Source organism: Pleurodeles waltl, chromosome 12, assembly GCF_031143425.1.
Source record: "Pleurodeles waltl isolate 20211129_DDA chromosome 12, aPleWal1.hap1.20221129, whole genome shotgun sequence".
NCBI classification, from domain to species: Eukaryota; Metazoa; Chordata; class Amphibia; order Caudata; family Salamandridae; genus Pleurodeles; species Pleurodeles waltl.
The window spans coordinates 193375336-193952051 of NC_090451.1; the positions used below are offsets into that span (position 1 = coordinate 193375336).

At 44.5% G+C, this 576716-nt stretch overlaps 1 protein-coding gene and 1 long non-coding RNA gene across 3 annotated transcripts; one reads left to right on the forward strand and one right to left on the reverse strand.

The window, feature by feature from the left end:
- Positions 1-57720: 57720 nt before the first annotated feature.
- On the forward strand, positions 57721-251272 carry LOC138267632 (uncharacterized). The gene is made up of 5 exons (XR_011199835.1): positions 57721-57914; positions 69454-69523; positions 145284-145353; positions 150475-150544; positions 251144-251272. It is a non-coding gene; the product is annotated as an uncharacterized lncRNA (long non-coding RNA).
- CA5A (carbonic anhydrase 5A) lies at positions 155370-468110 on the reverse strand. 2 transcript variants are annotated; one of them, XM_069216726.1, is made up of 7 exons: positions 467915-468110; positions 360160-360357; positions 307073-307191; positions 275375-275470; positions 221702-221764; positions 193138-193293; positions 155370-157111 (listed from the first exon to the last, which is right to left on the reverse strand). In XM_069216726.1, the coding sequence occupies exons 1-7, from the start codon at positions 468039-468041 to the stop codon at positions 156923-156925; spliced, it is 948 nt and encodes a 315-aa protein (XP_069072827.1). In that variant the 5' UTR covers positions 468042-468110; the 3' UTR covers positions 155370-156922. The 2 variants fall into 2 exon arrangements, with proteins under 2 accessions (XP_069072827.1, XP_069072826.1); XM_069216725.1 differs by lacking the exon at positions 467915-468110 and adding an exon at positions 373682-374123.
- Between the last annotated feature and the right edge of the window lie 108606 nt (positions 468111-576716).

Below are 576716 nucleotides of genomic sequence, written 5' to 3' on the forward strand. Positions count from 1 at the left end.
TTTTTTCATCTCACTGTCAATATTTTTTTATTTCAGCTGTTATATTCTGTAGGAAACCTTGGAGGATCTACACAAAGACCCCTTGCTTAATTCAGAATTCTGTCTACTTTTCAGAAATGTTTAGCTGTTAAGGATCCAGCTTTGGTTTGACACCCATTTCTGTCACTAACTGGAAGGAAGCTAAAAGCACAAAAAATAGTAAAAATACCAACATTTTGTTGAAAAATGTGGTTTTCTGATTCAAGTCTGCCAGCTCCGTAAAGCTGGGAAGACGGTAATTTTAGCACTGCAAACCCTTTGTTGATGCCATTTTCAGGGAAAACACCACAAGCCTTCTTCTGCAGCCCTTTCTCCCCATTTTTTTAAAAACAAAACAAACTTTTTGCTGTATTTTGGCTAATTTCTTGGTCTCCCCCAGGGGAACCCACACACTCTGGGTACCTCTAGAATTCCTATGAATTTGGAAAAAATTTGCAAATTTGGCTTGGGTAGCTTAAGTGAACAAAAAAGTTATGAGGGCCAAAGCACGAACTGCCCCAAATAGCTAAATAAAGGCTTGGCATCTGAGGGGGAAAGGCCTGGCACCAAAGGGGTTCAAAGGAATAGTTGTGTTAAATAGAAAGAACCAATGGAATGAGATAGATATAGAAAGAAAGCGCATTAAAGTCAAACCTAAATGGAAGGATGATTATGAAATTGAATAGTCAACTGTTATCGCATTGACAAGTATATATATAGTAGTTATTAGTAGTTTTCTGCTGTTTCATGAAGAGGGAAGATGTGTTATGTTTAGTAATGTAAAGTGTCCTAGCAATAATGTAATTGCGCATGCACACTGCGTTTTGCTTTCGCTGTTTTCTAGAATTGTGATTCTTGTAAAGTTGGTAGTTGAGAGACCACTGAATGGTTGAGAGGATGCTGCCACCTGCTCTTCCACGTTAAAGATAAAAACAAACCTTTTGACTCCTTTCATCTGTGAAGATACACTACGCCAACACTTGTCTAATCAGGTTCCACTATAGTTTTTTGGGCTCACAATCCAGTGGTTCGAGTTCTTGATCCATTAAATAAAATGTTCATGGAGAATTCCAATACCAACTATTTCCGAATGTCATATGTGTCCATGGTTTTATTATGTCAATGTGCAAGACACTAAGGCCCATATTTATACTTTTTTAAGCGCCGCATTTGCGTCATTTTGTGACGCAGAAGCGGTGCAAACTTACAAAATACAATTGTAATTTGTACGTTTGTGCCGCTTTTGCATCAAAAAGCGGCGCTACAAAAGTATAAATATGGGGTTAATTGCTCTAGGTTTAGTGCAATAACCTTTTTTTCCTTGCAGCCTTCAGGGATCTGTGGTTCTTTATCTCTACCCTTGTTCTTCTTTTGTTTCAGGGCGCTAGAGAGAAGAGCTTACAAAGATTCAGAGGATTCTTTGACTTTAGGTGTGTGGAGTTAGTTGTGGGCTCTTTCGTCTCTACTGGGAAAGAACACAAAAGGAACAAGGGGTGACACTGTGGACTGAACAACACTTTATAGACACATTCTTAGACCTATCTCATCAATTTGAGATACCCACACCACTATCCTTGATGACTAGAATCTTCCTGACAATTCATTAGTGAAAAAAAGAGACAGCCTTCTCAAGCTCAATACCCTCAATGTGGTACAGCACGTGACCCAACCAAGATACTGAAAATGCCACACCCTCCACCTCATCTTCTGAACCTCACCAACCATACACTGAAAGACTCCCAAACCCTTGGACTAGACTGACCACCATGGCATCTCCATCACACTGCTCAAACTCCAACCATCTCACCGAGGTCCACCGAAGTGTAAAAGAAACCTTCAGATCCTTTCAAGATATCTTCATGGACAATCTAAAGCTGAAACTCTCACCCTGCCTCCTGCAAATCTAATGTCAATATCCCTCTGAACGACTCCAATAAATTTCTGGGAAATCATGTGAACACAAGAGCTTCAACTAAAGCATCTAAGTACCAGCTGAACCCTTTGGCATCCTGGTGTTCCAAAGATCTTGCCCAGAACAAATGATCTATCACAGACAGAAAAGAAAAGGAAGAAAAACAGGATCCAGGATCCTTGATAATCTTGTGCAACTGAACTCACTTCACAAAACACACAGACAACTCATAACATCAGTCAAAGTTAAGTACTATAACAACCCAGTCAATGGAGAACTGCATCAACCTCCTGCATGAACATTCATTGCCACACCTTGTAGACATTTGATACAATGTCACATGCTTTTTTACTACAGCATCTTGCCAACATTGGAATTTGTGGCCAAGCTTGGCTATGGTTTCATTCGTTCCTCACAGACAGAAAAAAAGACAGTCAGGGTCACTCATTTCAGCTTAGAAGAAAACAACTGCTAAATTATGGGATCCTCTAGGGCTCATCTCAAAGCACAATGTTGTTCAATCTTGATATGTGTTTATTGGTCTTGCTTATTGAATCCTTTATAATCACTACTACTTCATATGTAGATGATACCCAATTAATCCTTTCTTTAGATAAGAATTCCTTTGGTTCTCAATTAAATTTCAAGAACTGTCTCACCCAAGTCACTGTTTGATGGAATGTAATCAATTAAAGTGTAATACACATTTTCCACTCTTGATTGGTGGCCAGATGGATCTGCCAGCACTCCCCCTCTTTTGACGGTGGCAAGGAAGTTAAGAGTGAAATTTGACAGAAATCTATTTTTCCATCCACAAACTGACGATGTCTGGAACCTGTTTCTCTCTCATCAAATCTCTTTAAATGTTTTTTTAGTTCCTCCCTTTAGCTTCTCAGAAGACAGTGGTTCATGCGTTAATCACTTCCAGAAGCAACTATTGCAATAGTCTCTACTTAGGCATTTCTAAATACTTAATCAACAGATTTTCACAAACTGGATAACAAAAGCTGCCAAGCCAGCTGGTACACACCAGAACTCGAAGAGGAGAAGCGCAAATGCAAACAGCTACAAAGAAGATGGTGCACCAGCAAAATCCTCACTGACCGAGCCGCTTTCAAATCAGCCCTCAACACCTACCACGGCCAGATCAAAACTGCCAAACAAGTCGCCCTAACTCACCAGATCAAATCCAGCATCAACAGAACAAAATAACTTTTCTCGATCATCAGAGAGTTGGCCTGACCATCAGCAGTCGAAAACTCCAGCACCCCCACATAACAACTCTGCAAGGCTCTATCCGAACACTTCCACAAAAAAGATTGAAACCATTGTTAAAAACTTAGAACCTCAGCACCATAACCCCCCCTGTTTCCTTCCACAACCACCACCAACCACCCACTCCACACATGGGATCAACTCAGCACCCAAATCACGGCTGACATCATGAGCTCCATCCACTCCATCCGATCCCTGCCCCCACAGAATCTTCAACCTCAGAAGAGACAAGATCAGCCACCAGCTCACCATCATCATCAACACATCACTCACCACAGTCACTTACCCTGAAGCCTGGAAACACGCCCAAATCAGACCCCTCTTCAAGAAACGCTTGGAAAACCCAATCAAGCTGCAAAACTACCACTCCATCTCCCTGCTCCTGTTTCCCCCCAAAGTCCTGGAGAAGGCCATAAACCTCCAGCTCACCAAACACCTCGAGAGAAACAACCTGCTTGACCCCTCCCAATCAGGTTTCAGAGCCAATCACAGCACAGAGACAGCCCTGATTGGCGCAACGAGTGTCATCCGCACTCTGCTTGACAGAGTAGAAACAGCTGCCCTGATCTTTCTAGACCTATCCGCCCTCTTCAACACCACCGCCTGCAACACACTCATCAACTGACTATGCCAGATCAGAATTATTCACAAGGCACTCAGATCTGACTCACGGGATGCACCCAAAGAGTCTAACTTCCCTCCTTCACCTCACAAGCCAAGCACACCTTCTGCAGAGTCCCTCAAGGATCCTCACTCAGCCCCACCCTATTAAAAATTCGCATGACTCCACTAGCAGACATCATGAGAGCCTACATCAACATTGTCTCCTACTCTGACGACACACAGCTCATCTTCTCACTCTCAACAGACCCACCCTAACAAAGAAAAACTTCCACAACTGTATAAAAAGTGTCTCAACCTGGATGAGAGACAACGGCCTGAAAATTAACAAACACAAAACAGAGGTGCTGATCTTCAAGGAAGAGTCGACTCTCTAGAATGACACCTGGTGGCCAGGAGAACTAGGACCTGCCCAAACCCCGGAAGGACCATGCCCTGTACCTCTGCATAATCTTCGATAAGACAAGTCAACGCTGTCTCCACCTGTTTCCACATGCTCCACATAATCTTCAAGATCTTCAAATGACTACCCCTTGAAACAAGGAAGAGAGTCATGCATGCCCTCATCACAAGCTGCCTAGACTACGGCAATGCACTCTACGCAGGCACCAACACTGAACTCCTAAAGAGACACCAAACAATCTAGAACTCAGCAGCCAGACTAATCCTCAACCTACCGAAGACAACACACATCACCCAACAGCTGAAGGACCTCCACTGGCTCCTGATCCACAAGGGATGCCTGTTCAAGCTCTTGACCGATGCCTACAAAGCCCTCTACAATCTAGGACCCTCCTACTTCAACCTGAATCTCAACCACCTTCCAAGGAACCTCTGTTCCTCACACGTCATCCTTGCAAAAAACCCTCAAATACACTGCTGCTGCACAGGAGGATGCTCCTTCTCCCACCTCACTGCCAATGCCTGGAATGCTCTCTCCCTGCACCTTCACACCACATCATCACTAACCTACTTCATAAAGGGGCTGAAAACCTGGATCTTCAAATAACACCAGCAGCAAGCGCCTGGATACCCGTCCGGGTAACAAGCCGCACTATACAAATACCGAATGATTGATTGATTGATTGAACAGATTACAGGTTGTGCAAAATACGGCTGCTAGACTGGTGCTCAAACTCCCTTGTTGGAGTTCTGTTTCTCAGTTGCTGAGGGTACCCCACTGGCTACTGGTGCAGAAACCAAACCTGTTTAAATCTCTTATTATTGTCTCTAGAGCTTTTCATCAAACTGGCCTGAAATATCTTCCTGACTGTTTTACACACTGTGGTACTCAAAGAATTTTAAGATCCAATAATACTAAACTCTTACCGATTCCTAATTTCAGACTGAGAGGTAGATAATCCTTTTCTATTTTAGGAGCGAAAGCTTAAAATCAGTTCATCATTTCTCTTAGAAAGGTCTGAAATTAGGACACTTTCAGAAAGCGGTTGAAGTTCTGGTTGCGTTTCTATCGTTTCATTTTCTACTCTTGAATTAACAGTCCATGTGGGACAGCACTTCTACCTTGGGCCAGCACCAGGATCCCCATTCGGGTTAGCATTGTGCTTAATAAGTAGCCATTTCATTTATTAATTCAAAAGTTAGTGATATCTGGAAGGATGACCTTGCGAGAGTCCTGCACGACAGCAAATGAAAAAATAAAGAATTTTGATTCACCAAGAGGGCTTTTTTTTCCTTTCGGCCATATTGCTCCGTAAGACCGGGCTGATCCCATAGGAGCGAATGATATGATTGGCTCTCAACAATATCAACAGCAACATTGTGACCACCATCACAGGACAAGGGGACGTGGTTGCAAGTGCACGTGGGGGTCAGCATTAGCTCCTACAAGAGTACCTGAGGAGTGCATATAAAGAAAAAAAACAACCCAACCAAGTATCATTAGTTGCTCAACCACAACTATGAACAGCCTTTGTCCTGTGCACAGCTCTTAAAGGGGAAGCCAGTCTGTTCCAGCACTGAAACCTCATTATGTGCCCAAGCTCCTACTATGCACAACCTTCCCCCTGTGCACAACTCTTCACTGAGAGGCAAGCCCTTCCACACCATTAGGTGGCCAAGTGCCTACTATGGAAATTCTATACTCTGAGCACAGCTCTTCACAAAGAGGCCTGTCCCTCGAAATACCCTAGCCACATTAGGTCTGAAAGCCTGTACTACAACCAGCCTTCACCTTGTGCACAGCTCTTTAAGGAGAGGCCACTTCCTCTACACAACCCATAAGGTGGCCATGCCCTTACTACGCAAAGCTGTCACCCTGTGCATCACTCTTTACAGACAGCCCACTCCCTGCAAACCCCACAAGCCCTGTTAGGTAGCCAAGCACCTACTATACTCAGCCCCGTGAACAGCTCGTCACAGAAAGTCCACTCCCTCCAGGCATGCACACCCCATTGGGTGGGCAAGCCACAACTACGCAAATCTTCGCTCTGTGCACACCTCTTCACAGGCAGGCCACTCCTTCCAGACACCCACGGCCCAGTAGGTGGCTAAGCCTTACTATCCAAGTCTTTGCTCTGTGCACAGCTTTTCATGGGGAGCCCACTCCTTACAGACACCCAAGCCCCAGTAGATAGCCAAGCTTCTACTACATTTTCCCCATGCACAGCTCTTCACGGAGAGTCCACTCCCTCCAGCTGTGATGGGATCTCCTTTAATTGTGTGGACGCCACAGTTCCCAGTGCCCAACCTACACAGATGTAAGTGGGCGCCTCATAAATGGAGACTTACTGCTCCAATCACTATAAATGCCCCAACTTCAAACCAGTGTTTTAACGCCTGCCTTGTTGATTGTTTCCTCTTTCCAGGCTACACGGCTGCACCAGGTAGCTATATTCACTGTTTGTTTGCACTTACTCATCCAGTGCCAATTATTTTGGGCCCCATTCTTATTTCCTCTTTCTTTTTTTTCTGACAACATACAAATGTACTTTGTGCAATCTCGGTCCTGATAATGACCTGACAAAATAACAGGTCAAAACGCTGTCAACACGAATCAGCAGATTTATGGCTTCTGCCACTTGAACACACTTCGTGTTTGCTTCCGTTTGGCAGGAGATTTGAAACTGCTCCCACCATGCAGGACCAAACATAAGTTTGCCTGACCGGCAACGGCTCACAAAAGGGGGCCATGCGTCCCTTCCCAAAATAATGAAATTGGGCCCGAGAGGATGGGGTCTCCTGGGCCAAAACCAGTTCCCCTCCCCATAAATAATAAATTGGGTCCCTGGGATGGGATCCCGAGGGCCGAAAATGGCTCAATTTGGCAGTATGCATGACCCCTCTCTTTAATTAGCAATGCATCCCCGGGCTGCCATTTTGTTTTTTTCCCGAAATCCCATAGAAAATACCACCAATTTTATTTCTTAATTTTGGCATAGCTGAGGGGTAGCGCATCCCAACCCTGCCCCCCTATATTTTTTTTAATACAAGTTCAGGACAAGGGGTTAAGTCCCTGAGTACTTTATTGGCTGCCCACACATTTTTCTCATGTTGCTGACAGCCAATCAAAGTGGTCGCTCCTGCAGAAGTCTGACTCCCACGGGAGCGAGATGTCCCAAGAACCTCCCTGGGCCAATCAGAACACTCTGTTTTTATACTTGCACTCCTGCGAGAGTCTTGCAAGAATCTTAGTGACCCAACCATCCAGATATATAAATATTTTTAACCTTACATTCTCTAAAACTACTCAACGGATTTACACAAAACAAACAGCACAATCTACAGACCAAGATTTAGCTTTGTGCCAAATTTGGTGAAGTTTGTTCAGCAGTTTTTGCAGTAGCACTGTCTAAAGAAGTGTACGGAAAATGCATTGGGGTTTTTAATTTTGGGACTCCTTTTTTCTCGACCCCTGCTTGACAGATCACCCTGAAACTTTCCACGAACAAACTAGGCAAAAAAGACCACTTTTTTAAAGAACTTTTTGGGAGATTCATTGAACGATGCCAAAGTTATTAGCAACAATGCCAAAGTTATTAGCAATACAAAAAAAAACATTTTGTAGGGAAACGCTGACCGAATTATAACTACCTAGTGGCATCCACCACTGGGTAATACATATACATATATATTTACTGAAAACAGAAAAAAAGGCTAAAGGGACCTTATAGTTAGATTCGGTAATGCGATCTTAGCTTTGTAGCTTACAATAATGTCATTTAAAAAAAAAATTGAGGGGAAACATATTTACAACACATCTATGTCTCTCGACAATATCAAGGGACATAACTGTGGAGATAAGAACAGTAAATGTATACTTTCCTATATTTATTTACCTTTCAATGTTTTTTACACTGATATTTTTGCTATGATGTAAAGGTATAACGATTTTCATTACTCAGTATTCCAGCTTACAACCTTCCAGGTGTATTTAACGTTGAGTTGCCATAAGAAGCTACATTTCACTTCTCATTGCTCAGCAGCAACTAACAACTACCACAGATGGAAATAAATAATCAAAATCATAACAACTCTCACTGCGATGGAGAGCAATGCTGTGGAGATCCAGATTCCCATTCAGACTCAGGATTAGGGCATATTAGACAAGGAATAGCTGCAGCATATTCCTTTTTAGGATTATGTTTTGGACGAGCTCGATAAATCTTTTCACCCAACATAATGGTGTTGCGACAGAGGCATCAAACTACACGACAAATCAATTTGTAATGACAGTATGACCAATGTGGCCACACAAGGAAAACTCCAGTCAAAAATAAAATCCAAGAGTGTGTATTACAATTTAAGGCTCATAATAACATAGATAAGTCTCAAGACAGTTAGCAATTTAAATTCAACAGCTTACCTAAGAAAGGGATAACCCTATGAATTAGCAAATCCATATCATCATGTGCTGGGTTAAACACATATGGGCAAAAAGGCAAAAAGGCAAAAAGCACAAAAAAAGCACAAAAACAATTTGGAAAAAGGAATACTGGGGAAACAGGTGACTAAGTTTGGTAAAGAAATATGTAAAAAGGGAAGGTGTCAGAATTTCAGAAGCTCAATCAAGAGTCTTCTTCTCTGGTTCAGGGTAAGACTCTCTGAATCTTTGCAAGGCATTTAAAAGGAGCATGGGTAGAGAGGACTGTACCTCTCAGAATCCAAGGGAGTCAGCTCCTAAAGGGAAGGCAAGAAGATCAAACTTAAGAATGCTGGGGAACGGTGTATTAAAGTTCATGGTGCAGGCTGATTTGTCCATCCATCACTCCATATGATGCAGAAGTTGTAATTATGCAATAGAAATCGATCACACGACATGGACTGCAACATCACCAAAAGTTCCCACTACCAACATTTAGAAAACATTCCATCTTAGCTCATTCTTGTGAGTTGAAACAATTGTATACATAGTCAGTTTCACTGTTCCTAAATGTACTTGGCTGCAGGTTCGTTTCTAAGGCTTCCTATGTGTAAGACAATAGAACATCTGTTATCAAGCTAACATTCTCATGAGAATGAAGTCTGAAAGAAAAGCACACGTTAGGAAGAATGACTAAACATTTTCTGCACAGTCAGGATCTTGCGCTCCTCATTTAGGCTAAGCAAGGTGAATTACAACAATACATTAATTTATGCAAATAAGGCACATTTAACATTCAAAATGATACATTCAACACTAATAAGCTTTAGCAGTGTTTATGCTACAATAGATTGAAAATGAAATAACTCTCTTAATATATTCATATAACTATGACACAGAACAACAAACTTCAACTTTTACATGTAACATTTTAAACATTTCTCTCTTAAATTGTTCTTGTATTTTAGTACATAGTACTAATTAGCATGATAAAGAATAGCATGGAAACGAATTAATTTGTTAAACATAAAGTTTTAAGGCTATACTACATACTTTTCAATAACCTATTCAACATTGAATGCACATTAATATAGCTTTCAGTGTATCACTTTACAACTAAACTATTAATACGTTGATTAGCAAAATGCATAAAATTTCACATATAGATGATCACCGTGACTTAATCTTTCAAATCTCTGACTTATCGTTCAATACTATAATATACACATTAAAATCTCTGATGTCACAGGCAGCACTAAAAATTTTGCTACATCAGTATCCTGATATGACGCCTAAAATGGGGAGCTGCAGAAGTGTTAGATGAGACCGTCTCTTTATGTTGCTTCCTATGTTGCTCACAAAAGTATTAATAGTGTAGTCCGATGAGTCAAACAGCTGAAGACAAGACAGGGCAATCAATTGATAGGACTGATTGTGACTGAGCTATCACTACTACCTCTGCTTACTTTGGAGTCAAGCTCACCATCTCTGAAGTCAGTTCTTGGCACACCTGCAACTAAGTCACCATCAGACAGCAGATTGAGAAACTTAAAAAATGAAAAAAACAATACAGCAGGCCTTTTCCATCTATGCACCTAGGATCTGAAACAACTTCCCTGTATCTATCACAACTGGTCCAACGTTAGTCCAATTTTAGAAATATTTGAATACTCACCTGTTTGAAAAAACAACACATCACAGTGCATTAACTGACTGCTACCCAGCTTGCTCTCCTACTATATAATGATTGTATGCTTGTTTTTGGCAATGTACAGTGCTCTGCTGCCTTTTGGTTGGGTTCATGCTACAAATACCATATGCATACATCTTAAACATCGTTAAATCAAGACAAGCATTCTATTTAGGGTCCGATTCACAAAGCTATTTGTGTTAGGAGTTCATCTTATGACAAATGACTTCACATACTAGTGCAATATATTCACAAAAGGTGAACTTACACTTATAATTCCACCCACCTATACGTAATACTATGTACAATTGCAAAGCAAAACCCGCTTCAAATAGTCCAAATTTCAAAACCCATCAAAGATTTCTAGGAGGTCTTCTGGAACATGTGGCTGGTCCAGCTTTCTAGGGTTACTTTTAGAAATCATTGTGAATTCCTGCTATTACTAAATCTGCATCTATTATGGGGTATAAACCTGCAAAGACAGGTATAAAAAATATATTTTTTAATCAGGTCCTCAGTATTGATAGAATTGCCCTTTGTCCTACAATCGATAAGTGCTCTCAGATTGGCATTTTTTTTACCCCTCTGAAATGGTATTTGTACATAAAAATGCAAGAGGGTTTGGTTTTTACACTGCTACAAGAAGATGAAGAGAACGATGAACGTCTCACTAGGTGCTTGCACAGCGCTGGTGAGCCTGCTTGTGTGTACTGGTCCTTTGATGCTCCTGTGTTTCAGCCACCCCTATGACTCCCATCACCACAGTAGCCACACAAACATAGGGCCTGATTAAGGTTTGGGTGGAAGGGTTACTCTGTCACAACGGTGCTGGATATCCCGTCCGGCGAAATAAGAATCTTAAAGGAAATAATGGGAATTATATTTTGGCAGATAGAATATCTGTCACAGTTGTGATGGAGCAAACCATCCTCCGAAATGTAAGTGAGGTCCATCATCGTAAAATTATTGTATTACTTTCCTGAAGAAGAGGCTCCTAACTCCCTGCAAAAGCATAGTTTTTAAGTTAGGGGACCATAAGGGCTGTTTGTGATGTATGTGCTGCAGTATTCTGCCTCACCAACTCTACATATTTCTGTTTACAAGGAGGTACTATTGTATGGTGAAAGACGTGTTCATCAAGTTATATGTTGCAAAAGAATGTTGTCGCTTTCCTCTAAACTCAGTACCCTGCTTACCCTGCGTATCTGGGTGACATGGTTGTCTGTACTCACTGTGCAATGGTTTCCCTACCTCTCTCTGTGCAAGTTTGAAAAAACAGGATCGTGCATTTACCTAAGTCAAGGGAGAGGGCGACTTTCAGCTGTCAGTCTGCTCGTCTTTGTGAAGAGATCGCAGCGGAAGTCTAATTTTGGTAGGAGTTTGTTTTTCGTGAGGACTAACTTTTACTCTGGAGAAAGTACTGAGAGGATATTGTAAATGGTGTACTAAATTCATTGTGGCCAGGGTGTATTCCAGGGGCGGCTCCTCTGCTAAGGCAGAGAAGCATCGCCCTGCTGGATTTTTGTAACAGGAAAAATAAAATGATAATAACGCTATGTTATTATCATTGTATTTTTCCTGGGAGTAAGGGGGCGGGCTGGGTTTGAGGGGCCAGAGGAGGGCTGGAGGAGGGGTATGTGCACTTTGCATGTGTTCTGTACCAGGCTGTATTGCACAGCCGAGTGAAGAACATAAACAGGCTCTCACTCCCAATCTGAGCACGAAGCAGGCTGCCCAGACCAATCATGATGCTGCTGTGATGCTGGTGACGAATGTGTCTTCCCAATGAGGTAAGTGGGTTTTTCATTTTTATTATTTATTTGTTTTTACCCCCCTCCTGTCCCACCTCATCCTGCCCTGTCACCCCCGTTCAGTGGCATTCGTCACTGCTCTATCCTGTATATTGTAAAAGAAGAGGGTGACCCAGATTATCCACCCCTCGCTGCTTCTTTTATTTTCACACACAAAAGTCTAATAAGACCGATGTTGATCAGCAGGTCACCAGTAAGACGCTCTTTGAGTGAGCATGTGCGTGGCTCATTATATACTAAACAGTTAACACCTTGCAGCAAGTTCACTGTTTGCACATCACACAAAGGGGCTGCAGAACATCTTTCTTACCCGAAGGGAAGAGGAGCGCTGTACAAAACCAAACCACTCAGTCAATGTGTGCACAGAGCGGTAGCATGTTTCTCAGGGCAAGAATGGCCTGTTATAGTGTTCCAGTCTTGTCTTCTTTAAATAGGTGAGTTTTCAACTCTTTCCTAATTTGGGGCAGGATTGGAGCAGGCCTGGTGGATATGGTGATGTTGTTCTGGATCTTGTGCGCATAGATGAAGAGGGCTTGTTGCCTTTTTTCCCTTTTTTGCACTTCTTTGTCTACAGTCTGATGTTGTCCTGGCTCTGGTTGTGCCGAAAACCACCAGAGGTGGTGAAGTTGTCAGCTGTATTTGCACGAGTGCTACAGGCCTGCCAACTTCGCCACAAACCTCACAGTATGAGGAGGGGGTGGGGCCTTGGAGGGAGCATGACCTCATGCCGAGAAGCACCTAAGAGGTGCTTTTGCCTCCACCTCAGCCCCAAACTCCCTCCTAAAAAAACAAAAAAAGCTTATTGAGGCTGCTGCCAATGTCTTGTGGAGTCTTCACACCCATTAATGGACAAATGCAGTTAAAAGCCACCGAAAACGAGCTACAATTCATTGTTTACAGTTGTTTTCAGCTTGTTTTCTCTGCCACTGTGTGATATTAACTCTCCACCGGGAGACTGTGTGAGGGGAGCCAATATCGTGTGTGATACTGTGGCACTGTGTGAGTTGGCATGTTTGGTGCTAGATATGATTGCTTTGTAGATGATGCAGTTGGTTTTGAAGATGCAGCGGGTCAGGAAGGGGTGCTAGTGGAGTTCCATATGGGTAGACATGATGTGCTGATAGGTGTGCTGCAGCATATAGGATTCCCTTAAACAGTGCCACTGCTGCGTATGAAATGCAGCTGATCAAACCATTGCCAGCACCCAGACGCAAGAGTACAAGGAATTAAACAGAAGTTCCGAAATCACTTTCTGGAAGGAATGGTTTAACTTTCTTTAATAGAGCTGGTAGCAGGCAGTCATGGTTTTCTTGGTGATGGGTTTCTTGAGATGAAGTTGATGTCCAGAATGAATCAGAGAGACTTGGCTCAGAGTGAAAGTTTTGGTTTGAATCCATCCAGGTTCATGTGCAATAGTAGTTGTTTGTCATCACGGTCTAGTGTTGATTTTTTCAGGAGTGGTAAGATTTGACCTGTCTTGAGAGCTTCAGGGGGAATGCCTTGAGTGAGGGAGCCTTTGAAAGAGAGAGCTTTGATGAAAGACATGACTGAGTTATCATCTTCATAGCTGGCACCTTCAAAGATGTGGGTGAGGTCTGCAAGAGACTTGGGTTTGAAGAATGACCATTGTGAGATTTAGCACAGAGGTGTATCACAGGACAAACAAGCTTTGGGTAATCAGTGTGAGGTGGATCTTCTGTATTTTTCCATTTAGGAGGGTGATGGCATTACACTTGCCCAATGATACCATAGACACCATAGACACAGACACACACACACACACCACAAGCACACACAAATATAGGTGCAAGTGAGATTTTGGACAGCCATTTCCAGTGACTGACAAGCCATAAGCTGGTGTGGTTATCTATCAGCCGTTGTATCAGCCCATGGATTATCACCTAATGTAACTACTTAAAAGTAGTGGACAGCAAAATGCCTATATTTTTAACCTTCTCTCTCCTCCCCCTGCTGTCTGTCTCACTCTGCTACTCCCTGCCAGTCCAGCGTGTTTTTATTTTACATTTTATTTTGTAAAACAAGACCCAGTAGCGGACCACTTTCTATTTTTAAGCATTCCTGCGTTCTTTTTGTTTTCATTTTACCGTTCTGTCATTGCGTTGCACATATTGTGGTCATCTTGCAATGGTCTACAAAATGACCACTGTGGGTGAAAATCTGTGCATGTGCATTCCACCAATGGGCGCGCTTGTGATGTGATACACCACACATAATTAAACAACCATATGCAAAACCAAACGGCTGCTACCTGCAAATGAATGATATACTTAATGGCTTTGCCCCTGCTTTGGATTTTGAAGCACAGCACATAGGGGGTCATTATGACCCCGGCGGTGAGTGTAAATGTGGCGGTAGTACCGCCAACAGGCTGGCGGTACATACTGCCACATTATGAGAATGGCGGGTTGGCTGCAGCCAACCCGCCACTTCTCCACTCATACCGCCATGGCGGTATCAGCCGCTGGGCCGGAGATGTCGATCTCCAGCCCGGCGACCGGCATGGAACCGCCGGTGGCGTTTTGAGCCTGTCTACCACCATGGTTTTCAAAACCATGGCGGTAGGCCCTACCGGTGACAGGGAATTCCTTCCCTGTCACCAGTAAGCAGCTCCCACACCCCCAACACACACCTGACACCCCCCACTGCCCTCTGATCCTCCCTCTTCCCCCACCCCCCATATATGCACACACCCACAGACACGAACCAAGCATACATCCTATCACTTACACTGGCATACACGCATACTGCCAGACATGCTTGCACACATTCTTACACACAATCACACTGACATGCAGACACGCACTCACTTCACCATTCTTACACGCATACACCCACGCAAACAGCACAACACACACAGACGCATCCACACACACACTCAGACATTCATGGACAAACTCAGACACACACACACAACACCCACCACCCTGTCAAGCCCCTCCCCTGTCGGAAGCCCCACTTACCTTTGTTGAGGAGGTCTCCCGGCAGGAAACGGGAAGGGGCACTGCTACCGCCAGCAGCACCCCACCAGCAGAACACCGCCAGGCCGTATCACAGGTCATGATACCGCTGGTGGCGTTCTACTGGTGTGGCGGTGCTGGTGGTAGCAGCGCCAGCTTACCACCATCTGCCGGTTTGATCACTGCCGGATTTCCGCCCTTATTGTGGTGGAAGTCTGGCAGGGCTCATAAGATGGCGGACGGATGGTAGCCATGGTGGCGGTATGTTGGTGGCCATCACCGCAGCAGTAGGCGTTTTTTACCGCCATTGTTATAATGACCACCATAGTATCTTAAAGAGCAGAAACTGTAAGCAGCAACTAAAGTTTCCAACTAACTATTTTTTTTATTAAATTCTTTCTGATGCCAGCATACAGAGACAATGTACACTTTTTTTTTCTTTCGTCTTCTAAATATAATTTTGCTTTATTTATTTTATTGGAAAATTAAGGCATGTCCATCATTTTAGTGAGAGATTACCTCACCCTCTTCTTTGATGTCACTTCCCCTCTGGTCCTTATTAAATGGGGCTCATAATTCCTGATTGTGCCTCTTACACCATCATCGAGAATTATGAGCTCCCCAGAGTTATCGTGTTTCTCCCAGAGATTTGTCTGAAGATGAAAATTATGAATTACTAGAGTATTTACATCGGGAATTTACCAATTCCTCCAGTAATTCCTCATTCCTCAGAGTATACAGTGGGTTCAGAATCTGGCTAATTTCGCTCCCCCTGAGTCACTCTTTGGTAGTGGTATAAACACATATACATTTCAGCAGGGGTAATAAATGACCAGGCCATTTAAGCCCATTGCGGTGTAACGGGCATCGTACCCGACATTCTTCGATGGCGCAGTTTTACGCAAACGCTTTCTTAAAGTCCTTGGGCTGGGGGTCGCGGTACCAGGTAGCCAGTGTCCTATGAAGCATGGCTCCTGTTCTCTATTCACAAAACATATCCTAATGTCTTCCTTTCAGTGCTCGTGTTATTTTCTTCGAAATGAACACGTTTGCACTCAGGAGGCAGGCTGTGTGGAACATGGCCAGGTCCCAGTGCCTTGGAGCCCTTTACTAAAGTGGCGCAGGTGTTGCTGCGCGTCGGTGTGAACCAGGTCCGCGCTGGGAAGCGTCGGGGGTGCCAGAAAGGAAGAGGCGAGTCAATGGAAGGTGGAACCTTCACAGGACGTTACTCCGCGTCATTAATATGCAATATCCTGAGTGCAGCGTGGGGCCCATTATGCATGCCGCTAGTGGCGACCCAGTTGCCATGGACGGGCTGAGTTTCTTGCCGCTTGCTTGCTTGTTCCCTTTGAGCTGCCTCTGAACACTTTATCCTACAATGTACTTTAATGTTGATCACACTTCTTGATAAAGTACCTCCTTTTACACCCATTATGCACGGAAGACCTATTTCCTCGCTTTATGAAGGCCAGATGTACCGTGCACTGTGAGGTAACCGGGTTGTACAAAATGCCTTGTCATTGACACCGTTTTACAAAGATGGGGATTTTCACCCTCGATGGAGACTACAACGTTTCAGGACTTATCTGTGCCTGTGAGCGCAGCGAGTGATCCTTTTACCGCACAGTGGATGCTAAGCTTGAATCTGTATGTAGATGGTTTTCTCCGGACATTTACCTTTTGCTGAGCTTTTCTATGCACAGTGGCATTGCAAAGCAGATGAACACTGTTTTTTTTGCAAATTATATCTAATGACGGACTGTTTTGTTAGCATTAAATAAAGGTATATGTGACAGGAGGCACTGCAAAAATTATGATTTTCACATAGATGGGGCAAAGGATAAAATTCATGAAATTGCAAACATTTCTATAGAGCTTTGGAGAGAGAAAGAACATGGGAGTGAAAAGGCAGTGAAAAGCCGGAAGATGGGTTTGAGCAGAACTCCTGGAAACAGCAAAAACGTCCAACTTCACCCAGTTACAGCACTTAGGAAGGACAGGGGTTGAAGACATGAAGGAGTCCTGCAAACCTCTTAGAAAAATCAAGACAGAACCCATTTTTAAACATAAGTGCCATTTGCGTCTTAAAATTAAAATGTGAAATTCAATTAAAAAAAACATTCAATGAATTATTTCAGTCAAACTCTAAGAGCCATTTCGCTTGAAAATTTGAATTAAACAGTTGAGGTGAAATAGTTTCTCTGTAAAAACACATTTAACTTTGGCAGAAGAATATTATTTTTATTCAGTAGAATATTGGGTCCGGGGATTTGGAATCCTGTTCAGTGATATGTGAATTTGTGTGGCACTGGTTGAGTGAGGGAAAACCATTCACTTACCGTTAGCTCAGTGCTTAATTTGTGAAAACATAGGTGCCAGGCCCCTCCTCAGAAGGCTACTGCAGCTTGAACCACCAATTGCCCGTGCCAGCTCTGCCAATAACAGAACCAAAACAACTACTAACCATCACACAAATAGGGGCCATGCCTTACACCCATTCTTTTCTTAAAATGACCCCTAATAAAGTGATGTTCTAGAGTGAAATCCTTTGTCACATGAGGGTCTCTTGGAACTGAGTCTTTGCTGGGCAGTAGGCCATTATTACTCTCTTTGTGCCAGTAGACTTTTCCAGGGCCTAAATATTTCAGATTGCTCTTAAGAATACGTTTCCACTCAACTCAATCTACCCGGTCTCTGTCACCACCTTAAGGCCCATATTTATACTTTTTGACGCAAAACTGCACCAGCGCAGTTTTGCGTCAAAAATATTACCGCCGGCTAACGCCATTTTGGTGCGCCATGCGGGTGTCAGATTTATACTTTGACGCACGGCGGCGCAAACAACACGTGGGAGTCATTATTTTTGACGCACACCGCGGCGTCAAGTCGTAAAGGAAAACGACGCTAACGCAGCGGAAATGACTGTGGGTCGATTTACGACACAGCAAACCGGATATGCGCCGTTTTTTTTTACGCAATAGCGTCAAAAAACACAGCAAACACAGCCACTTGGAGGAGAGCCAAAATGGATCCCAGATGCCACTACAGACCCCAGGAAGATGACAGCAGACCAGGAACCAGCCAGGAGGACCCAAACAAGAACCAGGACACTTTTAAGAAGAAAAGAAAATGTTGCTTCAGTGCAGAGGAGCAGGAAATCCTGGTTAAAGAGGTGACAGAACACCAGCACCAACTGTTTGTCACATCAAAGTTGCCAAACAGTAAGAGAGAGGCTATATGGCAACAAATTGTCGACAAGATTAACAGTGTGGCTGAAGTACGTGGAACAGTCATCGAGTGCAAGAAACGCTGGCATGACTGCAAACGCAGGACCAAGGAAAAGATGGCCATGAACAGGAAGGCAGCACTGCAGACTGAAGGGGGGAGTCCAGCACACCAGGAGGCCCTGGACCACATGGAGGAGATGGTTGCAGCCGTCATCCCTGAGGAGATCGTCACAGGGATTCAAGGACAGGACAGCGCAGACTACCAGAGACAATGCACATGCAGGGTAAGTTGCATGGGGAATTATAATGCAATAATGTCAACTGTGAGCATGGGGGGGGATACCGACCACTAAATGCATGGACATCATCTAATACATGGAGTGGCATGGGTAAAGGGGCACGGCATGGGAGTATGGCCCGTTCTGAGAAGACCTGGGGCACACCATTACACAACACCAACAACAGTCCCATGGAGGCATGCTGTCATGCCAAAGATGGAGCAAAGGGAAAGCCACGACAGGAGGGAAGGCCACTACGTCAAACTTACATCCTGGCACTCGTCATCCAACATACCTCCTACATTAACTAGGGCCCTATTAGCAATCCTCTAGCCAAACCGACAACTGCAATGTAACTGAGACAACAGTTGCCACGACCACCTCTGATCTGTGTGCAGCTCAAGTAGCCAATGACAGTAACCTCCCCGTGGAACATACACACCTAAATTAGGGGGTGAGGATGACATCTGCAACAATCCCCTGAAACAAGACAAAGGCCCCAGTACACTCAAATGTCAATGCCCATAGTTGTCACAAACATCAGCCAAAGTAAACAACAATAGGAGCAACACAGCAATAAGGACACACCCATGCTGCATATGTCAGGGTCCATCCTGTGCCTGGGTAACAAGGCAACATCCCAAATGTCATACTGCTCAGACAACAGCATTGATGAGGGGACACATGTAACTGGTCACTGAAATACACCTGCACAGTCAGAGGACGAAATAGGACACTGATACGACTATCAGGTCAATCCAATGTAACACACATTACCCAACATCAGCAGGACCCATTAACAATGTCAACATCCATATCAGATCATAACATTGTCATGCATAGGGTATGCAACATGTCAATTACATTTAAGTCGATGTGAACGATCAGGGATTGGGGCAGGTCCAGATTGTTAAGTGTGCTGCCAGGGCCATCAGAACACCCACAGCCAGTGAAAGGTCTCACCATGAGAATGGATATACACGGAGGGTCGAGTAGGACAAGAAGGTGGCAATTCTCTATTTGGCATAAACCAACACCTAGAGGCGATGAGGCTGACAAGTCTGATAACTCAATAGCATACATGTGACACACAGGTAGGCAATAGGCCTGAAACAATGCCCATCTGAAGGACTGCAGATATTAATACAAAACAAGATCACAAAGTGAATTCATCAAAAGGCAGGCACGTCACGTCAAAATTGTCACAACACAGACACACTAATTGTACCCTGTTTCATTGCAGAGGAAGATGGATCTCCTGCCGATATGTCTGTCCCAGATTTCCCTGATGACATGAATGACGAGCCGATAAACATTCCCCAGGAGACTATCCAAAAGGCCCTTGAAACCCTCCAGACCCCACCTTCAGTCACAAGGAGGAGCACAGAACAAGCAGCCATCGCAGAGGAACCACCCACCATCCCAATTGTAAGACCTGCCAGCTCCAATACAGCTGAGGACTCAGACGACACTGGCACCAGCTTTGAGAGAACTGTAGTTGGAGTACAGAGGGAGCTGGCCAAGGGGGTGCGAGTGGGGATGAAAAATATGGCAGCCAGCCTTTAGGGGATGCGTTTGTGCATGATGTCATCTGCAGATCAGGCAGCAGCTATGAAAGCCCTAACATCTATCTTTCAGGAACTGCAGAAAACCCAGAAGGAAATCAGCACAGCTGTAATACAGTTGACCCAACACCTACAACAGCAATCCTGTCAACGTGGGCACAAATGCAACATTGAACCCCTCATGGCCGACCTGGCTCCCTACCATTGTGATGTGGCTGTTATTCTCAAGAACCAGCAGGCCCTCCTTGCAGCAGTACTGCCCTTAAGACCTTCACAGGGAGCAGCGACCGGGATGTCTGACTCCACGTCTTCTAACACTGAGGTGTGTGTTGCCCCTTCACAACCAACAACAACAAGGACAAAGCAGGCAACACACACATCAGAAGAAGAAGACATGGAACAGATCACATTCACAAGGAAAAGTACCCGGAAGCACTAGTCCCTGCCACATGGCCAACTATTACCAAAGTCCTGCGTTTTGAAACATGACAGTCTTACAACAACTGTACTCAAGCACTGTTCTGCTAACCACTGTATATCTTGTCACCCAGCCCAGTGATTGTCTCTCTCCTACTCATTGGTTAAGTCTATAATGGACTCACAATCATGGACAATGTACATATAGCACTACAGCACTTTTCAATAAATAGCACTTGCACAACAAATCTGTCTCTGGGTAATGTGACATATTAACTGTGCAGTAGATAACTGAAATGTGCCTACAGTCTGCTATTGGCCTTCAAAGGAGATATGTACATGATATAGGTCATTAAGAGTGTGTGTGTATGTGACCATTGTATGTTAGGCATCACATTAGCTCTGGGATGTTCCGTGTCCTACTCAGTATCTCAGCAATGCTCCATGAGGCAACACTCTTATTCTGACAAGTAGAGATGAAGGTGTGCAAAAAGGAATAGCCAGACCATGATATGGTGATTAGAATAGGTGTTTATTTAAATTAGTTAACTTAAGTGGTGAAGGTGAACAGAATCAGAAGAAATTATTTACAATCTGTTGCCGCCTGCGTATACCAGCAGCTGTGTTCTATAGTTCCCCCTCCTGTTGCAGGCCAGCATCCTCCTCTTCCTCCTCTTCAGGCATGTGTGGCTGTGGTTCCAGGAGGGGAATGTTTCTTCTGATACAAATGTTGTGCAATATTGCACATGTGAGGATGATCCTACAGACCATCTTGGGGGAATATAGGAGGCTACCACCAGTGATGTCGAGGCAGCGGAACCTTGACTTGAGGATGCCGAAGGTCCGCTCGACAATGCTGCGTGTCCTCCTATGGGCCTCGTTGTATGCACGCTCTGCAGCTGTACTTGGATTGCCAAATGGTGTCATAATCCATGGCTGGATGCCATACCCTTGATCAGCTGCAAGAGAAAATGAATGGGATCATGTTGATGTAGATGGCACTATTGAAAAGACCTTTAATGGCAGTAGTTGTCTTGTGTTGTCTGTGACTCTTTTGTGTACTAATGTGACATCCTATGCTTGTAGGCTATACCATCTGCATTGTGTTGTTTCTTTGGCTGAACAAGTGTTTGTCTGCTAACCGTTTGTCAGCAATATGTTTTGGGATTTGCAGTACAGTGTGCCATCCCTAGCATTGTGACTTGTGATACAGGTGTCCGTGTATCTTCACTGGGGGTGAGATGATAGTTCCATGCAGAGTTAAAATTGAAAGTGTTGTTAACACGTTCATATCAAAGTACCCTGGACATCCCATACCTTTAGACTTAGGCAATGTATTAATGTAAAGGTCATTGGGACACTTACAATTTGCAAGGTGACATTTCGGCAACCACACTCATTGACGTCTTCACATTAGGCTGTACAGTAAATTCCGATGTGTGACAGGTTCAATGGTGACTTAAGAGACATGGCTAGCAATGTCACGACCTCAGTGTGTTCCTGTCGACATGTTGCTGTTGTGGTGTATGTGTTGTGTGTCCTAGAGGGTTGCTGTGCAGTGTATATATAAGTAGGTTTTTGTACTTACCAACAAGTAGTCCATTGCCATACCGTCCATCCTGGAAGTGTTCATTGATGGTGCAGTGACGGAAGATGTATGAGTCATGTACACTCCCAGGATATTTAGCCACAATGTTGGTGATCAATCCCTGGTGATCGACAATGGCCTACACGTTGATGGAATGTGTGTGCTTCCTGTTGTGGTAGAGGTGTTCAGTTGCAGCAGGTGGCACAAGGCGTACATGTGTGCAGTCGATTGCACCAAGGACATGTGAGAAGCCACTGATTGCGTAGAACCCCTGTTTTGTTTCCTGCTGCTTCTGCAGTGTGTTAGGGAAGCAGATGTGGCGGGTGTCAGTCGAATGATGGCATACAGTACTTTGGGCAAAAAGGCGGAGAATGATGGTTGTGATATTCCGCCAACCAGGGCACCAGTTGTGTGAAAAGAGCCACTTGCCAGCATATGAAGTACGGCAAGCAGCTTTGTTTCTGTTGGGATGGTGCAGGGTGTCACCAAAGTGGGGGCCAACTGCTGTTCAATGTTGCGCAGCAGCTGCTGAATGGCCTGCCAGTTCAACCGGTACCTCTGTATGATGTCGTGTTCCCTGAGGCCCTGAAGGGTTGTTCTTGGGTGGAATATCCTCTCCTGCCTTCTGCGCTGCCTTTGGGGTCCCTGCTGGTGTTGTTGTAGCTGATGTTGTTGCTGCTGGGCTCTGCGTCTGCGTGCACGCTGGATTAGTATCACCTCCATGTCTCCCTGTTGCTGCTCTGCTGTTTGTTCTGTGTGTTCTTATTAAATACAGGTGTGTTTGCCCCATTTTAACGCCTGCCCTGACCCAGGTGTTCATTTTTGACGCAAATCGGGCTGTGGGTCATTTTCTGGCTCCGCCTCCCGGCCGTGCGTCATTTTTGCCGGAAAGCATAAATACGACGCACGGCCGTTTAAGCCATTTTATAGACGGGAACGCCTACCTTGCATATAATCAACGCAAGGCGGGTTGCTGCATCCAAAAAATGACGCACACGCGGAATTTTGACGTCCGCGGGCTCGGGCGTCAAAGTTTAAATACGGGGCAACGTTTGCGCTGATTGTGCGTCAAACTTTTTGATGCACAATCGCCGCAGACGGAGTATAAATATGCCCCTAAGATTCTAAACACATGTTCTTCTTTGTTTAGACACACATCCCGCCATTCAACTCTGCTGTGAGGCAAGGATCATCTGTTGTTGATGAATGAGAGAGGATCAGAATTCACATATGGGAAGCAGGTTAAATATCTAGCAGCGTTTATCTTACAAACTGAGACATTTAAAAAGGTCTGCATTTTGGATCATAAAATAAAACGTGCCCTTAAGTGAGATGCTGAATTAATGGCAGTATTCAAACTCTGTACTGCTACCTGTGTCTATTACTCAGTGCAAAAATTCTCATTTTTTAATCTTGAAAGGATGAAGGGTTGAGATGGCTCAGATCGGATTCACTTTCCTGATCCCCAGTTTATGTACAGATCCTATGAGTGATACTACTTGTATCATAAACCATGACTTGCACACTGCTAGATGAGACAACTGTTTTATCACGAGTGTTCTAACTTAAACACAGCAGCACACTGGGATTGGAATCAGTGGTCTGAAGGTTTTGAACCTATCTCCGCAACTTACCTCAGCATGCAGAGCACTCTTATCCATATTTCAGCCTGTTATTACAGGATGCACCCAGAGCTCCCTAGCAAGTACTCAACGTTATGAAGCAAACTTCTCTTAAGCTTTTTTCATGACACACACAGGCCCAGATTTACTAACTCTTGGAACCGTCTTTGTGTTACTTTTGCAATGCAAAACTGCCGAAAAGTGTTATGCTGGGATTTACTATTCAACGCAAATCAGGATTTGCATTGACTAGTTTCCCGAAGTAAAGCATAGTACTCACTGCTTTGTGTTAATTTGCCATAAAGGAGGTTTTTCATGGGTGTTCCATGGGCATTCCTAAGTGACCACAAAATGGCTTTAAAACAAATCCCTTGTCGTAGTTGGACTCTTGCTCTTTAGTGAGAGTGCTTGTTTAGGGCTGACAGCTCTTCTGGGTGTAGGCAACTCAGTCACTCCTACACCAAGTTGCAATGGTCGGCTCAACCCTCCCACCTACAAGCAGTACCTCACCAAGATTAGATAATAAAGGCGATTTCTGGCAGCCTTACACATGGACTCGAGGTGAGACCTCTCAGGGGCGTTCTGGTGGAATGGAAGTTACCCTTTTCTCTCGTTAGCAATAAGTCTCATACACCCACAGACAATGAAGGAGATGGAGAAATACATTTCTTGAAAAGACTGCATCTACGATAAAATGTATGAATAACAGTGATTATGATAATGAGCAATAACAAAAGCAAAATTGCGAAGATCAGAGTTGTCAATATGAACCCCCACCATATTGCAATACAAATATAATATGCAATTCCCAGCAAAGAGAGCCCAATCTCTACCCTAATGAGACCTAGGTGTGATAAACCCTAACCTGCCTGTACAATGTCCATGAGAAGCGCCCCCATCCCTTGTTACCTTGGAATGAGGTCTCTAGATCAGACCCTGTGAAGGCACAAAGGCTGAGTTCTGCATCAAGGTGATGTGCAGCGTAGTTGGCATCTGGAAGGAACGCCTCTCATGACCCTGTCCGTGTCAGTTGTATTTATACTAATCATGTAGGATCCCTAACACAGGTATGTTCCTAAACAACTGATAATGTGGCAGACTCGTGGCAGCAATTACATAAACAATCCCTAACAAGGGTGCATCATGTTCCTGTCCAACGTAAGTCAGAAGGGGACATGATGACAATACCCACGTACATCACAGATAATGACGTCCTGTCAGAATGACACGGATAAGCAAAAGCAAAACATTTCTTAGAAAAAATGTAGGCAGCTCCAAAGTGCTAAAAGAAATACTTAAATGAATTGAATGAAACAGAGCATGCTAAGTGGGTAAAAGGTCACTAGATGATGGGGGCCACAGGCTTGCAAGCGGAAGGCTAAGCTGACTCCTGTGCCCAATGGGAAACTAAAATGGATTCTCCACACCCTCCCCATTGCCGAAACAAGGATGCTAACTCACTAGCGAGGGTGCATGAGTCCAAGTAGAAAATGCTCTGAACTAAAAAGCCTAAAATCTAGTTAAAATATAAGCTAAAAACATACAAAAGAGATATAATGTCAACTATGATAAGCAGGGCAGGCCAAAAAGGCCGAAACCACATCATAGTACAGGTTCTGCATCTAGGCACAGCACAGTGCCCAAGGGTTTGTGATTTATTACCCTACCTAGTTGACTGCCAACATAGCAGTTACAGCCAGGCATGTGCCAGGTTGTGATTACTCAGTTGCTGATGCCCTCTCTCTCTTTCAGTGGCCAAGGTTCCGGCAGTTGGATTACAAAGGCATATGGCTGTGCAACACCAACATGGTGTGGATGGGAATACTAGGCATAAAATGGGTTCAGCTGCTGCCATGTTACACATAGCCTACAGTTTTAGGCAGGCCGGATGCTGTCCTCATACATCTAGCTGGTAACGACCTCGCGGGTTGGGGCACTTGAGCCTTCCAGAATTCAAGAAGGTAGACCTCACCGCAGTCGCAAGGCTAGTCCAACACACCGACGTGGTATGGTCAGAGGTGATAGCACGTTCAAAGTGAGGGTGGATTAGGAACCACATGGCTATGGAGAGGTCCAGGTGTAGACTGAACATCTGCAAAGGACCCGGCTACAAATACGTCCGGCACATACATCCTTATTAACCTCAGGCTTCCTGTCCAGAGAAGGATAGGGTTCACTTATCTGGAGTAGGGATGGACATGTTCCTCTTGAACACCGGGGGCTCTCAAGAGATCAGGCTTTTCCTAGGGCAAAGGATGGCAGAAAAAGGGGGAGCTGACAGCGGTTGAGAAACCAACTCAGCGTGGCAGAGACAGCATCAGCGAATGGCAATAATAACAGCGACATGAGCTGAGGGCCAGCAAAGGGTCAGCGCTAGTCCAATATGGCACTTGCCGTCCCGTCACGGCCAGAGGACCACGAATGCCGGACATCAGTAGCCAGGGGAAGCCTAGAAGCTGCGCCACTTGTCAACAATGAACCACTGAATAAAGGGCTGTCAGCCGGATAATGGACTAACTTGATGATGATACAGCAAAGAGAGAATAAGAAATACAGATGATTTATGGCCGCCTAATGATCTGATGTACATTGGATTGCTTATTCTATGTTCTATGCAATGTATGATTCATACCACTGGCCGATGTTCTGTGATGATTTAGGACCTAGCATGTTTTTATGATATAATAAACTGCGGCCTTTACACACCAGAAGGTCTGTGGTCAGCCTGGTAGATGGGGAAAGGTCAGAAGTAAAGGGACGGAGAAACGGAAGAGATGCCCGCCGGTCGGGGGCGGGTCACACCCACCTGCAGACACCGAGGCAGCAAAGTGAGATACGAGCCCTCGAGCAAAAGCCCGTTGATTATTGGTGACGCCCCGACAGAGTACAGAGAGACAGGACAGACTATGAGTTACAGAAACAGGGCCAGAGAGGGGGGAGGAGTCAGAAGCAGATGAATGTGAGAGAGGTAAGCACGGGTAATGCAGGCAGGCTAGCCTATAGGATGCACAGAGGAAGTGACGACAGTCACAGAGCGAAAGAGACGCAGAGAACAGATGAGTGAGAGCTAAAGTGAAGAGGAGACGCAATGCAGATTGTAAACTACTGACAATAAAGCGGGACAACGGCAGACAGTCACACAAAGACTCCAGGGTAGAGAGACAGGCCTAGGGCGGGGAATGGCCAGGGGCAATCTGATAGAAAGAATGACATCTACAAAGATAAAACGGCTTCGGGATTGGTGAGTGGTGGTGGGGTGGGGTGGGGGTCTGGCATTACACCCCACCCCCCTATAAATGTATTTGGTGATAAATAGTTTGGTGCAGGTGCTTTCAGTCTGGTATAGTGAGGTATCTTTGGGATATCACCAGGAATGTTCACATGCACAGACAAAAACACACACACACTCCCCCTCTCTGATTTGGAAATACTTCATAATTGTTGGTTAATTCACAAAATCATGCTCTCACTTAGCACACCTGCCAATGTACATTCGTCTCCCTTTCCACTGCCCCTTAAGTTCCTCTCATGCACCCTGCTTGTTGTATAATATATTTTAACACCATGAGCCAGCGTTATTGTCGGGAAATCTGAACCTAACGCCCCCCCCCCATTGATACTGACTTTGAGGCCTTGATATATGTAAGAAAAACAAAGTTTATTGGCAATCATGCATGCTATGATTAAATAAAAGCGGCCTATTTTATTCCACAAAAGAATTGTGGGTCTGATTTAATTATTATAGGTTGCTGGGAAGCAAATGTATGGGTATACTGGTAGGGGACTGGAGTGTGAAAAGTGCGGAAGTTATAAGGACAGATAAAAAAAGCAAGGACTAAATACTTCTAAGCCTGTTTTCTAAGGCAGTCACGCAATTTTATAGAACCACAAAATTTGGGAGCGTGATCGTCAGGGGCGGTGCTTGGGCAGCAAGTTTAGTGGGGTTAACAGATATAATATAAGAAGCAGGGCACGAGAAGGAGGAGTAGAAATATAGAGGCGTGCAGTTAGGAGTACATAAAACATATTTAAAAAAAGAAAATAACAAATGTTAAGACGATAGTGTTTGTGTGTTCTGCCTGTATGAGTATGTAAAAATCCCAAGTGAAATCCGACACAGACCTCACCATACCCGACTTAAAACATCTCCAACCCAACTATTTACTATAGGATACATTTATTAGGCGGGTGTAAAACCCCAACCCAACACCCCCTCATCTCACCCACCCCCCAACCCAAGATACGCCCCTGGTGATCGTAGGTTGTTTTCAGCACGAAGATGCACGCCCTTTTTGTCGTGTTTTGCTGGGTGTTCGGTGAGACTGAAAGACATACATCCGGACAGAGAATCATGTCCATGTGCATACAGGTATAGGGAGTTGGGACACCAGAACCCTACATTGCATGGGTTCCACAGTAACAGTATTATAGAATCGGGTAGGCCGAGGACAGCAAACAATCCGGCACCTCTTACACCACAGAAACGTGGCCGGAGTTTTAATTTCTGGTATACGTGCCTCTCGTTATCCTCAGGCGCCACCTAGTGTTCAGTAGGTCTAGCAACCACCATATGTAAAAGAAACGTTAAATTACAATTCATGCCAGGTGGAAGTCAGAGGAGATCGTTTACAAATGGTTGTTTTATTTGGATCCGGTTGCGGCGGGCGAACTTTTGCACACTACAATTAACAATTCGAGCACAACAAACAAGCCCAATTTTTCTGCGTAACTTAAATAACCGCAAGCCATCACATTTCATCAACAACCGTTTGCAAGATGCATCTGGCGTCAAAGTTAATATTATGGACATGTACTGCAACAAATCAACTGAGCTCTGTAGGGGGGCTGGATAAAGGGTGGGAGTCCTAAGAGGGTGGTGATACGGAGAGTATGCCTGCACGACAAAGGGGATTGCCAGCCGCACCATGAGTTATACTCTTGGATGAAATGTGGCTATGGGATTTTCTATTTAGCTTCTTTGATAGAGGATAACCAAAAACACACATTCCAGCAACTAGATCCATTAGGAAGAATTCGTGTTTGGTGTACTAAACAAACTGTCAGAGTAACACAAACTTAATGTCAGCAAATATTTATCAACGCTACATCACCAAATAAAGGCCCTCATTACGATCCTGGCGGACAGCGATATTATGGAGGAAAGTACTGCTAACAGCCTGGCGGTACTTTTCCCCAGAATATTACATTGGCGGTTTGACTACAGTCTCTAGCCAGGCAGCCATCACTAGCCCGCCCAGGGGATTATGACCCCGCCTACCGCCATGGTTTCCTTGGCCTCCGTACCGCCACGAAAACCATGGCGGTAGGTACTATCCATGACAGGGAATTCCTTTGCCGTCACTGATAGGGATCTTCCACGACCCCTCCCCAGATTTCCCCCCAATCCCGCCCACTCCAGACCCACCCCCCAACATACATGCACCTTCACTCACCATCACACACACTCATACACACACTCATGCCCACATGCACCCACTCATGCACACACGCATTCACACAACACACAATACATGCACTCACACGTCCACACATGCACACACATACCACACGCAACGCACATCCGCATTCACGCACACACAAACATACACACTGCCCCCCACACACAGACAACACCCGCCACACCCCTCTGTTTGGGCACCCAAATTACCTAATTTCAGGGGGACCTCCGGCATGTGTCATGATACGGTCGTCAGCGGTCTACTGGCATGGCGCTGCTGCTGACAACCGCGCCACCTCACCACCATCCGCCGCCATGGCCGCAGCCGGAATTCTGTCATCCTTCTGGCAGAATTCCGGCTACGGTCATAATATGGCAAACGGCTGGTAGCAGTGGCGACGGTCTTTTGGCGGCTGTCGTCAAGGCGGTAGGAGGTTTTTACTGCCACTGTCATAATGAGAGCCAAAGTGTTTTGATTTCTTTTGATCATAACAAAACCTTTGTTTTTATCACATTTCAGAAATGTCAGAAAAGTGTGTCATCTGTGACTTCCGAACTGCTGATAAAGTTAGAAAAATGTTGTATAGATCATCTATTGGTATTCAAATTTTGTGGTGTGTTAGGAAAAAAAATAGACATCCTTTCCTTTCTCACTCTCTGTCCATCAGCAAGATTGTCACATAGGTCATATAGTTTATTTTACAAAATCCTCTCACTTTGTAGTCAGAAAAAGAAAAGTAAACACCATTCTCTGTGTTAAAAGAATAAGCAGCAATTTGTCACAAGACACAGCCTGACATTTAACCTCTGTCTTTGAACTACAGAAATGTGACAAGATAAAATCAAAATTTAAAGGCATCTTTATTGCTCATTTACCTTCTGAACTCCAGTATAGTCATTCTAGGGGTTCTGCAACACCCCAACACTCCTACTTCTAGCGCATATGGGAGGCATTTTAATTTATTTACATTGGATCCCTTACATTTGTAGTTAAAAAGTTGCAGGTGGTACAGAATGCTTCGGCTCGTCTGCTTCTTAATATACCAAGGTATGAATCTGTAAAAGCAGCAATCTCTTCTCTTCATTGGCTTCCTGTGGCACGCTGGATAGAATTTAAGTACCTGTGCTATATGCACAGAGCTTTGCACTGGAGAGGCCCCCTTCTGCTCAGAACATTGGCTTCTTTTTACACACCTACTAGACAACTGAGGTCATCTTCGGCTTGTCTAGCCGTGATCCCTAGGGTGAAGAAGTCTAGATGGAGTGGAAGCTCTCTGGCATACCAAGGGGCCAAATTATGGAATCTATTGCCACCTTGCCTTCGCATGATCAACCTTGAACTATCCTTCCGGAGGGCTCTTAAAACCTGGCTGTTTAAAGCTTAACTTTCTGCCAACTCTAAGTGTCCTGCTATCAGCGCTGGGAGGCCTTTGGGTAGCCATGCGCTTTATAAATCTGCATAACATAACATAACATCAGTCCTTTAAATGGGAAAAAATAAGTTCAGGTACTTGCCAAATTGAGTCATGAACTAAAGGGCGGAGTTTGGGGGGTAGTAAACACTTAATGGAATCAAAATGTTTTTGGTGTCCAGATATGCATGATGATACAGAATCATTACTGGTATCCCTGGAGTATTTTTTTGTCCCTATATAGACAAAAAGAGTGCACTTAATATTATCCTTCACATTTTACATGAACACAGGTTACCTCTGCGCATGGCACATAAAAAATATGTTGCATTTCTGCACTATGCACAGTCAACAACACTGTGAAAACTTTAAGAAAGATACCTTAAAAATGAAACACCACAATTGCATTTTGTTTAACAACAGGATTTTAGGACTGCGGTACCCAGTGGCCAAAAACGTGAAGCCATGTTACACCAACCACGTCGACTTTAGGAGTGGGCATAATTTAGGTAATTCCATGTAGAGTAATTTGATGGAATTACCTAAGAATTTGGTAAGATTACGCAGAATTACTAGAAGGAGTAATTCTGCATTTAGCATTAGTTCTTAGTGCAAAAATGCCCATAGGATGTATTTCACACCAATAAATAGCACTAACTGCAACAGAACACAAATTGTGGGCAAGAGCAGCCACTCATGCTCACTAAATATGCTCTTGGGGTAGGATTTCCGCCTATTTATTACAGGCATTTAGTGCTATTTTCTTAGAGCAAAATGCACCCTTGTATCCAAAATGGGCGCTAGGAGGCATTTTGCACTAAGAAACAGCGTTAAATGCAGCAGGACCCGATTCAAGAGCACAAGAGGCCTTTTGAGCTCGCTAATTGTGCTATCACCGTAGGATTTGTTCCCCCCAGATTACTCCTAATTAGTATTTGCTCAATCAGCGGTAATACCACTTTAAAGAGTAACATGGAAATCAGAATTCTGCCCTAGTTGTCTTTGGGCAGATTAACCCACCCCACAGTCCTTGTATTGCCCAGTGGCGTTGTCCCTAGAATTAAACAAGGCCCTTTCCAATCAATTGCCTGCCACACCAAGAAAAAACAGATTCTCTTTTAGCATTAAGATCCAACTGAATACATTCTTACAAAACCACCAGCATCACACCCAAGAAAAAGCATGCCTATGACATCTTTTTATGGAAGTTTTAGATTCTAGTAAACAGACTCTGGTTTTAGCCTAAGTACTAGGGGACGTTAAACAATAAAAGGACACTTTTTAAACTGATGCCTACCCGAAACTCCTACTAAAAATGGTAAAAGGTTGAAAAACACCCCTGTGATGGAAAAAATGCCTGATCCCCCCAGCCAATTTGTATCCTTCAACGGCCTGACTTCTCAGGACATTGTATGTATGGAATCATAACCCAGCTTTTAAAGCTAAGCATCAAGGGATGTTGGCCATGATTCTTCACTGTATTTCAGCATTTGGCCATTGAGGAAAAACAACACAGAAAGATGATTATTGGGTGTGAAAACTGGCTTCAAAAATGAAAAGAAGCACTATTACGTTGAGAAAAAAAGCCAACAGAGCCTTGTTGGCAAAGCTGTCTGCAATTCCTTAGGCAGCAGATGCTTTTAACATGAGTCTTACTTTAGATTGTCTGGATATTTTTCTTTCCTTCATTTGTCCAGCACAATAAAAGAGGGCATTCCACGACACAGCACTTAAATCAATATGATTTGCACTAGTTATTTTCCTGAAAATGTTTTGGAAACGTTTAAATATGCTAAACCCTCTTGTCTCCTTGCTGCCAATCACACATCACTGAGCAGCTCTTAGCGGGCACAGCTTTCCCTCTAAGCTATTTACCTGCAGTAAGGTCAGAGCAGATACTACAGGTGGCCAAGCTACTGAAAAATCCAGTCAGGCTCGAGTCAGATGCTTGGCTCTAGCTCAGCTCAAGGTCCTCTTGGATCCTAAAGTCCATTAAAAGCCGAGCTTTCATGTGGCATCTACATGCCACCCCCTCTCTAACCCCATGTGTAAAGAGTTAAAGACAAAACAGTGACCTTTGATGTAAAACAAGGGCGAGAGAAAGATCTACTCATCTCTTTCTAGAGGCTGATTTGCACACTGTGTAAACAGAAAATCTGGGATAAATCCCAGCTTCCCCATTTCACCAAGTTTTGTGATCCTATGCAAAAATTTATCTCACAAGCATCATATTTCTTCATCATCACATACAAGAGTGCATTCAAATACATTAGTTCAATATGCGTGCTGTAAAAAACACCTTTTATGTTTGATTGATTAGACTATAATGTTGTTTAATTCATGAAAAAAAATAAGCCATATATAAGGTAATCATGACAACTGACTTGCCTATTAGTTCACTAATGGGTTTGTCATTTGGGGAGACACAAATGTTTCTAACTTTGTGTTTAACAAGAATTGGCAATGCCAGTAGGTCTGGCTTTAAAGAAAGGTATGGTATTATGAAGCATTACAAGTAAATACCATGGTAATGGATATGTATTTGTGTGGAAGCAAAGAACTGTAGAATAATATTGGTATAGGTTAAGAGGCCAGGTGACAGTTGAACTCTCAAGCCAAACATTCATGTAGATTAGTGACTGTTCCCATCTGTGCTTCTGCCAGAAAAAAAAACACCATAGATCTTCTAGTTATCTAAGACACTTTAATAGCTTTATAATGACATTTAAGCTGAATGTTCAAGCTCAATCAGCTGTATAAATAAACAATATGATCACATTGCTGGAGGGCAAGCACTTTTTTGTGGAAGCACACAACGTCTGCCCAATCAAAACATGTACCCCTGGCTCCCAACACACGGGTAGAGCCAACGCTGCTCTCGAGTGTTCCTTACACAGTTGTCTGGCAACAGCCTCGACGTCAAATCAGACCATAGAAACTATCACTATCACTTTTAATAAATGACTCCCAATGGCGTGATATAATCTGATGTACCAAGATGAAACACTTCCCCATGTTAAAGAAACACACTTTTTTCAATTTTGAAGCGACCGTATCATATTTTTACTTGAAGCTTATTGCTTGAATTGCATGCATGGTGTTTTCAAGGCTTGACTCGTGCGCAGACTCTTAAAGCCATGCCCGACCCTTGACTTGGCTCTGGCTTGGCTCTTCCTGTTAATTTGATTGCTCGCCCACCTCTGCCTCTTCTAGAATCACTCCATTAGCCCAAGAGAGAATGGCCTTTTCAAAATAAAATCCCATCGTGTTGAGACAGTGAGGAAAAAGCAGATCTACACTGGGAAGATACAGGGCCTTGCACTTGCTATAAGCGAACCCTGGAATGTGGCTTCATGCACAGGCCAGGCTGTAGGGATGTCAAGCTGCAGCTATTTATCACCTACAGTGAGCACTGCACACAGCACTCAAACATGCAAGCCCACGCCAGTGACATGCGAGCACTCCTGAAGGCACACACATCATTCAATAGCTTTGTTCTCAGAAATGTTTACATTCACTGATGTCCACTTTGCTGTCCCTGGATTCCCATTCACTGCGCCTCCCTGTCAATATCAGCATCATCCACCTCAGCCTGGCTACAAAGAAGTGCTGATGTAGTCTGCTATACTATCATGTAGGCTTCACTTCGATTTCCCGCGAGTCGTGAGATGTGTCAGTCAGTGGTGTCACACACCTACAGTGTGAGTGACTCAGAGGGCTTATTCATGGTGTGACACAGGCCACTCCTGAAATCTGGGGCAGCTCTGATCTAATGTAAACGGTAAATTATAATGTATTTTTCCGCGGCAGCACAGCACGAGGGTAAATTGGCACGCGATGCTGCATGATAATGGACAGACTGACTAGTTGCCAGCTATTGAGTACCACACACACTGATGTATATACCCATTCCCCTGAGCTTCCTTGCTGCCCCATGAGTACAGGGCCGGCATTAGCGCTGGTGGCGCCCAGTGCGACAATCACTTTTAACCCCCCCATTGACCTCATGTGTTCGATATTATGTCGCTCGACATTTTGACCACAATATTCTGAGCCATCAGTATTTTAGTTTCAATATTCCCTACTACAATCACATAAAATATATTTGCATACAATATCTGTAAACAGGAACAGTTTAAATTGTCAGCGAATGTCCTGGCATTTTGGCATGGATCCGAACTTCCTGGCCTATGCTGGACATCCCCTTTTGATGCTCATACTGCTGCTCTGAACAGAGAGGGTGGATTATTGTTAAAATATCATAATAATGGTTAAAGGGAGACGCGAAGAAGAAAGGGTTAGTTCTACCAACCACATTTACTGGGGCACTAAACACATGGCAACATAAAATCCTAGAACCATCCAATTAGTGTGTGATTTACCAAAGTACGTTCTATCCGTTTATTCTGATTTTAAGAGCTTCCTCTTGGTAATGTTTTGTCGTTAGTACTCCACATAGGTAAAGCTTCTGGCAAACTGTTCGAAAGGACACTAGTTTACACTTTTCCAGGCACTTACCAGTCCAGATGTAGCACCAGCTCTTCATGGTCTCCTTGATACTCCCGCATTCTGGACAATATCGGAGAGCACCTTCGATACTTTGGACAATGGGTCTCATTTTCCACTAGGATGGGCTTGAACGGCATAATCTGGACCACTTTGAGTCAGTGGTGCTGGAGCAGTTTTGAGAGTGGAGGTGCTGCCATCCATGTCACCTGGCGGAAGTCACATGGTTTGTGAGAAATCCAAGAAACTTTACATGAAGTGAAGTAAAGGAGTCAAATTCAATCCGCAGGAGAATGCTGGTGCTGTAGTATGCATCCAGGGGTGCACTTTGAGCACACTGTTCCTAATAAAGAAGTAAAACATAAACGGGGTGGGGGTACTGAGGTGTACAAAGAGCATATGTTCCATTGTAGCATCATCTTGAAATGGCCATTATGCATCCACCATTCAGTGTTACACTTCAGCCTCCATGGTGCACAGTCCAAGCGTGGACATTTGGTTTCTGCCCATACCTATCACACAAGTAGAGTGTCTGGGTTTGTTTTGAGTCAATGAAAATATTTGCTTCCTTAATGATTCAGAATTAGAAAAAATATTTCTCACATGCAACTCTGTTTTATCTGACTTGATTTATCTTCAGTATTCATTTGTTCTTTACTTGCTGGTGATATTTACAAATGTCACAGTATTGTTCAACATGCTCCAGCCTTCTCCTTTTACACTCTTTAAACCCGAGGAGGACTGAGGATTGCAGTTGATTACAAACTTCATTCAATTTACAGTAAGAGAAAAGTAAAGAACAGTCTCGATGTTAAAAAACACACAGCGGTTTGCCAGAAGACTTTGCCTGACGTTTGATTTGTGTTTGAATGCACAGCAAATGCCACATACTACAAGATTAAAACACATTGAAGGGCCTCTTCATTGATCATTCCCCTTTTGAAGACCTGCAAGGTTCTGGGGTTCCTGCAGCACACCCCGCACCCCTAGTACCAGCGCCCCTGCCTGAGTCCTTCATCAGTAACAGGTCTCAGTTTGCAAAGATTAAAAACAGCAAATCTCCTGCTTTGCACACATCTGTAGTGTGCCCCTAGGGTGTACCCTGTCAGCTGTGCTGTTTAACCTCTACATAGAACCACTAGTTCCCGAGCTAGCTACAAACTACACTGCTACCCAAAAGATGCCGGCCAAATGCTTTTGTTTAATTGAATTATTTTTATTTCAAAATTAACATGGTCGCGCACAAAAAACAAAGGATAGTTACATAAGCTGTATGTTCAGAACAAACAAGGTAAAATCAACAATAAAAATTTAGGGAGAGGGTCATCATTCATTTTTTACATTTCTCACAGCACATCTCTAATTTCTTATTTCGCAACTAAATCAGAACATAGGTGCCCAAATAAGACTTATAAATCTACCCCCCCCCCCAAGTCAGAGACTTGCAAACTCAATCTCATCCACCTGACCAAGTAGTGCCCCACCATTGACATTGGGGAATTCAATGATATCCAGTCCCTGGTCATACACAGGCGAGGTACAACAATAGCGAGTGCTACGGCCCTTGACTTCTTCTTGCTAACATCCTGCTTAAATGTCTCTAACAGTTAATTGCAGATCGCATTGTAAGCGCTGGGAAATATAGCATGCTATATCCCTCCAGAATTGCTGTAGGTGTATACAAACATATGCACTATATCTGCCACATCTAACCCGCTCCTAGGACAGCTACTCTTATGGCTACCTACACTGATGTTTCACTTGGCTATCCTTTCTGGTGTGTAACAGAGCATACAATACAAATAGTTCTAAATTGTTGCACCTTTAAATTAACCGAGGTAACCGAGGAGTATATTATTTCAAACACATCCTTTAAATTAGATACCTGCACTGGCAATCCAATATTAGAACTCCATTTACAGGCTTGGCTACTGAGATTATCCACTCCATGATCTGTCATTATTCAGTAAATATTGCGTATTGTTCGCTTACGGTCCTCCAAGTATATATATATGACAGAAGCACAATATCATCACTGATCATAATATTAAAAACTACCTATGTCAATGATGAGATTTAACCTCACCCTTTTTAAATAATTAGGATCAGGCAACTTACATAATAGAAACTTCTATTCAATCTCGGCCACTATTTGATGTTGCAATCTACAGGGCAGTCTGTAAGAGAGCCCCAGATACGATTGTCAAAAGCAGCCCAAAAATATAGCTTGTAAATCTGGAAGCTCTTACCCCCCCCTAGACAGAGAGAGAGAGAGAGAGAGAAAGCGTCTGATAACAAATGGCCTGATTAACAGAAGAAGAAATCTTAACCCCCAGATACGTGGCAACTGAGACTATCCTTGGTTCTTTAAAAGTAGATATATAGCTCAACATTATTTCGGTTTTAGACAGAGTAAGATGATAATCAGAGAACGCCTTGAATCTGGCTGCCTTATTAGTGATTAATTTAGTTGCTTCGATTGGCTCTGGAGAGTACACTGCCACATCGTCAGCATATGCACTTATTTTAATTTCCAATTCATTAACCATAACCATTGCAATGCCAGAGTTCTGAACAATATACAACAAATAGGGTTCAAGGTGATGGAGCATTTCAGTATGCTCTTAAATGAGGTCAACACATCTTTTCATCCTAGCATGGGGGGTTAAAATCAATTTAACCATTGACATCCAGCAACAATTAATTTACAGTATGACCAATTTGGCCACACATTCCATGTCAGAAATAAAGATAAAGGGTTGTATTACAAATTAATACTCAGTTTAATGTAAACAATTCTCAAAAACAGGCTGTAGAGGTACAGTAACACCATTGGATGTCCACACCTCTGAAAGAAATGCAATCTAATTAACATTAAACAAACTAAACATTCTATAACCGCTATGCAAAATAACAACAGCAATATTTGGTATTCTGAAAATAAGTGTTGACCAACCTGTCTAAATATTAGTGCAAATTAGAATCATCTAAATAGCTAGCTTAAGGCAAAAGGAATCTTCCAAAATCAACAGGTCACTAATTGGCATTAGTTTAGCTACAAAACGTGGGAACAAAAAATACAAAAGAATTAAAGGATAGAGAGAATCTGCAGAAAAGACATCTGGGGCTAAAAGTGACTATTAAGATAGGCAAAAAGTAAGTAAAAGGGGAGGGTGTCAGCATGTCAGAAGCTCGGTCAAGAGTCTTCTCATGGTCAAAGAAAAGTCTGAGTTCTCTCAGCAAAGCATTTGGGGAAGTGTGGGGGCAAAGGCAAAGAGACCTGTACCTCTCAAAGTCCAAAATAATCTTCCCTTTGCAATAGACTGAAATTGAATAATTAAAGTCCAAAGTATACAGTGATTTGTCCATTGGTGACGCCTATGGATCAGAAGATTTCATTATCAAGTCCTCTCGCATAATACGACAGACATGTTCAACATGCTTGTGGGTTCTGAAGACCATCCTGGGAAGGTATCCATCCTTGGTTCTCCTGTACGACTATAACAATATGAGTAGAGCTAGTCTTCACATTCTCAGTCTCAGGGTGTACTGTCATCAAGGTTAATTTCTCAGGCTCTCTATGAGTAAAACCATACCATATCTATTTCCAAATTAACATTTAATGGGAAAGATACCTGAAAAGAAATGCCACGTTAGCAATAAAGAAAAACAGTTTTCCACATTTATAGAACTAGGGTTAGCATGCCTAAACTAAGACAGAATTAAAATGGCACACTTTCTTCAGATTAATCAAAACATATAAACTCTTTCAAATATGAAACTGTCAATAATAAGTCTTGTTTAAACTTGATGTTACAGTAAAACGCAAAACAAAATAGCTTGTTAATACATGCAAGTAATTATGATGAGAACTACAATTTTCAGCTTATAACATTTATTGCACATCTATTGTGAAATTCATTATTGTTTCAAGAATAATACTCTCTATTAATATCAGCATTAATATAAAATCATAATAAATGGTTAAATTTCAATTAATATGGTTATACCATACTAATTTCATTACTACACTCCAGTTAATGCACCTCAATGTGAATGTTTCAGTGCACCACTTTACAATTAGCTTGTTATAAATTTCCATGTTATAGCTAAGTTATGGTCACATATAGATCAACACTGTGACTTCAAAGTTAACAGCCAAATCTCAGGTGCGCCAAAGGTAAAGTGCAAATAAAAGTGGAGACACTGGGCACCCCTGACAAGTACAGCGAGACATTTTGAACATGGATGAGCCATGTCCTGCTAGAACCACATGGGCCAATAGGTTCTGATATAAAAGATTGACCCGGTGCAGATACCTATTACCAATACCAATAGCCTGCAAGGTAGACCACATGTAGGCCCGTGACACCCTATCAAATGATTTATGAGCATCTAATAGGATCAAGGAGGCCCATACCCCCATAAGTTTAGCTGCATCAACCAATGCTATAGCAGCATTATTATGGCTAGTGGTACCTGTACTTGTAATAAAGCCATGCTGCTGCGGAGAAACTAAATCATGGGTGCCAGTGGCCAGCCTTGAAGCCAGGACTTTTGCATAGATTTTAGCATCCAAATTAATGAAAAATATTGGCTGATATGATCCAATTTCGTTGACTGGCTGATCTGATCCTTCTTTGGAAAGAGTGCAATATTGGAGTAATTCCAAGGATCAGGGGTATCACAGATGTGGTCGATACCTAAAATAGCAGTAAGCAACACCATTGCCAGTATATCAAGAAATGTTTTGTAGAACTCCAACGGCGAAGCGTAATTTCCCACAGCCTTGCCAGGTGGCAGTGACCTAGCAGCCTCTTTTAATTCTTCTACATTCCAATAGAGCATGCATTGATGAGTTCAGCGTAGACATCTTAGCCAATGCAATATACCCCTCCAATTTACTCATAACCAGTTCCTGGATTTCCATGTAAGGTTCCTGATACAAAACCAACAATTGATGAAGAATATCGCTAAATTCATGATGCCTTTTGCCTTCCTTATCCTTAATATATTTAACCATGTTCTGATATCTGGTTTCAGAAATTTTGAAGGCCAAGACCTTCCCAACATTCGCCCCGTATTCAGATAGACCCACCCTCTCTCCAAGTACACAGCTGCAGCCTTCTCACTATGCTTACGATCTGACCTGCACTTTCATTTAATCATCTCAAGATGTATTTTAGATTAATTAGGATCTCCCACTGATACTGCATGCGCATGTCTCTGCACCCATGCTAACAATTCATCATACAGTAGTTGTTGTTGGGTCTTACAAGATTTGGTCTGCTCAAAGATGAACTGTTTAGATACTCATCACACAGATGCCCTCAAAGCATCCCAGACAATACTACTGGTAGTAGAACCCAAATTGTTATCTATAAATTTCCTCAGGTGGACATTCATCTTTTTAGGAAACGTCCAGATTCGTGATTCCCTTCGGGTGCCAGGGACAAATAATGTTAAGAATAGAGGATTATGATCAGAAGTAATGTTAGGACACAGCTCAGTTCCTGCTTCCCTAATTAAGTCATGTGAAAGAAAAATAATGTTGGTTCTAGAATAATAACCAGGGGGAGAAGAATAATTGAATATCCTGATGTAGACGGGTGCAGTACTTTCATAAGCCTACTAACCATGGACCCTAGTTAAAGCCCTGATGACTTGTCTAATTTTAATCATGCGCTGGAAGCAATTTTATTAGTTTTATCGTGCTGATAGCTCATAATGCAATTAAAATCATCAAGGATCAGTAAGACTACTGATGCCCAACTTCACATGAGGTCCTCAGCTCAAGGACACATCTCAGGATTGAAATCATTCTGAACTATACTCTAAGACGTTATGGCTTATTCTTTACTCAAACTGAATCCCTCTACTACACCATTAGGATTCACCCAAGATGGTGTTGTGGCATAATATTTTTGTCAAAATATACCGTTTGACATAAATATTTCTTACAAAAATATCCCCTGATTAAAGCTAATAATAAAAAAATCAAAACTAGAAGAGGCAATATTTTTGTTAATGTTAATTAGTACCAGAGCCGGCTTTAGCAATGCCAGCGCCTGGTGCGATAACGTTTGTTGGCGCCCCTCCATGACCTCCTTCTGTACGGATTCCAAAATGACCACCTTCCAAGGGAGCCCTCATCTCTTCATAGCCCCTTCTCACATTTATTATGTAATTTCTTTTATATTGCTGCTCGTCCCAAGTAGGGTGTCAGAGCTCTTTACATGACACGCACAGGTATAATGCAGAGACAATGATTCATACAAGTGTGTAGATCAATGCAAGGGAAATGTTGCATAAGACAATGTGGGGTACAAGGAGTTGGAGCCATATGCAGTCCGCACTAGTAGGCATTGTATGCTGCGAATGCTTAGTGTGGAAAAAAACAAACTCAGGATTTAGAACGTAACACAGTGGTTGGGGTTGTGTATACTAATAAGAATGTATCACTACCCAAAGGTATTGTATTTTGTACCTTAGAATGAAGAAAGATTGAGAAAAAAGTAACTTTCTAACCTCACGCCTTGCAGTTTGCATGCACTTCTTTCATGACAGTTCATAATTCACTGTGTCACATTCAAACAATTGCAACTTATGAACTGTAAGTAACATAAGGGTCTCTTTGACAAACCCACTGACCTATGTACAAGTGAATACGAATCTGTGATAGGCATGTTACAAGTTGTGTTTGCTGCCGGCACCTTAATGCTACTTTATGATAAGTGAAAACTGTGCCTCGGCAAAGCACAGGCCTCTTCATCAAATACATTAACCACCAGAGTTACCATGCCTTTGTTATCATGCTCCGAAAATTGCTGGTCACACAAAGATCTGTGCAGCAGGTGCCTGAACACTGCAATATATTTTAAAATGCACCATCGTTGTGATCCAATTGAGTAAATCCAGAAAACACACTGCATAATACAAGTGTTCTTCCTCAACTTACAGAAGCTCACTCATGGCTGGGAGGCACCACAGCAGGATTGTGCAGCTAGCTGCATGATGGCCCGGACCGGCTCTCAGGTGGTGGCCACTGCAGTCACTAGTGGCTTTGGGTGAGAGGCTGCTGTGTGGGGAAGTAACCCAGTAGTTCAACCTTTCATCCTTCTAATGTTAATACAACGAAGACGTCTGGCTAATAAGTGACCCTATTTTATATAATGATAACAATAAATAATAAAATTAACAGCTGACAGCTTAAGTATCTCACAATGCTCTCCAAGTTCTGAGACCATGAGGGTGTAAAATCTCTCACATTCCACACTCAAATGCTAGAATTTTAAAAACCATAAAGCAGAAAATTGAGGACCAGACCTAATGATACAGCAAAGCCACAAGAGTGGCCTGGAGGGCCTCATGTGGGTGCCAGGGCCGCCATTCGTCTAGCTTGGTCAAAATAATGAACTAGCTCTTTTTATTTAAGTGAAATGCTCATAGTTCAAGTTTATGTAAACTTTTCATGTGTGCAAAATACACAAATGTTTTTTGCGACATTTTTACTATGCGTGATAGGGCGTAGTCACACAAGTTTTCTTCAGTGAATTTGATTTTAAGATCAAGGAAAATGAGAAAACAGAATTTATTCCACATTTTTTTCATTTTTTAATTGCAAAGCAATATGAATAGTGCAAAACTCAATGAAACATATTTAAGCAATAGTTACATAGAGGGCTACGACCTTATCACTCTAAAAATATTTCAGTCGATAATTAGTTCACGTAGTTTTTAATGGCTCTAAAATCTCTTCACTCTTGGACATTCTGGAACAAAATTCTTTAATATCAATTTGACCAAAATCCTTTTTCTCTAGTCTTTAATACGCAAGCAGCAAGAATAATACAAACGGGAAAATCCCTCCATATTTTAACAAAGGCAAAATGTTGGAGATAAACAATTTAATAGAAAAATGTGTATATTGCAGTTTCCAAGAGCCTGAGGTGGAAATGAAGTACAGCGAGCAGAATGCTTGCTAGAGAGTTGTGTGCGTGACCTGCAGGCAACCGATCTGAGTATAACAGCTCAGAGGGTTAACACCCGTGCTGCAGTGCTTAGATGTATAACTTTCAGTTTACAACCCAGTCCAATTAACACAGCTCAGAGGCTTTTTGCTTTTTGCTGATAGATTCCAGGTCCACTAAGTGTACTATACATGAGAAAAACACTATTCACAGAAGGACCTGATAAAAGGTTGCAATCCAGGCAGAGCTGACACATCAATAGGTTGGGCAATCATAACTGCTATTATTAAAAGCGCCAAGAAACCATACTGTACGCGTTATATATTATTGGCGGAAGAGAACTCATTTCAGCCAGGGGAGAAGCAAAAATGCACGTGATGGGAGTGGGGCCGGGTCAATCCTGTGGGGGTGATAGGTTGGTGGATGCTCCAGGTGTAAGCAGAGGGTTTTCTGAGTTAGTCTGTATCGGGACACTGGTGGGAACGATGCAAGTTGTTCCTGATGCAAGATGTAGAGGTGCTACAGTGCTCCTCCTTATCAAGTCTAGAGGAGTGGGTTATAGATGAGGGAGGGGGTGCAGAATGATGAGAAATGGTGTGGTTTTTGGCAGTGGCGGTCGCTAATGCGACGGTGGGGGCAAGGGGGACGACAGGGATGGGGGAAACAATAAAAAAATAAAACTTACCGTTCCCACCGACTCCTCCTGCCTCGCTCCTCTGCTCCTTATGGTTGGTGTCCCAGCATTTGCTGGGACAAAAGCACAGGCTCCCCAGTAATCCTGGCACTGCTTTCATGCTGAACATAGCATGAAAGCAGTGCCAAGATTGGTCTGAGCAGCTCAGACTGCCACTCAGACACAGCCCTGGGGTCTGTGCAGTTTCTCCAGCTGGCTGTTCAACACAGAGGCTGGAGAAACCTAAGTGCGCATGTGTGTTTGGCTGGCCTGAGACGGCCAACCAAACTCACATGCGCACTTCGGTGCACTCTCTCCTCCTTCTCCCTCCCACCTCCTGTGACCCAGCCCAACTCTACACTGCTGGCTGAGCTAGCAGATGAAAAATAAAACAATAGTCAACTATCGTTTTATTTTTCATCTCCTGGCCCTTGGCAGGGGGGGGAGGGGGGACATCGCTCCTCTACCATTGTGGAGGAGCCTCCCCTGCTTTTTGGAACATGAAAGAATCCCTGGCTTGAAAACTAAAAAGCAACTGGAAGGATTAAAATCGCATCAAGGGATCTGTTTGTAAACAGAAACTGATGAGATTGCAAGTCTGAATGCAGTTATTCCACCCCACTCTGTGGGTAGGGCCTTTGTGCTGCAACTTCGTGAAACACCAGATCCATAGCCCTGGGCTAGAGTCCTTTTGGAACTTTAGCAGTCATTGTTTACCAATAGAACTGGGCTCTTTTTGTCGAGATATGAAGACTTACTAGCTGAGCAGGCGCTGTGCAATGCTCATCACTCGCGCGTGAGCAGCGTTGTTTGTCTTTTATTTTCACGGTGTTGTCAATGTTGTCGAAATGAACAAATTAACAGCACTCAGTTCTGGTAGATTGCAAATGGCGCCCCTCCCCCCCGACCTTGGCACCCGGGGAAGCGGCTCCGGTCGCACCGCCCTAAAGCCGGCCCTGTTTAGTACATTCATTATGAGGTGACATTTCTGTAGACAATATTCTAACATACAACCCTTGAAACTATCAGCTCATCCGACAATACAAATTACTCTCAATCAAACTGCTCCTGATCAATGTTATCTACTTGGCAACAATACACTCAGCGCATCCCTCCTTGTGAATTTACTACTAGCCTACTCTCTTCCCTTGTCCCCCACTGGGGGAATCAAAGCCATACTAGCTGGTCTCCCAAAATCCGTATTAGCAAGTCTCCATATTAGCTTTTCTCTCGAAATTTTCTGTCACCACACCAGTGCTTAATTTGTGCTTGTTGTTTCCGGTGCTGAGCACCGGCACTTATTTGTGAGGGCCGGGGCTTATTCTTAGGCCTCAAGCATTTGCTGCGAGCAAAAGACACATATGAGAAAGACGGAAGAAGGAAAAACTAAAAAGCGTTATAAAGGGATAAAGTAGAAAGTTGCAGGATGAGCTCAAGGGGCAGGGGTGGCCGTAAATGGATTGAAGAGGCCCGAGATGGCTTCATGATTACGCTGCCTCAGTATTCAGACCTGGCAGATTTAATTACAGCAGTCTCGTGTTTAAGAGAAGGGCTTTGAGCACCGGCACCTCTTTATTTATAAATTAAGCACTGCACCACACCCAATCGTCCTCCATGTTTCAGCCCATTACATTTCGGAAGCAAAGTAAATACCAAATTATTCCTCTTCTTTAATCCTGTGCTTTCTCCGTCTTGAAGTTTTCGATTACCTACGAAGAAGGCAGCACCACTTTTAAAGCTCTTCAACGTGGACAACCACGCTATTTCTACATCAATTATTAAATATGTTTTTTTTTCAGTAAACAAGGCTCATGCGTTTTCAGTTTCTCCTGAAAATGAAATGCTTTGTTTTAAAATGTTTAACCATGTTATAAAGGCTTCTCAAATTTGCACTGGTATATGTATGTTTAATTTGTAAAATATTATATATGGCATGTAGCTAACGGATGATGTTTTTGAGAAGTGTTGATTGGTTTTGTGTGCGTACTCAGGGGGCGTAGCTTCAGGGGGGTTGTTGGGGGTGCTACTTTCCTCTAATACATGTATTTTGTGATAAGTAGTTGGATACAGGTGTTTTCAGTTGGGTGTGGTGAGGTGTCTGTCAGATCTCACCAGGAACTTTTACACACAGAGACAAAAACGCACACACACTCTCTTCCTCTCTTTGTTTGGAAAGACTTCAAAAATATTGATTATTGCAAAAATATAGTGAGCTTTTTCTCACTTCGGCCCATATTGATACTTTTTTAGCGCCGCATTTGCGCCGCTTTTTGACACAAAAGTGGCACAAACTTACAAAATACAATTGTATTTCGTAAGTTTGTGGCGCATTTACATAAAAAAATGACGCAAATGTGGCGCTAAAAAAGTATAAATCTGGGCCTTAGTACAATGGATGCCATTTAGGCATCGGCAGGTGTCGCAGCTGCGACCCACGGCTTCCCCCTTGCGACCACTGGCATTTTGGTGAATTGACGCCCCTGCGTAGTACCCCACCGATCCCTGTTCCTCTCGCTTTCCGCTGCCTCTTAAGCCGCTTTTGCGCGCCCTGCTTGTCATGTAATGTATTTCAACACATTACCCCATTCTGATTGCTGGGAAATCTGAAGCTCACAACCCCCCAGTCTTGCTGAAAAAGCTACGCCCCTGATTGTTATCTGCAATAGGCAACTAAATCAATACAGATTTTTGTTCCTTTTGTACCTTTAATTTTCACATCAATCATTCCCTTACTGCAGTTTGTGCAAAAAACACTGACCGTTGTTGTATCACTGACCAGAAAAGAAAAAAACACGAAAACAAGCATTTTCCTAACTAGTGTCAAGCTCTGAAATTCTTGCCCAAACACATGAGAAGAGCCCATTCCTCCTTGTCTTCAATGTCTTGAAGATCTACCTCTTCAAGACCCATCCACTAGGCTTCCCTTCCATGACCTTCTGTCATCACCACTGCTTGCAGATCTGTGATTTAGTTCTTCCTCCCACTTCATCTTATGCATGTTTCCGCTCTTGTTAATTGCAAAGCACTCCAATCCCCACAAGGCAAGGTACAAACTAAATAATAAAATACATTCCATAAACGATATTTATTGGTGTCAAAGGGAAAAGGGTAAAATGAGAGAAAACATCTGCACTCCCTGTAAATACTCCCGTGGTTCATGATTCTCTGGGCCAGGACCCTTTGCACTTGCCAGTTAAAGCTGACCGAGCATATACATATTTCTGTCATATTTTTAAACTGTTTATGTACACTTTCAAACATAGTTACAAAAACAATCTAAAAATTCAGTTTTACATGTACAGTTTAAAGCAAACAAACCTTCCGCATTTCATAAACTCTAATGTTATAAAGTGATCTAGGTTTTTTACAAAAATGGACACAATTAGGCTCCGCTGGGGGTAAACAGTTCAAGATTAAATGTTAATCACATACAGTTATATTTAGGGCCGGATGTATCAAAGGATTTTGCATTTGCAAACGGTGTGAAACGGTTAATTCCACCATTTGCGAATGCAAAATCACCTTTTACGATGTATGAAAGGCAGTGCAGTGCAATTTTAGGGAATCGCAATTTTTAGCGATACGCTAAAATTGCGACTTTGATTAGGGAATTGCAAATTAGGATTCTCTAAATAGGAAATCACAAATAAGGAATTCCTATCTGCGATTTCCTATGTGCATATCCTAAATGCGAACTGGACATTTAGGAAATGCAATTACCACAAATTCAAATTTGGTGGTAACCATGTGCAATTTTAAAAATGCATTGAGAATGCACTTTTAAAAGTGGCATGTAGTACACACATACCCCTAGGGCATATGTGTGCCTTACATGTGCACAATTTCTTTGGGGGGGCTGCATCAAAGGGGGCATTAGGCCCCAAGCACCCTTGGATTTGCATTACTTAAGTAGCAAATTCCTAACAGGAATTCGCAAATTGGAAAATGCAAAACCATTCACACCTATGGGCCTTCAGGTCCATAGAGATGAACGGAGTCCCATTCCCTAAGATTGATTCCCTAATAGCGATTGCAAATTTTAAGTAATCGCTATTAGGGATTCACTGTTTTCTTACATCCCATTTTGCATTTCTCAAATAGCGATTTCTTAAAATTAGCTATTTAAGAAATGCAAACCGGGTCTTTGATACATCTGTCCCAAAGTTCTTTGTTTGAGCCTATAATATAAGACATTTAGGGTAGATTTACTAATAGCTGTAGGGGCGCTTGCCTGCCATTGTTCAATTTTGTGGTTTTATAATAGTAAGTTAATAAATGCTTTGCATTGTTTTGTGCTACTTGGGTACCTGTGCAAATTCTTAACCCCCCCACTTAGGGCATGATTATGAGTGTTCTGGTTCGAAATGAGATAATTTTCATATCAGCTAAAATCAGACAATCAAAATGTATTTGGGCAATAATTATAGCATATTTGAGTTTCTCTGTGAAGCTGTGGTGCGTATTGCACCAAACCCCATATGTCCCGGTAACTTCTGAGAACTTTCGGTTTTTCAAATACCAGTAGATTTACCTTCCAAAATTTAACAAGGGGTGCAGACCTTATCCCAACTATTAATTACGAGGTATGAGAAACATCATACCTCTTACAATTGTGATCTCTGTTCAAATATATTTTGAGCATAATTCCGGGCCACTCATAATCAGGCCCTTAGTGCGCACAATCAGATCTAAAATTAAGAAGCAGTAGACTCGACAGCAATACTTTGTGTAAGACACTTGTTCCTGTGGAGTAGAAAGGGGAGCCCTTTTTCTTTGCAACGTGAGGGAAGAACTGCTAGCTGGAATTTCTCAAACTTCTTTCCAAGCATCAATTCAAAAACCTCACTCCAAAATGTCATACCCTGAAGGATTACAATAAACAAAGGACGCAACCTACATAGCACCCGGAAATAGCCAGATTAAAATAGCAGCAATTTAGCCATCCTGAGAAGTGTCCAATAAAGTTTGTACATTTCTGACATATTTTTGGTGGAACTGCATTGTAAAGAGTCCATTAACTTCTATGATGTGTCTAGAATGTAGACTCTGTGAATAAGGTTTGAATTTACGGGTTCAGGACTAGATGCCGACTCCCAGCTCTAATTTTGTCTTTACTAAGTTAATTATAAGCTATTCAGATCTCCTTGCCATTTCTTATCCCCATGTGAAGAGGACCAACTTCGTTCAGAGAGGAATTCACACATCTAGAGGGAAAAAATAAATTTGATATGTGGCAAAGTTTATTTTATAGACATGACCTGCATACGGCTAGGTAATAAAATCTTTGTTAGGTCTAGCTTGACAACTTAACTGTCTGCAATATCTCTTGTTAGCAATTCTTTAAAATATATACACTTTGGGTGTTGACTCTGCACAGAGGGTAATTTTTCTCTCAACTCTTGCTGTTGGTTGGTTAGTGTATCATTACATAACAACAAAAAGTATCCCTACACCTGTCAGCTGGTCACAGTCTTGACGCTATTCAGAAATAACTCTTGTTATCCCTTCACCACAAGAAAAATATTTTTTCTTCTTTAGTGACCCTCACCTAGTCTAGTACTGGCATGCTTCATCATCGGGTCCATCTTAGCTTTTAAAGGCCAAGGTGGGCTCAACGCACTTTTGAAGACCCTACCTGGATCTAAAGATAAAAATACCTTACTAGTCACCAAGGTATCCCTTTATTCTCAGTGCCAGTAGATAGTATTAAAATCAAAACAAAGGGCGGTAGATAGTTCATTCCAATGAAAAACAAAACCGGTCAGTATGAGACTCTGCACCTTCTGGTAAGGTTAAGGCCACATATAGGCAGCCAGAACAGTGATGTGGTTCATGGTGACCTTCCTCTTGACATTAGTGTCCCCATCCTCTTGACTCCATCCTGGGTCACTTCTTACCATTCTACAATTCCACCACTATGAAGCTAAAAACTTCGATTATATGGTAACGCCAAGCATTCCAGTGTGTTCAAAACTCATTCATTAATCATAATGATATGGTTAAGATTGATGATCTGTGAGTATCATACAAATAGATCTGAGGTGCCACTGTTTTGCAAAAAAGAGGGATGTGGACTCCAAACAGAATAGACAAGTTGTTATTTTCCCCCCAAAGTTAAAAGAAGCTAGTCTTTTTAGGCATCCATATTGGGGGAACTGCAGCCACAAATCTGATTGGCTCTTCGGGGCAACACCATACGCTGGCACACACAGGAGGCGTGACCCTTCGTAGACGCGCTCAATACAGAATAGTTCTTTCCAGGCATCCATGTTGGAGGCTACCTCAAAATGGATCTGATTGGCCCTGCTGTGCGATGCCGTATGGGGGTACACAAGATAGTGTGCCTCCTCGTAGGCATGTATGAGCCAGCTACTGCTTGAAATACAAGCCCACAAGTCCTGCCAATTTCTGGTAGTGGCGGAGTGAGCCTGGGGTGAGAGGAATTTCAGGTATTATATGTGGGCACAGTCCCCTTGATGAAGTAAGTGATGAGTGCATGTAAGAATGGGATACGGAGATAATTGAAACCCGTGAATTCTTAACTCCGATGTGTGAGCTGATATTGACGGTCTTTTTCTTTGCTTTCCTTTGTAGTGTGTGACTAGAGGGGCGCGCTTCCTACTCTCCCAAAGAAGCAAGGTGGTTACCCAAAATGGGGGAACACGTTTTTTATGAGGCCTGTGGCAAAACAACAATGGACAAACTGTGTGTTATTAATGGGATAGATACTTATACGTGTGGGATTATAGAAAAAGTGAGACATTGGTTTAATTCACACAATTGGCATCATGAGGTACACATGTGTGGCATTTATGTGTGGAATGTAGAATGGGGTGAGGTAAACAGGGAATATGGAATGTTACCGGGCAGCAGTTGGAGGAATGGAGCAGGCGAGGAGCGTAGGAGGCGAGAGGAGTGGTCGCACCGCTCATTCGTACCAAGTTCGTAAGCGTGAATAAAGAGTGTTTTGGAGAAGCTTACCGCGTACGGAGTTTATCTCAACAACATGTGACTCTTTGCGCATGCAAACCATTGAAACACAAAAAGAAGGGCGGTGTCTGTGCCTTGTTTCTATGTTTTATTTCACTCAATAGTGGAAACGGTTTTAAGTCCCTTGGACACACCATGTGATTCATGGCACTGTTGCTTGTAAGCATGTTGGTAATCATGATACTGACTGTTTTCATATTTGTTTGTCTCTCTTACATGGAGTTGTTTTCATTTATTTTTTAATGACAGGCGAGTTAAGCTATCATACCTTGCATGCAATATTACAGTATACTATGCATGTTATTTGGCTGACTACCAACCGGGGACATGTTGTTACATATCTGCCCTGAAGAAAAGCAAGGGACCTGTATGGCCTTTGCAAGTGCTGAAACATGTTGACACATGAACAATAGACACAATCAGAATAGGGTCATAGGACCAGAAAATATCTAGAGTTTCCCTTTGTTTTTATTTTAATCATACCTACAGGCCCTGTGAACAAAGGGCTACATTTGTGAACAGTAAGGCATTTTTATCTTTAGACCCCAGTCGGAACTTCAAAAGTGCACCCCCCAAGTCGGTTGAGCCCACCTTGGCCTTTAGGAGCCAAGGTGGACCCTATGATGATGCATGGCACTTCTAGAGTGGGTGAGGGTCATTACACACAAAAACAAATTCTTGTGGTGAAGGGATAACAATGGTTGATTCTGAATAGAAGTCAATACTTTGACCAGCTGGTAGCTGCAGTGATACTTTCTTGTTGTCATGTATGTAGTTGGGATGGTGTATCCCTAGAGTACCTTTGGCGGAGGGTAGTGATTTTCTAGCCTGCCCAGAATAGCCTTTCAATCCCATGGAGTGAACGAACTGACTGATTGTTCAGTGTTCTGTCTGCTCCTTGTTTAGAGGTTCTTAGTGTATCATTACACCTCACATCGAGTGCTTGCATTGCAATGTATGAGGGACTATTAGACATCTCATAAAAGTTAGGAACTAGTTTCTATAAAATTGCAGATGCCATTAATCTTGCACATTTCCATTTCTTTTTAGTGCCTGTTGATGATTGTCTTCAAGTACAAAGAGATGGGAATATCATCTATACGGTGTTTATAGGTCTAAAGGATGTACGAAGAAAGTGCTTTTTGTCTGCTCAAAAATAAGACTCCTACATTTTTTAAACTTTGTTTTAAACCAGTCAGAAAGAATGATTCCTTCTTGTCCTGAAAAGATTTTTCCTATCAACTCAATTAAGTGATCTTGCACAGAAGTATTTGATAATATGCAATTCATACACCTCAGTAAACTTACAGATACTCAGAATTTAGAAGAATTCAAGACATTATGCATGACTTTTTAAGCTCCACTTGCTTGAATCGTGAACCACCTCTCAATGAGATACCCATTATGTGTAAAGTATTACTATAGTTCACAAGTGCTTTTAATTTATGGAACGTGGTGTTCCCCAAAGCTCCATGGCGTTAACAGAAAATAATGTGGGTCCGGTCTAAAAGGAATATATGGGGATGATGGCCAAAAAAAAGAATGATGACATTCTAAGGGACAACCGTTAAATGATATTGTATGTTTACTCTTCTAACCACATCTTACTACAGTACTCCTCTGCAAGGCTCAGTATCTTAAATACGGTTCAACACATTGATTCAACCTTTCCACCTGTACTCCATTTAAGGATGGAAACTGGTAGGCAGAAAAATGCCCATATCTAGCTCTTTGCACAAGGCGGACTAGAATTTCAAAATGAGTTAAAACCCTCTGCCTATAATCAGAACCTTTGGATCACTATGTAATCAAAAAATGTGATTTGCACAAATCTGTACTACCTCTTTAGAAGTAGGCAACTCATGCAGGGATATGAACGTAATACAATGGTTCACAGTCACTTGAATTACCATGCAACCTTGACACTTGGGCAATTCTACTCCAGAACTTACTGACATGGTATGCCAAGGTCTAGGAGGAATATGCAAGGGTGTCAGCAAACCCATTCGTTTACTATGCACTGAGCACAGATTGGGCATCTTTTTACATAATTCTTAACATCAGTTAAGCCACCAAATTGATCTTCTTACTGCTGCTAATCCCTTAGCTATTTCAAGATGTCTAGCTGCCTCTGAATAAAGAGGCCAAGTCTTAGCCTGTTTTTCTAACTGAACTGAAGGTTTGTGTACAGGTTTCCTTGATACAGCAATCCACCTCTTTCAGGTTTATCTTATTGCTCTGTTCACCAAGTCCCTTCATCTATGGATTTCTGTACATGCATTTGTCAAAACATACTCCACAGTCGTTAAAACAATAGAATGATCTTCCAAAGGTATAGAGGGCAGAATAAATGGTGGAATCTCTGTCAACTGATTTTCACCTTTAAGTTGATCTTGTCTTGCTAGTGCATAACCCTTTCCATTCTTCAGCCATGGTCTATAATTTATCACAAGACTATGATGGTCATTTTGACCCTGACGGTCTTCTGCCCGCCAGGGTAAATGTGGTGGTCCCACCACCAGAAGCCTGGTGGTGAAGACCACCACATTATGAGTGTGGCGGGTTGGCCTCTGCCAACCTACCACACCTCCACTCATACTGCCGGGCCAGAGATGATCATCTCCGACCTGGCGGGCCAACAGAAGACCGCTAGAGGTATTAGGAGCCGCGTTTCCACCAAGATTTCTGTGGCGGAAGCACTGCCATTAAAACCATGGTTCAAAGGCTACTTGTGACAGGGACTTCCTTCACTGTCACCGGTAGACGGCTCCCCCTCCAGCAAGCACTAGAACCCCACCCCCCCTTCAGCCACATCGACCCCCCATCAGCCACATCGACCCCCTCCCCCCACCCCAACCCCCCATACATGCATGCATTCCCAACAACATCTATACACGCACTCACAACTCCATTCATACATGCATTCATGCACGCGTACTCACACCCATCCAAACATGCATGCTCACATGCATACACACTAGCATGCAGACACGCACTCACTTCAACATACAGACATGCATACAACCACGCATACACACATTCATACGCAGACACCACAGACTCACACAGGCACACACAACACCCCCTGCACCTTCCCATCCCCCTCCCCTGTCAGATGATCACCTTACCTGTTCCAGAGAGAAGGTCATCTGGCAGGGAACGGGACTGGGCGCTTCCAGTGCCAGCAGCGCCCCGCCAGTAGGACACTGCCAGGCCATATTATGGCCCATAATTTGGCAGGCGATGTCCTACTGGCGGGGTGGGGCCGGTGGTGGAACCGCCAGAGCGCCTCTGCACGCCAGCACAACTATTGCTGGATTTCTGCCCAAAGTGTGCTGGAAGTACCAGTGATATGGCAGACAAGAGACTGCCAGCACCGGCGGTCTCCTGGCACTGTGGCTTTGGCGGTCTTCATGGAAGGCTGCCAAAGTCATAATGAGGGCCATAGTAAAAAACTGACAGGGCCCCTCTGGGTTGCCTAGGACTTAGGGGGTCATTATGACCCTGGTGGTCAGGGTAAATATGGCAGTAGTACCGCCAACAGGCTGGCGGTACATACCGCCATATTATGAGATTGGCAGGTTGGCTCTAGCCAACCTGCCACTTCTTCACTCATACCGCCATGGCGGTATGAGCTGCCGGGCCAGAGATGTCTTTCTCCAGCCTGGCGGCTCACATAGTACCGCCGATGGCATAGTGAGCCGGACAACCGCCATGGTTTCTGTGGCATTAGCAACACCACGAAAACCATGGCAGTAGGCCCTACCAGTGACAGGGAATTCCTTCCCTGTCACTGGTAGACAGCTCCCCCATACCACCAACACTCACCTAACACCGCCCACTCCCCTTCCATCCAAAATCACCCCCACCCACCTCCCCATACACACACAAACCCCCCACCCGATACACAAACTAACACCCCGCCCCCTCTGATCAACTCACTCACTGCCCACTCCCTCCAATACACAGACACCCCCCCTCTGATACACAAACACCCCCCCCAGCCCCTCCGATACACTAACACACCCCCACCCCCTCCGATACACAAACACACCACGCATACACCCGCATACAGACACCCACACACACCACGCATACACCCATTCAACAACACTGCCAAACACGCATTCATACATACACTGTATACATTCATTCATAGATACACTGCTGACATGCATTCATATGCACACTGCAGACATACATTCATACATGCATACTTCCAGACATACTCACAAACATTCTCACACAATCACACTGACAAGCAGACACGCACTGACTTCACCATTCTTACAGGCACTCACTGACACACATACAACCACGCAAACAACACAACACACACAGACGCATTAACAGATGCACTCACACACTCGTACACACACAACACCCCCACCCTCCCACCCCTTCCCTTGTTGGATGCCCGACTTACTTTGTCTGGCGAGGAGGTCGTCCGGCAGGGAACGGGAAGGGGCCCTGCCAGCAGAACACCACCAGGCCGTATTTCTGATCAAAATACGGCTGGCAGTGTTCTACTGGCGGGGCTGTGCTGGTTTCAGATTACCACCTTCTGCCACTTTGAACAATGCCGGTTTTCAGCCCTTCTTATGGCAGAAGTCAGGCAGTGCTCATAATATGGCAGACGGATTGTAGCTGTGGTGGTGGTATGTTGGCGGCCTTTACCACGGCGGCAGGCGGTAGTTACCACCAATGTCACAATGACCACCTAAATGTTCAAGCTACATTCAGGACCTGCAAAGCTCTGTGCTCAATATATGTTCATACCATGTGTTTAGACACCAAACAAATAATGTCTACATTCCTTAAAAGAGTTTTTAATAGTTAAGAATTCCTTATCAATGATTGTGTAATTTACCTGTGCCTGTGAAATTGTTCCCAAAACAAGTAAGATACTAGGTGAACTCATCCAGTATTTGAATCTCTCTGAGATAAAACAAATCTAATAGCGTGATAAAATGCATGTACTTTCACAATAAACTGATAATAGAGCATTAGAAAAATGCTCTTTCAAAAAAAGGCTGATCTGCCTCTTGTGACTTCACAAAAATTACTCCATTTGGTAATTTATCTTATCTAAAGATGATGTCAATCATTTTAGAACAGCCTCGGTAAGTGAATTTCCATACAGTCTGACTATATCAAATATGATCTACATAGACAATACAAAATACATAAAAAAATCCTCTCATAAGCTCATCAATAAAATAATGGAATGCTGAAAGAACGGACAAGAAATTTCCTTTGAGATTCAACTATTTGAAGATCCTTGCATGTCTATTCGGATTAACAAGACAAACATTAGGTGCACATGTTAACAATGCTATACTGTGCTTCTGCTGAGGGCTCTACAATTGGTACACATTCTCAATTCACCCCCTTATTTTAAAGAACAAATGGTAGCTGAGATAAAGTTAGAGACTTTGAGAGGCTAATGAACCTAGTAGCCATACTAACCTCTAAGCATTGTTTAAGATGAGATGCATGGGCTTTGGCCTGCAATTTCACAGCTGGATCTGGCTCCTATACAGTAACGCAAGAGCATGTGTCAGGAATGGAAGACTGGTGTTGACGGACTGGGTGATAGAACGTGGCATCCGGAAGGGATGCCCTCTCTCTCTGCTATTTGCACTGGCACTAGAGCCCGTGGCTATCATGCTCTGGGCTGAGCTTAGGGAACAGGGTATTAAGGATGGCAGCTCCATTCATTTACTCTCACTATATGCTGATGAGGCACTTTTCTATTTGAAAAGGCCGGAGTAATCTGTGCCAAGTCTGCTAGGTAGCCTGGATGGGTTTGGAGAGCTAGCTGGGCTCAAGATTAATAGAGATAAAATATTGTTGTTTCCGCTAGGAACACTGAGAGGTAGTCTTGTGCCCAGATTGCCTAGCTTGGGACTCAGATGAGAAGCGAACAAATTCCGCTACCTGGGAACTATGTTGGCCTCCACAATGGAAGATCCCTACCACTACAATATACATAGGATGCTGGAGGATCTCAAGTCCTCTGTACAATGTTGGAATATACTGCCTTTCTCCATGGCAGGGCAGGTGGCCATAGCTAAGATGGTCTTCCCTCCCAGAGGCTTCTACCTAATGCAGAACTTGCTGAGCCCAGCTGCTCGCAAGCACTTCACGGCACTGGATAGTCTATTGTTCTCACTGGTGAGGGCAGGAAAGCGCAACAGAATAGCACCCAAAACATTAAAAATGGATCTGGAGGAGGGAGGCATTGGACTAACCAATACTGAGTTATACTGGTATGTGGCACACCTACAACATTCCACACAGTGGACAGCGGAGGGAGATATCTGGGAGAACAGACTGCTCACTGGTACCTGCGGAGACACCCCCCTGATGCAGTAAGTCATGAGGGGCTCGAGACCCCTACTTGGTGCGCTTGACAGCACAAATATAGGAGAAATTGACTCGCAGAGTTCTTAAACAACCCCCCTTCGCAAGGGATTTGAACCTTTGAACGCTACAACAGTTTAAACAAATTGATGTGGACATGTCGATGGCTAGATGGTGGGAGGGGGGTGCAGGACCTGTACCCTGGGGAGCACTTTATAACATTTCAGGAGGCCTGCAAGATGTTTTTGTTGGACGGGGGGAACATGGCGCCGGCAGAGATGCGGGCGTCGGAGCGTCGGAATAGAGGAGCCTGACTCGAGGAGAGGGAAGAGGGCTAATGCTCTCATGTGCCGGCTTACCGGGAGTGTGGTGGAAGGCACAGTTGGCGCCGCTGGTGTGGTGCTTTGGTCACATGCAGCTCTGGAGCTGCGGAAGACTCGTTCGGCTGTGGCGTGTTTCCCTCTCCGAGGGCGAAGCAGTGGCAGAAACAGCAGCAGTGGCAGAGTCAGCACAAGCACCTTGCTGACTCTGGAACAGAGAGTGGATGATGGTGCATACGGTGCATATGCGGCCGGAGTAAAGAGAGGAAGCTCTACAGCCCAAACCGCGGAGGAGACAGTTGATTTGGTCAGAGGCAGAGGCAGGAGGAGACGTGGGAAGAAAAGCCTCGGCAGTAGTAAAGAAACTGGTCCCACTGGGAAGGTGAACACTAGAGGTAAGAGCGGGTGCTGTGGGGGAGTAACTGGAGAGTACCCAAAGGAGGTTCTGTCAGTGAGCTCGCAGCGGAAAAAGTTTTTTGGTGCTAAGTTGGTAAAAAAGGGGAAGGTAGACTCCCCCGTGATTGCCAAAAATAACTCCCTCATTGCGGTCTTATTTCAAAATCCTCCCCTTAGTGGCGTCAGACGATTTCAGCAGGCTTATGGAAGTAGAGGAAGGGGCACAGCCCTCTGTAATTATGGCGATGGAGAAGGTGGGGGCTGAAGTGAGAGTGGAAGTGACGGTAGTACTGGACAAGGGCGAGAAAATAAAGGACCGGTGCCCTGTTTCAGTGGTAAACTCGGAATCACAAGAAAAACAGTCTGGCGAGACTCCCCCAGTAACGATGGTAAATAATAATCATGCGCAAGGTATATCACAGTTATTAAGGATGGAGGACGGGGAGGGGGCTGCCAGGTTCTCTCCTATGGAAGAAATGATAACAAAGTTAGCGGAGGAGATTAAAAAGGGTTTCTCGGTGTCCAAGGCAAATCAGGCTAGTATAAAAGAGGTGTGTGAAATACTGGAAACTAAATTTGATTTATTGGCTAAAAGAACGCAGTGGCAGGGTAGGACGGGAGCACAGGGTGGGGAGCATTAGGGAGGAAAAGAAAAAAAAAATAATAAAAGAAAAACCTCTTTCACCCCAGATACACCAGGATACACTGCAGTTGGAAATAAGGAGAAGAAACGATGGGTGAAGGTGATGAGATTCCGGGTAGGGATAGTAGCCTCCTGCAAGTTATGACATGGAATGTAATGGGTTAAGAATAAGTGGTAGGAGAAATAGAATTTTGCAATATTTGAGGGATAATCCAGCGCACATCTTTATTCTTCAGGAGACCAATATGACGGGGAGCGAATGCTCTAAGTTATTTAAAGACCAGCAGTGGGTTAGGCATGTGCTGGCCACGAAGAATACTTCTAATATTAGGGGGGTGGCCATAATTATTAAGCAGAAACTCAATGTAGTAGTGTTAAAAGCCGTAGCAGATAATATGGGTCGCTGGGCTATTGTTAAACTTCAGATTTATGACATAGTGATAACAGTGGTTGGTTTTTATGGCCCAAACTCTGATGATGTAGAACCAATGAGGAAGATGTTTTTCCACCTCTTGGACTGTCCTAGTCCAGTAATTATAGCGGGAGATTTTAATGTGCTGTTGGATAATGACTGGGATAGACCACAAAGTGCTAGGTCCACAGTTATATCAAAATCCCAGAGTTTCTTGAGGTCTAGGATGAGAGAACTGGGTTTGCGTGATATTTGGAGAGTAAGAGCTGGTACTCAACAGGTTTTCTCTTTTGAGAATAAGAAATACGGCCACGCATCCAGGATATATAACTTTTTGATAGATCAGGGATTAGTGGAAATGGTTGACAATTTAGAATACAAGGCTACCCATCTGTCAGATCATTCGGCTGTGGTTTTAACAATAAATCTCATCACCAAAAGAGAGGTGAGAAGGTGGACATTAGATCGAACTTAATTGTTGGAGAACGACGTTAAGTCTCAATTGTTTATAGAGACAGAAGAGTTCTTTAAGCTTAATATCGGATCAGCCTCGATAAGTATGGTGTGGGACACGTTTAATGCGTTTTTAAGAGGAAAAATAACAAGTCTCACCATTGCCAGGAACAAGAAGTATAGGATGGAAATGAGTATATTGGAGAATAAACTGAACGAGTTTTATCGTTTAGAGATGGGTGGCCCAGAATCTTTAGAAAAGCTGGAAGTCGTGAGGTCCCATCTGAAATTGCAATTGGAGACGTTATTACAGACTAGGTTAAAAAAAAGATGGGAGGCCAGTAAGTTGGCTCATTTTGAATATGGAGAGAACCCAAGTAAATTGTTGGCTTGGAAAGCCAAGACAGACATGACAAAAAATGAAATTAGAGATATTTTTTATCAAATGGGGCAGAGACGAAACAGCTCTCATGATATAAGGGAGGCTTTTCAATTGTTTATTTCAGACTTATATAAGGAGGATACTGTGGTAACGAATGAAGAGGTACGAAGATGGTTGGATGCGGATACACTCCCAAAAATTACAGCTATAGAGAAGGAGACGATGAATCAGAAAATTACGATGGAAGAGATTAAGGAGGTCATTACGACCCTGGCGGAAGGCGGAGAAGCGGCGGTAAGACCGCCAACAGGCTGGCGGTAGTTTTTTTGGAATTATGACCATGGCGGTTACCGCCATGGTCATCCGCCGCTTCTCTGTTCCGCCCGCTGGGCTGGAGACCAGGGTCTCCAGCCCGGCGGTCGTCACTATACCGCTGACGGTATTTTGACCCGGCTGACCGCCATGGATTTCATGCGGTTTGGAACTGCCATGAAATTCATGGCGGTAAGCACTATCAGTGCCAGGGAATTCCTTCCCTACCCCCCCCACCACGCCTGCCACCCCCCAAAGGTGGCAGGACCCCCCTCCCCACCCCGACCCCCAACATAACATCACTCATACACACACGACACGCACGCAGGCACCACCAACACACATACACGCACACACCGACATAAATGCTAACATCCACACACACAGTCAGACACGCACACCCACATTCAAACATACACGCACACAACCATATAGACATACCTACAGTCATACACGCACTCATTCCCAACCTCACAACACCACCGCAAGCACACACGCACTCACACCCCCCCACTACATACACACACGCACACCCCCATGCACCCACACAACACCCTCCCACCCCCCTCCCCTAACGGACGATCGACTTACCTGGTCCGTCGATCGTCCTGGAGGGGACGGGATCCATGGGGCTGCTCCGCTGACACCACACCGTCAACAGAACACCGCCACGCCGAATCACAGGACGTGATTCGCTGGGCGGTGTTTTGTTGACGGGGCGGTGGAGGTGGAGCAACCTCCACTTCCCCGCCGCCCGCCAGTATGGCTGTTGGCGGCTCTCCGTCCGAAAAAGGACGGAGAGCTGCCAGCGGTCATAATACGCCGAGTGGCAAACCGCCACCACTGGTGGTCTTCCGCACGGCGGTCCCTCGGCGGTCTTGGAAAAAGACCGCCGAGGTCAAAATTACCCCCTAAGTCTGCTATTATGTCAAGCAAGGGAGGGAAAGCGGCAGGGCCGGATGGTATTCCAATTGAACTCTATAAAATATTGGGGGATGCAATTGTCCCAATAATGTTGGTTCTGTTCGAAGAGATTTATGATAAGAGGGAAGAACCCCCAGAATCTTGGAATAACGCTACAATCACGGTGGTTCTGCAGCCAGGCAAAAGCCCATTTAGATGTGAGTCTTACAGACCAATTTCACTACTAAATGCTGATTATAAGGTTTTTGTTAAGGTACTGGCGGAAAGATTGAATAAAGTGGTGGGTGGTCTTCTTCACAAAGATCAGAAAGGGTTTATGAAGGGTAGGCACTTTCATGAATTGACAGTTAGTTTACTAGGGGCCATTGATATTGCTACACCATTTATTCTCCCCTTAGCAGCAGTAATGTTGGATGCCTCAAAGGCTTTTGACAGGGTGAATTGGGTCTTCCTATCTACTATCTTAAAAGAATGTGGTTTTGGGGATAAATTCTGTCAGATGATGCGCCAAATTTATTCGAAACCGACAGCCAGGGTCTTAGTAAATGGGAGTTTGACTTCTTCTATCCAAATTTTTAAGGGTACGAGACACGGATGCCCACTTTCACCGTTACTGTTTAATTTATATATTGAACCTCTGGCCAGAAGAATTAGGCAAGAGCAGAAAATTCCATCTTTTGCATATGGTGAATGGGAGAAAAAAGTCTCCCTTTATGCTGATGATCTGTTAGTGTGTACATCTGATTTACATGTAGCACTACCAGCTGTCTTGGATATAGTTGAGAATTTCGGTAAAGTTTCGGGTTATCAGATAAATGCTGATAAGACAGTTATTTTGGTATGGAATCAGAGCCCGGAAAATTTATCAATAAAAAGTGAAATGAGGTACCTTGGTATCAAGATAGTACAAGATATTGAGCAAATTGCAGACACCAGTCTTAGAACAGTGCGCAGGGATTGTTGCAATTTGATGAAAAGCTGGATGTATTTACCTTTGTCAATCTTGGGTAGAATAAATTTAGTGAAGATGATAATTTTGCCCACGGTTAGTTTTCTATTTAACTCAATCCCTTTGTAATTTGATAAAACTTTGATAGCTAAATTTCAGCAAGATATAAATTAATTTATATGGGCACAGAAGGGAGTAAGAATCTCTTGGAAAAAGCTGTGGAGAAAAAGAGAAAAAGGTGGATTAGCGTTACCTGATCTGCAGTTATATGGTTTGGTGTTTCAACTTAAAAATGTTAGGATCCTTGGCTCCTCCCTAGATACCATAGAGGTGGGGTGCATGTTAAAGGCTATGCTAGCGGAAGTAAAGGAGGGCTTAAACCATTATTTGTTTAAATTTGGAGATCCCAAATTTTTCAAAAAAAATTAAGCTAAAAGTTTTGAAGGATGCTGCAAAACAATGGTATAATGTCAGGTCTTTGTTCAAGATGGATTATTACAGTAGTCGGTCACCCATTTGGGATTCACCAGGCACGCTAGAGTGCCTTAAGGATGTCTTGGCTATTCCAATCAAGAAGGCAGGGTTTAAATACTGGGGTGAGTTAGTTAGGGAAGGGGGCCTATTATCTTGGGAGGAAATTTGGCTGAAAACAGGTGGGGTTCTGTCAAGGCTAAAGTACCTCCAACTGAAAGGGTGGATTCGGAAGGGTAATAAGAGATGAGGTTGGCAGTATCAGATAGAAGAAAAGATTATGGAAGATCCCCTCCCCAAAAAAGTAGTGGCTACTTGGTATTGGGAGATAGTGGAAGTAGGAGATGGGGAATTTAATTTAGCCGAAGATCTATGGGGTAATTTTGTCCCGGAAACGCAGCTCAGTGAGGTTTGGCAGGCGTCTATGCGTACCTTATACCAAGTGGTTAAACCTGTCCCGTTCAGAAGAAATCATATATTTGTATTACATAGGGCATACTTGTCACCTTATAGACTTTCAAAAATGGGGAAGGGAGAGGTGGCCAAATGTGGAAAGTGTGGTATGGAAAAGGCTACGGATGTGCACATGTTTATGGAATGTTCGGTGATTCAATCTTTTTGGGAGGTAGTGAGGCATACGAAATCCAAGGTATTGGGGGTTGAGGTTAAGATTACCTTACTATTAGTCATTTTTGGTAGATTAGATCAGATAGGAAATCTAAGGGTGATTCGCAGAAGTGGCTATTTTATGCTATATTATTAGCCAGACGAGAAATTTGTAGAAGATGGGTAGGTAAGGTCACTCCCTCTTATAAAGAGTGGTTGGATCAAGTGAGATATGTATTTAAAATGGACATGGTAATGGGGATTACCAAGTCAAGGAAATTTTGGTCACCATTTAAAGTTTGGTTCGAGGAACATATGGTGAACATATGAAATCTTGTCCGATGATTACTCTTCTTTCGTGTCTCTCATAACCATGAAATTAGGGTAACATATGTGCCCTTCTTCCCCCCCACCGCGTGATGGGTATGTTGATAGAGAAAGAAGTAGGCCCCCTCCCCGGTTAAGGAGGTAGGTCGATCACAAGAGTGAAGAAAGACCTGGTGCCTGGGATGAATGAGGACAACAACAAAAAAGAAAAAAAAAATGTTTTTGTTGGAGACTGGGCAGATCCTGCAGTATGCTATGCTTGCAGGGACTGCTAGAGAAATATAGACTGGATTCCCAGAAGCACCCCAACAGATGGAGACCTTGCAGTTGGTACTAACTGTTAGCGGTGCCCGAAACCTTGTGTCTCTCATTTATAAGGGACTGAAAATAGACAGGGTGTATGGGATCCCCCTACCTGGGCAAGCCTAGAATGAGGAACTGGAGTTACAGCTTTATGAACAGTGAGAGGAAGGAGAAGTGAGTATTGATTAAAGGGGTGTGGTGTAATGTGAGATTCAAACTGATACATTTCAATTATTTAAAGTGCATGTACCTAATCTCAATAAGGTTAAAAAGAAAGCAAATGGGAAGAGCGGCAGCATTCTCACAATATGGGGCTGACAACATCTCCTTCTTGCACCTGGCATGGATGTGCCCCACTGTGCGCACATATTGAACGTTGGTAGTGACACTACTGGGAGAAGCAAGGGGGCTTGCACTCGAGAGCCCTCCAAAACTCTGTATTTTAGGCATATAAAGAGAACCCAAGGGAAAAAAAATGCAGTGGAAATTTATGAAACTTGTACTGGTGCTCGCTAAGAACGCGTAGCCAAGGGGCTGTTGTGTCTCTGGCACAGGGACACGAAGGAGTAGGCATTAGCGGGGAGACTCATGTTCGCCTCTCCAGAAGAGACAACAAAGTAATAGAAGACCCAGACACCTGGATTGACACACTTGGGGTATTTCAGGAGCAGAAGTAGGTAATGACCATGAGCAAGGCTACATTAACGTGGCAGTGAGACCAGATAATCCTGGTAATAGGGAGACAGAGAAGAAGTGGGAAGGGACAGAGACTCGACTTTGGGATGAGGAGATGCTGGGCAAAAGGTTCTCACTAGTGACTCCACACTGAAGGTTGGGGAACCATGATTGGCTATAACTATGACACCAATACAATCTGAGTTGGAAAATCTGAGTGAACACTGTGATGGATGTATGTAACATGCTACACATTGGTAGTTGTATACTGCAAACTGAAAACACTGAAAAATAATTTAAAATATTTTTTTAAAAAGGATACAGTTTAAGATATTCTGTTTCAGATTTAGTGACTAAACACATTTGATTATAGAATATTTAAACACTGGGTTCCAAATCAATGTTATAATTAAAGCTCCACTGTAGAGGTAACACATTTATCAGTTTTTTTAAATCAAATACATTATTACATTCTTCATAGCATGAGGGTAGAAAAGTTGTACAGCCTATAGTTGGTGAAACACCTAATCAAGCTCTTTAGGAGGACTATTCTCTCTGGGTTTCCATGGCGTCACACAAGTAGCGTGATACATATCTGAATTAAATTATATTATCCTAGCTGCCCATTTAATACAAGGATTGTATATGGTCAAAAACACATTTACAGGATCACTTTAATTTGAGAGGCATCTATAGATGCAAGACAAATTGTCCATGATGGTTTCCAAACTAAATCAAAGAAATCATGTGTGCACGAAACCTCACTTGACCTCTCGACTGAATGGTGAGGATAGAATAGTATCATCCACTGCCTTAATCTCTCAGCAATCTTTTAACTACATGAGTTCGCAAGAATTGAGTAAACATAGTGTCGATAAAATTACCTGAGGCTCCAGAATCTGAAAGCACTGAAACTACTTTCTCCTGACCGTATGACAAAACCATCTTCATAGCAACTATCAATAGAGACACAATTGACTGCATAGTATTCACTACCCATCTGGGAAGTGACTAAATTGTTTCACTTAATGAGGCAGCTCCTATGATTGCAGATAAATCTAGTTTGACACTGGATATGGCCTTTTCAGTGGCCCATCACTGATGCTTGAATTTTAATAGTTCTAGGTTTTCTGCAATCTTGTATAAATTACTTAGGTCAAACTACTAATACCTTGGTCTTATCTGAAGATTTGGCAAGTGCAGAGAAGTGATACTACAGATCCACTCGGGCTGAGTCCATCTGAGTCCATCTTAGGGAAGAAAAGGCTGATGTCTTTACAGAGTATTTGTGCTGTCTGGAGAAAGCCTTTGTTTGTGTGAAGCACACACTATGCAGCAGTGATCCAATGGTGAGCTATTGAGACTCATTGTTGTTACTATGCTTGTTTAGTCAGGATCTTGGTACGCAGGCCTGGGATTTCCTTTGCAAGAACTACTTTTTTATTTTCTTTTGAAGTTGTGTTGAAGGACTTTGGGAATATAGAGAAGCTGAACTTTGAACTATTTTTGAAAATGTAACTTGAATTTTGGTAAAGATTGAAGGATTGGTATTTACACCAAAGGTTGTTATGTGATGCAAAAGGAAGGGTTCTCCAACTAGAGATAAGTAATCTGTTTATGATAATGTGCTAGGTATTCAATAATGCTTATAAGAGTTGGCAGACTATTTGCCGGACTACAAATCACAGGATAACAATGTATATTAATTAGTCAAACAGAAACTATAACTAATCTTCCACAAAGAGTACATAAGAACAAATCCTGAGTTGGAAAGCCTACTCATAGAGAGAAGTGATTAGGGACTCTTATGTGTTTCGTTTTCAGAAATAATAGGTTCTACATCAAGGAACAGAGAATTAGTTACAAAGAGATATCTCTTATCGCCTTTAGAGAGCCCATTATATGTGGGAGGGCTTGGTGTCAGCAGAAGAGATAAGTCAGAGTGATGGAGTCCAGTGTTTCCTATCCAATTCTCCTCTTCCTATTTCTACATTTCACCCTCCTATTCTTGTGTGTGTGGTCAGTGGTAGAGGCAGTGAGAGACTGAATAGATCAGCTATCCCACTGGATCTTGAGTAGAGGGTTAGAGCTCTCTGACAAAAGAATGTTAATTTAAAGTGTTGACATGATTTTAGACCTCTTTATAATGAGTGTGCAGCCATAGTGTGAGATAGTATTTAAATAGCACATGCACATCCAATGTCATAAACTAATTTTGACATGAGGTAGGATTGGGAGCATGTTCTTGAAACAGAGGAATATATGGGGAGTTAGGGCACTCCAAAATGCTTTTAAGTATAATTGGGATGTGTTTAATTAACAATGTGTCCTTGTTCTTTCAAGAATTCAGAAAATGTACCACCAACAATGTAGAACCGCAATGGGGATATCTTTTGCTCCAAGCTATCCCAATCTCACCATCAGGTGGTGAGAAAATGAGCATGCTTGGGGATTTGAAAATGAGATCTATCTAGAGAAAATTGTTTTATGGTCAAGATATGTAGATGACCTTTTTATAACTTGGAATAGCACACAAAGTTAGTTCATGATAGACTTTGGGAACCCCCGGTGTAAACTATTTGGGCCTATAATTTACATGCACAACAAGAAGAGAAAAAGTTGACTTTCTAGATATTATGGTATGTGTCAAAATGGCTTAATTTAAACCACACTGTTCAGGAAGAAAACAGGTACTAAAAGTATCTTACTTGGAAGAAACAAGCATCCTAATTCCCTAATAAAGAGCATTCCTTATGGGGAGCTATTACGCATGAGAAGCAATTGCTCTAGTGACAGGGATGCACATCTGCTGTATGATGAAGTCACTAAAGGATTTAGGGAAAGAGGATATCAATAGAGAGATCTGAAAAGGGCTCTTAAAAGGTTAAACAGAAAACCAGATTGGAGACCCTAATTACGAAAAAAGAGCACATGACAACCAACTCGGACAATGCAATAAGAATGGTATTAACATACAGTAAAGAAAGCCAAGACATCTGTAAATTTCACAACATGCATTGGAACCTGATCGAGATATCGAAGGAAAACTGGGTGAGAGGTCCCAAATAACAGTTAGGAAAGCTCTGTCATTAAAAGACAAATTGGTGATAAGTCATTTCACAGAACCAGGAACTATGAGTTGGCTCAATAAGCTACAAACTGGATTTATAAAATGCAATAATTGGAAAGCATGCAAGGTTGGCAAGAATACAAAATATATTACCAACAGGAATAACCGCCAGATTCTGATTAAAAGAAAAATAACTGTAAGTCACAATTTGTGTTGTACATGATAAATTGTCAATGTGGGTTAAGATACAGAGGGAGTATTGTCTGCATGCAGAAGGAAAGAATTCTGGAACATGTATATTACTCAGAGACATGAGCTATGCTGTAGCAGAACATTACATAATATGCCACAAAAGCAGCTGGAAAACAATGAGATCCGTGGAATAGTCATGGTACCAACACATGAAAGAGATAAGAACAAAAAGATTACATGAATTAGAACCCAAATACATAATCAGCTTAAGAACTAGGACACCATTTGGTTCTAACAAGATCAAGAATTACATGTATATTTAGAAAATAAGATAGTGTCATTGAGGAATGGATTCAATTGCAAATCTATAATTTGTAGTGAGTCATAATAGGTATATTGCTGCAAATCTTCAAGAGAACTAACACATCTGATGGAAGTTAATAATGAGAACTGATGGATAGATCACCAAGGTTGACATTTTGAGATATTAGAAGAAAGCACAAATAACTATGTGATGAATGACCACTGAGGTTACCATAAAATTTGATTGGCATCTGAAAGCCATAGTTATGGAATTTATCAGGTTTTAGAAATCTCTGCATGAACTATTTATCACATACTGATAGTGATGATATATATAAATTTGTTGAATTTACAAAGTGATCTTTGGTTGAGCAGCAATGCACTTAAATAGACACAGTAACTGTGATGGTGTGTATATTTAGAAAGAATGTACAGTTAGGAAGAACTTTTCCTAACTAAAAATAAAGCTAAATGAATATTGAATACATTTGTTTTTGATGTGAACATGACTAATTTGGTCGAAACGCCTTGGTGCCAGTGTATGTGCCCTAAATAAATGCCTTTAATCATACAACCCTATCAAGTGCAGCTGACTTTCTTGGATACAAAATTTATGGGAAACTCGGTCTATGTGCCACTCGTGCACCACTCACTAGCATGTGCCACTAAATAAATATATATATATATATATATATATATATATATATATATATATATATATATATATATATATATATATATATATATATATGAACTACTACTGGATTGGTGGCGGGTTAAGCCTTAAAAATGCACCTGTCCCTAACTACCATGGAAATTTAGAAATCCGTAAGCTGTATTATAGCCTAATATCTATGGCTATACGTGTGCACAAATTACGGCACCTGCCACCAAAAGGGCAATCCCAACGGGATTAGATACAGAAGATATATAGACAGTGCACCACTACGCAAAGTCAGTAAAGTCCAGTAACACAACGTTGTCTTTTGACCATCTTCATTTTTTTATTATTTGTTTGTATATGCAAGAAAAAGCAATAATAAAAAAATGAAGATGGTCAAAAGACAACGTTGTGTTACTGGACTTTATTGACTTCGCGTAGTGGTGCACTATCTATATATCTTATCCCCACTATCCGGTAGCTAGACATTTTCAGGATTTTCATAATTCTGATGTTACTTTATTATCTTATTTTGGCATTGAACATGTGCCATTACACCATAGAGGTGGTAATAGAGAGTTGACTTTACGTACAAAAGAATCCAAATATATTGTGGATTTGGAAACTAAGACACCGGGAGGATTGAATATTGGTGAGGAGCTTAATACTCACTTATTTGATGATTGAATTGAGTATGATGGAACGGTTTACAGTATTGTAGATCTGGTAGTATTGTTAGATTGTAATTAGTAGTGCTTTCTTTACCATTTTTCATTTGTTAATAATTTTTTTATAATTTTTTTATAATTTTAATGTATTAATTTTTAATGTATTCATTTAATTATGTCTTTTCAGAATGGAGGGGTCCGGATGGATTCCTGATTCCGGATTGCATTTTTGCTTGTTCCTTCACGGGGTGTCAAAGGTATCGGATACATAGAAACAGTGTTGATTGTGCTTTGGTACAATGATTTGGAAAGGAAAATGTTTCTATTCCATGGAAAAATAGTGATAATGTATGGTAATGTGGGTATGGATTTAGAGAATATATATACTATGTGAATTTTAAGGCTTTAAGTAAGAGGAATGAAATTTAGATATTGGTTTCTGTTTATATATTTTATATATGCAAAAAAAGAAGAATAGATAATAATTTTTTATAGGAAATATATATGAGCCGTATTTATATTTTTACATATGTATATTTAGATTTATAGTGATTACCACCTAGCATAATTAGATTTTTACGATTTTATAATCTAATAATTTGTCATCTATGAGATAAATGCTCTTTTCTATATAGAGGAATATTTATTTACTTATTTATACTTAATGAGCTTTATTTATTTCTTATCTATTTCCATACTCGAAAGAAAATACGAAAATACAAAAATACGATATGTAGTCCTGTTTCTATGTTTGTACCTGGTGGGTATTTAAACTTGGTGTACATTGTTTGAATTAAACACGTGAACAAGGCTGCTTGTCAGGCGAAACGCGTTGTGTTAATAAACACTGTTAGCTTTTGTGAATTCCTGAGTGTGCGTCTTCACTGTGGAAGTTTTTGCATTTTTTATAAATAATTAACCGGAGTGCTCTTCCGGTTGTGACGCACCACCCCTCTCGGGCCTTCAGGAGCCCAGTTGTGAGCATTTTTGTTGTTGAAAATTGGTCTTGGGCTCTGCCTGGCCAGCCGATTACTCGGCGAAGATTATGAAATCCTACCACGGTGACTCGTACATTTTCTAAATATTCGAAGGAGTATCCGTCATACTTTGGCTCCCTAGACTGATTGTTTGAAGCCGCCCTTTAGATAACAGTGTCTGCTGGCTCCGTGTGGTTTTGAAGTTGTGGAGCTCTGATAACTGAGCCTGCACCTGGATCTGGATATTTCAGCCACGCGAGATACAACTGTGTTATCGAAACGGTACGGCTCTGGGAACAGCGCTCTGTGAACGGCAGCTTGTGACGGCCGCAGGAAGTGGAGAACGACAAAACTTTGTATCTATTTCTCTTTCAATACTTTTTCACCTCTTTGAACCTGATCTTTGCCCAGGACCGGGCGGGACTTTGAGAGGTGCTGGCTGCTGGTGGGCGGCTCCGGAAGAGTTTCTGTGGACGCAGTGCTGATCTGGTTGACAGCGTATGTTTGAAAGTATGATTTGGATATGAAATGTGGCAACATTTTGAGTGTAATATGCCACTAAGAAGTTGTAAATAGTGAAACTTCTTCGCGGGGCCGTTATTCAGATATCTATTCAGATAGTATTGACTATCGGCTTCGCACACATTTTTTTTTTTTTTTTTTTGTAGTCTCGGAGGCTCGTTAATTGAACTGTACCTGGATTTGGATATTTTATCCACACGAGATACAACTGTGTTATTGAAACGGTACGGCTCTGGGAGCAGCGCTTTGTGAACTGCAGCTTTCTATGGCCGTAGGAAGTGGTGAATGGTGAGACATTGTATCTATTTCTCTTTCAACACTTCTTACCTTTTTGAACTTGATCTTTGCCCGGGATCGGGCGGGAACTTTTGAGAGGCACTGGCTGTTGGTGGGCGGCTTCGGAGGAGTCTCTGTTCATGCGGTTTAGATTAAGTTGACTGTGTAATTCTGAACGTGTGACTGGATATTAAACAACTCAAGAGCGCAATACGACAGTAAGAAGCTGTGAAACTTTCACGCAATATTAATTGGGTTCAACATTTATTTTTTGCATAATCATTTTTTGCAGAGTTATTTTTGGATAATTGTTTGGATCTCACGGATATTGAATTATAAAAACACGTTACTGTTTATAAAGATATAGTAGGATTTCAAGGAGGGCAAAAGAGATTTAATTCTTTGCCTGACGGATTTCGGCAAGGGGAACTGGGTATTTTACCCAGGGGTTTTTCGCATTTGAATAATTTGTATGGATTTTTCATCTTTTAGAGGTATAGTTCTTCTTTATTTATATTTGGATTTGTATACAAGCCAACAATATGGATGATGACGTCGATAATGAGAGGAAAATGGCTGCCCAGGCATTATTTGCTAAGACTGCTATGAGAGGGAAATTGCTTGGGAAGGATATGGGATGTAACAATGATTTGAATACACTACTGTATAAGCTAGAAAAATTGTGCAAACAAGAAATGTCTAAATGGTGGGAAGCCACGTTGTTACAAAATTATATTGATCAAGATATGGTCCCGAGAGAACTGAGAATTTTTATTACACCAGTATATGAGTCACCTAATCCTGAAATGTTGAAAGAATGGCCGGATAATTCGGCAACTACTTCTAAACACATGCTTGAAATTTTGGTAAAATATGCATGGCGTGACAGAGAGATTCTGTTAACAGATATTAAGAAAATAAAAGAGGATCTTGCTATTAGGCCTGAAAATGAAAAATTAATTATTTCTCGTTTCCTTGCAACTATGAAAGTAAAGTTGAAGAAATATGAAGATGAGATAAAGATAAAAAAACAACAAAAACTTCATAGAGATATAGGAGACTATGAAAGTGGAAGGATCCTAACATTCAGCAGAAAATATGATGATCTGTATAAATCTGGTTCAAATTTTTCTATGCCTGTGGTTCAGCCCTCAACCTCTGAAAGTGAACTTGAAAGTGTATGAGAGATTGACTCTCTGAGTTCAACAGATAGTGAAGTGTCTAGTGTTGAAATTACCAACAAGCCGGCCACTTTTTTAGACGAATATCACCTGTTACGACGTGGCAGGTAAATACCAAACAAACAGAAAGGAGAGGGACAGAATTACAGGGGCAGACCATCAGGCCGAAGAGGAAGACGAGCCGGAATCAGAAGAGGAGAGAGAGAATTAGACACTGTATTAAGAAGAGATCAAAATTTGGAGCAAGTGGTAAAAACAACAAGCGGCTCCAATGTATCGATATAATGGATATTGAAACGGTGAATAAGACGATTATAAATTTATCAGATCACCAGTTAACTGAGGATGATAAAAAAACATTATGTTTAGGTCTCTCCTTTTGCCCTACTGCACGATTTAATTATGCTGAAACTCGCATTGACCTGTTTAAGTTTATTAGAAAATTGAAATTAAAAAAATGGTTTAAATTGAAAGGGAATGCTGGTAACTGTTTGGAACCATCTATGAGTAATGACAGTGATTAACATGTTTTATCTATCAGTGATGTTGACACCTTGTTAACCCTTCATGAGTTAGAACAGGATCATAGTATACAGATTAATGAAAAGAATCTATATCAGACTTTAGACGAGTTGGGTGTTGTATATGATCGTACAGTTCCATCCGGTTTTAAACCTAAGTCGAAATTTTTTCCAAATATGAATCATGACAGTATTGACACCTTTTATGATATGGCAGTCCAGGGTTTGACACATTTTCGACATCGGACATGGTTTAAACCTAGATGTAAAAACAATATGACATATAATCAGAGTGAAACTATTAGATCATTAGTGGAAGATGGTGATACTATTATCTGTCCAGGAGATAAGGGAGGAAATATAGTACTTTGGAAGAGACAAAGATACATCGATGAGGTTATGTGACAATTGAGCAATACACAATTTTATAAAGTTGTGACCAAAGATGTATATGCTAACAGTATTACAGGAATATGGCATCTTTTAGCAGAATGGAAAGATAAGGGTCTTCTATTATGGGAAGAATATTGCTTCCTGAAAAAGGATTTTCCTAAGTTACCTATACTATATATTCTCCCTAAAATCCATAAGGATAGAGTTAATCCTCCGGGAAGACCAATAGTATCCTCATGCGGCAACGCATTGGAAAATGTGTCTAAATATCTGGACTTTTTCTTGAGGGATTTTGTCATGAGCTTACCTTCCTATGTACAGGATACTAAGGATTTCTTAGGCAAATTGGAAGGCATTATTTGGGAAGAGGATTTTTTACTCATATCCTTAGACGTGAACTCTTTATATACCATCATTGATCACGAGAAGGGCATACAAGCATGTAGACATTTCTTACATACAAGATCTTTAAGATATTTAGCACATACTGATATGATCATCGAAATGATAACATACTGCTTAACAAATAATATTTTTTTATTTGATGGTAAGTTGTACAAACAGGTCCTTGGGACCGCAATGGGAACTTGTTTTGCTCCCAGTTTTGCTTGCCTGTTTTTGGGCCTGTGGGAAGAAGACATTTTCAAAGATGAAGATAAATATCCGGAAATTAATCAGGCCACATTGTGGCTCAGATATATTGATGACCTGTTTATAATTTGGAAAGGATCTGAGAATGAGGCTATACAGTTTATTAAGAAACTCAATGACAATGATTATAATATTAGATTAACATATAACATTAGCCATTCTTCTATTGAATTTTTGGATACTAAAATTAAAATCAAAGACAAGATGATTCATACTGAACTTTTTCGAAAAGATACAGCAGGAAATAGCTTATTGCATGCTACTAGTGGACATCCTGATAAACTCAAATGGAGTATCCCGTATGGGGAACTATTGAGGACCAAACAAATAAGTAACACGGATGAGGCATTTAAACAAGAACAGAAAGATATGGTCATAAGGTTCAAACAAAGGGGTTACCCGGATTGGGTAATCAAAAAAGCTACAGAAAAAATTAAGAAGGTTGACAGGATCCACACTCTTTTTGATAATACGGTTAAAGTGGAAAATGAGAATAATGATGATATCAGATTGATTTTAACCTATAATGAGGATACTACACAGATTAAAAAATTATCTCTAAACATTGGAATATTTTGAAGAGTGATCCAATTATAGGCAATGAAATTCAGAGATGGCCTTTGATCACTTATAAAAGAGGACGTAATCTTCATGATATGTTAAAATCAAATGATGTTTCTCCTATTTCTCATGTTAAGGAGCACAATTTACAAGGATTTTTTCCCTGTGGCCACTGCAAAGCCTGTCGTGATAGTGTGGTAAGAAATGAGTATCCCATAAAAAAAACAGGGACGAATAGACAAATCAAGCAGTTTCTAACATGTAGTACTCCATTTACCATCTATGTACTGGAATGTCCCTGTCATTTGTGGTACGTGGGAAGTACAAAACATGCAGTGAAAAAACGTATTCTTGAACATATGCGGGCTATTACATCAAAAGATCCCCACTATCCGTTAGCTAGACATTTTCAGGATTTTCATTATTCTGATGTTACTTTATTATCTTATTTTGGCATTGAACATGTGCCATTACACCATAGAGGTGGTAATAGAGAGTTGACTTTACATACAAAAGAATCCAAATATATTGTGGATTTGGAAACTAAGACACCGGGAGGATTGAATATTGGTGAGGAGCTTAATACTCACTTATTTGATGATTGAATTGAGTATGATGGAAGGGTTTACAGTATTGTAGATCTGGTAGTATTGTTAGATTGTAATTAGTAGTGCTTTCTTTACCATTGTTAATTATTTTATATTTTTTTAATAATTGTTTTATAATTTTAATGTATTCATTTTTAATGTATTCATTTAATTATGTCTTTTTAAAATGGTGGGGTCCGGATGGATTCCTGATTCCGGATTGCATTTCTGCTTGTTCCTTCACGGGGTGTCAAGGGTATGGGATGCATAGAAACAGTGTTGATTGTGCTTTGGTACAATGATTTGGAAAGGAAAATGTTTCTATTCCATGGAAAAATAGTGATAATGTATTGTAATGTGGGTATGGATTTAGAGAATATATATACTATGTGAATCTTAAGGCTTTAAGTAAGAGGAATGAAATTTAGATATTGGTCTCTGTTTATATATTTTATATATGTAAAAAAAGAAGAATAGATAATAATTTTTTATAGGAAATATATATGAGCCGTATTTATATTTTTACATATGTATATTTATATTTATAGTGATTACCACCTAGCATAATTAGATTTTTAAGATTTTTGTAATCTAATAATTTGTCATCTATGAGATAAATGCTCTTTTCTATACAGAGGAATATTTATTTATTTACTTATTTATACTTAATGAGCTTTATTTATTTCTTATCTATTTCCATACTCGAAAGAAAATACGAAAATACAAAAATACGATGGTGTACATTGGTTGAATTATACACGTGAACAAGGCTGCTTGTCAGCCGAAACGCGTTGTGTTAATAAACCCTGTTAGCTTTTGTGAATTCCTGAGTGTGCGTCCTCACTGTGGAAGTTTTTGCATTTTTTATATATATATTTATATATATATATATATATATATATATATATATAAACATCCGAACGTTGTAAATCTTCACGGAAACAAAAGTCCCAAAATGAAGAACAACTCGCCGTGATTCCAAGTAGAAAAACGTGCTTTATTATACAATCCTAACACGTTTCGGAGCTGTAGCTCCTTGCTCACAGGTCATGTCCCCTGTTGGATTATGCATACATTTAAAGGCTAAATGAACAACATCAAAAAAGGACCCAAGGACACTTGTTGAAAAATATGTCAGCCATTTTGAAGTGTGTTCTGTACACTACATTATCAAATTGTTCTAAGTATCTCCTATTCTCAAACTAATTTAACTACACTATTTCCACTAATTATTTAAAGAGCAAATTACCTCTTACTACTTTCATGTTCAAATTCAACTTGACAAACACAAATCTGCTTCTATTAATATTCTATAATATAATATAAACACCAGGCCAGTGGCTACTGTTGCTAACATAACGGCCATATATAAGGGATATTACACCTCAAAGTAAGTCATAAACCATATACACATATTGCAATTTGAACGGAGCATAAATAAATAAATGAAAATAAATATTCATGTAAACAAAAAACTATCAAATAAGTCCATAAATGATACTTATCTAACTCAAGAAATATGCTCCAATGGTACCGATGGCTCCTCACACTTCCGACACATATCCATATTTTCTATTCAATGCTATAACAATCCTGGTTGATAATAATAGCTCTTTTGCATTATATACCTGTAACAAAACATAACATTACTTACACACATATAAATAAACATATATATAAACAATATACCAACTTTGTTCGTAATCAATTTCCTATGTGTTTTACAGCAAAACATACCCTCCTAAACAGTCTAAATCAAACTGAGATGAACAAAAAGTTCCTCATCCTGATTAAATCCATCTGGGACACAAGTAGAATATTTAATAATTAATTTGGATTCTAATTGTCTCAATTGAAGTTCTCTATTGCCCCCTCTTATACTAACTGGGACATTGTCCAGTACACAGAATCTCAATACGTCTGTATCTCTTTGATGAAATGGGGCAAAATGTCTAGCCATAGGGCAAGTTATGTCTTCATTAGTTATAGCTCGCATGTGTTCCAAAATTATTTTTCTCGCTTTGTGGGTAGTGCTGCTAATATAATACTTATTGCATGGACAACTCTAAGCATAGACACAAAATTCAGTATTACAATTGAGATGCTTTTTAATAATAAAAGGGCTTGCATATTTTGATAACTGAACTTTTCTGCAATTGGCACTACCCTTACAGGCTTTACACTTACCACATACAAAAAATCCCTGAATATTGGATTTTCTTTATCCCTCTGAAGAGTAAATAAGACTTTTACACAAACGGTCCTTTAAGGACGTACATCTTCTAAAAGTCACTTGTGGTTGTTGGCCAATTGCATCTGCTAGATGTTCATCACTTTTGAGAATATCCCAAAGTTTCAATAAAATACGTTTTATTTCCCATGCTTGAATTTTGAATGTAGTAATAAATCTAATTATCTGCGTGTCATCATCTTTAGGACTTTTTTGAGATGTTAATAGTTTTTCTCGAACTAATGAGAGTACTTTCTTACATGTATTCTCAATTAATTCACGTGGATACCCTCTTTCCAGAAATCTTTTTTTCGTTACTTGCATCTCAACCTTAAAGTCACTATCTTCGCTACAATTTCTTCTTGCTCTTAATAGTTCCCCATAAGGGATACCATAAATCAAATTTCTAGGATGGCAACTATTCGCATGCAGGAGGCTGTTCCCTGCTGTTTTTTTGCGAAACAAAACAGTAGTAAGTTTCGATTTTTTAACTTGCACTTTTGAGTCCAAGAATTCAATCTCTGATCTATGTATGTGTGAGGTCAGCTTCAAATTTATCTGATTATGATTTAATAGCTTCACAAATTGAACTGCCAGCTTCTCACTTCCATTCCATATGCAAAAAATGTCATCGATGTATCTTACCCATAATATTACATACTCATCAAACATTTGCATATTATACACAACTTGCTCCTCCCACCAGCCAAGAAAAAGGCCAGCGTAGCTTGGAGCAAAGCAAGTTCCTATCGCAGTCCCTCGCAACTCATGTTGGATGCAGGTATACAGGCTGGTGACATCCAGTGTCAAAAATAGAAAATCCTCCTCCCAACCCAGGCCATCCAGCATTCTTACAAATTGTGTAGTATCCTTCACATAAGAAGGCAAACATTCCACAAAAGGCCTGAGAAAAAAATCTATTTATCTTGAGGTGTTCTCAAGTAGTGAATCCATTGCTGACACAATCGGTCTACTAGGAGGATTTTGTTTATCTTTATGCAATTTAGGTAAAAGGTACAGCACCGGGATTTTTGGATGATCACATTTTAAAAAATGGTATTCCTCCCATTCCAGTAAGCCCCTGTCTCTCCAATCAATCAGTATCCCATGGTATTGTACGATGGACATTTTCAACTCCACCTGATTAGCGCATATATAACAATTAGAGTCACTCAACTGATGTGCTCCTTCACCTAAATACTGGCTCTTATTCAGGACAACTACAGTGCCCCCCTTATCAGACTCACGGATGACAATACTGGGGTCCTTCTTTAAGCTGTCCAGGGCCATTTTCTGTTTCATGGTGAGAGTCTCATATTTAACATTCCTAGAGCCATATCTTATTTTCTTAAGTTGGTTTGTCATATCTTTTTCAAATACTTGAATAGCCTCGCTCTGAACAGCTGGCAAAAAGGTAGATTTAGGTCTAAATGGGCTAGGACATGACAAATCTGTCTCTATACCCAAATTAGCTAAATTTACAAATGGATCATCATGCGCATTAGTATCATCATCTAACACAGATAATGTGTGTAACAGATCGATGTCCGAAATACATAGTTTGCTAATGTTATCTGACTTTTTCACAACAGTTTCTGTCGCTACTTTATTTTTGTACCATTTTTTAGTTTTAATTTTCTTATAAATTGAAAAAGACCAATCCGAGTCTGTACATAGTCAAAATTATTGGTAGGACAGAAAGATAGTCCTAGGGTTAGGAGACTTTCTTCCTCTTTGGTCAATATTCTGTTAGACAGATTCACCACCGTCATTGCGGAGCTTTGTGTGCTCTCGTGGTCATTGCTGTTGTCAGAGGACCTTCTTTTCTTTCTTCGTACCTTCGCTGCACGATTCCTCTTCCTCTGCCTCTCTGTCCTTGTCCCCTGCCCCTGGGTTGAGGATCTTTCCTCTGTTCTGTCCTTCCTTGGTTTAAGAGGGGGAACTGTTTCAAAATATTAGATCTGCTAACACTACTATCCACATCCAAGTTTTTACCCACTGTGATATCCGGTGCATCCGATAGGTTTCCATCAGATACATCATTTTCCTCTGTTAATCTCAAATTACTACCCGACATCTCATTTTCACTCAAAGGTGTCGGGTCCTTATAATCCTCTGCATACATATAGTCATATTTGTGATGAAAAGTAAGAATCCTTCCTGACTGATAGTCTTTGAAATCACGTATAAATGTTCTCTGTTTTTTCACAGTGATCTCTTCTTCAAATTTGGAGAGTTTTTTATCCAGGTTGCCCTTCACTTCCTCAAAGGAACTCTGTGATACCAATGTGAGAATCAACTTGGTAGTTTTGTCAATCTCTTCCATAATATTTTCCGGTCCTTAGAAGCATACTTTATGAGAATCTTCATCATATTAAGAGACTTGGTTTTAGAATTCTCAGCCCATTCCTCCAGTAATTCTGGATCCGGGTCTTCATATGAAGGAATTGTATAAATGCGTAGGCCTCTCGGGATGCGTTCAACCTCAATATACTGCTGAAGGGATTCAATCTACCACCACTTTGAAAGTTATTTTCTCATTAGTTTCTCCAATTTGTCATACATGACATGGACTTACAATACTTAATTTCGATGGGACGAATAAAATAATAGGATATGTTGAGCAGGTGAAATATATGTTACTTAGTGATTACTATGTAGTTAAAATAATGTAATTGGATCAGTTGTTGGATATCAGAAATATGAATGCCCGAGACATATGACATTTTGAATGATACATGAGGTACAAACAAAAATATATGTGTAATCATTAGTATCCTTTTGAATGTATGACGCTTTACATAGCCTTTACAAGATGGCGCCCACCGCTTTCACTTTGTTATATGTATGTATTGTGGAGTAAGTCCCTTTTTTATGTTTATTTATTTGTATTTATACTTGGTGTATGTAGTATTCCCCCATCCGTGAACAAGGCTGCGGCTGAAACGCGTTGGGAGGAAGACCTTTCTGTTTTTGCTAATATATTTTGCAACTATCCGTTTTGAGTCTTGATTTTTCTGTTTTATTGGATGAGAAAACATGTGGTGCATATATATATATATATATATATTCTTAACCCAATTTTTTTGTTATAAAAACAGCAGCACTCTCAGGAGGTCAAAAGAAAAATAAGTTTATTCAGCACAACGTGTTTCGGCTGACTAGCAGCCTTGATCACGTGCATAATCCAACCAATACAAACATCAATATATAACTAGTGATCTTGGTCATAGAAATAGGACTTCATTATATATTCTCAAGAATCACTATTGTTCTTTCCTTGTGGATTTCAAATATACAACCATAATTAACCTATTAGACTCAAAATGGTAAATATTATACTGTACAATCAAAAATATATTATAGTTTTGTCCATATACATAAATTTATCAACTCATATAAGTAAATATAATATAAATATATAAATATATTTATGAAATAGATAACCATAAAAATATCAAAGATTATACATTCATATGCCAATAAGCAATACCAATAAAAATATATAAATAGATAAATAATTGTATAAATATAGATATTTAAATATTCATATATCATCCATATATCTAAAACATAGACCTGGTTCCAGATCATATATATCATTTAGATTGTTAATCAATAAGTCATTTGTCATGGATGTGTATGGAACCAATGTCTTAATTCAAGTAACGGGTTCATATATATACCAATAATCTATCTATTACATATCATATATATCATACAATGATTGAATATCTCCCTTCGGAAAACAATAAGATTCATCCTATTCCAGTCTCTTTGTTATACTAATCAATAAAAGAAATACTTCCTATTTATTTCTATGAATACTATAATTATCACCATATAAAACTACCCAAAACCAATCACCAGTGAATGCACAAATCTGGGATCCGGCCGGACCCCTTCATTCTAAAAAGAACAAAAAATATAAAAGACACTTTATACTCCAACAATTATTAGAAAAAGTCAGGAAAAAATCATCAATAGGGAATTTTTTTTTAGAAAGATTACTCTAAGAATAAATTTGGAGGAAATAACAATTATTATAGCCAATATCAAAATAAATAAACCTGTTAGTCAAGATGATACTACCCTCAGGTTATATCTTCAGGATCATAAATTTAATATATCTAATATTTTCTCATATCAATTGTCTCAAGTGTCCAATAGGTCAGTGCTCAACTCCTCACCAATGTTTAATCCTTTCGGTATTTTGGTTTCAAGATCAACAATATATCTGGATTCTTTTTTCCTTAACAACAACTCTTTATTTCCACCTCTATGATGTGATAATATATGTTCAACACCATAGTAAGATAACAACGTGGAGTCGGAGTTGTGTTTATCCTGAAAATGTCTTGCTACCGGATAGTGGGAATCCCTTGTTGTAATAGCACGCATATGCTCCAAAATGCGTTTTTTTACAGCATGTTTAGTGCTACCCACATACCTAAGATGGCAAGGACATTCCAATACGTATATGGTAAAAGTCCTATTGGACACTTGAGACAATTGATATGAGAAAATATTAGATATATTAAATTTATAGTATAATGTGTCTTTTATATTTTTTGTTCTTTTTAGAATAAAGGGGTCCGGCCGGATCCCAGATTTGTGCATTCACTGGTGATTGGTTTTGGGTAGTTTTATATGGTGATAATTATAGTATTCATAGAAATAAATAGGAAGTATTTCTTTTATTGATTAGTATAACAAAGAGACTGGAATAGGATGAATCTTATTGTTTTCCGAAGGGAGATATTCAATCATTGTATGATATATATGATATGTAATAGATAGATTCTTGGTATATATGAACCCGTTACTTGAATTAAGACATTGGTTCCATACACATCCATGACAAATGACTTATTGATTAACAATCTAAATGATATATATGATCTGGAACCAGGTCTATGTTTTAGATATATGGATGATATATGAATATTTAAATATGTATATTTATACAATTATTTATCTATTTATATATTTTTATTGGTATTGCTTATTGGCATATGAATGTATAATCTTTGATATTTTTATGGTTATCTATTTCATAAATATATTTATATATTTATATTATATTTACTTATATGAGTTGATAAATTTATGTATATGGACAAAACTATAATATATTTTTGATTGTACAGTATAATACTTACCATTTTGAGTCTAATAGGTTAATTATGGTTGTATATTTGAAATCCACAAGGAAAGAACAATAGTGATTCTTGAGAATATATAATGAAGTCCTATTTCTATGACCATGATCACTAGTTATATATTGATGTTTGTATTGGTTGGATTATGCACGTGATCAAGGCTGCTAGTCAGCCGAAACGCGTTGTGCTGAATAAACTTATTTTTCTTTTGACCTCCTGAGAGTGCTGCTGTTTTTATAACAAAAAATTTGGGTTAAGAAGAAATTTAACCGGAGTGCTCTGCCGGTCTTTTTGCAGCACCACCCCTCTTGGGCCACTTGGAGCTCTTGTGTGAGCAAGTGTATGGAAGAAATATACATATATATATATATATATATATATATATATATATATCTTTCAACAAAGCTGAGAATTCACTCAACGTATGGCTGCATCAAGAAGAAATTTCACAACTGCTGATGCATAAAGAGAAGTCCAATCCTCCCATTCATCGATGCTCATCTGTTTATTCGAAATCAAGTGCCATTAGCAAGCCACATCCAAACAAAAGCTGAAATGTCTACGCGTTTCGGCTGACACCCTCTACTGGACATTTCCACCCCACACAAAATCCTCCTCAAATACACATAATAGTCCCTCATCTATTTTGACTACAAACCGATGCCGAATAATGGAGCTGCCATCTTTTAACATGTAAATCCTCTTATTAATAATCATCTTCTCTCGGTATTCGATTATCATTTGCCACTGGTCACATTATGGTGAAAATATCTTCAATATCATCAATATCTTACATATTATTGTTGTTAATATATTGCAGGTTAAAACATATAAGTGGCCACATAAATAGATGACAATTAGATTATACTACTAAAACTTCCATACTGACAATATCATCCATATCATTCACAATGTTATTATCAAAGTATTACTAAATGAAACATATAAATATCCGCAAAAATAATTAACAATTTAATTATCCTAATGGAACCTGCTTATGCAGTGTCATAAATATGTATCAGTTATAAAAAATACTTTTATAAAATCGGATCTCAATTACATATATCAAATATCCAATAAGTCAAAATAAAGTGGCATGTGCATCATATAGTCCTGCAACTTAAGGATATAGACATGTCATCAGTTGTATATCTTATGGCATGCTATGTTAAAGTAAAATATTGATGTTGATGTTTAAATCCATATACTACAATATCATTATAAATATAAAATATCTACAACAATCAATGTATATAGTGTACTTATGAAGTGACCTCATATCTGTAATGTGACAAAAATGATATCTGATTTTGATTACAAAATCCATAATGCTAAATAACGGATATCTTTCTATCACGGATAAGTTATAATGGATAACATACTATAATCCACATCAATAAGCTAAATAGAGAACACATTAACTTTGGAAGTCAGATTTGTAATAGGTCTCATTCTCTATCCTAATGTGCAATAGCATAATCTATATATTCCAGGAAATGTGATCCCTAATTAAGCCCACGATGTTGCTTATATTTACATATTGTGCTGTCTTCTCCATATCTTTAATAGGCCGCATCAAAAATATTCCACATCAAAGCATCTATATAGCCAACTAACAAAATACCATCTGAGAGACACAACCTAATCACCAAAGCTAAAGTGCCATGTGCTAACGTGATTTTTTTTTTCAGACATAAAAACATCCTTGCAAATTTCAGTACTCATGATTTCTTCTCTTTTTGTTCTGACACATTGTAATGTCATATCTATATTAATAATGATTTAAATGTCCATTGCTAAATGTAGTCAAATGGTCAAATCTCAACTTAAAATGAATATATTGGAGCTCTACTTGCAGACCAGCCATTCTTGATATTCATTTTGGGATGTATTCTATATTTCTTATTCATAAATGCACATATAGTTCAGCATCAAGATTGTGTCCCCAAGGATTCTCTGAACTAAGTGATAAAATCATTTTGGATTCCATTTGTCTTAATTCCAATCTCCTATCGCCCAGTCTGGGACCTAATATGATCGATCTGATGCCATAGAAGATTAGAGTGCTACAATCTCCTCCATGTATGTCCCAAAAATGTTTGGCCAAAGGATACGTTCTATCTTGATTCTCAATGGCTCTAAGATGTTGCAAGAACCTAATTTTTAGTTTATGAATGGTGCTTCCTACATATTTCTTCTGGCAGCCACATTCAATGACATAGACAGCATATTCAGTTTCACATTTAATTCAGTCTCTAATCACACATTTTCTGCCTTCAAATGTTTGACAACTCTGCACATTTGTAGCATATTTGCAGGCCTTGCAATGGCCACATTTCCAAAATCCCAGGCTTTTGCTAGTCAGCCACAGTGTATTATTCTTGTTCTCATTTTTGGCAAACAAACTTTTGGTCAAATGGTCATCTAATGACTGAGTCTTTCGATATGTGATTTGGGGATCTTGGCCAATTACCCCTTTTATATGTTCATCTTGTTGTAAAACATGCCAATTATGTTGCAAGATGTTTTTAAGTGCTAGATGCTGATGATTATATTCTAAAAAGAGTCTAGGCACAGATCTATTTTCAATTACATCATCATTGACAGATTGATTTTTAAAAAGCAATTCCTCTCTTGATTTGCATTGCACTCTGTTCTGTGCATCAATCAGGATTTTTTATGGGTATCCCCTCTCCAAAAATCTTTGTATCATGGTCTTGATTTCCTTCTCAAAACTGGCATCATCCGAGCATATTCTGTGAGCCCGCAGGAATTGACTATATGGTATACTCCATTTTAATGCTTTTGGGTGCCCACTGTTACCATGTAGTATAGAGTCACATGCAGTGGGTTTGCGATACACTGATGTTTTTAATTTATCGTTCTTGACTTCAAGCAGGACATCCAAAAACTCCATTTTGTTCTTAATCGACAATGTCTCCAATCGAATATTTAATTCATTATTATTGAGTAAGTTAATGTATTCCTGCAAAGCCTCTTCCTGGCCATCCCATATAATAAAGAGATCATCAATGTATCGCACCCACAATATTACATTTTCCATGTAAGTACTGTATGCATCAGTCCATGCTATTTCTTTTTCCCCACCATCCCATATAGAGATTGGCGTAGGTAGGAGCTAAAGAAGCCCCTATCGCTGTACCTTGCTTTTGCAGAAAATGTTCATTATTGAATAGAAAAGCATTATGCATAAGACAGAATGACAACATGAACATAAGCATTTCGGTGTGTATATATATATATGTGTGTGTGTGTGTGTATATATATATATATATATGTTCAATGAAAAAACAAAGGTTGAAGTGATATTATAGTTAGGTGACATTTTCAGTTTTAAACTCTAGAAACCACTGAAATTCATCAGTTAGAGTTAGAGTGATGCTAAGTAACTAGTACTTGTTCCCTGAGGTAAGGATACATCATGACACTGCATACATAGTGATATTAGCAATGATGTCAAAGAGGATGTCATTAGAGATGTAATATGTAGGGTAATTAGCAGTGCATGGCGAGGGTGTGAGTTATAGTTACCTTAGGGCACAAGTTGTAGTTAGTTAAAATAACTCTAAGCATAACTGGTGAATTTCAGTGGCTCTTAGACTTTAAAACTGAACCTTCCACCTAACTATAATGTTACTTTAACCTTTATTTTTTCAGCAAATTTCTAGTTTTTTTCCGTTGTACGTAAATAGCGCAGCAGGGTTTGGCAACAGGGCCTGGCCTGTAGCTAGGCGCTGTGGCCAACCCCCTCTTCACCACCACCAACGCCCTATATTTGAAGCCGATCTATATTTGAATCCTATTCTATGGAATTTTTCTCCAAAAATTAAGTTATGTTAATCAAATACACATTGAACAAATACACACAATTCAATATTTATCATTACTGATAACATAAAAACCTATTTAGTAAACCTTTATTAATCTGCATGTTTGTGACGCTTTCTTTTTACATACTTTTTTAATTATATTTTTGGGATGGAAAATGTGTGTGAAAATAAACAGTCTAAAATACATTATTGTTTCCCAAAAAATCTTTGTTTTACTTTTCAACATTTTTAAATCTAAAATGATAATAATAATTAAAACAACAACTTACAGGCCCTGTACTTTATGTGATATACCGTATCACATAAACTACAACCAGCCACTAGGCATCATGCAATCCCAGCTGTAGAGAAAAATATGGTAAGTCCTCCTGGGGCCAAGCTTTCAGGAGATTTATGTTTTTTTTCTAGTGTGGCTGGGGGATGGGGGTGCAGAAATCCCTACAGGACTTCTGCAACATTAAGAACAATGTTGGTGGTGTACCTGTCCCTTCTCGGGACATTGCTACAGCAAATCATAGCTAGGGCCACTGAAATTAAGCGATTGTGGGGCCATGGCAATTTTTGTATAATTATAGATTTGCCTCATTTACCATATAATTCATCATCTGCTGCATACTGTGCAGATTTTAAGGAAAAAAATTATTTCTATCTCAAACAGTTCAAAAGTTACTAAAAAACGCAGCGACGTGTTGCCGCACAAGGGAATGCCCTTAGAAATGCTGGACTAGCCACCTTTGTTGCTGCTTAGTGGTATATGTGAGTGTTAAACTAGTACTAAGCAGGGGTAACCAATGTTCAGACTGTATTACAAAGTTTAAAAATGATAAAATAATGAAGTAATACTATTACAAAATGTGTTGCATTATGCCGCATTATTTGCCTCTTCTTGCTGCATAATTTACTCAACCCTGCTGAATAATTTGGCTCTCTCCTGCGCATAATTCCAGTGGCCCTGGTTATAGCTTAATAGTCCTCCCAGGGCATTATGGGGTGCTCCTTGAAGGAGCAGTGAATAATGAATGGGTGGTGCAGCCGTTCATTCATTATTCACTTTAAAAAAAAAAAAAGTTTATGAGTGTCCCGGCCCCACCCAGCACACGGACTCTCTAGATTGTTTTAGAAGGGACTGCAGGGGGGACCCTTGCAGTCCCCAGTAGCATCTTCTGTTTTTTGCTTTAAATATTGGCATGTCCCGGTGTCCACCAGGGCCACACCACAACTTCTGCACTTTCTTTTTTTCAAAAGGGGTGCCCCAGTTCCAGCCCAGGGCTCCAAACCCAGACCATAAATAATTTTTGGGGTATGTGGGGGCACTGTGCAGTATTTTCTTTTTTTCTAAATAGCAGCGTGCCCACCAGGGGAATGTCACATCTTCTCCTCCTTTGTCTCTTTTACTGGGTTGTCCCGGTGCCCTTACGGGGCAACTCACGGCACTTCCATCAGTGGGGGCTAGGAGGGGAGGCCAAGGGCCCTCATAACCGTGCTGGCTCCCCTGCTTGCACCCATCACATGGGTAGAGGGAGCCAGTATTGCTCCAACCCAGCTGGAGCAGTTTTCTTTGGCTCATGTGGGCTTGGGGCAATAAAAAGCATTTCCCTGCCCAAAAGTGCAGGGAGGGAGATGCTTTGTTCTCTCACAAGGTGGGAGCAGCTTCATGCTTCTGCCCGGTCAGAGAACCTTTCATTTTCCCTGCCCGTGCTTGTGGACAGGGAAATAGACAGTGTACCGGGGATCAGGAACTCTAGGACACCGTCACTGAGCTAGCCCTTTCCTGACCAGTGAAGAAGGGGCCACATGGCTCCCCCCTCCTTCAATTAACCTGCTGGCCCCGGAGGATGGGCCCCACGTGGCATCTCCTGGCCTAGAGAAGGGACCACGTGTCCCCCCTTCCCATAAATTAACTTACCTGCCTCAGGGGATGGGGTCCCGGAGCCTTATGGAGGTTCATGGAAGGAGGGCTATGCGTCCCATCTCCCCCCTAAATTAATGTTGCCCCCCACCCGGCTCTAGCATACCAGGGGTGGTTATTTTTCACTGCTGATTTGTGGATCCTCTGCAAATCTGCTACAATATTTAAAAAAAACATTTTTGGCCCCAGGTGGGGTTCTTCTGGAACCCCACTACCAGGCCTAGGGGGTCAGTGTATTCCTACCCTGCCTCTTTGTGTCTTGTTTCCCTTTATTTTAGGACACAGGACCGAGCCTAAGATGGCTACTAAAACTTTCTGGTTGAGGTAGAGGCAGCCAATCAGATCTCAGTTTGAGACCTGTCGGGATCTGCAGGGCCTCTGCATCCCTAGATGTACACTTTATGTGAGCATTAATTGCTCAAAACTACTGAATGGATTTACACCGAAACACAAAAAGCACTCTTTCTGGACCAAGAGCTAGCTTTCTGCCAAGTGCAAATCCTTTCAGAGGTTTAAGCTGTAGCGGTGTCTAGAGTTCCTAAGTTAAAGTGAATGGGTAAAACGCACTTTGGACCCCCCTTTTTCACAGCCCCCGCTTGACGGATCACTTTGAAACTCTGCATAAGCAAGCCAGGCAAAAAAAAGAGCACTTTTTGGAAAGTTTCATGGAGATTCATCAAAAGGCGCCAAAGCTGATAGCAACACAAAAAATGCATTTCCTATGGAGACACGATCCTAACCACTACTGGGCAAAAGAATAAATAAATAAATATATATATATATATATATATATATACATATATATATAATACAGGAGATTCTGCAATCCCTGTATAAATGCAGACTTCTAATTTCTTTATAATCAGCGCCTATTGACACCCTCAGTCATCAATTATAAAGAAAGTACATCAGAACTCGTCTGTAATAAGTTCTTGTAGTTGAGTTCTGATGTAACAATTCTAGCTGCCAGGGCCAACAGCTGAGGTGAACAGCAGGTCACGGCACAGCAGTCTAAACAACGAAAATGAAACCTTGCTTTTCTTTCTTCTTCTCATTTTTGCCAGCATACAGTGACTACCAGAAAGAACATCGTTAGTTTTTGCATTCCTTAGATATTTATAGAAATATTAGAATCTTTCTACATGTTTCTACACATTCTGAGTTACTGCAGCTTTTTTTTAAAACAAAAAACTAACATATTGAACTGTTTCAAAATATCTTTTTGCAACAAATATCGAACAGGTTTTTGATGTGTTAAATTTTGCACCAGAGGTTATATTTGTATTCTTCATGCTTGCAAACATGCTCGCTCTTTCTGAACTCACTGACCACCAAGGTTGTCAGTGGTTGTGGGAAAGTTGATGTTGTGACCATGTTTTATGTGGCCTAATTAATATATCCTGATTAATATGATAAGGATATTGCAAGTCACCAAGGAGTTCCATAACCTTTAGAACAACTCAGCCTTCGTCCTCGTTCCTCTATATGGTTGTCGAACTCCTCTGTGACTTGCAGTATCCTTATAATGTGCAGCAGGGAAGTACTTTATTAGATAGATAGATAGATAGATAGATAGATAGATAGATAGATAGATAGATAGATAGATAGATAGATAGACAGATATCTTCACTGAAACAAACAAAGGTTAAAGTAACGAATATGTCTGTGACAACATTAACATTTGTAACTAAAAACAACACAGAAACTCACCACTTATAGTTAGCAGAGCTAACTATAACCTGTGCATCCGCAATGCACTACTCATGACCTTGCATATTATATCACTCATGACATGTCCTTTGACATCATTTACTATGTATACATACATATACATAAACTTTTTGGGGTTTTGGAAAGTTTTGAGAAGATTCGTCAAACAGTGCTAAAGTTGCATCACAAAAAATGCACTTCCTACGGAAACCGCCACTGGATAATATATATGTATATATATATATATATATATATATATATATACACACACACACATATATATTATGTTTCAAGCTGGAATAAATTAATTCAAGGAATACTGTATTTTGGAGGTGTCCTGGTTCTCCTGTTATTTCAAGGGAGTGTTTGAAGATATATTAGGGCTTCTCGGAGCCCATCCAGGACCGCTGTATGAGCTCCTGTATTCCGGGACTTGTGTTTGGACTATATATATATATATATATATATATATATATATCTCAATCATGGCATCTTTTTTGACATAATTTACTATATGTACACTTTTTTGTTTTTTGGAAAGTTTCATGGAGATTCAGCACACAATGCTAAAGGTTATTAGCATCAAAAAAATGCACTTCCTATGGAAACCGCCACTGGGTAATATATATATATAAAACTTTCCTTGCTTCTGCTCGTCCATGTATATAAGGACGAGCCGGCACTCCAATAGCTGCTTTTCAAATGGTTAACAAAGGCCAAGGAATCGAGGTCAACACATTTCACCTAAAGAACAACCTTGTTCACAATAACAATATGCGGCTACAACTCAGTTTATATAGTCCTTTTGGTGGCTAATCCATAACCCCTCCTTTCACACCAGTGCTCTGAACACAGACAAAGGGCCAATAGAGTCTCAGAACCAGAGCTACCATCCTGGAGTGTAAGTGCAACAATATAATCAAAATATTTAATCAAAGTATATGACCTTGGTTGCATCCTATATGAACACAAACACACATTTAAAGTCAAATGATAACCTTCTCTGTTACAATCCCAAATTGATAAATGGTGAAAATGGCTGCTAATATATACACATACTGCATAAATAAGTTTTATGTAACTATTGCCACTGAGCATTCATAACATACATTTACATCATGTATGGAACAATGAAATCAGAAAAAACACATTTCATAGTTATCAAACACTATATAGAATTAATTGCACAGGAAAACACCAACAGAATTTTCCTTCTTCTTTTACATCTCCTGGCATTCTATTACACAAGTGAGCTTAGTCCCAAAAATCCTCACAATGAATATCTGAAAAAAGGGAAGGGGTAGAGTGGAGCAGGATATAATTACATAATGAAAAACAATACAGCAAAATAGGGCAAAATACTATCAAAAATTAGGAATTGAAAATTAAACTTATCCCATGTGGGGGAATCAGATATTCCTTCAGTTAGAGGATAGTATACAGTTCTTCATCCACATTCAAGCCAAAGAGTTACATGCTTTCAATATCCAAGATGAATTGAGACTCTAGTCTTCTAGGATCATGTTCCCTGTCTCCGTATCTGATGTTCTTGTGCTATCCAACTGTATTTCAATCTAGATTCAACATCATGTGTTGATTTAAAATGTCTGGCTACTGGGTAAATAATGTCACCTTTCTATATTGACCTTAGATGTTACAGAATATGTTTATGTAATGGCGGTGTATTACTTCCTTTATGTAGTGCTGGGCTAAGCATACATACTGCCTAGTCAGTTCTACATGTTAGGTCCCGCACCCCACGTTGCAGGAACATTTTTGAGCAGGTGCCAATGTTTAGTTAGTGCCGCCTTTACTTTCTTAGCTTTTTATTGTATGTTGTGATGGAATTAACACCTTTGAATACTGATGAGGAAGATGCCTAGAGATTCACTTAGGTCTAAGACCCCACAAGAGCTTCACTCTGCCTGTTCTCACTGCTCTACTCAACTTTCACTGAAGATGTTCTGATATAGAAAACAAGACAGTAAATCTTTTAATATTTTGTTAATTACATAATAGTTCATTGTTTCCACTTTGACATTTGATATACCATTTGATATAGCTTGTGACAGTGTCTGTGGAATATACTCTCTATGGTTGGTGAAACTGTATGACTCCCTACAGCTGAAAAATAGAATAAACTTTTGTAACAGATGAAGGGAGTAACTTGAACTATAATACATGTTACATTATAAATAACTGCCTACAGTAAAATGCAAATCAAGCCTGTTATCTGAATGATTCCTAATATACATTGTATGTCCACTGTAGCATAATGAATGCACATTAGTATTGTACTAGTATTCGCACACTCCTGTCAATATACATTCAGTTCCCCACCACTAGTAGTACCTTAATACCATATGTGATTTAAGTAATATAAACAAAAACTGTACTAGTTGAGAATTTGCTAGTTCCTAGTTTGAGCAATGTGCAAAAGAGTTAATAATCCTTGAAAGGTTGACTCTAGTCCAGGCTAATGAAGTTAGAAAGGATATTCTCACCACTAGAGTGCAAATCAAAGTTTAAGTCCTTGACCTCAAGTGTTGTTTGGAATACTTCTATGAAATCAACAAGCTCTTGATAACCACCAGTGAAATATTTGAGTTCCACTCTCCAAGCAACACGGTTCCAGTTGCAGCAACTAAGTATCACAATTACATAGCAAGGAACACTATGAAAAAGGAGGAACTTATACTCTACAGATCTAAGATGCCTGGCACCATTTAAAGTCTACGATGCAACAACCTTTTTTGGTGACCCTCCCCCTCCATCACCTCCTCCTTGGATTCCCTCACTACCATCCGGCAAAAGTGCCCCTCATTTCTCCAAAGCCCCTCTCACGCATGCATTTAATTTGTTTTAAAGCGTTGGTAAAAGCTGGCTTTACTAATCCACTCAGCTATCCACATAAAATGCAGATCAGTTCTTTGCAGCAGCGTATAAACCCTCTGCGCTACTTTATGGCAAGTCAAAACTGCAAATAGACAAAACTCCATCTCTGTCTCTAGCAGAAACATTAATCACAAGATTTATCTTGACATTTTTATTACTGCCCAAAAGCTGGACGCACAAGGAACACTGCAGTAGGTGCTTTTATATGTTAAGCTATTGCGAAACACAGTGCCCCCTCCCAATATCAGTGTCTCCCCACCTCTTCCAGGTCAGTGCCCAGTGCGGCAGCACCGGTTGCCCTGCCCTAAAGCCGGCTCTGTATATGGAGATTGCTTTTCTGTTTGCCCTTGATAAACTAAGACTGATTCTGGATCAGGGTGATTCCGATGCTCTGATCCTTTTGATTCTCACAGTAGACCATTCCATCCTGCTGAATCATCTAGCCAAACTGGGGATATTGGGAGACATGGTTCTCATCCTTGAAGATAGCACCCAATCAGTAGCAATACTCTGACGAGTGTTTTGTACAGTCATTGAACGCGGCATTCCACTGGGCTCTTTTTTAACTGGTGTTCATTTTAGCAAGTCCAGTAAAATATGCAAGGGGAATACAGTATGCGAAATTCCCATAGTGATCTGCCCTATTAATTTGTACGCCACGTTTTTTTGCCCTTGGTGTCCATTTCTACTACTGATATTAAAATCATAATTTAATTGTTTAATTTATAACAATACTTTGTTTGCAAGTTATGGTAAAGTTGCAGTGATCTGTACTTTGTACTAGTGGGAATAAAAAGCATTTTAAAAGCATTTTCTAGTCTTTTCACCCGATTTTATCTGTTTTTGAAAGCGCTCGTTGCATTTGACAGTTATTAGATGTTAACTAATATTCAGTGGATGTTTTTATTCTACTAACTCACTTCTCACTTACTCGCCCACTCCCTTCCTCACTCACTCTTATTGGTCAACCCTCTTCTACAGATTAGTATTGGCCTTGTGAGAAGACAGAGAGATGGACGGGGACAGTCAGTGTCTTTCTGTCATTCTGCCTTTCTGCTAGGTCAGTGTGCACGAAGTAATGTTGGCTTCCTACACAGGCTCAGCTATAATTGACTATGACAATCACATACATCACAAGGCGGCCAAGGGTGGAAGAACAGTTCAACCCTGAGGCAATGGAACTGGAGATATTTCTGTAAAACCTATTAGTGAGGTTTAAACTTAACGGAGACTCAGTGTCACCTCAGACACAATGTTACAGTGCAGCCTTTTTCACACTAAATGCTTACCTGTTCCCATCACAAGCCATCCAAATATAATAAACAAATTAAAACCATCCACCATAAAAGGAATCCATTATCTATTTGATCATTAAAATGGGAATTGAGAAGCCACACATATTCAGACATTTCTGTTGATGAGCAGATGTCAAACTATATTAGTCCAACAGCTGGCATTATAACTTTAGGTTATCGTAGCACATTTCATCATTCCAATATCTAGCAGCACACAACCTCCTAAAAATCATACCCATAAAAACAAAGCAATGTATTTTCTGTGACTTAAGCCTATCAATATCCAGTACAATAAATTCGAGAGGTGTCAATATAATGAGGGTCTTTAGTCATTAACAAATGCTTATTATTGTTTAGCCATTAAAACTCTAAACCCAAAATATTTCAAGGAAACTAGTGTGTATAATCAGAGGAATCCTGTTTGCATTGGAGACAAACTAAATTAACTTAGGATCTCGATTTTCTTTATGTACTTAGCAAACTCCGTGCTGCATAAAGACTGCACAACACAGAATTACATAATATTGACCGTGAACCTTAAACCTGGCAGTATTAAGGAGTAAGCACTCTTAACCCACTGACTTCACCAGCACCTCCTGTAATTATGTCCCTGTCATCATTGCTCCTATTTAAATGGGTCATATGTCAGGGTTCAGTTCCATACCACTATGCACACAGTCATAAACACACTTTTAGGCTGTTTCCTTGTTAAGAGTCATAAAGGAATTACAAAGATCTTCATTAAATGGAAACCCTAGAAATGTAAATCTTCTGCCAAATAAATGGTATAATTTCAAATTTGCAAATGTTTGTAGGAAAATGTATTTGTCAACTCAAACTCCCATTGTGACTCAGAAAAAACAAGTTTATCTTGAACCTGTATCAGAGCAGGGTGACACCACAGGACACATCTCAGAACCCTAAAGATTTCTGGCAACCCATTAGTGTACTAAAGTGCAGTACATGATACAATTTGAGGAAACAACACCCGAGTACTGCAGGCTTCTGTTTTATGTTCTTAACAACATCTGCATCCATTTAAAATATTAATATTCACCTCGTATCCGAGATATTATTGAGTCCTACCAGGAGTCAGCATTAGAACAAAAGAGGAGGAATTAAGCAGCCTGCTCGATTGGAGACTAGGGGGGTTATTCTAACTTTGGAGGAGTGTTAATCCGTCCCAAAAGTGACGGTAAAGTGACGGATATACCACCAGCCGTATTACGAGTTCCATAGGATATAATGGACTCGTAATACGGCTGGTGGTAAATCCGTCACTTTTCCGTCACTTTTGGAACGGATTAACACCTCCTCCAAAGTTAGAATAACCCCCTAGGACTCTTATATCGCTGTTATTCTGCCTTATCAATTGATTACTTTGGCCACAAACATTGCTATTTCAACAAATAGCATCAAGGTGTTTCACCTAATTCTATATGCCGCAAGTGAGCTCGGCCTATTTCCTTTTTGCCTTGCATTGATTTATGTAAAATGTGGAGTCCTTCCTTATGGCCAAGACCCTAACCTGGCACATGGTTACGATTGGTGGTAACCTACCTGTCCTTCTCAGGCATAATTCTCTTAGTCCTGATGATGATGCCAAGTACCTAGCTTTAGGGATAGAAACATTGTTGACGATTGTACCTTAGCTCACTTCGATACTCGCAGTTCGGTTCTTTGTATGAGTATAGGTACTACTTGCATGTGACAGAAATATCTGGATTGTATTATGTCACTTGGTTTTGCCTGAGTCACACCATCGGTTATTGTGCTATGCAGTGATCACTATTATATAATGTTTATGAGGGCAAATTCTCATATACATAATTGAAACATATGAATCAATGTTATTTTGTTCTCTTCTCTTTTATACCAGTTTGTCTGGAAGTTGCATTCTTCATGTTATTTCTTTATGTGTATGCCCCCGTCCCTTAATTTGTTTATGATTCCTTTATTAATAAATAACTCTATGTTGATATTACACATAGAACAAATATTTCTATGCATGAATTGTGAAACTATATTTTGTTTGTGATGGACCCTTGAACCTTGTAATATACTTAGACCCCCAGGTCCCTTTAGATCCTTGGATTCCCCTATTGTACGAGCCAGAGATATAATAGCACAGCCAGTAGAGATGAGCACACCGAATGCTTAGAATAATATTGTCCCAAAAGTAGTAGCTCAGGAAACTGCTAAAGGAGCAACTGTGACAGGGTTTATCCCCAACTTGGCAGAATTCACCGATTGCTGTATGTACTCCACCACAAACTATTCAATCATAAAGATAAAGGAGAATTGTCTTTATGACATAGACACAACAAGGTAAAACTAATTTTCTTGAAGAGGAGATCTTACCCCCATGGTTTGAGTAAACTGCCAGGAAAAGTGCAAAGGCAGGGAATCCAGGAAGCCCAGATTTGAGTCAGAATGCAGAAATGGAAAGACAATTGAATGTCTTGAGATAAAAAATGGAATTGGAGGAAATAATTAGGGGATTTTTAGATTTAGAACATGTGAATCAATATCAAGAAAAATAAATGATTTATCTGTGCAATGAAATCACGAGGAGTGCAGCAAATACACATGACAAATTGACTGAATTAGATAATAAATAATAAGTCAATCTCTCACAAAGCATCCCAATGCAGTAAGGTTTTAGAGTATATTTGGTTGATGAATCAATTGAGACAATGGTCTTCACTAAGAGTTTGGCGGTCATGAGACCGCCAAACTTGCAGTGGCGGTCTAACCGCTGTGGACCTGGCGGTAAAGACTGCTGCATTACAGTTGTGAGGTTTGGGTGAAGCCAAACTGCCACAATGCCGCCCATCCCGCTGGCCCAGTCGGACCACCGTGGGCCGGCGGTGAGCTCCTCTGGGCCGGCGGCAGGCCTAAGGCCACCGGCTGTATTAGGAGGAAGCGAACTGCCAGGCTTTGCGCTGCAGTGGGCCCACCACGAAAACCCTGGCGGTAATGCACCTGGCGACAGGAATCACCATTCCTGTCACTGGCACACACACACCCCACACGTCCACACACATGCAGACACCCCGCCACCTATACACACACTTGCACACACACTCCTCTCGTCCGTACATATGCACTCAGACACCCCACTCACTCACAAACCTGCACACATGCACCCCCAGTAGCATGCATCCCAATACACACACCTACTCACTCGCACCCCAACACCCCCCTCCCTTCGGCTTCCATTTGGACACACAGACCCTCCACGCATACATACATACACACCCATACCGGTACACATACACGCACACACCACACACATGCACACAACACCCCGTCCCCCCACCCCTTTCAGATGGTCCACCTACCTGTCTCAGCGAGGCAGTCATCTAGGCGGGGATGGGTCCTGGCGTTTTTTTACCGCCAGCACTGCCGTTCAGGAAACCGCTGTGCCATATTACGTATAGTAATACGGCAGGCAGAGTGCTGTTGGCGTGGCGGGCTAGTGGTGGAAACGCCTCTCTTCTGCCATCGGCCAGGTCGTCAGTGTTGGATTTCCGCCTGTCAACGGGTGGAAATCCAAATTGACTCTTAATATAGTGGTCTTCGGACTGCCAACACTGGCGGTCTTCTGGTGCCGGCGAATTCGGCGGTCTTGTGGAAAGACCGTCTAAGTCATAATGAGGGCCAAAGTGTTCTTCAGGAATTCAATTGCACATTATTAAATTAGTAAAATCTGTCCGCAGATGTTGTAAGCTCAAAAAATGAGGAAGCAAATGGGCAAAGAAACATTGAAAAAAGAAACAATCAGAGGTGGCAGAAGTAAAAGGAAAGCCACATCCAGGTCCCCCTACATGATGGCAAAGCTTTGGTTTATCCATTAAGAGAAATACCAGGTAGAGAGTATGTGCATGTGCCTTGGTGTAGGGGCGATCTTGTTGCATAAACAAACAATTTTCCAAAATTTAGAGCAAACCCTATCCGGTGGTACACACAAGTCAAAAGGTTTGTGAAAATTTCAAAGGTGCTGTGGACTGGTTTGAATACATTCTTTGATATCGTTGTTCCAAAAGACTTGTGTGCCGAATGTAAAATTGCTGCACATTGTCCAAATTCAGAGCCACTGAGAGATTCATGCATTAGTGCACCATCATCTATTGTAATGGATAAATACAATGAAGTGATTACTTTTCTGAGATGGAGAGTCCCTCCAAAGGATTTGGATTATGTGAGGTTGAACAGAATTCAGCAAGATGTGAAAGAGACTGTGCATGAATAGTATGAGAGACTGTTGAAGGCGTTTCAGCAACACACAGGTCAAACACACCTTGAGCCAAATGATATGCAATTCTTTATTTCACATTTTATCGGACTGAGACCTGAGATTAGTCAGCATATAAAGCAGAATGTGATCTGTTGTCAGATAAAGTTGTTGGATGAGTATTGAAGTACGCAAAGCATTGTAGTGATGAACAGTAGATGAAGCAGAAGAAGTTTAAGGAGATGTTATGTTGGCCCAAACGAAAATGGCCCAGAGAAGTTTTCAGAATAAGTTGGTTGCATGGAATGTTGGTGCAATGCAAGGTATTAGTTTTCATAATGGCATGTGAGATGTTGGGTTTCAAGCTGGTTTGCAAGGTGATCAAGGAGGAGTAGTTGCCCCTCAGAATAGAAGTCGAGGAGTTCCGATTGATCTGAAATTAGGTGTTGATGTTGCAACATTGATTAAAATGTCTCCTTGTCACTTTTGTACCAAGATTGGGCATTGGAAGAGGGAGTGTAGGCTGAATCCAGATAGAATAAATCCCAATAATCAGATGCAAGGAACAAATCAGATGCAAATGCAGAATGTGCCTATTCAACAATTGCAAGTGCCACTGCAGACACCGGTTCCAGTGATACAGGTCCCACAAGTATCAAGGGCTCAACAAAATGTGGCTAATCCTAAAATTAACATGACTCAGATGCACCGAGTAAACAAAAATTAATTTCAAGTTCAGAACCAAAACACACTTTAACATTTTCCCAAGCTAAACAGTGACAGCTTTGGCTCTGATAATTTCCAATGATTGTGCCTGAGGGGGAATAAAGATTGCGTACTTGACACAGACTCAGAGGTACACTAGAATGGGCCATTTGTAGAAGGTGAGGTAAATGGCCACCAACTGTCATTTCTTATTGACACCAGTACTACCCATTCCACTGTTAGAACAGGGGAAGTCCCAAACCTACCCCTCTCGGAAAAGAGGATCTAAGTTGTAGGAGTAACAGACTACAAATCCAATTGCAGAAGAGGTTCCTGCACAAATAGGTTAATTTGAAGAAAAATTCAAGTTTGTTGTGTGTGACTCAAGTTCTGTAAACCTGCTAGGACATAATTTAATAAAGTTAAATTGCTCAATTTATTGTACACATGATGGAGTAGAGTTCCAAACCCATTATTAGGACGTGGAGTTCAAACTAGTTCAGCAAGATGCTGTAGGTCTTTATCCAATGAGAACAGTAGAGGTACTGCCCCTTGATCTGGGAGAACTATGAACCTAGAAGTTTGGTATTTCACAGAGAAGGACATCGGACTAGTTAAAGGTGTATAATTAGTCTGTATTACAGTAAAGCCAAATGCTGTTTTCCAGAGGACATCACCTTATCACTTAACCCCAGAGACAGTGGCAGGAATAACACCAATAATTGAGGATATGTTGAAAAAATGAATTCAGAGGGAAATAGTAGTCCCTGTAATTCACTGATTATGGGTTTAAAGAAGCCCATTGAAAGTTTAGAATAGTGCAGGATTTGCAAAAAAAAAACAATGTTGCTAATCCATGTTGTGCAGTGGTACTGCATCCAGCCACTATACTTTATCAGATTTTGTGCCCTGCAGAATGAATGGTAGAATGCTGTGGACCTTTGGCAGGTTTTCTTTTTGATTCTATTGCATGAGGGCAGTCAGTTCCTGTTCTCATTTGTGTTTGAGAAAGAGTATTGGCATGATGCCAAGTTCTACAAGGGTATCCAGAAAGTCCTTCACTTTTTAATCAAATTCTGAAGGCAAATCTTGAGACTCTGTAAATCAGCCCTTGTGCAGTACACTGATGATAAGTTTATGGCCTTGAGCACAAAAAAGGCATGAAAATAGGGCACTATTGCTCTTCTAAGCCACAAAGCAGAGTACAGATATAAAGTGCCCTGGGGTAAACTGCAATACTGTCAAAAAGAAGTCTCATATTTGGGACATATTGAAAAGAGAACGAGAAAGGTGTCACAACAAAGAGTGGAGGCCATTCTGAGGATGGGCCCTCTGAAAATACAAAGAGAGGTCAGAATGTTTGTCGGAATGGTTGGCTACTGTAGACAGCGGATACTGAGCTTTTCCCTAATGGCTAAGCCTTTACTGAGGCTGACACACAAAGATGTGCCTGATCCGCTTCTATGGGACAACAAATGCATGAAAGCTTTCCTAGAGCTGAGAGAAATGTTCATATTGTTCTGCAGTGAGAGGGAGAGCTGCACTGTCTCAGTGCTTACCCAAAGGAATGGTGAAGCCAGATGGCCAGTGTCATACTTTTCTATTATCATTGAACCCATTGCTGCAGGGCTGCCTGGTTGTCTGAAATCTGTGGGGGTCATGAGCGCAAGCATCAAGAGGTGTGAAAGCCTATTAATTGGACATCCTTTAACTATTATGGTCCCTCACTCAGTAGAGATTTTGCTTACCAGAACCAAAATTCAATACTTGACCAATTCACGACTTACCAAACATGAGCAGCAAATCCTTGCCTTGGATCCCAGTGCCCTTACCTGAAAGTGGTGTGATTTCAACAATGACTGTCTTGATGTTACTGACTTATGCACCAAGCCAAGGACTGACATAAAAGATGAGCCTTTAATTAGACTTGATTATGTGCTTTTTTGTAGATGTTCATGTTTGAGAATGAATGATGGTTTCCTGAGAGCAGTTTATGCTGTCTGTACACTCCAAGGCATTGTGAAAGTCTCTTCACCTCAAAGCAATACCTCAGCACAAGTTGTAGAACTAATTGTCATTTTGGAGCTTGCAGCTTAACAGCTCAAATGAGAGTTACTATATTTACAGACAGTCAGTATGGCTTTGGTGTGACCCATGACTTCAGGAATTTATGGTTGCAAAGAGGTTTCATGACATCATCTTGTTTGCCAATCAGAAACGGTGAACATGTGAAGAGACTGCTAGGAGCTTTGCAGCTTCCAAATAAAATTGCTGTTGTTAAGTGCACAGCTCACAGGAGAGACAATGGTTATGTCGCAGTGGGAAAGAGGTATGCAAATTATTGTGCAATTGTAGCCTGCATATTTAATGGAACATTCACAGATGAATCTCAAGAGAACACTGTCTTTTCAAGGTTGATGTCTATTGCTGACACCTGGGAATAATTCAAAAGTTTACCGGAAAATGTCACAGAAGCAGAACAGCAGATTGGATCAGAGCAGGATGTGGAAAGAATGCAAATGACATTTGCATTTAGGTAGATGGGAGGCCAGTGTTGCCAGTTTGTTATCTCCCATTACACAAAATTTCCCTGGCCCCACACATTTAGAAAGGTGGCAATGATAAGGTTGTTTAGACAAAAAAAATGTACACCCAGATTTACGATGCTTGCAGATTCTTGTCATCATTGTGTAACATGCCAACACATGAATGTAGGGAAATGAACACCAGTTACACTGAGTCATGTAGAGACTTCAGGTGGTCCCTTCACCAGGATGCAAATGGACTTCTTCAAGATGCCTGTTTCTGACCATCTCAGATACGACCTGGTTAAAGTGTGCATTTTCTCCATATGGGTGGACGCATACTCAAGAAGGAGTAATCACAGTCTCACTGTAGCAAAATTGCTTCTAGGGAATTAGTACAGAGGTATGGAATGGCAGTTTATCTGGAATCACATTGCAGGCCTCATTTTAATAATGAGATCCTTCAAATGTTGTTTGCAACTTTAGAAGTGGAGCAGAAACTGCATTGTAGCTTTCGACCAGAGGCTTCTGAAATAATCGAGCACATAAATGGAACGATAAAATCCTGATTGGCTAAAGTCTGTGCGTTGGCTTCACTGAAATGGCCTGATGCTTTGCCTTTGGTGTTGATGAGCATCCGAAGTACACCTGCCAGGAAGACAGGTTTATATCTGCACAAGATTTTGATGGGACATGCCATGAAGTTGCTTGCTATGCGTGCAAATGTCCTTGTGAACATAACATATGATATGGTACTCGATTACTGCAAAGGATTGACTGATGTGGTGCATTCTGTTTCACAGCAGGTTGAAGCTGTCATGGCAAATCTGCATGAAGTGCAGTGCCATGGCCTCAGCTCTGGTGACTGTGTGCGGATAAAGAAACATGTAAGAAAGTCCTGTCTGGAGCAAAGGTGGAAAGGCCACAACAATTGATTTTGATAATGAACAATGCTGCTAAATGTGCCAGAGTACCAAACTAGGTGCACGTCTCACTTACCCAGAGAACAAGAGATCCATATGAAGGAATAGTGTTCTATGAGCCAAAAACAAGAACACTGGTGACAGTACCACCACAAACTGTGTAAGTTGCACAGGTACAAACAAGGAGCAATACTGCAAGAGGCACAACAGCAAGAAAAAAGGATTGAAGGACTGCAGACAAGTAAAAATATCCAGTGCTCGAATATCTCACAGAGTGGCACTGAAGCTTTAGATGTAGAAGGAGAAGAAGCAAGAACTCAGACTGAAGTGAAAGTTGAGGCACCTTCAAAGCAACAAGAAGACCCAGGCGGACCCACCGCTGACAGGGTTCGTACTTCTGATTTACTTATATTACAAAGTTTGATGCTGAGCCTCTTACTCCTGTGAATGTGAATGCATTTCAGCGTGGCATGAATGCCCATAGACTACATTTTTAATCCCCTTGATTATCTGCTTGAAGGCCCTTCTATTCCCTTATCGACTGGTTGCGTCCCACGTCTCCATTGCATCTAATAGTGAGTTTAGCCAAACGGAGTGTTGAGTAACCCTGTGGCCCTGGTGTTAACGGGCATTACCTTCTGCACATCAAGGTATGCACAGGCATAAGAAAAATATGCGTATATGCGTAACTCTGACCACTTACCTGTTCTCCACCAGCTTCTGCATCACTCTCTATTCCTTCAATACCTGTTTTATTTATGACTCTTCTGATTTGCTTTTCCCGGGGGCTCCATTTCTGGTGGTGGTCCTCCTCCTATAGCCAAACATTATTGCCGGGGTTGAGGTATTACATATCTGACTCGGCGCTTCAAGTCTTGAAACCTACAGACTCCACTCTCCCAAGGTGTTAGGAAACTGCGTTGGGTGTGCTGATAACCTAGTGCCAGATCATCTCGGCGCTGTTATTTGTGTTCTTACTGCCTTCCTTCACTACTTTCTTCTGATAGTACTTGAGATTCGTCAATTCATTTCACTTTCCCAGTCTCAACAGAGGCCATGATCGACGACTGATATTTTGTTCATTATGAGGGGAAACACTGTAAAGCACAATTGGTATTATAGGGATCCAAACAGGTATCCCTTTTATCACATAAACAAGGTCACGGGAATCTGTCTTCTCTCTGATATACTTAAACAAAAAAAATAGAATCGTAAGCAAAGTTGGGCACAACCCACAGGAGGTGTACAAAAGTGAACACAAAGTAGCTTCTATGCGAATAAGATCCTGCAGCGGTCAGACTCACCTGGGAATCAGTTCTGGAGTCACACTCACTACAGTAGTGCTTGGCAAAAGTCTGACCTGATGTCCAGGATCTGTCTGGAATCAGGACATTTCCTTAGGGCAGCAGGAGCCACTTTTTCTCCTGGTAGAGGGTGCTTTTGGTGTACCTGGAAGGGTCCTGTCAGCTGTCCAATTATGATTCATTAAGATGATGATAAACCAGGACTGACTGCTCAACAATTTACAAATGACTTTTAGTACCTTCTAATTTCTTAAGCCCTATCTAGACAGTATTTCAGTGCCTTTTTAACATCTAGGGTATATCTGAGAAAAATGATCCAAATATAAAGTTGGAGGGGTAATGGATTTATATGAAAATCCGAAATTACTTTGGCCAGGAGAGAAGGATGACCTGACAAGGAAAAACAAGTTACTTGCCTGTACTCAGTGGTTCTCCAGTACTGATGTCTTTCATAGATTCACATGCTTGAATTTTCCCCATCGTCATGGTGGGAGTCCCATGGTAACAATAATATAAGCAATGTTAAAGCATTAACAATAAGCCCCTTCGAAAACAATAGACATTGGTAGTCAATTCACATTGTTTTAAAGTATCTAAACCTCAACCAATCAGAGCAGCGACCCTGAAGCACTCATACCCTGCAGAGCCACCATACCTCAGATTTCTAGCACAAGTGTATAAAAGAGAGACTGAGAGGTATAATAATAGCGAGCCTTAATGGGGAGGAAGGAGTGTTGCATGTTAACCTATGAAATATATCAACAGACAACAAACAGATAACCATTACTTTACAGGCTCAAAATAAAAGGTAAACAGCAAAAATCAAAGATAACGAGAAAAAGGGAGAAAAAAGCAAAAATTTATTTGACATCACAATATATATTGTAGGAAGCTGTCTCTGAATATACTATACCAAAATGAGGTATAGTGTGGGCAGAGTCCATGGGTTCCCCGAAGGCTTAACAGAGTGAAGTAATCAAAGAGGCCGGTAAGCGCAAGTCTTCTTTATTTTACAACGGTAAAATAACTCCAATCAACAGTCTCCAAGCGCCCCCAAATACCGCCGCTCCGTCCAACCGTCCTCACCGTCGTCCCTCTCCTCGGCGTTTCCCTCGCGCCGCCGTCCAAACGCCTAGCAACCCCTTCACCTTCGGGGTTCTAGTCGCGAGGCCGTGCGCGAGGGTACGCACGTAAATACAACATTGAGTTTTTTTTTTTTTTTTTTTTTCAATATTAACAAACCTCCTCCTAAAACAAAAACAAAAGAACTAAGACATTAAAAACACATTAACATTGATTGAGTTTGCAGAAAAATCATGCAGTATGCAGAGTTATAACACGTTCCGTCAATGACACAGTTTCCAAGGTAACTTACGTACTCTAACACTCCTGCGTAACACAGGACCCTCATCTCCACTCTTATTCACGTCCGATCTTAACATTGACTCACGCTTGGTGACAGCCTGAGGATCCCAGTTCCTTTTCAGTTTTACCACCTTGGATTTGTTCCACCACTTGTTGCCTTGGACCCTCACTGCATTGCCCAAAACACGTTCAACACACACCGGTTCGGAAAATTTTGCTTTACCTTTCTTGACAAACGTTGGCAGTTTTATCACTACCCAATCACCTTCCACCAACAATGACTCTTTAGCCCCTTTCTTATTGTCAAAATATCTCTTTTGTGTAAACTGCTTGTCTTCCACATTGGCCTTGATAACATCAGCACGCTCTCCAACTAGCATTTGTTCAAAAAACTTAGACATCCACCCAGGTTTGATTTGGGTATTGGGCTTTCTCCCTTTCAAAGCTTCAAAAGGAGATACCCCAGTGGTAGAATGAGGAGTTGTTCTATAAAACCAAAGCATAGCTTGTACAGATGCCAACACATCACACCCATTCTTCAGAGCCCACCTGATACAGTCCCCCACCACACGATTGAATCTCTCCACCAAACCGTTTGTTTGAGGTTGATAGAGGGAACATCTCAGGTGTTTGACTGAACCTTGGTTCAGAAATGCTTTAAACTCATCAGACACGAACTGAACACCATTGTCCGAAATAATTTCTTCTGGAAAGCCCTCATTCATAAACACTTCTCTTAAAAAGGCGACTAAAGATCTAGCATTAGGCTCCTGTACAAATTTGACATAAGGCCACTTCGAGAAATAATCCACTATTACATATGCATACCGTAGTCTGGTATTAAGTAAGTGAAAGGGTCCCACCATATCCACCCCCAACTTCCGCCACGGACCTCCAGGACACGGAATAGGCATAAGGGGTGGCGTGGCAGTTTTCAGACTCTTGTCAGAATTTGAACATATCGCACAATTTTTTACCAAATGCTCAATTTCACTGTCCATACGTGGCCACCAAAAGTTGTCACGTATTCGTCTTTTGGTCATAGTGGTGCCCAAATGACCATCATGCGCCTTGTTCACTATTAAACTCCTCAATTCCTCCGGAGGAATGAGTTTATCATTTCTCAAGAGAATGCCCTCCTCAATTGTAAGTTCATCTGAAATTTTCCAGAATGGCTGGCTCGCCAACGTCAAGTCTTTCTCATAAGGCCATCCTTCAGCAATGAACCTCATTACAGCACACAACTCATTATCTCCAGCCAACTTTTCCTTCCACTCTGTCTCAGAGCAAACACAGACTTGGTCGACCTCAACCGTTGCAATCATACAACATTCATCGTCCACCATCTCATCCGTCGTTGAGCTCAACTGCCTGGGAAATCTCGACAAATAGTCTGCTCTTATATTCCTTCCGCCAGGAATATGCATGACCTCAAAATCATATTGCATGAGCCTAGCTACTAATCTAGCAATTCTAGGTGTGCCTGTCTTATCATTAGTTCCTTTTAAAATTGAAACCAAAGGCTTGTGATCCGTCTTTAATTCAAAATGCCTCCCCCACACATAGCTTCTGAATTTTTCGATGGCCCAGACACAGGCCAGCAACTCCTTTTCAATTACGGAGTAATGCACCTCTGGCGCCCTTAAAACTCTGGACGCGAAACCAATGGTGTTTTCATCACCCCCAACAGTTTGAGTCAACACAGCCCCCAATCCAATATTGCTGGCATCAACTGTTAGGCAACATTGAAACCTTTGGTCATACGGTTTTAACACTTTGGCTTGAGTTAAGTGGACTTTGATATCTTCAAACGCTCGTTCACACTCAGCACTCCACTCAAAACTGGTCTTATCCTTCAATAGATTTGACAAGACTCTAACCCGACTAGCATACTCCGGTATGAACCGGGAGTAAAACTCACACATGCCTAAAAACGCTTTCACCCCAGCTTTGTCAGTAGGCGGAGGTGCTGCCTTAATAGCATCAATTAGACCAGGTTTCGGGCTAACACCCTCCTGACTAATCACATGACCCAAATATTCCACAGAGGATTTCATGAATTGGCACTTTTCCCTTCTAAGAACAATGCCATGATCCTTGAATTTCTGCAACACCTGTCTGAGGGTATTGTTATGTGTCTGTAGATCAGGGGCGTGAATTAAGACATCGTCCTGAAACACCATTACATTGGAAATACCTTTCAACAATGTGCACATAATCCTTTGAAACACTGAGGCTGCAGAAGCCAACCTGAAAGGCATGCGGCAAAACTGGAAAACACCACAAGGCGATACAAATGCTGTCAAATACCTGGAATCGGGATCCAGCTCCACCTGATGATATGCACTGGCCAAATCTAACTTCGTAAACACCTTTGCGCCTTTAATGGTAGACAACATTTCCGTTATATTAGGTAAGGGATGAGAGTCCACCCATATCTCCCTGTTTAACGCTCTCAGGTCCACACAAATCCTCAACTCTCCATTCTTTTTCTTAGCTACGACCAGTGGAGAAAGCCACAAAGAGGATTCAATGGGTTCTATGATCCCCTTGTTCTGTAAACTTTCTAATTCTCTTTCCAGATCTTCTCTCACACTGAAAGGCACTAATCTTATGCTTGACAGGGGTAGCATGCAATTTTACTTTTATCTTATGTTTAAAACCTTTCAGCTTTCCCAATTCTCCTGAAAAAACTTTGGGAAACTCGTTGAGTAGACCTTCAATCACATCCGTTTCTCTAATCACTGCAACCTGTTCCAATGTACCTGGTCGCAACACCATACCATACAAACCCTGATGGAACCAACCTAAGATGTTCAAACCTTTAGCCGCTACATAAATTTTCCCATGTATACGTCTCCCCCTAAACTCAAGTATATCCTCAAAAAAACCTTGAAGCTCAATCTTCCTCCCTTCATAAGACACTGGAGCCCTGTCTGGTGGCTCCAGAGCGCGATCTTTCCAATTCTGGTTGAACAAGTCGAGAGTAATCATGGTGATCCTAGCCCCTGAGTCCACCAGCAAACGCAAGGACTTGTTTCCAACTCTAACACACACATACGGATCCACACAGTTATCGGGATCCCCAGACTTAACCACACCACTATCAACAACTAAAACCATATCCTGAACCTCTCCCATGAGGTGTTCAACTGCTTCTTCATTCTCATCCATCACTGTCACAACAGATTCACGTTTGCCACCTTGACACACTTTAGCAAAATGCCCAACCTTGCCACAATTCCTGCATTGGATATTCCAAGCAGGACAAGCCTTAAACCCTTTTTGATGAGGCATATTTCCACATCTAAAGCAAACATTTTTTTGTTTGAAAAAAACATTAGAATTAGCAAACTTAATGTTCTTCTGTCCACTTGTTTTAACTACTGGTTTTTTATCTTCTCTGTTGGTGACGGCGTTGACCCTGGTAGCTGCTGTCTGTTCAATTTCTCTGGACGACTTGATCGCCGATTCGATGCTCTTTGCAATTTTTATGGTTTCAGTCAATGTTGGATTGTCCAATGATAACAATTTCTGTCTGATAGACTTGTCTGTCCCTTGGCAAATAAATTGGTCTCTGATGAGTTGATCACCCAGCGCTTCAAACTGACATTCCGCAGCCAGAAGACGCAACGCCGAAATGTAAGTGTCAACATCTTCGCCAGAACGTTGTTCTCTCTTAAAAAACTTGTGCCTGGCCACCACCAAGCTAGGAGGAGCATCAAACCTGACGCTCATTTTCTTCACAGCTATTTGGTACTCATCCATTTCACCATCGGCCAATTGCAAGTCCGGTAGGTACTTAAAAATAGCCCTCCCTTCAAAACCAATGGAATGCAGGAAAAGACATTTTTTGCGTTCAGGCCTGTACCGTGATGCCCCTATCGCCCCTAAGTACGTCTCGAAGGCATCGTACCACTGCTTCCATACTATATGTGGTTCGCCAGGGCTCTCTAGAAATGGTGGTGGAGGGAGAACAGATTGCATGTTGGACCCAAAAATAAATTGCTAAAGAAATATTCCTTGAAACAGGAACAAAAATTGTGACCCCCTTTTCTTGTAAACGTTTTTGTATGTTGAATATAAATAAATAATCCAACCAGCCCTTATTGCTTCCTAGCTAGTTGAATCATGAATAAATAACTCCTCAAATACCTTCTAAATGACCATTATGTGTATACCGAGAGTATAGGTGCTCCTTTCCTTCTTAACTTTTTAGCAAACTTGTTTCTGAATGTACAATGGAGGCGTTGCAGACCCAAATCCTTCTTCATCAAAGGTTCGTCTTCAATTGTGTAACCTCTCCACATCAAGACACAAAAAGGCCATTTTTATATCTGGTTGGCGTAACACAGGAAGAAGAAACTCCTCCCACGGGGTGGAGTAAGCCAGATCCAAAATAAGCCTGCTGTCTTCGTGTATATCCTCCACGATCGTGCTGGCACACGAATAAGGCGTTGGGGGCAAAGTTGAAAATAGCTGTTAAACAGCTGATGCGTGGGCTCGCTGTGCCTGGAGACCGAACCACCTCGTCGCCAAAATGAAGTAAATCAAAGAGGCCGGTAAGCGCAAGTCTTCTTTATTTTACAACAGTAAAATAACTCCAATCAACAGTCTCCAAGCGCCCCCAAATACCACCGCTCCGTCCAACCGTCCTCACCGTCGTCCCTCTCCTCGGCGTTTCCCTCGCGCCGCCGTCCAAACGCCTAGCAACCCCTTCACCTTCGGGGTTCTAGTCGCGAGGCCGTGCGCGAGGGTACGCACGTAAATACAACACAGAGGCTCAAGTACATATTACTAATACTCTCTTTTGTGGTAGTGTGGTTGATTATTTATGCTTATCAGAGGGTAGTGCAAAGCATTTGTTGTACATACACAGTCAAGAAATGAGGCACACATTCAATGACTAACTCTAGGTCAATTGTTTTTATATACCAAAAATATATTTGTTTACTTTATTACTAGAACCATAAGGTCTTTGCTGCAGGTAAGTACAGTTGTAAATAGGTATCAAGCATAGGTATCACATGTACTTTGTTTTGTTTTTGCAGGTAAAGCAGTTTACAAGTAAGTAGCACTTTTTAATTTCAAATGTTGACAGTGCAATTTTTCATATGAGTCAATAGAGTCCTGGTGGGGAAAGTGTTAGCACAGTTAACATGTAAGTACATGACTTACGATTCCAGTCTTCGGGGGTTAGGATGTCCACAGGTCAAAGTTTAGGCTGACCCTAAAAGTGCAGCACCAGCAAGACTGGGCTGAATAGGAGCAGAGGTCAAATTTGGTGTTGTGTTTGAAACAAAATCCTATGATGAATGGGGGTGCTCAGTAGAAAGCAGATTGCAGGTAAGTACCCGCGGGTTCAGAACACAGGCCTAGGGGGATTAGGTCAGCACCTTCGGGAGCCACAGGTCTACACCAAATACACACCCTCAGTGGCTCAGGAGCGACCGGGTCCAGGGTGCAAACACAGAGCTGGGCACCCAATGCTTTTCATCAGAGGGTACACAGGGGTCACAAAAGATGTTGCAGGTTAGGTCCAGGGGGTCGGTTCCGGGAAACTAAAGTCTGGAGAAGTAGAGGAGGTGCCTGCTGGACGTTGCTGAACCGTCGGTCAGATTCCCCAAGGCCCCAGGGTTGCAGGTGCAGGGGTCTCCTTGGGCGTCGGGTATCTTCATCGGATCCAGTCGCGGTCAGGGCGGTCCTCTGGATTCAGGCTGCAGATGTTGTTGTGTTGGCCAGGAAGGGTCAACCCAGGGTGGACTCGAGGTCCGAATCGCCTGGGGACCTTTTCTGGACCACTGGGCCACCTGGACTCGGGCCGTGGGCATCAGGTGCAGAGTGGGCAGGGCTCGCGGATAAGGGGCAGTATAGGAGTCCGTTTTGGATGTTTCTTCTGGACAGGGACGCTGTCCTCGAGAATTCTTGGTCCTCTGCTGGGCAGGCAGTCCTCTGGGGGATTGTAGAGGTCGCTGGTCCTGTTGGATGTGTCGTCTTTTTGGAGCAGGAGTCTTGAAGTTGCAGACAGTCCGGTAGGGCTGGGCCCAAGTCAGTTGTCTTTTGGAGTCTTCACTGCCTGGGTCAGCTTGGCAGTCTTCCTTCTTTCTTCCTGAGGTTGCCAAGAATCTGGTGAGTAAGGTTCATGGATGCCCCCTAAATATTGGATTTAGGGGTTTTGCAGGGGTCAGAGGGCAGTAGCCAATGGCTACTGTCCCTGAGGGTGGCTACACCCTTCCTGTGCCCACTCCCTTTGGGGAGAGGGCACATTCCTATCCCTACTGGTCCCTCTGCTCCAAACCAAGATGGATGATTTTGCAAGGAAGGGATCACTTCAGCTCTGGACACGTTAGGGATGGTATTAGCTGCAATGGTCACTCCTCTTTGGCACTACCTAATTTTCCAGTCAGACCTGCTGCCAAAAGTGGGGCTTGGTCTGGGGAGCAGTCATCTCCAATAGCTGGAGTGCCCTGGGGCACTGTAACAGGAGGCATGAGCCTTTAAGGCTCACCGCCAAGTTTTGCAGTTCCTGCAGGGGGAGGTGTAAAGCACCTCCACTCAGAGAAGGCTTTGTTCCTGAACCCAGAGAACACAAAGGCTCTCACCCCATGAAGTCAGAAACTTGTCTGGTAGTGGCAGGCTGGCACAGACTAGTGATCCCTGCACTAAGGAGTTGGGTAAAATACAGGGGGCATCTCTAAATGCCCTCTGTGCGCATGTTACAATAAATCCAACACTGGCATCAGTGTGGGTTTATTGTGCTCAGAAGTTTGATACCAAACTTCCCAGTCTTCAGTGAAGCCATCATGGAGGTGTGGAATTCGTAATGACAAACTCCTAGCCCATGTACTTAATATGGCCACACTGCACTTACAATGTCTAAGAATGGACTTAGACCCTGTAGGGGCATATTGCTCATGCAGCTATGATATCACCTGTGGTATAGTACACCCTGCCTTAGGGCTGTAAGGCCTGCTAAAGGGGTGACTTACCTATGCCACAGGCAGTAGTTTGTGGGCATGGCACCCCGAGAGGGATGCCATGTTGACTTAAACTTTCTCTCCGCACCAACACACACAACCTGCAATGGCAGTGTGCAAGTGTTTGGTGAAGGGTCCTTTAGGGTGGCACAATATATGCTGCAGCCCTTAGTGACCCTCTCTGGCCACAGGGCACTTGGTACCACTGGTACCTTTTACAAGGGATGTATTTATGTGCCAATTTATGAAGCAATTGTCCAGTTTTAGTGTGAGAATGCAGATGCTGGGGCCTGGTTAGCAGGATCCTGGCACACACTTAGTCAATTTAGCATCACATATCACGCAAAATGTGTGTGTGTGGGGAGGGGTACTGCAAACAAGGGCCCAGTTTCCTTCATATGTGATTTGATAAAATCTAAATGCTGCATACCTTATGCAAACAGACATCTGAGCACATCTTGTCCGACCACCACATCTGCCTCTTTCCATGCATCCAGGCAGTGGCGCTTCGTGAATGTGTGGGTGTTAACCCACATTGCTGCTCTGCAGATGTCTAGCAGTGACACACTTGAGAACATGGATGAAGACGTTGCAACTTTTAGGTTTGAATGTGCCTTCACTTTCGCAGGCAGTGGTCTTCTGGCATTCTAATGGCAGGAAGTTATGGTTGTAGACACACACTGAGCAATGCTTGCCTGCGACAAGGCTTGACCTTTCCTCAGTGGTGCAAAATAAATTAAGAGTTGATTGGACATTCTAAAAGTTTTTGTTCTTTCCAGGTATAATTTCAAACAGCATCTAATATCCAGAGGGTGCAAGGCTCTCTCGCCAGTAGAAGATGAGTTAGAAAACAAAGTTGGCAAAATTACTGGTTCATTTAGGTGGAAAGAGGTTGGCACTTTTGGTATAAATTCAAGCTTAGTCCGAAGGATGACTCTATTGTCACGAAATTGTAAATAAGGGTCTTGAATTGTGAAAGCTTAGATTTCACTTATTCTTCTTGTTGACATGATATTCAAAAGAAAGGCCACTTTCAAAGATAGAAATCTCAACTCCACTTTGTAAATCAGTTCGAAAGAAGATCTGATAAGCTGAGATAAGACTGTGTTAAACTGCCACTGCAAGGTTTAATTGGAGGATAGACTTAAAAAAGTCCCTTCTTAGACTTCACCAGCCAATCCAACCACAGTGACAATTGCCCAGAATGTCTTTAAAATCTAGAAATCGCTGCTAGATGAACTTTAGTAGATAAATGAGTCCTGGTTTTGAGAGTTGCAACGGATATGGGAGGATCTACTCCGGTGCAGATGAGATGACATGACAAGATTGGGAAGCACACCATGAATAAAACCTCTTCCACTTTGAGGAATAACATTTGTTTGTAGATGCTGCATGAGCATTTTGGAGAATAGAAGTGCACTCCTCAGAGAGACGTAGATTACTGACCTCAATTTTGTGAGAAACCAATGCCGAAAAATTGAGAGCACAAACTTGTGGATGGACCACCAGCCCCTCGTTCATTGACAGTAGATTCTCTGTAGATTCAAATTGTTGTGTGGGCACTCTGAAAGGTGACGAATCTTGGTGAACCAATACTGTCTTGGCCACACTAGGGCTATGAGGATGAGACAGCAAGGTTCTCCATTTATCTTGTGAATGCCTTTAGGACTGAGTGGAAATGGAGAGAACACATAAGCGAACATCCCTGTCCAAGTGAAGTGGAATGCATTTCCCCAAAACCCTGGCTAAGGGTATCTGCTGGCATTCAAGTTGCACTTCTTTTTGCGACAAGTGGAGAAAAGATTTAGGTTTGCAAAACCCAAACGTTGAAAAATCTTTCATAATTGATGTTGGTTGAGCTCCCACTCATGACATTTGCTGTCTGCTGAGAGTATCCGCCCAGTCATTCTGTATTCCCGCTACATGTTCTATTTTTAGAGAGATGTAGTTGACTACAACCACTCTCACATTAGCTGCGCTTGTGCTGAAAGCAGCTGTGACCGTGTCCCTCCTTGTTTTTTTGTGAGAGGGAACATGGTCATAGTAGTGTTGGTTCTCACCAACACTGACAAGTTGCGGAGTCTGGGAAGGAATGCCTGAAGGCCCAGGAACACCACTTTGAGCTCTAGGAGGTTTATGTGTAACAGAACTTCTTGACTGGACCATTTTGCCTAGACCTCCAAGTTTGTTAAATGAGCACCCCATCCCTCTATGGAGACATTTGTCATCATTATCACCAGTGGCATCACAGAAAGAAACGAAAGACCCTGCAAGATATTTCCGTGATTGTCCACAAGGATATTGCCAATTTCATCTCCGGGGTGATTAAAATGTTGTCCTCGAAGCAACCTTGACACTGGATCCATTGAGCATCTAGTTGCTCTTGTAAAGTTTTCATGCAGACAACAGTTTGGGATTAATGGGATGCAAGATGATTTCATCCCCAACATAGACTTGTACTTTCTTACAGAAGTGAACTTTCTCACCGATAGAGACTCTGTGGTTGCTTTTAGATGTAGAATCCTTTCTTGGGTGGAAAAGCCTTTGACACCTTTGTGTCCAGAATTGCCCCCAAAAACACTGCCGATCTGGATGGAGTGAAAGACGATTTTGCTTGTTGAGCTTGAGACCCAGAGATTAGAAAAGCCATAGGCAGGCTTGAGTCCATTGTTTTTCTGTATGAAAAGTGGAGCCTTTTATTAAACAATAGGTACAGTAACACCTGGTGTCCTGAACGTCTGAGAAAAGCCATCTCTGGCACCATGCTCTTGGTAAAGACCCTGCAGGCTGACTTTGAAATGGTAATGGCGTCCTGCCACCTCGAATCTCAGAAATTGTCTGTGCCTCAGATGGATAGGGATGTAGAAATATGTGTCCAGCAGATCCAGGGAGGTCATGTAGTATCCTGTTTTCACCAGTTGTAGGATCACCCACAGCAATAACATCCTGAAGGACTCCTCTTGGATGAATTTGTTTAAGAGCTGGAGATCCATCACCTGCCTCCACTTTCCGGACCTCTTTCTGATGAGAAACAAATTTGAATAAAATACCAGGTTGTGTTGGCTTAGCAGTACTTCCTCTATCACATTCTTGGACAGAAGAGATTGAATTTCCTCCCTGAGAATGGAAAGATGGCGGTGGGAGGATTTGCACAAAGGGATAGTGGGAGGCTTTTGAACAAATTTCAGGGTGTGACCATGCTGGGTTTCGTCTAACACACATATGTCGGAAGAGATGAGCTTCCAGTGTTTGTTGAATTTGGAAAAGGGATTGCCGAATCAAAGTGGGACTAAGAAGGCTGGTGCCTGTATCATTGCCTCCTGGAATTATCCTGCATCTTTCCTCCAGCCGAAGGATGTCAGCGCACTGGCTCTCTGAAGTAGGCGCCCGATGCTGTTGGCCTGTATGATTGCTGTGACGAATAAGGGGCACAAAACCCCTGCTGTGGGTACGACTGATACCTGGTCTGCTGCGATGGTGCTTGGGACACAAATTGACCTCTTCCTCTGCCATGAAAAGACTCAAGCCTTCTCTGCTGCAATGTGCCCAGGGAACGTGCAGTCTACGTATCCGTTTTTATGGACTGCAATGCTTCATCCATGTGTTTACCAAATAGGTTCTCTACGTCAAATGGCATAATGAGGATCTTGGATTGAACCTCTGGACGAAAAGACATTGCTTTCAGCCATTACTGGTGATGCAGTATTGCAGCACCTGCCATTGCCTGAATGCTGTGGATGCAATGTCCATGGCCACGTCGATAATCTCTGACAAGGCCTTCTGACTTTCCATTAGGATGTCATGAGTCTCTTTTTTCTCCAGAAGATACTACAAGAATGATGGCATGTCAAACCACATCTGATGGTCCCATCTTTCTAGGATTGCCAGAGTGTTGGAGGCCCTAATAGACATTGTCCCCATGGCAGAAAATTGCTTGTGTATATGTTGTCCAGCCTGCAGCCCTCCTTATCAGGGGAAGCTGTGCAAGGCGATGATCAGTTCTTTGCCCACCATTGAGCAGCCTCCATTATGAACGAGTCTGGTCTTGACTGACCAATCAGGCACATAGGGAATGAATCTGGAGCCCTGTACTTGATGTCCATCTTTGAGATGACTGCCGGAATAGAAGCCTAGGTCTTAATTAGTTTCAACCCCTCATGCCATATAAAATCCACTAGCGGAATGGATTGAGTGGTGTGTTAGGCCTCTGCTTTAAAGTCATATAGGAAGCATTCTGTCTCCTTCGCTGGAAGCAGAAGGTCAAAGCTTTTGCACATTCTTTCCAATATGTTGTGGAAACCACCAATATCTGCTGGCGGAGAATCCACTGGAGAAGGGGAGGGTGAGACTGACAACGTGGCCATGTAATCGTCCCATTCAAGATGATCCCCTGAATCAAACTGTATTTTACCCTTTTCCAGTTACTGGTCACAGTCACTGTCTCCAAAGGTGTCTCTGATAGCAATAGATGGTAATAGAGGTCTGTCTCGTTGCTGTCTGGAAGGAGGACTCCTAGGAGTCGATGCAGCTGCTTGTGTATCTTGTCTTAGAGGTGACTGTTAGGACAGGGCATTGGCATCTGGGAATCTTCAATAATAATCATTAATCATCATGCGCAGATCAGTGCTCAAGGATACAGTGATCACAACAGAAAGATCCTATACCTGATGATGGGCATGCACTGGTTCCTCATAAGGATAATGCTCCTGGAATGTGTTGTACTCCAGGAGCTGTAAGCAGGGCCAAATATACCTTAATTTCCTGATTCCTGCATTTCCAACAGGCATATTGGTGGCAAAGGAGATACTTTGGATAAGTCCTGTGGCGTAGATGAGGGTATGCTGTTGGCAGAAATAAACAATGTACCTTTTGTGACCATTGACGAGGTCATTGATGGAGTTGTCATCGACGTAGCCCCAGATGGAATCTTCGTCGAAAGAAGAACCTCAGATAATGTGGCTGTTGCCGATATCGTTGACTGTGATACATGCATTGTCGGAGGCAGTCTCTTCACTGACAATGATGATGTTGCCATAGTCTTCGTCGACAACGTGAAAGTGGTTGTCGTTGTCCTGGTTGTCGTCTTTGATGATGTCGCCGATGTCACAGGTTTGGGAAGTGATACCTGAGATATTGTAGTGGTCATCCACAGGGTAACCTTCGTCGACGGGTCCATCGATGGGTGAGTTTTTTCATTGACGGATCCTTGAATGGAGTAGAAGGCATAGATGAAGTTGAGGCTACATTTTTTCCATGAGAAGAAGGACCTTACCTTTTTTGCACCTCTGTCAGATGAGGGAGAAGTCTCATCTTTTCTTTTCCTTGTGGCGGAATGGCCCTTCTCCTTAAACTCAGAGTCCGAAACAGAGTGTGATTTTTTTCATTTGCAACCACAGGAACAGTCTGGCCTAATGAGCGTTAAGTGTCTTCGCAGAGAAAGTGTGACAGTATATGCACTCTTTGGGCTTGTGTTGAGGATACAGACAGTATAGGCATTCCTTGTGGGGATCTTCTGAGAAAAGTCTAGATTTCCTATAGGACCTACAAGCTGAAAGATAGCCAAGCACACTCCCAAACGGTACCTCAGGTGTTTCCAGTTGATTTAGTCAAAACTGGGGAACTGTCAGGCCAAAAGTTCAGCTGAGAAACACTGTGACTAAGCAGAGCTCAGGGAGTCTCCTTAACACAGGACGTGCTGTAAGAAATCTGAGGTATGGTGGCTCTGCAGGGACGAGTGCTTCAGGGTCCCCGCTCTGACTGGTTGAGGTTTTGATGCTTTGAAACAATGTGAATTGGCTACCAACATCTATTGTTTTCTATGGGGCTTAATGTGCATACTTTAAGACTACTTATATTACTGTTACAGTGGAACTGTCACTATGATGATGGGGAAGATTCAAGAATGTGAATCTATAAAGGATACAATCCTTTAGAAACCATGTTATGGTGGAAAAACAAATATTTGTCCACTGAAAAGAAAGACTAAAGATCACTCATCTGCCTGGCTGATTTTACAACCAAAGAAAAGACATTTCCATGACAGGTATTAGAGATCTTCTTATGAATGGGATTGAAAGTAGCGCCCAGTTATTTGGAAAGAACTCTATTAAGCTGCCGAGGCAAATAAAGGCTCCAGACTGGGGGAAAGATTATCTCAGGCCGTCAAGAAAAACCCTAATCGCTTGGATGATGAAATAGAATTTATGGGAGGGACTCTGCCTGTAAGAAGTGATGGCAGCCAAGTGAAATTTAATAGAAAAGAACGGAATTCCAGAAAAAAGAAAGCTATGGTAATGCTGTCTCTTCTTGGCAAGTTCTTGTGTTGGTTTGTGTCTGGAGGCACTATGCGCAGAATCTATTTAACAGGAAACTGGAAGGAACATGGTGTGAAACATACAGAATTGAAAATGATACCAGACAGATGCATAGATATACCTATTTTACCAGGAAAGCAAAAAAGACTTCTACTGCAACAAGACCCTTTCAGCAAGACGTAACTCAAGAGAACTGTTTAAAATTATTGACTCTCTTTCAAATCATACCGCAGTCAGCACAGATCTCCCTCCTACTCTAGAACCAGTCAATCAAGTATCCCACTTAATTCCAGGAACAATTCAGTACAAGCAAAGAGAACTCAATCATGATTCCTCTCTAAAGAGCCCTTTGACTACAACATCACCAGTCTTACCAAAGGGATATTTCACTCTCATTCATCGCCCCTACTTCAGAAGAAGAGTGTCTTGCTCTCATTGCCACCATGAATCCTCAGGCTCACTGCTAGACAGCTGCCCAGCTCCCCACTTTAAATACTTTGGATTTTCACTGGCAGCCAAGATCTGTCTGATCATTAACATATCCTTCTCTGACAACATAATTCAAGATGACCGGAAGAAAGCAGTAGTTTAACTCATCTTTAAAAAGGCAACCCTGAACCTGCTTACTTTAGACCAGTCTTTCTTTTATCATACATTGCCAAGTTCCAAGTAAAAGAAAATGCCAAACAGTTTCAGGCCTACACTGAAAATCACAACGGACTAAAAAATACTCAAGTAGGGTTCTAGGCAACAAAATTGAATTTGTCATAGCTTCAGTGATGAATGATCTTAGAACTATCATGAATTGTGGAGCATCTAGTCAACTATGTTTGGATTTATCAAAATCAAAATATCGATGTTACTAAATATTGTGGTTAAAATATTTACAGGTAAGGAAGTCTAGATCTTTTATAGCCAACTCCACAAATATGTGCCTAAGCAGTAAATATATCTTCAAGGTACCTATATGTGGATTTAGGAATAGTAAATCAATATTTCCTTAGAAGAACCTATCTTTTGATTTTCTGTCCTCGATATTGTTGTACTACAATATTCTCCATTTCGATATTCAGTTGTACAGTTTGTAATCCGAATATCCTTCTTGATTCTAACCTGAAACTCTATCTCCAGTCTTGTTTTTTCCTCATTGGTGCCCTTAGAACATCTTCCATTTTGTGTCTCACTCATAATCTGATTACAAATGCCTGTCCACTAGACTATGCCAACTCAGCATGTCAAGGTATTTCCACTAAATGTATGTGGGATTTAGTGAGATCCATTTCAGTCCTAAAGAAATTTGAAGGTGTATCCAGCTACACCAACCAGCTTCATTGGTACCTTGTAAAAACACTTTCAAAATAAGGTGTACAATGTACAATAAGACTGTCCCTAACCTCCTGACTGACAAGTTAAAAAAATTCCCTTTGCACAATCTGGGATCTCCTAATAAAACCAATAAAGAACTAGAGAGGCCTCACCTTCAATATTTTTGAATTTCAGACAACTGTCAAAGTTTAGAAAAGCCTTAAAGATCTGGATCTTCACTTGCAACACTTAATGGGTTGCCCTTGGTCACTTTAGAAGTCTGTCTGCCTAAGCTGTACAGCGCCAAGAAAACTCCTTCAGGAGTGTTAGTCTATGCTCTACAAACCCCAATAAATAAACACATAAATGACAAACAATTGGAAGGCCTCAACTGCTTTCAGAGTCTTCATGCAGTCAGAGGGCAGATGGCTGTCTTCAGGAGTCAGGCTGCAATGTTTAGCAAGTGCAGTCTGGTTAGACTAATTCCGCCCAACATCATGAAGTTGTGTGTAGCTTCTTGTGTGATTAAATAGGCAGGTAAATTATATCTGGACAACACGACCCAGTGCAATGAGGATTATTGTCCTCTTGCACTGCACTATTTTGAGGATGAATTTGGGGACCAACTGAATAGGAGAAAAAGTACAACTAAATGTCTTCAACCAAAAGACACACGTGCAGACTAAATTGTTAAAAGAAAAAAAGAAGGAGCAGGCTTTTTCCATTTATGCACCCTAGTTCTGGAACAACATCCCAGTATCCATCAGGACCCCCCCCCCCCCATGCTACTCCAAATTGTTAGAGTTGACTGTATGCTGGTCTTTAGCTGTATACAGCACCCCCACCTGTTGGATAGGTTAGCACTACAGACATACCATATACATACATACCCTCAACAGATGACTCTTTTGATCAGGGTTTTGAAAGCCTGAACATGAAAGGGTGACATTTTGCATTCTCTCTTCTTTGAGAGATGTCCCTCACAAGAAAGATGTCTTTGAGAAAACTGTCCAGCACCACCTCGCATTGCTTTAGAAGATGCCAGCCGAGCAGGTCTGATTTTCAATTTCGTTAAACACTATCTAAGAACTACTTCCTGGCTGAGCACAGTACCACATAGATTGTTTTTCTATTGAATGTACTGATTTTGTCCTCTTTTGTTGATATAGTGCATGACTATTGAGTTGTCCATTTGAAGTTGTGTTGTCATTGCATAAACGGAAGAATTTCAGAGCAAGGTGAACGGTCCTCATTTCTAGGATATTGATAAGGTACAGTTTCTCCAATAGTGACCATCTACACTGAGCAAACAGGTCTTTCATGCATACCCCCTGCCCTATTATAGATACATGAATGATAACTGATAGCATTGGGTAGTTTCTGGAATGGGAATTAATGTAACGTCTTCACCCTCTTGCAATACCTTAGAAGTGACTGTGAAGTCATGTTGGTCAGTCTTATTTTCTTTTCCCGTTTCTCATCTTCTGACACCACAGATCTTCCACACATTACATGCATTGAACGCATATGAAGTCTGGCATTTGGTACTAGAAATAGGTATCACACTACCCAGAAGGCATCAGACTTATCTGACAGATGGAGCATCAGTCGTGTTTGAGAGAGAATCTCAAACGTACAGATAACAGAATGTTCTGCAAAGGAGACACTCTTGTTTGAAGTGTATTAATTGTGGTCCCCAAATATTGAAATTCTTTGCACTGGACTCAGATTTTACTTTGCTGAGTTGATCTGTAGATCTATATCAGAGAGAGGATGTGGAATAGTCTTATTTTGCTGAAGTCTTGAAGCTGAACTGGCTTTCATCAATCAGTAATCACAAAATGGGTAAACAGATAAGCCTCTCTTCTCATAGTACTGCAGTAGCTACCACCGTACATTTGGAAATCAGTGTGACTTCGGCCCAAATTGGGGAACGAGATAGTGCTAATAAGTTTGAAGCTTGAAAGTATTAAAAAACCTCTGGCATAAACTAAGGTGGGAATTTTGATATAGGCATCCTGTAAGTCGACCAAAATCATCCTATCTCCCAGGTGTGGCGGAGGGAAAATTTGATTAAGTGCTAGCACAATGGATTTCCGCTCTTGACCAAAATGTTTATACATTTCAATTCGGAATTTGTAGAGCTGACACTTATTTTTTGGAGCAAAAAGTAACAGAACTAGATTTCCTTTTTCCTCTGCAACTTGAGAAACACCTCAATAGCTTTCTTTTGAAAATGATCTCCAGAGACAGCTGCTTCAGCTGTATAGTTCTCCACTCCTTCACAGGAATGGAAGCCATAGGAATGAAATCTAACTTCATAGCCAAACTTGATAATTTCCAACAACCAAATGTATCTTGTGATGCACTGCTAGGTGGGAAAACTGTTGGGAATAATTCCCACCACTGGGCTGTTGGCAGAGATGAGGAGACGTTGTCTTGCCAATGGAGCCTAGGATGTAGCTGATGAAGATTGTTATGAACTTTTGCCTTGTTTAAGGCCTGTTTTTGGAAATACTGCTTTTGTTGCTGCTGCTGTTGTTGGTGGTGCAGGTGTTACTATCTTTTCCAAAAAGAAATACATGTCTTCTGTTGACCTCATAATTACCGCTAGAAAACTCTTTAGGGGATTACTTCCCTTTTCCCAAGTCATTGGGACTTCTTTTGTGCTGCCTTCATCCCTTAGATTAATTCATATGCACACAGGCCAAAAACAAAAGTCTGCAAAAAAAAGTGTATTCAAGGTGAAAAACCTACTTCCCTTCGATAACACTCTGATTGGTGTATACTTTAAAATCAAAGGTACCACTCCTTTAGAATAATGTAGGTACGAGACTAGATCTAACAAAATCTCCAAGCATTGATTCCTGTGCACCTGGTGGGCCCAAAACATCTTGTACTGCCCTGAAGGTGACAGAGCAGGAACGCATATATTTACCACCCCTGGAAGCTGATGTCAGTTTCTTAATTTTCCTACTTCTGTGTCCTCAGATGCACACCATTGTAAGCAATGTGTAGGTGACAGTCTACTGAATTACAACTTGAGCCCTTATTGTGCAGATGTCTACACCACAAAATAGGGAGGAGGGATGGCAATGAGGTATCTGCAGTGACTGGCACTATTGACCAGAAAGACTGTTTCTAACCACAAATGCCTCACCTTTAGAATACAAGCCTCAGCATACCTCCTCAAGGTAGAAGGTCTGAGAAGGGGACTCATACTAGGTTCTGCAGACCTAAGCAGGTATAATGCTCCTCTCTCAGGACTTGTCTGTCAAGGCAGTAGTGCCTAATTAAAGTATTCACCATTACAAGTGCAGTCATTTCAGCCTTAGGGCGGTGGAACTGGGTTCAGGGGGCTCTTTTGCAACCAAGGCATAACACATGTTTATAACAAGGACTATCTACTTCGACAGTCTTCCTCTGAGCTGCCGTGCCTTTGTTGGTCCCAGCACAACCAACAAAGAGCTGGTCTTCCATGTGGAGGTCCCACTTGCATTAAATATAAAGCTCAAGGCTCTTTTAGAATCAAATCAATGAAGCCTCGTCTGCCCTTTTAAGGGGTGTGATGTAAGGAAGAAGACCAGCAGGCTAATTGACTACCCAACATGAGAGACAGACACCACTTTTATCAGGAAAGCAGCCATAGTCCTCAGCACCAATCTGGCTAGAAAAAAGAGCCTGCAGTCCACTTACATAACACTTGGAAGTGATTGTGATGAGAAAGACGTCTGATTTTCAGTATTCTTAGGGAATAACTATGAATCTGCTCAAATGATGTGCACAAGAACAATGTGAGGACCACACTGAGGTCCCGCTGAGGCATGATACACGTTTCAAAGTCAGATTTTTCAGAAATTGTACCACATTATGTGACTTGAAAAAGGAAAGCTGATCTGGAAAACATAAACAGGCTGAAATGGCCGACATGTATCCTTTTAAGGTGCCCACTGCAAGGCATTATTGTGCCAGTGACAAAGCAAACATTACATCAGAAAGTTTAGCTCGCAGAGGCTCAAGATCATGGGTCCCACACCAGATCACAAACGTCTCCCATTATCCCCCAAAAATTATTTTGTTGAATGACATCTAGCTGCAAATCATTAGCTCAGGCAGCAAATCAAAACTCAGCTGTCCCTGCTCAATATCCATGCGTGGAGGTGGAGGTTGTGAAGAGTTGGATGTAGGACACTCCCATGTTGCTATGACAGGGGCTCCTCCCAAAGAGGAAGCTGGATTGGAGGGCAAATGTTCACGCTTAACAGATATGGGTATAACACACTCCTTGCCCAATCTGGGGCTATTAACAAGACTTGGATCAGGTCTGTCTGGATTTTCGTCAGAACTCAAGGCAATAGAGGTAATGATCAATCAATCAATCAAGGCATTTATAGAGTGCACTACTCACCCTTGGGGGTCTCATGGCGCTGGGGGGTGGGTGCTGCTGCTCGAAGAGCCAAGTCTTGAGGCTCCTCCTGAAGGCGAGGTGGTCCTGGGTGGTTCTTAGGTGGACGGGCAGGGAGTTCCAGGTCTTGGCTGCCAGGTAGGAGAAGGATTTACCTCCAGCGGTGGATCTGTGGATGCGAGGGATGGTGGCGAGAGCGAGGCTGGCTGAGCGAAGTTGACGGGTGGGTGTGTAGAACGAGAGGCGACTGTTGAGATATTCGGGGCCCTTTTTGTGGAGGGCTTTGTGTGTGTGGGTGAGGAGCCTCAAGGTGATCCTTTTGTTGACGGGGAGCCAGTGCAGGTGTTTCAGGTGGGTGGATATGTGGCTGTGGCGCGGTATATCGAGGATGAGGCGAGCGGAGGCGTTCTGTATGCGCTGAAGACGATTCTGTAGCTTGGCGGTGGTTCCTGCGTATAGGGTGTTTCCGTAGTCCAGGCGGCTTGTGACGAGGGCGTGGGTAACAGTTTTTCTAGTTTCGGCGGGGATCCAGCAGAAGATTTTTCGGAGCATGCGAAGGGTGTGGAAGCAAGAAGACGAGACAGCGATGACTTGCTTGGTCATGGTGAGGAGGGGATCCAGGATGAATCTGATGTTGCGTGCGTGGTCTGAAGGGGTTGGGGCGGTGCCCAGGGCCGTGGGCCACCAAGAGTCGTTCCAGGCGGACGGGGAGTGTCCGAGGATGAGGACCTCCATCTTGTCAAAGTTTAGCTTTAGGCGGCTGAGCTTCATCCATTCTGCGACGTCTTTCATTCCATCCTGCAGGTTGGCTTTGGCGGTGGCTGGGTCTTTGGTGAGGGAGAGTATCAGCTTGGTGTCGTCGGCGTAGGAGATGATGTTGATGTTGTGTTTGTGAGCGATGTTGGCGAGGGGGCTCATGTAGATATTAAAGAGGGTGGGGCTGAGTGATGAGCCTTGTGGAACGCCGCAGATGATGGAAATGCATAAAGGATGTCTGTGTCCAATTGTAGATAGAATGAGTCTTCCAGGGTCTCTTCTGGAGGAAATCCCACCACACAAAAGTTTTGACACTGCAGATTTTCCGCAGTGGCGAGCAGATCTAGCCTGGCAAAAAACCCACTCTTCGAGGTTTGCCTAGTGCCATTTCAAGCTGGAAACACAATTCATTGTCCACTAGCTGACATCTGCTCAGCTCTTCTGCTCTGGCATTTAGGAACCCTGGAACATGATTAGCCACCAGAAAGATCTGATGCTGCACTTGCTCGTGTTCCTACTGAGAGGGGATATAGCTAGGCAGTTTGGGATGGACTATTCTTATAGGAGCAGGATAAAGGCCGATTTGTATGTGGCTACTTGCTGTTTGAGGTGGCATTGCGGGCAAAAACAATTATGGACTAGAATTAGCCCTAACATAATTACCAGTGGCTGAAATTAAGTCAAGCATTCTACCCATCACTTTTTTGTTTTCCACAATGTGACCCCCATCAGTGCCACAAGTATGCCAAGATGTGGGCCCTGTCCTCACTGTGCCATAAGATTCAAGATGCACTCTACTACAATGCCCAATAGGTCGAAACTTATCTGGAGCTACTTGTGTTCCTGTTCAGAGGGAATCTGGACAGGCAGTTCACACTGGACTATTCCTATTTAAGAGGGACATAGGCTGATTTGCACATGGCTGGTTCCTGCCTGATGTAGAATAGTTGCCACAAACACAATAGACTGGAATGCAGCCCCAACCAATTATTATTAACTGAGATTGATTCAAACACCACTCATCACTGTTTTTGATTTCTTCATTGAGAGGCCATAACGTGTCATAAAGAATAAATAGTCCGAAGAAAAACTTTCACAGTGTTTAGAAGAAACATGAGTAAGAACTTCTCATGTTTTCTTGTGAAGCCACTTCCTTTGCAGTTTCATCTACCTTTACCCAGTAGTCCACACCTGTCATCCAGATTAGAAGTAATCTCATTTCTCCAATGCTGCGTACTCTCTCTTTTAGCTACAAGGAATCCTAATGCAATTACAGTTTTGGGCCCCCTCTTGGTCCTTTCCAGCCCTCCAATATGCCAAGGTCTATTATTGTTTTGGGATCCAATACTACTACTTGGTCGACCACTTGTTCTAGTATCTGGTGTATATGCCTCCAATAATCTGATTGTGGGGCACTCCCATACTTTATGGAAGAATGTGCAAACGGTGTAGTCACAGCTTTCACATTATCTTTCAGCGTTATAGTAAATCCTGTGAAAGTACTTAAATTGAATGAGTCAGAAGCATTATAGGATTGCTAGAGATCAGAAATCCATTTTTGCCTATCATCCACCTACACAGGAAGTGACATCACTGAATTTCCCATCATATCTCTGGGGAGGAGGAAGAAGCCAAGTAAGAGGATTTAATTTCCCAACACTCATCAGTACAGGAAACAAAACCACAGCACCCTGCACTCATCCCCCCTGCCAGGATCTACTTAATGGCAGCTGCAAAACAGATGTGCATCGGGTGCCCTGCTGATGTGCCACTGGCATTACAAAGGCAAGCCTATCTGTGCCCATATGCACCTAGTGCCAGGAACCAAGGTTCAATTACTGCCCAGCGATACTCCGCAGCACTCCTTAGAATGCTAGATCCCAGACCCTGTTCCCCCAACTATTGCTGTGCCGTGCCTCATGCCATGGTGGGAGATTTCACCTACACCCACTACTGGTTCTCCAACAGTCACACACTCACACCCCCCACACAAGTATTTACAATGCCCTCAACAACCCCTTCCAACACACGCCACACAAACAACGCCTTCACCATATGCCACTGCAAACCCGCACATCCACACCCACACGCTTGCAAGCTTCTCAACACATGATCACTCAGCAAACACACAAGAGAAATGTGGGACTTGCTGAATAGCAAAGAACCTGAGATCCTCTTTATCGCAGGGACCTGGCTCAGCACCTGATCGACTCCTGACATCGCCACAGCAATTCCAGCGGGGTACAAGATCACTCAACAGGACAACCCTCACAAGCCATGTGGAGGACTACCTACCATCTACAAGGAATGCTTCACATGCACAACATCCAGAGAGAAACCCCACCCCATTCAAAGAACACCTGCACTTCAAGCTGTAAATCTCAGAAAACTTCACCCTGAACGGATTCCTTGCCACCTTCACCTACCTCATCTCTAACTTCAATGCTCTGCTCACCATTTACTCCAAAGCCTACATTCTCCTTGGTAACCTAAACTTTCATCTGGAAGACCGAAACAACCCCTGCTCCACCGCACTCTTTGAAAGCTTGAGCATCATCGGACTCACCCTGCTCGTCCCAGAACCAACACACATTGAACCACATCTTTGCCACAGTATCAAATACAACTCCACCACATTACTCATATGGACCGACTACTTCATCATCCACTTCCAAATCAGCACACCTCAAGTCAGCACCCTTACGGGTTCAGCATTCCAGACACTGCTGGGGCAAAGATCACAGAAGTAGACTGGCTCAGTGCCCTCAACATGGATCAAGCTAACCTCACAGACAACCTTGATAAGGACATCAACAATTTTAACAACTGGATGAAGAACTGTGCAGACTCCCTTGCATCCATCAAACCCAACAAGCATAGTAGATCTCACAAGTAAGCAAGCAGGTACGCAGAAGACCTTTGAGACACCAAAATACACTGTATACGGCAAGAAACAATGTGGAGAGCCAACCACAACTCCGCAGACAGCACTACCTACAAGGCTGCACTCAGAACCTATTACTAGCAAATAAAAGACACCAATAAAAAAGCATTAGTGGACTACATCAAAAGAAGCTCCAACAGCTGCAAGGAGATCTTCTCAGTCATTAAGGATTTCACCTTACCCTCAGCCACTGTCACCAACACTGCTGCTTCCCATCAACTCTGCGACAACCTATCCAAACTTCTTCCACAGCAAAATTGCAAACATCTACAGCAACTTCGCACAACAACCAACTCACCCAGAGACAACCTACTCACCACCAAACAAGACGGCCACCTGACTGAGTGGACAACCCTCACTAGAAATGACACAGTGGCAATCACGCAGGCCATCTACTCAAGGCCCAACTGACCCATGCCCCACTCCATCTATAACCTGGGAACATTACCAATCAGCACCACCCTGACCCAAATCATCAACATTTCCATCACATCCGCCACTTTTCCAGATGAATGGAAACTTGCAGAAATCAGAGCCCTCCTCAAGAAGCCCACAGCTGACCCGGATCAACTGAGCAACTTCCAACCCATCTCCCTGCTTCCTTATCCATCCAAAGTGATTGAGAAGGCCATCAGCAAGCAACTCACAACCCACCTTGAACTTTACCATCTTCTAGACAACACTCCATCAAGATTCAGAAAGAACAGCACCGAAACAGCAATCACCATGGCCACCGATAACATTTGAATCATCCTGGACCAAGGAAAAACCACAGTCCTCATCCTGCTCACCCTCTCTGGGGCCTTTGACACTGTCTCCCATAACACTCTCATCAGAAGGCTCTACGAGATTGGCATACAACAATCTGCTCTCAAATAGATCTGTTCCTTCCTCAGAGGAAGAACTCCAAAGATCAGGCAGCCACCCTTCACACCAGAGACCAAGAACTTGATATGTGGAATCCCACAAGGATCTTCACTCAGCCCCACCCTTTTCAACATATACATGACACTGCTCACTAACATCATCCAATCACAAAACATCAATGTCATCTTCTATGCCAATGAAACTCAACTCATCCTTTCCTTGACGGACAAAACAACCACCGCCAGAACCAACTTCACCAACTGCATAATCATGGTAGCAGACTAGATGTGAACCAACTGCCTGCAGCTTAACTCTGACAAGATTGAAGTACTGATCTTCGGAAACAAGACCTCCCCATTGGACTCCATTGGAATCATCCTGGATAACAAGCCCAACATGATGGCTCAAGCCAACACAGTGTACACCTCCTGCTTCTACATCTATGTATGTGCGAAAACCTTCAAATGGTTGCCACAGAACACCAAACGGACCATCACACATGCCCTCATCACCAGTAGGCTGGACTACTGCAACACTCTCCACACTGGAATCTCCAAAGAACTCCTACACAGACCTCAGACAATTCAGAACACCAGTACAAGATTTATGCTTGACCTCTCATGCCAAACTTACATCACACCGCACCTCAGGAAGCTTCACTGGCTGCGCATTCACAAGTGCAGCCAATTCAAACTTCTCACGCACACATACGAAGCCCTACACAATATGGAGCCGGAATATCTGAACAGTCTCATACACTTTCACCAACGCACCTGACACCTATGCTCTACATCACTCCCACACATTCCCCCCATCTACAAGATCAAACTGGAGTTTAAGCATTCTCCTACTTCGCACAAAGACATGGAATGACTTCTCTCTACACATCAGAGCCTCCTCCTCGCTTCTTGAGTTCTACATGAAGCTGAAGACTTGGTTCTTCGTATAAGCACCTTGGAGACCACAAAACTACACACTTGCCCAAGCACCTAAATACACTTTTGGGTGAATAGTGCGCTATACAATCAATATAACATCCACTCCTTTTACTGCCATCTTTTCAGATCCAATAGTTTTTAAGGATTGGGGTGTTGGGCACTAGTGATCTATAAATTTTAGAATTTTCCCTTCCACCAAGTTGGTGCATTGTTAGCTTGGCTTCTAAGGGATTTAACTTGGGACAGCTAATTTGCTCCAGTAGGATTCAAAGGCATGGTGCAACTACATTTGTACAGCACCAATTCAGTTAAACCAAGTGATTTCATGTTCAGATGATTTCAGGTGACTGGTGCCCATATATCCCTCAGTTCTGATAGTCCTATCTGGTCCTACGTCTGGAACCCACTCAGCCTCGCTTTCGGGGTGCAGCCCAATAATACAGGTGAATGTCTGCTGTGCCTGTTCTCCATCATGTGGCACCTGTACACATTTTGGAGAGAGCATCTCGGGAGGCCTCTGGCCTGTTTACATTTACTGATAAGTATTGTAGAACAGTAAAAAACTAGGTGGAATTGGAGTCTGTAGTTTTACAAAACAAATATGAAAAGAGGTAATGTGATTATTTTAAAAGTGCTCCTCTACCTATTACAGAAATTGTAAGGGTAATTCACTCCTACAAATGTGACTTAGAACTTCAAATCACTACATTGTAACAACGATGCTATGGTCAGATCCAAACAATGGTGTGGGACTCTGCGACGTATGTTCCCAAATATCGAAACCGATCTGCTTTGGCACAACTGGACTCAAACCCAGTTTACCTCCAAGCCAGAAACATCACCATAGAATGAATGTTTTTTAGCATGTTAATTAATCTTGGAATGGTACTGTCAAGTTTTTGTATGTACATTAGAATATTAACCACATAGTGATATTCTGTCCTCCTGATCTTCTCTCCACTGAACTCCCTTTCCTCGATTGTCTCATCTCATCTACTCTGCCAGTGGTTATACAATTAGGGTAAACAGAAGGGAGGAAGCATTGGTGGGTACCCCTTTCATTATGGAAAAGGGGTGACAGGACCTGTGCCCAAGGGGCAGTGTTAAAGACTCTGATATATTTAAAAAAGAGTTTATTCTTCAGAGGACCTGATGGAGAAAGGGCCAGTAGCCACAAAGCCATTTTGTTTGCTATGGACTACAATGTATAACTCCCTAATCAGTCTTTTGGGTATGGCTTTAGCCAGTGTTTTACTTTCAATTTTAATAAAAAAGGTTGGTGAGATTGCTTAACATTTGCTTGGTGGCTTGCCAGTTTTAAGATGACATAAGTTATGACACCAAGGAGTTTGAGTGGCAGATAGTCTGTCACAGGGCTTCTCCAAAGGTTGCCTTTAGGTGTAGTATTATAAGTGGAGCATATTCTGACAGGATTCTCTTGGGGACATGTGTCTTACCAGTTGGCATCTCAGAAATGGCTAATTATATATTTTCCGGGATTATGGGAAGATTTAACTCTTTGCCTCTTATGTAACTGTCTATACTAACCAGCAGGCTTCAGTAATTGGGATTGCTTCCAAGACCAACTCCCCCTCAGGGTTGAGAAAGGCATGGACTAACCTAGCTACTGCTTCCCTACTTGCCAGCCAGGACAGTCATTCCAAAGTCTTATCACAATTAACCAGCCAGTACAGTAATTTCAAAGCATTATCACCAGATTACTAAATCCAGTATTGGGAAATCAACAAGGCATGATTGCTGGTTCAAGCAGCTTTTGCTTCAGTGAATGTCTGTCAGTCTTTCGCTAAGTACGTTATCATCCTGCACAGCCACTGATTGTTTTTCCATTTTATTAATCTGCTCAGAAGTGCCTCCATTTCACATTCACTGTCCCTTGCTTTCCCCGGTCATGAAAAACAAACTAGTTACTTACCTTCAGTAATGCTTTCTCTGGTGGACACTGAATCTACCTGTGGAATCCTCACCTTTTGAATATCCCAAATGTGCTAGTATTTTACAAAAACGTTTCTTTACAGCTCTCCCATGATAATAAGGACGTCACAATGTCCATGGCTCTGCAGTTGACTCAGCGTGACATCATCGGAGCCAAAAAGGCCCTCGTCGACATACTGACGTCAGTTTTCATCCATTGTTTTCGTACCTTCGAGGCAAATGGGTGAAACCAACATCACAAATCCAATAGCTTGTTGTAAACTTTAAATCAAATATATATCTATATATATACGTATATATATATATATATATATATATATATATATACACAAACATAAATTGCTTCTTTTTGGTGTATGTAGACAGGCAATGGGGAGGCAGGGGGTCAGTGCGGAATTCACAGGTAGATACTGTATCCACCAGAAAAAGCATTAACAAAGGTAAGTAACATATTCTTCTGATGGAAACATTTACCTGTGGATTCCTTACCTTATGAATAGAGTACCCAAGCAATTTCACACTCAGAGGTGGGTGCCGGTCTGCCTATCCCCAAAAATCCTGAAAACCAGCATGAGCATTGTGACTGTGCCTCATCACTTCGGAGTCTAAGAAATAGCGTTTTGCAAAAGGGTGGAGGGAGGCCCAAGTTTACAGAGGTCAACCACAGGAACATCTCTAGCTAAAGTATAAGTATAAGACTTAGCTGTAGTGGAATGAGCTCTAATACCGTCTGGTGGTTCTTGGTTAACCATGGCATAGCAGATCTTTGTGCACAGGATGTTCCATCTGGACAAAGTCCTTTTATGCACAGCTTTTGCTTTCATGTTGCCCACGCAGCCAACAAACAGCTAATCGTCCACCAGGAGATCATGTGTTTTGTCTATATAAAAAATAAGAGCCCTTTAGGATCCAACCAATTAAGTCTTTCCTCCTCCTTAGATGGATGTGGAGGACAAGGATAGAAAGTAGAAGGTGGAAAGGAGTAACCACCTTTGGCAGGAAAGCAGCCCTGGTTCTCAATACCAACTTATCTGCATAGAAAGTTCTGATGTGAGGTTTCACACTTAGTGCATGTAACTCACTAACACGTCTAGCAGACGTTATGAGGACCAGAAAAATCATTTTGGAAGTAAGCAGTATTAAAAGGACATCTAACTTACCCTATGGGTTCAAACGGAGAACCCATAAGGTAAGTTAGAGCCAAAATGAAGTCCCACTGAGGCATAACAAATGGTGGGAGGATATTGAAGGTTGATCAGGTAAACAAAGAAAAGCCGAAAGGGCAGGCAAAAATCCATTAACAGTTGCAACTGCACAACCTTGCTGTGCTAGGGAAAGCTCAAAACGTAAAACGTCAGACAAACAGGGTTTTAAGGGGTCAATGGAATTTTCTTCACACCACTTTACAAACCTAGCCCATCTGCCAGAATATACAGAGTTGGTGGAGTGTCTCTTAGATGATAAAATAACATCCACCACATCGGTGGAAGAGAGAAAGAACTCAGATTGCCCTGTTCAATCTCAGGCATGTGGGTGCAAGCTTTGGAGGTGGGGGTGTCGAACCTGCCGCTGCGACTGCGAGAGGGGGTCTGCTCTGTGAGGAAGACAGAGCAGAGGGAGCAGTGAGAGATGAAGAAGGTCTGTGTCCCACACCCTTTGTGGCCATATGACTTGGGCCCAGTCTTGGCGAATCTTCTTCAGAATTTGAGGAATCAAGGTTATGGGGTAAAACAGCTGGAGCCCCATCCAAACGCATCCCCCAATTCCCCCTGCATTGTATACTGGAGGCTGCAGAAAGATGGGGAGTGTGTGTTCTCGTGAGTGGTGAAATGGTCTGTCAGAGGGGTCTCCCATAACCAGAAAATGTCAAGCACTGCTTCCAGATGGAGACCCGCCTTCGTGATCGGCTGAAAAATGCAGACTGACTCCGCACACACATTCAGAACTCCAGCCAAGTGATTTGCCATGACACAAATCTGTGAAGCTTCTCTGCAGAGAAGAAACAACCGTACTCCTCCCTGTTTGTTTATGTACCACATTGCAGTAATATTGTCCGTTAGAACCTGTACCGACTGACTGCAAATGGAAGGGTGGAAGCCCTTGAGAGCCAGACGTATAACCCGCAACTCAAATAGATTGATATGAAACCATATTTAGTCTGGATATCAAAGTCCTTTGACCTCCAGATCCCCCAGATGAACTACCCACATTAACACTGTGGCCACCGGAGGTGGAGGGCTAAATGACTTCTCTTGAGACAGATTGCTAGGCACACCCCACAATCAAAGATCTGCTGCAGTGTCTATGGAGACCCTGATTGACTCCTTAAGATCCCTATTGTGTTGAGATCATTGTCTGCGAGGCAGCACTGGATGTGCCAGCGTGCTTGAGTTACCAACAGAATGCAGGAGGCTATGAGCCCCAGTAGATGCAAGACATCCAGGCCTGAAACCATAACTCCATTCTGAAGCATCAGAATCATTGTCTGAATTTCCAGAATCCTCTGAGAAGGAGGGTAGATTTGATTCACTGTAGTGTCCAGTACTGCACCTATTAACAGGATGCGTTGAGAAGGGCTCTAGGTGTGACTTTAGCTTGTTGACAGAAAAGCCCAGGTTGAAAAACAATTGAGTTGTCCACTGAAAGTGATGCAGCACCAACTCTGGAGACTTGGCTTTCATCGGCAAATCATTCAGGTAAGGGTAGTACTCCCCACCTTCTGAGATGGACTTTGACCACCATCATCACCTTTGGGAAGACTGGAGGTGCAGAAGTAAGACCAAATGGAAGGACCGCAAACTAGTAATGCTGAGACCCCATCATTAAACGGAGATACTTCCTGTATATTTGCTGAATAGGAATGTGTAAGTAGGAATCTTACAAATCGATCAAGACCATCCAGGCTTCCTTTTCCAGCGCAAGAAGCACCTGTGCTTGGAAGAGTATTTTTACCTTTTTCTGCTTGAGGAACCAGTTCAAAATCCTGAGGCCTAGGATTGGACATAAACGACCGTCCTTTTTGGGAATCAGGAAGTACCAAGAGGAGCATCCCTGACTCAGTTCTTGCTATGGAACCAACTCTACTGTGCCCTTTTGAAATAGGGATTGGACCTCCTGTTGAAGGGGTAAAAGATTTTCTTCAGAACAAAAACCTTGTTGGGGAGGAAAGGGTGGGGGAAATTCCTGGAAGGGTAGGGCATACCCATTTTCCACAATATACAAAACCTACTGATCTGATATTATGGATCTCCACTGAGTTATAAAATGGGACAACCATGCTCTCACCGGTCAAGCATGCTACAAGATGGCGAAATTAGGACTGGTTTCCTGTGATGTTGGCCGGGGAGAAGGAGGAAGAGGAGGGTGACTGATGGGCCGCACCTCATTGTCTAGTTTTGCCACGCCCTATGTAACTCTAGATGGGATTTGACATTTGCTGTTGCTGCTGCTGTTGGTACTGCTGCCTTCCCCAAATGGAGAAGTTCGGGTCAAACCCCCTGCTCCTCTGAAACTGCCTCTAATCTCTAGGCTGCCTTTGAAGGCCTAACGATCTTGCTGTTGCACTGATGTCCTTGTATCTCTCGAAGGCGGAATCAACTTTGTCGCCAAACAGTCTCGATCCATCAAATGGCAAATCCATTAGGGTAACCTTCACGTCTGATGAGAAACCAGACCCTTTCAGCAATACATGCATGCCTCATTGTAACAATTGAAGTCCTCATCTCTCTAGCCACTGAATCAGCCTTATCCAGGCCCGACTGAATGACCTGTCTTGCAGCGGCCTGACAGTCATTCCGCCGTTCTGTAGTGTTCCTGAACATCATCAGGCAGCTTCGGGACCACTGATTTAGCTTATTCCATCAGACCATGAATGTACCATCCCAACAGACAGGTTGCGTTGGGTGACTTCAAAGCCATACTAACAGATGAAAACACTTTTTTTTTGCAGACTGTTCCATTTTATTTGATTCTCTATCAGCAGGAACTGCTGGAAAAGACCCAGGAATTAACTTTGAAGAACAGGAAGCCTGTTGTACCACCAAACTCTCAGGTGAAGGATGAGTGGATAGACCCAAAAGGATCACCCAGAGCAAACTTATATCTTCTTGCAATGGGCCTAGATATTGCAGTGGACGACATAGGCTTCTGCCATAGCTCTAGACTAGGCTTAGTCAAAACCTCATTAAAAGGTAATAAAGGCACTGATGAAGAGGCAGAAGAATGCAGTACTTCAGTCAGCAAATTAGATTGGGGTTGGTTGAAGGAAGCAGCAATACAAACTTATCAGATGTCTCCCTAATCAATGAATGGTACAAAGTCATCTCAGGAAGAGGAATGCCCTTTGGCGACAACAGATCCCACTCTGGGGAAGTGTCTAATACAGACCTTCAAACGCTGGATCCAAAGAAACAATCTCACCCTCCTCCAGATCAGAGTCCCTTTGTCTGAGAAAATACTGCTCCTTTTCCAGAAGCCTCTGTGCCTCCCTTCGAGACTTATTTTTTGACTTCAATAACTGCGTCAGAGAAACCAGTACCAGGATCTGTGACTTCGGCAATGGTGCCAGAGACTTTGGCACCTGTGTAGAAGTGGCTAACGGTGCTGGAGTTGAATCATGTGATGCAGGTGCGAATCCAGCCGATGTCTGAGAGGGAACAACCAGCACCACTGACTACTGCTGAAGTATGACTGGCAAAGAAGTCACATTCCTGGGCGGCAGAAGCCAGGATTCTTGGCCCATCAGCATGAACTGCAGGAATGGTGCCTACTGGTATTGTGCCGAAAAACCACGAAAAGAATAGGAATTGGGACCCATGGGGCCTGCAGGCATGCCAAATGGAGTCATCATCCCGGATAAAATGTTGTATGTAGCATTTAAGAAGTTTGATGGGTCAGACCCTGCAACCAGGAAAGATGGATACTCCTGCTCCTTTTGAGGGGCTGGAAATGGGGCAGGAGTCGGAAATGGAACTTTCTCCAGATCAGGACGTCCAGGCAAAGTCGGAAGCTGTCTTTGACTCAACAGCAACGTCAGAAGGGCTACAGGAGACAAGGCTGGAGCCACCTCTCCTCTATCTTCAGGTGACTTCGAATCGGGAAGACACTGACCTCGGAGACTCCTCTCTCGAAGATCGACTCCAGGAACTATGATTCTGCTTCTTCTTGTGTTTTCTCTTCAATGACTTCAAGGAATGGGGAGATGGTGACTCCGAACGAGGACAACACTTCCACAGTCCTCTTTTCTCCTTTCTTGCCTTGGCCATGAAGAGCTTTGCCTTTCTCTCCTGTAATGCCATGGGATTCACCTATTAGAAAGGTGAATAGGGTTCGACGTTGTGGTCCGAACTAAGACACCAAAGTCAATCTTCATAAGGATCAGTGATGGACATTTGACCCTCACATTCCCTGCAAGGACTGAACCCAGACATCCTTGGAGGAGACATTTTAGCTGCAACAACTTAGCAATTTATTTGGAAAATATGATGCAGGAGTTCTACATTATGGAGAGCCTGGGGGGAAAAAAATATTAAGCAATGAACATGCAGAAAAAAAGGGAACCGGTGTCAGTACGCTGACGAGGGCTTCTTATGGCTCCGATTATGTCACATGGAGCCACGTACAGAGACATGGACATGACATCCTCATCAACGTGGGAGAGATGTAAAGAAAAGTTTCCGTGGAATGCTGGCACATTGGGGATATTCAAAAGGTGAGGAATCCACCGGGAGATGTATCGATCAGAAATGGCTCATCTCCAAATTACTGTTTTAAATGCCTCCCAAAGAGTGGCTGGCAAAGACACGTCTCAAAGTTGATTTCAATTAATGCAGCTGTTTCCTCTCTGAGGAAGTCTACCAGCTCATCTTTTGCCCACCAGGCGACAGGGGGGTGCCTGGGTGGTGCAGGGCTAAATATCTGCTGCTGATATGAAATCTATTTTTGAGAATGAAGGGTGGGGGGCTGAGTAGTAGGCGTACAGCTTTTTGCTCCAAGTGCCATTGCTGCCATTTGTCAAATTAAGAAACCCATTTAGCTAAAGTTGCAGTACTGTGGGAAGAAATGGAGTGACTGACATCTAGGGCTGGATGCGTAATTGCATGAAAGTCTCCACTATGATCGTCATGCTGGTAAGGGATAGAGTTAGAAGACTGAGGAGACTGTAGAGTGCGGTCTACTAGATTGGTGGGAACTACACACTAGTAAAGATCCACAGGATACTTCTAACAATCCACTCACCTTCACAAACTGCCCCTAGTAATCCGTACGGACTGATGACACTACTAGTAATAAGGACTTCTTCTGGAGAGACCCCTCTATATCCCTGCATGAAACCCGATTGATAAACAGTTGTATAGCCACTGCACTTCATAGCTAGAAGGTGTGTCTCTTGGAGATAGAGTACATCAAGGAGCATTTAACATATTGCATGAATGCTACTCCCAATCTTATTATTGATAGATGCCCCACTTCTTGGGCGTAGGCACTAGAGGAGAAGAACATAGGGTCAGCCTCAGTTGGCCACCTCGGTTGGCAAACCTCCTTAACTCTCCACAGAACACCACCCCAGAGCAGCACACAGACCCACAGAGGATCAGGAAGTCATAATTCCAAGCTACCAGAAAACAGCATTCCAGGGAGGTCACAAGCAGCCACAGATAGTCTGGTGCACCTCAGCACCGGTTTGTTCTTTTGGAAGCACCTGGGTTGGGTTTGCATACAATGATTAAGTTAGGGTCTGCAGGATTCTGTAGGATTATTGATGCTCTTGTCACAGCTGTGTTAAGCTGTGGAAGCCCTCTTCAGGGATTAAGGCACGGCAATTGTTCCTTCCCCTTCAGGGGAACTCCACTAATAATCTTAAGAACTGAATAGCAATGCAAGCCCAACCCTGAACATCAGACAATTGAAGGAAGACAGACATGTCCAAATCTAATCACAGAGATTTCTTAAAGAAGTTTGCTCTACCTGGACATCTGCTCTGGAATCTGAATCTAGGCAGTTGTGTCTTTTTGTAAGACATCATTTGGCTGTCATATAAATGTCTGCTACGTGGATGTTCCTCTACAAAGTGGTGGTGGTGGTCAGCATTATCCCTAAAAAATGGGATCTTGAGTTTACCATACAAGGTTCTGTCTTCTTTGGAATAAATATGTACTAAACAACATAAACAGTCTGCTTTGAGGTGGACAAACCTGTACAACAAATAGAGTCAGACCTGCAGATGAGTTTTTCTACTCAAGATAAAACTTAAAAACACTCCTTACATCGAGGTGTAAAGACCTATCAGATGGAGTGGAAGGATTCTGAAAAAAATATGGGAAGAGAAATTATCTGATTAAAGTGAGAAATCTGAGGTAACCTAGAGAAGATACCTTGGCTGATCCTGAAGGCCTAGGAGGGAAAGCTCTCCTGAATGTGGAGACAATCTTTATAAAGCCAACCAGTAAGTACTTAATAAAAAGGGATCCTGAAGAAAGAGGTTTGTGATAGGCATTACCTGTAAGCTAACAAAGCAACAAGATGTACTTTTAATGAGAAGAGAAATGCAAGCCTGATCCAGCCAGAGAAGATAAGGAACTACTGCTTATTTCCAACACCTTGCTGGATCCATGTTTTTATCAATACACCAGATGCAGAATCTCTTTCATCATAGGAAGCTGGGTGTTTGGCTTTGTGTAAAATGTCCACACATTTCTGACAGAGTGTTAGATATCCATATGCGACTCAGTCATGTCACAAAATTCAAGGATAAGCTAGGCTGTAGGATCTGGCCCTTGGAGAAGATCTGTTCTGGATGGAAACATCATCTGTAATCGCTGCAAAAGATGAAGGTGGGTGAACCACTATTGGCATGGTCATTCCAACAATATGAGGATCTATCAGAACGTTAAACACTGACCTGGTGCTTTTCTGCTGAGTTGCTAGTCCCAAACTCCAACAACCTAACCTGACCTTGTTATGGTTATGTAGAGGTAAGCAACAGGATAACATGGGAAAGGGGATACAGAGTAACAGAAGAAGGAAATGAGGAAGCATTAGTATGCCACAGATTGCCCTCGCCTGTTAGATTGTGTGGTCTCTTCCATCTGCAGCTCGCGTCTTGATTTGTCAGCTAGGTATGCAGATGGTTACTGCAGATACAAATGAGAGTAGTACACATTCTTTCCGGTCAGGATAGTATATTGTCTTATCTATGCTGGGTAATTAACATCATTACCAAAACATACCTATCACAGTTCCCCATTGCTTGCCCTGGGACTTATGCCTCCAAGTTAACTTTCTACTAGGGAAACATAAAGGGAACGCATAAGACCAACAGAGTTTTAGGCACTAGGATTGTGAAATACCATTTTTCTGAAATTACCTGTTTTCTCTTCATTGTTTCTAATCTAACAGCTTGGTCTGACCAAATCTTTTCTGTCTAAGAGTTTGCCTTGAAGCCTAACATTGAAAACTCACTCTTGTGCGAGGTTCCTTTCTTGAGGCTTTTCATCTTTTGGAAACACACTTCCCTTGAATTGGGGGAAATCCAAGGTATCACTGGCCTTTTAACAAAATATACTCTCTACCTTTGGAGAATAGCACTTAATGTCAAATGAAAATTGTCACTCTAATCATTGTACACTATGGCCAATCGATGTTTACCAAAGTGTTCATACTGGTTCTCTCAATCTGACATTCTTTTACTGTAATCATTGCACACTTCACCAGTGTGTGTTCAACAAAAGTATAGTTTCTCTTTCTTTTCCAGAACATTCCATAGCACTTCCTTGCTAGTGGTGAATCCAGACAAATCTATTTCTTTAGGCGCCTGAGCCTTACCTTCATCCAAAAGAATATTCAGTTCTTATAACATGTGCTTTTATGCTGCAGTTCACAGCAGTACAGGAGTCCCTGCTTCAATGATTGTTTTGTCTAGGAGCAAGAAAACAGGCAAGTGGAAATAAGCACGTGCTCGATTCTGGCTATCAGCTCCTGCTCCTCCAACAGTTCTGGATAATGAGCGGAGTTGACAGCTTGGGTGTGACTTAAATAGCACCACCATTCCCAAAATGGCTGCAGACTCTCACAAGATGTTGTAGTATTGTGGCAGCCTTAGTGTAAAGAGAGCTTGACCCGCATGTACACAGACTAGTGCATGTGCCTCACTAATGGTCGTAACAGGGGTGAGGAATTTCTATAGCCTGATGCTCAGGACATATTGATTGGCATTAAGGACAACCAGTAGCACACCCTCCTTGGGCTGCCAATTTACAGTAATACACTATGGAGGGAAATGGCTGCAGGAGAGGTCATATTTATGTCCATATGTTAATACTGTTCGAACTTATATTTATGGTTCAATAATGCAAAACCTTTTTTATTAGGGTGAGTGCACTACACAAAATGTTGTAACATTGGACTGCACTACTGACAGTGGTTCCAGAAACAAATAAAATGTGTACACATGTTAACAAAGCTTAACAACATGAGGTTATGTATAATGCACCCAGAATGCTCTCTGATTAGATGCAAACATTTGCAGAAGCTTGAAAGCAAGATTGATAATTCTTTGCTTTCAAAATAAAGTGCTCACAAAAAATGCAACTGGGGAAAAAATGTTTTGCTAAACTACTGTGAAGTTTTAAGTGTCATTTCTGTGAAGCATCGTTTACCAAAATGTGATGATGCATGCTAGTATATCTAAAAAAAAAAAAAAAAAAATCATAATGGAAAGTCAGTATAATCGGTTACAACAAGATGATGGGAAACATCGGAGATAACAGACAATTCAACTCCCTCCTTATTAGCGTGTAGCTAGTGTTGTAACCCTTTGTCAATCATTGGGGGAAATACTCCTGTATACATCATAAGTATCATCACCAATCTTCTCAAGTGCGTCTAATGTAAAGAACCCTTCCCACACCCCTACCCCGCCCGGAAACCCAGAACCAATAAAAAGAAGAAAAAAAACAAAAATGAAAAATAAACACTTTGGTGTCTGTGAAGCTATGTAGTGGAAGGATAAGGAGGTATATCCAGTGCTATGGGGGGGAAATCAGACTTCCAAGGGACCACCTCTGGATCAGGCATTTTGTCTTCGCACTCTGTTTAAAATTGAAAGAGGTGGAGTGCTCTTGTGCAAAAGGGGCATGCATAGAGGTGGAGAGACCGTTAGAAAAATACTGCACTAAGTAACTCCAAATAAATTTAAAATGTTTATAGTTGCCCATAAAGATATCAGCCATCCATTCCATTGTAATCGCCTGCCAAAGTCTGGCATGCCATTGTGTAAGCGATGGCACCCCTTTTTTTTCATGCTGCTGTCAGGGCAACTTTATCCGTTCACCCAGGCATAACCACAGAACAGTTTTGTCACCCTTGGTTTGGCACTTAAGGGTAGCATCTCTTGAACCAAAAAATTTAAACGCGGGGTGCCAGGAATGGGGTATACCAAGAGCTCCTTTATCTGAGCGAGAATTTCAGACCAAAATAGGCTGATAGTCGGGCAGTCTCACCATATATGTTGAAATTCCCCTTGTAGCCCGCACTCTCTCCAGCAAAGGTCTGACGTGTCGGGAAAAATAGATTTGAGTTTAGAGGGGTACAGATACTAATCAAACATTTGCTTATAATGGACTCCCCACATGCCAATTGAGAGGTTAAAGTGAGTAATATCCCCCCCACAACCTGCTCCAGTCAACCTCGGATATATTCTGGCCTAGTACCTGTTCCCAAAAGCCTTTGTATCTGGGTTGTGGGGAGTGTACGGTAGATAGCAGAAGAGAATACAGAAAGGATATACAGCCTCTCTTTGCAAACCTCTGAATGGGAGTCAGATCCCTGGTAGCTGAGTCCCTGAGGTCAGGATGAAGGACCCAGTGTTTTAGCTACAGGTAGTGCAAGTGTTCCGTGGGGGGGGGGGGGGGGGAAATAAAAGTCTCTGACAGTGTTCAAAGGGGTGAATGTCCAAACCATAGAATAGGTCAGCTATTGTGAGACAACCCCCTTCATTCCAAGCATCAAAGGGTTCATGGATCATTGCAGGGGAAAAAGCTCGGTTGAAGTGTATTGGTGTAAAAGGGGTAGGGAAGGTAGTCCTGCCCTGTATACGATGGACCTCATCCCATATTTTAAGGGTCGTTGAGATGGGTGTACTCAGATAGGCACTGGGCGGTCTGTCTGCCTTCGGTTTCCATAATACACTACAAATATAAACGCCACAACCGCTCTATCCATGTGGAGTGTTTGTCCGAGTCCCGTAAAGGCCATTCGGATATCACCCGTAGTTCGGCCACCTTATAATAAAGGTGAAAATCTGGGAGATCCACCCCTTTGTGTTCTTCAGTTGCGTCAATAGATTGTGAGATAGTCAAGCTCTACGATTTTGCCATAGGAAGCAGGTCACCAGGGGGTGGAGTGACTGAAGATAGTCTCATGCCAGCTCCAACGGAAGGCCCTGGAAAAGATAAAATAATCTTGGAAGAACCAACATTTTAATGGCACGAATACGTCCCAGCCAAGAAATATGCATGGGTGCACAGCATTCGAGGTCCTCTGAGTTGTTGTAGGAGATTAGGATAATTCCCTTTGTATGGATCCGAGATTTGGGGAGTAATTTTTGTACCTAAATAGGTTATCTCTTTTTGGCCATGGGAAGTTAAAGTTGGACGCTATATCCTCTATATCTAGGTGGTGGGGGTTGTTAGGTTAAGGATAAAAGATTTATGTTAGTTAAGACGAAACCCTGCCACCCCCTCAAACCCTCGTAGTTCTCTCTGCAGGGCCTCTAGAGAAGATTGTGGATAAGTCAGGGTTAAGAGAACATCATCTTCAAAAGGGGGACATTTTATTGCTCTGCAATCCAAATGGTAATCCCTGAATATCGGGGAGGTCCTTTATTGTGGCTGCTAGGGGTTCAATACTTAGGGCGAATAGCAATGGGGATACACTTGTCAGGTTCCCCTTTGAGTCTAAAAAAAAAGTCAGAATCCACTCCATTGTGGGAGGGGCAGTGTAGGAAGCTGGTCTGGTGTGTGTGGTGGACACCTACAGTGTTGGCACCTTATACCAGGTCCAGACAAACCCGATTAGTGAATGAAGTGTGTGTCTGGGAAGCCAGGACACTCTAGAGGTAGCTGTGGAATCGCAGTCAAGACTTATCCAGGAGACATGCAAAGCTTATGTAATACCACAATAGTCACACAGTAACTTATCACACATGAAAGGAACCACACAGTGTTATAAAGATTACTTATAGGCAGTCCCCCAACTGAAGGTAAGTACACAAAAAGCTGCAGAGGAGTCCTTGGAGCAGTGTATATGCTGTCCCACGTCAGTCATTGGGTCACAGATGGTCAAGTGGTTTAGGACAACCGCCAACAAGCCTTGGCAAATGCATGAGAAGGCAAAAGAAGAGTTGAAAGGCTGAAGAGGACCAGCAAGGTCCAAGGGTCTTGACCCTTGGAGGGGAGTCTGGGCTGACCCTCAGCAATCAGAAGAATCAGCAGAAGCAGTCACAGCCCCACAGGCAACCCACTGGCAGGAGGCACAGTAAGTGGCAGTGAGGCCTAATCAGCACACCTTGAGAGAAGTCCTATGTCGCTGGAGCAGCAGAGAGACTGTCCTGGCAAGGACGAAGTGCTAGGGGCCAGAGCTACTCAGAACGTGAACTGCGTGGATCCTGCATCACATGTGGTGGTCTGAAGTGGTCCCCTTGGTCCTCTCTACCAGCTGTCCAATTTGGGTAAGTCCTTGCCTCTCCTTGCAGGACAGTACACCTGTGCACTGTGACTATTGCTGATACCAAGGCTTCTTTGCTCTTCCTCAAAGGGATCTTCAGGCTCAGTGTAGCTCCGGCCCCCGCACTTCTTCCTGCAAAGCACAGTCTCCTGACTGCTACTCCAGCGACATAGGACTCCTCTTCAGGTGTCCTGAGTGGACCTCATGGCGACTCCTGTGCCTGCTGTGCCGGTAGGTTGCCTGTGTGTACTGCCTCCTTGTCTTGTGGCTCACCCAGCTGCTGAGGCTCCCCTCACCCCAGATTCCCCTCCTTGGGTCAAGTCCCATGGACCATGGACCATGCTGGTCCTCTTCAGCCTTGCAAACCTTCGTCTCAGTCTCTTGCATTTGCCAAGGCTTGTTGGTGGTTTTCCAGCACCACTGACTGCATCTCGACCCGCAACGTGGGACATTGCTTGCATCACTTCTGGGACTTCTCTCTATCTCATGTGCTGCACAGCTGACCTTCTTCGTCCACCGTCGCCCCGGTCCTGCATGCACAGAAGGGTGGGCAGTGGCACCTGCATCATGACTCCATCATGAACTGGACATTTGCAGGTCTTCTTCTGTCAGGATCCACCCTTACTTCCCTTCTAGTCTTGGCTGGGTCTTGCATAATCCTTTTCCAAAGTCCTCTTGTTGGCTTTGGGGAAAAACAGGTACTTACCTCTGCTCTCCTGGTTGCTGGGGATCACTATGGTACTCACCTTCTGGGGTTCCTAGCTCCTCCAGCTCCCTTCTACTAATTCACATTCCACTTTTTTAGTATATGGTTTGGCCCTCCCCTATGGCCCTCACTGTTTACCTATTGTGGAGGGGTGTGGTTGTTGGGCTCAGTAGTACAGAGGGCTCAGACTCGGATTGTATGGTTTTATAAGGCCGTAACCATGGTTTATTAATTATAATAAAGATATTGGAACAGTAGCTGGTCTTCTCCTTTGTCTTTCTCCGGGGATTCTCTGTTTTAGGTGCTGGGTGGTTTGTACGGGTCCTTAATATTATTTTTCTCCTTATAGGTGACGGTTTTCCTGACAGCTTCTTTCTGGGTTCCCGTGGACTCTCGGTAAAACAAGAGGATAGGTCTTGGTAAGTAGAACGGTAGTTTACTATCTTTGTTATCTTGTTAGTATAAGGGAGGGGTGTGAGGCAAGGAACACAGGAGGTGATGTTTTACTGAGTTTAGATCAGGGGAGAGAGCGCAAAAACCGGGCGATTACTGGGGCTGTGTCAGGGTAGTGATGAGTTGGTAACGTGCTCTGTGGTTCCCGAGTTCCCAGCACCCAACCCGAGCTGCCCTGTTCCCTTTCCGCCCTCCCAGTCTCCTTTTCCTCCTTCCACCTCCCTCTTACCCCTTTAATGTGGGTGCCCCTGAATATGCCCCGTACCTTGTTTAGCCACGACCCTCCTGGGTCGTGGTAGGATTCTTCGTCCTTTCGGGAGTTCTATGCAGCTCCAGCGCGTGTGCAGGGCTTCTGCTCCTCCGTCCTCGTTTCCGCCGTACTTCGTTCCGCTCTGGTTGGTTCCTCTGTTCTCGCGTCTTCGTTCATCTTCTCTCTCTCTGGTTCGGCCCCATTCCTTTTTATGGCGTCCTCTCCTTTCTCCGATACAGCAACCCGGAAGTCCGGTGGCGATCGGGTGTACGGGCCCCACGCGTCTCCTTGACGACGCGAAATGGAGGAGGTACTCTGCCAGCGCCAGGGCTGCACGTCGGTAGGCGAGGTGGATGACACCCGCCTACATACCCCATCCCATGAACGGGACTGGTAGAGGACCGTGGAATCTGGACATCAGGAGAGAAAGTCAGCGGGACACTGGCTGGACCCAGGGATGTGACGGACCTGAAAGGTGAAGGGCTGGAGTTCAAGGAACCAGCGCAACACCCGGGAATTAGTATCCTTATGGGAGGCCAACCAAGTCAACGGGGCATGATCAGTATAGAGGATAAAAGGGCGACCTAAGAGATAATATAGTAGACACTCAATCGCCCACTTGATGGCAAGGCATTCCTTCTCGATAGTGGGTTTCCCGAAGCAGTAGCTTACGACTAATATAGACAATGGGGTGATCATACCCCTGTTCATCCGGTTGTGCCAGGACTGCACCCAGTCCGACGTTGGAAGCATCTGTAAAAAGGTGAAAGGGCCTGGAAAAATCAGGACATCTCAATACGGGTTCGGTTGAGAGGGCCTCTTTAAGTAATGAAAAACTTTTAAGATGGGAGGGAGAAAAAGAAGGCAGGGTAGTAGGATATTGTTTCTTTAGTAAGTCTGTGAGAGGGGCAGTAATGGTAGAATATTGTGGGATGAATCTACGATAATACCCCATCAACCCCAGGAAGGAACGGAGTTCTTTTTTTGTTCTGGGGAGTGGTATCCGTCTAATGGTCTCTACTTTATCTTTCTGAGGACGCAAAACTCCCATACCGATGACATAACTGAGGTATGCGATTTGGGTTTGTCCTAGGGTACACTTTGTAGGATTGGCGGTGAGTCCTGCTTTTGCTAAGGCAGAGAACACTTTGTCTAGGTGCTGAAGATGTTCTGTCCAGGTTGTACTAAAGATAACAATGTTGTCAAGGTAGGCGGCAGTAAACTCTTGGAAGGGCCGTAGGAGTCGGTCCATTAAGCGTTGGAATGTAGCAGGAGCACCGTGAAGTCCAAAGGGAAGGACGGTAAATTGGTATAAACCCGAGGGGGTTACAAACGCTGTCTTTTCTTTATCTTGTGGGGCTAAGGGAATCTGCCACTATCCCTTTGTTAGATCAATAGTGGACATGAAACGCGCATGCCCGATCTTCTCTAGTAACTCATCTACCCGGGGAATAGGATAGGTATAAAAAAGTGATATCTCATTGAGCTTTCTAAAATCTATACAAAACCGGACCGAGCCATCTGGCTTCGGGACTAAAACGACAGGGGAACACCACGGACTTGTGGAAGGTTCAATGACTTTTAGAGACAACATCTTTGTTATCTCTTCCTCTATAAGAAGTTCTCTCGCTTTGGGAATTCGGTAGGGACGTAGGCGTACAGTTCGGCCCTCAGGGGTTCTAATATGATGTTGGACCAAAGACGTACGTCCGGGAAGTTCTGAAAAGAAATTGGAAGGATTTTGAATCAACTTGAAAAGTTGACTTTTCTCTGTATCAAGGGTGTTTTCGTTTTTCCGGCTGGAGGGTGGGGCATATTTCTAAGCCTAGTGAATTGGTTGGGGTTACCATGTATCCCGTAGCCGGAGGATCATTATCGTTCCCAGGGTTCTCCCATTTCTTTAGCAAATTGATATGTTAGATTTGAGTCCGTTTAGGGTTATTACTTAATTCAATCAGGTAAGTAACAGGGGTACCTGCTTTTACTACTCGATATGGCCCCTGCCATTTGGCCAATAACTTATGTTCAGAGGTGGGTCGCATGATCAATACCTGATCATTGGGGTGAAGAACTCGCAGTTTGGTGCCCTGATCATAAGAAGCTTTTTGAGTTTCTTGAGCTTTTTCTAAGTGGTGCCTTACATCCTCCCAGACCGTCTGGAGGTGTGCCTTTAAGTTATGGATATAGTCTAGGAGGGGTCTCTCCTCATTGACCTCTTCTTCCCACAGTTCTGCCGCCATATCTAGCAAGTTATGGGGCTGTCTTCCGAATACCAACTCAAACGGACTATGCCCAGTAGAAGACTGTTCATGTGTCCTGATGGCATACAGTACTAGGGGTAGTTTCTGATCCCAGTCTTTCCCCGAGTCGCTTACTATTTTCCGCAAAAGGGTCTTGATGGTGCAGTTATATCGTTCCACTAAACCATCGGTTTGTGGATGATATACCGATGTCTTTATCTGGGTAATTCCTAAGGTCTTACATATCTGTTTCATAAGCCCAGAAATGAATGGTGTCCCTTGATCTGTAAGAATTTCTTCAGGGAAACCAACCCGTGAGAAAAACGATATCATGGCTTGCGCAACGGCTTTGGTAGTGGTACTGGTAAGGGGGGAATTGCTTCCAGATATCTGCTGGCGTAATCAACTAGAACGAGGATATGAGTATGGCCCTTAGTAGATGGTAAAAGAGGTCCGACCAAGTCCATGCCTACTCTTTTGAAGAGGGTATTTATAATTGGTAGTGGATGTAACGGGGCTCTTCTGGTGACTCCTGGGTCTACTAGTTGGCATTTTGGGCATTGGGCACAGTACCTTCGAATTTGGGCATAGACTCCCGGCCAGTAAAAACGTCTCAATAAGTATTCCTCTGTTTTTTCACGGCCACAATGGCCTCCTCCAGGCTGGTTGTGAGCTAGGAACAATACCTGAGTCCGGTAGGGCTCAGGGACCACTAGTTGTCGTTTCTCCCCATTTACTGTCCTAGTTACTCTATATAATAAGTCCTTATGTACTATAAAGTGGGGACCTACCTCTCCGGTAGAGTCACTTTTGGCACTTCTCCACGCGTGCTCGAGAGTGGGATCTTCGCGTTGGCTTACTCTAAATGATATTGGGGCGCTGGTTATATTGGCCACTGTTTTCTCGGCTTCCATCTGTCTTTGATTCATAGCATGTTTTTGTTTTTCTGCCCTTTTCTCTCTCCTAGTTAATTTTTTCCGTTCGGAGGAACTAGAAATAGGGGTATCCCGAAATGGAGCGATAACCCACCAGTCATCAATAGGGTTGGGCTTCCGTGTTAGGTCTAGAATATCATTAAACCGCTGATAATCAGTTCCAATGACACATTCTTCGATCAAGTTATCCATGATTCCCATGGAGAGGAAGTCATGATAGGTGTTCCACTCTACTTCTACCACTTCAAGGGGATATTGAGGTCGGTCCCCATGGATGCAACATATCGTCACCCAATGCTCCGCAGTGGAATTTATAGACTTGACTATATCTCAACGTATCACTGACTGACTACATCCGGAGTCAATCAATGCCCTGACCAATTGTCCATTTATTCGCAGGGGATATTTAAAAGACGTATCACTTGTCCCTATGCACAGGACTCTCCCTCGAGTAACCCCTATCTCCATGGGTTCTACTCCCTCATGTTTCTTTGGACATACTCGGGCTATATGTCCCCACTCCCCACAACTGAAACATTGAGGTTGTTGCATGGGGTTTCTCTCTGTACTCCGAGAGGAGGATCCGGGGTCCTCAGTGTTTCGTCTGGTTGTATATTGGGGAGGAGTTACAGGTAGTTTGCTCAGGGGTCGGGAAGCTTGGCTTTTCACATCCACTGATCTGTGGTAGGCGCATGCCAAATCGACTGCTAATTCGGTGTCGATTTTAGGGTGTTGTCTGATCCAGTTCCGGGTGCTCATGGGAAGTGAGTCCAGATATTGTTCTAAAATAATGGCCTTGATGACATCTTCACGGTTGGGTCCCAACCACTTCAGTCCTAGATCTTTCACCCGGTAGTAAAATGTACGTGGATCTTCATTTGGTCCCCATTTAACTTTGCGGAACTTTGAGCTATAATACTCAGTATCATGCCCCACTCGTTCTAGTATACTCTTCTTAATCTCGGAATAGGGGGTGGTGCCCCCAGGATTTGCAGCCTGATAAGCGGACTGAAGTGTGCCTGTTAAGAGTGGAGCGATGTATTGGCCCCATCGATTTTCAGGCCATTGAGCTGATGAGGCTACTCTTTCAAAGTTCGTAAAAAAGGAGTCGGGATCCTCCCCCTCCTGATACTTCTGTAATACCGAGCTCAGCACATTTGGGTGCACTTTACTGGCAGCAATTGTATCGGTCAGTTTTTGAAGAACGGTCTCATGAACTAACTGATTATTGGCCATTATAGTGGCCTGACTTTTCAAGGCGGCTTGAAGAGCCTCTCTGTCTTCTTTGGCCTCCCTTTGTTGTGCCTCCCAGACTAATTGGAGGTGGCGTTGATCCTCTGCCAGTTGTTTTATCATGTCCTCGAGGGTAGGTTTCTCCTCCATGCTTACAACACCTCTGTACGGCCCAGGGGGGTAATAAACTCGGGTCTAAGATCCCACTTCTGACACCACTGTGGAGGGGTGTGGTTGCTGGGCTCATTAGTACAGAGGGCTCAGACTCGGATTGTATGGTTTTATAAGGCCGTAGCCATGGTTTATTAATTATAATAAAGATATTGGAACAGTAGCTGGTCTTCTCCTTTGTCTTTCTCCGGGGATTCTCTGTTTTAGGTGCTGGGTGGTTTGTATGGGTCCTTAATATTCTTTCTTTTCTCCTTATAGGTGACGGTTTTCCTGACAGCTTCTTTCTAGGTTCCCGTGGACTCTCGGTAAAACAAGAGGATAGGTCTCGGTAAGTAGAACGGTAGTTTACTATCTTTGTTATCTTGTTAGTATAAGGGAGGGGTGTGAGGAAAGGAACACAGGGGGTGATGTTTTACTGAGTTTAGATCAGGGGAGAGAGCGCAAAAACCGGGCGATTACTGGGGCTGTGTCAGGGTAGTGATGGGTTGGTAACGTGCTCTGTGGTTCCCAAGTTCCCAGCACCCAACCCGAGCTGCCCTGTTCCCTTTCCGCCCTCCCCAGTCTCCTTTTCCTCCTTCCACCTCCCTCTTACCCCTTTAATGTGGGTGCCCCTGAATATGCCCTGTACCTTGTTTAGCCACGACCCTCCTGGGTCGTGGCAGGATTCTTCATCCTTTCGGGAGTTCTCTGCAGCTCCAGCGCGTGTGCAGGGCTTCTGCTCCTCCGTCCTCGTTTCCGCCGTACTTGGTTCCGCTCTGGTTGGTTCCTCTGTTCTCGCGTCTTCGTTCGTCTTCTCTCTCTCTCTCGTTCGGCGCCCTTCCTTTTTATGGCATCCTCTCCTTTCTCCGATACGGCAATCCGGAAGTCCGGTGCCGATCGGGTGTACGGGCCCCACGCGTCTCCTTGACGACGCATAATGGAAATGGAGGAGGTACTCTGCCGGCACCAGGGCTGCACGTCGGTAGGCGAGGTGGATGACACCCACCTACACCTATACTTTTGCCAATGCTTATTGCTTTCTATGCTCTTTACTGATTGTTAATGTGTATAAAATAGTGTGTTTATTAACCTCCAGTTGGGGGATTGCCTATTCAGTATTCTTGTATTTGTATTACCCTAATAAAGTACCTTTATTTTTGTAATATTGTGTGGCTCTTTCCTGTGTGAGAGTGCTGTGTGGCTACAGTGGTATTGCATAAGCTTTGCATGTTGCCTAGATAAGTCTTGGCTGCTCATCCACAGCTACCTCTAGAGAGCCCTAGCTTCCTAGACACTGCCTACACTTCACTAATAAGGGAAACCGGGACTTGGGATAGGGTGACAACACCATAGGTGTCCACCATACACCAGGCCAGATTCCTACAGAGGGGGTCTCAGTGGCCAGGGCCAAAGCCACCAGCACGGAACCGTAGGGACCCCCACAGGACCATCCCCACAGGACCCAAAGGCGAAGCGGTCCCCCAGAGATGGGGCACAAGGCCTCGGAAAACTCTCTCAGCTGTGCAGGGGTGGCTCCAGCTCCCAGAAACTCAGGGAGGCTCGGAGTCGACCCAAAAGTAGGCTCAGCGGACGGAGGCTTAGATAGTCCATGCTCTTCCAACATAGCACTGGTCGAGTGATGGTGCAAAGTCGAAGAATGTTATTCTACTTTTTTTTTGGTGACCCAAGTGTCCCGAGGATGTAGAGTGGGATAACGAAGAGTGGTGGTGACTCTGTGAGCAATCTTGCAATCTTCCTCTCGAATGAGACTTGGAGCGATGCAGAGTCGAGTGCAGGGCCACCATGAGCTTCATGGACCGATCCCCTCAAAGCCTTTGGATTCATGGACCAGCACTCGGAGCACGACTTCGGGTCATGGTCACGCTCCAGGCACCACAAGCACATGAGATGCAGATCCGTGATCCGACATCATTCAGTGACAGGAGTCACACGCCTCAAAACTGGTCTTCCGTGGCATCCTCGACGTACCAAAAAGTAAAAAATATCACTAAAACTTTAAAGTTAGTCAACAAATGACTAAGGTTAGCTCTCTCTGGATCTGCAAGTAGGCTGGCGTGGAAAGAAAAGAACTGATGTCAGCATGCCGGGGTGGTGTCTATTACGACTGCGACGTCATCACAGTGACCACAACGCCAATGACTCATGCCGAATCGACCCATGTCAGCCAACGGTGCACAAGGGTACTGCTCGAAGTAAAATCTCCAGATCCAGTCTGACACCTGGAGGAAATTCTAAGGTAAGGAATCTGCAACCAGTAGTCTCTATCAGATAGGGCTGATACTGCTGATGCTGGTATGAACCTCTGAGGAATGAAAACCCATTCTACGAACTCCCCTAAAGGGAGCTTTTTTATAATGGAGGGTCTCTAGGGATCTTGCATTATCCGTATCTGTTTTACTTGCCAACAGCGCATCGTCAATGTGCTTATCTAATAATGTCTCTGTCGTAAGCCATATCTAGAACTTTAGATTGTACTTCTAGTCTGAAAGATGTTGATTTCAGCCATCCTAGGTGCCTAGGAACTGCTGCTCCAGCCAGCTGCTGAAAGTCTGTTGAGGCGATATCTAGTGTGCAGTCTATTACCCCAGAGGAGGTGTGCTCTCCTTCATGTAAAATCTTGATTGCCTCTGACTTTCTATCTTTTGGGATAAGGTCTATTAGATTGCCAATACCCAACCACATCTGCCTATCATAGTGGCCTAAGATAGCCAGGGCATTTGCCGCTCAGACTACAGTGGCAGACATAAGGGAAAATCTTTTCGCAACGTTGTCCAGACGTCTACCTTCTCTATCTGGTGGTGTGTAGATGGGAGCAGAAGGATTCTCGGAGCGTCTTTGCGCCACCTGTGAAATAACCGTAGTGTCGACGGTGGTGAAATCCTCGTTAATGATATGGACGCGTCGATGGTCGTCCTGCCGATGAGGGTCTTGTGGATTAGACGGTTGCAACATTCGTAGTAATCAACAAGAGTGCCGTCGACAATGGTGTTTTATCTGTTTTGGACATAAAAAGTTCTCCATATTTTTGGGGTGGAGAAGTGGGCTGAGAGGAGAGGCCTTCTCTGTGGAGAGATGGTGTTTTTCTCCATTCTCACAGGTTCTTTATGATGGGATTTGAAGCCCTTCTTACCTCCCTCAGATGTTCCCTCAGAGGATTTCGCCCTTTTTATTGACTTCTCTGAAGTGTCACTGTCCTCCTCAGATGTATTAGTCTTTAAGACTTTTGTAGCCTCAGAAGTAGCCTGCCATCTCTGTCCCTTAATGTATTTGTAGAAAAAGTTCCACATATTTTGCAGTCTTTCACCTAGTGACTGGGATATAGGTAGTAAAGCATTCTTTCTGTGGGTCTTCCACAAGTCTTGCAGGATATGAATTGTTCTTTTTAGAGGTATTAGACATTTTTGACTGAAATTGTAGCTATAAGAAGCAAAAAACTGAGCAGAGCTCAGGGAGACTCCCTTCAAACAACGTGCAGTAGAAAATCTGAGGGAAGCAGCCTCTCTTTGGAGTGTCCTAGAGGGTGCTGTCGTCTGATTGGTTACAGTCCAAGTTTGGTCCTTTTATTAAAATAAAAAAAGAAAAAAAGAAAAGAAAAAAGGACATAGCTACGTTATTAAACAGACAGCTCATTGCCACTGAGGCCTACACAAATGATGCATGCTGCTATATTAGTGTACCGTGGGACTCCCATTTCGACAATGAGGAATGATTTAAGCATGTGAATCTATGAAAGAACCAATACTGGATAATATATGGTTCAGAGAGGGTGGAGGTAAAGGGACGATAGGATGAATCTGGGGTTAGAGTGTGGGCAAAGGGAGGTAAGGGTGAATTTAGGATTCAGGTTTTGGTAGAGATAAAGAGAGGTAAAGGCAGTTTTAGGGTTCAGGTGTGGGTAAAAGTAAGGGTTAGGGGTGAGTAGAGGTAAAGATGAAAGTCAAACCTTTTCTTTGAAAACACTGCACGTTTGATTATGAATGAAAATCCTCTAAATTATAAATGAAGTACTCAACAAATAAGTATATGTGACCAGTAGCAAACATTCATTCAGAAACCTTTTCTTTGGAAACACTGCACGTTTGATTATGAATGAAAATCCTCTAAATTATAAATGAAGTACTCAACAAATAAGTATATGTGACCAGTAGCAAACATTAATTCAGAAACACACATACTGTATGGCAACAGTCTTAAACAAATGGAGTATGTTTACCGCTTCACCATCAATTAAAGCAACGGGGCTGAGATGTATACATTTGTAAATTGGTCACATGGCACAAGGTTTCGGTATTGCTAGTTATGTGCGTTTAGCTCTTGGAAATACCAGAAAGGGAAAGCTTCTACTCTGATGGTTTCAGGTTGTCTTGCAGGCAAAAGTAAAAAAAAAAAAGTAGCAACATCCAAGCACAAGCAGCACAGAACATTAACTATGAAATAAATCTGTACTTAGTCCATGGTCCCGAGAAGAAAACACATGGAGGCAGAGTGAAGCCATCAGGTGCTGACCTGACACGCTCATAAAATGAAAAGTAAGAAAATAAGTTTGGCAATAAAGCCAATCAATGTTAAGTAATGTGTGGCCTAGGCCATTTTGAGACTTTTTTTTTTTTTTTAGATTTTATTGTTTCTTAAAGAAACATTAGATCGTTGCAAGCGACAGTGCATGTGCTGAGGCGAGGTCTATTTGTATTGTAATTGTTTACATAGGGACGCTAGTGTGCACACAAAAGACTAACATTCTGTTTCAAAAGGAACCAGGAGTGTTCATCCCTTCTTGAGGTAGTGGATTTCTGTGGTAATTGTTAACTGGACAGAGTGAGTGAGCAGGAAAAAGCAAGTGAAGGCCACATCAATATATTATTTTAGAAACCATTCTTAAACGGTGGAAAATTTAACCAATAAGAAGATTTAACCAATTAGTCTTTAAATTATGCACAACATTTTTTTAAACATCGCAAAGTAAAATACGTGCCATTTGCATTGTGACATCACTTCAGCTTTCTCACGCAAAGGAGAACGTCACAAATTCAAAGGAGAATTTAGCAAACATTCCACAACATTTAATGCTGTAGAGATCCGATGGGTTCACATTGATTTAAGACTATTTAAAGACAAACTCCGTTTTAGTCCCATTAAGTGCTGTTTAGACTGCATAGAAAGGCACCAATTTTATTGAAATATTTTTTTGTAGGGCTGAACAATTATTCTCATATAAAATACTGAAATGATCATTAAAAGTCAACTTTGTAGTTAAGTATCTGATACATTTGAAACCTATTTACTATATTAAAATCGTTCTGCCACACAGTCCCTATAGGTATTTTAGTACAGATCATATACAAAATCCATGTAAACAATCAAAGGTTTCAGTTTAAAAACTATTATAAGGTCATTACTGTAGACAATAGCATGCATACCCCACAATATCCCAAAATCTCATTGCAAACTATGATACATGGCCCCGAAATGTAAGCATGGAAATCCATGCAATTCAGATTTTTATGCATACCATGTTGACCTACTCTTATGCCTGCGGAATGTCGAGTGAGTGGTAAAGCTGCAGGAGACAGTGTGGCACAAAGTGCATTGGTGTAGTACATTTTACCAACAAAGGACAAATCCTGGTGGAGAAATTCAATTTCCTGCATTGCCGTGGCATAATACAAGTGCCTGAGGGTTTGTTTCACCAGGCAAACACTTATACTAATATGAGGGTGTAAAATATTTTGGAAGGTATGTGAATCAACACAAAGTTATAGCTCTATTGGTGTTCACTGCGTTCTTAAAGGCACACCTCTCCCATTCTTCCAGGAAAACCAAAGTTACTCCTCTAACTATAAACTCACTACTCTGTGAACTCCACCATTCTTTCAGATTTAACATAGTATTCCCTTCCATTTGTGTGTTAAAATGTCTTAAGGTCCGGATTATGTTAATTAGTATATGTTTGTGCTCCTATATGACATTTTCTTATGCACTGAAGTAGCAACTGGTTGTACAAAGAAAATATGACTCTGGTCCTAAATCACCTGGTAGTGTGTTATATGTGATGAATCATTAGGGTCTTTAATATAACAAAACCCACCACCTCCACCAAGTATAACATATACCGCTTGACTATTTTTTGAGGGGAGAAAAAAAAAACGTTCTCAGCAGTGAAAAACACTCAATTAGAGCAAGGAGAGAAAAAAAGACGACCACCAACACAACAAAACAACCATCAAACTTTTACATCATAAATGGGGATAAATCTGCATCTCTCAAGCATTGCCCTACATTAACATTGCAGTTTAGTGCCTAATAAGTGGAGTTCAGAATAAAATAAAAAAATAGGCAGTAACTAATATAGTCACCAAATTAATATAACAACTGAACTGGTTATTGGCAGTGTAGCTGTATGATACTGAACAAAGTTCATAATGTGCATTAGTTAATCAGTTACATGACGCTTAATGTGAAAGCTTAACAAGACATCATATGAAAAATACAAAACTCACTCAGCTTAATTCTGGTTTAAGATAATGAGCTCCTATAGCACAGTAATCAGACAAACCACCATCCAAGACAAATTGATTCTAGTACGAAAGCAGCGAACCAGCCAGTAACACTAACTATTGTTTTTGCTATGGTTAAATACTATCTGAAACCAGAACCGAGTCAATTAACGTAAGGCATTAAAACAGGACACTGAATCCAAGGTCATTTTTTAGAAGCCAGCATGAGGACAGTGTGCATGTTCTTCAGACTTTTCTTTGAAGCGTGCTACATCCAACATTGGCTTAAAGTTGGAGTGAACAGTGCGATTCATCAAAGGTTGAAGAGGGCGAAAGTTATCCACCATGTTCTTTTCTTCCTCACCAACTGAAGTGAAAAGCAAGTTTCGAAAACCTGCAAGCTAGAAAGAAAAATAAAATATCCTTAAGTAACGCATTACTGAGAAATACCGTGGACATGTTGTAATAAGAAACCTACAGCAATATATCTTATAATCTACGAAAGACAAATTACTAATTGCCAGATCAAGGTTACTTTAAAGCCATTTGGAAACGGGCCACGTGCAGGAGATGTGGAAGTAGATGCAACATTACAGAATGAAAACAAACGGTACAGGTAGTTAACTGAGATTTACTGGTCATGTTCAAGAGCCAAAGTAGGATCACTTCCGTGAAACAATATTATTACATGTTCTTTTGATTCGTCAAAAAATTAGCTATATTCAAAGAGTACACTTAGGAACACAAAATTGCGTTTGATTTGAAACAATGGCCATGCAAAGGCATTTCTATTTTGTGCATGTTTTTAAACACTCTCCCCAGCACTGACGTAGTCACAATGTTTATAGTGTAGTCAGATTCAACTGAGAAAATTGTTCTCAAGAAAATTAGATAAACATAATGAAATATAAAGTGATTTGATGAACAAGCTAATAACCTTTGGTAATGCAATTTCGGGAAGAGACTAACTGCAGATTCCTCACCTCGGAATACTCCCCAGCCCTCAGACTGGATCCACACAACTCTGAAGCAGCACCTCTGTACGTCTGGAGGCGTAGCCTGCACCTCCGCATCAACATTGTCCACGGCTTGATGTGACATGTGGAGGACCATATAAGTGGCACCCACGCACATTGACAAAAGTTGCTTTCTAGAACCTCCAGCTCCAGCAGAGAAAACATTTAGATTGGTTGTGGCCAGTGTGCAGATTCCTAGACTGGGATCATTTTAGGTGAAAAAGCCCAGTTCACAGAATGAGGAGCAGCAAGGGTTAGTGAGGAATTACCTGCAAGTAAGTAACTTGGTCTTCTTGAGAGACTTCTAACCACAGATTGCTCGCTTTAGAATAGACCCCCAAGCAATACCTCTCATGTGTTAGGGGCGTAACTGGATCATACCAAGATGTCTTGCAGAACCGAGTGGACAATAAGCCCATCTTGACAAATCTAACTCTCCAGACAGCACTGCTTTGTGAACGTATGGAGAGATACCCACCTAGCAGCCTGGCAAATGTTCAGGATAGAAAACACAGTGGTAGCAGCCTTGGATCTAGTGGACTGTGCCCACAAGTCTTCCAATGAATGCCTTTTTTTTAATTTTTTTTTTAGCCAAAGCATAACAGATCTTAATGCAGAGCACGATACAGAGCAAGATGGTAATTTTCTGCACTGCCTTGCCTTTCTTAGCTCTACTAAATCTAATGAAGAGTGGATCTTCCACTCAGTGGTCTTCGGTATGATTAATGGATAAGCTGAGAGCTCTTTTCAGATCCAGCCAATGTAGTTTCTCCTCCATTTTAGAGGGGTGAGGTAGAGCAAAGAACTTCAAAAGAGTGCTAGTCCGTCCGATGTGAAAAGGAGTCCCCAACTTTTGCAAAAAGAAGGTACGATTTCGAAGAACCACCTTGATTGGGTGGAAATTAGTGTAAGGAGGGTTAACTGAGAAAGTCTGAAGCTCACTCGCCATCTCTGCCGACATGACAGCAACCAGGAAGGCTGTTTTAAGAGTGAGTAATCTGAGAGGGCAGCTGTGAATAAACTCAAATGGAGAGCACTTAAGAAAATATGAAACTAAATTTGATTCCCACTGCCAAATAATAAAGGAAAAGATGAAAACAAATGTTGTAAGCCTTTAAGAAACCTAATTACAACATGTGGCTTGAATAAAGAGGGCTGGTCGAGCAAAAATAAAAAATCCGAAATAGCCAAAAGGTGCTCTTTAACAGTGCCTAAAGCAAGACCCGCTGGGCTACGGACAATAAAACCTTGTCATCTCCTTGGATGTGATGTTATGGAGTAATATATGGTGCTGACGTCAGTCAGTCCCACACTCGTTACACACTCTTTTCAGCTCGCTAACCAGACAACACTAACTGTAGGTTGCCACTCTACCATGCACTATGCTGTGACAATCTGATTAGAGAAGATAAGCGTGCTGTTATTAATGTTTGTGTATGTTAAGTTGGGTTTGTATAGAAACAAAACATAAGGTATTTTTAACTAAAAATTAACCTTAACCTTTATTTTCTTTGCATGTTCATGTTTTTTATTTTCTAATAAACATGTTTCAAATCACAGTGTGGAGTATCAATGTTTGGAGGGTCATAAAGTGGAGTGGAGTACAGTACAGTGAAGGAGAGTGTCGTAGAGTGGAGTATTGCAGAGTGGAATAGAGTGGAGTTAAGTGTTATACAGTGGAGTGGATCATGGAGTGAAGTATCTTAGAGTGGAACAGCGTGTTGTACAGTGTAGTGGCATGTTGAACAGAAATGCCATGTTTTGTACAGTCGAGTGTTGTTGACTGGAGTGACATGAAATGGATCCTGGTGAAGTGTCATTGAGTACAGTGGCACAGAGTGTAGTAGAGCCTGGTGAAGTACATTAGGGCCTGCACTGAGTCTCCATTTTTGATTGCACATTTTAGCTTGACATCTTTTTTTTTTTTAACAGCGACTTCTTACATGTTTTTATACTTACATGATACTGTACTGAGAAGACATTGTACATGTACTGTATTCCTAGTAAGCACTGCTGCCATGTAATCTGTACACTTTGTCCAAAGCTAGGCACATAGAAGACAATGAACTTATGTTCTGATTGTCCACTGGAGACAGCTCTGGGACTCCAGATAAACCATAGGATCAGCTCTGCACCTTGGACAGTGCAATATGAATAGTGCTTTTACTTTATAAACAGCCTCTGTGCTACATTCGCCAGACAAGCACTTCTGCAGGGATTATCCCAGAATGCAGTGATTGACATGCAGCTCTGCTGACTCTGACCTCCATCTTGCAAAGGACGATAGCCTGCACTACATCACACTGGATTCCTGGCACCTCATACCCAGGGATCCAGGGATAGTTAGTTTGGGGGGAGGGGGCTATCCCAATGGATCTGGCACAGAATACACCCACTATGCTCTTGATAGTGTAGGTAGTGGCAGATAGGAGTGTCCTATCAACATTACCATGGTTGAATTGTTTATTTTTTTCACCATTCTCATAATACTGGTTACAATGCTTTGTTTCATCTGTGTAATAACCACAGCTCATTCTTTCTATAAAAGAATACAACTGTTTCAATAAATGTTTGAAAAGCCATTTCTGTATCTTTCTTGTGTTTAATTTGAGCATGCAAAGTAGCACCGAAAGGGTACATCTGTTTCTATAATTTCCTTAGGAATAAGAGTGACCATATGTTCAAGGCTGCTGATACCATCTGTTACCCTGGTAAGGTTAGGGGTTCAGATGGAGCACTGTGAGCTAGCTAGGAATTGTGTCAACATTTCTTGATGGTATAGATGGACTGAGTCCCTAGATCCTGAAGATCATGTTGACCTAATAAACAGTCCAACTTAAGTCATAGGAACTGAACAACAAGAGTGTAGTGGCACAGAATGGAATTCAGTGGAGTAGCGTTCCACAGTTCGGTGCTGTAGAGTGTAGTGTCTTCCAGTGGAGTGGCAAAAAAGGATTGTACAGTGAATTATTGTACAGTGGAGTATCATTTGGAAGAACGCAGTGCATGATAGAGCGGCGAGTTATAGTTATTGTTGGCTGGTTAGCGAGATGACAAAACTGTAATGTGGTTTGCTACTTCTAATAATTTGAAGGCAGTGGATAAATAGTAAATGAAAGTTATACCTATTACTTTTGAATTTTTAAAGTTTGTGTAGTTTAAAATTGGTTAGTATAGTGAGAATAAGTATTCTTAACTATAACTAAGCTTTAACCTTTGGTGTTTTCATTGAATTTAAATTAAAAAAAAAAACGTTTTCATAAAAATATGTTTCAAATCAGAGTCCAGTGTTGCAAGTAGAGAGCTGTTATGTGGAGTGTCAGGTAGTAGAGGAGAGTGTTGTAAAGTCTATTGTCATAAAGTGCAGTATTTAACATTGAGAGGGAGTAGAGAGTCATAGCGTATCGTACAGGATAGTGAAGTGTAAGACAGTGTAGTGGCATGGTGTCTCATATAGTGGAGTCAATTATCCTAGACGGGAGCAGTGAGTTGTACAGTGGAATGGCATGTAGAACAGTAGAGGAGGAGGTTTTGTAGACTGTCAGAGTGGTGTGTTTTAGAGTGGAGTAGGGTGAAGTAGAATGTCGGGGTGAAGAAGAATGTCAGAGTGGAGAATCGTCGACTGGAGTGTCAGAGTACTGTGGCGGAGATTGTCAGAGTAGAGTGGAGTACCGTGTCGTAAAAAGTGGAGCGCCATGTCATATAGTGGAGTGCTGTATCCTAGAAAGAAGCTAAGTGGCATGTTCTTGAGTGTCATACAGTGGTGTAGTATGGATGGGCATAGAGAGGAATAAAGATGTACAGTATTCTAGAGTGGAGCTGCATACAGTGGAGTAGGGTGCCGGAGAGTGGAGCGGAATACAGTGTAGTATAGTAAAGTGGCGTATAGTGGAATAAAGTGTAATAGAGTGGAGTATAGTGGAGGAAACTGGAGAAGGGTAGTGTAGAGTGGAGTAAAGTGTCAGAGCGTAGTGGGTGTCAGACTATAGTGGCGTGGAGTGCAGTAGAGTGCAGCAGCATAAAATACAGTCGATTAGGTGTCACATTTGAGTAAAATGTTGTACAGTTGAGTGTAGTGGGTTATCAAACAATATTAGAAAGTGATGTAGACTACATCAGAGTAGAATGGCACACAGTCCAAAACAGTGTTGTATAGTGTAATTAAGTGGATTGACAGAGTGTTATAGAGTACAGTGGCACAGAGTGGTGTAGAGTGGAGTTGCATACAGTGGAGTATTGTGTCAAGTAGAGTTGAATAAAGTTGAGTGCAGTGGCATACAAAACGTTGCATACAGTGTTGGATAGTGGACTAAAGTATTGTAGAGTAGAGTTGTACAGTAGAATACAGTACTGTGTTGTGGAGTGGAGGGAGCTAGACTGGAGTAAAGTGTTGGCGAGTGGCAAACAGTGCAGTAGAGGGGAGCTGCATAGAGTACAGTAGTGTGTGAAACAGTGGATCTGCACAGGGTGAATTTTTGTACAGTAGAGTGAGGTAAAGACTCGTACAGTGGAGAGGTGGTGTAAAGTACAATACAGTGTATTGGTGTGTCGCAGAGTGGCATACAGTGGAGTGTACTGGCATAGGTAGCAAACAGTTATAAATTGGAGTGGAGTATTGTAAAGTAGGAGTGCTGTGTCAGATAGAAAAAGAGTCATAGTGAAATAGAGTGTTGCATACTAGAGTTAACTGGCATAGAATGGAGTAAAGGGTGTGACAGCTGATTGTAGGGGGATAGAGTGGAGTAGAAAGTCATAGAGTGCTATGAAGTGTGGTAGACGTTTACAGAGTGGCATAATATAGAGTGGCGGAGAGCATCATACAATTGAGAGGCGCAGAGTGGAGCAGAGTAAACTGTAGTGTTGTAGGGTGGATTCCCGTAAAGTGAAGTAATATATAGTGGAATGGCATAGAGTGGAATACTGTACAGTGAATAGCCTGGAGTGGTGTACAGTGGAGTGGTGTATAGGGGAGTAGGGTACAGTAGAATAAAGTAGAGCGGAGTGGCATATGTTCAAGTGGCATAGAGTCAAAAGAAACTCTTATAAATTGAAGTGGGTTATACAGTAGAGTGGAGTGCTGTGTCATACACTGCTAGAAACTGTCAGATTGAAGTAGAGTGTTGCACAACAGAGTGTATGCGCATAGAATTGAGTGCAAATGTGGGCACTGGAGTGTACAGGGATAGAGTGGAGCAGAGTCTAGTATAGTGACAGAGTGTAGTGGAGTTTTGTACAGTGCAGATATATAGAGATGAGAAGAGTACACAGGAGTGGTGTACAGTGGTGTGGCGTAGGAGCGATTATCTTATAATGCAGTACATAGTGACTAAGATGCAGCCCTGCAGACTCTGACCTCAATCCTGGAAAGGACGATAGCATGCACTACCTCAGACCAGCTTCCTGACACCTCATATCCAGGTACTGGTGAGAAAAGGGAGGGGTTAGGCTATCCCAAAGGATGTGGCAGAGTGCACTCCCGCTATGCTCTTGATAGTGTGGTAGCATACAGTAGAGTGGCATACAGTGAAGTGGTACAGAATGCAGTGGTCTATTGTTGGGTGGGGTAGAGTGTAATAGCGTGCAGTGGAATACCACACAGTAGAGGGGCAAAGATTGAAGTATCTGACATACAGTGGAGTCGTGTACAGTAGAGTGGTATTTGCAATAGCTTATAGTGGAGTAGCGTACATTGCAGTCGCGCACAGTGAAGTGGTGCAGAGTACAGTAGCATACACTGGAATGTGGTAGTGTGTAACAGCATACTGTGGAGTGGCATACAAAGGGGTGGCGTCAAATGGAGTAGCATAGAATGGAGTGGGGTAAAGTGGACTGACATTCACTGGAGGGGGTTAAGTGTACTGGCATACAGTGGAATAGTATAGCATGGAGTGGCATACAGTGGAATGGTGTGGAGTGGAATAGCATATATTGGAGTAGTGTATATTGGAGAGGCATACAGTGGAGTGATGTACACTGAAGAGGCCTAGGGAGGAGTTACATACAGTGGAATAGCATAGACGGGACTGGCGTAGACCAGAGCTATGTACAGTGTAATATCGTGGAGAGGCGTAGATCGGAGTGTTGTACAGTGGAGTGGTGTAGAGTGTAAGACTGTATGGAGCAGGGTACAGCAGAGTATAATGTAGTGGTGTACTGTGTCATGGGGTAGAGTGTAATAGCAATACAGCTGAGTGGCATACACTGGAGTGCCGTCAAATCAAACAGGGTAGAATAAAGTGGCGTAGAATGGAGTGGCATACAGTGGAGTGGCATACAGTTAATACCGTAAAGTGGAGTAGCATACAGTGAATCAATGGTGTGGCATACAGTAGAATGGCATAGAGTGGAATAGGGTATAGTGGAGTAGAGGCCAGTGGAGTGACGTAGCCTGGAGTGGTGTAGCATACAGGACAATAGGGTAGACTGGGTTGGTGTAGAGAAGAGTCTTGTACAGTGCAGAGGTGTAGAGTGGGGGCGAGTGGAAAAGCGTATAGTGGAGTGGCGTGGCATATGGATGTATGTGAAATTTAGCAGCAATGTAGATTATGGTGTGCAGAATTACCACAAAAGAGCAAATTGCACTGCATTGCATTCCTCCAGATTCACTAATCAATGCAGGGCACATTGCTTTGTAAACCTGGCTTAAGTATTGTATTGCCAATGCAACACCATGCATGAATTAAGTTACTTACCTGTAACTGTTGTTTTCCAGTATTGGAAGCTTTCATAGATTCACAAGCTTGAATCCTTCCCTTGCGTTGAGATGGGAGTCCCCAGTGTTATAAAAAAAATATATCATTCTCTAACACAGTAATACACTATATGTATAAGATGTTCAGATTAGTAACAGATCACAGTCGTTTTAGACAAAAGGACCAAAGTTCAGAATGCACCAATCAGATCACTCCACCCTCTAGAATCCTCCTGTGAGGAGCTTCCTTCCCTCAGATTTTCCACCACACGTCTTGCTAAGGGGGTCTCCACTGAGCTCTGCTCAGTTTTCTCTCACAGACATTCTTTGTGAGGTGATTTTGGACAATTACTCTACAACTTCAATCAAACAGGTGATTCAAACGGACCAGGATGTCAGAGAAACCAAAAAAGGGGCTATTCAGACTGTGTGCTACCTGTGTGAAAAAAGGCTGCATATTGACGACCCTCATGAAGACTGCATTTACTGCCTCTATCCAAATCATAAAAAAATAGACTGCAAGATATGTCGTACATTTTCGAACAAAACTTTGAAAGACAGGGAGGGCTGTCTTCTTCTGTGGCTTCAGAAGTTGAAAACAAGAGTTGATCCAGTTTCTGAGGATTATAGTGCTTCCAATAATACAGCTAGGCCTTAGTTATATTTTGGGCCATTCTATACCGTGAAAACTTAGCAGTGCAGCGTGGAACATGGCAATAACAAGCCAGAATATAATTGGGTAATGGCTGTTTTTAGAGAAAGAAAAGGCAGCTATATTGTTTTTACTACACTTTGGCTGTGTTCAGTGTTAGGGCCTTAGATATAGTAGTAGGTCCCTACTTTTTACCACTTAATTAAAGCAGTAATAGGTAGGTAAATGTATTAATTTTTTTAATGTTTTAGATACACGGCCATGTACTGTGGTAATTTTACAAACTTTTGTGAAATTCCACAAAAGTACTGTGGTGACAGATATCACTACGTTTAAATGGCTTATAGCTTAAAAAAGCTCTATTTAACTGCAGTACCCAAAAAGCATCATCTCTGCACAAGAAGAAAAGAAGTTACTTACCTCTAACTACAGTTATCCAGTATTAGTATCTTTCATAAATTCACATGATTGAATCATTCCAGAAGAGGGAGAACCAGGATACCTTAGAAAAGCAGTAAGTAAGAATATCCATAGACTATAACGCTAGCAAACAAACATATAGTCCATCCATGTCCTTTTGAAAAAAGGACCAAACTTGACCTATGACCAATCAGGCGCTAGCACCCTCAACAATATTCCCAAGAGAGCCTCCCTCCCTCAGATTTTCTAGCACAAGAGTGAAGAAAATATACAGAAAAAGGAGGGTGAATCACATGTGAATTTATGAAAGATACCATTACTGGATAACTGTAATTACAGGTAAGTAACTATTTTTCTTATCCAGAATTGGATAAATGCTTGAATCTAAACAGCCAGCAGTACTCACAATAACTGTTATGCCCATAGGGGATGTTAGGTGTGAGTATTTATATACATATATGTATGTAATGTTACTTCCCCAGTAGATGTCTGTTCAAGGCATGTAGTGTTGCATGAGTGATTCCTCCTCTCGGTGAGCATGGGCATCGAGTCCTTTGTTGGATTGTTTTCCCGCAGGGGGGTTAAGAAAGGAGTGAAGAAATGTTTCTGTGTGTGTATATGGTGTGTGTGTGTGTATATATATATATATATATATATATATATATATATATATAGAGAGAGAGATGTCCATGTAGTGTATATACATATTTACATAAAGAAAGTACTACAATGGCTACAGGCTTCCTGGGGAGGAGGGAGGGTGCATATGAATCTGCAGCACTACACGCCACAAACAGATGTCTACTGGATAAGTAACATTTTCTGTTCAATGGCATGTGTAGCTGCAGATACACATGTTTTGCATACACTGAAAAGCAGTCCCCTCCCAAAATGAGCGGTGGCTAGCCTGTAGGAGTTGGAGTAGTTTTAAATAGTGTTTTAAGCACTGCTTGACCAACATTTGCTTGTTGGCGAGATAACACATCCACACAGTAGTGTTTAGTAAATATGTGTGGTGTAGACCATGTGGCTGCTTAGCATATATCTGCCATTGGCATATTTCCTAAGAATGCCATTGAAGCTCCTTTCTTTCTAGTAGAATGTGCTTTAGGAGTTACTAATAGCAGTATTTTAACTTTAAGATAGCAAGTTTGAATACACTTTACTATCCATCTGGCTAATCCCTGTTTTGAAATAGGATTGCCCTTATGAGGTTGTTGAAAAGCCTCAAAAAATTGTTCAGATTTTCTGAAATCTTTTGTTCTATCTACATATTACATGAGAGCTCTTTTGACATCATGAGTGTGAAGAGCTCTCTCAGCAACTGAATCTGGCTGTGGAAAGAAGACTGGTAATTCTACTGACTGATTGATGTGCAATGGCAAAACTACTTTAGGTAGGAATTTTGGGTTTGTCCTAAGTTATATTTTATTTTCGTGAATTTGGAAGAAAGGTTCTTCTACAGTGAATGCCTGGATTTCACTAACTCTTCTTAAGGAAGTAATTGCTACTAGGAAGCAATCTTCCATGAGAAAAAGTGAAGAGTGCAAGAATGCATGGGTTAAAATCATGGACCCATGAGCCTTGTGGGCACGATGTTAAGGTTCCAGGCAGGAGCTGGTGGAGCTCCAAGTGGAAAAAATCTTTTAAGGCCTTCCACAAAAACTTCAAAGACAGGAATCCTAAACAGATAAATATGCTGCCTGTTTTGTAAGTAAGCAGCCATTGCTGTAAAATGAATTTTAATAGATGAGTACGCCAGATTTGCTTTTTGTAAATGAGGTAAATGACAGACAATATCCTGTACTGACGCTTTAAGTGGATCAATGTTTTTGCGTTGACAGTAATATACAAAACGTTTCCATTTAGCTGCATAACACTGTCTGGTTGTAGGTTTGCAAGCTTCCTTTAGAATGTCCATACATTCTGTTGGAAGCTGTAGATATCCAAACTCTATGACCTCAGGAGCCAAATCCCCAGGTTGAACATACTGGGATTGGGTTGTCTGATTTGACCTTTGTTTTGAGTTAATAGGTCCAGTCTGTTTGGGAGCCTGTGATGTGGTACTGCAGACAGATCCAACAGTGTTGTGTACCAGTGTTGACATGCGCACGTGGGAGCTATGAGTATGATAGTGAGGGAGGTGTGACGGATTTTATTGACCAGAAATGGAATTAGTGGGAGAGGGGGAAAAGCATAAGCAAAGTTTCTTGACCAATTGATCCATAGAGCATTGCCCTTTGATCAAGGGTGTGGGTACCTGGATGCAAAGTTTGGCCATTTTGCGTTTTCACTTGTTTGTTGCAAAGAGGTCTCGTCTGGGGTTCCCCACATGTGGAAGTACTGTTGAATCACTTGTGGGTGAATCTCCCATTCGTATATTTGTGGCTGCGTCCTGCTTAAGAGGTCCGCTAGTTTGTTGTGTATCCCTGGGATATACTGTTCTAGTAGTTGAATGTGATTGGGAATTGCCCATTTCCAAATTGTCTGTGCTAGAAGGGACAATTCAGATGAGTGTGTCCCCTCCTGTTTTTGCAGATAAACATTGTGGTCATGTTGTCTGTCCTTATCAACACTGTTTTGTGCGTGATCTGTGGCTGGAAAGCTTGGAGTGCTAGGAACTCTGCTAGCAATCCCAAATTATTTATGTGATAAGCTTGTTGAATTGAGTCCCATTCCCCTTGTATGGTAAGGTTGTTGAGATGGGCTCCCCAAACTATAATTGATGCATCGGTTGTGATTATGGTTTGTGACACAGGGTCCTGAAATGGCTGCCTTTTTGATAAGTTGGTGTGATTCTACCATTGCAAAGAGTTGTGAGTTTGGAGGTCCAACAACACTAGATCGTTAAGGTGACCCTGAGCCAGAGACCATCGGTGCGAGAGACTGTTGTACGGGTCTCATGTTTAGACATGCATTGGGTACTACTGCTATACACAATGCCATTGTTCCCAAAAGGTTCATGATAAACCTTACTGTGTGATTGTAATGTAGTTGAGATATGAGATTGTGGAAAGCTTGAATTCACTGTGGGTTTGGGTACACTAATGCTGATTAAGTGTTCAGAATTGCTCCCAGATACGGTTGTATTTGCGCTGGTTGCAGAGGAGATTTCTGGTAATTGATTGTGAACCCTAGGCTGTGTAGGGTATCCACTGTGTACTGTGTGTGCTGTTGACAGGTTTTTTTTTATTGTGCTGGCTTTTATGAGCTAGTTGTCCAGCTAGGGAAAGACGTGTATCTGTTGCCTTCTGAGGTATGCTGTAACCACTGCAAGGCATTTGGTGAATACCTTTGGTGCTGTTAGTCCAAAGGGTAGTACTTTGAACCTGTAGTGCTTGCCTGCTATCACAAATCTTAGAAATTTGTGATGTGCTGTATGTGGAAGTAAGCATCTTTTAGATCTAATGCTTTCATGTAGTCTTGTTTTTGTAGCAGGGGAATGACGCCCTGAAGACTGACCATGTGGAAATGCTCTTACAGGATGTACTGATTGAGGAGGCTGAGATCCAGGATTGGTCTGAGAGTGCCATCCTTTTTTGGTATAAGGAAGTATAGAGAATATACTCCTGCCCTTTATTGGGATATAGGTACCATCTCTATTGCACCCTTGAGTAGAAGTGATTGTTTTAATAAATTTAGGTGTTCCAGAGGAAGCCTGTGTGAGCGAGGGGGAACGTTTGGTGGAGTAGAGATGAGTTCTAGGCAATAACCATTCTGGATAATTGACAGCACCCATTGATCTGTTGTAATGTTGTGCCATTGTTGGTAGAAAGTTTGCAGTCTTCCTCCCACAGGATATGCATACTGTGTGGGGATGTGCAGAAAGTCACTGTTTAGTTGAGGTGGAGGAACCTCTTGCAGTGGTGGATTTACCTCTACCTCTCAAGTTATTTCCCTTATAAAAGCCTCTGAAAGACCCTCTGGTGTAAAATTGTTGTCCTTGCTTCTGTTGGGATGTGGACAGCTTGGAGGTTGATGGTTTAAAACCTCTAAAATGGGGGCCTACGAAAAGTTCCCAGAGTAGGCTTAGTGTAAAGGGCACCCATAGCCTTAGATGGATCAGTCTTTCTTAGTTTCTTTATGGTGATATCTACTTCTGGTCCAAAAAGGTGTTGTTTATCAAAAGGCATATTGAGCACTGCCTGTTGTATTTCAGGTTTGAAACCTGAAGTTCTTAACCATGCGTGCCTTCTAATAATCACACTGGTGTTAATACCCCTTGCTGCGGTGTCTGTTGCATCTAAGGAAGATCTAATTTGGTTGTTAGAGATAGCCTGTCCCTCCGTAACTATCTGCTATGCCCTTTTCTGGAGTTCTGGTAGAAGGTACTGTAAGAAGTCCCCCATCTCATCCAATGAGCTCTATCATATTTTGCTAGTAGAGCTTGAGAATGTGCAATTCTCCAGTGATTAGCAGCTTGAGGTGCTACTCTCTTCCCCGCTGCATCAAACTTACTATTCTCCTTGTGTGGGGGAGGAGCATCCCCTGTGGTTTGGCTATTTACCCTTTTCCTCGCTGCACTGACAACGATAGAGTCATGTGGCAATTGTTGCGTAATACGAAGTGGATCTGAAGGTGTAGGCTTGTATTTTTTGTCTACCCTTGGTGTAATAATTCTAGACTTTACTCGCTCTTTGAAAATGTTGTCTGCATGGTTAAGCATACCTGAAAGCATGGTAAGGCATTGATACTCTTTGTGAGTAGATGCTAATGTGTTGAATACAAAATCATCCTCCATGCGATTTGGATGCAACTGCACGTTGTGATATGCAGCTGCCCTAGCTATGACCTGATTGTAGGCAGTAGTATCTTCAGGTTGAGATGGCCTAGCCAGGTATGAATTAGAATCATTGGACGGTATAAGGTCTGAATCATATAAATCCCATGGATCTACGCTGTAATGAGTATCACCTAAATAATCCCCATGTGTAGAGATAGGGGATTGAGGAGAAAAGGTGAAGGTGGTGGTGGAGATGCAGGAAGTGAAGGAGAATGTGGCGGTAAAGGCTGCTGTACTGCCTTTGGTTTCTCCTTATGCTTAAATATCTTAGCAGGTGGGGAGGCTTAGCTTCTAAAGTCTCTTGGAAAGTTAACTTTCTCTTCGTTGTAGGAGGAGGAGAAGCAATAATCCTTTGTGTCTTTGTTTAACTGGATTTTGTGCTGTTTAGTGCCCATTACTTCCAATGTGGGCCTTATTTCTGAAGACGCCTCGGTATTTGGAGCATATTTTCCACCCACAGGTTTCAGCTCTGAAAGTTTAGAGCACAAATGTTTTAGTCGGGCTGAGAATGTCAGCTCCAATTTTCGACTCGATCCCGAAACAGGTGTGGCACGCTGTTCGGTCGATGCCAAATGCACTTTGGTTTGTTCGGTGCCGAACCCATGCGTTGGTTATCTGCATGTGTTTTTCAGGTATGGCTGGCAAGCAGTGGTGGTCACGTTAACCATCCTTGGCGGCGCAAAACTGCTGCTCCTGATAACTGTCGGAAGGCCGTGGAGGCTATGTCCAGAGCGCAATCGATCACTTCTGCAGATGTGCACTCCCCTTCCTGTAGTATCTTTTGTGCCTCAGGTTGTTTGTCTTCTGGGATGAGGTAGATGAAACATTCATGTCAGACCACATTTGACAGTCATAGCGACCTAAAATAGCCAGGGTGTCGGCAGCATGCACAGTAATGGCTGACATCGATGAAAACCTCTTGCCCACATTATCCAAACGTCTGCCCTCCTTGTCTGGTGGGGCTGAAATGGGAAATGATGGATTCTTAGAGTGTCTTTGGACAGCCTGAGATAAGACAGAATCTGGTTTTGGCTGCCCTGTTATACAGGCTGGAGAGTCATCCGTAGCCTTATATATTTTGTCCAGTTTAGGTAGCATTGGCGGGACTGTGGCTGGATTTTTCATAATCTTTAAACCTTCACTCCAGATTGAATCAATGCTGGGGATTGCCCTCACGTGTTTTTCTTGCCTGCTCCTTAAAATCATGGAGGAAACATTCTGAATGCGAGACAGATGTTGGTAAGTGGAAATGTGTAGCGCCTCTATCCATTAGATTATGAAAATCTCCTATATTCTCCAGAGTAGAATCTGATGGATGAGGAGGTGGCGGTGATGGTGTAGGGGCTAAATAATTATCCCATTCATCGCTGGGATGTTGAGGAGTAAGAATCTCTCCTTCTTCCCTTTCATCTTCTAAGGAGAAGATGTCCTCTCTGGAGGGAGCTGCTATTGCACACAGATGTGAACCTGGGTGTTGCTGGAGGTGGAGGCATGTTCCTCTGTGTAGCTGGTGAGGAAGGTTGTTGCCCTGCTCCTCAGTTGCAAACAGAAACCTCCTTTTATAGTCTTGGAGCATGGACTATAAGTCCTGAATTAAAGAAGCAGACATGTGTACTGTCTCTCTCAGCTGATATTGCAACGGCTCGTAGTAATGCCTTTGAAGTGGATAATATGGTTGCTATTGTTGGTGTTCGTACTAGTCGTCATCATCCTGGTATTTTACGTGCAACTGTGATGGGCTGGCTGCATCTCCAAAAGGCCCTTCGTCCTCAGAATCTTCCCAGTCTAGCAAGTGGCTTGGTAGTAATGTTACCTTACTAGGGGATGTATATGCCGGATGTAAGGCAGACCTGGAAAGTGTTGTGATCCTGACTGTTGCTTGAAGGTCAGGAGAACCAGCAGATATGGGGACCACATGGTCTTTAGTGGTAGACGTTAGTGCCATTGTCGATGATGATATTGTCGAAGGTAGTGTTGTTGATGGCGTCGACGACGATGGTCTTGTCGTCGACTGAAATGCAGTCGACAATGTCCTGGTCAACTAAACCTTCGCCGATTAAGCCTTTTCTGATATTTTCTTTGTAGACGGTTGGGCCATCAGGGGTGCAGGAGATCTCGCCGACTGCTCCAGCGATTGTTTTTTCTCACTCACCCGTGCTAAGGAGACTGGATCATTCAGAACAGACGTGGACACTGCCAAAGTCGACGAAGGTGGCAAAGTTAACTATGGAAGTCGTCATAGTTACGATTGTCGACGGTAGTGTCGTCGTTGACTTCTATTTAAGTGGCACCTTTTTAGACGTTGATGCCTCTGAGGAAGGGGAACTGAGACCGGGCTCCTCCTTACGACATGGAGAGGCTGGCTAGGAGGTGGCTGACCCTGATAAGGTTTTGGAAGGGTCTTTATGGTGTGCCTTGTGGTGTTTCCTGCCTTCCTCAGCCTGCCCCGGGAAAGAAGATCTAGACCTTTTTCGAGGCTTCGGATCCAAGTCACTCTCCTCACCTGAAGTACAAGATTTTGCCAATAAACATATTAGAAGTCTTCCTTCTCTGTCTCTCAGAGTTTTAGCAGAGAAGGTGTGGCATATTTTGCAGTCTTTTACCTGATGTTTGGGATACAGGCAGTACAGACAATCTTTATGTGGATCATCCACATGGAGCCTTTTCTTGCCACTGGTTTTACAAGGGCGAAAAAGGCCTTTCTCTGAAGTATCAGTTATCTTCTGAGACAGAAAGTTGTTCCGACAGGAAAAAAACTGAGCAGAGCCTAGGGAAACTCCCTTCACACGACATGCAGTAGAAAATCTGAGGGAAGGCGCCTCTCTTGGGAATATTCTAGAGGGTGCTGCGGCCAGATTGGTCACAGGCCAAATTTTTGTTTTTTCTCAAAAGGATATGGATAGGCTATATGTTTACGTGTGCTAGCATTATAGCCTATGGATACTTTGACTTACTGTTTTTCTAAGGTACCGTGGGGCTCCCACTTCGATGGAAGGATGATTCAAGCATTTGAATTTATGAAAGGACCAATACCGGATAACATATAACCCTGTCAAATTCATGTAAATCCATTCAGCTGTTTTCGCACTTCATCAGTCAATGGAAAATGCATTGGTGGACAAACACATTTAGGGATGCCTTAATGAGTCACCACAAAAATGTACATCATCTCAAAATGAAGAAAATATTATAGGCCTGAAAAGGTTTGTGGTGAATCTTCAATCTGGTGGAAAGTTGTTAGGGAGCTCATATCAAAGGAATTCCTATTTTTTAGGAATACTAACTATAACTACAGAGTGGTAATCAGATTTAATGTTATACATTTCTTTTTATTGATTGTATTTGTTATGCATTTGTTTATTGCTTTACATAATTACGTTAAATCTGAAACATTACATTTGCAGTCTTGTTTATTTTTTAGGTTTCCTTGCTACCTTTAGTAGTGAGCTACCCAGGAAGGCCAAAGTGAATGAAAGGGAATTATTGTTATTGTTACAATAATTGAGATTATGATTGGTTTTCTAGCTACCAAATATGTCCTCCAAATATTAGTTTGTGTGGCTAACTGCTAGGCAATTTTTCATTTTGTTGCACAGAGGTAAATAAGAAAGAGGTTTTTTGTTTGGTTTTTTGTTTGGCTTATTGGGCCAGTTATTTGTTGTGACCCAGACAGCATGCAAAGATAACTTACTTAGATCATGATGTATTCTATTTGTTATGCACTTGTTATAGGTTTCCATTAGCATGCAACCATAAATACGTTTTTCATTTGATCATGTAGTAAACCTGAAACTTTATACAGGGAGTCCAGTTTATTTTTGGGCTTCCTTGCTACTTTTAGTAGTATTGTGCTAAGAGATATCACTAAGCTGTTGGCTCTTATAACTTCATAAACACTTCATAACAACACTTGCAATAGCAAAAAGAAACATCTACATAGTCCAATGTACATTGCAGTGAAATTTCATTACAATCCGTTCAGTTGTTTTGCCGCTATGTGAAATACAAAGGTCTATGTAAAATGTATTGGATTTCAAGTGTGTTTTGGAACCCCCCACCTCCCTTTGTTCTTTGCACCTTCTTGACCAAACACCATGAAAACCTCTGACAATGTTAATGGGTGCAGCAAAGGTTTCCTTGACATTCATCAAACAGGTGTAAAGTTATTAGGGGACCAAAATCCATGAAATCCCTATCCCTGCAACCCCAACTATAAAGTGGCTACTGCCACTCTAATTATGTAAATATATTCACTGAAAACACCAAAACAAAGGTTACAGGGACGTTATAGTTAGCTACTGAATTTACTTGTACAAAACCATAGAAATTCAGCAGTTATAGTTAGAGTTCTTTTAAGTAACTGTAACTCGCACCCCAAGGTAACTATAACTTGCGCCCTTGCCATGCACAGTTTTCTTATCAATAACTGTATTGCAAATGTTGCAGTGATATCAAAGTGCCATACACTATCTCATCGATGATATAAAAAGAGGAGTAATTAGCTGTGCATGGTGAAGGTTACAGTTACCTTAGTGTGTGAGTTATAGGTACTTAAAAAACTCCAACTATAACTGCTGAACTTTTATGGTTTCGTATGAGTACATTCAGTACCTAACTATTACGTCCCTGTAACCTCTGTTGGTTTCAGTGAATTTCTCTGGTTTTTTTTAACGTAAAGCAATTTTAATTACTATATGTTATGCCAACTCCCACTGCACACAGCCTTTGGGTGGGTCTGACTACATGTATGAGTGAATGAATTAGTGTGTGAATGACTGTGGTTTTTCTTTCAAATGTTTCGTATTCATAAATAATTTGCAAAAATGTGCGAGTTTTTGCAAAAATAGAGCATGGTGACGCAAAATGATTTTAAACCCATAATTTGCACCTAAAACTCACCTATATCACACCTGTGGCATCAACGCACCTTCACCCTGACCCCTTATGCCACTTTCAATTTGGATTTCCACCCCCAGGGACTGTGTCCCGTGAAATAAAATGGCAGGCACAACTTTGCAGTCAGGATGCGGTCAGCCAAATTGCAACGCTTCTTTTCGCAAGCGTATTTACGAAAAATTTGCGAATTTTGCAAATTATTCACAGCCAGAGATATACAAATTTATTGTTCCTTCAATATCTCAATAACTAATGAACAGTTTCACACCAAATAAGCAAAAACGTAATCTGCATACCGACAGCTAGCTTTCTATCAAATTTGGTGTAATTCCCTCCAGTGGTTCGGCTTGTAGTTGTGTCTAAAGAATCCTATGGAAATTAACATGGGAAACGCAACCTTTTTTTGGTGAAGATTCTTCAAACGGTGCCACAGATATAGGCAACTCAAAAAACGCTTTTCCTATGGAAATATGATCCTAACTATAACTACCTAGTTGCGACCGCCAGAAAAAAAAAAAAAAAAAAAAAAAAAAAAAAATATATATATATATATATATATATATATATATATATATATATATATATATGGAAAATGTCACTTACCCAGTGTACATCTGTTCGTGGCATTAGTCGCTGCAGATTCACATGCTGTGCACAGTCCGCCGTCTGGTGTTGGGCTCGGAGTCTTACAAGTTGTTTTTCTTTGAAGAAGTCTTTTCGAGTCACGAGACCGAGGGACTCCTCCCATTTCGGTTCCATTGCGCATGGGTGTCGACTCCATCTTAGATTGTTTTCCCCGCAGAGGGTGAGGTAGGAGTTGTGTATGTTAGTAATAGTGCCCATGCAATGGAATGAATACGTATGTACAAAATAAAGGTTAAAGTAATATATTTACAAATGTACAAATGTTCAAGATCTACTTCTAAACGGCTACAGGCTCCCGGGGAGGCGGGTGGGCGCATGTGAATCTGCAGCGACTAATGCCACGAACAGATGTACACTGGGTAAGTGACATTTTCCGTTCGGTGGCATGTGTAGCTGCAGATACACATGCTGTGCATAGACTAGTAAGCAGTTATCTCCCCAAAAGCGGTGGTTCAGCCTGTAGGAGTTGAAGTAGTACAGCTTGACCTACTGTGGCTTGTTGTGCAGTTAACACATCTACACAGTAGTGCTTAGTAAATGTATGAGGCGTAGACCATGTTGCTGCCTTACATATTTTGTTCATTGGAATATTTCCTAGAACGGCCATGGTAGCACCTTTCTTTCTGGTTGAGTGTGCCCTTGGTGTAATAGGCAGCTCTCTCTTTGCTTTAAGATAGCAGGTTTGAATACACCTAACTATCCACCTAGCAATGCCTTGTTTTGAAATTGGATTTCCTGTATGAGGTTTTTGAAAGGCAATAAATAGTTGTTTTGTTTTTCTAATTAGTTTTGTTCTGTCAATGTAGTACATTAGTGCTCTTTTGATGTCTAATGTATGTAGTGCTCTTTCAGCTACAGAATCTGGCTGTGGGAAGAACACTGGTAATTCTACTGTTTGATTTAAGTGGAACGGTGAGATAACCTTTGGTAAAAATGTTGGATTTGTCCTTAGAACTACTTTATTCTTATGTATTTGAATAAATGGTTCTTGTATGGTAAATGCCTGAATCTCACTCACTCTTCTAAGAGATGTGATGGCAATCAAAAATGCAACTTTCCACGTTAAGTATTGCATTTCACAAGAATGCATGGGCTCGAAAGGTGGACCCATGAGTCTTGTTAAGACAATGTTGAGGTTCCATGAAGGAACAGGTGGTGTTCTTGGTGGTATAATTCTCTTTAGGCCTTCCATAAACGCTTTAATGACTGGTATTCTGAATAGTGAAGTTGAATGAGTAATTTGCAGGTAAGCTGATATTGCGGTGAGATGTATCTTTATGGAAGAGAAAGCTAGATTTGATTTTTGCAAGTGTAGTAAATATTCTACTATATCTTTTGGAGATGCGTGTAATGGTTGAATTTGATTATTATGGCAGTAATAAACAAATCTTTTCCATTTATTTGCATAGCAGTGTCTAGTGGTAGGTTTCCTAGCTTGTCTTATGACCTCCATACATTCTTGTGTGAGGTTTAAGTGTCCGAATTCTATGATTTCAGGAGCCAAATTGCTAGATTCAGAGATGCTGGATTTGGATGTCTGATCTGTTGTTTGTGTTGTGTTAACAGATCTGGTCTGTTGGGTAGTATGACATGAGGTACTACTGAAAGGTCTAGTAGTGTTGTGTACCAAGGTTGCCTTGCCCATGTTGGTGCTATTAGTATGAGTTTGAGTTTGTTTTGACTCAACCTGTTTACTAGATATGGAAGGAGAGGGAGAGGGGGAAAAGCGTACGCAAATATCCCTGACCAGTTCATCCATAGAGCATTGCCTTGGGATTGATCTTGTGGGTACCTGGATGCGAAGTTTTGGCATTTTGAGTTTTCCTTTGTTGCAAATAGATCTATTTGAGGTGTTCCCCAAATTTGAAAGTAAGTGTTTAGTATTTGGGGGTGAATTTCCCATTTGTGGGTTTGTTGGTGATCTCGAGAGAGATTGTCTGCCAACTGGTTCTGAATCCCTGGAATAAATTGTGCTATTAGGCGAATGTGGTTGTGAATCGCCCAATGCCATATTTTTTGTGTTAGGAGGCACAACTGTGTCGAGTGTGTCCCTCCTTGTTTGTTTAGATAATACATTGTTGTCATGTTGTCTGTTTTGACAAGAATGTATTTTTGGGTTATAATGGGTTGAAATGCTTTCAGCGCTAGAAATACTGCTAACAGTTCTAAGTGATTTATGTGAAACTGCCTCTGATGTATGTCCCATTGTCCTTGGATGCTGTGTTGATTGAGGTGTGCTCCCCACCCTGTCATGGAAGCATCCGTGGTTATGACGTATTGTGGCACTGGATCTTGGAAAGGCCGCCCTTGGTTTAAATTTATACTGTTCCACCATAGAAGCGAGATGTATGTTTGGCGGTCTATCAACACCAGATCTAGAAGTTGACCCTGTGCTTGTGACCACTGTGATGCTAGGCACTGTTGTAAGGGCCGCATGTGCAATCTTGCGTTTGGGACAATGGCTATGCATGAAGACATCATGCCTAGGAGTTTTATTACCATTTTGACTTGTATCTTTTGTGTTGGATACATGGCCTGTATTACCTTGTGAAATGTTTGAACTCTTTGTGGACTTGGAGTGGCAATCCCTTCTGCTGTGTTGATTGTCGCTCCTAAGTATTGCTGTGTTTGACACGGCAAAAGGTGTGACTTTGCGTAGTTGATGGAGAAACCTAGCTCGTGAAGGGTCTGTATGACATATTTTGTGTGCTGTGAACACCTTCTTAGCATGTTGGTTTTGATTAACCAGTCGTCTAAGTACGGGAACACATGTATTTGCTGCCTTCTGATATGTGCAGCTACTACTGCCAGGCATTTTGTAAAAACTCTTGGCGCAGTTGTTATTCCGAATGGCAACACTTTGAATTGTTAATGTATTCCTTGGAATACGAACCTTAGGTATTTCCTGTGTGAAGGATGTATTGGTATATGGAAATACGCATCTTTTAGGTCTAATGTTGTCATGTAGTCTTGCTGTTTGAGCAGTGGGATTACGTCTTGTAACGTGACCATGTGAAAGTGGTCTGATTTGATGTAGGTATTTAGTGTTCTGAGATCTAGTATTGGTCTCAGAGTTTTGTCCTTTTTGGGTATTAGAAAGTACAGTGAGTAAACTCCTGTGTTTTTCTGTAGACTTGGTACTAATTCTATTGCGTCCTTTTGTAGTAATGCTTGAACTTCTAGTCCTAGAAGATCTATATGTTGTTTTGACATATTGTGTGTTTTCGGTGGGACGTTTGGAGGGAATTGGAGAAATTCTATGCAATAACCATGCTGGATAATTGCTAAGACCCAAGTGTCTGTTGGTATTTCCTCCCAAACTTTGTAAAATTGGCTTAGTCTTCCCCCCACAGGTGTTATGTGACGGGGTTGTGTGACATGTGAGTCACTGTTTATTTTGAGGAGTTTTGGGGCCTTGGAATTTTCCTCGATTTCTTGGGAATTGGCCCCCTCTATATTGTCCCCGAAAACTTCCCCTCTGATATTGACCCTGGTAAGTAGGTGGTCTTGTTTGTGAAGTGTTGGTTTCTGTGGGTTGACCTCTAAACCCTCCCCTAAAAGGTGTTTTCCGAAATGTGCCTCTGCTCTGCGGGGAGTAGAGTGCGCCCATGGCTTTGGCTGTATCGGTGTCCTTTTTGAGTTTTTCAATGGCAGTGTCTATCTCCGGCCCAAACAATTGCTGTTCATTAAACGGCATATTGAGCACAGCCTGCTGGATTTCAGGTTTTAACCCAGAAGTGCGCAGCCATGCGTGCCTTCGTATTGTGACTGCAGTGTTTATTGTCCTTGCAGCTGTATCTGCTGCATCCATGGAAGACCGTATCTGATTGTTTGAGATACTTTGTCCCTCTTCCACCACCTGTTGCGCTCTTTTTTGGAACTCCTTGGGTAAGTGTTCGATGAAATGTTGTATTTCATCCCAATGAGCCCTGTCGTATCTTGCAAAAGTGCTTGTGAATTGGCAATACGCCACAGATTTGCTGCTTGTGCTGCAACCCTTTTTCCCGCAGCATCAAAATTGCGGCTCTCCTTGTCTGGAGGTGGTGCGTCGCCTGAGGTATGAGAGTTGGCTCTCTTACGAGCTGCCCCCACAACTACTGAGTCTGGTGTTAGTTGTGTTGTAATATATATTGGATCTGTGGGCGGTGGCTTATATTTTTTCTCCACCCTTGGAGTTATGGCTCTGCCTTTAACTGGATCCTGAAATATTTGTTTTGAATGCCTTAGCATTCCTGGGAGCATGGGAAGGCTTTGGTACTGGCTATGGGTGGAGGATAGGGTGTTAAAGAGAAAGTCATCCTCAATTGGTTCCGAATGTAATGAGACATTGTGAAACTTGGCTGCCCTTGCGACCACCTGTGTATATGATGTACTGTCCTCAGGTGGTGACGGTTTAGTAGGATACGAGTCTGGGCTATTGTCAGACACTGGAGCATCGTAGAGGTCCCATGCATCGGGATCATCCTGACTCATTGTGGTATGAGCTGGTGAGTGCATTAGTGGTGGAGTTGGCGCTGGTGATGCATGTGTTGATGGTGGTGGAGAAGGTGGTGGGGTTGCTTTCTTTGCCACCTTTGCCTGTGGTTGCTTGTCCCCTTGTTGAAAGGCAAGTTTCCTTTTAATCTTGATGGGGGGAAGAGTGGTTATCTTCCCTGTGTCTTCATGAATATAAAGCCTTCTCTGCGTGTAGTCAGTCTCTACAGCTTGAAGCTCCTCTCCAAATCTATGTAATTGGGAGGTTAACCCTTGTTCCTCTGTATAGGAACTAGTTTTCGGCTCCGAGGCTGGATGTTTCGGGACCGAAACCGTTTCGGAAGTCTTTTTCAGCCCCGAAGAAATTTTCTTTGATTTCGGCGCGGTGTCTCGGGCCGAATCTCTTCGGTGCCGCTGTCTCTGTGCCGAAGTTTCTCGGAGCCGCTGTCTCGGCTCCGAGGTTGCTGTGTGGCGGTATCACGACCGGAGTCGAATGACTTCGACACCAGCATGCCCTTTTTTGGTGCCTTGGGTCGGTCACCTAGTTTTTGGGTTAAGCCATGGCCTGTTGGCAGTGGCGTCCCCTGGGCTTTTGTGGACTTTTCGTGAGTCCTTATTTTCGACGTCTTACTCACGGTTGTTGTTTCTTCGGCGTTGAGTTCTTCTGAATCAGACTCGTGGATGGAGAAAGCTTCTTCTTCCTCCTCGAACCGTTGTTGACCTGTCGGCGTGGATGCCATTTGTAATCTCCTGGCTCTTCGGTCTCTCAGCGTCTTCCTCGACCGAAACGCTCGACAGGCTTCACACGTATCCTCCTTGTGCTCGGGGGACAGGCACAAGTTACAGACCAGATGCTGATCCGTATACGGATATCTGTTATGGCATTTTGGACAGAAGCGGAACGGGGTCCGTTCCATCAGTCTTGAAGTCGCACGCGGTCGGGCCGACCAGGCCCCGACGGGGGATCGAAATTACCCCGAAGGGCCACCGGAGCTCTTCAAAATTCGGTGTCGATTTGTTCTAACTAACCCGATACCGAACGCAACAATACCGACGTTTTTTTCCCGAGATTCTAACTAACTTTCCGACCCGAAACACGGAGCGAAAAGGAACACGTCCGAACCCGATGGCGGAAAAAAAACAATCTAAGATGGAGTCGACGCCCATGCGCAATGGAACCGAAATGGGAGGAGTCCCTCGGTCTCGTGACTCGAAAAGACTTCTTCGAAGAAAAACAACTTGTAACACTCCGAGCCCAACACCAGACGGCGGACTGTGCACAGCATGTGTATCTGCAGCTACACATGCCACCGAACATATATATATATATATATATATATTGAAAATGTCACTTACCCAGTGTACATCTGTTTATGGCATGTTCTGCTGCAGATTCACATGTTGTGCATTAGTCCATCATCTAGTGTTGGGCTTGGAGTGTTACAAGTTGTTTTTGTTTGAAGAAGTCTTTTCGAGTCACGGGATCGAGTGACTCCTCCTCTTTGGTTCCATGGCGCATGGGCATTGACTCCATTGTTAAATTGTTTGCCCGCAGAGAGTAAAGGAAGGATTAATAGAGTATATAGTTATAAAGTAAGTGATGTCCATGCTAATGTAAATGTATATACATATGTACAAATGTGTGTAACTTAAATGACTGTAGGCTTCCGGGGAGGAGGGAGGGTGCATGTGAACCTGCAGCAGAACATGCCACGAACAGATGTACACTGGGTAAGTGACATTTTCCGTTCAATGGCATGTGTAGCTGCAGATACACATGCTGTGCATAGACTACAAAGCAGTTTGTCCTCCAATAAATTAGCGGTGGTCAGCCTGTAGGAGTTGAAGTTGTTTGAAATAATGTTCTTAAAACAGCTTGACCTACTGTGGCTTGTTGTCGTGATAATACGTCTACACAGTAGTGTTTAGTGAATGTATGTGGTGCTGACCATGTGGCTGCTTTTCATATTTCAGCCATTGGTATATTCCCTAACAAAAGCCATTGTTGCACCTTTTTTCCTTGTAGAGTGTGCTTTAGGAGTAACTAAAACCTGTCTTTTTGCCTTGATATAGCATGTTTGGATGCATCTTACCATACATCGTGCTAAACCTTGTTTTGATATTGGATTGCCTGTATGAGGTTTTTGGAAAGCGACAAATAGTTGTTTAGTCTTTCTAAAAAGCTTTAGTTCTGTTTATATAGTTCATTAAAGCTCTTTGATGTCTAATGTATGTAGAGCTCTTTCTGCCACAGAATCTGGCTGTGCGAAGAAGACTGGCAGTTCCACTGTTTGACTTGTATCAAATGCTGATACCACTTTTGGTTGAAAATGTGGATTTGTTCTTAGTACAACTTTAGGTTTGTGTACTTGGAAGAAAGGTTTGTCAAGAGTAAAGGCTCAGATTTCCCTTACTCTTCTTAAAGTAGTAATTGCCTCTAGGAAGGCAACTTTCCATGTTAGAAATTGAATTTGGCACGAGTGCATAGGCTCAAATGGTGGTCCCATGAGTCTTGTGAGCACTATATTTAGATTCCAAGAAGGAACTGGTGGTGTTCTTGGTGGAATGATGTGTTTTACACCTTCCATGAATACTTTAAAGACAGGAACTCTAAATAAAGAGCTATGTTGTATATTTTGTAAATATGCTGAAACTGCAGTAAGCTTAATTTTTATTGAAGAGAATGCCAAGTTTAGTTTTTGTAAATGAAGTAAATAACATACAATATCTTGTATTGATGCTGTAAGAGAGTCTATATTTTTGGATTGACAGTAATATACAAACCTTTTCCCTTTGTTTGCATAGCACTGTCTAGTAGTGGGTTTTCTTGCTTGCTTAATAATTTCCATACATTCTGATGGGAGTTGTAAATATCCATACTCTTTGAACTCAGGAGCCAAATTGCTAGATTAAGTGTCTTGGGATTTGGATGCCTGATTTAGCCTCTGTTTTGTGTCAACAGATCTGGATTGGATGGGAGTTTGGGGTGTGGTACTATGGACAGATCTAATAATGTTGTGTACCACGGTTGACATGCCCATGTTGGTGCTATGAGTATCATTTTGAGTGAAGTTTGACACAACTTGTTGACTAGAAACGGAAGAAGTGGGAGAGGGGGAAAAGCGTATGCAAATATTCCTGACCAATTGATCCATAGAGCATTCCCCTTGGATAGGGTGTCGGGAAGCAAAGTTTTGGCATTTTGTGTTTTCTCTTGTTGCAAACAGGTCTATGTTTGGAGTTCCCCACTTTTGAAAGTATTTTTGAGAGTGAAGGTCCCATTCGTGAGCTTGTTGGTGAGTTCTGCTGAGGATATCTGCCAACTGATTGTCTATCCCTGGAATGAATTGAGCCAATAGATGAATTTGATTGTAGATTTCCCATTTCCAAATTTTCTGGGCTAGAAGGGACAGTTGGGATGAATGTGCCTCTCCCTGTTTGTTGAGATAATACATGGTTGTCATGTTGTCTGTTTTTATAAGAACATTCTTCTGTGTGAGAAGAGGTTGAAAAGCTTTGAGTGCTAGAAAGACAGCTAATAACTCCAACAGGTTTATGTGTAGCTGTTTGTGTTTGACATCCCATTGCCCTTGAATGTTGTGCAGGATGGATGGGTATGTGAAAATACGCAACACAAAAGGATTAAGGACTGAGTGTTGAACAATGCAAACACTCACCCCCTGTCACAGATCTGGGTTTAATCCATCGTTCTTTTGCTCAACATGCCACCCCAGTTTGGACCCAGCCATATGCAAATCAGTCTTGACCCTGTTCCTCATGGGAATAGTCCAGCCCGAACTGCCAAGCCAGGTCCTCCATGGACCAGAAACAAGCATGTTGGGACCGGTTTCAGGACATCACCCTTTATCAACCAGGCTAGCTTGAATCCAGTGGCGCAGCGAGCAAGGGACCCACGTCTGGGCATACCCCTGCCACTTCGGGCGCACAAAGCACTATATTTCCTGCTTTCTTTATCAGGAGGGGGTGCATCTCCTGATATTTGCCCTCTTCTTGGCAGCGCTTACTACCACAGAATCAGGAGGTACCTGATGGGTGATATAATCAGTGTCAGAGGGTGCAGGGTTATATTTCTTCTCTATCCTATGTGTTATGATGCATGCCTTTCCTGGGTCATTAAAGATCTGATCTGCATGTTTTACCATGCCTGGGAGCATTAGGAGGCATTGGTACTTCGAATGTGTTGAGGATAGAGAGTTAAATAAAAAATCCTCTTCTAGGGACTCTGTTCATGGTAACATGACATGCTGCAGCTCTAGCTATGACTTGAGTATAGACAGTACTATCCTCAGGTGGTGATGGTTTAGAGGGATAGCTGAATGGATCGCTACTTGGAATGGGACCAGGGTCATAAAGATCCCATGGATCCACATTGTCCTGTTGTGAATCATATGAATGAGTAGGTATGCACTGGTGTAGGGCTGGAAGGAGGAGAGGTGGAGAGAATGAGGAGGAGAGTGAGGAGGAGAAGATTGAGGAGGTGGTGGTTTCTCCTTCTGCTTTGGCACTTTAGTTGGAGGCTGCATAGTGCCCAATTCTTCCTGAAAAGCTAGCTTCATCTTTGTTTTTAACGGAGGTGCTGTAAGAATTCTTCCAGTTTCCTTATAGATGTGGATCCTGGATTGCCTTTCATCCATAATTTCTAGAATTGGTTGTACCTCTAACTCCTCTTCAGAGGTTTTGGGGCTTTCTTTAAGTCTCTTTGAAAGTCCATGCTCCTCTGTTTAAGTTGGCCTTTTTGGCTCGGAAGCGTGCTTTTTTCGGGATCGAAAAAGAAGAAAAAGGACGAAGGTTTCGACTCCGAAACTGGCTTTCTGATTTTCAGCTCCGAAAATTGGTGTTTAGTGGAGTCAGAAACTGAGCTCTTTGTTGTCTCCGATGTTTTTGGAGGAGTGGCCTTTTTCGGTGCCGAACTGGGAGGTTGGTCACCGACAGTATTTTTTCGGGCCAAGCCATGACCTTCCGGCAGTGGCGTACCCAAGGCGTTGTGTTTTTTCTTCATGCTATTCTGCTGTGACTGGTCTGTCTTCATCTAATCCCTGCTCGGACTCAGAATCTCGAACCGAGACTGCAGTCTGCATCAACTCTTCCTCTTCCACGTTGACATGTCCCCCGTTCTTTAGAAGTCTTTTTTAATTGAAAGGATCGACAGGCCTCGCAGTTTTCTTCCCGATGGTCTGGGGAAAGGCAGAGGTTGCAAACCAGATGCTGGTCTGTGTACGGTACTTCGCGTGGCACCGAGGACAGAATCTGAATAGAGTCCGGTCCATGAGGCTTCCACGCGATCAGCCCTGGTTGTGCGCACGTGCCCCGAAGGGCGAACAAAGTTGTTTTCCCGACTGTAGTGCTGTGTCGATGGAAGATTATGAACCCGATCAATATAATACCGACGAAAAGAGTTTTCCAAATTTTTCCGGATTGAAATCTCGGAGCGAGAGGAAACACGTCCGAATCTGACGGCGGAAAGAAAACAATCTAACAATGGAGTTGATGCCCATGTGCAATGGAACTGAAGAGGAGGAGTCAGTCAATCATGTGACTCGAAAAGACTTCTTCGAACAAAAACAACTTGTAACACTCAAAGCCCATCACTAGATGGTGGGCTAATGCACAGCATGTGAATCTGAAGCTACACATGCCATCAAACAAATATAAAAAAATCCTCGCCACACCAGACATGAATGAAAGTCAGCACTCCGGGATGCACAGTCCGTGAATACATTTATTAGCACGGATGATGTGTTTCGACCGTGAGGTCTTTCTCATCCTGGAGTGCTGGCTTTCATTTACGTCAGATGTGGCGAGAATCATTTAAAAATTATTTAGCAGTCCTGAGAGCGCTGCTGTGCACATACCCAGATGGGTGCAAGAGAAGGGGGGAGGGGGGGTGCGCGTAAGTGAGGGAGTTTGAGGGGGAGGGAAAATCAAAGGTTACAGGAACGTTATAGTTGGGTTAGGATTTTACATGCACAAACCATAGAAGAGAAAAAAACTGTTATAGTTATACTTATCTAAAGAAATTATAACTTGTGCCCTAAGGTAACTATAACTCTGCCACCAGGCATGGGAGGGAGGTCAGGATATCCTTACCCCCCTGGCCCCTCCACCACTTCCTGGCTGAAGTGGCGGCAGCCAATCAGATCTCATGTTGAGATCTCTGGGATCCGCAGAGACGTCCCTAGATATTTGTATTTCTTTTTCCTTTAGTAACTCTAAACCTACTGTACAGATTTACACCAAATTACAAAGAAGGCTTTCTCTGGAACAAGAGTTACTTTTCTGCAAAATTTTGATTAAATTCAGTCCAGCGGCTCTGGCAGTAGTCATGTATAAAATCCATATGGGAAATTGCATGGGGTAAACATGTTTAGGGGATCCCCCTTTTTCTTGAACCGCACTTGACGAATTACCCCAAAACTTGCGACACAGCAGCTGAAGTGCGATGCATACTAGTTTTAAAAAGTTTATGAAGATTTGCCCCCTGTTTTGTTGCTGTGTCTTTTTGTTGGCCTTAGGACTCTAGCACTTGACGAATAACCCCCAAACTTTCCCCACAGCAGCTTAGTGCGTGGCATACTAGTTTTAAAACGTTTGTGAAGATTTGCCCCCTGTTTTGTTGCTGTGTCTTTTTGTTGGCCTTAGGACTCTAGCACTGGTCAGCAGTGGTATGGCCAAAAAGGAGCATGGTGAATTGAAAATGCTCATGCACTACCATAAACCACATGCAACACCGATGGGCAGGTAGCACGGGGATGTGAAAGTAAGCGTCCTGCAAGACCAACGCTATCATCCAGTCTCCCGGGTCCAAGGCAGACAAAACCCGAGCCACCGTGAGCATCTTGAATTTCTTTTTTTGAGGAAGAGGTTGAGGGTTTGTAGATCTAGAATAGGATGAAGACCCTTGTCCTTTTTGGGAACCAGAAAGTGGCCGGAGTAGCAACAACAGCATACTTCTGGCTCCAGAACACTTCTATTGCTCCTTGGCCAAGAAAGCAATGACTTCCTTGCAGAGCAAGGACAAATGATCCTCCGTCAGCGAGTCATAAGTTGGGGGCATCGAGGGAGGGAAGGATTAGAAGGTGAGGGAATAGTCCCTCTAAATGATCTGAATAACCCACGTGTCCAATGTTACAGACTGCCAGTGGATTCTGCTACTAACTGGAAGCCCATGAACTAAAAAGGCAAAATTAGGAGGATTTGAAGGCTGCAGCTGCCGGGGTGGTGGTGGTGGTTGGAGCAGACAGCTGATCAACCGACCAATGGGGGTCAGTATGAACCACACGCTCATCCATGCTGAGGCTGGGAAGCCTCCATTGGATGGTGACTGGGGTAGGGTTGACCACCTCTTCTGTAGCCACATAAGTAGAGAAAGGCAGAGTCGGGATGTGGGGCAGCTGAGGCCCACTAGGCCGTATCTCAAGAGTCCTTAAAGCGCTCTAGGGCAGAGTCTGCATTGTCGCCGAAGAGATGGTTGCCATCAAAAGCATGTCTATGAGGGAAGCCTGGACATCCCCTGAAAAGCCAGACATTCTCCGCCAGGCATGGGATCTAAGTGTCACCGTTGACTAAACTGCTCTGCCCAGTAAGTCAGGTGTGTCCAAACCACAGTGTAATGCTGCATCTCTGCCGTCTTTGACTGCTTGGAAGAGTACAGCCCAGGCCTCCTACGGGACCTGTGGCAGCACCTGCACAACTGTGTCCCACAGTAGCTGCCAAATAAGCATGCAGTATTCACGGACTGCAAACCTGGCAGAAGAAAAAAATCTTCTTGCCAAAGCTATCCAGCCTTTTGGAGTCCCTGACCAGGGGAGTGGCAGGGAACGCGCAATGGGAGGTAGAAACATTGACCACCAAGTCCTCTGGGGTACGGTGCAGGGTGATCAAACCTGGGTCCCATGTGTGGGACAATGGCAGCAGGCAAAGGTCCTGATCACAGGAGCCCCTGTGCTGGGTTTGGACCAGGTACCCAGAAGGACGTCAGTGGGGGCATTGTGAAAAGGGAGCAGGGGTCTGGATGAAAAAGCTCCAGGTTATTGCACGCCTGTTAAGATGTACTTCTTGACTGCCACCAAAGGCAACTCACGGTCCAGGACCTCAGTTGCCCTCTTCACCACAATAGCTTAAGTAGCTCCCTCCTCCTTAGCCACGGTAGGGGGAGACAGCATGCTGGTATCTGGAGATGTGTCAAAACCCAGTTCCTCACACCAGTCCATGTTTTCCTTACCTTGTGTCTGGTATTCTTAGGGTCCATTGACCCCTCCTATTCTTTCCCAAGGTCTAGCCCTTCAGAATAAGGGTAAGCACTAACCTAGGACACACTGGCTCTGTCGGCACTGGAATCGGCATCAGTCAACACCGTTTGGGCTCAGTATTTGATTCAGGGATCCAAATGGGGCTGGTGCCGGGAGCATCAGGGTCGGAATCAGGGAAGGTTGCGATGGCATGACTGGCACCGGTCCTGATCCATGGGAGCCCATCAGTCCCAAGGTCGAAGCCACCGGCGCAGAACCAGAAGGGGACCCCTCTCATACCACGCAAGGCCGGGAAGCACTCTCAACTGTTCAGTCCCCTCAAAGACTAGGCGCATGGCCTCGTAAATCTCCTTGAGTTGAGTGGGGGTTGCTCCGGCTCCTGGAAATGCGAGGAGGTGCGGAGTCCACCCTGGCAGAGCCGCAATTTGAATGTCGATGTTCCTTAGTTGCATCTGCCGACAGACGAAAAGGCAAAGCACACTTTGACTTCTTGTGCTTTTTGTGCCCCTTACTAGAGTGTCACAGTGACTTGAAGTAGGATGAAGCAGATGTTGTCCCAAGAGGGGCACCTGGAGCAGACCTGTGACCTTCCTCTTGACCGGGACTGAGACCAACGTGGAGTCGCCTGCCAGGCTGCTAGCAGCTTTAGGGGCAGCTCCCTCAAAGCCTTCGGCTCCATGGCCCAGCAGTCGGAGCATCACTTGGAGTTGTAGTCGCGCTTCAGACACCACAGCCACACGAGGTGTGAGCCTGTAACCAACATGGAGCAGTGAAAGGCGCCACAAAGTTTAAAACCTGCTTTCCTCGAAGACATTCCCTCAACACACCAGTAGAGTAAAAACCTCAAGAAGAGGGTCGACAAAATGTTGAAAAAAGGCAGTCAAAATGTGACAGAGGGTAGCGCTCTCCAGATCTGTGCTAACTGGCACAGAAAGAAAAATAACTGAAGTCAGCGTGTGGAGGTGGCGCCTTCATAGGTGACGTGAATGTCACTTTCCGCGCAGACGCTGCCTTGCGAAGCCGACCAATGCAACCTATCGGCATGCAGGTGTACTGCTCACAAAAAAATCTCCTGAATCCAATCTGACGTTTGGGGTAATTCGAAGGTAAGGAATCTACAGGTAGAAGTCTCTATCAGATACTTACTTTAATTGGGAATGTTTCTCTATTTTGAAGTAATCCAATAATGTCACTTTTTATCCACGCAGGGGTCTAAGGAATGGGGTAAGCTAATAAGACTCCTGAAGGAGCTGTTTGCTAATTCACACAAATTATGAAACTGCTGCGAATTAATCTAATGAAAAGAGTCAGATTGATTAGACTATTACCATAGTCCCAGCCAGTGCGACTCAGACATTCGCTATGAAAACATTTCTTTCTGTGTTTCACTAGCTTGGATTGCTGAAACTTACTTTTAATTGGAAATAGTCACATGTAACCTGCGTACAGTTTGGTGCTTTGAAAATCGATGCTTAATTGCACTTTATCTCCAGTTGCACAAAAACAGATACAGAATATTTTTAAATCTGTCTTTTTAATTTTTACGACAGCTATACAAATGTCTGAAAGTTTTGATGAAATGCCAATACTTGTTGCTTCTACTGTATGATTCCAATGTTATTTATTAACAGTGCAAATAAAGATTTGGATATCAAGTGGCCACTTTTTATTCAGTTATTTATCTCCTTGTTGGTACTAACAGTACTATGCTAGCTGTATCCCTATTCAATTATGTTGTTAGACCTGGCACCTTTAGGGTGGTCTTACCCCAGACTTTTTGCCTTTACCCCGCAGTTTTGCTGCTGTATCTTTTCCTGGGCCTTAGGACTCTAGCACTGGTCAGCAGTGAAAAGCGGTCAAAGTGCATGTGCTTCTCCCCTAAATCGTGGTAACAGTGGTGTATCCCCAATTGGCATATTTAATTTACATGTAAAACCCTGTATATCATACACCCAGCGCCTGAAACTGAATGCTACTAGTGGGCCTGCAGCATTGATTGTGCCACCCAATTAAGTAGCCCTGTAAACACGTCTCAGGCCTACCACTGCAGAGCCTGTATGTGGAGTCTCACTGCAATCCTGACTTGGCATTTAAAACCTCTTGCCAAGCCTTAAACTCCCCCTTTCTTTCATATAAGCCATCCCTAAAGTAGGCCCTAAGTAGCCAGAAGGGCAGGGTGTTATGTAAACAAAAGGCAGGACATATACTTTTACTTTTTCATGTCCTGGTAATGAAAAACTCCCAAAGTCGTTTTTTGTTACTGTGAGTCCTGCCCCTCTCATAGGCCAACATTGGGAATTCCTTACAATACCTTTAAGCTGTAGTTTCTGATCTGAGATGAGTAGCTACATCAGGTTTAGTACCACTGGAATTGTAGTAATAAATCCTCTTACTGGTTAAGTCAGATTTATTATTACCATTTTAGAAATGCCACTCTTAGAAAGTGGGCATTCGCCTGCACTTATTGCCTTTTTCCCTACAGCCTATCTCTAATACACTGCAGCCTTGGGGTAGGTGACAGCTACACTTGTGCACTCCCTTCACACACCCACAACACATGATACTCAACTGCGTCTGCAATGGGTCTTACTGGGGAGAAGGTTGGGAAGGGCTCACACTTGCACTTCAAAGGGTAGTGATCAGAGTCAACACAAAGGGGCTGATTACCTCCCACTGACAGTCTGGAGCCGAGGCTGACCTGAAAGGTGGACCTGTGCACTTCACAAGAACACTTTTGTAGTCCCCCCCCCCCTCCCACAACAAAGGCACTTTCTAGTGTATGCACTAGGCCCATGACCCACTCAAATCAGTACACTTCTGGACTCAAGGAAACGCTGCTTAAGTAAAGACTGCTGTGTGCCAATATTGCCACTCTGCAACGATTGACTGCTCCCAGGAACCACTTCCCTGCATTTGCTGTGCTGCCCTGCTGCCAGCTGATCTCTGCTCGGTAGCCAAAGACTCATCCACCAAACCTAGAGTGACTCAGAGCTGCTTCTGCTTTCCTCTGCCGCTCGGTTTCTTCAGTTACCCCAATCGGCTTTTCTGAACCTTGGCGCTTGCTTTCTTCAATCACCCGGAGCGGCTCTTCTAACCTTAACCGCCCACTTTCGTCAATCACCCAAAATGCCTTTGCCAGACCTTGCTGCTTGCTTTCTTCAATCACCGGGTGTGCCTCTGCTAACCTGTGCTGCCCGATTTCATCAATCACCCTGAAGCAGTTTGCCAGACTTTGCCACTTGCTTTCTTCAATCACACGGAGCAGCTTTGCCACTTGCTTTCTTCAGTCTTCTGGAGCTACTCTGCTATCACCACCCACTCCCTTCAAACACCCTGCACGACCATGCTGGGCATTGTCACTTGCTTTCTTCACTCACTTCGAGTGGCTCTGCCAACCTTCGGTGCCTGATTTCTTCAAGCACCTGGAGTAGCCTTGCTAAACTCAGCCGCCTCACAGTTTACCCGTGATCCCCACCTGCTTTCCTGGTGATTGTGCCCAGGAATCACTCAGCCGCTCCCTGAGAGCAGTGCATCCCGGACAGCAGTCTGTGGAATCAACATGCACGCATGCTGAGGAGTCCACCTCTTCTATTACATCATCGATTGTCAACCTTGTTTTACTTAATCCCCCAAAGTGAATATTTAACCATTGACAAATTGGATGCGTATTGTTCTGATCTTTAATTATCCAGATAAACAAGCTTTATTTTTCTACATTTGTGTATAGTCTTTTTGTGGTGTATCTTCTGTGATTGTGTTTGTGTTGCACAAATACATTGGCTTCTAAGCTAAACCTGCCTGAGCTGCGCCAAGCTATCAGAGGGTGAGCACAGGCTAATTTATGTTATGTAACCGACTTGCCCCGACTATGATTGTGGTCCCTACTTGGACAAGGTGCATTCCTCTGCCAACTAGAGACCCAATTTCTAACAGATATGCTAGTCATTTTACAGAAAAGTTACGTCACATTTACACATTGAATACATAAATATGAATCGATGGTAATAAAAAGATTAGAATGTGAAAAAAAAATAGAATCTGATTACTTGCTGAGGCAAGATGGTCACAAAAAAAGGACAATGCCAGACATTTTATAAAAGGCTGTGAGAAAAAGGCTAACGAACATAAACACTGCCTAAGCTTCAAAGTAATACTTCCACAAATGTTGCCTGTAAGGGCTGAAAGAAAGGAAAACAAAATGGTATTGATGCAGAGTGTGGCTCTTTTCACAGCCCTCCTGGTACCATAGAAGGTTGGGCTGCCCTGGCCCCTCATTTATCAAGACACAGACAGCAGGGCATGATCCGGTCATATGAAGATTAACAACATATCGAGGTTAAAACATTTTTTTTTAAAAAGATAGCAGGCTGGAGATGGCACTATGGCATTTGTGGGTAAGCATTCAACCACAAACTAAAAGCTAAAAATGCAAAATAATTTAAAAAATAAAAAATAAAAACAAAGGACACATTTTCATTTCAGGGCATGACAATAAAAACTGTTGGAATATATAAGTTCAACATTTCATGATGTGCTACAATTATTTTAACAGAATCAGAGAGTAATACTCATAGCACCTACTTGGTTTGGACTGACTTGTATTGGTCTTTTTTTAATGATCCATGTTACAGATTCAGATAATGGTGGAGTGGTCAATGAGCCAAAGTATGTCCAATAATCTGGGCAATACGGTAACAGACAGGATGGGTCGAAGTTTTTAAATTCAGTAAGCGTATCCTGAAAAACATAAGGTTCATATCCATAAATATACACAGAAGTGGAAAACAATACTGTTTACAAATAGCTGCCAAATTAGGCATTCTTACATCTTAGACTACATGGAAAAAGTACAAACACATTATTTAGTGGCCCTTGCAAGTGACATTTAACAAAAGAAAGAATAATTTAGCCCAGCCACTGCCATTCCATAAAAGTATCAAAACCACAATATTGGAGGGGTGTTGCTCAGAAGGTGACCACCAATATAATAGCAGCATAAAGGCGTTTCAGTCAGCCACAGTTCCTGCTGCCCGTTAACTCCTAGAATCGGCCTGCTCGCTGGTTTGCACTTAGTTTGTCAACATGTCAAGAAGAGCCTTGGGGCCATGAGGCGAGCAGAAGGAGGAGCACCGTCATCATCCCTGATCTAGAGTCAGGGCACAAGTCCTAAACAGAGAAGTGGGCAGACTAACCAAGTTAGGCAGTATGCAGGTGACATCATGGTGCATGACATCACGGAACATGAAATCGCACATGGCATCACAGGAAGTGGCATCACAACTCATGACCTCACAGGAAGTGACACCACAAGAAGTGACATTAGATCTTAAGGCCTCACACATATGCTTAGCATGTCTGTCATAAGTACATTAGATTTTGCGTCAGAGTTTTACCTTAAAACTGATGCAACCCAATGCAAAATTTGAGCCTCAACATCTACATTTATTAATTAAAACTCTGTTGCAAAAAAATTGGCAACAAGGAGGAACATGGCAGTAAATCTGTTATGATTAATTGCTGGCAAATTCTGCATTTTAAAGTATCTTATGGGGTTAAGGCATTTGCTGCATAGATCCTTTGTGTGACCAGTAAATCTCAGGGAATAATAATACTAAGAAAACTTTGGAGGATAATGCACTTGCTGGGGAGATTTGTGTGTTTAGTCCCAGTTTTGAATCAAAGTAGCATAGAGGGTTAATAGCTCCAGTAAAGCACATCATGTAACATGCAGATGACAGATTATTATTTTATGTAGGTGGCTACGTGGGTTGCTGCTTTTAACACAGAGTTCCTTGTAATTCATAAAATGTAATCCTTCTAGTATAGCACAATCTGAAGCGTAATAATGGCCCCTGCAGCCCCTGTGGTGCGGCACCCCACCCCAGTTACAGGGGGACCCCTTAGGCACTGTGCATGGGCAGTGGCCCCATGGATAAGGGTACCTGACTCAGTCCTGAGTGTGCGGGGGCCCCCTCCATGTATTTTGCAGGGGGCCCTCATGTTTCGTTATGCCACTGAGCACAGTGAGCTGGGAAGGACAAATGACTCCTACACCTTGTATCCCTCACTGTTTTAGGTAACACATCTTTCGGCTTGGCCTTTAACGCGGGAGCGGGCCTTTAATGGCCGGTAGAGCACGCTACAGCAGGTTCTAAGGCTATAGTAGGTATTTTTTCCCTTCATAGCGACCTAGGAAGTAGGATTCTTGTATTTCTTAACAGAAAACCGCCCACCATAGGTTGTGCATACTACTGTCTTCTCACCCTAAATCAAATACTCACCAAATAAAGTCATATAATCTCATATTCCAAAACATAGAAAACATTGCTTCACATTTCTGTCTGATTGTTCTACACAGCCACCATTTTACTTCACCAAGGAGGTTTCCGGTTTCCAAAAGAACCATAGGTTACACAGACTTATGGGACCGAATATATCAGCCGACTATGTAGCTCACCATCCTTGCTGAGACCCTTTATCACTGTGATGCACTTGAAAATCATAGTACTTTCCTTTTTACATAGTCAGCTGTCTCTTTCTCTAGGATTTCTGCTCAGCTTTTTCAGTTCTAAAAAGGTGTACATTTTCTAGTGCGGGTGATATTTCAGTGTTCTACCCATGGCTGCTGTAAATCCAGTCTTTAGATATTGCAGTAGTGCTCTTGTACGCAATGCTTTAAGGGTCCTATAGTACTTCCAGAGTAGCTTTATCCACATGGACATAATATGCTGTAAACCACATATGTGCTTTTACAATGTATCCAGTCCCAAATTCAGACCATGTGGAAATTTATTGTACACCTCGGTTTTATTTAGCCCTAAAATTGCAATTTGAACAGTTCATGCAGATATAAACGCCCTCAGGTTTCTTCACGGAGCTAGTTGTATTTCTTTTTTTTCCTGCTTAAATTAACAACATAGCCTCCGTTTCAAATATGGCGGTCTTCTAAAACTCATCTGCAGGAAAGATTCAGTCTCCTACTGTAGTTGTGTACTGTGTCTAATGAGCAATCAATGTTTTCTCAATATTTTTCTGATGTGATGGCGAGGCTAGATATTACAAACATTCCACTTATCTGCAGAGTCATCGTTAGGTAACTCACCCTCTCCCTCCGGTGAGAATAGGGTGAATCAGAAGAATCTTTGTCTCCAATATCATTGGGAGTTGGTGCGACCAGTCTTGGTGTCACTGTATCTCGAGGTTTTTGTCCGAGGTGAAGGAGATGGAGGTGGTGTTGAATGTGACAATGGTGGAGGTGGTGGCATTGATGTTGAAGGTGGCAACAGCGGCAGTGGAGGGGATGGAGGCGGAAGAGGGGATAGCATGGTTGCTCAACTGGCTGCTTTAGGAGAAGTCTTTGAAATGTGAGGATTATCTGTTGCACTTCCATCAAAAATGTATCAGGTAATTGAAACATATCAGATTGTGCATAGGCCTGACAGTGCTTATAAGAGTGATCATTAACAAAAGTCTTCGGCTGATCATCATACTCTTGACTAGTATCTTTCTAATCTATTGCGTCCCCTTCAAAGGCAGGAAGCAGAGTCCAACTGCATAGGACTATAGGCAGTGTGTGAAGCATCTTGGTCACTGTAATCACCCACGAATTCAAACTTAAGAATGTGCGTAGGATGTTTTGCAGTAACTTGAATAGGTGAAAAAGTGGCTGGTGTGGAAAAAGACTGCTGTTCCAGCGTCATTGACTTCTAGCTCAGCATCGATTGGGGTAGTTGGAGATGTATTCGACATCAGGACTAAGGACATTCTTTGTGTCGCTTGTGATGATAATTATGATGATCTCAACATCGAAGGTGCTATTGTCATCGACATCAAAGGTGTTTTAGTGACAGCAGTGTTCCGGTATTAGTCGGTGCCACCATTGTTGTCGTCGTTGAAGTTGGACTTATATTTAACACAGATTAAGTCACATTTGGGGACTGGAAGCCAGTCAGAGGGTCTAGAGTGTGTTACTTTTGCAGTTGTTTGCCTCAGGCTAGTGATCATCATGCTAAGAGGGTTATTCTGTGGGAGCTCCACTCTTTTTGTGGGTAGAGGTGTCTGAAGACACTTTAAGTTGTAAGTTCAGCTCAGGAAAAGAAATAAGTTACTTACCTGTAACTGCAGTTCTCCAGTATTGGAAGCTTTCATAGATTCACATGCTTGACTTCTTCCCCGTCATCGAGATGGGAGTCCCCGGTGTTATAAAAAAAAATATCATTCACTAACATAGTAATACATTACATGTATAAGTTGTTCAGATTAGTAACTTATCACAGACGTTTTAGACAAAAGGACCAAACTTCAGGATGCACCAATCAGATTACTCCACCCTCTAGAATCCGCCTGTGAAGAGCTTCCTTTCCTCAGATGTTCCAAGCAGTAGTGCTGAATCATAGGTAACACTGAGAATCTGAAGTTGAGCTCCGCAGGGGACTGGGTGAGTCTCATGTGAATCTATGAAAGCTTCCAATACTGGAGAACTACAGTTACAGGTAAGTAACTTATTTCTTACTCCAGTATTGGAAATTTCATAAATTCACATGCTTGAATCAGAACAGCAAGCAGTAAAACATTTTCTATAGGTATTTCTATAGACATATATAATGAAAAGAGGTATGAACATTCAAAATGCTTGTTTTCGCTCAACTACGCTAAGCATAAGAAAAGTGAACCACGGAAAACTATTGCAAATGTGTACACCTAGATATAGAAATAAAATGGATTGTGGGTGATAATAAAAAGGGCTCACCTTCATTGGAATAGATGTCTGAGGACTGCTTGACTGACTGCCACATCTCTGCTCGTTTCAATGTCCAAGCAGTAGTGCCTTGTTACAGTGTGGGCTTTCTTCCACATTGCAGCCCGGCAGATGTCCAGAAGTTAAATTCCCAAAAACAATGCACAGGAGGTGGATACTGATCTGGTAGAATGAGCGCGCACCTTGGAGTCTAAAGGTAGACCAGCATTCTTATGGCAGAGGATAATTGCTGATGTAATCCAGCGAGCAATGGCTTGCTTTGTAACTGGTAACCCCTTTCTGGGGTTACTGTATGCTATGAAAAGCTGGTCTGATTTATGAAAAGACTTCGTTCTGTCCAGATAGAATTTGAGACATCTGCTTATATCTAATCAATGAAGAGATTTTTCTGTTGCCGTTTGCGGATTAGGAAAGAATGACTTCAATATTATTGGCTCGTTGAAGTGAAAGTCAGATGGGACTTTGGGAATAAATTTAGGATTTGTGCGCAAGATTGTGTTGTGAAGGCATGTATTTCACTCACTACGCACGGATGTAAGCGTGAAGAGGAGTGCCACTTTCCAAGTAAGAAATGTGATTTCTGTCTTGTGAAGAGGCTCAAACGGTATCTTCTAAACTGGCTTAGAACTGTATTCAACTGCCATGCCAGCAGAGGGTCTTTGACTGGCAGATAGGACCTGAAGAGACCTTTCATGAAATGTTTTATGAGTCTATGAGACCACAGAGATGGTTTTCCTGCCTGTTTTCTATAACGAGAGATGGCTGCTAAGTGAACTTTAATGGATGCGTGCTGCAATCCTGAGCGTGCCAGATGAAGGAGATAAGGTAAGACTTTCTCTGGAGATGAAGATAAGGGGTGTACTTTAGCAGATATGCACCACAAGCAGAACCTTTTTGACTTCTGGTGGTATGTTTTGTTGGTACTCTAAGCCCGGGCTTTGGTTAAAATTTCCTTCAAGTCATTTGGAATGGCTAAGTGGCCAAATTCACTAAACTCAGGAGTCATGCGGACAATTTCAGAGATTTGGGATCCGGAAGTCTCACTTGGCCCTGGTTCATAGTGAGCAATGATGGAATTGGTTGTAGTCTTAAGGGTGGGCATGGGTACATCAGCAGAAGTTCTGTGTACCAATGTTGTCGTGGCCACGCTGGGGCTATCAGAATTACTTGGCATGGTTCGGATTTGATCTTGGTATCACTCTTGGAATAAGAGGGATTGGGGAAAAGCGTAAGCATAAATCCCTGACCATGCTATAAAAAATGCATCCCCCCACGACCCCATTTTGGAGATGCCTGCTTGCACAGAATCGGCTTTTGGCAGGTTGCAAAAAGATCTAATTTCAGTTTGCCCCACTGACGGAATATGTTGTCTAATGTATGCTGATCTAATTCCCACTCGTGGGTCGATGTTGGTAACCAGCTCAGAGAATCTGCAATGGTGTTCTGAGCTCCTGGGACATGTTCAGCTCTGATGGAGATTGAATGGTGAATGCACCACTTCCAAATGTCCTGAGCTTCCTGGGATAGGCAAGGGGGAATGAGTTCTGCCTTGTTTGTTGATGTAGTGCATTGTCGTGGTATTGTCTGTCCTGACAAGCACTGATGTTCCTTGAATCCGTGGGAGAAAGGACTGTAATGCCAGGAAGACTTTTTTTCGTTCCAACAGGTTGATCTGAAACATATGGTAAGAGTTTGGCCATTTGCCGCTCACTTGACGATCTTGCAGGAATGCGCCCCCTCTGTCCATTGACGCATCTGTTAGGATTGTTAATGGAGGGGCTTGTGGTAAAAACCGCAGCCCTACAGACAGATTGGCCGGAATTGTCCACCAGGGAGTGATTTTATCATTTTCTGGGTTACACGTATAATGTCCTCGAAAGATCCTGGAGTTTGCATTCAATGCTTGAGGAGTTCTTCTTGCAACGGGCGCATATGAAGGTGACAGTGTGGAATGAGAATGATGCAGGATGACATCATCCTGATTAATGATTTGTATTGTCGGACTGAAGGAGACCTTTTTGCTTGAAGGCGTTTTGATAGTCTGATTAAGGTTGATTGTCTGACCGATGTTGGATAAGCTTTTGAGTAGTTGGGTGTCTAAAATAGCACCCAGAAATGTTATTCGCTGGAAGTGCCGTTGACGGTGCACTGTCAACTGTAGAAGTGCCATCGTCGAGGCTGTTGTCGTCAATGGCGTTGTCCGTGGACTGTAGCGTCGTCGCTGTAGAAACCATAGGACATAGAGGCAACGAGGATGTGATTACAGTTGACGAGGATGCTGCAGAGGCTGGCGTCGACATGGAAATGGTAACTACTGCAGGCGTCAACGCGTGTGCTGTCGATGGTGACGTCGTAGACAACCTCGTCGGTGATGGTTTCTTTAATCTGGGTTTTACCTGTGGAGGCGGCGTTGGGAGCTCAGATTGACACTGTTTCTGTGTTGCAGATACAGAAGATGTCTTAGATTTTGTATATTTTGTAGACTGTCTCTTGAGAGGGCTTTTAGATTTCGAGGAGTTCTCTGAAGACTTTTGGACTGTTTTTTTTTTTTTTGGGAGACCCATCCGCTTCGTCGTCCTTATGTGCTACTAAACCAACACTGTTGTTGAGGCCCATGGTAATTTTAAAACGGTTTGCTGCTGTTTGATATTGCCAGGGATGTCGATGGGGAATAATTCAAGTTCATAAATATATTTAAGATCCAACACTTGAGAATTGCTTGAGAGGATATAATTAATATACACAGCAAATTCTAACACTATGGATATGCTCACAAATAGGGACATTCTGAAAATAACTGTGCAAGCCCTATAGGAAGCAATAGGATCTGCAGTCACCATTCTGCTACAAAATACTGGACATACACCAACCCATATCATCATGCAGTTGCTCTACGAAAGGGTAGAACTCGACTGAAAATAGTAAATTAGCCTTGTCCTACAACAGTGAATATGGCTTCGTTTGAGAATTTAAAAACAGGTCAAGTTTTTTTTTTTTGCAGGGAAGTCACTCATTTGGAGTCTATGTCCTTGAACATGAAGATTTTTCACTGTTTTTAGGTGTACAATTTTCATATAGATCTTCCTGCACGTATGGCTGAGACTTTGGTTTGAAATCAAGGACTAAGCTGGTTTTGACTTTTGCAAAGCTGGCTTCTACAGATAATGTTCATCTAGTCTCTGAATCTAAGAAATAATGTGCTCCAGAACAAATAGATCAACAAGTGTTACTGGTTGGATTGGCTTATATCACACCATTTGAAGTCAGTGAATTAGCACAGTATGTTAACCACTAAGGTCTTAGCTCTATGCCTAATATGGTAGCTAATAGCAGGTCAGGTTCTGTCTTCCTTTCTACTAAAGTCGTCAAATTGACATTAATAAGGTTGGGTAACTAAACGAACAAGTTATTTACCTTTGGTAACGCATTATTTGGTAGAGACCATCTAGCTGCAGAGTCCTTACCTTTAGAATTTCCAGGCGTCAGCTTGGAATCCAGAACTTTTGCTGAGCAATACACTTGTGTGTGCACCATCGGGTAGCATAGTTCGGATCTGCGTGGCATCGGAACCATCTGTGATGTCATGATCACCTATAAAGACACCACCTAGGCATGTGTACTTTTCCACAAACTTCCACGCCAGAATCGCAGAGCCATGGAAAGAACTGACATTTTTGTCTGTGCAACAAAACTAGGGCCCTGAAAGGGACAATCCTTAACACTAGGATATGAGTCTGCAGAGCAGGGCGGCAGGGGTGGGTGTAAGCAATCTGCAGCTAGTCTCTACCAGATAATGCATTACCGAAGGTAAGTAACTTTTTTACCTGATAGAGACTTCTAGCTGCAGATTCCTTATCTTAAGAATAGATACCCAAGCCATAACCTCTTGGTGGAGGGCTGCAGATAAATTCACTTCAGACTAAAGTCCTGTAGGACTGAATGGGCAAAGTGCCCGTCTCTGCGGGCCTGACTATCCAAGCAGTAGTGTTTGGCAAACATGTGCAGAGACGCCCACGTTGCAGCATGACTGATAACCAGGACTGCTACACCTCTTGCTAAAGCAGTAGCAGCAGCCTTGCCCCTGGTGGAATGAGCCCTCAAGCGGCTGCTTTTTTTCCAGAGCATAGCAGATTTGTAGGCGGAGAACGACCCAGCGTGAAATGATTTGTTTGTGCACTGCAAGACCTTTCTTCACTTCCACGTACCCCACAAAGAGTTGGTCATCCACCCGGAACTCTTTTGTGCAGTCAAGGTAGAACAACAATGCTCTTTTGGGGACTAGTTGATGGAGTCGCTCCTCTTTCTTAGAGGGATGTGGGGGAGCTAAGAAGGTGGGCAGGGTGATATCCTGACCCAGGTGAAATGGGGTCACCACCTTAGGGAGGAAAGAGGCACTAGTGCAAAGCACTGAGGTTTGGATGAAAGATCCTGCATCTCACTCATCCTCTTGGCAGATGTTAATGCCACTAAGAAGGCTGTCTTGATGGTGAACAGCAGGAGGGGAATCTATTTACAATAGGAGATTTGAATAAACGAACGAGTTACTTACCTTCGGTAACGACTTTTCTGGTGGATACATTAGCTACCTGTGGATTCCTCACCTAATGAATACTCCCATGGCGCCAGCATTCAACGGAAATCTTCTTACTAGTCTCTGCACGTCGACGAGGACGTCACTCTAGCCCACGCGACGCCGTCTGACGTCATACAGGCAATAAGAGGTCCTCGACGACGTGCCGACGTCAGTACCAATCATTTTTTACGTGCATGAGAACAACCAGGCAATGCAATGAAAGAGCAAGGCAACATCCCATAACATTGTAAAAATACACAACATTGCATGAATAACTGTAAATCTTTTATATATATATAACTCTCTCTTTTTAAAATATATATACACATCAAGTATATACACAAAGATATATACATATATAAATATATTATATACAACATCTATTGCACCCTCGAAGACCAAGAGGAGCGTACTCAAGGATTACTTGGTAAGACCAGAAAGGCAACGGGGAGGCGGGTGGGACCGTGAGGAATCCACAGGTAGCTAATGTATCCACCAGAAAAGTCGTTACCGAAGGTAAGTAACTCGTTCTTCTGATGGATACAACTACCTGTGGATTCCTCACCTAATGAATAGAGTCCCAAAGCAGTACCACGCCCGGCGGTGGGTGCCTAAATGGTCAAACCAAGAAATCCTGCAGCACTGACCGTGCAAAATGGCCGTCCCTTCTAACCTCAGAATCCAAACAGTAATGTTTTGCAAAAGTGTGAAGGGACGACCAAGTTGCGGCCTTGCAGATGTCGACCACAGGAACACCTCTGGCCAAGGCCGAAGTGGCCGACTTAGCTCTGGTGGAATGAGCTCTAATGCCCTCAGGAGGATCCTTCTTTGCCAAAGAGTAACAGATTTTAATGCAAAGAACAACCCACCTGGATAGTGTTCTCTTGTGGACTGCCTTTCCTCTCCTCTTGCCCACGTATCCAATAAACAGCTGATCCTCCAGCCTGAAATCCTTTGTTCTATCAATAAAGAAGCTCAACGCCCTCTTTGGGTCCAGACGGTGCAGTCTTTCTTCCTCTTAGGAAGGATGAGGCGGAGGATAGAACGTGGACAAAGTAATTGCCTGAGCCAAATGGAAAGGTGAAACAACCTTCGGGAGGAAAGCAGCCTTGGTCCTCAACACCACCTTATCCCCATAAAAAGTTGTATAAGGGGGCTTTACTGATAAGGCCTGCAACTCACTCACTCTCCTTGCTGATGTTATAGCTATCAGGAAGACTGTTTTTAAAACCAAATACCTAAAGGGGCAAGAATGCATAGGTTCAAAAGGGGACCCCATAAGGAAAGTCAGGACCAAGGACAAATCCCATTGCGGCATAACGAATGGCTTTGGAGGATATTTATTTAGAAGACCTTTCAAGAATCTGATAACAATAGGGGATTTAAATAAAGATGGTTGGTCTGGAAGACATATGAAGGCTGACAAGGCCGATAAATAACCCTTAATGGTAGCCACTGCACAACCTTTCTGCGCTAGAGACAGAGCAAAAGACAAAACGTCCGATAGATGAGCATGCAAAGGATCAATCTGCCTCTCTCCACACCACGCAACAAATTTAGACCATCTATTAGCGTAGATAGATTTAGTGGAGTGTCGCCTGGCCGCTAATATACCATCCACTACCTCAGGCGGGAGAGAGAAGGAACTCAGGTTGCCCCGTTCAATCTCCAGGCATGTAGGTGCAGACTCTGGAGGTTGGGGTGTAAAACCTGCCCCTGCGACTGCGAGAGGAGGTCTGCCCTGAAAGGGAGACGGAGCGGAGGGCACATTGAGAGTTGGAGAAGGTCGGAGTACCATACCCTCCTTGGCCAATCCGGAGCTATTAGGATGACTAGAGCCCGGTCCTGGCGAATCTTCCTCAATACTCGAGGAATCAAGGGTATGGGAGGAAACGCATAAAGCAACTGGCCGCACCAGGTTATTTTAAACGCGTCCCCCAACGCTCCCTGCATCGGATACTGGAGGCTGCAGAATAACGGACAATGCGCGTTCTCTCGAGTGGCAAACAGATCTACCCGAGGAAACCCCCACCTCTGGAAGATTAAACGGACTTGATCTGGATGGAGACACCACTCGTGGTCTGCCGAGAATTGGCGACTGAGACTGTCCGCACGCACGTTCAAGACTCCGGCCAGATGGTTTGCTATCAAGCAAATCTGATGGTCCTTTGCCCAGGACCATAGTCGAAGAGCTTCTCTGCAGAGAAGGTACGACCCCACTCCTCCCTGCTTGTTTATGTACCACATCGTGGTAGTATTGTCCGTTAGGACCTGTACCGACTGACCACGAAGGGAAGGGAGGAAGGCCTTGAGAGCCAGACGTACAGCCCGTAACTCTAACAGATTGATGTGAAACATCTGTTCCTCTGGAGACCAAAGGCCTTTGATCTCCAGATCCCCCAGATGAGCTCCCCACCCTAGAGTGGAAGCATCCGTTATGACTGTGGCCACTGGTGGCGACTGCTGGAACGGCTTTCCTTGTGAAAGATTGTTGCTTGCAATCCACCACTTCAAATCCACAGCAGCATCTCTGGAGATCTTGACAGTACTCTCTAGATCCCCTTTGTGTTGAGACCACTGCCTTCGGAGGCACCACTGAAGAGCCCTCATGTGCCAGCGAGCATACGTGACCAACAGAATGCAGGAGGCAAACAGACCGAGCAGACGAAGGACCTTGAGGACTGGAACTACCGCTCCATTTCGAAACATTGGAACCAAATCCTGAATATCTTGAATCCGCTGAGGCGGAGGAAAGGCCCGACCCAATGTTGTATCCAGTACTGCCCCTATGAACAGGAGGCGCTGAGAGGGCTCTAGGTGAGATTTGGGCTCGTTCACCGAAAAACCCAGGTCGAACAACAACTGGGTTGTTGACTGCAGATGTTGCGACACAAGCTCCGGGGACTTGGCTTTGATCAACCAGTCATCCAAGTAAGGGAATACTGCTATCCCCTTCCTTCTGAGTTCTGCCGCAACCACCGACATCACCTTCGTGAAGACTCGAGGTGCTGAAGTAAGACCAAACGGAAGGACCGCAAACTGATAGTGCTGCGATCCCACCACAAACCGGAGATACTTCCTGTGTGACTTGAGTATCGGGATATGAAAGTAAGCATCCTGCAAGTCGACAGACACCATCCAGTCTTCCTTGTTCAATGCCAAAAGCACCTGTGCTAGGGTCAGCATCTTGAACTTTTCCTGCTTGAGGAACCAATTCAAGATCCTCAGGTCCAGGATTGGTCTCAAACGACCATCCTTCTTGGGAATCAGGAAATACCTTGAGTAACATCCTCGACCCCTTTCCTGCTCTGGGACCAACTCCACCGCGCCCTTTGAAAGGAGGGCTTGTACCTCCTGTTCTAGCAACAGGAGGTGTTCTTCTGAACAATAAGAAGGGCGGGGCGGGATGAGGGGTGGGAACTCCCGAAAGGGAAGGGTGTAGCCTTTTCCCACAATACTGAGAACCCAAGTGTCCGTTGTAACAGTCTTCCATTTGGTGAGAAACTGCTGTAATCTTCCCCCTACAGGAGAGGAGTGAGTGAGAAATGGTGGAAGCCTAAGGCTGCTTTCCCTGCTGCACCCCTCCAGAGGACGAGGAAGAGGCAGAGTGCTGCTGAGAGGCTCCTCTGGTGCGGACCCTACCTCTCCCTCTAAAAGATCTATAGGGATGGGAAGAGGCAGGTTGCTGATATCTTCCCCGAAAGGAAGAGCCACGCCCAAATCCACGAAACCTCCTGAAAAATCTGGAAGAGGCCGTGGAAGAAGGAGCTTGGAGCCCTAACGACTTAGCCGTGGCCCTGCTCTCCTTAAAACGTTCCAAGGCCGAATCAGCCTTGGCTCCAAACAGTTTGTCCCCATCAAACGGGAGATCCAACAATGTGGCCTGTACATCCGCAGAAAAGCCCGAGTTACGGAGCCAGGCCTGCCTCCTTGCCACCACAGTTGTGCCCATTGCTCTGGCTACCGAGTCGGTCGTATCCAGTCCAGTCTGGATAATCTGGGTCGCAGCAGCCTGGGCATTTGAAACAACATCCAAAAGACCCTGGGGAAGCTCTGTAAATGATGAGGAAATGTCATCCATCAGAGCATGAATATACCTCCCCAGGATACAGGTTGCGTTGGTGGCCTTCAACGCCAGACTGCAGGACGAAAAAATCTTCTTGGACTGCGCCTCTAGTTTCTTTGAATCTGTCCCCAGGCACCGTCGGGAAAGAACCAGGCGCTGACTTGGATGAACAGGAGGCCTGCACCACCAAGCTCTCCGGCGTAGGATGCCTAGACAGAAAACCAGGGTCAGTCGGAGCCGCCCGATACCTCCTGGCCACGGCTCTGTGAACTGCTGGGGAAGATGCCGGCCTCTTCCACACCTCTAACACCGGATCCAGCAGAGCGTCATTAAATGGCAAAAGAGGCTCCGCCGCAGCTGAGGCCGGATGTAGCACCTCTGTTAGAAGGTTTTGTTTAGCCTCCACCACCGGCAAAGGCAGGTCCAAAAAACTAGCTGCCTTCCGTACCACTGCGTGAAAGGAAGCAGCCTCCTCAGTATATTCTCCCGGGGACGAAAGATCCCACTCAGGGGAAGTGTCCAGCCCACTGGCCGACTCCAGACCACGCAGCCCATCACCCGAGTCCTCTAGCTCTCCTTCCTCCAGGGCTCGTTGGTACTCCTGCTCCTCTAATACACGGAGAGCACGTCTCCTCGAATGAAGCAGTTGTTCAATACGCGGAGTCGACAATGCCTCCGCCGAAGTCGAAGATCGGCGCCGATCTTCAGAAGCCACCGACGCCGCGTCCGGCGCCACAGGTAACTTCGGCGCCGACGAAAGAGCAGTCGAAGCAGATGGACCCACCGGAGTCACAGGCCGAAATCCCGACGTCGACGGGATGGAAATCCCCGGGGCCAATCCCTCTGAAGCCATCGGAGCGGCGACCGGCGCCGACACCGGCGCCGAGCCCACGTTCCCAAAAGGGAGAAAGGGCATAAAGGGTGCCGGCCGAAGAGGCGCAGGATCACCCAATGAAAAGGCCAAAGGCCCAGCCGGAGCACCCCCTGGAGCCATCTGTTGGAAGATGGCATACATCGCATTCAAGAATGCGGAACTATCGGCTCCAGGGGTGGGAAAAGCCGGATACTGGGGTGCCTGTCTCGGAGGCGACCCCGACGCCGGCCTCGACGTCTGCAACGCCGGAGAAAACACCTGAGGCTCCAATACCTCAATCACCGACGCCTGTCCAGGTGAAGTCGGAGACGCCGGAGAGGGCAACGGCGTCGAAGGATGCGGCGTAACCGTGGGACTGATCTCCCATGTCCTTCGGCGCCGATCCGAAGACCTGGAACGAGTCTCCTTTGAATGACGCCGAGATTCTCTACGGCGCCGGGAGTCTCGATGACGCCGATGTCTTGGTGAAGAAGACTTCTTGTGATGCTTCTCCTTCGATTTCGCCATAAACAGCTTCGCCTCACGTTCCTTGAGGGCCTTTGGATTCATGTGCTGGCATGAATCACAAGTCGAGACGTCGTGGTCGGAGCTCAAACACCAAAGGCAATCGGAATGAGGATCCGTCACTGACATCTTGCCTCCACACTCACGACAAGGCTTGAATCCAGACTTTCTCTGCGACATTATTACCACAGCGAAAGACTACGCAGCAAAAATACACTGTAACCACAAAAGTAACAGTTGCTCCCTCGAAGATAACCGTTTCGAATGCACGGAAAAAGGGGAACTGACGTCGGCACGTCGTCGAGGACCTCTTATTGCCTGTATGACGTCAGACGGCGTCGCGTGGGCTAGAGTGACGTCCTCGTCGACGTGCAGAGACTAGTAAGAAGATTTCCGTCGAATGCTGGCGCCATGGGAGTATTCATTAGGTGAGGAATCCACAGGTAGTTGTATCCATCAGAAAAGGCTGATCTGGAAGCCAAAGAAAAGCAGATAAGGCAGAAAGCTATCCCTTGAGTGTGCCCAATGCAGAGCACTGCTGGGCAAGGGACAAGATAAAGAGAAGAATATCAGAGGGAGTAGCAGAAAGAGGATCAATGCATCTTTTTGTACATTAATATACAAAGCGTTTTCAAGGGCAGGCGTATACTGTCTTAGTGGATGGATGCCTGGCTCCCAGAATAACATTACAGACTTCAGAAGGAAGGTCGTTGACAGGTTTGGGTGGAGAACCTTTCCCTGCTGTTGCGACAGAAGATCTTCTCAAAGGGGCAGCCTGATCGGAGGATCCATGCTCGTTTTCAAAAGCTTAGGATATCAGACTCTCCATGCCAAGTCTGGAGCCACCAGGATTACTTGGGCCCGGTCGTTCCTGATCTTCTTGAGAACTCTGGGCAGAAGTGGTATGGGTGGAAAGAAGTACAGGAGACCTGACCTCCACTTGCGACGAAAAACATCACCCAGCGAGTGCCACCTTGGAAACTCCAACGTGCAATACTGCTGACATTGCGCATTCTCTTCGGAGGCAAACCGATCTAACCAATGCTCTCCTCACTGCAGAAAGAGTCCTTGTGCCACCTCCGGATGAATACACCACTTGTGATCTGATTGGCATCGACAACTAAGTTTGTCCGCTCTGGTGTTCAGACAACCTGCCAGGTGTTAAACCAACAGGGTTATGCCCCTCTGTTCCAGCCATGTCCAGAGTTGCAAGGCCTCTTGACAAAGGGTCCACGATTCCACACCGCCCTGCTTGTTGCAGTACCACATTACAGGAATGTTGTCCATGAACACCTGCACTATTTTTCTTTGACAACTGCAAGAAATACCTTCTATGCTAGCCGGATCACCCAGAGCTCCAGTAAGTTAATAAGGAGTTTGGATTACACTGGATACCAGAGACCACTGAACTCCAGATGGCCACACAATTCTAGAAGTGATGCATCTGTCACTACTGTAAAATCTGGTAGGGGAAAGGGAGAGAAGTCTGCCCTGACTCAATCACGGTTCCTTAACCACCACTGCAGACCTATTGCAGATCCCTCTGAGATCTGAACCGTGTCCGCGAGATTTCCATAATGCTGTGCCCACTGGAACTTCAGGTCCCACTGCAGATCCCTAATATGCCATCTGGAATATTTTACCAAAAGGATGCAGGAGGCCATGAGGCCCAGCAGCCTCAGAGTTTGTCTCACCAAATTCGAGGCTAGAGGCCGAAACATCAGAATCACAACCTGAATATCCTGGACTCGATTCTCGGGAGAACAGGTCAGAAACTACATGGTGTTCATAACAGTTCTGATGAAAGGGAGCATCTGAGAGAGTCAGGTGTGACTTCAGCACGTTTATAGTGAACCCCAGCAAATGCAGGAGGGTCGCCGTAGTCTGAAGGTGGGTGATGACAGCCGGAGGTGATGGAGCCTTCAACAGCCAGTCGTCTAGGTAGGGGAAGACTGAAACCCCTAATATAGGCAGATGAGCTGAGACCACTGCCATCCCTTTGGTGAACACCCGAGGGGTGCTGGTGAGGCCGAAGGTGGGCACTGTAAACAAAGTGCTCGTGGCCCATCCTGAACTGTAGGTAACGTCTGTGGGCAGGCAGAATGGGGATATGGAAATATGCATCCTGCAAGTCCAACGCTACCATCCAGACTCCTTGCTGTAGGGCAGACAAGACCTGAGCTAAAGTAAGCATTTTGAATTTCTCCTTTTTGAGGAAGAGATGGACATCCAATAAATCCATTATAGGGCGAAGACCATTCTTTTTGGGTATCAGAAAATAGTGGGAATAACAACCATTGCCTACTTCTGATATTGGGATCATTTCTATGGCTCCCTTGGCAAAGAGAGCAGCAACTTCTTCACGGAGCAAAACTAAGTGATCCTCCATCAGTCGTTCTTTTGAGGGAGGCATTGGGGGGAAGGAAAGAACAGAAGGGGAGGGAACAGCCATTCACTGTAATCTGCATGACTCATTTGTCCGATGTTATGGACTGCCAGTGAAGGAGATGAAACTGAATACTCACTCCAACTGGATATACACGGTCTTGCTGAATCACACTAGGAGGGCTTGGACGCTGTAGAGGTGGGTGGCTGGGTGGTGGACAACTTCTGGCCAGACGCTCTGAGTCTGAAGAAGTTACTTACCTACTGTCACGCATTAACTCGTAGAGACTCTATCTTGTTGCAGATTCCTTACGTTAGTTCTTTAACTTAGAATTTCCTGGCATCAACTTGGAATCCCGACTTTTTGCTGCGCAGTACCCTGTGTGCTATAGGGTGACGTTGGTCGGATCCGTGTGGCGTCACCGGCATCGTTGGAGCCGTATGTGACGCCATGGTCGCCTATAAAGGCAGCACCCCGGCGCATGTACGTCAGTTTTTTTACCCACAAATGTCCATGCCCGAACAGCAGCCATGGATAGAACTAACAGTTCATCTGTACAAAAAATTAGGGCCCAGAAAGAGACGATCCCTGACCCTATTAGACATATCCGCAGAGCGGGGAGGCATGCATGGGTGTAAGGAATCTGCAGCTAGATGGAGTCTCTACGAGATAATGAGATACTGAAGGTAAGTAACTTGTTCATCTGATAGAGACTTCTAGCTGCAGATTCCTTACGTTAGAATAGATAGCAAAGCCATAACCTCCTGGCAGTGGGCTGCGGGTAAATCTTCTCACACTAGAAAGTCCTGTAGGATCGAGTGGGGAAAGTGTCTGTCTCTCCGGACCGGATTGTCCAGGCAATAGTGTTTTGTAAACATGTGCAAGGGTGCCCACATTGCTGCTTGACAGATATTCAGGACTTGAACACCTTGTGCTAGCGCAGTGGAAGCTGCCTTGCCCCTGGTGGAATGAGCCCTCAGGAGGCTGCTTCTTGGCCTGTGGGTAGCAGATCCTAATGCAGAGAACAAACTAGCGCAAATTTGTACGTTTCTGCCCTGCCCGACCCTTCTTTGCTCCTCCGTACCCCACAAAGAGTTGGTCATCCACCCAGAACTCTTTTCTGCAGTCAAGGTAGAACAATGCTCTTTTTGGGTTCAATCGGGGGAGTCGCTTCTCTTCCTTTGTGGAATGCAGTGGAGCAAAGAAGGTGGGCAGGGTGATATTCTGACCCAGATGAAATGGGGTCACCACCTTGGAAGGAGAAAGGCATGTGTTCTGAGAACCACCTTGTCTGGAAACATAGTGAGATATGGTGCCTCAGATGAAAGAGCTTGCATCTCACTCACCCTCCTGGCAGATGTTATTGCCACAAAGAAGGCTGTCATGATGGTGAGCAGCCGGAGGGGACAGTTGTGTAAAGGCTCACAGGGGGCACACATGAGAAGTGTGAGGACAAGATTTTAGTCCCATTGAGGCATAACAAAGGGCGTAGGGGGAAACATATGCACAAGCCCTTTAAGAAATCTATGTACAATAGGAGACTTTGAAAGTGAAGGCTGATCATGCAGCTGGAGGAACGCCGATAAGGCGGATTGAAAGCCTTTGAGAGTACCCAAGGCAGAACCCTGCAAGGGATATATAAAGAGAAGGATATCAGAAAGAAGTAGAACGAGGATCAATAGACCTTTCTACACAATAATATACAAAGCGTTTCCAACGGCAGGCGTATAACGTCTTAGTGGAGTGATGCCTGGCTGCCAAAATAACTTTACAAACTTTGGGAGGAAGGTCAAAAGCTGTCAACTGCCACCGCTCAATCTCCACGCATGAAGGTGCAGAGTTGACAGGTTCGGGTGGAGAACCTTCCCCTGCTGCTGTGACAAAAGATTCTCCCGAAGAGGCAGCCTGATCGGAGGATCGATGCTCATTTTCAGAAGCTCAGGATACCTGACTCTCCGTGCCCAGTCCCAAGCCACTAGAATTACCTGGGCCCAGTCATTCTTAATCTTCTTGAGAACTTTGGGCAGAAGTGGTATGGGCGAAAAGGTGTACCGAAGGCCTGAACTCCACTCGCAACGAAAAGCGTCGCCGAGCAATTGTTTCCATGGACACTCCAACATGCAATACTGCTGACATTGCACATTCTCTGCGCAGGCAAACAGATCTAACCAAAAGCTCTCCCCGCTGCTGAAAGAATCCTTGCGGCAACTCCGGGTGGAGACACCATTCGTGATCCCCTAGGCATAGACGGCTGAGTTTGTTCCACCTAGCGTTCAGAGAACCTGCCAGGTGTTGAACCACCAGGGTTAAGCCCTGCAGTTCCAGCCATGTCCAGAGACACAGGGCCTCTTCAAAAAGGGGTCCATGACCCCACACCACCCTGCTTTTTGCAGTACCACATTGCGCTAGTGCAGTCCATGAACACCTGCACTATCTTCCCTTTTACAACAGGAAGGAATGCTGTTAATGCTAGTCTGATCGCCTGGAGCTCCAGTAAATTGATTTGGAGTCTGGATTCCATCAAAGACCTCTGATCTCCACCTCTCCCAGATGGCGGCCCCCCTCCCTTTCCCAGAAGTGACACATCTGTCACTACTGTGAGGCCTGGTGGGGAAGGGAGAAGAGTCTGCCTCTGACCCAATCACAGTTCACTAACCACCACTGCAGGTCTCTGGCAGTTTCCTCTGAGATCTGAACCATGTCGGTGAGATTCCCCTGATGCTGTGTCCACTGGAACATCAGGTCCCACCGGAGAGCCCTCATATGTCATCTGGCATGTTTGACTAACAGGATGTGGGAGGCCATGAGGCCCAGCAGTCTCAGAGTCTGTCTCACCGAAATCCAGGATACAGGCTGAAACATCGGTATCATAGCCTGAATATCCGGGCCCAGCTGCTCAGGAGGATAAGCCCGAAAATGAGGCATTCAGAACAGCTCTGATAAAAGTGAGCTTCTGAGAGGGAGTCAGTTTTGACTTCTGCACGTTTATAGTGAACCCCAGCAAATGCAGGAGGTTCACCACAGTCTGAAGGTGGGTGATGAGAGCCTGGGGGGGGTAGGAGCCTTCAACAGCCAGTCGTCAAGGTAAGGGAACACTGAAATCCCCAATTTGTGCAGATGAGCTGCTACCACCACCATCACTTTTGTAAACACCTGAGGGTCACTGGTGAGACCGAAGGGAAGCACAGTAAACTGAAAGTGCTCGTGGCCTACCTTGAACCGCAAGTAACACCTGTGGGCAGGCACGATGGGGATGTATTAACACGCATGCTGACAGTCCAACGCTACCATCCAGTCTACTTGGTCCAGGGCAGACAAGACCTCAGCAAGAGTGAGCATCATGAATTTCTCCTTTTTGAAGAAGAGATTGACGTCCCGCAAATCCAGAATGGGGCGAAGACCCTTGTGCTTTTTGGGAATAAGAAAGTAGCTGGAATAATAACCACTGCCTACTTCTGACATCAGGACTCTTTCTATGACTGCCCTGGCCAAGAGAGCCATAACTTCCTCGTGGAGCAAGAATAAATGATTGCTCATCAGACGTTCTTTTAATGGCGGCACAGAGGGAGGGAAAGACTAGAAGGGGAGGGAATAGCCCTTCTGTATGATCTGCAAGACCCATTTGTCTGATGTTATGGACCACCACGGAGGGAGATGAAATTGAATCCTCCCTTCAACTAGACATGTGTGGTCTTGCAGAATCATACTAGGAGGACTTGGATGCTGAGGAGGAGGGGGGCTGGGTGGTGGAGGACTTCTGGCCATACCATCTGGGTCTGAAGGTACCACAACCTCGTCCTCATACAGGATGCTGACCTGGCAGAGGACGTTGGCTGGTCTGTGGATGGCATAATACCCTACCCCTTCCGAAGCCTCGAAAGGGGTGAAAGGCAGACTGCTGGCGAGGAGGCACCGAGAGGCCCATGGACCTGGCTGTGGCCTGAGAATCCTTGAAGCGCTCCACCGCCAAATCTGCCTTTTCACTGAATAGGCATGAGCCATTGAAGGGAATGTCCCTAAAGTTTGCCTGGACATCCCCAGAAAAGCCAGATGTACATAGTCAGGCGTGGCCATGAAGGGCCACCGACTATGAAATCGCCCTACCTAGTGAGTGTCCCAACCACAACTTACTGTAAACCTTGCCCCATCTTTCCTATCTTTAATAGCTTGTGTGAGAGTGTGTCTCGCATGCCCTCCAGGACCTGAGGCAGCATCTATGCCACCATTTCCCATAAAGTATGGGAAAAATGTTCCAATAGGCATTAGTTGTTTACAGACCTCAATGCAGGCTCGAGGTAGAAAACATTTTTTTTCCAAGCTGATCCAGCCTCTTGGATTCCCTATCCAGGGGAGTGGAGGCCTGGACAAAACTTAGTTACTTACCTGTAACAACAGTTATCCAGTATTTGTATCTTTCATACATTCACATGCTTGAATCAATCTAGTTGTCGAAGTGGGAGTCCCACGGTACATAAAATAGCAATAATTAACAAATAAAAATGTTTTGCCATAGGCTATAATGGAAATACCTGTCACTCATATAGCCTATCCAGATCCTTTTGTGAAAAGGACCCAAACTTGCCTACTGACCAATCAGGCACCAGCACCCTCAAGAACACTCTCCAGAGAGGCTCCTTCCCTCAGATTAGCACAAGAGTGAAAGATTATAACCTGAGAGGAAATGCGAGCGACCAAGGGGAGGAGGGTGGGTTGCATGTGAATTTATAAAAGATACCAATACTGGATAACTGTAGTTACAGGTAAGTAACTTGTTTTCTTATCCAGTATTGGATCTTTCATAAATTCACATGCTTAAATCTGAATAGTCAGCAGTACTGTTGATAAACATACTCGCAGTGGATGGAGGGTGCGAGCATGGAAATCCTTTACGACCTATATAAAATAGTTAGCTCATAAATCTTGCATTATGAACTTCAAAGAAATATAGATACTTCTAAGTACATATACTGAACATCTGTGTTATACATACACATATATATTCATATACCTAAATACATACATACTTATATAGAAGCATGTCAAAGTATATAGGATGGAAATCATGGCTATTTGCATATCAAACCATTTCTATATAACCAAGGAAAGGTCTCACCTTAATGAAAGAGATGACGTAGAACAGCTTGTCCTACTAGAGAGTCGGTTCTCTGCAATGACTCCAAACAATAGTGCTGCGTAAAGGAGTGTGTCGCAGCTTGACAAATCTTATCCAGGGCAATACCCTGAAACAAAGCAGCCGATGTGGAGACTGCTCTCGTGGAGTGGGCTCTCAGGCGCCTAGTCAACGGTTTTCCTGCCTTGGTGTGACAGAACTGGATTGTAGAGGAAATCCACCAGGCTATAGTGGCCTTGGTGACTCCTGTCCCGTGTCACCCAAGAGAATAATATACCAAGAGTTGATCTGATTTCCTGATTTGTTTGGTACTTTGAAGGTCAAATTTGAGGCATTGTTTGATGTCCAAAGAATGTAGCGTTTTTTCTGCGATTGTAGTTGGATTTGGAAAAAAGGTTCGTAGTATCACGGGCTCATTGAGATGGAATGAAGATGGCACCTTGGGAACGTATCTGGGGTTGGTTCTGAGCATAACGAAGTCATCAGAAAAAAACAAAAAAGGTTCTTTAGTAGTGAAAGCCTGTTTATTACTGACTCTCCTGGTGGAAGTGAGAGCAAGCAGGGTTGCCACTTTCCATGTGATGTACTTGAGTTCCGCCCTGTGAATAGGGTTGAAAGGAGCTTTCATGAGCTGAGACAGGACTATATTAAGGTGCCACTCTGGCAGAGGTAGCCGCACAGGAGGGAAAGTGCGCAAGAGTCCATTCATAAACTGCTTAATGATTCTGGATGAGCCGATTGAGGGCATGTCAGCTGATTGCCTATAGGAGGCTTTAGCCTGCTAGGTAAATCTGGACTGATGCATGGCAAAGACAAGCCTTGGAGAGTGTGAGAAGGTACGAAAGAATTTGTTCAGGCTTAATTTGTAATAGGTGGAAGTTGTTCTGAGAGCACTAAACACAAAATCTCTTCCACTTGAGTTTGTATGTCTTATTTGTGCTCTCTGCTCGTGCCCTAGATAATATCAGTCTGCATTCCTGATCGATGTTCATATCGTGAAACTCTCTGTACTCAGGAGCCAAGAATGCAATTGCAGAGAAGTTGGATAGAGATGAAGGATTAGACCCTGATTCTTCGTGAGAAGGTTGTGGTTGCAAGGAAGGTGGACTGGATTGGCCACGGACCAGAGTAGGAGCTCCGTGTACCAGTACTGTCTGGGCCATCTGGGGGCTATGAGAATGTTCTTGCAGCATTCGGACGTCATTTTCCTGAAGAGCCTGGGAATCGGCGAGATGGGGGGGAAAAGCGTAGGCAAAGATCTAGGACAATATCATCAAAAGAGCATTTCCCCACGACCCCGGAAGTGTGTATCGACTGGTGTAGAACTGGCATTTGGCGTTCAGGTTGGTGGCAAACAAGTCAAGGATCGGCTGACCCCATCGTTGGAAGATCCTGTCGAGTATGTTCTGATTGAGTTCCCACTCGTGGCAGTTGTCGTCCGTCCTGCTGAGAGAGTCCGCTAGGGCATTGTTGACCCCCGGCAGGTGCTCCACCCTAAAGCGTATATTGTGCAGTGTGAGCCGGTCCCAAAGAGACTGAGCTTCCCTTGAGAGGGAGAGGAATCTTGTTCCTCCCTGATTGTTGATGTAAAACATACTTGTTGTTGTGTTGTCCGTCCTGACCAACACTGAGGACCCTGCGATGTGTGGAAGAAAAGCCTTCAGCCTGAGATGGATCTCCTTCAGTTCCAGCAGGTTTATGTGCATTCCTTTCTGGAGATTGAACCATCTTCCCTGAATGCGCATGTCTTGCAAATGGCCTCCCCAGCCTTCCAAGGAAGCGTCTGTGGTGATGACAAAGTCTGTTATTGGTGTTAGCAACGTAAGACCTTGGGAGAGGTGGTTGGTCTGAGACCACCACTTGAACGCCTGCTCAATTTTTTGTGTGATAGTTATTAAGTTGTCGAAGGACCCTTGCGACTGGGTCCATTGGAGTTGTAGTTCTTCTTGCAACGGTCTCATTCTCAGCCTTGCTAGTCGAACTAGGACGATGGCCGAGGAAATCATGCCCAGAAGCGACATGAACAGTCGTACTGAAATGAACTCTTTTGTGGAGATTCTGACAGCTAAGTAGGTTAGCTTCTGCTGCCTTGCTGGAGTGAGATATGCTTTGTTATGGATGGTGTCTAATTCTGCACCCAGGAAGACTCTTCTGCATGAGGGAAGTGTGACCGACTTCTGTAGATTTACTGTTAGCCCCAAACTGTGGAATAATTTCAAGCAAGCGTTTGTCGCTTTGGAGGCTAGTAGGCGTAGATGGAGCTTTTATGAGCCAGTCGTCCAGGTATGGAAACACCTGAAAACCCTTGCTGCGGAGGAAACCTGCGACTGGGGCAAGGCATTTTGTGAAGATTCTTGGAGCTGACCTCAGCCCGAATAGTGGGACTTTGAACTGATCATGGGCACCGGCTACAGTAAAGCGGAGATATTTGTGATGTTTCTGATGTATTGATATGTGGAAATAGGCACCCTGGAGATCCAATGTTGGCATAAAATCTCCAGGATTGAGGAGGTGCAGGATATCTGACAGTGTGATCATCCGAAAAGATTGCTTCCGAAGGAACTTCTGGAGTTTCCTGAGATCTAGTATTGGACGCCATTCCCCTGACTTTTTCTTTATTAGGAAGAAACGGGAGTAGAATCCGAGACCTCGTTGCTGAACTGGAACTCTTTCTATAGCTCCCTTGGCAAGCATAAGAAATACCTCCTGTTGAAGCAGACGAAGATGGAGAGGTCTGCCTGTTCTTTGTGGATGATGAGGTGGTTTTTGTATGAATTCCAGGGTATGACCTCATCACTATATCCAGCACCCATTTATCTGATGTTATTTTCTTCCACTCCTGGATGTAGTTGGAGATGTTTGCTCCTATTTGTTGATGGTGTGAACATTGGGGAAGCATAGCCGGTGCCTGGAGAAGACATTGCTTTCTGGGTTGATCTCTGCTTTGTGAACCCTGTCTTCTCTTTCCTCCCTGTCTGGCGTAGGAAGCCGTAGATGGTTGCCGGTACTGTTGTTGGTAGGAAGGCCTATATTGGGGTTGCTGGTACTGCCTGTGAAAGGAACCTCAAAATGAGGTAAATCCTCTTCCTTTAACACCCCGAAAGGGCTGTTTCCAGTACTGTAGGGTACCCAGGGACTTGGCAGTGTCTGTGTCGGTCTTGATGGCCTGGAGCGCATCATCTACGTGCTTGCCAAAGAGAGATTCGCCATCGTAGGGCATGTCGAGGATTCTGGACTGCACTTCCGGCCTGAAAGATGTGGCTTTGAGCCAACCTTGGCGGCATAAGACTGCTGCACCAGCTAGCTGACGAAAGCCGGTGGAGGCTATATCTAGAGCGCAGTCGATTATCTCTTCCGACGTACGCTCACCTTCTTGGAGGATCTTCTGTGCCTCTGCTTGTTTGCTTTCAGGGATGAGGTCAATGAAAGGTTGCATATCCAACCACATTTGCCGGTCATAACGACCCAGGATTGCCAATGAATTTGCTGCTCTGACAGTGATTGCTGACATGGAGGAGAATCTTTTGCCCACATTATCCAATCTCCTTCCTTCTCTGTCTGGAGGAGTAGAGATAGGTGTCCATGGGTTCTTAGAACGCCTTTGAGCAGCTTGTGAAATAACCGAGTCAGGCTTTGGGTGGCCAGTGACACATGCCGGAGAATCTTGGGTTGCCTTGTATTTCTTGCGGGACTGGTGGGACCGTTGCGGGGTTGCGCATAATCTTTGTACCCTCGCTCCATATAAAATCAATAATCGGAATGGACCGTACAGACTTCCTTGACTGCTCCTTAAAATCATGCAGGAAACATTCTGACTGCTAGACAGATGTTGGAAGGTGGAAGCGTGCAGCAGCTCTGTCCATTAGATTGTGGAAACCACCTATATCCTCAGGTGGAGAATCAGAAGAGCGAGGAGGTGGTGGAGAAGGAGTGGGGGCCAAGTAGTCATCCCATTCCTCAGTAGGATGTTGCAGGGTAGAAATCTCTCCTTCTTCCTCTTCTTCCCCTGAAGTGGAACCTTCATCTCTGGGGGGTGCAGCTAACAGAGTGGGGTGTCATTCTGGGAGTAGCTGGAGGAGGAGGGACATTGCTTGGTGTAGCAGGAGAAACTGGCGGTGGTGGCTGATCTGCAGCTGCAACTGGAAACCTCCTCCTATAATCCTGTAGCATTGATTGTAAATCCTGGATTAAGGAGGAAGGCATCTGTATAGAGTCTCTTGGCTGAGGCTCTCTTGGTTGGTAATAGTGTTCTTGATGTGAGTAATATGGTTGGTATTGGTCATACTCATCATTGTCATCCTCTTCTTGATATTTAACATGGAGCTGTGATGGGCTGTGTGCATCTCCGAATGGCCCCTCATCAGATTCCTCCCAGTCGAGAAGATGACTGGGTACTAAAGTTGACACCTTGCTTGGAGACGTGTCTACGGGATAAATGTCTGATGTGGGCAGAGATGTGATCCTGACCATGGCTCGAAGATCCGGAGACCTGGAAGAGGTAGCTATCTGTCTGACTGGCACCAGTGACGTAGTAGGTGGTGTCAAAGTTGAAGATGCCGTCGACGGTACTGTGACCAGAGATGATTTTTCCATCGCCGACAGTCTCGTCGACAGTGCTCTCGTCCACGATGGTGTCGTTGACGACGGCTTCTTCGACGGTGTCCTCGTTGACGGTGAGACAGCCGATGACGCTGTTGTTGGTGATATTATAGTTGACGGGGCTGTCGTCGACGGGGTTATAAGCGACGATGTTGTCGTCGTTGATGATGATGTTAACGACGCACTCCGTTCTGGAGTCCTCGTAGACGGAGGTTTGATTGAGGAGATAGGAGCCCTTACCGTTGACGTCAATGTAGTCGTCGCTGACTATGGTCTCGTCGACGAGGTAGTGGAGACTGTAGCTGTAAATACCGTCATCGTCGTCACGATCGTCAACGGTGGTGTCGTCGTCGACTTAATTTTAATAGTTACCTTTCTAGAGGTAGAAGGCTCTGAGGAAGGAGAAAGACGGTAGGGCTCCTTCTTTTGAAGAGGAGAGGATGGCTCAGAGGAAATTGAAGTACCTGTAAGCCCTTTCCATGATGTAATTTCTGCCTCTTTCTAGATTTTTCTGTCTGACCCAGGTCCTCAGATTTGGACCTTTTGTGTGGCCTCTCTGACCCACTCTACTCACCTGAAGTACAGGATTTTGCCTGTAACCATGTCAGGAGTCTACCCTCACGGTCTCTGAGGGTTTTTGTGGAGAAAGTACAACATATCTTGCAGTCTTTCACCTGGTGTTGTGGGTAGAGACAACACAAGCAGTCTTTATGTGGATCATCCACATGTAGCCTTTTCTTTCCACAGGTCTTGTAAGGGCGGAAAAGGCCTTTTCTAGAAGAATCCGATTTTTTTTTAATTCTCTGAGAGGAAAAAAGCTTCTGAAGAAGTAGAAAACTGAGCAGAGCTCAGGGAGACTCCCTTCACACGACGTGAGGTAGAAAATCTGAGGGAAGGAGCTTCTCTGGAGAGTGTTCTAGAGGGTGCTGGTGCCTGATTGGTCAGCAGGCAAGTTTGGGTCCTTTTCACAAAAGGACCTGGATAGGCTATATGAGTGACTGGTATTTCCATTATAGTCTATGGCAAAAAAAATGTATTTGTTAATTATTGCTATTTTATGTACCGTGAGACTCCCACTTCGACGACGGGGATGATTCAAGCATCTGAATTTATGAAAGATCCAATACTGGATAACTGCAGTTACATGTAAGTAACTAATTTTCTTACTCCAGTATTGGAACTTTCATAGATTCACATGCTTGAATCAGAGTAGAGAGCATAGAGCAGAGAGTAGGGAGGAAGGCATGGAGTCTGCCCTGGCATTGGTTCCATGGAACAGCGCCTGGAATGTCAACGTTCCTGAGTCGCCTCGTCGGCAGACGGGTAAGGCAAAGTTCACTTGGAATTCTTCTTCTTGTGCTTCATCCACGAGTACCCAGAGGAGCTCGAGTGTGATGAAGAGGACTTGGGGCTCCTGAAGTGGTCCTGTGACCTTCTCTTCGACCGGGACTGTGATCTCCGAGGAGTCATGCCGGCGATGTCGACTGCCCGACAGACCGAGCACGACTTTGAATTGTGGTCACGTTCAAGACACTATAGACATACATGGTGTGGATCAGTCACCGACATGGCGCGATGGCAGGCACCACACGGCTTGAATCCAGTCTTTCGCCAGGACATCCGCACAGATGAAAAAAAATTCAACAAAAATATCGAAAAAGGCCTGTCAAAAAGGACAGAGGGTAGCTCTGTTCTGGATCTTCGTTTAACCGGAGCAGAAGGAAAAGAACTGACGTACGCGTGCATGGATGGTGCCTTTACAGGCAACCGTAACGTCACAGACAGCTACAACGATGCCACGCAGATCCGAACAACGCCACCGGACGGCACACGCAAGGGTACTGCACAGCAAAAGTTCCAGATTCCAAGCTGTCCCCTGGAAATTCTAAAGTAAGGAATCTGCAGCTAGAAGTCTATCAGATAATGCTTATTAGAAATGTCAATGAATCTAAACAAATGTGGTATCAAGGACTATCCAAGAAAAAACATTGAATTACAGAAATAGGAAATTATGCTGAGAACTTAGAGATGTGTACAAGGTTTTGCAGAGTTCACTCGAGACCAAAAAAAAATGAAAATGCTGTTAAACCATTCCAGCTAGAACTAAGGGGTACAAATATAGCCAAGTAAAATACGAAATCACAGGTTTTTAAATAAATATACATGGATACTGTGAATTAACATAACATTTGCTATATCTGACTGAACTATAAAAGGGTAGAGTAAGGTACTGTTCTCAAGAACTGAGATTTACCTTGTGCTTTACAAGCGGCAGTGCATCAATCAATTTTTGAAGCTCTTGATGATGTTTCCCGATCTACACAGTGAAAAAGTGATCAGATCATTAGCAAAATATAGCAATTTTACCACCGTACGCTCTTCCGAATGTTAATATTTCACATCTTTACAATTCATATCAAAAGGCTGTTAGTTAAGGTCTAGAAAGTTGTTAGTCATATTTCATTTAACAGAGAAGGAAAAGAAAGCATAGTCCTCTTTCGCATGGGCCTTCATTTAATTCTTACCAGAGTGTGGCCTCTTGAAAAACTCAACCGCATAAGGTGAGCGACACAAACCCTCCAGAGCCTCTGACTTATTTGAGAAGCTGAAATGGACTTCCATAAAGCCCAAAGACAACAGCGGCACCACCCTCTTCTTTAGATGACAAACAGTTGGGCTCCAGGAGCAGTAGAGTCCACAAGTGTGTGACATCTTAATCCAAAACAGATGAAAATGATGTGTATTTCTCATCCACTGACTTAGAAGGCGAACCCAGGCATAAACATAGCTAGGACTCTCACAGAGAATCCTTCATCCAGTAGTCTGTGGAACAGCCTAGTTGAGAGCAAGATCAACAGTCTCAATTTGTGATGGCCCCATATGGCCCCACAAGGAGGAGGCACAAAGAAGGTTTAGCCACGCTCCAGGTCAGTAGCCATTGGCTATTGCCCTCCCAGACCTAAACACCCCCCCTAAATCTAGTATTTAGTGGTACCCCAGAACCCAGAAAATCAGATTCATGCAACCTGAAGAAACAATAAGGACTGCTGACCTACAAGCCTGCAGAGAAGACGGAAGACAACTGCTGTGGCCCCAGCCCTACCGGCCTGTCTCCGGATTAAAAAACCAGAGACTGATCCAACAGGGACCAGCGACCTCTGAAGCCTCAGTGGACTGCCCTGGACTAAAGGACCAAGAAGCTCCTGTGAGCAGCGGCTCTGCTCAAAACCAGCTACATCTTTGCAACAAAGAAGCAACTTTAAAAAAACTCACGTTTCCCGCCTGAAGCGTGAGACATCACACTCTGCACTAGATGCCCCCGGCTTGAGATCCAGAGAACAAACACCACAGGGAGGACTCCCCGGCGACTGCGAGCACGTGAGTAGCCCAAGACGACCCCCCTAACCCCACACAGCGACGCCTGCAGAGAGAATCCAGAGGCACTCCCTGACCACGACTGCCTGTAACAAGGGACCAGATGCCTGGAACAAGCACTGCACCCACAGCCCCCAGGACCTGAAGGAACCGAACCTCAGTGCAGGAGTGACCCCCAGGCGACCCTCTGCGTAGCCCAGGTGGTGGCTGTCCCGAAAAGTCCCCCCCTGTGCCTGCCTGCACCGCTAGAGTGACCCCCGGGTCCCTCCATTGTTTTCTATCTGAAACCCGATGCCTGCTCTGCACACTGCACCCGGCCGCCCCTGTGCCGCTGAGGGTGTATTGTGTGCCTACTTGTGTCCCCCTCAGTGCTCTACAAAACCCCCCTGGTCTGCCCCCGAGGACGCAGGTACTTACCTGCTGGCAGACTGGAACCGGAGCACCCCTGTTCTCCATAGGCGCCTATGTGTTTTGGGCACCTCTTTGACCTCTGCACCTGACCGGCCCTGAGCTACTGGTGTGGTAACTTTGGGGTTGCCTTGAACCCCCGATGGTGCGCTGCCTATGCCCAGGAACTGAGACTTGTAAGTGTTTTACTTACCTGACAAACTAACCATTACTTACTTCCCCCAGGAACTGTTGATTTTTGCAGTGTCCACTTTTAAAATAGCTTATTTCCATTTTAACAAAGACTGTAGATGATATTGCTTTTATTCAAAGTTCCTATCTTACCTGTGTGAAGTACCTTGCATTTTATGTGTTTACTTCAAATCTTGAACCCGTAGTTCTTAAAATAAACTAAGAACATATATTTTTCTATATAAAAACAAATTGGCCTGGAGTAAGTCTGAGTGTGTGTTCCTCATTTATTGCCTGTGTGTGTACAACAAATGCTTAACACTACCCTCTGATAACCCTACTGCTCGACCACACTACCACAAAATAGAGCATTAGAATTATCTAATTTTGCCACTATCTTACCTCTAAGGGGAACCATTGGACTCTGTGCACACTATCTCTTACTTTGAGATAGTGTATACAGAGCCAACTTCCTACATTGGTGGATCAGCGGTGAGGTCTAAGACTTTGCATTTGCTGGACTACTAGGCCAAAACCTCATCACACGACTAAATTCTAAAAACGGTCATTAGAAACTGATTTTTGAAATTTGAGCTATTTTTCTAAATTTTGAAAAGTCCTGCTAGGGCCTTGTATAAGTAAGTCCCTGTTAGCATTTCTTTTAGAGTTTGAAAGTTTGTAAAAGTTTGGATTTAAGTTCTAGAAGTAGTTATTAGATTCTTAAAAAGTTATCCCAACTTTTAGAGAAATAATGTCTAGCACAGAGGAAATGGTGGTGGAACTCAACCTCACCCCTTATCTGCTTCTAGGGATGTCAGAGTTAGGGACTCTCTGTAAGCTAAAAAATATAAAAACCCTATTAAAGTTAAGCTCCAGGAGCTTTAGGCAGAGTTTGCCAAGGACCACCCCTCTGAGGATAATCCTACAGATGGAGAAGCTAGTGACCAGGAGGATGATTCCCTCCCTCCTGTCCTAGTTAGGGAGGCCAGGGTCCCTCAAACCCTGACTCCACAAGTGATAGTCAGAGATACTGGTTCTTCCACGGGGGAGACCAGTAACTCTGGAAGCATTGAGGGCAGCCTCAACGAAGATGACCTACTGTTAGCCAGGATGACCAAAAGATTGGCTTTGGAGACACAGCTCCTAGCCATATATAGGGAAAGACAAGAGATGGGTTTGGTTCCCATCAATGGTGGCAGAAACAAATAGGGTCAGAGAAAGTACTGACATGCTAAAAATCCCCAAAGGGATTGTAACAGAATATGAAGATGGTGATGACATCACCAAGTGGTTCACAGCTTTTGAGTGGGCTTGTGCAACTAGAAAAGTAGACAAATCTCACTGGGGTGCTCCCCTTTGGGAAATGTTCACTGGAAAGTGTAGGGATAGACTCCTCACACTCTCTGGTAAAGATGCAGATTCCTATGACCTCATGAAGGCTACCCTGATTGAGGGCATTGGATTCTCAACTGAGGAGTACAGGATTAGGTTCAGGGGGGCTCAGAAATCCTCGAGCCAGATCTGGGTTGATTTTGTTGACTTCTCAGTCAAAACACTAGATGGTTGGATTAATGGCAGTGGTGTAAATGATTATGATGAGCTGTATAACTTGTTTATGAAAGAACATCTTTTAAGTAATTGTTTCAGTGATAAACTGCCTCTGCATCTGGCAGACTTAGGTCCAATTTCTCCCCAAGAATTGGGAAAGAAGGCAGACCACTGGGTCAAGACAAGGGTGACCAGGACTTCCACAGGGGTTGACCAGAAGAAAGGGGTCACAAAGCCTCCCCAAGGGAAGTGTGTTCAGACATCCAAGGGAAAAAGCAAAGAGTCTTCTACAGGGCCCCAAAAACCTGCTCAGGAGGGTGGGTCCAAAGCCTCTTCACAATCCTCATTTGGGTACAAGGGTAAAAACGTTGATCCCAAAAAGGCCTGGTGTCGCAGATGTAACCAGCATGGACACCAAGCTGGAGACAATGGCTCTCCCAAGAAAGGTTCCACAACAACATACTTCTTCAGTTAGCACTGGAATAGCCAGTCTCCAAGTGGGATCAACAGCGTGCCCAGAACAATCAGGATCACACTGAAGCTACATTAGTCTCAAAGGGTGGGGTGGACCTAGCCACACTTGCTGCCTGGCCGCCTAACATGCAAAAATACAGACAGCAGCTCTTAATTAATTGAACTAGAGTAGAAGCCTTGAGGGATACAGGTGCTAGTGTCACTATAGTGACAGACAAACTGGTTTCCCCAGGACAATACCTGGCTGGACAAACGTATACAGTCACCAATGCTGACAATCGGACTAAAGTCCATCCCTTGGCAATGGTAACTTTAGAATGGGGAGGGGTCACTGGCCTGAAACAGGTGGTAGTTTCTTCCGCTATACCAGTAGAATGTCTGCTTGGAAATGATCTTGAGTCCTCAGCATGGGCTGAGGTAGAACTCAAAACCCATGCAGCCATGTTGGGTATCCCTGAACTGGTGTGTGTCAAGACAAGGGCACAGTGCAGGGCTCAGGGTGAAAAAGAAATGTTGGAGTCTGGAATAATGGCCCAACCTTCCAAGAGAATAGGAAAGAAGACTGGGGAACCAGCTTTAGCACAGAAAAAGAAACCGAACCCCTCTTCTCAGGAAGAAGTTCTATCCCCGTAGGGAACTGAGTCCGCAGAGCTAGAACCTTACCAGGTTGAGCTCTTGGGCCCAGGGGGACCCTCAAGGGAACAGCTGTGCAAGGGGTAAGAAACTTGCCCCTCTCTTGAAGGCCTAAGACCGCAAGCAGCTGAACAGGAAAAGGGAAATGTCAGTGGAACACACAGGGTCTATTGGGAAGATGGACTCCTTTACACTGAGGCAAGAGATCCCAAACGTGGTGCCACTAGGAGAGTGGTAGTGCCTCAGGAATTTAGGGAGTTCATTCTGACCTTAGCCCATGACATTTCCCTTGCTGGGCATTTGGGACAAACCAAGATATGGCAGAGGTTAGTCAACCATTTCTGTTGGCCCAATATGTCCCAGAAGGTAAAGGTGTTTTGTACCTCCTGTGTCACCCGTCAAGCCAGTGGTAAAACAGGTGGCCATCCAAAGGACCCCCACATTCCACTTCCAGTGGTGGGGATCCCCTTTGAAAGAGTGGGAGTGGATATAGTGGGTCAACTTGAACCTCCCACAGCACCAGGGAATCAGTATATCCTAGTAGCAGTGGACCATGCTACTAGGTACCCCGAGGCAATTCCCCTTAGGTCCACTACTGCCCCTGCAATACCCAAAGAACTCATTGGTATTTTTACCAGAGTGGGATTTCCTAAAGAGGTGGTGTCTGACAGAGGTACCAACTTCATGCCAGCTTACCTAAAACACATGTGGAATGAGTGTGGGGTGACCTACAAATTCACCATACCATACATCCACAAACCAATGGTCTTGTTGACAGATTTAACAAGACATTGAAGGGCATGATCATGGGGCTCCCTGAAAAACTCAAAAGGAGATGGGATGTCCTCCTGCCATGCCTGCTTTTCGCCTACAGAGAGGTGCCTCAGAAGGGAGTAGGGTGTTCCCCCTTTGAACTTCTGTTTGGCCATCCTGTTAGGGGACCAATAGCTCTTGTGAAAGAAGGCTGGGAAAGACCTCTCCATGAGCCTGAACAAGATGTGGTGGACTATGTACTAGGCCTAGGTTCAAGGATGGCAGAGTACATGGAAAAGGCAAGCAAAAACCTTGAGGCTATCCAACAGCTCCAGAAGATGTGGTATGACCAAGAGGCTGCTATGGTTGAATTTGGACCTGGAGCCTGTGGCTCCCAGGGCACTTCTGGATAAATGGAGTGGCCCTTACCCAGTGCTAGAAAAGAAGAGTCAGGTCACCTACCTGGTGGACCTAGGCACTAGCAGTACCCCCAGAGGGTGATCCATGTTAACCGCCTCAAACTCTTCCATGATAGGGCCGATGTAAACATGTTAATGGTTACAGATGAGGGCCAGGAAGCAGAGAGTGATCCTCTCCCTGATCTCCTCTCCACTGATCCTAAGGATGGCACAGTAGATTAAGTGGTCTACTCAGACACCCTCTCTGGCCAACAGCAGGCTGACTGCAGGCAAGTCCTCCAGGAGTTTGCGGAGCTCTTTTCCCTAACCCCTGGTCAGATACACCTGTGTACCCATGATGTGGACACAGGAGACAGCATGCCTGTCAAAAACAAAATATTCAGACAGTTTGATCAAGTTAAGGAAAGCATCAAGGTGGAAGTCCACAAGATGCTGGAGTTGGGAGTGATTGAGCACTCTGACAGTCCCTGGGCTAGCCCAGTGGTCTTGGTCCCCAAACCTCACACAAAAGATGGCAAGATGGCATGCGGTTCTGTGTGAACTACATAGGGCTTAACTCTGTCACCAAGACAGATGCTCACCCCATTCCAAGGGCAGATGAATTAATTGGCAAATTGGGTGATGCCAAATACTTAAATAGCTTTGACTTAACAGCAGGGCACTGGCAAATAAGAATGGCACCAGGAGCAAAAGAGAAAACAGCATTCTCTACACCTGGTGGGCACTATCAGTTTACTGTGATAACCTTTGGCTTAAAGAATTCCCCTGCCACCTTCCAAAGGTTGGTGAATCAAGTCCTTGCTGGCTTGGAGTCCTTTAGTGCAGCTTATCGTGATGATATTGCTGTCTTTAGCTCCAGCTGGCAGGATCACCTGGTCCACCTGAAGAAGGTTTTGCAGACCCTGCAAGCAGCAGACCTCTCTATCAAGGCATCTAAATGTCAGATAGGGCAGGGTACTGTGGTTTACTTGGGTCCCCTGAATACCAATCTGACTTCTAGTGTAGGCTGACCAGTTTCTGCCAGCCTGCCACACACCAGACATGTTGCTGGCCATATGGGGAGAGTACCTTTGTGACTCTTTGGCAAGGAACAAAGCCTTTGCTGGGTGGAGGTGCTTCACACCTCCCCCTGCAGGAACTGTAACACCTGGCGGTGAGCCTCAAAGGCTCATCCCCTTTGTTACAGCACCCCAGCTAGTGGAGATGCCCATCCCTCCGGCCACTGTCCCCACTTTTGGCAGCAAGGCTGGAGGAGATAATGAGAAAAACAAGGAGGAGTCACTCCCCATTCAGGACAGCCCCTAAGGTGTCCTGAGCTCAGGTGACCCCTGCCCTTAGAAATCCTCAGTCTTAATTTTGGAGGATTCCCCCAATAGGATTAGGGATGTGCCCCCCTCCCCACAGGGAGGAGGTACAAAGAGGGTGTAGCCACCCTCCAGGACAGTAGCCTCCCAGACCTAAACACACACCTAAATCTAGTATTTAGGGGCTCCCCAGAACCCAGGAAATCAGATTCCTGCAACCTGAATAAACAAGAAGGACTGCTGACCTACAAGCCCGCAGAGAAGACGGAAAACAACAACTGCTTTGGCCCCAGCCCTACCAGCCTGTCTCCGGATTTGAAAACCAGCAACGCATCCAACAGATACCAGCGACCTCTGAAGCCTCAGAGGACTGCCGTGGACTAAAGGACCAAGAAACTCCCATGAGCAGCGGCTCTGCTCAAAACAGCTACATCTTTGCAACAAAGAAGCAACTTCCAAAGAACTTGTGTCTACCGCCGGAAATGTGAGACTTCACACTCTGCCACTGACGCCCCCGGTTCGAGATACAGAGAACAAACACCACAGGGAGGACTCCCCGGTGACTGTGAGCCCGTGAGTAGCCCGAGATGACCCTCCCCCCCCCCCCCGAGCCCCAACAGCGACGCCTGCAGAGAGAATCCAGAGGCTCCTCCTGACTGCGACTGCCTGTAACAAGGGACCTGACTCCTGGAACAAGCACTGCACCCGCAGCCCCAAGGACCTGAAGGAACCGAACTCCAGTGCAGGAGCGACCCACAGTCAACCCTCTGCCTAGCCCAGGTGGTGGCTACCCCAAGGAGCCCCCCATGTGCCTGCCTGCATCGTTGAAGAGACCCCCGGGTCTGCCCATTACTTCCTATCTGAAACTCGACGCCTGTTTGCACTCTGCACCCGGCCGCCCCTGTGCCACTGAGGGTGTACTTTCTGTGCCTGCTTGTGTCACCCCCCGGTGCCCGACAAAACCCCCCTGGTCTGCCCCCCGAGGACACGGGTACTTACCTGCTGGCACACTGGATCCGGGGAACCCCTATTCTCCATTGGAACCTATGTGTTTTGGGCACCTCTTTGACCTCTGCACCTGACCAGCCCTGAGCTGCTGGTGTGGTAACTTTTGGGTTGCCTTGAACCCCCAACGGTGGGCTACCTTGGACCCAACTTTGAGACTTTTGTTTTACTTACCTGTGAACTTAACCTTTACTTACCTCCCCCAGGAACTGTTGATTTTTGCAGTGTCCACTTTGAAAATAGCTTATTGCCATTTTTACAAAGACTGTACATGAGATTGTTTTCATTCAAAGTTCCTAGAGTATCTAAATGAAATACCTTGCATTTAAAGTATTAAGTGTAAATCTTGAACCTGTGGTTCTTAAAATAAACTAAGAAAATATATTTTTCAATATAAAAACCTATTGGCCTGGAGTAAGTCTGAGTGTGTGTTCCTCATTTATTGCCTGTGTGTGTACAACAAATGCTTAACACTACCCTCTGATAAGCCTACTGCTCGACCACACTACCACAAAATAGAGCATTAGAATGATCTCTTTTTGCCACTATCTTACTTCTAAGGGGAACCCTTGAACTCTGTGCACACTATTTCTTACTTTGAAATAGTATATACAGAGCCAACTTCCTACACAGATTCCTTACCTTAGAATTTTCTCACAGGGGTCAGACTGGATCCAGAGATTTTTCTTTGAGCAATACCCTTGCGCGTCGGTAGGTGGCGTCAGTCGACTCCGCAGGTGTCGTGATGACATCGGGAATAGTACACAGATGCCACCCTCGCAAAGTGACGTCAGTTTATTTAACAACTTTCCACGCCAGAGCGCAAAGCCGCTAAGAACACGGAGATTGGTGCGCCAGAGCTAAGGACCTGAAAGGGGGAAATCCCTGTCCCTAGAAATCAGTTTGCAAGTGGGGAGGATGGGTGGGCGGGTAAGGAATCTGCAACTAGAATAGGTCTCTACCAGGTATTTCGTTACTGAAGGTAAGTAACTTGAACATCTGACAAAGACTTATAGTTGCAGATTCCTTACCTCAGAATAGATATCCAAGCAATGCCATCCTCGGTAGTGGGCTGCGAACCAAGATCACACTAGAAAGTCCTGTAGGACCGAACGACAAAAATGGCCGTCTCGACGGACCTGACTGTCCAGGCAGCAGTGCTTATCAAACGTGTGCAGGGACGCCCACGTAGCGGCCTGGCAGATATACAGGACAGGAACTCCGCGTGCTAACGCAGTGGAAGCAGCAGTTGCTCTGGTGGAATGAGCACGCAAGCCTTCAGGAGGTTGCTTTTTGACCAAAGCCTAGCACATTTTGATGCAAAGAAGCACCCATCGAGAGATGGTATGCTTTTGCACCACCTTCCCTTTTTTCGCACCCACATACCCAATGAAGAGTTGATCATCCACCTGGAAATCTTTAATACGTTTGAGGTGGAACGCCAAAGCTCTTTTTGGGTCCAGATGGTGGAGTCTTTTATTCTCATGGGAAGGATGTGGGATGCGTAGAAAGTAGGCAAAGTAGTGGACTGGCCTACACGAAAGGGTGTAACCCCTTAGGAAGGAAAGATGCCCTAGTGTGCCACATGACTTTGTCAGTGTGCACAGACAAGTATAGGGGATTTGCGGAAAGGGCCTGTAGCTCACTCACCCTGCGAGCAGAGGGGATAGCGACTAGAAAGACAGTTTTGAAGGTGGGGAGCCGCAGGAAACAATTATGCATTGGCTCAAAGTGGGTACACATCAAATAAGTAAATACAAGATTAAGGTCCCACTGAGGCATGATAAATGGAGTGGGAGGAAATAAATGGGTGAGCCCTTTTAGGAATCTACTAACAATAGGAGATTTAAAGAGAGAGGGCTGATCAGGTAGCCTAAGAAAGACCAAAATGGCAGATAAATACCCATTAAGGGTGCCCAAAGCAGAGCCCTGCTGGACTAAAGAAAGAATGAACAGAAGAACCTCTGACAGAGGGGCAGAAAGGGGATCAACAGATTTGTTGGTACACCATGCCACAAATTTATTCCAACGACAGGCGTATACAGTTTTAGTTGATGGACACCTGGCTGCCAAGATAACATTGCAGACTTCGGATAGAAGGGCAAAAGCTGTCAATTGTTGCCGCTCAATCTCCAGACATGAAGGCAGAGGTTGGACAGGTTCGGGTGAAGAACCATCCCCTGTTTCTGCAACAGAAGATCCAGCCGAAGAGGCAGTCTGAGTGGAAGATTGATGGACATGCTCAATAGCTCTGGATATCACACTCTCCGAGACCAGTCCGGAGCCACCAAGATGGCTTGGGCCCAGTCGCTCCTGATTTTCTTGAGAACTCTGGGCAGAAGAGGGATACACAGGAAGGCGTAAAGGAGGCCGGAGTTCCACTCGAGACGAAAAGCGCCTCCAAGTGAGGGTCGCCTTGGAAACTCCAATGCGCAAAACAGCTGACATTGCGCGTTCTCTGCGGAGGCGAACAGATCTAACCAAGGCTCTCCCCACTGCTGAAAGAGACCTTGCGCCACCTCCAGATGAAGACGCCATTCGTGAACGGATGTGTATCGACAGCGGAGTTCATCCGTTCTGGCGTTGAGGGAGCCCGCCAGATGCTTAACCATCAGGGTAATGCCCTGATGTTCCAGCCATGTCCAGAGGCGTAGTGCCTTCTGACAAAGGGTCCAGGACCCTACTCCGCCCTGTTTGTTGGAGTACCACATGGCGGTAGTATTGTCCATGAACACCTGCCATGAACACCTGCACTACTTTCCCTTTGAGAGAGGGAAGGGATGCTTTCAACACAAGCTGGATTGCCCAGAGCTCCAGCAGATTTATATAAAGCCCCAAGTCCGCCGGAGACCAGAGGCCTCTGATCTCCGCCTCTCCCATGTGGCCACCCCAACCCAGAAGTGATACATCTGTCACTATAGAGAGATCTGGTTGGGGAAGGGAGAGGGGTCTGCAGTGCACCCAATCTGGATTCTAAAGCCACCACTGCAGGTCTTTCTCAGTTCCCTCTGAGATCTGGACCAAGTGGGAGAGATTCCCCTGATGCTGCGCCCACTGGAACTTCAGGTCCCACTGCAGAGCCCACATATGCCATCTGGCATGTGTTACTAGCAGGATGCAGGAGGCCATGCGGCCCAGCAGCCTCAGAGTCAGTCTCACCGAAACCCAAGACCAAGGCCGAAAGATCAGAATCATAGCCTGAATGTCTTGGAATTGTTTCTCGGGAGGGTAAGCCCGAAACTGCACTGTGTCCAGAACTGTCCCGATAAAAGGGAGTGACTGAGAGGGAGTCAGGCGTGACTTCGGTACGTTGATCGTGAACCCCAGCGTGTGCAGTATCCAGTCTCCTGGGTCTAAGGCAGACAGAACCTGAGCCAGGGTTAGCTTTTTCAATTTCTCCTTCTTGAGTAAGTAGTTTAGGTCCCGAAGGTCTTGGGTAGGACGTAAGCCCTTGTCCTACTTTGGCATCAGAAAGTAGCGGGAATAACAACCACAACCTACTTTTGGCACCGGGCCCTTTTCTACAGCTCCCTTGGCCAAGAGAGCTGCGACTTTGTGGCGGAGAAGCGCCAAATGATCCTCTGGAAGGTGATTGGAGGATGGTGGCATGGGTAGTGGAGCAGATTCGAAAGGGAGGGAGTAGCCCTTTCAAACGATCTGCAAAACCCACCTGTCCGTGGTGATATGTTCCCAGTGGGGCAGGTGATGGCGAATCCTGCCACCAACTGGACAGGAGTGAGTGGACGGACTAGGAGGGTTTGGGGGCTGCAGCGGGGGCAGAGGTGGACTGAACAGACCTCTGGTTACCTGTCCCACGGCCACGTGGGATTCCGAGTCCTCAGCCATGCATAGGCTGACCAGCGTGCGATGCACGGGGATTGTGTGGAGGATGCAACAGGGTGCCCCTTCCGTGTCCACGAAAGGGGTGAAAAGCAGACTGTGTGGGTGAGGGGCCGAGGAAAGCCCGAGGGACAGAGCCGTAGCCCGGGAATACTTGAATCTCGCCATGGCAAAGTCTGCTTTATCTCCGAAGAAACGGGTGCCATCAAGGGGCATGTCCAAGAGTGACTGTTGGACATCCCCCGAAAAACCAGAAGTACGTAACCAGGCGTGGTGTCGTAAGGCCACTGTCATAGCAACCGATCTGCCCAGAGAGTCGGTCGGATCCAGCCCACAATGGATTGTGAACTCTGACATGTCTCTCCCATCGTTCACAGCTTGGGAGACAATAGCACAGGCCTCCTCCGGTATCTACGGCAGCACTTGCGCAACCATATCCCACAAAGAGTGGGTATAGCGGCCCAAAAGGCATGCAGCATTTACAGACCACAGCGTGAGACTGGAGAAAGAAAACAACTTCTTGCCAAACTGTTCCAGCTTTTTGCATTCCCTATCTTGGGGTGTGGAAGGGAACACGTTTGAAGAAGAGGAAGCCTGGATAACAAGATCTCAGGTGTGGGGTGTTTGGATAGGAATTTAGGGTTGTTCAGAGCGGGCCGACAGCGGTGTGCGATAGTCCTATTCACAGGAGCCCCTGTGTTGGGTTTGGACCATGTACCCAAAAGGATATTGGTGAGGGCTTCATTAAATGGCAAAAGGGGTTCTGAAGTAGAAGCCCCAGGATGAAGCACCTCCGTCAGGAGATTAGACCTGACCTCTACAGTAGGAAGCTCAAGGCCAAGGACCTCAGCTGCCCTACTGACCACCATACCATAAGTTGCTCCCTCCGCCGTAGCCACGGTAGGAGGAGACAGCATCAGAAGTATCCAGACCACTAGCTTCGCACAATTCCCGTTCCCAGTCCATAGTAGGGTCAACCTGGTTTCCAGGGACCCCTCCAATTCCTCCCCATATTTGTACCCATAGGAAAAAGGGTCCGAATCCGCCTGGGGCAAATAAGCCCCATCGAAGCGGAATGTGGCGTTGGCTGTCGCCGCTCCGACTCAGAGTCATCGGGGATAAGAATTTGGCCGACGTCGATGGTGGGCATCACCGGCATCGGGAGCGTCGATAATCGACCCGGCACCAGGGAAGGTCTCAGGGGTGCGACCGGCGCCGGTGTGGATCCAAGCACGGATCTGGAGGTGACCTCGGCGCGGAACCCGAAGGCCCCTCAGCCGAACCCCTTGGGCCCGACTATGGGAAAGTCAGGTAAGCGCAGAGCCGACCCAGACGCAGGTGATGACTCTGCAACCAATCTCAAGACCTTCCTCTCGAACGAGACCGGGACCTACGCAGTCAAGTGCCGGGCCGCCATTAGCTTTAGGGACAGCTCCCTCAAAGCCTTCGGGTGCATGGCCCGGTACTCGGAGCACAACTTCGGATAGTGGTCACGCTCGAGGCACCACAGACAAACGCGATGATGATCAGTCACCGACATCGTCCGATGGCATTCTCACAAGGCTGGAACCAGGTCTTCGGGGACATCCTTGACGCACCAAAGTTGCACAGAAAAAACTCGACAAAATGGTCGAATTCGGCCAGAAATTAGCCAGGGTAGCTCTTCTCCGGATCAGCGCATGACGTCACTGCGCAAGGGCGGCGTCTATGTACTACTCCCGATGTCGTCACGCGACCACGATACCTGCGGAGTCGACCAACGCCACCTACCGATGCGCATGGGTATTTGCTCGAAGAAAAATCTCCGGATCCAGTCGGACGGCTCGGGGAAAAATCTAATACTAAAAAAAAATCTAATCTGCAACTAGAAGTCTCTATCAGATTTAGAAATTCACTGGAAGTATAAAAATTATGAAAGGCTCGGGCCTTAGTTGACACTGGAGTGGAGGCCTCTTTAATTTATGGGAAGCCGAAAAAGTTCACAGGTCAGCACAACACCATTGCAGGGTTGGGTGGAAAGCAAACCCCGCCGTGCAGGCTAAGGTTCAAATTAGAGTAGGGAGAACACCAAAAAGAGAATATACTTTTTTGATTGTGCCCCTCCTAGAGAACGTGAGCTGACAGGGGATGACTCTATACTTGGATGATGTTATCAATATGGATCAAAGCAATATATTTCAGTGACAGCAGTGGGGGGGTCATCTGAAGATATCCCCAGTGAAGGTGCCCGCAGCAACCAAGGTGGTTCGTTTGAAACAATACCGAATTCTGGGAGAGCATGACGAAATAAGTGATATTATACAGGAGTTGATAAAGGCAGTGGAACAATCCTTTGTGGCCTGTGCACTGAGCGGATGGGTGCTATGGACTGACGATCGATTACTGCAAATTGAACAAATATACGCCCCTGTTGAAGGCTGCGGTCCCAGAGACCAACACTTCGATTAAGAGAATACAAAAAAACAAAGGGACCTCGTATGCAACCATTGATATTGCCAGTGCTTTCTTTTCTAGACCATTGTCCCCTGAGTCAGGAGCAATTTAGCTTCTCCCACGGACAATGTAAGATGTTAAGGCTCCTCCCAAGGGTATTTACATATCCCCACCATCTGTCACCGGCTGGTGGCAGAACACCTGGATGAAATATTTGCCATTCAGGGGTACAACTGTCTCATTGTATAGATGTGATGATTCAGGGAGAGACAAGAACAGGTGCAGAATCAGGTGGACAGGGTTGTGGAACTCTTGCAGAGCCGAACTCCACTGGACCGACCATCACTGCATCCATTTCTCCTTCCAGAAGCCGGTCACTCATCACCTCACCACTCAACCCCCGCCGCTATTGAACAGAATTTCGACAGATCAGCTGATCTCACTCTCGCCCAGGCACCTCCTCCTAGGACCCGGGACCCCAACACAGCCACCACTAACCTGCATCAATGGATAGATGACTGCTCCAACACCCTCTCGCCACTCAAACAACCCTCAGACATCCACCACAGAGCCAAGGCCAGCTGGTTCACCCCGACCTACAGGCCTCCAAACAGGAATGCCGAAGAATGGAGAAGACCTGGCGCCTTGTACCTACTGAATCCAACCACATCGCCCTCAAGACTGCAATCCGCAAACATCACCAACTGATCCGCACCACCAAAAGAACCTACTACAAAAGCCGCATAGACACCAACGCTCACAACAACAGAGAGCTGTTCGGCATCAAAGAACTCTCCAACACCAGGCCCTGCTCTTACGAACCACCGCCATCACAGGAGCTCTGCAACTCCCTTGCCACTTACTTCCGTTGAAAGATTGAAGACATCCATAACAGCTTCAAACCCCAGACCCACCAGACAACCACAGACAGCCACAAACCTGACGCACCAAGCAAAATCAACCCTCTATGCGCCTGGACCCACATCAACAATGAAGACACCATCAACACCATGGCCTCCATCCACTCCGGCTCCCCCTCGGACCCCTGCCTGCACCAGATCTTCAACAAAGCCAGCGACATCATCGCCTTCCACCTCCGCGCCATCATCAACAGCTCCTTCGAGACAGCCGCCTCTCTTAGAGAGCTGGAAACACGCCGATGGCAACGCCCTGTTGCAGAAACCCAAGGCGGACTCGGATGACCCCAAAAACTACCAGCCCATCTCCCTCCTCCCCTTCCCAGCGAAGGTGAACAGCCAACTATCCGGCTTCCTGGAAGACAGCAAAGCGCTCGATACCTCCCAATCTGGATTTCGCAAGAACCACAGCACTGAGACCGCACTCATTGCTGCTACAGATGACATCAGGACCATGATCGACGATGGCGAAACCACAGCGCTCATCCTCCTGGACCTCTCCGCAGCCTTTGACACAGTTTGTCACCACACCCTTCGAACACGCCTCCACAATGCCGGGATCCGCGGCAAGGCCCTCAACTGGATCTCTTCATTCCTCTCCAGCAGAACCCAGAGAGTCCGCCTTCCACCTTACCTGTCCGAATCCTCCAAAACCATCTGTGGCGCCCCCCAGGGATCCTCCCTAAGCCCAACACTCTTCAACGTTTACATGGCTCCTCTCGCCAACATCGCACGATCCCACCACATCAACATAGTATCCTACGCAGACAACACCCAGCTGATCATCTCCCTCACAAAAGACCCTACAACCGCAAGAAACAACCCACACAATGGACTTCACGCCATCGCCAACTGGATGGAATCAAGCCGCCTCAAGTTAAACACAGACAAAACAGAGATGCTCATCTTCGGCAGCAACCCTTCCACTTGGAACGACTCCTGGTGGCCTACCTCCCTAGGAGCCGCACCCGCACCCACACCCATCACCCAAGTACGAAACCTGGGAATCCTCTTGGACTCAGCAGGTCAACGCAGTCTCCTCTTCCTGCTACAACACCCTTCGTATGATCCGCAAGATTTTCATGTGGATTCCCGTCAAAACCAGAAAGACAGTCACCCACTCCCTGGTCAGCAGCCGACTGGATTACGGCAACACACTCTATGCAGGAACCACGGGCAAACTATAAACGAAAATGCAACGTATCCAAAATGCCTCCGCCCGACTCATCCTCGACATCCCATGCCGCGACCACATCTCTGCCCACCTCAGAGACCTACACTGGCTACCCGTATCGAAGAGGATTACCTTTAAACTACTCACCCACGCGCACAAAGCCCTCCACAACACAGGTCCGGCCTGCCTCAACGACAGACTCACCTTCCACACTCCCGTCCGCCAGCTCGCTCCGCCACCCTTGCCTCCGTACCCTGCTTCGCCGCACCACCACCGGGGGAAGATCCTTCTCTCACCTCGCCGCCAAGATCTGGAACTCCCTACCGCTCCACCTATGCCAGACTGAGGACCTCCTGACTTTTAGGAAACACCTCAAGACATGGCTATTTGACCAGTAGCTACCCCCACCCCCCAGCGCCTTGAGACCCTGACGGGTAGGTAGCGCGCTTTATAAATTACTTGATTGATTAATCCAAAGAACACACGAGGACCCTCTCAAAATGTGAAGTTTCTAGGAATCCAGTGGAATCTGAGACAGAGAGGTGTAGCCGCAAGCAAAACAAAAGATATTAGAATTTGCCACTCCCCATAATAAGCAGGAGACTTAGCGATTCATTGCACTGTTTGATTTTTGGAGACAGCATATCCCTCACTTAAGTCAGATGTTGGCCCCTTTGTACAAAGGGGCAAGAAAGAAGCATGAGTTTGATTGGGGAGAGCAGCAGCAGTGCACATTTGACTTGGCAAAGGAGGCGATTCAACAGGCTTTAGACTTAGGGCCAGTACAGGAGGAAGGAGACATTGAGTTACTGAGTTACATGTAACCCTTCAGGGGCAATTTGCAAATTGGAGCATGTGGCAAAAACAGGGAAGAAAGAGGGTGACTCTGGGTGTAGGAAGTTGGCTCTGTATATACTATTTCAAAGTAAGAAATAGTGTGCATAGAGTCCAAGGGTTCCCCTTAGAGGTAAGATAGTAGCAAAAAGAGATAATTCTAATACTCTATTTTGTGGTAGTGTGGTCGAGCAGTAGGCTTATCAGAGGGTAGTGTTAAGCATTTGTTGTACACACACAGGCAATAAATGAGGAACACACACTCAGACTTACTCCAGGCAAGTAGGTTTTTATATAGAAAAATATATTTTCTTCGTTTATTTTAAGAACCACAGGTTCAAGATATACAGGTAATACTTTAAATGAAAGGTATTTCACTGAGGTATTCTAGGAACTTTGAAAAATCACAATAGCATGTACAGTTTTGACAAAAATGGCAATAAGCTATTTTAAAAGTGGACAGTGCAAAAATCAACAGTTCCTGGGGGAGGTAAGTAATTGTTAAGTTCACAGGTAAGTAAAACACTTAAAGGGTCAAAGTTGGCTCTAAGGTAGCCCACCGTTGGGGGTTCAAGGCAACCCCAAAGTTACCACACCAGCAGCTCAGGGCCGGTCCGGTGCAGAGGTCAAAGTGGTGCCCAAAACACATAGGCTTCAATGGAAATAGGGGTGCCCCGGTTCCAGTCTGCCAGCATGTAAGCACCCGCGTCTTCGGATGGCAGACCAGGGGCTTTTGTAGGGCACCGGGGGGGGGGGGGGGGGGGGGAAGAGTTCACAAGCAGGCACAGAAAGTACACCCTCAGCGGCACAGAGGGGGCTCCTCGGGGTAGCCACCACCTGGGCTAGGCAGAGGGTCGCCTGGGGGTTGCTCCTGCACTGAAGTTCAGTTCCTTCAGGTCCTGGGGGCTGCGGGTGCAGTGCTGGTTCCAGGCGTTGGGTTCCTTGTAGCAGGCAGTCGCAGTCAGGGGGAGCCTCTGGATTTCCTCTGCAGGCGTCACTGTGGGGGTTCATGGGGGGGGGGGCAACTCTGGCTACTCACGGGCTCGCAGTCGCCGGGGAGTCCTCCCTGTGGTGTTAGTTTTCCGCAGGTCGAGCCGGGGGCGTCGGGTGCAGAGTGGAAAGTCTCAAGCTTCCGGTGGGAAACGTGTGGTCTTTAAATGTTGCTTCTTTGTTGCAGAAATTTGCAGTCTCTTGAACAGGGCCGCTGTTCTCGGGAGCTTCTTGGTCCTTTAGATGCAGGGTAGTCCACTGAGGCTTCAGAGGTCGCTGGACCCTGTTGGATGCGTCGCTGTTGCAGTTTTCTTCGAAGTAGGGAGACAGGCCGGTGGGGCTGGGGCCAAATCAGTTGTCGTCTCCGTCTTCACTGCATGGCTTCAGGTCAGCAGTCCTTCTTTAGGTTGCAGGAATCTATCTTCCTCGGTTCTGGGAGCCCATAAATACTGGATTTAGGGGTGTGTTTAGGTCTCGGACAGTAGCCAAAGGCTACTGGCCCTTAGGGTGGATACACCCTCTTTGTGCAGAGGGGGGCACATCCCTAATCCTATTGGGGGAATCCGCCTTCTACAAGATGGAAGATTTCTAAAAGTAAGAGTCACCTCAGCTCAGGACACCTTCCGGGGCTGCCCTGTCTGGGGAGTGACTCCTCCTTGTTTTCCTCATTATCACCTCCAGCCTTGCCGGCAAAAGTGGGGGCAGTGGCCGGAGGGGCGGGCATCTCCACTAGCTGGGATGACCTGTGGCGCTGTAACAAAGGGGGTGAGCCTTTGAGGCTCACCGCCAGGTGTTACAGTTCCTGCAGGGGAGGTGAGAAGCACCTCCACACAGTACAGGCTTGGTTCCTGGCCACAGAGTGACAAAGGCACTCTCACCATGTGGCCAGCAACATGTCTGGTGTGTGGCAGGCTGGCAAAACCTAGTCAGCCCACACTGGAAGTTGGGTATGTTTTCAGGGGGCATCTCTAAGATGCCCTCTGGGTGTATTTCATAATAAAGTGCACACTGGCATCAGTGTGCATTTATTGTGCTGAAAAGTTTGATACCAAACTTCCCAGTTTTCAGTGTAGCCATTATTGTGCTGTGGAGTTCATATTTGACAGCAGACTCCCAGACCATATACTCTTATGGCTACCCTGCACTTACAATATCTAAGGTTTTGCTTAGACACTGTAGGGGCATAGTGCCCATGCACTTATGCCCTCACCTGTGGTATAGTGCACCCTGCCTTAGGACTGTAAGGCCTGCTAGAGGGGTGACTTACCTATGCCACAGGCAGTGTGAGGTTGGCATGGCACTCTGAGGGGAGTGCCATGTCGACTTAGTCATTTTCTCCCCACCAGCCCACACAAGCTGTGAAGCAGTGTGCATGTGCTGAGTGAGAGGTCCCCAGGGTGGCATAAGACATGCTGCAGCCCTTAGAGACCTTCCCAGGCAACAGGGCCCTTGGTACCAGGGGTACCAGTTACAAGTGACTTACCTGGGTGCCAGGGTTTTGCCAATTGTGGAGACAAAGGTACAGTTTAGGGAAAGAACACTGGTGCTGGGGCCTGGTTAGCAGGGTCCCAGAACACTTTCAAATCATAACTTGGCATCAGCAAAGGCAAAAAGTCAGGGGGTAACCATGCCAAAGAGGCATTTCCTCACACTGGGTTTCTGCACCAAAAAGCTACCAGATGCAGGAGAGCAATATACTCCCTTTGAGAAACAGTTACTTGTGTGCTACTGGGCTGTAGTGGATACTGAGCAAATTACCCTAGGACATAATGTAATTCTGAGACCTGAGATCCCAATAATGCAGTGGGTGATGAGTTCACCCAAAACTCAACAAATAGGACATGCACAGGAAGCTAGTGTCATAAGATGGAAGTGGTACATAGAGGACAGGGCCAGAGTGGGACCAGCAGGGACAGGGGCCCTGCATGAACATTTGGCACTAGCGCCCGTGCAGGGCGATTGCATGAGGTGCCCAAGATAAGAATTAACAGTAAGGTCTGGTGAGCCATTTGAATCTTGTCCCCTGAGGATGAAAAGCACGTATGGTTTATCAATTGGTTCAGCCAAGTACGTGGGGGCCAAAAGACATTGGAAGGCAGTGTCATATAACCCAGTCACCAAGAAGTTGCTATTCACTACAGGAGAAGGGAAGAGTAGTCAATAAGCAGAACTGTATGCTGTATATCAGGCACTGAAATAAGAATTGCCTGGGACCTGTCACATTTATTCAGATTAGTGGTCTACTGCCAATGGGTTAACCACCTGACTTCCCACATGGCATGCACATAACTGGCAGATACATTCCAAGCATGTGTGGGGCAAATAATTGTGGCAAGAAATTTGGGAAATGCTAGAACAAAGTACAGATAATGTGTATCATGTAGATGCCCACTGTCCCTACCGACTCACTAGGACAATGGTTTAATTCCCTTGCAGATGACAAAGCCAAAACCTCGGAGGCAGAAGTGGCAAGACAGGATTCTGACTTAGTGGGGACAGCTAAGGGGGTGCACCAAAAATGTGGACCTCTGGGAGAGAAGGCCACTAACAGGTGGGCAGAGATTAGAGGAATGCACATTCCCCCAAATTTGAGAAAAAAAGTGATCATGCAGTGTCCTATTTGTCAACACACACACGAGATCTGTCCCAAAAAATGTTATAGATCACTTGGAGAGAGGGAAGTTGCCGGTGCAGATTAATTATATTGGCCCACTACCGAAGAGTCAAGGGTGTCAATACGCCTGTACAGTAGTGGACACTTACTCTGGCTACCTAATTGCTGTCCCTCGCAAACGTGCCACTCACTTCAACACTCTCAAAACACTGGACTTGTTAATGTTGTATTTCAGAGTCCCACTCCAAATCCAAAGTGACAAGGGGTCAGATTTCAAAAGGTAAATTGGTGCAAAATTATTGTTCACAACACAATATTGAATGGATTTATTATACCCCATATTACCCACAAGCTGCAGGACTGATCAAAAGAATGAACGTCTTACTAACAGCCCAATTATGAAAAATATTTGATGGAACTGGAGAGAGCATTTAAATGAAGCCCTCCAGATTCTGAATAACTGACCTTTGACAAATGCCAAGACCCCTTTAATGCAAATGTTGACCCCAGAGTTACAGATACAACCCCCTGTAGTGACCAAAACCATCATGTATTGGGAAATAAAACCCGGAGCCTTATCGAGCCACACCAGAATCTCCAGGTCTGGATTTATATGCTTTGAATATGTAGAGACAGAAACCAAGAGACATGGCACTTCTTGAAACAGGTGTTGAAATACAGATTTCCCAGGAGCATTCCTGATTGATTGCTCCCCGATCCGGATTGGCACTCAAAGGTAGTCAGGGCGTTGGGGAGGAGGGAGTTCAGGGGGGGGGGGGAGGGGGGGGGGGTGTAAGAGTGATCAATGGAGACTACCAAGGAGAGCTTAAGGTTATCCTTTTGAACTGTGGAGACACAGACTTGATAATACATTCTGGAGACAGAATTGGGCAGATGAAAATAAGTTACTTACCTGTAACTGTAGTTCTCCAGTATTGGTATCTTTCATAGATTCACATGCTTGAATCATTCCCCGTCGTCGAAGTGGGAGTCCCACGGTACATAGAAAGCAGTAAATAGAGAATTTTTTTTTTTTTTTTTTTTTACAGAAATCCATAGGAAAAGACACATTCAATTATAGAACTATTAGCCTCTTTATAAAGAGCCCAAACTTCAACCAATCAGGCGTGATCACCTCCTTAGAACCCTCAGCACAGAGGCTCAGTCTGTCAGATTTCTCCGCACTAGTGTACACAGGAAAAAATCCCAGAAGGTGAGCCTCTCTGGGGAGGAGGGTGGGTCGCATGTGAATCTATGAAAGATACCAATACTGGAGAACTACAGTTACAGGTAAGTAACTTATTTTCTTCTCCAGTATTGGGGTATCTTTCATAGATTCACATGCTTGAATCAGAATAGCCAGCAGTAAGGATAAATTATTATTACTTTGTAGTATCAACAGAATGCCTGAACATAAGGCATGTTGACTGAATATATATAACCAATTAACATCTACAAATTAAGTGCTAATCATTTTAAGTACATGTAATATCCATCTATTATATATATATATATATATATATATACATACATACATACACAAACATATATATATATATATATATATATATACACATATATCGACATACACCAACATGTACATATGTATATAAATACATACACTTCTATCTAGTAAAAAATATGTGTAACTACAACTGCACATATGCAAGCGTATACTTTAAATTATAAATGAAACAATACACAGAGGACGGAGGGTAAAGCTTGGATTTGGAAAAAAAATTCTTAGAACTACTGGTTCGTTTAAGTGAAAAGATGATGGAACTTTAGGTATAAACCTTGGATTTGTTCTCAAAATGACCACCTCTGGCTTGAATTGAAGGAAAGGTGGAGAAATTGTAAAGGCCTGGATATCGCTGACTCTCCTTGCCGATGTCAAGGCTAAAAGAAGGGCCGTTTTAAAAGAAACGAACTTTAGATCCACTCTATGAATAGGCTCGAACGGATGTTTCATTAATTGGGAGAGAACAATGTTCAGATGCCATTGTGGTGCAGGACGATGAATTGGCGGATACTTTCTGAAGAAACCTTTAAGAAATTGTTTTATTATTCTGGCGGACCATAGTGAAGGTGACTGAGAGGTCCGTCGGTAACGAGATATGGCAGCCAAATGCACCTTAATCGATGAATGCGAAAGACCGGATTTAGCCAAATGTAGTAAATATGGCAAAATTTGTTCAGGAGATGATGTTAGAGGATGGATACTGGAAGCTGCGCACCACAAACAAAACCTCTTCCACTTGAATTTGTATGTGCGATTTGTAGACTGGGCTCTGGCACAGGCAAGTACCTCTCTGCAATCCGGAGGAATATTCAATTCATAGAATTCAGGAGCCAGGCTGATAAACGAAGAGATGTCGGGTTGGGATGACGAACCTGACCCTGGCTCATTGTCAGCAGATCCGGTATTGCCTTCAGCCGAATGGGAGGTTGTTCCGGTAGCAATAGAAGTTCTGTGAACCAGAACTGGCGTGGCCATCTCGGAGCGATTAGAAGAATCCTGCATTGTTCCCTCTTCATCTTTAGCAGAAGCCTCGGGATGAGTGGAAGCGGGGAAAAGCGTATGCATAAATCCCTGACCATCTGATCAAAAACGCATTCCCCCTCGAACCCTTCTGCGGACGCCAGCTTGCGAAGTGTCGGCATTTCTTGTTGTCTTTGGTCGCGAACAGATCTAGAACGGGCTTGCCCCAAAGATGAAAGAGATTGTCGAGAACCGATTGATTGAGTTCCCACTCGTGGCAGCTGGTTCGATTCCTGCTCAAGGCATCTGCCCAGATGTTGGAGATCCCTGGGAGATGTTCTGCTCGGATGGTGATTCGATGTTGAATCACCCAATGCCAGAGCTTCTGCGCCTCTAGGGATAATGCCCGAGATCTTGTGCCTCCCTGCTTGTTGATATAATGCATGACCGTGGTGTTGTCTGTCCTTATCAACACTGAAGAGTCTTTGATGTTCGTGAGGAAGGATTTGAGTGCCAAAGCCACCGCTCTTAACTCTAATATATTTATGTGGAGAGTTGATTCTTGAGTAGACCATTTTCCCCTCACGGAAAGATCCTGTAAATGAGCACCCCATCCCTCCAGGGATGCGTCTGTCTGTTGTTACTATGTGCATGGTGCTGTCCTTCAGAAATGACAGCCCCTCTGAGACTAGGGGAGTTTCTTTCCACCACCTGAAAGCCTGTTTCGCTGCAGGGGTGATTTGTACTAGCTCGTGGAAAGAGCCTTCTGTCTGTTTCCATTGGTTGTCTAGTTGTTGCTGAAGAGTCCTCATGTGCAGGCGACAGTTCTTTATCAATGGAATGCAAGACGATAGCATCCCTAGAAAAGACTTGTAAGTCCGCACTGAAACGGACCTTTTTTTGCTGAGCCGTGCTGCTAAGTTTTGAAGTTTCTGTCTTCTGTCCTGTGAAGGAAAGGCTTTCGCTTGTAAAGTGTCTAAGATGGCTCCTAGAAACGTGATGTTCTGAGTGGGCTCTATGTGAGATTTGGGGTAATTGACCGTCAAACCCAAAGCTCCGAAAAGGGAAAGACATGTTTCTGTGTCTCTGGCAGCCTTCGACGCTGTACGTGCTTTTATTAGCCAGTCGTCTAGGTATGGGAACACCTGTACCCCTAATTGCCTGAGGTGGGCTGCCACTGGCGCTAAAACCTTGGTGAACACTCTTGGAGCCGACTTGAGGCCAAACGGAAGCACTCTGAACTGGTAGTGAATGCCTGCGACCCTGAACCGCAAGAATTTCCGATGATTGGGGTGAATTGGAATGTGGAAATATGCGTCCTGAAGATCTAACGAGGTCATAAAATCCCCTCGGTTGAGGAGGCTCAGAACGTCTTGGAGAGATCATGCGAAAAGATTGCTTCTTGAGGTATCTGTTGAGCGAACGAAGATCGAGAATAGGCCTCCAGTTTTTTTCCGGATAAGGAAAAAAACGGGAGTAAAAACCTCTTCCCCTCTGGTTTCTTGGCACGATCTCTATTGCTCCCTTGCTCATTAAGATAGCAATCTGTTCCATAAGCTCGTTGAGATGGGCTGGCGGGGGGCCTCTTGGTGGTACTTGAGGAGGAGGCTGGTTGAATTCTAGTGTATGCCTCCGATTGATAATATCCAAAACCCATTTGTCTGTTGTTATTCTGGACCATTGGTGTAGAAATCCGGAAATTGTGCCCCCTATACGAGTGTCGGAGTAGGGGCTGGGTGCAGGCACTTGATGAGGGTCACTGCTTTCTAGCGGTTTCCTAGGTTCTGAAAGCAGACTTTCCTCTCGTTTGTTGTCTGAAGCGAGCTGATGATTGCTGGCTAAAGGAATGCTGTTGTTGCTGGCCATAGGTTGAGCGAAATTGCCCTTGGTAAGAGGAGTAAGGTCGATATTGCTGAAAACCTCCTGTGTGTGAAAACGTACCTCTCCCTCTCGCTCCCCGAAAGGGTTGCCTTTTGTACTGAAGCGTTGCAAGCGACCTGGCTGTTTCAGTGTCCGCCTTTATAGATTGCAATGCATCATCTGCATGCTTTCCAAACAAAAGCTCGCCATCATATGGCATGTCTAAAACTTTTAACTGAACTTCCGGCCTAAAAGATGTAGCCTTTAACCACCCTTGGCGTCTGAGAACCGCCGCCCCGGCCAATTGTCGAAAACCTGTAGAGGAAACATCAATGGCAGAGTCTATGATTTCAGCCGAAATCTTTTCTCCTTCTTGAAGAATTCTGCGTGCCTCTGCTCTACTGGATTCAGGTATCATGTCAATGAATTGTGACATGTCAGACCACATCTGACGATCATATCTCCCAAGTATTGCTAGAGAGTTGGCCGCTCTAACAGTGGTGGCAGCCATGGTTGAAATTTTTTTACCTATGGAGTCCAGATGCCGTCCTTCCTTGTCTGGAGGGGCAGTCAGAGAAGCTGACGGATTCCTGGATCTTCTCTGAGCTGCTTGTGAGATAACCGAATCCGGCTTAGGATGGCTGATTAGACATGCTGGGGAGTTGTCAGGTGCCTTATATTTCTTTTCTAGTCTGGGCAAGACTGCAGGAATGGAGGACTGAGTCTGCATGACTTTTAAGCCTTCTTCCCAGATGAAATCGACAATGGGAATGGCCCTTACCGATTTTCTAGTGTCTTCTTTAAAGTCATAAAGAAAACAATCTGATTGTTTTGACGTAATCGGTAGCTGGAACCTTTTAGCAGCTCTCTCCATGACACTATGGAAACCCCCAATGTCCTGTGGTGGAGAGTCTACTGGCGGTGGTGTAGACGGAGATGGGGTCTGGATCTGATACTCATCCCATTCCGGTATTAAAGAGTCTGAGTCTTGTATCTCCCCTTCTTCCTGTTCCTCCTCGGATGACGGTGACGCAATACCCTGAACCGATGGGGGTGCTGTGGTAGGGTCTGGGAATCCCGAAGGCCTAGCTGGAGTGGACACTGGTGTCTGTGGAGGCTGTACCGGTGTAGAAGAACCAGGCGGGGGAAACCTCGCATAGTAGTCCTGCATCATTTGCTGAAGGTTGTTAATCAATGATACCGGCATTTGTACTGTCTGTTCTGGTTGTTCGTAATGCCCTTGATCCTGTTGGTGTGGAAAGGCTGAAGATCCTCCTCTTCATCTTCCTCCTGGCATTTTATACGTAGTTCGGACGGACAACGTGCTACCGGAAAAAATCCGTAATCAGGGTACCCATCGCCATCATCATCAGCAAAAGATGCTGCGGAGGAACGGGTGCAACCTTGCTGGGCGATGTATGCGATGGTAGTAATAAGGAGGACCTGCCTTGAACAGTTAAGATTCTTTGTGGCAGATAAGGAGATGCTCCAGGAAAATGAACCGTCGACTGAACTGTCCTCGACGGAGCACTCGTCGATGGTGTCCTCGTCGACGGTGCAGGCGTCGACGGAGCAGGCGTCGACGGAGCAGGCGTCGACGGGGCCGTCGGTGTAGTTGGTGGTACCAGCGTCGACGAAGGAGCCGTCGACGAAGCTACTGTCACTGCGTCACCCGTCGACGGAGTTTTCTCTATCAGGCGCATCGAAGGAATCTTCGTCGGCGAAACCGACGGCGACCTCCTGAATTTCTTCGTCGATGAAAGCGTCGACGGCAAAGATTTTAGCTTCTTACCCGTCGACGGCCTCTTAGAGATCTTCAAAGTGTGCGACGACGACAGATCATACTTCAGACTCACCGATGTTATCGTCGTAGACGACAGCGGAGACGAAGTCACTATCATCGGTGACAGAGGAGCTGTAAATGTAGCCGTCATCGTAGTCGTCGTCACAGGTAGACCTGTCGTCGACGGAGCGCTCGTCGACGGTGTAGATTTTTTGGACATCGACGGAGGCAGTGAACTTGAAGGCTTCTTAAGCTTCTTTGAAGGAGAAGCAGGAGTTGATGGTTCTGAGTGAACCCTGCCACTTGCTACCTTAGATGTTGAAGGTAGATCCCCGGTGTCCTTAAAAGCATGCAGCTTCTTGGCTGACTTACTGCTTGTAGGGGATAGGCTCTCCACAGACCTCTTTCTTTTCCTTGAGGTCACTGAAGTGTCACTCTCCTCTTCAGAAAGAGCTTCTCTTGCCTTCTTTTTCTGGAGCCAAAGAAGGAGCCTGGCTTCTCTGTCCCTCAGAGTCTTGTTAGGAAAGGTCCTGCAGATCTTACAGTCCTTGACCTTATGCTCTGGATGTAAGCAATAGATACATTCTTTGTGAGGGTCCTCACGGTGAAGTCTCAATTTGCCACAGGTCCCACAAGGTCTAAAAAGGCCTTTTCTTGCAGACATGATGGAAAAAAGTCTTGCAGAAAAAATGAAGTGAAAATTTCTAAGAATTTCTCTTGAAGAGATGGAAAACTGAGCAGAGCTCAGGGAGACTCCCTTACACACGACGTGCGGTAGAAAATCTGACAGACTGAGCCTCTGTGCTGAGGGTTCTAAGGAGGTGGTCACGCCTGATTGGTTGAAGTTTGGGCTCTTTATAAAGAGGCTAATAGTTCTATAATTGAATGTGTCTTTTCCCATAGATTTCAGTAAAAAAAAAAAGTTTTTTCTCTATTTACTGCTTTCTATGTACCGTGGGACTCCCACTTCGACGACGGGGAATGATTCAAGCATGTGAATCTATGAAAGATACCCCAATACTGGAGAACATAATTACTTCAGTGTATGGAGGAAAAGTCAAAAAAGGTAACTGCCCCAGCCCTTCTTACAGTGCGTGAAGAGGAAGGTTTTGGCTCAACTGACAAAAATCCTGGCGCTACGGTGTGGGTAGAATCCCAAAAATGTCCTCCTGTTCCAGCAGAAAATAAAGCCAAGGGCAGGGACAACATATTGACAGTCATGAAACCAGGACAGGTCAAGTGGGAGCATGTTCCAGCTGATAAATGTTATTTGAGAGAATAATGATACTGGTTTCTTTTACACATCATTCACCAAGGGGTCATTGCGTTGCTTATACCACGTGGTCAGTATCCATGTGTGTAGGGTCGGGAGGGACCGAAAGCCCCAAGTCCCGAAGTAATTGACCGACCAACACATTTGACTGAAAACCTTTGGACCCATCTGGCACGAGCCGTGCTCTCAACAGGCAGGATTTCCCCATGACAAATATGAAGAGTACTGTTGATGAAATTTCAACCTGTTTGGTCGCCATACGGACTCCTGCCTGCATTTTCCAGCTAATCATTAATGCCACCAACAAAGATGCAGCAGTTTAAGAAAGTTACATGTTGTCACACTTTACTCCCTGCGAGTATTGTAGGTTTTATCAAGCGGTAACGGATGAAAAATGAGATAACTTGACCCAGGTGATTACTTACAATATTACTACTGTGATGGCTGCTACAACTTAATTTGTGATACTTCCAAAATCGGAAAATGTGCTCAAATGCGCCTTGAAGCTACAACAAGGTCTCCTCAAGCGCTCCCGTGGTAACGAGTACTGTGTCAGCATAGAAATAATACAACTTGTAAAAATATGAATAATAGCAAGTCTTGCCGACACATTGTGACTGCTACTAGCCACATCAAGCACATTAAACTACCACTGGGGTAGTCGTTCTCTTGTGGAAATACCACCAATACGTACATTTCTAACAAGTCGACTGTGTGCTTTTACGCGGTTAGGACTCGTGATGTTTACATTTCACTCTGTACATACTTGCTATCCAAGGGAAACAGTTCAATTAAGCGACGACTGTGACTCTGAAATTCAGTTATTATCTAAATCAGAATATGTGAGCTTAAGTATTTTTGTAGTAGGAGTTCCATAAATAGCTGTTTATAATATTCAAGTTATTAACAAGTTAGCATGTTTGATGGTTAAGAACATCAATCACACATCCATCACATTGGCTGAATTACTATTTGATATACAAGGCACTACAAAAACTGCATTGCAAAACAGGACAGCCACTGACTACTTGCTCTTGAAGTAGGATCATGGCTGCTCAGAATTTGAGGCTAAGTGCTGCTTTAACCTGTCAGACCACTCTAAATTTAGCCAATCCCATATTGATGCTTTCATGAATTGGTGAAAGGATTAAGACATGAAGTTGAGCAAGGGTGGTGGGATTGGTTATTTAGCTGGCTGCCTGATTTTGGGCAATTAAGCATTATTTTAAGTGGAGTACTCATAGTGATTTGTATTATAATAACGCTATGTTTCTGTGTACCTAACCCAATTACAATGTTTAGACTGAAAAGGGTTACTTTTAGACCAGTATGTTATGAGAGTCACTGGTAAAAGGGTGGCATTCAATGCTATCTGTATTTAACCACAAACTCCATTTTGTGTGCAGGTATTTTCCCCATGCACAGCTTGTTTTCTAAACTGAACACGTTTTCACTCGTCAGAGCCGAGAACATATCGTGGGGGATGCGGAGGTGATCAGAGTGTACCAGGATGAGAATGTTTACAGCAGAGAAAGGTACGTCTCTCTCTCTCAGGAATTAGCATTGCGGCCTGGCCAGTTCCTTTGCGTGTTTTAGACACAGACCAAGTACAGCCAGCGCTTGAATTTCACAACTTATTTGAAGGGAGGGGGGAGGTTACCAGAATCTTCCTCTTGGGTTTGTTTAAGGTATAGAAGGTGGGGAAGCTTAGCGCTGAGATGGAAGAAACTCATTTTGAGGGTGGGCGCACTGCTCAGAACCAAATCCCACTGGGGAGTGTTTCTCCCCCTTCTCAACTTTCTAGGGTTCCACAGCTTGACGTTGGCAAGGATGACTGATTCAAACCCCATGGTGACACATTTTAATTCTTAATTATCTAACTTTGTTGTGTATATATATATATATATATATATTCACTGCATACATATTACATATTCATTGTTGATGTATTGCACTTTTTCTGCCTATCGTTGTTTAACTGCTGTGATTATTTTGGTATCTATACGTGTTTTAGTGCATTCAAGTTAAATGCCCATGTTCATATTTTTGTGTGTTTTTCTTTGAGATCTGCAAAGTGCCTTAATAAATTAATTACTAAGACGAAGAGTGCTGCATTCTTTAGCTTTGTTCCCTCTTAGTTTGAAGCTAAGCAGAACAGCCCATCAAGCTATGATTCATAGTAGTAGTCCTGCAATAAAAACATTTAAAATTTATATTTCATGTGTAAAGGAAAACAGATGAAATATCTGCATTAAAGCTTGAAGCTGTAAATAGTAAGAGCCAGCTACTGCATTTATCTGGTTAGAGTAGGACCAGAATCAAACTTTACTCCAGGTCCTTTACATAAGTTATAGTTTAAGGTTTTACACACATAGCTAGGGTGGTGAAAATTAAAGCTCTCAAAAAGTTTAAGTAAAGAAAGTGATAATGGAGGTTAGGGAAAATGTTACGTACCTTGCAAGGATCTGTTCTTAGCATAAAGTGCTGTAGATTCACATGCTTTGCATACTGCTGCCAGCTAGTGTTACGCTCGGACGTTTGCAAGTTACTTTTGTTTAAAGTAGGTTTTTGAGTCACAGGATGAACAGTGTTAGAAATGTTCCTTTTCTGCAGGGTTACCTCAGCATTTTGCCTTTTTGCTGAATCCTATTGTTGCTGGCTAAAGAACCTGTGAACTTTACTCCTGCTAACCAGTAGTAAAGTGATTGTGCTCTTCTTTGCAACATGATAAAATTGGTATACAGCTGTTTATTTAAATCACCTAAAAGGTATATATTACCAAGTGTACCTAAGGCCAGTAAATTAAATGCTACCAGTGGACTGCAGCACTCACTGTGGCATCCACTGCAGTGACACTGTAAAACATGTATCTACGCCTACCCTTTGTAGGCTGGCTGTACAGTTTTAAACAGCAAATTCAAACTAACTCTTTGACAGGCCTAAGCCTTTACTTGTAGTAAGTACCGCCCTAAGCAGGCCTTACTGCCCATAAGGAAGAGTGCATGGTATTTAAAAGTAGGACATGTAAAAGTTCACAGCTTCACAAGTACTTACAGTGAAAAATGCCCAAAAAACTATTTTTATTTTTAGTGAGACTGGCTTCTCCATAGAAAGTCACTGGATTACATGATCACATTTAATGAGGCTAATTTAGAATTGGAAGCAGTTAGATAAATAGTTCAAAGATTTGTTAATAGTTATCTAAAATCAAATTTAATGGTAGAATCAAAAGTTGTCTTCCCTTTTCCCTGACTGAAGTCTATGAACGCTAAATCTGCATTTTGCTCTCCCAATTCTGCTAGCTAGTAATTAGCAGTTTAATAGACATGAAAGAGGTGTGGACATGTTCCCAGGATAGGGACAAAAAGGCCTTGGGTGTGGGAAGTTATTGTGCCCTTGACAGGATGGCATGTGAGCTGGGCCAAAGAACGTGACTAACTTTAAAGAGGCCTACCCTGTCACAAGCTGATGTAGCATAGGTATTCCTAGTTTTCTGCCCTGATCTGCGTCCGGAGGACAGCACTTTCTCCCATTCAAAATTACTTCTTCATTTGACCCTTCCTAAAAATAGTTGGGGAATCTTTAACTTTCCCCAAATATTCCAGGGCTGGAGTTAGAATAGTAAATAAGCCTCCTGAGCTATTTTGGGGGATGGGGGGGGGGGGGGGGGGGGGGGGGGGGTACAAGTGTTCTTTCCCCAAATTTTCAAAAACTGGAGTTAGAATAGTAAACAGACCTCCTGGACTATTGGGGTAGAGTTACTCTTTCTCCAAATATTCTAGGACTGGAGATAGAATAGTAAATTTGATCTTCCAGTGTCCACCATGCCCACTGTTGGCCTGAAGAGTCAAGAAACGCAAACGATCTGTAGCGAACACCCAGGCCTTGCATGGTTCTTTTGTTTCTTCAGCCAGTCCCAATCACAGAGGGCCTCTCTTGTTGACATCACAGCATCAAATCCTGCTGTAGTGTCAAATCCTGCTTGACAGCTTTGCTGGCATTTTACAATTAACACTTAGGTTGCACTTCAAAGAGTGAGAGCTGAATGCCAAAACAACTGTGTTTCCAGTATCTGGATGTTGATAACCTCTGCTTTGTTCTACCAGTTTTCTGCCTTGGGGTTTCTTGGTCATAGAGGGATGTAGGAGGACACTAGGATAACCCTTGTATGTCTGCCAAATTCACCCCCTAAATTTAGTGTGGCCAAAAACATCCGCCATCTTGTAAATGCACAGAGTGAGTATCCCCAGGAACCTTCACCCCATTAGTTAGGGCAGTGGTTCTTAACCTTTGGCTTTTGTGGACCCCAACAATCTTTACTGGAATATGGGAACCCCCACTGAATCTTTACTGGAAAGTGGGGAGCCTAAATTTAGAAATTTCAATGATTTGGACCTCTAAACAATGTACACAGCTTCAGAAACTAGTATTCATCAAACAAAAAATGATGAAATATTTTTCCTAATTTCAACTTAAGCCACCCTTCATCCATAATATATTATGTTTAATGCATTTGCACTGTTGCCACAAATCAATCGGAGGATGTCAACTTCATTTTTACCCCCAGTTGCAAATTCCTTCACACTTTTGGGACCGAGATCCACGACTGGCCTGTGTGAGCCATCAATCTGTGAACGTCCCCCCTGCCCGTATGTTGAAAGAAAGACTGTTGCTGTCTGGCATGAGGGATGGATTTGTAACTGGTTCTCTCCAAACCCACCAGAAGGACTTTAGAGAAGGATATAGCAAGACTCAGACAAGACTGCAAGAAACACAAGGTGGAGCCTGGAAGAGGAAGACCTGGAAAAGAAGGGGACCAAGTTCAGTTCACCTTGGAGTGTCCTGTGGAGGCAGGAGCCACTACCTGGCCCCCCTTTAGGCTGCTCCCTCCCAAAGACAGCTCTTCAAACCAAAGTATCGAAGGTACACATTGATTTTGCGATGTCCGTGTCATTCTTTATCTTCTCCAGCATCTCATCACATTGGGCCACTAATAGAAGGGCACATTGAGGAGATGGTGTTGAACCTCTGGCTAAAGTACGACATACCAAGCCAGGCATGGCACCTGAGTAGGACACTAGTGTTGACGCCTCAGGAAGCTGTCTCTGGGGCATCAAAGGCACAACAGAGAAAAAGAGAAGAGAAGATGATGTCCAAGGGCAAGATCATCTCCAATGCTACCACCTGTTGTACCCACAAGGTAAGTACCAGAGTGCCCCAAGCAGCTAGGAGAAAAGAGATAAGTAAGTAGCTGGTAAATAACTGGTTCTCCCCAAACCCACAAGAAGGGCTTCGGAGAAGGATATTGCAAGACTCAGACAAGACTGCAAGAAACACAAGGTGGATCCTGGAAGAGGAAGACCTGGAAAAGAAGGGGGCCAAGTTCAGTTCACCTTGGAGTTTCTGGTGGTGGCAGGAGCCACTACCCACCAGTCTGTGGATACAGGATCTGGTTGACAGTGATACAAAGACGGGCAGCAATGCAGCCCTGGGGCGGTTGAAGAGTTCCTGAGTGATGCAGTCCACGTCCCACGCTGGGTGAAGAATTGCAGTTGGTCTGTGGTGTGGGAACTCCACCAATAAGTCTTGGCAAAGGCAAATGCTGTGAATGAAAAGTGGAGCTGCTGGGGACCAGCAAGGTCCAGGGGGACTCAATCCACAGAGGAGAGCCACGGGTGACCCTCAGCGACCAGGTGAGTCATAAGAAGAGGAGGCAGCCCCCACAGATGACCCACAGGTAGCAAGCACAGGAGTCGTAGTGAAGCCCACACAGCACACCTGGGAAGGAGTCCCGCGTCACAGGAGAAACAGGCAGAGGGATTTGCGCCACAGGGAAGAGTGCTGGGGCTACAAAGAGCCTGAAGATCCCTTGGAGGAGAAGCCAACAAGCCTTGGTAGCTACAAGAGACATGGTGCACGGGGTACTGTCCTGGGTGGAGACCGAAGGACTTACCGTCTCCAAAGTTGGGCAGCTGGTAGAGAGGACCAAGTAGACCACTCCAGACCACCCCCCGTGATGCAGGATCCACGCAGCTCAGGAAGAAAGAAAATCCATGCAGCCGGTCATCGTTCCAGTTGGTGCCTGCAGATGTAGGGGAGTGACACCTTCACTCCAAGGGAGATTCCTTCTTGCTTCTCAGTGCAGACTGAAGACTTGCCACCCTCCGAGGATGCACTTCCGGGGAAATGTTGCAGTTGCTGGAACGAGCCGGAGAAACAATGTTGCAAAGCAGTCTCGTCACTGTAGCAGCAGATTGCAGGTTCCTGTGGAGTCCACTTTTTGTTCCAGTGGCCAGAAGTAAACATTGCAGAGGAGGCCTGCTGGAGTTTTGCACATCGAATCTGAGGACCCACCCAAGAGGGAGACCCTAAATAGTCCTGGAAGGGGGAATGGTCACCTAGCGAGATGACCGTCTATCAAGAGGGGCTGGGACATCACCTACCTGACCTGGCCACTCAGATGCTCCCAGAGGCCTCTGCTTACCTTGGATTTAAGATGGCCGAATCAAGTGGCCACCTGGAGGAGCTCTGGGCACCACCCCTGTGGTGGTGATGAACAGGGGAGTGGTTACTCCCCTTTCCATTGTCCAATTTGTGCATCAGAGCAGGGACTGGAGGCCCTAACCGGTGTAGACTGGTTTAAGCAAGGAGGGCACCAAATGTGCCTGTTAGAAATGGGGTCCCTAGTTGGCAGTCAGTTTGCACCCTTTCCAAGTAGGGATCCTCACTCTAGTCAGGATAAGGGTAAAACCCGCTCAGATAACCCCTGCTAACCCCCTTGGTAGCTTGGCACAAGCAGTCCGGCTCATCTCAGAAGCAATGTGTTAAGCATTTGCACATAACACACAGTAATAAGTGAAGACACTACAAACGGACACCACACCAGTTTTAGAAAAAAAAGCCAATATTTATCTATATAAAACAAGACCAAATACGTTAAAACCCCAACATACAGTAATAAAAATATGAATTCTGCAAGATTTACTCAAAAATACAGTTCCTTGAAGTCGATAGCTCCACCTGGGGCTATCACTGCATCGTGATCAACAAACCAACAATTCAGGCCGGCCGCGGCGCTGAGGGCCATCTACGGTGTCGGGAAGACCCACAAACAGTACCTTGGATTTGCAGGGCGTCGTGATCCACGTGGTGGGCTCCGGAGAGCGGCGTTGCGGTGTCGGTTACAGAGTCAGTGCAGGAGTCGTCGGGCCCTTGAGGTCACACTCGTTGCGGTTCAAACTCCAGGCTGATGAAGTCAGATGCGCCGGCTTGGATGGCATTGGGGCTGCAGTGCGAAGCAGAATGATGTGACGTGCGGTGCCCACAGGTCATGGTGCAGGCAGCGGCTCGGTGACTGCGTCCAGTGGCGTTGGTAAGACTAGGGCTGTGGTGTGAAGCGGGGTGGTGCGATGTGCGGTGTCCACAGGTCAAGGTGCAGGCAGCATCGTCATTGTTGCAGAAGCACTATTATCAGTAGGCCCAAGTCAGCAGTGCGGGATAGGACGGTGCTTTGTGACCCTCTCGAGCGGTGTCCACAGGCCACGGTGCAGGAAGGATGCTTGGTGACGACACAGGAGTCGATGGTGCTGGCGCCGGTGTCAGCAGGTGCGTCGTCGTTGGGGATACACCCAGGCTGCGGTGTGAGCAGGCAATGCCGGAGTGCAGGGCCCAGATGTCGCAGTGGCTCAGTGAAGTCGTCTGATGATGGCGTCGGGGAGGCCAGGGCCGTGGTGCGAAGCAGGGCAATGCAACTCCGAGTGGCGTCAGCAGGTGGCAGTGCCGGCCAGCTGTGTCGTGGTGGTTTCTCCTCTTGAACAGCACAAAACACACAGTTCCCAGTGCTGCAGGTCAAGGAAACTGAAGTCTTTGGTGTCCCTGAGACTTCCAACAGGAGGCAGGCTCTAGTCCAGGCCCTTGGAGAATTTTCTCAAGCAGGACTCACAGCAAAGTTCACCCTTTGCACTCTTTTCAAGCAGAAGCAGCAACTGCAGGCCACTCCAGCAAAGGGACAGTACTCCTCCTTCAGTTCTTCAGCTCTTCTCCCGGGCAGAGGTTCCTCTTTATCCCAGAAAGATCCTAAAAGTCTGGGCTTTTGGGTCTTCTTATATCCAGTTCTGCCTTTGAAGTTGGCAAACTTCAAGGCAAAGTCTCAAGTGTTTGCAAGATCCTTCCTTGTCCAGGCCAGGCCCCAGATGCACACCAGGGGGTCGGAGAGTGCATTGTGTGAGGGCAGGCACAGTCCTTACAGGTGTGAACGACCACTCCTCCCTCCTCTATAGCTCAGATGGCTCATCAGGATAAGCAGGCTACACCCGCCCCCTTTTGTGTCACTGTCTAGAGAGGTACAAAACAGCCCAACTGTCAAACTGACCCAGACAGACAATCCCCAAACAGGCAGAGTCACGGAATAGTATAAGCAAGAAAATGCCTATTTTCTAAAAGTGGCATTTTCAAACAGACGATTTAAAAACCAACGTCACTAAAAGATGTATTTTCAAATTGTGAGTTCAGAGTCCCTAAACTCCAAATGTGTATCTGCTATCAAAGGGAATCTGCGCTTTAAGGATATTTAAAGGCAGCCCCCATGTTAACCTATGAGAGGGATAGTCTAATTGACATTTAAAACTGCGCACACAGACACTACAGTGGCAGGTCTGAGCCATGTTTACAGTGCTACTAATGTGGGTGGCACAACGAGTGCTGCAGGCCCACTAGTAGCATTTGATTTACAGGCCCTGGGCACCTCTAGTGCACTTACCAGTAAATCAAATATGCCAATCATGGAACCACCAATCAACAATGCACTTCACACAGAGAGCATATGCACTTTAGCACTGGTTAGCAGTGGTAAAGTGCCCAGAGTCCTAAAGCCAACAAAAAAAGGGCAGAAAAATAGGAGGAAGGAGGCGAAAAGACTGGGGCTGACCCTGCAAAAAGGCTGTTTCCAACAGTGCCCTTCAAAGCATCCCAGTGGGTTGGGCAGGCTACCCCTCCAGAGCCATTTAACACCTATTCCCAAAGGGTTACCTCCCTCTACTAAAGGAAATCTTTTTTTTCTGGCTTCCTGGACTTGAGCTGGTCAAGCAGCAGGAGGGCAGAAACGTATCTGAGGGCTGGAAGCAGTGTGGGCTGCCTGGAAACCCCCAGAAAGCTGGTAGGAGCAATGCTGAGGGTTCTCTAAGGAGCTCCCAGAGAGCATGGAATCATACAACCAAACATGGCAACAGTATAGGGGTATCATTCTGACATTTTTGATAGCAAACATGCCCAGGTTCGGAGTTACCATTATGTAGCTGGACATAGGTGATCTATGCCTAGTATACTAAAATGGCGTCCCCGCACCAGTAAGTCCAGGAAAATGGAGCTGGAATTTATAGGAGCACCTCTCCTCCTTCAGGGGTGCCCTCATACACAGGTACCTGCACCCTGCCCTCTGGGGTAGGAAGGCCTACCACAGGAGTCACTTACCTGGGGGAGTGATCTGAAGTGAAAGGGTGCATGCATCTTTTCTAGCAAGCATCAATGGTAGGCCTGGAACATTTTACATGGGCTCCAATGGATGGCACAATACATGTTGCAGCCCATGGGGAACCCCTGGTGCACGAATGCCGTGGGTACATAAGTACTATATAGTAGGGACTTGTATGTGGGCACCAGTATGCCAAATGTGGGGTGTGTGAAGTCCCAACAACCAAATTTAGAGAGAGAGAGCAGAGTCACTGGGGTCCTGGTTAGCAGGATCCCAGTGAACAGAGTCAGAGTAGACTGACATCAGGCAAAAAGAGAGGGTAACCATGCTAAAAAGAGATTACTTTCCTACAGTGGGAATAAATAATTTAGAGCTGTAAGGGGAGCCTCTCCGGGGAGGAGGGTGGGTTGCATGTGGATCTATGAAAGATCCCAATAATGGAGAACTGCAGTTACAGGTAAGTATCTTATTTTCTTCTCCAGTATTGGATCTTTCATATATTCACATGCTTGAATCAGAATAGTATTAGCGCAAACAGTGTATGGTGGGTAGAAAATATATAAAAGATTCATATGCAATTTAATTAATATACAAACACACACACAGAAACAAAGGTTACAGGGACATTATAGTTAGAAAATAGAATTTAAAAAAAAACAAAAAAAGATAGAAATTCACTTTAAAAACCAAAGGTTACAGAGACGTTATAGTTAGGCTCACATTTTAAACATACGAAACCATAGAAATTCACCAGTTATACTTAGAGTTATCTTACGTAACTATAACTCATGCCTTAAGGTAACTAACCCGCACCTTCGCCATGCACAGTTTTTTCGTCACAAATTTTACTGCAGATATTACAGTGGTATCATCAATGATGTTTTCAAAGATGTCAAAAGCGCCGTAAATTGTGGGGTAATTAGCAGTGCGTGGCGCAAGTCTGTGAGTGGGTGCATAAGGCTGTGAGTGGGACTGAGTTTGAGTGGGTCTGTGAGTGGGTGCGTGAGGGTGTGAGTGGGTGCCTGAGGCTTTGAGAGGATGCGTGAGTGGGAGAAATATTGAAAGGGAGGGAGAGAGCAAGTTTTTTAGGCTTTGATGTATGCTATACTTAGATTGGGATATTTCTGCACAAATTGAAAAGAAAAATGTATTTATTAAAAAAAAACAAAAAAAAAAACAAAGAAGAGTACGATCACCTTTCAGTATGATCCTCAAACATTTTTACTTAAAAAGAAAACAAAAAATAAATAAAATTAGGGAAATAAGTCCAGCTAGACTTGAACCGTGGCTGTGACCTTTACACTGGGCTATTCACTTTTTTTTTAAAAGCCCTTTTTAGGCTATCTGAGACCACAGTGGAGCCTTCAAAGGTTCCCCCGTGGTCCCTGCATGTTTTTTAATTCATTTTAGAAGAGGCCCTTTTAGTTTTTTTGTTTATATTTAAATTTTACGGCAGATCTGTGGATCCACTGCGACTCCAGCCAATTGTGTTTTTTTTTTGTGCTTTTTCACCTGGGGGTGGGGGCTTATGAGACCACACCACCAGGGCACCAGGGGTGTCTGTACCCTGGCCCCTTTTCTTTCTTTTACACTATTTTTTTTTTTTTTTTTAAAGGACTCGGCTACAGAGTCGCAAGATGGCTACCAACACTTTCTGGCTGTAGGGTAGGGTAGATTATTCCACGAGTTCGGGAGGGGTAGCGAATCCTTCTCGTCCCTATATATACACAATTTTTTTCTCCTTAGTTTCTCAAAAACTACTGAATGGATTTACACCAAACCAACAAGATCGCTTTCTCAACTAGGACCTACTTTTCAGCCAAATCTAATGTAATTCCATCCAGTAGTTTCAGCACTATCGCTGTTCAAAACCACCAAGGAAAAATGAATGGGAAAATGTGTTTTGGGACCCCCCCTTTTTTTTTTGGGCTAACCACAACACCCCCCACCCCCACCCAGACTGATCACCCCGAAATTGTAGTAAGTGATGTAGTAAAACCTGCCCAACTGCTGCATCACTGCGCTGTGCTGATTCCAGGTCATTATGCTGCATGAATTATATGCACACTTTTCCAAGTCGCAGCACGACATATCTTCTCCAGAGGCACGTTCGCAAACAATGTAGTGGAGGTGGAAACTGCCCTAGTTGAGTGCACCCTGATTTTCTCTGTGAGGGGCTTGCTTGTCTGACTGGTAGAACTGGATTGCAGCTGAAATTCATTGAGTGATAGTTGTCATCGTGACTGGAGCACCCTTACGAGTGTGTCTATATGAGTCCTGCAGTTGGTCATTTCTCATGAGTTGTTTAGTGCTATGTAAGTAGAATTTTAGATAACATCTGAAACCTAGTTCATGAATAGACCTCTCAGGTGGTGGTATTGGATTTGGGAAGAAAGTCAGAAATATTATAGTATCATTGAGGCAAGATCCAAAGGAACCTTGGTAATAAATCTTTGAATTGGTTCTGAAATGTACTAAATTGCCTGTGAGGCGCAAGAAGGTTCTTGAGTTGAGAAAGCCTATATCTTCTCTACCTTCCTGGTCGGAGTGAGTGCTAGTAATAAGGCAACCTTCCACGTGAGCAATAGGAGGTGTGCTTTGTGAATGGGTTTGAATGAACTCTTCATGAGTTGAACTATCAATCAATCAATCAAGGGTTTGTAAAGCGTGGCTAATCACCCATAGGGTCTCAAGGCACTGAATGAAGGCGTGCTGCTGAGTCGAAGAGCCAGGTCTTGTGGTCCATCCTGAACTGCTTCAGTGATGCACTCTGCCTGAGCTTGAGAGGAAGTGTCTTCAATGTACAGGCTGTTAGGTAGGAGAAGGATCTTCTTCCTGCTGCACTTTTCTGGATCTTGGGGACGGCTGCAAGGGCGAGTTGAGAGGAACTGAGATGTCTGTTGGGTACGTAGAAGGTGAGGAGGTGGTTGAGGTATGCTGGTCTTATGTTGTGCAGTGCCTTGAAGGTGTGGATCAGGAGTTTGTATATGATGCGCCTGTTGAGTGTGAGCTAGTGCCGGTCTCTGAGGTGGGAGGAAATTCAACTGTGTCAGCGGATGTCCAGGGTGAGTCCTGCTACTGAATTTTGGACTCGTAGTCTTGACTGAATTTTCTTTGTAATGCCGGCATATAGTGCGTTGCCATAGTCCAGTTTGCTAGTGATGAGTGCGTGGGTGACTGTCTTCCTCATGTTGGGGGGGAGGGGAGGGGGCAACCCATTTGAAGATCTTCCGCAGGAAACTGAGGGTGTGGAAGCTTGAGGAGATAGTGTTAACTTGGCAGGTCATCGATAGAGTGGAGTCCAGGATGATGCCCAGGTTGCATGCATGGTCCGTGGGGGCGGGGAGGGCCTTACCCAGTGCGGTGGGCCACCAAGAGTAGTTCCAGGGAGAAGGGGTGGAGCCGATCACAAGGATCTCTGTCTTGTCTGAGTTGAGCTAGAGGCAGCAGCACTCCATCCAGGAGGAGACTGCTCTCAACCCGTTGTGGAAATTCCTCTTGGCTTGCATAGTGTCTTCGGACAGGGAGAAGATCAGTTGGCGTAGGAGGCTATGTTTAGCTCGTGTTGTCTGGTGATCTTGGTGAGTGTGGCCCATGCAGGCGTTGAAAAGCATCAGGCTAAGTGAGGATCCTTGGGGCACTCCACAGCAACAGTTTTAGGTTCTGATATGAACGGTGGTAGTCTGACCTTCTGTGTTCTTCCGGTGATGAAGCACCTGATCGAGTTCAGAGCTTTGTCTCGGATGCCGACATCATGCAGTCTGTTGCATATGGTGGCGTGGGAGACTGTGTCAAATGTACAGGAGAGGTCAAGGAGGATCAGTGTGGCAAGTGCCTCCGTGGTCCAGTATGATGCATATGCCATTGGTGGCTGCTAAGAGTGCATTTTTGGTGCTGTGGTTGCTTCTAAAACCGGACTGGGAAGGGGTCCAGGATACAGTGTGTCGCGAGGAACACTGAGCGAGTTGCTGGTTGATGGCCTTCTCCGTTACTTTGGCTGAGAAAGGGAACAAAGAAATGGATCTGTAGTTCTTCAGCTCCCTAGGGTCGGCTGTTGGTTTCTTGACTAGCAGGCTGATTTCAGCGTGTTTCCAGTCTGAGGGGAATGTGGCGGTCTTCAAGAATAGATCAATAGTTCGGCAGAGCTCCAGTGCTATGGAGGAAATGGCCAGGTTGAGGATAAGATGAGTGCATGGGTCCGAGGGTGCTCCCGAGTGGATGGAGTTCATCAGTCTTTGCGTGTCCTCTATGGGGATGGGGGTCCAAGAGTTCAGTATCTGGTGGGGTGCAAGGTCTGTGGTGGTGAGCGGTGCTGGCGGGCTTTGGTTCCTGAGGCCTTCATAGTTATCCTGGATCTTACGGTGAAAGAAGATGGCGATAGAACCATGTTAAGGTATTAGGCCAGGAAAGGAGACCGTTCTGGCAGAAAACTGTGACTAATTCTTTTATGAACTTTTTGATGATTCTGCAGGAGCAGAATGAGAGAAAATGTGAGGAGCATCTATATCTTGATATTGTTGCATGCCATACCTTGATGGACACATGTACCCACCGTGACTGAGCAAGCTAGAGGAGATAGGGTACTTATTTGCCAGATTATGCTAGTGGAGGATGTAAGTTTGATTTCTGGCACCATAGGCAAAAAGGTTTCCATTACCGTTTACATATCTTTATCGCGGCTTTCGCCTTGACTTGGAGAGAATACACCAGCAGTTCTGAAGAATACTGAGATCTTTGAATTCATGGAATTTAGAAGCTGTGTGCATAAGAGGAGAGAGAGGTCGGGTCAGGAAGAAGAACCTGGCCTTAGTACATCGCCAAAGTTTACAGGATGTTGGTAGTGAATGTGGTTGTATTCAGATAACTGGAGAAGCTCCATGAACCGAAGCAGCTTGGGCTACCTGGGGGCTACCAGGATGAGACGACACTGCTCAGCTCTCCTCTTGCTGAGAACCTTTGGTATTAAAGGTATCAGGGGAAAAAGGTAAGCATAGATGCCAGACCATCTGTCAAAAGGCATTCCCCCACAATCCTGGATATGGATGCTAACTGTCTCAGAACTGGCATTTCCAGTTTTTGCAATGAAATCTAGAACTGGTTTGCCCCAGAACAAGATCATCATATTTAGCGCAGACTGATCAAACTCCCTTTCATGGAGGCGGTTTCTAGGTCTGCTTAGCATGTCTGCTAAGAAATGTCTAGTCCGGGGAACATGTTTGGCCAAAGGAGTTATTCTGTGTGTTGGTAGCTGGCTCCAGATTTCCTGATCTTCCTTGGACAGCACCAGTAATCTTGTGCTGCTTTGTTTATTCAGGTATTGTTTGCTGGTGGTACTGTCCGTGCGAACTTACACCAAGACTGCTATCACTGTCAGGAGACTGAATAGATGGTTTTGAGTGCCTGACGATTGATATGTATGCTCTTCTGAAGTGGAGACCACTTTCCTTGAATTTTCAGGTTCTGTTGATGACCGCCCCAGCTCTTCAGGGAGGCCTCCATCGTCCTTACAAAGTGAGGTATTTGAGGTAAGAATGTGAGGGGTCCTCTGACAGCTGGGAGGTCTGGGGCCACCTGGCTACAGCTTCCATCATACCCGTGTGAAATTCACCAGGCCCTAGAACAATTCTTTTATTTGAAACTATTGTTTTTGTAGCTGTTCTTGTAATGCTCTCATTTTCAGGAGTGCAAGAGGGATTATATTGATAGCTGAGAACATGATGCCCAAAAGCTAACTGAAAAGACACACTGAATGTTTTTTTTTTTTCTTTCTCGTTCCTTAGCCAGGTCCTAGAGCCTTCATTCCTCGTCTTGGGACAGAAAGTCTTTATTTTGGGCAGTATCTAGTGTTGCGGCAAAGGAACCGTAGCTTCTAGGATGGAGGAGTTGAGGATCTTTGATAATTCACAAAAAGACTTCGTTTGTAAACCAACTTTGGGCAAGCCTCTGTGTCCTTGGATGTTTGATCCATGTTATCCATTAGGTGCCTAAGTAGGGGAATACCTGATGACTGTCTTTCTTGAAAAAGCTAACCTGAAGCCAAATGGGAGAACTTTGATGCATGTGTGGTAATGCAGAAGTATGAATCCTGTAAAATCAGAGCTGTCATGTGGTGTTGGACAGGGTGACCATGTAAAAGGATTGTTTCCTGAAATACTAGTTCAATTTCCATAGGTCTATGATGGAGCGCCACTCCTCTGTTATTGTGTCTATGCGGAAAAAATTTGAATAGTAGCCCGTTCCTTGATGAGAATGTGGGTTTTTCTCTATGGAACCTTTGGTTAGCGTAGTTAGCACTCCCTTCTGAAGCAGACGGAGATGAGTTGAACACCCTCATTTTGGTGCAGTAGTGGGAGGAATCTGGGTGAACTCCAACATCTGTCTATATGTGATGAGATCCAGGACTTATTTGTCTGATACTATTTTACACCATAGATGACAAAAGTTTGAAATTGTTTCTCCCACAAGGTGACATAAATAGCACCAGAACGTTTTCACTGTAGGTAGGGGCTACTGAGAAGGTTGATAAGTGATACCTCTGGTATCCTCCTTGATATGAATAAGTGTCTCTTTCGTGGGTCCCTTGAAAGGGTGTTTCTTTCAAAATTGTATTGTGCCAAAAGATCTTGCACTGTCAGAGTCTGCCTTGACTGATTGTAAGGCGTCGTCGACGTGCTTGAAAACAGAGCGTTGGCATGATAAGGTAAAAATATTAGAAACATTTGCACCTCAGATTGTAAATGTTGTGGCGTTGAACTAACCTTGGTGTCTAAGGACCACTGACCCTGCCAGTCGTGGGAATCCTATTGAAGCTATACAGGGAGTGCAGAATTATTAGGCAAATTAGTATTTTGACCACATCATCCTCTTTATGCATGTTGTCTTACTCCAAGCTGTATAGGCTCGAAAGCCTACTACCAATTAAGCATATTAGGTGATGTGCATCTCTGTAATGAGAAGGGGTGTGGTCTAATGACATCAACACCCTATATCAGGTGTGCATAATTATTAGGCAACTTCCTTTCCTTTGGCAAAATGGGTCAAAAGAAGGACTTGACAGGCTCAGAAAAGTCAAAAATAGTGAGATATCTTGCAGAGGGATGCAGCACTCTTAAAATTGCAAAGCTTCTGAAGCGTGATCATCGAACAATCAAGCGTTTCATTCAAAATAGTCAACAGGGTTGCAAGAAGCGTGTGGAAAAACCAAGGCGCAAAATAACTGCCCATGAACTGAGAAAAGTCAAGCGTGCAGCTGCCACGATGCCACTTGCCACCAGTTTGGCCATATTTCAGAGCTGCAACATCACTGGAGTGCCCAAAAGCACAAGGTGTGCAATACTCAGAGACATGGCCAAGGTAAGAAAGGCTGAAAGACGACCACCACTGAACAAGACACACAAGCTGAAACGTCAAGACTGGGCCAAGAAATATCTCAAGACTGATTTTTCTAAGGTTTTATGGACTGATGAAATGAGAGTGAGTCTTGATGGGCCAGATGGATGGGCCCGTGGCTGGATTGGTAAAGGGCAGAGAGCTCCAGTCCGACTCAGACGCCAGCAAGGTGGAGGTGGAGTACTGGTTTGGGCTGGTATCATCAAAGATGAGCTTGTGGGGCCTTTTCGGGTTGAGGATGGAGTCAAGCTCAACTCCCAGTCCTACTGCCAGTTCCTGGAAGACACCTTCTTCAAGCAGTGGTACAGGAAGAAGTCTGCATCCTTCAAGAAAAACATGGTTTTCATGCAGGACAATGCTCCATCACACGCGTCCAAGTACTCCACAGCGTGGCTGGCAAGAAAGGGTATAAAAGAAGGAAATCTAATGACATGGCCTCCTTGTTCACCTGATCTGAACCCCATTGAGAACCTGTGGTCCATCATCAAATGTGAGATTTACAAGGAGGGAAAACAGTACACCTCTCTGAACAGTGTCTGGGAGGCTGTGGTTGCTGCTGCACGCAATGTTGATGGTGAACAGATCAAAACACTGACAGAATCCATTGATGGCAGGCTTTTGAGTGTCCTTGCAAAGAAAAGTGGCTATATTGGTCACTGATTTGTTTTTGTTTTGTTTTTGAATGTCAAAAATGTATATTTGTGAATGTTGAGATGTTATATTGGTTTCACTGGTAATAATAAATAATTGAAATGGGTATATATTTTTTTTTGTTAAGTTGCCTAATAATTATGCACAGTAATAGTCACCTGCACACACAGATATCCCCCTAACATAGCTAAAACTAAAAACAAACTAAAAACTACTTCCAAAAATATTCAGCTTTGATATTAATGAGTTTTTTGGGTTCATTGAGAACATGGTTGTTGTTCAATAATAAAATTAATCCTCAAAAATACAACTTGCCTAATAATTCTGCACTCCCTGTATCTACAGCACAATCTATGCTGTCTGATGAAGACATTTCACCCATGCAGAATCTTTTTTTTTTGGTCCATTCTGTCTTTCGGCAAAAAATGTATGTATGTGACAATGTATGACCACATCTGGTGGCTAGTCGTGCCTCGTATTGCCAGCCCATACATAGTTGAGAACCTTCCCTTGCTGGTTAGGCGGGGTTATGAGTGATAGAGTTTTCCATGATTGTAATTACGCCTGGATTTATCAACAACTGGAACAGCTTTTCTATTTAAAATCATAAAGGGAAACTAACTGATTACTTGTTTGCTTTTGGAAGTGTTTGGCTGCTTGTTCCCAAAGGAAATGAAAACCACCAAAATTCATCTGGGTGGGGATCCACCAGTTGTGGGTTTAAAATGTCCTGTAGGTTTAGTACTAGCGGTACATGGACTGGACCCATGCTTTGAAGTTGGAGGCGGCGCGAAGGGGTGCTATTGCTCAACATATTGCCTCTCCATAGATTGCTGACAGTTGTAGACATGCTCGTATTAGTCCCCTTAATTCTTGTCATTACATTTTGCTGGATTCTGTGTGTTTTGTTCTTGTTGACAATTACATGCTTTCAAAGTCGTTTGTATTGTCATTGAGGTCATCGTCGACGAGGCGACCATCATAGACAAGGCTGTCGTAGACGACCGTCACAGATGAGGCTATCAGAGGCGACTGTCACAATTGAGGCTGTCGCAGGTGGTCATCGTAGGCGATGATCGTAGATGAGGCTGTTGTAGACGACCGTCGTAGATGACCATTGTAGATGAGGCCGTCTTAAATGACCATTGTAGATGAGGCTGTCTTAAATGACCATCAAAGATTGCGGCTGTCTTAAATGACCATCAAAGATTGCGGCTGTCTTAAATGACCATCAAAGATTGCGGCTGTCTTAAATGACCATCAAAGATTGCGGCTTTCTTAAATGAGCATCAAAGATGAGGCTGTCGTAGATGACCGTCGTAAACAAGGTAATCGTAAATGAGGCCATTAACAACGAGGCCTTCGTTGACTACTGTCATCAACGACCGCCGTATATGACAGTCATAGGCAAGGCTATCGTGGACAAGGCCATCCGTGGACAAGGCCATTAGTAAATGAGGCCCTTCATAGATGAGGCTATAATAGTAAAAATGGTTATCAACGCAGTCATCGCAATTGTTGTTAACGAAGATTGTGACAGCGGTTTTGCCGTAGACGCCTCATTATCAGGTTATTAGGATCTCCCTGATGTAGTATCAGGTCTGAAAAGGGAGTTAAAGGTCTGCCTCTGAGGAAGTTTTTTCCCTTGTCTCCCTGTGAAAATTGTTTATGAAGAGTCCGGGAGGGGGAATGGGGAGGGGGAGAGGTGTCTTTTTCTATGGCTTTTCTGGCAAATCTTCTGGGGAGCTTTGGCACGACCACTTCCTTTGGCCTCTCCTGTGAGGTGAATGAACCCTCACTTTCCTCCTCATAAGTGATTGATTTAAGTTTCTGTAATCCCAATAATAGCCTCATCTCTCAGAATGTGAGAATTTTTGTGGAAAAGGTTTGACATATTTTGTAGTCCTTTACCTTGTTTCCTGCTACTCTGACCCATTAGTGCCAGGATCAAAGAAATGAAACATGAAATATAATCTTAGATAATCCAAAAACAACTAATAGCTGAAGAAACGGAGCAGAGCTCAGGGAGACTCCCTTCACACGACATGAAATAGAAAATATGTGGGACTTAGCTTCTTTGGGAGTGTTTTTAAAAGGGCATAGATAATCTATTAAAAATACTTTCTCATTGCCATTATAGCCTATGTTAGTGATGTATATTGCTTTATTATGGTACAGTGGGACTCACACTCCGACGATGGGGAATGATTCAAGCATGTGAATCAATGAAAGCTTCAATACTGGAAAATTAATGTACATCTCTGCCACTCTTGGAAGGAATGTTGAGTAAACGTGCTTTATTTATAGTTTGTCGGATGAGATACTCCTTCCCATAGGTGGTGGATAGCCCATCCGCCAGATTACAATCTCATTGCAGCCTATGGCACTTGCAAAACAGTGAACAGGATATCAATCACGTTGTAACCCACCCAGAAAACTATAAATAAAGCCATGAGTCTCCTATTTGTTATCTTTGGATGCAGAGCTACATCTGCAACCCTCAGAAAATCATGGTCCACCTCCAAGAGAGAAACAAAACTGAGAGCAAATGAATGTGTTTCTAATTAGCAGTCTAGTACCAAACGGGATGTTTGGCTAAAACAAGCCAGGAGTTAGTTATATCTAATAAAGTTTTTATTGTTTCTATTGCCAACGGTTTAAAGAAGTAAAGAACAAGAAAAAAAACGCTTAATGAGGGCAGGTCTATAGTTCACACCGTGGGCAGTGATAGTTCTCCCCTTGGTACCAATCTGGATTTAATAGTGGCACCAAAGTTCACATGCACCTGTGTTTATGAGGTATTTTCATCTAGTAAGTTTTGGCAGTTTGGGCATGACGAAATTCACCTCAGTAAAATTGTGGGGATTTTAATTACCAGGAAATTCATGATTCATGTGTTTGTGCAGGGACTGCAATAACAGGCCCACTTGTAAGGAGAGTCAAAGTATTTATTTCATTAATAAATAGCTCTTCAAGAAATACAGATGTGGACACAATCAATTAAGAATTATCTTGATAGTACAAGTCTCCTTGACTCCAACAACTCATCTACCCTTTTGTTTATAATACAGCTATTAGAAACAAAAAGCCAAACTGGAACAGAATAAACAACATTGATTTGACAACCTAGCCTAGAACAGCAGCACATGACATACGAAGTATGGCTACTCTACAAGTAATGTGGTATTCAACCATTTTAAACAAACAACTGAATCAGCTTCCCGTTCACAGAAACAGATAACTAAGTGTATAAAAAAAACCAATAATCGATATTTGCTCCTCGATAAGCACTAAGGTGAAGCATCTCATGCTTAGGGAGAACTCTGACTCTCACTGATGGTCTACAATTTTTTTACAGTTATCAAAACAAACTTTTCTGCGATTCTGGGTTTCTGTTGCTAGTCTCAGGAACAACAGCTGTTAGGAATTCAGTACCCATAAGGAGTCTGTTTCGGTTGATTATTTCATCTATCTGTGACAGGTATGATTGTAATGTTGATTCACATGTGAATCTATTATTTTGTTCCTCTGACAACAGTGACAGAAGAAAAGATAGAGAATCTACTACAACATTCTAAATCCTTCAATGCCTAGTGCCCAGATAGCATCCACGTTAGCATTAACATTATTTGCCAATATTAAGGGCTAATATCTTTTGTGTAATTTTTAACTTTTGTTTAAGAACCAAAAGCATTCCCACTCCTGACATGTATGTTTACTTGGCCGATCTATAAGAATTTATCAAACTACAAGTCAGCTAATTATCGGCTAACAGTGCTTTTAAATGCTTTAGGTAAGCTATTCACCAAGTCTGTTTTAAAAAGTCACAAGGGTGGATAAAACAACGTAATCCCTCAGCAACAGGGAGGCTTTTGAACAGACTGTGGAACAGGTAGTTTAGTAATTCTCAAACCGTTATTTAAGAAAAATGTGAAGCACAGAAATCAAAAACTGTATGTTTCTAATACTGGCAGCTCTAATGCCAACATTCGCTTAACCTTACTGCAAAAGATGAGGGCATGGGTGACATCTGTTTGTTAAAGAAAATAGGAAACTATAATCTGACAACTGGGTGAACTTTCTGAAAGGAGTTGAAAATGAATAAAACCAAACCCTGCCCTGGTTGATAAAAGCTTAAAGTACTTAAAGCAAGGACGAGTTCTCCCCCCCCGCCCTTTCCTTTTTTTAGCTGTACACATACACAGATGATTTGCCAGTCTACTTGGAGGAAAGTAGTCATCTGCTCGTATCCACGAGAGGTAGGTGTCCGGATGCACTGAATGTATGTAGATGATCTAATATGGTTTGATTTAACACCAACTGTCTTCAGAGTCAACTCGATGCACTGTCAAAATATGCTACTAATTATTACACTTAAGACACAAATAATGATTTCTGTAGTGAGATGTATATCTACCATTATCTGCAGTGACTACACAAAGGTGTTAAACCTGAATTACTTGCCAAGTAACATTACCTCTGATTAACGTTTACCAGCAACATTGAATGCTGTGTGCAATTTACAACAGCCTGCTCTCATGCAAATCCAATTGGACTTGCTTTAACACAGTTTTTTAAGTCATTTGGCAAGCATAATGTTACAGTCTGGAAGCATGTGCATACAGTTAAATCCCTCCAGTATTACTCTGTGGCCTCAAATTGCTGAATCTCAAAACCCCTATTAGTCCTGGCCCCTTGATACCTGTTAAAAAAAAAAAAAAATTGTTGCTCAGAGATTTTGATTTTTGATTTTTGTTTTTGTATCATTAGAAAGGTAATTTAGCTTGGGTAGACATTGCTGATCTGGGCCGATTTTCTGGACAGCATTTATAAAAATGGCAGATGTGTTGCAGTGATGATGCAATATTTCAGGAACCTTGAGACCAATTTACTTAATTTTGGTGCCAAACCTTAGGTTGGTTTGGGAGTCCTGTAGTCTTATTGAAACATAAAATAACTGCACAGAGCAACCCTTCCGCCATTTTCCAAAATGGCGGCTCTATAATAATGTGTTTTAGCCATCACTTTGGTAATTTTTTTAAATATTGTTTTTGTTTCAGGTTTTCCACTGATTCAAATTCATGAACATGAGCGAAGTAAGTGGTAGTAGAGGATCTTTATCTCCTGACAGTGTTGCTAACTACAAAATCTGAGGAGTCCTTCAACAATGAAAAATGTGTCATATGCCAAAGTAATCCAAATGGAAAGCGAACATCAATTGTGACTAGACAGAAGTGTGTTTGAGATGCTGCAGAAATACGGCAAGACGAAGTTCACAAAAGACCGAAACTGATGGGATAAAATATTTTATCATTGTAACAACAAGTGCTGCAAGTCATTTACAAGAGAAAAAAGCCTGGAAAAATGTATCAAAAATAAGCAGAAACCAGTGATTCACAACAAGAATCTGAGTCTTCTGAGAAAGCGATGACAAACAAACCCAGTGCCCATCCACGTACAAGATCGATGGCTACCCCTAATCACCCACCAACAACTGATCGGAAAGAAGAGGATCTTTAATGTGTTATCTGTAGTTTAGCCAGAACAAGGGCAAAAGGGTCTGATGAAAGAACAAAGAAGAGAGAGTATGCGAATCTCAAAGGGCAAACATGTTTTTATCTGCAGCTAGTATCTTCCAAGATGAAGTTTTCAGCCGGGTAGCTGTATCTTTGGTTCTCCAGTATTGGAACCTTCCCGCCCGCCTCCCCAGAGAAGCTCACCTTCACCTTTCTTGTCTCTAATATATCCTCTATGCACTTGTGCTTAGAAAATCTGAGGAACTGGAGCGTCTCAGGAAGGTTCTAGAGGGTGGTGTTGCCTGATTGGTGGGTTCTTAAGTGTGGTCCTTTTTTCTTAAAATGTCTCTGATAGAGTGCTAAACTGAAAGGCCTAAGGGCCTTTAGGTTTAACCTATGTTCATTCTACTTAATTAAAAGGTGCCGGGGACTCCCATCTTGACGACAGGGAGCCATTCGAGCATGTGAATCTATAAAAGTTCCAAAGCTGGAGTAAGATTTAGATTTTGGACTTAATGATAAATTTTGTGATGCCCCAGAACTCTGCAAATCATGGGGGTAAACAAGAATGCCTGATGCTTTCTTAACATTTTTTTACATCATTGTTTAATATCAGCAAGGGAAAACCGTTACAAACTAAAGTTCCTGAGTTTGTAACAGAAGCCGACAACTCTGATGATGCCTTTGAAGATATAAGTAAAGAAACAGAAGACAATCCTGTGAACCAACAGGCTTATGCTGTGCAAATGTATTGTCTCTTCCAAGCCATGTTTTATGAATTACATCACGGAAAAAAGAAAACTCTGCTACACATAATGACTGCCCATGCAATCTATGACAGGTGCAAAAGAAGAGAGACAATCACTTCAATGAATAGGATTAGTGTATCAACAAGTTATGATGACATAGTACGGAGCAGGAATTTGTTAGCAGTTCCTGCTGTAAAATCTTTTGAATCCGACAGCACACCACCTCCAAGTCACTTTACCAGGAAAGGGTTTATAATTGCTGCTCTCGATAATTTTGATGACAGCTCTTCTTTTTCTGGAACAGCCAGCACACATGAATGAAGTAGCTACTGGAAAACAAGCAGTGTCAACTGTAGGCATAAACAAACAAAGCTGCAAACCTATAACCTAACTGCCTTGCCAATGTGGGCAAAATCACTACAAGCCATCAACACGTTGCAGTCTACCAGAAAGTTTCAAAGTGGCTGAGGACATAGATCTTTTTAACTGATGCGGAGATCCACAAAGCTGGCATTAGCTGAAACTGGAATCATTATATTGCTTATTTGGTGCAGACTGAAGGACGGAAAAAAGCCGGTTTCTCCGGGGGCTAGCATTCATGCTCTGACATCCCAGAATACTATCCCACTGAAGAACGAAACCTATGTTTTGACACCAAAATGAAGTATATGGTTTTCATGGTTCCTGAATACATCATCATCACTGCAACTCATCCGCCATTTTTAAAAAATGTGTTCCATAAAACTTCAGCCCGGATAAGCAATGTCTACCCAATGTAAATTACTTCTCTAATGTTCCAAAAACACTAATCAAAAATGAAAATCTCTGAGCAACAATTTTTTAAATTTTTGTTTTACAGAGGTGTATCATGGGGCCGGGATTATATGGAAGCAAGCTATGCTGAACTTTCTTGTTATTGAAGGTCTAGGGTTGGATGCGGTATACATTATAAGGGTTTGCCCAAATAGTGTTACTGGCATTGAGTACAGCATGCCCCAAATATCAACATACAATAACAAGAGGCAGGACAGAAAGCTTTTGATTTGACCTCTGCGTGAAACTTATCTCAAATGGTGACTGCCCTATTTATTGAATTGGGGATTACAAGACAAATTATTATTTCAAGATTCCACCGCAGGGCCTAAAACTATGCCTGAGGGGTTATATTATATAACGTCTCATAAGCTAAGCAACTGCAGTGCTCAAAGCTGTAAAGTATGAATTCTAGAACATGGCACGTAAAGTCCGGCAGAATGCAATTTTCTATGTACTAACCTTTTATATCACTTTCAAAATTAATTGTCTTTGCTGAAGGACAAAATGTGGGTTAGTAAGGTTAAGGTTATGATGCTAAGAAATGTTGTGTGTTAGCAACTGTTCGACTTTCAATATTAATCACTACATTTTTGTGTGTCCAGCTTTGATAAATCAAAAGAAGACTACCTCAAGACCAAGTTAATTTCTTGTGGAAATACTAAAACAGATGCGAGTAAACTGTTATATCCTGATACAATTAATATGCCCTAGTTTTTTTTTTTTTTTTAATCTTTCATAAATTTGTAATGCTTATTACAAACTGTTAATTTACTTTATTATATGTATGTGCTATTGTTCTATGGCACTCTACAGAAAGGTAATAAATAAAAGAGGGGTTACAAAATTAGAAGACGATCCAGCTGTGTGTTGGGCCAGCGACGCCTATTTAGTTAAGAGACTTCTCTTCATAAACAGATTTCTATTATAACCTGTTTTGAAGCCAAGAACAAAATACTTTAAAAAATACATATCCATCAGGATTTTATTTTAGTCCTAAATTAGCGTACCAGTAATATGCCATGAGTAATCCAAGTGGTAAAAACGTACCTTTAAAAACACAGCAATGACTGCTAAACCATTATCCTCCATTATCGCTTCCTCAAAACTTGCATATTTGCAACAGTTCCAATGTACCAAATGAAGCTGAAATTGAAATAAAGTAAAAGTAATGAACCAAAACAAAGCTGCATATTAATTAGAAGACATAGATTTACGATAATGTGCAATGATGCATGGTTAGAATTAATACTGTACATTACGTATCTTCATAAATTATTTTCTCCAGTTAATCGAAGTTATAACTATTTGTGAATTACACACTACCCAAAGAGCAATGATGTTCTCCATCTCAATGCCATAATTTTAACTGTGTTAATAGACCATACAAACTAGGGAAAAGAACTCTACATTACAGACTATTTACTGGGATGGGAAGACTTGCAGACACAGGCAACGCAGACCAGAACGGCAAAGGTTACAACATTTCTTCCTAATTATCTACAGAATGAAAATACCCCAAGTAAGGCATGTATAATGGAACTTCATAATCATGCCTACCTTTTTATACTCTCATGAATCAAAATTTTCACTAACTCAAACACCAAACAACACCCAGCAAATAAAAAAACGGACTACAACAGTTGCTCAAAGCCACACTTCAACCAAAATGAAGTGGAGAGGGAACACTGTTTTAACCTGGAGAGAGAGAATATTGGCAGTGGGTCTAGGACATGGTCCACTGTTAGTTAGATCATGCAGTACAGTAGCAGCTGGGGAGACTTTCTAATCTCTTTTTTTGTCCAAGTTGTCACAGAGTTCTCTCTTACATCAAGTACATGAAAGGACCTTTCTGCTAGGGAAGAACTGATCAAAAAGTAGGAAGGGACACACCGACTGCATACCCTAAAGAAAACTGGTGCAAGTTCTTAAAATAAGCTTGCTGCCATGGATGTATTGTAAAAGGCTCATTGGAGCAAATAATTAGGACCTCAATGACATTTCATTTTTCCACAACAAACTAACTCATAGGGGATATCTACTTTTTCAAGCCATGGGTGTAAATCCACACCATATACAATGACCTTATAGAAAAGTTGAACGAGACAATCAGGGATTATCAAATTCCTACGTTTCAGTGCCCATACAGTGGGAAATGGACAGCAGTGTCACAGTGTGCAGAGTTTAACAACCAGCAATGAAATTCAGACAAAAAATAGACGGCTACACAACAAGGGCCATCTTTTCACAAGAGCCAAGATCAAGTTTGTAAACATTTGTTACTACTAGCTAACAAGAGAATTTGGTCTTCACCAGGGTTAGAAAAGAAAGATACTGAGTTCTCAAAGCTAGACTGAGTCAATGGTGTCATGAACGGCGGAGAATTTGAGATAGAGTTGATAATTGTTAGCATATTGATGGATCTTGCTGAGTTTGTCACAAAACATGATTCTAAGATATTCCATGTAGAGGAGATGGACAAGATGAAGCATTGGGGTAGTCTGCAGGAAGTTGAATGTTTTTGGGACCCTGAAGTTTCCATTTGGGCGAAATGATAGGGATTAGAGAGAAAAGTCTGTTTGCATACAAATAAGAATTATCAATGTTAAATATGGAATTGGCATGCTTCTGCAGTACTATAACTGTAATGCATGATTGACTGCATGGTGATAAAGCGGTCTTCACTTTTTGCCAAGGCCTACTCTAAGATGAAGTCACTTTTTACAAACTGACTCAGAGAAAAGCTAAATAGATTAGTTTTGGTGCATTGTATCAGGGTTGTGGAATTTCATAAAGTATCTACTTGTCCAAGAGACGGACTGCTTCATAAATATCATTGCCATGTATAATAAGCATTTGCAATGCAATAGGTCTCACATTTGTGAAAGTTAGAGCTATTGCCATTGTAAATAATAATGTTTTTAGCAATCTGTTTTGTTGTGTAGTGGATGTATGTGGCGTGTAGTGGAATTGTGTGCAGTATTGGAATTGTTAGTTGTTTATTAGTGTGGTGTAGAATTGTGCGCTTTGTAGTGAATTTGTGTAGTAAAATTATGTGGCATTGTGACTAGATAGTGATGAGAGCTGCAGAGAATAGGCAGAAAGGAAGAATGAGAGGGAGAGGTAGTTTGGGAAGGTAGATTTTATTGACATTGAGACAGAGGAGCAGAAGTAGTGAAGAGGAGGAGAACTTGTGTTTGAGGAATGATAAAGTTGAAAAGGCACTTGAAAGAAACTGTGCATGAAGATCTGAAGTTAAATATATTAGTGAGGAGGGGATAGTGCGTTAAGAGAGGGAGATAGATAGGGATGGCATTGGTAAATGCAATAGGTTTTGCCTATGTGATTATTAATAAGTTATTTTTTCTTTAAGTTGTAGCTTAGTGAGCAGCTGTGCAATTTAAGCAAATGGCTTGCAAAAAGCATTGGCAAAGCCAATAGGTCTTGCCTATGTGAGATTTATTGGTTTTGCTAATGTTTTTTACCTATGTTGCAAATGGCTGAAAGTAATGTAAAAAGACTGTATGACACAGCAAGCATTGTCCATGTTATAGCTCTTTGAATTTATTTTCAGTTATGCTGCACTGAAGCTAGTGCTGCTGTATTAAATGGCTTACAAACCATTGAAAATGCCGACAGATCTTGCATAGGCAAGAACTACTGGCTCTGCCAGTGCTTGGTATGGAATGCAATACGGTGAGTTATAAGTATTTACATAGTGTTTACAACGGCTGAAATGCTTATGTTATAGAATGGAGAATGCTTTTGCCAAGGTGTTAGTTTCTCCATACAAAACTATGAAAATGTGCCATATAAATGCGCTGAATTTAACTTCAGACATAGGTAGACAGAAAAGTCCAATAGGTTACAGCTTTTATTACAGTGATACTTTAGGCTATGTGTTAAGTAGGGTGCAATAGTTACAAAAGAACCAAAACAGCATTCCTGACTGTCTGTGAATAGGTAAATATCGGTGTTCAGTTGGTTTCCTAGAGCAGTTGGCCCCTGTGCCACTGACCTGCTGCACCATTCAAATCATGGCCCTGGTGCCTGCAAGGTAACCGCGCTTGTGACTGCTTGTTTAGAAGTAATATATAGCAATAATCATGTTCAGTGGCTTTCGTGTAACTTTTGGCCCCTGTGCCACTGCACCTGCTGCACATTCAAATCATGGCCCTGGTGCCTGCAAGGTAACTACGCTTGTGACTGCTTGTTTAGTATCAACATATAGCCATAATAGGTATTCAGTGGGTTTCCGGAGCTTTTGGCCCCTGTGCCACTGCATCTGCTGCACCATGCAACAGGGTCATCCAGCGGGCTGCCTCGGCGACTGTTCCTGGAGATAAAACCTAAGTTGAACCACTTGCAATGACTGGTGCCCCGCAGCATGGCTGCTGGATCGTGCTCCTCTGGCTGGCTGTTCTTCAGACAAGAAGAACAAGGGCACCTCAAGCAGTCATAAACTGAGAGGGGGCCACTATGAGGGGGGGTTTTGAGGAGCTGCAGGGAAGTGACCAAGCCCTGATTGTTGAAGGTAGGGGTGGGAGCGCACATAGGGAAGTTTCTGCAGTGCGGCTGGCTGTGCCTCCTCTGAGGAGAGCGAGACATGATGAGCTTTAATATGTATTTATGTATATATTTATTTAACACTTTTCTGTGGCACTCAAACAAAAAATGAGGTATAAGAGAGCGTTAGACTGCAACAAAAGATATGATAGGGTTTATCTGTAACAACAGTAGCGGAGGCGAGGGGGCAGTCAGAACATAAGCCATATACTGAGAGGAGGGCTGCGTTGAGGTGGGTTTGTGAGGAGCAGTCACAAAGTGACCCAGCAGCGATTGCTAAACAAGAGTACCGAAAATAGAAGAGAAGGTGCAGGACAGAGGATGTAGCGTAACTGCCAGAAGTGCAGTTCCTGGAGCTGGGGAGTCTGGTTCATGTCTCAATATGATAAAGGTATGGCCTTTTGGAACAAAATGCAGTACAAGGCGGTTTGTTAAATAAAGTTCACAGCACTACCATTAAACAATAAACAGCACAAAAAACATTTTGGGATGCCAAATAGAACAACAAGTAAAAGCAGTGCAGTGCTGTTTGTCTAACGGAGTTCCAAAGACAACTAGTACAGAAGCAGACAAGTAACGAATGAAAAAAATAGTGCACGAAAACAACAGATAAGAACGACTGTGGAACAATACAAGTAGTTAGTCACTGCTCCTGGGGAGGCAACAAATAAGAAGAAGGCAGGACTAAAAAGATAAATGACCTAATAATAAAGAAGACTTTTTCAAGGACACTCCAAATACCACGAAAAAAGCTACTGGGCTGGGTGAAAGAACATGAACTATTTACAGCAGGTCTCAGAGACCGCACATGCACTGCCTAGGCTCGATCTAAAAATCAACTTGTCCTGTTAAATGCGATGAGGTGTGGCAAGAAATACCACAGGGCTCTCATCACAGTTCTGTTAATATCTTCTTTTACTATGCCATGTTATTTCAGTGTTTGGATTCTAGCAAACCTCAGCTTATGCCACATTTCTGATTATATTGATCTCAACATACCAGTGTTCTATTTCTGTTGAATATTTGACTTTTCACAGGCTTTCCACGGACGCCCTCGATTAAGGCAAGTTTTCTGATCACAATAGGCCTCTGGATCGGACTTGTTTTTTGTTATGCCAGAGTTCAGGCTATAGCCTTGTTCTAAATACACTACTGCTCTAAATCTTAATTTAGTGTTTAAGGAAGCATCTTGGCAAATCGGCTTTAAAGTTTGCCAATTTTGCAAACTGTTAGTAGAAATAAATGCAGATTACATTTACGGTCCAGTGCCCAGGTCGCAATCAGAGGACCAACAACACCACTCACAGTCTGGCCTTCTCTACTTGAGAACACTATTCTTGGGCAAACCATTTCACCTCACTGAACTTCAGCTGACCGGTTTTCCTTTAGTTTGAGAATATATATCAAGCATTACATTAACACCTGGTTTACATTTTACAACTAAATGAACTCTACAAGGTCTTGTTAGAGTGAAAATATTATGGGCTGATGGACAAGTTACTTACCTTCGGTAACGCCTTATCTGGTAGAGACAATATCTAGTTGCAGATTCCTTACCTCAGAATTCCCCAGGCATCAGTCGGGCCCAGAGATTTCTCAAGCAGGACTCCTGCGTGCCATTAGGTGGCACCAATCGGCTTCTCATCTGTCACTGGTGCATGATATGATGTTGCGGGTTCTATATAGGGCCAACCCTGGCGCGAAGATGTCAGTTTCTTTTCATGACTTTCCACGCTAGAAGCACATAGCCATGAAGAACACTGACCACTGGTGAATCGAAACTGCCCCTAGAAGTTAGTTTGCAGAGCGGGGAGGATAAGTAGGTTGGTAAGGAATATGTAACTAGATACTGTTTCTACCAGATAACGTTTTACTGACTTAAGTAACTTGTCCATCTGATAGAGACATCTACTTGCAGGATCCTTAACTTAGAATAGATACTCAAGCAATACCATCCAGGAGGTAGGTTTGCAAACTAAGATTACATTAGAAAGTCCTGCAGGACTGAACGGGCAAAGTGACTGTCCCTATGGACCTGACTGTCCAGGTAGTAGTGTTTGGTAAACGTGTGCAGAGATGTCCATGTTGCCGCCTGACAGATATCAAGGACTGGAACTCAGTGAGCTAGCGCAGTGGTCGCAGCTATAACTCTGGTACAATGAGTATGGAAATCTTCAGGGGGTTGCTTCTTAGACAGTTCGTAGCACATTTTAATGCAGAGAACAACCTATCTAGAGATGGTTCTCTTCTGCACTGCTGACCTTTCTTCACACCTACATACCCAACAAAAAGTTGATCATCCACCTGGAACTCTTTGGCACGATCAAGGTACAATGCCAACTCTCTTTTGGTTCCAGGCATTGGAGTCTCTCCTATTCCTTAAAAGGATGTGGAGGTGCAAACAAGTAGGCAAAGTGATGGAATGATACATGAAAGAGCGTAACAACTTTGGGCAAAAAGCAGGCCCTAGTACAAAGCACCACTTTGTCAGGATAGATGGAATGATAGGACAGCTTAGATGACAATGTCTGCAGCTCCCTCACCCTGTGGGCATATGTAATGGCCACGGGGAAGGCTGTTTTCAAAGTGAGAAGCATGCAAGGACAATTGTGGAGGGGTTCAAAAGGAGCACACATCAAAAATGTCAAAACTAAATTCAAACCTTATTGGGGCATAATGAATGGATATGGAGGAAACACATGAGTAAGGCCTTTAAAGAACCTATTTACAATAGGAGACAAACAAGAAAGATGGATCAGGCAACAGCAAAAAAAAAAAAAAAAAAAAAAAACAGAAATGACAGACAGATAACCTTTGAGAGTGTCCAAAGCAGAGCCCCGCTGGGCCAAAGAAGGAATAAACAATAGGACCTCCGAGAGAAGGGCAGAATGGGGGGGCAACAGACTTGTGCAATATGCCACAAATTTCTTCCAATGACAGGCTTATACAGTTTTAGTTGAGTGACACCTAGTTGCCAAGATTACGTTACAGATTTTGGGTGGGAGGTCAAAAGCTGTCAACTGCCGCCGCTCAATCTCCCTCCAGGAAAGCGGGGACTGGACAAGTTAGGGTGGAGAACCCTCAGCTGCTGCAAAAGAAGATTCTCCCGAAGAGGTAGTCAGATCGGTGGATCGATTGTCATGCTCCCGATATCAGATTCTTTGTGCCCAGCTGGTAGCCACAAAGAATACTTGGGCCTGGTTTTTCTTCATTATCGAGAACTCTGGGCTGAAATGTTATGGGCTGAAAGGCGTACAGGAGGCCTGACTTCAATTCAAGATGAAAAGTGCTGCTGAGCGATTGCCGCCTTGGAAACTCCAATGTACAATACTGCTGACATAGCTCGTTCTCTGTGGAGGTGAACAGATCTAGCAAAGGCTCTACCCACTGCTGAAAGAGACCTTGCGCCACCTCCGGATGGAGACGCCATTTGCAATTGACTAAGCATTGTCGGCTGAGCATGTACACTCTAGCGTTTAGAGGGCCCACCAGATTTTGAACCACCAGGGAAATTCCCAGTTGTTTCAGCCACGTCCAGAGGCGCAGAGCCTCCTGAAAAAGGGTCCACAACCCCATCCCACCCGGCTTGTTGTAGTACCACATGGTGGAGGTGCTGTCTGTGAACACCTGCGCTACCTTTCCCTTGAGAGAGGAAAGAAATGCTTTCAATGCTAGGGAGTTCTAACAGGTTGATGTGGAGTCCGGACTATGCCGGAGACCAGATGCTTCCGATCTCAGCCTCTCCTAGATGGCCGCCCCATCTCAGGACTAATGCGTCTGTCACTACTGTCCGATCTGGTTGGGGAAGGGAGAGGTATCTGCCTCTGACCCAATCATGGTTCGTTAGCCACCACTGCAGATCTCCCTCAGTTCCCTCCTAAATCTGGACCACGTCGGAGAGTTTCCCCTGATGATGCACCCACTGGAACTTCAGGTCCCACTGCATAGCCCGCAAATGCCATTGGGCATGTGTCACTAGCAGGATGCAGGAGGTCATGAGGCCCAGCAGTCTCAAAGTCATTGTTACCAAAATCCGGGATAGAGGCTGACACATCAGTATCATACCCTGAATATCCTGGACTCGCAGCTCAGGAGAATAAGCCCGAAACTTCACTGTGTCCAGAACAGCTCCAATAAATGGAAGCGTCAGAGGAATTCAGGTGTGACTTTGGTACACTTGTAATGAACCCCAGTAAGTGCAGGAAGTACGCCATAGTCTGGAGGAGGGAGACAACAGCCTGGGACGAACCAGTCTTCAACAGCAAGTTGTCGAGGTAGGGGAAGACTAAAACCCATGACATGCACAGATGAATGGGACGACAGCCGTCACCTTGGTGAACACTCGAGGGGTGCAGATAAGGCCAAAGGGGAGCTCGCTGAACTGAGAAGTGCTTGTGGCCTACCATGAACCGCAAATAACATCTGTGGGTAGGCAAAACAGGAATATGGGAATAAGCGTCCTGCAGGTCCAATGCTACCATTCAGTCTCCTGTGTCCAGGGCAGAAAGAACGTGAGCCAGAGTGAGCATTTTGAACTTGTCCTTCCTGAGGAAGAGATTGAGGGTCCAAAGGTCTAGGATAGGACAGAGGCCTTTGTCCTTATTTGGGTACCAGAAATTAGTGGGAATAGCAACTACAACCCACTTCTGGCTTGGGCACCCTTTCTATGGCTCCCTTGCCGAAAAGAACTGTAACTTCCTCTCGCAGAAGTGCCAAGTGATCTTCTGTCATCCGATAGGATGGTGGCATGGATGTCTGCGCTGTCTCAAAGGTGAGGAAGTAGCCCCTCCTATCTGCAAAACCGACCTGTCTGACATGGACTGCCAGTGGAGCAGGTGATCGAGAATCCTGTCTCCCACTGGTGGAAGAGTCAGATTAGGAAGGTTTGGAGGCAACAGGTGGGGGATAAAGGGGTGGCTGGGCTGCCAGGGGGTTTCATACTTGGAGCACGACTTTGGGATGTTGTCCCGCTCCAGACACCAAAGGCACATGAGGTGCGGATCTGTTACGGACATCGCCCAATGACTGAAACCTCCGGGGCATCAAACCGGTATTCTCCGAAGACATCTCTCAACGCATCAGGACTTCAACAACTCAAAAATCTTTGACAAAAGTCGAAAAAGACCAGTCAAAAAATTAGTAAGTGTTAGGTCTTTTTTTTTTATTTATTTTTTTAAGATTAGCACTGGCTGGCGTGGAAAGAAAAGAACGGACATCAGTGGACTTTGGTAGTGCCTATAAAGGGCCCACAACATCATATTCGGCACGGATGACGCAGTTGGAGTCGATCAACGTCACCTAAAGGCTCACGGGGTACTGATCAGCAAAAATCTCCACATCCAGACTGAGGCGCTGGGGAAATTCTAAGGTAATGAATCTGCAACTAGATGTCTCTATCAGATTCTCTAAGCTAATTAATTTCCTGTTCAATGAAGGCTGCCCACATTGAGATTCGTAGTGAACCAGAGCAAAAAGCAGATAGCAATTCGTAATTCCTGGGTTTGAGTGCCATGTGAGTTTGTGCACACAAACTTGCATGTTAAAGGGCATTCACCAACTCTCCAAACCATTCCAACCCCGGAAAAGGTTTAAAATGTTCAGGAGCCAAGCCTTCTCCAGGTTGACAAGGTACTATCCAACCTTCTCTCGCAACCAAAAAAATAAGGTTTTAGGGTTTAGCGTTCCTCCATGGGGGAAAATATTTTCTCAATGGATAAAAGAATAAGAGTTTCAGCATGTGAATAATTACACTTGCTCTACAAGTCCTCACATGAGCACGTGTATATGTTTTAATGTCAAAAAGAAATTGCCCCTAATGTTTTACCCCGATTCACCCTATATTTGAATAAATGCTGACATGAATCAAATATGCTTACCAGCTAATGCCGTAGAGAAATGGTGTATAAAGTTGAGTAGTTTATCAGAACTGCCTTGAATTTCGTTGGCTGTTTTTCAAATTATACATATTATTTGGGTACTTTTTAAATGGAAAACAATCAACACTCTTGCTTTAAGTCTTCAATATGCATTTGCTCATAATCAAGAAGCGTTCTGAGAGTAACACAAATAGGCACAAATGATCACGTTTTATAAACAGACATTTTTGTACTGAAATCTCGGTCAGTAATGCAAGCCAATCTTACAGCTCGCCATTGTTCCACTTCCTTTGCACCTTCCACCACATACTAAGGCTTTGCATTTGTGAATCAATTTTAGAATACTGAATATATTACACACGTGGAAGCACGTCTGCCATTATAAATAGGCAATCCTCTTTCCTAAACTTCACACTGTAAACTAGCAGCCAAAGGGTTTGTGCTGCAAGGTTTGGGTTTACGTTTCTAGAGGACAAAATTAATAAACATGTTGCCCTTGACCCAAAACAATGCATCCCTTGCATAAGGCTATGGAAATTTCACACACCTGGTAGTAATAGATTTAACAAAAATCTAATTCATTGGTGAACATTGGTTGGTAAACATTCCACAAAGATGGCTTTTCAAAGTGCTGTTCATCTCTACCTGAAGCCTGGCCAGACTGTTTACTAGTCCCAGCAGCATGTCCCGCCTACATTTACATTAATTAGCTTGCTGCAGTTCTACTGAAATGTGCGAATTGGCTCCCAGAAAAGATCAAATTATCTTTTCAACTGTGGGGCAACAGGCAGAGCTCTGGAAGGGATACAAGGCAGGCTAATGACAGAACATCTACATCTAGTTATACAACAATGGAAGAGGAAGGCAAGCAGAGACGCCCACAAAGACCAGGCAGGGGTCCTGGTAGTCAGTCTGATGTGAGCACTCCTGTGAAGACAGCCTTCCACTACAGCCGGGCTAGTTCCAAACAACATATAAAGGGCCCTAGGTGCCCAATAAGTTGGAGTGCTAGTAGGAACTGAGCAATCTAACGTTCCAGCCCATGGGAAAGCTCTACACAGGGGCCTTGAAGTCCTGTCATCTAGGAAAACCCCACCCCAAAGGAATTTCTGTGATTGTGTCAGTAAATGAAAAGACATGTTACAAATAAAAGGGTGAACTGATGTGTGGGAATTTTCTTACAACAGGTAGAAGTTTTTATCATCACTAGCCTCTGATGTCCTCCACCCAAAGACTTCAGAACACATCTTGACTTTGAGAAGAACAAAAAATTTCCATTGAATGCTGGCACATTGGGACAATTCATAAAGGTGAGGAATCTACAGGTAGCTAATGTATCCACCAGAAAAAGCATTACCGGAGGTAATTAACTTGTTCTTCTGATGGATACAACTACCTGACTAGTCATACCAAGAAATCCTGCAGCACAGAACGTGTAAAATGGCTATCCCTCCAAACTTCTGAGTCCAAGCAATAATGCTTAGCGAAAGTGTGGAGTGAAGCCCAAGTTGCGGCCTTACAGATCTCAGGACACCTATAGCCAAGGCTGAAGTGGTAGACTTAGCCCTGGTAAAATGAGCTCTAATACCCTCAGGCGGAACCTTATTTGCCAATGAATAACAGATCTTAATGCAAAGAATGACCCACCTGGACAAGGTTCTCTTATGGACAGCTCTGCCTTTCATCTTGCCCACATATCCAACGAAAAGTTGATCACCGACTCTAAAGTCTCTTGTCCTCTCAATGTAGAAACTCAGAGCCCTTTTTGGATCCAAGCAATGAAGTATTTCCTCCTTCTTCGATGGATGGGGAGGCAGGTAAAAGTATGAAACTGTTATAGACCCATATGGAAGGGAGTGACAACCTTAGGAAGGAAAGCCGCCCTGGTTCTCAGCACCACTTTGTCAGCATAGAATGATGTAAAGTGTGGTTTAACACGAAGAGCCTGGAGCACACTCACACACCTAGCAGACGTGATAGCAGTGAGGAAAACTGTTTTTAAAACTAAAAGCCTTAATGGGCAAGAATGCATAGGCTCAAACGGTGAACCCATTAAGAAAGTAAGAACCAAATTCAAATTCCACTGAGGCATGAAAAATGGAGTCGGAGGAAACCTATAAGTTAGACCTTTTAAGAACCTAACAACTATAGGGGACTTAAACCAGGAAGGTTGATCAGGAAGGCACAGAAAGGCACTGATAAATAGCCCTTGCCCATCGCAACTGCAAAACCCTCCTGTGCAAAAGTCAAAGCAAACATCAGAACTTCGACAAATGGGCTTTCGAAGGATCAATTTGTCTCTCTCCACACAAAGCCACATATTTCGCCCAGCTGCCGGCATAAACAGACTTAGTGGAGTGTCGCCTTGCTGAAATTACATCCACCACTTCTGGTGAGAGAGAAAAGGAGCTCGGATTGACCCGTTCAATCTCCAGGCATGTAGATGCAGGCTCTGGAGGTGGGGGTGTAGAACCAGCCCTTTCGACTTCGAGAGGAGGTCTGCCTTATGAGGGAGACTGAGTGGAGGGCACAGTGCAAGTTGAAGGTGGTCTGCATACCACACCCTTCTTGGCAAATCCAGAGCTATTAAAATGACTTGGGCCTGGTCTTGGTGAATCTTCCTCAGAACTCGAGGAATCCAGGGCATGGGGGGAAGCATAAAGTAACTAGCCATACAAAGACATCTGAAACGTGTCTCCCAATGACCTTGCACTGGATACTGGAGGCTGCAGAACGACGGGTAGTGCACGTTCTCCCGAGTGGCAAACAGGTCTATCTGTGGAAAACCCCACATCCGGAAGATGTGAAGGACCAGGTCTGGATGCAGACGCCACTCGTGATAGACCGAGAAATGCTGACTGAGACTGTCCGCACGTACATGGAGAACTCCTGCCAGATGGTTTGCTACATCGGAGTAGTGCTGTCCATCAAGACTTGAACTGACTGACCGCGAAGGGACCGAAGGAAGGCCTTCAGAGCCAGACGTATTGCCCGCAATTCTAACAGATTGATATGAAAAGCCTGTTCCACTGGAGACCAAAGACCTTTGATGTCCAGGTCCCCCAGATGAGCTTCCCGTCCTAGAGTGGAAGCATCCGTTATGACAGTGGCCACCGGAGGCGGTAGTGAAAACGGCCTTCCTTTGCCCACCATCGTAGATCCACTGCAGCGTCTCAGGAGATCGTTATCGACTGCTCGAGATCCCCTTTGTGTTGGAACCACTGCTTGGGGAGGCACCACTGAAAAGACATCATGTGCCAGTGTGTATGAGTGACCAACAGAAAGCAAGAAGCTAACAGACTGAGCAGACATAGGACCTTGAGGACTGGAACAACCGCTCCATTTTGAAACATTGGAATAAACGCCTGAATGTCCTGAATCCACTGAGGCAGAGGAAATGCCCGATTCAATGTTGTGTCCAGTAATGCCCTATGAACAGGAGGCACCGAGAGGGCTCCAGGTGAGACTTGGGCACGCTTAATCGAAAAGCCCAGGTCGAACAACAACTGAGTTGTCATTTGCAGGTGATGCAGCACAAGCTCTGGAGAGTTGGCTTTGATCAACCAATCGTCCAGGTAAGGGAATACCGATATTATTTTCCTCCTGAGACTTGCTGTAACCACTGCCATCACCTTCGTGAAGACTCGAGGTGCTGAAGTAAGATCAAAAGGAAGGACCGCAAACTGGTAGTGTTGCAACCCCACCACAAATCGGAGACACTTCCTGTGCGACTTGAGAATAGGGATATGAAAGTAAGCATCCTGCAAATCGACAGACACCATCCAATCCTCTTTGTTCAACGCCAGAAGTACCTGCACCAGAGTCAGCATCTTGAATTTCTCCTGCTTGAGGAACCAATTCAAAATCCTCAGATCCAGTATAGGCCTCAATCGACCATCCTTCTTGGGGATCAGGAAATATCTTGAATAACAACCCTGACCCCTTTCCTGCTCTGGAACCAACTCCACTGTGCCTTTTGATAACAGGACTTGAACCTCCTGCTGCAACAACAGGAGATGGTCTTCTGAAGGAAAAGAAGGATGGGGAGGGAGAAATTCCCGAAAGGGAAGGACATATCCTTTCCTCACAATATTTAGAACCCAGGAGTCAGATGTGGCTAACTCCCACTTGCGGAGAAAAAGAAGTAACCTTCCCCCTACAGGAGAAGTGTGACTCAAAATGGGTAGAAAACTAGGGCTTCTTTCCTTGTTGAGCTCCCCCAGAGAAAGAGTGTGAGGGGGTGGCCCCTCTTGTCCAAACTCTCCCCGCCCTCTAAAGGATCAATATGGAAGGCTGGCAGGCTGTTGATCTGTGGACTGGGGTCTTACACGGTAAACGGCTCCACGCCCAAACCCCCTAAACCTCCAAAAGGACCGGAAAGGGGTAGTAGTGGAAGCCTGTAGACCCAAAGACCTCGCTGTGCCCCTATTGTCCTTGATGCGCTTTAAGGCAGAGTCAGCTTTTGCCCCAAACAACTTTTCTTTGTCGAAAGGCAGGTCCAATAAAGTGGTCTGGACATCCGGAGGAAAGCCAGAAGACCTCTGCCATGCATGCCTCCTGGTAGCGATTGAAGTACCCATCGCCCTGGCCACTGAGTCTGTAGTATCCAGACCAGACTGAATGATCTGTTTAGCCGCAGCTTGAGCGTCTCACAGGAGCTCACTGAACTACCCCTGCATATCCTGCAGTAAGTCAGGAACTACAGCTTTAACCGCGTCCATCAAGGCGTGCACATATCTACCTAACACACAGGTAGCATTGACCGATTTTAAGGCCATACTGCAGGATGAAAAAGTCTTCTTGGCTGACTGCTCCATCCTCTTGGACTCCCTGTCCGAAGGAGGAACAGGGAAGGAGCCTGGTGCAGAACTTGCTGAACAGGAGGCCTGAACCACTAAACTCTCCAGAGTCAGATGCTGCGATATAAATCCTGGATCTCCTGGAACCATCCTGTACCGTTTTGCAACAGTTCTGTTTACAGCTGGCAATGTCACAGGCTTTCTCCAAACCTTCAATATAGGCTCCGTAGGAGCATCATTAAATGGAAGCAAGGGTTCTGCTGAAGCCGAAGGAGGATACAGAACCACGGTCAAAATGTTCGTTTTAACCTCAGCAGCCGGCAAAGGAAGGTCCAAGAAATCTGCCGCCTTCCTGACCACAGAATGGAAGGAAGCCGCTTCCTCTGTAAACTCCCCTGTAGATGAAAGATCCCACTTATGGGGAAGTGTCCAGCCCACTAGCTGAGTCTAAGACCTGATATTCAACCAAGGGCCCAGCAATCTCTCCTTCTTCCAGCAGCTGCCTCTGGTACTCCTGTTCTTCCAAGAGCCTCAGTGCTCTGCTCCGCGACCTCAACCTGGCCTCCAACCTCAGCGTCGACAGAGTTAGCCGACGTCGACGACACCGGCTTCAGGACCGACAGACACGGACCAGGAGAAGGAGACACTACGATCCAATTGGGATCCATCCGGCACAGGAGCAGATTCCATCAGCGCCGTGGACACATGAGGTCCCGTCACCAGCGTTGAATGTGTATGAGGCAACGTCATCGGCGCCGTAGGCCTATGAGGCGGTCATCTGCACCAAACCGGCACCCTCAGCTGAATAAAAAGGCATGAACGGCGCCAACTTATATGGAGCCGGAGAGCCCAAGGAGAATAACTAAGGACCCTTGGGACCAACCCGTGCACCAGCAGGGGCCATAGCATTAAACATGTTGGCATTCCAAAATGCCGCCGGTTTCGCTCCTGGAGCAGGGAAGGCAGGATACCATTGATCTTCCTGCGGCACTTGGGTCGGCTGGGCATCGGAATCCTGCACCCTAGGCCAAAAGAGAGGACTCTCTTGGGGCCCAACCACCTCGAAGACCGATGGTGCTGGAGAAGCCTGAGGACTTTGAGGCTGTGGGGTCACAATAGGACTAACCTCTCACGTCGCACGACGCTGTCTAGATGGAGGCTTGGACTGTGAACGACCTGTAGCCGAACAACGCCGAGAGTTGTGCCGGAGCTGCTTCTTCGATAAGTTATGGGAGGACAATCTCTGATGACTTCTGTGTCCTTTCTTCGCCTTAGCCAGAAAGAGTTTGGCTTCTGTCTCCTTCAGCGCCTTCAGATTCATCCCTTGGCAGGACACACACTCCTCCACGTCATGCTCCGAACATAGACACCATAAGCAGTCATTGTTAGGGTCCATGACAGACAGATGACCCCTGCACTCACAACAAGGTTTAAACCCTGACTTTCTAAGAGGGGACATTGTAACTAGAGACAAAAAGACACCTTCTAAACATTAGCTCCCGAGAGCTAGGAGAAAACCGTTAGCGTCGAAGGCATGGAAAAAAGGGAACTGACGTCAGCACGCCGGCGAGGACCTATTATTGCCACGATGATGTCAGATGGAGTTGCCTGCGGAGCTGTGCAATTGTGACATCCTCGTCGACGTGAAGAGCTGGGAAGAAAATTTCAGTTGAATGCTGGCGCATTGGGAGAATTCATAAGGGGAGGAATCCACAGGTAGTTGTATCCATCAGAAGTATTGCTATGCTGATCTCCAACTGCGCTCTGTGACCACATTACTGGGAAACTGGCATTTGCAGTTTTGTAATTTTAGGAATGGCCAGGGAAAAGATATTCAGCAACCCAATAAGCTTGGAAGTATGTGAATGTGGAAGATGGTACAGGCCTGTAAGGTAACGGTCCCTGCCTCTATGCTCACGGCCTGTGTAGGGCACAACAGTTGGCTAGTATTCTTTTTGATCAGCAACAGCACATTGGTTCACATTTCCCTGATGTCCAGATTCTTAAAGCATGTTTCCATATCAAGATAGGCAGTGCTATCCTCAGGAACAGCGTTTCATAGTAACAATACATAATATAATATAGCAGTTCCCACCTCAAATGTGCTTAGCAGTTACTAATTTTAAATATGCCTTTCATAATGTAAGAGAATCTTACAAACCAATTATCCCTACGCTCTTTTGACCCTTTACAGTGCTATGCTGCCTTTCAGCTAGGTTTGCCCTGTACTAATACAACATGGGTACATCTTATCAAAGTCAAAAGTAGTTTATTTATAGTGTCAAATCCCAAGAAGGAAACTAATATTTAAGAGGATCAGACTTAAAAAGTTAAGACATTTTTAAAAGCAATTATGTTTTTTTAAGAACCAGTTATGGCATGAACTTAAAAAACAACGGCAAAAAGTTCTAAGCAGAAAGTGAGATAAAACAAAAACGTCCTGGAGGTGTCCAATTAGCACATGCGCAGAGCATCCAGATAATTTTGAATTTCCTTTTATCGTGTTAATTGCCATAACTATGTATCTCAAATGCTACCAGTGGGCAGAAAAACAAACGTGACATCTTCCACTGACTCCATATCCCCCGTGTTAGGCTTTGGATTAACTGGAAGAAGAATCCCAACTTTGGGTGAATGCTGCACGTGGCAGGGTCCCTAGTCTAAATTTCAGGTACAGGACCCTAACCAACATCATTTAGAAATTATCTAAATTGCATTCAAAGCCTGGAACACTTTACAGCTAAAAGGCGACTTGGATCAAAACACCCATTCCCAATAGGCACGCTTGAGAACAAATATGTGGGCTATGGATGTATGTGGACACCTAAATCGGCGAATCCAGAACAGATGCTGAGGGACATTGCCTAAAGTGGTCTGCAAGGACCGCAGACAGAGCTCCCTTCATAAAACACTATGGGCCTGATTTAGATTTCGGCCGACGGGTTACTCAGTCACAACAGTGATGGAAATCCCACCCGCCGAAATATAAATCCCTTAGGAAATAACCGGATTTACATTTCGGCGGACGGGATAGCCATCACCGTTGTGATGGAGTAACCCGTCCATCAAAATCTACATCAGGTTCTATTATTTTTTGAAGCAACATGTGGATTCTAAACACCCTGTCGACTGCTTTTACTTTTTCCTGAAACATGTCTGGCAGTGAGAAAGAAAACTTTCATGCTGTGCCCAAACTTCAGACTAGAAACAATTACGCATGAAAAAAAAAATTGTGCAATGTAGAGCAGGCTAATGGGCGGAAGATTTGCAAGATAATTCCTGCAACTTTCCTTGTATATTAAAACTATATTCCCACTAAGCTAGGAATGAGGAGAAATCACCTCGCACATTTAGTATTCTGTTACTGAGGAAAAGGAAATATTCACCAAAGATTAAGCTCTTTTTATGTTTTATTTGTAACTGGACAGTATTTTGTGGGATACTGGAGCTTTCCCTCATTTTTTTTTGTTTAATCAGTTCTAAGACGTCCGCAAGCATGAACTGGTTGCGACTGCATGTTTTTTTAAAGATATTTTATTAACATTTTATTCTCATACATTGATAATACAAATATAAAGTACGCAACTGAGAGCATCAGCTATTTCCATTAGATATTATAACATTCGGAGAACTCCACGCTTTTTTTTCCAGAAATCAGTATTTGTTTTAAACATCTATGGAATGATTAAGCAGTATGTATCCTGTGTGCTCTCAGTTTATATAAATTCCTATCCAGTTTCCTGTAAAACTATATACACGATGCTGATTTACATGGGGTAAGTGTCGGTTGTAAGGTGGACCTGAGCCTGAGCGCCCCGCGAGTGAAGACCTCCCGTGCCTCACTCACTTTAATTTGTACCTGTTGGGGGTTACTTTTTATCTTGTGGGTGGGTGCGCTTAGATATCGTCCTGGCCAGTCCGGGACAGGGTCAACTACACACAGGCGGAGACCACCTCCTTCGACCTCTTGCTACTTGGCATGGGAGATCCTCGCACTGTTTGTCAGCAGTCAGTGTTGCGTTTTAGTGTACGTGTTGGCTCTACTGTTCCTAGCTAGCAAGTATCCTGGCTAATCCTGGTGCGGTTCCTCTTCGCTATCTCGGTGTTCCCACTTTTCTAAGATTTCCTCCCATAGGGGATAGATGAGTTTCTGGCACAGCCCCTTCATTTCTTCACGTCCCAAGACCTGCAACTTGGCTCTAGCCCACCTCGTGACTTCACAACTCCATACCTCCAATGAGTGGGCTTCCAGGAGACTTCCATCCCAGGGCTATTTGTCTCCTGTAGAGTACCAATGCCAAATCTAAGAATCGAGCAGCTGCAGTCCCAGCTGCCAATCCCGAACGGAGACCCAACAGGTACAACGCGGGGGTCTGAGCCAATATGACACCCAACGGCTTTTCCAGTTTGCGCAAGACCTCCTCCCAGGCAGCCGGATTCCCGGGCAAAGCCACAGCATATGGTCCAGGTCTGCATCCGGCTCATTGCATCTAGTACATGTCCTGGAGTCGCCCCCATAGATAATGTTTAACTAACCTATGCGGTGTGAGGTACGTTCTATGCAAGTAACTAAACTGTATCGCAACCGAGTGTTCCGAGATACTGTCCTAGGGCATGCAAGAACTCTCTTCCACTCTGCCTCCGTCAGGGCACTCTCTAGTGTCTTTTCCCACCTCTCACGTAACGACTGTAGGGGGTCATTGTACACTCATTCTGGGCCCTGTACAACTTAGTGACCAGGTGGGTATCCTCGCCCAGGGTCAGGAGGAGGTGCAAGATATTGTGAGTCTCCGGTTCTGCATTAATTGTACCCCAGTGTGTCTTGATACGGTGTGTCAGATATTGTTAAGATAAGAACTGCCCAGTCGGTACGCTATTCCTTTCAGCCAAATCCGTGAATGATCTCAATACTCCGTTCTGGAAGAAATCACTGAGATTCTTCACCCCTTTTCTCGCCCAGGTCCCCAGGCCACAGCTAGTCATTGACCCATCCACCGGGTGGAGTACCAGCAACTCCAAAGGAAGAGCCGGGGAGTACGCCGCCCCTATCCCCATTCGACGTGAGCATCGCCTCCAGCAATTTATTTCAATTTTCAGCAGGATACTTTCCTCCTTACGCATTCCCGCTCGAGTAATCATACGTGTGAGTATCCAGTCTCTATCTTTCACTACGCTAACTGTGTATCTATCCATACGGCCTCCCTCTGTGAACCATCTAGCAAGCCACTGTAACTGACAGGCTAAGTAGTAAAATTCAAAATCTGGAACACTGAGGCCCCCCCATAAGCGCCGGCCTACAGAGGACAGGAAGCGAGGTACGCCTGCGACCTCCATCCCATATAAGATCTTTGAGTAGCGTGTTTAACTCGTGGAACCACGTCGAAGGCACCGTTACCATTAAGTTGGTAAAGAAGTAAAGGAGGCGTGGGAGCATAATCATCTTTGATAGATATCCTAGCTGATATGGTTAGTCTAAGGGATCTCCAAAATCCTACCGACGACCGGAGTGCACGCAGTGCCCTACCTATGTTACCCTCGCGTAGGTCTCTCAGGTCATGGAACACCTGGATGCCCAGATATTTAAAGGTGCGCGAAGCCCACACCACATCCTCAGGGCATGTTGATGGGCGCATTCCCCCTGCCCTCAGTGGGAAGACAAAGGTCTTACCTCTGTTCAAGCGGAGTCCCGAGAGGGTTCCAAATTTGTCCAATTCTCCCAATGCCCAGGGTAATCCTGTCTCACCACCCCTTAAATATATTAGGGCATCATCTGCGTAGAGCGAGATAATATTTTCAGTCTGTCCCCACTCTACCCCTCTGCCCAACCCAGCTGAACGGAGCCGGGCAGCCAGGGCAAATAGTAGTGGGGACAGTGCCCCTATGAACTGGGTATGCTTCGAGACCGATCTTCCGGTCTTCACTCTTGCCAAAGGGGATGCATATAAGAAATCTACCCAACGTACCCAGTTCATTCCCAGTCCCATCCGGAGCATCACTGGCCGCAAAAAGTCCCACCTCAGTGAGTCGAATGCCTTCTCAAAGTCTATTGCTAGTAGGGTTGCCCCAGGGGGTTTCTCAGTGTGTGGCATGTGTAAGATGGCAAACAGGCGTCTTAAGTTCAAAGAGGTGTTCCGTGCCAAAATAAATCCATTTTGGTCTTGGTGTATTAGATTGGGGACATGGCGGAGGATCAGATTGGCCATAAGTTTACTGAGAATTTTAAAGTCACAATTCAGCATTCATAATGGCCGAAAGTCGGTCACCGAGAGCTTGCATGTGTCCGGCTTGAGCAGTGGGACTACTAGAGCCTCTCTCATTGAGTTGGGAAGAAGACCCTGTTGGAATGCCTCTGTGAATATCTCCACCAGTCTGGGGCCTAATAGTGTTGAGTACTTTTTATAGAAATCTATTGGTAGACCATCGGTGCCTGGGGTTTTCCCGGCCGCGAGTAGCGATATGGCGTCCTGCACCTCTTCTAGAGTCACTGGGCCCCCAAGACTGTCCCTATCTCTATCCGTCAGGGTAGTCGGCGGTAGTGGGTGTAAGTATGCCTAGACCTGCTCTAACCCCATCGTATTTGGTTGCCTGTAAAGAAAGGTATAGTAATCTTGGAAGGCCCCATTAACTTCTTTAGGTGTACATTTAAGCTTCCCCGCCATATCTCGCACATTCACTATGGGTGTTCCCTCGCCTCCCGGCCACACCTACCATGCCAGCATTTTCCCAGATCTGCCCTCTTCTGCTTTAGTCTATCCCCCATTGTTCCTGTACCATTACCGTTTCTTTCTTCATCGTGAATGATCTTTTCTAGTTATACCAGTTCCCTTTCTAGCATACGCTGGATTCTGGGCATCTGACTCATACAGTGGCCTCTCACTGCCACTTTAAGGGTTTCCCACTCTATGCCCCTGGACGACGCAGATCAAGTATTGAAAGTGATATGGTCTGTGAGATAGGAACGGAGTGTCTCTCGATATGCTTGATCCTCTAAGGCAGCTGGTCGTAGCCTCCATAACGGGATGGGGGGGCGGTCCTCAGTTGCATTCCATATGAGTAATACGGGGTTATGGTCGGACAGGGTACGCCCTAAGTATTCAGTGTGCGTTACATTCTGTACAACCTTTGCGGAGCATAGAATCCGGTCTACCCTGGTGTGTAATCGGTGCAGGCTAGAGTAATATGAATAGTCCCTGTCCGTTGGATGTTGAGCATGCCCGGCATCAGTCAGTCCCCAACCCTGCATCCATTCCAGTGAGTGATTGGCTATTTTATGTGTTACTGCTCCCATAAGTGGCGGAGTGGAGCGGTCCAGGTCCACATACACTACACTATTAAAATCTCGTCCGATGAAGAGCTCCTCCCCACACTGACGCGTAAGATGACCAGACAGTCGCTGCAAGAAGGGGATCTGGTCCTGGTTAGGGGCGTATATACTGCATAAGGTAATTGGGACTCTATGAAGGTGGCTCCCCACTATCACAAATCTGCCCTCTTGGTCAATGTTGGTGGTTTTAACTTCAAAAGGAACCCCCGCTCTTATCCAAACTAGTGCTCCCCTGGCATAGGCAGAGTATTTAGTGGCGAAGACCTGACCCCTTCATCTGCGCCTCAGTTTGTCTATTTCAGCAGCGGTGAGATGAGTTTCCTGTAATAGAGCGACATGCACCCCCTCCGTTTCAAGTACGAGAGCACCCGATGCCTCTTAGAGGGCGAACCCATACCCCTAACATTCCAAGTCAGGAAGGAATAGTTAGCCATTTCGGGGTGTGGTGAACAGAACGATTCCCCCCTTCCCTCCAGCGCCAGGCCCCCTCCCTCCTCTCGTTGAACTTTATGTGAATAATTCGTAACCCCAGTATCACCATCAAAGGACTTAGTTGTAAACCCCAACGCCCAAACCCCAGGGCACCTCTCAAACTGTAGGTTGCCCAGCAAACATTGCAACAGTGCAGTAATAACAACAAGTCAATTAGAGTTCTCGCCATTCTGCTTCGAGTGGTCAAGAAACCAGTAGAGGGGGTGGCCACGAGGCCGTTTAGGCATCCTCTGCATAGTTCCAAGCTCCCCTGGGGCCAAGTTGGGAGTCATTTAGGCCAGGTCATCAGCCGTTTGGGGAGTCACCCTAGGAGCGTCTCCAGTGTAGCTGGAGCCCTCTTCCGAGAACACAGACGCTCTATCCGAGTCCTTTACACTGTTGTCTGTTGTGGGCGCACTCCCACACACAGAGGCCGCCGCGACCAGAGCCTCTTTTTTTGCCAACTCTTTTTGGGCCATGGTTGGCCCAGCAGGTGGTCGGTCTCTGTTGCGTTGCCTTTTCGGTCCTCTGTGGCCCATGCGAGCAGCCCGTCCACCCTGGCCAAGGCGGCCCTCCGTAAGGCCTCTCGTCTCCAACCATTCCCATGCTTCCTCCGGAGACTGTAGGAATGTAGTTTTGCCATCTAGAATCACTTTTAATTTAGCCGGAAAGTGGAGTGAGTACTGGATTCCCAACTCATGGAGGGTCTTCTTCACAGCCAGGATTGAGGCACGTTTCAGCTGGACTTCCAAGGTGAAGTCGGGGAACAACTTCACCGTTCCATTCTCCACCTCAAAGGGCCCAGCCTCTCTGGCTCTCCGGAGCAGGGAGTCTCTGTCTCTATAGGGCATTAGCTTCGCCACGACCACTCGTGGTGGTCTCCCCGGCGCCAAGGGTCTCGAGGGGACTCGGTGCACCCTCTCCAATGAGAAAAAGGGCATAAGTTGATCCGGTGCCACGACCATGCGCAGCAATCCTTCAAGGAACTCCACCATGTCGGACCCCTCTGCGCCCTCCAGGAGGCCCACCACCCGTATGTTGTTCCTGCGGTTCCTACCTTCTGCATTTTCAACCTGGCGTTCTAGGCGCTGTACGCGGTCTGACAGATGCAAGACTGATGCTGCGAGGTTTTTGTGCTTCGGAGTGAGTTCTGCTATAGTTGTTTCTGTTTCTTTCACGCCAGTTTGTGTGGTCCGCCCTCAGCAACCCCAATTCCGCTGCCACTTGGTTAATGTCCTGCCTTAAAGTGTTTTTTTGTGTCTTCAATGGCCCCCAGGATCTTCTAGAGGGTTGCCTGTGCTGTTGGCTGCGTGAGATCTTCCATGGCCCCTTTTTGGTATTCACTAGTATGGTTACGGTGTAGTGTTTTACTTCTGGTCTTGCCCTTGGAAGACATTCGGGACCTGTAGCGCTATGAGCTAGGTGTCGAACAGAGCGGTGGGCTATTCACCATTGGGGTCAAGGTGTGCTCGTTCTCCCCTCTGGGTACGGTTTTGTCCAAAGAATGCCGTCTGCTCCAGAAGTCTTGGGTTAGGTTGGTCCTACTTCTGAATCCTCGCCGCCATTCCTATTAAGCACAGCTCGTCGATGCTGCTACCACGGGTCCGTTTTCGGTCGGGACTGGATGAGGTATTAAGCAAGGGCAAGCATCCGGGAAGGCACATGAATCCGAAGGAGACGACAGCTTTGTGTTGAGTTGTGCAAGATTTGGTTTCAGACAGTTCACTCAGGCAGTAGAACCCATGCAGGTTTTTGGATTGAGGGCAGCCCCGGTCACAGGACTCCCCACAGTTCCTCCCAGGCTCCAGCCATGCTCAACGCCCAAGGACTCGCAGTGTTCAGTTCTCCCGCAGGTGCCCCTCCTTAGTGCCGCAGCCTCCCTGGGTGCCGTGCCCAGGCCCAGCGTGTGAGGTAAGTGATTATCGCCTCGGCTCTAGCTGCTGACACCACGGTCCCAAAGCACCGAGCGACCACCACTGTGCGACAGGCGTTCGCAGGCCACAGATCCCAGCAGGACCCCGTCTGTTGGTCCACCTCAGGTCACCAGTATATGTATCAGGGTGCCCAGCCCCAGCGCACCGGTCCGGTCACCATGGTCGCAAGCATCATTAGGCCCAGAAGCAACCCCCACGCACCATTCAGGTCAGTCCAGGCGGCCTGCCTTCATCGCCTGGATCGTGCTCACCGATCAACCGAAGTGTTCCTGCTTTCGTTCCTCGTGCAGGGTTGGTGAGGCACCCTCCTCCGGGCCGTTGTTTCTCTCCTCAGCCAAGGGGACTGGCTTGATCCGCGCTACCCCGACAGGTGGGAAGGCAGCTCTGCAGTCACCGCCGGGCCGGGCGCCGGCGTTCACCCGCTGAACACGACCCCGTGGCTCAGAGCCCGTCTCCCAGGCCCCGGGCGGAGTCACGGCAGGCCGGCTTCAAAGTTAGCGAGGCGAGCCCCTTCAGTCAGGCAGCTCCTTCTGGTTGGTCCGTGGAGCCCTTAGCGTCAGGTGCGTTCCCGTCTCAGGGCCGCAGCGCAGTCTGGCCGCAGCGTGCTCCTGCGCTTCGCAGTCCCATACGGCCCAGGGCCCAGTCCGCGCCCGGGCCGCTCCAACAGGCCACCTCCCAGAGTCACTCACAGGTGGGCCACCGCTCCCGAGGGAAGCTGGAGGAGCCCCTCACCCTTCCGGCAGCCCGCAGCTCCGGCGGTGTCCGGGCCCAAATCACTCCCCTCCGCCAGACCCTCCTCACCTCGGCAGAGCGCTACTTGCATAGCGTAGCTCCGTACCGGTCGGATCCAGGTCCTCGATCTGGCCGGTTCCTGGGCGCCTCCTGGCATCTTCCTCGCCTAACACAAACCCAGTCGGGCGATCTCTGCCGGGAAGCCTAGGTCCTCCGCGCGATCCTGGCCCCTGGGGGTAATCGATTACAGTAGGATTAATTAAGGCCTCGACGGAGCTCTCGAATTAAGCGTCCGCCATGTTGGCCCAGCTAGCCACACTCCTAGTTGCGACTGCATGTTGGAACAGTTTTTCAAATTAATTTGAGTAAATGGCACATTTATGGCTACAATGCTATTAGCTCTTTACAATGTAGAAAATGGGCATGGCAGCAATCCTCCATTATATGGATTACAAGCCTGGCAGCCAAGGCTCTACTGCCATTCGCTGATAAATGCCAGAACATCCTATCACTGGCTATGGCTGCCTCCCAAGAGCTCAGCCCACCGAACTTGTTCTAATTTGTCCCTCTTCTCATTTAGAAGGATTTTATATGATCTTCTCCAAGTATGCACATCTCTCTTTTCTTACTATCTGACAGCCAAAAAGGAGGACTTCTCTGTTCTACACCCTGTCACAACAAGGATACAAATGACCTTTTACAGCATGCATTATAGTAGCGGAACTAGTAAAAAAAAAAAATCAGAATCTCCCACGTAACACCTGATGGAACTTGTCGTATGAAGGAGGTTGCAAAGATTTGAACAGATGTGTGATGGGAAGTACATTCTCTTCTGGAGTCCCATTTCAAACATCTATGGTTATTTAATTCAGAAACACTAGTGTGTGTGTTAGTATCTCTTTCAAGCACTCTATGAATTATATTCAATATATACTATAAGGAGATCGAATGCCTTCATCTGGATCACTTTTCGTTTATTAAATGGCAGCTTGACTGCTTCAGCTTTTTAAAATTCAATTGTACTGCTTAAGACAATTGCTGTATGAGTGATGCTAATCAGAGCCTGACCCCACCCAGACAATGCATGCCCTAATTCCATATGTCAACGTTAGTGAATCCAGTTGGCATTTAACATTGGTGCATTCTGAAACTGGAGTGCAGGAAGATATATGATACCACCCATGGTGGATCCTTCACCTCAGCAAGAATTTAATAATCACAACATTGTTTCATTACATTGATAGTTGACCACTTCAATGACCCTTTCCAACAATTATTCACGTCTTATTGTTGGCAATAAGACAGCATGCAATCTAGTGCATGCAAGAGTGGGTGCCACCTCTGTGTTGTGACTGTCAGTTAGAGACTTTAAAAAACAGTAGTCTACAGCCTGTTTTGAAACTTCAGAATAGTAACTGTATATTGGGGAGGTATATATTATTTATGCTGCTGTCACACTTCAAATCTATGTGAATCCAAACAGTCATCATTTCCATCAATCCACTTGAGACATACCATTCTTTCAAAATTAGGTGGGCTGTCAGCCCAGGTTTCCAGAAAAATACAGACCTTGTGCATGGCAACAAAGGCAATACAATCTGATGTGCCTATCTTTTGGCAGAGGCCAACAATATTCATATTAATTATACTTATTATTGGCAGAATGTCATACGTTTAAGTGTAAGGATTGAGGACTTCCTCCCGTGGTATCTGGTCACAAGTCCTTGAGGATTCAATAGCTTATGTTGGGTGAATAGATTTAGCTGAAATTGTTAGACTATGAGGGTGGCGAATGGGTAAATGAGGCACTGTAGGTACAAAAGGCCATAACTGTTCAAGATAGTTTAGTTGCTCACTTGTATAGAAACAGCTTGATTACAACTGAAAGTGCCGCACCCAATACAACAGTTGGCCCTTTTCCATGAGTACTTGTGCAAAATTGTATGTAGCTGTCAGACATCTTCAAGGGATCATCTAATTCATTCTTCACCCCTGTATTGCCACCTGCATATCTTTTGCACTTGATTTTCAAGTGTACTCTTTCTGCTGCATTCAAAACTCTGTCTTTCATGGAAAGTATTTAAATCATATCAATAGTGCGCATAGACACTTACTTCCTTTTCTGACCTTCTATATCCATGTCATGTTTCACTTTGGATGTTTCTTGCCTCTGTACTTTCTTAATTAATATGAGTCACTGGTTATGGAGCTAATCCTTCTCTGAGCATAACGTTTTTCTTCCAGGTCGTAGATTATCAAAAAGCCAATCATGAGAACCTTAGTGTGTTGCAACTGCACTTTATTTCTTCACTTAATGCTACCTCTCTGGATGTCTTTATTTCAGGGCGCGTTTTGCCTTAAGCTATCTCCCCAAATATTAATTTCACTCTCCATTGCTGTCAAGGCACACCAGTACAGAATTGTCCCCTGAATGTCAGTTTTTCCTCTGGGGGTGCTGGATTCCAATCTATTACATGTTGCTTCTCTTATTCAGAGGCTCCTGTGACCATTTAAGACTTCAGAGTAGCACACAGAAAAGATAGGCCTTAAATTACATAGAAACCCACTTGACACTGTCTAACCCATTGATAGTACATATTCCTATAGTGGTGATTCATTTGAACCCATTGGTGAACCTCAATAAAAATGAATAAAAGTATGAAAAGGTTACTTACCTGTGGTCCTATTTCTGCATCGTAGGGATCGTAAATGTATTCAGAAATGCTTGAATTATATACTGCTGCATGCATGGACCCAGTCCATGCAAACAGTGGTAGATCACTTAAGCATTTATAACTATCAATGAAAATCTTACAATGCAGAACAAAAGATTACTTTGTGTAGTCCTAGTTCTACCTGTATCACTGAAATCTTCTTTGAGGTCATAAACTCTAGAATCATCTCTCACTGGCTAAGTAAGCGGTCCATGCAGACAAAAAGAAGTCATTCAAGTGCTATGATTATCAATTAAGATCTTATGAAGCTTAAAAATTAATCACGAAGAATGAACCTACACAGGTTTTTTTTCAATTAAAATGGGTATCATTTTATAAATATTACACAAATGACCAATGCAGGTAATGGATTAGATCTAAAAATAGTTCTGCTCGAACTTCTGGAATAGGCATGGGTTTCAGCAGTTGATGTAGTCGGCATGAAGCCCATTTCCATCACAAGCTCAATGAGCTCTAGAACCAGTGGCATTGAAAGTCTTTCTGTGACTCTTAGCTGCAGTGATTTTAAATTTGCAGAGGACTTCCTACAGAACATTGATAATATTAACCATTATTTTCATTTTTTGATTCCCCCCAGAACACCCTGACAGGATAGAATAAACAGTGGTGATACCATGGAAGAAGACCTAGGTGAATACAACCCTCCTTGATAACTACAACACAGAATTACATCTTGTAGTTGGGGGGTCTTCTTTCTCTATTAACTGGTGCTGGAGTAAATCTATCAATATTAGGTCTGTGGAGAAGGTGCATTTGTGCATCTTTTTTAGCAGCCTAGTGCTGGAGGCAGTGTCTCTCCTCTTTGGGCGAGGACTTAAAGCAACTGTCATTTGTTTGCATGACTGTGTAAAGCGTTCACAAGTATTTGGCGACTGGGGAAATCTTCACTTCCAGCGAGAGGGATCCTCCTCTTTGATGCTGAATACCAGCTTTAAAAAAAAAAAAACTTTAGAGTTAATCATTATACATTTTTTTATGTCTAGGATTTGAAGTGCACTAGAGGTGCCCAGGACCTGTAAATCAAATGCTACTAGTGGGCTTGCCACACTGATTGTGCCACCCACATAAGTAGCCCTGTAAACATATCTCAGACCTGCCACTGCAGTGTCTGTGTGTGCAGTCTTGCACTGCCAATTCGACCTGGCAAGTGTACCCACTTGCCAGGCCCCTAACTTTCCCTCTTACTACATGTAAGGTACCCCTAAGGTAGGCCCTAGGTAGCCCCAAGGGCAGGGTGCAGTGTAAGTTAAAGGGGGGACATGTCCTGATGTGTTTTACATGTCCTAACATTGAAATACTGCCAAATTCAGTTTTCACGGTTGCAAGGCCTATATCTCCGATAGGTTAATATGAGGGCTGCCTTTAATTATCCTTAAAGTGCAGTTTTCATTTGTGAGCAGAGAGAGATATGGAGTTTGGAGTCACTGAACTCAATTTAAAAATACAGCTTTTGGTAAAGTTTTTTTTTTTTTTTTTTAAATGCCACTTTTAGAAAGTGGGCATTTTTTTGCCTAGACCATTCTGTGCCTCTGCATGCTTGTGTATTCCCGTCTGGGTCAGACTGACAGTTGGGCTGTTGTGAATTCCCTTTAGACAGTGACACAAAGGGAGCTGGGGTGTAGCCTGCATATCCTGATGGGCCATCTGGGCTAGAGTGTAGGGAGGAGTGGTCACTTACACCTGAAAGGGCTGTGCCTGCCCTCACACAATGCAGTCTCCTACCCCCTGCTGGGTGTCTGGGGCCAGGCCTGGGCAAGGCAGGATCTTGTGAACAACAGAGACTTTACTTTGAAATCTGTCAACTTCAAAGGCAGAAAGGGGTATAAGTAGTGGACCCAAAACCCCAGTCTTTTACAATCATTCTGGATCAAGAGGAACCTCTGTTAAGGAGAAGAGCTGAAGAGCTGGAGAGCGGGAGGAGAAGTACTGCCCCTTTGCTGTGTTGCTTTGCTGGGTTGGCCTGCAGTTGCTGCTTCTGCCTTAAAAGAGAACACAGGGTGAACTTTGCTGTGTATCCTGCTTGGGAGAGTTTTCCCAGGGCTTGGAGTAGAGCTTGCCTCCTGATTGAAGTCTCAGGGTAACAAAGACTTCAGTTTCATGTGCCTGCAGCACTGGGAACTGTGGGTTCTGTGCTGTTCAAGAAGAAAAACTACTGTGATGCTGCAAACAACGCCACTGGCCTGCACTGTGACCTGCCAACGCCGCACAGAGCTGCACCACCCCGCTTCATACCTGAACCCTGGTCTCACCGACAACGCCACTGTGTCGCTGCTTGCACCATGCAATGACACCCAACAACAATGTCCAGAACCGACACTGCGACGTTGCTCTTCGAACCTAATCGCGAGGATCACGTTGCCCTGCATTTCCAAGGTACTGTTTGTGGGTCTTTCCGACACCATAGCTGGCCTGCGACCGCTCTGAACTGTTAGATTTCTTGTTCACGACACCGTGATAGCCCCAGACCGAGCTACTAACTTCAAGAAACTCTATTTTTAAGTAATTTTTGCAAAATTTGTATCCTATTTATTGTATGTTGGATTTTTATCATATTTGGTCTGGTTTTATATAGATAAATACTGACAATTTTTCTAAAACTGGAGTGGTGTCCTTTTGTAGTGTTTTCGCTTATTACTGTGTATTATGTGCAAATGATTTACCATTGCTTTTGAGATAAGCCTGACTGCTCGTGCCAAGCTACCAATGGGGTGAGAAGGGTATCTCCCTTATCTTGACCAGAGTGAGGTTCCCTACTTGTTCAGGGTGCAAACCGACTGCCAACTTGAGACCCCATTTCCAACAAGGCAGATAACTAGGGTGCTCCTTTAGAGGTAAAATACACTTTGGACTGGGTATGTTGTCACAGGAATAATTTGGCATAGGCTATAGCTGTTGTTCCAATTTAATTAATTATGGACACTTGTGGTCTCCAGAAAAGAGACTACTGAAAACTGAACTGTATAAGGAGTTAGGCAGATCTGTTTGATGAATTTAAATTCCAATTTTATATGTAGTTAAATAATACATACAGGCTGTGTAATACATGTGGTGCCTTTCTATCTGACCAGCTAATTAATTTTGAAGCTGACCATAAATTTGAAACTATATCACTCATACAAAAGAGTGCACACAATAAATGAAAATATTAATGGTGAGGAAAGACTTAACTTAAATTCTCATTTCCAGCAACCGTCACAAATGGAGAAGACAGACAATGTGTGATATATAAAATAAATAACACTGGTGGGCACCTCACTTTAATCAAGTAGCTGAAACAAAGGCAGGAGTCTGGAAGTACTACAAAGGGATTACAATTCTGATGATCTCCTTTTAAACAACATCAACCGTACTCTTCCCCCCCCTAACAAAGACACAAGAATCACTGTTGCAAATTTATCTGAAACACACAAAAGATGGGTGGAATGCATGCAAATAGTATAACCACTAAAAAGTCGCTAGGGGTAGTATTTTAACCCTTTTTTTTCTTTCCACCTTACATTAGACCCACCCATGTGAATTTCGGCCTTTGCCCTGCTCCAATAGCAACAGTCTAGTGACAACTGCCAAGCCAGATCATCTCCAAACCTGAACAATAGCAACGCAAGACCGGTTTCGGCCTATCTGGGTCTCCTCAATAGGGTGCAATTTGGTTCCAATGGCACAGTAGGCATGGGATCGTCTGGACATACCCTTGGCCAGTTAGGGCTTTAAACACATAAAAGATGATGGGGAGGAGTGCAGGTCTTTTTTTTTTAAAGTCTACTGGAAGACACACTTGCCTTTGAAAATCAAACTATCTTCCTCCAAGAAGGTACATTGATAACCTGTGGAACCTCCAACGCAAGATAGTGTTGGGACTCTTGGGACAACACTTGTCGTACCCCTATTTGCAAAATATTAAAAGCCTCAAGACAAGTGAACAACCGAGAGCCTGGGAAGAAGTTGGAGGCAGTGATAAGAAGTCTAGTGAAATAAACAATCATTTGAGTACCAACATAAACAGACTGGATACAAACACACAGTAAAAAAAAAAACAAAAAAAAAAAAAAAAAAAACAAAGAAGACCGGCTGTGAAAAAGACAGACTCCACAAATACAAGTCTATGCAACAATGTGACAGTTGGGACTGACTGATGAGTGCATTATTACGTTAGGGAATATGTGGGACTAGGTTTTAAGAGTAGTTTAATATTTTTGCTAAAGGTTTGTGCAAACAGCTACAGGTGAGTCATCCTCAAGGTTTGCTCAAGCACTTTTCATCCGATATTAATTTAGTTAACTATATACAAGAAGGTAATGAAGACATCCATACCTCTGCTGGAAACACTTTGCTGTCAACTGTGTGCTCCGAACCCCAATCATCTATAGCACCCCAGTGGAAATGAAACTGCTTGAGTTTGAACTGATTCTTCAGTGGTCCCCCTCTTATTACTGTAATAATAAATAATAAATAATGAACTTAAGCATGGCAGTTCCGTTCCTGTTATGCAATTAGCGACCATACTATGAGGCACAATCTAACACACATATAGTTAACATTTAAAAGCACTACCTTGGAATAAACCGTTCTATAAATAAACTGAAATAAATAGAAGCAGTGTTAATATAAACTGTTTCAATCTATTTTTAGTTCATTGTATTTTCATTCACCGATGCACTTACAGATTAGATCAGTCAATTCATGCTTCTAAATTTGGCAAGTACACACCATCAAAATATTTCTTACGCAAATTTGAAGGATGCACATTAAAATGAATGTGCTGGGTACAAAGGGGTGAAGGTTATCATTTTCTTTATGTCAGACATATGTATAGGTTGCGAGGAATAAAACTGTGTTCTTTACTAAAGCGGAAAAAAATAATTATAATTGGTCTTGTGCGTTACCAATCACCATAAACAGGAACTAAACATGCAGCTGCACTGCAAAAACTCTTGCAGCTTGGGTAGGAAAAAAACTCAATTCCTTCATTAATGGAATTTCAGTGTTTCAATTTGCCAGACAGTTGCCCCTAAAGCACTGATAAAATTACTGGTTGAATAAAGTAATTGTAGAGTGAAATAGTACTTACCTTAACCTCAGGTCAATCTCAACAGTGAATATCGGAGTGCAAACCATATTTATTCTGGATACAGGAGGCTACATGTCACTTTCTCCATATCTATCAGGTCCCACATCCTATTATTCCAATTAGATATTGTGCTGTGTTTTTCAAGAACTTGTGTTAGCTGCTAATGGCAAGAGGGATCAATTTACCTTTGTTGAAATATAGTGAGTGTAGGAATAGGAAGCCACAGTTTTGGGGCATTTCAAGATCAATCAATCAATCAAAAACATTTATAGAGCGCGCTACTCACCCGTAAGGGTCTCAAGGCTCTGGTGGAGGGGATGGGGTTGGTGGGTGGGTGATTACTGTTCAAACAGCCACGTCTTGAGGTTTTTTCTGAAGAGCAGGAGGTTTTGAGTCTTGCGGAGGTTGGTGGGGAGGGAGTTCCAGGCCTTGGGGGCGAGGTAGGAGAAGGATCTGCCTCCGGTGGTGGCGCGTTGGATGCGGGGGACTGTGGCGAGTGCGAGGTCGGCGGAGTGGAGGTGGCGAGTGGGAGTGTGGAGGTTCACTCTTCCATTGAGGTAGGTTGGTCCAGTGTTGTGGAAGAATTTGTGTGCGTGGATGAGGATTTTGAAGGTGATCCTCTTGTCGATCGGAGGCCAGTAAAGGGATCTGAGGTGTGAGGAGATGTGTTTATGTCGTGGGAGGTCCAGGATGTGTTCTGGATCCTCCGGCGTTTGAGTGTGGTGCCAGTGTAGAGGGCGTTTCCGTAGTCTAGCCTGCTGCTGCTGAGTGCATGAGTGATGGATGGTCTTTCTGGTCTCTATGGGAATCCATTTGAAAGTTTTTGCAGTATGCAGAGGGTGTTGAAACAGGAAGAGGTGATGGCGTTGATTTGCTGGGTCATGGATAGGGAGGGGTCCAGGATGATGCCGAGGTTGCATGCGTGGTTTGCGGGTGTTGATGGGGGACCTGGAGCAGTGGGCCACCAGGAGTCGTCCCATATGGTTTTGTTGGGGCCGAAGATGATGATTTCTGTTTTGTTGGAGTGGAGCTTGAGGTGGTTTGCTGTCATCCATGTGGCGGTGTCAAGGAGTCCAGTGTGGAGGTTGGTTTTGGCAGTGGTAGAGTTTCGGGTGAGGGAGGTGATGAGCTGGGTGTCGTCTGCGTAGGATATGATGGTGATTCCGTGTGGTCGAAGGATGTTTGTGAGCGGGGTCATGTAAATGTTGAAAAGGGTAGGGCTGAGGGAGGACCCTTAGGCGACTCCGCGGATGATTCTGGTGGCTGTGGAGTGGAAGGGAAGGAGGCAGACTTTCTGGGTTCTTTCGGTGAGGAAGGAGGTCAGCCAGTCTAGGGCCTTGTGTCGAATACCTGTGTTGTGGAGGCGTGTGCGGAGTGTTTGGTGGCAGACAGTGACAAAGGCAGCGGAGAGGTCCAGGAGGATGAGTGCGACGGTCTCGCCCTTGTCGACTCTGGTTCTGATGTCGTCAGTACATGCAATGAGGGTGGTCTCAGTGCTGTGGTTCTTGCAGAACCCAGACTGGGAGGTGTTGAGTGTGTTGCTTTCCTCTAGGAAGTGAGACAGGCAGGTGTTGACTAGTTTCTCAGCGACCTTGGCAGGGAGGGGGAGGAGAGGAATTCGGCAGTAGTTGGTGAGGTCATCAGGGTCGGCTTTGGGCTTTTCCAGGAGTGCAGTGACTTCTACGTGCTTCCAGGGGTCTGGGAAGGTGGCGCCGTCAAAAGAGCTGTTGCTTATGTCGTGAAGCTTGGGAGCGATGGTTGGGCTGGCTTTGTTGTAAATGTGGTGGAGGCAGGGGTCCGAGGGGGAGCCTGAGTGGATGGAATTCATCTTTTTTTCAGTTTCTTTGTTGTTGGTAGGGGCCCAGGTGAGTAGTAGGTTGGGGGGGGGGGTCTTTGCTGATTGAGTCGGTGGTGTGTGGCGGGTGCGTGTGGTGTGAAGCGGTTGTGTATGTCTAAGATTTTGCAGTGGAAATGGTTGGAGAGGGAGTCGCAGAGGAGTTGTGTGTGCGTGGGGTCGATGTTGCTGGGTTTGGGTTTGGAAAGCTCTTTGATGATGGTAAAGAGTTCCTTGCTGTTGTGTGAGTTACTGTCTATGCGTTCCTTGTAGTCTGCTCTTTTGGTGGCGCGTATGAATTGGATGTGTTTGCGAATGGTGGTTTTGAGGGTTGAGAAGTTGGTGGTTGAGGGTTCCTGTCGCCAAGCTTTCTCTGTTTTGCGGCATTCACGCATGGAGGCTTGGAGTTCAGTGGTAAACCAGGGGGCGTTCTTGATGTTGTGGGTGGTGATGTTTTTTTCTGAGAGGGGCGAGTGAGTCTGCGCAGGTTCTGATCCATTGTGTGATGTTTTGGGCAGCAATGTTGGGGTAGTTGGTGGTGGGGGTGTGGGTTATGCGTGAGTTGGCTGTTCAGGTGTTCTGTGGGGATCTTGTCCCACATGCGGTAGGGTGTGGTGTGTTGGTGGTGGTGTGTGGAGGGTTTGGAGAAGGAGAAGTGGGCGCAGTGGTGGTCAGTCCAGTGGAGTTCGGTGGTGTGAGTGTAGGTTATGTGGTTGCTCGAGGTGAAGATTGCGTCTAGTGTGTGCCCTGCTGAGTGGGTGGGTGCTGTGGCTAGTTGTTTGAGTCTGAGGTTCGTGAGGATCTCTAGGAGGGATGAGGAGTTGTGGTCGTGAGGGTTCTCCAGGTGAAAGTTAAAGTCACTGAGGAGGATGTAGTCTGTGGAGGTGAGGGCTGATGGTGTCGGCTATGGCGTCACAGAAGAAGGGGGGGGGGGGGCGAGACCCTGGTGGTCTGTAAATGAGGGTTCCTCTGAAGGTGGTGTTCTTGTTTATGTGAATTAGTAAGTGCATGTGTTCTGCATTGTCTAGGGTACTGTGTGTGTTGGTGGTGACCTTAATGGTGTTTTTGTGTATAACGGGGATGCCACCTCCTGTTTTGTTTAGGTGTTCTCCGCGATGGAGTTTGTATCCATCTGGGGTGGCTGTGGCTATGTCTGGCTCAGATGAGGGGTTCAACCAAGTTTCCGTGAGGAAGACAATGTCTGGTGAGTGTGAAGTGATAAGGTCCCAGAGTTCAATGGCATGCTTGTGTAATAAGCGGGTGTTTAGGAGTATGCAGTTAAGGTAGTTGTGGGGGCTGCTGTTGTGGTATGCGATGGTGTTGGTGTGGGGGGTGTTAGTGGTGTTGTAGGGTGTGTTAGTGTGGGTTTTGGTGTTGCTGTGAGTTGTGGTGGAGTGTGTTAGGGTTGTGGGGCTTGTTGGGGTAGGGTCTGTAGGGGTGGGTGGGGACTGTGAGTGAATCTTCTGCGTTGAGGTTGTGGTGTTTGTTGTGGGGAGCATTGGGGTTGGGGCGGGGCATGTGGGTAAGCAGGAGTGCCGGCAGGTCTAGCAGGTGAAAGGTAGATTGCATTAATCAGATCACCAACCTTCCCACATCCTCTCCAGCCAAGATCCTATCTGACAGATCAATTTTCTTTAATTTTATAGGGTGCAGTACCAACGAAAAAACATCTTGAAAACGTACTTGTCCAGCATGTTTGCTACAGCAGTAGGTATTTAAATATTCAGTACTCAAGTCATTGCAGCAACTGCATTGGTAATTACAGATTAACAGGTTCCGTGGATTGGAGAAACTTTATCATGCATATATAATAAGCCTGAAACTACTCAAGCACTGAATCAGTACCTGGAGGGCATAATGGGTCAGGCCCTCACCCCTTCAACAAAAGAAAAACATTACAACCATAGTGAGAGACAGAGTAAAGGCATACATACAGTTTAAGACCCTTGTATTTTTAGAACAATCATCAACTTAAAATCAAGTGGAGGTTACAGTCTGCAAGAATAACCAACATCAATTTAAGACACAGTCAAAATAAAGACACTGAGAATAACATACGATGAAATTGTCAATCAATCAAACACATTTCTTAAGCGCACAACTCACCCAGTAGGGTCTCAGGGCACGGGGGAGGTTACTGCTCGAAAAGCCATGTTTTGAGGTGCTTTCTGAAAGTTAGGAGGTCCTGGGTCTTGCGTAGGTTGGTGGAGAGGGAGCTCCAAGTTTTGGCGGCGAGATGGGAGAAGGATCTGCCACCAGAGATGGTGCGTTGGATGCAGAGGACTGTAACAAGAGCGAGGTCGGCGGAGCGGAGCTGTCGAGTTGGTTTGTGGAAGTTGATTCGTTCGTTGAAGTAGGCCGGTCCAGTTTTGTGGAGGGCTTTGTGAGCGTGGACAAGGATTTTGAAAATGATCCTTTTGTTGATGGGCAGCCAGTGTAGGGATCTGAGGTGGGCAGGGATGTGTTTGAGGCAAGGGAGGTTGAGGATGAGACGTGCAGCTGCGTTCTGGGTGCATTGGAGTTTTCTTTGAAGCTTGGCTGTGGTCCCTGCGTAGAGGGCGCTGCCGTAGTCCAGTCTGTTGCTTATGAGGGCTTGGGGGACCGTTGTTCTTGTTTCTAAAGGAATCCATTCGAAAGTCGTGCGTAACATGCTAGGTGTGTTGAAGCAGGAGGATGATATGGCGTTGATTTGCTGAGTCATGGAGTGAGATGAGTCCAGCATGATGCCGAGATTGCGTGCATGGGTGGTGGGGGAGGTCCAAGGGTAGTGGGCCACCAAGAGTCGTTCCACTCTGTCTTGTTTGGAACAAAGATGATGATCTCTGTTTTTTCTGAGTTCAATTTGAGGTGGCTTGCTGTCATCCAGTTAGCGATGGCGAGGAGTCCGGCGTGTAGGTTATTCTTGGCAGTAGATGGGTTCCTCGTGAGGGAGATGATGAGCTGGGTGTCGGGAGCGTATGAAATGATCGTGAGGCCTTGGGGGCGATGATGTTGGCGAGATGAACCATGTAGATATTGAAAAGGGTGGGGCTCAGGGAGGATCCTAGGGGGACCCCACAGATGGTCTTGGTGGCTGTAGAGCGTAAAGGAGGGAGGCAAACTATTTGGGTTCTTTCGAAGAGGAAAGAGGTGAGCCAGTCCAGGGCTTATTGGTGAATTCTGGCATCGAAGAGGCACGTGCGGCGGGTTTGGTGGCATACGGTGTTGAAAGCTGCGGGAAGGTCTAGGAGGATGAGGTCGTTGGTACTGGGAGGTGGAGCTTGTGCGAGGTTGGAGATCAGTTGTTCTTTGGAGATCTTGGTAGCTGCAAACATGACACAGTAATTATAAAGTCAAAGTAACAATTCTTTACAAAAAATTAAGCAGCAGAATCAATACCTGTTTTAAAGATTCCAAATATAAGGTGTCTGTAACGACCTTTTAGAAATCCAAAGACTTGTTTCCAAGGAGTACCTTCCAATTAGCAGAGTACAGAACTGTTGCCTGTGTTATGCAGTTAGTGAATTTGTTCCTGAGATCCTGTAGTTTGCTCTGTCTAGCAGCCATGGCAAGAAATGTGTCAAGGAAAACAAAACAGTAGCCTCTGGTTCATATCCATCAATCTCCTCTGTGTTTGGGCCCACTGCAGGACCATGAAGTATGGCAACATGAATTAGCATCCTTGAACCGTTGTCCCACCATTTTCCTTATTCAAAGGTGGCCTGCATACTTGTCTCAGAGTGATGGACTGGGGGGTCTCCAGTGGATCTCACAGCCTTCCTCGTAACAAGAGTTTATGGAATCATGCATGTCAGAGAATTTTCTTTGTGTTAGCTGGCACAGTAAACTAATATTTTCCATCATCTTCTGGTTTTCCAGGTTGTCAATATTTTATCGACTGATGCAATACATGCACCAACACAACATTGGAAATTATTTGCCAAACTTATGTCTTTTTATGGGTAGATGCGAATAGCTTGGGTATCTCATCTGTGCCCTCCAAAGCCTCAGCGGCTAATTCAGTGCCCATAACTCTATGACTTAGTTGCTTCAATCTCTCCTCAAGTAAGTCACCTTGGCCTCCATTCCTCCACCTTCGTGTAGGCGTTTTCAAGTGACAATGAGAGCCTGTTTATATATATATATATATATATATATATATATGGAAAATGTCACTTACCCAGTGTACATCGGTTCGTGGCATTAGTCGCTGCAGATTCACATGCTGTGCACATCCCGCCATCTGGTGTTGGGCTTGGAGTGTTACAAGTTGTTTTTCTTCGAAGAAGTCTTTTCGAGTCACGGGACCGAGGGACTCCTCCCATTTCGGCTCCATTGCGCATGGGCGTCGACTCCATCTTAGATTGTTTTCCCCGCAGAGGGTGAGGTAGGAGTTGTGTATGCTAGTAATAGTGCCCATGCAATGGAGTGAATACGTATGTACACTGTTGTAAGGGGCGCATGTGCAACCTTGCGTTTGGGACAATGGCTATGCATGAGGACAGCATGCCTAGTAGTTTCATCACCATTTTGACTTATATTTTTTGTTTTGGATACATGACCTGTATTACATTGTGAAATGCCTGAACCCTTTGTGGGCTTGGGGTGGCAATCCCTTTTTGTGTGTTGATTGTCGCCCCTAAGTATTGCTGTGTTTGACACGGCAGAAGGTGTGACTGTGTGGTTGATTGAGAAACCTAGTTTGTGGAGGGTTTCTATGACGTACTTTGTGTGTTGTGAACACCGTTCTAGCGTGTTGGTTTTGATTAACCAATCGTCTAGGTACGGGAACACATGTATTTGCTGCCTTCTGATATGTGCAGCTACTACTGATAGGCATTTTGTAAAAACTCTTGGCGCAGTTGTTATTCCGAACGGCAACACCTTGAATTGGTAATGTACCCCTTGGAATACAAACCTTAAGTACTTTCTGTGTGAAGGATGTATCGGTATATGGAAATATGCATCCTTTAGGTCTAGTGTTGTCATGTAGTCTTGTTGTTTGAGCAGTGGGATTACGTCCTGTAATGTCACCATGTGAAAGTGATCTGATTTGATGTAGGTATTTAATGTTCTGAGATCTAGTATAGGTCTCAGACTCTTGTCTTTTTTGGGTATCAGAAAGTACAGAGAGTAAACTCCTGTCCCTTTCTGTAGGTTTGGTACGAATTCTATTGTCTCTTTATGTAGCAATGACTGAACTTCTAGTCCTAGAAGATCTATATGCTGTTTCGACATATTGTGTGTTTTCGGTGGGACGTTTGGAGGGAATATGAGGAATTCTATGCAATAACAATGTTGGATAATTGCCAGTACCCAATTGTCTGTTGTTATCCCCTCCCAATATTTGTAAAATTTGCCTAGTCTCCCCCCCACAGGTGTTATGTGTTGGGGATGTGTGACGTGGAAGTCACTGCTTATTTTGAGGGGTTTTGGGACTTTGGAACTTTCCTCTACTTTTTTGGAACTGTCCCCCTCTATACTGTCCCCGAAACTTCCCCGCTGATATTGGCTCTGATAAGTGGCCTTGTTTGTGAGGTTGTGGGTTCTGTGCTTTGCCCTCGAAACCCCCCTCAAAACTGTGTTTTTCGAAATGTGCCTCTGCTCTGTGGGGAGTAGAGTGTGCCCATGGCTTTGGCCGTGTCAGTGTCTTTTTTTACGTTTTTCGATCGCAGTGTCCACCTCCGGCCCAAACAATTGCTGTCCGTTGAATGGCATATTCAGCACAGCTTGCTGTATTTCTGGTTTAAATCCTGATGTACGCAGCCATGCATGTCTCCTTATTGTTACTGCCGTGTTGACAGTTCTAGCAGCTGTGTCTGCAGCATCTATTGCTGACCGTATCTGATTGTTGGAGATACTCTGTCCTCCTTCTACTACTTGCTGCGCTCTCTTTTGGAACTCCTTGGGCAAATGTTCTATAAAGTGTTGCATTTCGTCCCAATGGGCCCTATCATATCTGGCCAACAAGGCCTGTGAATTTGCAATACGCCACTGGTTTGCTGCCTGTGCCGCCACCCTTTTGTCTGCAGCATCGAATTTGCGACTTTCTTTTTCTGGAGGTGGTGCATCTCCTGAAGTATGCGAGTTCGCTCTTTTGCGCGCTGCCCCTACTACAACTGAGTCTGGTGTTAGCTGTTGTGTGATGTACACGGGGTCTGTTGGTGGCTGTTTATATTTTTTCTCCACTCTTGGAGTAGTGGCTCTTCCTTTAACAGGCTCCTCAAACACTTGTTTGGAGTGTTTTAGCATTCCGGGTAGCATGGGAAGACTCTGATACTGACTGTGTGTGGACGACAGTGTGTTAAAAAGAAAGTCGTCTTCAATGGGCTCTGCATGAAGGCTGACATTATGAAATGCCGCTGCTCTCGATACCACCTGTGCGTAGGCTGTACTATCCTCTGGTAGAGACGGTCTAGCTGGATAGCATTCAGGATCTGACACTGGTGCGTCATAAAGGTCCCATGCGTCCGGGTCATCTTGACTCATTCTTGTATGAGTCAGGGATTGCATCTTTGGTGGAGTGGCTACCGGTGATGGTTGCGGAGAGCGTTGTGGAGATGGTGGCGGGGTTATTTGTTTAGCCACCTTTGCCTGTGGCTGCTTGTCCTTTTCTTGGAAGGCAAGTTTGCATTTCATTTTTATCGGAGGAAGAGTGCTGATCTTCCCTGGTTCTTTTTGGATATGGAGCCTTCTTTGTGTGTAATCTGGCTCTATTGTCTCCAATTCCTGTCCAAATCTATGTGTCTTCATTTGTGAGGACAGTCCTTGTTCCTCTGAGTAGGAACTTGATTTCAGTTCCGAGGCCGGATGTTTCGGTTCCGAAACCTTTTCGGCTGCTTTTTTCGGTTCCGACGAAACCTTTTTTACTTTCGGCATTGTGGTCTCTCGGTGCCGACCCATTTCGGTGCCGCTGTCTCGGTGCCGAACCTCCTCGGAGCCACTATCTCGGGCCCGAGATTGCTGTGTGGCGGTATCTCGACCGGAGTCGGATGACTTCGACACCAGTGTGCCCTTCTTCGGTGCCGATGATCGGTCACCTATTTTTCGGGTTAAGCCATGGCCTGTTGGCTTTGGCGTCCCCTGGGCTTTCCTGGTCTTCTCGTGAGTTTTGTGTTTCGACGTCTTACTCACGGTTTTCAGCGTTTCCTCGGGATCGATCTCATCCGAGTCCGATTCCTGGATGGAGAATTTTTCTTCATCCTCCTCGAAACGCCCTTGTCCTGTCGGCGCCATTTGCAGTCTTCTTGCTCTTCGGTCTCTTAGTGTCTTCCTGGACCGAAACGCTCGACAGGCTTCACAAGTATCTTCCTTGTGTTCGGGCGACAAACACAAGTTACAGACCAGATGCTGATCTGTATATGGATACTTGTTATAGCATTTTGGGCAGAAGCGGAATGGGGTCTGTTCCATCAGCATTGAAGAGACACGTGGCCGGGCCGACCAGGCCCCGACGGGGGATCGAAAAAACCACGAAGGACCACAACAGCTCTTCTAAAGTCGGTGTCGATCTGTTGTAACTAACCCGATACCGAACGCAAACAATAACGACGATTTTTCCGAGATTCTAACTAACTTTCCGACCCGAAGTACGGAGCGAAAAGGAACACGTCCGAACCCGATGGCGGAAAAAAACAAAATATATATATATATATATATATATATATATATATATATATATATATATATATATATATATATATATATATATATATATCCTCTTTGAAAAATAAAGCTCCTTTCTGAGGATTCACCTTAATTGCTTTAGTAGATAAGTGTAGCTATTGCATTCCTATCGACTTACTACCCAGCAGAATCATCTTTGCATCAGATTGCCAAGCAGAGCAATCAAAATTCGTTGACTGTCAAGGGGCACAGGAGGCAGATGACGATCACCCCCAGCACAGACACACTCCATCCAGCAGTCAGCAGAGAGAGGGGAATAGATCACCTGCCAGAATTTAAGCAGAAATGCCTTTAGAATAATTGTGACCTTTGCCTTTCCTGCAAAAACGAGCTCCTATGGCCTCTCACCCTCTCCAGAGTGCCACTTTGAGAAGCATGATGGAAGGAGCTGTGATCTTGAATCTTCTGCTAGGTGAAGTCAGGCCACCTCTCTGTCGGATTTCTCTGGATCCTGCTGCTCAAAGGTCTCACTCCTCGCTGTCAGTAGAGGGCATGTTCATACACACATCGGTTCTTACACAATGATGGAGAATCATCTCAGAGCTGCAATGGCATGCATGAAACAAAGCATGGAGAGAAGAAAAAAAATCGCCATGACTCCTCACATGACCACAACATTTGTATGGCCCTTTTAAGTTCTAAAGAACAATTTACTTACCATCTGGTAAAGACTTTATCTAGCTGCAGATTCCTTACCTTAGAATAATCCCCAGGCTACAGACTGGCCCTGGTAATTTTTGAGCAGTACGCCTACGTGCTGGTAAGTGATGTCATTCGCCTACACCTCTTTGGCACTGTCCGTGCCAGAAGTGACACATGGGGTGCCTCTATAGTCACTAGCCCTGAGCGCTGACACCAGTTTCTTTTCATGTGTTTCCATACCAGATGCAAAGAGCCACAAAGAATGGTGTGTATTGCTAAGGCTCTCAGAAGGGTGACCCTACTCAATCAGTTTGCAGAGCAGGGAGGATGAGAGAGTAGGTAAGGAATCTGTAGCTAGATAAATGCTCTATCAGATAAGGCATTACCAAAGGCAAGTAACTTGTTCATCTGATTTCTAGCCAGAAATTCCTTACCTTAAAATAGACAGCCAAACAATAAATCCCCCGAGGTGGATCTGAGAAACTGATCAAACCAAAAAGTTCTGCAGGACCAAACAGCCAAGTACTGGTCATGACGACCCTACTACCTAGAAAGTAATGCCTTGCGAACGTATGTTCCCATGTTGCTGCCTGACAGATATCCAGGATAGGGACTCCGAGAGCTAACCCAGTGGTCGTAGCCTTGACTCTGGTGGAATGAGCACTCAAACCCTCGTGGGGTTGCCTCTTAGCCAGTGCATGGCAGATCATATTGCAGAGCACTATCCGTCGTAAGATAATCCATTTTGTACTGCCTTCCCTTTCTTGTCTTGGCCCCAACATACCCTACAAAGAGTTGATCATCCTCCCGGAACTCTTGTGTGCAATGAAGGTAGAACAATAAAGAGCTTTTTGTGTCAGATGGCGGAGTCTCTCCCCCTTCCTAGAAGGGTGAGTCGGAGCAAAAACAGTAGGCACTGTGATTTTTTGGCCTATGTGAAATGGTGTCACAACCTTTGGAAGGAAAGGGGCATGGGTCCTCAGAACCAGCTTGCCTGGAAAAAGATGGTGTAAGGAGGGTGTAAAGAGGCTGCCTGTAGTTTGATGACTCTCCTGTCCTACGTTATGGCCCCTAGGAAAGACGTTTTGATAGTTGGCAAGCAAAGTGGGTAGTTGTGTAGTGGCTCAAAAGGTGCACACATGAGGGAGGCGAGGACCAGGTTAGGATCCCACCGGTGCATGATGAATGACCTGGGTGGAAACATATGCTGTAGTCCTTATTGGAACCTAGTTACAACGGGTGGCTTGACCAAAGAAGGGGGGTAAACGGGGAAGAAGGTCAGAAGGTCGAGAGCAGTTAACTGTCGCTGCTCAATCTTCACGCATGAAGGCAGAGGGTGCACAGGTTCAGGTGCAGAATCCTCTCCTCTTCCTGCAAGAGAAGATCTTCCCAATGAGGCAGCCTGATCGGAGCTCATGCTCCGAAGCTCAGGATACCAGACTCTCCATGCAAAATATGGAGCCACAAGAGTGACTTGGGCCTGGTTGTTCCAGATTTCCTTGAGAACTGTAGGCAGGAGTGGCAATGCTTAGGGCCAAAGGTGCTCCAGAGGGGTCAGGACACCCAAATAGGAGTTGCATGGCTTCATAAAATTCCTTACATTGGGTGGGTGGGCTCCGGCTCCAGGATACTCAGAGACATGGAGAAGACTCTGGCACAGGCTCCAAAGCAGAACAAGGTCTATAGTGCCTTTGGTGCTTGGAACGGGTTCACGACTCCAAGATCTGTGAGGGCTGCTATGCCATGAATCCAAAGTCCTAAGGGGACGTTCCCTAAAGCTCCTCGCGGTCTGAAATCGTATGACCCCCAGAGGATGCTCACGGTCCCTGGACCGCTCACAAAGCCACTCCCGACAGTCATCATCGCACTCCAAGACACCGGTTAAGTCCAAATGAGGAAGTCAAGAAGTCGAAACGACTTTCTGCGCCGGTCCAAAAGCGATGTAGCTTATCAGAAAGTGGTAAAAGGGGGAAGAGGGAAGTTAAGTGGGAAGCCTGGTTGTTAAGCCATTTTGGTACACATGGAAGGTGGTGGGATGGCTTACATGCTTTAGCAGACAGTTTGACCATGTTGTCGACTGGCTATTTTGTAGGTGTTTGGAGGGGCAAAATGTGAAGGGAGAATAGTCAAACAGTGGATGGATGTGTGTGAAGACGATTGGTGGGAAGTAGTTAAGGATCATAGTGAAGCTGATGGAACAGGACTGAGTGAGAGTGCTGGAAGATGAAGGCATTGGAAAGTGAAAGACAGAAGAGTATAGATGAAGGTGGATACGAAACAAGAGTGCTAAGACTAGGTCAAGTATTGCTGCATCCAAGCAGTCCAAACGCTAAGAACTGCAAACATGTACGACATTTATACTGGCATTAAAGCACCACATCAATTGTTGAGGTAGGTAAGAACTTGGGACATAAAATCCAAAATATATTGTTCAGGTCGGATAAACAATAAAATCAATTCAAATTGGAAAGAAAGTTGTCTGCAGTTTGGGGGCAGTATTAACAAATTAGGTGGCAACGGTCCTTAAAGGGAGATAGTCGCACTGACAGTGCAACAAAGTAGCCTGGCCAATGACTCAGTGTCTCAAGAAATAGCTGCTAACAAGTTAAGTACCATTACATTGATTAATAATAGCATGTTCTTCACAAGACTGTGAATCAGCAAGAGCAGCTACGGACCTCTAAAAAAAAAAATTGTTTAGGGTATTAGACAAATCCACTTCTGAAACGATCAGTAATGAACCACTGAGAAGGGGTTTTGCTGTTCAAGGGAATTGGCCAATGGAGCATAATACATTTCAAAAACTAAATAAAATATTACCGGTTTATCCCCTTGATCATCTCAGTCCTTTACTTCAATGAGATGTGTCCACTGTCAGACAAGCAGTAACTAATTTGCCCTCATTCTTTTGGGTTTCACAGTCTTTCCTTCACCTAGAAGATTCTCCAATAAAGAATCTAGGCCTTTAACATCTCAAATCTAACTTCAGTTCTATACCGTTAACTTTTTTTTTTTTTTTTTTATAAATTCAAATGCTTGATCCACTCCCATTTGTCATACTGGGAATACCTATAATAGAACCATAACAGTACACGGTTATAACATACCCATAACCAAAACAATAGTCTTGAACACCTACCTCAATTGAAACCGCGCAAACCTCAGAAAATGGGGTTAAGTGTGGAGCATTCCACGCCCCTAGATATCATCATAGCTCAAACATAACACAAAAGCACTGAACTATCAAAAAGCTTGCATCTTGACAGGAAGGACGGAGGCGCACGTGTCTTTATCAGGGAAATCAGATGACTAACTAATTTCTCTTCGCTCCTAAATTGTACAATAAGCTTTCTCTTTGTGCCATTTCATCTAAGCGTTGCTTAAAAAAACACAATGAAAACGTGGTTATTACATTCCACCTAATAAAGCAGCTTTTGCCTCTCTCCCTGGCCGTTGCACCCAGCACCAGGAACTCAGGTCAGCTGATGCACTTAACACGTGCTTCGTTCATTTAATCATTTAATCCTTCAAAGAGTCACAAGCTTGGATCGGAGTGCCAACCAGTAATTACAGCGGCATATAACATACAGGAAGCAGGATCAGTGAAACGTGATGATGACCTGCTTATGAAGAATCCAACGCCGAGTTGAAGTCCCGGCAGGAAAATCTGAAAAGCAGGATCCATTCATCCGATTTCTAGCAAGGTATATGTCAGAGGCAATGCAGCTGCCCCCAAAGAAAGATGTTCACTTTAGGTTTGGAAAACGGTATGTAGATTGTTAACCATAGTCCTATGCACAGTTTAGTTAGACGATGACCCCTCTCAATGCTTTGGAATTAAACTAAGAGTTATTATTTTTAGATTGACATAGAACTCGTGGTAACAGAGACTGGCTATTCAGAGAATGCAGTACCTTTCCTGCATCCTAAGATGGACGGGGGGGGTGGGAGGGGGGAGGCGCAATGGACCACCCTTTTGTTACAATTAAAGAGTGAAGGCATTGCATATTCATCGTTAGTCTGTAGTAAGTCTTTGCCATTAAAAAAAATAAGGAACGGCTCCTTAACTTAACACTTGAATCTCCTCTACCCTGATCGATAATATTGAGGGCAGAAGGAGAGCTGTCTTCTGGGAAAGATAGTTAATGTATGATTATGGATCTGCTCAAACAGCACTGGCGTAAATCGGTTCAGCACTGTTTTAACTCTTATGGAAGTGATCGGCAATATACTGGGAGAAATGTTCGAAAGATACATTTCATGAACTCACATGATTATTTGCAAGAACTAAAAGATGACTAAGCAGACTTATGTAAACTGCTGTCAGGTATGCCATACTAGACTTCTAACACAGATCGGATTTGCTAATGTGCAGCGAGTATAATAGATTTGGTGCAACAGTGACCAGAGTGAGTAAAGCCCTTTTAATGTGCATCAAATGAGAAAGCATTCCCACTTAGCCATACAAGTCATAAGAAGCTTGACCTCGCACTAGGATTTGCCTTTATTCAGAATCAAATTTGATGGCAAGATACCATGATGTGTTTCTCAAACATTTCAGATTGTTGTGGAACCCTTTGGTTTGGTCTGCTGAGAGAAGGACCGGGAGTCAATGTGATTAGCAGATGACAAGACAGTCATACCAACCTGGTGAACCGATACCCTTGCACCATGCTGGTGTTTTGGGAATAGAAGGGTTTTCTCTTGGCCTTTGTAAGGCAACCTGGACACCAGGGTAAAACAGGAAGTGTATACTTAGACCGTGAACAAACACCGCAGAAACATATCCCCCAATGATCCCACTTACCAGTTTCTGCTGGTGAAGAACTGATATTTATAATTCTCGTTGGTGTCGAGTAGGTGCATCAGGGATACTCCATTTCCAGACGGTCACCTGCAACTGGTTCTGGTGAAGTCACCATTCATGACAATATGATAAGGGAAGTATAAGCCACCCACCCGATTGTTGTTGTGGCTTAGATTATATTATATGATAATATCAGAACACCTTCCTCAAACAAAAAAAGCAAAAAAAAAAAAAAAAAAAACACAATACAGCCATTGATGGGTAAATACAAATACTCAAATAAGGGGAAAAGATTATATCCAAAACAGTTATCATGATATCAAATGCAACAAAAGGTTTGTCTTCATTAGTTCATTTAAATACAGTACAGAAAGAGGCCCCGTGGAGTCTCCTGCTAATGGACTTGGTCCCTTACTAGCATATAGAGAACCTGCTAGGGTGCATGTATGTGCGGGAGAAGGAGAGGTGGCCACATTTACGTGCATATATTGCATCGTTAAAGTAAGACTTCAACCCTTTGGCAGATTCTGACTGGAGGAAAGCATGTAACAAGTCAAATATTTGTCACATAGCAATTTAAATTGATTCACTTTCACTACGTACATAGAACGTAGTATCCTGAAAAAACTAGCATTCATTTATCCAGGTCGGATGTCGGCTTGTTATAGGTATGGCTTTACCTACATGTTCTGCAACAGTTCCAAAGTGGCCAAGTTCTGCAACAGAATATCGGAGAGGGTGTGTAGCAGCAGTCACTGCTCCAAAGATCTATCAAGAAATGTTTGGTAGGAATATTTTCCATGAAGAAGAATTGAAAAATGAAAATGAGACTACTATCGTTGGGCACAGTCTTGGCGAAAAGGTGAATAGCAATACACTAGGCCAGTCCGATCACCCAATTATTTGAACAGCCGAAGCAAAACGTGCAGGAATTAGCTACAGCAGATAAACAACATATGAAGGCCTTAAGAAAAGACCAGAATTTATAATAAGATTTGGTTGACTGGGCTGCCATGCTGACAAAATTGGCGGAACCTCAACAATAGACCCTCCTTAGCGCTTGATACAATAAACATAATTTTACAAAAATAATATCTTAATGTTAAACTTGTACATATGCTTATAGGGTGGAATAAAAAGTTTCAAGGCCCCAAGAGGGAAGTGTAGCCCGTAACCTCCACAGCAAGATTTTATTATCCTTATCAACAAAGTTGATCTAATACATGTCCCTTTATTCAAACAACATTTCTTCAACAATACATTCATTAGTCAGTCTATTCAGGTGCTCCTACAGTAAGGGCGCAGTGAACGTGAATAACTTGACAGTGTTGTTTGAATAAAGGGAACATGTATTAGATCAACTTTGTTGATAAGGATAATAAATTCTTGCTATGGAAGTTAACCTCTTAGCTGCTGGGCCTCCCCCCCCCCCAACGTGTTGAGCCCTTTTTGGCTATTTGGGGTAGTTCGCGCTTAGGCCTTCATAACTTTTTGTCCACATAAGCTATCCACGCCAAATTTGCGTCCTTTTTTTCCAACATCCTAGGGATTCTAATGGTACCCAGAGTTTGTGGTTTCCCCTGGAGGAGACCAAGAAATTAGCCAAAATACAGTGAAAATTTCGTTTTGTTTTTTTTAAATGGGAAAAAGGGCTGCCGAAGAAGGCTTGTGTTTTTTTCCCTGAACATGGCATCAACAAAGGGTTTCTGGTGCTAAAATCACCATCTTACCAACTTTCAGGAATGGGCAGACATGAACCAGAAAACCACATTTTTCTACACAATTTTACTGGGACATACCCCATTTTTACTATTTTTGGTGCTTTCAGCCTCCTTCCAGTTAGTGACAGGAATGGGTGTGAAACCAATGCTGGATCCCGGAAAGCTAAACATTTCTGAAAAGTAGACAAAAGTCTGAATTTAGCATAGATCCCACAAGGTTTTCCTACAGAAAATAACAGCTGAAATAAAAAAATATTGAAAGTGAGCTGAAAAAAACAACAATTTTTCTCCACGTTTTACTCTAACTTTTTCCTGCAATGTCAGATTTTTTAAAGCAATATACAGTTACGTGTGCTGGACACTTCCGGTTGCGAGGGTATATTGGGTTTGTAGGTTCATCAAGATCCCTAGGTACCCAGAGCCAATAAATGAGCTGCACCTTGCAATGGGTTTTCATTCTATACCGGGTATACAGCAATTCATTTGCTGAAATATAAAGAGTGGAAAATAGGTATCAAGCAAACCTTTGTATTTCCAAAATGGGCATAAGATAAGGTGTTGAGAAGCAGTGGTTATTTGCACATCTCTGAATTCCGGGGTGCCCATACTAGCATGTGGATTTCAGGCCATCTCTCAAATAGACGTCTTTTTTTACACACTGTTCTACATTTGGAAGGAAAAAATGTAGAGAAAGACAAGGGGCAATAACACTTGTTTTGCTATTCTGTGTTCCCCCAAGTCTCCCAATACAAATGGTACCTCACTTGCGTGGGTAGGCCTAATGCTCGCGACAGGAAACGCAACATGGACACATCACATTTTTACATTGAAATCTGACGTGTTTTTTGCAAAGTGCCTAGCTGTAGATTTTGGCCTCTAGCTCAGCTGGCACCTAGGGAAACCTAGCAAACCTTGGCATTTTTGAAAACTAGACACCTAGGGGAATCCAAGATGAGGTGACTTGTGGTGATCTGACCAGGTTCTGTTACCCAGAATCATTTGCAAACCTCAATATTTTGCTAAAAAAACACATTTTCCTCACATTTCGTGACAGAAAGTTCTGGAATCTGAGAGGAGCCACAAATTTCCTTCCACCCAGCGGTCCCCCAAGTCTCCTGATAAAGGTGATATCTCACTTGTGTGGGTAGGCCTAGCGCCCGCGACAGGAAATGCCCCAAAACACAACGTGGACACATCCCATTTTTTGACAGAAAACAGAGGTGTTTTTTTGCAGAGTGCCTACCTGTAGATTTTGGCCTCTAGCTCAGCCGGCACCTAGGGAAACCTACCTAACCTGGGCATTTTTGAAAACTAGAGACCTAGAGGAATCCAAGATGGGGTGACTTGTGGGGCTCTGACCAGGTTCTGTTACCCAGAATCCTTTGCAAACCTCAAAATTTGGCACAAAAAAATAAACATTTTCCTCACATTTCGGTGACAGAAAGTTCTGGAATCTGAGAGGAGCCACAAATTTTCTTCCACCCAGCGTTCCCCCAAGTCTCCCGATAAAAATGGTACCACACTTGTGTGGGTAGGCCTGGTGCCCGCAACAGGAATAGATCACACAACGGTCAATGTTGGTCCTTACATGAGGCAGCTGTTGACCCGGGGTGATACATTCCTGACGTAGGCACTCAAGTGGGGTACTGTTTTTATCAGGACACGTGAGGAATCACTGGGTGGTAGGAATTTTGTGGATCCCAGCATATTCCTGTAGTTTGCGTGACAGAAATGCAAGAAAAATAGAGTTTTTATTCAACATTTCAGCTTTGTAGGGTATTCTGGGTGAGAAAACTTTGGGGAATCCACACAAGTCACACCTCTGTGGACTCCCCCGAATGTCTAGTTTCCAGAAATGTTTGGGTTTAGTGTTTCTCTATATGGCCGCCGAACCCAGGACCAAAAACACAGGTGCCTGCCTTACAAAACCAGTTTGTTTTGCAATAGATAATTTTGATGTCTCCACAATACGATTTGGGCGGTGGAATTTGGGGCTGAACTAAATTGGGGAACCCCCAAGAGAGCACACTCTTTCTCTGCTTGCCGCCGCATTCACCTGCTCTCTGGGTTGGGCTAACCTACTATTACCCTGTTGCACAGACTGCTTGCGAAGGGACAGCAGGACTGTCTTCATCACCTCCCTCATAATTTACTGGAACAGGAGTTATCGAATGGGACTCCTCCGACTGAAAAATGACTCCGAGAGTCTGCGCCATTGTCCTATCCTTCAGATGCTGTCTCAGTATCTGATGTCTCAGTCTCTGATCCTATGTCAGAGCTGTCCTCTATAACCCGAGTGACGGCAGCAGTCATCCATCAAGATGCCATCTCTGCTATTGGCTAAACTGTTGCTCTAAAATACTAGCCTACATAGACAGTCACAAAATCGATGGTGTGTGTGTGTGAGATACGTGCAACAGTAGAGGCCACCTTACCTGCACTTCTTCCCTCAATCAGCACGTTCTTTCAAGTCACTCAAAAAACACCTTGTCACATACCATTCGTCACAGTCTTTATCACCTCCTGCGCCCAGTCCAACAAACATTATTGGTGCTCCCACTCCCTCCTCCTCGGATTCCCTCATTAACACCCAGCAAAAGTGCCCTTCATCTCTCCATAGCCGCCCTCCACCCCGCACATACATTTCATTTGTATTATAGCTCAGGTAATGGCTGACTTTACTAATGTACTCAGCTATTTACATAAAATACAGATTTGCTCTTTGCAGTAGGCATATAAACCTTCTGCGCTTCTTTATGGAACTAAAACTGCCACTAGACAAGTCTGACCCTTTTGTAGCAGAAACATAATCACAATACTTACTTGACATTTTTATTGCTGCTGATCGCAGCCCCCAGGGAAACCACACACGTATTGACAAAAGTGATACATATAAATATATATATATATATATATATATATATATATATATATAGAGAGAGAGAGAGAGAGAGAGAGAGGGGGAGAGAGAGAGAGGGAGAGAGAGAGATCTAGGTTTTTTTTAGTTGTTGTATGGTTTTCTTGGGGGCCATTTAAACCCTACAACAACTAAAAAAAAATATTGCCCCCACAGGGGGCAATATTTTTTTATGGGGAAATCCACAAAGTGACGTCACAAAGGGGCGGGGGGGGAACAACAACAAAAAAAAACAACTGAATAAATCCTCGGGTGCAACGCACCCGTGGATTTATTAACCCCCACCCCTCCCTGGTGTCGGCCACTGGTCGTGACCCGCACCAGGGAGGTAGTGCGGGCGTCGGCAGGGGGTAAGTCCGATAGTACAGCAGGGCTAATCCAGGCTACATCAGAGCTTCCCCCTTGGGGCCGTGACACCTTTTGCTATATTTACAGACCTGGGTCCTAATGTTACTGGGGTTGCCTCATTGTTTCAAACAATTTCTGAGCAGCCGACAAGCTGCGAGGGCTTTTTTTTCGTATAGGTGGAATATTAGGAACTTGAAAGTCCTCCTTGATGGGATATTATCTCAGATAAGGACACGCTTTCTTATACCGAGGACTATATTGACAGGATATTAAGGGGGCCTTCATTCATCGAAAAGACCCCCACAAGAGTGGTGGACGCACTACAAGAGAAAATTACAAAAACAGAAAGGATTAGGAAGAAACTGATAAGACAACTCAGAAAGTGAAGTGCAGAATATTACAACACAAGAGTAGGATTAAATGTAAAATTGTGGGAGACCCACCTGTTGAACATTATCTGGGACAACAACACAATAGCGATGACATAAGATAGCAAGTGATAGAACACGTGAAATTGGGACCTCCTGGAGGAGATAAGAACAGACTGCTCTCCAAACGTGAACTTTATTGGATGGATAGATGTGGAACAATAACGAAAGGCCTCAACACACTTGAGCACTGGCGGCAGGCGTCGTCCTGAGCAGCAAAATTGGAAAATTCATGAAACTGATGAACTGTAAGAACTGAATAAATGTCACACATTTATATAGAGAAATATGCAATTTTGAACATCCTTTGAGGATTTTTTAACGGCTCTACGCGCTTTATTTTCTTTTCGTTTTAGGCGAATATGTTAACTAGCTTTCATATAATTAACACTCGATTTGAATGTCGAGCTAGGGGGTACTGGTTGCCTGCATATGGTGTGACGAATTCATATACATGCACATCTGAATCAATATATGGCAAGGCTTATTCTTGCAAGAAGTGTATAGTTCTAATTTTCATCAGGCATTGACCACAAATAACCAGTAACAGGTCAGACGCCTCTGCGCTTGAATGTGTCTGTTGTTCAAATCTCAGTTGTTATTCTGATAAAATTTGCATTTCTCAGTTCATTAAGACAATTACGACAAACTGATAACAAGTCGGACGCCTTTGCGCTAGAATGTGGCTGTTCAAATTCCTTTCCTTATTGAAAGCCTGGTTTTTCCTGTCCTGGACACCAGAGGGCACCCCTTATCATCTCGTGCACGTTACGTGAAGAAAATCTATATAGGTGTGTGGTTTTGACGAGGCAGGAAAGATACAAGTTTTCGTTTGTCCCCAATGATGGAGTGAGTTTTTGTTTGGGGTTTTGCAGTTCAGATACATTCCTCTATCCTTTGCAAGTTTGTAGCTATTGTAGTGTACGACCCTTTAGGTCCACTTTTCCTTGGTTTTATTGTTATATCCGGTTTTACAGACTGACGGGCAGACACAGGCTTCTGATAAAAACGAAGAGAACACCTGATGTCTCTATTATGCAGGCAGGGTTAAATTCAGGTATTTAGATAAAATGGCTGACGATATACTGTTCCCATTGTAGGTTAATGGCATTATAATCAAGGGCTGCAATTACTAGGTTTTGCCCACACTGTCGGTATAACTATAAGTTATCTTAGGCTACTTGAATGCCTCGTGATAGGTGGATACGGCACTGGGCTTTACCCATGTGTTTTTGACTTGCATGCTTTTTGTTGGCACTGGAAATATATGTTTTCAACAGAGTTATATCAGTCCGTTTAGGAAATCGGGTAATCAAAGTCCTCTGTGTACCTTAGCATGACAAATGGAATGTTCATCTGGAACTGACATAATAATTCACAGATTTTTGTTTTTAGATGGTTTGCATGATTAGCTCCGAATTAGGAAGATAACTCATTTTGGATGTGAAGAGGAATATCAACATCGGGGATATTTAACATTTGTAATTTAAAATTTAAGTGAACATGGCTTTGGATTTCGGGTGGGTTTTCGTGGAACTTTTGCTTCCTAACCCCACTCCGTTTGCCTCAGCGATTATGATTTATTAAATCTTTGTTGATATTAAAAGGCCCATTATCATGTGTTTTTTTCTGTCAGGGGACACATTTACTGCAAGTAGGATACAGTGGAAAGAAAGTCAAATTAAAGTCATAACATCTCAGTGTTTTAGGGTAAGTAGTGAAGAATCAAAGAGATACTAGTTTCCTGTTTTTCAAAGCATTGCTTGGTTAAGTGAAAAGGCCACTAATAGTTTTTTTATGGTTCTTTTTAGGCGCTACCTTAAAATATGATTTTTGTCCTGATGATGACCCTTTAATGACTGGTTCTTTTGTGGGGTCGAAGCATTGACAACTCATCGTGGGTTAATGTATGATGAGATAGGTGACTTCAGGACACCTGGATTGAAGGTGTCCTCTTTGAAGATCGCTTTAATTTTTAACCACAATTTTGTACATATTGTATTTATCACCTGGCACTAATCTGTTATGTTAACTGCACCATTACTGTAGGAGCACCTGAATAGGCTGACTAATGAATGTTGTTTAAATAAAGGGAACATGTATTAGATCAACTTCGTTGATAACAATAATAAATTCTTGCCGTGGAAGTTAATGGCTATACTTCCCCCTTGTGACCTTGAAACGTTTTGCTATATTTGCACACCAGGTCCTAGGGTTACTGGGTTTGCCTCATTTTTTCAAACTATAGGGTGGAATAAGGCTGAACCACTTAAAGATAAATTTGTAATATTGTATGGAGAGTACAGGTGGACTTGTGTACTAGAAATGCTTTTTTAATGACCTTATTTAATTAACAATAAAACTATTTTTTTTTAAAGTAAGGTTTGGTAACAGCTTTCAGAAGCAATTTGCAATTCTGGAATACACAAATTTCTTGAAACTTTATAAATGCCTTGTACTTCACACTTTGAAGGCCCATGGGAATGACTACATGGTACAATCGTTCCATGCAGAGTTGTTTACGTTTCAGGATGACAATAGATTATTTTGTTTAAACTTTAATACATTTCTGTGCATGATCTACTGGCATGTTGAGTAACATCTGCTGCTATTGAACTCTTGTGAATTTATAAAGTGCACAATCACACCAGGGGTTCTATTGGCATTATGGTAGTACTGATACAATATTCAATTTGGATGAGCCAATGAAGTCCTCAGGTTGCACAAAAAGATGAACTACAGCACTATCATTGGTTTCAATATGTTCATAAGATTACAATATAAATGTTCATGAGATTAAAATAATGTTAACCAGTGGTTCTGTAACAATTTAGTAATATCGCTAAACATTACGTTTGTGTAAACCATAACCATTCAGACAACAACCCCTATGAAGAGCTAAACATATTTGATACTGCCATACACGAATACACTTCTATGTTTAATGGTTTGTGATTAATGATTAGTCTGTCGGGGAAATGAAGTACTGAGCAATTTCCTTTGATTTGCCATACAGAAAGATTTAGAGTTTGAAGGAAAATAAAGGTTGGTAAGAGTTCAAATCAAGGTGAAAGAGGCAGACAGAAAAGACGCATTAGCAACATTTTGAATAAACCTCTCACATTAAATACCAAACAGTGTTATGAATACACACGTGATCCTAGTCTCTCCAATATATGAAATATCAGATGCCCCAGTAGGAACGTGGCACTGAAAAGGTTAAGATGCTAAATGTGGCACGGAAAAAGTTAAGATAATGTAAGTACGTGTTAGACATTATTGGAGCCTGCATATATATATCTATAAGCCACCATCAATAGCCAACACAGCAAACCTCACTGTAGTCCAATTTAAGGCATCTATAGAACCTGCAAACCAAACCACAAACAGGGGACTAGGTCTTTGAGAACCACTACTATCCATTGCAATTATAGTTTGCCTCAGAAAAGAGGCACAATGTCATTACCTAGAGCAGGAACAACTTGCTACCCAGCCGACCCCAACCATTACCTCAGAGTTTCTCCTAAAATATGGTCGGCGTTAGGGACACTTACAAGTTTAAAACTTTTTTTAAAATGGAAAATGTATCAAATAAAGTGCTCAACTTAAACTTATCAAGTGTATTGCTCTAAACAAACAAGTCTCTAATAGACACAAATTAAAGTGCCATGTCACTATCAAAGCTGTAACAGATATGGCTGTTTACAAGATAATTTATTTTAAAGTGGGGAAAAGTATTGTTGTACAAAACGGACAGCAAACACAAACATGCACAACTTTCTCCCATTTGGAAAAATAAACCAAGGCTTCCTATTCAGAGCATTTAAATCTGTTGGGTGTTCTTCTTGGCTTTGTAACACTATAAAACTGTCTGATGATATGCCACCAAATGTATTATTGTTAATTTCGCACCATCAGAAAGGAATACAGTAACAGATTGGAAATCTGCCACACAGCTTATGGACTGGCTTTAGAAGAATTTGAGGTGTGAAAATTCCTAAAAGGTAAGGAGCACAATGCTCTGCATCAGCCTCTATGACTGTACGGGACTATGCTATTGGAGTCAACTTGATTTAATGGCACTCTAGAAATTTAACAGTGTTAATATTCCTCAGTGTTTGTCTAGCCATCTACACTATATCATAATTCAAGAAGTGGCACATGTTCAGTGTCATAGCAGGGAGAGATATTTGAGAGATCAAAAGACATATCTTAAATGAGCACCTCGTCCACAATCTAATAAGAAACTCAAACTGATCTGAGGCTTTGGGCCCAGAGGTGCATCCCTTCATCAACATTCAGTAGCTTGTAGCGCCCTTTCTCCTCCAGTATCTATAACATCTCATTGCTTACTGGCTAGGTTTTAGCTATTATAAATGCCAATAAATACATAAACATACTAGGACTGGCAATCGTAACCACTCTTTAGAGCCCCTAAAAAGAAAGATTGTCTCTCATTCATATTGTGGAACTTTTATTGAATCTCATGTGTATTCAGTGGCCCAGATCACCCTTTTAACCATGTTCAAAGGTAGGTGCTACACGTCTACAATGCCCCCAAGTCACACAACCAAGGAAATATTGGTCTCTATTGATGTGGTCTTTGCAGTAGTACACCAGGCTAGCGCACATGCAGTGGCGTCCAGTTGACAAATTAGCAACTGCCTAAACTGCCAAAGTTATAGTAATTTAGATGGGATAATCATCCATGCAAATTGAACATTCGGTGAAGGAAGGATCCAGCTTTTAAGGCCTTGCATAAAAGATCTAAAGTCAATAAAAATATAAACATCATCAATAATGTAAATAGTATGAAGCTAATAAATGAATTTAGACTGCATACTTCCCATCAAATGAGACACGTGTTAAATAAAAACATGGCAGGCATGAACATTAACTTGTGAACAACTACAACACATTAGGCAACTGACCGACCCATTTCTATGGAGCAAAATCCAGGAATTCACGAACAATTAGTCTTAGCAGCCAAGTAAGAAGATACAAAGACTCTCATTCTCAATGTCATCAATAGCTACAAATGCGCCATGCCCTTGGCTCCTACAGCGGTGGTCTATGTTAACTCCCAGACTTTAACCCCCTGGTGGCCCGATTAATGATAGGGGAAGTTAGGTAAGGGTGTTATCTTCCTACTATTTAGAGCTGTTGTGGGTAAGGCACAGGGACACTGGAGTCATTGCGGCAGGGGTGGGAGGGATGGATTGGGGATTTGGAGGAGAAAGAGTGGCGGGAGGCTTGTATGGCTCCCAGAGAGTTGGCAATCTCCGCCCGGCTGCGGCTGATCTAACTGCATTACCTTCACCAAACCTATATGACTCCCCAGGGATTGGCTAATGTGAAAATCCTCCCTTACCCTAGGTATGCCCGCTGCCAGTTCGCGGCAGCTGATTTCTTTCACATGGTATGGCAATGCCCACAATTTGCCCCCTTTTGGTCCCAGGTTGGAGCTACTCTCTCGGCAGTCCTGGAAATCTCTGTACAATTAACTCTGAAGGTGGTACTACTAGGTGTAATGTACTAGTTGGGGGGTGAGGTGGGTGACTAAAGGAGATAGAGCATTAATTGGACTGACAACCCTCATGGTCAAGAGGGACACAGCCCAAACTTGGAAACAACCTTCCTCACCGAAAATGAAGCAATGGCGTGCTTGTATAAACTGGTGTGCAAAACAGCAAGAACTAATCTATATCGCCAGGGGATATACTGCAACATTTTCCAGGAATTGGGGTAAATGGCGGGAGTACTATGGTTTGTCTTCAATGTTGGATTCCATGCCAAGTCATGTGGTTTGATTTATGGTGGGCAGGGGGATAAGGGACGGTCTGGGATTTAGTATAAGGTGCTTTATTATTGTTTTGTTACTTTACCTTATTCACTCTTTTTCTGTCAAAACTTAACATTTATCAAAAAAGAAGATACAAAGAACTGTTCTCATCGAAACAGTGTCCCAATCCATTGAATACCAGCAGTAATACCATAAAGAGTACAGGAATTTTTTTTCCAAATACTTTAGCATATTAAAGCCTGCCCTATCGGCTTTGCCAATGATTGCACAAGACACCCTAAGTATAAAGAATGTACCCAGACAGGAGTTTAATGTGTCACTATGGTGTCGGATTCATGTTATACCTCAATGTTGAGTTTCATCGGTCAGTTGAGACACATCTTAGCAGTTCACCCTGGACTGTTACTAATGGAGTATGACTAATGGTGATTTACCTACGGTTTGTTCCTGTTGGACCTGGATCTTAATGCAGGGTCATACCCACACGTTTTGCCTTCCTCCTCCTCTTTTTGCTAAATTCATTTCTGTTGGCCTTAGGACTCTGAGTACTTTACCACTGCTACCCAGATGTAACGTGCATGTGCTCTCTTCTGTAAACACAGTTGTATGGGCTTCACCCCAATTGTCATTTAATTTACTTGTAAGTCCCTAGTAAAGTGCACTACATGTGCCCAGGGCCTGTAAATGCTACTAGTGGGTCTGCAGCACTGATTGTGCTACCAACTTAAGAAGCCCTTTAAACATACTTCAGGCTTGCCATTGCAGAGATTGTGTGTGCATTTTTAAAACAGCCACCCTGACCTGGCAAGATAAATCTTTTGCCAGGCCCAAACCTTCCTATTTAATACATGTAAGTCGCCCCTAGGGTAGTCCCTGGGCAGCCAGAGGGCAGGGTGCAATGTATTTAAGAAGTAGAACATGTACTTTCAACTTTTACATGTCGTGTTAGTGAAAAACTCAAATTTATTTTTCACCACTGCAAGGCCTAGCTCTCCCACAGGATAACATTGGAATTACCCTTATTACCGCTTATAAGTCATCATCAGGTATCCTCTCGATTCGGGATCCGTGGTACTCTGCACTGGATCACACAATCATTGGATCACTCTCCTTCGATACTGGACCAATAGTTTTTTAAAACATTTTGGAGCATTTAATATATACAGCTGATTGGATTTTAGATACTTGATGATCATATATTTGGAGACTCTGATACCTTTAATACAGATTGGTGACTTGATGCTAGCCCACATGAAGTCTGCTGGTGTACCTACAGCATAGATGAAACGTGCTGCCAAAGTCTTCTGAAACGCTATATGGAAATTAAGGCTGTTGGTGCAATACTCACAACGGAATCCTGCTTGGTAGTATTTTTGGAGTATTTTAAATTTTGTTTTTGCCACTTGTAGAAAGCTGGCATTTTCACGGCTTAGCCATCTGGTGCCTGCAGCCTGTCTCTGGTCACATGACTGGGTGTAGCTGGCAGTTGGGCTTTGTGTGTTCCTACCAGACAGCCATACACAATGGGAGTTTAGGTGGGACTTAACAGGCCGTCTGGGGCAAGATGCGAGGGAAGAGCTGGGCACAGCCTCACTTACACCTGAATAGGCTGTGTCCTGTCCACACACAAAGGGCCTAACAGCCCTGCTTTGTCACTCTAGCCAGCTTGCAGCCAGGGCACAGAGGGCAGGGCATTCCAAGAACTTCAAAGCCACTGCCAAGAAATTTCTCCCAACTTCCAGAACCAGGGCACCAAGATATAAATACTGGAACACTGACACCACCACTTCAGCACATTTCCAGACCTGTGGATACTCTGCCAGGAAGAAGGACTGCTGTGTTGTTGAAAGGCTAGTTGGCTGACCTCCTGATCAGAAGACTCAGGGACATAAACTTCCAACCACCCTGCTTCTGCACCTTGCCTCTACCATCTGTGAGTCTACCCTGCCAAGTGCTGCCACCCTAGTCCTGGGCCCTAGGAAGTGGAGCTGAGGTGCTTTCCAGCAGAACCAACGCATTTGCTCTGCTGAGCACCCCATCCTCAAGTAGAACTGATGCATATCGTCAGCTGAGCTACACATCTTCGAACAGAACTGATGCACTGCTACTGCTGCATGGATTGGACCCGTCGACAAAGACTTTCACTACCACCTCATCCCGCTTCTTTGGTCCAACACATCACCTTTGGAACCTCCAGTGCACAACGCTTTCTGAGAGCATGTCCTCAAATCTATCGCTGACGATGCCGAACCTCTGTAACACAGCTTCAGTGCTCTTGGGAACTGACACATTGCTTCGACTAAGCAACACATCCCAGTCACTGGCCTTCGCATCACAAGCCCAATCAATGGGGTCCCTCGAGGTCAATGCAACCGGACATCACACTGCAGCCTCACTGCATCTCGGGAACGATGCATCGACTCGGCTGCATGATGCCTCTTCGATGCGGGTTCACCCAGTGCTCAGCAACCAAGACTTAAAGTACTTTGTTCAGCAGACCTAACTAGGTCACTGTAGCCAGCCTGTATTCCAGCATCGTGGCCAGAACTTGTCATTTTTGTTCCAATTTGGCGCGATCAGATTTCCACAGTTGGTGTTTTGTTTAGTGCTTTCTGGCGCTATATATTTACTGATGGAGAAGAGGCAGTCATTAGACTGCATGGATTTATAGGTTTGGCTTGACAGAGAAACTGTCACCTGACCTATTAACCTACACCATACTCTACAGTTCTTTGCTTCTACACAAATACAATCCCACACTATCTAAAGTCAGACCCATCGGCATGACATTGCTTAAGCGTGTTTATTTTTTTTCTTACAACAGTAAGACAGCTGGTGCCACTCCTGTGGTGGAAGCCATTGTTGTGCTGTGGTTCCTGCTATTGTGGCAGCTGCTGCTGATGTCTCTACTGTGGTTACAATTGTGAATAATGCTTTTGTTCCTGCCTTGCTGGCAGCTGTAGCTGTATATACCATAGTGACAGCTGTGGCCCTTGCTAGGTTCCTGGTGTGGTCACTGCTAATCTATACGGAGAACAAGAAGTCAAAATGTATATTGATTATGTACAAAATGAAAAGAATAAATAACTATCAAAAGATTTTCCCATCAAAGTTAGGAGGCCAGGAATAATATTAGACAGAGGGCACCATTACACCCACTGAGAAAGACTGTCAGTACCAAGGGCCACATGCCCGATCATAAAGTGTGCTATTTAGTAATCGCAAACATCAATGTACAAATGTGTCTTTGGCACACTTTGAAAAGTTTTCTTTTCATTTTTTAAAGAGTAGGCGGTGGCTGCTCTTAAAAAGTGTTTTTACAACCATTCTTAAAGGGTCCCTGGGGAACTCCTTCGCATTTGGAAATGGGTTACCTCCAATTTGAGGTTGGTGATAAAATGCAAACGTTTTGCAAACGCATTTTGGTAGCAAAACATTCATACATACCACTGTGATTCGGTATTAGGAAGAGACGCACTCTTTCTAGCCCCTTTCCAACACTGAATCGCAAACCCAAATTGTGATTCGGTAATAGGTCACCAAATCGCTATTTGAGATTGGTACATGTGAAAATGTCATTCTGCAAATCACCTGTTAGTGACCTCCAAAAGGCTTTATACATGTGGCCCCAAATTACAGCCTGACCAACCAAACTACTAAACCACTACCTTAAGGAACCCCCATACCCATGTGACAACTAAGAGTCCAATTTGGAGGCTGCTAAAATAGTTATTAGGGGTAAGTTACTGCAGGGATGTGGAATTCCTATCGCCCGACGCCCGGGACATCTTGTTTGGGGTCAAGGGCAACAAGTTTTTATGTTCATTTTGTCCTTGGGACAAGTAGGCCCAACCCTCTGCAGCACAAACCCTTTTGGCTGCTTGTTTACAGAGAGTGGAACTCTCTACAGTTGAGGTAATGTGTTTCCAAAAGATAATGCTGTTCGAACTTGTATTTATGGTTCGTTATTTGAAAGCCTTCATTATTAGGGTAAGTGCTGTAAATAAATGTTTTAAGGTCACACTTCACTACTGACGTTGGTTCCAGTACAAAAAAAGAAAAAACGTGTATACACATGTTTGAAATGTTTAGGCTATGAGGCTAAGTATAATGTTCCCAGAATGCTCTCTGATTAGATGCAAATGAAGTGTCATTTAGTAAAATGTTTTGATGCATGCTAGTATTTCCCAAAAATATTTCTAATGGAAAATCAGTGTAACCATTTTCAACATGATTATGGGAAGCATGAAAATAAACAAACACTGACAAAGCCAACTGATCTGACATATTTTTATAAGTCTTTTAATTTCATCAATGCATGTCTTGTTTTGACATGGCTTTTGTAACACTTTATTGTTGTGGGAGCTAGCAGGCCCTCAACATTGTAACAAACACTGGCAAAAAAAAAAAAAAAGTTTTTGAACTCTAAAAGCACACGTTGCCACCAGTGGCATAGCAAAGGCCCCGCAGCCGCCCTCCAGGGGGCCCCTTCAGCACAGCACCTGCCCTGAGTGAGTCTGGAGAGGGGGCTCCTCCATGTTCTTTGCAAAGGGGCACCCTCCAGTTTCATTACGTCACTGATTGCCACTGTAGTTCCTGACACTGAACAAAACTACTTTGTGTGCCAATATGCTCCTTGTGGAAGAGCAGAATGCAATCACTCGCAGTAAAGCCAGCCGAAAGAGAGAGAAATAGAAGTTTAATAAAAACAAAATGTCTTTGTTAACACCAGACCTAATTAGGGACCAAGACCCACATGTAGGTAGCTTTTTGCATGTCGCAAACAGCGACTTTCGCTGTTTGCGACGTGCAAAAAGCACATTGCGATGCACAAACCCAGTTTTGCGATTCGGTAACCTGGTTACTGAATCGCAAAACGGGTTTGCGACTCGCAATTAGGAAGGGGTGTTCCCTTCCTAATTGCGACTCGCAGTGCAATGTAGGATTGTTTTGCGGGCGCAAACCAATCGCAGTTTGCACCCATTTCAAATGGGTGCTAACACTTTCGCAAAAGGGAAGGTGTCCCCAGGGGACCCCTTCCCCATTGTGAATGTCACTCTAAACATTTTTTCAGAGCAGGCAGCGGTCTGCATTACAAAAAAACAAAAAAAAAACTGCTTTATTGAAAAGCAGTCACAGACCTGGTGGTCTGCTGTCTCCAGCAGGCCACCATCCCTGTGAGGGCCGCCATCCCTGTGAGGGCCGCCATTCGCAAGGGGGTCGCAAATTGCGACCCACCTCATGATTATTCATGAAGTGGGCATTTGCGAAGCCCTTGCGAATCACAGATGGTGTCAGGGACACCATCCTACATTCGGATTTGCGACTCGCAATTTGCGGGTCGCAAATCTGAACCTACCTACATGTGGCCCCAAATTCTTAAAGAAAGTCACAAAAGTGAACCCATGGTATATGTCGTACCCCTATAAAGTATTTGTGAACTGTATTTTAGCATGGGTAAATACCATGTGTAGATTTGCTCATGTGAAATCTATTGAGCATTTGCAAGTTCATTTTCCCTCCAGCCACTTTCTTCCCAACCCTGGAAGAAGTTCTAATTCTGCCATTGTCAGGAGTAAATGTCCAACCTTTCTTATTATGGGAAAATATTAGAGAGAAGCTGGTGAAAATCTTTAAAACATGCAGGTTAATAGGTTTGCAGACTCAAAGGCATTCCAGCCCTGGAACTATTGCTTACTGCTTCCTCCAGCCCCAGTATGCAGATCTGCAGAAAGGTGGCAAAATAAGGAAATTGCTACAGTAGGGATTGAAACTGCAAGTATTCAAGCCCTACTATGGTAGTAGCCCCGGCATAATCAGAGAGGCTATTATCAGAGCTCTTACATAATGAGATTGCTGCCATAATTTGGCACCACACTACATGGCACCAAAGGGACAAGTAGATCTTTTTACAGGACAAGTAGATTTGAGAAGCAACCTGTCCCCTGGACAAGTAGATATTTTAATAAATTCCACACCCCTGTACTGGCCCTTGCTTCAACACTATATAAAGAACTACACTCCTCTTTCTTTGCCTTCTATTCAGAGACAAGGATACTGAATATCAGAGAAAAACTGCTCAGCATCCAGGACAAAAAGTCACAATGCACCAATAATACTAATCGACTTATCCTCAGCATTCAACACTACAGACAAACATACTTCTTAAGCATCTTAAAATAAAGCCTATAATATTCAAGCAAATGCATAGATACAAATTTCCTGTGCCTCAACACCAACAAAACAGAACCCTTGACATGCAAACAAAAAGTTAAACAGTGGTCATTTCTACATGGCCAGTAAAACTACAAACACCTACTGCACCAATCAAAATAGCTTGAACTCTAGGAGATCCTTCACTCAAACCTCTCCTTTACCCCACAAGCTGAAGCAATTAATAGAATATGCTCACTACATGATATATAAAATCTGCTCCATATCCTGCATTCTCCAAAGAATCCTCCTCATTCAGGCAACTCTTATTTTTTTTCTCCAATTGCTCTAGAATCTTTCAACCACTGAAGGCATTATCTAAACCGCAAATGGTTTGTATGCATGATCTGAAGAAACATGACCACATTTCCACCTATCTAAATTAAATCATCTTCCTTTCAAACACCAAATCATACTAAACACAGACTGTTATTATAGGGAGTTTGCACATCAGTCTTAAAAAAAAAAAAAAAAAAGATTTATGCTCTCATCCCCAAATGGCAAACGGAAAAAGAAATGGCCTCAGGAAGTATGAATGATCTTTACAGTGGTGATGAAAAAACATGTCCCATCATGTTTTCTTTCTTCGAGTACTACTCCACTATCATCGCACAAATCAATGTAAACATTGTGGCTTTCAACCGGTCACGGATCCCTCAGCTGCTTCAGTATCACTGTATCACCAAGTAATTACCAACACGATTCTATTTAATCAATTTCTCCGACCAGATATAGCAATCCACTAAATCTGATCCTGTTGTCAGAAACACTCAATTCCCTCTCCCCCCGCCATCCACTATGGCTAATTCACGTTTGCCAGAATCCAACCAAAACCAGATCCCAAATGCAACTGCTACCCCAACAATATTCTCAAATTAAATGAACAATGACCTTGCACAGACATCTAACTCCACATTGTTAAAACAGACAACATATGATATAACTTATCCTCTCTATAATTTCACCTCAGTAGACCATCCTCCAAAGCCACTGATCTCTACCTCTACATATGCATTAAAAACCAGAATAGAAGAATGAAGGAAAACCCCAGTCACAATATCACAAATCTTATAAGCAAGCCCTGAACACACAAGTGACTAATCTTGCTAATCGAAGGATTCAGTCTCCTCACTGTACACTCACTTTCAAAGTCTTACTCATGCTCTTTCCACCACAAATTCCTGTGACTCATGCTTCCCTTTCAGCTACTTTGCATCCTTCCTTTCTAAGAAAACACTCCCCTCAGGTCTATACCCTTACTAAAATCTCTTGCCTAACCTTCCCAAAAATTTGATATCAAGCTCTCTGCCAGATCTCTCACAATCCCATGCATTTATACTTATATTCAAAGTACCAACCAATTACACACCATCTTGAAACTTTTAGCTCTTGAATCATCAAACCCTGTCACCCCTCCACCCCAACATCTGATTTTGCTTAACGTGCCTCTTTATAAATCACTTTTCCAAATTCATGCCCCACCTTCAAACACAGATCTTCAACTGCCTCACCACCAGTCACTGGTTGGCATTCGGGTCACCCATACTAAATTCACCCAAAAATCTAAATCTAATTTCCTTCCACTTCAGCAGCTACCTCCCAAGCCTCCCTTAGCCCCATGTAGTCTATCCCCCACACACTAATCCAGAAGCATCAGAATACACTTCAACAATTCTATGAAAATGTACATCCAAAACAGCAAAGAGATTTCAATTACATAACACTAAAAATTGGCATCACATATTTCCTTCCACACAGCAAAGACACAGATATCCTCACTATTACTTAGTAAACAACTCTCCTGTGACAGTCTTCCTGCAGGTCAGAGCCTTGACATTTTAGCAGATTAGACAAAATCATAAACTAAGTCACAATGACCCTTCAAAATCTTCTCAAATGCATCCTTATCTTTGGCTTTAATCACCAAGCCAGCAAGCTGTCAGGTAAGAATAGAGCTCTCTACAAGTCCTAGTATTCAATCCCATAATTTGCTACACTCCTAACTAATTTCTTTAGTCTTGAGCAGATGCATCTCGAAATGTGTTAGTTTACGTACAACCATCGTTAAACTGGTCATTCCCAAACTTTCAAATATGGCATCTAGATATCAGTCCTACCATTTTTGGGACTCTTGCAATGAAACTATGCCAGCTGAGATGCACTCAACCTTTCTGCTGGGCTTCATCAGGACAGCTCTCAAGGATTACCACTTGTTAGAAAAATTCTTAAATATAAACTACATACCATCTTCACTTTCTCACTGAATCTGGCACTATAAATATATATGATATTCTTGCGCGTACTGGCAAACCAGACCAGTCTATTCCACAGCCACCTCTAAATGGTCCCATATCATCTGATAACAGATCATTTAACTAGACATGTGGCTAGAATGGGATATCATGCAGTCTGCAAGGATTAACTGTAGCGAAATTACTTAATGGCTACATTGGCAAAGAGGCATTCAATTAGAATTTCTCAGACGTTAATTGCTTAGATTAATTTATGAACAACTAGATTTGCAAAGAAAATTAATTGGAATGTACAGTTGAAAATATGGGATTCCCATTTATAAAAGTATGTGATTACAATTAGCTGCCAACTAGGAAGGATCAAAGAAACACTGTAAAACCGTGGTTTAAAAATGTCAGAGCAAGGAGCAGAAGTCTATTGATGCCTCCGGTTTTTATTGATTGTTTGACAGACTTCTGATCCCTTTTCTGCCAGTATCAATGTAATCTGATGTTTGGACTGGGCTAAACCTAACAGCATACACTCCCTTTCCACAATTAATTCTGTTGTTTGCCAACCCAGATGATCCTAGTATCTACAACACTCAGAGGCTTGGAAATTTGAGGTGGAGGGGAGGATGGGGATGAAAGTATGCACAGCAGGTCTAGTATACAAACACATGTGTAGTTCCACATTTGATGACTGCAAAGGACAATTCCGAATGGAATAATATGACAAGAATTCAATAGTCACTTGTGATACTGGGCTAGAAAATTCACGCATGAAAATGGGGAAAATCACACAACAAACAAAATATTATGGACTGTAGGACCTAAAGAATAAATTCAGATTATGTCTCTACTGACTATTAAAATCTGGTAAGAAAATGTAATTATACGCAAAAGTGAAAGAAACCCCAAAATGACAGCTTATGAAGTGAGGAAAAAAGGGAACCTAGCAGCTAAATATTCCATATGTAGGGGTTTGGCTAAGATGTCACACGAGAAAGAGGGGTCTCGCAGCCGATCTATCCCTGCGGCCGCTAAAGCCACCGACAGCGCCTCATCAGTCCAGCTACATTGCTCACCCCTGAGTGCTTTCAGCCTTTGAGGCTTGCCGGTACATCCTCAGCGCCTGCCTGCCCGCAGGGGCTCACCAGCGAGCACCCCTGGCCAGGATTTAAACTTCACCGGGCACCTCAAGCATCCCACATGGCGGGCGCAGTTGTCTGCGCAGCCCTGCACCGGCCCACAACGATCGCACTCATCTGGGCCTCCCCTCATTTATTCTCATGCCCAGCTCGGGAGTCTAATTAAACCCTAATGGCGTAGTGGACACGAGGAGGAGGTGGAGTGACTGCACCAGGAAGTCCTCTGCTTGAGGGAACAACACGTTGAGACCTAGAGAACCGCTCACAGTGATACAATATAAGAATAAGGGGTGTTCCATTGTGCGCCGAAGGATCGGACCTCAAGGAGTAAGTAGGACCCCCTGTTTTGCCACATTTTGGGAGCCCCAGGGGACATAGATATACAACAGCTGGAGCGTGTACACCGAGTGGGCCACACCAGGCCAGATAATTCCACCCCCCCAGCTGACACTCTGACCTGTACCCGACTTCCAAATGAAAGAGTCCATACTCAGAGAAGCTCACCCGCTCCAGTTCAGGGGCCACTCTTTTGCGCAATACCAAGACCTGGCAGCCATAACACTCCAAAAACGACGCGAGTGCTGCCCTGTCACGGCCGACCTCCACCAGGCAGGAATCTTTTATTCTTGGGGCCACCCTTTCAGAATCATCTTCCGGCACAATGGCCATACGAGTCCAATTAAGATCTCTTACAGAGGCCTGCAACCTTCTGGGTATACCAGACACCGTGTCAAAAGACAGCCCAGAAGGGCCTATGGCCAGCAAGAAGCACAAGCTAACACGCTGGTGCAGGGTCGGGGCGTCCTTGTTGGCGCCAAGTCAGATCCCGCCACCATGGCTAAAGAGTGTTAGTCGGTACTTCAGACTTTGGCTGTGGAGGCAGAGTGATCAAGGGGCCTACACAGAAGGCGCTCTGACTTTTAGCCCTACTGCTTTTATTGGCCATGGGGCACAGAGCGAGCGGGGATGGTGGGCCCATTCACTAGGTAATGGACGTAGCGTCTGGTCGCCACTCTTGCTGTCATGCCATCTCTCTCCCAGTGGCTCAACTATGTCAGACTACTACCATCGTTGATGGTCTCCTTCAATGCGTTTCACTTGGTTTTCTGTTACTTAATTTTCAATGTTTTTGGGGTGCCATTCCTCCATCGTGCATAGGGACATCCTTCACTAACTGGCCCGGAGGGTGATGGGCCAATGGATCTCTCGTACCTTGAACCAGAATTCAACACACCCTTACCATTTCCAATGAGCTATGCCGGCAGACACGAAAACTGTGAGCCTCAACGTCAGAGGCCTTAGTAACCCAATAAAGCACGGGTGGTCCTATCCCACTAGAACGCTCTGATGGCGACATATGCCTCCTCAAAGAAACCCACCTTCCAGTAAGGGACACACCTCACACGCACTCCTCCTGGTTTCCTAGGCAGCTGTGGTCCTCAGGTCCTTCCAAGAAAGGTGGGGTGGCCATCCTATTTTCTTCCCAGTTGAGGGGCGACAGTCTCAAAAATTACTGAGTTAAAGGGACGACTCCTATCCTACTGCCTTCGCTTAGGGACCTTCCACTTCACATTTTCATGGATTTACGCTCTCAACGAACAACCGGAACCCTTTATACTTGACACACTTGCGCCCCTCTTCCAGACACCTGGCATAGCAATTCTAATAGGCAGGGACCCTAACCTGGTGATGGACAAAATCTGTGATCGCTCAGCCCAATGCTCTGACCAAATAGGGGAATTTTCAGCACAGGGAATGTGCTGGCTCACAGACTGCGGCCTCCTAGATGTCTGGTGTGTGCTTCATCCCGCAGCAAGGGACTACACACACTACTCTGCAGCACATAAGAGGTACGTTCGTGTCGGTTACTTTCTAGCAACCCTGCTTTCCAGCAACTCATTATTGACTCCATTATCGAGCCCAGATCAGTCTCAGACCATGCCCCACCCCCTTAGCCTTACCTTGCACCTAGGTAACCTGTGAGCTGCCCCCTCCCACTGATATCTTAGAGACTTGCTGCTCCAACACTCAACAACCGTGATTGCGGTTCGAAGACCATTATGAACTACCTGCAAACCAACAACTCAGACCAGGCTGCCCTGTTGTCTCTGTGGGAGCCCTGAAACTGGTGATCAGGGGAGAATTCATTGCCCTCCTAGCTTCGGAGAATCAACTCCGGAAGGAGAAACAAGAAGAACTCTAACTAAAAGTTACTGAATTAGAAGCGATTAAAAAACGCTTGCACATGGAGAAAGCTTGACTGCACCCACGCACTCCTTAAACGATTAGACCTAGACAGAGCAGAGTACACCTTACTTTGCCTAAAACACAGGTATTACCTGGGAGCAAAGCGCAGCCGTAAATTACTGGCCCACAGCTTGCAGGCCAAGATCCTCTGGCTTTAAAGTCAATACGAAAAAATTCCTCATCCTGAACCTCTCCGCGTCCGCCCTAACTGAATCCGCTAGAAGGACCTGCTTTCCGTTTGAATGGGCTTCTTCACACACACCTTACCTAGGGATCCAATTGGCCAGCTCATTGCCCAAAACACTCTCCCTCAACTACAGCATTCTGGCTAAACAGGTAAGGACGGACATATCCTCATGGGAGCGTCTGGGACTCTCCGGGTTCGGTAGGATTGCGGTCATTAAGATGACCACCTTGCCACGCCTCCTCTACCTCTTCCATGCCCTGCCACTGACCCCACCCAAAAAGGCTCTACAGGCCATGCAGGTGGATTTCAATTGATTTGTCTGTGAGGGCAGAGGCCACGCTTTCATCAACATCTTATTTACCACTCCACGCACAAAGGAGGCCTTGCTGTGCCCTCCCTTCTGCGGTATTACCACGCTTCACAACTCTGGTTCCTAGTGGAATGGAGCAGCTCCCCTACAGAAAAGCACTGGTGTTTTATGGACAATGTAGTGGCTGGCTCTAATATTTGGAAAGAGCCACAGCTCTTTAAAAGACAGAGCATGGGGACTCTATTCCTCCCTGGTGACCAACGCTATCCTCAGAGTGTGGGATGTCATAGTGGCGGGGACGGGCCTAACAACCTTCCACTCCCAAATTACACCAATCCTGAGCAACCCAGAGTTCACTCCTCGACTACTATCCGTTTTCGGAAATAGCAAGGGGGTGGGGGCTACAAACGAAATCGGTTGCCTGTTCGACCCAGAGGATAACCCCCTTTGCCCAACTCGGGAAGAACTATGGACTGGAGGAAGCAGGTCCGCTACGAGTGCTCCACCTTTCCATCAGAACCCACGCTGAAAGGGCTCCGACACCCTTAAAAAAATGGCTAATCGAAAAGACGTCTGATAGATGCCTGATTTCCAAGTTATACACTCTCCTCTCTACAGCAAGGACCACCACCAGCACGCCATGACAGACACATTGGGAGGCAGATCTAGGCCGATCTCTGTCAGATGACGACTGGGTGGACATCTACCACAGAGCACGGCACTCCGCCCCTTAATGCCTCCAGCACAGAGACACCATACAAGATAATATCATACTGGTGCTTAACCCCAGCCCAGCTTGATGCCTAGAACCCCCGAGTGTTCCAAAGAGTGCTGGGGGGGGGGGGCTACAGAGGTACGGGCACCCTCTTTCACCTACTATGGCACTGCCCTAAGCTTTCACGTTTTTGGACGCAGGTGCTGGACGACAATGACACGGCCTTTGCCACCTCCATTCCACGGTTCAGCCCATATACGACCCTAGGGCTACCTAACCCCCTTATGTTTCCCCTATGCTCCCACCGAGGCAAACTAATGGCCCTAGCCCCCGGAGCGACAGATCAGGTGATAATCACCATCTGGGGCACTAATAGAACCCCCTACATGACGCTTGGTTGCACAAATTGTGGCATATTCTAGGCATGGAGCGCCTGTCGCTTGCCCTGGCTCAGCGCCTAGAGAACTATGCAACAGACGGAGTTCCACACATCCACATTCGGACTACCGAGTTCAACAAACTGACTTCCCCTTCCTACCTCAAACTTCTCCGACTAATACACAATCTTGACCAGCGATCAACATGCTCACCCCTGCACTTCGTCCGAGTACCCATTTTCCCACAGGGCCCTCAACCCACCAGGCTTTCAGATTGCCCTAAAATGCCTATAGTTCTAGAAGGAAGTGGGGGTAATGTTTGTTTTTCTTTCAATTCAGAACATCTTCTCTGTTAATTGAACAGTTTAAAATAATTTATTCACAATGCTGCCAGCCCCAGTGTTGTAGGCAGATAGCTGTGTTTATACTTCACTCTGACTGCTTCTCAGACGCTGCCCGCCCCCTGGGTTGTAGGCAATCAGCTGTGTACTTTATTTATCTGCTGCAGATTTAATAAACAGAATTGATCCATAAATCTTACTGATGTTAAGACAAGCACTGGCAGAACAAATTGGTCCAGCCCTGGCAAGGTGTTAAGGTGGTTACATTTTTTTAGTGCATGGGAAACAAACAAAAACAACCCCCCCCCTCCCAAAAAAAACAAAAAGAGGAAACATTCAGCCACCTAGAAGCAGCTATTATATGCTTGAAATAAAAACAGTTCTCATATTTTGAAAAGTGTTCTTTATTCATATGAAAGTTATTGATATTTCCCTTGGGACCAATACTAACTTTTGGGCTGAAAACAACATTAAGACAGGCATGGTGTTTTGGTGTACACCGGCTAACATTACAATGCCTCTGGGCAGACAAGATCACAGTGATCATGAAAATCTTAGCATTTGGTGGCACATACTGAGGAACAAGGGAGCCAAAGAAAAGATTTCCTTTGGCAAAAAATGGGATTGTATAAACTAGTAAAGGCTACCTTCCCCAATGTTGACAACATTTGCTTTAAAGGCCTGGCTGGGTCTGCTTAGTTAGTATTTCTGGGCTAATACACGCCTGATGTGCTTGACCACTTCCTATATAACTGGACAAATATCTCTCCTTAGCTAAAAGTGAAATACGGCAATTTGCTACTGTAGGAGGCTGGACTGGCTTGTAGTGAGTACCAAGGGGTACTTGCACCTTGCACCAGGCCCAGTTATCCCTTATTAGTGTATAGGGTGTCTAGCAGCTTAGGCTGATAGATAATGGTAGCTTAGCAGAGCAGCTTAGGCTGAACTAGGAGACGAGTGAAGCTCCTACAGTACCACTAGTGTCACTTGCACAATATCATAAGAAAACACAATACACAGATATACTAAAAATAAAGGTACTTTATTTTTATGACAATATGCCAAAGTATCTCAGTGAGTACCCTCAGTATGAGGATAGCAATTATACACAAGTTATATGTACACAATACCAAAAATATGCAGTATAGTCTTAGAAAACAGTGCAAACAATGTATAGTTACAATAGGATGCAATGGGGACACATAGGGATAGGGGCAACACAAACCATAGACTCCAAAAGTGGAATGTGAACCACGAATGAACCCCAAACCTATGTGACCTTGTAGAGGGTCGCTGGGACTATTAGAAAATAGTGAGAGTTAGAAAATTAGCCCTCCCCAAGACCCTGAAAAGTGAGTGCAAAGTGCACTGAAGTTCCCCAAAAGACAAAGAGTCGTGATAGAGGAATAATGCAGGAAAGACACCAACCAACAATGCAACAACTGTGGATTTCCAATCTAGGGTACCTGTGGAACAAGGGGACCAAGTCCAAAAGTCACAAGCAAGTCGGAGATGGGCAAATGCCCAGGAAATGCCAGCTGCGGGTGCAAAGAAGCTTCTACTGGACAGAAGAAGCTGCGGTTTCTGCAGGAACGAAAAGGGCTAGAGACTTCCCCTTTGGTGGACGGATCCCTCTCGCCGTGGAGAGTCGTGCAGAAGTGTTTTCCCGCCGAAAGAACGCCAACAAGCCTTGCTAGCTGCAAATCGTGCGGTTAGCGTTTTTGGATGCTGCTGTGGCACAGGAGGGACCAGGAGGTCGCAAATTGGACCAGGAGAGAGAGGGGACGTCGAGCAAGACAAGGAGCCCTCTCTGAAGCAGGTAGCACCCGGAGAAGTGTCAGAAACAGGCACTACGAGGATGCGTGAAACGGTGCTCGCCGAAGTTGCACAAAGGAGTCCCACGTCGCCGGAGACCAACTTAGAAAGTCGTGCAATGCAGGTTAGAGTGCCGTGGACCCAGGCTTGGCTGTGCACGAAGGATTTCCGCCGGAAGTGCACAGGGGCCGGAGTAGCTGCAAAAGTCGCGGTTCCCAGCAATGCAGCCCAGCGAGGTGAGGCAAGGACTTACCTCCACCAAACTTGGACTGAAGAGTCCCTGGACTGTGGGAGTCACTTGGACAGAGTTGCTGGATTCGAGGGACCTCACTCGTCGTGCTGAGAGGAGACCCAAGGGACCGGTAATGCAGCTTTTTGGTGCCTGCGGTTGCAGGGGGAAGATTCCGTCGACCCACGGGAGATTTCTTCGGAGCTTCTGGTGCAGAGAGGAGGCAGACTACCCCCACAGCATGCACAAACAGGAAAACAGTCGAGAAGGCGGCAGGATCAGCGTTACAGAGTTGCAGTAGTCGTCTTAGCTACTTTGTTGCAGTTTTGCAGGCTTCCAGCGTGGTCAGCAGTCGATTCCTTATCAGAAGGTGAAGAGAGAGATGCAGAGGAACTCTGATGAGCTCTTGCATTCGTTATCTAAAGTTTCCCCAGAGACAGAGACCCTAAATAGCCAGAAAAGAGGGTTTGGCTACTTAGGAGAGAGGATAGGCTACTAACACCTGAAGGAGCCTATCAGAAGGAGTCTCTGACGTCACCTGGTGGCACTGGCCACTCAGAGCAGTCCAGTGTGCTGGCAGCACCTCTGTTTCCAAGATGGCAGAGGTCTGGAGCACACTGGAGGAGCTCTGGACACCTCCCAGTGGAGGTGCAGGTCAGGGGAGTGGTCACTCCCCTTTCCTTTGTCCAGTTTCCCGCCAGAGCAGGGGCTAAGGGGTCCCTGAACCGGTGTAGACTGGCTTATGCAGAATTGGGCACATCTGTGCCCAAGAAAGCATTTCCAGAGGCTGGGGGAGGCTACTCCTCCCCTGCCTTCACACCATTTTCCAAAGGGAGAGGGTGTAACACCCTCTCTCAGAGGAAGTCCTTTGTTCTGCCATCCTGGGACAAGCCTGGCTTGACCCCAGGGGGGCAGAAACCTGTCTGAGGGGTTGGCAGCAGCAGCAGCTGCAGTGAAACCCCAGAAAAGGCAGTTTGGCAGTACCAGGGTCTGTGCTACAGACCACTGGGATCATCGAATTGTGCCAACAATGCCAGGATGGCATAGAGGGGGCAATTCCATGATCTTAGACATGTTACATGGCCATATTCGGAGTTACCATTGTGAAGCTACATATAGGTATTGGCCTATATGTAGTGCACGCGTGTAATGGTGTCCCCGCACTCACAAAGTTCAGGGGATTGGCTCTGAACAATGTGGGGGCACCTTGGCTAGTGCCAGGGTGCCCTCACACTAAGTAACTTTGCACCTAACCTTTACCAGGTAAAGGTTAGACATATAGGTGACTTATAAGTTACTTAAGTGCAGTGTAAAATGGCTGTGAAATAACGTGGACGTTATTTCACTCAGGCTGCAGTGGCAGGCCTGTGTAAGAATTGTCAGAGCTCCCTATGGGTGGCAAAAGAAATGCTGTAGCCCATAGGGGTCTCCTGGAACCCCAATACCCTGGGTACCTCAGTACCATATACTAGGGAATTATAAGGGTGTTCCAGTAAGCCAATGTAAATTGGTAAAATTGGTCACTAGCCTGTTAGTGACAATTTGAAAGAAATGAGAGAGCATAACCACTGAGGTTCTGGTTAGCAGAGCCTCAGTGAGACAGTTAGGCACCACACAGGGAACACACACATATAGGCCACACACTTATGAGCACTGGGGTCCTGACTAGCAGGGTCCCAGTGACACATAACAAACATACTGAAAACATAGGGTTTTCACTATGAGCACTGGGCCCTAGCTAGCAGGATCCCAGTGAGACAGTGAAAACACCCTGACATACGCTCACAAACAGGCCAAAAGTGGGGGTAACAAGGCTAGAAAGAGGCTACTTTCTCACAGCTACAAAAATATTCTCCTCACTATCATGAGCCAGAATTAAGAAATAAAATAAAGAAAATTAGTCCAGCCCCACTCAAGTTTTCATAATTTTCTACTGAAAAATTACAGTAGCCTTACTGACTGCTTCTGCTACTATACAGTTAAAATGTTATCAGGCTCAATGAATAGTGCCAGTAGTGGTACGTTAAAGGTATAACAGATTTTGGGAGAAATGTTCTTAGTGCCCATTTCAACGCACTGCAGACCTCTGGAGACAAATATGTGGAATCACCAACTTCCCACAAGTGTGTGTTATGCTAGCTCAAGAAGATAAAATGAGATACAGAGACTCCATATCTATTCCATACTAGCTATTTTTATAAATAACAGTGAGATTGGTAGGCAAAGTGGAAAGGCTTCCGGCCTATCTGGACCCGCAGGTAATGTCTGTGGGAGTTCAGGACGAGTATATACAAATATGCATTCTGCAGGTCCAGGGCTACCATCCAGTCACTCAGATCCTGGGCAGACAGAGCCTCCTGTACTGTGAGTATCTTGAATCTGTTCTTTCGCAGGAAGGTGTTCAGCGAGCAGAGAACTAAAATAGGACAAAGGCTGTTTTTGGTACAATCAGTCTCTATTTCGAAGGCCGGTACTCTCTCTATGGCCCATATGCATAACAAAGCCTGCACCTCCTGCAACAAAATAGCTAAATAGGTAGATTCTCCTCTGAAAGCTACTCTGATGTAGGTGGAAAATGCAGGTCGGTAAGAAACGGAAGGGCATAGCCCAAGTAGGACGACCAGGAGGACCCATCTGTCAGACGTGATTCTTTGCCAACACTGGAGAAAGTGTTGGATCCAGCCTTTTAAAGGGTGGTCATGTGCCTTTAGGGGCAAGCTAAAGCAGCTTGTAAGCTGATGTCGCAGTGTTGTGGGGAGTGGGATGATCTCTGCCCCTGGGGACCTGCAAGTTGTCTGCCCAAAACTCAGCCTCAGCCCCAGCCCCGGATAGACTGGGGTGCCTGCTGTGGGACAGGAGGACTTGGAACTGTATTTACGCCAACCCTCTTAATTATCTTCGAAAGGGTTGAAATTGCAGGGGAAACTACATGGAAGCCACTGCAGACCTGTGGAACGAGCTATGGCTTGACTCTAATAAAAACATTATAAGGCCAAATCTGCTTTATCACCGAACAGGTGAGACCCTTTGAAAGGAATATCTGTAAGGGACTGCAGGACATCCCAAGAGACACCCATGGATCCCATCCAAGTATGATGACAGAGCATCCAGCTTGTGCCAACTGTCCAACCCAAGCAATGCATAGCCTCTAGGTCAATCCTAATGGCATATTTGGCCACATCTTGACCATCCTGAAAGGCTTGAGCCACGGACTCCTGTAACTTTTCATGCCGGCCATCTCCCTGAGGGAGTGAGTATATCAGCCAAATGCACAACTGGTATTGACAGAACTCAAGGCTATGCTGATGAATATGAACATCTGTTTCCAGACTGCCTCAATGTTCTTTGATTCTCTGTTGAAGGCAAGGTTGTAGCAAAGGGAGTAGGGTTCACCATGCTGCTCGAAGCATAAACCACCAGGCTCCGAGTTGGTTATTGGGTCTGAAAATCAGTTTCACCTGGTACTAGTCTATAGCGCCTGGCAACTTGTCTGTTCACTGGAGGAAAAAATAAGGCACTGCTCAAGTGTCCATCGATGGTCAGTAAGAGCTGCAAGGAATGGAAACAGGGGCTCAAGGGTCAATTACCTATTCTGTAACACATCTGTGAGTACATTAGTCTTTATTTCCACAAAAGAGAGTGGTAAGTCAAAATCCTCTGCTGCATGTTTAATCACCACAGTAAATGAAGCACTTTCCTCTATTAGTGATCCAGAGAGGATAATCAACCTAGTATCGGGGAAGTATCCAGTCTACTGGCCTATCAGGGGAAGTATTCTTTCCTGCAAGTCCGTGTACAAACTGTTGTGATCATAATGAGGGGGCAAGTCATCTTCATTGCCAGATCTGAAAGCTGGCCGACTCAGATCAGATTTGGAGGCAGAATATTTCTGGAGCACTGGATGGCAGAGGCGGTGTTCTATCTAAAACCGTTTGCATGCGGGCAGGGTGAATCAAAGTGGAATAGGAACGTGACCTCAATCAGTTGAGTCAGCTCACAGTCAGACAAGTATCTCTAGGGGGCCCCCTCCAGCGTGGTGGGCCGATGTCAATGAGACCAGTGCAGATTTTGGCATCTGAGCTGAAGTCTACAACAAAGCAGGTATTGAATCCAAAAAAGTTTGTGAGGCACAGATAGTGCAGGGGAAAGATCTGCTGACTGTAACCCCACTGAAGGCCCCTGAGGATCCTTTGGACCCAAAAATGCACCACAAAGAACCGGAACTAAAACTGTGCAACATGGCCTCCCTATTGGCCTCAATTTGTTGCAGCATTGTCAATCACTCTGAGAACTCAGGCACACAGAGAGAAATTGAAGGATCGGCTTCTCAGAGTATTGGGAGTGAAACAGTTTGGCACACTGGGGCTCTTGAGACTTCTCTGGAGTTAGTGAGTGGCAGGAGGGGACAAGTCTCCTTTGCATTTCCTCTTAGACTTCGATTTGGACTTACCCAATGGCTTTTACTGCAATGAGGACTTGTCACTGGAACAATTCCACGCTCTGAAATTCAAGCCACCTGCGCGGTTTCCTCCGGTGTTCAGTGACGTACAGCTTCGCGTTCCCAGAACTCCTTTGATTTCAAGCGGGCACATTCCTTATAAACATGGAGTTGTGTACTGGGCCCAAACACCAAAGGCATACTTTGTGCAGGTCTGTTATGGACATTTGTTAGTAACAGTGGCAGCATGGTTAAAATCATGTAGTTTTTGGAAAGGACATAAATCCCTTGCACACTGGTTGAAAATATTTTGAAGAAGAATTGTTGTCAAATTGATGAGGGAAATGGGAAGCAGAGCTCCGGATCCATTTTTCAAGGCAAAGAACGAAAGAAAGGAACATGCAGGAGTGGCGCTTGTATGCAGCTCCATTCTTTGCTTCTAAGCAGAACAAAGTCAACTCAGAGCTGCATAGTGCCACCTACCCATGAAGGGGAGTACTGCTACGTGAAAAGTTCCATGATCCAGTAAGGGCACTGGGGATATTCTACAGGTAAGTTTCCGAATCCAGTATGGGGCCTAGGGGTATAATGCAGGTGAGTTATGTATCCATCAGAAAAAAACTTTTTTTTCCTAAACATGTGTAACCCTGGCTATTTGAAAAATTAATGGAACGTACTTTGATAATCTATGCTTCCAAACATGCAGGTGGGGAAAATATAGACAGAAGCAACAAGAGAGCTGGATAAAATTTAATCCAGCACCTCAATGCCCTGAATGAACAAACATTTATGCTTTAGTGGTATACTTCAAGTAACTCACCTTACACAGGAACCAGACATTAGCTTTCTATCTACAACAGATGGTTTTGGTATCTGTATGGTCTGCCAATTTTACAAGCGCTGATTATTCTATGTAACAATCCATCAACAAAGTAACCTGAGAAAAATCCTGCTGCATGTACAACGGGCTCTGCTTTTTCAAATATTTACAAGTGCATACGTTTTATATTAGAGATTGGGAGGATACTCTAGCACACAGGTACAATAATACAGAGTTTAAAATAGTTTCTAGAGCAGAGACTATTCCAGTGGCGAGACCAAGACTGTATCCTTGCCCCCATGAATAGTAGTTAGCAAGGCCCCTCTGCAGAAAGTAGCACAGGTCACAATGTTCAATTGGAGGTCCTGTGCTGCTACCTAGGGGAAGGTTGCTTCCATTCCCTGGGTCAGGGTTGATCCCATACCCCAGAGCCGAACAGGGTCTGTTGTACGTGATTCTAGGCACTCATATCTAGCCCATGACAATAAGGTTAAGGAGTCATCTCAAGCGACAGAGCATAGATCAAACCTTCATATTAAGCATATAAACCTAATTCTTTGCAGATTTGGGGCATCATCCTAGAAACAATTCATAGAAACAAGTAAAACAAACAGAAGACCAGAGTACCAATATCAATCCAAATTCTTGATAATTTAAATTTCACCATTCTAGGTTTTCTATAATAAGCCATTAATTTTAGAAAAAACGAATTCACTCTATTGCACGGGGGATTCGGTCTGTTGAGACATTAGAAATAAAAAATAAAAAAAACTCTGCCAGTTGTTGAGAAGATGTTTCTTCTCCAGCCTCATAGAATATCTACAATAATGATACAGACAGGATGGATGGGAGTGATGAGTTCCTGCCATGCAAAATAAAGAGCCATTCAGTTGCCACAATGGTTAATCCTCTTTCTGCATGCAAAACAATTGAATGCACTATTAGTTATCAGCAAATCTAAGTTATTCTGAAACAGACTGATGTCATGTGAGGCGACTACAAGATCTGCCTCACAACAGGGATTGTGGACATGAAACAAATCGATACCAGGGCTCCTGGCACAAGAGAAATTGCAGAGTATTCCGGAGCCCAAATACCTTCTCCGGTGGTAAAAACTCAACTGCTAACCTTTACAGGTCTCTCATTTCTAGGTCTCGTCTACCAGACAGCACAAGCTGTTTGTCTGTGAAAGCCCTACTGTTAACTTACAGTGGGTTTACAGGCCGCCCATTACTTAGCATTGGTTGACTTTGTTGTCATTCATTTGCTTGCTTCTTATTTGATAGCCCCTCTCATTCGTTGTGTTTGACAATCTCCTGAAGCATATCCTTTGTGAGATCTTTTTGATTGGAACTATTTGCTTTCCCTGTTTCATTCAGCACTCCACAAGAGTACAAGTGCCCTGAGTCATATCCTTTATTGATATTTCGAAACATTTGTTTCATAATCAAAAGTACATTCATTAAAAATATTTAAAGGAAGTAGTAAAACAGGTAAAAGCAACAATAAATATCATTAAAAAAAAACATGTGCAGTAATCCATCAATCAACTATAATCGCAGGAGGACCATTCAGTGGCTATCTTGTATGACTTTTAGAACTTGACTTCTAATTATCCAAGTTGAGTGCAGGAACTTGGAGACAACCACAATCGATGTGGTATCACTTTTGCATATTCTGTATGCCTTCCCCTTGTCAATAGACAATCAGCACATAGAGACAATCATTTGGACCTTTGTTTCGCGTAAAATGGACAAAGAAACAGCACATGGTCATCACTTTCACATGGAGTTGTGCAGCATCGGCGGATGTCAGATTCCTTGTACGACTTCCTCCAATGTACAGTAAAGGCTGTTACGGGTAAACACCTTTAACTGAATTGTGAGTACAGGATTCGCACCCATGCCGCGCGTATAAAATCCAAAAACTCCTCAGCCTTGGGAACATGCTTGTGGAGGAGAAACACTTGTCAAACTCCCTATCGAGGAAGTGTGGTCGCTAAGGCTGCTAGCTTTCTTTTCCACCAGCTTTGTCACTGCAGCAGCATCACCTCTCCCAGTGGACTGCAGCTTTCTCTAAAACTTTCCGAGACCCAAATCAAGCCAGCTCTTTTTAGACACCCTTAACCAACCAATTCTCCCCACCCCACTGGCCAGGATAACATCCCTCAAACCCTCATTCAGATGACACAGTTTGTCAGTGCTCCAAACTCGAATCCAGTACAGCAAAGGTTAACAATTGCACAGTCTCTATCTCATGGGTTCCTCAATCCAAACGGAGGGGGACCAATTGCATGCTATTCCGTAGGCCCAAGAGGCCTCTAAGGAAGATATTTTCTGCTATGGTTAAAGGGCTAATATTGTACTGGCCCCACGGTTCCGCCCCATAGAGGCCTGTCCGTCCTACTTGTGCCTTATATATTTCTACTACTGCGTGAACAGGGGACCAAGCGTTTTTTTGCTAATTTTTGTATGGCACTGCCCAATGTTTTATAATTAGGGTGCTTTTCAAGATCTGCGGGTTCCACAATCCTGTCTCTTCTAGCCTGATGCCCAAGTAGTCAAACTCCCTTATTCCCTTTCCAATAAATCGGGGTCCACGTTGATGACCGCTCTCTCGCCCTCGTTTCCAGCTTGTAAAAGCACAGCAACTGGGGTAGTTTTGATGGGATATGGATGAAGAGTAGACTTTAAGGGTTATGTTTGTATTACCTCCTGCACATTGCATGAAATAACAAGGGTTGTGTGGCACTGGAGGAAGGGTCATTTGCTGCATTCTCTCAGCTGTCATATGAAGAACAAGGTTTACTTTGCATGACACTTCTCCTGCAGGCCCATAGTTCTGCACTCCGAACTACTACAAAAAGACCAAATGGCTAAATTATGTGGAAAGTAAAGTAGGCCCTGTCAAGCATTACCCTTTACAATCGGACATTAACTTATTGTTTTAAAAATCTGTCGAGTTTTTTTACGCCGAGTGAAAAGTATTCATAAAGTAAACCATTACATTTACATGGACTGAAAACATGGAATTCAATATACAGTTATGAGAAACCTTAAGATGTGTTTGCTTTTCATCCAACATTTTATTTTTAAATGTTTTTTCTTTTACTTTTTTAAAACAATATTTTACAGACAAACATTAGCAAAGCCAAAAGCTCAGCACTCACGTTATAAAAGAGAAACCTAATAACTTTGCAAAAGTTTTTTTTGTTTTTTTATTTCCGAACTAAGTGTTATTATTTTTGTCAATGTTGTTACAAGCAATGAATTTAATCGTAGAAACAATTATCAGCTCACCAAATCTCAGTCTACCCTGTGCCAAGATCCACTGATACCAATTACGTTTTTTACTATGACTTACAACATAAGTTGACTTATTTTGTGTTGTTCAGTGTTAGGCTCTCAAATTCCAGAATATGCTTTCAACGCTTCACACCACGGTCCATATAAACGCCCAAAATGGATCTGGCTAAATTATATTTTTTAGAAGCCTTACTGCTCATTCTAGAATTCCAAAAGTAATCTAGAACATGAACCATATCAGAATAAACAATTATACCACTGACTAGAAAGGCCACCCTTTCACATACAAATGTGTTCTAAACTCTGAAATACCAGGAGTTCAATTATGTTCCTAAAGCTGTTTTACACTCAGAGATGCTTCCAAAAGGAGCAGTGTGAACAGCTAGTTATTTTTCCTAATCATAGGGAAACCCATATCGTCCAGTGCGCCAAATACCATAACTTTAGGGAGTGCACATTTGACGGCTTTTAATACCTGTATTAACTAGTGCTCAAATTTTACTAACGTTGGAAATTGCTACACCAAGGAACCATCTTGAGCTATGTCCCATAGCGCAATCTGCAAACGTAAACACGTTTTCCTCCAAGATTTCCTTTGCTGACATTTGGTAACATGGTTTTAACAAGAGGATTATACTCTTGCATCACAATATACACAACAGTACAGACCTGAAAGAAAGAAATAACTTCAACGAGAAAACCAATCTTAGGGTAAAACATATTTAACATTACACAGCAAGACGAATTAACAATGAACCAGAGGATCACTTTTTTAAGCAGCAAAACCTGTCCCAAAGGGAAAATAAAAGAAGGCCACAGCTAGTTAAGTGTTCAAAATAAGAGAAAGGTTAGCAGATAAAAGTAAAATACACCATGAATCAGTATCAAACTAGTGCTCGAATAGCTAGAAGCACCTTGTGAACCATGTCAGAGCCAGATGCTGAAAAATCAACCTGATTCGAGGTGTTGGAACAAATTAGCTGCTGAAACAGTTGAGCTGTGTCACACTGATTTTAAGTGTAGCAAAGAATTGTTGTTTTGAATCATCAGGTCCGACTCATAATCAAATACCAGACTAATGACTGCTGAAGAGCCAACCAGCCACACACAAACTTAAAGGGCCTCTCCAACACCTATAGGTCAGAAGGGAATTAGCCCTAAAGGACAGTGAGAAACAGGGTCAGGTTATTCCCCAAGCTCCAAGGGCTTCCTCCAGGAAATAAGCACCTCAAGCAGGTAAAAAGCACTTCCAAAAAATCTACAGAAAAGCTCTGCCCCTTGGACCCAGCAAGAAGGCTGCTTAATAACAATCCTGAGTAACAATTTTTGCGTCAATTCTTTTAACTAATGGACTGTTTGGAAAGAAAGGCAGTTCAAAAAGCCCAACAAACACCAAAGCCTTGAGACATGCGATGGCTGAATAGCAAAAAGAGAATTGCCCACCAAAAAGGAGAGACCGAACATGCCTGGATCGGCCCAGGTCCCAGAAGCAAGGATGGAACAAAAATAAAAATACAGACACTAGGGGAAGCATCAGCCAACCCAGTGAGGGACTACAGACCAAATAATGACATAAGGAAACTACAACTGCACCGCACACAGCCGCCTAGAAACAACCCTGGGAAGGTGAATCAAAACTATCTCAGCAGTAAAGAACTAGTAGACCACAGGTGACTCAATTTGGGGAAGGCTAACAATCACTACTCAAGATAGAGTTGTTTGTTGAAAACGGAGAGTGAAAACTGCAAACTGAATTCAATAAACACTGGAAAAAAAGCCTGCCTACCTGATTTGTCTGTTGAATCATCGAATTCCACTAGGAATGCATAGCCGTTGTTCCAAATCTGCAGGCAAGTACTTGGGTCATAGGTAATGGAAAGGGGTTGCAGATGTGGATCAAAAACACTGTCCCTCACACGGATGTCAATCGGAGATTGTCGGGTTCCACCAGGAATTCGAATTGGGCCCTGCCAAATTGGGTGCACTAAAATGCAAACAGAAAATAATGCAGTTATACCTCTTTTCAATTTGTATATTTGCAAATAATTCACTACCCTGCCATTATTTTTAATTTCAGGACGTACATAGACCATTAAAAGAACAAAACATAAATACAACACTCCTTCAGGGAGTTAAACAACCTTTGGCACTTAAAAGGCAAGGAACCCTAGCTTAGCATGTAAGTGAGGCATACCCTTTTTATCCTAGTAACTGAGATATGTATGTGTGTGTGTGTGTATATATATATATATATATATATATATATATATATATATATATATCTCCTTCTTCTGGCATCAAAGGAGCGCAGGGGTTCAGTGAAAAGTATTTTATTCAGCAACACGTTTCGATCTCAGCGATCTTCGTCACAGACAAACAACAAATCATGCCCACTCTCCCTTTAAAACAAGTTTAACAACATAATCTCAGTGAAAAGGATGAAAACAGACCCTTAGAGAATCAGAAACCAGACCTCCTCCCACACAAACATATTGTATATACTTATTCATGGTCAAATGACCAATATCTCTTATCTTATAAATATTTTTAGCAGCAAATCTGTTATTATATTGAATTAAACAAATTTTAACATAGCTTATGACAATCTCCCTCACTCTTGTCAATACTTCTTAAAGGCCAAGTAACCCTTACAATACAGCCATTATGTTACCATAATTTGGTAGATTCCTCCTCATTCTTAGCATTATTACAGTTTATCTTAATTTCCATAATTGTCATCTGTGTACCCATTTATCTCAACCATTATTCATCCTTTACTGCACAAATAATAATAATTACAAAAGAAAAAACACATTTAAAACATCACCAGGGAGCCGGAAACATATCAATTGAAACAAATCCAAACAAATCCTTCTACTACTAATACTTCTTAACCAATATGAACAAAAAATTCCTCATCTGTGTTCAATCCTCTAGGTATACATCTATTCAACCGAATAATGTATTCCGATTCCATGAGCCTGAGTCTCTTTTCTCTGTCTCCTCTTCATTTGTTGAGTACAACCCTGTTAATACCATAAAAAGACAAATCGTCAGCATTGTGTTTGTGCTTCATAGGCCAGTGTATTGCCATAGGATAATTTGGATCAACATTCCTAATGGCCCTCATGTGCTCCAGAATCCTCTTCCTAACTGGGAAAATTGTACTGCCCACATATAACAGTCCGCACGGGCACCTCAATACATAGACACAAAAATCACTACTGCATGTTATAAACTTGTTGATGTAGATGTATCTCATCTTCCCATTAGGTTAACTAAATAGCAGTTGATACAAATGTGATACAAACTGCAATAAAAAAAGCAATTAACTTAATTTGATTTAAACATATCATATAAAACTCATTTAACTTCCGAGAATAAAAATTCAGACCAGAAAATGTGTAGACGCGGTTCGAATCCAGGGTCTGAAACAAGTTTATAACTTATTTATAAACGTTTTTACTGAATAAATAAATTAAATTAATGTAAGATATTCACTTGAAAACACTATTTAAAATTTTAAATACACCTAGACATATGTACGCTGAAAGCATGAAAACATACGGTCATGGACGTCATTTAGGAGTCGCAGCTGCGGCCCCCTGGTTTGTTCCTTGCAACCCCCAACACTGCCTTTGGGACCCCTGGCCTCAGAGGTGACAAAGCCAATGCATGGAACAATGGCAGCTCATATTAAAAAAAAATGCTTTGAAATGTATGTTATGTGGGTGCTTGAAGGTGGGTGTATGTTTACACGAGTATGTGTGTCACTAGATGTGAGTGTGTGTAAGCACATGAGAGTGAAATTTAAGGGCAAAGGGAGCGTGATGGGCATGCGATGTCACTTACACTACTCCTAGCATTTGGGTGAATTGACGTTAATGCATATAGTATTATGCAGAGGTTGTGTAGCCCTGGAGAACAGGGATGGAAACCAGCAGTGAAGCTTATATGCGTGGATGCCTGGGGTTTTACGCCCCAGCACAAATGTGTTCTCCAGCAAGTGGTTGGGTTTAGGTGCTTTCAGTCAGGTACAGTGCGGTCTATGTTGGGTTTTTTCTCCCTCTCTCATTTAAGAATATTGGTTATTTTACATAATATTGTGATTCCTCTAGTTTAGTATCGCTATCAATCAAAACTCTGTAGTGCTTCGCAGTAAAAACACCCGAAACTCGTCTGGGTGTTATTTCTCACATTTATTTCAAGATGCGTACCATAAAACCAGCCGCAGCTGACGCGTCCGCCTGCCCTCAATCCGACGCGTTCCAACCGCTCCTTGACTAACTCTCGGGGGCAGGCTGCACATGACAGTATGCAACAGCCCGCCTGACACACTGAGCACAACATATCCCCTTTTTTTTTTTCTTTCTTTTTTTTAAGATGTAACATTTTCACGAAAGAGAACCCACACAACATAAGACAACAAAAGAAATTCATCAGCACAAAAAAACACATCAAAACCCCCATACCCTGATACAATAGCATCCCCACTAATACCAATGAAATTCCATAAGTTTGAGCGGTACCCGTTTCTCGCGGACAGATTTCCGCAAGGTGTGAGGTTCTACCTTGATGGTGTCTGACACCTTGTGTTCAAGGTCCACACGTTCAGACAACGACCTATCACACCTTTCCACACCATTGCCACTGACATCTCTGACCTTCACAACCTTCCCTGCATTCCACCACTGAGCACCCTCAACAATAATAGCATTACCACACACTTTCCTTATTGTCACAGATTCCCAAAGCAGGCATCCCCCTTCTTCACAAAAGTCTGCAACTTGATGCACACAACATCACCTGGTTGAATTGAGTGTTTCTCTGATCATACCTAGTTTTCACATTTTCCTGATTTTTTTTTTACATTTCCCAGCAACATGTCCTTGTCCACCGAAACTGGAAGTCTACCAGCTACAACATTAGCTAACTAAGCAGGGAAAAGTCTAGACGTACTACGTCTACCCTTGAGAAGCTCAAAAGGAGACATTTTCGCCACCGAATGTGGGGTGGTACGATAAAACCACAACATAGAGTTCACACCCTCTTCCACATCCAATTTGCTCGCTTTAGCCCACTTGATGCACTCCACAACCACTCTATTCATTCTCTCTAACAAACCATTTGTTTCAGGATGGTACAGAGAACTCTTCAAATATTTCACATCAGACTCAACCAGGAACATTTCCATCTTGTGACTAACAAACTGGACCCTATTATCAGAAATTATAAACTCCGGAAACCCTTCCCTCCAAAAATGTTCCTTTAAGAACTGTATGGCACTACCAGTTGTGGGCTTAGCAAAGAAACATACTTCTGGTCATTTACTGTAGTAGTCCATCAGGACAAAAGCACAGCGCATCTGACTTGGGAGAAAGTTAAACGGCCCTACCATATCAATACCCACTTTAACCCAAGCTCTATCTGGTATAGATATGGGGTGCCTACGGTGGCTTCACGACCTTTAGCCCCTTTTCTGCACTGTTACATACAACACATCCACTCACAGCCCTTTCCACATCTTTGTCCATAGAGGGCCACCAATAATGAGCCCGGATACATCTGTCATCGTGGCACCTACATGCCCCTCATGCGCATGGTCCACCAACCTTGAACTAACATCACAAGGGGGTACACATTTATCGTTCCTCAAAACAATACCATCTTCAATTGACAACTCATCACACACCTTAGCATACGGTTGGACCTCTGAATTCAAATTTCTTTCCTTTGGCCAGCCATTGATTATGTGCTGCTTAACAATGCCCAACACCATATCACTGCTTTCAGCCGTCTTCCACACCATTTCCCTGCACACCTTGGATTCATCTACATCAACAGGAGCTATGAAACAATCTTCCATATCATCCTCCAAGTCAACAGAATTCTGCTCATTAATTGGTAATCGAGAGAGAAAGTCTGCTGTCAAATTTTCCTTTCCTGGAAAGTACCTAACCTGGAAATCATATTTTAACAATTTCGGGTTGTATAGTTGATTTTGTCACTATTTAAAATGTACACCAAAGGCTTATGATCCGTTTGAATCACATACTTCCTGCCCCAGACATAGCTTCTAAATTTTTCACTCGCCCAGTAGCATGTCAGTAACTTTTTTTCAATTACTGATTAGTTGAACTCTGGCTCACGTAGAACTCTTGAGGCATAACTAATAACCTTCTCATTTTCCCCCGCACTTTGGGACAACACAGCCCCCAACCCATACCTACTAGCATCAACCGTAATGATGCACAATTGACTGGGGTCATATGGACTCAATGTTTTAGCATCAACCAATTCCTGTTTCACTTTGTCAAATGCAGATTGACACTCACTGCCCCATACAAACAGGACTTTGTTCTTAAGCATATTGGACAACACTTTCACTTTACTAGCATAATTGGGAATGAACCTAGAATAATATTCACACATACCAATAAATGAACGTAATTCATCTTTGTCCTTGGGGTTTGGAGATTCTAGGACAGCCTTTACCAACCCGGGCCGCAGTGCTACCCCTTTCCTGGACACACAGTGCCCCAAAAATTCAATCTCTCTCTTGAAAAATTCACATTTTTCCTTCTTCACACAGATGCCATAAGACTGAAAAATCTTGAAAACAGACCTAATTTTCTCTGTGTGGTCTTCCAAAACTTTAGAATGAATATGAACATCATCTTGGAAAATTAGAACCCCTTGGACATCACCTAAGAGATTATGCATGATGCGTTGAAAAGCTGACGCTCCAGATGCCAACCCAAATGGCATCCTGCAAAACTGGAACGTGCCAAACTGGGAATTAAAGGCTGTATAATGGTGTGATTCCTCATCTAACACCACCTGGTGATAAGCAGATGCCAGGTCAATCTTGGAAAACCACTCCAAACCTCTAAGTTCTTCAAGTAGGTCACTGATTTTGGATAGAGGATATGAATCCACCCAAATTTCTTTATTGAGACTCTTCAAGTCCACACATAAATGTACGTCGCCATTACGTTTTCGGGCAACCACCAGTGGTGAAAGCCACAAACTAGACTCAATTGGCTCAGTAACGCCATTCGCTTGAAGCCTGTCTAATTCAGCTTTGAGATCCTCCCTAAAACTAAACGGAACAGACCTGATCTTATGTTTCACAGGAATGGCCTTATCTTATATTTTTATTCTGTGTTTGAAGCCTGAAATTCTTACCAAACCCTGGGCACCCACACTGGGAAACTCATCCTCAACAACTAGAACTTGTTCTTTAGTTCCGGGTTTCAGCACCATACCAAACAAACCTTAGTGGTACCAACCCATAATGTTCAATCCTTTGTATGCCACATAAATTTTGCCATAGATGTTACGACCCTTGAACTCTAGACTGTTCTTTATATATCCTTCTAAATCAATTTTCCTGCCCTCATAAGAGACAGGTGATCTATCTGGAGGCAACAATTTTCTATCACCTCAAGTGTTGTTGAACAAATCAGACGCGATCATTGTAATGCGTGCCCCTGAGTCAACCGACACGCGTAACCATTTTTCTCCTACCCGAATATCCACCAGGGGATCAATACATTGGTTTTGGTTTTTAACCACTAAAACATTATCTGTGACCACAACTATTATTTCCTGAAAAACCTTTGCAAAAAGCTCTTTCCCGTTGCCCTCATCTTCTTCCACTACACTACTTACTTTAGCTTGCTTATTAGTCATAGATTGACAAACGTTCGCAAAATGGCCTAGTTTACCACATTTCCTACATACAACATTTTTCGCAGGACAACTTTTACCATCCTTGTAGTGGGGTATATTCCCACATCTAAAACATATGTTCGAACACCTAAAAAATGGGTTGTCAGCTTTCTTCAGGTCGACTTTCTTAACCACTCCATTTTTTGTAATACCATTAACTTGAAATTGTTCAGTGTCCTTCGTACAAGCACTAGTTGTGAGTTCCTTCAGTGAAATCTGCACCAGTTGAATACTCTTGGCCACTTTGATAACATCTTCCAGCGTTGGATTTCCCATGCTGGTCTTGAAAATCTCTAAATTCACACTTGGAAGCCAATTGTCTAAGCGCACTGATGTATGCATCGACGTCTTCACTATGGAGTTGACAACGCTTGAAGAATTTGTGCCGCAAAACTGCCAGACTCGGTAGGACATCAAACCTTGTAGATAATTTATTGGTTGCAAACTGATTGTCATCAAGCTCCTCTTCAATTTGCGCCACATCTGGTAGGTGTTTAAAGATCTCTCTCCCTTCATATCCCAAAGAATGTAGAAGAAAACACTTTTTCCTTTCTGGTTTAAACAAGAGGCCCCTATAGACCCAACATACGTCTCGAATCCATCAAACAGTTGCCTCCATGGGCAGGCAGGCGCACCGGGCGACTCTAGAAAAGGTGGTGGAGGATTAACCGCCTGCATAGTTCGACCAGCGAGACAGCAGCTATAAGTTTGCCCTTTTCCAGAAACTCAGATAAAAAAAATTATTCCTTTTCTTTAAAAAAACAAACAAAACTTTCATGAACAACTAAAGGCTGTGTGTAAATCTCTACAGCTGTACAGTCCAACCAGCAACAATACTATTAAGGGTTCTGTAGAACTTTAAACGTGAAACACCGCCAAGATGGTGCCTGTAAAATCCATGTAGAGCTTGAGAATACCTGGTTTGCGTTATACTCTCCGCCTACAGCAGTCACATGGTCCTTTCCACCACATCAGCACAACAACAGCAGAGCTCCCAGCATACCCACGTTTCCTGCCGGAAGAGCACCAGGCAGACGCGTGCCGAGGAATGAGCAGGGAATGTGCCCTCAAGCGAATGTAAATATGCGTGGGTTAAGTTGCGGCAGCCTCCTGACCGCTCGTCGCCAAAAATAATGCAGTGCTTTGCAGTAAAAACACCTGAAACTCGTCTGGGTGTTATTTTTCACGTTTATTTCAAGATGCATATCACAAAACCGCTGACGCGTCCGCCTGCCCTCAATCCGACGCGTTCCAACGGCTCCTTGTCGAAAGCTCGGGGGCAGGAAGCACGCGACAGTATACGACAGCCCACCCGACACACTGAGCACAACACACTCCTCTCCCTTTTCACTGCAGGCCAGAACTGAAGGCCTCAAGTAGGATATATAAAGTTAAGTATTCCCTCGGATTAGCCTTCAACTGCCTTTCATTCTTTCTACAAGGACTTCACCTCACACATCCAGTTTAAAACAACACCACCAATAACTGATATTATACTGCAACCTTCTGCACTTCAATCACAATTTGCATTACATATGTTAGACTATTCCACTATACATCAGTAACCTCCACTACAACCTATCACGTACTCATATTCATGACCATTGTCTGTAAACTACCAGCCTCTAAGCAGCCCAAGGCCTCTGCACCAAATTTCGTACTTAACACTTTCACTTAGCACCTGGATTGAGTCCTCCACTTACCCTACACCTTGCCAAACCATAAATTAACCCTGCCTCCGAGACCCAAAGAATTGAAAGGGCTTGCTTCTTTGTAAGTGGATAATGATATGTATCACTGCATATACATTTTTCCTGTATATCTTCACTATTGACCATGGTCCTAATGGAGCCGGCTGCAATGTGGGGGGTGCAGCAGCACCCGTCACGCATTCCACTGCACGTAATTTGAGCAGTGGAATGTGACAGGGCTGTGCATGGGGGCCCCTGCACTGTCCATGCCAAGTGCAAGGGCAGTGCAGGGGTCCCCAGGACCCCTCTTCCCCCCAAGCAGATTACAACGGCCGGGAACGCCAGGGTGCAGGCAGCCTGGAAGTTGGACTGTGGCGGTTCTGCCACAGTCATAATGTCCCGGCCGGACTGCCACTTTGGAGGCGGTCCGACCACGACTGTGACCCTGGCGGTCATAATGAGGCCCTAAGTCCAATTGCTCCATAATGCTGATCACTTAGAAACTAACACTATTTGGCAGAGACAAGTTAATAATGCTATTTCTCTTGATTTCTAACTAAATGGGGCTACTTTGCCATTAACATGCTGGACTCACCTGCACTTTCCACTGAAATACATTATGCAATATGGATGTCTTGAAGTACTGTAACAGAAACCAAGACTATTTCTGACTTAAATTAAGAGGGCTGATTACTATTAGCAGATCTACAGTTAGATAGCATTATTTGAAAGCGACAGGACAGCTTGATTAAATAAATGTTGCTTTGTATTGCCCCAATGTTTGTCAAAAATACAAACCAACGAAAAGCACGAAAAAACAAGCTTTGGCAATGCCAAGCGGTCTTTACATACAAGCAAGAGCGACTGGCATTGCTAGGGGTCGTTAGAGTAGTATGTCATGATTGATGCATTTTCCACTTTCTACAGCAGCTTTTCTAAGGACTAATAGGTGACACTGAAAGGTCGTAAACTGGTGTTTAAATTTAACTGTTTACAATTATACTTTCGGTTTAGGAAGACTGATTAATCTACCAACAACAAAACCTAAAACCTTCTGTGGGCGGATCAAACACAGAAAAGGAGGAAAGAAAAACACAGAAGCATGACAACTGAGACTGACAAGAAAGTCACAAAATCCTGAGCAAAGATTGGCTCTGTGGAGTATGGTATACGTGGTCTCCCAAAAGAGAGCTGGAGCTCTCTGTAGCCAAATCGCAAAATGAAATTCAGATGTTGACGCTAAATCAGACTTGCTGAAAATAAGAGCTGCACCTTCATGCCATATTTATTCATCTCAGTAAGTATAATATACAAATATGATACATTAAAAAAAAAAAAAGAAACTAAGTAGTTACACAGACTTACCAACACTAGAATGCGGAGTGTAATGAGGACAGGCTCCAAATATTAGCAACAGGGAACCTTCTCTAGGAACTGAATTTTTTAAAGATAGATTATTTTATTTCATAAAACTGAGCAATCTATTAAATTACTTAACACAAAACATCCTTTTTCCATCTCTTAAATTACCCACACAATATTATGCCACTGAGTACTATCCTAACAGATTTTTGACCTCCTGCTACAATAATGAAAAATCTGCTCTCACTGAAAGCTGAGATAAATTAAATTCTTAACACTTCCTTCCAGCAAGGAAGAGTACCCACAGTGAGGCCTGCAATACCTGTTGTTAAGGAAAGGAGCCCTCTGAAGGAGCAAAGATTCTTGCTCTGTTTCCAATCTAAGTGTCTAGGAGTTGTGAATGCTGGGTACAGCCTCCTTACACCTCTTTGTACTTCTGTGGGCACTCCATCTATCCTGCTGGGGAGACCAGCATTGCAGACAAAGGCCAGGTCTTGAAGGTGGCCTGGCCAAGATACATGAAAGGGGATTCAACCAAAACCGGCTCCAAGAAAGCATACCTGGAATGCACATCCTCTGTGTGCAAAATCTGCATAAAGACGGGAGCCCAAGACCTGTTGGTGTTGGTTTTTGTGATCTCTCTTACAAAGGAGGGGGGTACTCTACAGACTACCCAAGGACTACTAAGCAGCTCAGGGTTAGTGTATTTGCAGCAAGCTCCCCAAAAGCAAAAGAACATTGTCTGCAGTCCAGTCTGAGGAAGGAATTACTAAACTGTCCTAGGTACCACAAAATCTTGCCTGAGAGCGAGGGAAGGAAACACCAATCCTGCAAGAGGAGCCGATTGTGGAAGAACTGCTGTAACTGACCCCGGCGTAGCGTCTGTCCAACAGAGATTCACTAAGCTAGGGCACTGAAGGAATGGGGGTACTGCCAGACCCGGCAGTGTGATCATCACCTATTCCTGTCAAAGCTACAAGGCGCATAGAGCGGTATCCAAAAGTAGTAGGCCAAATATCACTGGGATAAATGCCTGTTGGTGGCCCATATGTCCACATGTGGACTTTATTACTGGGGCATTGCCCAAGTGTGCCACTGGGTCAGGACCCAGTGACCAGGTCTTCACCTCAAGGCACTGCCTGTTGAAGACTTCAACGCCCTTAAATCAGCCATGCGCAAACACCAACAGCTCATCCGGACCACCAAAAGATCTTTCTTCAAAGAACGGATTGACAACACACACAACAGCAAGGAGCTATTCAATATCATCAAGGAACTCACCAACCCAAAGTCCTGCTCCACCGACCCTCCCCACTCACAAGACCCCTGTGACTCCCTCTCCATCTTCTTCCACCGCAAGATCACAGACATTCATGGAAGCTTCGCAACACCGTCCCACACCTCCACCACCACTGACATGGTCGACCCCATCGCACCCTGCTGCATCAATGTAGTGAGCGCCTGGACCCCCACCAATGATGAGGAAACCACCAAAACCATGAGCACCATCCACTCTGGCTCCCCTGCAGACCCCTGCCCTCACCACGTCTTCAATAATGCCAGCCAAATCATCGCTCCCCAACTCCGGACCATCATGAACAGCTCCTTCGAGACCTCCATTTTCCAGGAAAGCTGGAAACACGCCGAAGTCAATGCCTTGCTCAAAAAGCTGACCCCGAAGTCCTCAAAAACTACCGACCTATCTCCCTACTCCCCTCGAAGGTCATAGAGAAGATAGTCAACAACCAACTTTCCCGCTTCCTGGAGGACAACAGCCTACTCGACGTCTCCCAGTCTGGATTCCGCAAAAACCACAGCACCAAGACCGCCCTCATCGCCTGAACCGACATCAGGACCAGGCTCGACAAAGGTGAAACCATTACCCTCAACCTCCTCGACCTCTCCGCAGCCTTCGACACCGTATGTCTCCAAACGCTTCGCACATGCCTCTTTGATGCCAGAATTCGCCACAGAGCACTGGACTGGCTCACCTCCTTCCTCTCCGAGAGAACACGAAGAGTTTGCCTCCCCCTGTTCCAGTCAAAGGCCACCAAGACCATCTGCGGAGTCCCGCAGGGATCCTCACTCAGCCACACCCTCTTCAATACCTACATGGCTCCGCTCACCAGCATCGTCCGAACCCACGGCCTCAATATTCTTTCTTACGCAGACGACACTCAGCTCATCCTCTCCCTCACAAGGAAACTCCGCAACCACCAAGAAAAATCTCCACACCAGACTCCTCGGTATCGCCAACTGGATGACAGCAAGCCACCTCAAGTTGAACTCAGAAAAAAACGAGATCATCCTCCTCGGCCCCAACAAGTCAGCATGGGACGACTCCTGGTGGCCTGCCACCCTGGTGTCACCCCCAACACCTACCACCCATGCACGCAACATCAGCTTCATACTAGATTCTAAAGTCTCCATGACCCAGCAAGTCAACACCATCTCGTCCTCATGCTTCAACACCCTTCAGATGCTCGGCAAGACATTCAGGTGGATTACAGTGGAAACCAGAAGAACGGTCATCCACGCCCTTGTTAGCATCAGACTGGACTACGGCAACACCCTCTAAGCGGGAACAACGGCCAAGCTCCAGAAAAAACTCCAGCGTCTCCAGAACGTCTCATCCTCAACCTCCCTCGCCACAAGCACATCTCTGCCCACCTCAGGGACCTCCACTGGCTACCCATCAACAAAAGGATTGTCTTCAAAATCCTAATCCACGACACCGGACCGGCCTACCTCAATGATCGACTCAACTTCCACAACCCGACTCGCCAGCTCCCCTCCGCCAACTTCGCCCCTCGCAACAGTCCCTCACATTCACCGGACCACAACCGGCGGCAGATCCTTCTCCCACCTCGCCGTCAAAACCTGGAATTCCCTTCCGCCAACCTACGTAAGAACCAGGACCTCCTGACCTTCAGGAGCACCTCAAGACATGTTTTTCGAGCAGTAGCACCCCCCCAAGCACCTTGAGACCCTTCCAGGAGAATAGCACGCAAAAAAAAAAAATGAAATTGAATTGATTGGCCATGCAGACTTATTGTCTTCTAAAGGTGTGCGGCCATTGCGCTTAAGATGAAGCACGAAGTACCCACCGAATAGTCAGAGTGAGCCATGCTGTGAGTCAAGTTACCACCTGAGGGATCCGCCATCCACAGGCAGCCGTCCGGAAAAAGGCCGCCATAGATGCCTCCGCTGCAACCCTCAGGGCACCCACAATGCGTGTCCGGCTGCTGTGCAGCTCCCAGGAAGACTGCCATGTGCCTCCTGAAAGCTTCCTGTTATCAGTGGGATCCCGTTGCAGCCGGAGTGCTGAACACTGCCTGCCGCTGCTCCTATGAACTGGGTGACAGACTGAGAGGGCCCACACCTAAACGATGAAGTGCTAACACTAAAAATGTGGCAGTGGGGGTTGCCCGAGCTGTACTCCTAGACCTTACCTCGAACTCTGAACCTGAGAGGCAGGAACCAAGAGAATAGGTGGGCCCATGAAGGTGCTGGAGGATGGGTAATTGAATTAGTCAGCAAAGGCCCCTGAAACACAAAGGCTCACACCTGGTAATCGGGTATTGGAATATTATTGAAGGAGTATTACCATCAGATCTCAGCGACTATCCAAACCAGACTATGTTTTTGAAAGTGCAAAAAACAATTCGATTCAGACACATTCTGGTCCTTCCTTGTAGGGGCAGAAGCTAGTAAGACAGGGCACCAAAGTGCAATTGCTCTGCTGATGCAACTACAGCTGAACAGTAGGTGTCCTGGACCAAACACCACAATGGTCCTGTGAATGGTTTTACACACACACTTTTCCACCAAACTGCAACAATGCCACGAAGTTGTCTCAATTAAAAATATGTGTACTAAAAACAGAGAAATAAAACACCCACTACTGTCCAGGTACAGTTATAAAATAAGCTTGCTTCATAGTATCGTCAGGGTAGTCGGAATAACATTTTAGAATGACGCCCAATCAGTTAGAAGAGGAATATGTAACACAGCCAACTAGGTAACTGAATCAAAGGTCAGCATTTTTTTTAATAAACAATGCAACCACACGGGTAAAATCGTGGCATTTGTGAGAACGTGTGTAAATTGCACGCGCCAGGCAGGAATGCTCGTGCTCCCACCGTGCGTTGCTAAACAGGTCTGTGAAAAGAGTACGCTGTAGGGGCTGCGCCTCCAGGAAGTCAAACGAGGTTACATTGCAAGCTGGAAACCAACTGGGATATCGAGCATGGCTACAAAATAAATGCAATGGACAAACCATTACTTCTGGTTAATAAGGTACTTCAAGGACCCTCATTGGAAAGGCCAGACACTGGAGGGCTAAGTTCAGCTAAAAACCCCGAAGCCCTTAAAGACCTCCGAGACCGCCTGAGTGTTACGACAAACATTGTACTCACTACCCAGAGTTGTTTCCACCTTTTTAAAAAGAAAATGCAAAGCACACACTAAATGTAAACAAACAGCTGTTTCTGGACAGAGGAGGTTGCCCCCTCCACTTACACCCTAGCTTGGACGAGCAACCGGCGAGACTGCAGAAGGCGGGGGCAGGAAGAGGCTCTCTGGAACGCAGATCTCTGCCCTGGCGGCGGGCGGCAGTCAGCACGGGAAGCAGCAACGGCGCCGTCAGCCTGCAGCAGGTCGCGAGCACCATCCTTCCAACCGGCAGAGTGCACGCGCGCTGCCGCCTCTAACAGTCAACACAACTCCAGCCAGTGAAGGGCGCGCGCAGCCCCAACCGCCGCCCCAACAGAGCGTACGGCGCAACTGTCTACTGACGAGATAGATCCGCTCTTTGTTTTCTGTGTTTCTGACAGAGCCGTTAGCGTCGTCTTAGGCGGTAGCCCAGGTAAAACCGAAGTATGTAAACCGTGGAACACCTTAACCCTAGTCAGCTGCCTCCGGTCTGGGACTTCAGCGAATGACACCTCCCACTCCGAAAGCCCCGCCCACAGAGGTGCAGCCAGTGGCTGCGCATATTTCTGTGAGAAACAGATGACTGAGAAGACGTGCTGGCTGTTAGAGGGAAAGAAATCAAACTCTTTGGTTGGTTTTACCCTTTACGTGTCTATCCTCATGCGCTGCTCTTGCCCAACGACTCCAGGTTGTAGTTGAGTCATAAAGAGCATGTGACTATAATTTGGGAAATAAATAGGAATGTACCGTACAAGCAGGGCTTATGGCTCTGCCATACAAAACAAGCATTTGCAATGCAATAGGTTTCGCATATTTAGAACAAGTTAATTGTCCTCTTTTGACAACAGGGCCCACGAGCAAACAAAAAAAAAAACATGAGTGGAAACCAAGAAAAGTGGACTTACCAAAATAAAATAAAGTTAGCTTTAAAAAAATAAAACTTTGCAATTTTGTTTGTCCTTTTGGGCAAGTTTCTGCCAGTTACAAGCCTTCTGTTTGCAGGGCACTGTAAGTTAGAAGAAAAGCGTACCACAATCACATCGGGAGCAGCGGACGGGCACTAATTAAGTTGAAATCAATTAGTGCTTGATTCCTGCTCCACACTGAGAAACGGAAATTATGCCAGACATGCCTTGACGAATTACGAGGCTGTAAAGAAGACTGCCATGCAAACCAACAAATGGTGAGGGACAGGCAGGCTCCAAGCCCTTTACTTAAAACATCACGTCTCACATACGAAAAAGCATTAGCAAAGAAGCCAATAGATCTTGCCCATGTGAGGTGCGGTAGGAAAGAAACAACAAGGACAATGAGAGGTTAAAGGTGGGACAGAAGAAGCCACACAGACACAGGTGGAGTTGAGGTGGGAAGGAAGAAGCAAGACAAAGAGGCCTGGAGGGAAGAAGCAACATGATGGGGGAAAGAAAATATCAAAGAAGAAGCAACACAATGAGAAGAATAAAAATAGTACCACAATCACAGTGTCAACAGCGGAGGACAATAATAAAGATAAAGCAATCTGCACTTGGTACATACTCCTGCTGCAGTTACTGACCCGCATAATGACTTCCTCTGGTGTCTGAGCTCGGACCGCGACGTTCAGGAGTGTGGTTCGTGCCAGAAAATGAATCCTAAGGCTCTTAAGGAGCATGAAGCCAAGTTGTTTTTAGCGAAGGCTAAAAAGGAGAAGAGGCGTCACCATAGATCTTCGTCGGGGAAGTCGGCGAAGAGTCATAGGAAGTGGCGCCTTCACGATTCCCGGCGTCGTTCCAGAGGAAGCCGTTCGAGGTCTCCATCTGCTCGGCACCATAAGTCATGGGAGGTCAGCCTGATAGTGACTCCCCAGCCTTCGACTCCGCAGACTTCTGCGGCGTGTCCGTCTTTGAGGTGGTGGAACCTCGTAGTCCTCGCTTCTCTCCGGCGCAGTCGGATATCCAGGATCCGGCTGCACAGGAGTATCCTGTCTTCCCTACTCCGGGATCGGATCCAGCGGCATTCCTTAATGCCATGTTTGCCATGTTTCAGAACATGGTGCTGGGAGGTGGTGCGCCGGCCGGCCCAACTGGTCCCTTGGCATTTAATTTAGGTGCTCCGGCTCCTTATAGACCGACACCGTTCATGCCATTCTGTCCGGCAGGGGGCACTAGTCCGGTGCCGCCTGTGCAGCCGTCGACGTCGGTGGCAAGGCCTTCGACACCTGTGTCTATCCAGATGGAGTCGTCCCGAAGCCGGATGGCATCAGTTGGTAGAGATCGGCTGTCCACAGCGCCGATGGATCCATCTCCGGCGTCGGATGGGTCCGGAGATCAGATGGTGACACCTACTCGACACCGTTCTTCGGTGTCGGTCAACTCTTTGTCGATGCCGGGGCTGGAGGCAAAGGAAGGCCCTGAGATTGTTGGAGGAAGGAGAGTACCGGAGAAAGCTCCTTGAGGAAGGGGAGATTGTGGAGCCCCTGGTTGACTTTCAGGGGTTAGACTCTGCTAGTGGGCTGGATACTTCCCCGGTATGGGATTTAGCCTCACCAGGTGAGTTTACAGAGGAGGCAGCCTGGTTTCATTCTGTGATAAGAAAGGCTGCTGATTTTTAGATCTCCTGCTTCCTGTTGCCCAGGTCAAGACAAATATCCTGACGGAGGTGCTACATCCTGCCACTGCTGTTGCGGAGCCATTGCTGCCTTTTAATGAGGCTCTCACAGATCCCATTGTCGAGGTATAGAGAAAGCCTGTTTCTTCATCAGCGGTGAACAGGTCGGTGGCCAGAAGATATAGATCAGCTCCAGGGGACCCTGGGTTCCTTTCGAAGCACCCGTCTCCGGAGAGTCTGGTGGTACAGGCGTCTTGTTCATCGCGGACTGCTCCTGGCTTCTTCCCTGGTGTGCCATCCGACAGGGAGTCCAAAAGTATTGGAGCAGGCTGCAAAGAAGGTTTTCTCATCCTGCAGCATGGCACTTAAGTCGGCAATTGCCACGTGTATCCTGGGTAGATACATTCATGCTGTTATGGATGCGGCTAAAGCTGCATTGTTTGATATGCCCCAGGACTTGCAAGGACTCCTTACGGATGCCCAGGCTGCAGCAACACAAGTCATACAATCAGGACTGGACACCACGGACTCAGTTGCCAGAGCCATGGGAACATCCATCGCTACCAGACGTCATGCTTGGTTACGTACGTCTGGGTTCTCTACAGATGTCCAAGCCACTCTGTTAGACTTGCCCTTTGATGGCGATAAGTTATTTGGCACTAAGGCTGACTCTGCGTTGGAACGCTTCAAAGAGTGTAGGGCAACAGCGAAGCCCTTGGGCCTGCAAGCTGCTTCGACCCCTTTTAGGTCGTTTAGACGTTTTAGGGTGTTTGGACGAGGGGCGTCCTTTCGTTGAAGACCGCAGCAGACAGGCCAGCAGCCCTCAAGTCTCTCTTACAGATCTTTTAGGGGACAGGGTAGAGTCCGCACTAGAGGGGCCACCCAACACCAGCACCCTGCCTTCCTCTTCCTCAGGGGGGGTGCAACAGGGGAAGCAACCCTAGTCCTCTAACCCTTGCATCCCATGTATCTCCTGTAGGGGGAAGGTTGTCTCTTTTTCGTCCCATGTGGGAGTCCATCACATCAGACTCCTAGGTCATCAGTGTTGTGAGGAAAGGCTATGCCCTTTCCTTTCGGGAGAGTCCTCCTCCCTTCCCTCTCTGTCTTTCCTTTTGTTCCGAAGACCATCTCCTGTTGTTAGAACAGGAGGTTCCATCCCTATTGTCAAAAGGTGCAGTGGAGTTGGTTCCCGAGCAGGAAAGGGGTCAGGGATGTTATTCAAGGTATTTTCTGATCCCCAAAAAGGATGGACATTTGAGACCTATCCTGGACCTGAGGATTTTGAATTGGTTCCTCAAATAGGAGAAATTCAAAATGCTGACTCTAGCACAGGTGCTTTTGGCGCTGAGCAAGGAGGATTGGATGGTGTCTGTCGACTTGCAGGATGCTTATTCCCATTCTCAAGTAACACAGGAAGTATCTCCGGTTTGGGGTGGGGTTGCAACACTACCAGTTTGCGGTCCTTCCTTTTGGTCTTACTTCCACGCCTCGAGTCTTCAAGAAGGTGATGGCGGTGGTTGCAGCAAATTTCAGGAGGAAGGGAATAGCAGTATTCCCTTACCTGGACGATTGGTTGATCAAAGCCAAGTCTCCGGAGCTCGTGCTGCATCAACTGCAGATGACAACCCAGTTGTTGTTCAGTCTGGGCTTTTCGATAAACGTGCCCAAGTCTCACCTGGACCCTCTCAACGACTCCTGTTCGTAGGGGCAGTACGGGACACAACATTGAATTGAGCCTTTCCTCCGCCACAGCGGATTCAGGACATTCAGGCGTTGATTCCAATGTTTCGAGAGGAAGCGGTTGTTCCAGTCCTCAAGGTCCTTCGTCTGCTCAGTCTGTTCGCTTCATGCATTCTGTTGGTCACTCATGCACGCTGGCACATGAGGGCTCTTCAGTGGTGCCTCCTCAGGCAGTGGTTTCAGCACAAAGGGGATCTCGCTGAGTCGATAAAGATCTCCAGAGACACTGCAGCAGATCTATGATGATGGGCTGTGGACGGCAACCTTTGTCAAGGAAGGCCTTTTCCACTACCACCTTCAGTGGCCACGGTGATAACGGATGCTTCCACTCTGGGGTGGGGAGCTCATCTGGGGGACCTGGAGATCTAAGGACATTGGTCTCCAGTGGAGCAGATGTTTCATATCAATCTGCTGGAATTGCAGGCGATATGTTTGGCTCTCAAGGCCTTCCTCCCTTCCCTTCGCAGTCAGTCGGTTCAAGTCCTGACGGACAACACGACCGCGATGTGGTACATCAACAAGCAGGGAGGAGTAGGGTCCAACCTTCTCTGCAGAGAGGCTCTGCGGCTCTGGTCCTGGGCACGGGACCATCTGATTTGCTTAATGACAAACCATCTGGCTGGGGTTTAAAACGTGCATGCGGACAGTCTCAGTCGGCTCCTCTTGGCCGATCACGAGTGGCTTCTTCTTTCAGATCTGGTCCTTTACATCTTTCGGATGTGGGGATTTCCCCAGGTAGACCTATTTGCCTCTCGGGAAAATGCGCACTGCCCATCATTCTGCAGCCTCCAGTATCCGGTGCAGGAAGCGTTGGGGGGCGCGTTTCAGATGTCCTGGAATGGCCAGTTGCTTTACGCGTTTCCCACCATACCCTTGATTCCTCAGGTTCTGAGGAAGATTCGCCAAGACCGGGCCCAAGTCATCTTAATAGCTCTGGATTGGCCAAGAAGGGTGTGGTACACGGACCTTCTCCAACTCTCACTGTGCCCTCCGCTCTGTCTCCCTTGCAGGGCAGACCTCCTCTCGCAGTTGCAGGTTCTACACCCCCACCTCCAGAGCCTGCACCTTCATGCCTGGAGATTGAACGGGGCAATCTGAGTTCTTTTTCTCTCCCACCGGATGTGGTGGACATTATTCTATCGGCCAGTCGACACTCCACCAAATCTGTCTATGCGAGCAGATAGGCTAAATTTGTTACTTGGTGTGGAGAGAAGCAAATGAATCCCTTAAGTGCCCATTTGTTGGACATATTGTTGTTTGCATTGTCCTTTGCACAGCAAGGCTGCGCTGTTGCTACTGTCAAAGGCTATCTTTCGGCTCTCTCAGCCTTCTTATGCCTACCTGATCAACCCTCTTTGTTCAAATCCCCTTTTGTATTAAGGTTTTTGAAGGGGCTTAACAATAGGTTTCCTCCCACTCCGTTTCTTATGCCCCAGTGGGATTTAAATCTGGTTCTAACCTTTTTAATGGGTTCACCTTTTGAGCCTCTACATTCTTGCCCTTTGAGATTTTTAGTCTTAAAGACTGTTTTTCTTATGGCCATCACGTCTGCTAGGCGTGTAAGTGAGCTTCAAGCTCTTTGTGTTCACCCTCCTTTTACGACCTTTCATGCGGACAAAGTGGTGCTGAGGACCAGGATGGCTTTCCTCCCCAAGATAGTGACACCTTTTCATTTGGGGCAGTCTATCACACTCTTGTCATTCTATCCTCCTCCACATCCATCTAAGGAGGAGGAGAGACTACATCGACTGGACCTAAGGAGGGCCTTGAGTTTTTACACAGACAGGACGAGAGAGTTCCTCTTGGACGACCAACTCTTTGTCGCATACGCGGGGAAGAGGAGGAGGAAGGCCGTCCACAAACAAAAACACTATCCAGGTGGGTCGTTCTTTGATCTGTTATTCATTAGCAAAGAAAACTCCTCCTGTTGGAATAAGAGCCCATTCCACCAGGGCTAAGTCAGCCACATCGGCCCTGGCGAGAGGTGTCCAAGTGGCAGACTTTTGTAAGGCTGCGACTTGGGCGTCCCTTCACACCTTCGTAAAGCATTATTGTTTGGACTCAGAGGTGAGGAGGGATGGCCATTTTGCGCGGTCTGTGCTGCAGGATTTCTTGGTATGATCAGTCAGATACCCACCTCCGAGGCAGTACTGCTTTGGGACTCATTTCATTAGGTGAGCAATCCACAGGTAGTTGTATCCATCAGAAGAGCAAGTTACTTACCTTCGGTAACGCTTTTTCTGGTGGATACACTAGCTACCTGTGGATTCCTCATGGTCCCACCCGCCTCCCTGTAGTCTGTCTGGTCATACTGAGATTTCCTTGGGTGTATATATGTATATTTGTATATTGCTGAATTATGAGAGGATGTACATATATATATATATATATATATATATATATATATATATATATATACATATATATGTATATATGTATATATATGTATTTGTATATATTTATGACTATGTATTCTTGCGGGTATATATTGATATTGTTTTCTATTTGATTAAATTTTGTATAAAAGTTTTCTTGGATACAATCATAATGAGTATGGAATGTCGGTATTAACCTGTTCGCCTTAAAGGCACGTCAAAGATGGTGTAAACTGACGTCAGGGGACCTTTTATTGCCACTATGTCGTCAGACGGAGCCGCGTGGAGTCGGGCAATTGTGACGTCCTCGCCGACGTGCAGAGCTGGAAAGAAGTTTCAGTCAAATGCTGCACATTGGGGGAGAAATCATTAGGTGAGGAATCCACAGGTAGCTGGTGTATCCACCAGAAAAAGCATTACCGAAGGTAAGTAACTTGCTCTTTTGGCATGTCTCAGCACTACTCCAAAACTTTTAATGGGAGAATAACGGCTCCTCTAGGCAGCAAAAAGGTAATCTAGGGCAAGGAGTAACTGCACTCATATTTCGATTACAAGCATTATTGCACATGCTGATACAACAGAGAGAGAGATGGCAGTAGACTGCCAGTAGCTGGTGCCCGGGTAAACCATGCAATCCATGCCCCCATTTTCTGTTATTTTACTTTTTCCCCAAATGTTGCGAACCATTTAACCTAGTGCACAGTGTGACCACCTGGTTGGCTATCATAGATGTATCATCTGTGCCAATAGGTCAGCAAGGATCCAATTTTTGCCTGCAACTATTGATGGCTTTCTCAATCCTATATCTAAGATTCTGTGAAATACCAAAGGCTTGCCCATGTAGAAGATCTAAGGGCCTGGAGAGTGACCATGGCCAAGGACCCAGTGCCCTGTGAATGTACACTGAAGTGTGCAATCAAAGCCTGATCTAAAAAATGGCGAATGGACCTACCAAATCTAAGAGATCTGTTCATGGGGAGCACTGCAAAGTATGTCAAAGTCAGAAGCAAAGATAACACAAAGGGGAAGACGTCATAATAACAATAATAATGCGTCTGTGGCTTTCGAAAAATTAAGTCAGGACGACTTTGAGGCAATTTAGGGAGGTTGCTGGGGTGACCAGGTCATTAGCAGTGGGCAAACAAAGTGACGAGGGAGGTGGAAAAATGTACTGTGCCCTGGTACCCTGCCCAACAGATGATTCTGTTAGTGCTGTGTGCCAGGAGTGTCATTATAGTCAACGCTTGTAACTTACCTTTGTAGAAATTATCTCTGCTATATGTACCTTGCTTGCTGTATTCCTGTCACTGACTGACACAAATATGTCTTTCAGGATGTTATCATGTTCAGGAAAACGAAATAAAAAAGTCAAAAAATATGAGCCAGGAGCTCGAATCCTCCAGTGATTTTGTGGTATTTGTGACTTGCAGCTATGGAGCTCTAGAATTATTATTAACTGGTTGACCAACCTAGATACCAACAATAGCCCATATCATGATTACACTCCTGTCCTGACATTGTAACAACACAAACGGCAAAGACCGTTTGTGGGAGTAATTAGGGGGTTCAGAGAGAGAGTGCAACGTCCCCTTCCACCTGATCGATTACTGGATAATGATGAATCCTTCATTGGTTCAGATAATCAGAAGTAGGTATACATGGTGCCTTCAGAAGGAATATAAAGTAAAGGAGCTACGGCTATAAAATGACTGTTTCAGACATTACATTCTACAACAGCACCAGTGGCGAAACCAGGGAGTCATGGGCCCTAGTGCAAGCAATGAAGTTAGGCGCTCCCCCCAGCTGCTATTAAAATACTGCTATAAATTAGATGCAGTTATCCCAACATATCCCTGGATCCCGGTGTCGCTGCACCTGCTTCACTAATGTAATTTACAGGTCTCTAAGTTCCTCATTTTATTTGTCTTTCTGTCCCCCAGCTCCACTCCACCCTCCTCTCATCTTCTTCATCCATTTAATGCTCTCCTCTCTGTCCCCTTCCTCATTTTCTCTCTTCATCCTCTTCTGTCTCTCACTGTCTTCTGTCTATTTTGCCTTTCCCACTTTGCTTATCCCTATCTAATTTTTCTTTCTCAGTCAACCTTATGTCCTTCTACAATTCTCTTAACCTTTTCCTGCCCTCCTCCCCATACTTTCACCCTTTCCTTTTCTTTCACCTCTTTCCTCTCACTTCTTTATTGCTCCTTTATTCTGTACTCCCTCTGTACCTCCTCCCCTGAAAAGTAAACATACAAACCTTTAACATACACTGGGTCTAAAAAAACAAACAAATAAACTGCAGGGAAGACTAGGCTTCCTCCCACCTCTCGACCCTTGTGCATTGCACCAGATGAACCTATGGTAGCTACCAGGGGTGGCTCCTCCATTAGGGCGGAGGAGCGTTGCCCCCCGCCAGCAGCAGAAGCTGCAACGCTTTCACCACAAAGGAATGATAAAACAGGTTTATTATTCCTGCGTGGTGAAAGGGGTAGGGCATAGGGGATGACAGCCTTGGAAGGGAGTGCACAGAGCACTCCCCTCAGAGCGCATGTGTGTTTGGCTGGCTGTCTCGGGCCGGCCAAACACGCATGCACTGTGGGCTCTCTCCAGCCCAGCATCACAGTTGCTGGGCTGGAGAGAGCCTGCACAGACTCCCAGTCTGCCTGGAAGCACACAGCCAGGGCACTCACAGACAATCCTGATGCTGCTCAGAGCAGCGTCAGGATTGGTGCAGGGCAGGCTGGGAGCCTGTGTCTGCAGTGCTAGCAAGACGGAGGAGAGGAACGGCGCAGTGAGGAGCGAGGTACGATTTTATTACACGTACTTTTTTAAAATGACTTTTGTTTTTAAAAACCCACGCGCTGCCCCTGCCCCCCTCCTCATTAACAGTGCGAGCCGTGACTGGTAGCTAGAATGTTAAAAAATGAGTGCCAGTGCCCAACGTTCTGCTCAGAATCTCACTGCTGGTGCTTTTAAATGTAATTGCCCCAATACCAACACAGTGTAGTCTTAAATCCACCTCATGTCTCCTTAATCCACTACCAGGCACTCCATGCACCTTTATTTCACTTTTGCAGGTTCCTGCTTTCTCCCTTTGTGACAGTTTAAAATTTTCCCTTCCTCATTCTTGCTCCTCTGTGTGTTTTTCCACCCCTGCTCTTGGTAAATGTCTGATGAGGAAAAATAAGTGCGGGTGCCCAAAAATGAGTGCCTTTTGGCCTCACCGGCAACTACCTCCACAAATTAAGCGCTGGCTATGCCCCTGAACTGCACATAGACAAAGTAAGAATACCTGTATGAGGTTAAAAGTTGATTGCCCAGTGCTGTTGGGCCACTCCCTAGATTCAATTCACCTCCATAGGGCCCATTCCAAGAATTCTTAACAAAATACATCCTTGGGGGGTGGATGCTCAAAAACCAACTGTTATAAACAACACATTTATCTGGGATTCAGGCTTAGTATTGTATGACAGGTCCACAAAGTTCATTGATAGTGGCAAAACAGACTGCATGTGTTTTGCTAAAATCGCTCCAACAGCACTGTAACATCAAATAAAAAACAATGACAATAACATACTCCAGCTGAAATGTCAAATGACTGTATGGTTCGCTCACAAACAGATCATATTTTGATTCTTTTAAGACAATATTTTGTTTGCACCATATGTGCTTTACAGAATTGAACAATCTATACTAATTCCAAAATTGTGTTCACAATATCAAATTATTGAATCCAGGCAACTATTTTAACATTTAAAGTCTATTCAATACATCATTGAGAAAAGTAAAAAATAGAAATGCTGCATGGGCTCTTGTTTGGGTTTGATTTTCTCTTGGTTAATGGTTAGTGTTACTTAAGTTGTCAAAAAAAAGAAAAATATGGTGTATTTAATAAATAATAGGTTTTCATGATTTTTTTAGGTTGCCTGGTATCTGCTTTCCTATTCTGGTACTGCGTTTATGTGTGTTGGCTCACTTCTCAATCAGAAGCTCCCAAGAATCTTCAGTTAGAGGCTGGGTGTGGAAGCAGAGATTTTGGATGCCTTTCTCCAGACTTGCAACAGAGTCCAGAGTTATGCTCTCACTGACACTAAGAACAGTATATATGTGGAGAGACAAAGTGCTAATGAACCTCTTTCGATTAGTTCAAGGGAGATATCCTAAACTTCTAAAGTTGTCATTAAACAGTCTATAGAGGAAAAAGAGTATAGCTAAGTCCTGAGTGGGTTCTTCTGATTTCCCTTCAGTTCACTCACTGGAGGATGGGGTATAGTTGATTTGGTCTCTGCCTTCTCCAACAACTGCGGATGATGCAGATGATTGATGGAGAAATTGAGTTTCCTTGAGGGACTCTAATTAGGTCTAAGCATCTAGGGCTCCTAGAGTTGGAAATGTCTCTGCCCTCTACAAAAACTGTGGATCATGCAGATGATTGATGGAAAATTGGAATTTTCCTGATAGGACACCTGTAGTTGTTACCCAAGTTAAGATTATTTGAGAACGTCTGAAAGCACCTTACTTTAAACTACATGCAGTAAGGCCTGGCAGTTTAGGTTGGACTGTTCCCATGGGGAACAAGGTCAAGACTTATTTGCATATTGTTGGATCCAAACTAGGGTGACATGGTGAGCAAAAGAACAATGGATTAAACCCAGATCTGTGACTGGGGGTGAGTGTTTGAAACGTTTCAGCACTCCGTACATCATCCTTTTGTGTTGCTAAACTCAGCACTTCCTCAGCACGGTCACAATACCTCCTATTGAGCCTCTAGATAAAGACGATCTCAATACACCCATTATGTTGCCAGAAATCCGAGGTACATAAGGGGCATGGAAGGGAATAAGATCCCGGGACTGGATGGGTTCCAATTGAATTCTATAAACCGTATAAACACTGACTGTCTCCCAAGCTGCTAGAGCTGTATAAAGCGGTACTGTCAGAGGGCCAGCTCCCGCCATCAATCCACTAGTCCCTATTGGTATCTTTTCCAGATCAAAATGGTTTTGTTACAGGAAGGTCTACCAACATCCATCAACTGCACAGAATGATGGAGTTTTCTCCGACCCAGTGACCCTATGCTGCTTGCATGGTCTTGGACCTGAAGAAAGCATTCAGTACTGTGGATTGGGGTTATCTGTTCTTGACCGTGGCCTCCTTGGGCAGTATGGACAGGCTGCAAAGACTCATTTGCTTACTATATGCAGAGTCCACAGCCAGAGTGAAGATTGGCCAATGCATCTCCCCTCCATTTCGAGTGAGTGAGGAACGTTACAAGGCTGCCCCTTATCTCTATTGCTTTTCACCCTAGCAATGGTGCCTCTGGCACAGAGCAGTGGCAGGCAAGGGGCATTCCGCTGAATGGCGAGACACGTTTTCTGGTTACATGCAGGCAATGTCTTAATTTACATCCGTGACATCCAGGAAGGTATAGCTGACATTAGGGACATCCTGAGGAATTTCGTGCTGCATCCGGTGTAGGAGCGAACTGGGCCAAATCCTGCCTGGCCCGCTACATCCTGAATGCCCCTCACAGTAACTACTGGTAAATTTGCATCTTCTGTGGTGGGAACAACACACATGCCGTTATCTAGGTTTAAATATTTACCATGAGACGCAAGACCTCATAGATGGCTTTCTCACCAAAGCCATTGCTTCTCTTCGTTCCCAAATATTGTTGTGAAGCACACTACCACTAACAGTGCAGGGTAGCGTGTCCTTGGCTAAAATGGTGATGCTCCCTGCTTACTCTATTTTTTTCACATTCTTCCGGTACACAGACCGAAATCCACGTTCACACACTACATAATACCATAGTAAGTGTCATCTGGAACAGGGCAGACGCCAAGTACAACTGCGCAAGTTGCAATTACCAGTGGACAAAGGGGGCCTAGGTGCCCTGAACTTTGAGGGTTATTACTTAGCGTCACAACTCCAATGGCCCGCTCGTTAGTTGGCGGAGCGCCTTGTGGAAGAACTGGTACCGACTTTCAATTGAGTGCAGCTTGTGGTTCAGAGGGCCTTTCTTCTGCATGCACAACCCCTGCAAGAGTCCAATAACCTGCTCTGGATGGCCTGCAACAGTTTTCATCACAGCCTGAGTCTCATGCCACCTATCTCCTAGTACCCCCCTGAAATACGACTATGCTCCATCACCTCGTTTTGTGACATGTTAAGAAGGGAGGGTCTACTGACGTGGGATGCCGAAGAAGTGGGTACACTGGGAGCTCTTTTCCTAGATGGCGTGTTCTAACTTTTGATAGACTGCTAGCTGAGCTGGGATGATTATGGAACATCACAGACACAAAGCTGGCCCAGGACCCACTGATACACACACTTCACATCATGGGGAGTGGTCCTCGACTAACTATTTGGTTTGTCCGAGCTCCGGCATATCCCACACATTACCCATTGTCTGCAACCTGCAAGAGCTTGGAGGGGGACATAGGTCGGGAACTGGTGAAGAAGTAGTGGGAGAGGGCACTTATATACCCGAGGAAATTATCTTGGAACAATAAGTTTCAATACATACAACATAATATCCTGCATAGGGCTTACCTTATGTCACCCTTGGATTGGGACACCCTTGGATGTTTGGGACACCCTTGGATTGTTTCTCATTGTCAACAATCAGAGGCAGCCATGGTACTTATGTTTTGGGCATGCCAGATGGCTGTGCAGTTATGCGGAGAAATGCAATAACAGCTGTGATAGGCCTCGCTAATGTGTGTCATGGAGAGCTGCTGCTAGAATTGTTTAAGCGCTCGAAAACTATGAAAGCTGCAAATATTTACATTGATCCAGCATTGCTTATGGCCCGCATGCTCATTGACATGCATTGGAAGGCTCACACACTACATGGCACAGAGGCATGAGCAGACTCATGGACTGCGTAGGATTCCCATTGCTGAGATGTTGCTCCTTAAACTACAAACGTATCAGGAAGAATTGTAGTGGCCAGGGTGGTGAAGAGTTTTTGGGGTTCAGGATGGGATGGAGTTTAGGGTGGTGAGGGGTTTTAACCCCTTCGCTGCCAGGCCTTTTCCCTCTCCTGTGCCAGGCCTTTTTTTGGCTATTTGGGGCAGTTCGCGCTTAGGCCCTCATAACTTTTTGTCCACATAAGCTAGCCAAGCCAAATTTGCGTCCTTTTTTTCCAACATCCTAGGGATTCTATAGGTACCCAGACTTTGTGGGTTCCTCTGAAGGAGACCAAGAAATTAGCCAAAATAAAGCAAACATTTCGTTTTTTTTTTAAATGTGAAAAAAGGGCTGCAGAAGAAGGCTTGTTGTTTTTCCCCTGGAAATGGCATCAACAAAGGGTTTGTGGTGCTAAAACCACCATCTTCCCAGCTGTCAGGAACAGGCAGACTTGATTCAGAAAACCCAATTTTTCAACACAATTTTGGCATTTTACTGGGACATACCCCATTTTTACTATTTTTTGCGCTTTCAGCCTCCTTCCAGTCAGTGACAGAAATGGGCGTGAAACCAATGCTGGATCCCAGAAAACTAAACATTTCTGAAAAGTAGACAAAATTCTGAATTCAGCAAGGGATCATTTGTGTAGATCCTACAAGGGTTTCCTACAGAAAATAACAACCGAAAAAGAAAAATATTGAAATTGAGGTGAAAAAAACATCACATTTTCTCTACTTTTTACTCTGTAACTTTTTCCTGCAATGTCAGATTTTCGAAAGCAATATACCGTTGGTTGCGGGGATATATAGGGCGTGTAGGTTCTTCACTGCGGGGGGGGGCAGAAACCTCTAGGTGCCAGGGCTTTTTTTTTTTTTTGTTTTTTTAGAGGTGGGGAGCGACCCATTAGGCAAGGGTCGCTCCCCTGGGGGGCAAATTGTATTTAGACCATTTCTCCCCCCCTTGGGGGCAGATTGGCCGATTTTAGGTCAATCTGCCCCCAAGGGGGCAGAAACCACTAGGCATCGGGGATTTTTTTTTGGTGCCAATGTCACGCAGGGGGAGCGACCCCGTAGTGGTTAAGGATTCAGGGATGGGTGGAATTAGATGTAGAAAGGGTTTTGGGTTCAGGGATGAGTATTTTTGAGTGATGAGAAATTCTTATAGGTCATGGATGGCTGGTGTTTAAGGGCAGCAATGTTTTTTTAGGGTTCAGTGATGGGTGGACTTTAGGAGTGCTGAGGTGTTTTAAGAGTATGGGATGGGCGAGGTTTAGGTGTAGAAATGGGTTTTTAGGGTTCAGCAGTGGGGGAAATTAGGTGTAGTGAGTGATTTTATGTTTAAGGGATGGTGGAATGTTGGGGTAGAGAGGGCTTTTAGGCTTCAGGGATTAGTGCAGGCAAGGAATGATGGTGTCTAGGGATTGTGAGGGGTGATGTGATGGCTTGTGTTTATGGTTGGTGATGGGCCTTCGAGTTAAAAGCATCTGAAGTCATTGTTTGACAGCGTAAAATATATAAATAAGAAATATTTTCATCTGAAGTAAAGCATTGAAACAAACATCCCAGGCAAAACTGTTTCTGAAAGTAAGACCTGCAACCATTGCATTTACCCTTGAAAAATAAGCATTCAAAAAAACAATTTCGACCAAAAAGACGTTCCATTAATTGGTTTCTACAAAATGGTAATTGCCATTGATTCTGAAAATGTCCTTTAAACTGTTTAGATGAAATGGTTTCTCAGTAATTGTATGCAATGAAATTGTTTTCTATAAAAACACATGCAACCTGTCCTGACAAACCCCTTTCTATGGTAAAGGTGATTTTGTCAATAATCATGGAGAAATGCCACTTCTGAAAAGTACCTATTTCTCCGCCCTAAAATGCTTTGCCTTTTAATTTGACTCAAGTCCACGCTGGAGGATGGAGGAGCACATCTGTGTATTTCAAAGCGACAGCTGTTAACAAATCCAATGATAGTAAACAACATGATGCTGCTCTGCTGCAATCCACTGTTGCAGCTAGGAGTAATTGTAACACTTCTCCCATGTTAACCTATGGGCAGAGCAGCTTTCGTGAGCAGTGAAAACACACATGGGAATTCTCCACTCTCTGGGCATAGGTGCCCTTGCGCACATACAAGCCTGCATTAGCAGGCTTGACACTTGTTTAAAAGCACCAAAGGTGCAAGTGCACACACAGGCCTGCAAAGTCAGGCGAGTTACATGTTTAAAGCAACATAGGTGCTAGTACACACACCTAGGCCAGCGGCACTTCCCAACACATGTGGGAAGGCGCATGTGCACTTTCACACTGTACTTACAGTGGGAAAGTGCACAGGGCCTTAAGGTGACTAGTGGGGAATCAGCAAAACCTACCAGAAAAAGCAAAAAAAGTTTGCGGAAACACCACTGCATCATGTCAGGTCTAATCAAGAGGTAACCATAATATTTGTCTCAGGCCTTTTATAGAACCTACATTTTCATGTTGTTTTATTTTTTAATTAATTTATTAGCATTTTGGGGCAAATAAAACAACCATACAATCACACATGTTTAAGGCACCAGATTACAGTAATAAAAAGATGCAAGCAAGTTGGCAATTGCATGTAGGGGGTACTCATTTATCAGCATAGTACAAAGTATATGTCATTGGAGAACCATGTGGACATCTGTGGAGGAGTGGTCTATCTGGCTCCCAGCGGTTGCCGGAGGTAGTGGTAAAAGATAAGTCTTCAGCAGTTTTTGTAATATCCCGCAAGCTTCACTGGATCAACTGCAGCTCAGAATAATGTTCAGCGCACTCAAAAAACAAAGTGTGGCATCTTCTAGCCAATCTCTAGTCTTGGGTGGGTGCCTCATCCAGCCACGGGCCAGGTGGTTTTTGCCAATACGATAGACGCACAGGTAACCTTCTTGTCGATTGTGGGGGATGTTTAGTGTATTCCAGAAGTGCAAGCAAAGGGGTATGCTCTAAAGGGGACTAAACTATTTCCTCTGTAATGCAGAGTAACTTCTACCAGTAAGTCCTAACAGGTAGGCAGTCCCAAGCTAGATGGAAGAAACAGGCAGGGTCAACGGAGTGTCTGATACGTTTAACAGGTTTCTCTGGGTCTAGTTTGTGTAGGTAATGTAAGGGCAGTACAGTATGTGTAAGAATTTGAATTGTAGTAATTTGTGTCTATAATTGATGCAGATTACTGTAATATTGCTGCAGCAGTATTTCCACACATATAGGGTGATTTCTGTGTGCATGTATAGCTGCTACCTAGCAAGAACTCTAAGGTATGTGTATGGAGACCAGCCTCGCTGTGTTGCTTTTTGAATTAGGTAGGTTAGTGGGGGATGTTCTAGGGGTTCGTGAACGAATTCTGTCCAGAGTGACTGGGAGGCATGGAGTAGGCACAGGTTGGCAAATGTGTCTTAGGGTGTATGTAGGAGGCTGGACTGGCTTGTAGTGAGTACCAAGGGGTACTTGCACCTTGCACCAGGCCCAGTTATCCCTTATTAGTGTATAGGGTGTCAAACAGCTTAGGCTGATAGATAATGGTAGCTTAGCAGAGCAGCTTAGGCTGAACTAGGAGACGTGTGAAGCTACTACAGTACCACAAGTGTCACTTGCACAATATCATAAGAAAACACAATACACAGATATACTAAAACTAAAGGTACTTTATTTTTATGACAATATGCCAAAGTATCTCAGTGAGTACCCTCGGTATGAGGATAGCAATTATACACAAGTTATATGTACACAATACCAAAAATATGCAGTATAGTCTTAGAAAACAGTGCAAACAATGTATAGTTACAATAGGATGCAATGGGGACACATAGGGATAGGGGCAACACAAACCATATACTCCAAAAGTGGAATGCGAACCACGAATGGACCCCAAACCTATGTGACCTTGTAGAGGGTCGCTGGGACTATTAGAAAATAGTGAGAGTTAGGAAAATAGCCCTCCCCAAGACCCTGAAAAGTGAGTGCAAAGTGCACTAAAGTTCCCCAAAAGACAAAGAGTCGTGATAGAGGAATAATGCACGAAAGACACCAACCAACAATGCAACAACTGTGGATTTCCAATCTAGGGTACCTGTGGAACAAGGGGACCAAGTCCAAAAGTCACAAGCAAGTCGGAGATGGGCAAATGCCCAGGAAATGCCAGCTGTGGGTGCAAAGAAGCTTCTACTGGACAGAAGAAGCTGCGGTTTCTGCAAGAACAAAAAGGGCTAGAGACTTCCCCTTTGGTGGACGTATCCCCCTCGCCTTGGAGAGTTGAGCAGAAGTGTTTTCCCGCCGAAAGAACGCCAACAAGCCTTGCTAGCTGCAAATCGTGCGGTTAGCGTTTTTGGACGCTGCTGAGGCCCAGGAGGGACCAGGAGGTCGCAAATTGGACCAGGAGAGAGAAGGGACGTCGAGCAAGACAAGAAGCCCTCTCTGATGCAGGTAGCACCGGGAGAAGTGCCAGAAACAGGCACTACGAGGATGCGTGAAACGGTGCTCGCCAAAGTTTCACAAAGGAGTCCCACGTCGCCGGAGACCAACTTAGAAAGTCGTGCAATGCAGGTTAGAGTGCCGTGGACCCAGGCTTGGCTGTGCACGAAGGATTTCCACCGGAAGTGCACAGGGGCCGGAGTAGCTGCAAAAGTCGCGGTTCCCAGCAATGCAGCCCAGCGAGGTGAGGCAAGGACTTACCTCCACCAAACTTGGACTGAAGAGTCACTGGACTGTGGGGGTCACTTGGACAGGGTTGCTGGATTCGAGGGACCTCGCTCGTCGTGCTGAGAGGAGACCCAAGGGACCGGTAATGCAGCTTTTTGGTGCCTGCGGTTGCAGGGGGAAGATTCCGTCGACCCACAGGAGATTTCTTCAGAGCTTCTGGTGCAGAGAGGAGGCAGGCTACCCCCACAGCATGCACAAGCAGGAAAACAGTCGAGAAGGCGGCAGGATCAGCGTTACAGAGTTGCAGTAGTCGTCTTAGCTACTTTGTTGCAGTTTTGCAGGCTTCCAGCGCGGTCAGCAGTCGATTCCTTATCAGAAGGTGAAGAGAGAGATGCAGAGGAACTCTGATGAGCTCTTGCATTCGTTATCTGAAGTTTCCCCAGAGACAGAGACCCTAAATAGCCAGAAAAGAGGGTTTGGCTACTTAGGAGAGAGGATAGGCTACTAACACCTGAAGGAGCCTATCAGAAGGAGTCTCTGACGTCACCTGGTGGCACTGGCCACTCAGAGCAGTCCAGTGTGCCAGCAGCACCTCTGTTTCCAAGATGGCAGAGGTCTGGAGCACACTGGAGGAGCTCTGGACACCTCCCAGGGGAGGTGCAGGTCAGGGGAGTGGTCACTCCCCTTTCCTTTGTCCAGTTTCCCGCCAGAGCAGGGCTAAGGGGTCCCCTGAACCGGTGTAGACTGGCTTATGCAGAATTGGGCACATCTGTGCCCAAGAAAGCATTTCCAGAGGCTCGGGGAGGCTACTCCTCCCCTGCCTTCACACCATTTTCCAAAGGGAGAGGGTGTAACACCCTCTCTCAGAGGAAGTCCTTTGTTCTGCCATCCTGGGACAAGCCTGGCTTGACCCCAGGGGGGCAGAAACCTGTCTGAGGGGTTGGCAGCAGCTGCAGTGAAACCCCAGAAAAGGCAGTTTGGCAGTACCAGGGTCTGTGCTACAGACCACTGGGATCATGGAATTGTGCCAACAATGCCAGGATGGCATAGAGGGGGCAATTCCATGATCTTAGACATGTTACATGGCCATATTCGGAGTTACCATTGTGAAGCTACATATAGGTAGTGACCTATATGTAGTGCACGCGTGTAATGGTGTCCCCGCACTCACAAAGTCCGGGGAATTGGCCCTGAACAATGTGGGGGCACCTTGGCTAGTGCCAGGGTGCCCTCACACTAAGTAACTTTGCACCTAACCTTTACCAGGTAAAGGTTAGACATATAGATGACTTATAAGTTACTTAAGTGCAGTGTAAAATGGCTGTGAAATAAAGTGGACGTTATTTCACTCAGGCTGCAGTGGCAGGCCTGTGTAAGAATTGTCAGAGCTCCCTATGGGTGGCAAAAGAAATGCTGCAGCCCATAGGGATCTCCTGGAACCCCAATACCCTGGGTACCTCAGTACCATATACTAGGGAATTATAAGGGTGTTCCAGTAAGCCAATGTAAATTGGTAAAATTGGTCACTAGCCTGTTAGTGACAATTTGAAAGAAATGAGAGAGCATAACCACTGAGGTTCTGGTTAGCAGAGCCTCCGTGAGGCAGTTAGGCACCACACAGGGAACACATACATATAGGCCACAAACTTATGAGCACTGGGGTCCTGACTAGCAGGGTCCCAGTGACACATAACAAACATACTGAAAACATAGGGTTTTCACTATGAGCACTGGGCCCTGGCTAGCAGGATCCCAGTGAGACAGTGAAAACACCCTGACATACACTCACAAACAGGCCAAAAGTGGGGGTAACAAGGCTAGAAAGAGGCTACTTTCTCACACAACCCCCCCCCAAACGAAGGACAATAAGGCTAACCTTGGCCAGTTGAGACTTTATTGTCTAAGTGGTGATAAGTAGAGAGTAGCTCTGCAATAGACTGGTTACTCCCTTTATCATCCACTATATGGTTACTTCCCTGTGGGGATGTAAACCACCCTGTTTGAATTTTTTTAGCTAAGCAACAATGTGAAGATGTATTTTCAGAGTTTCTATCAGTAAGTTTTAGTTTAGAGCAGTGGGAATTGTCCACTGAACCTATTTGTAGTGATGGAAATGCCAGACAGGGATGCTGTCTCAGAAATGCCACAGCTGGGCAAAAACTTTGTCCATATGGCTGGAAGAAAGAACAGGGATGCTGTTTCTCTTGGGTTGGAGCAGGGCAGGGATGCTGTCCTATGAGCTCCACACTAGGGCAGGGATGCTGTCCTAAGTGTTGTGAGGCAGTGCAGGGTTTCTGCACTAAAGTTTCTCTGGGAGGGTTGGAGGGATGCTCCATGTTAACTAAAATGGTGCTCTTTTTGTTACCAATGTTAGTTATCCCACAGAGAGGTACTTCTACCTCAGGGAGTACAGTTTTGCCAACTGATGATTCCCTTGGAACAGGTGCCACCCCAGGAGAGGTTTCTCCCACCACAGGAATGGTATCCTGAATGGTAGGGTGGTTAGGGGATACTGTGATACCCCTTTTACCTGTTGTTGGAGAGGGATCCTGAGTTTTCAGGCCTTCTCTCCTTTGCTTTTTCATTTCAGTAGAAATGAGAGGGAACAATTCCTCAGGGATGCCCAGCATGGCTGCATGGGCATAAAACTCTACATCAGCCCAACCTGAGGCCTCTAAGTCATTACCTAAGAGACAGTCTACAGGTAAGCTAGGTGATACCACCACCTGCTTAGGGCCAGTAACTCCACCCCAACTAAACTGAATTATAGCTAAGGGAAGAAACTTAGTGGAGTTATGGACATCAATAATCTTATACTGTTGTCCAATGATGTGTTGATCAGGGTGCACTAGGTTTTCAGTCACCAAAGTGATACTGGCACCTGTGTCCCTGTAGGCCAAGGCCTCAACACCATTTATTGAAACTGTCTGCCTGTACTTATCCATTGTAAGGGGACAAGCAGCCAGTGTGGCAAGGCCAATGCCACTAGGTGTGACAGAAACTGTCTTGGGAATGACTACCCCAGTTTCTACTATGGACCCATAGGTGAACCCAACTACACCCTTAACTTGACTGTTGCCAGCAGTCCCACCACTAGTACCACTACTGCTAGGGGCACTAGAGCTTGATGTATTAGTGGTGGTAGGCTCAGGGGGTTTACCTGGACAGGACTTATCCCCTGGCCTATGGCCTTTGTTTTTACACACAAAGCACCAAGGCTTTTTAATGTGTGTGGGTTGAGAAGAAGAGGAAGAATTTGTTTTATCCCACCCTCTGAAGAGTGTTTAAGATTTGAAGAAGGATCTTTGGTTTTACCCTTATCCCCATGCTTATCTTGAGATTTTTCACCATCTTTCTTCTTATTGCCATCTTTGTCACCCCCTGTATGAACTTTTCTGTTCACCCTTGTTCTGACCCATTTGTCTGCCTTCTTTCCCAATTCTTGGGGAGAGGTCAGATCAGAGTCTACCAGGTACTGGTGCAACAAATCTGACACACAATTATTAAGAATATGCTCTCTCAGGATCAAGTTATACAGGCTGTCATAATCAGTAACTTTACTGCCATGTAACCACCCCTCCAAGGCCTTCACTGAATGGTCAATGAAATCAACCCAGTCTTGTGAAGACTCCTTTTTGGTCTCTCTGAACTTTATCCTGTATTGTTCAGTGGTTAAGCCATAACCATCCAGGAGTGCATTCTTAAGAACTTGGAAATTATTGGCATCACTTTCTTTCACAGTAAGGAGCCTATCCCTACCTTTTCCACTAAATGGTAGCCATAGGATAGCAGCCCACTGCCTTTGAGGGACATCCTGTACAACACAGGCCCTCTCAAGTGCAGCAAACCACTTGTTAATGTCATCCCCCTCCTTATAAGGGGGAATTATCTTGTGCAGATTCCTGGAATCATGCTGTTTTACAGGATGACTATGGGGAATACTGCTGCTGCCACCATGGGTTTCAAAACCCAATTTCTGTCTTTCCTTCTCTAATTCTAAAGACTGTCTATCCAAATCCAGCTGTTGCTTCTTAAGCTTCAGTCTGGTTTGTTCCACTCTCAATTTATTGAGCTCCCTTTCTAACAATCTGTCATCGGGGTGGGTGGGCGGGACATTCCTAGATACAGAGGTATGATGGGAATGAACAGAAGGAGACCTGTCCCTTACAGAGGGCACCCTAACAGCTTGGCTGACAGTGTAATGTGAGAGCACATCATCTGTATGATGTGACTCCACCTCAGTACCAACTATGCTAGACTGTCTTGTAATGGGGGGAAGGCTAAGAAGTTTCTTTCCTGAACCTTTACCTGGGGGAGTCCCTGGATCAGATTGGGAACCATTAGCTACTTTTTCAACAGATGGGGCACTTTTAGCCTTATCTTGTTCTCTAAGCATGTTAAGTAACAATTCCAAGGAAGGATTCTTCCCTACACTCAAACCTCTCTCTATGCAGAGACTCCTTGCTCCTTTCCAGCTAAGGTGATCATATGCAAGTTTGGACAGATCAACATTTTGGCCTGTGCCAGACATTTTTAGAGAGAGTTAAAGTGATAGAAAAAGAGAAAAATGTTTTCAGAACTTTTTAGAAAGACAGAAAAAAACTTTTTAAACTTTTAAGAACTTTTTGAAAGTTTAGAAGTACTTTTCAGCACTTTAGAAAAGAGTGAAAAGAGGAAATGCAAAACTTTTTAGTAATGTGTACACACACTGAACTTGTTTTGTATATTTTTCTCTTATGAAAAGTACAATGACAAGAGTGGTAAGTAGTCTCAAAGCACTTATCCCACCGCTGCACAACCAATGTAGGAGGCTGGACTGGCTTGTAGTGAGTACCAAGGGGTACTTGCACCTTGCACCAGGCCCAGTTATCCCTTATTAGTGTATAGGGTGTCTAGCAGCTTAGGCTGATAGATAATGGTAGCTTAGCAGAGCAGCTTAGGCTGAACTAGGAGACGTGTGAAGCTACTACAGTACCACAAGTGTCACTTGCACAATATCATAAGAAAACACAATACACAGATATACTAAAACTAAAGGTACTTTATTTTTATGACAATATGCCAAAGTATCTCAGTGAGTACCCTCGGTATGAGGATAGCAATTATACACAAGTTATATGTACACAATACCAAAAAAATGCAGTATAGTCTTAGAAAACAGTGCAAACAATGTATAGTTACAATAGGTTGCAATGGGGACACATAGGGATAGGGGCAACACAAACCATATACTCCAAAAGTGGAATGCGAACCACGAATGGACCCCAAACCTATGTGACCTTGTAGAGGGTCGCTGGGACTATTAGAAAATAGTGAGAGTTAGGAAAATAGCCCTCCCCAAGACCCTAAAAAGTGAGTGCAAAGTGCACTAAAGTTCCCCAAAAGACAAAGAGTCGTGATAGAGGAATAATGCAGGAAAGACACCAACCAACAATGCAACAACTGTGGATTTCCAATCTAGGGTACCTGTGGAACAAGGGGACCAAGTCCAAAAGTCACAAGCAAGTCGGAGATGGGCAAATGCCCAGGAAATGCCAGCTGCGGGTGCAAAGAAGCTTCTACTGGACAGAAGAAGCTGCGGTTTCTGCAAGAACAAAAAGGGCTAGAGACTTCCCCTTTGGTGGACATATCTCTCTTGCCTTGGAGAGTTGTGCAGAAGTGTTTTCCCGCCGAAAGAACGCCAACAACCCTTGCTAGTTGCAAATCGTGCGATTAGCGTTTTTGGACGCTGCTGAGGCCCAGGAGGGACCAGGAGGTCGCAAATTGGACCAGGAGAGAGAGGGGACGTCGAGCAAGACAAGGAGCCCTCTCTGAAGCAGGTAGCACCCGGAGAAGTGCCAGAAACAGGCACTACGAGGATGCGTGAAATGGTGCTCGCCGAAGTTGCACAAAGGAGTCCCACATCGCCGGAGACCAACTTAGAAAGTCGTGCAATGCAGGTTAGAGTGCCGTGGACCCAGGCTTGGCTGTGCACAAAGGATTTCCACCGGAAGTGCACAGGGGCCGGAGTAGCTGCAAAAGTCGCGGTTCCCAGCAATGCAGCCCAGCGAGGTGAGGCAAGGACTTACCTCCACCAAACTTGGACTGAAGAGTCACTGGACTGTGGGGGTCACTTGGACAGAGTTGCTGGATTCGAGGGACCTCGCTCGTCGTGCTGAGAGGAGACCCAAGGGACCGGTAATGCAGCTTTTTGGTGCCTGCGGTTGCAGGGGGAAGATTCCGTCGACCCACAGGAGATTTCTTCGGAGCTTCTGGTGCAGAGAGGAGGCAGGCTACCCCCACAGCATGCACAAGCAGGAAAACAGTCGAGAAGGCGGCAGGATCAGCGTTACAGAGTTGCAGTAGTCGTCTTAGCTACTTTGTTGCAGTTTTGCAGGCTTCCAGCGCGGTCAGCAGTCGATTCCTTATCAGAAGGTGAAGAGAGAGATGCAGAGGAACTCTGATGAGCTCTTGCATTCGTTATCTGAAGTTTCCCCAGAGACAGAGACCCTAAATAGCCAGAAAAGAGGGTTTGGCTACTTAGGAGAGAGGATAGGCTACTAACACCTGAAGGAGCCTATCAGAAGGAGTCTCTGACGTCACCTGGTGGCACTGGCCACTCAGAGCAGTCCAGTGTGCCAGCAGCACCTCTGTTTCCAAGATGGCAGAGGTCTGGAGCACACTGGAGGAGCTCTGGACACCTCCCAGGGGAGGTGCAGGTCAGGGGAGTGGTCACTCCCCTTTCCTTTGTCCAGTTTCCCGCCAGAGCAGGGCTAAGGGGTCCCCTGAACCGGTGTAGACTGGCTTATGCAGAATTGGGCACATCTGTGCCCAAGAAAGCATTTCCAGAGGCTGGGGGAGGCTACTCCTCCCCTGCCTTCACACCATTTTCCAAAGGGAGAGGGTGTAACACCCTCTCTCAGAGGAAGTCCTTTGTTCTGCCATCCTGGGACAAGCCTGGCTTGACCCCAGGGGGGCAGAAACCTGTCTGAGGGGTTGGCAGCAGCTGCAGTGAAACCCCAGAAAAGGCAGTTTGGCAGTACCAGGGTCTGTGCTACAGACCACTGGGATCATGGAATTGTGCCAACAATGCCAGGATGGCATAGAGGGGGCAATTCCATGATCTTAGACATGTTACATGGCCATATTCGGAGTTACCATTGTGAAGCTACATATAGGTAGTGACCTATATGTAGTGCACGCGTGTAATGGTGTCCCCGCACTCACAAAGTCCGGGGAATTGGCCCTGAACAATGTGGGGGCACCTTGGCTAGTGCCAGGGTGCCCTCACACTAAGTAACTTTGCACCTAACCTTTACCAGGTAAAGGTTAGACATATAGATGACTTATAAGTTACTTAAGTGCAGTGTAAAATGGCTGTGAAATAAAGTGGACGTTATTTCACTCAGGCTGCAGTGGCAGGCCTGTGTAAGAATTGTCAGAGCTCCCTATGGGTGGCAAAAGAAATGCTGCAGCCCATAGGGATCTCCTGGAACCCCAATACCCTGGGTACCTCAGTACCATATACTAGGGAATTATAAGGGTGTTCCAGTAAGCCAATGTAAATTGGTAAAATTGGTCACTAGCCTGTTAGTGACAATTTGAAAGAAATGAGAGAGCATAACCACTGAGGTTCTGGTTAGCAGAGCCTCCGTGAGGCAGTTAGGCACCACACAGGGAACACATACATATAGGCCACAAACTTATGAGCACTGGGGTCCTGACTAGCAGGGTCCCAGTGACACATAACAAACATACTGAAAACATAGGGTTTTCACTATGAGCACTGGGCCCTGGCTAGCAGGATCCCAGTGAGACAGTGAAAACACCCTGACATACACTCACAAACAGGCCAAAAGTGGGGGTAACAAGGCTAGAAAGAGGCTACTTTCTCACACAACCCCCCCCCAAACGAAGGACAATAAGGCTAACCTTGGCCAGTTGAGACTTTATTGTCTAAGTGGTGATAAGTAGAGAGTAGCTCTGCAATAGACTGGTTACTCCCTTTATCATCCACTATATGGTTACTTCCCTGTGGGGATGTAAACCACCCTGTTTGAATTTTTTTAGCTAAGCAACAATGTGAAGATGTATTTTCAGAGTTTCTATCAGTAAGTTTTAGTTTAGAGCAGTGGGAATTGTCCACTGAACCTATTTGTAGTGATGGAAATGCCAGACAGGGATGCTGTCTCAGAAATGCCACAGCTGGGCAAAAACTTTGTCCATATGGCTGGAAGAAAGAACAGGGATGCTGTTTCTCTTGGGTTGGAGCAGGGCAGGGATGCTGTCCTATGAGCTCCACACTAGGGCAGGGATGCTGTCCTAAGTGTTGTGAGGCAGTGCAGGGTTTCTGCACTAAAGTTTCTCTGGGAGGGTTGGAGGGATGCTCCATGTTAACTAAAATGGTGCTCTTTTTGTTACCAATGTTAGTTATCCCACAGAGAGGTACTTCTACCTCAGGGAGTACAGTTTTGCCAACTGATGATTCCCTTGGAACAGGTGCCACCCCAGGAGAGGTTTCTCCCACCACAGGAAAGGTATCCTGAATGGTAGGGTGGTTAGGGGATACTGTGATACCCCTTTTACCTGTTGTTGGAGAGGGATCCTGAGTTTTCAGGCCTTCTCTCCTTTGCTTTTTCATTTCAGTAGAAATGAGAGGGAACAATTCCTCAGGGATGCCCAGCATGGCTGCATGGGCATAAAACTCTACATCAGCCCAACCTGAGGCCTCTAGGTCATTACCTAAGAGACAGTCTACAGGTAAGCTAGGTGATACCACCACCTGCTTAGGGCCAGTAACTCCACCCCAACTAAACTGAATTATAGCTAAGGGAAGAAACTTAGTGGAGTTATGGACATCAATAATCTTATACTGTTGTCCAATGATGTGTTGATCAGGGTGCACTAGGTTTTCAGTCACCAAAGTGATACTGGCACCTGTGTCCCTGTAGGCCAAGGCCTCAACACCATTTATTGAAACTGTCTGCCTGTACTTATCCATTGTAAGGGGACAAGCAGCCAGTGTGGCAAGGCCAATGCCACTAGGTGTGACAGAAACTGTCTTGGGAATGACTACCCCAGTTTCTACTATGGACCCATAGGTGAACCCAACTACACCCTTAACTTGACTGTTGCCAGCAGTCCCACCACTAGTACCACTACTGCTAGGGGCACTAGAGCTTGATGTATTAGTGGTGGTAGGCTCAGGGGGTTTACCTGGACAGGACTTATCCCCTGGCCTATGGCCTTTGTTTTTACACACAAAGCACCAAGGCTTTTTAATGTGTGTGGGTTGAGAAGAAGAGGAAGAATTTGTTTTATCCCCACCCTCTGAAGAGTGTTTAAGATTTGAAGAAGGATCTTTGGTTTTACCCTTATCCCCATGCTTATCTTGAGATTTTTCACCATCTTTCTTCTTATTGCCATCTTTGTCACCCCCTGTATGAACTTTTCTGTTCACCCTTGTTCTGACCCATTTGTCTGCCTTCTTTCCCAATTCTTGGGGAGAGGTCAGATCAGAGTCTACCAGGTACTGGTGCAACAAATCTGACACACAATTATTAAGAATATGCTCTCTCAGGATCAAGTTATACAGGCTGTCATAATCAGTAACTTTACTGCCATGTAACCACCCCTCCAAGGCCTTCACTGAATGGTCAATGAAATCAACCCAGTCTTGTGAAGACTCCTTTTTGGTCTCTCTGAACTTTATCCTGTATTGTTCAGTGGTTAAGCCATAACCATCCAGGAGTGCATTCTTAAGAACTTGGAAATTATTGGCATCACTTTCTTTCACAGTAAGGAGCCTATCCCTACCTTTTCCACTAAATGATAGCCATAGGATAGCAGCCCACTGCCTTTGAGGGACATCCTGTACAACACAGGCCCTCTCAAGTGCAGCAAACCACTTGTTAATGTCATCCCCCTCCTTATAAGGGGGAATTATCTTGTGCAGATTCCTGGAATCATGCTGTTTTACAGGATGACTATGGGGAATACTGCTGCTGCCACCATGGGTTTCAAAACCCAATTTCTGTCTTTCCTTCTCTAATTCTAAAGACTGTCTATCCAAATCCAGCTGTTGCTTCTTAAGCTTCAGTCTGGTTTGTTCCACTCTCAATTTATTGAGCTCCCTTTCTAACAATCTGTCATCGGGGTGGGTGGGCGGGACATTCCTAGATACAGAGGTATGATGGGAATGAACAGAAGGAGACCTGTCCCTTACAGAGGGCACCCTAACAGCTTGGCTGACAGTGTAATGTGAGAGCACATCATCTGTATGATGTGACTCCACCTCAGTACCAACTATGCTAGACTGTCTTGTAATGGGGGGAAGGCTAAGAAGTTTCTTTCCTGAACCTTTACCTGGGGGAGTCCCTGGATCAGATTGGGAACCATTAGCTACTTTTTCAACAGATGGGGCACTTTTAGCCTTATCTTGTTCTCTAAGCATGTTAAGTAACAATTCCAAGGAAGGATTCTTCCCTACACTCAAACCTCTCTCTATGCAGAGACTCCTTGCTCCTTTCCAGCTAAGGTGATCATATGCAAGTTTGGACAGATCAACATTTTGGCCTGTGCCAGACATTTTTAGAGAGAGTTAAAGTGATAGAAAAAGAGAAAAATGTTTTCAGAACTTTTTAGAAAGACAGAAAAAAACTTTTTAAACTTTTAAGAACTTTTTGAAAGTTTAGAAGTACTTTTCAGCACTTTAGAAAAGAGTGAAAAGAGGAAATGCAAAACTTTTTAGTAATGTGTACACACACTGAACTTGTTTTGTATATTTTTCTCTTATGAAAAGTACAATGACAAGAGTGGTAAGTAGTCTCAAAGCACTTATCCCACCGCTGCACAACCAATGTAGGAGGCTGGACTGGCTTGTAGTGAGTACCAAGGGGTACTTGCACCTTGCACCAGGCCCAGTTATCCCTTATTAGTGTATAGGGTGTCTAGCAGCTTAGGCTGATAGATAATGGTAGCTTAGCAGAGCAGCTTAGGCTGAACTAGGAGACGTGTGAAGCTACTACAGTACCACAAGTGTCACTTGCACAATATCATAAGAAAACACAATACACAGATATACTAAAACTAAAGGTACTTTATTTTTATGACAATATGCCAAAGTATCTCAGTGAGTACCCTCGGTATGAGGATAGCAATTATACACAAGTTATATGTACACAATACCAAAAAAATGCAGTATAGTCTTAGAAAACAGTGCAAACAATGTATAGTTACAATAGGTTGCAATGGGGACACATAGGGATAGGGGCAACACAAACCATATACTCCAAAAGTGGAATGCGAACCACGAATGGACCCCAAACCTATGTGACCTTGTAGAGGGTCGCTGGGACTATTAGAAAATAGTGAGAGTTAGGAAAATAGCCCTCCCCAAGACCCTAAAAAGTGAGTGCAAAGTGCACTAAAGTTCCCCAAAAGACAAAGAGTCGTGATAGAGGAATAATGCAGGAAAGACACCAACCAACAATGCAACAACTGTGGATTTCCAATCTAGGGTACCTGTGGAACAAGGGGACCAAGTCCAAAAGTCACAAGCAAGTCGGAGATGGGCAAATGCCCAGGAAATGCCAGCTGCGGGTGCAAAGAAGCTTCTACTGGACAGAAGAAGCTGCGGTTTCTGCAAGAACAAAAAGGGCTAGAGACTTCCCCTTTGGTGGACATATCTCTCTTGCCTTGGAGAGTTGTGCAGAAGTGTTTTCCCGCCGAAAGAACGCCAACAACCCTTGCTAGTTGCAAATCGTGCGATTAGCGTTTTTGGACGCTGCTGAGGCCCAGGAGGGACCAGGAGGTCGCAAATTGGACCAGGAGAGAGAGGGGACGTCGAGCAAGACAAGGAGCCCTCTCTGAAGCAGGTAGCACCCGGAGAAGTGCCAGAAACAGGCACTACAAGGATGCGTGAAATGGTGCTCGCCGAAGTTGCACAAAGGAGTCCCACATCGCCGGAGACCAACTTAGAAAGTCGTGCAATGCAGGTTAGAGTGCCGTGGACCCAGGCTTGGCTGTGCACAAAGGATTTCCACCGGAAGTGCACAGGGGCCGGAGTAGCTGCAAAAGTCGCGGTTCCCAGCAATGCAGCCCAGCGAGGTGAGGCAAGGACTTACCTCCACCAAACTTGGACTGAAGAGTCACTGGACTGTGGGGGTCACTTGGACAGAGTTGCTGGATTCGAGGGACCTCGCTCGTCGTGCTGAGAGGAGACCCAAGGGACCGGTAATGCAGCTTTTTGGTGCCTGCGGTTGCAGGGGGAAGATTCCGTCGACCCACAGGAGATTTCTTCGGAGCTTCTGGTGCAGAGAGGAGGCAGGCTACCCCCACAGCATGCACAAGCAGGAAAACAGTCGAGAAGGCGGCAGGATCAGCGTTACAGAGTTGCAGTAGTCGTCTTAGCTACTTTGTTGCAGTTTTGCAGGCTTCCAGCGCGGTCAGCAGTCGATTCCTTATCAGAAGGTGAAGAGAGAGATGCAGAGGAACTCTGATGAGCTCTTGCATTCGTTATCTGAAGTTTCCCCAGAGACAGAGACCCTAAATAGCCAGAAAAGAGGGTTTGGCTACTTAGGAGAGAGGATAGGCTACTAACACCTGAAGGAGCCTATCAGAAGGAGTCTCTGACGTCACCTGGTGGCACTGGCCACTCAGAGCAGTCCAGTGTGCCAGCAGCACCTCTGTTTCCAAGATGGCAGAGGTCTGGAGCACACTGGAGGAGCTCTGGACACCTCCCAGGGGAGGTGCAGGTCAGGGGAGTGGTCACTCCCCTTTCCTTTGTCCAGTTTCCCACCAGAGCAGGGCTAAGGGGTCCCCTGAACCGGTGTAGACTGGCTTATGCAGAATTGGGCACATCTGTGCCCAAGAAAGCATTTCCAGAGGCTGGGGGAGGCTACTCCTCCCCTGCCTTCACACCATTTTCCAAAGGGAGAGGGTGTAACACCCTCTCTCAGAGGAAGTCCTTTGTTCTGCCATCCTGGGACAAGCCTGGCTTGACCCCAGGGGGGCAGAAACCTGTCTGAGGGGTTGGCAGCAGCAGCAGCTGCAGTGAAACCCCAGAAAAGGCAGTTTGGCAGTACCAGGGTCTGTGCTACAGACCACTGGGATCATGGAATTGTGCCAACAATGCCAGGATGGCATAGAGGGGGCAATTCCATGATCTTAGACATGTTACATGGCCATATTCGGAGTTACCATTGTGAAGCTACATATAGGTAGTGACCTATATGTAGTGCACGCGTGTAATGGTGTCCCCGCACTCACAAAGTCCGGGGAATTGGCCCTGAACAATGTGGGGGCACCTTGGCTAGTGCCAGGGTGCCCTCACACTAAGTAACTTTGCACCTAACCTTTACCAGGTAAAGGTTAGACATATAGGTGACTTATAAGTTACTTAAGTGCAGTGTAAAATGGCTGTGAAATAACGTGGACGTTATTTCACTCAGGCTGCAGTGGCAGGCCTGTTTAAGAATTGTCAGAGCTCCCTATGGGTGGCAAAAGAAATGCTGCAGCCCATAGGGATCTCCTGGAACCCCAATACCCTGGGTACCTCAGTACCATATACTAGGGAATTATAAGGGTGTTCCAGTAAGCCAATGTAAATTGGTAAAATTGGTCACTAGCCTGTTAGTGACAATTTGAAAGAAATGAGAGAGCATAACCACTGAGGTTCTGGTTAGCAGAGCCTCAGTGAGACAGTTAGGCACCACACAGGGAACACATACATATAGGCCACAAACTTATGAGCACTGGGGTCCTGACTAGCAGGGTCCCAGTGACACATAACAAACATACTGAAAACATAGGGTTTTCACTATGAGCACTGGGCCCTGGCTAGCAGGATCCCAGTGAGACAGTGAAAACACCCTGACATACACTCACAAACAGGCCAAAAGTGGGGGTAACAAGGCTAGAAAGAGGCTACTTTCTCACAGTGTAAAGATCCGTTCCCCATTGATGTTGAGGGCTAGAAACTGACCGTTTATGTACAGCTGTCCCACCTTTTTTAGGCCCACATTCTGCAAACTAAGAGTCACACTCTTCTCCAAAGTGGGAGGTAATGAGGGATTATTCAGGAGTGGGAGATGCAGTGAGTACGTTTGTGGAGACTGCTTGGTTAGTCTTGTACCATAACGCCCAGAGCGAGCATCGGGCCATCTGTAGATTATGTACCAGTTTTGAAGGCTTAATGATTATAACTGTGCTAAAGTCCCCTGTCAATACTTGGCCTTTCCTTATGGGAACACAAAGTGCACCACTGAGAGGGGCATACTAAAATGTGACTTAGCTTGACTGTGCGGCATGAAAGTATTGGTCCATATCCGGGACTCCAAAGCCCCTCTGATTGAAGAGTAGTGTTTGTGTCTCTCATTTCAGCTTCTACATACGGCCTGCCCAAATTAGTCTGGGGAACAGGGATCGCAAGTGGAGAAAGAAAGTCTACTTTGGAAGTATCGGGATATTTACAGTTATAGAAATGTTGCCATAATCAGTTTTATTAATGCATTACGTCCGCAATAGAAAGGGGTAGAGTAATCCATCTTTCCACTTCTGCCAGGGCCGGGCCATAGTTATCTAGTATGATTTGGGACTTGTTCCTATTCAGTCTGATCCCTAAATAATGCACAGATCTCTCTCACCAACTCGGGGGAGTGGAATCTCTGACTTGCTAGCAGAGTCCTTTAGTGGAAAAATCTCAGACTTAGCCCAGTTGATGCGTATCCTAAACATGTCCCCCTATTGAGTAATTTCAGCTTTAAGTGGGGTGAGGGGTGTGTCTGGATCTTTAACATAAAGTATTATGTTATCAGCGTGGAGTGACAGCAGCACACACTTGATGGAGAAAGTTAGGCCTCTAAATAGAATGTGGTGGTCCTGGAGCGGGGTTGTCAGAGGCTCGGTGGCTAACGTGAACAAAAGAGGGGAAAGGAGACACCCTTGCTGTATACCTCTGCTAATATGAATTGGTTCATAAAGGCAGTTGGGTTAGTGTATAGTAGGCTAATAAGGTTTAACCATTGAAACAGGAGGCCAGTCTTGCGGAGAACTACGAATAGGAATGGCCATTCGAGAGAATCAAATGACTTCCTGGCATCTAGGAGGATCACACTCACTTCAACTTCTGGTCAAATTTGCAGCATGACTGCAAAGAAATTGCAGAGTTTATTAGACGTAGCCCTACCTGGGATAAACCCTGACTGCTTGGAAAGTATCAACCCTAACATCAGGGGGGCAAGCCTATTTGCAACGATACGTGCCAGCATCTTTTTGTCTGTGTTGAGGAGGGAAAGTGGACTGTAGTACTGGCAACACTTACAGACCTTGCCCAGGTTTAGCAGGGCTGTGATAATTGCCTCCATGGTGGTCGAAGGAAGTTCAATGCTATCAAGTGCCTCCAAATAAAGAGTAGCCAGATGTGGTGCTAACAGGTGTTTGAATGTTTTATATAATTTGGCTGTAAGGCCAACACTGAACTCGGATTCCCTCCCCCCCCAGCAAGACTCTCGACAGATGTTTCTTGTGACATTACAGGTTCTAGCATAAACTCCATGGGAGCGCCTTCCATCCAGGCCAGGGAGTCCCCTCCAATTATTAGTGAATGTCAGCATCTGGGGGAAGTGCCAGTGACCCCCTGGAGAGCAGCAGCTTGGTTCCCCATTAGATCACCTGTATCCAGCTTGAGGGAATGCACTGTGCCGTTGGTGTGTGTTTTCCACACCAATCATGCCAGCGTGGGGCTTGGTTGTCACCCTCTCCATATAGCCTGGCTTTTGATAACTTTGGTAAAAAATCATGACTACACTCCTGCGTGATGTCAGTTGAAAAAGTGTATGTGGATCCCTGGTTTAAGTATAAGTGTTCTCTAGTCATGCCATCTCAGTCTCCAGATGGAGTAATCACGTTCTAATTGACGGCACAACTCCTATTTGATCAATGTGCACCCCATAAAGTATGGTTTGAAACTTTCCCATACTGTCGCACAGTGGGGGACAGAACCAATATTACATTTTAAAAAATTGGTAAAGGCATCATGTAAGTTTTTAGTGAAGACCACATCTCCCAGTGTAGTGTTGGGAAAGCACCAATGGCGAAAAGCGGGGCATCCCTCAGCAGCTTAAGTACACAAACCACTGGAGAGTAGTCCTCCGAAAGTGTGCAATTTTTGTGATCCATGGGTGGCCCTCCCGAGGGGAGAGCCAAAAATATTTACAGGAGTGTGTGTCATTCACCGTTGAGCAGTAGGAGTATATCCTATCATTCCTATATTTAGCCCTCCACACATCCTGCATGCCATTCATATATAGTATTTATCTGAGCACTATGGCAGCTCATGGATGGTCCACCCAAATGAGGCTGGTGGTCTCCAGTGAGGGGTTAAGGAAAAAGTTAATGCCCCCACCAGTAGGGAACTGCAGGCAGAACACCATCTGCAAAGGGTGAGAATGGATTAAAAAAAACTCAAGCGAAGCTTCATTAGGGGCATAGAAGTTGATCAGAGGTAGGTATGTACCATTTAGCATGCTTTCTATGTAAAGAAATCTACCTTCAGGGTCTGAATGCAGAAATAACAAGCGGAAATATAGCATCTTTGTGATAAGTATTGATGCACCCCTGGAGTATGTACTGTAGGAAGCATAGTAAGTGGAGTGTCCCCATGCTCGTGCCAATGCAAGGGCGGTGTTTGGTGCCAAGTGTCTTTCCAGTAAGAAGCCCACCTCCACACGTACCTATCCATGTACTGCAAGACCAGGCATTTTTTCTTCAGGTTGCAAAGGCTTCGGTGTCCCATGTAATTGCTTTAATCTTGTCTATCAGTAGCCTAGCATGTCATAGGCAGCAAAGAATGGTGTGCTTTAAAAAAAAAACATGGAGTAATTAGGAACAGCGTGTGTATCATCATGAACAAACGTAACCAACAGGTTCCTTGCCCCCCACAATGAATTTCCTAACCATCAGTGAAACACCTCTCACAGCTAATCTGTCTCATAAACAAAACTACAGGTATGCTGCTCGGGGTGGTCTTAGCGCTGACTATCTCCCACTCCTAGCTTAATAAAACGTGTCTGAATAATAAAGTGATTTGAAAGCAATACCAGGGCTGCGGTGCATCTAGAGGTCAAATAATATCTCCCCAGGGGTTGAACCTTTGACAAAGTTCACACACTCCTAGGGCAGCACACTGCTCCTACAACACAGGTCATCTGAAGTGTAATATGGCAAAAAGGATTTAATCAGGATTTAATAGTCTATTCAGGTTGAATCCTCAGACGTAAGGACATGGCTGGGGCTGTTTCTCTCAGTGATGGGGTCACTCCAGCCAGATCCTTGGGGATCTTCTGTGTTGTTCGACCAGGAGATGGTAGATTTCTTGATACACTTTAGGACATGTGAAGATTCGTGGGCCAACTGGCAGTTGGACATGTAGGTGAACTGGTTATAGAATGGCATAGTTGATGTTTTTGGTTCTAAGATGTTTTTTTGTGTCTGCAAATGCTCTGCAGGCCTCCTGTACCACCAGTGTGAGGTCTGAGAAGATGGAGATATTAGATCTCTGATAGTTTAGGGGGCCTTTTTGCCATTCTAGGTCTGGCTTGGTATCACAATCATGATAATTCAGCAACCTGCCAATGAGGGTCCGGGGTACAGAGGCATGTGTGCTCTCTTCACATCAAGGAGGTTAGAGAAGTTTTCCTTATCCAAGAAACTTGATACGAAGGTTCAATGAAGGGTTCTGGTTTTCCCATGGCGGTAGTTTCTGGGAGGCCTACCATGCTTACATTATTTCTACGCGGTCTAGATTTTAAATCTTCATGTTTTTGCCATTACCTTCATGATTCTTGCTCAAGCCATTGTACCCTATCTTTAACAATGGGGTTCTCATTTTCTAAAGTTGAGATCCCAGACTCAGCCGTTTTTATGCATTCATCTTGCTTGTCCAGTCTGTCTTTCATTAGGTCCATTCTAGCATTGAGGTGGTCTATTGGGGTGTCAAATCCCTCAAGGCTGGATTACATCTTCAAGAGGGTTGATTTAATGTCCCCATTCTCACTTGCGTGGGGGCCTGCTGGTGGTCGGAAGGCCTCTATGGATCATGCCCCAGTATGCAGCTTCTACTGAAAGGGGAGGTTTCCCTGTTTGAGGTCCAATTTTCCTATACTAACAGCAGGGGGATGTTCTGAAGGTGCTGTGTGTCGCAGAGGGAGAACCAAGTCCAACATCCACTCACCACATGTGGGTTCAGGCCCGCAATCCCAGAGGCAAACTCGACCCATGTGTGGGACAACACCATCCACCCCCGGCTCCCCAGGATCCAGGAGGCATGCCACATGCCCCACAAAGTGGTCCACCTCCCCAGCTTGGTGACAATGTCCCAGACAGGTCCCTAAGCACCAAGACTGTGGGGGACCCTCTTTTGAGGATAGTTGGTGAGTTGGAGAACCAGGGCAATGAGCAATCCTTCTGTGAGGTAGAATGCAGGCAGTTAATCAGTACCATTGCTCTGCGGAAGGGAGTCTCACAATATCTGGTAAAGTGTTTGGCCACACCATAACCACGTCCACAGGGACCACCTGCGTCCCTCCATCAATATGCAGCATAGGGATTTAAGAGCATGACCGGGTGGGGGGATTGTTGCAGGAAAATCCAACAAGGTGTGCTAGAGCATTCACACGAGGTGCTGGCATCGGGCAGCATGGATCTCTGCATGGGGGACTCGCAGCACCCAGCAGGATTTGGGCAGTGTTCCTGCCCTCAGTCCCAAAGGCCCCGGGTGCCACAAGAGGCACAACCAGCCCAGGGATGAAGTGAGTTCATCTGCCATTTTCTGCCACAAATAAGGGCAACGCAGCCCCATTCCATTGCCACAGCCCCCGTTCAGTGGCTTGTACAGTGTTACAGCTGCTTTAGGCCAAGTCAGCCCCAGCTGTGTGGTGCGGCGCAGTAGCCGTGCAAGACAGCTGCATCCCGAATTGCCCCACAGCAAGTGGCAGACGAGGCACCGAAAATGTGTATCTCGTGCACCGTTGGCTAGGCTTTATCTCATTATAATGAAGCATGTGAAAAAAGCTCTACTTTACATAGCCAGCTTGACCTGCACCTTACCACACTCCGAACCTATCATGAAAGTTGGAGACTTTCTACATTTGGCACAGCATGCCACATGTTGGTCTCTGCTATTTTTAGGTCGAGCCTAAGCAGCATGCATGTGCAGTCTTTCGACATGCTGTAATCTACTTCTATCAGCTTTCACCACGCCCATCACACACCCATCACTTTAATTTGTTCCTTGGCCTGCCTTTCAAAATTCCTTTGGTTTCTTTGGTAAATACTTTATTTTTGTCCCACCCTTTGGCTCTTTTGTTCCCGCCCTGACCCTGTTACATGGATTATTGCATAATCGACCATATACCTTACTGTCAGCACACTAATTTTTTCTTTTTGCCTCGGCTTGTTTTGTTAGTTTCCTGCTCCCGTTCTGCTATTATTGGCAATGAGCTTTATCTGCACCCCTCCCAGGCACCCGATCTGTCACAAAGGCACCTTGCCGCCACCGATGCCACGCAAGCGCTTCACAATATCACAAGTTATTTGTCTGCGTGGCACTCGGTGAGGGCATTGTGCGGACATTTGGTGGGTGCAAATGACAAGGCGCCGGTGGTGCTTGGAGGAGCCGGGTGCTTGGCCTGTCTTTTCTGGGCGGATAACCCCGGGGCAGGGTGGTGCCACGCTGGATGGCTGATGGCACCCTTGTCCGCAGTACCAACTCTCTGGGGCCTCCCAGGGCAGACAGAGAGGCAGCTGACAGCAGACGTCATAAGCTTAGCGCTGCCCCGGCTCATGTTATCAATGGCCTGCGGTGTTCAAGTCTGAGCATACCTGCAGTCGTTACTATAACAGCTGATGGCGACCTTCATCTAGTGGCAATTAACCTCCAAGCTACACACGATCTTTTACTAGCCACGCCTAGGGTTTCTGCTGAAGCCGCACTGACACCGAGTATGACTACTAGCCAGCTACTGCCAAGCTTCGAACATTCCCATTTAGTTTACTAACTGGTGCAGTGTTTCTTTGTGCTCGAAAGATGTCTGGAAAGCGCTATGTAAATACCATTACAATAGTACCCGTGATTAGAGCATAGCTTTTTATAGTCATAAACAACATTCAGGGTGACCCTCAGCTTCTCCTACCCCTGACCTGCGTCAAACGTGTCCTAATTGTGACTTCCTGCTGGGCTAGCGGTGAGCTTCCGATGGCCACGCCCATTCTTTCATCTAATGCCAACATTTTATAACATTGAATAAAAGAGAAAAGATTGGCTCGTACAAAGCAAGCGTTTCCTTGACAGATGTCAGAGTGCCAAATGTCTCCGAGCAACTTCTCATAGTCTTGTTTTGCAGCTCTGGCACTGCCAAGAGTCCTACAGCAGTGTCCATTTCCTGGCAAATTTCAGCAGCGTTGTGAAGCTTCCCAAACCAGAGCCAGACTAGCACAACTGGAGCTCAGCATTTCTTCTTGTGAAGAAGTAATGCAAATATAGCAGGGGCGGCTCCCCCATAAAGTTGGAGGAGCGTTGCCTCCTCCGCCAGCAGAGACAGCTGCAAAACTTTTCCACAAAAACGATAATAAACTTTGTTTATTATCATTTTTAGGGAAAGGGGTGGGGCCACAGGGGTGATGAGCAATGAGGGGGAGTGCTCAGCATTCCCCATCAGAGCGCATGTATGTTTGGCCGGCCGTTTTGGGCCGGCCAAACACACATGCACACAGGGCTCTCTCCAGCCCAGCAAACTGGTTGCTGGGCTTGTCCCCCTCCTCTCCCTCCCCCTCTTGCGGTCCCGCCCATTTACCGTCATGCGAGCCGCGACTGAAATATAGTGGCAAACCTTTATAGCGTATAGAAAAGTGATTGACAGAATGCTTGAATTAATCTAAGCCACTTGTAACCCCTCTACAGAAATAGACAATAGTTTATTAGAAAGGCTGTGCCGGAGGAGGGGGGCATTTGAAAGGAGAATTGGTTGGCCTGACGTCAGGCACGCCAGCCTCTGCTGTCCATTTATGTGGGGGCTCAGTCTTGCTGTTTCACTTACAAGCTGGCGAAACCTTTATTTCCCATAAATCTCATTCCAGAGCAGACAAACCAAGGATTTAAAATGCGTTTTGACAAAGATAGAGCAGCCCTGGTGTTTATGGAGATTCAGCATATCTGTTGCATTTCTTTTCACCTTGAGCACCTGGCAGCTTCAGCTAATACGCGGCTCTGCTGGTAGTGTTGCAGCATAGCTCGGCTCTGTCCCACACAATGCTAAAAATAAGGCAAAAAGGCTTTTCATCCTGCACCTCCAGGGGGTTTCCTTGAGGAATCCAGTGACATGAATCCAACCGACCATCAAGAATGTTACAAAGAAACGGCCACAGTGCAGACTTGAAGAATACGCTATTCGTAAAAGGTACGCATGGTAGTGTGTTGTATAGAACTTCACGTCACCATTTAGTCTGCGGCAGTGGAAAATACAAGGATTTGCTCAGGGTCAGACAAAGTTATAAACTATGAAGCCAGGAATAGAATCCCGATGATCCATGACTGATGAATTTTAGGTCGAGCCTAGGCAGCACACATGTGCTGTCTCTCGACATGCTATAATCTACTTCAGTGGGCTTTCACCATGCCCATCACATGCCCATCACTTTCATTCGTTCCTTGGCCTGCCATTAAAAATTCATTTTGTTTCTTTAGAAAATGCTTTACTTTTGTCCCACCTTTTGGCTCTTTTGTTCCCGTTCTCGAGACTGGCCCTGTTACATGGAATATTGCAAGATAACCCATATAGGTTAGTGTTGGTGCACTGCTTTTTTTTTTGCATTGGCTTGTTTTGTTAGTTTCCTGCTCGGGTTCTGCTCCGTATCCGCAATAGTTAATTTCGGGGGACTTGGCTCGTAACTGCGAAACACGCTCATCTGATGCCATTTGCCAACCAGAATGTAGCTGTGTATGAGGGCGTAAACAAACTTAACTTCCTGATATCCTTTTGGAGCTCACATGGCTTGGCGCCATGGTTCATGTTTCATATTATTGTACTTTTTCAATGAGCTGCTCCTTGGATTGAAATGTAAATGTTCTAGCATTTTTTTGAACTGCATGAGGAGAGCCGACAGGAAGACTCAAACCCGGCTTTGCAGTTCTAAAGTCGGCAACTCTAAATTATATGTCACATCCAATCCCCAAGACAATTGCCATTTTTTTAGCATTGGGTGTAGCAATTGTATAGCTCTTCAATCCCTGGCAGCACAGTACCCAGGATAATGTGCTGCATGATTAAACATTTCTAAGGCCCCAAAAGCGAGACCTATTGGTTATGCCAATGCTTATCTATTCCCATGATTCTGTGGCTGAGTGTAAAGGAGGACAGTCTGCCTGCAACTGCCTCTTGTCCTCTTAGGACTGCCATTACCAGGGCCCCCTTGTCTCCAGCAGGTCTGCCAATGTCATCAAAAACCTCACAGTGTGAGGGGCCTTGGGGGCGTGGCCTCATGCCAAGAAGCACCTAAGAGCCACTTTTGTCCCCACCGCAACCCCAAACCCTCCCTTAAAAAAACAAAAGCTTGCTGAGGTTGCTGCTGATGTCCTGGGGTATTTCCACTCCGATTAATGGACATCAGCAGTTAAAAACCTCAAAAAATGAGCTGAAAACCAAGGTTTACAGTGGTTTTCAGCTCGTTTTCCCTGCCACTGTGTGATATTGACTACTCACTGGGAGACCATGTGAGGGGAGCCAATATCGTGTGCCACACGGTGGCACCATGTTAGTCGACAGGTGTGCTCCAGCCCAGCCTGGCTTCAAACACCTACAATTTTTTTTTGCCATCACAGCCACTTTTTTCATCTTGAAGAGAGCTTGCCCTGGACCAAAATTGGGGATGTACGAAGCTGAAGGAGACTGGGCTGTATCCTGTCTCGTGGGTTGGATCCTCAATATTTGGTGAGTTTTGGAAGATGTCTTCAGGCCGCTGTTTAGGCCAGTTGAAAACTCCATTCCACGGTAATTGCACTATTTACATTAATGACTCCACTTGAACTAAATTATGAAAAACAAAGTATCATTAGCTAAAATACAGAGGAAGAAGGAGTTCAGAGTGCAGGGAGAGCCCACACATCTCCAAACAGGGCAGCTCAAAGAGATCCCTCACATAGGGGTGACTCCTTCGCTAGGGCAAAGGAGCATCACCCCCCCACCCCCGGCTGAGCCAGAGGCAGAAAAATAAAACAATAGTTTACTATCATTTTATTTTTCTGCTGATGGCCCAACCAGCAGTGCAGGGAGGGGTGGGGCTGGGCCACAGGAGGTGGAAGGTGGGAGGAGGAGAGAGTGTGCACCTAAGTGCGCAAGTGTGTTTGGCCGGCCGGCCATCTTAGGCCAGGCAAATACACATGCACACTTAGGTTTCTCCAGCCTGGCTGTGTTTAACAGCTGGACTGAAGAAACTGCACAGACCCCAGGGCTGTGTCTGAGTAGCTGGCCAAGCCACTCAGACCAATCCTGTTGCTGCTTTCATGCTAGGTGCAGCATGAAAGCAGTGCCAAGATTGCTGGTGAGCCTGTGCTGGTGTCCCAGTGAATGCTGGGACACCACATCCAGGCGAGAGGAGCACGAGGCGACAGGAGACGGTTGCATCGTGGCAGAGGTAAGTTTATTTATTTATTTATTTTTTATTATTTTCAAACCCCCCAACCACTGTGTCTCTGCCCTCGCCCCTCCCCTTGAGATTTGAGGAGGCTGCCGCTGGCCTCATACAAGGAAGGATCAGGGTTATTAACACAGGTAGGGCGAGCAAATAGTAACATACAAGCAAACCCAAAGTCTGAACTTTATGGAATCACCTTTTCTGTGAATGATTCAGCCTAAAAACATCGAAAGAGAAGAGAAATATACCATTCAAAGGTCCTCTTGAAAAATCCACCATACATCTGAGAATACAGTGGCAGAACGGGCCACAGACTGTTCACAAGGATCCAGCCCTTCGGAATGCTTTGAGGCCGTATCTGTTAGCTCATCACGTACAACAGGTTCACTGAAGGCCTCTGTAAAGGGCTTACATTACTCACAGTGTTTTCAAGAGTTTGACATAGATCAGGAATACTTGGTAAAAACGTCACTTTGTTGCTGCTCTCATCTTGGAAGCGGGGACATCACTATACTTTCTGACTCTTCATAAATTATCACGTATTCGTAACCTCCAACTTCTAATATTCTATTTTACACACAGCATAAGTCTCTTCTGAGACCCCATAGGAACCCTAATATTCTGGGTCTACCATGCTTGAGTCATTCCATGTAGATTTGGTCAGAGCAATGATAAATGGCGGCGTAAAAGATAAAAAGGTGATCGCACTTAGCTTTTTCTACAAACACCCTGCACCAAGGCTTGAAAATCCATTTTTGGCAGAAGAGCATAAGCATAAAGCATTCATGAGCATTTAAACACCAAGTGTGGCAATAGCTAAATGTAGTTTATCTCCCTCTGCCCCACCCTCTTTATACACCTTTAATTGATTTAATATTTTGTTAACCTTGGGAGCCATTTTTGCACTTCAATTACAGCAGATTCATATGAAAAAACAGATGGGCTCCTCATGATCAGCTTTGACAGCCCCTCCTGTTCTGAGTCCACTAATCCTTCAGTGGGCTTATGGCCACTAAAAACAAAGGGCTTATGTCTCTTTTGTCCACGTATTGCAGGTCTAACAGGTGTCTATTAATGTCCTACATTCAAAGTGTAGGAAGCTGGGCACAGACATCAGCCTGTATCGCTATGGGTATCTAAAAGAATGATTGATATCATTAATATCTCATAGCTCTGTAACTCATGGAGCACTTGCTATAGCAAATAATGTTCTTCCAGATCATCTCTACACCTCAGACCCTCTGGGATGTTGGTGGAACTCTAATTTTTCTGGAAATGAAACATGAAGAAAATACACATGTAATTGGTAACACATTTCATAAACCTGGCTTTCTTCTCGGGTAAAGACAGCTACCTTTTGTGTTTGTATATACACTCCCTAGCTCTGAGATACATACAAGGTTTCCTAAACTGAAAGGCAAACACACATTCATCAGAATGACATAGTTACTACTGTTACCTATAAATCACTTTCCGAAGCATGCAGCATACATATAAAGACACAAACAAGAACCAAAAGGAAGCCCTATAGGGCAGCGGGGACTACAGGTTATTGGGTGGACTAACCCTCCATTATTGATCATAGATGGTGTATTCGATTTTGTTGGCTAAAAGATGCACTTTCTCATGCCTACAGTTATTATAAAAAAAACTAATAAGAATCTCAATCATATGTTACACAATGGTAATAAGGGTGATGACTAGAGGAAGGAGGATTAGGTTATGATAGTACAATAAAAATTAATGTTTCCTGTTGCCCCCCACTCTAGACATTGAAAGGTACCAGGTTGATCAGCAAGGGTGTATTGTTCAGGTTTAATGCTGAGTTTGCAGTGCAAGGCACAGTCACTTGTGCTGGAAAGTTCAGTTTTATCCTGGACAGGTATATTTACAGGTCACCACACATGAACCACATCTCTTTCCCTTGCTTTTTCATTTTGAAACGTTTAAACTTCTCTCATAGATTCATGCACATCCATTACACAATCTGTCATTGCAGTTAGCCTGAATTACCGTAATGCCTTAAACTTAGGCATCTCTACGAAACTGTTGTCAAAATTGCAATGAATTAAAAACTCAGCTGAGACATTGATTACTGCACTTCAAGCTCTGCATTGGGTTCCCATACACAAGACATCTATCTCTAAATGCCTTTTCTTAGCCCACAAAGCACTCTGTGGAATAGTGCCTAAGTACATTAGCAGTTCCATCCAACTTTGCACTCCTAAAAGATCTCTTCATTCAGCACATTCAGTCAGTTAGTTATTCCACAACTCTTCCACTCTTGAAGCAGCAGTCGTGCCTTCTTCCACATTGCACCTAACGTTGGAAATAAATCCTCTCTACCTGGGATTATTAGAGAACATTTTCATTTTCAAGAAAATAGGAGAAATTTGCTATTTTCCACGACAGTCTAACAATTCTCCTGCTCTCCCTCTCTTGGGTTAGAACACCAGGACATCATTCTCTGGGCAACAGTGAAGTTTACAAGTTCATTTAACATAACGTAACACAATGGACGAGGACATCACTTTGTTCTCTTAGAGTTGGGAGCACCTGTTCATCTCTGACTGTTCTCCAGTAGGACAGCCTCGCTGTATGGCTAGTTTTGCTACTAGAAGTGATGTGACAGACACAAGAGGCTCTATTGTGTAGTGTCTGCCAAGGGCCTTATGGTTGTATGTAGGCCAGTCGCATGTGTGCCAGGGACAGCAATGGCACCAGAATTATCTTGGATTGCAGCTTGAAGGTTCACTACTGCCTGAGTTAACATGGACATATCAGACATATCATCCCACAACAGTTCACATTTAATCTAGCATACCTCCACATATTACTTCATCTGTCCTTATTGAAACAGAGAGAACCCTGAGCTCAGTGAGACATGCATCTTGACATCTTCATTTGTGTGTACATGGGGCACAGGATTTGGTGCCCCCACCACCACTAAATTCCTCTTCTCGAGAGCCATAGACCTGGCCCTGATCACAAAACACTTGCGGGCCAGTGGAAAACCCATTTACAGACAGGTCACACAGATCCACTAACTCTATTCTAAATTTGGTAATGGGCAAAGCTCTGCACCAGCAGGAGACCTCCAAATACCAGGGTACACTACGACGGACTGACTGCCAAACTCGGAATTAAACCCTTTAGTCTCCAAACATTCTTGCAAGACTATAAACACTTGAGTGTTTTTTTCTTGTTCTTTAATAATTTCGGGCATGTTTTCAAATTCTGCCCAAGCGAGATTGTTGCATATTGGGAAGGGTATCTCAAAGAGAAGAGACAACCTAGGGTTGTCCTCCCTTAGAGTGTCCATGTTTGATGCAGAGGTTCTCTAAGCCACATTTCATCAACTTCATCATATGTTTCTCTGTACTTTGATTTGTCTGCCTCTCTTTCTCTCCTCAAAACACCTGGATGGTTCCGTGAATATGTTTGTGTCGAATGAACGAGTTTTCTGCACAAAGTAACAAAGGAAGCAGGCTGCTACGCTATTTCGCCAAGAAAAGCGCTTTTGCCCAATTTTACTTTATTGTGCAGATGTAGTTTCCATAGCAATAAAATGAGTCAGAAGCCTGGCAAACCATAAAAATTCAATAACATGCAAGTGACTCATCGAATGACTTCCTGGGTTGAACTTTCCATTGTTTTTCTTGTTTGTTGTGCTATTCTGCCATGTTATTTGCACATCTCTGGGGTTTGGAATGAGGTGGAGTACAAGCCGTGCAAAAACTATTTCTGCTCCAGTGCTGATGCTGGGAGATATTTGTGTAAGGTACCGAAAGTCTGTTAGAAGTTCAGTAATGTTTCACAACAGGTTTACAACACCTCAAAGAAGTTGAGCTACTCACTTCACTTCAATGCGCCTTTAGATCATTTTTATGGAATGTATACTTCTCTACTGCTCATACAAATAACAAATATAAAAAATAAATGTTAAAATCTCAAGTTCTACATTTACCTAGCAAATTCAGCTCAGGCCCCTACTCCATACTACCCACATTTATAGTAAGAGGGCAGTAAGTTTGCCTGTGGCATGGACTCCTCCCCATTATGGGTCCTTTGCGAATCTTTTCAAACCCTGGCATCGTGATTTTTTTAAAGATGTATTTATTTATGATCTTTTGTACATACTTTTACTGCGGTGGTGTCACTGCACTTTACTTTTTTTTTTAAATATGAGACTGGAGTCTCAGAGATCATAAAACATAGAGAAAGCATTGAAATCATTTGTAAAGTTTAGCGTTGTAGCGTTCATGGAGCACATGAACAGGGGCAGCAGAAAGGCAGGAGCAGGGACAGGCAGAAGAGTATTTAAGTGAAAAAAGGTCAGTTTCATCTTGCTCTCATAGGTGACTGGTGAATGTTAAGAGCAGGTAGCGGGACTAGGTAGAATAGGTTAATGCTTCCATTTTCTTACGATAATGGCATTACTCCTAGTCCTACTCCCTCGCCTTCCTTTTAACCAATGAGGCCTCCCGCCTCCCCCCTAGACCCTCCCTTCCCCTTTCAAAACCCCCCCCCACCCTTATCCCCTCCTGTACAAAAACCAAGCCCAAGCTGCAACTCGGACAGTCCGTACCGGGAGGGTGGGAGGGAACGGAAAAGGAAGGCGAGGGAGTAGGACTAGGAGTAATGCCATTATCGTAAGAAAATGGAAGCATTACCTCCCGTCCCTCCCTCGCCTTCCTTTTAACCAATGAGACATAGCAAGAAAACACACAGGAGACGGACATCGAGTTGCAAGACCTTTATTTAACATCCTGCACCCAGAACATCCCCAAACATTATCTCATAGAGGATAAGACCCGGTGACCTAACACCGACTCCAAACTACCCAAATCCGACAGCCTATAATGACGCACAAACGTCGAAGGAGAAGCCCAAGTGGCGGCCCTGCAAATTTCCACCACCGAAGTCCCCTGAAGTTCCGCCACCGTAGCCGCCATGCCTCTGGTAGACCTCCCCTGAATTCCTAGAGGAGGAACCACTTCTTTCAAGGAATAGGCCAACAGAATTAAAGATCGAACCCACCGACTTAAGGAAGCCGTGGAAGGTTTCTCACCTTTGCGAGCCGGACCAAAATTAACAAACAGTGAATCCCCTTTACGAAAAGGAGCCACCACCCGCAGATACTCCAACAAAACCCTACGTACATCCAACGAATGCAAACGGACCTCCTCCCTAGATGAGGGATTCGGACAAAATGAAGGAAGGATGACCTCCTGCCGGGAATGGAACGAAGAATTGACTTTAGGAATAAAGGAAGGCACCGGAACCAGAACCACACTATCCGGAAAAATCTTACAAAAAGGAAAGGAACACGCCAACGCCCCCAATTCCCCCAACCGACGAGCCGAAGTAATGGCTACCAAAAAGAACGTCTTCAAAGATAGATGTCGCAAATCACAGCCCCCCAATGGTTCAAAAGGGGCCTCCGTCAACACATCCAAAACCAAGGACAGATCCCATGAAGGAAAAGAACGCACCGGGCGAGGAAATAAATTAATAAGCCCTTGAAAAAATCTAGGCATTAATCTCCCTTCATCCTGAAGATTACGCCATGGTCCTCTGAATGCCTGAATAGCCGCCCACTGTACCCGAAGAGATGCCACTGACAACCCTAAATGAGCACCGTCCTGCAGGAACTGCATCACCTCAAAGATAGAAGCGCAGGTAGGATCCAACTCCCGACTCAAGCACCAAGACGAAAACACCTTCCTCTGTCTACCATAAGAAAGCAAAGTAGAACGTCTCCTTGAAGCCAGCAAGGTAGAACTCAAAGCCACCGGCACCCCTAGACCTGTCAACCCCCTGCGTTCAACTTCCAGGCCGTCAAGTGTAACCTCCTCAATGACCCCAATGGGAGGCAGGGAAACTCCAGGGGAGACGGACAAAGAGGCAGAGGCCACATCCTCCCCTCCGCCATCAGCATCAACAATGGGAACCAATTCGCCCTCGGCCAAAGTGGCGCAATTAGGATAACCCTGGACCCCAGATCCCTTACTCGTAACAGAAACGCCCTGAGCAGTTGAAAAGGAGGGAACGCATACAAAAGGCCTTGCGGCCAAGGACATGACATCCCGTCCACCTCCCAAGCTTGGGGATACCGAAACCGGGAGCAGAAGCGCTCCACTTTCGCATTCCCTACTGACGCAAACACATCCAGCACTGGAAGACCCCAAAGCCGAACCAGATGCTGAAACAGAGACTTCCGGAGAGAGAAAAGTTGAGAGGAAGGAATCACTCTGCTCAGCAGATCCGCCCGAACATTTACCACCCCCCGAATATACGTAGCCCTGAGAGAAGGAACCCACTCCTGAGCCCACACAAAAATCTCCCTGACTAGATTGAACAGAGCCCTCGACCTGGTCCCCCCTTGCCGATTGACATAAGCCTTGGCTACTAAGTTGTCTGTGCGAACCAGAACCGCCGACCCCCTCAGGGAATCTTGGAAATGGACCAGAGCCAGGAACACTGCCCGCAATTCGCGCCAATTCGATGACCGACTCGCCTCCCGAGGGCACCAAAACCCCTGAAACTGAGCCGACCCCATCCATGCCCCCCAACCGGAGAGGCTGGCATCCGTCGTCACCACCACGGGTCTCAGAGGCGATAAAGAAACCCCTACCCTCAGGTGGTCTGCATCCAACAACCATTGCAATTCTCTGCGAATCACTCCGGACCCTGGAACCCTGTCCTTCAGAGAACCGGACCCTCGAGCCCACCTCCTCAAAAACCATGTCATCAAGCACAGGAGATGGAAACGTGCCCACGGAACCAGAAATATCACCGACGCCAAATGACCCTGCAGACGCAACCATAGAAGAGCTCGGGGAGCAGACAGTAACAATACCTTCCTTACCAAAGCCTGGAGTACACCCAACCTTTTTTCTGACACAGTCACCAATTCTCGTGATTGGGCATGAATCAAAATGTCGTCCAGATAAGGATGCAGAAACACCCCGTCTGAATGAAGCAAGGCCACTACAGGAGCCAACACCTTTGTGAAAATTCGAGGAGAAGATTTTAGACCGAAAGGCAGAACGCAAAACTGAAAATGGTCCTGACCCACAGCAAACCTCAGGAACTTTTGAGAGGATCTTGCCACAGGCACGTGTAGGTAAGCATCCTGCAGATCCAGTGACACCAGAAAGTCCCCTTGCCTGACCAATGGGAAAATAGTCTGAATGGACAGCATGCGGAAATGCACTGTCCTGATCCAGGTATTCACCTCCTTTAGATTGAGCACCGTTCGAAATCCCCCTGAAACTTTCTGCACAAGAAACAAGACCGAATAAGTGCCCTGACCCCTTTCGTCTAGCGGAACGCGGGAAATGGCCCCTTTGACCAGTAAGTCTCGCACTCCGTCCAGTAATGCTCTTCTCCGTGACCCCTCTGAAGGCAGAGGCGTGGGACGTACCCCTGAATCTGGAGGAACCACAACAAAATCTATGACATAACCATTGGCCACAATGTCTAGTACCCAATGATCGTTTACACTGTCCTCCCAAGCTGAAAGAAAGTGACACAGTCTTCCCCCAACCGGACCTCTGCCAGGCCCACAGTGATTGTCAGGACCCCTTGTTGAAACCACCCCGGGTCGCAGGAGCAGACTTCTTAGGCGAAAAACGCGGCTTCAAACGCCGTTTCCTAAATGAAAAGGATTTAGCATCCCTAGTAGGAGAAGATCTGGAATGCTTCTTCCACCCTTTACCCGAAGAAGAACCCCCTTTATAAGGTAAGGCATGCTTCCTCTCCTTAAATGCCTTGGAAAGCATGGATGGCAACTGTTCTCCAAACAGGTTACGGCCTTCAAACGGCAGTCTCAACAAGGCCGCCTTTTCCCCTGGATCAGCCTTCCAGGAACGCAACCAGAGGGTCCTACGAGCCCCAATCAAAGCCCCGGATGCCAGAGCCGAAGTACGGACCACATCTGAAGACACATCAGCCAACAATCTGGCCTGCTGCTCCATACCAGCCAGGAGCTCTGAACATTCCGCCCCTTCTTGTACAGCTACCGCCAGTTTATCAAAGTCTTGAACCAATGACTGAGACGCATAAGCAGAATAAATCCCTGCCTTCAGCGCCAGATTCTCCGCAGCAAAAGCCCTCTTAAGACCCGAATCCACCTTACGGTCTGTGGCATCCGTAGGCACACAATCCTCCGGATTGACTGCCGTTTTGCCAATCAGAGTAGCCAAAATAGAGTCCAGGCGTATTGAAGGAGGCAAAACCTCCTCACCCTCAAGTAAGTAAAGTTTCTGAAGGAATCGTGGAACCTGAGCCTTCTCCACCTCCTTCCACTCACGAAACACCATATCCTTCACAGGTCCCTGGAAAGGCATGGCAAACTTCGAAGGTGTCTGATATTGAGGAAATAAATGAGAATCCGAGTTTGTAGGTTGAAACACTGGGAAACCCAAATTGTCCCGAACATGTGCCATTACTTCCCACATTTCTTCTCTGGAAACATATTTCCCCCCAGATGACGTTGATGGGGCCTCATCCTCACTCTCTGATGAGGATTTCCTCGCCGCCACCGATGAGTGCGCACGCTTAGATTGACCAGTCCTGGCCACGCCTGCTTGCAGTGCCCTAGTAACAGCCACCTCAATCATATCCTGCACCTCCTCTCTAGACATGAGGGGAGTACCCCTGTCAGGCACCTGTGGGTTCTCAGGAAGAGCAATGCTATCCTCACCTCCCTCCTCCGAGGAGGAAGAAGAGACAATCCTACGTCTCTTAGCTGGAGCTTTAGGCATCGTAACCAAATAACACTGACTTTCCTTCCAAAAAACTACCTTATAAATAGGTCCCCCAACAGGGCTCCACCAATCCCTAAAAAGGTCAACATCCTTGTCAAAATTACAAAAACCACGGGCAGAACGCCCGTCCTACCTGAAAAGCATCTCCAAATTGAAGTTCCTCGGCTCCTCGCGGCTCTGCGGCGCGGAAACCCGGAAACCAATGCCCCAGCCACAAAGGGCCGGCTGACCCCGTCAGCCGGCCCCCAGTACACGCCTCCCGAGCAGCCATGCTGCTCGATCAAGACGTGACCCAGCCGTAGCACTCCTCGCGGAGCCCCGCGTCCCGATGAGTGCCTCCATCGACGACCTCGAGGCCCCGCCGTGCAGGTGAGAAAAGGGAAAGAAATACGTCTAGCGTGGGCTAGACAAAAGAACAGGAGGGGATAAGGGTGGGGTGGGGGTTTGAAAGGGGAAGGGAGGGTCTAGGGGGGAGGCGGGAGGCCTCATTGGTTAAAAGGAAGGCGAGGGATGGACGGGAGGTAATGTGTAATTGCAAAGGAATTTTTTTCTCGCTACTGAAGGAAGAAGACTCTATTGTACAATATTGGTAAAACAGGTTACGGCCTTCAAACGGCAGTCTCAACAAGGCCGCCTTTTCCCCTGGATCAGCCTTCCAGGAACGCAACCAGAGGGTCCTACGAGCCCCAATCAAAGCCCCGGATGCCAGAGCCGAAGTACGGACCACATCTGAAGACACATCAGCCAACAATCTGGCCTGCTGCTCCATACCAGCCAGGAGCTCTGAACATTCCGCCCCTTCTTGTACAGCTACCGCCAGTTTATCAAAGTCTTGAACCAATGACTGAGACGCATAAGCAGAATAAATCCCTGCCTTCAGCGCCAGATTCTCCGCAGCAAAAGCCCTTTTAAGACCCGAATCCACCTTACGGTCTGTGGCATCCGTAGGCACACAATCCTCCGGATTGACTGCCGTTTTGCCAATCAGAGTAGCCAAAATAGAGTCCAGGCGTATTGAAGGAGGCAAAACCTCCTCACCCTCAAGTAAGTAAAGTTTCTGAAGGAATCGTGGAACCTGAGCCTTCTCCACCTCCTTCCACTCACGAAACACCATATCCTTCACAGGTCCCTGGAAAGGCATGGCAAACTTCGAAGGTGTCTGATATTGAGGAAATAAATGAGAATCCGAGTTTGTAGGTTGAAACACTGGGAAACCCAAATTGTCCCGAACACGTGCCATTACTTCCCACATTTCTTCTCTGGAAACATATTTCCCCCCAGATGACGTTGATGGGGCCTCATCCTCACTCTCTGATGAGGATTTCCTCGCCGCCACCGATGAGTGCGCACGCTTCGATTGACCAGTCCTGGCCACGCCTGCTTGCAGTGCCCTAGTAACAGCCACCTCAATCATATCCTGCACCTCCTCTCTAGACATGAGGGGAGTACCCCTGTCAGGCACCTGTGGGTTCTCAGGAAGAGCAATGCTATCCTCACCTCCCTCCTCCGAGGAGGTTACGTAAAACAATAATTATAGTGAATGACAAAGTCAATGTTCAGTGACCTGATGTGAGTTAAGTGCAATTGTCAAATCAGTCTTTCATTGTTCCACTAGGGACCATTGCAATAAACCAACTTGCAGGGCTGTCACTGACAGAGTAGGGCAATGGGGAAGAAAGCTCTGTCGTAAAGTGTTCTGTATTGAAGAGGAAGTGTATTGTGCCCGTACTGTAATTAACATCAACACTACTGTCAAAAGAAATAAAGATTTTCAAGGTCCAACCCAGTATAGATAAAGATAGATATTTACTAAAGATTAAAGAACAAATATAATTAAAATTGGATCAGTGGACCAAGAGATATTAGTAATCAAAAATGTGCAATTAACAATAAAAGACACAACCAACCGGCTGTTTGTTACTTACATGGGAAAGGGTTACGTAATAAAAAAAAACACAATAGTCACCTAAAATTGCTATAAAACCAGAATTCAAATCGGTAGTTATACCTCAGGATCCGTAGTGATATGTGGTGTTGAGTCGACTCAGTTGTTGCAACCCACAAAGCTATGTCGAACTAGTTCAAAGTGTCATTATGTGTATTTACCTTTGACCCTGCATTGCCTCTTCTGATCGTACTGTTGTTCTATGCTTATTGTGAAACTGTGTCCGTTGACCGACCCTTCTCTTGCAGGATTCTGAAATGTTTTACTAATCGCTGTCAATTGACCTGTGTGTGCAATGATGGTCTTGTGTTCATTAATAAAATAAAATAAAGTGTCAAGATGTTTTGATGCACTGAATGCTAAGTTAAACCCAGGTTCTAGTTTTCAAGATCCCAGTTTAAGCAAGAAACTTGCAGCTACCTGGGTACATTGGGCAACGTTTGAAGGCCTAATGTTTCTTTAAGGAGATGTGTATTGTTTTAAGGTGCCCCTAAAGGCTGATTCATAGAACTCTGACACTCTAATTACCCAGAAATGGCAAATAAAGTTGCATTCAGACTGAGAAGGCAACCATGTTGCGCATTGTGAATCAGGGTGTTTGCACATAGAGACAATGCTGTCTCCTAGACGTCCCATGAAACACTCCAGCTGACGCCCGAATGAGACCTAGTCGTCTAGACAACCAAGTTCTACATATAAGTAACATGCTTGAGACTAGAAACTCAGATACAGGTGACAGGAAATTATGGTCTGAGGCTCCTATGAATGCAAATATCCCGAAATAGACCTTGCAGTGTACAACCGCTGAACTCGTGATCGTGTTGTGTTTGGCAAATTGCAGGGATTGGCTTATTTTAGTTATTTCATTATATTTTTATATTAAAATGAAAGCTACTCTGTGGTTTTGAATCCCCTTCCCTCTTTATCTTCCCTGTGATCAACGCTATGGTTCCATACTTCCCCTTTCCTGTGATGTGTTCTCTTTTAACTATAAAATCAATAAAGGCATCGGTAAATAAGAGGGCTTCAGCACTTGTGATTCGATACTGTAGTACCATGCAACACACACACACACACATATATATATATATATATATATAAAGTTTTCTTTTAAATACAAGATGAATAAATTGGTAAGCTACCATCTAGATTCAAAGTATATCACCAGAACCGCCTTAAGGTATTGTTTCCACCCTAGATGCAGAACATTTTTGCACATCCACTCCCATTTTCTTGTGCCACCTCAATGTTCCTCAACCACTAACTTGGCTTTAAACATCCCTCTATTGTACAAGAAAAGAATACACTCCTTTCACCAATAGCTTTGTGGTACAAAACACTACCTGGCAATATACCAGTGGTCACTGTGATGTCACCCAGCAGTGGATACCATAGGGACCGCTTCTGTGGCAAATGTATATTCACGGCTCTTGTTGCCTCAAAATAAGCTTTCTTCCCCCAAACCAAAGTCTATTTCCAAAGTCCGGGAACTACTTTAAAAAATGTGGTCGTTTGTAACATCATGGTAGGCTTCTTTTAGCATTATTATGAATCTCTCTAAGCAGATGACACTGACTTTATAACAATTGAAGACATTCCCATTATAACTCTAACCAGAAGCTTGAACAAGCATTGATAAAATAATTTATTTTTGAGTTTGGATCTATTTTTTTACTTGCAACAAAAGAGAAGTGTGTAACTAGAGAAGTTAAGCACAGAGAGAAGGTGCAGAGATAGAGATGATAAAGGAAGATAGGTAGGGAGACTGGGATCGAAACGTGAGGTAAGAAGAAGCAAACACAAAGAGAGGTGGAAAGAGGAAAATCTATGTAGAAAGAAATAGATTATGTTTTACAGTGAGGCAGATACCACTAGGGGTTTTGTAATGTACAAAGAGGAATGAGTACAGTATTCCATTGGGGTGAGATAGAGAGAGGTAATGTAGGAAAAGAGGCGAATTAGAGAGAAGCAAAGGGAGCGATGGGTAGAGGTAAATAGAGCGATTTGAGGAAAAACATAGAGATGCAAGGTAGAGAAGAGAGAAAGCAAAATAAGAAGTGGTACAGAAAATGGATCAAGTAAAAAGGTTAGTGTGGAAGAGAGAAAAGAATTAAGGGAAGAAATAGAAATGCTGGGTACAGTGCACAGGAAATTGAGAGACGTGAAATAGAGAAATGGAGGTTAGGTTGATACATGGGTAAACAGAGTTGAGAGACAGAGCGGAAGAAGAAGACGGTGTGATAGAGATATCTCTACAGAATGAGTTAGAAAAGGCAGTTGAGGTGGAGGTTGTGATTTAAGATAGAAAATGCAGACCAGAAAAAGAGAAAGGGGGGAAGTGTTGTCGCCGGTGATTTCCGGTGCTCAGCAATGGCACTTAATTCAGAGTCAGGACTATACATTGTTAATACCTCGCTCGGAATGCCCGATAACTGTTCAAAATAAATATACCCAGCTGGGTGAGTGCCTGGCTTTCCTCCACAGGCTGGCCCACCCCGGTTTAGCCATGATGAATGTGCATTGTTTATCACAATAGTGATGTCATCACGCCTTCTTGTCACGACCCTGGTCAATTACTAAACATGATGTTATGCTCTCGAAACTATTCATCACTGGGCCTGCTTGATGCAGCGTGTCTGACTCCTGCTGGGTAGTTGCAGCAGGGGGCTGGCTCGTCGTTGAAGTGAGCGAGGCGGGCCATGAAAGCCCAGGCACAGGACAGACTTGGCAGGGAGGCCACCTGAAGAATAAATGAAAGTGCAGTCTTTGCGCTCACCTTGCAGTCTAGCCCGGTACCCCGTACTGCACATAAAACTGCCCTCAACGCGTCGTGGCCAGGGCCCCTGTCTGCGTCACGCTTCCTTTTAGCAGTGTGCAGGGATGTGTCTGCCGGTGCCAGCTCCCCTGTGGCTGGGCTGCGTGAGCTTGGCAGTGTTAAGGGGATGTTCTTCTCTCCATTTGAGTTGATTGACTGCGCTCTTGAAGTGTTTTCGATTGTTTAATTGACTTCTGACAGTGGTTCTCTGTGTCCATTTTAAGTATCTTCATTGGTTTTGTGGACATGGCATGTGTTTCTACGTGGTGGTTGGGACTCTGGAATTAATGCAGTTTTGGAATGCTCGTTAGTGGAATCTATAGCGCACCAGACCTCAATTAATGCTACATGATACCTTAACTCATTGAAACACCTTTTGTTTTAATGTATGTTGCTGTCAAATAAATGGATTGGTTTAATCCATCCCATGATTCTCAACCATTAGTGTATTTTTGATTTTGACTGCTTACGCATTGTCTATGTAAGCAGCAGTGGCATAACGAAACTTCAGGTGCCCCCCTTGCAATGTACATGGAGGCCCCCCTCCCAGGCATGGGGGCCTTTGTTACTCCACTGGTAAGCAGTGGTCATGACAGCGGTACTGCCAGGAAGGTAGCTAAGCGGACAACTGTAAGAAGTGGCGCCAGACTCCTGAGAAGGATTTTGAGCACCAGGACTTATCTTTAACAAATTAAGCACGGAGTTAGATGAAGTTGATGAGGTATATAGGGTATATGGATAGGGAGATGAGGGTTAGAAAGGTGAGTTAAGACCAACCAAAAGGATGTACGGACATACATTATTTAATATGTAAAAGAATAAATGCAAGTGCCCAAAGCTCTGCTCAGAAGCAGCAGATGGTAAAATGAAATGCCAGCATGTCGAATACCAAGGCTGCATCCACGCCTTTGTGATCCACTGGCAGACACTCCCTGTCCGTTTATCTCATTCTTGCAGGTTCTTGCTTTCCTCCTTTATGACAGCTTTCTCTTCCTTCGTCCTTCTGCTGCCGAACAGCACAACAGCTGACCAGCACAATGCGCTGCTTTGCGTTACTTTGTGTCAAGGGGACATCCTATGGGCGATACATACTCCATCACACAGTACCACCCATTTTTTTCAACACAAGCTCTGTCTTTTAATATTTGTAGACAGGGCTTTTCTCCAAAAGGAAACACTTATTTGAGTTATCCGCAAAGTAGGTGAAACATTTTTTTCTCTCTATTTGCAGTGTGCCTGGTACAGCACACATACAAAGTGGGAAAAGTTTTAAAGTTATTCTATGCAAGGCTACCCTTTCAGATCAAAACCTACTTTAGGCTCACACTCATATCTTTGCAGAATGGTCCAAAGTTCTATCCTTCGGATAAAGCAGTCAAATCATGTGTCAGAGCTTCGGAAGTGAGCAGCTTCATCAAATCTTAGTAGATATGGCACAGCCCTGCTCTCCCCCTCTCAGGAAGTACTGCAGCCAAAGGTGTGTGAAATAGTAGTACATCCCCCCCCCCAATTATCTGTTAAGCAGGCTCAGCTGTCAAATTAGAAAATAGCCTGGCTCTTATGAGCAGGGTTTTTAACGCACACATTTTGATTGTCCCATTTACTCCAGCAGAGGCCCCATTGGAAGGTTGGGGGCCTTGGGCAATTGCCCACTTTGCCCATGCCTTAAAACATCTCTGGCTTGTGTTATGCGCTTTCCTGTTCACATACAATGCCGGAGTATATACATTCTTTGCAGCCCTTCGAAAAATGGAAAATTCGAAAAACGAATCTTATTGTCACTTTTCACTTTTCGAATTGTCACATGCCCTGATCATAATCAGAAAAAATACCTTTAGCAAAACAGGATGGTAAATGGACCTCCATCCCTGCCAAATCATAGTAATTGTATCTATCAAAATGTAATTTAAAAAAACTGCATAATCTACTTCCCGCCAAGTAATTTACATGCAAGCTGAGAAGCCATGTGCTCAAAGCAAATACTAAAAAACTTGCAAGTTTACTTATTACATTTCATCTTTCTTGTGAACTTTGCCCTTACAAGCGCTCTTTGCGTGACAGTTTTGAGAAGTGATAAAAACAAGGGTGAGGAAGATGGCTTAGTGGCCAAGTCACTGGGGACGAGGTCACACGTGCCTGAATTCCAGGCTCTTGGCATTACCCCTCCTACTCTCTTGTGTATTTGCTAACACTTTTATATCCGAAGACCTTGGCTTTCCTCGACGTCAGCACAGGCAGGTGTGTCACTGTGACTGCTGTTATGATTGCACAGGGCTCTTTGCTATGTGATGTGACTTGGCACAGGCCATGTTTGAAAAACGGATTTCAGTGAGAGCAGGCAAACGGATTGCTGCATAATGTCATCAATGTATTCTCTCCAGAGTACAACTCTTCTTCTCAACATCCCCTCAATTACTGCTCCTGATAAAACCCGACTCCCCAAAGTGAGGAAGTTATCTGGTGTAATAGATGATAGGGAATAACATTCAGATTTTGGCGATTACTGTATCAAAATCGAAATGTCCCCTTAACTACCATTCTTTTTTCCCCTGTAAATTAAGGCCAATTCGACTTGCCAAAATTTTAAATAGAATGCAATTTAAACTTTTCAAAATGTAAAAAATAATGCAAAGTTAAACACATCCGAGAATTACCTGGCGCAGTAACATCTGCCCACCTTGGAATTTCAGCAGGAATTCGCGTAGGTATAAACTCGACAAACTCTGGGACACACATAATCACGGTGATAGAGCAAGCATAGTGTAATCAACTTTCATAAAGAAAGAAATTGGCTTTAAAGGAAAGGGATGGCTTTTGTTTCTCAGCCAAAGTTCAATGTGTGCAGATTAGTAATGATGGTTTTACCTTAAGTGCATTTTCAAAGGGTAATCCTAATGCTGCGAGGGAGTTGTCAAAGCGCAGGTAAATGGCTGAGGAGCCCAACTGGTATAGAGTGTCAGCAGGGACCTAGATCTTGGATTGCAGGAGTGCGGTGCACTAAGGAAGAAGGCCTGATTCTCAGTCACTGACTGACACCTAACACCTGCAAGTCTACGTAATAGTGAAAACGCCCAAACTGTACTGCCTGCTAAATAGGCGTCAGTGCTGGACAGAGCTACACTGCATGCTGGGTGGAGGGAAACGTGTCTACCGGGCTGAGGCTGTTATTGTGTTCATTGAGAGCCTAAAGCCGCCGAAGGGGTGAGATGAAGAGACATGAAAGGAAATATGATAATAATCTCCTCTTTGGGACTCTCAACAGATAGTAAGTAATGTGACTCTTTAGAAAAAAAGATCCACAGACCTGAAGTGAAGCATAGCTGCTTTTATTCTGCACACATCCATTTCTCAAACCCAAATGCTGTTAGCCTATTACCAATTGAACTCTCCCCCCCTGATTTCTCCAGTGCTCCACAGCTAAACAGGCATGCACCATAGTGCACGGTGAAAGGAAACAGGGCCGGTTTCTCCATAGGTGCATGGGGGCATTGACCCCCTGCCTGCCTGCAATTATATCTCACACATTATGCTCTCAGACAGGGGGTGTACTGCTGGAGGTGTGGTTTACTGCTGTGACCAGCTGGGGATGTGCATCTGAACTGCATGGAACGTTGGCCGGTATTTCGCTTGTGGCCGTCATGACATGCGCAGTTCAGGCTTTCCCAGTCAGTGATGTCAGTGAGATGGGGAACCAGACACAGACCCATCGGGACATGTGCAGCAGCCGCCCATGATGCTTTTAATGGCCTTGTCACAGCAAAAATGTATTATATGTATCCCCACCATTTTCAAGAGACACCAGCCGCAACTGAAAGGAGAGATGGAAGGAAAGCAAGGCAGTGACAAGACGCTGCTATAATTATACTCAAAATACACCTTCTTACTCCTTTAGGAAAGGATTTTCATTGATATCCTTAAATGGTACAATAAGTAGGGGTGTAGCTTGGTCAGTAAGATTGAGGTGGTGGGAGCTTCAGAGTTTTCAACAATCGTGCTAGCATATCTTGTTAAAATATATTATCTGAGAAACCAGATATGAGGGGGATTTACAGGGCAGTGGGGTGGATTCTTAGGGGTACTTAAAACACAGTATTTTTCAAGCTAACCAGCAACGAGTATAGTGTAGTGTGTGTGTGTGTGTTTATCATTGTGGGCATGAAAAATTCAGGGTGAGTTCTGAGAGAAACCTCACCATAACCAACTGAAAGCACCTGTACCCAACTATTTACTACAGAGTTCATTTTTAGGGGGGTGTAACACCCCCAAAAAAAACCAGAAGCTACAATTTAGCAGCCATTGTGGGGTGATCCCTCCTCCCATGGCCCACCCCTCCCTGCACATGCTGGCTGAGCCAGCAGCTGAAAAATAAAACGATAATAGAATATCATTTTATTTTTCAGCTGCTGGCTCTTAGTCAGTGGGGCAACGCTCCTCCGCCATTGTGGTGAAGCCGCCCCTGGGTTTGTACAGATGTCCGGGGGATGAGACCTGGAATACAAGACCAGGAGAGTCAGAGGCCCAATCCTGGCTGGCACTGTCAAAGTTGCAGTTCCGGGTGTGGTGGTGAGGCCAAGTTCAAGGGAGGCACCCCTTCCAATTGAGGCGCCGGCCAGAGTAAAAGGCCCTCATGAAAGATTGAGTGGGAACCCCGAGACTGAGGCTGGAGGTCGGAAGCATTCACATTATAATCTGGGAGCTCACCATAAGGCCTCATCTAAGTTCCTTAACTATATAGTGTCATGAGGGGTGACGTTTTGTTTGCATCTGTTACTTTGACAGGAATGTTGGCTACAAGCCAACAGGGCATTAGTATGCTTGAGAAGTGGGGGAGCCTGGTGCCCTCTGCTGCCCGGTCTGAACGGGGTGGTTTGGACCTGAGACGTCAGTGTTGTATATTAATGGTCTCTGCCCAGGGTGGGGCCAGTTATGGTTATATCACGAGCGTATAAACCGTATGTATCAACGTTTTTAGATAGTGCCTAATCCCGCAGTTTTGCGGCTCCAGCTGCCCTCGAAATAACACCCTTTGCTATTACCAAGGTTCATAGTAAACAATGTATTGACCTTGGAAGGATACAAACGCGTTGACCTACAGGAATTCTACTATATGACCTGCAGGTCAAACGCAGACGTCAGCAGCAGGTGCTTATCTTATGGAGGAATCTTGCCTTCCCTGTATGCATGTTTGTCTTCTTGGAAAACATGTCAGAAAACATGTAGTTAAGATACTTCCCGAGTTCTGGTGACTAACCCACCTTTGCACTTGCTTTTGTTTAAAAGGAGTGCTGTTCATATATAACTGAGATTCGAAGGACTGCCGTTTTACTAGCGAATTGTACTGTGACTGCGTCTTGTGTGTTGTGGAGTTTGCAACCTCCCTTTGCAAGCTTGCACGATGACCAGGTTGCTTATTGGAGTCTTGATGTTGTAAGCTTGCACGAAGACCAGGTTGCTTTTTTGCGTCTTGATGTTGTAAGCTTGCACGAAGACCAGGTTGCTTTTTTGCGTCTTGATGTTGTAAGCTTGCACGAAGACCAGGTTGCTTTTTGGAGTCTTGATGTTGTAAGCTTGCACGAAAACCAGGTTATTTTTTTGAGTCTTGATGTTGTAAGCTTGCACGAAGACCAGGTTGCTTTTTGGAGTCTTGATGTTGTAAGCTTGCACGAAGACCAGGTTGCTTTTTGGAGTCTTGATGTTGTAAGCTTGCACGCAGACCAGGTTGCTTTTTGGAGTCTTGATGTTGTAAGCTTGCACGCAGACCAGGTTGCTTTTTTGAGTCTTGATGTTGTAAGCTTGCACGAAGACCGGATTGCTTTTTTGCATCTTGATGTTGTAAGCTTGCGCGAAAACCAGATTGCTTTATTGAGTCTTGATGCAATGAATCAGCCCACTTCGTCCAATTATCTCAATTGGGCTGTGAGTTACAGCATTTTCACCCTGATTATGTATGATCATTCCCCTAAAAATAAGTGCATTTCAGTGCCAGGGCTGGTGTGACAATAAATTACTTTGCCAATGATTTTTTTGCATTTTTAGTTTTTTGCTGTAATTACCTTCCTTAACCTTATTAGTAAACTTTCAAGTGAAATCAAAATCTTTTGTCGTAGAAATACAGTTGTCTCAGAAAGTTACTTTGTCACTGAATTAGTCAACTGCCTACTATAAGTAACTAAATTCAGGCTATTGTGCCTCGACTCACCTCGCCAAAATAGTAACGGTTTTAAATGAGTCATAAAAATCTTTGTCTAACTGTGTGGTTGCATACAGGACTGTTCGAAATGTGTGTAATTTGCTTGCACGTAATTACACGAAATGTTGGGGAAATTATGTTAAATTACGCAAAATGCAAATCTGTCATTTAACGCTACATTTTACCACGAAATGCGTTTTGGTTGTTTTGCTCGTGTTTAGGTTTTCTGTGTTGTTTCTGCGGTCCTGAGATATGATTTCTGCGTGAGTGGCAGTGTAAATATGGATGTGGCATAATGGCATAATTTTGGGAATTTCACATAACAAACATATTGAACAATTAACAAAATTCCACTTGCATAATTTCATTTTCTCCAGGCCTAATTGCCAGATGTATAGTTGACCCAAACATTTTCCTTGTCATCTACCAACCACCAGGCCATAACTCTAAACCCCTAGACTAAGTACTTAAACTAGCCTCACATGTACAGATTTTCCTACCAAATATTCTGTTAATCAAAGATTTTAACATGCGTGTAGATAATCCTGAAAACAGGCCTACAGCATTGTTGATTGTAGATTTAGCATTACAGAATTCAATTCTTGACTAACCTCAGGATCACATTAGATAAGAGGCTTATACTTGAAAACCATATAAACAATATGGGTGTGAACAACCATACCAATTTAGGCATCTGAGAGGTGCAAAAGGCTAAGGACCCCAAGTACAAAGGTGATTTGCATTCTTAATGCCAAAGATTTGTGACATTTACAATCTTTCTCAGTTCACAAATAGGAAGATTCATGACAGAGGTGCTCCTCTCCTGTTTGCAACTCACACTGGAATGTATTAATTGATCAGTTACTGACCCCTAAGTTAGGGTAGTAACTGATACGCAAAGGGACGCTGTCCCTGGGGGTCAGAGTTGGGAGTGGTGCTGACAGCCTTGAGGAAAACAGGTGGGTGTCAAGGGGACCACTGCCTGGTTCCCCTGATGTCTTTCCAATGGGAATTTCTTTTTTTAATGCAGCACCTACCACTTTAATGGACTTGGGCTGCTTTTACAAAACGTTTCCCTTTTGGAAATGCAAATGAAGGGACAGAGATCTGCCGTCCTTTAGAGGCCTCCATCTCTGCTTTCACAGCCAATCACACAGTCACAAATTGCTTCCTGCCTAATTAATATTTATTACATGGTTCATTTTGCCACCTCCTGTGAAGGTACTGTTTGTGATGGTTCCTCTTATAACTTAGGTTGCACTTCAACCATTTACAAACCAGTTGGTGTGCAAATTGCACATCCCTGGTGTACAAATATGAATAGCGCCTCGGTCCCTTAATCCCTGAACACGTTTTTAAGATAAAAGTACTGTCACTAGTACTGAGGAGAATGGATTATGACAATTCTCTCCTAATTTTGTCCATTTTAAGACTGTGCTGCACAATAGTCTGTCTCTTTTCACACAGTCATCATTTTGTCATCACTCCTTTTCTCAGTGCCCAGCAATGACTACCTATTGACGGAAGTTGCATTTACAAGTGTATTACAAACTAACCTTTAGTTCATAAAATCCTCCCTGCTATCTCCACTGTGTTGTACAGAAACAGGCCATTTGTTTGAGACTTCAATCATAGTGATGCTCTGAGGCATTCTGGAGACTCTAGATCTTAAGATAACCTTATCTTGCCATAGTTGCTCTCAAATCATGCATGAGGATCTGGAACTCACTTCCTACAGTGTTCCACTTATCTACATCTCATGAGCCATTCAAAAAAAGGCCTAGAACGAATTGCGTGCAACATCTTTGATATCTTAATGTCTCACCATTAAGCTTTCAGGATGCGGGATGTTTTATCTCCTTAATTGCTTTCCACTGCTGCATTATTACTTTATGTCTTTTCACACATTTTCTGATATAAACTTAGAATGTACTTTTCTTTCTACTCGGTCGCCAGTAGGTAGTTATAGTTAGGACCTGGTTTTCATAGAAAAAGTGTTTTTTGACTTGCCTATATCTTTGGCACCGTTTGATGAATCTTCACAACATTTTTCAGAAAAGGTGCCCTGATGATTCTTGTTGCAAATGGAAAGTTTCGAGGTGATCCTTCAAGCAGGGGCCAGAAAAAAGGGGGTGTCAAAAAAGTTGTGTTTCCCATGTTAATTCCTATGGGACCTTTAGACACAACTACAGCCCGAACCACTGGACGGATTTACACCAAATTTGGCAGAAGGCTAGCTTTCAGTACGCAGATTACACTTTTGCTTTGACATAAATCCGTTCAGTAGTTTTTGAGAAATTAAAGGAAATCCAAATTTGTATATCTGTGATTGCACAGACTTTGCAAAAACCAACGAGCTCGTGCAGGGAAATGCAGAGTTGTGATTGGCAGCCAACACTTCAAACCAGGAAGAGTTGTCAGCTCATCTTGGGACCCGGCTTCAGCCGAGTCCCAGTAAAAAAGCAACAAAAAAAAAAAGGGGACAGGTTAGGGAAACCCTTATCACTTAGCTCTGGTGGTGGGGTCTCAGAGGGACCCTCATAGAGTAAAAAAGCATTTACATTTTTTTTTTGACACTGATTCACGATATTCACGAAAATGACGGCAAAAAAACACAAGCGCTGGCTCTCACATTTGTTTTTTAATAGGCCTGTGGGTGGGCCAGGTCGTGGGGGCATTAATATTTTTGGGTGTGGGAGGGGCTGAGCCTCAGGGACCACCACCACCTTAGGGTGATTTTCATGATATATGCGGGGGCACGCCCCCGTGCCCTGTGGACCACTACCTCCCAAGGGCAAACAATAAAAATAAGTAAAGGGGGTCCTTTTCAGATCCCCATTAGCCCCGGGGACCACCACCTCCCCGGGGCTATGGCAAAGTTGGAAGGGGGCCCCCATCGAGGAGCCACTGATGGCCCTCGGGACTGCCACCCTCCCCCAGGGATGGCTCCTGCTATGTCCTGGGGTGCCCACCCTGGGACACAGCTGTTTGCCGTGGCTTGGCTGCAGCCAAGCCACAGAAAACACTCTGGTTTCAGACAGCGGGACCTGTCAAAAAGGTCCCGCTGTCTGAAAGTGGAGCTTTTATCTCTGTTCCCTGCATGCAGAAATGTGTGCAGGAAACAGAGATGAAAGGTTTGCATTAGCAAGCAGGGAGCTGCTGTTAAATCAACTCCTTGCTTGGTGAAGCAGTGAGACAGCAGGGGAGGCCATGAGGCTTCCCCTTGCTTCCAGATAGCCCAATAAATAAAAAGAAAACATTTAGGGACCATGGGGGAGTCCTTGAGGGCTCCCCCACAGTCCCAGATAACCCATAAAGGGCTAAAAAAGCTGAAGCAAAATGTAAAAGAACAATACCACAGCATGAAGGTCACTGACCTTTCCACAAAGCCCTGAGGGTTTAAGTCCAGCTGGACTCATTTCCCTCTTTTTTTTTAAACCACAAATGTTTAAAGGTGAAATAAAAGGTGTTTTTATTTGTTTAATAGCAGATACATTTTTTCTTTTTAAATTAAACAGAAATATCGCCTTCTAAGTATATCATACATCAAAGCCTAAAACAGTCTGTATCTCTAAGGTAACTATAACTCGCGCCCCGCCATGCACAGTTTTCTAATTGATAATGGTACACTGACATTATCACTAATGTTATCAAAGATGTCATGAGTGGTGTAATTTGTGGGGTAATTAGCAGTGCATGGCGAGAGTGCAAGTTATAGTTATCTTAGGACGCAAGTTATAGTTACTTGAAATTATTCAAACTATAACAGGTTCATTTCTATGGTTGTCTACATTTAAATTGTGAGCCTAACTATAACGTCCATATAACCTTTGGCGTTTTTAATTTCAATTTCTATGCTTTGTTTAATCCTATTTCCTAACTATTAGGTCCCTGTAACCTTTGTTTTTTTATAGTGAATTTCTACGTTTAAAAAAAAAATTAAAGTAATTTTCATTACTATACATTAATCCAACCACAAGCACACGGCCCTTGGCCACGCACGTGGCGGTTGGCTAGGATCCTACCACCAGAGTTAAGGGGTCAAGGTGACATACCCTGGCCCTTTGTGTTTTTTTTTAATTTTATTCTGGGACTGGGCTGAAGTTGAGTCCCAACATGGCTGCCAATGTCACGACTCACGTGCTGCTTGCGCCTGGAAACCGCAGATCTTGTGGCGTGGGTCTTGCAGGTTCGGCTTTGGCCCAGAAAGGGGCGACTCTTTCTAGTAGCCACGGTGCTGTAGGAAATGGAATCGCCAAGAACAGACCGTGCCCTTTAGAAATAGTGCCAGAGGGAAAAACCCCTAAAGGGGAAAAAACCTCCAAACAGTGGATTCCTGAAAAAAGAACAAACAACAGGAATCAAAAAAGAAACAAAAATGCAGGTAAACACGAGTTTGACAAGATTCAGAACCGAAGGCTAAGAATCAGGAGCGAAGACACAATCAGAGCAGATAGTGTTGCAGCGCAAGGAAAGGAAGAAAACTGAGCCCTTATATACCAAGAAACAGGACATGACCAACAGGAAGTAAAAGACACCATCTTAGATAGGGAAGAAGTACATAGGACAGAAAAGAACAGAAACCATAGAAAATAGGGAACAAGGAATGCTGGGAAGAAAAAGGTAACATGGGAAGGGGGGAAAGACATAAAGAAAGGACAAGAAAAATGCCTCAGAAAGCAAAGAAGAAAAAGAAGAAAAAGAACAGGTAAGGAGGGGTCAGAGGGAAACAGGGACGCAACAGAAAGCAGAGCGAGGCCCCAAGTAATATCTAGGGCCTCGCACGGTACACAGAAGGCTCGGGGCGCGCCGCGTCCTGGGGACGTGCTGCGCGGCGCGAGCCGAATGTTCGGTTCGCGCCGCATGGTGCGGCACGACAGTAGGTCCCCCCCCGAAGGTCCAGGTTTGAAAGGAAACAAACGATGAAAACGAGAAATCAGAAGAGGGGCGTGAACAGAAGATGCATCTTCCCAAGAGCATTCACTAAGAGGATATCCCTTCCAGTGAATCAAATACTGAAGACGTCGGTGAAAAAGGCGAGAGTCACACATTTCCTGGACCTCATATTCAGGTACATCATTCACCAACACAGGAGGAGGACAAGGAAACTGACGAGAGAAAGGGTCAGGGACATAAGGTTTGAGCTGAGATACATGAAAGACCGGATGAATTTTCCAAGTATGAGGCAAGCGAAGACGAACAGTGACAGGATTGATCAACTGAAGAATACGGAAAGGCCCATAATAGCGAGGCGTGAACTTATTAAGAGAAAGGCGTGAAGGCAAGAATTTGGAGGAAAGCCAGACTTTATCTTGAGGGTGATAATCTGGAGTGGGTCCTCGTTTCTTATCTGCGATCTTCTTCATATATCTCTTGGTGTTCAATAAATTAGATCTAATCAGCCTATGGATTTGCAGAAGACGTTTGGAAAAAGATGTAATCGCAGGCAGAGGAGAGGTAGATTGAGGAGAAGTAGGAAAAGAGGTAGGATGATAGCCATAGGAACAGAAAAAAGGAGTGACCTTGGAGGCACTATGGACAGTATTGTTGTAGGAATATTCAGCAATAGGAAGATAAGTGTTCCAGTTGCTTTGGGTGAAATTACAAAAACAGCGAAGGTATTGTTCTAATCCTTGGTTCAAACGCTCGGTTTGTCCATTGGTCTGGGGATGGAAACCGGATGATAGTGCTATATTGATGTTTAGTGTCTTGCAAAAATGTTTCCAAAACCGGGAAATATACTGAGGTCCTCTGTCAAATACAATGGTATGTGGAAGTCCATGGAGACGGAAAATATGGTCGATAAATATCTGGCTCAATTCTTGAGATGTAGGTAACTTCTTTAGGGCAGTGAAGTGAGCCATTTTAGTGAAAGAATCAACAGTGACCATGATAACCTGGTTTCCAGCTGATGGTGGAAGTGAACACATGAAGTCAGTGGAAATAGTATGCCATGGAGTTGGTGGAACCGGCAAAGGCTGTAGTAATCCTGCAGGTCTGGTACGGGGAATCTTGACTTGAGCACATATGGGACAAGCTTGAACGTATCTTTCGACATCTGATTTCCAGGTAGGCCACCAGAAAGATCACGAAAGAAGTTCTTGCGTGGCCATGATGCCTTTATGACCAGCAACCGGTGAATCATGGCACATCTGTAATGCCTTGTCTCGAACTCTGTTAATAGGGAGGAATAACAGATTCTGATAATAATACTATCCTTCTTTCTTGCATAAAAAGGTTCTTAATTTCTCTATTTCGCTATTAGACAGGCTGGAGTACTCCAGTTGTACCTCCTCCAGAAAAGATTGAGCAACTCCTATGATCTTACTAGGCTCCAGAAGAAACTGAGACGGGGAAGGAGTACAGTCTGGATAACGGCGAGACAGAGCATCAGCCAGAATGTTTTGAGATCCAGGAATATAGGTGACGTAAAAGTCATACTGACTGAAGAAAAAGGCCCAACGGGCCTGGCGACTATTCTGGCATACAAAATTACGTAGACATTGCAGATTACGGTGATCTGTTCTCACCTCGAAAGGCTCCTTGGAACCCATCAGAAACTGTCTCCATTCGATTCAGGCTGTCTTCAGAGCTAACAACTCTCTTTCTAGTACTGAGTAATGTTGTTCAGCTGTAGAGAGAATATGGGACAAATAGAAAACAGGATGTTCAAGACCATCATCCTCTTGTAGTTGGAGTAAGACAGCTCCAATAGCTCTTTCGGAAGCATCGGTAACTACAATAAACTGTCTGTTGGTATCTGGGTGTCTTAAAATGGGAGCTTGAGTGAAAGCCTTCTTTAAATCTTGAAAAGCTGTCTCAGCCACCCTAGTCCAGACAAACCCCTGCTTTAGATTTTCCTTCTTTAAAGTATGAGTTATATGGCTGGTCTGTTTAGCAAAGTCTTGAATGAACTGCCGATAAAAATTTGCTAATCCTAGGAAACATTGTGTTTCTTTAATAGAAGAAGGAGAAGGCCAATCGAGAATTGCTTGAACCTTTTCTTGGCCCATAGCTATGCCGGTGGGACTTAAATGATAACCCAGATATTTGACTTCCGTCTTATCGAACTCACACTTTTCGGGTTTACAGGATAGTTGATGTGCTCGGAGTCTTCGAAGGACTTGTTTCACATGAGAAGAATGGAGATCGGGATGTCTGGAAAAAATAAGGATGTCGTCTAAGTAGATTACGATTGTCTGGTTCAAGAGATCGGAAAATATTGAGTCCATAAATCTTTGAAATATTGCAGGGGCATTCGTAAGACCAAAAGGCATGACTTTGTACTCAAAATGACCAAACGGTGTCCTGAATGCTGTTTTCCACTCGTCTCCTTCTTTTATACGTAACAGGTGGTAAGCTCCTTGAAGATCCAACTTGGTAAAACGTTGAGCCCCCCTGACTGCCTCTAGAATATCCTTGATGAGGGGCAAAGGATAACGATCCTTTATAGTTATTTTATTTAGGCCTCGAAAATCCAGGCAAGGACGAAGATCTTTGGTCTTCTTAGGTACAAAAAAGAGAGGAGCCCCTGTCGGAGAAGACGATGGAACAATGAGACCACTCTGTACATTTTCCTCCAGATACTCCTTAAGAACTTCCTTTTCAGGTTCCGTGAGAGAATACATCCTCCCAAAGGGGACGACTGTTCCAGGTTCCAAAGGAATAGCACAATCGTACTCTCGATGTGGAGGTAATACAGGTCTGGATGGCTTTTGAAACACGTCTTGAAACTCTAAATAATGTTCAGGAACTCCTTGGACCGTATTGATGGAATATTCCGTAGTACTTTTAATAGGTGTTAATCTGTTCAGTGACCAATATTTGTCGGAAGCAAAACAGTTCTCTTGACAAAACTGTGAGGACAAGGAAATTGTCCGGGTTACCCAGTTCACATACGGATTATGTCTTGTAAACCACGGAATTCCGAGAATAATGGTATGGTTGGGAGATGAAATGAGATCAAAAGAGATGTGTTCCTGATGATTACCAAACTGTAAATTTAACTTCAAGGTCGTAGTATCGACTGGACCTGAGGATATCAAGGATCCATCCACGGTGTGCACTTGTTCAGGAATGTCTTTGGGTTGTGTGGGAATCTGTTGATTAGTTGCCCAAGTCTTATCCATGTATATACCACTAGCACCACAATCTAATAATGCCATAGTTCTTTCTTGGTGGCCATCAGGTAGTTGTAATATGACAGGTAACACGAACAAGTATGTTGTATTGTCATTAAATGAACTGATGGAAGGTTTAGCCGATGATCCCGTCCCCTCCCTTCTTACAGAGGACGGGAAATGGCGTTTCCCGAGGGTCTTGGTGGACGTACAGGACAGGTACGAAGCATGTGACCAGCAGATCCACAGTATAGGCACAATCCCTTCTTCCGTCTGTCTTCCCTCTCACTCGCGGAGAGCGGCCCTCGAGTAGTATCCACTTGCATGGGTTCCCCTTCTATGTCTCTAGTAGGGGGACGAGATTCCTCAGAACGAGGCAGATACATCCGTGAAGTGCTTGGCTGGGAAGATCCTCTACTCCTTTTCTTCTCCATTCGTCGTTCTTGAAGACGATACTCGATGGAAAGTGCTTGACCAATCAGGCCACGAAGATCTTCAACTCTGTTGGAATGTACTAATTCATCCTTTATTTCTTCCTTAAGTCCTCTGCGAAACAAAGTTACCAAGGTACGCTCCACCCAAGTGGTCTCTGCCGCTAACTGATGGAAACGTGTAATATATTGAAGGACATCTTGGGAACCTTGCTGTATATCACATAATGCTTCCTCTGCCGAGGCTTCCAATCCTGGACGACTAAACATTTGTTTGAAGCGGGTCACGAAGGCAGAATAGTCCGACAATACCGGATCGTTGGATGACACCATCGGGGTTGCCCAGGCCAAGGCAGGACCGGATAATGCACTGATAAGATATCCCACCTTTGTTCTGTCAAGCGAGAATTGGGAAGGTCTGAAGGCGAAGTACACTGTTAATGCATCCAGGAATTCACGCAGTTTAGTTGGTTCACCAGAGAAACAAGGAGTAGAGGCGGAGATAGTCGGAACATCGCCACTGCGGAAGGCCAAAGCCTGTCGTAACACAGCATTCTCATTGCGCAATTGTTGCAATTCCTGAGCTTGTTGTTGAATAGTAGTCAAAAGAGATGAATCAGGATCTTCAGCAGCCGCCACTGTATCATCCATGGTGTCAGAAGACGTCGGAATGGTTTGGCGCTGCAATCTGTCACGACTCACGTGCTGCTTGCGCCTGGAAACCGCAGATCTTGTGGCGTGGGTCTTGCAGGTTCGGCTTTGGCCCAGAAAGGGGCGACTCTTTCTAGTAGCCACGGTGCTGTAGGCAATGGAACCGCCAAGAACAGACCGTGCCCTTTAGAAATAGTGCCAGAGGGAAAAAAACCCTAAAGGGGAAAAAACCTCCAAACAGTGGATTCCTGAAAAAAGAACAAACAACAGGAATCAAAAAAGAAACAAAAATGCAGGTAAACACGAGTTTGACAAGATTCAGAACCGAAGGCTAAGAATCAGGAGCGAAGACACAATCAGAGCAGATAGTGTTGCAGCGCAAGGAAAGGATGAAAACTGAGCCCTTATATACCAAGAAACAGGAAATGACCAATAGGAAGTAAAAGACACCATCTTGGATAGGGAAGAAGTACATAGGACAGAATAGAACAGAAACCATAGAAAATAGGGAACAAGGAATGCTGGGAAGAAAAAGGTAACATGGGAAGGGGGGAAAGACATAAAGAAAGGACAAGAAAAATGCCTCAGAAAGCAAAGAAGAAAAAGTAGAAAAAGAACAGGTAAGGAGGGGTCAGAGGGAAACAGGGACGCAACAGAAAGTAGAGCGAGGCCCCAAGTCATATCTGGGGCCTCGCGCGGTACACAGAAGGCTCGGGCGCGCCGCGTCCTGGGGACGCGCTGCGTGGCGCGAGCCGAATGTTCGGCTTGCGCCGCGTGGTGCGGCGCGACAGCCAACACTTTCTGGACCATGAGCTACATTTCTGCGAAATTTGGTGCTATTCTATCCAGTGGTTCGGTCTGTAGAGCTGTTCAGTGGCTGTGTGGGGGCCAGGCAGTCCTCTGTTAGATTTGTTTAAAGCCCCAGAGAGGTGGTTGTCTCTGCGGCTGCGGGGGGCAGCAGTTCCCCCTTTAGATGCCTGTGCTTGATTTTTTTTTTAAAAATTGCGGCACCTGCCGAAATGTTTTAAAACAATGCTTTTTTGCTCTTGGGGTGGAGTACCTTTGGGACTCCACCACCAGAACTAAGGGGTCAAGGGGTCCCTACCTTTGCTCCTTGTGTTCTTTTCATATATTATTCTGGACACAGCTGAAGCCGAGTCCCAACATGGCTGCCAACACTTTCTTGTTGAAGTGTTGGCAGCCAATCAGATCTCAGCAGGAGATCGGGAGGGTTTGCAAAGCCTTTGCGTCCCTATATATACAAATTTGTTTTTTCTTTCAGTACTCAAAAACTACTGAGCAAATTCATACCATATCACAAAAAGGGCCCTGTCTGGACCAAAAGCTACCTTTCTGCCATATTTGATGTAATTCCGTCCAGTGGTTAGGCTGATAGACCTATTCACAATTCCTATGGAAATTAACATTGGAAAGGCACCTTTTTTGACCCTCCCCTTTTTCTCGGCCCCTGTTTGACAGATCACCCCGAAACTTTCCAGACAGCAGCTGATGTCACTGTTGAATGTTTTTGGAAACTCTTGTGAAGATTCGTCAAGTGGCACCAAAGATATAGGCAAGTAAAAAAAAACGTTTTCTATAGAAACTAGGTCCTAACTATAACTACTAGTGGCGACTGACGCTAGGTAATATATATATGCACTAAATAAATATGATGCGGCCACATGGCTCCCTTGCAACCCTGAGGACCACCACACCCCGGGACAAACTGTAAAAAATAGAAAGGGGGGCTGTTTTGGACCCCCAGCTCCTGGGGACCACCACTGCCCCGAGGCTATTTTTGTGGGGGGGGGGGGGCATGCGACCCCCCTCGAAGAGCCACAGATGGCCCAGGGGACCGACCACCCCCCAGGGCCGCCTCCTGCACCCCTGGTACATAGCTGTTTGCTGTGCCTTGGCGGCAGCTTTGACATCTACTGCCAAGTCACAGCAAACACTCTGCTCTGAAGAAGGGAGAGCTGTCAAACTGCAGAGATGCAGGCAGGCAAACAGAGGAAACTGCTCTCACAGAGATGGAGCTCCTTAGGGCACGAGTTATAGTTACTTGAGGTAATTCTAACTATAACAGGTAAATTTCTATGGTTTTGCACGTTTAAAATGGGAACCTAACTATAATGTCCCTGTAACCTTTGTTTTTTTTAAGTGAACACATGTATATATATATGTGTATATATATATACATATATATATATATATATATATATATATATATACACACACAGAGGTCACATTATAAGCAAAGGTTACAGGAACATTATAGTTAGCAAATAGAATTTATAAAAACATAGAAGTTCACTTAAAAAAAACAAAGATCAGCTGATAGTGATAGTTCTCCTAGAAACGGGGAGATGCAGGGAGAACATTGAGTCCCCTGTGAAGCACAAAGGTTAAACATGTGCCAGTGGGGCATATTAAGGGGAGAAGTTGTGGCTTGTTCAGAGATGATGATGTTTCCAGAAGGAATCCAAGAATTAGCAGGAGTACAAAGCACTCTTTCATTTACACAGCTCTCGAATGCTTTGAATACCATACCATGATGGAAACTGGATTATTGCATTATGGTCTCTAGGCGTAGTTGACCACACACCATGGTAGGAAATGTGATATGGGAGATCTATAGGTTACACTGCGGCTTTGATCATCTGGCCACCTTTTGTAGTATTGACATGTATTGATGGGCATTGCAGCCCAAATTAACTTTTCTTGAAACCCCAACAGTTCTTGCAACTCTGCATTCCAAGCTTAGCACAGGTTTAAATCGAACTGCTCTGGACAAGAGAGTCCCAGCATCAGAAAACAAAGGGAATGACATGGTTAGTTGTTATTTAGTCAGACTATCAGATTATCTGTAAAAGACAGTAACCTGTTTCATTCCCTTGAGGCTTTTTTGTACACAGACAGCCTCGCTGTGTCTTCAACACGTGTTCACACACACACGGACACGTTTACCCTTTAAATATATGCGTGAGTGCCACATGATCAGAAGTTTTCCTCAAGTCTGTAAATTTATCAATGCCGGTTATTCAATTAGTCCATCAAAAATAAATGTACTCAGTTACTTTGATTAAGGCCATAATTAGATTTAAAATTCAGACAAAAAAACACCTTGCTTTCCGGTATTTGTGAGTTCAGGTGTCTCCACGGGGTTGAAGTGCAAATGAATTGTAAACTTCAAAAGATGCTTGCAAAGTTTGAAAGGAACATTTGGTGTTGCTTCCAGAATGTTTTTTTCTAAAGAACTTGTGTAAATCATGCTCATACACTCTTTCTGCGCAACAGATATATTTTAAAAAACATTGAATCATCAGATGACCTTAATGCTTAATAACCTTTTGTAAAAAAATATCTCTTAGATTGGGAAGATGGGAAATGTTGGCTCTATGGATTTACCTATTTACCAGCAGTGAGGGAAACTGTTCATATTTTCTGTTACAATGTCGCAACCTGTGAATTAACTAGTTCTCACTCTGCCTTTATGAGAGAAGACAAACCATATGTGATATGTACCTCTAAACTGGTACAAAATCCAAATGCGGATGTTGCGTGGTCACTGTGCCTAGGAGCTTAAGCTGTATCTACTTGCACCCAACTGAAGGAGAAATGCGCCAGTTTTGCTTCTGGTCTCGGAAGAGGGAATGTTTCTTAGTAACTGTGTACTCACTCCTATATTTCGGAAGGGGAGGAGGATTCAGGCCGATTTATATATGGATGGTTGACTCTCATTAAGAGATAGTGGAGGACAAAAGAAGTGATATGCTGCTGAGCCAGAATTGAATGTATTCATCACTTCACATACTCACCTTTCTCGGGATGCTGCAATATACCAACTGATAAATCAAAGTCATTACGTACCAGAACCAATGCGCACTCATTAATGCCTCAGGGCCCGATTACGATCTTGGCGGATGGGCCTGCCCTCTGTTTTACAAGTTCCATAGGATATAATGGAACTTGTAATATGGCGGACGGGATATCCCTCATGTTTGTGATGGAGTATCCCATCCGCCAAGATCGAAATCAGGCCCTCAGTGTCCTCTCAGGAGCACTATATTGAGTAATCTGATATTGTGTGTTGACCACAAGTCTAATCGTGATCAGTGTATAACCAAGAGCAGAGTTCTATGATTTTGCAAAGGCATCAAATGAAATGCTCAAAGTCTTTACTGCTCCAGGAAATACATGTGCGTGTGCGAAGGTATAGAGTGAAACTGAAGTGAGATGCAAACTAGATCCCAATGAAAGGCAGACATCGCCACCAACAGATGATAATTTCTATTCTAGTGCTGAATTATTTACCTTCAAAATGTTAACAGAGATATGCAGTATAAGTATATATGATATGAACTTTATATATATAGAAATATAAAATATTTCTCATATCCTACAGTAATAAATACTTTACAAAAACACAAATATTCAAAACAGATTAAAAAAAAATAAACACATTTGACTGTGCCCTACAATGTTATTGTTTGTAATACAACCTCCTACCAGTTTCAGTACTTTTCATGTTAACATGCATAATGGGCACTTGTGAGCAGAATCTCTGAAACAAGCAGGTGAATCACGTCACGTATTTACACAATCTACTCCTTACTCTGTATTTACTACCTTTACGGCCTCAGGGGTGAATTTTATCATTTAGAGGATTATTGTAACAAAATGCCTATCTGTGCACAACTTAATTGTGTCTGCACTATTACCTAAATCGTGCTATTTCTCTGTCCCAAAATGACTGTTACCGGGACAATCGAAATGTACAGGCCACTTAACTCTATGTCCCAAAAAGTAAACCTGCTAAATGTGAACTTTAATATTCAATCTATGAATAATCTGATTCATCTATTAATGTTGCCCCTGAGCTATTATTTGCAGTGTCCTTAGTGACCTGGGATCATCAATACACGTTGCTCAGTAATATCTGCAATAGCTCTCTAAATCAACTTTTTTCCATCTGACTAGAACTCTTAATAGTTTATACATTCTAACGTGTTAAATTACTATTCATTTCTGACTTATGCATCAAAATGTAATTGTGTATTGATTTCTAGTTAAATCTACCCTGCTATCATTTTCTATGGTAAACTGAGCCTGAAATGGTCACACAAGGAGGGGAGAAACAGGCAATGGAAAGGGTGCAAAGACATGGAATATAGGTCAGATGAAAGAAGAGATGTGAGATGGGCACAAAAAGCATAGCTGTGGTCTAGGAGCAGCACTAATCCACCTCCTCGAATATCCGTGGATGCCTGACCATCCACAACACAATGTCTCACCATAAGGAAGTGCTCCTTCTCTTCTCACTTCCCCTTAGGTCGTCTCATCAGCTTAATAGCTCTTCCCTCTCACAAGGCACTTCCCATCTCTTATACTATAACCCTAATTCACAAAATGACCCCAATTATCTGATGTTGTATTATCCAAACGTCTTATTCTTGTTGACATGTAATTTTATCTTAACGTATTTAAATAAAAGAATACACATTTTAATAAATTCAAACTGTGACTATTACATATCAAATACTACCGCCCTCACTGCGAACCATTTTTGGCAATCTGCCCATACACAGATGTTTGGACCTCTAGTTACCAGAGAAGCTATGGTAGATGCTAAGCACTGGGAATAACAGTTGTTACTAGTAAACAATTTAATGCCTCTCTTTTATTGATGTCAAATGGACAAAAGGCCTTGTTGGCCATGATAGAATTCCAATCTGTGATCTGCAGGTCTCTTGCTAAATCCTCTTGCCAGCACCCGTGAACATGGCTTTAAGTTCTCTGAGCACATCACGAATCCAACATTTCTAAGCATGTGAGAATACTCGTCACAAGGTGTGAATGTATTATGTATTATCAAGAGGTGCAGTCTTAGACATTGGTATGGGAATCTGACACTGATAATCTGACAAACGGGTGAGGACCCCAGGTGGTCTGGTGCCCTTGTCTCATAGGGAGAAAGAGTTTTAAGTTATAAAATAGTACATAAAAACGTCTTAAGGTAAGAATTTTTAAGGGGGCTAAGCTACCTTTCTAACTCTGTACACAAACTGTGTCTGCAAACTCGATTATGCCACTTCAGCTCCAAAACACACACATTGCCCAGAATAAATTCCTTTTTATTTCCTGGCACGTTCCTGGATGAAGGGGGTGATGCCACTGAGACTCGCAGCAGTGTTTACCATGCACTCCTCCTTTCAGCTGCTGCCGGTTTCATTTAACAGACGCAGTTAGCTAAATTCTTGTGAATTAGCTTTATTTTTTCCTGCCAACGCCCACGGGGCTGTGGAAAGAACAGTTTTGAGCTGTGTTTATTCTCCCTTGCCTTGGCCCGACATGACACGCCGAGGGTTGTGTAATGTTCCATCAAGACAAACACGCCTTGGATAGCTGCATGCCAGGCTGGGCGAGGCCGCTGTGGTGCCCACAGATCCTGAGAAGCTCGAATCTCCATATTCCTAAATGGGGGAGTGTTATCAGCACTGGCAGGCATCCCTTCCGACCCCTGCTAGACCCTGAGGGCACTGTAGGGCTCCAGCGCTACGAGAAGCCATGGACGATTTCACAAAACTGCAGGCCCTTGCAGTACAGCGCCTACACCCTGTGCCCACTGGTGCGAGGGGCTGAGGACACACAACCGGGTGTACTTGCTTACACTGAAAATGTACCTGGTCACAGCAAGGGGTTAGGTGAGGCGCTTGCTTGGGTGAATGACTGACTTAAAACATTTAGATAGCACCTGGAATGGTTTTCTAGCCGCTCTTGATCTAATCTCTGCAAATACAAAAAATGTGCCTTGAGCAGATGTTCAAAGACTGGAAAACCAGCCTAAGAACATATAATGGCCAGGCACCAGAGAATCACTGTCAGAGTATCCCCTGACAAATATTGTGGCAAAGTGTAGTCTTCACAAATAATGCCACATTGAATGTAGCAATAGAAACGCTACACCCAGTGGGAGGATACTTTTGTAAAGGTATTTATGGCACAATAATTATGCCAGGTGATATTTCTGTATACAGTATTCTGATGTACACCCATGTTTAATGGCCGAAGGACTATTCCACGTTAAGGCTGCTTGGAAGAGGACTTATGCTTGCCACTAGATGAGGAGAACTGACAAAATGACTTTTTGAGCTTCTGATGGACTGTAGGGGATTGTAGTGATTGATTTTAGGGGTCAAGTAAGCAGGTGCTAGTTCAGATAGGCATGTCTAAGTCAGGCATGCCATTTTAAACATGACTTTACGGTACTACTACCACTAATACTACGACTACTACTACCACTTATATTACTAATAACAATAATAATAATAATCATAAATTAAATAACCCACGCAACGACAGAGGCAAAATAAACAGTGCGGACTACAGACATATTAAAACAATTTGTGACACAAAATAATTGTGTAAAAGTAACAAATGCTTTTCCAGCTTTCCAGCTCCTCTGGTTAGCCTTTGGATTCAGGGTCTGAAAACTGGGTGGAGGCTGAGTTGACCACAATAGATGCAATAATTAGAACATGGGTAAGGAAACTTGTGGTGCTTGTTTGAGATATGTATATTGTGAAATTTGAAGAGAAATCGAATGGCAGGCCGCCTTGGGCGAGGCAATATGAGCAGATGGTACTGGGTGTGTTGCTGTAGGGCCTGATCCTAAGTTTAAGGACTACATTAATTCCTTTCTCATCATGAAATATACCAGTATTGATCCTTGATGAGATTCTTTTTCTCATCTGTAGAGTATGTTCACACAGCAGTCGAGTCTACCCAATAACAACTTTAAATAGCATCTGATATTAGTTGTTTGCAGATTTGTAGCACCTGATATTAGTTGTTTCATTGCTCTGTAAATAAGTGTTACTGTTCCCCAACTCAATGTATCTTCTTCTGAAGTAGGAAACGCTGATTTTGCTCATCTCGGCCTTATCGGCTCATTACGATTTTGGCAATCCCAATGTGGGACCACCAAACTAGCGGGGGAGGATGTCATTGCAGCGGCATCCCCCCGCCTTATTACAGGGTTTCCAGGAAACCTTGAAATAGAGCGTTCCCGCCGGTCTGACTGGTGGGAACAGTGCTACGAGATAGCACTCAGTTCCCTTAAAGGAGCCAAGTGCTATCTCGTAGCACAGGGTGGGCCGTCCAGCACCCTCGAAATGTGCACATTCTGATGATGCTGGGCAGGGGGCCTCCTGCACTTGTTCTCTGCCAACCTTTTCATGGTGGTTAAACCACCATGAAAAGGCTGGCAGAGAACTAGGTTGTAACTAGCAGGGTGGTGCTGAGTTCAGTACTGCCCTGGCTGATTACAACCAGGACTGCCGTCACTCCAACAGGATCTAGGATCCTGGTGGATATGGCAGTTGGATGCCGGACCGACCACCAATCTTGTAATGTAGTGGTCAGACCACACCAGCCCCTGAGGTCCGACCACCACTGCAAGGCTGGCGGTCTTGTGACCACCAGCCCCCTATGAGGCCCTCTTTATCTAGATTTATTTTTGACAATGTGTTCAACGTAGATCATTTACAATGTTTGCAACAAAAAAAACAAAAGCCTACTATTTTCAAAAATGTAGACTGTCTGTATTGAAAAGTTCTGATACTAAAGCCAGTGGCATAACAAAGACCCCCACAGCCCCTGTGGTGCAGGGTGCCCCCAAGCTCCAGTGGGCCCCCACAGCAAAGTACCCTGGCCTGAGGACTGATGAATGAGTTCGCAGGGTGGCCCCTACATGTACTTTGCAGCAGGGCACCCCTCAAGTTTGATTGAAGCACTGACTAAAGCCAGACTAGAAAGCATAGATTTTCCTGAAACACTGAATTATCCACTACAGCACCACTTCTGCTGATTACACAGCAGTTGGGGGAAGGAACTGAGACAAAGGTAGGACTTATTTTGCTCAGGACCACACAACTTTGTCAAGCAACATACCTAGAGTTATCACTTAGGTCTTTTGTTTGCAGGATTAACAAAGTAGTAAAGCACATCCCTTCTTCTTCAGGTTGTCCACAACCCAACGTTTCCTCCTGTGGTAAATTATTATTCTGCTCTTCTGCTCTGCTCTCCAGGGGTTTATGAGCCCGATTAAGAGTTTTGTGAATGGGTTACTTCGTCACAAACGTAAAAACTATCCTGTCCACTATATCACAAGTACCATAGGATATAATGCACTTGTAATACTGTGGACAAGATATCCGTTATGTTTGCGACAGAGCAACCCATCCACCAAACTCTAAATTAGGCTTTAGGTCTTGATTATGATCTGCCTGCTAGTCCCTTTTTGGGTACAAACCCCCCTTCTTCTGTCCAAAATGGTAATAAAAGACAGGAAATTTCACCAGCAGTTTTTTCTATTTGAAAGCTGCTGTAAATAGTGGATGCACATTGTGGACAAATCCAGTATAGCCACCCCACACCAGGGTGACATAATGCACTGTTGGCATATTGTTCTCCATACCAGACTGTTCTTCACCTAAACTAATAATATCACACCTTGAAGCAGAGGTTAGATAGTGCACAATGTGCACCAGCAATTTCCTGCCCAATTGGCTTCAGAGTTATTGCCATGGAAGTGGACTTTTTTTGTACAACGCATTACGCTGAGGTCAATCAACGAGTATGGTGCATTGCCTTCCCTGCCACAATGTAGTTATCAGGAAAAAAGTGGGCAGTGACTTGTTCTGCAAACCAAGTGTTTTCTTCAACACGAACCACACATTGCCACCTTAAATAAAATATGTTTCCCAACACCAATCGCAACAATGACTCTTCCTATAACTACCCACTGACCACCAAGCTCAGAGGATATTCTAAGTCAGGCTGAAGTAGCTTATCCAATCTTGTGTTTTTTTCTTTGGATTGTGCTACCTAACATTTGCTTGCACCAGATTTAAAGGCTAGTTCAGCATTGTCAATGGATTGCAAAAGGACAGTAAAGGATGCAGCAGATGGTGTCTCCTTTCCAGGTATGAACATTTTGTGTATGGAATATTGTATTTATTTTAGATTGTTCTAGCTACCTCTTCGGGGGAAATGATGCTCTTTGTGGATGGTAGCACACACTTCATGGGATGTGTTTATTGGGCAGGGTCTGGAGTGGCCTTATCGTGTTATTTATCACTGCGCTATGCCTGCGTAGTGGAGCACAAAGGAAAGTATGTATGCATGAGTTTATTTATTTTTGAAGTAAGCTTAAGTAAGCTTAAGTAAGGCGTTTTGTTTGGTTTAAAGGGCACTGGAATGTAGTGCAGTATGACAATGCTGAATATGTTACTGGTTTGCAATCTGTCACGGGTAGAGGGTAATTCTAAACATCAAGGCCTTTCACATCAACCAGTTACATAACATCACCTCACTTTTTGAAGAGTGGAACAGGAGTGACATTATTCGTCTGTTCTATGATCAGGGACACTCCTGGAAATAAGTAGGCGGCGAGGCCCTGGTGCGACTTACTGCCCACTGAATACAGTAACAACAAATTTTCCAATCTGGTCACATCTCCTTTGCATATTGACTCTATTCGAAATGCCAGTCTTGATTCCGGCAAATCTCTACTGTTATATTATGGTTCTTGTAGTTCCATTTGTGGAACTGCCACCACAAATATGTATCAGCCCATCTGCACACATGAAATACTCAATTCAATAAGGGGAACATTTAATTAGATGAAGCTGACTTCTTGGTTTCCATTGCACAACGGTGTCTTCAGCTATTAACACTTTTTAAAAACATTTTGTATTGATACCCACCAACCAGAGCGTATTGCATTAGCATACAGGCAGAGGGCAGAGTACAAATGGAACAGGATAATGTTCAAAATCACATTCTTAGGCATGGAGGCCGAGTGTTCATATTGCAGTGTCACTTTAACTGATAAGAACTAACAACTAGAAGAAAAAGAAAAACCCACCCACCCCAAGGGGATCTCACCAAGAGTCGATCATAGGTATAGGAACAAGGGTAGGTACACTGAAAATCTAAATCCTCCGAGCAAGGGGGCACCGCGGGCCAGGAGAGGGATCAGGCGAAGTGCATCTGCAGGAGGGGGAGGCAGAGGTACCAGGAATATTGGAGGGGAGGGGAGGGGGATCTGTCATTCAGACATAAGGCTCCACAAAAGCGTCTAGAGGGTTTTGATCCCTCAGTAGGCTGAGGCACGTAATCACGAAGAATCAGGTCCTACTGGTCCGCAAGGGGGAATTTCCTTGATCCATGATACTCCTCATAGCAGAGTGCGCTGCTTCCGTCTGCACCCATTTGAGCACTTCGGTGTACCAAAGCAAAGCTGAGGGGGGAACAGCTGCTTTCCACTGCATTGCTATAGCTCTCTTACCTAAGAGCAGCGCAAACTATATACATTTTCACTAGCTTTGAACAAGATGTTTATTTCATTTTATAAAATAGTTCTGCAAGCCAATACCCATCCCGACAAAAAAAATTTTTACTCATTTATAGATGTGTGAGACAGAAGTGTGAGGATGTGACAATCCTTCATCTAGGTGCCCGTTGGGTGTGGTTACCTGATAAATGCACGTATTCAGGGCACTACATTCATATGCTTTAATTGAACAATTAATTAAAGTAATTCTGGGAGTTGAACTCTTCGTTTAGTTTAATTAATTTGATTCCAATAACTCACCTGATTTCGAAGACTTGTCGTAGGAAAGCCATGTTCTGATGATTTACAGGCACGTGGGAACCCTACCTTTAGGGCATCTGAGAGGAGCTAATGTACAGCAAATACTGCTGTGAAGATGAAAGCAGCACATGTTTGCAAGTGTCTTACATCAACCAACGACTGAACTTCCAACTTCCCTCCAGTCACCTGTGCTCTGCCTCTCCCACACACCTGGGTTCGCAGCAGCAAGAGTTTAGCATGCTCCTTCTCCTACCTCGCTGCAAAGTCCTAGGGTGACCTCCCACTTCACCTACCTACGGACCTCATCCTCTCTGTCTGGAGTTCAGAAAATGACTCATGATCTGGCTGTTGAGCTGAGCCCCCCGGCAGAAGCACTCTCAGTGCCCGGATAATCTCACAGGTGATTAGCAGCACTTTACAAATCCAGATTCATTGATTGAGTGGTCAATCCTTTTTTAGGATTATCTCCATTATAAAGTCAGTTCTGGACTCATCAGCATGACTTCCACTTGAGACTCTTAAAAAGCCTTGTTGAATTCACCATTGTTCTCATCTGTCTAGCATACGTGTTCAAGCATACACACCAGCAGTGAGTCAACAACAGACTACAAAATGTTTTCTGTACATACTATAATAACCTTCTTATAACAGATTGATAGTCACATAAAGACTTTGACTGATTAGAGCAAACTAGATTTTTGTACATGTCTGAGGCAGACTGTGAACGATTTACCTAGTCAGATGTATGGACTAAAACCCCAAGAAGAAAGTTCTGCACCTCAAGTTCCTCCCCTGGATCTAGGGCCTCCTGAAAGCAGTGTTTCACCTGAAACATATTTTTCTTGTTCTTTTGCATCTAACTTTTCTCTTCAAGTAAACACATGATTCCCACAGTCCATATTCAGAGGATCAGGATGATCCCTGCTTTATTAATTTGCTTGCAATTAAGTCGGTTTCCTGCAGGTTAAGACTTTGGTTATCCTAAATTAAGGTTTCTTTATGTAAATCCAAAATGACTTTACTTTTCTTGCTAAGTTGCATATTAAGGGCCTCTTTATGACCCTAGCAGCCAGCGGTACAACGGCGGAAACAGCGCCAACAGGCTGGCGGTGTGCCGGCAGTGTATTATGACCATGGCGCATTAGCCACGACCATACCGCCGGCCCCTCCAACTGACCACCAGGCAGTCATAATCCCCAGGGCAGCGGTGAAAGCACCACTGCCCTGGGGATTATGAGTCTCCAACTGCCAGCCTGTCCATGGCGGAAAGGCTGGCGGTAATGGGCACCCAGGCACAGCCCCATCGCGCATTTCACTGCCTGAATTTCGGGCAGTGAAATGTGCAACGGGTGCTGCTGCACCCGCTGCACATCAACATTGCCGCCGGCTCTATTATGAGCCGGCAGCAATGTTGATGTGACTTTTCCACTGGGCCAGCGGACGGAAACACTGTTTCCGTCCGCTGGGCCAGCGGAAAAGTCATAATAGGGAGCCACATATACCGCCAGCGCTGGCGGTATAGTGGCCCCCGCGGCTTCAGCGGTCTTTTAGTAAGACCGCCGAAGTCGTAATGAGGGCCTTAGTGGTTTGTCCATTTCATTGTGAAAGGTTGAGCAATTCCACTCACAGGCATTTTTGAAGACAGACTATTTGCGTAAGCACCTCTTCGTTTTGGTACTTTACAAATTTAAACTCTGAAACACTTCCATTCTTAACTTGTCGGAGGATTAAGCCTGGATATTATCTGTTTGAAGAGAGGCGATCAACAACCTGTCTATTCATTTTGGTCATGTCACTAGCAGATTCTTTAGACCATATAAGCATGTACTAAGTCCAATATTTGTATTTCATTGATATTTCACCAATTGCATATATTCAGCCGTCCCCATCTTGCACAGTCCAATTCCAGCTATTTTGTTAATGCCTCCTAGTTAGATTAAAATATATTTTGAAGTTCAAATGGAACACTTACTATCACATACTTCACATCCATCTATCACAGGTGAAAATCATCCTGATGATTCTTAGATGTGGATATATAGTGGTGAGATGAAAGATTTGTTCCAATTAATTTTGCAGCCAGACAACTTTCTTAAAGACATCATTCCAGTGAAGCATTAGTAGTAGTAAAATTCTTTATTTGGTTCAAATAGATATAATCATAAAAGATACATAAAATGAAATAAAACAAGCAATACATAACCTTGACGTTAAAAAAAACAACAAGAAAAATAACAAAGCGCATGACCACGATGAAATAAGCATCAGCATACAGCTGTTCAACCTCAGGAACAGACAAATCTTTCTGCACAGCGTTTCAAACAACTGTCCATGGGAGATAAAAGCCACAAACAATAGAGGAAAAAGAACAAAGTACATAACAACAGTGCAATAAGCGATAGTACACAGCCAGTCAAATAAATAAATCTTTTTAATCAAGGTTACAGACAGATGTTATCTTCAGGTAAAAACCTCAGATGACCACCCTTGTGGACACCAAGTTAAGGCCAGGCCTCTTGAAATTTAACAATACTGCTTAGAAAAATTCTTACGTTCACAAATATTTGAGCATCTCCAAGCATAAAAATAAACAACATGGCAGGCCTTTCTTGGGTGAATTTCAGGGCCTTTAAGATAGGCATTAAAAATGTTCTCCTGGATAAGGTATCAAAAGGGCACAACAATACTGAATGGATAACTGTCAACACCAGGGCAGTGCGTGCTCTATTGGCGACTAGAATGCAAAAACCCAGCATTCTCAAAACAACGTAATTTATGCATTGTGCTGATATGTTGTTGTTTAACCTTTTGCATTGCAGAGTTCAATCCTGAAGACTTATTTTTAATGTGCTTACAAATGCTGTTCATTTGCAATGTATTGCTGCAGGCTTTCAGAGTGTGTTAGGGTGTGGTCCCTTTCCAGAGCTTTCTAGAGACTTTCCCTGCAACATGCCTGGGTGTGGTTGAGGGCTGGGCCAAGACTCTATAAAAAGGAGACCGCCCAGCTCCAAGTGCTCACTATTCAGAGGTCCCGGTGCAGAGCAGCAGCTACTTCCTGAGCTCCTGTCCCGGTGGCCTATTTGATCTTCCAGACATCTGACTTTCATTCTTCATTTGGAGATCCTTGTTCTGGGCGGTAAGACGGTGGTTGGGCTGGCCTCCCGATGCCGTTATCGAGAACTCTCATGTTCTTGGGCCCAATTCTTTTATGATTTGACAGAGTACTTTGCGCGTGTGAAATATGTGCTTGAGTGTTTGTGACATTTACAGGGTGACTTGCGAATTGGCAAGATGTGCGATTCGTTTCATGATAATTTAATCTTGTTATTCATTGCATGCTACCATTTCTTGACAGTTGCATGGTGGCTTAAGAATCGGCAAGACGCGCAATTAGTTTTATGGTGTTTTAACTTTGTTGTTCATTGCGCGCTACCATTTCTTGACATTTACATGGTGGCTTAAGAATCGGCAAAAGACGCGCAATTCGTTTCATTGTACTTTGATCTTGATATTCATTGTGAGCTGTTATTTCTTGGCATTTACATCGTGGTTTACGAATCGGCAAGACGCGCGATTCGTTTAATGATGATTTGACTTTGATATTCATTGCGTACTACCATTTCTTGGCTTTTTACATGGTGACACTCGAATCAGCAAGACGAACGATTCTCTCCTCAAGTTTAATTGATGTTGTTTATTGTATGCCACTATTCTAAGATATTTATCATGTAATATTCGAGTTGACAAGTTATGTGATTTGTTTTTCCTAAATCCATATTGTGTTCTTCATGGTGCACAATCCTTTTATGGTGTTTACTATATATATATATATATATATATATAAATCTACAATATGCGCAATTTGTGTTGAAACATTTTAAGAGTACACAGAAGATCAGAGTGTCTAGATGCAATACTGTATTGTCCTAGTATGCATTCTCAAAAAAGGATTTATATGACTGGTTTAAAATTTAGTCAGAATGTTTTTCTGATCCTCATGTAAAGGAAAGTACTTGAACAAGAGAGTTTTCATTTAATCCATCTTGGTTCCCTTACAGGTATCCGGCCATCTTGAAACTAAGTCATTTTAAACTTAATTCTTAGATTGTTTATGTTTTCAGAATGACTATGCTTAGAGTCATAGTCTAGTTTTGATTTCAGGAGATATAATTTTCATATTGTGTGTTCTAACCTTTTTCTTACTACAGGTCTCCTTCCCTGCTGTTTCCCTTCCTAATCCCCTCTTCCCCTCTTGAACTCTCTTAGCCACTGTGATTTATCTATCAGAGTCTTGGAGCTGTACAGTGGTGGACGTGTTGGGAACGTGCGCAGACTCCGAGGATCTGGTGACTCTGACAATAACAGTCTGGGATAAGATTTTGTCACATTCATAGGGACAAGGGTACCCTGGGTGACCCAGCCTTCAGGAAAGCTATCAGTGGTTAAAAAGGGCCAGCCTAAACCTGGTAAAAGATGGCAGTAATACACATTATTACCCACATCAGATATGGCTCAGTGGAGGGTACAGTTTTTATCTGACAGTGGGTATGCACAGCAAGCTTCTGTGATTCAATCCTTCCCTGTCCACAATAGTGTGAATTCAAAACTTCTGTTTGATCAAAGTATAATCTACTTTAACAATTTTCTCAGGACAAGAAAACAAACTTGGACGACCCAAGGTTGTGAAACCAGTCTTGACCTAAGTCAGCCAAGGGATCTTTCTAATATTATCAGGGAAAGGCAGTCCCTAATAATCTATTCAGGACTGTCTTACTCTTGTACTAGATAGAAATCCACCATAGCAATGGCCTAAATTTGATAGTGTCCAGAATATATTTGAGGCCTACTTCCTCATGGACTGAAAGTAACGACTAGGGATCTACCCATATAACCCTACTATACCCGGGTAGAAAATACACCAATTTATAAACAAATAGTCTAATAGTAGGAAAGAATCTCTAAACTTGATTTACACACAATGAGACTATTAGTCAATCATCGCCGCCTGAGAGAGATGAGTTTATGGAAGGCTCTGAGCACAGCAGGCCCCGCCAACAGGAGTGTCCCCAGATGGAGACAAATCACAGCTAGTGAAATAATTTAAAAGTACAGATTGCGGAAGTTTGGTGAGCCGAGAATAAAAGACATTGTTCTCTCCAATAGTCCTGATGAGGCCCAAAAGTGAGAGGGCCGAAACGGGTCGACTTTTGTGATACATTGAGAGGTTGTAAGGAAGTTTTATTTTACCTTTAAGGATTGTGGAACACATCTCTCTAGGAATAAGGATGGAAAGTTTATAGAATTTGAGATGTGGTATGGAATACTACTATCGCTTAAATGTGGATTATTGTATAATTTATGTATTTAAACACATCGTCTTCAAATCAGGTGAGCAATGAGGAACTACTTGATATATAGGTTTTGATAGCATGTGTTTGAATATTTTTGTTTATATGTATTCATGATGATTTTTTATCAATGATTTTTGTCCTTTTTTGCAAACAAATGAATTAATAAATACTCTAATTAATTTTCCTTGCTGATGATTGACTAATAGTCTCATTGTGTGTAATTCAAGTTTAGAGATTCTTTCCCACTATTAGACCATTCGTTTATATATCTGGTGTAATTCCTCATGGACAGCATAGGTTGAATTGTTTTGAGGGACAACCAGTAAGAACCTAGCAAATTTGTTCTCTTCAACCTGAGAGGAGCTACAGTCTTGGTACCCCCAGTGAAGCATGAATTTGCTTAAGAAGATCATTCAAGGTTATTTTCACATTATTAACATAAAGCTATAGTTCCAGATATAACTCATCACATCTGATTCCAAAGGTTTTAATATTCTCTTTCTTCATTTCCATGGGTTCATAACAATTTGAAAGAAAAGCGGTGAGATGTGGCAGCCTTGAATTGTCTTTTTGTAGTAATTGTAATTGTTTTTTAAAGAAGATCATTAGTACATCCTCTTGTCTTACTGTCCACATATAGGGCATCCAGGCTAATTTGAATTCCCGAACAAACATAAGAACTTGGAACTTTTGTTACATGCACCAGCTAAAGCAAACACACATATGATTAGTGAACAAAAAAAGTAATGTTTTAATTCCATTCAGATACCAGTTGAACATGCTAACAACCTGTTGAGTAAGCTAAAACACTCTGATGCTATAATTGATCTAGTGTTAGAATGGCTGCTCAATAAATGTAACATTACCTTTGCTTATATCAACCCTTCAATATTAAATGCAGCCTTTGAATAAAGAATATTTATAAAACAACTGCAAAGAGCAGACATCAGACCTCCTCTAAAAAGGGAATTTAAGTCCAGCTGATCTGAACAATTACCAGCCTGTCACTGGATGACCAATCTTTAGCAAAGCACTAGAAAATGTGTCCTCTAGCCAATTATAGTCCTACCTTGATTTACTCAAAGAAATCAATCTAGTCTTAGACGTAAGCACAAACCCATGACTATGTTGATAGAAATAATGAACAACCTTCTAGAGACTATGGGTGAAGTGGGGAATCGGGCATTACATGCTTTTAAAACTCTCTGTGGCCCTCAATACTGTAGTCTACAACCTGTGATATAGTGAAAATGTTGACTCTCTTCTTTTGCATTGGCTAGTGATCATTTTTTTCATTTGGAAATAGACTGTGCCTCCACACCAATGTATAGTTCCTTGAGCGGTGCCTTAAGGTTCCATGCTTTCTCTCTGCCTGCTTAACGTGCACCTTGCCCCATCATGGGTATCAAGAGAAGATTGCAATTAAAATGTCAGTTGTAGATAATATTCAAACTATTGAACGATGGAAAGAATAACTGGAGTAACTCAGTTTTACACACCTTGACAAAATGCCTTGCCGGCAGGAGAGGAACTGCAATATATTTAAACACACTATAAATACATACTCTTTTCAATCACTCCTGGTAATTTTCCTAACGCAGTTCACTTGTATTACGCACCTTCTGCATGCCCTAATAGCAACAGGGGTCTGTGTTTACAACATGTAACATTTTTCAAACATGTGTAAGAATACACATCACATAGTTGTGTGGCACATTTTCATGTGTGACACTGCAGCCAGTCCCACCTTTTCTGGAATAATGTTATCAGTTATCAGTTTAGAGCCCTTTGCAGTCTAGAAAGTTATGCACACAACATATGACAATGGACAGCTCTCACCCAAATTATGCCTATGTTCTTGACTCTTGCATGGCTTTCCTGCTTCAGACATCCAATGCCTCAAACATTGCTGGCACAACACCCAGACCTCAATGTCCAGCACCTACCTGAACTTCAAGCAAACCAATACAGAGATACTGTTAATTTCCAAGACCAATAATCATGACACAGTACAAACCTGACTCAATGACATGAACTTTGGTGGCTCTTAACCCTAACTCTCGCCAAATGGCAAGTCACTTGGATTCACCCTAGCCGTCAACCCCATCCTCAAGGAACACACTGCCAAAAAACAAAGGGGGCCTGGTATGAGCTCTTCTTCTAAAGAAAGTCAAACCATTTCTTCAAGAAAGCAACTTCAGAACTGTTGTTCAAGCTTTCCTACTCTCACATCTAGATGGTGATAATTCCCTTCTCCATAACACCCCTGACTCTACACTGGTTCCCCTTAGCGGCATCCTAGACACTGCAGCACATCTCACCCAGGACCTGAAGAAATATGACCACATCACCCCCTCTTGGTGAAACTCCATTGGATCACTTAGGGCCTGATTCTAACTTTGGAGGACGGTGTTAAACCGTCCCAAAAGTGGCGGATATACCACCTACCGTATTACGAGTCCATTATATCCTATGGAACTCGTAATACGGTAGGTGGTATATCCGCCACTTTTGGGACGGTTTAACACCGTCCTCCAAAGTTAGAATCAGGCCCTTAGTCTGCCAGTACCATCTTCCCAACCAGATGCATCATTTACAAAGCCATCACTATCAGCATCCCTACTTATCTTGCAGATAAGCTCACCATCTCTGATGGTTCTCAGCACGCCCGGTGCAAGTACAATAGCAGGCTGCACACTAAGAAGAATAAAAAAGAAAAAAAACAAGACAACAGGTCTTTACATCTGTACACGCAGGATCAGTAACAACATACCTGCTTCCATGGGTTGCTGCTCCAGTTTAGAGTAGAGTACATTCCTCTTCAAAGAACATTACATCACAATGTGTAACCCATTTTCAACTGAGCTAACTCTGCTATCACTTGTTGAGTTTGTCTTTGACCATGTACAGTGCTCTGCTGTGTTTTTGCAAGGCTTAGCATTAGGAATGCTATACACATACATACATTTGAGTGTGCTTTGTGCCTGGTTGGTGGTCTATATGGCATTTTAAATGACTAAACACATAAATGAAGAGAATACAAGTACAACTAACATGTTGACATTAAAAGATGTGATTGCTGCAGGAACAGTTTGCAAAATATTATGGCTTCTACATTGTTGCACAACTACCTTGCATTACATGTGAGGAAGCTAAATAGAAATGGAATACAAAATAAGAATTTGAGCCACATGAAGCGGATACTTGTACTTTCCAGTGTGCTTTTCTTCCATAGGTGTACTATCTGAGTGTCCACCCTTATGGGTTTGAAGCTCTTTGAAGCCTTAGAGGTATTCCCTAAATAATAACATTAATTTGTTCATTAATATACATTTTCATAGCCAATATAATGTTAACATTGGTATTCACATGCAGTGAAAAAAAAGGAGAAACCATATAAACAGGTATTGAGTATGATGCGTATTTGGAAGATTAGTAGTGAGGTGAAGCAGTAGTGTGTACACAAGGGTTCTTCAACAGAATTTCAAGAACAACAATATTGTGACACCAGAATATGGTATCAAAATATGGTCTACAAAAATATGAAAATTTGGAGTTTACATACTTTGTATGCAAACTACCAAAATAACAAGTCAAAAATTACGTGGGACAGAATATTGACAAAAAATAGAAATATTCATAAATATACCAGTATATGTAATGCATTTACAGTATAAAATAATAATGTAAGCAAAATGAATGCTTTTACTAGTCATGCAAATAAGCCTATAAATAAATAGATTGCATTAAAAATATGACCAATAACCTAAACATTAAAATGAATAAACATATATTTATAAGAAAAAATGAAACAAATAAAAAAATAGAAAAAACAAAGGAGAACTCTGGGAAGTTCCCAATTTTAGGTGGGGAGCTGCTCTAGTAAGGAGCACCCTGCAACACCAACGACACTCTAGATTTGCTCACCTCAAATGTCTGATTATCTAGCAAAGTTTTTAAGCATAGGATCAGCACAGTGCTATCCCCGCCGAGCTATATAGCGACAAAGTCTTTTGCCATTTGTACAGCAAAATCTTTAAGCATAGGATTGACACAGTGTCATCCTCGCCGAGCTGTAAAATGACAAAAGCCATTTACCACTCCAGGCACAGTATTACACCTTTGGACTAAATATTAACAATATTTAAATAATTTTTTTAAATTACATTATAAATATTAACCATAACTTACAATTTAAAATTAGCAAACATATTAAAAAACACATTTATCACACTTAAAAAGTAAAACGAATGAAAAACAAAATAAAAGGTTAATAAAAATATAGTTTTTTTATCAATAATATAAACATGAAAGACGAACGTGAATATGAGAAAATAACACCAATTAAAAATAAACAATAGTAGAAAAGGTTTTGGACTCCAAAGGAGTCAGATTTACTGTTCTAACTCCAGTTTACGCAAACGTGGTAAAGTGTTATACTTTAGAGGGGTTAAATATGCTATTCACATTTCAACGTAAGCAACAGTAGAAAATGTGTTAGTTTTTGACAGGTTAAGATTTGCTATTCCCACTCCAATTCAAACATCAGTAGGGAAAGTGTTGGACTTTGGAGGGGTTATATTCAATATTCCCCCTCAAACATAAACAAAATCAGGGAAGGAGTTGGCCTTTGAAGGGGTTAGAGTTACTATTCCCACTCCAGAGTAAGAAAATTTAGGGGGCTTCCCACCCTGTTCCACTACATAGCCAACAACATGCTAATACAATATAAATTACTAACTAATTGCAAAAACATTATAATTGCACATTAAAACTTACTAGCGATACTACAAATATAAAACGATTATTAGAATAATACTAACGCCTAAAAAAATACAAAAATACAACTAATTCAATAACTAAACTGTCTTAAGTTAATGTAAAAATTTAATAAAATTGTATTGAAGTGAACAATGTTATAGGCAACAATCTTTAAAAAAAAACGATATTGTATACATAAAAGACAATAGTCTTCTATATTCGGTCTTACCATACTTTTTACTTGACAATGTTTTTGACACAATATTTTGGCCAGTCGCTGTACACAAGTGAGATGCACAGGTTATGGGACGCACAACTGAATAGGTAATGGCATGGGGCAAGATCATTAGAGAGGTGCACAAGTAATAAGAGCACTTGAGGTGTGCAAGTGAGAGGCGTAAGTGATGGATGGAGGTAAAGTCACAACTCCATACATGCATAGGTGATGGATGAAGGTAAGCGAAAAGTCATAACTCCGTACACCCTCTGCATATGTTGCCCTTATTCTATACCGGATGGCGTTATAAAGTAGTACCCACATGTACCCAGACTGCACTCAGTCTGCACTACATGAACTCTGATATCTATACCCCGTGTACACACACTGTCCTCACTCTGCACAGGATGAAATTTCAAAGCGGTACCCCATGTGCACACGGTGCTATCACTCTGCACGAAGCCTTAAAGCGGTAGCCCGTGTGCACGAGGTGCCATCACTCCGCGGTACCAACGTGTGCACACGTTGCCATCACTCTGCACGAAGCCTCAAAGCGGTACCCCGTGTGCACACGGTGCCATCACGCTGCGTCTCAAAGCGGTACCCCGTGTGCACATGGTGCCATCACTCTGCGTCTCAAAGCCCGTGTGCACACGGTGCCATCACGCTGCGTCTCAAAGCCATACCCTGTGTGCACACGGTGCCCTCATTCTCCACGAAGTCTCAAAGCGGTACCAACGTGTGCACACGGTGCCATCTCTCTGCACGAAGTCTCAAAGCGATGCCAACATGTGCACACGGTGCCATCACGCTGCGTCTCAAAGCAATACCCTGTGTGCACACGGTGCCATCACTCTTCACGAAGTCTCAAAGCGGTACCAACGTGTGCACAGTGTGCCACGAAGTCTCAAAGCGGTAGGTACCCCGTGTGCACACGGTGCCATCACTCTGCACAAAGTGTCAAAGCGGCACCAACGTGTGCCATCGCTCCGGGGTACCAACGTGTGCACACGGTGCCATCACTGCACGAAGTCTCAAAGCGATACCAACGTGTGCACACGGTGCCACCACTCTGCACGAAGTCTCAAAGCGGTAGGTACCCCGTGTGCACACGGTGCCATCACTCTGCACGCAGTCTCAAATCGGTACCAACGTGTGTACACGCTGCCCTCACTTTGCACAGGATGAAGTATTAGAACGGGACGCATCGTGCAGACGCTGCCATCACTCTGCACTGCATGAAGAAAGGTGGTACTCACCACTCCTCCCTGCACAGTTTTAAACCGGTATCTATGCTTACGCGGTCGCCACTCTCCACTAGCCGAAAGGATAAACCCGTAGCCCGTGTGGAGGTGGAGTTATAAGCGGCCCCCATGCGCTCCCTCACTCTCCTCTGGGTGCAGTAGGATGGGGCATACTCTGCAATTAGTGAAGTGTTTGAAGTTGCGTCTCCGGTACTCACATGGCGCCTTCGTGTGCTGGAGGGTGCTGGAGCAGGCTGCCAGGCTGCAGGCTCTCCCGGGGAAGCAGCGATGGTCCCGGACAGCCCTGAGCAATGCCCGGGGCAGAAGCTTCACGAGCGCTCTCATGGTGCCAGGCGGGCGCGCTACAGCATCAGCAGCAACTTCAGCCAGGGACTCCCCAGACTGGCAGCCTGTCCGGAGCCCTAGTGCACTTAGAGCCAAAAGACACGCCCATGTACTGACAGCAGAGATCAGGCGCTGCAGAGTGTGTCACGCAAGAAGCGGATTGGGAAATTGCAGACCAGAGACAGCGCAATGGCACAGCTACCTAGAAGTAACACTGACAGGTCAGACCTAGGCAAGGCAGAAAATTACACCTGTGGACTACAGAAAGGCGAGGAGCGTGGACCCACACCCAAATTTAGGCCATTGGTACCACTGGGGGTGGGGGAGTTTTAGCTTGAGTTTTTGGCAAGGTATGGATGCATAGAGATAGAAATTATGTGATCACAAGTCTTCACTCTTTGCCTTTTGTCTGATAATATTGGGTTAGCAATCATAGCTGAAAAAAATAATGGTTTTCATATTTTTGATAAATATCATACAAATTCATCATAATATGTGAAAAATAAATTGAATTCCGCCACGTAGGTTACATTCAATATACTTTAAAATAATTATGATTATTAATTGTAATAATAAAACTATAATCCTTAAAACAATAACAATAAAACTTCATTGTATTAATCATATATTGATATAGATTATTTGCAGTGGCGTAGCGTGGGTTGTCAGCACCCGGGGCAAGGCAAGTAATTTGCGCCCCCTAACCCGTGGATTTCCACCCCCCAGATGTTGCGCCCGGTGTGGCCGGCCCCCCCTGCACCCCCCACGCTACGCCACTGATTATATGCATAACTTTCACTTACAATTTGAAATAATATTAGTTATCACATCTTACATATGTCATGAGTGAACATAAACAGAATTTTATCATTCACATTTGTCATCTGAATAGGTGTCATCATTCTCTGCGTCTGTTTGATTTTCACAGGCGGGAAGTCTGCACGTCAGTGCACTTGAGGTCAATTAGACAGCAGACACATGTTGGCAGTTTGCAGTTGCTGGTGCAGTTGCAAGCTAATAGATCTAACACAGCCTCAGGTGCTGCCTGCCCCTTCACAGAGTCCACTACCAGTTGCTCTGCTCCCTCATGTTTTTCCAACTTCCACCCTCTCCCAATTGGACCAGGTGTCCGTGGATCATTCAGAAGACATGTCTTGCTTATAGCGGCTTGATAATTCGCACGACTGATGTGATGAATCGAAGATTTTGGTGCATACAGCAAGCATGAGAATTGCTCTAATATGTCCATTAGTTCTTCAGAGAGATCCCATTCGTCTCCGAGCTGCGAACATGTTTCCTGTGTACGTCTGTTAGCAGACAGGATTTTGAATGCACTTACTTTTCCTGCAAATGCCCTTACTGTGTCACATTTGGTAAGCGTATGGAGACCTATTATAGCCCGACAAACATTTTCACCAAGAATTGAAGCTATTTTCCCTCTGTCAAGGACTCGCATGTGTATTTTAGTACCACATTTCAGAAACAATTTAGCCATGATTCTGTCATGGAAACCCAAACACATAATAATCACATCGGTGCCACCTGAGCTTATCATTACTGCCACATAACCCTCATTGGCAGCGTGTGCAGCATGCACAAACAAACGACCATCTGCTTCTTTGTGTTTACTGTTGAGATCGGGCACTTTGTGGCTCCCTTCAGATGTGATTTTGTAGCACTTATCTTCACAGTTCACAAACAATGTTTTATTCTCAAGTTTTACAACAGACTCCGGTTTCCTCTATTTGTTAACATGAAATGTGATGAGAGTTTTTTTATTCCTTATGTGGCTTAGGAATTTCCTCCACTCTCAGACAATCTGGGAAGCTGAGATGCTCTGTAACTGGTGCTCGAGTTCTTCCCCTCTGATTGTCATTTCACTGTTCTTAATAAACGTCTCATTGTACATATCAAACAAAACTTTGATTCTTTGACTCCTATTTCCTTACTGCAAAGCCATGGACAAGACAGACATAGCCATCTCACCAAATTTTGATTCCTCTGCTTTTACTCCCTGAACAAGAACCACACCATCAATCAGCTTGGATGAATTTCCAGCTTTTTCCTCAGCAGGGGTCATGTTTTTCTTCAAGTATGTTGATAAAAAAGCTTTGTTTGTCTTTCACAACTGACCTTCGAGAGTTGCTAAAGCCCATGGTAAAGGTCCTAAAGTATGAGAGAGTACAGCCTCCATTTGAAGGTTCTGATTCTGTGCTGTCATAATGATTCAACCAAATAGTGCTTTGTCTGCTTTCATGATGGTTGTCCTGCCATTGCTGTTCACTGCCTTCTTCTTGGACATTGTAGGAGGCTGGCCTGGTGTGTGGTGAGCCCCGGAGGTATTATTAACTTATACCAGGTCCAGGTATCCCCTATTAGTGAGGCGTAGGCAGTGCCTAGGAAGCCAGAGCTCTCTAGAGGTAGCTGTGGATGAGCAGCCAATACCTATCTAGGAGATATGTAAAGTTTATGCAATACCACTACAGTCACACAGCACTTACACACATGAAAAAACGCAGTGTTACAAGAATAAAGGTACTTTATTATGGTAACACAAATACTAAAATTCTGTATAGGCAATACTCCACTAGGAGGTGAGTAAACATACTAATATATACACATAGGAAGTCAGTGATTAGAATAGAAAGCAATAGCAAACTGTAAAACAATAGACAATAGTGAAGGCCCTAGGGGGAGACCAAACCATTTACTGAGTAAGTGGAATGTGAAAGGCAGTCCCCCACCCAAGGAAGTAGAATCTGTAGAGGGGAGCTGGAGGAACTAGGAACCCCAAAAAGTAAGTATCTTGATGCCCCACCAGTGACCAGGAGAGAAGAGGTAAGTACTTTGTTTTTCCCAAAACCCACAGGTAAACTTTGGAAAAGGACTGGGCAAGACCCAAGCATGACTGGAAGAAACCAAAGGTGGATCCTGACAGAAAACGACCGGCAAAAGAAGGAGACCATGTACAGTTCAAGTTGGAGTGTTCAGTTGTGGCAGGAGCCACTACCCACCCTTCTGGAGATGCAGGACCAGGTCGATGGTGGAGACAAGGAGTCAGCTGTGCAGCACTGCAGCAGGATATTAGTTTCAGAAGGAATGTCCCACAATGGAAGAAGAGTTGCAGTCAGTCAGTGGTGTTGGAAAACCACCAACAAGCCTTGGCAAAGGCAAAAGTTGCAGGTAAAGCATTGCAGAGCTGCCGGGGACCAGCAAGGTCCAGGGAGACTCAACCTAAGGAGGGGAGTCCCAGGTGACCCTCAGGAGTGAGGAGAGTCAGAAGATGAGAATACAGCCCCCACAGGCAACTCAGAAGGGAGCAAGCACAGGAGTCGCAGTGAGGACCACTCAGCACACCTGGAGAGGAGTCCCACGTCACTAGAGCATCAGGAACGAGACTGTGCTTTGCAGAGAAGAGTGCTGGAGGCTGGGGCTACACAGAGGCTGAAGATCCCTTGGAGGAGGGACAAACAAGCCTTGGTAGCTGCAAGAGTCGCTGTGCACAAGGGTACTGTCCTGCAAGGAGAGGCAAGGGCTTACCGTCTACCAAGTTGGAGAGCTGGTAGAGACAACCGAGGGAACCACTCCAGAGCACCACCTATGTTGCAGGATCCAAGCAGTTTTGCAGGAGAGAAGATACATGCAGTCAGACCTCATTGCAGTTGGTGCCTCCGGATGCAGGGGAGTGACTCCTTCACTCCAAGGGAGATTCCTTCTTGCTTCTTGTGCAGGCTGAAGACTCCTCATGGGATGCACAGCCAGGGAAATGTTGCAGTTGCTGGAAAAAGCCGGAGAAACAATGTTGCAGAGCGGAGTCGTCGCTGGAGTTGCAGATTGTCGGTTCCTGGAGGTTCCAGTTGTAGTCCCGGTGGCCATAAGATGAAGTAAATGATGCAGAGGAGTCCTGCTGGAATCTTGGATGGTGAATCTGAAGACCCACCCTGGAGTGAGACCCTAAATAGCCCAGGAAGGGGGAGTGGTCCCTAGCAGGGTGACCACCTATCAGGAGGGGGCTGTGACATCACCTGCCTGACTTGGCCACTCAGATGCTCCCAGGGGCCTCTGCCCACCTTTGATTCAAGATGGCATAATCAAGTGGCCACCTGGAGGAGCTCTGGGCACCACCCCTGGGGTGGTGATGGACAGGGGAGTGGTTACTCCCCTTTCCAATGTTCAATTTTGCGCCAGAGCAGGGACTGGGGGTCCCTGGTCTGGTGCAAACCAGTTTATGCAAGGAGGGCACCAAATGTGCCCTTCAAAGCATACCAGTGGCTTGGGGAGGCTCCCCACCCCAAGCCATGTAACACCTATTTCCAAAGGGAGAGGGTGTTGTCTCCTTCTCCCAAAGGAAATCCTTTGTTCTGCCTGATCAGGCTAAGCAGCAGGAGGGCAGAAACTTGTCTGTGGGGTGGCAGCAGCGCACGCTGCCCGGAAAACCCCAGAATACTGGTAGGAGCAACGCTGGGGGTCCTCTGAGGAGCAACAGTATTGGAGTATGAGTCTGACATGTTTGATACCAAACATGCCCAGGTTCGGAGTTACCATTATGTAGTTGTCCAGTACGCAGGTAAAATAGCTCCCCGCACGTACGAAGTCCAGGAAAATGGATCTGAAGTTCATAGGGGTACCTCTGCTCAAGCAGGGGTGCCCTCACACACAGGTACTTACACCCTGCCCTCTGGGCTAGGAGGGCCTGCCATAGGGTTGATTTACAGTGACCTGGTGCAGTGACCTGTAGGGAAAGGGTGCATGCACCTTTCCATGCAGGATGCAATGGAAGACCTGCAGACACATTGTGAATGGCATCCCATGGGTGGCACAATAAGTGCTGCAGTCCACGAGGAACCCCGGTGCTCCAATGTCCTGGGTACCTAAGTACCAAATACTAGGGACTTACATGGGGGCGCCAGTATGCCAATTGTGGGATGTGCTAAGTCCTGAGCAACCAAATTTAGGGAGAGAGAGCACAGTCACTGGGGTCTTGGGTAGCAGGATCCCAGTAAATACAGTCAAAAAACACTGACAGCAGGCAAAAAGTGGGGGTAATCATGCCAAAAAGAGGGTACATTCCTACATACATGTTAGGGAAGGTTTTTAGTTTGTTCATTGTAATTGGGTCATGAAACTTCTTAATAGGTGGATTATTCTCAATTTGCTCAAGTTTGAAGTCTGTATAGTAATGTTCACCTATTTCATGAACCTTCCTTATGTCACATTCTATGGGGGTCATTACAACATTGGCGGTAAAAGCCTCTTACCGCCGTGCAGAAGACCGCCAACACACCGCCGCGGTAATCCGCCACAGCTATTATGACCCACAGCTCGGAATCCGACAAAATTCAGACACCCACACAAGTCCGCCACACCAAAGGTCAGTCATAAACTGGCGAAAATAAAACCTCCACCGTCACGCCACCAGAAATACGCCCACACTATCACGACCCACGAATCCACGTGGCAGTCTTTCAACCGCTGTATTCCATTGGCGGTACACACCGCCGTACTCAAAATACACACACACATACAAAACACAGCCACATTGGACAATTTGAAATACACACACATGATACACATACACACACCACTCCCACACACCCAATACAATATAAAACACACACCCACATCACCCACAAACCCTTACGACCAGAATTGCGATAGAAGGCCAGAGAGAGACACCACAATCTAGAACCAGGCATCCACAGGCACACAACACCATCACCCACATAACATCCACGCACCCCACACCACACACCACTAAATATCACCCCACATATCATAACACACACCACCCCACACATCACCCACACCACCCCATGGCACGGCAAAGACACCCCAGTTTCTCTGAGGAGGAGCTCAGGGTCATGGTGGAGGAAATCATCCGGGTAGAGCCACAGCTATTCGGATCACAGGTGCAGCACACCTCCATAGCTAGGAAGATGGAGCTATGGCGCAGAATAGCTAGACAGGGTCAACGCAGTGGGACAGCACCCAAGAAATAGGAATGACATCAGGAAGAGGTGGAACAACCTACGGGGGAAGGTGCGTTCCGTGGTATCCAGACACCACCTTGCGGTACAGAGGACTGGCGGCGGATCCCCACCTCCTCCCCCACAACTAACAACATGGGAGGAGCAAGTCTTGGCCATTCTGCATCCTGAGGGCCTCGAAGGAGTAGCTGGAGGAATGGACTCTGGTAAGTCAAACCTTAACTATTACAACCCCCACCCTACCTGCATGCCATCACATACCCCCACCCTCGCCCTCACCCCCATCACTCCAACTCCTCACACATGTCCCACTATCACAAACCACACATCCCAAACCCAAGCCCTGCATGCAACACCAAAGCATGGACACCCATCAACAATGTATGGCCACTGCACATACCCATACACCCCCGTAAACCATCATCACACAAGGTCCCACACAGGAATGCAAGCACTGGGGTACACGGTCACCCACCCATTGCACACCATGGTACACACAGATGCAATAATGATGCTTTTACACCCCTGCAGGACCCCTACCCAACGTCACCGCACAGGAGAGTCCAGACATGTCCACACCACCAACAGAAAAGGCCCACAGTAATGACAGCACCTCTGTCCAACTGGATCTAGACGACCAGCCCGGCCCATCTGGGACCTCGGGACAGTCGGTTCCCCTGACACAGTCACAGGCCACCACAGAGCCTCCCCCCTCAGGAAACACCAGCACAGCACCCACCCAGCGGGCCCATACCTCTGTCCCCAGGACACGTCAAGCAGCAGTGTGTCCACCACTACAGGGATCCCAGGCAAACCCACAAACCCAAGAACAGCAGGGACCTGGGGGCAGTGGCAGTTGGCACACGGTTCAGGGAACAGAGGCCCAGGGAAAAGGGGGAACTGGGAGGGCTGCTGTGCGACAGGGGGAGGACAGGCCCAGGGAACCCACTCTCCACGAGGCCTTCTCCAACATCATGGGAGCATACCATCATTCCCAGGAGACGATGGCAACGGTACTGGCCAAGTTTCAGGAGACCAAGCGGCTGCAGGAGGAACAGTATTTGGGCTTCAGGGAGGAACTCAGATCCATCAACTCCACCCTGGGCACCATCGTAGGGGTGCTGAAGGAAGTCCTCAACACCAGGAGGGACACTTTGGCACAACAAAGGGCCCCTGACACTAGCCTGGACAATGAACTCCCCACCACCTCTGCCAGTGCTAGTGGACAGGTGGCACCACCACAGGACCACCACACCAGCACCCCACCCCCTGCAGACGGAGAACCACCCCGCAAACGGTCCCTGAGATCCAGGACAAAGACAGAGAATGATGCCAAGACCCCCGCCAAGAAATGAGACCGCCCTGAATGTCATCCTTTTATCCCACCTTGTCACCCTGTCCATCCTCAAACTGCCCCAGCACCACTTCCTATGCCCCTTTGGACAATGCACCTGTGAGACTGATAGAATGGACTCTGCCATGGACATTCCTCCACCATCACCCCTCACCATTTTACAGCACTCTCCAATAATAAGCACTTAAATAAACTCCCTTAAGGCACAAAACAATCTGGAGTCTGTCTGTGATTTCGAAATAGTGTATTAGCAATTACAGTGACAAAATGCTCTTACAATTGTAATGTCAACATACCTATGTCACAAAGCTCTAGTCCATGAGGAAACAAAGCAGATGTCACACAGTGGGACCCACATCTGTGAAATCGTAAGGGTAAGTGAAAACTCAGTGACCATACACTGGGTGAAAAGGACAGACAGTAGAGAGGTAGTAGTGTTACATTGCATGTAGTAGGCAGGTTTGTCTTCTTCCCTGTGTATCACTGGAAGTATTGCAGGATAACCGAGTTCCTGTTGTCGATGTCCTCTTCTTCTGCTTCCTCGTCTTCACTGTCCACAGGCTCCACAGCTGCCACAACACCTCCATCTGGACCATCCTGCTGCAGAAAAGGCACCTGTTGTCGCAAAGCTAAGTTGTGAAGCATACAGCAGGCCATAATGATCAGGCACACCTTCTTTGGTGAGTAGAATAGGGAACCACCTGTCATATGGAGGCACCTGAACCTGGCCTTCAGGAGGCCGAAGGCCCGTTCTATAATCCTCCTAGTTCGCCCATGGGCCTCATTGTAGCGTTCCTCTGCCCTTGACCTGGGATTCCTCACTGGGGTCAGTAGCCATGACAGGTTGGAGTAACCAGAGTCACCTGAAAAAGGCGAGGGACAACTGTTAGACACCCACTAACCTGTAGGGATATACCCAGACCCAGACAACTATTCCCACTGATTAGGTTCCATGTGCTCACCTAATAGCCACACCGGGTGGGATATGAGGTAACTGCGCTGGCGTTGTACACCGTTGCGGTAGGCAGTCGAAGACCACGGCGCAATTCGCATTGGTTAACATTGGACCCAATGGGTCCCAGGAGCCAATGACGATGTACGCCGGCGGTGACGGTACGCACCGCCGCAGACGTGACCGCCATTTTCTATCTGTTCAATCACTCGATACCTGATCTTCAACAGGAGAGGACCTACACTGCAAGTGCTACGGTGACCTCAGTCTGGAAGAGACAATGGCTCGGGCGTCTGGGGAAAGGGCCCCTGCCTTCACATCGGAGGAGTTGGAGAAACTCGTGGATGGGGTCCTACCCCAGTACACGCTACTCAATGGTACTCCAGACAAACAGGTAAGTAAATTAAGAGCATGCTGTATGGGCTATGCCGGTGTGGAGTGGGGTGGATGAAAGATAGGGAGCGACCAGCAGCACCAGCCCCGCTACCCAGGAGGCAACCGCCATCAGCCCCGCTGGCCAGGAGGCGACTGCCAGCACCAGCCCGCTGGCCCAGACAGGACCACCAGCACCAGCCCCGCAGGCCCAGACAGGACTGCCAGCACCAGACCCGCTGGCCCAGACAGGACTGCCAGCACCAGCCCCCAGGCCCAGACAGGACAGCCAGCACCAGCCCCGCAGGCCCAGACAGGACCGCCAGCAGCTGAGTCGCTGCCAAGGACACCGCCGCCACAAGCACCGCTGCCAAGGAAACCGCCGCCACAAGCACCGCTGCCAAGGACACTGCCGCCACAAGCACCGCTGCAATGGACACCGCCGCCACAAGCACCGCTGGCCTATGAGCGCCAAAAGCACTGACGCTACTGAGTCCGCCACGAGCAGGATGAAGCACTCTGGGCACAAAGCCCCCTCCAGAACCAGTGGAGGTTTACATCCACTACCTCTGTCCTTGGCAGGATGAAGCACTCTGGGCACAAAGCCCCCTCCAGAACCAGTGGAGACTGTTATCCACTTGAGAGACTGTGGCTTTGCACTCCCCAGGATTGAACAGTGGGCAACCCACCCACTGTAGAGACCTGAGAGACTGTGGCTTTGCACTCCCCAGGATTGAACAGTGGGCAAACCACCCACTGTAGAGACTTGAGAGACTCTGGCTTTGCACTCCCCAGGATTGAACAGTGGGCAACCCACCCACTGTAGGGACTTAAGAGACTGTGGCTTTGCACCCCCCAGGATTGAACAGTGGGCATGTGGCCCCCTCGTGGATTTGGCATTGTGCACTCATCCGGCTGAGGTGCCTCCCCTTTCCCTTCCCCCTGAGGTGCCTGCTTTATTTCTATCTGATGCCCCTGCAGTGTTCTCTCCGTCATGTTCGGGTACCTTGTGTGGGCCTCGCCCATGCAGTGTGGGCCCAGTGTTCCACAGACTTAAATGGAGCAATACCTGGACTTCAATTCTTGGTTTATATATTTGTTAATAGTGTATATCTATTTTTGCGTACTGGATTTTAATAGATTACAATGGTTACACTCATTTCCTTTTGTCTTTGCATTCTTCCGGTGGGGTTGGGTGGTGTCACTGTGATGTATCAATATGTATTAGTGTGTGTGTTGTCGTGGGTGGGGGTGGGGGTGTTGCGTGTGTGTGTGTCCCTGTTTTTTCCCTCCCCCCTCCCCTGTGTCGTAGTTGCAGTACTCACCGTGGTCTTCGCCGCTGGTGTTCGTGCTCCTGGTAGAGGAGCAAGAAGATGAAAGCTGGGAAAATGTGAAGTTCGGGTTCCATGGCGTCCTGGTTCCTCGTGGGGTGTGTAGAGGTAAGCATTTTCCCTTCGAAGTCCTGTTTCCGCCATGTTTTTATTTGCGGTGAATCCACCCCAGAAAAGGTGGCGGATTGGTAGGTTGTGATACTGTGGGCGGTACATTGTCTTCCGCCTGTCTGTTGGCGGTGACCGCAGTGCTGTTTGTTTGTACCGCCGTGGCGGTCGGAGTATTAAAGTGGCTGTCTATGTTGGCAGTTTCCGCCACGGTCATAATTCCATTTTTTCTTTACCGCCGGCCTGTTGGCGGTCTTACCACCGCTTTAACACCGACCGCCAGGGTTGTAATGACCACCTATGTCTTGATGTGCCTTTTTTGCTGTGGAGAGGCTAATGAGATCATGCTGCCCAACAAATGGGCTTCTCTAGCTTTGAACCAGACTAACAGCTCTCATAAAAGTATCTTCGTCTTTTTTAATTCATGACTTATGTAGGTCTGCTTGAGTAAGATCTGATCTGTTTTTACAAACTATTTCCTTTGTCTGACTTAAAAAGACATTTCTGTGTTCAGTCGTCATATAATATCTTTTCACACCACCTGGAGTCTGCGTGTTTTTGTTGACTGTCACCTCTAACTCTTGATCAACCTGAATTCATCCTAATGGATTAACATCTGACACTTGAACTGAAAAGCATCCATTGGTGAAGTTGTGGTGTATCTCTGGATGTTTCACTGCGAGTAATGTCATTTTGGCATAGTATACAGGAAGATATCTAGCTTAGTTCATCCTGTCATATGCAAAAACAGCATGGTATCATAGAGCATATGGCGGTTAGATGTAAATGCTATTTTCCTTCTCGAGCAGCATGCAGCAGAGCCAACAAGATTTTTTCAACAATATCCACAGGCAATATCCAAAATGCAGAGAGATCTCGATTGTCAGGTCGAACATGTTCCAGGAATACATTCCTGTCAGGAGACAGGCTCAAGCGATAATGTGGTGGGCGAGGAAGAAGATTTCCCCAGGTGTATGTCCAATAGTGCATTTGCATTACAAATACGGAAGGGAGGTACTGACGGTTGGGAAGAGAGGCAGTGCATGAAGCGTTCACTAGCATGTTCTGAGAATCTTACACATTGTGGATGCCCTTGTATGGTTTGACCCACATTTTTTTTTGTTGGCTGTTCTAATACCCAACGAAGGGGCATTCTTGATTTTTCTTTCTTTTCCCTTCTTTGAATATTTTGATTTATACAAGCTGCTATAAAGAGGTAGTAGACTCAGATATACTGGCCTAAAGTATGAGCACCTAATATTTGAGCACCTTCTAGAAGGATACCTACTATACTAATATTCAAGCACTTCCTAGTTGGTGATGGTAGCACAACAACCAGGTATAAGGTGAAGATAACAAAGGAAACCTTACAAATACCGAGCACTCTTACCTGACGAGCGGTGAACCATCCTAATGTGAGGACCTAAGGAGGAATGAAGAGAGGTATGAATTAGGACATAAATGGAAAAGGATACTGCACTGTGATAAATACATTTCAGATACAAAGTAAAGTAACGGACTCCTGTGTTTCTTATTTCCGCACAATATCACAATCCCAAGGCTTTTTAACTTCAGCAAAGGCAGCATTCTACAAGAGGTCATCTAATCTCTGTTGGCATGGGTCTTTTGCAAAGTCATTAACATCCTCAGTGAAGGAGTGGACTACCTGAATGTTCTCTTCGGGATTCTTCTCCACTCAGGTCATAAATTCTAACCATGCCAATCTCAACATAGCTTCATACATGCATTTGTGTACTCAAACTGCACAATTGTACATATGACCTTCTGGTACTGATGATATGGATTCTTCTGCTATCATGTCTGCTTCAATGCAAAGGTCACAAAGGCCGAGGGTTTTCCAAGAATGGACATTGCAAATGGTGTTAAAGGTGCCCATTCGAAGAATGATTCTGTCGTAAGTTGTTTATGCTTCCACATGATCTCAGTTGCTTTTGATAGAGAGCTTGATCCATGACCACACAATTTTCACCATAGGCAGTGATTCCCTTATCAGCTCTGACTGTTTCAAAATTTCAGAAACAGTTTTCAATTCAGTTGCAGGGGCATTATTGGTGGGGAAGTAGCCAATTGAATCTGGTGATACACTAACTAGGTATCTAGTACTAAAGTTAATGCAAGGCTCACTTCCTGTCTTGTAACAACCCAGATTATGTTCTTATTTTGTGCAAGCTTCAATTGGCAACACATTCCGGCATGACTTCGGTACTTGTCATCAATGGTTGAGGCCCAACTCGTTCACCAGAAATATACATGAACAATTCTTCAGTATTTGTGGTGGTCAATGTTCTTTGCTTTTGTTTCTCAATGCTTGGTAGAGGAGCTTTAAAAGGTTGTGGTCCAAACAACTTGGGCTGCACAGCTATACCAGTGACTCAATGAGTTGTCCCCTTACCAGTAAGAGTCTCTTCCAGACTATCAATGTTATCCCATGCTAAGTTAGTGAAGATATGAGGCTGAATGTCGGCTGGAAGAACAATTTGCTCATTTAAGGTGGCAGCAAGTTTCTGAAGACACAAGAAGGTATAATCTTCTGCCAATTGTGGCTAGAAAATCCCATGACGAAGTCTGTTTAGAGTGTGAATGATTTCAGCATTGCCAGTCAGTGTTTTTAAGGCGTATGGGAGTAACAATTGCTTGGGGGGTTTCTGCTAGCTATTTGTGACTGCATGTATAATGTCCTGAATGAATGATTGCATAAGTAAGGCAACCATTTTGGATGGCTTTGTGTTTTCTGGCTCTCCAGTCAGAAATCCTAATAGGAACCGTTTACGGTAATCAGGCTCTGTAAATGAATCTTCATCAACGTCTGACAGATGATATGGCCATTGTGTTGATGTCAACTTTGTTTTAATCATTGTTCTTATGTGCGATGATGTTTGATCAATGATCTTGTTCATGTCTGTTGCTTTAAACCTTAAAACTGATCATTCTCTTTTCAAACACTGGTTTTCTCTTACAACGTCCTGTAGCACGACACTATTAGGTTGGGCTTATAATTTTCCTTGGTTGTCTATGAATATGTGGAGGCTGTCACCGAACTCGGAGTCCAATTGTCTTCTAATATGCTCCTTATTTGAGTCATCTATTCCGTGTATTCCTCTGTGTGCCATGAGGGTTTCAAGCCTTTCAGTGAGAGTTGTCACACATATTACCTCTTTGCTAGGAATAATCACATGTATTGAAATAGTTCATCATATGCTTCATCTCTCATATTTTTGTAGTGATCATCAGTTTGAATGCTAGATGCATGATCTTCCTCCTTGGTATAGCTCCTATAACAAGATGCATGATAATGGACTTCTGCAGCCACTGTGTCCCTACTACAAATGGCTAAGATCTTTGAATCACAATCAATGGTTGTACACTCTTGAAGCCTTTTGTCAACTCTAAGCACAGTGGCCTAGATTAATTTCTCATGCGTTGATGTTCCCTTGTAGTATTTTATCTTTCCACAAAATATACATTCTTCAGCATACACTTTTGACTTTAATGATGCTCTTCTGTTTGAGCGTTTACTCGTGCACTCACTCATTCCATCATCATCAGTGATATTTACACAGCTTTTCGCTGTGTCTATAAATCTCTCTTCCTAGTCAACAGGATCCTGCACTTCCTGTGGTAAAATATTTGGGGAACCTTTTTGTTTTACACATTTCTGTCTCTAACAACATTTTCCATGATGAGTAGTCCTGCTGGCTTGTCAGTGTTACTCCACGTAGGACATTTGATCACAAATTAACTATACACTGGGGGTCAGAGGGACAGGGTGTGCTTGTTTCAGTCTTCTTCATGATGCTGCACGGTCATTCACCACCGGCTCTGGAAAAAAATAAATTAACTTAAAAATGTATACACTTTTCACTTGGTGTACTTAATATAATCATAATTACTATTATAATTATTATCAGTTTATACACTCACATCTACTGTCATTGAAATTTATAATAATAAAATTCACAATAATAAAAATTATTTAACATTTTCCATTTATATCAAGGTATGTAGGAAGTAGAGTGGTAACTCACAAAGGGCAAAGTGTTACGACTTGCTATCACATAATTTCCATCTCTAGGTGTCCCTACCTTGCCAATAAATCATATTAGAAGCAACCCCTCCCCCCAAGTGGTACTGATAACATGGTCGGCTCAAGGCCCAAATGCTGAAAGCAGAAAAATAAAATGATAATAAAACTATTCTAATATCATTTTATTTTTCACTTCCTCTACCAGGCTGCATGCCGAGTGTAGGGCGGGCCATCCTCTGCATTAGCAGAGGGAGGCGCAGTAGTCAGTGCACTCTAAGTGTGCATGTCGGTATGGCCGGCTCTCTGTGACCAGCACACACAAACACAATGATTTGTAGGTACAACGTCGTTCATGTTAGACCTGTCAGCCTTAGGGTGGTATTCCCCCAAACCTTTCACTCGGTTGCCGTATATATTTGCTGATTCTTTTTGTTGGCTTTGGGACTCTGACCACTTTACCACTGCTGACCAGTGCTAAAGTGCATGTGCCTCTCCCCTAAACATGGTAACATTGGTGTATCCACAACTGTTATTTTTAATTTACTTATAAGTCCCCTTGTAAAGTGTACACCATATACACAGGGCGTGTAAAATAAATGCTACTAGTGGGCGCAATACTGATTTTGCCACCCACTTAAGTAGCCCTTTAAACATGTCTCAGGCCTGCAACTGCAGAGCCTGTGAGGGCAGTTTCACTGCCACTTTCACCTGACATTTAAAACCCCCTGCCAACCCTTAAACTCCCCTTTTGATACTTATAGGTCACCCCAGGGTGCTATGTAACTAAAAGGTTGAACATGCACTTTTAGGTTTTCCATGTCCTGGTAGTGAAAAACTCCTAAAGTCGATTTTCACTACTGTGAGGCTTACTTCTCTCATAGGCCAGCACTGAGAATTCCTTAATATATTTTTTAACTGTAATTTCTGATCAGAAAGGAGTGGCTATGTCATGTTTCATATCCTTGAAATGGTAATGATAAATGTTCTTTACTGGTAAAGTTAGATTTAATATTACTATTTTAGAAATGACACTTTGAGAAAGTGGGCATTTCTCTGCTCTTACAGCTCTGTGTGTCTTGTGGCCTGTCTCCAAAACATGTCTGAGGTGGGTGACAGCTACACTTTGTGCATTCCATCTAGACAGCCACAAACACAGGAAGGTAAGGTGTGTCTGCATTCATCTACATTCTGAGGGCTCTTCCTGGGTAGGAACGGAGGAGAGGGTCTGACACTTATACCTGAATAGGTACTGCTTGTCCCAAGACAAATGGCTGATTACCCCTACCGCTAGTCTGGAGCCAGGGCTGAGGAAGAAAGGACCTCTGTGCACTTCAAAGACCATTCCTTGAAGTCACCCCCACATCAAATGCACATTTTGGTATAAGAACTGGGTCGATTACCCTACCAAATTAGTACAGTACAGGACCTGTGAAGAACACTGCCAGGAGAAAGGACTGCAGTTCTACAAGTAGTGCCACTCTGCTGCACAGTTACCCTGCTGGCTGCTGATCTCTGCCTTGCTGAGGATAGGGTCTGGACACCTCTCATCAGAACCCAGAGTGACTCCAAGGGCTTGTTGGCTTGCTCCCTGTTCTTCTGCAGTCTCAGGGACATCAAACACTGCCTGCAACCAGCACCTGAACTCTGTCTGCTGTGAGTCCTGCTCTGCCAAGCATTGTCAGTCCTGGGCCCTTGGAAGTAAGTACTTGTGTTGCAACCCAAGAAACCTAACCCATCAACAATGTTGTGCTGAGTCGAACCGGGCCATTTCCACTTGACACCGACACATGGCCACTGCTGCCCGAGCCAGGAACACCACATTGCAGCCTGCGCAATGCATCATCCTGGACTCCGACGCATCTTTGACTTTGCATGGCTGGGAGCCAATGCATCACTTTATGCTGAATACATCATCTCCAACTCAGCGGTTCGACCACAACGCATCTCCTTGATGCCCATTGGTGCCTGATCTTTGACGCATCCTTGATGCTGCACAGCTCGCAACCAATTCATCGCCTACATCTCTTTGATCGACATCAACGCATCTCCTCCACTGCTTCACGCATCGGGTCCTCGATGACATCGCGTCTTCCAACCAAGGGACTTTTTTAGCCGGCCCTACGTGGGTTCTGTAGTCGGCCTGCCCTCCATCGCAGTCAGCCTAAGCTTTGGATTTACAACCATCTAGCGTGACCTCAAGTAATCTCTAAGCGGTAATGACTTCTAAGCCCTATTTTTGGTTTATTCTTTAAAAATTCATAGCTCCGCTTATATTTATTGGATTTTTGTCATTTAGGTCTTGTTTTACTCATAATAATATAATCTATTGTTCTAACTCATGTACATTCTAAGTAATAGCACTAAGGCCCAGATTTACAATAGCTAGTGTAGCTCAATACAGTGCACAGAGGCAGCAGTGATTACTGTCCAGTGTAAACAATGTTTTGCTCTGGAGAAGTGTACTGTTTACAGCCCCAAATTCACTTTATGTTACTTTTTGTCAATGGGTTGTTACTGGCAATGGCTTAACGTAAACACCTATAGGTTTTGATGCTAAGCCCAATTAACTAAGATGGCTAATTCTATTTAAAGGAGTTGCAAGGATGGGGAATTTGTTGATTTCTTCTAGGGACCAGCACATTGCATGAATGTAGGAGTTTACAGAATACATGCAATGCACCCTACCCTTTTCTACGCATAAGAATTTGTGCTGAACGGCTATGCCCTCAGTACAACTTCTTGGCAAGAAAGTATCCATGGTGCATGGTTGTGCAGACTGTTTATGCATCAGCAACAAGATGACACCAGCAGCAGGCCAATCTTTGTAGATATGGCACTGGGCTGTGTTCTCTCCTATGCACAACACATGTAGTAGATTTCATGCTTCACTGCATTGCATGAAATCTTAGTAGTTCTGGAACCAAGCATTGCCAACTAATTTCAGGTTTGGGGTAGGTGATAATGTGCAGAAGTTATCACAAACACAAACAAACAGAAGTGTTGTGAAAAAGTGCATTGTTCGTTAAAGGCGTGTGAGCTCTAATCAAGCAACAGCCACAATCCTTCATGGTCATTGTTGTAGAGAGAAGAGCAGGCCAGGTGCCGCAGACTGTTGTCGCTGTAGTACACAGATCTTGTCAGGCATCCTGGATGGTTGATGCTGGAGCTTCGCACTGGTGGTCACCACGGGCTGTCGATGCTGTAGCATGAAGTGCAGATCTCGCGTTGTAGGTCATCGCCAGTGGTCACTGTAGCATGAAGAATTTGGTCGACAGGAGCTTCATGTTTGTGGTGGCATGAATGGTGTGATCTTGGCACGAACAGGCCTAATCGTGGTCACAAAGAGCCCAAAACTTCAGGATTTCTCGTTTCCGTGACAGGAGGAGCTTAACTGATGCCAGACAATGGTCCAGGACCTGTGGAAGCATCTCGTGGGGATTAGGAACTCATTCCAGCAGAGGCCAGTAGGGCTCAGGCATGTGTAGACAGGTCCAGCAGAGCAGGTCAGCTGGGCAGTTGCAGGGAGGCCTGTGGTGCTTTTTCTGTCCCTGTAACTCAAAACAGTAGTGCAGCCACCTGACCCTTGGAATCACTTCAGCCTGGTATGAAGGAAACAGGTCCAGTCTTCCTTCGTAGACATCAGGGTAGGCCTCAAGCAGCATAGCAGTCCTCTGGCAGCAGGGGAGTCCTTCTGTAGTATCCACAGGTACAGGAGTGTACTAAAGAGTTAGTCTGAGGTTTCAATATTTATTCTTAGAGCCAGCTGTGAAGTGGGAGAATCCTCTAGACTTCCCTCCCCCCACATCTGGTTCTGAAATGTACTTCTATCTCCTATCCGGGTCCCAGGATGCCTTGAGTCACAAAATGCTAGTGTGAAGTTCTTTGTGTGTGTGCTGAGGCAATGGCTTTGAATAGCAAGCTGGGCTGTGCACAGCTCTATTCCTCATCCTGCCAGGATGGCACATCCTGCAAACAATAAAAAACCCTATTCTGTGGATGTCTGGGAGGAATACACAAAGGCCAACTGCCAACACACCTAGTAATATGACCTACTATACAGGCTGCAGGCACCAATTGGTTAAGGCAAGAAAGTACCAACATCCTAAAAGTGGCATTTCCAGAATTGTGACTTAACATTTAATTTGACCATTAAAGAATGTTCTAAACTACATTTCATTAAAGACCAAACATGTAATTTCTACCTGTTCCTAAACTAAAGTTATCACTTGTTAAATGTAATCAGGTAGACCAATGTTGGGAGAGGTAGGTTTTGCAGTAGCGAAAAATGAAGAGTTTTTCACTACCAGTACATGTAAAACTTAAAAGTGCATGCCTACTCTTTTAAATACACTGAACTATGTGCTGTTTAGAGCCTACCCTAGGGGTGACATATGTATTACAAGCATTTTCAATGCAACGGGTCTCGCATTTGTTTGAGTTAGAGCGATTAGCCTTGTAAAGCAAAGAAAAACGCAGCGCGATCGCGCTATGTAAAATGCAGCGCGATTGCTCTGCGTGGAAAATAAAGAGATAAAGTAGTCCGGACTCCAGGCTGAAAACATCGAGCCTCGTATGTTTTTGGTACTTTACCGGTGCTGTGTAGGTGGGCTAAACACCGGAAAAGGCATGACGTATGCATGCCTTTCACAAATGAAAGCAAGCGGATTTTAAAAGGCAAGCCCACGAACCAATGTAAGTGACTGACGTGGCATGGGTGTGGTTTTAAGCCAAAAGAGAGATTACAGAATGGACGGAGCACTTTGTGCTCGCCCATAAAAAAGGAAGGTTTAGACCTGACAAGATGTTTATTTTGCCTGTTCAAAATGGAAGTTTAAAACTGCAAACAGGCTACAGCGGCAGGCCTCAGACATGTTTAAAAAGGCTACTTCAGTGGGTGACGCATTGAGTACTGCAGGCTCACTTGTAGTATTAAATTTACAGGCCCTGGGTACACGTAGTACCACTTTACTAGAGACTTATCTATAAATTAAATGTGATAATTGGACATAAGCCAATTTTACCATGTTTTAGGGAGACAGCACAAGCACTTCAGCATTGGTTAGCAGAGTTCAGCAAAACAGGAGAAGTGAAGGCAAAATGTTTGGGGGAAACCACCCAAGGATACCAGATCTAACATGTGTTCAGTCTAAACACCCACCAAAAGGCTTTGTATCAAATGCAACACCACACCTTCAGCCAATTCTGGCTTTCCCCCACCAATATTTCACATTATACAATCTGTAGTTACACGTTCCCTGTTAAAATGATAGACCTAAAAGTCTCAGCATGCAAATTGTGTTTGGTCAAAAAGCCAAAAACTTGGGAGCTACGTTGTGGAATGTCTCTTAACGGATCCAATGACCCTCTATTGTGAATTTATGGATCATTTTATGCTAATATTTTGTGAAATAATGACTAGTTTAGTGATGTTACTCTCTAAGGGCCAGATATAGGAAGCATTTTGCATGGTGCAAACTGGGAAAATCAGAGTGTGCGCCATGCAAAATGCTCATTGCGATGCTCATTCACAATTTGCGAGTCGGTACCGACTCGCAAATTGTGAATGCGACTCGCAAATTGGAAGGGGTGTCCCCTTCCTATTTGTGACTCGCATCGCGATCCTAAATTGCTTTGTGACCGCGAATGCGGTAGCAAAGCAATTCGCAGTTACCACCAGTGTCACACTGGTGGTAACCCATTCACAAAAGGTAAGGGGTCCCCATGGGACCCCTTCCCCTTTGTGAATGTTGCCAAAAAGGGTTTTTCAGAGCAGGCAGTGGTCCTACTCTGAAAAAACGAAACCAAATGGTTTTGTTATTTTTTTTATTTTGCAACTCGTTTTCGTTTAACCTCTTAAGTGCGGGCGTCGGCCACTGGCCGACGCCCACACACCCTCCCTGGTGCGAGTCACGACCAGTGGCCGACACCAGGAAGGGCATTAACCCGAGGATTTTTTATTTATTTTTTCCCCCCCCCCGGGAGACACGGAAGCTACCGTGTCTCCCCCCGCCCCCCACCCGCCCCTTTGTGACGTCAGCGCGCCGCGAGGCGCGCTGACGTTGCAAAGGTGTTTTCCCCATGAAAGCAGGAAGCAGCCTTGCGGCCGCTTCCTGCTTTCATGGGGAAAACGGCCTTTTACACGTTCGGGAAGGCCTCGTAAGAAAGGGGAGAGTCTCCCCTTTCTTACGAGGCCTTCCTGAAAGTGTTTCCTGGCCCCCGATCGCAGCACAGCTGCGATCGGGGGCCAGGAAACACTTTCAGGAAGGCCTCGTAAGAAAGGGGAGACACTCCCCTTTCTTACGAGGCCTTCCTGAAAGTGTTTCCTGGCCCCCGGTCGCAGCTGTGCTGCGATCGGGGGCCAGGAAACACTTTCAGGTTTCCTGGCTCCCCCGATTGCAGCACAGCTGCGATCGGGGGGGTCAGGAAACATTTTGAAAAGGCCTCGTAAGAAAGGGGAGACTCTCCCCTTTCTTACGAGGCCTTCTGAAACTGTTTCTGGCCCCCGATCGCAGCTGTGCTGCGATCGGGGCCAGAAACGGTTTCAGAAGGCCTCGTAAGAAAGGGGAGAGTCTCCCCTTTCTTACGAGGCCTTCTGAAACGGTTTCCTGGCCCCCGATCGCAGCACAGCTGCGATCGGGGGCCAGGAAACCCCACTAGACACCAGGGATTTCACTTTTGGGGGGCGCCCCCCCCCCCGGAAAACGGGCCGCCCCCCCCCCGGCATAATTTTCTTTAAAAAAAAAAAAGGTAGGTGCCCCCTGGGGGGGGGGGGGGGGGGCGCGATTGCGCCCCCCCCCCCAGGGGATTTTTTAAAAAAAAAAAAAAAAATAAAATGAAATGACAGGGGGTCGCCCGTGGGCAGGGTGACCCCCTGTGGGGGCAATTTTTTTTTTAGATGTTGTAGGGTTTCCCTGGGGGCCATTTTGGCCCCCAAGGAAACCATACAACAACTAAAAAAAAATATATGTATATATCTATATATATATATCTATGTAGATACTACCCTTTCTTACGAGGCCTTCCTGAAAGTGTTTCCTGGCCCCCGGTCGCAGCTGTGCTGCGATCGGGGGCCAGGAAACACTTTCAGGTTTCCTGGCTCCCCCGATTGCAGCACAGCTGCGATCGGGGGGGTCAGGAAACATTTTGAAAAGGCCTCGTAAGAAAGGGGAGACTCTCCCCTTTCTTACGAGGCCTTCTGAAACTGTTTCTGGCCCCCGATCGCAGCTGTGCTGCGATCGGGGGCCAGAAACGGTTTCAGAAGGCCTCGTAAGAAAGGGGAGAGTCTCCCCTTTCTTACGAGGCCTTCTGAAACGGTTTCCTGGCCCCCGATCGCAGCACAGCTGCGATCGGGGGCCAGGAAACCCCACTAGACACCAGGGATTTCACATTTTGGCCCCCAAGGAAACCATACAACAACTAAAAAAAAATATATGTATATATCTATATATATATATCTATGTAGATACTACCCTTTCTTACGAGGCCTTCCTGAAAGTGTTTCCTGGCCCCCGGTCGCAGCTGTGCTGCGATCGGGGGCCAGGAAACACTTTCAGGTTTCCTGGCTCCCCCGATTGCAGCACAGCTGCGATCGGGGGGGTCAGGAAACATTTTGAAAAGGCCTCGTAAGAAAGGGGAGACTCTCCCCTTTCTTACGAGGCCTTCTGAAACTGTTTCTGGCCCCCGATCGCAGCTGTGCTGCGATCGGGGGCCAGAAACGGTTTCAGAAGGCCTCGTAAGAAAGGGGAGAGTCTCCCCTTTCTTACGAGGCCTTCTGAAACGGTTTCCTGGCCCCCGATCGCAGCACAGCTGCGATCGGGGGCCAGGAAACCCCACTAGACACCAGGGATTTCACATTTTGGCCCCCAAGGAAACCATACAACAACTAAAAAAATATATATGTATATATCTATATATATATATCTATGTAGATAGATATATCTAGGTACATGGATATATCTATAGATATATCTATGTAGATATATATTTATATATATATATATATATATATATAGGTAGATCTGTATCAAAGAGATTTATAAAGCGCGCTACTCACCTGTGAGGGTCTCAAGGCGCTGGGGGGGGGAGGGAAAGGGGCTAGGAGGTTCACTGTTCAAAAAGCCAGGTTTTGAGGCCCTTCCTGAAAAGAAGTAGGTTTTGGGTCTTGCGAATGTGGGTTGTGAGTGCGTTCCATGTTTTGGGTGCAATGTAGGAGAAGGATCTGCCCCCGGTGGTGGTGTGTTTGATGCGGGGGACAGAGGCGAGAGAGAGGTCAGCTGAACGGACGTTTTGTGTGGGGGTGTGGAAGGTGACTCTCGTTGAGGTAGGCAGGGCCTGTGTTGTGGAGTGATTTGTGTGTGAGGATGAGGATCTTGAAGGTGATCCTTTTGTCAATGGGGAGCCAGTGGAGGGATTTGAGGTGTGGAGAGATGTGCTCGTGTCGGTGGAGGTCGAGGATGAGTCGTGCTGCTGAGTTCTGGATGCGTGTAGTTTGCACTTGAGTTTTAGAGTGGTGCCGGCGTAGAGGGCGTTTCTGTAATCAAGCCTGCTGCTGATGAGTGCGTGAGTGACAGTTTTTCTGGTCTCTGTGGGGATCCATTTGAATGTTTTTCAGTATACGGAGTTTGTTGAAGCATGAGGAGGTAAGAGCGTTGATTTGTTGGGTCATAGAGAGGGAGGAGTCTAGGATGATGCTGAGGTTGCGTGCGTAGTTGGCGGGGGTGGGTGCAGGGCCTAGCGTGGTGGGCCACCATGGGGGGTCCCAGGTTTTTTTGGTGAGGGCCAAAGAGGATTATTTCGGTTTTGCTTGAGTTGAGTTTCAGGTGGTTGGCTGTCATATATACATCACTTTTGTCAATATGTGTGTGGTTTCCCTGGGGGGAAAAGGGTCCGACTTGTCTAGTGGCAGTTTTAGTGCCATAAAGAAGCGCAGAAGGTTTATATGCCTACTGCAAAGAGCACATCTGTATTTTATGTAAATAGCTGAGTACATTAGTAAAGTCTATGGAGAGATGAAGGGCACTTTTGCTGGGTGGTAATGAGGGAATCCGAGGAGGAGGGAGTGGGAGCACCAATAATGATTGTTGGACTGGGCGCAGGAGGTGCTAAAGACTGTGACGAATGGTATGTGACAAGGTGTTTTTTGAGTGTCTTGAAAGTACGTGCTGATTGAGGGAAGAAGCGCAGGTAAGGTGGCCTCTACTGTTGCACGTATCTCACACACACCATCGATTTTGTGACTGTCTACGTAGGCTAGTGTTTTAGAGCAACAGTTTAGCCAATAGCAGAGATGGCATCTTGATGGATGACTGCTGCCTGCACTCGGGTTATAGAGGACCGCTCTGACATAGGATCAGAGACTGAGACATCAGATACTGAGACAGCATCTGAGGGATAGGACAATGGCGCAGACTCTGGGAGTGATTTTTCAGTCAGAGGAGTCCCATTCGAAAACTCCTCTTCCAGTACATTATGAGGGAGGTGATGAGGACAGTCCTGCTGTCCCTTCGCAAGCTGTTCGTGCAACTGGGTAATAGTGGGTTAGGCCAACCCAGAGAGCAGGTGAATGCGGCGGCAAGCAGAGAGAGAGTGCTCTCTTGGGAGCTCACCAATTTAGTTCAGCCCCAAATTCCACCACCCAAATCATATTGTGGAGACATCAAAAGGCAGGCACCTGTGTTTTTGGTCCTGGATTCGGCGGCCATATAGAGAAACACACTAAACCCAAACATTTCTGGAAACTAGACATTCGGGGGAGTCCACAGAGGTGTGACTTGTGTGGATTCCCCAAAGTTTTCTTACCCAGAATACCCTGCAAAGCTGAAATGTTGAAAAAAAACTCTATTTTTCTCGCATTTCTGTCACACAAACTACAGGAATATGCTGGGATCCACAACATTCCTACCACCCAGTGACTCCTCACCTGTCCTGATTAAAACACTACCCCACTTGAGTGCCTACACCTAGTGCCTGTGTCAGGAATGGATCACCCCAGGGTCAACAGCTGCCTCACGTAAGGACCAACATTGACCGTTGTGTGATCTATTCCTGTCGCAGGCACCAGGCCTAACCACACAAGTGAGGTATCATATTTATCGGGAGACTTGGGGGAACGCTGGGTGGAAGGAAATTTGTGGCTCCTCTCAGATTCCAGAACTTTCTGTCACCGAAATGTGAGGAAAACGTGGTATTTTAGCCACATTTTGAGGTTTGCAAAGGATTCTGGGTAACAGAACCTGGTCCGAGCCCCACAAGTCACCTCATCTTGGATTCCCCTGGGTTTCTAGTTTTCAAAAATGTGCTGGTTTGCTAGGTTTCCCCAGGTGCCGGCTGAGCTAGAGGCCAAAATCCACAGGTAGGCACTGTTTTCTATGAAAAAATGTGATGTGTCCACGTTCTGTTTTGGGGCATTTCCTGTCGCGGGCGCTAGGCCTACCCACACAAGTGAGGTATCATTTTTATCGGGAGACTTAGGGGAACGCCGGGTGGAAGGAAATTTGTGGCTCCTCTCAGATTCCAGAACTTTCTGTCACCGAAATGTGAGGAAAACTTGTTTTTTTAGCCACTTTTTGAGGTTTGCAAAGGATTCTGGGTAACAGAACCTGGTCCGAGCCCCGCGAGTCACCCCTCCTTGGTTTGCCCTAGGTCTCTAGTTTTCAGAAATGCACAGGATTGGTAGGTTTCCCTAGGTTTCGGCTGAGCTAGAGGCCAAAATCTACAGGTAGGCACTTCTCAAAAAACACCTCTGTTTTCTTCCAAAAATTTGGATGTGTCCACGTTGCGCTTTGGGGCGTTTCCTGTCGCGGGCGCTAGGCCTACCCACACAAGTGAGGTATAATTTTTATCGGGAGACTTGGGGGAACGCCGGGTGGAAGGAAATTTGTGGCTCCTCTCAGATTCCAGAACTTTCTGTCACCGAAATGTGAGGAAAACTTGTTTTTTTAGCCACTTTTTGAGGTTTGAAAAGGATTCTGGGTAACAGAACCTGGTCCGAGCCCCGCGAGTCACCCCTCCTTGGATTGCCCTAGGTCTCTAGTTTTCAGAAATGCACAGGTTTGGTAGGTTTCCCTAGGTGCCGGCTGAGCTAGAGGCCAAAATCTACAGGTAGGCACTTCTCAAAAAACACCTCTGTTTTCTTCCAAAAATTTGGATGTGTCCATGTTGCGCTTTGGGGCGTTTCCTGTCGCGGGCGCTAGGCCTACCCACACAAGTGAGGTATCATTTTTATCGGGAGACTTGGGGGAACGCCAGGTGGAAGGAAATTTGTGGCTCCTCTCAGATTCCAGAACTTTCTGTCACCGAAATGTGAGGAAAACTTGTTTTTTTAGCCACTTTTTGAGGTTTGCAAAGGATTCTGGGTAACAGAACCTGGTCCGAGCCCCGCAAGTCACCCCTCCTTGGATTCCCCTAGGTCTCTAGTTTTCAGAAATGCACAGGTTCGGTAGGTTTCCCTATGTGCCGGCTGAGCTAGAGGCCAAAATCTACAGGTAGGCACTTTGGAAAAAACAGCTGTGTTTTCTATAAAAAAAATAGGATGTGTCCATGTTGTGTTTTGGGGCATTTCCACTCGCGGGCACTAGGCCTACCCACACAAGTGAGGTATCATTTTTATCGGGAGACTTGGGGGAACACAGAATAGCAAAACAAGTGTTATTGCCCCTTATCTTTCTCTAAATTTTTTTGCCTTCCAAATATAAGAGAGTGTGTAAAAAAGACGTCTATTTGAGAAATGCCCTGCAATTCACATGCTAGTATGGGCACCTCGGAATTCAGCGATGTGCAAATAACCACTGCTCCTCAAAACCTTATCTTGATCCCATTTTGGAAATGCAAAGGTTTTCTTGATACCTCTTTTTCACTCTTCATATTTCAGCAAATGAATTGCTGTATACCCAGTATAGAATGAAAACCAACTGCAGGGTGCAGCTCATTTATTGGCTCTGGGTACCTAGGGATCTTGATGAACCTACAAGCCCTTTATATCCCCGCAACCAGAAGAGTCCAGCAGACAAAACGGTATATTGCTTTCAGAAATCTGACATCGCAGGAAAAAGTTACAGAGTAAAACATAAAGAAAAATGGCTGTTGTTTTCAGTTCAATTTCAATATTTTTTTATTTCAGCTGTTATTTTCTGTAGGAAAACCTTGTAGGATCTACACAAATGACCCCTTGCTGAATTCAGAATTTTGTCTAGTTTTCAGAAATGTTTAGCATTCCGGGATCCAGCATTGGTTTCACACCCATTCCTGTCACTAACTGGAAGGAGGTTGAAAGCACCAAATATAGTAGAAATGGGGTATGTCCCAGTAAAATGCCAAATTTGTGTTGAAAAATTTGGTTTTCTGATTCAAGTCTGCCCGTTCCTGAAAGGTGGGAAGATAGTGATTTCAGCACCAGAAACCCTTTGTTGATGGCATTTTCAGGGGAAAAACCACAAGCCTTCTTCGGCAGCCCTTTTTTCCCATTTTTTTGGAAAAAACTAACTTTTCACTGTATTTTGGCTATTTTCTTGGTCTCCTCCAGGGGAAACCACCAACTCTGGGTACCATTAGAATCCCTAGGATGTTGGAAAAAAAGGACGCAAATTTGGCGTGGTTAGCTTATGTGGACAAAAAGTTATGAAGCCCTAAGCGCGAACTACCCCAAATAGCCAAAAAAGGGCTCAGCACTGGGGGGGGGGAAAGGCCCAGCAGCTAAGGGGTTAAGGAAAACGGGCTGAAAAATAAAATAAAAAACTGCTTTATTTAAAAAGCAGTCACAGACATGGAGGTCTGCTGTCTTCAATTAATAATATTAATGAGGTGGGTCTTTGCAACCCCATAGCGAATCGCAGACGGTGTCTGAGACACCATTCTGCATCCGATTTTGCAAATCGGAAATTGCGAGTCGCACTGACTCGCAATTTCCGATTCGCAAAATCAGAACTTGCTACATCTGGCCATAAGTGAACAAGTGAACCATTAAGTCCAACATATTCTACAGAAGATTTACATTGACAAGAATTAAATAGTCATTGGACAATTATTAAAGCGTTGTCTGTCTGGGAGCTATGTGGTTGGTTCAAATAAATAGAATGATGGAAGTCATTTTAATTACTGGAACTCAGCCCATCACAGATGAAGCACCTTATTACAGGAAATAACCTGGAGAAATGAAATCCTATTTTGCCCTGATGAAGCACTTTGTAAGTTCTAATTCTGAGGTTGATTAATTTTTGGATCTGTGCATAAGGTTAACCAGGAAATCAGGTATAAATTAATTAACATTAATTTAACAGTGTAACTAATTTGGTCACACAATGAGGACCCAAAACGAAAATAAAGTTTAAGGGGTTTATTACACGTTAACTCTCAGGCTAATGCAAACAAATCTCAAAAACATGCTATAAAGATACATTTGGATAGCCAGATCTTCTGAAGAAATTTAGACGCGTTAGCAGAAGTCAAACCAAAAATTCAGTAACCATTATACAACACATCAACAACAATATCTGATGCTCCTAAAATAAACGTTGGGTATTCCTCTTACACATGGGTGCAAGCTAAAAGCATCTAACTCAGATAAACTATGGGCAGTTTGGGGAAATCCCCTAAAGATCTAATCTTACTGCAAAAGAAAAATCTAACTAGAAAACACAAGGACACAAAAAGTAAGAAGTAAAAATAAGACAAAAATGATTTGGAAAAATGAAGAGGAAGATGTCAGCATTTCAGAAGCACGGCCAAGAGTCTTCTTAGAGGGAGTTAAGTGTAAGCCTAAGCCAGACTCACCAAAGCATGGGCAGAGGGGAAAGTCAGAGGTATGTTCCTCCCAAAGTTCAAGAAAAGTGCTCTACAATCAATCAGTGAAAGCCTTAGTTAATAGCACAAAATCAGTCAGGTACAGCCCTCTTCATCATACCACTACAGCTCCATTGTAATCTCCTGTCCCATTTGTAACTTGTAACATCACCTGCAGCTTCCCACAGCAGTCCTGAGAACACTGCTGTCCTTCATCCTCTAGGCATCTTTTGCAACATGTACGAATAAGGGACTACCATCTCACTCTCAAGCTCCTAATGTTCCGTATTCAAGACCTTTTTCTCAGACTCCCTATTTGTAAAACAATAGCACATTTATTTCTAAACTAACATTTCCTGAGAGTGCACCCGTAATAAAAATGGCACATTAGCAGAAAACAAAAGTTTCTCAAGTTAACAAGATTCAGGCCTATTCAAGCAAACGTCAAGCTAATGCACATTTTAATTTCAGGTTATACTGTGCAAGTATTATTTATTAACATTAATATAAATGCAAACTTCATTCTCTCAATCAGGATTGCATGATTCAGTTAATATGAATGCAGACTTTACTAATACATAGGCATAGGTGTGATACAGAAGTACATTTTCAACATTAGACTTCAACATGAATGCACACATTACATTAGTTGCTATAGTTTAAAAAGCAAATGCATTCAAATATCATGAAAATAATTATAAAATTATACTCAGTAAATCATTTTATATAATAAGGTTAATTTGCACAATCCATGATTTTCCTAACACTACAGTGACTGCAGGTAATTTTGACTTTGAGTGCACCGCTTTATATTAATTAGAGGTTAAAACACACAGTTTGAACTCCTTAATGGGTACATGTAAGTCATGATTATGACGTCAGTAGTGGCAGCAAATTCAAGGCTTCTCTAGTTCCCCCTCTGATGGCAAATCAAGCCATCACATCAAACTGAAATCTCTTATCAGAGAGGCAAATCAAAATCTCAGAGGCTGATCCAGGAAAGATCTTCTGGATTCCTCTAACTGCTTAATGTCACTATAATAAATGTTTTGTCTATTTTCAAGTTTAATTTCTGCTTTTCTCCCCTTGTTTCTTTATTCCTCTGTGGTGTCTTGCACAGCTTGTAAAGTCTAAATATGACTAATCCACACAGGGCAAATATCAGTAAAGGTCTCAAGATACCACCAAATATCCCACTGCCTAGACTTCCAAACCATTTACCAACTGCTGAAAATCCGCTCCCTATAGGTTCCCATGCACCCCTTGCCTTTAATTCCCGTAGATCTTCCTTCAAACCAGTAATGTTCTTAATGTGTTTCTTCAATTCCTTAATGTTATCAGGGGTGTAAGTGCAACATTGTTGAAACTTTAACAGCTAGTGCCTCTGTCTTCCTTCCCGAGAAGGATGTCTAACACAAGTCTCTTTTGCAAAACCAATGATCTCATAGCAACCATTTCAGTATCAACTAGTAATAAGGCACCTATTTTACTAGTGGATAGCTTATCTACAATTGTTCCTAAATTGAACCTAAAGGGATCATTAATTTTAGGCTTCTTCCATTCTGGGATGGCTTCTGGCCATGGTGGTGAGAATTGTTTTCTGTTCAATGTTTGGTTTGCTATGGATTCTGCTCCTCAGTCCTACCCAGTTAGCCACCTAGCTATCCGTGACCTAGCAAGCAGCATGCGTACGTATTTTTCTCTCTTCACTCAATATTTATGTAGCCTCCTTGCCATTCAGGGACAGGCGATATTTGCCACACTATAATTCAAAAGCATTGACTCATGCAATCACATCAGCATCAATGATTTAGTTCCCCACAAGCTCCTTTAGGACAGTGTGAAAAGAGGCAAAATTGTTAACTGCAGAGATGCAATAGGCTTAGGGTTGCCTCCCCTGTTTCCATCTCTACGTCCCTAAACTTCAGCATATTCTAGTTCAATTCATCCGCTATACTGATTTAAGCATTGCACACTGAACTTTACCCACCCAATAGGGCGTCCATACCAGATAAGATGTGGATGGACTGTTGTACCCAGACACGCAGAGTATCCATGAACAATCGCCACCGACTAGTACACTACAAATTCCTCAGACCCATGTACATCACACCAGCTACCCTTTTTAAAATAGATACCTCTCATCCCCATGAATGCCCTAGATGTCGGTCCCAGATGGCAGATTTTATGCATATGTCATGGACATGTCCTACTGTCTCCCAATACCGGGGAAGTGTTTACACACCTGTCTCTTATGGTGGATATAGTATCAGACCCTTACCCCCTCCCAGCTTTGCTAGATTATGTGAGTGCCATTCCCAAGTCAGTCAGATGATACACGGCACTAGCATTACTGCTAGCGAAAAGAGAGGAGGCCATACACTGGGGCTCAAAAGCCACACCCAAAGCAGAGACATGGTTATGTAGTCTCATTTATTGTGTCACAAACAGTGAACTATACGCTTTCATCCCACCACCAACCTCTCGCGCCCCAAAATATTTGGCAGCCACTTAAGGATTACCTCGCTATGCAAGATGCTCATTAACGTGCGGAGTGGTGGTGATGGGAAGACGATGGTACTGGGACGGCTCCATGGAATGAGAGATCGGGAACAGTGAATGTAAATAGAAATGCACTTTGGCAGAACTGTGGTATGCACCTGACAGACCCCATAAGACAAACCTCATTAAATACTCTTAAGTGTAGACTCATAAACATGAGACTTTATGTATTCTCTATCTCTGCCTATTAGATTATTTCTCCCTTCGGAGGGGGAGGGTGGGCCATCTTATTTGTTGTATATTGGTAGAATGATAAATAAAGTTATAAACAAACGTTTCCCATCCAAAATCTCTATATTATCTCTCTTTTTAAACTTCTCTCTGAGCATCTCCAGCTCGAGATGCTTAACCTCCTGCAGAGACTAGGAGGAAGCACCGTCCAGGGTGACCTGTCCGCCATCTGCCCCATTGTTGGAGCCTGTCTGACCTGCCGGTCAAGCTAGCAATCAACATAAATACACATTCTTCACGAGCCTAGAATACTTGGTGTTTCTGGTCTTACAATACCTTCTTGAACTTCTCTACCTTCGTGAACCGCAGGACAGACTCCTGTACTGTCAGCCGCTTCATAATTCTTTTTTTTTTCTGTAATGTTGTTCGAAACCCAAAAATGTGTGGGTCACACACAGTAGCTTTCTCAAGCCTGAAGACGAAACAGTGACCTTTTTAGAGAATGGGAAAAGTGTCAGGTGTTTATCACCCCTCCCAGAAGGTTTTGCTCTTGTGCAGTAAGAATTATTGGAATCAGACAAACGGATAGAGAATCTCTTGCATGTGTAGGTGATGTAAAGGAGCCCACCTTAAGCCCCCAAAATCAACACACATACAAATGTTGATATTTTACAATGAATTAGAATTGTGTGGTATTCTTCTGCAAATCACAAGAGTACAATTTATCGTCATAATAAGGAATACCTCAGAGATTAAACATGAGATAAAAGTAAAAACTAAATATACCCTGGAGATTGTGCATTGCACATCGCCTTCCAAATTTCAGTGTCTTTTATGCTCTTTTTAAATGCCTATGAAGCAAGTGAGGGCTCAGAGTGCCGGGAGGGTGCTGTATTTGAAACACAGAACTGAAAACAATTCTTCTATTAGTTTACTTGGAAGTCAGGGAATTCATAGTTGTTGTATCTATTCAGTTCCACCAGAACAGACCTTGCAGAAGACCAAGGGGCTCATTCTGAGCCCGGCGGGCGGCGGGCGCGCCCGGCAGGCGGAAACCGCCGAAAGACCGCACCGCGGTCAATAGACCGCGGGGGTCATTTTGACTTTCCCGCTGGGCCGGCGGGCAATCGCCAGAAGATCGCCTGCCGGCCCAGCGGGAAAGCCCCTGCAACGAGGAAGCTGGCTCCGAATGGAGCCGGCGGAGTTGCAGGGGTGCGACGGGTGCAGTAGCACCTGTCGTGATTTTCACTGTCTGCACAGCAGACAGTGAAAATCATGGTGGGGCCCTGTTAGGGGGCCCCTGCACTGCCCATGCCAGTGGCATGGGCAGTGCAGGGGCCCCCAGGGGCCCCACAACACCCGTTCCCGCCATCCTGTTCCTGGCGGGTTTTACCGCCAGGAACAGGCTGGCGGGAAGGGGGTCGGAATCCCCATGGCGGCGCTGCAAGCATCCCGGATCCCCTTTTCTGACTGCGGCTTTACCGCCGCGGTCAGAATGGCCCTGGAAGCACCGCCAGCCTGTTGGCGGTGCTTCTGTGGTCCCCGGCCCTGGCGGTTTTAAACTGCCAGGGTCGGAATGACCACCCAAATCTGCTAGCAAGCTATTAGCCGCACAAATATTGCAGAATTGTAAAACCATCTAATCTTCATCGAAACAAAACTAAGATACCGATTTTAATTGAGACCACAAATCTGGTACTGTTGCACCCTACTAATTTAATCAGCACTCTAATTTATTCATTGTAAAAAATTTACTATGTTATCGTACATTTAGGCGTGTGACACATGTAACATTATCAAAACATACAAAAACATGTGACAGTAATTGTTCTAGACTGTATTTGTTAGACATTGGCTTTTGGCAGGTTAACTCCAACTTTGGTGACCCAGTTTTTGAGTGTTAGGTACTGGTCTAATGACTCTGTAGTGCACTTGGCCCTGCGGATCGGACCTCAGTGCATGTGCCTGAACCCTTAAAAGTATGTTTAATTGACTCCCTTCTAATTAGCAAAAGTTAACGTACTTATAATTCCCTAGTATATGGTACTCAGGGCCTGAACGTCAAGTGTCCCTCATGGGCTGCAGCACTGATTGTTCCACCAGGAGTGTGGCAAAGTGAAGCATGTCTCCCAGTCTGCCACTGCAGACAGGTAGGGCAGCTTTTAATTTGTTAATTCTACTTTGACTTTCAAATGAATGGCAAAGCCCACACCTTCCCTTTTAATATTAATAAGTTAACCCATAAGGCAGGGCTACCGAGCCTTTATGGCAAAGTGCATTATATTAAAAAGATGGACATGTGTTTTATTACATTTACTGGTCCCGACAGTAAAAGTCCTGAATTGGCATTTTTACTGTGGTAAGCTAATAGCCCCTTTGGTGAATACGAAGTTACATGCTAACTTCAAAGTGAAACTACTAAACGTGGTACTCAAATATATCAAAAGAATCGCTGCATTAAACTCAACCCGATGCTTTACTCGAATTTAATGTAACTATTGTAGCTTTCACAAGTTTAGAAAGTTGCCACTTTGTTGCCAAAACTTTTCTGTAGGCCTTTATGGTTGCACACAAGCAGCTCTCCACAAGACAGCCTTCTGCCCTGAAACCGACTGACAGGAAGAGGAACAAAGGACCTCCAGAGGGAAGAGGCATGACCTCCTCCTGACAGGATGGCCAGAGTGGAGCTCCACACACGAAAAGAACGGTTCTGCCATGTTGGCAGTGGGTAGAATAGTGCACTCTGGGCTAGGTCAATGCCACACTTTGCAAGAAGTCATGATCAGGCTTGAGGAGACCTGGTAGCCCATTGAATTGTTTGTTGCCTCATCCCCCTAGACTCAAAGCCAGCATAAACTTTTATTTGTGGCACCCAGACAGCAGATCATGTCTGTACTGGAGAGAGGACTGAAGAACTGCCCTGCTGTTCCCTAGACCAAGCAAAGAAAGCCCCCACCAAAGACTGGACTTCACCTACTGCAACTTGGGCTAGCAAAGAAAGGACTGTGTTGGATGTATCTTGCTTGTGGAAAAGACATCCCTGAGCCTCAGACAAAAAAAGGTGACTCCAACAGTCAGTTATCTGACTCCCTGTTACAGACACAGGACTATAAAAGCTGAGGAGCCTGCATTCTTGAGAGCCCAGTGCCAAGTGACTTAGGAGGCTGAGTTTCAACCCTCTAATAATGCACTTGAGTCTCCTGGACCCAGAAGAGTTGTTTGAGTCCAGTTCAGTCATCCATCATGAACGTTACTGGAAGTTAAAGAGAATTTATGATTTTGCTGTAATTGAAGAGCATTAGACCAATTGAAAGTGGTCTTGTGCTGGACTTTACATGGAATTTGTGGGACATAGACCCTTGAGGTCAAAAGCACCCCCCATGCTTGTGAGCTAAGGGGTGGCCGCAAGAAGATCTTCAACACTGGCTCAGCATCCCCAGCATCCTTGAGCATCTTCAGTATTCCTTGCTCAAGAACCACTCCATTGCCCTCTATGGCAGATAGCCCACAGGACCTCGAACTGGCCTGGAGGCTATTTTACCCATGAAGTAACTGTTCGGCCGGCCCAGGCACAGTCCCTGTCACCAGCTCTCTGTCAGAGATGGCCTGCACAAGAGTGCCCATATATCGGTTTTCAAGTACCTTGTCATGGCTGACCCCAAACCACATTTCCTCATTATTTCGTTTTTAAACTTGGTAACACTGTCTGGGTATTGATTACACCTCATTAGTACCAGTTTAACACCCAAATATAAAAATAAGCAACAGAAAGGTGACAAGACCAGCTTTTCTAAAGGGCCTTCCACTGTGCGGCAACACATGGCACTGAGTTTGTAGTAACTTTGAAACTGTTTCAGCTAGAAACAATTTATTTTGTTTAACATCTGCAGATTATGTGGCAGATGATTGATTATGTGGCAGATGTGACAAATCTATAATTATGTGAAAATCGCTTGAGCCGCACAATCGCATAATTCCAGTGGCCCCGCATATAATAAACCACTTTCCTCACAGTAATGCTTTTTTTTATGTGTCTTCATAGGTCTGAAACCAAAATGCACATAGCTTGCCACTGATGTGATGCATTTTCTAGGTGGCACATAGCACTTAGCAGTTACTGGCAGTCTGTGTGGTAGTTATGTTAGTTTATCACTGGTATCCTAAAAACACAGTTAATTTTGCATTTAAGTTCTGTAAACAAATTACTTTCTTTGTACAATTGGGTCTTCAAGTGTAACTAATTAAAGCAGTCTAGCTTTACTGTTGAATGTGTTAGAGGTTTTGGAAATATTACACTATTTGCCATATCAGTCAAAATAAATACACTCCAATGAGACCTAAATCTTATAATATAGGAATGTATTTCAAGGCAGATAAAGTAAGACAATTGCAACTAAGGGCAACACAAAACCCCAAAGGTCCTAGCAATTTGCAGGACTGTGATAAGGCCCTCCAAACAGCTTTTGAGCAATTGCATGGTAAGGCATTACATTCAAAATAACATAGTTTTCCACTTATCATTTTATCCTACTTTAGCCAGAGAAATCTTCTGATCTCTTTTAATTCCTATGTTAGGAAAAATGTTCCAAATGTATAAAGTGTGTTATATCTGTTTTCGTCCTGATTTTGCAGCACGGGGTGCTGTGAGAAATTGGGTTATTGGTTGGGGGGGGGGTGAAACCCTATTTAAGCAACAACCACAACCCTAGTAAGGGTAAAGCACAATTAAACCCCAGATTAACCTGTGCTTACCCCTGTGGTAGCTTGGCATAAAGCAGTCAGGCTTAACTTAGAGGCAATGTGTAAAATATTTATGCAGCACAGCAAAGAATCAGAAATGAAATAGGCAATTTTAAAGGTTTTGAAGAAAAGTAGCGGTTAAAAGCAAGAAGCGCCAATTGCGGTTATTTAGTTGCAGTGGACCGGGTTGGAGTTGCAAGTTCAGGCCGACCACGAGGTGGAGGGGGCTGGATACAGGATTACATTAATGTGCTGTTACAAGTACCTTGTATCCTGGACATTGAGATGCAATGTACTCCGTCGGCCTGCGCTAAATTGGTGTCAAGAAGTCACTGACGGGAGCTGCGTTGCGAGGTCCTGCCTTGGTATGTAGTGCACTGGGTCAGTACTAGTGAAGCCGCTGAACAAGGGTTGTGAGGCGGCCATTGAGATGCATTGCAGTGTGTTGAGGGCAATAAAGCCCTGGGTGCTGCGTGGACTTGAATCAGGATGCATTGAGCTAAGCCAGCTCTCAGCATCAAAATGCTTTTCTGCTGGATTGGTGCTTGCGAAGCCACTAACAGAACCTGTGTTGTGCAGTTCGGTGTCATGTTGGGCTTGTTGTTGGCATCGAGATGTGTCATGCTGGGTCGGTGCTTATGATGTACTGAACAAAAGCTGCTATGCACATCCAAACAGGCAGACTGGCATCGGCTGGGCACTCCTGAGCTATAGAAGAGTCTTTGAGCAGCAAAGCAGGTCTTGGGCAGCAGAGCAGTCCTTGGTCAGCAGGGCAGACTTCACGCAGCTGGGCAGTTCTTCTTCTGCAGAGTCCACGGGTCCAGAAGTGATCTGAAGAGTTGGGTTTGTGGGTCCAATATGTATAATTGGTGCCCACTTTGAAGTGGGACAACCTTCTAGAGTTTTCACCCTGCAGATGTATCTGGAAGTTATTTCCTCCCTGCCTTGACTCCAGATTGTCTGGGTTCAAAACAGACAAGTGTGAAATACTTTGTGATTGTGCTGGAATGTCCTTTGAGGTGCAAGTGTGGTAGGTGACAACTCCGCCTCCTGATCCTGTCAGAGATGACCCATCCTGCCAACACCACACCCTCAATTGTGATACTGTCTGGGACAAATTCACAAAGACCAACTGCCAACTACACCTAGGGCCTGATTTAGATATTGGCGGACGGGTTACTCCATCACAACGGTGGCAGATATCCCGTCTGCCGAAATCTAAATCGCATAGGAAATAATGTGATTTCGATTTTAGCGGATGGGATATCCGTCATTGTTGTGATGGAATAACCTGTCTGCCACTATCTAAATCAGGCCGCTAATCATGTGACCCAGAAACAGGCAGAAGGCACCAAATGGTTAGGACAAAAAAGTGCCAACTTTCTAAAAGTGGCATTTCAGAAATGAGAAATAAAAGCTAATTTTACCATTAAAGAGGGTTTTGAATTACAATTTTATAGATACCAAACCTGACTTTCCTACTGACTGCCAATCAAAAGTTATCACTTATTAAATATAATAAGGTAACCCAATGTTATCCTGTGGGAGAGAGGCCTTGCAGTAGTGAAAAATGAATTTAAGAGTCTTTCGTTACCAAGAAATGTAAAACTTAGAAGTACATGTCCAACTCTTTAATGAACTGCACCCTGCCCTTTGGGCTGCTTTTGGCCTAACTTGATATATGTATGAAAAAGGAACGGTTATGCCTGGCAGAAGGTTTAATCTGCGAGGTCAAAATGACAGTTTAAAATAACACACACAGGCTGAAATGGCGCGTCTGAGACATGTTCAAAGGGTTTCTTAAATGGGTGGCGCAATCGGTGCTACATGCCCACTAGTAGAATGTAATTGACAGGCCCTCAGTAGATTGAGTACCACTTTGCTAGGAACTTAGAAGTAAATTAAATGTGCCAATTGGGTGTAAGACAATTTCACCATGTTTGAAATTGAGAGCACAGGCTCTGGTTAACAGTGGTAAACTGAGCAGAGTCCTAAGGCCAACAAAAACAAATTCAGCAAAAATAGCAGGAGTAAGGCAAAACATTTAGGGGACAACCACCCTAAGACTGACTAAGACTGACTGGTCTTACAGGTGCTATGTAGAGCAGCCAAATAGGCTTACACCCATGTGGTTGACAACTGAACATAAATGTCAAAAAGTCCAAAACATCACTAGAAAAGCAGTGCCAGCGTAACATGAACTTGAATTCCCAACAGTTAGCCAATTTCTTGTTGCTTAAAATCAATCTGTTCCTAAGTTCAAAGCTACAGTATGCAGTTAACAAGGGAATTAGTGGCCGGTAGCAGGGATCATAGACACAGTTCATGGATAGAACATTTACAACCCAGCTTGCTCTTGAACTCCTTGTTCCAAAAGGGAAATACAGGTGCTTGAAATAGGGTTACTTTAGGGCCCTGTTGGGGTGGAGAAAGGTTCCCGGTATGGTTCAACAAATACACCTCCTGCCTAGAGTGCGCAATCGCAAGCTGTAACTTATTTACCCCCACTTCAACACTTGTGGATGCATTGGAAGCATTTCTCTGACACTGATAGAGAGCTAGAGCAGGGCTCCGTGGTTTGGAGGAACACATTATGTTCACAATGGTGACAGCGGTACCCTTTACAGTGGCAAGACAGGCCTTTTAACCTGTTCCTGTCCACGATGTTCACCTCCAGTCTCTCTCCCTTTTTTATTTATAGTTTTCTTTATATTACAAGAATTAAAAACAAAAAAAATTAAAATTCAAACATGCTTGTAATTGATTTAAAAGGTAGTCCAGCACCACATTATATCCAGCTCAGCCTCCCAAATATCTTATTGATAATACTTCAAGTTAGAGTATTTATCAAATATTAATTCTGTATTTGTTCTACCATTTCATAGTATTGCAAAATTCGAGTCAAACGTACTTTACATGTTCATTCTCCTTCTTACCCCTCCAACTAACCAACTGAAGCAGCAATTGTAATTATCTGGTCAGGGAGGAAAGAGTCCAAGTCACAAGTTCAGGCCGACTGTGACAGAACCTAAATATTGATCAATCCCTCCACTAATTTTAAATAATCAAATATGAATAAGCAACAAGGACAATTGGTTGATGGCCTCCCAAATCTGCACAAAAGAGTGGTCAAGTAGACAACAAGCTACATGCTAATATATTAACAGTTAATACGATACAAATAACAGACATTTTTTGAGAAAGAGTGGGTAAGGCTAGAATATATTTGCAAATACAAAAGCCAGGTAAGAGGCCCTTTGAGACAAAGTTAGAGTTTGTACTGTCTACTACTCCAGCATGATTGCACGTGACCAGGAAAGAAGATAAATTATTAGGATGGCCACAACAGGAAAATTAGGGATATGCTATGAAAAGTTGGTGCCCTTAAACGTAGAAATGGACACAAAATCATCAAGCAAAATTGATAGTATTAGGAATGAGGTAGTATTTACTTTTGCAACCGTACTGATATTCTTTGACATCTGACGTGGTGCTATTATGACTGTTGCAAATACTTCAGGAGCTGTGTTGAGTCAGGAAACTGAGGGAGATGAAAAAGTGATTTGTTTTGCTTCACGGTTCTGAAACAAATAATAAGGAAGGAAATCTTAGTTATTTACTAGACTATAAACAAATTAAATTATTGATTTGAGGCAGTAGGAGAAAAATATGCACCAAATTTAAACCATTCAGAGCACTTTTTATTGCAAAGATTTGGTTGATGTGTCCATGTGCATCACTAGTCGATTTTTTATTGTCATCATTGCCTTGTTAGTCCTGTCTGTTCTGTGCCATAGCTACCATTGGGTTGAGTTTAGGTAATTTAGTGACTTTGATGTCTACCCTTACAAGTTAGTGTCAATTTTCCATAATGTAGAGAACTGCCCACCCTAAATAATAATCCACTTTCTTACTGGATCGGCTGGTGACCTTTCAGAGTCGCGGGGTGAGCAAAGTGCCCCACCAAATCAAAAAAAAAGCAAAAACTAATTTTCACTCCCTACAAAACCCCGTACTAAAAAAAACTCTCCCTCAAAAGCCCAAATAAAAACAACCTCTACCTCCAAAATAAAAGAAACACAAACTAAAGTACATGCATTACATATTTTATATTAATTAACTAAAATTAAATTGTGCTTACCCACTGGCTCTGCTTTTTCCTTGCTGTTCTTCCGAAGACTGTGGAATGAAGAATCCCTCTAAACAATCCAGACGCTGCTCCCATGCTGTCAACCAACATGAGAGCAGCACCAGGATTGGTTAGAGTGGGTTGGCCTGACACTCCTTGAGGCCCAAGAGGCCTGTGCTTGGTCTCCACTCAGCTGTGTAGGACACCTGGGTGGAGAACTTCAAAGTGTGCATGTCACTTTGGCCGGCGCAAGACAGCCGGCCAAAGTGACATGTGCACTTTGAAAAGTCTAGCCACGACTACTCCAATCCTCCATGCTGTCAATTGGCAGCAGAGGACATGCCCTACTGGCTCAGGGGCGGCTGGTGAATGCAGTGCACCTTGGTTAAAAATAAAATGGCGGAGGCGGTGCTTCCTCACCCTCATAAAGGAATGGCTGCTGCTTTCGTACACTACACAGTTGGCATCCTGGCAGTGGCAAAAGAGACTGAGAAGTATAGAGAGTCCCTCTCAGCCTGCTGCACATTGACAGGAAATGTCGCAGTAGATGGGGTAAAGCCTGCCCCTCACCTAATTCCAGCACAACAGATGGGCTTTAGGGAGGTGTTGGCATGGTTTGCCTGCCTCTTCACACTAACCTCAGGGATACCCGCTGTCTGTGTCCATGACATAGGCACTGGGCCAGTTTGCCTGTTAAAAGCAAACTGCACATGGAGTCACACTGGGTGCAGGAGTGCTTCAAGGCAGAGGTTGCTGAGGATGCAGGGGGTCAAACTGACCATCAGTGCTGTGAAGTGCCAGATCTGCAGACTATTTTAAACATTAAGGGCCTGATTTAGAGTTTGGTGGATGGGGTTACTCAGTCACAAATATGATGGATATCCCGTATCCCGTATTACGATTCTATTATGTCCTATGGACATTGAAATACAGTGGACAGAATATCCGTCACGTTTGTGACAGAGTAACCTGTCTGCCAAACTCTAAATCAGGCCCTAAGAGAGGAATGGAAAGAAATCCCCTTTGAGGGAATCAGGTGAAGTTGTCCTGGATTTGGAGATTCCCACATAACAGACCTATGTGAGAGCTTTGCTAAGCCTCACCAGACATTACAATAATTTGTTTAGCTAATTATAAAACTATATCTCCTCTTTTGGTAGCCTACCCCCCATGACACACCCTAGGAGAGAAATGTAGACTGAGGAGTGTAGGAAGGCTTTTGATAACTTAACAAACACATTGGACAATGTGTATGTTTTAAAAGCACTTGACTACAATCAACACTACATTGTGAGGACTGATGTTTGCGACAGTGGGAGTTAGGCCCGTTCTCACCCAGCTTAATGAGAAGGGCAGGAAGCATCCGGCCACCATGATCAGCCTCTGATTGCTATCTAGAAAGTAGAAATGGACTACCATTACAAATGAGAGATTTTCCATAGGGTGGGTCATCCTCAATTTCAGGTCTTAGTTGTTTGGTTCCAAATTTGAGGAGAAGACAAATGACAAGTCGCACAAGGGCTGATGGCTATGAAAGGAGAGTACCCCAACTTGATCCTGAAATCAACCTCTTGTCAAGGACTGGACTTCAACATGGGGCACAAAACAGGGTTACACTATGGGAATGCAGATGGAATTTCTAGGCGGTTTTCCCTGTCAGAGAAAAATGTATCTCCAATGGCAGAGTAAGTCCTGAGGCATTCAGACTGCGGGGTGGGGTGGGGGTACTTGAGAAACGTATTGACATTGCATATTATAATGGCTTTCAGTGGGCTGCCTTTCACAAGATTTATCCCCAAAGTGCAAGAAAAAATATCAGTCAGTGTACTAGCAACAAAACTAATCCAAATAAATTTTATCCAGCGCTAAGTGAGACATGTTTCACTATTTTGCAATGCTGCAGCTCTTGTTTTGACAGGTTAGGAAAAAGCTGAGGGAGGTAGTACAGAAAATGACAAAAGGGCTGCTCATGGAGGTATATCTTCATCACATTTGTTTTCACATATTTGAAGGCCAAACTCAAAACACCACAAGATGAAAGGTAATTAAGATGGTGGCTGGGCCCTGGGTATGGCCAATGATGGTTATTAACAAACCAAAGCAAACTGGCACAGTTAGAATCTGCATTGACCTGACTTCTAGCATGATAATTAAGAGCTACCAACACCTCGCTGCATCCATTGAGGATTTCCTTGCAAATCTAAACAAAAGCAGATAATTTTGTAAACTCAACCTCAACACCAGCAGGCATATCACTGGGTTCTCCACAAATGTAGGCAAGAGACGATGAAAGAGTTGTTCCAGAATACACTTTAGGAGAAAATTATGAGTTTGGATAGTGCCATGGATATGAATATATGACAACACCACTTCCAAGACATAAAATTATATATTGCAAAGGCTGCCAAAGTGTGGGTTCATACTACACAAACAATTGTAAATTCTTGACAGCTCATCTTGAAAACTTCAGCTATGTCTCCTCTAGAAAGGATGCCTATATAGATCGTAAGATAAGGCAAGCCTTAAAATCAGCCCGCCACCCCAAAATATTACAGCAGACTCTCAGCATGTACATGTACTGTAGGAGAGTTATTCCAAATCTTGGCACCATACCGGACTACATTGTGAGCTCAGAAGTAGTGTAAATTAATAGTCATTGACTGACTAACATGAAAAGTCATTCCAAGCAAGCAAAGGTGATTTCCTGTAAAATACAGCAATTAAGTACTTAGACACTGTAAAAGAGACTGATCTCGAGGTTGGTTGTAGTCACTGTGGACTAGGGGGAGTCTTTCAACAACCAATTGCTGACACATGAGCACCGATATCATGCACGATATTCACAAATATAGAAGGAAGCAATTGCCCTCAAGTGGCAATGCAAGCATTTCCATTTATATTTAGGGCAAATACTTCACAATGATAAGGGACCACACACCTTTAACACCACTGTTTTTGGTGGTCAGCCCTCAATGCCATGGAATCCTCCTTTTCCCCAGGAGTTTCTAAACGTCCCATTGGTTAGACCTCCAAAAAACCCAAAGAGAAAAAATGGTAGAGATGACAAAAGGGCCTTCAGCTTGCTTCCTTGTTAGTGGTTATCTTTTGAACCTTGGAAAGAATGCACTGATTTTAAAGTGGCCCAAAGAACTGATACACTCGTAGAAAATACTAGGGATAATGCCAAGACATCAGATGTTGATCAAGACATAGAATTTCCTTATAAAGAGGGCGGTACTGCATTAAAAAGCATTAAGCACTGCTAACTGGCTCCTGCTAGTACCCGAGAATTACTAGGGACACTTTTGTATGCCCATTCCCACTTAGTAGGCAGACATCTTGGTCTGAGAAGACTGACTAAACATGTTCTGAACAATCTTACTGGTCCAGAATGTTTGCCCATGTAAAACATTTTATACCAGAGGTGACCTACGTGCCAAGTAACTAACCCCTACAAACCCCCTAGAGCTCCCCTGCAAAGAGTATATCTGATAGAGACTAACTTCCAACACGTGAGGGTGGACCTCAAGGCCCTTTACTTTCATCTAAAAAAATAATTACAAATGTTTCCTAGTTATTGTAGATTATGCCCCCCATTATCCTGAAAAAAACATTTCCCTCAGGCAGATGACTACTAGTCAAATAGCATCTGCTTTCATAGAGGATTTTTTTTTTTTAATTGTGCTTCTGAACAAGACACTAACAGACCAAGGTAGGCGGTTTATGTCTGAAATTATTAAAGAATTCTATCATGAATTAGGCATTAAGGAAATGAGAAAGATGTCCGCATTGAAAAAGATTTGTGAAAATGAAGGGCGGGACTGGGGCGGAATGCTCCTGTGAGCTCTCCTCACTATTAGATGTCAGCCCGTCCAGTCTAGGGTTTTCATCATTCAAACTATTGTTCACACTGAATGCTCTCTTTAGAAGTGGCCCGAAAAGCATGGTAGAAAGAAGCAAGAGAAGCCAAACCCATAATCAAGCTTGCTGCTCAGTTAAGAAATAGACTTGAGAATTTGGAAAAGCACAAAATATTCAACAGCATTATTTTGATTGCAAATGCCAAACTCAGAGAATTTAGAAGAGGGGATTGGCTATTACTTCTCATTCCCCCTATTGCTAAAAAATCTGTTAGCATTCTGCAAGGTCCGTATGGGAGTCATGGAGGGTCATGGAGGGCGCTGGTGACACCAGTGGGGATCGGACTCTGGTGGAGATTGGGGTGGCACTGGAGAAGAGAGACATTGTAAAATGGTGGTGTCTGGCCTTCCCTCCTCCGGTAGCGCCTGGAGACAGGCGATGAATTGGTGTGCTACACAGGAGAGAGCGTGTACATGGCTCGGGGATGCCCCTAAAAAGATGCAAAGGTGTGGGGGGAATGGATGGAATATCGTAGACTGCTTTTAAGTATATGATTCTGTATGGTGTGGCGTGTGGATATGTTGTGGGATGTTTTAAAATCTATGAATTCAGATTATAAAGATACGAAAACATCACGAAAGTAACACATCACCTAAAAACACCTGGTCAGAGTCCCTTTTATTCAGTGCTTGAAATGGAAAAAGTTAAGTGCAGGTACTCTGTGCCAGAGTACCTGCTTGTTTCCTAGAAGTGCTGGTACTCTCCAATTAAAAGTATTACGTTTTTCTTGAGATGTGCCGGTACTCTCCCTCTCAAAATAAAAAAGTGCCGGTACTCAGTACCGGACAGTACAGGCCCATTTAAAGCACTGCTTTTATTGCAGGCTTAGATCGGAACCTTATGAGGACTTCAGGGTGCAGCTTTTCACTTACTGCGAGTCTGATGCATATATGAAAGCATACCCCTCGCTCCTCCTCTTTTTCCTCTCTGGATTGGGGAGAGCGAGGGAGACAGGTCTGTGTGTAGTTTCCTGATGAGTTTCTCAAGAGTATGCACCTGTTCCATGCGCTTCTATTTTTTGAATTTTCTATTCATGTAAAATGATCAGCAATAAAACATTGCTGTGTGTGGGGGGGGGGGGAGAAGAAACAGAGTTTTTCAGCTACAGCATTGTCTGCAGGACTAAGAATGAGGAATTACCACTGGGACCAGAGAAGCAGCTGCAGCACTGTCCACAGGACTTAAAATGAGTAATTACCGATAGGTCCAGGGAAGCATCTTGCAGCATTGTCTAGAGGACTCAGAATGAAGAATTACCGATGGGACCAGAGAAGCAGCTGCAGCACTTCTTAGAGGACTAAGAATGAGGAATTTCTACTGGGACTAGAGAAGCAGCTAGCAACACTGCCTAGAGGACTTAGAATGAGGAATTACCAATGGGACCAGAGAAACAGCTAGAAACACTGTCTAGAAGACTTAGAATATGGAATTACCTACAGTACCAGAGAAGCAGCTATCAGCCCTGCCTAGAGATCTAAGAATTATGAATTACCACTGGGAACAGAGAAGCAGCTGCAGCATCATCTAGAGGAGGCACCGTCTAAAATGAGGAGTTACCACTGGGATCAGAGAAGCAGCTGCATCACTGTCTAAAGGAGCTAGAACGAGGACTTACCACTGGGACCAGAGAAGCAGTTGCAGCATTGTCTACAGGGCTAAGAAATATGAATTACCAACGGGACCAGAGAATCATCTGTATCACTGTCTAGAGGACATAGAGTGTGGAATTACCACTAGGACCAGAGAAGCAGCTGCAGCATTGTCTACAGGACTAAGAATGAGGAATTACCATTGGGAAAAGGGAATCAGCTAGCAGTACTGTCTAGAGGACTTAGAATGAGGAATTACCACTGGGACCAGAGAAGCACCTAGCAGCACTGCCTAGAGAACTTGGAATGAGAAATTACCTCTGAGACCAGAGAAGCAGCTAGCAGCGCTGCCTAGAGGACTTAGAATGAGGAATCACCAATGGAACCAGAGAAGCAGCTAGCAGCGCTGCCTAGAGGATTAAGAATGGGGAATCACCAATGGAACCAGAGAAGCAGCTAGCAGCACTGCCTAGAGAACTTGGAATGAGGAATTACCAATGGGAACAGAGAAGCAGCTAGCAGCACTGTCTAGAGGACTTAGAATGAGGAATTACCTCTGAGACCAGAGAAGCAGCTAGCAGCGCTGCCTAGAGGACTTAGAATGGGGAATCACCAATGGAACCAGAGAAGCAGCTAGCAGCGCTGCCTAGAGGATTAAGAATGGGGATTTACCACTGGGACCATTCTTATACCTTTGGGTGGCCTGGAATAGTCTGAACTGTCACACTTGTAGGAGCGTGGTGGTTAGCAGTTGTGGTGGTACTGTTATTGGCAGCGTTGGCAGGGGCAATAGGTGATGCAAGCTGCAGTTGCCTCCTGAGAATGGTCCTGGTACCTTGTTTTTAAACTTTTTTTGCAAAGTAAGAAAGCTTGTATTTTTTTAATTATTTTATCATAACCGATATATACCATGTGTTCTCTCGAACGTGCAAGAGCACGGGGTTCTACTGAAGTCCAAAGACCTATTACCCAAAGAAGGAAGGGTCAGGCTCAGCATAGCACCAGGATGCCCCTCGGAGTGACAGCCATGCTTTATAAATATCCGTCATTCATTCATTCATTCAAGAACCACACGAGAAGGGAAACCTATTACAAAGAGATTTTTTTTTCGTTAAAAAAAAATTAAAATAATTATTGCCCTGGAAACTACAATCCTTGCCTTATTAAAAGAGGATCCAATAGAAAATACGAAAACACGACCTATAGCTGCCAAGTTTCTCAGGTCCGTGAGTAGCTGTGCTGCTCCCGTCCAGGTTATTTTCCTTTGAATTGTGGGACTTGTAGTCTCATATTAAATGGAATAAAGAAAACTGCAAGTTCCGAACTCAAAGAAAAAACATGGACTTGAGCAGCACGTCACTCACGGACCTTTGAAGCTTGGCAAGCCCTTCTATCATTTAGGAAGTAATGAAAAAGCGAATCTGTGAAAGAAGAAAAGGGATTCGAAGGGCTCAGATTAAAGTCAATACTCATAATTCTGAGCACTTCCATTCGAGAGATGACGAAGGGAGCTGCGAGACAAAGTGCTTCCGGGTAGGGCAAGCTCGAACAACACGTGACAGGCATCAGCATTGCATAAACAGGTGTGAAACGCAGTCAGGGGTGTACTTTCACTCGTGAACAGCCTGTTGCAACTTGCAGTTTGTACCTTTTGGCAGTTCAAAATGCAAAGCATTAAAATTGTGGCAACGACGTAGTCACGCGTTAGGCCTGCTATTTCACATCACCTCTCTGGTTATATTCCTGTCATGGTTACGCTATGAGGCGGGTACCGGCTATAGCAGTGCTTTAAATGGGCAAATGCTGTCCGGTACTGATTAATTTACACTAACTCCTAGGCTTGACCTCTGATAGAGCGTTCCGTACTAGTAATTTACCTGTATTTGGACGCTCTTTAGGCCGATGAATCTTTTGGCTAAGTGGGACTCTCTTCACCCGAGATCAATCAATTTTAATGTAATCGATAATCAATAACGAACATAAGCAATGCCCTGATCAACATAACACTTAACAATTAATCCAGAATACATTTCGGCGAACCCTGACCTTTCAGTCAGGAATGACCACACCAGTTTATTCAAAGTTAGCGAATTTATTTCCCTATATTAACAAAGCTAGCACAATATAGATGTGTCTCAACACCAAATGATAAACATAAATGAACATTAGTAGCTGTCCATAGCGGCGAAACAGGTGCAATCTATGCAGCATTTGAATAACAAGGCATTCGATAATAGCAATGCAAATCACTAGAACTATAATCTGTAATGGGCTAATCGCATACATTGGTCAGCATAACAAGGTCTCAAATTGCATCGTGCAACAAAAGGAATCCTCATCTAACCTCAAATTAGCATCGGCATGTGGGACTTCATGCAAAAACAATTTAGCAACATTAATTTAGAAAAACTACTAACTAGGGCTCTTATCAAAATCAGCAGTTGGTTACCTAAAAGAAACACAATGCAATTGTACAATTTCCTTTCATATTTACCAATTACAATCAGCATTCAAGGAAGTCTTCGTCTCACAGGTACCGTTTCTCGATCAGCCTGGGACGGGGCAAAGGGGCAGGGGTGGACGGGGCAGTTTCCTCACGGCGGCAAGATAAACTACTACTTCATGCAAAGGGATCAAAGTTAAAGTCTCTAGGGCAAGGATCATTTAAAGTCTCTTTCTCTCGATTAGAGAAAGCATCAAAGTCTCTTTCAAAATGGCGTCGCAGCAAGGTGGGCCATAATAGCTGCAAAATGGCGGGTAACGGCAATAATGGCTGTAATGGCTGCTTTCTTCTCGTGCACCTGGTTTAAATAGACAACAGTTCAAATCCAGTAGGGTCTTCCATTGGAGGGTTCATAGGTTAGCTTCAAATTGTCCAATCAAAAACAACAGTTCTCAAGCTTTTACTTAAGCATACATTATCCTTGGAGACGGGTACGCAAGTTGCAACATTTTATACCAATTAACTCATTTTCAGAGCTTCCATTGTCCGCACCTGCAGATTGACCTTGGAGCAAAGAGAAAAATGCCGGGCTGGCACGAAACCTTAAGATAAGCATGTGAGCGATCTCAGTGGAAAAGTACAGTTTCAAGCAGAAATACACGTTTAATAGCACATTGGAAAAATACGAGCATCTAAATCGTGAGACCAGGCAACTAGGCCGAAGCCTCCACTAAAGTAATGCTAAGCTAAAACATTTCAAACAAGCAAATCATAGCACACGTTTATGATTATGTCGGATTAGTGCAATTCTAATACACCACGTTATATAAAGCACGCTTATAAATGTTGGCAAACTACTCTGAGGGCACATTTTGTCCCCGTACAATCTTTATTAGTTCGGTTAAAGTCACACATGATTATTTCACACTACGTTTATGCGCTAATAAATGTAAAACCTTTATTTCTGCGTCATCACCTCTCTGACAAGCTACGATTCACACAACTCTGACACCAACTGGACTGTAGGATGTGGCCACAACCCTCGACAGTCACATAGTTTGCAAAGTGGAGCACAAGATGTCGTCTTTCGTGTGATTCCCTCAAGATGTTGGCTTGAAATCTACCAAAGACATACATTGTTAACAATAGTGGAAGCAATATTAATGTAGAGGCGTGCAGGATTATAGATATGTCATATATATATATCTTCGTTGCCACCCTGCTCCAAGCATTGAATGGCTTTTCTTTACTCCAGTGTTTTCTCCTTTTCTTTATTGAGCATTTTCTTAGGGAGCATTTGCATTTCGTCTCTAGGGACCTCCCTTATCCCGTCTGCATTCACCTGGAGGGTTTGCCCCACGGGCAGGATGTTTGACTTCAGGCGAGACCCCCCTGAATGAGCTACAGCGTGGAGCCAGGACCAAGCAATGTCCTAATAGTCTTAGTTTGCAGTATGGTCCCGTCTGCCTGTCACTTTCCAGGGGGTCTTCATTTTAGATTACAAGGAAAGGCATAGGAGAGGTAGGTGAGGTTTATTGAAGGATCTGTGAAGGTTTTCAATAGTTTCAAGAGGAGAAAACAGCACAATAAACAGGTGAACAGAACAGCTCTTGCAATGGTGCTTTTTTGGGACAGATTTCTCGGAAATAGAGGCACCAAAGTTTAACAAATGGCGCAGGATAGCGGGTCTAATGCTGCGCTAATCATACAAAGAAAGATGAACAATGGAAAATAGCCTTGAAAGCTACAGTTTCAGCAGTTACAATGACATACATGTAGTATGTTCTCAGGAGAGGCTTTTACACACACTCTCATGAGCGAGGATCTCTCTCTCTCCACTCAATAAAGAATATGGAGCACAGCAAGATGTGTGTGTGTGTGTGAGTGTGTGTGGTGAGTGAATATTAGGAACACTTTTCCCAACATTGTCATTATAATATGCTGCTCATTTTATATGAACTGCCTCAACTCTAAAAGGACATAAAAAACCCAGAGTACATTGCCATCCCACAAAGCCAGTGTTCTCTATTTGTGCAGCAGTTTATATGCCCCTCCTGTAATTGGACTTATGGCGCTTACTATACCTACTAGGCATTGAAGTGCTTTTAGCATGCTACTCCAGAACCCAAGGTTAGAGGTTAATCTCATGGTTTTTGTTGGTTATTGTGATTGGTCATGTCTCAAGAAAAGAGTGCATGTATTTACTCCAGTTACTTTGTGAAATATTAATACCAGGTAGGTGTAACCATTAGTGGGGACTATGTGGTTTCAGGTGAATGGTTGGTAAACTAGATAGGCTCTCAGAGATCAGGTAATGTTAGATTACAGGGATATAGTTGTAAAGGCAAGAATTGATGATCTATGAAATAAATTAGAATTAAGGCAGGCATGAGACTGAGAGGAGGCTATGCTCACAAGTAGAAGGTATAGAGAGAATGGAAGCTAAGAAGAGGGTGAATGAAGAAAGAAAGTACGCCAAGGTTCATTGTTCGTGCAGGGTTTTACGATTATAGGGGGAGAAGGCTATCTAAGATAGCAAGCAATTGGAGAATGTAAACTGTAGAAAGAAACAACATTATACAAAGTGCCTCATATCCGGAGCAGGCAGCTTAAACATGTGATTCCAAGTGTACACATTAATTTAAACATGATGAGCCTAGCCTGTTGTGTGCCAAGGCTAGGATAGTTCTTTTAAACGTAGTCTTAATCATCCCTGTGTACAAGGTCTGTACACTGCACAAGGGGAATTTGTGCAAAAAAAAATAAAAGGTTCCATTTAAAATCTCTCACTATTCTATAAATTGAAGGTTTTTTTCACTCACCAATTAAAAACGAGTTGTTTGGCACTGGCTGAGAGTGCCTCACCAATGCACTATGAGCTTTATACCATGTTGTCACCTAATTCTAAGTGTATGTGGTAAGTTTTGTTATTTATTTGTCATTATAATATATTCATTGTATGTATCAGTGATTCAGAGTGATGAAGGCCTGTGGGTTCCATTTTGAATGCCCCCGGCCTGCTCCTGTGCCCAGGTTTTGGGTGAAGTTGTTTTCCCAGACAGCGGAAGTGTATCAGGATGCAGGAGGGTGGACACTACACACTAAAGTGAGGACAAAAACAAGACTCCTATAGAAATTCGATCAAGTGTTTCCTGCGGCACTACTACTTGATAGATGCTGTGGGTGAAGGTGAAGGCGGCTGCATTCTTTTGTTTAAAGTGAGAAGGGTCTTTAGGTACACACTACACAATGTCTTCATCTACAGAACTGCATACAGATGTACCTGTAAAGGAAGCCGTACCAGATCAGTTCTCCTGCCTACAGAATTCTGAAAAAAATAACACCGGATTTCTGAGGTTTTATAGAAAGCAGAGGAAGGCATGTTGTAAAGTGTTTCAAATCACTTACTGAGATCAATAAAAGTTGTAATTTTGGATGAGGAGGAGAGGGCCAACATAGAGAAGATCACACCGGCTAAATGTTTCATAAGCTTGTCAGTGTGCATAATGAAAACTAGTTATTTGGATGTCTTAACAGTTTCAGTTAGGGCCAGTATTACACATTAATAGAATACATACTGTAAATAAATCCATATATTAGTTTTTATTATGCACATTGACAACATCACGTTATTGACAAGTACCATTACATCATATTTGCCCAACATTTTCAGTTTCCATGTCCACAAGTAACACATGGTATCCATCTTCCAGTATTGCAAGTAAGCACCTTGTTGACAGTTCAGTTCGATAAATTTAACCGGCGTAAACATCTCTGTATTGACCCTCTCCTCATCCATCCAAGAACAATAGACTTGTTGGTGCACAACTGGCCAGCAGGTTTCAGTGCCCTCTTGTGATTGGCAGAGATGCGCTGTTTTTATTCTTTACCTGCTGGTATCTCACAAAAGCTGCCACTTCACATAACATCCAGTAATCAGAAAATCACTGGCAGTTCAAATAGTGTCCAGCAGCATGTTGTTGGCCAGGTTTCCTCTTCTCTATGTTCCCGAACAGGCGATAACCTTTATAGGAATTTTGGCCAAGTCTCCCATTTTGTGGTTTCAGGTTACGGTGGAGGTGTGCCTAAGGCCTGGTGACAAGCATGGTGTTACTTAGGGGAGGAGCTGCTGCCGCACCACTGTCCAGAAAAATCTCTCACACAGTCAACGCGCTTGGGCTCATCTCACCCTAAGCAGTCTGCGTCTCAAAGCCTACACCTGCTCGCTGTGAACCAATAGCAGGCCCATCAGATGAGGGCTACAGTCGAGACTATGCTGAGCTCCTTCTGAATAATGCATAACTCAGCAACAGCTCGGATTAAGTTCCCACGCTGGTCCACACAACCCGGCGGACTAGTAGCTTGCATCCACTGACTAAGCATATTCCCATCGAGATCATAGCAAGCTACTATATCTTCGCTTGATGGAGAAGAAGGTACAGTCAGCTTAGTCTGGGGTGCCTACGTGTCCCGACAGAGTATCTTGGGTATCTGAACACTCTCCGCCAAAGTGGTACACTTGTTTTAAACCAGACTCCCTTGTCACCCAAACCACAGTTTGCAGCTACACCATGGATACCAAAGCGCTCGTTTCACGAGGGATATCTTTAAAAAAACGCTATAGGGATTGACCAAAATGGAGAGAACAGCAGATAGCTGTGCACCACACTTCATTTTCAATGGGAAGAAGTTCAGTGGTGTGTGGTGTATGAAGAAATAATGAGGAGACATCTGCTTAAAATGAGGAGGCAATAAAGCTGACTGATCAGTGTGATTTCAGAAGGGAATGTAGGAGTTCCTTAAGTACATTTTAGAATTACACATTTTCAATGACATTTGGTGGTCGGACTCGTAATTGAACTTTACCAGGTGGCAGAAAGGCAACGTAGAGCTCTGACTTTGTATAGTGTAAAATAGGGCTCACCGCTGATTGTGGACGATAGTTGGCACATAGTGGTAGCAGCAGAGACAAGTTTAACATTTAAGTACTCTGTAGAATTTTTGCTATGATGTTAGTCTGTCATAAACTATCTTGATGGTCCCCTTACAGCTAGCAGAGACAAAAACTACTGCAGAATATCTGTGTTGCTGCCAGTGTGGCCTTAGGAACAAGACGTTCTACCACATCTCACCTATTTGGGCCTCTTCGATATGGCTCCCTATAGAAGTGAGGAGAATCTATAAACTAGCTAATATCACAAAGCTGTGTTTTCTGCAACCCTCTGACATTCTGCATTAACACTGACTACTTCTGGTGGGCAACACTTCTATTAGAGTTAGGACAGCCTCCTCCTTTAAAATACCAGGATTAAACAAAAAATACCCTATAACAGTTCTTTGGAAGTCCTTATTGTATCTTAAATTCTGGCACCTTTACCCTGGAACATTAAAACAGTTCCATTGCTTGCAATTTTCAGAAATGAGTTGAAAGCTTGACATTTCAATGACATTTTGAGTTTTGAAAGCCATTTGTCTCTATTTGACTAATATGACAAAACTTTAAAAAGAAATGATATCCATTCTGTGTACTTCATGGCAAATTTCGTGCAGATCAGTCAAGTGGAGGCAAGAAAAAGGAGGGGCTTGTAGGTTCCTAAAGGGCAATTTTCCGCTTTAATTATCACAGGATGTTTGCTTTTCAATGTAGAAAAAGTGTTAAAGGGAATCACACCAAATCTGGCATGAAGGTAGAGATATACTCAAGTATTGTGTTTCCTTGGTTTAGTGTAAATATGTTCAGTAGCAGTAGCGGCTTGCTTCGCTCAGGCAGTGCCGGGTGGGTGCTGCACGTGGGGGAGTGTGGGTGGGAAGGGGTAAAATGTAATAAAAACATTTAAAAACAAAAATCTTGCCTGATCTGCTCCGCCGCTCCTCTTTCTCCTGTCGCTGCAGGCAGGCAGAGGTTCCCAGCCTGCCCTGCGGCCAATCCTGACGCTGTTCATAGCAGCATCAGGATTGGCTGGGAGAACCCAGACAGGGTGCGCCCAGGCAGACTGGAAGCCTGTGCATGCTCTCTCCAGCCCGGCAACTGTGTTGCTGGGGTGGAGATCCCACTGCACCTGTGTGTTTGGCCGGCCAAACATACATGCACACTGAGGGGACTGCACAGTGCACTCCCCTCACTGCCCGTGACCCTGTAGTCCCGCCCCTTTGACAAACAAAATGATAACAAACATTGTTTATTATTCTTTCATTTGTTAAAAGTTTTGCAGCTTCTGCTGCTGGTGGGGGGGGGGGGTGCTCCTTCATCCTAACGGAGGAGCTGCCACTGTTCAGAAGTTCTGGGGAAAATACTGTTTAGAATGGTGCTTAGGGTGGACATGAAAAGCTTAAATGTTAGAGACATCTGGACTGTTATTTGGGGACAAACCAAGTTTCTGGTGTTGCAGACCTCCGTGGTCCAAAATTTTAAAAAGCACCCAGATCTGATTGGCTGAGGGAACTTTTTCTGCAATTGACCATTTTGGTACCACAAATGCAAAGACAGATCCAAGGTATCAGGATGTTCCAACTGGCTGACTGCAACATTGGAGATAAAGGATGTGGCTGCCATTAAAGGACACAGTGATTCGCTGACAGCCGTACACAGCAAAGTTTGGCCACCTGTAGAGGTTTGAGCTCAGAGAACTCTTGGATATGGTCAACGATCAAAAACACCAAAAGTTCATTAAAACAAGATTAAAGTGACCTGTGTTTAAAAAACACAACCCAGAAATTCATTTAAGAACCATAAGCAAAGTTAACTTGTGGTTATTAATTAAAAAGAAAAAAATCACAGAAATGTTCAATTAATCCACAAGTTTCACTACAGCCATGCAAGCCATAGCTTGCAATGCATATGACCTCAAACTATTTATAACAATTACTTGCAACACCTAAAGGCGAAATGTAATTAATTACATTAAAAAAAACATAATCAAACAAACTACATTCATAGTAATCTCTGTCAAAGTGGTAAGGGTCATGTGATGGAATAATCATTTGTAAGATGATTGACATTTGTAGTTGCATCAGTTTTATTATGGGTATGGTCATGAGCATTGCATTTGGTTGGTGAGTTCTGCCCAGCCTCTGTGTGTGTTTCCCATCTACAAAAATACTGTTGCGCCATTAAACACACCCTGGGGATTTGTATGCTGCATTTTCCACCTGTGTGTCTGGACTCTGAAACTATACCAGGGATGCACTATGACATTGGTGTTAACATACCTCCGTCTGTGCTTGATATCAAAGTGGCCATAACTGACATGGTCTGCCCTGAGACGGATAAGGCTGGTCCCTGGGTGTTGTAGTCACATACGTCACAGCCTTATTTATGCAGCAGGTTACTTTGTTTCTTGGCAAAACCACATTTACATGATATCCCCGAGTCATACTCCTGCTCTATGTGAAGTTTTGGGTTGAAATTGTTAGGTGAAAGCCCTGAGCAGGAGTTGAATTACCAACAAGTCACTGAAGGTAATGCAATGTTGTGCAATGTAGGTCTCAATGGCTGCTGGAGATGGACTGACGTCACCGCACAGGCCTGTCTGCTGCTGAAAAGATATTTGCCCGCCAGCGTGAAATGACCACAGTGCACAAAGATCACAGATAATGTCATGACACCTATAGAGAATGGTGCTATGTAGGTGAAGAGCCAAATGGCCTTTTTTTCTCTCATACTGGCCCTTTAGCTTGTTAAATGATTTCCTCTAATGTTATCATGGTGACAGAGAGGGTTGCCCTTTCATTTATGTGATGTCTTCATTATGTTAATAGGTGGTTTTAAAACGTGAAGCATCCTATCTCTTTTTTGACACAGTATGTTGTCAAATGCGAGGTCACGGGGCAGTATTACGACATATGAGCCCCTGGAAGACCAAGCTAGCTATAACTGACTATCGCAGAACAAAGTGGTATCAGTGCCTGAAGATGTGTTTAGCAACAACCGTAACTTTCTCCACACGTGAAACTGAATGTGCCTCAGGGGTGCTTTTAGTGTGCGCCCTCGCCGATCGCGTAGTGTCCTCAAGGTCCTGTTCTTGGGAAGCAAGTGTCACAGGTGTTTAATGTGCGCTATGCAAAGATACTACATGCTCTTCCACCTGCAGCCCCTTTTCCTAACAACTGAAGGGAAACACTTTACGAAATTAGGTTGTGCCAGAAAAGCTTTGCCATTTATGATTGTACAGTATGTGCACAGAGTAGTGCTTGATTTGTTAAAAACAGGGCCATGATTTAGAATTTGGCTGACAAGTTACTTCATCCATCCACCTTTTTGCAAGTGCATTTTATCCAGTGGCAATTATAATAAGGTGAATGGGATATCTGTTACCTTTGTGATGGAGTACCTGATGGAGTACCTGTCTGCCCAAGTGTAGAGGCCCAATGCTTTTCTTAGGAGCCCTACCGAATGCCAGGGTTGCCAAATACCAAGACGGCTAAGTCTTGGATCCAACATAAGGATCTTTCTTCAACTGTTCTACACTTCCTGCCCCTTTATTCCGATCTTCCAAGTTCATTTTCATCGCTGCTTTCTCCCTTTGTCACTATTTTTCTCTGCCTCATCTTTTACACCCTTTCTCTCTCTTGCTCTATGTGGGTCACAGTCTGATGATGTAAAAGGAGTCCTGGATCCGGGTTCACAAAATTGAGTGCCAGTGCCCCCCACCAGACATCACCTGCACAAATTAAGCACATGGTTGAGCTACAGAAAAGAAAGAAGGACTTCTTTACATTGCCTGGATATAGAATTGTCTGTACAGGAGGGCCTTCGGGATACGGGTGAATGTCATTCAGGTGATGAGGTTTTGCATGAGGGAACCTAACAAATAATGTAATGCAAGACTTAGTTTTATAAAAAGACATTAACATGGAATGAGAGAGAAAATGGAAGGAGATTGCATTGAATAATACTTCACCGCATTGCCTAACTTAGCCTTAACGTTTACTTTGGCAACACCTGTGATGAAATACTTAGGGTTGGGTTTATAATTAAATCGACAATCAGTGCGAGAAGAAGTTTCACTGAAGGAGGAAATTAATTTGGAAGAAGTGTTGAAAGAAGCACAAAATGTGTAAAGATTGTGACACAAAAACCAAACACAGGAAACAACACAGCTGGTGTACAAACTGTGAAGACAGAAGGAAAACAAGGGAGTTGTTAAGGAATAATGAAGGGATGATTAAGAAGGAGTTTAGGCGGATGATTAAGAAGGAGGTAAGGCAGTGACTGGTTTGCAAAAGAATGAGTGCTGTTGCCCAAAGCTCTGCTCTGAAGTCTGCGGGTGGTACTATTACATATCACTGCAACAAGTGCATAGTCTTGAATCCACTTCATGCTTCTTTGATCCACTACCAGACGCACCCTGGCCCTTTAGCTCTCTCTTGCAGGTTCCTGCTTTCTCCTTTGGGACCTCTTCCAGTCTTTCTCTCCCTCCTTCATTCACCTGGGTATGTTTTTCCCTCGCTTGCCCCCTGTCAATGTCTGATGAGGTCAACTAAACGTTAGTACCCAAAAATGAGTGCCAGCGGGCCCCACTGCTAACCACCGGTTCAAATTAAGTACTGAGTTCAGGGATAACATGAGCAAAATGTATTTTTGAAAAGGAGTGTCGTAAATGCAGCAAAGTGTTTCTACAGTGATACTGAAGATGACTTCTAGTAAAGTGATACGAACCAAAGAGAAAATGTTAACTTGTGTTGTACAAAGAAGAAAGCAGTGCTGGTGAAAGATAAAACACAAAAATGTTTGATGATGAATGGTAATAAAGGCAACAGACAACTGTAGAGTACTGTAAAGTGAATGGCAGGGAGGTGTGGATGGTAGTGGATCCAGGGTCATGGCACTAGTTCATGTTAAATTATGGTTGTCGTGAACGGATAGAGGGCACGTTACTCCAGCTGAACAATGGTCAGCCAACCATCCAATCTAGGGAAAAAATAGAAAAGTCCTTTGTGTCAAACCAATCCACAAATACAACACACTAGAAAGACCTCCCAAGATCAAACATAATTTACGTTCATACTAATCTACAAGAACTACTTACAAACTAAGGGGGTCATTACGAGTTCGGCGGACGGTTTTCACTGTCCGCCAAACGTCTGACAGGGAGTTTGCCACCTCACAGACTACCTCCCCAACCGCCCCATTAAGAGTTTCCAGCTAGGGTGATGGGTGGAAACCTCGGTTCCACCCACTGGCCTGGTGGGAAACAGGCTACAGCACTGTCACCGGCTCGTAATCGAGTAGGCGGCAATACTGTAGCCCGCAGGGTGCACCACCACCCTCACAATGTTCACTGTCTGCAAAGCAGACAGTGAACATTATGAGGGTGCTGGGCAGAGGGTCCTCTGCACTGCCTATGCCCCGTGCACCTGTTCTCCGCAAGCCTTTTCATGGCGGTGTTACCGTCATGAAAAGACTGGAGGAGAACAAGGTCGTAATCCCCAGGACAGCACTGCTTGCAGCAATATTTATAAAGGACCGCCAATCTGGCTGTCATTGCTGTTACTGTCAATGCATGTTGCTGTTTCATGCAGGCTTGCATCTGCATGACGCAACCCTGCACCAAACAGTATTTTTTTTATTTTGAAAAGTATAATTCGAAAATGGATTTTCCTTTTCAAAATAAAAAAATAATGAACCCCTTGCCTTGGGAGCTATCTCCCATGGCAGGGCACTGTTTAAATGTTACTGCTCATCACTGCCAAGGTTTGCCTGACGGTGACGGACAGTAACAAAAATGACTACATGTCCGCCCACCCTTATTGGGCAGGCGGACTTGTAGCCATTTTGCCACTGGAGGTTTTGCTATGGCAGTGGCAAAGTAGTTGCCAGTGTAGCCAAACCTAGGGTACGCCAGTAATACATTCGGCAGGTGGACCATTATGTTGGCAGCGTGTACAGTCTGTCACCGTTGCAACAGTGTATACTCACTGCCAACATATAAATCATCCCCATCGATCTCCCAGTGTATGTGGGGATTCAAAATGGTATTGTGGTATTGTTGCATTCTATTTTTTATATTAGTCTGTTACATCTGGGAAGTGATAGAGCTAGACATCTCTCTCTGTCTCTGGCACTAAAGACATATTTTTATACTTATATCCATACATGGTTGTGCTTGTTTCATAGAGTATTTCAGAAGCACTCCGTGAAGTGCTTCAACCTGATATTTGTCTCATTGATTGCACTTAAATTTAGCCAAGTTAGCTTGCCCTTCCTTTATATGTGGTACGGTATAAACATTGCAAGTCTCCACTCCAAACATCCAAACACTACCTCCCGCTCTTCCAGACCTAGATGTCAGACTCTTATCTGAAGCTAAATCCACCTATACAGAATTCCTGCTATTTTCCAAGGACAATAAGCAACAACAAGTTCAAATCTGACTCAATGGCATGAACCTTTATGTCCTCAAGTCCCTGAAATCACCGAAAGTCAAGCCACTTGGATTAACTGTGGACACCACCATTTACTTCAAGGAATACATTGCCAAGAAAACAAAAACAGTCTGGTACCAGTTTGGTCAACTAACCAAAGTGAAAACGTTTCTCCCATAAACTGACTTCAGAACTTCTATTCTTCCCTTGCACTCTCGCATCTAAATGATGACGCTCCACTGATCCCTGTTGTCCCTGACTCCATATTGCCAACCCCATAATTGCATTCTGCACAACGCAGTAAGTCTAATTCACTTGCTTTGCTTACTGGCTCACATTATCTTCAAACCTTGTGGCATCACATTAAAGCCCCCAACATATGTCTAGCTGGCAAACCCCCCATTTGTGGTAGCCATCAGCATGCTCACAGCCAGGACAGCATCCCACTGAATGTGATGAACTGGAAAAAGGAAAAAATAAGGACAAGGCCTTCTCCATCTATCCTTCCAGAATCTAAGAATAGGAAGGAGCAAAACTCACACTTCTATCAAGAACACTACATTATGATGTGCTAACAGCCCCCTTCCACTCTTTAAACTCTTTATTGTATCAAATATCTCACCTGAGATTTTCAATACTGTACTTCCCCACATAGTTTTTATCGTACTGGTATTTACCAGACGTTTTAATAGAACTCAATGTGAATTACCTCCACCATGTGAATTCTATATAGTGTTCTGTTTAGTAAAAAATCAAACTCATTCATGACACTGGGGTCATAATACAACAGACATTTCCCATGAGGAAGTGTACAAATTAATACAAAATTGCAGATCCTCTCAGGCGTCCGGCCCTAATGGGGCACCAGTAGAAGTTTACAAATCTGATATGGTGACTATGAGCAGACTTCTAGGCAATTTGTTTTCAAAAGTTTTGTTCAGAAGTATGATTCTTCTGACATGGAAAGGTTCACTTATTAATCCCATCCACAAAAAAGTTCTAAGAATTACCCAAAAAACTATTGATTTATTTCACATTTAGAAGTGGGAGGTAAACGTTGCCAATTTTCTACTGCAGAAACTAACTTCTTGGGCGATGGACAAAGTCCTTTTATCATTTAATCAAACTGGCTTTAGGAAAAGCTGTTCTACTGTGGATAACAATGTGACCCTTACAATATTAATCAATAATGCTTTTCACAAAAAAGGCTGTTATATATTTGTTACATTGACTACAACACAGCCTTTGATAAGGTTGACCACAGTTGCCTTTGAGCCAAGCTCTTGAGTTGAAGTATCGATCATTCGTTGTTACATCTTATAATAGCATTATACAGTGACACCGCCAGGGAAAGGCTGGGGGAACACAGGTTCTTTATCTGGAGGGCAGTGCTGCTTGCAGCACTGCCCTGTCAGATAAGGAACTCCACCATTGTCAGGCTGCCTGTGGCGGTCTCCCTATGTTCGGAATATGGCGGCCCAGACTGCTATGCCAGTGGCGGTAATTTCCGCCATGTTCATAATGAGGGCCTAAATGTAAATTATGAAGTACAGTCCCCAACCAAGACAGCAGCCATTTTGTGATAGTAGATAAGGTCAACACATTTTACAACATACATTCATAAAAATAAAGCATATTTCAGTCATCATTAGGTACAACAAATGTGCATTCTAAAATATAAAAGAAAAATATACCTACACAAAATACACATAAATCGATAGTCCTTCAGTTTGTCACACCTCCTGAGATGACAGCTCTGTCAAGAGAATGCAGCAACAAGATAGAGCCTTAAAGAAGAGAGCCATCTACCTTTCAAATAGCATAAGTACACACGTTGTCATGAAGCTCATCATGATGGAGAACTTTAGACTGTGGCTTGGTCCAGTGGCCCAGTTGTTTACCTGTCTTTGTCTGCCTGAGTTATTGGTGACCCCTTCCAGTAGCCACAGTGATGTCAACAATAGGTAGTGCCTAAGCAGATGCTGCCTCCCAAAAAGGTCCTGAATGGAGGAAAAAGCCCACTGGAAAATAATTTTGAGAGGACACAGAAGTTCTGGATTGTAATGCTCACCAATGACGACCAGTGCTCAGGGTCAGAGACTCTGCTGAAGAGATCTTCCCAGATGAATTCCAAGGAGGAACCAGGAATGGACTCAAGGAGCAAGATAACCTAGAAGGAAGAAAGCTAGAATCAGAACTAACACATCCCCAGGAGAGAATTGCCGTTCAATCATGAGCCCTGGAACAGGGCGTCAGGTCTGCATGGGGTTTTGTACCACAAGCAACAAACCAATTTCCCTCCTTCTATAGGTCAAAGGAACAGGAAATACCTAAGAGACCATACTGACTTGGGAAAAAGGTAGGAGACGTCAATACTGTGACAACCATCTTAAAACAGTATTCCTTAGACATTTTCACAAGGTTTTCTGGGAGAGAGAAAGGACTGCAAGTATGGAGTTACCAATGGCATCTTTTCATAGGGTTCCTCAGAGAAAGGAAAAGTAGCATAGGGAACAACTTTGGCAGGTCGCCCATCCAAATGCAAATTTAGATTCAGAGCACCAATTCTCACAGACTTCCCACCTCTGCATGAACCGTGCGTTCCTCTCGCCCAAGATATTCACAGAGCTGGCATGGTGTCGAACGCTGGGAGCAACTCAAAACCGATCGCTATAACAACAATTAGCACTACTCCCAATATGTCAAAAACCATACAGGATTCTACACAAGTCAATTTCATTTGACTGATGTATCAAAACTTAGAAAAACAAAGGTAGTGCTATTTGCAGTTTAAAAAAGAAAGCTTATTTATTTTTTTCAAAGCAGAACAAATCAAAAGAAGTAAACAATATTTTCCCTTTCAGAATGACAAATTAGCAAATACATTTAAAGGACTAAAATACTTTAAATATTAAACTTACATTTTTTTTCTCAATATTCAACAAAACTATAGCTGCAACCAAGGAGAGTGTGAAATAAACCAACACTGTCTCACAGAAACTACATGCACTCCTGCAATATTAAATAAATTAATGAAGTAAATTTTGTTTATTTTTATATAAAGATTAACTACTAAAACAGTAACATGATTTACCTAATAAAACAAGGTTTTCCTTCATTAGTACAGGATTTTTTTTTAAACATTTTCAATTTTAGGTATATGAGGGAAAACTGTCAATAGAAAAGCCATTATTAGTAAGATAATTAGTATTTTAAACTATTTCTTCACAGACAAAATCCAAAAGAAGTATCCCAAAATATCTCAAGCATAGTGAAACACCAACCATGGCAGCAAGCTCAAAAGAAAACATCAAAACAAAAAGTGAAATATTAAAAAATAATTTTATAACATTAAACATTATTTTTATAATGCAACCTAAATATATTTTAAAAACATTATCATCACATTGAGTGTAGATTTCTCATTATTAAATCCAATGACACAATATTGTTGTAGAATTTATTGAGGAAAAGATACCTATGTGAGAAGATATTCTGACAACACTATTCTGGTTCCAAACTCTATAGGAGAGCACTGTGCAGACTATGATGGATTTCTATGGGTGCACAGAGCAGAACTGGATGGGTTTCTTACACTGTAAGGAATGAGTTTCATTATGGCATAGTAGGGGTATTGTGGCAAGAGCTGCAAATCTAATTTGAAAGTAATTCAACTGCCACCCAACCCACCATGGCCACAGCACTCATACCTTCCCCACTCTCTAATTTGATCCTGTCTGTAGTCACAGGTGCAGAATGAATCAATGAATGTCTATTGTCAAGTCCCACCTGAATTGCCAGCAACAGATAAATGATTGAACGCATGAAGATGTCTAACAAAGTGGTGAAGTTGCTGAGTCAGGCAGACCGAAGGATATATTGTTTAATATGCATTTTCTTCGCTTCATAGCTTACATGTTTAAATGTTTTGAAAATAGCACTCTATGGAAGAGAAACATTCCGTAGGTCTTTATTAATCACTTTCTCACCTTCACCATTGTAATAGCCTCTGTACTTTACTCTCCAACAAACTGATAACAGTTCAGGTATTAGGCTCATCCATGTGTACTACTCAGCCTCTTTTGTTTACGCGAGGAATCTACCTTTCTCAAATTCAGGTGATTGTCAAAACCCATTTCTTCAAGCAGACTTTGGCTAACTATACCCCAGGCAGCCTTTATTGTCCTTCTTTCCTGACAGCCTGTTGGTCACATGTTTAAAACTGGTTTCTCTCAGTTCGTCTTGCAGACTCTTTATCAAGGCTTTGTCACCTTTCTGTCAACCTATATGGTAGATGGATTCCTTCTTGTTGGAAAGTGGATTATTGGTAAGGACAGGTGAGTTCCTACACATAGCAATAGGCCACCAACTCCCACTTAGGTCTCAATAAATTAAACCCAGCTCAACCCTTGGTAGCCTGGCAAGAAGCGACAAGGCTTAACTTAGGGGCAAAGAATGTAAAGCATTTAAAAATCACAAAACAATAAATAAGTAAATCACAAAAAACAATTTAGAAAAATAGATTATATTTGTATCTTTAACAAGACACCAAAACTGCTAAAATCGAATACGGGGAACCATAGATATGAATTTTTCAAGAATTATTGTTTTCTAGCACATAGAACCAACTAGTGCTCAAAGGGTTAAAAAAAAAGGTCACACTGGAAAGGTACAAAGTCCAGAGTTCAGGCCACCCAGATGGTAACACTGTCACACTTACTTTCAGAACGGTTTCTTGATTCAGTAAAGTGATCCACAGCACCAGCCAAGGGTTCAGAGGCTCTGGTTTGCCTCTTGGGGTCTGGGTCTACAACTCCCACAATGCACCTCTTCAACTTATGGAGTTGCTCCAAACGTCTCCAAACTTCTGGATCTTCTTCCAGAGGTTCTTTTTGGGTCCTTGAAATGTCCACAACTTGATCCAAGGTTCCAGACGCTCTGAATTGCTCCTTGGGAGTTGGGACTACAATTCCCCGAATGTACCTGGTCAGAATCCTCAAATGGCCACTGGACACTGGTCAGCTGGGCTCTGCTTGCAGGACTTGTTGCAGGGGACTCTGGGCATCTCCTTTGTACCTGTAACAAACCGGGAGTCCCTTCTTGAAGTAGTAGAAATTAGGCAAAGTCCTTTTAGTGGTGAGGCCCAAGTGTGCAGCTGGTGCAGTCCTTCAGAGTGCAGTGTCCAGGTGCAGGCCAGGGGTCGAGCAGGGCAGTCCTTCTTTTTCTTCTTTGTCTTGTTCCTTGTAGGGATCTGAGGTGTGGGTGTAGCTCTGCCATATGTATTCTTGCTCCTGGGTGAAAAACAGGGGGGTCCTGTTTCTCCAATCAGATGCAGGGCCCTTCCCCCTGTGATGACCACTTCCAGGGAAGTGTGGCCAAAATCAATCCCAGGGAGCAACATTCTTCAAAAGTCCTTCATGGCTGAAACTGATTTTTGGGGGTTACATCTGCCTGAGCCCACCCACTGGTGTGGCTAAAAATCCTAAATAAACCCTCTCCTGCTCTCTCATAATCTAATCAAGATGGTACCTAATTGTCTGGGGTTGCAGGATGTGAAGGAGGTGTTGGGTTGCTCCAAATGTTCTTCCCTGCCTTTGAAGACCGGTTCGGCACCCCTCCCCCTTCCCGCTTCCCCATCTGCTGAGGTAGTTCTCCTCCCCAGGCACATCCTTTTGTGATCAACCCAGGCCACTTCACACCTCATCATGCAGCCTGGCCAGGCTGCCAGAGGCTGACCAATCAGAGAAGGGCACTACAGAGCTGAGGTTGGCAACTTTTTTAAAACTCTTTACCTGAACTACTTATATTAAATCCAACAATTCTAAGTTGTGGAATGTATTATAACAATTAACTTGATACCAAACATGAGGTGGCTGACACTTAAGGGGACTTTGTTAATTAAAATAAAGTCTCCCCATTTTAGCCTATGGAGGCCATTCACTACAGTGAGGGAAAAACGAATTTAGCTGTTTTACCTCACCAGGGCTTATAAAACTAAGGTCCCTGCTTATAGTTACATGGCACCCAACCCTAGGGGCACATAGGGCACACCTTAGGGTAGACTTGTATGTAGTCTAATAAGGTAGTTTAAGACTTTGGAAGTACTTTTAATTCCAAAGTCGAATTTGCATTTAACTTTAAGTTAAAAACAGCCAGCAAGGCAAGCCTGCCTTTAAAATGACCCTGGGCGCATCAGCAGTGCATCTGCGGGTGCACTACCTATGCTGGGGTCCCTAAACCTACATGCCCCACCATATACTAAGGACTTATAGGTAGGTTGACATAGCCAATTATAATTAGCCTCATTTGTATGCTTGTTTTATACAGAGCACAGGGCCTGGGACTGGTTAGCAGTACCCAGGGCAACAACAGACTCATGAAAACACCAGCACAAAGTGAAAAATGGGTGCATAAAGTTAGGGGGTCTCTGCATGAGCCCTGTTTTCTCACACTTCTCTTTAAAATACCTCTCTAAAATAAGTTCTATTTATTATCTAGACCTTAATCTATTTTCAGTCTTCTGATTCATGGCCCTCTGATGCAATGCCAAATTTTGGTTGCAGTGCTTCTCAGAAAACACAAGAAATAGGAAAAATATTAAACTAAATTAGCTCTAAAACGCTGATGTCAACCAGATGGAAGATGCAGTAGAGGAGCACCTTGTATTACTTAAAAGTATCACAATGCAGCTGAGACATCTAATAAAGTCGTTTAACAGAGAATTGCTTGGTTCTGAGTACTGAGAACTTAGGGCCAGATGTAGCAAACAGTTTGCGAGTCGCAAACAGCGAAAATCACCGTTTGCGAGTCGCAAACGTGTGTTTGCTATGCAGAAATGCATTTTGCGAGTCGGAACCGACTCGCAAAATGCATTTCCGACTCGCAAATAGGAAGGGGTGTTCCCTTCCTATTTGCGACTCGCAGTGGTATGCAATTCCATTTGCGACCGCATATGCGGTCGCAAATGGAGTCGCAGTTACCATCCACTTGAAGTGGATGGTAACCCACTCGCAAACTGGAAGGGGTCCCCATAGGACCCCTTCCCCTTTGTGAGTGGACCCAAAAATATTTTTTCAGAGCAGGCAGTGGTCCAAGGGACCACTACCTGCCCTGAAAAAATCCGAAACTAAAGGTTTCGTTTTTTTTTTTCTAAGTGCAGCTCGTTTTCCTTTAAGGAAAACGGGCTACACTTGGGAAAAAAAACGGCTTTATTTAAAAGCAGTCACGGAAAGGAGGTCTGCTGTTCCCAGCAGGCCTCCATCCCCGTGAGTGCCCATAGTCGCTATGGGGACGCAAATTGCGACCCCATAGTGACTCGCAGACGGTGTCTGAGACACCGTTCTGCATTGCAAATTGCGAGTTGCAATTTGCGAATTGGAAGGACTCGCAAATTGCAACTCGCAATTTCATACCTACCTACATCGGGCCCTTATTCCCTTATATTATTTAGAGGGTTCTGAAAGTCACTGAGAAGGTCTTTTGATTCTAGATGTGATGAAAGATGAGGAATGGCCACTATTTTAGGTGCCTTTGCAACATATTATAAGTCTGAAAAGGTCAGCTGAATAAACGATTAATTTAGTCCACCAACGTTTTCTTTACAAAAGGGTGAGTATGACTTTTTTAAGGTCTTAATTCCACAGAAAGGGGTATTGATTTGCTGATGGCGAAAGGTTATAGCAGAGTGAGACCCTGGCTAACCTCTTTTGCATATCAAACACCCAAGAAGGGGAGAATGTTTTTAAAAACATGAAGATTTTTCAGATGTAATTGGTAACTGGGTGAGAAATCACAAAGAAATAAGGTTGTCACACCACTCATTTCAGGATACCAGGAAACTTGTCACTAGACAGGGCATTAGCATCTTCTGTTTTTTTAAGGAAAATGTGCATCTGCACATTTCACATCTACTTGTATCCTTCATACATTGCAGTCACATACAGGCCCAGGCTCCAACTAACACCATGTCAAGAGACTCTTACATTTTATGTAACATCTACATTATCACAGGATTATAGCAAGTCTGTGTTACAGTGCCATTATTGCTTGAGGTTGTCTCCTACCCATCTGCAATTTGCCTATCATATTCTTCATGTGCATGCAATGTAATTAGAACTTTCAAACAAGAACAATAAGAATTCATTTCTAACAAATCCACAAACCACCTTTAGTAGGTGGAGCCCGGTTGTGTCATAATTATGTCATCCAATGTTGCACCCCCACCTGCCAGCTGTTTTCATTCAGTATATCCGTCACTTCTTTCACAACTGTTGCTGCACCTCAAATGCGATACCAGTGTTTCATATGATCTAGATTTTGTGTAGTCTTATAAGTGCCCATCGTTAGCTTTTTACATATTTGGTTGTCAAGGGTTTTTCTCATTGTTTTTATCACATATGTTGATTGCATCCCTTTGCCAATTCCTGAGACATTATAGTTCCTGGTTGTCAGTCATGGCCCATCTGATAATGTCTGTGTGCCATCTAGGGAGTGGGGGTTTGACCTGAAATTGCTAGTGATCTTTCAAATAGTACCAGGGAAAGATCTATACATTTAGTGCTAACTTTCCTTTATTTTCAGATGGAGGAAAAATGTTCACAATATAGCTATCAATCCGTTCTAAGTCGTTGCAGCCATTGTCACTTCCTTTACAACTTTGTTGTGAAAATTCATCATTTTTTAGCATTACCATACCAAATGCGTGAACCTGTCTTGAACTTTCCACATTTGGGGAAATTTGCTATATTTGAGGGGTATATTTTAACTATCCTTTCGGGGGTGAGATGGGGCCTGTGGAGGGAAATTAAATTGAATGAAATTAAGTCTTGCATTTCATGACACTCCTTGTGGGTATGTCAGTACTTGTCCCTATTTTGTTCCATTGAATTCCCATTCTGGTACTGATTCCACTTATCTCTCAGCGTGGTCAATGTGGTCCCAATGTTGCCTTGTTCTCCCCAATTGTGTGTAGTAGGTGTGCACCTTTGTTTGCAAGAGACTCCATCTCAGTTACTCCCTACACACTACACATGAGCTGTATTATTGTACCCTGTAGAAGAAACTGTCCTTTCGGAAGTCCACGCTCCTTCACCAATTCCACAAATGTGACACACACTTGATCTCTAAACAGATCCCACACCGGGGTGATTGCTACCATTACATAATTATCTAAATCTGTAGTTGTGTAAAGTCCTTGATGTTAAGAGAGGCCTGTTAATGAGATGTCCAGGACGTATGGGAGTACCTTTTGTGTTTTAGACAGTTCCCCTTGAAGAAATCCTGTGTTAGATTCTTCTTGTAGATATGAAAAGGTTTTTTTGTTGAATCATCTGCCTACGAAGACCACGCTTGGAATTATTCTTTTCTAGCACTGATGAATGGTGATTTTGAACCCTGAAGTCTATTATGCAAGTGGTGTGATAAAACAGTAGCTTCCATTTATATCTTTCCAGTTCTCTGCTTGACGGTTAAATACTTAACGCATCTATGAACCACTGATTGGTGTTTATGGTACTAGGCTTGCAGTTGTAGAAGCAGACACAAATATCTAAAACACAAAGACATTTCATAGATGTACCAGAATTGTTTTTTAGGTGCCTCCAAATGATGGCCGATGAGTCCAGAAACAGTTGTTTGAAATCATAAGGTTAGGGTTTGTTTCTTTTTCCTTTTTATTTTTTTGTCATCACTTTATGCATCATTTTCTACCAATCTTTAAATGTGGGTATTCAAATTGACTTCCTCTATTGCATCACCAAAAGTGCACTATTGACCCTGAACTATATACAAATCTTCTATAACAATATTTATGACCCTGTAAATGCGAAGATCAGCCCAGCAAATTTAGATATGGCTCTGGCTTTTATTAAAATCTAATTTATGACATCTGAAATAAAGCAGTGAGCTATTAGAATAAAACTTATTAAGAAGCTTGTGAGTACAATAAATCATCCTTCTGGAGTAAAAATGCATGCTTCTAAAATAGGCAGCACGAAAGGAGTTATACCTGTAATGAGAAATTTCAATCCATATTTTGTGTGTTAACCTAAACTCATTTATTTTTCAACCTACCTGTAGTGGTAAAAAAAATCGTGTGTATCTTGTGTGAGAATTAGATTCCAAAAATATGAACCTTTGCCTGATGTCTGCTAAATATTTCAACAATGTAATGGGAGAGCTTACTTTGGATTTCTAAATAAAGTTTTATACTTAATTTAATAATGGAAAAAGTGAGCCAATGCCAAGACTGATTCTGGAAGCCGCTAGATTAAACTTGTTCCTACGTTTTCCAAGTCACATTTGAGATGAAGTAAAAAAATAATCCAAATCTAACCTTTTTTCATTTCTTAATACCATCCGTACTGAGATTGCGACCTAGAAGCTTGCTAGCTCCTAGAGTGGTGTATTCATGGATCTCTGAAACTCTGAAATAATTGAAGAACTCACTCTTCCTAAAAACTAAGTCTTGGATTGAATTATAAGTAACTTTTTAGGGCACTTAGAGGTTTTCATTGGTATCTGTAGATCACTAGCAATTCCATAAACTATTAAGTTAATTGCTGAATCGCCAGAAACAGAAGTACCTGTGATGCCAATATATTGCGATACAGCATTCGCTATTGCAGCAAAATAATAAATGCACAAATTAGGGAGAGTGAATCCCCCATGTTGTGTACTGATCTGGATCATAAATAGTTGGATTTGAGGGGATGGCATTGATCCTTCCATTTGAATTTGTAAATAAAATGATCAGTTGCTGAATAATTTACTGCAATTAGCATGGAACATTAAAAAAAAAAGATGAAGAGGGGGAAGGCTTGACATTTTAATTAACACAACTCAGCCTATAACCATAGGAGGCCGGGGTTGCCATTTGGAAGCATACGTTTTACTTTATTCAGTTTAGGAACATAATTCTGTTTGAATAGATAGACGCAATCTGGAGAAAGTTAAATGCCAAGATATCAAATAGGGTGATGGGGATTGGGTTTTGCACCTATACTTACACTTAAATAATCTGAAGATGTTTCAACAGTATAGTGTGCTTTTTTTCATGGTTTCCTCTGTATCCTCTGACATTGGTAAATACTTACACTAGGCCTAAGAGCTATGTTGTTTTTCTATGCCTTATAATATAGAATCAAATAGTTGGCATATAATTTTGATTTGAACACTTGAGGAATAGGTGGCTGTACTGCATCTTCTACCCAGATCACCAGTGTTTCTATGAAAACAGCATAAAGCAACAGGGACATAGGACATCTCTAAAGGGTTCTCCAAGTAATGATAGCTTGCCCTCCCTGTTGAAAATAAATGATTTTATTAGCCCAGGTGTATTTTTAAGGAGTTATACACAGTGGGATTGAAAGCCAGATCTTTGAAGAACCAGAAAAAGAGCTCACCTAGCCTCTTCGACTTCATCTAGACCAATCAATTTCCCTTGCCACCGCACACAGGTCTTGGTTTGCTGAATAACTTGAGGTGGAATATTGCTGTTTTTAAATTATTTTTTTAATAGCTTGCATAATCTTGCCCTGTTATGCAGTCTTGTATGATGTGTCTGGAAAACTCTAACTGTACTAACTTCTGGAGTCTTAAATATGTAACAGTCCTTGCTTTTGAAAGGATTCAATCCTTGATTTGTTTCACTGTGCAGCGAAGGGTGCCATCATTAGGACTGTGCAAAGGAACGCGATGAGCTCCGCAACTAGATCCGCGGTACTCACATATAGAATGGCCAAGTAATTTGTCTACAGAGCAGCTAATGGAGTGGAAGGATAGGAAGTATAATTTTCTGAGCATCCAGTCACCCATCGACAAGGCCTTCCATTCTCAGTGCCAGGCTGCTTCCTTGACTCCTCCACCCCACCATGCATCATCAAAGGCAATCGCATTAAGACAGCAATGGCTTCTTCACTCTCTCAGTCAGGACATTGTCCATATGCAGTAACTGCAAAGACATTTTAAACAAAATTACACCAGGTGTAACTGCTGTACTTAATCTCCTACCCCACTTTCTGAGTAGTCATTTTATTAAAATTAGCTTAGGTGAAATATGGTTGCCGGTCTACTTCAAGGAGACGTGAGAAAGAAGGCATGGCCTGTACCATCCTGCCATCTGCTCAACCTCTTTCTATTTTATAACTTGGCAGTTGTAAAACAGGCTAACTATTTGAAAAGAGGAGGAATCAAACTACTTGTCACTACTACAGAGATATGTGGCAGATGCCTCAGGCTTTGAAATCTGTTCACTGTTGTCAAATTTGCCCAGGGTAAGGCTGCCACTTTTGCTGCAAGCATAATGCGAAGTTCAAGCTCTGCTTGCCTGAAAGTAGCAGGTCCCTTCTTAACACAAATTTTTAGGTATAAGTCTGTTCTATTGAATTTCACACAAACAGAAAAAACGATACATAACAGACTCCACACCTACATCCATAGGTCGGTGAAGTGTAACAAGAAATAGGTAGAGTAACCGGGGCTGGTAAAGGAGGAAGTGGGAGCAGAATGGTAGAAAAAAGAGATAATAGAGGGAAGGGTGTTAGGGTCTACTCGACAACTCCCGATGTTAGGAAATGCCATGTGTCACGGCCACAGGGTGGACAGCACAAGTTTGAACGCCACCGTCATGCCTCAATCAGCGCCCTGTGTGAGGCGGAGTACCTGCAAGCAAGCTGGACAAGATAGTTCCCTGAATTATTGAGACAGAAACCGTTCACAGGGTTCCCATGTCTTCTCAAATTGTGGTAATTTGCTGTCCACAACTGCCGTCAACATCTCAATGCCCAGAAGTTCCAAACAGTTCATTCCGGCAGTCTAGCTGAGTCAGCGTCTTGTCTATTCCCCACTTAGACAGTATTACTTGCTTTGCTGCACAGAGGGTGAGGGTGAGGGTGATGGCCCTCACTGATCGCAAGGGGTATGTTAGTACATTGGGGACACCCAGCAAGATGTAGCTGGGGAACCTGACTAGGTCAGTGTTGTACATCTCATTAATGTCTGACAGTCCATCCATCCAATATTGTTGTAGCTTTGGGCAATGCCAGAGAACATGTGTCAATGTGCCTAGATATCCGTACTGCCTCCAACAGCCATCATTCCCACTGTGTTTCCATTTAGCTATTCTAGCGAGTGCGTAATACCATTAATGCACAATTTTTAGTCATTGTCTCCTTACCGGAGGTGCTACAAGCAGACGTGTGGGCTTGGTGCAAGATGTCTGACCATTCTCTAAGGGGGAAGGTGCATTCACAGTCTAGTTCCCATCGTTGCTGTGCTGAGATTTAGTATTAGCCATCGGGTGGTAAGGAAGGCATAGATGTCAGAGAGGAGTCCTTTGTCTGTGTTACGAGTGAGAAGCCATTTCTTAAAAGGTGTAAGGAGTTGACTGGCATGCTTACTAATGGCATGTGGGGGGGGCCGCAACAGCAATGTCTGCGTAGCATATAGTATCTTTGGTAGTAGGGTCATTTGAACCACAGCAAGCCTTCCCAGCCAAGAGAGGGAGTCTCCCATCCAAGACTGTAAGTCTGACCTGGTGGTGGAAAGTAACACAGACTAATTGCATTCCGCTGTACGCTCTAACGTGGGATGTATTTTCAGGCCTACCTATGTGACCCTGTGAGAGGCCCAAGAGAAGGGAAAATGCGTTCTCATTGGAGATGATCACCCTGCAAGATGGTAAGGGTCAGAGCCAGCGATTTCTGAAGATTTACTTTGAAACCTGAGGCCCTCCCAAAGGCTCCCAACTCCTGCATCAGCTGACGGAGGGATGTGAATGGTTAGGTAATGGCTATCATACCATCATCCGCAGAGAAGGCTAGTTTATATCTCCTGTCCCCCTTGGTAACTCCCGCTTGAAGGGGTTGTCCGCATACTCTTCCCACAAATGTCTCCATATATAGGGCAAAAAGGAACAGCAAACAGGGGCAGCCCTCTTCTAGTGCCAAGTACTACATTGAAGGGCTGCGACAGCAGCCCATTAGTCCTGACTTTAGCTGTAGGGTTAGAATGACTGCACCATATCCAGCACTGAAACCTGGCACCGATGCTGGCCTTGGCCAGCACCAATTGGAAATATGGCCAATGTATGCGGTCAAATGCCTTTTCGACATCGACCAATACCATGAGCACTGGTGTGCCGAAGTGATGAATTTTAACTAAGAGGTGGCAGAGGCATTTAGTATTGTCACTACAGTCCCATTTGGGAATGAACCCAGCCTGATCAGGGTCTACCAGGCCCTGCATGTAAGGGGCAAGATGGGATGCCACATGGCATAACAGGCAGATGACATAGTCCTCCAGTTTCCCGCAGTCTGCTTGCAATGGAGCCCCATTGATTCTGATATTAGAGCATCATGATTTATTTTCCAGATCTTCCAGATGGTACTGCAATTATTCATTTTTGTTGCGCATATCTAGTAGTTCATGTCAATGTCACATAGTTGCTCCTCATGTGAGTCGCTGATTTGTTCCAGGATGACCACTCTTTGACCAAGTTCTCCCAGGTCTTTCTTAATGTCTTTAACATCTGCCGCCGTGTTTTGCTTGAGGGCAGCAATGTTGTCTCTCAGGTCACCAAATAGGGTTTTCATGAAGGCCAGACTATGGGCACATTTTCTTCTGGGGGTCTGAGGTAGGCACTGCTGTGTGTGTGGATGCAGGTGGCGAGGCATCCCAAAGCTGTTCAGATTTTATTTTTGTGGAGAGCTTGCTAAGCATGTCCTTCAGAGTAGTGTCTTTCTTATTGTGGTGGTCCCTGGTTGGTTCCATTAGTGTGGTCTGAAGTGGGGCAAAAAGCAGGGAGCACTGGATGCTGCTGCTTTGGGTGGGTAGACATGCTCCTGTACAATTTGAGTTGGCCTGTGGTCGGGGGCTTGTTACGGTGCCTGCCAGAAGAGTGAGGCAGAGGGGCAAGGGGACAATTGACCGCCGTACAGCCACAACACGAGGGTCTCCTATATGTTACAGCTAACAGTTATGTCCCCAGCTCTCTGTTTGTGAGGGGGATCCCCGCACTGCAGTTCCCTCCACATGGCATTGAAGCAGGATGGCAAAAACGTACTACTGCTAAGTTCATAGGGCACAGAGGGTCCAAAGCTCGCTGGGGCTGCCGATGCAGTGGGTAGTCCCTCTGGTGATAGAGGCTGGGAACGCCGCAGGAGCCTGCCTTTCGAAGGCGTGTGGGGTGAGTTCAATGCCTCCCTAGGCATGACACTGTCCCCACATGAGACAATGCCTACACCCAGTGTCACACCAGTAAGTAGACAGCTTTGCAAGTCACCTCTTGGGGCCTTGAAGAATCGAGCCTCGCCATCACCATCTGCACGTGCCCCTCAGCATTATAGCGCAATCCCTGGGTTGTCCATTGAATGTTTTCACTGCCTCTGGCAGTCTCTGGCATGCTAGTAATGGTTCAAAGCAGGATAGGGCCCACTCCAGCCCTCCATCGCCGTTGTCACCATTGGGGCCTGATGACAATTTCTGTGCTGCATCTGTGCTCTGCTTGGCGTAGTAGACACAATTCACTGCTGCAGGTCTTACCGTTCTTATGCTTGAAGCCCTCTTTAAATGTCACAGGGGTGATTCAATGCAGCCTTCCAGCCTTTGGTGGCGTCAGCACTCTTCCTCATGGGTCGGGAATCTCTCCTGGGTGCTTTGTTGCTTCTTCCCAAGGGCACTGCTGCCTCTCAATGTATGTCAAATGCTTACCCCCGGATGTTGCACTGTGGTGGCCCGAAACATTGCCCACCTACTATTTTGCAAAAACGGGCTACGGAGCTCCATGAAGACGCAGCCATCTGGCGCCATCTTGGACACGCCGCCTCAACACCAATTTTATTATAAAAGTGGCTGTGCACAAACATACACAAACACATGCAGCTTTACTTGTTCTTCTACTTACCACTTGTTACAGAGGTCCAGCAGTTTAATAGCGATGCTAATGTGAGTGATGAGCACCCAACTCAGTGGCACTTATTTTACTCACCATGGAAGAATGGTAGGCTCAGTTTGCACCATCAAGATTAAAACCCATCACCTCCTGGTTGCCTTCGGAAACTGCAATAGGAACATTTTCCTTAGATGTATTTTACCAGCTGTATCCAATGAACACATTTAGCTACTGGTAGTCTAGCTTGGGGAGGAATGCACCTGCTGAAAGGGTTAAGGCATCTGATCATCAGAGCGCATCCAGCATCTTTTGGTAAAATGTTTCCAATACATTGATCAGGTTGTCAATGTACTTGCTAAACACAGCTGTGTGTAATCTGTCGCCCCCAAACGTTCCAATAACATTGTGAATAGCACTTTGTTGGTAGAAGAGCAAAGATGTGTCAATGTTCTTATCTTAATGATAGGGAAGGAATATAGTGAATTTCACTGCTGAGTTCCCTAACAATAATACAAACATTGCCTTCGGCAAGCACCCAATAGAGATGGCCAGGAGGGCATACCTTAAAAAATTGTTTTTTATCCAGTTAGAAAATGGGGGCTACTTTTATTTTGGTCCCCATGCCTATTTTATGTCCCAGTCCCACTCTGTTTCTGTACTAATAATTCAGCTTTTATCAGCCACTTTTCTTACCAGATACTGAGCTTGGTATATATTCTCTTGTGTTTGATGGGAAATGCACTGAAACAATTTTGATTGTGTGACTGGCATTTAAAATACCCTCAAGCTCTCATATAAAACATTCACCCATGGAATAAGCCATTTATCAGCACAGATAGAGAAGAGAAGGTCATAAAGTTATAGAAATTATGCATTTAAGTTATTGGTTATGCAAGAATCTAAGGCCCTCATTCTGACCCTGGCGGATTGAATCCGCCAGGGCCGAGGGCAGCGAATGCACCGCCAACAGGCTGGCGGTGCATTCATGGGCATTCTGAACGCGGCGGTAACGCCGCGGTCAGAAACGGGAAACCAGCGGTCTCCCGCCGGTTTCCCGCTGCCCATGGGAATCCTCCATGGCGGCGCAGCAAGCTGCGCCGCCATGGGGATTCCGACCCCCTTCCCGCCAGCCTGGTTCTGGCGGTTTACACCGCCAGAACCTGGCTGGCGGGAACGGGTGTCGTGGGGCCCCTGGGGGCCCCTGCAGTGCCCATGCCCATGGCATGGGCACTGCAGGGGCCCCCTAACAGGGCCCCACATTGCTTTTCAGTGTCTGCTTAGCAGACACTGAAAAGCGCGACGGGTGCCACAGCACCCGTCGCACACCTTCCACTCCGCCGGCTCCATTCGGAGCCGGCATCCTCGTGGAAGGCGCTTTCCCACTGGGCCGGCGGGCGATCTTTTGCAGATCGCCCGCCGGCCCAGCGGGAAAGTTGAAATGCCCCCCGCGGTCTTCTGACCGCGGGGCGGTGTTTGGGCGGTTTCCGCCCGGCGGGCGGCGTCCGCCTCCCGTCCGGGTCGGAATGAGGCCCTAAATCTGCTCTTATACCCAACAGCATCACTGCAGTGCAGTTTTAACTTAGATCTATTGTTGACATTGAACTTCACCTCGGCAGGCACCTCTCCTACAGAGCTGCAGATCACAAGGTGTAATTCATTTGCACAGAACAGCTCCATCAACTATCTGCAAAGTTTGCTTTGCAACACAATGGTATAAAAACATCAATGGGTTTTTATATGGCAAAAAGCAAAAGCACACACCACAACCAATTGATCACTGGAGCACCCACTAGATTTCAAGGACTCGTTCTGCATGAGAATAATTTCTTGGTGTATGCGGTGCAGCATAAAGCTCGTGAATTTTTTCATTTGAGGTTTTTCTGTCCTGCTTAGAAAGGATAGAGGGCCTCCAGGTATTACATTGATTTCGCATTGAGTCAAGCTTTCTGATAAGGGGTAAAAGTCATACAGATATGCCACCTTTGGAACTGCAGAGAAGACAGCAGAGCTATTGGTACTTATGACAATTGTTCTGACTAAGGGCCTGATTTAGGGTTTGGAAGATGGGTTACTCTATCACAAATGTGGCCGATATCCTGTTCGCCATATTACCATGTCCTAAGACATAATAGAATTGTAATATGGTTAGCGGGATATCTGTAACGTTTGTGACTCAGTCATCGTTCCTACAGTGTTGCAGATCACAAGTTGTAATTAAAAAGCAAAGAACAGCTCTATTAACTGTCTGAAAAGTTTGTTTTGCAACACAACAACATAAAAACATCAATCGGTTCGTGGTTTCAGACTCGGAGGGAAGTGTCGCCTTGTTTCCATCGATTATAATTTGGTCTGCGCTATGACATGAGAGCCACTATGGGTTGATAAAAGGAGACATTTTGATCAAAGGAGACATTTAGAGAGCTACACCGAATACTGAAGACTACCTGCCTAGACCTGAGTGTGTTGCAAAGGAAAAGAGATATGATACAGAACACTGATCTCTCACGGTGACGGCACGCAGAAAATTGATATAGACAGAACCTGCTGAGACAACGAGGCACAGTTGTGAACTGTGAGCTGTGGACCCCCCCTCTGGATAATACGGCCCTACCCTTCAAGGAGGGTGTATTCTCATTAACTCATGGCAGGCCTGGGCTGACCCTACGATCAGTACACCATGTTGAACTAATTGTTTATCACCACTGCGAAGCATATTGCTTCCAAATCTAATTCCCCCCATTAGCGAATGCTTGTCTTATATAATGACTTCAGAATTTCTTGTTTATTAGGAGTTTGACTGAGAGAGTTCCTACTCAGCGCAGAATTGAATACAGTTTGGAGTAATGTTTAATATATTACTATCAGGACATCTACACACTTATTAAAAGCTCTATGCACTACGTATGGTGGAGATACATGTGGCAAGGCTAGTTACTGTACACTAGGAATATAAAATGTCATTCACACGTAACTATAATATTATTACCTGGAATGTGCGTGGAATGGGCTCTACCCCTAAGAGGCACAGAATATTAGCTCAACTGAACCACCGCAAAGCACATTTAGGGCCTAATTACAACTTTGGAGGACGGTGTTAAACCGTCCCAAAAGTGGCGGATATACCACCTACCGTATTACGAGTCCATTATATCCTATGGAACTCGTAATATGGTAGGTGGTATATCCGTCACTTTTGGGACGGTTTAACACCGTCCTCCAAAGTTGTAATCAGGCCCTTAGTGTACCTACAGGAGACACACATGACCACACATGAGGCGGTTAAATTACGTAGAAAATGGAGAGGACAATTATTCCACATTTCTTACTCCGCGTGCGCCCACGGAGCGGCCATTTGGATACGCTCCGGAGTCCTCTTCAAAGTAACAGAACCAAAAGTAGACAAAGATGGCAGGTACGCGCTACTTAAAGGCAATTTAGATGGAGAGCATGTGGACCCCAAACACCAAACAAGATACTTGTCTGACACATCTCTTGAATGTCCTGACACACTGGGTGAACACACCCTGGCTGCTAGAGGGCAACCTTAACGCAGTGCTGGGAGCACAGATCACGCAAGGGGAAATACGAGAAGCCATTAAGAACATGGCTCGTAATAAATCGCCGGGGACAGATGGCCTTCCGGCTGAGTTTTACTCCATTTATAGTACAAAAGTGGTTCCCCAATTAGAAAAGCTCTACCAAGCCTCGCTAGTTGCTGGTCTTCTCCCCGATACTACAAGGCAGGCAACAGTGGCCTCGCTATTAAAACCTGGTAAATCTGAAACAGATATGTCTTCCTACAGATCATTGTCTTTACTAAATACCAAATACAAAATACTGGCCAAAGTATTAGCGCAAAGACTCCTCCTGCTACCACGTAAACTGATACATACAGATTAATGTGGATTTGTACCAACCCGAAATACATTCCTTAAGATTTGCCGCCTGTACAACATTATGGACTATGTGGGAGATAGATATCCCTTAGCTGCTTGTCTTTCCCTGGACCTCCGTCAGGCATTCAATATACTGAACTGGGACTACATGTTTGGGGTTCTTGAACAATCTGGGCTCCCCCTAGCGTACATGCAATGGGTGCGGCTACTATGTGCCTGCCCCACGGCAAGAGAACGTACTGGACATTGCATATTGGATTCCTATCCCATATTCCGTGGCACTCAACAGGGATGCCCACTTTCCCCTCTGCTGTTCATCTTAGCGTTGGAGCATCTGGCGCAACGGCTTCGGCGTGATGCCGGAAGATGGGGTATCACAAAAGGAACTACAATTTACTTGGTGTCTTTGTGTGCTGACGACATCGTGTTAAATGCACAGGATCTGGGCCAAAACCTAACATCAGCAGCATAGATATTCACAGACTTTGCAACCTTATCTGAACTCGAAATAAATTACAAGAAATCAATAGCATTCTCATTTCATAAAACTGTTATGGGAAACACTATTGATTTTGGCCACAAACCCTTGCAAATAGCAGCCGACACCTTCCGATATCTCGGTACACATATATATAGGACTCCTGTGGAGCTTCTAGAGGGCAACTTACAGAGAGTGATAACCTCACTCAGATCGCAGGTAGGTTTTGGATAACACTGCCGCTATCCATAGCTGGCAGGCTGGCACTGGCAAAGAAGGTAATGTTACCTCGCATCATGTACTATTTTGTGAAGTTGCCGGTAATGGTTCCTACTACTTATTTTAAATCATTGCACTTTCTCCTGTCAGACCTAATCTGGGGGGCTGGTAGACGGCAGATAAGTGTAGCGAAGCTGCAGATGCCCACAGAACAGGGGGGAAAGGGAGCACCGGACTTTAAGGCCTATGTATAGTGGGACAGCTTCAGTGGCGAGCATACTGGCTAGCTGGATGCAATCTACAAGAAATAGAATTCATGCAGTCCATGTTCTGCAGGAGCCGGCTCCACTATCTGATTTGTACCAGGTCTCGCCCCTGGACAGGTTGCTACTCCTGCTGCAAGTAGCCATCCAATATTGGAAGCTTACCTTACAATATACTACTGACATAGCGCCCTACACATCAACTATTTGTTGCTGGGGCTTCCTATAAACGTTAGAATACTGCTCCAAGCAAGGACACAAGTATGGACAGAGGAGGGGGTGGAAATGGTTAGGGCGTTGTTCCAGGACCGAACAATGCTCATGCACACAGACTTTACCTATGGACACAACCTGCCCACCTCGCTATTCCTGTTACACGTGAACAAATTACACTATGTCAAAGACCAAAGGAAATCGGACGGAATTGAACCCCCAATGCACAATTTTATTCAAGTGATTTATACCATGGGACATGGGAAACACTTAAATAGATGGCTCTATAAAGGTCTCAGAGCGCACTTATCGAAGCCCCTGATGCCCCTGAGAGCCAAATGGGGGGGAGATATGGGTAGGAATATTTCGGACAAAGACTGGACTTCCATACAGGCATACCCTAAGAGAGTATCACGGAATACCAGATTTAAATTCATACAATACACAATACTACATAGAGCATATCTCACACCACGTAGATTACACATCTTATTCCTGGTGGTATCACCGGCATGCCCGGGATGCAAGGCGGAAGAAGAAACACAGCTTCATATGCTTTGGAACTGCCCTATTATATTCCAATACTGGTCCTGCATTGGAACAATCCTAGAGGAGGTGACGGGAAGGGATGACTGGCAAACAGCAGAGGCGTGTCTGCTGGGTCTCTTCCCACATACCAAAAACAGGAAGGTGACATCGTGATTTGCTGGTTTAGCCTTGATGTTGGCAAAGCTTGTATTGACTAGACACTGGAAAGCAGCAACAGCACCTTCAGTGGCACAGTGGAGAGCGGAGGTGGAGGAGTGGGGACTAGCTGAAGGTACTGCCCTCCGTCGGGATGAATACAAAGGGATGCGACAACGCCCAATAGCACTAGAGTGGGTAACTCTCTTAGAAGCTTTTAAGACAGCCCTTGATAACAGGACAGAGACTGTCAATAACATATTCCTGGACTTAACAGGAGCCTCCTGAATGACATAGATACCGCGGTGAGGGGAATAGGTAAAGAGCAGATCGTAATACACATGGGCCTCCACCAGGGTTGGACCCATAGTTCACCGATAGGTAAAGATACCTAGCACAACTGCATGTCACACAATATAATACCAACAACGGAGTATGTAAATGCTTGAGGTTTGAGGTTCTTGAACAATCTGGGCTCCCCCTAGCCTACATGCAATGGGTGCGGCTACTATGTGCCTGCCCCACGGCAAGAGAACGTACTGGACATTGCATATTGGATTCCTATCCCATATTCCGTGGCACTCAACAGGGATGCCCACTTTCCCCTCTGCTGTTCATCTTAGCGTTGGAGCATCTGGCGCAACGGCTTCGGCGTGATGCCGGAAGATGGGGTATCACAAAAGGAACTACAATTTACTTGGTGTCTTTGTGTGCTGACGACATCGTGTTAAATGCACAGGATCTGGGCCAAAACCTAACATCAGCAGCACAGATATTCACAGACTTTGCAACCTTATCTGAACTCGAAATAAATTACAAGAACTCAATAGTATTCTCATTTCATAAAACTGTTATGGGAAACACTATTGATTTTGGCCACAAACCCTTGCAAATAGCAGCCGACACCTTCCGATATCTCGGTACACATATATATAGGACTCCTGTGGAGCTTCTAGAGGGCAACTTACAGAGAGTGATAACCTCACTCAGATCGCAGGTAGGTTTTGGATAACACTGCCGCTATCCATAGCTGGCAGGCTGGCACTGGCAAAGAAGGTAATGTTACCTCGCATTATGTACTATTTTGTGAAGTTGCCGGTAATGGTTCCTACTACTTATTTTAAATCATTGCACTGTCTCCTGTCCGACCTAATCTGGGGGGCTGGTAGACGGCAGATAAGTGTAGCGAAGCTGCAGATGCCCACAGAACAGGGGGGAAAGGGAGCACCGGACTTTAAGGCCTATGTATAGTGGGACAGCTTCAGTGGCGAGCATACTGGCTAGCTGGACGCAATCTACAAGAAATAGAATTCATGCAGTCCATGTTCTGCAGGAGCCGGCTCCACTATCTGATTTGTACCAGGTCTCGACCCTGGACAGGTTGCTACTCCTGCTGCAAGTAGCCATCCAATATTGGAAGCTTACCTTACAATATACTACTGACATAGCGCCCTACACATACACTATTTGTTGCTGGGGCTTCCTATAAACGTTAGAATACTGTCCCAAGCAAGGATACAAGTATGGACACAGGACAGGGTGGAAATGATTAGGGCGTTGTTCCAGGACCGAACAATGCTCATGCACACAGACTTTACCTATGAACACAACCTGCCCACTTCGCTATTCCTGTTACACGTGAACAAATTACACTATGTCAAAGACCAAAGGAAATCGGATGGAATTGAACCCCCAATGCACAATTTTATTCAAGCAATTTATACCATGGGACATGGGAAACACTTAATTAGATGGCTCCATAAAGGTCTCAGAGCGCACTTATTGAAGCCCCTGATGCCCCTGAGAGCCAAATGGGGGGGAGATATGGGTAGGAATATTTCGGACAAAGACTGGACTTCCATACAAGCATACCCTAAGAGAGTATCACGGAATACCAGATTTAAATTCATACAATACTACATAGAGCATATATCACACCACGTAGATTACACATCTTATTCCCGGTGGTATCACTGGCATGCCCGAGGTTGCAAGGCGGAAGAAGAAACACAGCTTCATATGCTTTGGAACTGCCCTATTATATTCCAATACTGTCCTGCATTGGAACAATCCTAGAGGACGTGACGGGAAGGGATGACTGGCAAACAGCAGAGGCGTGTCTGCTGGGTCTCTTCCCACATACCAAAAACAGGAAGGTGACATCGTGATTTGCTGTTTTAGCCTTGCTGTTGGCAAAGCTTGTATTGACTAGACACTGGAAAGCAGCAACAGCACCTTCAGTGGCACAGTGGAGAGCGGAGGTGGAGGAGTGGGGACTAGCTGAAGGTACTGCCCTCCGTCAGGAGGAATACAAAGGGATGCTACAACGCCCAATAGCACTAGAGTGGGATACTCTCTTAGAAGCTTTCAAGACAGCCCTTGATAACAGGACAGAGACTGTCAATAACAAATTCCTGGACTTAACAGGAGCCTCCTGAATGACATAGATACCGCGGTGAGGGGAATATGGTAAAGAGCAGATCGTAATACACATGGGCCTCCACCAGGGTTGGACCCATAGTTCACCGATAGGTAAAGATATCTAACACAACTGCATGTCACACAATATAATACCAACAACGGAGTATGTATATGCTTCACACATTGTAGGGGGAAGGGAAGGGGGAAAATATTAAGAGACAAGTTACTGTTGAACCTGAGTAAGCCACGAAAATGTATTATCAGATCTGAACGCCAGACCGAAATACATTGAATTATCGTATGATCTGTATATAACTTGTAGAATTACATGCAATAGATGTAAACTGCTCAAGAAATAGTCTAGGCCCAAATGACAAGTCACAATGTTATGCAAAAATACAAGACTTACTGTAAAGCTTTTAAAGAAAAACAATAAAAATTTGTCTTAAAAAAGAAAAACTAGGAGCTGAGCAGGTAAAAAAGACCAAAAAAAACCATATGGCAAAAAGCATAAGCACACACCAAAGCCAATGAATCACTGGAGCACCCACTAGATTTCAAGGGCTGAATAAGAGTGGAATCGTAATCTTGCGGCTGGATTTCTGTCACGTATGTGACGGAGTAACCCCATTCGCCAAACTCTGAATCAAGCCCTAAATGTTCACTAAACCTATCTTGTGAAGTACCCTTTTACTGTTTAGCATCATATTCACTTTAGAAGTAAATCACCTTGAGACAGTGGAGTGAAAGACTTGTGGCCTAGCGTGCATCATTGTTTGGATTTGCATAGTCATTGCTCAGCAGTTTTGGGTCCTCCTTTTTGCAAGAGAGTTTTTTGCATTTGGCTCTACAGCATTCTACCTACCTTAAAGCTTCGAAAAATCACCTAAATGTAAAGCACCGAAAATGATTCCAACTAAGTTACTAATACTAGCTGTACACTTCACACTCTTAGGGCCTGATTTAGATATTGGTGGGTGAATTACTTCATCAGAATGCTTACAGATCTCCTCTCTGCCAAAATCTAAATCCCATTATATCTTATGGGATTTAAATTTTGGTGGACGGGACATCCATCACTCAACTGCCAATATCTAAATCAGGCCTAAAATCTGAAGCCTAACCCTAAACCTACCCATCCTCTAGCCATAGCCCAATATCTTAACTCTGATCTCCAAGCAATTACTTGAAGCCCTCACCCTATTCTGGATTCTCTCAGCAACCTACTATACTGTGAACTAGGACATCTAGTTGACAGAATTGAGGAATGGGTTGGAATGTCTAGATCCACCCTGACTTAATTAGATCCTTCCTCTCAAACACAACCAGAATGTTTGAATAGATTTAGTAGAATCATCAACTCACCCAGCATCATGTGCACTTCAACCTCACTTTATCCAGTAGGTGGTGAACCTATAAGTGAATCTATAAATGTTTGCCAATGATCCTCAAATCGATTTCTAATTGGAAAAGAGAATTAAAAGCCGGGTTAACACAACATTGTGCTTGCACCATGCATTTCCCTCAATGAAAGAGTTCCAATTGTCTCAACGTAAAAATAATTGACTTCACAGTGTTGTCCATAAGAGAAAACAAGGCTCAGTCCTTTGACTGGCCTTCTAGCCTTGGCACATGCATTGAAATTAAGAAATATGGGAGTAATTTTTAATGCAAAGCGCTCCTATATTCCCGAAATGGCCAAGTCACTCAATATGCAACTCTCCTCATTAAAATAATCCTTATACTTCTCCAACAGCACCATTGCATACTCCTAACAAGAGCTCTGTGGTTGCACAACTAGTCTATAGAAAGCAGTATACAAGGGTCCTCAAAAAAGTTCATTGTCAGAGTCAAAGGCTGCAAAACCAGGCAATCAGACTATGCCTGAACCTGTGGAGAAATGACCACATAAAACAAACCTTGAAAACTCTACACTGGTTTCTGGTAGACACTGGGGTAAAATTTAAAATACTCTGCACATCCACAAGGTCTACTGGGGCAAACAGCTAAGATGTCTATGACACACATAAAAGGGACTGCACAGCTAATTACCTAAAGATCATTCAACCTGGTGAAAACTGAATGCAGGACCCCAGGTCTCAGGTCCGTTACCTATAAAATGCCCAACTACATGTCTTTCTGGAAGGGACAGAAAACGGAATGGTTCAGGTTTCCTTTCAACAGAACTGCCTGTGAACTGTGATGAAGATTGTCAGACTTGGCCAAGCCCCATTCTCGTTTGGATCATAGCTTCAAAAGATTGAATATAGCAATGGCATACAAAATATTTATGCTAGATAAAAAACATTAGCGTCAAGACTGCATGGCCTCAGAGGTTCCTAAACTAGAGACTAACATTAGTGACTAAGCAGACGTGCTCGCTTTGAACAGAAATATCCCCCTAAGTCAACATGTGATAGAGTAAAAAGTGAAAATATTTCTTCATTAATGGTCTCTCAGGAACTTCATTGCATTTCCAGGATTGTGGCAGTGGGTGGGCTGCACTCTATGTGGTCTGACCAGATGGGAGTGACTGAGGCCCATGTGTTGCATTGTATATCCAATATCACCTTCTTTTTAAATTTAACAAGCATGTTTGTGTACAGGAGTATTGTATTTGCTATCAATGTGTTATTGATAATATTCTGTTAGTGGTACTCCATTATACTTATTGTGTTCATAATAAAGCTGTCTTCTAGATGAGTTGGAACTGGAAGACGTCTTTATTATGAACATTGTTTTGAGTGATGCGGCTTCTGTGCTAAATCTCATGAATGGTGTTTCTTTGAAGCACTACCTTATGCTCTTGGGTAGTGGAGCATCTTAATGCTTAGCACCATAATCCGCCCCATGACTACATGATTATCGACATGAACTACTACTGATTATACTTGCTCAACGTGTGGGAAGTGCACCCCTCTCAACCACCACTACCCACCCCCTTTCTTGAATACTTATTGTGTGAATGTGGATAGTATGTGTTCCTTTAGCTTGCATTTTTGTACAATATAAGTGTGCCAGTAATTCTACCTGGTTTTAGTTTTAGAGACAGTGTTATACTGCAGTTCATTGAATTTGTGTATGTTGTACTTCATTTCATATGGTTTGTGGCATCTAATTTTGTTATAATTGACTAGTTGAATTTGGACTGATCAGTTTCTTATTGATTATTTGAATGAGCTTGGCTGCACCAACAATGGTAACTACTAAAGATTTTCAACTGAAGTGAGTATTATCATTCACTGCATTTACAACATTGCATCTGGGCTAATTGTGCTCTTGTATGCCAGGCAGTGTGCTACCTCCTCCTTTTATATTTGCAAACAGCATACTGGGGTGCTATATGTTGGTTATTAATGAGAGCTGTCTTGACTGTTATGCAATAACTTTCTGAGACTCAGTATACATTTTCAACTTTGGAGCCAATTACATCAGCACGGAACTCACCAGCGTCCTCAACACCTCCCTCTCCACGGCAATCTTCCCGGACAAATAGAAACACACAGAAATCAGACCCCTCCTAAAGAAACTATCTGCCGACCCCAACAAATTCTAAATCTATTGACCAATCTGTCTGCTTCCCTACCACCCCGAAGAACTCAAGAAGTCCATCAGTCAACAGCTCACCATATACCTGGAACAAACAACCTACTTGACATCTCCCAATCAGGATTCCATTTCATACCACAGCATGAGGACCGCACTCTTTGCTGCCACTGATGACATCAGAACACTCATTGATCGAGGAGAACCGTTGCCCTGATCCTTCTCGACCTTACGGCTGCATATGACACCGTATCCCACCACACCCTCAACAACAGACTCTACAACATCGGCATACAAGGGAACACCCTAAAATGCATTGCCTTCTTCCTGACTGAGCATACTCAGAGCATCCAGCTACCTCCCTTCACCTCCAAAGCCAAGAACATCATATGCAGCATACCCCATGAATCACCCCTTAGCCCCACATTGTTCAACACCTACATGACTCCCCTTGCCGACATCATCTTGACTATATGCTTACTGACAAATGCAAAAACAACAGAAGATGGACGGAATGCAGAACAAATCAAACATTCACCCTCAGTCACAGATCTGGGTTTAATCCATTAGTTTTTTTTGCTTGCCATGCTATGCCATTCCAGCTCAGACCCAGCCATATGCAAATCAGTCTAGACCCTGTTCCCAATGGGAACAGTCCAGCCCGAACTGCCAGGCCAGGTCCTCCCTGGACCAGAAATAAGCATCCTGGGACCGGTTTAGGGTATCACCCTTCATCAGCTAGGCTAGCTTGAATCTGGTGGTATAGCAAACACGGGACCCACGTCTGGGCATACCCTTCCCACTTGGGGCGACAAATGCAAAAACAACAGAAGATGGACGGAATGCAGAACAAATCAAACATTCACCCCCAGTCACAGATCTGAGTTTAATCCATCAGTTTTTTTGCTTGCCATGACATTCCAGCTCAGACCCAGCCATATGCAAATCAGTCTGGACCCTGTTCCCCATGGGAACAGTCTAGCCCGAACTGCCAGACCAGGTCCTCCCTGGACCAGAAACAAGCATTCTGGGACCGTTTTTTTTTTTTTTTAAACCTTTATTAAGTGCTTAAAGTAGGCAACAAATAGGTTTTTGAAGAGTGGTACCTCTTCCCTTAGGAAGGGCAGCCCACTTCAACTTTGTTTCAAACATACCTTAACAATACAGTTGGTTTACATGTGAAAGTAGTAGTGAAGTGGGGGTGGTTTGTTTCTTGGGGCAGTGTGAGGAGCTCAGTGGGAAAGATGGGTTGAGGTTTACAGTTCCTCCTTCTCACTCTCCTTGTTGTCCTTGTCTGTGTAATCTCTCAGCAGGTTGTGTACCATTCTGCGGCACGCTTCCCTACTCACCACCTCCCCGTTGGTCACCAGTCAGGTCCTGGCATAGAGGAGGATGTCCTTAATGCAGCAGAGGATTCTCCAGCATCCTTGGATAGCCTCCACTGAATGTGTCTTTGGAAACAGCCCATACAGCACAGAGTGGTGAGTGATGTTTGGGTATGGGATGTGGGCTTCCATTTCTTGTCTTAAGGCTGCCCGCAGTCTCTGGGCAAAAGGGCAGGCCCAGAACAGATAGTATGTAGTTTCCTCTGTGGGACATCCCCTTGGACATTCTCTGTGTGGGAACAGGCCCTTGCTGTGCATGAATGACCGGGCTGGCAGTCCCCCTTTCACGGCCATCCATGCAATGTCTTTGTGTCTGTTGGTCAGGGATGGGGAAAATACATTTTCCCACACCCGTGTTGCTGTAGCGGGTGGCAGGTCGCTCACTGGTTCTGTGGTGTCCCTGGACCTGATTAGTCTGTGGATTGTCCTGAGCTTCCATAGGCCTGGTGTGACACATTTCAGCCCAAATTCCACCACAAACTTCTCAATCTCCTTGTAGTACCAGGGGAGGTCCCAGTTGAACATTGTTGCATTCTCCCACTTGTCCCACCCCAGTCTTCTCCATACCGGGAGCAGGAAGAAGCGAAAGACCCTGTAGGCTGAGTGGTCCTTGTTCTCGTTTAGCAGGGTTATTCGGACGCAGCCACACACAAAGAAGGCTCTGAGGATTGTCAGGATGTCAGGGACTGCCTTCCCTCCCTTGCGATGCTCCTTGTGCATGACTGACCTTTTTACCCTGTCCATCTTTGAGTGCCAAACAAAGTGGAAAACCATGTTGTTCACAGCCCGTGCTACATTGGCCAGGAGTGGCCAGGCCTGTGTCACATGCTGCAGCATGGGCAGTGCGTCGTTCCTGAGCACCAGAGCCTTTCCTTCAATGCTCAGGTGTCTCAAGCTCCAGAAGCCCAGTTTCTGCTTGACTTTGGCCAGGCGTTCGTTCCAGCTTTTCACCGCTGCTCCTGGTCCCCCAAACCAGATACCGAGGATCTTTACCAGTCCTGCCTCAATGGGGAAAGGGAGAGGCTCGTTACATAGGTCCCAGCAGCCGAAGAGCTTTGCCTGTGATTTTTCCACGTTAATCTTTGTTCCTGATGCTTTGCCAAAGTCCTTGCATGCCTCCAGCAGGGACTGGACCGATTTCCCATCTGTGCAGAAGAGGGTGACGTCAGCCATGTACAGCGTGCACTTGACTTCTTTCTTTGCATCTCCTGGTGTCGGGATCCCTCAGATGTTCGGGTTCTTCCTGATGTACTCCGCGAGTAGCTCTAAAACCAAATCAAACACAGAGGGCGAGAGCGAGCAGCCTTATCTTACCCCAGACCTGATAGGAAAGGGGTCTGTTTTCCAACCATTTACCATGACTGAACTGAAGATGTCTGTATACATTATTTTAACATAATTGCAGAACCGCTCCCTCAGCCCAATGCCCTGCAGCACCCTCTCCAAGAACTCATGGGAGACACAGTCAAAGGCCTTTTCCTGATCGAGACAGACCAGCGCAGCGCGGATATTCCGGTCCGTGATGTACTGGATCGTGTCCCTGATCAGTGCTAGGCTGTCAGCGACCCTGCGTCCTGGAACCCCGCAGGTCTGGTCCAGGTGAACTATCTCTCCCATAGCGCCCTTGAGTCTATTCACCATTGTCTTTGCCAGTATCGTGTAGTTCACATTCAGGAGAGAGATGGGACGCCCGTGCTTGACACACATCTCTCCACCTTATGTTTGTACAGGAGCGCAATCATTCCTTCCCTTAATGTGTGGGGCATGACTCCCTCCTGCTCCATCTCCTCATACAGCTCCAGAAGGTCTGGTCCCACTAGGTCCCACAGTGAAGTGTAGAATTCAATTGGTAGATCGCCACTACCTGGTGTCTTTCCTGACTTGAAGGATTTAACGGCAAGGTGCAGCTCCTCCAGAGTGAGGGTTGCGTTCAGGACTTCCCTTGCTGGTGTGGAAACCTTTCACGGGATACCTGACAAAAAATTTCTGCCTGATCCCCATCTGACCTCTTCTCTGACTAGAGGTCCCCATAGAAGTCTGTCACAGCCTTCCTAATGTCTTCCTTGGTGTCACACAAAGTTCCCTCCCTGTTGCGCAATTGAACCAGAGGGGTGTGCACGGAGTGTATTTTCTTAAAGAAGAAAGAGTTGCATTCCTCCCCCTTTTCCAGGTTCTCCACCTTAGAACGGAGGATGATCCTCCTGGATTCGTCATGAAAGTGCTCTCTCAGCTCTTTCTTGACTGCCTCCAGAGGGTTCACGATGTCCCATCTCCGGAGTTGGAGGTTGTGCAGTTCCTGCAGCTGTTGCTGCAGTCTACTGAACTGCTTCCTTCTCACCCTTGCTGCTTTCCTGCCCACGTTCTTAAAGAAGTCCTGAATCCTGCCTTTCACCCACTCCCACCATTCCCCTATGGACTGGAAGGTGTCTTTTATGCCTTGCCACTCACTGTAAGTCCTCCTCAGCTCTTCCTGTACATCCTCTCTTCCCAGCAGAGACCTATTCAGCTTCCAGGTGCCTGGACTTGTCAGGAACTTTCCATTAGTTCCCCCTGGAACCTGATAGCCCTGTGATCAGAGAAATGCACTGTTACCATGGAGTGTTGCCTGATCCTCACTGATTTAGAGGTGAAAACAAAGTCTATCCTGGAGCGCACGGATCCTTCAGGGCGGCTCCAGGTGAAGTTGCCTCCATGATTCTGGCTAGCGCCCTCATCTCCTGCAGCACTCTGGTCACTTGGTCCAGTTGGTCGTCTGGCCCCTCATTCCCTGGTTGTTCTTCTTTCTCTAACTCCTCAGGATCAGAGTTGGGGTTGTGGTTGCTCAGGTGTTTCTTCCTGGTCTTCTTTGTTACTTGTGAGGGACTGCGCCTCCTTTTCCCGCGCTCCTGTTTCATCCAGGGCCCTTTTTCCTGGATCTCAGAGGCGGGTTGGGGAGCGTTGTCAGTTGGCCCACTCTCAGTGATGGCAGGCATTTCTTGTTCTGTGCTCTGTGGCTGCAGGGCCTGGGTGGAGCCCTGGTCAGGTTTGGCTTGCTCCTGCCTGGGGCCTTTCCTCCTCCCAGATTCCTTGGTCTTTCTGGGAGCTGGGACTGGAAGGCTAGCCGCTGCAGCCTCCTCATGTGTCGCTCTCCCAGGAGGTTTGGCCGCCTGGGCGTAGGACTTGGCTCTTTGCGGGCAGTCCTTGAAACGGTGGCCCACAGCACCGTAGAGGTTGCAGGGGGTTTCCTCTTTGCATACCCTAGCTGTGTGTCCTTCCCTTTTGCAGTTCTTGTATACTTGCACTGTGCAATCTTTAGCGGTGTGGCCCGGTTTATTGCACTTGTTGCGTAGTTTGGGCTGCCTGGGGTAGTAGAGGTAGCCCGAGTCGCACCCTAGGGAGAAGCTGGAAGGAGGGTGATGGATTCCATCCAGGGCGGCCGCGTCCTCTTTCAGCTTCACCATGACTGTCCATCTACCATCCCACACGCCAACACTGTCCAGGTTGCAGGAGGGTTCTTTCATCACTATGCAGTGGCGGCGTAGGAAGGTGGTGAGGTCCTGGATGTTGACGTGCGGCTTGTAGACGTGCACGGTCATCCTCTTGACCTCCATCATGAGTTGGCTCTCCAGGTGGAAGTCGGAGAAGGATTTCTCGTCCCGTCTTGACCAGCACATCTGCCAGTATCTCCTGCAGATTTGTTCCGACATGAACGTTAGCAGATATGTGCCTTTGGGTGCATCCGACATTATGCACCAGATCTCTGCTGCTGTAAACCCCATCTTGGTAACCAGCAACTCTGTCAAGGTCTTCCTGCTGAGCTGCGTTGTTTTTGCTTGTCATTCCAGCTCAGACCCAGCCATATGCAAACCAGTCTTCACCCTGTTCCCCATGGGAACAGTCCAGCCCGAACTGCCAGGCCAGGTCCTCCCTGGACCAGAAACAAGCATCCTGGGACCAGTTTCATGGTATCACCCTTCATCAGCCAGGCTAGCTTGAATCTGGTGGCATAGCAAGCACGGGACCCACGTCTGGGCATACCCTTCCAACTTGGGGAGACAAATGCAAAAACAACGGAAGATGGACGGAATGTAGACCAAAGCAAACATTCACCCTCCAGTCACAGATCTGGGTTTAATGCATCGTTTTTTTTCCTTGCCGTCCATTCCAGCTCAGACCCAGCCATTTGCAAATCAGTCTTGACCCTGTTCTCCATGGGAACAGTCCAGCCCGAACTGCCATGCCAGGTCTTGTCTGGACCAGAAACAAACTTCCTGGGACCAGTTTCAGGGTATCACCCTTCATCAGCCAGGCTAACTTGAATCTGGGGGCATAGCAAGCACGGGACCCACGCCTGGGCATACCTTTCCCACTTGGGGCAACAAGTGCAAAAACAACTGAAGATGGACGGAATGCAGAACAAATCAAACATTCACCCCCAGTCACAGATCTCGGTTCAATCCATCATTTGTTTTGCTTGCCATCCATTCCAGCTCAGACCCAGCCATATTTAAATCAGTCTTGACCCTGTTCCCCATGGGACAGTCCAGCCCGAACTGCCAGGCCAGGTCCTCCCTGGACCAGAAACAAGTATCCTGGGACCGGTTTCAGGGTATCACCCTTCATCAGCCAGGCTAGCTGGAATCTGGTGGCACAGCAAGCACGGGACCCACGTCTGGGCATATCCTTCCAACTTGGGGCGACAAATGCAAAAACAACAGAAGACAGACGGAATGCAGAACAAATCAAACATTCAGCCCCAGTCACAGATCTGGGTTTAATCCATCAGTATTTTTGCTTGCCATGCCATTCCAGCTCAGACCCAGCCATATGCAAATCAGTCTTGACCTTGTTCCCCATGGGAACAGTCCAGCCCGAACTGCCAGGCCAGGTCCTGACTGGACCAGAAACAAGCATCCTGGGACCAGTTTTAGGGTATCACCCTTCATCAGCCAGGCTAACTTGAATCTGGTGGCATAGCAAGCACGGGACCCACATCTGGGCATGCCCTTCCCACTTGGGGCAACAAATGCAAGAACAACAGAAGATGGATGGAACGCAGAAAAAATCAAACATTCACCCCCAGTAACAGATCTGGGTTTAATCCATCAGATTGTTTGCTTACCATGCCATTCCATCTCAGACACAGCAATATGCAAATCAGTCTTTACCCTGTTCCCCATGGGAACAGTCCACCCCGAACTGTCAGGCCAGGTCCTGCCTGGACCAGAAACAGGCATCCTGGGGCCGGTTTCAGGGTATCACCCTTCATCAGCCAGGCTAGCTTGAATCTGGTGACATAGCAAGCACTGGACCCACGTCTGGGCATACCCTTCCCACTTGGGGCGACAAATGTAAAACCAACAGAAGATGGACGGAATGCAGAACAAATCAAACATTCACTACCAGTCACAGATCTGGGTTTAAGCCATCAGTTTTTTTTGCTTGCCATGCCTTTCCAGCTCAGACCCAGCCATATGCAAATCAGTCTTGACCCTGTTCCCCATGGGAACAGTCCAGCCCTAACTGCCAGGCCAGGTCCTCCCTGGACCAGAAACAAGCATCCTGGGACTGGTTTCAGGGTATCACTCTTCATCAGCCAACATCATCAGATCCCTACGGGCTCAACATCATCTTCTATGCAAATGATACACAGCTTATCCTCTCGCTCACTGAAGACCCCTCACCACCACCAGAACAAAATTTTGCAATGCCATGACCAACGTAGCTAACTGGATGACAGCAAACAGCCTCAAACTCAACTGCAACAAAACAGAAGTACTGATCTTCAGGAGAAACACATGCATATGGGACCACAGCTGGTGGTCAGCCGAACTCAGACCCACCTCCACAACGACAGACCACGCATGCAACCTCGGCATCATCCGTGACAGCGAGCTGACCATGAAGTGAGAGATCAATGCGATTGCCTCCTCCTGCTTCTACACCCTCCACATGGTCCACAGAATCTTCAGATGGAGCACAGTCAATACCGGGAAAACCGTCACCCAGGCCCACTGCACCAGCCGCCTCGATTACAGGAAAGCACTCTGATGTGGCATCTCAACCCAACTCCTCAAAAGATGCCAGACCATACTCATACAGTACACAGCAGCCAGACTTGTCCTGGACCTCCCCAACGTGCCCACATCACCTCCCACCTCAGAAACCTCCACTGGCTCCCCGTCCAGAAGAGGCACCAGTTTTGGATACTCAGGCACACCTATAAATCCCTACACAATCAAGGACCAGCTTACATCAACCAATGACTGAGCTTCCACAAACCCGCCAGACACCTGCGCTTCTTCTCACTGGCCTTCGCACACACTCCCATATTGGGTGCAGCAGCACTGGTGGCTGCTCCTTTCCTACATCACAGCCAAGGCTTGGAATGACCTGCTGCCGCCCACCACACCTCCAAAATGCACCCTCCCTGGCTGACTTCAGGAAGAAACTCAAGACCTGGCTCTTCCACAGAGACCTCGTACCACAGCGCCCAGATATGCCGAGGGGTGGTAGTGATGAGCTCTACAAATACTGATGAATTGACAATTTAGTTTAACTGTTTGACAACTCTAAGAGGAAAGGCATTTCTTAATATAATATAGCTTACCTGTACTCAGAACAATTACATATGAACTTTTGTCTATGCCTTCCTAACATAACAGTCTAACAACATTCTTTCTTCACCAATATGGTTCCACTGATTTCCTGCGAAAACATTGCAATGAAATCAAGTTTGTAATTAAGTGGAAGCTTCTGGTGAAAAATTAGAGTGCAAAATAAGTTCATAATCACCGGGTTGATTCTTAGTGGAAGAACAAGTGCATTAAGTTTGTAATCCTAAGGGTGATATTTAGTGAAAATAAACAAGATGTGAAAAAGAGTTCATACTACTAAGGATGATCCTTGATTGAACTAAACAAGGCGCAAAATGGAGATCAAAATCCTATGGGATGATTCTTGTAGAAAACAATAAGTGCAAGTCTAGCCCTTTGCAAGCGTGAGCCACAAATGCATTCCTGGATGGAAGGGTGATAATTGTCAGCTTCTCTGGATAACAGGATTATAGGAATTCTAACTCCCAACAACAAAGACCATTGCTCATCACAAACTACACTTATAAAGTTACTACAGCCCTAAAGGTGTCAAAACAGGTGCAAATGTACTCCAGCCCAGCCTTACAGTAAGTGGAGCACCATACATGGCAAACCACTAGTACTGCAACATGCTCCCATAGAAAATAATGGAAGAAGGAAAATAAAATAGCACCCCTAGCATCCAACGTTAAAAAAATAAATATGCAATTATTGATAAATTATTTTATTGTCAAAGTCATTACTAAAATTAATTTTAAAATACTTCTCAAAGTGTATTCTAAAAATGTTAACATTATTTTTGTTATTTGAAGATGTGATTTGTAACAAGATGTACAAAATATTAAATCAAAATAACGAAGGTAGTGAAGGTGGGTACTTTTTGAAAATTATTAATAACTTTTCTATTAATAAATTAAAAAATATATTTAAAATATGTTATTATTTAATACACTATTCATTTTCTGTGTCAGTGAATGCGATGTAACATTTTGTTTTAATTAGTTTTAGGTCAATACATATTTTACATTACTTTACATTTATTTTATACATTATCATATTTTATTTTTTAAGAATAATATTCTTTAATAATTTTCCCTATACTTTGCCATAGGGAAATATGTGACACAGTGGTAGAGAGTTCCACAAACAGGTGCAAAGTTATTAATAGTAACTTCAGAGTCATAAACTCTGTTGTAGGGGTCTCCACCCTTTGATTTGAGGGTATAAATCTCCACTTTGATATGGTGAATAGCTCAAAAGTGGAGTGTTTCCCCTGGGCATAGGAGTGTATATTCACAGGGGTAAATATACTTTGTTAATCAGGCCCTTGTATTTAAGATGGCCACCACAACTGGCAAAACTTGTAAGAGTGCAGTTGCTTCATAAGACATATAGGTGGTCATTACAACCCTGTTAGTCGGTGTTAAAGCGGCGGTGAAACCGCCAACAGGCCGGCAGAAAAAAAATGGAATTACGACCATGGCAGAAACCGCCAACATAGACAGCCACTTTAACACTCCGACCGCCAGGCGGTACAAACAAAAACGCGGCGGTAACCACCAACAGACAGGCGGAAGACAATGTACCGCCCACATTATTACAAGCCACCAATCCCCCACCTTTTCCGGGGCGAATACACCGCGAACAAAAACACGGCGGAAACAGGACTTGGAAGGGAAAACGCTCACCTCTACACATCCCACGAGGAACCAGGACGCCATGGAACCGGAACTTCAGATACTGCCAGCCCTTATCTTCCTGCTCCTCTACCAGGAGCATGAACGCCGGCAGAGAAGACCTCGGTGAGTACTGCACCTACGACACAGGGGAGGGGGAGGGAAAAAACAGTGACACACACACGCAACACTCCCACCCCCACCCTCATCCACGACAACCCACACACTAATACATCATGATACATCACAGTTACACCCCCCCCAACCCCCACTGGAAGAATGCAAGGACAAAAGGAAATGAGTCAAATGATTGTAATATATACAAACACAGTAATCAAAAATATATACATTTATTAAGATATTCACACTATATACAAATATATACACCAAGAATACAAGTCCAAGGTATTCCACTATCATAGTCCGTGGACCACTGGGTCCAAAAGGCATGGGCGAGGCCCACACTCAATGCCCGAACAAGACGGAGAGAACACTGCAGGGGCATCAGATAGAAATAAAACAGGCACCTCAGGGGGAAGGGAAGAGGGGGCACATCAGGCAGATGAGTGCACGACGCCAGATCCACGAGGGGGCTCCATGCCCACTGTTCAATCCTGGGGAGTGCAAAGCCACAGTCTCTCAAGTCTCTCCAGTGGGTGGTTTGCCCACTGCTTTATCCTAAGGAGTGCAAAGCCACAGTCTCTCAAGTCTCTCCAGTGGGTGGTTTGCCCACTGCTTTATCCTGGGGAGTGCAAAGCCACAGTCTCTCAAGTCTATCCAGTGGGTGGTTTGACCAATGCTTTATCCTGGGGAGTGCAAAGCCACAGTCTCTCAAGTCTTTCCAGTGGGTGGTTTGCCCACTGGTTTATCCTGGGGAGTGCAAAGCCACAGTCTCTCAAGTGGATCACAGTCTCCACTGGTTCTGGAGTGGGCTTCGTGCCCAGAGTGCTTCATCCTGCCAAGGACTCAGGTAGTGGATGTATCTCTCCACTGGTTCTGGAGGGGGCTCTGTGCCCAGAGTGCTTCATCCTGCCAAGGATTGAGGTAGTGGATGTATCTCTCCACTGGTTCTGGAGGGGGCTTTGTACCCTGAGTGCTTCATCCTGCCAAGGACTGAGGTAGTGGATGTATCTCTCCACTGGTTCTGGAGGGGGCTTTGTGCCCAGAGTGCTTCATCCTGCCAAGGACAGAGGTAGTGGATGTGATACTCCACTGGTTCTGGAGGGGACTTTGTGCCCAGAGTGCTTCATCCTGCCAGGGGCTGAGGTAGTGGTTGTCTCTCTCCACTGGTTCTGGAGGGGGCTTTGTGCCCAGAGTGCTTCATCCTGCCCGTGGCGGCCTCAGTAGCGTTGAAAGCTATGGCGCTCATTGGCCTGCGGTGCTGCTGGCGGCGGTGTCCTGGCCAGCGGTGCTGCTGGCGGCGTTGTCCTGGGCAGCGGGGATGGTGGCGGCGGTGTCCTGGGCAGCTGTGCTGCTGGCAGCGGTGTCCTGGGCAGCGGTGCTGCTGGCGGCGGTGTCCTGGGCAGCGGTGCTGCTGGCGGCGGTGTCCTGGGCAGAGGGGCTGGTGGCGGCGGTGTCCTGGGCAGCTGTGCTGCTGGCAGCGGTGTCCTGGGCAGCGGGGCTGGTGGCGGCCGTGTCCTGGGCAGCGGTGCTGCTGGCGGCAGTGTCCTGGGCAGCGGTGCTGCTGGCGGTCTTGTCCGCCGTGCAGATCTTCCCAGACTTGCTGGTATTACTGTGCCCCTTCCCCACCTTGGATGGTGGAGCAGCTGTCTCCACACCCCCAACTGTACCCCTGGGAGCAGCTTTGGTGGGTGGTTTCTTTCCCCTCTCCCGCCGGGCACTGGCCAACTTTTTATGCTTTACAGGTGGGGGACTGTCCGTGCTCTGGCTCCTTGCCACACTGGCTGCCCTGCTGCCTGGCGCACTCCAGAAGCTGGTTAATACTGGCACCACTGGTCCCGCAGATGTTGTGGCTGAGGTGCTGGGTTGGGACCTGGAGAGTCGGGCCCTAGGAGACTGAAGGGGTGGGGGAGGTGAGGGAAAGAGGTCAAGGTTAGACAGGAAAAGTTTCTTAGCAACACTGGGATGGGTAGATGGAGGGGTTTGGGAGTGGAGGAAGAGGTAGTGGATGTAGGAGGTGTGCGTTTGGTCACTTTGGGTGAAGGTGCAGGGGCTGGAGGCTGTCGTGATGTGGATGGCTGTTGGGTAGGTGTGTGGCTGCGTTTGTGTACTTTGGGAGGTAGCCTCACAGACACACTGGGAGAGGACACAGGGGACGTGTGGATGGTAGTGGGGGTGGTGAGTGCACGTGAGCGGGGTGAGGTGGTGGGTGTGCTGGTGATGGAGGTAGTGGCTGAAGATGTAGTGCATGCAGGTGTGAGTGGAGACGAGACAGGGAGGGAGGAGGGAGACGAGGAAGAGGGGGACACAGTGGAGGCAATGGATATTGTTGTGTCTGCATGTGTGTGATGCTTGCGTGAGTGCCTTTGGGATGTGTGGTGCTTATGTTTGCCTGAGCTTCCCTTGTGTGTTGAGATGTGTGCATGCTGGTCTGATGGTGTGCTTGGGATAGGCTGAGGTACAGGGGTTTGGGTCTGGGTGGAGGAAGTTGGAGGGGGAGGCTAGAGACAGGGACAATGGCTGCCATCAGTGCTGAGGCCAGAGTCTGAAAAGCTCGCTGATGGGCTGCCTGACCAGAGTGAATGCCCTCCGGGTATGCATTGGTTTGTTGCAACTGCCTCTCTACACCCTGGATGGGATTCAAAATGGTAGACTGCCCAACAGTGAGGGACCTGAGGAGGTCAATGGCCTCCTCACTGAGGGCAGCAGGGGTGACAGGGGCAGGGGCTGAGGTGCCTGGGGCGAAGGTGATGCCCACCCTCTTGGGTGAGCAGGCAAGGGGCAAACGCTGAGGGGCTGCTGGAAGGGCAGTGCTGGATAGGGGGGTTGGCAGCTGTACATGTAGATGCGGTGGGGACAGAGGGGCCCGCCACCGGAAGGGAGCTCCCATCAGAGGAGGAGTCCGTATCGCTGGTGTCAGCTCCTGTCCCCGCCGTGGAGCTCCCCTCGCCCTCCGTCCCACTGGTAAATTCTGACTCCGTAGTGTCGCCCTATAGGGCCATGTGGGATGCAGCTCCCTCCTGCTCCGGTGCCACTGCTTCTTTGCCTGATGATGCTAATGCACACAAGAACATTGAGACCACAAAAAGGGGGGGAAGACAGAAGAAAGACATGTTGAGTGCATGCAATACCGCTACAGTTGGCGGACACGACAGACACAGAAGCCCCCTGCACTACTCCGCACACTTGGAGTTCCCTGTTCAATCCCAGGGACATGGGTTACAAGGCTATGCCCCATTGCTGGACACATGGAAGTCACAGGAGCCTGACTAGGTGTAGTTGGCACTGTACACAGGTGGGTGGAGTGCCACAGGGCCTGCCTTAAGAAGGGTCCTTACCCACTAAACTCACCCTGGCCTAGGGGAACCCACAGCCCACCTCCCCCACCCAGACACCTACAATGCGCGCTGAATCAGCAGAATGAGAGTGTACTAACCCCCTTGTGTCTGCTGTGATGCCCTCAAGCGCCCATCCAAGTCCGGATACGCCACAGCCAGGATCCTGAACATCAGGGGGGTCATGGTGCAACGGGCACCCCTCCCACGTTGGGAGGCCATCCCCAGGTGGGCCTCCGCCGTCTTCTTGCTCCAGTGCGAATGTCCTCCCATCTTTTCCAGCAGTGGGTGCTCCATCTGTGGTAGACCCCCGGATTTCCTTGGCGATGGCACGCCAAATGTCCTTCTTCTGGTGGGCGCTGACCTGCAGGAATAGTACAGGGGAAAAAGATAAGTTATTACCGTCCGCACCGTCACAGTCATTGGCCCGCATCCCTACCTTTGCCATGACACGCATGCACTCCCTGTCGTTTCATGCATGCCTCATTCTCACCCCCCCATCTTTCATCCACACCACTCCACACAGGCATTGAACATACAGCATGCTCACAGTGTACTTACCTGTTTGTCTGGAGGACCGTAGAGTAGCATGTACTGGGGGAGGACCCCATCCACGAGTTTCACCAACTCCTCCGTGCTGAAGGCAAGGGCCCTTTCCCCCGACTAACAAGCCATTGTCTCTTCCAGACTGAGATCAAAGCAGCACTTGCAGTGTAGGTTCTCTCCTGTCGAAGATCAGGTATAAAGTGATTGAACAGAGAGAAAATGGCGGTCACGTCCGCGGCGGTGCGTACTGTCACCGCCGGCGTACATCGTCATTGGCTCCTGGGACCCATAGGGTCCAATGTTAACCAATGCAGGATTGCGCCGCGGTCTTTGACCGCCTACAGCGACGGTGTACAACGCCAGCGCAGTTACCTCATATCCTCTTGTCCCACATTACAGGTCAGGCAGCCGCCATTTCAGGGGGCCACATGGCATTAATTTTAAATGCATCACACATATCTAGGCCTTGCCTAAACACTCATACAGGCATATGCCGATTTGCTAATATTTCTGAGTATGCTGTGTTTACGTACCTCAGAGTTGGTTGACTCTCTGCTCGCTGTTCTCCTCCATAGGCACCGTCCGCTGGGGCATATGAGGAGATGGCGGCATCCTCCAGTGTACAGACCGCTGGTGGACCTGTCGACAATGGAGGAGCGACATGTGATCATCACCTACAGACTTGATCGTGCCACAATCCAGAAACTGTGTGCCCAGTTGGAGCCAGACCTGATGTCAGCTATCCGCCATCCCACAGGAATCCCCCCTCAAGTGCAGGTGCTGTCAGTACTCCATTTCCTAGCAAGTGGGTCATTTCAAACTACAGTGGCCATTGCATCAGGGATGTACCAGCCTATGTTTTCCAACGTGTTGTCCAGAGTGTTGTCTGCCCTGCTGAAACACATGCGGAGCTACATCATTTTCCCTCAGGTGGAGGATTTGCCTACAGTAAAAGGTGATTTCTATGCCCTGGGACATATCCCCAACATCATAGGTGCCATTGATGGGACACATGTGGCCTTGGTCCCCCCACGCAGGAGTGAACAGGTGTACAGAAACTGGAAGAGTTACCATTCGATGAATGTGCAGATGGTGTGTTTGGCAGACCAGTACATCTCCCATGTGAATGCCAAATTCCCAGGCTCAGTGCATGACGCTTACATTTTGAGAAAAAGCAGCATTCCTTATGTGATGGGGCAACTCCAGAGGCACAGTGTGTGGCTATTAGGTGAGGACATAGACTCAATACAGTGTGAATAGGTGTCTGGGGTTGTCCCTAAGGGTTAGTGTGTGTCTAACAGTTGTCCCTTGACATTTGCAGGTGACTCTGGCTACCCCAACCTGTCATGGCTACTGAGCCCAGTGAGGAATCCCAGGACAAGGGCAGAGGAACGCTACAATGAGGCCCATCAAAGCAGCACTTGCAGTGTAGGTCCTCTCCTGTCGAAGATCAGGTATAAAGTGATTGAACAGAGAGAAAATGGCGTTCACGTCCGCGGCGGTGCGTACTGTCACCGCCGGCGTACATCGTCATTGGCTCCTGGGACCCATAGGGTCCAATGTTAACCAATGCAGGATTGCGCCGCGGTCTTTGACCGCCTACAGCGACGGTGTACAACGCCAGCGCAGTTACCTCATCCCCTTGTCCCACATTACAGGTCAGGCAGCCGCCATTTCAGGGGGCCACATGGCATTAATTTTAAATGCATTACACATATCTAGGCCTTGCATAAACACTCATACAGGCATATGTCGATTTGCTAATATTTCTGAGTATGCTGTGTTTACGTACCTCAGAGTTGGTTGACTCTCTGCTCGCTGTTCTCCTCATGGGCGAACTAGGAGGGTTATAGAGAGGACCTTCGGCCTCCTGAAGGCCAGGTTCAGGTGCCTCCATATGACAGGTGGTTCCCTATTCTACTCACCAAAGAAGGTGTGCCAGATCATCGTGGTCTGCTGTATGCTTCACAACTTGGCTTTGCGACGACAGGTGCCTTTTCTGCAGGAGGATGGTCCAGATGGAGGTGTTGTGGCAGCTGTGGAGCCTGTGGACAGTGGAGACGAGGAAGCAGAAGAAGAGGACACAGACAACAGGAACACGGTGATCCTGCAATACTTCCAGTGAGACACAGGTAAGAAGACAACACAGCCTGCTACATCTGATTTAATTCTAATACCTCTCATCTGTCTATCATTTTCACCCAGTGTATGGTCACTGAGTTGTCACTTTCCCTTACGATTTTACAGATGTGGGTCCCACTGTGTGACATCTGCTTTGTTTCCGCATGGACTAGTGCTGTGTGACATAGGTATGTTGACATTATATTTGATATAGCATTTTGCCACTGTTATTGCAAATACACATTTTCGAAAGCACAGACTGACTCCAGATTGTTTTTTGATTTAAGGGTGTTTATTTAAGTGCTCAATAGTGGAAGGGGTTGTAAAATGGCCAGGGGTGATGGTGGAGGAATGTCCATGGCAGAGTCCAGTCTATTAGTCTCACAGGTGCATTGTCCAAAGGGGCATAGGACTAGGAGCTGGGGCAGTTTAAGTATGGACAGGGTGACAAAGTGGGACAGAAGGATGTCAATCAGGGTGGTATCATTTCTTGGCGGGGGTCTTGGCATTGTTCTCTGTCTTTGTCCTGGATCTCAGGGACCGTTTGCGGGGTGGTTCTCCATCTGCAGGGGTTGGGGTGCTGGTGTGGTGGTCCTGTGGCTGTGCCTCCTGTCCACTAGCGCCGGCGGAGGTGGTGGGCAGTTCATTGTCCAGGCTAGTGTCAGGGGCCCCTTGTTGTGTAACAGTGTCCCTCCTGGTGTTGACGAGTTCCTTCAGCACCCCTACAATGGTGCCCAGCGTGGAATTGATGGATTTGAGTCCCTCTCTGAAGCCCAAATACTGTTCCTCCTGCAGCCGCTGGGTCTCCTGAAACTTGGCCAGTACCGTTGCCATTGTCTCCTGGGAATGGTGGTAGGCTCCCATGATGTTGGAGAGGGCCTCGTGGAGAGTGGGTTTCCTGGGCCTGTCCTCTCCCTATCGCACAGCAGCCCTCCCAGTTCCCCTGTGTTCCTGGGCCTCTGTCCCCTGAACCGTGTGCCCACTACCACTGCCCCCAGGTCCCTGGTGTTGTTGGGGTGGTGGGTTAGCCTGGGTTCCCTGTAGTGGTGGACACACTGCTGCTTGACGTGTCCTGGAGACAGAGGTATTGGCACGCTGGGTGGGTGCTGTGCTGGTGTTTCCAGAGGGAGCAAGCTCTGTAGTGGCCTGTGCCAGTGTGAGGGGAACCGACTGTCCCGAGGTCCCAGATAGGCCGGGCTGGTCATCTAGATCCAGTTGGGCAGAGCTGCTGTCATCACTTTGGGCCTCTTCTGTGGGTGGAGTGGACATATCTGGACCCTCCTGTCCAGTGACGTTGGGTAGGGGTCCTGCAGGGGTGTAAAGGCATGATTATTGCATCTGTGTGTGCCATGGTGTGCAATGGGTGGGTGACCGTGTACCCCAGTGCTTGCATTCCTGTGTAGGACCTTGTGTGATAATGGTTTAGGGGGGTGTATGGGTATGTGTAGTGGCCATGCATTGGTGATGGGTGTCCATGCTTTGTTGTTGCATGCAGGGCTTGGTGTTGGGATGGGTGGGTTATGATATTGGAACATACGTGAGGAGTTGGAGTGATGGGGTGCGGGCAAGGGTGGGGGTATGTGATAGCATGCAGGTGGGTGGGGGATGAAATAGTTTAAATTTGCCTTACCAGAGTCCATTCCTCCAGCTACTCCTGCGAGGCCCTCAGGATGCAGTATAGCCAAGACCAGCTCCTCCCATGTTGTTAGTTGTGGGGGAGGAGGCGGGGGTCCGCTGCCAGTCCTCTGTACCGCGATGTGGTGTCTTGAGACCACGGAACGCACCTTCCCCCGTAGGTCATTCCACCTCTTCCTGATGTCATCCTGAGTTCTTGGGTGCTGTCCCACTGCGTTGACCCTGTCCACGATTCTGCGCCATAGCTCCATCTTCCTAGCTATGGTGGTGTGCTGCACCTGTGAACCGAATAGCTGTGGTTCTACCCGGACGATTTCCTCCACCATGACCCTGAGCTCCTCCTCAGAGAACCTGGGGTGTCTTTGAGGTGCCATGGGGTGGTGTGGGTGATCTGTGGGGTGGGGTGTGTTGTGATGTGTGGGATGATATTTAGAGGTTTGTGGTGTTTTGTGCGTGGATGTTGTGTGAGTGATGGTGTTGAGTGCCTGTGGATGCTAGTTTGTAGATGGTGGTGTCTCTCTCTGGCCTTCAGTCGCAATTGTTGTAGTAAGGGTTTGTGGGTGATATGGGTGTGCGTTTTATATTGTATTGGATGTGTGGGAGTGGTGTGTGTATGTGTATCAGGTGTGTGTATTTGGAATTGTCCAATGTGGATGTGTTTTGTAAATGTGTGTGTATTTTGAGCGAGGCGGTGTGTACCGCCAATGGAATAGCGTGGTTGGAAGACCACTGCATGGATTCGTGGGTCATGATAGTGTGGGCGTATTCCTGTTGGCGTGACGGTGGAGGTTTTGTTATCGCCAGTTTATCACTGACCTTTGGTGTAGCGGACTTGTGTGGATGTCTGGATTTTGGCGGATACCGAGCTGTGGGTCATAATGACTGTGGCGGAATCTGCAGCCGCGGCGGTGTGTTGGCAGTCTTCTGCACGGCGTTAAGCGGCTTTTACCGCCAATGTTGTAATGACCCCCATAATCCCTTTTGCTTTTTCTCAGGTGTATAACATAATGTGTCGCCCTGGCAGGTAAAGCATCTGTCTAGATAGGGCCCTCACAATACACATCTCTCCTAGTTCATGTACCCCTGTAGTCATTCTACGTTCAGGAGCTTCAGAGCAGTGTGCCTGGCTGGATGACCCGTAGCAGTAAGCATGCTGCACACTGCATCCTCACAAAACCATAATGTAAATCCATACAGAGAACTTAAACTGTAGACAGCCACGAGGTGGGCCTGCTTGCTGGGTGGAGTTGGCTACGCCTGAGAGCTAGCCTAATAAAATCTCTGGGGCCACCCTAAGGCACAGACACTAGCCCAGTGCAAACCTTGTGAATCAGAAGTTCAAGCAGTGCTCCTCCCCAACACTCTGGCAGGTGCTTGCTGTATTGCCAGGCGACGTGTGCCTAAATCTCATGCTGTTTCTCCTCAGCTGCAGATATTTGATACATTACACCTTCTGAAACCAGATGGATCAGTCAAACCAATGCCCACTAAAGAACTAATTTCACAGGCATCTGGCTCTTGGGATACTCATCACCCCCCTCCACGCACACACACACACACAAAACACTCCGTCTGGGCTATAAAATGGACTATGCTGGACCAATAGCTCCCTTTTGGCCATCTGGGCTATTACCAGAAGAAGATCCTTCCATTCACTGCATATTCTTCTCATTGACAGCTTGTTCACATTCCGCTACACACACACTGTCAGAACTAGCATAAATATAAACTTTCACCAGACTGACAGTCATATTCTCCAGCCATATGCCGAATTACCTCGGGTAGCTCAACCAATCAGCAATCATGTGCAATCTTCTTTCTTTCGGCCATTCACATAGGTCATTCTCTCAGGCACATTACATTTAATCATCCCACTGCACAATCTTCTTGAGAGACAGTTCCTTTCCACTAAGAGGGTCCACCTGATAGAAGGTGACTCCTAGGAAACACAGTGAACCCCAGCCACCTTCCACATCTGAAACCATTATGGTCAAGAAATGGTGCCATGTCTGTACCGAGGCACAGCTACAGAAAAAACTGTAGCGAAAGAAAACTGTCAAATTTACTGCACACTACCGTGCAGGAAGAGCCTAACTATTATAAATCCTACGAGGGGCAGGCTTACCTGAAGCATACCCCACTGAGGCCCATATTTATACTTTTTGACGCTAAACTGCGCTAACGCAGTTTAGCGTCAAAAAATTTAGCGCCGTCTAACGCCATTCTGAAGCGCCATGCGGGCGCCGTATTTATGGAATGGCGTTAGCCGGCGCTAGCAGACCGGCGCTGCCTGGTGTGCGTGGAAAAAAACCACGTAGACCAGGCAGCGCCGGCGTAGGGGGAAAATGGCGTTAGGGCGTCTTAAAATGGGGCAAGTCAGGTTGAGGCAAAAAAATCGCCTCAACCCGATTTGCGCCATTTTTTTCGACGCCCAGACGCCATTTAAATGACTCCTGTCTTAGTAAAGACAGGAGTCATGCCCCCTTGCCCAATGGCCATGCCCAGGGGACTTGTGTCCCCTGGGCATGGTCATTGGGCATAGTGGCTTGTAGGGGGGCACAAATAAGGCCCCCCTATGCCACCAAAAAAAATTAAAAATATAAAAAATAATACTTACCTGAACTTACCTGAATGTCCCTGGGGTGGGTCCCTCCATCCTTGGGTGTCCTCCTGGGGTGGGCAGGGGTGGCAGGGGGGGTCCCTGGGGGCAGGGGAGGGCACCTGTGGGCTCATTTTGAGCCCACAGGCCCCTTAACGCCTACCCTGACCCAGGCGTTAAATAGTGGCGCAAATGCGGGGGTTTTTGACCCGCCAACTCCCGGGCGTGATTTTTGCCCGGGAGTATAAATACGACGCATTTGCGTCATTAACGCAAGGAAGGCGTTCACGCCAAAAAATGACGCTATTTGCCCATACTTTGGCGCTAGACGCGTCTAACGCCAAAGTATAAATATGGCGTTAGTTTTGCGCCGAATTTGCGTCGAAAAAAACGACGCTAATTCGGCGCAAACGGAGTATAAATACGGGCCTGAATGTTTTTACTCTCGCACTGTGTACACCCTGCTTTCCGAAAATACCCTTGCGGTGTGCACACTGCCCAGGTATAAGACGGGAAAGGTGGAACTCTCTTCGTCGCCTCTTCTGTTGCCGGCCACATCCCTCTTCACACAGGGCAGATGCCTGGCGCCGTAGATTATTACTTTAGCATCATAACATTTTTACAGCTTGCAAATGACTCACCGTAATAGGACAACCGCACCCAGTTTTGCTGACATCAGAACAGACTCTGTTCTTGCTTGAACTAATTGTTCATCGCTCAAAATTAGAAAAAAGCACCACACCCCATTGTGTTCGTAACCTTCTTTATGCCTTCTCTGAATCCCATGTGTTGCGTGTCCATAACAATAATGCTTAAGCTCGCCTGCATGGTCGCACCCTTTCTGCCTCATCAATCGTTATTGTCACCCATGATGCGACCAGTGAGCTTTACAATGAACACGTGTACACAATTGAGTGGCACTCCCTGCAGTGTGAAAAACATAATCATGTTTGACATTTCATCTTCAATTGCCTAAGTTCATACTGTTCTCTACACCTTTGCCTGCGTGGACACTATGGGCCTGATTACGATTCCGGCGGGAGGCGGAGGCCGCCCGCCAGAATTCCGCCCTCCATAATACCGCTCCGCGGTCAGAAGACCGCGGAGGGTATTATGAGTTTTTCCCTGGGCTGGCGGGCGGTCTCCAAAAGACCGCCCGCCAGCCCAGGGAAAAACTCCCTTCCCACGAGGATGCCGGCTCGTAATAGAGCCGGCGGAGTGGGAAGGTGCGACGGGTGCTGTTGCACCCGTCGCGTATTTCACTGTCTGCAAGGCAGACAGTGAAATACATTTTGGGGCCCTCTTACGGGGGCCCCTGCAGTGCCCATGCCGTTGGCATGGGCACTGGCGGGGCCCCCAGGGGCCCCGTGACTCCCCCTCCCGCCATCCGGTTCCCGGCGGGAGAACCGCCAGGAACTGGATGGCGGGAGGGGGAGTCGGAATCCCCAAGCCGGCGCAGCAAGCTGCGCCGGCTTGGAGGATTCCTTGGGGGCAGCGGGAAACCGGCGGGAGACCGCCGGTTTCCCTTCTCTGACCGCGGCTAAGCCGCCGCGGTCAGAATGCCCCGCGGGGCACCGGCGGCCTGTCGGCGGTGCCACCGCGTCCCGCGGCCCTGGCGGAAGTAATCCGCCAGGGTCGTAATGACCACCTATATCTTAGATAATCTGTGTGACAGGCACATTGCCCGTCGCAGGGTCAAGGACTGTGTTGTCCTCAAGAATATATAAAGGAATGTGTCCCTTAAGACAAGATTTAAAAGAGAATGTCACAATACAATCAATAAGTGAGAACAGACTAAACAATTGAGTTTTGGGTCATTAAAGTAGGAAAACCATGACGGTTTATTAAAATAATAGAGTGCAATACAGAAAGACAAAAATATGGTGGTGTCAATGAATCAGTCAAAAGACTCAGACATCACCTGCCATGAAGGCTCTTGGTATTTCACATAGATGCAGAATTGAGCAGAATCTGAAAAATAGTGTAAGACCAAAATGTGCAGCAAATGAACAGAGGATCAGACAGCATCCCCAGAGGCTCAAAAAAGAGTCTTGCTCACACCAAACCGACAGTTGTTTATAGCAGTTTTCACCATAGAACTCAAGCGATGGAAATTTCAGAGGCAGTATGGGGTGAGCAAATGCATCAAAGCAACAGAAAACCAGAATTCAACATTATAAAACATCATGTACTTCCATTATTGTGGCATAATCCTACTGAATCGGTGGTT

Bases quoted from the DNA above. Each gene is read 5' to 3' on its own strand.
- CA5A (XM_069216725.1), bottom strand. From the start codon at position 373,832: ATGGTGCTCGCGACCTGCTGCAGGCTGACGGCGCCGTTGCTGCTTCCC. The intron at 307,192-360,159 runs GTAGGCAGGCTT...TTATTATTACAG, and splicing joins TGATTCAACAGACAAATCAG to TAATAAGAGGGGGACCACTG. The intron at 275,471-307,072 runs GTATGGATGTCT...TTTCAATTTCAG, and splicing joins GCAAAGTGTTTCCAGCAGAG to CTTCATTTGGTACATTGGAA.